General features: G+C 41.8%; 1 protein-coding gene and 1 long non-coding RNA gene across 5 annotated transcripts; both read left to right on the top strand.

The window, feature by feature from the left end:
* Window positions 1–217,919: 217,919 nt before the first annotated feature.
* CHRM3 (cholinergic receptor muscarinic 3) lies at window positions 217,920–532,841 on the top strand. Of its 4 annotated transcripts, XM_036016186.1 has the most exons (4): window positions 217,920–218,026; window positions 287,899–287,961; window positions 322,492–322,592; window positions 528,265–532,841. In XM_036016186.1, the coding sequence occupies exon 4, from the start codon at window positions 528,284–528,286 to the stop codon at window positions 530,054–530,056; it is 1,773 nt and encodes a 590-aa protein (XP_035872079.1). In that variant the 5' UTR covers window positions 217,920–218,026; window positions 287,899–287,961; window positions 322,492–322,592; window positions 528,265–528,283; the 3' UTR covers window positions 530,057–532,841. The 4 variants fall into 4 exon arrangements, with proteins under 4 accessions (XP_035872079.1, XP_035872080.1, XP_035872081.1 ...); XM_036016187.1 differs by lacking the exon at window positions 322,492–322,592; XM_036016188.1 differs by lacking the exons at window positions 217,920–218,026; window positions 287,899–287,961; window positions 322,492–322,592 and adding an exon at window positions 353,113–355,934.
* A 2,132-nt stretch (window positions 532,842–534,973) lies between these two features.
* LOC118498337 lies at window positions 534,974–535,994 on the top strand. The gene is made up of 2 exons (XR_004900835.1): window positions 534,974–535,294; window positions 535,349–535,994. It is a non-coding gene; the product is annotated as an uncharacterized LOC118498337 (long non-coding RNA).
* The last annotated feature ends 40,722 nt before the right edge of the window (window positions 535,995–576,716 follow it).

The raw sequence follows: 576,716 nt of genomic DNA, 5'->3' as shown, positions 1-576,716 counted from the left end.
CAGCCAATGAATAACCAAATCTCAAGGGTTCTTTACTCTGGACTTTATAAAGCAAAAAAAAAAAAATATATTAGTTGAGAATGACTAATCCAATACTGGGAGTGAATGGTAATGGAGAGTTACTAAAAATTACAGCAGACATACATATACTAATAATAGTAGCTACTTGTATTGAGTGATCGTTATATCCTGAACACTACAGATATAGTACCTCATTTGAAAAATTATATTACTTACACATTTTTATTACCTGCAGTATAAAAAGAGATAAACTGAGACTTAAAGAGTTATTTTAGCCTTCCAAGTCTCAAAGCTAGTGAATTAGAAAGCCGGCATTCGAACCCAAAGAGTCCAGATTCAGACACGTCCCTTACTCTCAGCACGCTGCCGCCGGTGTGTACGACGGAGGACAGCTAGCGCACCCTGTCCTCTGACAGGTGTTTACAGAACAACTTTCCTGAGAAACTGGTCAACATTTATCCACCTGCAGTTAGGTAAAATGTGTATGTCTTATATTTAAGGATCCTGTTGATTTCCCCTTTATATTTTACATTATGTCCTAAGTTTTTTTTCTTTTTCTTTTTGAATAAGTGAATAAACTCTTATTATTTGGGTTAATCAACTAATGTCACAGAATTTTCTATCTCTGCCTGCTCCAAACCCACATCGGAAAACACATCCTTGATCACTTGCTCTCCCCTTGTTTCAGGTGCCTGGTCTCTGGTCCACAGGTAGACAGATGGCTGCGTGGGCCTATCCATGCTCCTTCCATCTCGGGCTAGAGCCAGCAGCTTCCAACATGACATTTGTCTGTCTGCCTGCAGTGCATCCGGCAGCATCCCAGACAGAGTTAATAATAACGGTGGGAGGTATTGTGTGGCCAGCCGGGGGGTGACAGGAAAAGAGCATCTTCCAGACTAGCTTTAAGTAGGATAAGGCTCTTCCATCGAGCAGAAATAATTTATTCTTGGTGACCTACTGCACAGTACTTTCACATACTTGCTTCAGCACTTAGTGGTTTTTCCTATCAACACTTCCGTGGCTAAATGACACTTCCCGGTGCTCTGCGATGTCACCCTCCGCACTGCCCTGGCGCCGCAGCTGCGCTGCAACTGACCTCTCTCTGCAGGCCTGCGAGCCCATGAGTTACTCCTAGGACCCGCTGCGGCTCATTGTGTTCAGACCACGAGGCAAGTGGTGACCTCGAAGTTCTGACAATCCCAGCAACGTCTGACCAAGGGACCCGCCCTTCCTTTCTTTCGCCTGTGCGGTCTCCACGTTCAGCTGCCCTGGCTCGCTCATGGGGCCCTGGCACCTGTGCCCTCGGAGCGAGACAGCTGCCCCGAAGTAGGCGGGCAGCACGCTCTGTGCCACCCCTGGCCTGGCCTTCGGAGCATTGCTATTCTATTCACTTCCTGTTTTACTATTCCACCCACTTTGGTGGCCTTAAAAAGCGCCTGTCCGCGGACAGACCCTGCATTCTGCATGCAGCACAGGCCCCGCAGGGAGGCCAGCCTCCTACGTCACCTCTGACCAGACCAGGCCTTTGCACTGCGCCACGGATAGACCGGCAGGCCCAAGTGGACGCTGCCTTTCCCTTTCTGCTCGGGCATCTCCCCCTCGGCGGCTCAGGCTGCACATGTCCCCACGGACCTCCAGCTTGTTGCTGGCCCCTTCACACAGCTCCTGTCTTTTCCTGTGGGGTGTGTTTGCATGGTGCGCTGCCCCCTCGCCCAGATCACCTCCCCAGGACAGGCGCCCCAGATCCACGCTCGCTCTCCTGAGCCTCTTCGCAGTGCAGCTGCCAGTCCTGTCACTCAGACCAGCTGGGCCCAGGTCTCCCTCCAAGCAAAGGGTGGGCCTGGTTGTCAGTGCGTGTCACCCCACCCTCAGCCCTGGGTGTTGTCACCTCCCTTCCCTGCCCATTTGGACCCTCGATGGCTTCTCTGCTGTTCAGAGTCCTGGGCGGAATGCTCTGGGCTCTCTGTTCCCTTTGCCTAGAGTGCTCTCCTGCAAATGTGCACTGGGGTCACGGGTCACTTCTCTCCGCCTTCATGAGTTGTCCACCCCACCCTGTCTCCCAGCGTCCAGTGCCTGCTGTGCAGGGTGGGAGGGGTGTGGACCAGGCATCGATCGTGTGAATGGAAAATGAATGCATGCATATCTCCTCCGGAGCCTTAACCTCCTTTCTGCTCTAGCTGAGTTAGCAAAGGTTTGCTGAAATGAAAGGAAAGCTCAGAAGAACCAGAAAAAGAGCAGTGAGGACAAATGGAGAAGCACAGAAGGAAACACAGTAACATTCTCTTTTTCTGGTCTCCACCCTGATTTAGGGAGAGGGGGGCGATGTTTGGATAGTCATGCGGTTCTGTGTTTTAGCACAAGCATGATTTCTCCTCCTTCTCACTCCCCTGACACCTGCTTTCCATGTTTATAAATACTGATGGCCCACCTCCTCGGGGGTGTGTGTTGGCAATCCCAAACTTTGGGCCATCAGTATCTACTGTGCTGTCTAACCTGCTGCACCACGTTGGGAAGACGCCTGGGGTCAAACCGCTAAGTAGGTCAAAAGGAACATGCCAGTTATCTTCAGGAAACATTGTATTTTGGTTCCAGGGGCTAGAAATGAAAAACTGTTTAGGTGTTGGGGACATAAGTATTATCTATACACATATTTTTCTTTTTACTTTTATATACAATTCTATTTTAGCCAAGTTATGCCAGGAATATCTTTAAATTCTTCTCCTCACTTCGCTCATGGACATTGTAATAGGATACACAGGATGAGTTCATCCCCACCTGTTTGTCGTGGTTTGTGGAATCACACTCTCCAAGCAGCCGCAACTCAGTGTTGAGAGGCATGTTGTATGCAAACCTTCTGCTTTTCTGTGACTTGAGTGGACAGTGTAACATCTGTAAATAGCTACTCCCCAATTGGTTACACTGTGAAAACATTATGAAAGCGCTAATGGATACTACTAGTCAATCAGCAGTAATTTCTTGAGCACAGCCCGCATCTTCAAGGAACTGATGACCCATCGGAATGACCAGATATGCACACCTGGTGATAGTATTCAGCTTCATAGAACGTTTGTACTAAAAACAGATGCTACTATAACCCACACACAAGAGGACATTAAACAGAGGTTGCCTTTCAACCTTCCATGAGACAGCTTATAGTTCCTTTCTGCCCAGAGCAAAATGATCGAGTTAAGAAACAACCGAAAGGGAAAGAGCTAATTGAATGTTTTCTACTAACACAGGGGTTGGACGACAATTTACGCTCATCAAAGCAGGGAGGAGTGTGTAAACCACCAGCACTCGCACCTGTGCACAAAGTCATTCACAGGCACTGCAGCTCAGAATGCAAACTTGACACAAGTTGAGAAGAGCTGAAGAAAGTGTCAAAGAAGCTGAATTTAGTTCTCACGATGGGGAAGACGAAGACAGTTAGCGGTGCAAATACAACCAGGGTGCAGAGGGTCCTGCTGATGATGCTGAGGAAGGAGATTTCCTCCAGAGATCGACCTGAGGAATTGTGCCTCCTGACAGCCCCTGGTCACGCCCCCGTGGCTTGGGTGACCCCAGTCAGAGCACTCCCCAGGGCATGGACCTCTGCCTATATCCCCCTTCGGGCTCCATTTTCTCAATTAGGTTTGAGGAGAGCAGTTTGCTGACTGGGTGTAGCTGCCTTGGAAGGAAGTTCCCAATACTAAACCCACGAGGCTTTCTGTCTTCTAGTCATTCTGAACCCCGCATCTCTGGATTAAAGGATAGGCCCTGTTTGCTCTCAGATCATTTCCTGGGGGTCCCCTGCCTGCTCTGTGTCCTAGGGAACAATTTTCCATGTTACCGTGTCTTCTGGCTTTGGGGTATTTTGGTCCATGGGAAGTAAGGCAGAGGGAAGGGAGGATCCCATGTGCTGAGTGTTACTACCCATCAGCCTCTGGCATCTCATCAGCAGCTTCAGCTCACCCTGAAGGGACCTCCCTCTTTGTGACAACTCTTTCCAGGGAGCCAGCCTCATGTCCTCTGTTCTTGCCCATGTCCCTGGCTCCTGAGCTCTGTGGACGTTACTCAGTCCCCCTGTCCAAAGCTGATTGTGGCTCCACATGGCAGCCAACCTTAGGCTACTTTACTGTCTGCCTCATCAGGTGACTCTTCACCTGTATATCCAATTTCTTGTATTAAATTATTTTGTTCAGGAGGAGTTGGTGGCATTTCTGTTCTGCTCCTAGACACCGATTCACAGGTTTTCAGTCAAGTCAGATCTTTCAACAGCCTTCTTGACTGGCATTACTGAGCTGTAGAGGAGAACGATATTAAAGAGACCCCCAGTCACTTTCTCAATCCAGCAAATTTTAGCCCTCTCGTTTTTTCTTCTTAAATACCTTCATGGGTATTCTGTAAGATAGTCAGTTGGGAGAGGAGAAGGGAGGAGGTGTCAACCCCAAGCTACGTTTAGCTAGATGCCAAGTCTTCACCTGTCACTGGTTAGCCCTATCCCATCTTCCTTAATGGTCATTCTTAATGTTAATCACTTCATTAGGCCTGTTGCTCTAAAGAACTATTCTCATGGTTGGTATAACTTATTTCTCTCCTACTTCACAAAAATAAAATAGAATCCACAATCAGCAAAATTTTCAATATCCTATTCCCATACTCACACCACGTTCTCTTCCTGTGGGCTCAGAGGATCCAGCTTCTCTCCTCCTGGAGCTAGTCCCCTCCCCGTGCTCAGAGTCCAACCTGGTCCACACTGCTGATGCGGCACCACTCTATTCCCAGGTTTCTACACTTTTAAAAAATCTTCCCATCAGCTTAAGAAAAATCTAAAATATTTACCTTCTTCTGTTTGTCCCCTCTCCCTCCCCCTTTCCTGTGACACCCAAACATCGTGAAAATTACTTAAAGTCATGCTCTCTAAATTGTCTCCTCTTGCTCCACTGTAATCTGGTTTGTGTCCCCTCTTTCCACCAAAATCGATATTTCTGTGATCTCCAATCACTTTCTTATTCTCTACATTGTAAATCTTATCAGCTGGTGCAATATTTACCACCAATGTAGACATACAAATATCTACAGTGGTATAAATGCCATAAAAGAATATGTTCACTAGTCAGATAAGGTTGGATAACAATTCACTAGAGAAAATAAACAGAGGGGCAGTCCTGAAATGCACTATTTCTAAAATGATTTAATTTTTTTAATAAAGCACGCATTAACATCTTTCAGGAGTATGGCCATGGAAAAGCAAGTTGATATAAAATTTCAGTTAATAACACTGTCTCAGAAAAAAATTACATTAATTTGTACTAAGATACATTAATTTATTAGGACTCTTCAATAAACTGTCTGGCATGGGCAGGAATAATACTGTGTCTGTTATCTTACAGAATAAGATGAGCAAGTTTGAGAAAAAGGAGGAGACAGGCCTGAAGCAAGCCAGGGTTGTCAGAAAGCATGGAGCTGGGCGATCTCAGTCCTTCTCTGAACTTTGGAGAGCCCCTGGTGCATGCAGAGAAGTAGCAAATACATCAACAAAATGAAATACTGCAAGAAGGGGCTTTAACACCCCACTGACATCAATGATAGATCTTCCAGACAGAAAATCAACAAGGAAACAGTGACCTTCAATGGCACATTAGGCTAGATAGACTTAATTAAAATTTTTAGAGTACAGTATTTTACTCCAAAGCAGCAGAATATACATTGTTTTCAATTGCACCTGGGACATTTTCCAGGATAGACCATATGTTAGCATACAAAACAAGTCTTAATACATTTAAGAAGACTGAAGTCATATCAACAATCTTCTCCAACCACAGTGGCATAAAACTATAAAGCAATTACAAGAAAAAAGCTGAAAAACACACAAACACATGGAGGCTAAATAACATGTTGCTAAACAACAAATTAATTAAGAATGAGATCAAGGAATAAACAAAAACGTACCTTGAGGTAAAGGAGGATAAAAACACAACAACACAAAACCCATGGGACACACTGAAGGCATTCCTAAGAGGGAAATTCATAGCAATAAAGGCCTACCTCAGCTAATTAGAATAATTTCAAATAAACAATCTAGCCCTGACTAGTGTGGTTCACTTGGCTGAAGCATTATCTCGTAACTGAAGGGCTGAAGGTCAGATTCCCATCAGGGCACATGCTGAGGTTGCATGTTCAATTCCTGGTCTGGTTCCAGGCACATGTGACCCCTGCTCTGGGTGCCTATGGAAGCAACCAATCGATGCTTCTCCCTTGCATCAATGTTTCTGTCTCTCTCTTCCTGTCTCCTTAAAAACAATGAAAATAATATGTCTTCTGGTGAATATTTCTTAAAAATCTAAACTTATGCCTAAAGAACCTAGAAAGAGGACAACAAACAAAGCCCAAAGTGAGTAGAAGAAAAGAAATAATAAAGGTCATAATGGAGATAAGCAAAACAGTTTAAGTAATTAATAAAAAAAAAATCAATGAAACCAAGAGTTGGTTCTATAAAAAAGACAAACAAGATTGATAAAGATTTAGCCACACTCATCAAAGAAAAAAAGGGAAGGACTCAAATAAATAAAACCAGATGTGAAAGAGGTGAGGTGACCACTAACACCACAGAAACACAAAAAATTATAAGAAAATACAATGAACAATATATATCCATGAATTGGACAGTCTGGAAGAAATGAATAAATTTCTAGAAACATACAATCTTCCAAGACTGAATCAAGAAGAAACAGAAAATCTGAACAGAACAATTACTACCAACAAATTAGAATTAGTAATCAGAAAACTCCCAAGAACCCAAAGTCCTGGATTAGATGGCCTCACAGGTTAATTTGATCAAATATTCTAAAAAGAATTAACATCCATCTTTCTCAAACTTTTCCAAAATATTTAAGAGAAGGTAAGGCCCAAGCTTATTTTAGGAGGTCACCATTAACCTAATTTCACAACCAAATAAAGACATTACAGGAAAAATAATTATTAGCCAATAACCCTGATGAACATAGATGTCAAGCTTCTCAACAAAATATTGGCAAATCAATTTCATAAATACATTAAAAAGATCATACACCATGATCAAGTGAGAATTATCCCTGGGTGCAAGGTTGGTTCAATATCCACAAATAAGTTAATGTAATATATATTATAGCAAAATGAAGGATAAAAATAACATGATTATATCAACAAATGCATAAAAACATTTAACAAAATCCAGGTCCCATTTATGAAAAACACTCTCAGCAAAGTGGAAATAGAGGAAACACACCAAAACAACAGCAACAACAAAAGGCCATGTAAGACAAACCAACAGCTAACATCATACTCAAGGGGGAAAGTGAAAAGCATGTTTTTATGATCAGGATCAATATAAGGTTGTACACTTGCACCACTTTTATTCAACAAAGCACTGGAAGTCCTAACCACAGCAATCACACAAGAAAAAGAATTAAAGTGCATCCAAATTGGAAAGAAAAATGTAAATCTGTCCTTACTTTCAGATGATATAATACTATATATAAAGTACCCTAAAGATTCCACCAGGAAAAACTACTAGAATAAATGAATTCAGTAAATTAAAAGTATATAAAGTAAATATTGAGAAATTGGTTGCATTTTTATACACCAATAATTAACTATTAGAAAAAGAAACCAAGAAAATAATCCCATCTACAACTGCATCAAAAATAAAATAAAATACATAAGAATAAACTTAACCAAGGAGGTAAAAAAAACTATACTCAAAAAATTATAAGACATTAAAGAATGAAAATGAAGAAGATACAAATAAAGGGAAGCATATACCATATTCATGGGTTAGAAGAATTAACATCATTAAAATGTGTATATTACACAAATTCATCTATAGATCCAATGCAATCCCTATCAAAGTACAAATAACATTATTCACAGAACTAGAACAAATAATTCTAAAATTTATATGGAACCACAAAAGACCCTGAGTAGCCACAGCAATCTTGAGAAAAAAGAACAAAGTTGGAGGTATCATGCTACCTGATATCAAACTATACTACAAGGCTATATTAATTAAAACAGCATGGTACTGGCATAAAAAGCAGACACAAAGAACAATGGAACTGAATAGAGAGCTCAGAAACAAACCTAAGCCTATATGGACAATTAATATATGAAAAAGGAGGCAAAAACATGCAATGGGTAAGACAGGCTATTTAATAAATGGTACTGGGAAAACTGGATATATATATATATATATATATATATATATATATATATATATATAAAACTAGACTACCTTCTTATACCATATACAAGAATAAACTGGATTGGAGATTTCAATGTAAGACCCAAACCCATAAAACTTCTAGAAGAAAAGATAGGCAATAAACTCTCTGACATTGTTATTAGTAATATTTATTTTGTATATGCACTCAGAAAAAGGAAACAAAAGAAAATCAAATGATGACAAACCAACACAAAGGGAAAAACCATCAACAAAATGAAAAGACAGCCTGTTGATACACAGAAGATATTTGTCAATATCTTCCAGAAAGGGGTTAATAGCCAAAGTTTATAAAGAATTCATACAACTTAACACCAAAAAATCCCCTAAATAATACAATTTAAAAAAAATGATCAGAGAGCCTGAATAGACATTTCTCCAAAGAGGACATACAGATGGCTAATATATGAAAAGATGCTCAACGTCAATAATCATCAGAGACATGTAAATTAAAACCACAGTAAGATATTACCTCACATCTATAAGAATTGCTGTTATCAATAAATCAACAAACAATAAGTGTTGAGGAGGATGTGAAGAAGAGGAAACCCTTTTTCACTGTTGGTGACAAATGCAGACTGGTGCAGCCACTGTGGAAAACAGTATGGAAGCTCCTCAAAAAACTAAAAACAGCCCTGGCTGGTGTGGTTCAGTGGACTGAGTGCTGGTCTGTAAACCAAAAGGTTTCCAGTTCAATTCCCAGTCAGGACACATGCCTAGGTTGACAGCCAGTTCCCCAGTAGAGGGCACATGAGAGGCAACCACGCATTGATGTTTCTCTCCCTCTCTCCTTCCCTTCCTTTCTCTCTAAAAATAAATAAATAAAATATTTAAAAAACCAAAAACCCAATATACTATAAAAAAACTAAACTAAAAATAGAACTACTTCATGTCCCAGAAATTCCACTTCTAGGAATATATCTAAAGAAACCTGCAACACTAATTTGAGAAGATATATGTACCCCTATGTTCACTGTAGCATTACTTCCAATAGCCAAGATGTGGAAGTAACACAAGTGCCCATCAATAGACAATTGGATAAAGAAGATGTGTTACATTTACACATGGAATACTACTCAGCCATAAAAAAGAATAATACCTTACTGTTTGCAACAACATGGATGTACCTAGAGTATATTATGCTAAGTGAAATAAGTCAGAGAAAGACAAATATCATAGGATTTCTATGTGGAATCTAAAGAGTAAAACGAACAGCAAAACTGAAACAGACTCATAGATACAGAGAACAAACTGACAGTCGCCAGAGGGAAGGTGGGTTTGGGGGTTTGGTAAAAAAGGTGAAGGGATTGAGAAGTACACATTGTTAGTTACAAAATAGTCATTGGGATGTAAAATAAAGCATAGTGAAAATAGTCAATAATATTGTAATTACTATGTTATTCTAGTTCTTGGTAAGCACTAGAATTATTGTTTTTGGGGATAATTTCATAATTATGTAAATATCTATCCACAATGCTGTAAATATTAAGCTAATATAAAATAATATTACATGTCAACTATAACTAAAAAATCAAAGAAGAAAAAAAAGAATTTTGTTCTGGGCCAGTGATAAAACAAGAAAAAGTTTAAAATATATACCTTAAAAAGTTTTGTATAATAAAAGAAACTTCAAAATATATATAAATCTCCCCTCAATTTCATCAAAATATAATAATTCTAAAAGAAAACCTTTGACAAATTGAAAATACACCCCTCTCCCTCATAGACAATTTTATTTCCTTTCACAAATGATAAGGCTATAACTAATCCAATTTACAAAGAGAGAAACTCAGTTTCAAAAAATAATTGAATCTGGGTTATTGCATCTATAGTACTAGTCTTTGTTTTTTCTTGTAGGTATGAATAGAAATAGGAAAACAAGGAAACAAAATTGAATTTGAGCTAAGACACCTATGAAAGGTTAGTTATAAACCATAGTTATATATTATCCAACTTCTAACTGCACAAAATACTTTTCAAAGTTGTGGAAAGTTGTTTAGAGTGGTGTCTACAGTGTCTTGGCAAAAATCAAATGCAATGGTGTGATTACCAAACTGCAAATAACTCTCCTTAGATCCTTCTGGAAGCGTTTCTCTACACAGCATCTGTTCTTGTTCCCAGCTTCACTCCTCAGTGCCACAGCTGGCATTCAAGTTTAACATCCTTCGGTCACGTGATCACAAGCACAGAGCTTGGGATGCCAGGGCTTTTCTCCTAGCTGGAGGAGAACACCTCTGAGGATGTGGCACTCCCCTGGTGACCTGTCCCCATTGTCCATCCTCAGTGCCTGCTAGGCAGAGAACAGGCATCCAGAGACCTGAACAGCTGTCGAGAGAGCTCCGGGGTGAGGTCACGTAAGGGTCTGAGCAGCATTTGCAAGATGCTGATGCTGGACAGTGCAGAATTTATCCTTACTTCCCTCCTACTTAAAAGGTTCCCATTTGTCCAGGATACAATATGCCTCGATTAAAAGCTACGATCTACAGTAGATCACTTTTCAATTAGAGATAAGTGAACTCTGGCTAATGACATGTACAGTGGGATACTGGTTGGGGCTTTGGGGAAATCTCTATTAAAAGATTTAGCTGATACATGCCCTTTTCCCTTTCCTCCTCCTCCTGCTCCCCTGACACTCAGAGCCATACTGGGAGCAAACCAGAGGTGACAAGTGTGGCATGTGCAGAGTGGCTGCACGGGAGGCAGAATCCCAAGCACAGCCCCGGGGCAAGCTGTCCCTGGACTACTTGCTATGCTGAACAAGTTAAGAAAAACACTCTCTGTGTAGCAAAATGTTATTTGACCTCTGTTACAGTAGCTGAACACACACTCCTAGCTGCTACAGTAAGTACGGTCTACCCTACTTAATTATATAATACCAACAAGTGCCCATCACATTTGAGCGAGATAAGTATAGTCTTTTTTCTAAATTATAAGAGGATGAAAATGCTACATTTTATCCCTATTTCATTCTTCATTTTTATAGACAAACTTATAAGCAGCACAATCATCAAGGATCATAGCCATTAGAAACAAGAAAAGAAGATAAACTTTTAAAATATATTTATATTAAGTATTGTTTAGAGATTTAAATTTAACAGTTAATAAATCATATATAGGAATTAAAATACAATATATGATATTTGAACTATGAAACAAACATAATTTAAATAAAAGAAAGCTGTTAAATTTAAATAAAAGAATGTTACAACTTAAAAACTAGAAAGCAAGTGATTGAATAGACATTGCTTGAATGTAAAATTTAAGGAAGGAAAGAGCAACTATGCTGTTGTAGAGCAGTAAGGTTTTATAAAATCTGGATGTTCTTATAGAATCCATGAGGCCAAAGTCTCAGCTTCATCTGCTCTCATCACACTAAATAGGTTGATAATAGAGAGATACAGAATAGACAGATGGATGAATGGATAGATAGATAGATAGATAGATAGATAGATAGATAGATAGATAGATAGATAGATGATAGATAGATAAATGATAGATAATAGAAAGAAAAACAGGCAGATAGATGATAGATGAATGGATGGATGGATGGATGGACAAATAGAGCTAATATAAACTAATGTAAAATAGGGACAAATGGAATAGGTCAGTCATTATGGCACAAACTCTCAGGTGGCCTTCGTGAGTCTCAGTGAAGTGTTTCCAGCATCTCTCCCAGCTCCTATCTTCCCACCTGCTTATCCTCAAACCCTACAATCAGATCAACACAAAGCTAGAACGACCTGGCCACAGATGTAAGGAGCATCACCACAGCCTCCCAGGAAGAGCAGGAAGGGATGAAAAGCATGTTCCCACTTTGCATGCTGAGTGCAAAATGTCTGTGAAGGATATTAAACGTGGGAAATGCAGTGTCTGGTAACATGCAATAATCAAGACAGGGTTATCTATTGATTGTGCAAAATGTTGAATGCAGCTTTACTTTGATGAACGTGTATTTGTGGATGGCTCAGGATTACTAATCCTATAGGAGTCTGTTAATTTATATGCTATTGATTGACTCAGAATTACCTGGAATTCTTTATTTTCCTTGTAAAAATGCTAACATGGGCCTAGGCCCTAGATGTGGGGGCTCTTCTGATCTCATCTGTTTATACTTTTCGCTAATTATGTTCATTATGCATTCCAGTAAGACAGTAGAAAACCAAGTGAAACACAGGTTTATATATAAGAAAAGTAATTAAATAGGTAGGAAGCTCAGAAAGGCAAGGGGTGCTGCTCTCTCCTTCTTCCCAGTCTGTGGAATTAGATGTGGGATAAATAACTGTAAAATACAAGTAAAAATATAAAATATTGACTAATTTTAATTTTCTTCATAAGTGTTTATAAGCTACCACTTGACATTAAAAATTAGAAGTGGAAATTTAGCCCGTGTGTTGTGAATGTGGTGTATACATTGTGAATGTTTTGTATGCAAAAACAGACCACGAGATGTGCTTCCTGGGCCTCCATTTGAACAGAAGGTGTGGCCCGGCACCACAATAGGGGGTGAAGGTGTGGTTACACAGGTTTGGAGTTACAAACAAGTTTAAGCTAGTGGGTCAGGTCATTTCTTTATCACTCTGAACTATGAATTCAGCAGAAAAGTACCTGTGCTGTGGAGGAGGAAGGGCTTAGAAAAGGAAGCAACTTGGCCGTGATCACAGAGTAGAGTTCAGACGTCAACAAAGTCAATTCAAGTCCACGCTGTTGGTGGATGTTGAATTCCTTCCTCAGATGACAAGTGGGTGTGGTAGTGTCGCTGAGGTGGTTGACTGGAAACAAGCATGTGTAGACTCTTCAAGCAAGACACACTGACTTTCAATTTTGCCCACCACGAGTCAAGTGGGATAAAGCAGCATTTTAGTAGTACTACTTGTTACAAACAAATTATGATTTCTACTGAATTGGAATACATTTATTTGGATCCTGGATAATAAGATATTGGTTTACTAAATTTATATAGTTGCTAAGTAACAGATTAAATGCAACCCACCTCAGTGATTCTAAACAATGGATAAATGCCCCCAGTTTTTAAGTGGAAGATGTTCAGTATCCTTGTATGCTCAGTTCTTGGTGCTTGAGGTGCATTATGATTGGAAATATTAACTTTCAACTATGAAATTGTCTGCCTTCCCTCATTCTTTTGGCATGATATGGCATTTTCTCCTCATGTAAGAAAACTTATGTATGTGCACAGAAAATATGAAGACTAATTAGCTCATACAAATTACTCCTTAACCCTGGAAACACTTTAACATGAAATGATAAAAGATCATCTAATCATTTTGTTAATGATAAAACCTAATAATACTTTTGTCTGTAGCATTCACAATTATAAGAAACTATTATTTTATTAGAAAAAAGTAATCATGTGTTCAAGTTGGACATCTTTACTTATTTCTGTTATAATATGTATAATTGTAGGGTTCAAAAGATCCATACTACTAAATTTATAATTCTTTTCACTTTAGAAAATGGTCCAGTGCTGAGATCAAAGTGCCTCTTTAATTACACAGTCTCTTTACCAAATTCTATGGCTATTTAGGGAGAAATATTCATACTGCTTCTTTGAAAGTCACAAATCTCACAAAGATATGCCTCATTTAGGAAAAAAATCATTTTAAAAAATACCCACTTAAACAAAGAAGTAACATGTACATATATTCTTGCCCAAGTCCAAGCAGCCCCTTAATTATGTGCAAATATGTAGCTCATGACAAATCAATAGTGGAAAACACCTTTAAAGTGTCTTGGCCCATGGACCTTAGTTACACAGGTGAACCATTAGTATGTTGACAGGAAAGAACAAATAACCAGCACAGTAGAGTTGGCGGCTGCTTTGAACTTGTACATTTGGCTTTTACAGACTGCTTATCCCAGGTAAGACTTCAAGAATATGCCCCTTTTGTTTGCTTTATTTTCTTGTTTTCTTTTTTTTTACAGATTTTGTTTATTTATTTTTAGTGAGAAGGGAAGGGAGGGAGAGAGGGAGAGAAACATCAATGTATGGTTGCCTCTCATGTGCCCAAAACTGGGGACCTGGCCTTCAACCCAGGCATGTGCCCTGACTGGGAATTGAACCAGTGACCCTTTGGTTCACAGGCCAGCACTCAGTACACTGAGCCACACCAGCCAGGGCATTTTCTTATTTTTTTAAAGAAAACTACTGAATTTTCCTCATATTTAAGTCTTTAGCTTCATCCTTGGTTAGATTTTTATTTTCATGTAGAGTACATGGTGTTTGTTTTCTAGGAACATATTCTTATTTTTATATTAAAACTTAGAACTTGAAGTTCAATCGTCTTAAGAAGCTGGTTGAACATCTAGCTTTGCAGAGCTTGTTTCTCTGCAGAGGAACTAGTAACTTAGAATTCCCTGTCTTTACAAAACCAGAAGAGTCTGCGTTTACTGTCATTGTCACCGTTTTGACTTTGCTTGTCCAGACACAAAGAGGAGGTTTCTCTTGGGGCACAAGTGACCCTAAATGGTAAATTATGCACTTTTAAAACTGCCTTAACTCTTTCATGACACAAGGATACCATTTCAGAAATGACTGTTGTACTTAAAACGGGTACATCCTTGGCCAGGTGGCTCAGTTGGTTGGAGCATTGTCCCATCCACCAAAAGGTTGTGGGTTCAATCCTCCATCAGGGCACATACCTAGGTTGCAGGTTCAGTCCTGGTTAAGGCACATATAGGAGGCAGCTGGTCCATGTTTCTCTCTCACATCAATGTTTCTCTCTCTCTCCCTCTTCCTGTCTCTCTAAAAATCAATAAAAATATCCTCCGGTGAAGATTAAAAAATCATAATTAAAAATTAAAAAAATAAAATGAATACATATTGGGTGTTTCTGCTGAGTTAACAATTGCAGGCTCACACACCAACAGTAACCTCCCAGCCTCCATCCAACTCTCGTGGCCTATTGGTGCATCATCACCGTCTGCCCCCTGGAGATTGTCCTTTCTTGGCTGTGTCACCAGGGCTCTCTCTAGAACACAGCTTCAGTCCTGCTAGTCATTCTCGTCCTTTCTTACATTCCCTGAACAACAAGCCATGCCCAGTTCTTTCCACCACCTTTTATCTCCTTTATATCCAGCTCTCTGAAGTCTTTCCCTCCCAGCAACCGTGACCACACCCTCCTCACGGGCAGTGTCAGGAGCTGTATGCCCAGCCTACTCTGTCTCCTCCACCCCCTGACACTCTCCGGGCCTCCTTCCAGCTGCCTGCAGGTGCACTGGTCAGGATGCCCCATCATCAGCTCAGACCCCAATGTCTTCGCCATCAGGGGCAGATGCCTAATAGTGTTGTCCCTCTCTCTTTCCATGCTTCAGACCAAATGACTCATTGGTCATTTCTTAAACACAGCTTATTCATTCATTTGAAATTTTTTTGTCCATTCTGTTCTCTCTGGCTAAAATTGTAAAAATGATGTGGCACAAAATGTTTCTATTCAGGGCTTTGTAATTGTGTAGAGGTTCATTTGAAACACTCTCAAGCTCCCACAGCCCTGAGCTTTCATCATGGATATTTATGTCAGGATGTACTTTCTGACCCACATCCTAAGTTTCTTATGTGCAGAAAATGTCAAGTTGTGTAGCGCCTGAGTAAGGTGCTCAGGAGATGGTTGTTCAAGGACCATGTAACCGCCCATCATCAACACTGAGCGGTGAACTCAGGACTCCTGAAGCCGAAGGCGGCTGTCCTGGGTTTGGAAGACAGAGCGATGCAGCACAGTGTCTGAAAGGGGGTGCTAGTGAGAACCTCGAGATGTGCATGTGCTTAGAAAGATCTGTGATATGTAAGCGGAGCATTTACTTACTGAGATAACTTGTCTATTTAAAACTAAAAACCATGATTTCTGCATTTCAAATAGTTTAATTTATTGTGAAACTGTAGATTTTTATGACATGAATCTATTTGGGAAAAGAAAACCTGATAATACATGAAAAGATTCTTCTCTTACATACTATTTAGTTTCAAACACCACAGCTTTGTCTAGGAATGCAATGCTATTATCTACATGCCCCAGCAACTGGTTTAATGTTTTATGTTGTAGCAATGTAGAGGATCCTAGTTTTCCTTAGCATTTTACATGTGTATCTAAAACTATTTTAATCAAATTATTAACTATTAAAAAACTGGAGAAACATTACTTGAATATAGCATACAAAGTTCAAAAACCTTTGGCAATATCTTAATCCGTCATTTTCATACTAAGAAAGAAAACCTTAGGTTGAAAAATAAATTTTGTCTAAAAATTATAATAGTGGTATAGATTTAAGAGAAGGGAACTGGATGATTACACTCATTCCCATAAATGCTGTTTTATACAATGTCCTCTGTTATTGTCATATCCCAATTACATATCCCATAATACAGCGTTAATCAGAATTCTGGTTTTTGAGTCACGGTGGTATTTTGATATTTTAGGTGCCCTACTTTTCCCACAAACTAATATTTTTCAAAAAGTCTCCATGACTTATTTTCACATTTAGTTTTTCTCAAGAACAACAACAGGTTCAAAGTTTCCATGGGAGAAGAATTCCAAGGAACCTGTGACCTTTCCCCCTTTGCTATCTCTTAATTTATAGCAAAGAAACCCCTGAGCAACTTCATCCTGAGAAAAGATAATATAAAGAATAAGTGAGACATATTCCCTATAACCCAAGAATTAAGTCTCTTGAATTGGTGTGCCCGTTGGGGTAAGAAGCTCCCAGCCCTGAGGGAGATTGAGACCCACATCCCTTCACATTCCCCTGTGGCAGAGGGACACTGCTGCTGGCCTGGGCCAACTCCAGAGACACCCCTGGTGTGGGGTACATGGTACTGAGGTGGGCTGGGGCAGGACAAAATTTCCAGAGCAATTACTTCCAGTGGAAGTCTTTGGGGGGATGTTCCTTTGAGGGTCACCACTTTGGGGATCATTCTTTTGTAATCCTCCTTTTCTTCTTTGCATTTGTGTTTTGGATTGCATCTGCTTTTTCCTCTATCTGGTTTGATATGTGAGGTACCTCTAGGAAGAGGCACCTGATGGTGCACAGTGCTCCTCACCTCAGAGCACCAAGTGGGACCTGGGGGAGGGCCATGGAGAGAGAAGGCCAGGGAGAAAGAAGACAGGAAGAAGCATAAGTTTGTCTCTAGTCCAGACAGTGGAAATTTGTCATACTCACTTGTAGTCTGTTTCATTCCCATAGAGTAGCTTTCATAAAAATTTGAGGCCGAAGCCCAAGACAGTAATATTTGGTTAATTTTATCCTAGAGTTTCCCCTCTGCCCAACTCACTCAAAAATGTGAGAGAAATCAGCGAGCTGACTGGGACAAGACACTCAGGATCCTGCATCCGTCTTTAGAGGCTCCACTCAGGAGACAGATAAAGACCAAAGATTCAGGTCATTTACACCTGGGAGACCAGAGCAAAGGAAGAAAAGGGCCTCTGAGGATTAGAGATATGTGGAGACCTCAGGCTTAGTCTGCATTCCCCAGGTGAAGGGACGGAACATCCCTAATGACAAATCTACCCGGCGCCTGGTACAGAGAGGGCTGCAGAAAGAACACAGAGGGCTGAGATGCCCTCCAATTCCTTCTGACAAGCACAGGCAGAGGGTGCTAACAGTCATTTTTATCAGGTAGAATGAATGACCTGAATCCTAACAGAAGCGACCCAGACAGCACCGATGCGCTGTTCACCGGTGAGATGGTCCAGACTGGCCAACCCCTGCTCAGGCCATTCTTAGGCAGTACCACTCTCGGAGCTCGGAAGTGGGGCTTGTTTTCTAACCTAAAAAAAAAAAAAAAAACCTGCTCATTTAATGAAAACTATCATTTTTTAGTTGAAAAAATCCTACGTTTTATATGAAAAATTATACCTTTGTGCAATCATTAATTTATACCAGAATGAAATATAAACCATCTTCTTCTAAGCATTTTCAAAATTATAAGAACCCATCCTATTTCCTAAACAGCATTGATTAGGTAGGCATACATTTGGAAGAGGGAAAAGAAATTATAGCACAAAACCATCATGATATTTGCTTGACAGCTATAAGACAGCAGTGAGAAAAAGTAGGTTTATGGTTGTCATACAAATAAATGATACAATGATTAATAAATAATAATACAGGAATGAACTGTGTTTTCTGTACTCACAACTATAAACCTACTTTTGCCTACCCTTATAGGTTTGTCTTCTTTTCCTACCGCTAATCCTTTCCTCTGGCCCAGTTAATGTTTAATGCTAAACTTGCTTTGGGATTTGTTGGGTTAAGACTAGCAAAGCTCAAGTTACTCCAGTGTCTCACTTTTGCTTCTTAGCCAGCATGGACATCTAATTTGTTTGCCTACATCATTCTACCTCTAGAAAATTCAGCCTTTGAAACAATGAATGAAGCAAAGAGATGGTAATGGAATAATATCTTAGAGTTAAACCAAAATTTTAGCCATAGAATGCCATGGAGAGTTTCTACTATAATTCATGTTTGAAGATCCAACCCTGTTTTCTAAGAACATTATTATTATCTTTGTAAGTAAAACATGTACTCTTGACACTGAAATGTATGCAGTTGACCTTCTCCCATAGAAGATAATTTGTTTAATGCTTAGAATGAAGACAGGGAGGGATTAGGTTCACTTCAAATAACTGTCCCACATGGCGCTGACCTGATAACTTGGCCACTGAAAGCCACAGGTCTGGGCTATTAACAATTAACCAGGGGACTGGAGCAGTGAAGGCGATAACAATGGCCTGGTTTAATAATAGAGTTCACAGGTGAGCCGGGAAGCGTAAGTGGCTCGGGGCTTAGAATGTGTTCTAAATAAGCCCTAATATATACATGCACACAAAAATCAGTGTTCACAATCTTTATTCTAATATTTACATGAAACTTTATTATTCTCTGACAGGATCAGTCATAAGGAAGTTTACTTTGCACGCTTGGATTTTATAAAATAATAGCATCCAACTTCCTTATGTGAACTAAAGCAAGTCTTTGTGAAGTGACTTCAGGAACACTGTCTTTTCATATTTGATCTTCAATATATTTGGTCTTCAGAAGATTTTATGTTCCAACAATCAATTGTTTTTATTTTGCATGCCACAAGTATTCGATTAAACATTTTAAACCATCCTCAGTAGCTGTTCTTCTAACCATTACAGTAAAATGGGAAAATCATAAATATTGCAAGGTTTGTTCAATGAGCAAATAGAATGGCCCAACCTGACACTTCCTTCTCTCTTTTTTTTTTATTGGTCTGACTTATGCAATCATCTGGATTTTGATCAACATATTTTAAACTATAGAGTTGATTCTTCACTGCAGAAAATATAAATGAGAAAAAATCTATCTGCAGTTTGAGAAATAAAAACAGGACAGCCTTCCAGGGACACGCCTGAGCAAACACGCAGGGACCCTAACTCCAGATGACTTACCGTCACTCAGAGCACCATGTGCTCGGCTCACTGAGGATTTGCAGGGTTCAAGAGAAGACAGGTAAACAAAGACATCTGCTGGTACCCCAAACACGTCTTGAAACACTGGATTAAGCAGCTCTCTGTGCTGCAAGGTTTTTTTTTAAAGCATGAATATGTTTTGGGTTCTTCGTTTATCTCCAAGTAGTGGACAGAGTAAGCAGAATCCTAAAATGTATGTCTAATTGAACTGTTTTTGACTGAATTACTATTACTATCTTCAGGAAGACGGGTGCCCCCCACACACAGTTGGAGAACGCAGGGCCGCAGATCTGTGTTTGGGAGTAATCAATACTCACATGGTCTCCTTGAAATCACACGAGACTGGCACAGATACAAGACAGACAAGAACAGAACTAAGCAGGAGAACACTGACAGGGGTCCCAGGAGAGGCGGAGGGTGACCCTGAGTTTATTGTGCCTGACACAGACTCAGAGAAACTTCAGGCTAGACGGAAGAATGGAGACCATACAGTTCAGCCTCTTCACTTCCTAGACAGGCAGTTAAGGACTAGAGAGACAGATGAATTATTTCAAGTTACACAGCTCATTTACTGGCACCTCACTCAAAATCAAGAGAGAACACAAATTGGCCTAAGCTTGCCCTGGACAAAAGCAGCAACTTCTGGTCAAAAGACATTAAAGTATGTTTAAAAAATAATTTAACACAGGAGATGAAGGGATGGACTGGGCCCCTTCCTCCCTTCATCTAACTTTTCACAGTGAGGAAGGAACGTTCTGAATTGGCCAAGTGGACCAAACTCTTGCTGGAACTAACCCCTTAATGATGGAGCTCATGACCGCGATGAGAGAAAAACAGAAAATCCCTATGGTTTGTGGTTTTATGGAACCTTCTGTTGTTTCCATTAGAATGTTAAATATAGAAGCAGATAGAATAATTTGTTTTTATTCCTCTCAACTGCCTGATAATTCCAGTCATCTGACATAGGTGGACCATTGTTTCTCTTTAGCAAAGGACTCCGTGTGTTGATGCAAAATGGCTCGGAGTGATATCATCCAACTCCAGCAGTATACCACACGCACTTTTATATTAAAAATAACAACCACAGAAATGACTGGAAACTCAGTATGTCCTTAGCACAACCACTGCTGGGGCCCTGTGGCCATCCCATCCCCGTCTGCCCTCAGTGTGAGCCCTGTTTGTTCAGGAAATCAGCCCCTGCACCTGCGATCTGGTCTCAGGTCTGTCTAATTAAATGTAAATATTATTACAAATTAGAAGCTGATGGAACAAGATGCCGTTTTCCACCCTTGTCTACTTCTTTATTTCCTAGAGCAGGTGCCATAGTAGATATTATGTATAAATGCCTATAACATGGAAATAACATCAGTATCTCCCTCACAGTCTTGTTGAGCAGCTTAAGTGAGATAATATATGAGACCATTCTTTGTAAAGCACGACTTACACAGCATGGACTTTTATGATCACTAGTGTTAAGATCAATATTTTAAAAAATTGCTCCAAGCACTGTAATGGATATCAAAGTGTCTGAACATTTATTTACAAAGCACAGGGTCACAATTTTTAGCATGTAATAATTCTTCAAAAATATTTGTTGAATTAAATATAAAATCAATATTGGATTACTGGAGCATAGTAGATGTGAGTAGAGAATAAACGATGAGTCAGAACCTCATGAAATTAATTTGGAAAGTGTGTATTAAGGTAATTTTTTTAAAAGTGAGAGGCCCAGAGTGATAATTTAATGGAGGAGATAACATGTGAAAAATAGCACAAACCCCAAACGGAAGGTGTAATTATGGGCCATGAACTATGATCACGTGTGAGCAAGGGCTCAGGTGGGAGCAGCAGCAACACGGTCGGGGTGGGCGGGCACCCGTTGGGGGAGGACAATGCTGGGCAGGAGGCAGTTCTGGGGGGGTGGGGCCACTCTGTTCCTCCACAGGGGCCCTAGGGGCCAGGGTGGCCCAGCCTTGAAGCTCGTCACTTCTATAGTTTAAGCTCGCCATCCAGGCCACAATTACACATCTAATTACTTAGCACCCACACTTGCACATCCAAGACTGAACTCCTGTTTCCTGCACCCAAAACCTTGGCTCCAGAGTCTCCCATCTCAGGACAGGCACCACTCCAGCCCCTCCTTTAGTCACATGCTTGGAATCCTTTGTAACTCCTTTGTGTCATTCATCCTTCAAATCGAAACCATCAGCAAATCCTTTCAGCTTTCCTATCAAAATAGGTCCTAAAACCACGAATTCACCATCTTGCCGTTTCTATACTACAGTTTGAGTCAAACCCACGAATTGCAACAGCCTCTCACTGGGTCTCCACACTCCCTCTCCTGCACATGATGTGTGGGGGCGGGCTGGGCATCCATTGACTGCGGCTGGGCGGGTCAGCTTGGCCAGGCCTAACCCTGGAGGCAGCTGGGACTCTTCTTCCAGAGCAGCTGGAGCTGACGCTACTCTCCTACCCACAGCCCTACTGTCACACTCAGAATCAAATGCAGACTTCACCCCATGGCTCCTAAAGTATGGCATGACCTTGCCCTTGCCCTTTGCCCTAACCTCAATTTACCGCAACTCTGCACTCAGGACCCTGCTCTCCAGGCACCAGCAGCAGCAGTGCATGCGCACTTGGGCCCCTGCTCTTGCTCTAGCCTCACACACCTTTCTGCAAGGAGTCAGGTGCTTCCTTCCAATCTCTGCTCTGTCAGCCCTTCAGACAAGTCTTCCCTGATGTGCCATCTAAATACTACCCTTACACATTTGTTCCTTCGCCGGGTTTCCTTTTCTTCATCGCAAGCATCCCTAGAAGCCTCATCCTACCTAGAATCTGTGCATTTCCAGCAGCAGGTCCCTCCCATTATCAACATACCATTCCTGTTAATACGGTGTTCCCAGCACCAGGGTCTGGAACACAACCGGCACTCAATAAATGCTTGCCTAGAACACTTCAAGTCCCCAGAACCTGACTTTCTATTCAAGAAAATTTGTGTTTGATATTTTGGATTTTTACATGTTATCATCGTTTGAAGAGGAGGAAGGCTAACTGAAGTCTGCAACTCTGCACCTGCCCTGCAACCCGTCACCTGCCCAGCACTCCTGCCTACAAGGCCCCAGAGCAAAGCTTTCTCCACATTAACCCGAGGCCTGTCCCAGTTGATGGGCCTGGCTGCGGTCAGTAGATGCATGATCAGCCCCCACAGAACACTTGGTCTGGAAGAATGAGCAGAACCCATTGTGTTCATCTCTTGAGAATTTAGAATTAGGAAACTATGAGGTTGGAAGAATTAGCTGAGCTGAATGACCTCAAGAGATGGAGGGGGGGCAGCCATTCTGGGTCATGTGCAAAAGACAAAGAATAGGTAACAGGCAAATGCCCAGTGAGAGCTTATGGAAAAGTCTTCCAAGGGACACAGGTAAGAGGGCATCTCCCCAATTCTGCTCTAGCCTGTGTAGACCTTGAAAATTAACCCCTTCTTTATTTGGGTATTTGGGGGTGCAGCTTTCTTTGAACTCAAGAGAACCATGACATAATCTTCCTAATTATAGACTAAGGCCTGCGGGAGGTACAGTGTCATCCAGAGCTGCCTTTAGCTTCTAGTCAGGGCAATGACAGCTTAAGTGACAGAGTTTGATTAGGGTCATTGAAGCTGGAGAAGCTTTGTGTTTATCCAGTCACACAGGCACGTCCCTAACCGCTCTTTGTACCTGAAATTAGATGTTGTATTTACCTTGTAAAAGCGCAGGGTCAGGCAGAAGTAAGAAGTAATGTCTGCTTGAGTGTGGCTGGTAGGGAACCTCAATGTTTTGCACAAATTGGAGAGCAATTTGAACATTTCATCTGAGATGTCACATGGTGTGCTTGAGTGTGATATTGTTATGTTGCAGAATTGCATGCTTATGATTTTGTAATGAAATATTTTGTGATAAAAAGGGGGCATTATTTGTGCCAGACCCTGTATAATAAAAGCCGCTGCTAATAAGGGGTCCAGGAATGAATGTCTGAACTGGAATCGCTCAGGCTGCTTGCTGTCTTAAACCATACTTCCCAAGGTTAGCTTTCAATTAGCAAAGCAAAATATAGATTTGAAGCAATTATGTGGATAATTCAAGCAAAAACATTGCTTTGACTTGCATTACCTGGATAATTGAAAGTTAACAATCTCTTCAATATTGACTTCCTAGCAAGTCAAGTGTCCAGGTAACAGAGATATAGCGTGGTGGGAGCTTAAATTATCAGACAATTTTACATTTGCTCTACTCCACCTTGTCAATCTGCAATGATGTAGAAACTTCAGAAGAGAAATGGCCTAATGTAGCTGAGGCCCAACATCTTAGTGGGAGTGAAAAAAAGCCCAGGACTAATGTCACAGGGACTTTGTGAGGGACACCAGTTGTATGGAGCAGCAGAGGTGACTGGGGGTGGGGGACAGGCGGGCTCACTGTGAGGCAGCTGGGGGAGGAAGGGGCTGGGGCAAGGAAGGTAGGGTTCTGATGATGAGAAATTCTAACAAATAGGAGCTCAAAAGCCCAAAATCACTATGCAGTCAGTTTCATTGATGAGTAAATAGCAGAATAAAACATTTTAGGAATGTTTAGGAATATTAAGTCTAAAATGGTAACATTCTAGTGCATTATACAGGGAGTAATTTTAGTCAAATTACATCCAACAAAGTAAAAGGACAAAGAAGTACTCTGCACTAATGTTTTATTTTTGAGGCCTTCTTTAAAGTGTGTTTTCCTCAATTAAGGGAATGCTATATACGGTACGGGGGGAGACGTGCCCTTGTAAACATAGCTTGCGTGCTCAGCCAATGCTGACCACATTTCCAGAACTGAGGGCATTCACGAAGTACTGACTCTATTTCTATATTGCTCTAAATCCATCTGCCAGTAAAATAATTTCTGCTGAAAAGCTGTCCAGCGAGAAATTGGACATTTACATTATGAAGGTTATTGCCAAATTATAGTTTAAGATGTATTGATTTATCACATCCATTCACAACTTTTATTACAGACCTACAATGTGAAAGGCAATGCGCTTCATGCATATTAGCTCCGGCACCACAGAGCACACCATATATCATCATTGAATCTCATTACAGGCTGCTTTACTTTCTGCTCCCAACGCTGTAGCTTCTCTATTAAAATAAAGTAGAATTTAAAATGTGACAGCAATATAAAGGAAACCAGTAACAGCTCTGTTAGTCCAGGCTTTGTTAAATAACCGTATTTTCTCTTCTATACAATTAATATGTTGATATATAAGAATGTTAAGGTTTGTCCTCCTACTAAAATGTCTGACTCTGTCTTGTTATTGTTACTAAATCCATAATATACTCTGTGTATTATCAGTGGTGGTAATTACTAGTTATAATGCTGCCTGAGTCTCTTCTCTTACATTTGATGAGTTAAATGAATCTACCAGACCATATTGGCAAAAGATCTGCTTTTGTGAAAGAATGATTCTGTGAAAAAAAAAATCTGAAATATGTGCTTAAAAGAGCACTTTGTTTTGATTTGTAAGAATCATATCTGCTTTAATTTCTAGACACATTATAAATTATTACATACATGGAGATGTGCTAAATTACTTATATCTACATAAATGTAGACCCGTTTCTTCCTCTTGAATTGATTGATCTAAATTATCAATGTTCCTTAGCTATGATTTTAGAACATGTAGGTTCATATTCGAGGGCTCAGTTTTTGTGACTTACCGTCCAGTCAATGCACTAGGTCAGCTTCTGACACTATTTGGACACAAATCACCCGAGGTCATGTGGAGTGGACTACAGTGAAAGACAGGTGAGAGACCTCCGCAGAGCAAATCAGGAGGTGTGGCACTGCTTGGAGAGCGTACAAATCACCGATAATGCCATGTTAGGTGAGGGAGCAGCCCCAGAAGCCACACTGATCTATGTGAATGGCATGTGTCTGTCCTGATGTCTGCCTCAACCACTTTCTTCTTGTTTTGTTCAAGGAACACAAAACCTGCAGGCCGGCAGATCTGAGGAAAGAGGTCCAATGGGCTGTGGGAACTACTCTGCGGTTCAGTTACCAATAGCATAAGAGCAATTACATTCAATTAGATGCCACTAAATGGCGGTTTTTATTGGCTCCTTTACAAAGACTGTGTGTGTGTGTGTACTTCCTCTTTGTCCATTTCTTATGTGGTCACACTCTGTAGCGGGTCCTTTCATGGGCCCTTAGAATTTTTGCTGCACTGTGTCAACATTTTCATGGTGAGGCCGTGCTGAAGGGTTTATTAGAAAGGTGTCCCACCCGCTTTTGGTTCACTTTGGCTCTGGCTAGATGCACATTTGTTCTTAGATTTCTTTTTAACTGTTATGTATATTGGAGGGGAAGTTGGATGACATTTTATTTATTTTAATTTGTCCTTTTTTCATGAAGAGAGACAAAAAGACGGATGTTTTTGAGAATAATCTTTTTTTAGTTACTGATTTCTATAAGCAAAAGTGTCTTCATATATTTGAATAATTTCTTTTGTAACACAGACTATTTTACTTTGAAATAAGATGCTCTGTACACTTGACTACTTGCCAGAGTGAGTTTCTGCTCTGTAGGTGTTCCAGTGCAGCATTACTATCTACAAAAGTGAGTCCCAAAAACACTTTCATAACCTAATGAATTCTTGCAACAATTTGAATATTACCCTTCTTCTTCCTAAATTTTTCATTGAAAAAAATATCATATGACAATCTGACAAAGGTAAACTAAAAGTTGGATTTTAAATCTTACATCTATAGTGGATAGTACATTTGTTTTTATTTATGAACAATCTTTCTTTGCCTTGTTAAATGTTAGCCAAGTATCTGCTGTGTGCAAGTCTCTGGCCTGGTAACTAAAGTACACGATGTATATAATACAGAGTCACAAACTTCACTGAATACGTCATCTATTATTAAAGATAAACTATAGTCATAAACACTTTGCTTTCCAACCTAAAAAAGTAATGTACAGTCCTAATACAGATGAGGAAAAGGTAACTTCTTTTTTTAAAAGATTTCATTTCTTTATTTCTAGAGAGAGGGGAAGGAAGGGAGAGAGAGAGAGAAACATCAATGTGTGATTGCCTCTCGTGTGCCCAATACCGGGGACCTGGCCTGCAACCCAGGCATGTGCCCTGACTGGGAATCAAACTGGTGACTCATTGGTTCACAGGCCTGAGCTCAATCCCCTGAGCTATACCAAGAAAAGATACTTCTCAATTGAAGAACTGAAAAAGACTCCAGAGCTGTGGTAGTTGAGTTGGAGGGTGTTTAGGACATCTGCATGAGAGATTCAAGGCTGGGAACCCACAGAGCATGACCAAAGTGAGGGAAACACAGGATGCACTAACTCACCTGGAAGCCACCTATTTGATGAACCCACAGAGAAAATGCTGTAACAGATACCTCAAAGGTGAACCAAGATCCAGTACCAGTAGGTTTTGAATATCCATCCGAAGGGGTGGTGTGTATTTAGTAGGTGATCGGGAATCACTGCTGGCATTTAAATAAAAACAAATAATAAATAAATATCTGTTTGCAAAAGATGAATCTGATGGTCAGAATAGGATGAATCAAAACATAAAAATAAGGGTGTGAATAATGTATTACTATTGTTATTATTGTCACACTTAGAGAAGGACATTGTCATTTCCCTCCTCTGTCTGCAGAAAAGGGCAAATCACAGGGGGAGAGCAATGCCGAGTGCCCTCAGAGGAGGAGTTAACCAGTGGCAGCCTGAAAGGAGAGGATATTGCATTGTAACATGTGAAGAGGCTGCATGCTAGGTGTTCTTTATAGGTAGAAAACCCAATGGAAACTAACTTAGAGAAAAATATATTAGATCGGGTAACTGAAAGTTCACCATGTGATGAGGCCCTAGCTCCTCTCATTCTTTCAGCTTCGTTCTGGTCTATATGTCGCTTTTATTCTCAAGGATAGTGTGAGTCTAGAACACCTGAGTATGGTTGCAGGCTCACGTCCCCTCACCCAAAGCCGATGGAAAGGAACGGCTTCTCTTTCCAACCCTTGATGACAGCACCAGACCCTGATTCACACAGGCCTCTCTGGGTCAGCGTCGTCTCATAAACATGAACTGAAGCTGGTGGTTAGCCCCAAGCCTTCTACTCATCTGAAACCAAGGGCGACACCAGCTCCACCCAAAAGACTGTGATGACAAATGAGAAGACATGGCTCCCCAGAGGAAGAAGACTGGGCTATTTACTAAGGGAAAGGTAAATGGATACCAGGCTGATAAAATAAAAACTTGTGTCTACAAGGATCCACCCCCAAGGAAAGGAAGAGAGTGGAACAAAGAGGCCACTGGGGGCACGTGACAGACCTGAGGGGGCTGTCAGAGGGAGAGGGGGGATGGCAGAGGGGTAATAACTGTGGGTAGTATAGGAAACATAGGTATTAAGGGGGATGTCTTAGATAGGTTTGCGAGAGCCTACATACCTGTATTTCACATGTAATTTTAAAAATTCAGATAATTTGGGACGACATGACATGAGTTACTCAGGTCACACAACTCCCAGGAGCTGGAGGGTAAATTGCGTCTCGGCACTCATTCAGGATTCAAGACTCCATTCGGTATCCAACACACACACCAGATCAGGCAGCATTCAAGGTCCTGGAGTCCGGCAGTGAACTTGAGAGTCCCAGGGAGGCAGAAAATGAACAAATGAAAGATGAATGTATTGCATGCATGGTGGTGGCGAGTGGGGTGCTTGGGAGAGCAAGAATGGCAGTCCTGGCAGAAGGGAGTGGGGGTGGGAAGGGCGACAGCAGAGGAGCTGGCAGGAGCAGGCAGGCAGCTTCCGGACTTCGGTGGAAAGTTTGTGTGTTCCTCTGCGTGTGACAATAAGTCACAGAGGGTCTCTACAGTCCATTTTCTGGGTGTGCAAGGGGCTGTAAGTCAGGAGAAAAGCCCACAGCAGTTCTCCAAGTCAGGAGACAGGGGGACATTCAGGGAGGGGAGGGTGTGGGACAAGTCAAAATTCAATTTCGAAGCTGTTAACTTTCAACTGCAATTAGACAGCTGGGCAAACAGACCTGGGGGCATCTAGAGTCTTCAGGGGAACTGGAGTCTGGAGTTCAGAGAGGTGGGAGGTGTGATGCCCTGGAAGAGGTGATCTGGGACAACAGAAACCTTTTCAAAGATTTGTTCTCATAAGGTGTCCTTTTCTCTACCTAAAATCTTCATTCAGGGAGCCAAGAGCAGCTGGCCCTAGCCTGAAGTCATGCCCAGCCATGAGCACGACACTTTGGGGTCCTGAGTTTTCCAGCCACAGACCAACAGAGGAGAGCACGATCCTGGGACCCACTGGCCCTGCCTCAGGAGGTCCTGCTGCAGTTATCTGCCCCCCCCCCACCCGCTCCACCCCACTACCCCGCCCCCCGGCCCCCCACCCCTGCTCCCAGAGCTGCGGCCATTTGTGTTTGACGCTGGTTTGGACGTCTGGATGACCGGGGTGCGGCAGGGACTGAGACCAACATGATGCCGGTTGGATTAGACAGCTGCGAAGTCTGTTAAGAAGTTAACGGCACTAACTCCCAGGTGTTATACCCTAGGGTGGTGACTGGCTGATCCCGAGTCTCACAGGCAAGGGCAACAAGCAAGGCAGACCAGAGCAGGCAGTGCACTGGCCTCGTTGGGCCTGCTGTACCCACCCGTCCCACAGCCCTGAAATACACTCCGTGGGCATGGCCACCCAGGAGCAGCCAGGACCTACAGGCTCTCTGGTGTTGATTCATAGCAAAAAGGAGTCCTAAAAATGTAATCACCAGAAGAAAAAAAATCTAAGAACTCATGCTAATGCAATAAAAAAGATACACCCCAGCCCAGGTGAGGAGTGACCCATACTTGACCTAGCCTGGGGCCTGTAAGTCTGGGAGGAGGTCCAGCGCCGCACTCTCCCAGGAGCAAATGCTAATGCATGTGAGTACAAGCAGCAGCCACTCCTGTGAGACCACCAAGTGCCCAAGGAAGGGCTTTGGACAACAAACTGGGAAGGAGGCTGATACGCAGAGCCTGGAGGCCGCAGGAGACTGCCGGAGCCATGGGACCCTCCGAAGCCCGAGAAGCTGGAGGAGCCTTCCCTGTCCGACACACCTGGGCACAGCAGCGGGGCTCCAAGAAGCTCCACGGGGCTCCATGGGGCTCCAGCTCTGCTGCAGGTATGCCTCAGTGCGTCCACAGCTACCTCGCCTGGAGCAAGCAGGGGCGCAGGGCGGCACCGCACCTACGTGGCCTCCCTGGGGGAGCTGCTCTAGCCAGCAGAGTAGTGTCCGGTTGCGTAAAGAGCCTCCTGGAGCCCAGGTCCGGGAGCCTGCATGGGTTCCACAGCTTCCAAAACTACCAGCACAAGGAGCAGAAACAAACAAAGGTTGCTTCTGCAGGGACCACCTTCTGTACAACAAACCAGAGAGAAACTGTAGGGGAGTCTGGGAGCGTGGGAGCTCTTCAGGACTGGCGACTCTTGGTGTTGAAGGTGCTGCCAGCACCGCTGTGTCAATGCCTCCACCAGCTTTGGGTGGGTGGGGCTCCGCCCAGGTGCTCTGGCCTACCTGCCAGAGAGCAGCTACGTGCTCCAGAACACATCCTGGAGCCCATTTCCACCCTGAACAAAGGGAGCAAACAGGGTCAGCAGGGAATTATGACACCCACCCAGCCAGCCCACTCAGAGAGGCTCTGCTCTGTAGGCAGGTGCCCAGAACACCTTAGGCTCCCGCTTAGCTTGATGAACAAAACAGGGATGATGTTATAAATCATAAATTTCTAACTGGGCAGGTCATGGTGGGAAGTCATGTTCCAGGCATATAACTTCTTTACCAAAAGGCGGCTGTTTGCCCTAAGCCGGCTCTGTCCGCTGTTTCTGTGCATCTCGGTTAACACACCTTGGAGAGGCTCCCTTTCAGACCCGCCCTTCTAAACCATGACTGGCCTCCAGAGAGCACATAACCTTGTTCACTGTCCAGTAATTCAAGCCCCACCCTGCTTCCCCCACCTCTGTGTAACCTTCTCTATGTTCCCTCCTTAATCTCAAATGCATAAAAGAAACAGAAAACTGTTATTCTCCAAAGCCCTTGAGATCTTTGACCATGTGTCCTGGGATTGGCTTGCATAAACTCTTGTAAAATTCTCTACAGGTTTGGGTGTTTCTTAAGTCAATATTTACTCAGCTCAGCCAGCAGCATTCTGAAGCAGCCCACCCAGAGCCATCCTGCTGGCCTGACCCTGAAGCTGGGTACAAGCAAGGGACCATGGGGCCCCACCAGCCTCCTGCTTCACGTCCAGTGAACTTGGGTCCGTTTCCCTCAGAATCCCAGTCCTCCTTGCTTTATGTAGCTGGACACAACTTCATTTCAGCTCTTTATAAAAAATCCTCAAGGTGGCTAAAGGTTGAGATAACCCAGGGAAGGAAAAAAAATGGGTGACTGCTTTTAATTTCAGTTTTTGTATGGATTGCTTACCGAGAATCTGGACAGCATCTTTGCTGGTCAAACGAGAGACTGAACTCTCGGCATCTCTGAATAGTCCATGGGGCGACCACAGATGTTCAAGTCCCTGCAGGAGTGGTGGAGAGAGACGTCAAGAGTCATCCACCCAGTAGCGCGGCTGATCAGGGAGAAACAGGCAAGAGCTGGGGTAGCAGGGCAGGGTGCCCTACAGAGGGTTCACCCCAAGAGAGGGGTCTGTACCCTGGAAAGCTCAGCAGCTCCAGCAGTGTCCAAGGAGCCAGATGCCGGAGGACAACTCTCTTGGAGGCAGCCTGGGGGGAATCCACAGTGTCTGCATCATTGGGAAATGTGCATTGAAAGGCACGTTTTCCTTAGAAGTTTGTTCAGACTCTACAGGCCTCAAAATTAACATGGGAAATTGTGCCTCAGAAACCAAGGACCCCTATGGCCATCAGCCGTCAGATCCCCATTACACTAAGAGGGCCAAGGTGAGGATCCTTCTAAATTAGTCTTTGTGCATGCTCAATTAGAAAGCGCTGGCTATAAAACCAGGCAGAATAAATGGAAATTATACCAAGTAGTCTCTTCAAGCTTTGAAAAGAGGATTTATATAAATTAATCAATCTATGATGTCCTTTATATTTTGTCCCAATTCTTTGAGGTGTTGGATATGGCTGTTTTTATTTTAAAATGGGGAAGCTCATTGGAGCTTGACTGGTCAAGGACACGTGTAACTCATAAATGCCCCTAAACAAAATTTGGACCCAGCTGTGCTCTGAGTCTGTATCTATATTTGTATTTTGTAAATGTGAGGGGTTTTCTACCTCTGGATGGTACTATTAAAATTAATGAAAAGACTGGTAGGTGCTTGTAAGGATGGGGCATCCTAAAGTTCTCTGAAATATAGAAACTAACTCAAATGTTTTTCAAGTTCATGTGGTCTAAGATTAATCTTTAGTAAATAAAAGCTCAAGTTTGTGGGTTTCAGTAAAACAGACCTGTCTTTATTTTGCTGGGGTTTTATAAAAATAGGTCCATGTTAATAATTGACTTTAGTGTCAATAAACTATGTTTCTAGAGGTTATAAAAGGTTTTCATAAACCTACCAAGCTAAAGAATACTAATTTCATACTTCTTAGTTTTTATAAGAAATTGTGATTTAGGGGTTAAAAATCTCAATAAATGTAGGGATAATTTTGCCATGTTCCAGAAGAGAACACCTCAAAAGTTTTGTTTTATTTTTATGTTAAATTCCACTGGGAACATTGTAAAATGAATGATTAAAAAAGAACCTTCTAGGGTATATTGTGTGTGTAAACAATCGTAAGTAAAACAAACAGTGAAGCCTGTGAGAAACCCAGATAGCTGTTTAGTTCCTGCTGGCTCTAGAGCTTTTAAGCTAAACTCAGATAAAGCAGTGAGTGAGCAGACACCGTCGAAAGAAGACATTTCACACTATTGCCAAGGTGTGATAAAGTCACATCAAGAACATGTCAAGTGGGTAACCGCTTCCTTTCACGGTGAGCTCCCAGGAGACAACGACTTTCCCAGAGTTCACCGACTGCCAGCTGGAGATTTAGTTTATTGGAAAAGACATCAAATAAAAGACACTCTTGTTTTGGAGGGACCTTATCGGGTGTCCAACCACAAATGGACAATTACCCCTGTTTCTGACACTCAACTCCACCTGCACTGGGCACCAAAGACTCCTCAAGAGCAAGAAGCTGCTGACACCAGACATAGACAGCTGTCTCAGGCATCAACAAGCCCTGTATACCTACGGATTGATGTTGAACTCAGTATCCATTTTGTTTGACTTTATCTAATGATTTTAGTCATAACAATAGTTATACTTGTTATTTGGGTTCTTCTATGTCGTTCAACTGTTTATGATTACTGAATGCATGCAAGATAACTGTTAATACTCTTTTCATGGCTTACACAAATTTTATAGTAGATGCCAAAGACAGAAGAGTGAGACAGAAGGCAAAATTTGGATCCTGATAGTTCACAGGATGGAGGTAATCCTGAGAGTTTTCTCACAATGAAGTCCATAAGACTTGACTGCCTTCCATTTTCCCGCCCTTCCCTTTTGGGAAAAATTCAGTCTGAACCCACATCCCATGGTTGTGGTATTACCCCATCCCCAATGGTCAACAAGACAATGTTGATACTGGGACTTCCTAGAAATACGCCTTCATAGGGCTGTGAGTACTTGACCAAAGTACTTGACCAAAAAAGGTTGGACATCAGTGCATCCTTCTGGTTGATTAATGACCAAAAGAGGGAATTATGGATGACAGTGTTGTAATAAATCATAAACCCCTATCTAGACAGGTCATGGTGGGTAGTCATGCGCCAAAATACAACCTTTTAGCCAAAAGTTTGCCTTTGCCTTAAGCAAGCCCTGTTCATTGTTTCTGTGCATCTCTGTTGAGACACCTTTGAAGTGCCTCTTTTCGGATCCCTCCTTCTAAGAGTTAACCAGCTGCAAGAGAGAAAATCTTAACTGTCCTGTAATCCAGTTCCCACCTTGTGTCTCCAACTTTGCCATGTTTTTGCCATCTTTTTCAAGTCTACTCCTATACTTCACATGCATAAAAGAAATTACAAAACTGTTATTCTCTGGATTATTTTTGGTTTTGCTCCACAGCATATGTCATCAGTTTGGCCAAGTAAACTCATAAACAGTCTCTGAAGATCTGAACATTTCTTATATCAACAGCTCCCCCAGCACCACCCCCCAACTTCCAGGCACACACAGCCTACACAGAGCCCGCTTCCACATAAGGCTCCTGTTTCAAGACTAGAAGAGAAAGATTTTTTGTTTATTCATATAAACAATCACAGAAAGGCAAACAAAGTGAAAAGACAGATGACTATCACTCAAATGAAGGAACAAGAAAAATCCTCACAGGAAAAAAAATAAAAGCCTAAGAAATGGAGATAATTAATTTGCCCAATAAAAAATTCAAAAGCAATCATAAGGATGCTCACCTAACTTGGGAGTAGAACAGAAGGAATTAGGAAGAACCTGAACAAAGAGTTAGAAAGTATAATGAAGAACCAAGCATATCAGGAGAACACAATAACTGAAATGAAAAACACATTAGAAGGAATCAGAAGCAAATTAGCTAACCCAGAAGAATGGTTTAGTGACCTATAAAATAGACTAAGGGAAATTTAACAATCAGAACAGCAGAAAAAAAATAATTAAAAAAAACAAGGATGATTTAAGGGACCCAGGGATAACATCAAGCAGTCAAGTATTCACATTTTAAGGCTCTCAGAAGGAGAAAATGGAGAGAAAGAACAGAAAATTTATTTAGACAAATAGTGACTAAAAACTTTCCTAACTTGCAAAAGGAAAGAGAAATCCAGGTCTAGGAAGCACAGAGAGTTCCAAGCAAAATGAACCCAAAGAGACCCATATCAAGACATACTATAGTTAAAATGACAAAAATGGAAGCTAAAGAGACACTCTTGAAAGGAGATAGAGGAAAATAATGAGTTACATGTAAAGGAAACTCCAGAAAGCTCTCAGCTGGTTTTTCATCAGGAAGTTCACAGGCCAGAAGGGAGCGGCAGGACACCTTTAAAGTGCTGAAAGAGAAGTACCTACAATCATTTACCCAGTGAGGTTAACATTCAGAACTGAAGAGAGGCAAAGAGCTTCCAGGACAAGCAAAAACTAAAGGACTTCATCACCATTCAACCAGCTTTACAAGAAATGTGAAAGGGTCTTCTTTAAGCAGAAAAGGAAATGCCCTAGCCAGATACAAGAAAATGTGAGAAAAGGAAAAACCTCACAGGTAAAGCCAAATATTCAATAAATACAGCAAGTCAGACATCTAAAAAGCTACTGCAAAAGTTAAAAGAAAAAAGTATCAAACAACTCAAACTACAGTAAGTGATTAGGAGATACACAACATAAAAAAGATGTAAAACACACCATCAATAACATAAAGCATGGAGGGGGGAGTAAAAATACAGTGATAAAATGCATTTAAACATAAATGCCTATTAGCTTAAAATAGACTGCAGTAGATATACATAAACCTCATGGTAACCACAAACCAAAAACCTACAAAACGTATACTAAGCATTAAGACCAAGGAATCCAAACAAAACAATAATAAAAACATAGCAAATCACAGGGACAAGATCCAGAGACAAAACAAAAGAGAGCTATAGAAACAACCAAAAAACAACAAACAAATGTCGGTAAGTACATACTTATCAATAATTACTTTAAATATAAATGGATTAAATGCTTCAATAAAAGACAAAACTGTTGGGTGGTTGAATGTGTAAAGCTGGTAAGTCTGGGAGTGTCCACTGAGGCAAAACCAGAGCCCAGGTACAAAGAGTGCTGACACCCATGTGATGTGACCTGCTGGGGAACGTCCCTCTCAGGGGAGCTGTGAACGACACTAAGCAGGCAGTGTCTGTAGTAGGAAGCCATAGTGGCCAATAAACTTACTCTAATGCCATAAAAATGTTGTACTATAAAGACAAACAAACTTGCCCCATCATCAATTTATTATTCATTAATCAATTCATTAATTCAATAAAGAGTTATTCAACAGCTATTATATATTAGTCATGCTTTAAAGCACTGGAAATAGACTCATCAATATAAAAAAAAATTCCTGCACCTGTGAAGCAGCTTTTCTAGTGAGAGATGACAGATATTAAACATAATAAATAGGTCAATTATATAAAGCAGGTGAGGAAGGTAAGATCATGAAGTGAGGTGGGGTCAGGGAAGGAACAGCAACTTGGAGAAACAGGAACTCAGGGAGCAGAGGACATTGAAGACATTTGGAGCAGGAGGTGTAACGTAAACAACACATATGCTCTAACTGGGGTTTCATCATTGTCCTATTTTTATTTAGGAGGTAAATATTTTATATTTGTATCTTAGAGATAGTTTAAATTTATTGTGTTGTTCATAAAATGCCACATAGAATGAAACCATTTTGAGGGCATATGAGAACAGTCAGGGCCATCCTTTAGGTGCTCTGGACTGCAGTGACCACATGGCATGGAGTCTCAGTGCCCTGGGGGACGAGCACAACCGAGGTTGTTAATGAGCTGGTTGTATTCTGTGGGAGGGGAGCTCCTTTGAAACCAGAGGGAGAGAACAAGCAGAGAGGCAGCATCATGCCTCTGGGGCTGACATCCTATTCCTCTGAGACCTGTTCTGCTTCCCAGGAACTGCCCCAGCTGCCCTGTGGGCAAATGATGCAGGCAGGTCTCTCAGCCATAGCTGTAAAGATAGGGATATTGATGTGACCCAAGCTGGGCTGATCAGACTTCCTCTCCAGGCATTTGAATTTGGGACGTCTTTGCATGTGGCCAAAAGTAAGGATTTATAGACTCCATAGATGAGGGACAGCTATGAGCTTTTAAAAGCAGACACAGTCCACAAAATAGGCAGAATAAAATTGATGTGCAGAGAAAAGAAAGAGTAACAATAGTATGTACCTCCAAAAAGAAAGAGCCCGAGGAAGTCTCAACCCCTGGTAGCATTCATATTTTAGTTCCAGCCTCTTCCAGAGTGCAGCGGCATAGCCTACTCTGCATAGGTCTGGGGCACCTGTTTATTTTTCAGTAAATGCATACACAGGCTCACATATCTTCCCCTTTCATTTTCTTAAGATATCTAGGGTTATTTTTTTAACTTGCAAACAAAGAAAACTCAAAAAGCCAGAAATGAAAACAGGACTCAAGTCAACCACTCACTCACACGTATCTGAATAAACAGCGGTGGCTTCTGGAAGCAATAAGTGAACCAAGTACAAAAGTATCTGAAACCAGATATGTGATGGCCTTAAGGTCTGAAACTACAGAGGAAAGGAGGCAGAAGAAAGTCTATTTGTACATTCTGCTAATGACATTGCCAAAAGCAATCCATAGATCCAATGCAATTCCTATCAAACTGTCAATGCCATCCTTCTCAGAACCTGAGCAAATAACTCTAAAATGTATACAGAACCACAAAGACCACAAATATTCAAAGCAATCTTGAGAAAGAAGAAAAACATTGGTGATATCACATTCCCTGATATCAAACTATACTATAAGGCTAAAGTAATCAAAACAGCATGATACTGGCACAAAAAGGACAGATAGATAAATGGAACATAATAAAGAGTCCAGAAATAAACGAACACATATGTGGTTGACTAATCTATGACTAAGGAGGTAAGCATACACAAATGGTTAAGATAATCTCTTCAATAAATAGTGTTGGGAAAAACTGAACAGATACATGCAAAAAAATGGACCACTCTCTTATACCATAAACTAAAATAATCTCAAAATGGCTTAAAAACTTAAATAGAAGGCTTGAAACCATAGAACTCCTAGAATAAAACATGGGTTATGATCTTTTTGACATCAGTCTGAGTGATTTCTTTTGATATGTCCACTTGAGCAAGGAAAACAAAAACAAAAATAAACAAATGGAATGACATCAAACTAAAAAGCTGCACAGTAAAAGAAACCATCAACAAAATAAAAGGACAGCTCACTGCATAGGAGAACATATTCACAAATGATATCCAAAATATATAAAAAAACTCATACAACTCAAAACAAAAAAAAACCAATTTGATCAAAAAATGAACAGAGCACACAGAAAGACATTTCTCCAAAGAGGACATAGAGATAGCCAACAGACACATGAAAAGATGCTCAACATCACCATCACTAATCATCAGAGAAATGCAAATCAAAACAACAATGAGATATCACCTCATACCTGTCAGAATATCTATCATTGATAAATCAACTAACAACAAGGGCTGGCAAGGACGTGGAGAAAAGGGAACCCTAGTGCACTATTGGTGGGAATGCAGACTGGGGCAGCCACTGTGGAAAAAAGTATGGAGCTTCCTCAAAAGATTCGAAACAGAACTTCCTTATGACCCAACAATTCCACTTCTGGGCATTTATCCAAAGAAAATGCAATCACTGATTTGTAAAAATATATGCCCCCCTATGTTTATATTGTAGCATTATTTATAATAGCCAAGGCATGAAGCAACCTGGTGTCTATCAATAGATGCATAGATAAAGATGATATGGGAGATTATACATATATTACTATTGTTTTTACATCCTAAAGCCTGTGTTATGTTTAAAAGCAGATTACTTCACAAGCTGTACAAATCACAAGTTTTCTTTATATAGATAGATAGATATAGATAAATATATATCTAGATAGATAGATAGATAGATAGATAGATAGATAGATAGATAGATAGATAGATATCACAGCAATAATGGAGTAGCAATGCCTGGAGAGTAATGGCATGAGAGGTGGGTGGTGCTGGCCAGCTTTGTCCATTCATTTTTCATGAAACAGGCACATCATTGTTGTTAAATTACAGGGTACAATTTAGATAACTAATGAGACTGTCAGAGCAAATGGACCTTAAGTGAATTTCACATTAATGATCTTAGAAATTTAACTTTCTGGGGGAACCAATTTATAATGCAACAGTCTGTTTATTCATTCCGATAAACATTTATCGAACATCTCTTCTGTACCCAATGCTATATTAAACAGTGTTGATGGGGAAAATTAGCAAGACTGGATCTTTCCCTCAAGATTTTCTCAGTTTAAATGAGACATTAACCATAAATTATGTGACATATACTATGGGGAAAAATAAGCCTTGTAAAATAAGATGAGAAAACTAAAGGTGAGAAGCTTCCTTCCACATGCAGGTGTGATTTGAACTGAGCACTGATTTGTAAGTAAAGTTGCTAAAAAGATGTTACTAGCATGTTTGTAGTCAAATGCAGATACTGCAGAATAGTCTATGATACAGTTACAATTACCAGTGTGCAAAGTTCAGTATGATTCAAAAGGCTTCTAATAAAGTTATAATCCCCCTTTACAGACATAGGGAAATACAAAATGCTGTAACCACCAAATGTACATTGCACATGTAGCACAGAATGGACAGCTCAGCACAGTGAAGAATAATACATTTGTAGAGCACATTTGTCAAAACATTTTATCATCACTTTCACCAAAAATGTTGTATGGGTAGTTAGCAAAAGAATGACAAAATAGTTCTAACACTCTTATTAATCACCATGCAGTATAAGGATTGAATCTATTAATAGAATATTGAATTGAAATATCAGATTTGTCAGTAATAATCTCTAAGACCACAAAACTTAATGTTCTTGTTATTAAAATGATATGATAGCAACATTGTGGGGTTACAATGAAATTGAAAGAGAAATGAGGGAGAAAGAGAAAGAAAAAGAAAGATTTTACATGTATTTCTTTTTTCATGTCTTGGCCAAGTTAAAATTACTATTGTTTTTTTACATCCTAAAGCCTATATTATGTGTAAAAGCAGATTGTTTTGCAAGCTGTAGAAACCACAAGTTTTCTCTATTTACACTCTTGGTAAGTGGTTTTGCCAAATATTTTAAATAAAAGTTTTAAAATTGTAGATGTCTGATTAGCATGTAGTTGACTGGACTGTCCTTACTTCTGAGGAAGTAGGTAAAACCTTCTTAAATCATTGCTGCAGCACTTTGTACACACTAGCCTTTTCAGCACTCATATTGGAGAGGAGCTTACAGGAGCCTTTCACCTGCAGACAAAGGTGAACTGTGGGGCTGCAGGCCTGGAAAAGAGTCATATGGGCAGGAATGAAACTTTATTCTGAAGACTAGATTTAAGACATCATAATAATCAAGGTCCCAACACTGACTGATTTCTAAACTAAAAAATTAAAAAAAAAAACACACACATATACACTTCTTTCATTCTGCTCTGAAATTTAGGAACAGACATACAATGCACATTCCTGGCATCAGCAAACTGAAACCCACAGACTCCCAGCATTGGCTCAGATCTCTCTGTGCTCAGGATGCAGACACTTTTACAGAGAGCTTACAATTCTCACATCCTCTCATGCCCAGCAGTGCCCACCTGCTCCTCACTTGCAGGTGGGCTGGGTCCTGGCGCCACATTGTCCAAAGCTGCAGAGACTGCCACGTGGTCACAGTGGATATCGGAGCTGTACCTAAAATGCAGTCTTTACAACTTAAGCAGTCTTCATCACGGTAACCATTTGAAAATAAAAATGACAATAGTTAATATTTCTCCTGAATATACATGTCTGTAAAATATTTTTTTTTAGCTGGGCAACCAATTTAAACTTGAGCTAAAGCAGTTCACAGTAAAAATGATAGTAAAAGTAAAAAATTTAAATCAAACCACAGATATTAGAAATTTAATATTTTATTCCCATCCAAAATAATAACCATCTTTTATATCTAACCCCAGATTCCAATAGTGAAAATACTGAAACTTATATAAACCTATAAGTTTTAGTGTCAAGTCTGAAGGTAATGCATTTGTGTAAAGAGAAGTGTAACTAATGATACAAGATAGTAATAACATGAAGGATACTTCTAATTTTCAGTGTTCCTACTAGGCGGGAGGTAACCTTAGATGTTTTTAAACATTATATCGCTTAGTTCTCATGTCTACTTTTTAAAATAAGCTTTTACATTCCAATAATCCAGATGAAAAGACAAGCTCAGGAGGGTTTATAGTTTTCCTCAGGCCATATAGTTAAAAATGATAGACTTCTGGCCAAGACAGAGGTGTAGGTAGATATATTTTGCCTCCTGGCACAACTAAAAAAGAACAACAACAAATTTAAAAACCAAAAATAACCAGAACTGCCAGAAAATTGAACTGTGTGGAAATCCGACAATCTTGGAGTTAAAGAGGAAATATTCATCCAGACTGGTAGGAGGGGCAGAGATGGGCAGCTGGGTGGAGAGGACTCACAGGCAAGGTGGCGGCTAGAGAACCAGGGTGGGCAAAGCGGTGGCTGACGGAGCAGGTGGTCCCACATTCTCATGCAGATAAACCAGAAGGAACAACTGGGGAGCAAGACAGACTGTGCAACCCAGGATTCCATGGCAGTGAAATAAATCCTTAAAACCTCTGGCTATAAAATCCTGTGGGGGTTGAGGCAGCAGGAGAAACTCCCAGCTTCACAGGAGAGTTTGTTGGAGAGACCCACAGGGTCCTAGAATATACACAAATCAACCCACGTGGGAATCAGCACCAGAAGGGCCCAATTTACTTGTGGGTAGAGGATGAAGTGACTGAAACCCAACAGAGAGCTGAGTAAGTGGCATTGTTCCCTCTATGGCCCCTCCCCCACATACGGTGCCACAGTGGAGCCACATGGGTTGCCCTGCCCTGGTGAACACTTAAGGCTCCACCCCTTACTATGTAACAGACATGCTGACACACAAAAATATGGCTCAAATGAAAGAACAGATCAAAGCTCCAGAAAAAATACAACTAAGCAATGAAGAGATAGCCAGCCTATCAGATACAGAGTTCAAAAAACTGGTAATCAGGATGCTCACAGAAATGGTTGAGTATGGTCACAAAATAGAGGAAAAAGTGAAGGTGAGGAAAAGGTAAAGGCTATAAAAATGAATTAAAGAAAAATGCACAGGGAACTAACAATGGAGGGAAGGAAACCAGAACTCAAATGAATGGTTTGAAGCAGAAGGAAGAAATAAACATTCAACCATAAAGAAATGAAGAAACAAATTTAAAAAAAATAAGGAGAGACTTAGGAACCTCTAGGACAACTTTAAACATTCCAACATCCAAATCAAAAGGAGAAGAAAAGAGCAACAAATTGAAACTTATTTGGAAACATAATGAAGGAGAACTCCTCTAATCTCGCAAATAAAATAGACTTTCAGGAAGTCCAGGAAGCTCAGAGAGTCCCAAAGAAGTTGGACCCAAGGAGGCACCCATCAAGGCACATCATAATTACATTACCTAAGTTTAAAGATAAGGCAAGAATCTTAAAAGCCGTATGAGAAAAAAACACAGTTATCTACAAAGGAATTCTCATAGGACTAGCAGCTGATTTCTCAAAAGAAAACTTGCAGGTAAGAAGGGGCTGGAAAGAAGTATTTGAAGTCACAAAAGGCAAGGACCTACATCCAAGATGACTCTATCCATAAAAGCTATCACCTGGAATGGAAAGGCAAATAAAGTGCTTCCCAGATAAGGTCAAGTTAAAGGAGTTCATCATCGCCAAGCCCTTATTATATGAAATGTTAAAGGAACTTATCTAAGAAAAAGGAAAAGATAAAAAACAGTAATGATATGAACAGTAAAATGACAACAAACTCACAGCTATCCATAATTGAACCTAAAAAGCAAAAAGGAACTAAGCAAGCAACTAGAACAGGAACAGATTCACAGAAATAGAGATCACATGGAGGGTTAGCAGTGGGGAGGGGCAGCAAGGAGAAAAGGGAAAAGTTACAGTGAATAAGAAGTATAAATTGTAGGTACAAAATAGACAGGAGGAGGTTAAGAATAGTATAGGAAATGGAGAAGCCAAAGAACTTATATGTATGACCCACGTACAGGAACTAAGCTGGGAGAAGGATGGTGGGAGGGGCATACAGGGTGGAGGGAAATAAAAGGGAGAAAAAATGGGACAGCTGTAATCATACAATCAATAAAATATATTTTTTAAAAATGATAGAGCTGCAATCTTAGATTGGGTCTGTTGGACACAGTGCTGTGTTATTTTTTCCTCCGACCATGTGACTTGTTTATACTAAATGCTATCAGACATTAAAAGAATGAGAGAAATGAGCTGGTTGCTGAGCCTGAACTGAGCCCTTATAAACAGATGAGAGATGAGTTTAGAAGACATTCTAGGTAGGGCTAAGCTTGAGCCGAATTATGAAGTGCCCCACCGTCTCCACCCTGGGAGTTGATTGGAGTTCCTAAGATGCCTTAGAATTAGTCATCAAAAATCACGGAAAAGCCCCGAGGAGTAAGCATTGAAATAGATTAAGTTCAAGTTACAGACGGGTGGACATGTTTGATGGCAACAGTGAGATAAGGGACGGGCTGACCTGCAGGAGAACATTATGAAAGAAATGCTTGGCAGATCTTAGCCAAGTCAATGACGACAACAATAACAACAACAACAGCAACAAAGGGAAGGATACTGTGTCAAATCCTCAGTGTTCTGTCCCTCCCTGCATTTGTGGTTCTGCTGTTGTTCTAATGGGTAAGGTATTTGTATGGCTCTCAGAAAGTCACTTCATCCAATTGGCCTTCCAAATGTCCTCCTAAACGATGAAGGACTTTGATGAAAAGTTCTCTAGGGATCCACAAAACCTCTAAGATATCATTTTTAGGTGAAAAATCTCTAAGCATCTCAGGATCCTTCTAGATGTGCATTTCAATGGTGTTTTGCTCAGAGGGTGTTTAATAAATAGGTCCATCGTTATAACCTAATGAATGTAGAACACTGAAAAAGTGTAAAGACTGCAAATAATGAGTGTTCTTCAGAGTCTGGGAATTGTTTTCCCTTTTGGTGAGCAAAATAAATTAGAAATGAGAAATTAATTTATAGGACATGCTAAATTTTGTATTCAATCAGGGCAAATGAACAACCAAAATAGCATTCATTTTAGGATAAAAATTTTTTTCTTTTTGTAGATTCAGTGGTTTTTCTGGGCAAATCTGCTTATGTCAGCAGTGAATGCCACTCAGGAAAAGACATTGGTGATTGACAGCATGGAAAAAGGCTAATGAATTAGTCAGCAAAGCAATGAAAGTCACTGCATATAACAACACAGTTTATGAATGCAGAAAGTGTAAGTCAAAGTTCTCTTCCCAAAGTGTAAGCCCATGTCCTTAGCTAATTAAAACTCAAAAGAACCTGTGAAATAAAATGCAGAAGAAATCACAATAGTTCCATAACTTTTACCTCAGAGAACAGAACCGGAATATTTTTCTTCTACAATAACTCTATCAATGTTTCTAATATCGCGTCAAGGAGAGGTGCCAGTGCTCTGTGAGAATGGTTCCAAGAGATTTTAAAGAAAAGCTAACAGAGAAAATGGCTAGTAAAAAGAAAAATAGAATTTGGGTTGTATAATAATCATACTAAAAGTTTAGCAATCAAAGATAGCAGTTGAAATGGAAATAAACAGAATCGGAGAAAGTTCCTATTGTCTTTTTTGATACTGTCACCTATGTCTGGGCTCACAACCACCAGGCGTGAGTCAGCGTGGCCTTGGGGAATACTCCCTGACCACTCAGATCGGCTGCGTCAGTAACTGTGGGACCCCTGGGCCAAGGAACCCTGCACTGAACATGGCCATGCAAACTCAAACCTGCTTCCATCGCCGTTTCAACCCAGGGCCATTCTTAACACAGCGGTTCGGGCCCCCTCAAGCAGGAGAGCTGGCATGTTCCTATGATCATCCCTGAGGGCAATAGTTTAAACTCTTGAAGGGTCCCTGACTCCTGGGAGTCGCCTCATATGTTAGGCCAAATATATGCCTGTGGGTATTCGTGACAACCCCAAGAGTAAGTAAGTTACATGGTGACTAGATTTTTACATCACTCTCAGTGGTTTAATGATCATGGGTTTCGCTAGGACCTGGTGTTTTCTCTTACAAACTTTCATAATCTCTCTTTAATTACCTAAGAGAATTGAATTAAAAGGGCAGTCTCTCTCCTTATAACTCATGTGAAGCCCATCTTCTTTCATTACTTCATTGACTGATTAATGGATCACTCTTTGTTACAGAGCAGAGAATCATATATAGTTACATACTGTACTTCTTTCCCACCCAAACAGCAAGAAAGAAGCAAGCAGCACATTTTTTGTGTGTGGTTTAGTCTCAAGACATTGGCTCCCCTTCTGTATGTTGTATGTTGTTACTGAAACCGTCAACCTTTATGTGATCACACAAGGAAATACCATTTTTATTTTAATAAAGAGGTAACTCTACTTCAGACTTTTCTGATACAGTGGATATAGACTTTTCTGATACTCAACTCACTATACTAGTATTATTTCTATTTTTGTCTCACAATATATATTCACTTTGGTACATGGTAAACTTTTAGAAACAATGGATTACAACCACTTTGAGTTAATATTCTCATTTCTTGAGAAAAATGGAAGTGAGACTGGATTGCTGAATTGTGTGTGTTGATTCTACTTTGAGCCCAGGCATTCTGGATCAAAGTCTAAAATAATTAATATTAGGCTTCAGTGGGCAGCTTCAGCCAATATCAGCACTTTGAGGCCTAAAAACCACCTTGCAACTTCACAGCAAAAGAACTCTGAAGTTGGCATTCGAAGTTAAGAATGAAATGAACATTAGAAAAACAAATAAGTTGGTTTTGTTTATTCTTGAGGGGAAAGCAGTAATCAGGACTGTTTGAACATTGTGACCGCTAAAATATGTTTTGACTTCTCTTAGGAATACCTCAAAATCAGAAATTTAACTTATAAGAAATTCCAAAATGTATGGTTGTAAGAACTTTTATAAATTTCTAGTGATTTGGGTTTTGGTTCCGTGCATGTAATGTAATCAGTAGAATGGCTCTTTACAAATGTGAAAAATAATTTAATTGAAACCAGTTCAAGCTTGTTCACATTTTTAGTAGAATACTGGACATCATGCTTTTAGTTTAGGCTTCGCTTCAGATGAAATATCAAGAATTCACCTTGGTCGTCATTAGTTCAGGGCTCAAGGTAGAATGCTTCTGAAGTCTCGGTGGCTTTTCTAAGAGTTTGCATTCCTGGCTTAAACTCTCTCAAATCTGAGTCAAGAAAAAAAAATAATACAATCGGCCAATGCAAGCTTCATTTCTGATATCCAACTGTTTCAACTGAAATGAAACAAAGAAAACAAGTCCATAAGGTAAAAATAGCTATAAAAATTGATTCTGGAGAAATTAAATTATTCAGGCCAGGCCTATCATGAAGGAAATAAGCAGCCCCATCAAGTAAGAAATTCAAGGGAAATTAGAATCACATGCTCAGCAATAGTCATGCATGACAGGGGAAGATCAGGGTGTGTAGCGGCTTCAAGCCTTGCAGTCTGTACTGTTTAATTTTTTCAAGTTTGCTTTAGCTGGAGAAAAAAAAAGGGAGCCAAACCCATTCAAATGATGAAGTCTGAAAGATTCAGAAACATTTTCAGTCATAGAATCTTGATGTGGTGAAATAAAATATATTTTGAGCTTTTATATTAATTTTGGCTGATGAAGAATACCATCAGACTAGTGCTCCTTGAGTGACCTCATGTGCAGGGAATTAAATTCAGGGCATTCAAAGAAACTTTCCAAAATGCCTTTCCCAAGTGTGCCAAATAACTCACAAAAAGTTAATAAATGTACCATTCAATGCCTTTTAAAAAATAGGTTGGATTTCCTATTCCTTATGCCATACCAGCCAACACATATTCTGTTATCCTACATGCAGGCATATGTTAGAGAGAAGCTAAGTGAGTAATTTTTAAATTAATATAAGTACCTGTTTATTATATAATTTAATAAGCACTGTGTTTTCTTATTGGAAGAATAATGCAAAACTTTTGTCAGTACTTAATGAACTAAGGGAAATAGTAAAGATCTGAGCATGCTATGTTGCATTCAATACCTTTAAAATGATCTGGAATATTTTCATGTGGAACAGACAAAATTAGTCCTTCCGTATTTTAAACCTAACCTTATAAAAATAATGTCTGGAAGAAATGCTAACTGGGAATAACCAACAGGAAGACATTGTGCTTACAAAAGAGTATGACATCACTCATATCTGAAAAAATATATAGGCAGGGCTATTTGCAAGAATATCATTTAATTTTGTCCTGTGATTTTACAAGTCACAGGTGTGACAAAGCATTCTCAGTGGAATGAAACATTCTTCCTGCTTAATTAAAATCCCATTGGTCAGGTATTGTATATGACCACACTAAATCCTTATTTAATATACAAAGCCCCGACTTTACTATTGCACATAAATAATCACAAAATTTTGCATAAGTAATTAGGTGTGCTCTATAGCGACTCACTGTGATATATAAATAACCTTTGATTGTGCACAATGTGTACATTTGCATTTAATAGCAACAAATGATTTAAAATAGATGTGGGAAATCAAAAAACAAATGACTCATGTTTCTTGATACATGAAGATGATACATTAAAGATGTGTCATTAAAGTCTTTCTGGTTCCTTCCAAAAGAGTATTAGGAAGGTCTGATGCTCGTAAACAGCAGGCAAGCAGTAACAACCACCCCTCTGATTCAAGCTGTGGTCACGAAGAAGAGTGGTTTCCCTACTGCCCAAGGTCCACGGTCATTTGCACTTTTTCACAGAGGCAGAAATGCTGAGCTGCCGGGATCCTGATAGTTTCTGTATTTCCATTTTGTGGCCAGCCTCCCTAACATTAACACACCCAACTTCTTACTGCATTTGGAGAGAAACAAATTTAAAAAGAGAGTGAGGGGGAGAAAGTTCACTGAGAAAGTAGGAGAAAGACCAGGAGCAGGAAATAAGAAATTAAGCCAAGGAAATTATGTTCAAGAGGAACGATGTTATCTAGCCTGGAAAGCAACTTGCTCTGAATGGATTACTTGAAAATGGCAGCCATTTGTACTTGCTCACGATTCTGTGGGTCATCCCTTGGGGCTGGGCTGAGCTGGAAGGGCAGTCGCTGCTCCCTCCTGTATGCAGTTGGTCCTCAGGAGAGCTGCCAGTCTGGGCCTCTCTGCTGTGCTGTCTCATGCCTGGAGACTGGTCTGGGCTATGTGTCTGTTGTTATTTCATGTTGTAAAAGCAGCAGGACTCTCCCCTCGGAAAGTCCCTTTCAAATATCTATGGACTCTTGACCATGTACTGTGGACATGTGGGAAGGGATCACACACACACTGGAGGGGAGAGAAGCCCAAGTTGTTGGGTTCCGTTACTGTGACAACCTACCCCAGACATCCTAGACCACATTGTCATAGCAGGAGACTGAGAACGGGGTCATTGAACGTGGTATTTAGAGGCAAGCTTTAGCAGTAAGAGAGGAGCAAACACAGACAGAAGTCAAGAAAAGGGGTTGGGGTAGCAAGGGGAGATGAATCCTCTTGTAGTAACTTATTGGTGAGGGAAAGAGCAGAAATGGGCAAAGCCAGATGAGGCAACACCATTAAAAATTTGCCAGCTTGTTTGTTAGTTCGTTTTTATTGTTTATTTTAGGCAGAGGTAATTTCAGCAGTTTCGCTGTCCAAGGAGATTCGGTAGAGAGGAAAACAAAAAGGTTCTGAGAGAAAAAGGCACAGCTACTCCCTAGGCAAAGACTGATAGATAAAAAAGCAAAGGCGAGTGGCAGTCACCTTGAGCTCTGAACCGAGCAAGGTGTGAAGGACAGCAATGTATCCCTACATGTTAATGATTAGCACAGGAATCACGTAGGAAGGTGCTTATTTGCATAGCCATATGACTGACGCTCAGATAAACTTCCTTGAGAATCCCCCTTGCCTCCTGTCTCTTGCAGCCTCACCGCTCCTGGCTCTGGGAGAGCTTCCTGACTTGCCACCTGTCTCGACTGGATGGCCGAGAGCAATGACATGTAGAGCCCTGGCCCACCTACCAGGTTCCCTAAATGATTTTTGTTTCACTGTCCTCCTGATTGAGAGGAAAGAGAACAAACATTTTTCGTATCCCTAGAGTTTAATCCTTGGGAAGTTAAACAAAGGTTTCTGTGTCTCAGAGAAAAAAAGAAGCATTTATGTAGTTGAAGAGTCTAAAAGGTCAAGTGCACAATATAAATAAGTGCCTGGACTTTCCCAGTATTGCATCCATTTATCCCATCAAACGCTATTGCTACTATTGTCAATACACCGCACGGCAATCACTGCACAGTGGACAGGGAAAAAGTAAAATCTAGCTCTTTTCTTTGGGTGATTAGAATGTTACAAATGGGGTAGTGGTTGATTACTCTCCCATAGTTTATTTACATAAACTATGTCTTACATTTTCTTTGCAGTTAATCATATAAATAGTTTAGGGGTGTGGGGGATAGGAAACAAGCCGCTAAATCCCAGCCAAAAGATCTTGTAAAACCAGTAACATGATAGAGTCATTTACTTCGCTTTGAAATGGGAGTGGGTAAGAATAAAGAAAGTCACCTTGTCACTATGACTTCAGGAAATCACTTCACTCCCACCGTTGTTTGTTTCCAAAACTGGAGAAGCAAATGAATAGACCTACTCTATTGTTGAGAAATGGAAAAATTCCATAAAAAATTTAAAAAGCAGGAAGTAGTGAGTTAGAAGTGTCCATGCCCATCTTACCTGGGGTAGAGAAAGAAAAAAATATTCTCACAAATGTTGAAGGCAATCTGAGACCTGCCCTTTGCTCTTAAAAAGTGCCAAGAGGAAGATTAGACAGAAATGCTGTTCAGACACTAGAATTATCTTTGGGTCATGTGATTTTTAAAAAATGATGACTCATGAACTCTTTATCTCCCCCTCCCAAAGGCTCTAGATTTTTTAAAGCACCTTGAGTAATTATAATGAAAATGGTTTGCAGGGTAAAACTTAGGGAAGTGTGGACGAAAAGTGAGAGACAGCGGCTTCAGCCCACGAGGAAGCTTCTGCTGTGTTCCCCCTGAGTCCAGCTGTGCCTTCCTGGTCCTTTCTGGCCTCATGCAGCGTGTCTGCTTTCCCTCTGCATACAGCCCAGCCTTCGGGTCCAAGTTTAAACACCTGGATAGTTTAGATGGGGACGATTGATCTTGTTTTGAAATGGTATTTCGGTTTGGACTTTCACCATTTTTCTTTGGGCACTTTGCCATTTTGGAGAAGAGAAAAAAAAGAGAGATTGATGTCCCATGTCACCCTTAAACCACTGAACATGTGAAGGGGGGAGGGAGAGAGAAGACACAAAGTGGCTCCAACCAGCCTCCCACATGGCATTCCTTGCAGGGCCACCCTGAGGTCCAGCCAAGGAAGGAGCTGAGTGGATCACGTGGTCAGCGAGACTCTTTCCCTGGGAGGTGGTGAGGAACAGCTGCTGGGCAAAGGAATGTCAATGGGAGGAAGAGGGTTCAAGCATCTCAACCTCAATTCATCATTAAGAATGGAGTCAAGGGTCAACCATCAAGTGTCCAGAACCCTCTGTCCTTGGCCTCCTTTAGTCCAGCCCATAACGACTCAGACTCCTCTCAGCACTGAGTGACCCTGGGTTTGGACTGAAGACACAAACATGATTAAGATGAAGCTCCTGCTGTCGAGAGCCCTTGCTTCAGTACATTGTGCAGAAATATAACTATGATCATGGATGATACTGAGTTACCTAGGAAGCAATGTGGGAGCGTGGAGAATAAGAAGCTGTGTGGTGATTTATTGAGAACTTCAAGGAGGAATTTAGCCTTTGAACATGAGACTGGGAGGATAGGAGGTTAGTCTTTCAGCGAAGGAAAGGCCGCTTGCAAGAAACAGCGATAGAAGGTCAAGTTTTAGGGCCCTGGTAGTGGTGTGTAAGCTGTGCTGGAGACACATAGGTGCTTTCAGTGCCAGACAGAAGTGTGACGCCACTGAGAGGTTCATTAAATGAGTCAATATTTAATAACACTTAGGTGTTTGATAAGGAATAACATAAAAGAACATAAACACTTTGTAAATACGTCAGAAAGTTTATATTTTCTTTCTTCTTTTGAGATCTGGATCTTTAAGCACACAAGGAAAAAAATTCTCTTAATTCCCTGGAAGCTAATCTGTTTAAATAGTATGTACAAGCATTAGAGATACCTGACTGAGGCCACACGCAAAACTCCTGCCCTGAAGACTGGGTCAGAATCACGGGCAGCTGCACTACCTGGGTGGCTGGGACCATTCATCTGAGGGCTGAATGACGGGCAGGGTTCAACAGTCCCCACCCAAAGAGCCCATCAAGAACAGTCCCCACATCACCTAGCTGCTCTACTGTCTTTGAGGTAGGAAACACAATTGGAGGATACAAAACGGGAATGAATCTCGCATTAATGCCTCTTCCAATGAATTTGGACAAATTGGTTCAGATCTAATGTAGATGTGAGTAAAAGAAGAATTTCCCCAACCTAAAAAGAAAAGGCTTATTATAATATATCATAAACTTGAAACTAATTGCTCTTTAGAGAAATTTAGATATACTTTATCTCTGACCTTTGGATTATAAGTTTCAAACAAATATCTAGATATGTTATATCTGTGTTTATCCATATTTTGCACAAGTTTTTGCCCAAATTTTTTAGGGAAAAAGAGGATGCACATTATTTGTGGGCTGTACTAATTCCATATCTATATAAATGTTTTTAATTCTTTTATTTATGCTTACATGTTAAAAGTGTAACTCTAGAAAGCAATAGCGATATCCATATGCAAAATAATATCTTGGAATCTGATCATCTGTTTGGTTTCTAAATATAAATAAATAAATAAATAGATTGAAATTAAAAATTAAAACAAAAGATTTCGCCCTGGCTGGCATAGCTCAGTGGATTGAGCTCGGGCTGCAAACCAAAGTGTCGCAGGTTTGATTCCCAGCCAGGGTACATGCCTGGGTTACAGGCCATGACCCCCAGCAACCGCACATTGATGTTTCTCTCTGTCTCTCTATCTCCCTCCCTTCCCTCTCTAAAAATAAATACATAACATCTTAAAAAAAAAGATTTTTTCCTGAAAGTTTGGGCCAAAAATGTGGGTGTGCTGTATATGTGGGAGCGCATCACACCACAATGTCTCTATTTTTCATGTTACATGGCTGGATACCTTCTGAACAGACCTCATACATACTCTGTATGAGCCAATATTTTAAACATAACTGAAGAAATAATAATTATCATCATTGTAATATAGCCTCATATTATATTTTAATAAACATTGCTTTATATAATGTGGAAATCTCTCCTAAATAGCATGTGCGCATGCGTGTGTTAGTAAATAGTGTTATTTTCTATAAGCGTGGTAATGAATGACAAGTTAATAGGTTGCATAGGGGTAATTTCTTATTCATTTGGTTAAAAATAATCTCTGCTTCATATAAGACATTAATTCCTGTTGAATTAAAGATAAAATTATAGGATAAAATATTTATAATTGAAGTGCTAGCCAAGCATGAAGGGAAAATTAACAAATTTGACAACATAAAATTAGAGTATTTTGTTCAGCGAAAGAAAACAAAAGAAACACAACATGATGATGGTCAGAGAACAAACTGGGACACATGGTGACCGTAGAGGGAGCCGACGTCCCTGGGGTGTATGAAGTTCTTTCTTCGGTGTCGATTCATTTAGTCAGCAGGTGCTTATTGAAAATTTACCTTGTGTCAAATACAGACCTTCTTCTGTGAAGAAAGCAGATGTGGCCTTTGCCCTTATAAAAACCTAGGTTTTAGTGGAATAAATTACTTTTACTCTAAAAAGAATAAATCAACAAATGCTTCCGATGATTGTGGGCTGGAAACTGTGGTGCAACACCCCATGGAGAGCCTGAGGAGGGAAGCCCAGGGCCCCACTGCCTGGGGCTGTCCTTGAGGCTGCACTGCCAGCCACAGTGACCACTCAGCAAGGGACGGGAGGTGCTGCGAGCCAGCTGCCTGGCCAACTAGAACAGCACAGGCAATGGCTCCAAGGCAACTGAGCAAACTTGTCTTTTCTAGTTTATTAAGAACTTGAAAAAATCCAAATGGGAGGAGTGAGTTAGAGAAATAACAGCCAAACTTACCACTTGGGATATAGTCAAAGTATTTGGATCTTTCTCCAGGTTCCTTGGGAATTATTTACATGCTTTAGGCAGGGCGGTGAGTTTATGTTTCATCTTCCTCCTTCCCCGGTGAGGAAATTGGATCGGTGGTGTGGAAGAGTAGGAGCAGGGACATGAGTTGGAGGTGGTCACAGAAGTGCGTTGCAGGCCAAAGCAGTGTCACTGGAGGTGGAGGTCAATGTCAAAGTCAAAGAACATGATGCACATGATAAATATGGTGACTTAGGGATTTAGGTTTTTGATTTCAGCATACATTGATGTTTAAAAATTAATTTTAAATTAGGCACATCATTAGGTGATTCACAAAATATGAAATATAAATTTTTAATAAAACTGTGAATGGATCTCCTACCTTACTACAATGTGACAATTAATAGCCCAAAGTAAACCATGCATATGAAAGACTGATGGCACCTAACAGCGGCATGGGTGCCAGGAAAGGAGGGTGCACCTATGAACCGGAGGGCTACCTGCCTGAAGCTTTCTGGAAAGTCACTCAATAAGTTATTTAATCCAGAAATATCAGTTTTAAAAATTCAACTTAAATACAAAAAATATGAATCTAAAAATATATTTTGCACAAAGATACTTATAGTAAACTATATTTCTCACAATATTGCATTTCAAAAGGAAAATGTAAATACTCTGAATGTTCATCAAAGATGAATGTCTGGAAAAATGAGGTTATATTTGTTTCTGGACTAAACTACATTTTGTGGTAGTTATTAGAATGGTTCAAAAACATGACATTTCTCTCTCTTCTGGGGATGTACAGTGATCCCTCATTTATCGAGGGAGTTACATTTCAGAGACCCCCACCATAGGTAAAAATCTAAGAAGTAGCGGCGTTATATTTATATTATTATTTATATATTTTAAGGCTTTACAAACCCTCCCCACACTCCTATAAACCTTTCCCACTCTCTTATTAACCTTTCCCACGCTCTTATAAATACTTCATATGCTCTTAAACACTTTCTATACTCTTAAAGCTACATAATTTTAACAACATATAAAATTCTATATGAGTACTCACCAGTTTAAAAAATAAACATGATACAGTGAAGCTGCAATAAGTGAACCGTGATATAGTGAGGGACGACTGTATACACTTCACACTTTCTTGTCCTTTTAAAGTTACTCATGGTCAGGAGTCTTGATTTGCCCAATGAAATGAGAGCTACACTGTTGAGCTAAAGCCTGAGAACGCTTTGTGTTTTCTTCCCCATTAGAACTGCTATAACCTGCTCTAGTAAATTGAGTAAAGACAACACAGAGCAGAGACCCAGGCAACTTCAACCAATAAGTAGTTGAACCAAAAAAAGCCTTTATTGTTTTAAAACACTGAAACTTGGGAATGGTTTATGTATTACTGAAGCATAACCCAGCCTACTACAACTGATAAAAAGTCTTTTTTACACTTAAATATATATCAATGACATGGTACAGTGAAGAAAGCAAGTTGCAGAATAACATGCATAGTAGAATCACACTTTTAAAAATATATAAAAATATATGTTATATGAGATAGGAAAATATCACAAGATAGACATGCAAATGTTAAGAACCAGTAACCTCTGAAAGGCAAGAAATTTTAAGTGTTATTTTTCCTTATACACATAGTAAATTTATTTTTAACACAGGAGGCAGGTATTGCTAAACTTAAAAATAATAAAGAACAGGTTAACCTGGTCAGAAAAAAAGCATAGTATCAATCCATACTTATCGAAAAGTCCGATGTGCATGAGATAAATGTGATCAATGAGGGTGAAGAAAAGCAAATGCAGAAAGATTCAAGTAGAACTGAGTAAAGAAGAATTTATAATTTTAGGTCTGTGAAGAAACAGCCAATCAATGAATTGTGTTGATACATTGGTTAAACATTTGGAAAAGACTAAGTAAAATCTATGCCTCCTTTAAAAAAAGTTAGTCTCAGGTTCATTACCATTATGACTGCAATGGTTAAGTCACATGGACAAATGGTGCATGTCTTGTGGATTAGGACTGCCTTTTCATTGTGACACCAAGGCCAGGAAGCATATAAGTAAATTGATAGTTACATGATCAATGACTCAACTAAATCAATCAAAAGCAATCAATTACAAAATAGGGAAATATTTGCAATACATGTAACAAGGCTCAGTCAAAAATGTATAAGCCTGCTGTGTAGCTGGTGTGACTCATTTGGTTGCAGTGTCCTCCATTAAACTGACACGTTTCAAGTTTAACCCCTGGTCGGGCACATACCTTAGTTGTAGACTTAATCCCTGGTAGGGGTGCTTCTGGCAGGCAACCAATAAATGTTTCTCTCTCACATCAATGTTTGTTTCTCTCTCTCTCTCTCTCTCACTCTCTCTTCTCTTTTCCACTCTCTCTAAAAAGCAATGAAAAAATGCCTTTGGGTGAGAATAAATAATAATAATAAAATGTAAAGCCTATGCAATAATATAATAATTACATTCTAAGTAAAATTTAGCAAAGATTGTTTTAAAGTTTTTTTTGTTTGTTTTTTTACTGCTGGACATTCAGGACCATAGGGGTACTTATTTCCAGGAGACTGGACTCATAAAATGTGACTAACGAACATCACAGAATATTTTACAAAAGTAAGAAGTTATCAGCTAAGTATATATCCAGCAATATGGATTTGTTTATTTATTTAAATTATATTATTGTTTATGCTATTCCAGTTGTCCCAATTTTCCCCTTTTATCCCCCTCTATCCAGATCCCCCTACTCCCTCAGGAAATCTCCACACCATTTTCCATGTTTATGGGTCATGCATATATGTTCTTTGGCTGCTCTATTCTCTGTGCTCTACTTTACATCCCCATCACCATTTTGTAACAATCGATTTGTACTTCTTAATCCTTCACCTTTTTCTCCCATCCTTTGAACCCCATCCATCTGGCAACCAGAAAAACATTCTCTGTATCTATGATTCTGTGTCCGTTTTGGTTGTTTATTTATTTTGTTTTTCAGATTCAATTATGATAGAGATGTATTTTTTACCATTTTATTGTTCATATTTTTTTCTTCTTCTTAAAGAACACCCTTTAATATTTCATATAATACGGGTTTGATGCTGATAAACTCTTCTAGCTTTTTCTTGTCTAAGATGCTTTTTATCTGTCCTTCAAATCTAAATGATAATTTTGCTGGGTAGAGTTACCTTTATTGTAGACCCTTGCTTTTCATCATTTTAAATATTTCTTGCCAATCTCTTTTAGCCTGCAAAGTTTCTTTTGAGAAATCAGCTGACAGTCTTCTAGGAGCTCTCTAGTAGGTAGTTGTCTCCTTTTCTCTTGCTGTTTTTAAGACTCTCCTTGTCTTTAGAGAAGAAAACTAGAAATTTAAAATCTATTTGAAAAAAATAATGACAAAAACTTCCCTAACTTGGTGAAGGAAATAGACACACAAGTCCAGGAAGCACAAAGAGTCCGAAACAAGATGAACCCAAAGAGGCCCACACCAAGACACATCATAATTAAAATGCTAAAGGTTAAAAACAAAGAATGGGTTCATTTTTAAAAGAACAGGGTGATAAGTGAGAAAATTATAAAATAGAATGAGATGTTTAACATAATAGAAAATGTATGTAAACCAAAGTCACATGTGAACAAAAGAACAGCACAGATGGAGAAATGCAAACAAAAAAATATACATTAAGTACTACTATACATATCTGAGTGGGAGAAAGTTAAAAATGGAACAGGGAAATGGAATACATAAATAAATCTAAAACTAAATAAAAGAAACCAAGCAGGATTGTACTTTGCAGAGACCAATGATACCAATGAGCTATACTACTGATGAGTACAATTAGCTCAACTCAATGCTCCCTCAGTTCAAAACACGTATCACCGATAATTTAAAACATAGGCTAAGGTGTGAGCTAGTAAATTAATAGCTAAGAATTACAAATACAAATATGTATTTGTAAGTCTATGAAACAGAGTTCACTTTTACTACCAACTAAATAATTACAGATTAATTAAAAACTATACGTTTATTTATTAACAAGTCTATCAAACTGTGATGCTGAGTAGGAAGTATCATTCATAACCATTGCTGACGGCACTAGGCAGTGGTGGAATGTTTCTGGACCACTCAGAGGAGTGCTACACCCTACATGAACTGAGCAGAAACATCCAACCCTTAGGGGTATGATCCCACAAATGTTACATCTAAAAATGAAGTATTACATAGCATCTTACAGTTGATGAGGAGAGAAATTTTTCCTTTTCTTCTGTATTCTTAAGTCTTCCTGCAGTTAACATGCATAATTTTCTGCAAAATATGTAATAAGTAAATAATAAAATTTGGATAAAATAAATTGGGAGAGATTAAAAAATTAAACTCCTCTAGAAGGAAAGCTATAATATTCATATTTCCTTCTAAGACAAAACTAAACTTTTAACATACTATATTTTTCTTCTTTTCACAGATAAGCTGAGAGGATTTCCTTGACTCATAACTTCATACATTCCCTTTCCACAACTAAGAAATATTTGTGTTTGTTATTAAAACTCTACATGGACATTTATGCTACAAGTAAGTGGTGGGGAAATCTTAGATTTTTCTGCAATAAAAAGTATTCTAAAAATATATTTGCTAACACAGGGTAAAAAGTTTCTTTATCAGGACATGGCATAAAAAGTGTGCCTTATTAAATTAATTCAGTATTACATTTTGATAAAATGTAAAATGAAACAATTGCAAGTCTATTTCATGTGATTTCTTCATTTGCAGATGAATAGTAAAATTTATGGCCAGCATTTTTAAATTAGAAATTTACTTTTTTAAAGCAGTTTTTGGTTCCTTGAAAAATTGAGCTGAAGTTATAGAGCTTTCCCATGACCCTCCTGCTGCACACCTGCACAGCCTCCCTCACTATCAACACACCCCGCCTGAGGGCACTGTTACAATTGAGGAACCTACAGTGACTCATCATTGTCACCCAAAGCCCATAGTTTCCATGACAGTGTGTTCTCGGTGTCACAACATTCTGTGGGTTTGTGCATGTATAAAGACTTGTCTCCATCCTCACAGTCTCATGCAGAGTGTTCTGACTGTCCTTAATGCCCCTGTACTGCACCTGTCCATCCCTCCCTCGCCTGGACACTGTGTGCCTGCTGATCCTGTCACTGTGTCCATAGCTCTGCCTTCCTCAGAATGTCATAGAACTGGAATCACCCAGCATGCAGACTTTTCTAACTGGCTTATTTCGCTTAGCAACACAGATGCTTTTTGATTTATGATGCGGTATATCCTGATGAACCCAATGTAAGTTGAAAATACCCTAAGTTGAAAATGCATTGAATACATCTAACCTTAGCTTAGCCCACCTTAAATGGGCTGAGAACACTTATATTAGCCTACAGCTGGGAAAAAACCATCTAACACAAAGCCTATTTAACAAAAAAGTGTTGACTTCATAATGTCTCTTATCGATGACACTGTATAGCCAGCACACAGCACATTGCAGAGCATCCCTGTTGACCCTGGAGAACGTGTGGCTGACGGGAGCAGGGTGGACCACTACCCAGCATCACAACAGAGTGTCTCCCACACACTACGACCTCAGAAAAGCTCATATTACAAAATTTGAAGTATAGTCTCTACTGAACGTGTACCAGCTTGCCAGCACCATGAAATCAAATAATCATGTCAAACCATTGAAAGTCAGGGAATCTTAAAAGAACACAGTTCTTTTCCCTATCTTTTTATGACTTGATAGCTCATTTCTTTTCAGCCCTGAATAGTATGCCATTGTCTGGATGGACCACAGCTTATTCACCGTCACCTACTGAAGGACGTCCTGGTCGTTGTCAGTGTTTGGCAGTGACGAATAAAGCTGCTGTGAGTATCCACATGCAGGTTTCTGTGTGGACATTGTTGTTGAACTCCTTTGGGTAAATACCAAGAAGTGCGATTATTTTTATAAACACACTGTTACTGCTTTTCCCCTAAAGCTAAACAGTAGTTTCAGGTACCCAATATTGAGCATCCCACACAGTAGTAACTTTCATTCCCTATATTATGGAAAATAGTTTTATTCTGATAGGACAGCTGCTCATATGTCTTTGCTAATGAAGTCATTTACAGAAAAATGTGCACCTCACCTTGTCTGGCCACACTAACCTGTAGTTTTCTTTCTTCCTATGCCATTCTCTTCCCTGGTGTTATACTTTGCTTTTTAACAGATGTTTGTGTTGTTTCCGTGACACTGTCACCCAGAAAGATGCAGATGATGAAAATGAAGGTACAAGAGCGCTGGACGTAGGTCGGGTCAACTGGGCACAGGGCTGGATCAGCCTAACCTCACCATCAGAGCTTCCCCCTCTGTAGCTGTGGGGGATGAAGACTTCACTCTTTCATCTGTGGACCGACGAGTTCACGGTTTTACTCAGGATGTGGTCAGGCAATGGCAATCTGCAACCCACACACAAAACACAGCACTAAAATCTTCAGCTGTAACTGCATGTGATTTAGCAGGGTCATTTAGAAAGATGATTCATCAGCAGTAGGTGGAAGCTGGTTCACTAAACTCAAAGCTTAAAGGGAAGAAAGAGATGAAATAGTTTCTGGATTCCCTTTTAGGCAGCTCGCCAGGTGATTCAGAGCCCTTAAGAGCCCTGACTCAGGCTTCATTTCTCACTGCTGATAGGTTGCTGGAGCTTCCTGCCAAACAATTTATATCTTTCCACACTTCGGTTATGTAAATCTCCAAAACAAGCTTCTAACAGAGGTCTAGGGACTATGCCACCTGTAAGCTTATGTTCCAGACTACTAATGTGTTCCTTCATTCTTCTTTCTAATTCATTTCGGGTCTGTTTGTGTATCGGTTTCTCCCCGACGCGATTGCACATTGTGGCAACACTGTGGGATGGGCACTGCTTTCCCGGGGCCTGTGCATCCTGTGCAGACAGGCCACACGCCTCCATCCGATGCTGATGGAGCCCCGCAGCCCAGTGGATCTGACATCCCAGACTCTCTCCGGGCAGCCTTGACCTCCGCAGAAACCTTTACTGTTTTCTTGCCACACTCTGGCAAGCTGCCAGAGAGAACAGATCTGGCAGTCTCCTCCTCTAACTGGTGAGTAGCTCACAGGTGACCCCTCGGGAGAACTTACCCTGTGAAGGGACGAATCCTTGACTGCGAGCAGTGCTCCTTACCTAAGGCACCAGACTAAATACATATGCTTTAAAGAATCCCGAGATGCAGGCTGGAAAATAAGAACCATTTGCCTGGAGCGAGTGTGCTGCATCACCCGGCTCGGCTGCTGAGCCAGGGTTAAAGCAAGGGGCTCTTTGTTCCCCTCAAACACCTTCTACATCCCCCCTAAAGAGCTTCTGTATCCAAGGCACATATCTTACAAGTGCTGGAATTTGGCATCATGCCATATTCCAAGAAGAATAGAATCAAATAATGAGCATCATTCATCCACTACAACCTGTGATATAAATTCTATTCCCGGTCAGCTCAGGATGCAGTGTTAGAATATGAGTTGAAGGCATCTTGCAAGCAGCTAAACCTCTTAAAGGAAATTGCATTTATTTCACCAGCAAAGTGGTGCAGTCTGGATACAACTGATTGTCCCCATAGCCCAGCATTCGGTTGTTTCAGAATATTTTTATTAGTTTCTTACAAAGGCTTTTTTTGTTGTTATTTTTGTTCCAAAACTAACATGCTTGTTACCACAAACTTAGAAAATGCAAAGGAGTAAATGTCAAAGCTCGTGTTACTCCTGTGAACACTCATTTATACATCTGACCCTCCTGGAGGAGCAGGGGAGCCACATGGTCCAGGCTGCTGCGCAGGGCGAGGAGAGCCGATGATGACAAAGATGAAGTCCTGCGAGCAAGACAGACTCTGCTAGCGGGACCATGAGGTACAGAGAAAGAGTGCTGCTTTAGACCTGATGGCAAGGGTTGCAGCATCTGAGCTGACACCTCGGTGATTAGCAGCAGCTCATCCCGCTGAGCTGTAAGGCCCAAGTCCCAACAGTGGGACTGGCGGTGCAGAGACCGAAGGCGGGATTGAACTCATCACGGCGCAGACTGGGAGGAAGGTGAGTTTGCCTGGAGACAGACAACAAACAGCACAGCCGGAGAGGCGCTCAGGTGGTCAGGGCCAAGCCACGCGAGCTGCACTGTCCAGGGTAGGAGCCACTGGCCACTCGTAGCCACTCGGCACTGCGCACTCAGCTGTAGCTGGGCAGAGATGTGCGCCCGTGCCCCGTGTTGTCCTTTACTGGGCGACTCCAACAGAGAGCCTCGCACGTCACAGCCAGAAGTTGCGGTTTTAAGTACAATGAGAAGTATTCTAAGGAGGGGACGTGACTTACCGTTTAATGAGATTACATGGTTTCTGTGCAGAGAAAGGACCAGCAGAGTCACCAGGAAAGGCTAAGATTATTGACGGTCAGTTACACCAGCACATCATAAACAAAGACGGAGAGGAGAGGGCAGTTTCAGGGTTTATTCTGAAAGCAGAGCCATTGGAACAGAGATGGCTCCCAGCTTCTGAGCAACTGAGGAAGTGGGTGATTGCAGGGCCATTCAACGGAATGGCAAAGACCGGGCTAGCAACGCACTTGGAAGCAAAAGAGACCATAGTTCTGGTGCAGCATATTTTGAGATATCTGTCAGTGTCCAAGCAGACTCTTGAAAAGAGAAATCAGGCAGAGAAGTGGACTGAGGAGGAGGAGCCAGGAGGTCAGAGGTCCGCAGGTACACACAGTAGGTCCGACAGGTCTAAACAATCATTTGTTGCAATGAGCAGAGAGCAGTCCTTTATGAAGCCCAAAAATTAGAAAGAAGGGAGAACCAGGAGCTCATTCAAGAAAATTTGTTGTGAAAATAAGACAAAGCAGCTAGTGGCTAGAGAAAGGCAATGTCTGTGGGGTTTTTAAAAAGACCTATTAGGGCTTCTCTGTGTGGTAAAAAGAGTTCCTCAGTGAAATAGGAGAAAATGACACAGCAGATAGAGAGGGCAATTGCAGACATATGGTTCTTGAGTAAACTAGTTGGAACAGGATCCAGACCGCAAGGGCAGGGCCGGCCTTTGATGAAGCTCAAATGCTTCTTCATTATATCTGAAGAAGAGACAGAGGGTGAGTGTGGATGTCAGCGAGTCTGTCCCCTTCCCCCATGACCCGGTGTGTGTTTGTGGACAAGCCTCATAGCACGTCAAACATACGGATCTGTATTTGCAGACACGATGCAAATGCCTTGACCCCACATGACGGAGCTCCGGATGGCCGCACAGAGCACTCCTGCCTCTTGCTGCAGGCCCTGTCATTCCACTCCGGGAACTTTTTTTAAAAAAAGATTTATTTTTAGAGAGGGAAGGGAGGGAGAAAGAGAGAGAAAGAGAAACATCAATGTGCAGTTGCTGGAGGCTGTGGCCTGCAACCCAGGCATGTGCCCTGACTGGGAATCGAACCTGTGACACTTTGGCTCACAGCCTGTGTGCAATCCACTGAGCTACGCCAGCCAGGGCTCCACTCCGGGAACTTTTTTGGCATGATATTTAAAAGTTTCCTAAACGTGTGACTTGGTTAAGTCTTTTGCTAAATTAATTATTCTGAATATTAAAAATTCCTGTCAATCTGAAGGTTCCTGGCCTCCACTTGGGAGAATTTTCCATATTATTTGTCTGGTCATTTCTTCCACTCCCACATTTATTTTCTCTCACTCTGGAACTGCTCTTATTTGTATGATCCGTGGATTGCTCTTAAATGTTCACCTCTTCTCAGTATTTATTTGGTTGTCCATTTGTTCCATTTTCTGGTAGGTTTCCCTTGACTTGAACACCCCAAACTTTTGCTTTTGAGGAAAAAGTGTGTTTTCTATCAGTACCATTAATTTCCTAGAACTCTTACTTTGATCTCCATTCTCCACAGCATTTTCCCCTTCCTTTATGGCTTCAATATGTTATGTCTCTGAGTACATTAATTACAGTTTCTTTGAAGTTCCCTTTGCTTTCAACATTGTTTCTGCACCTCTGAGCTCCTTATGTGTTGTTTGCTGGTTTCTCCCTTTCATGTTGGATATTTTTCCAAAAGTTTTGAAATTCTTACCTATATTTTCATATTTAAACTTTTATTTTAATCGATGTGAGTGGCAGAGCACACCAACTGGTAGAAACCATTGAGGCATGATCAGGGAGCTCTGGAGAACAGTAAATGGCAAGATCCAGTTTTCTCTCTGGGTGGTTCAGTCTGTCTAGAGAAGGACCGCAGAGTCCTGGTCTTATGTAGAAACTCAGCTGTGGGTAATCTGTACCCTTTGTTCATCTAGCACCTCACCCTGCATTTCCAGCACCTGGTTTTCTTTCTCTAAGCCTCTTGAGTCCAGTTTCTCCAGAGAGCTTGATATCAGTTTCTACAAACATGAAAGTTGTAGTTGTCTGAAGATGTGAGGTGGAACCCTGGCCAGTGTGGCTCGGTTGCTTGGAGTGTTGTCCTGTAACCGAAGGGTCACAGGTTCAACCCCCAGTCCAGATGCATGTGGGAGGCAACTGGTCAATGCTTCTCTCTCACATCAGTGTTTCTCTCTCTCCTTTCCTCTCTCTCTAAAAAAGCAGTGAAAAAAAAGAGAAATGTCCTTGGGTGAAGATTAAAATAAAAGACACGAGGTTAATGTGGGAGCTGGGGATCTAACTGGTTCTGGTGCGAAGTCCCAAACTCCCGGGGCACCCAGCCATCTCTGAGCACATTCCTTCCTGGAATCATGGTGCATCAGCTTCCCATGCCTTCCTCGTGTTCTAAAGAGCACAGCAGCTTTCTTCTCACCGATAACCCACACTTTACAGAGGCACATATTCCATCAACCTCTCCCTTGATAAATAATTTGATTCCTCCTTTTCCTTTTCATCTCATACATTCTAATTCAGAATTATAGATGTCTCTTAATTTAATAAGAGATGGAATCCGTGTTTCCATTTCCTGGCAGAGGCAGCAATATTGCTAAGTTGCCATCTTATACCAGAAAGTGTTTAAATTCAATTTTAGCAATGATGTTCTTTTTAACAATCAATATTACTGAAAACATTGTCTTTCAGGAACTCTAAATTAATAGCAGTGTTTACAGTGTTCCCTATCACCATACCCATGCTGTGGATTACCTTTTATTCTAAATATGAATCAAAGCCCTTCCCTCTCCCTATCCCTACACCTATGCCAGGGATTACCTTTTGTTCTACTCTATTACCTTTTATTCTATTTATTCTAAATATTCATCAAAGTGGTATGAAAAGAATAGCATCATGTTCATATTGCATACTTTAAACCCAGAAGTATTATAATCTTTTTAAAAAGAAAGAAAAACTATTCAGAACCAGAGAGGAAAACAAGTAATTCTTCTTTGCTAATGAAATAGAGAGGACTCCATACAGGAACTGATATTTCATCAGTAGCTTGAAAGATGTGCCTACCTTTTCAAAAGACATTTAAAGAGAGAATTATGTATATATTATAAGAGAATGGAGCAAAATAAAGACAAACATGTTCAGAGAATAGTGATATATTTGGGAAGACAAAAAGAGATAATGCATGACAAAGGGTTTTGGAAGAAGTAAAAGGGAATAATGCTTTTTTATGTAAATTCAAAAAGCATTAATTATATTGATATCGATTTGATTTTCTTCCTAGAGTTTTCCATCTTCTCCATGAATCATATACATGGCTAATGGTCTAGTTTACAAGGAACCCACACTGTGTTTGTTTGGCTAGAAGTTCGTTAGTTTGTTTTTTCCTAAGATGGCTCTAGTAGTATTTCGTCATCTTCAACTTCCTTCAAAATAATTTTGTTAGCCTGTATTGTGACAGCTGTCATATCAGTGAGCATTTTTTTAAAAAAATTATCAAAGCTGGTAAATTTTTGTGTAGACATTTTAATATTGAAGATGGAAGAAAAGCAATACTTTCAGAATATTATGCATTATTGTTTCAAGAAAGGTAAAAACACACAAAAAATGTGCAGTGTATGGAGAAGGGGATGTGACTGATTGAATGTGTCAAAAGTGGTTTGCAAAGTTTTACACTGAAGATTTCTTGCCAGATGATGCTCCACAGTTGGGTGGACCAGTTGAAGTTGATAACAATCAAACCAAGACGTTAACTGAGAAAAATCAGTGTTGTACTACGTGGGAGATAGCTGTAGACATACTCAAAATATCCAAATCAATAGTTATTGGTGAAAATGAAAAATGTGGTCTTTATTTCACGGAAAAAAATATGGACTTTTTGGCCAACCAAATTCAAGGAAGCCCTAGAGGAGATTCCATTCCAATTTCACAAAAATCATTGCTTAATATAGAACTCATAAAAGTCTTTTGATTACTTTTCCACAATTAGGAATTAGGTGTCAGTCAATGGTTGGGATGAGTCGCGCACACTGCCCCAAGCCCAGCTGATCTCAGCTTGTGGCTGGGGGATCTCTCCATGCACACTGCCAGGGCCCAGGATCTGGACTGTCCTCTGCTCTGCTGTCACAGCTTTCTCCTAATGCTGCAAGCTGCAAGCTGCAAGCTGGCTCAACCTGCAAAGGCCAGGGAGGAGTCCCTGGGAGCAATCCTCCCTCAGTGTAGGAGTCTTGAGAAAGGCCCAGCCTCAGGCCTTGGTGGAGACAAAGCTCAGCAGATCTGACACAGTTCCTCACTGGGGTCCCTGGTGGGGCTGAGCTTCACCTGCCCACATTGGGAACTGCATCATCCACATGCACAGCTGGCTCCTCTTCCCGTTTTTTCTCCTCTCCCCACCCTTTTACTTCTGCTTCTCAAAATCTCCTTTTAAATAATTTATCCACACTCGATTCTGTTTCTCAGGATGTGCTTTGGGGGAAAGTACTAAAGTAAAACAGGTACTTAACACATAATGTGCCCCTATTATTTACCTATTTCTATGAGGTCTGCATAAATTTTAGGCATTCAGGCTTTTCCATCTCTTTATCTCAACGACTAGAGAATAATTTTAAATTATGTTTTTAACTTGGCATTGATTATATATGTTTAGAAAAAAGATTAGTCAGTGATGCATAAAGGAAGAACATTGAACGGAAGGCCAGGAAGCCCATATTGTGGTCTCATTTTGTATTACCTCATGGTGAGACTCCATGAAAGTCATTTCATCTATCCAACACTTAGTTTTCTAAATTATTGAAATGAAGGCACTGATTTTATGGTTTCATGAGATGACAGAGGTAGGCCTGCTTTAGCAAAGCTGCCGATTGGGCGTGCTGGTCAAGGTGGGGCGCCTCACCTGCACCTGCGGCCTGCTGTCCCCAGGCCCGGAGCACCTTCTCACCAGCATCCAAGCCAGATCTGTCCTTTGCTGGGCTAGTTCCTAACACCTTTACAGCCCATGGCTTTAAATATACATGCTATTTAATTTATGTAAATAGCAGGTTCTATCTGCTTCTAGGCAATCTGTTATGACAAAGGAAACCATGTTAATAGGAAGTTCACTCAGGAGCACGCCTTCCACGCTGACCCCAGGTTCTTCCTGGTTTCTTTCACAGACCTCCAGGTAACACACACAAACGTCAGTGACCTCCAGAAAGTCACCTTTGTAGTATTGCCCAAGAGTGACTCCAAAGGCAGCGTCTCTAGACAGAAGGGAGGAGGAGCCCTGTGCTGGGGGGAAGCTGAGAGGTAGGGAAGGATGTGCGGCACTTTGCAAATCATCCTGGTAGCTCTCCTTGCCAGCTACACTCTGCTGAAGACTGACTCAGACAGAAGCATGGAATCAGAAAGTAAAATAGTTCCTTTGTTCTGATTCAAGATATGCTTAAAGGAAATTCCTGTTCACAGCAGGTGATTAAACAAGCTTTATTAGAGGCCATTACATGGAGGCACTAATGTTGCTTTGCTGCCATAAAATGGTTCATTTTCCCATTTTCTCATGCTTTAACTTTCAAATAATGTTAATTAGATTTATCAACAACCTGACAACTCCGAACTGACTGCCAAAGTCTTATAAGAACACTTTTACCACCTGTTCTCTTAAAGGAGTAAAGCTCCAGCCTACCCACCAAATCCCCCCAAGACAGAACAGAATGGATTTTTATCCTGGGAGAAGGGTCACCATGGAGCCCCAAGCATGAATTTTTCCTTCATGTTAGAAATTCACATGGATTTGCCTTCCACTCAGTAATAAACCTCAACTTATATTAATTTCAGCGCAGTGTATAAAATTATTTAGTAATCCCTTTACCCCATCAAAGTGTTTAAAGAAGAATAATGTAATTTGTAGTTTATATTTATTCTTATTCTTTTTACTTATTTGCAAGGATAGAACACAAGTGTTTCTTTTTCTCCTTATGACTTTCTAAACCATTAATGTATCACATATTTAACCTAGGAGGTAAAATTCCCCATTCATTATGAAGCATATTCTCTTGGCATCTGAAATCCTCACCATGTGTACATATGAAATTCAAATGTCAACTCCATCATCCTTGTAAGAGCAATGTAAGGGTGAAAATTAGTTGCCTCCCAAATGAGGCTAGAAAACAGGGACTACTCTGGTCTTTGTACCTGGGGGCTTCAGCAGGCCTGTGTTTGGTGTGACAACCACACCTGCTGAACAAACCTAGGATTTCTGCTGCTGGGGTCTGACTGCCACAGTGTCCAGCACACGTTCAAGGTGAGCACACAACACACGACAACGGAAAACCTTCATTCCTCTCCCTGGGTCCCTCTTCCCTCATAAACTCACCCCGTTACATTCTTTTAATTTCTCTCCCTTTACAAACCCACCACTGCCCACTTCTGAGCACATCAGTCATCTGTTTTGACCCCACACTTCCCTGGAGGGTAGACGCCATGGTATGTAGCATCGGGGAAGGCACAGCTGTTATTGCTCCTCCCCAGTAGCCACTTTCTGAATGTTGAGTTATAGAAATCATGACATTTTTGCCTGATCAATTATTATTCTGCCTTACATAATTCAGTAAGTTTGATGGCAAAAACCTGCCAAGTGCTTTGGATATCATGAAATGGATACATCTATATAAATGCCTGGAACAATTCTATTAGATGAAGACACTTTAGGGTATGTTTTATTGGCCCATTAATAAATGAGTGCAGTGGTAAAGATATCTGGCTCCAAGCCCTGTTTCATGCAAACACGAAAGATGTGGGTTAATGGAGCAATTAAGCACACTTCATCTCCCAGGGCTGTAATAACGTTGGGGAAAGGTAAGTGAACTACTAAAACAGTAAGGCAACTGTTAATGCAGAGAAAGAACTAGAAGCTTAACTTCTGTCCAAGTGATAGGAAGGAAATCTATGACAGAATTTCAAACAGTTGGGAATTTATAGGGCACCAGAATTGATATCTTTAAATGTTTTCTTGTCGAAAGAGTTATCTTGTTTTGGAGATGTGGATGATTGGCACTGTTAGGTCGCATGGATGAAAGTGGAAGAAAGCCTGCTGGGAATTGTTAGACCATCTGATGATGAGGTGTTGGTATGCTGAGACTGCTTTTCCATTGGAAAAGATGGGAGAAGTAAAATGAAGGGCGAGTCCCGAGAGCACTGTTCATGCTGGAAGAGGGTTCCCCAGGGCAGCTGGGTGCTCTGTGCCCTTTCCGCCCAGCACACCCTCCACGGCTCCTCCTGGCTGTCATCTGGATTCTTTATCACTTCCTCTTATCCCTCCCCCAGCACCTACCTGTGGTCGTGGACCCAGAGCCCTATTGCTATTTTTATGGAGTCCACTGTGTAGGCATGGTCCATGATTGACTCCATTTCCTGCCCCCTCTATTCTCTGGAGAATGGGCTGGGGCTGAAAGCTGAAAGCTTCTCCTCATGGCTCATTCTTTCTGGTGACAGCCCTTATGCAGGAGCCCACCCTGAGTCACCTCATTAGAACAAAAGATGCTTCTGGTGCTCTTATCACTGAAGAAATTGCACGGGTTTCAGGAGTCTTGAGCCAGGAACCAGGGGTAGACAGCAATACAAGGGTGGGGCAAAAGCTGGTTTACAGTTGTTCATATGGAAAAGAATATAATAATTAATAAATAATAATATAAGAATAAACTCTGTGTTTTATGTACTCACAACAGTAAACCTACATTTGCCCCACCCTGTATATATATTTTTTACACACAGACACACACACCTGTGGAAACATCAAATTGGGTGCTTTATGTATACTTTATTATATGTCAGTTATATCTCAATAAATCTATTTAAATTATTGTATATTTGTTGTCCCGTTTATTTCTTGACCCATTAAAGTTTGGTTTTTATTCCTATCACTTTAGAGCAGTGGTCCCCAACCTTTTTGGCACCAGGGTCTGGTTTCATGGAAGATCTGGTTTCCGTAGACCGGGGTTGGGAGGATGATTTTGGCACGACTCAATTATGTTCAAGCTCTGTGGCCCAGTTCCTAATAGGCCTAGAGGGTAGGGACCCCTGCTTTAGAGAAACGGCTTCAAGAAGATCTTCACTGATAGTTGAATGTCTATATCTATCCATCTTGCACCTCCAAGCCTCTCTGTTGCATTGAATCGTGGTGGTAATCTCCACCTCAGATGCCCGTACTCCGCTGGCTCTGTGACACTGTCTTCTAGTTGTCACGACATGTCTCCGAGATTTTCTTGTGTTTTTTCCATCTGTACTCCCCTTTTCTTCTTTGATTTCTGTATTGTGGTTGTTTCCCAGGATTCCACTGACACATCACCTCACCCTACACATGCTCCCTGAATACTCCCCTAGACTCTCCCCAGTGCACGTGCCTCCCACGTGCAAGTGGCCGACATCCCTGCAGGAGACCTGCACTGACCTCTAGATGCTACTTCCAGATGCTTGATGGGCATTTCCACTGCCCTTTGCCCAAGGAAGGCAACTGAAGGCAACCCACGAGGCACTGAAACCACCTCCTTCACGGCTCTTTTCTTCAAGGGTCATACACTCATTTTATCAGAATGTGTTTAATTTTGTATTTCTTCTAATAAATCCATATTATTAGGGTCCATATGTGCTTCACTCTTAAGAGTGAGGAATGAATACATAGATATATATCTGGAGTGGATAGATAGATAGATAGATAGATAGATAGATATAAATATATATAAAAATCTAAGCTGGTTATAGAATTTTGGAATAGGTATAGAAAAAAATTGGTTGAAATGTTGGTAAAAACTTAACACCTAAATGTCTTCAGAAACAACTACAAGCTGTACCAAACTTAAAGTTGCATTAAAGAGCTCGAGCCAGTATGGTGGCGTGCTGTGGGTGAGGCCTGGTGGCAGCGGGGCTGTGAGTCCTGGAGCGTGTGCCTCAGCTGAGCTGGGAGCAGTCAGACACGCGAGCGGATTCCATGGGTCTGTGTACCTGGCATCATCTTCCTTTAAGGAAGTTGTGTTTTGGCATGCGTGTGAAGCAGAGAGACTTTACATAGCAGTACAGGCTCACTCAGAGATGCTCTTGTTGGAGAGCATATCTGGTTCTCAAAATAATTGAAAGATTTCTTGCTTTCAATTATTTTGTACTCTCACTTATTAATTCTGACTAATTTTACTGTTTTCATATTTCATTGTAAGGTTTTGACTAGGTTTTAGGAGTATGTAAATAAATAAAGCGTATGTTCTACCTGTAAGGTGCATACAGTTTAGAAGAAACAAGCCTTTAGTGCTCACAAGTCCCATGTGCTCTTTCGGTGAGTTTGCTCAGCCTTAGGTCAAGCTCGTTTAAAGTAGTACAGGTATATCTCAGAGGAATATAATCAGTTGCACAGGTTAATCTCTTTTATCAATAAGGTGATGCAAACAGTGGTATAAATTGCAGTAGAATTTTAAAAGGATTTTTAAATTACCTGTGTCAGAGATCACCTTGCAACTATAGGAGGTAATGCTTCACAATATGTTCTACCTTAAGCCTAAGAGCAAAGGGCATCTGATCACCATTTTCCCTGTCTTTATTTACAGAACTCCAATTACATTCTGAGCAAAGGACTGTCTTCACCAGCGGAGCTGCCAATGTGATGGAAAGGGACGGTTGCTGAATGCACCTTTCTGACCCTGAAGTGGACTCTCCCGGGCAGACTCCCTTTTATGTCCCCTCCCCACCACCTCCTCCTCCTCCTTGCCTCCAGCACAGACACTGGTAAAGGAACCTCAGGGCCACTGCAGACCCTGCAGGGACCTTGCTGAAGCTACAAATTACCTCTGAGATAAGTCAGCCTCTACCTTGTCTAAAATTGAGCTCAGTTTAAGGTTTTCTTTTATATGTATCAAAGTTCTTAATCCTGAAAGCTGCCATGCAGGAGCAGCACAGCGGGTGAAGTCAGGACCCTGGCCCACCTGAGCAGCCAGCTCTGCCGTCACGGGCAGCACTAACATGACTGCTTTCCAGCCTCCCCTGCATGTCGTACTCTTCATGTGTCAGGGCTCTGGCATTGCTGAACCCTTAATCGTCAAGGGTAACTCTCCAGTATTGACAGCTATAACAGTCAAGCCAACGTGTCCAAGAGGAAGACTAAAATTTGTAGCTAATTTTTAAAAAATATCAAAGACATTAAACTGCCCTTAAAGCAACCTGGACTAAGGGACCCAGATCTCAGAGAAGAGAAAACCACATTTGGGTGAGCTGGTATGATTCACCACGTCTCCCTTAGGGCCATTTGTCTCCCTGAGTCAGGAGGTTGATGCTGCTTTGAAACCTTGAGCGTTTCCTGAGTGAAATTTGGAACCAACCCCTGTACACAGAGGGCTGGGAGAGGTGGAAGAAAGTGGCAGACTTCTCCAGGTTGGCAGGGGGGAGGCGTAAGAAACAAGGAAACCTACACACGAGATGGGTCTTGGGCGCCCAAGATGCGTAAATCTCCATACCTGCACATCAGAATCTCAAAGTGTATGTAGAGGCCTTAGCACAGCTCAGTCAGGAGTCCACTCAGATGGCCTCAGCAACACCTCACTCTCAAGACTGTATCTTTGAAACAGCTCCAGCTTTGGGGACAGGAAGGGGACAATACATTCCAGGGAGAGGGTGAGGCGCCTCCCATTACCTGGATCCATCTCTTGGGTCAACTTGCAGTCAAGTCTTCTTGATGACCCCCAACAGCTGAATAGCTCAGCAGAATCCAGGGACCCAACACAGCAGAGCAGACTTTCAATAATCTCTGTTTAATGGGGAGCTGAAACTGAGCTTCATGACTGGCCAAGAGGAAGATCCCTGGTGAGCACCCGAGTGTTCCACTGGAGACCCTGGTGGGACTAAGGCACAGAAGTATCAGCAGCCTGGAAATTGTGCAACTCTCTCCAAGACATTTGAGTTTCAGATCACCTCAGGCCAGCCCCTGTCTGCCAGTTTGAGAAAGTAAAGAATATGGAAATTACTGATAGGATGCATCATATTTATGGACTGAGAGATTCAATACTGTAAAGGAACCAGCTTTCCCTAAAATTAATACATAGATTGAATGTAATCCCAATCAACAACCAAGTTGAGTTTTAGCTGAAAGTGACAACTGGTTACACAATTTTCATGAAAATGTAAAGTATTAAGAATAGCCCAGAGTCATCGACGCTTCTCTTTCTTTCTTCTTTCCCCTCTCTCTAAGAGCAATGGAAAAATGTCTTTGGGTGAGGATAAAAAATGCAGAAAAAAAAAAAGAATAGGCAAGAGTGCCTTGATGAAGAACAAAGTGAGTTACTAGAGAGACATTGACAAGGAGAGCGACGAGTCCCCTGCCCCTGCAGGGCTCACAGTCCTGCGGGAACACTGGTGTCTGGGTATGAGTTCTTCAGAAGAAAGAGCACAGAATGTCTGGAAAACCCAGCCTCGCCCAGGAGCCTCCCTGGGAAAGTGATCTTTAGACTGAGACCTTGAGGATGGACAGTAGTTACCTAGGTGAGTAGGTGAGGTGAGAACATTCTAGGGGAGGGAAGGTTTGGTGTGAATCCCTAAAAAAGAGAGTGGGCTTATAAAGTGGAGCAGGGGACAGTGGGGGCGGGTTGGGGACTGACGAAGGATGTGGGTGAGCAGGAGCTATATCTCTGTAGGCCTCTGAGAATGTATTAAGAAATATGTACTTTACCCTAAGTCAGTATTTTCAGGGATTCTCCTTCCCCAGGGAATAAAAAGATTTGCATTATCAAAAGACTTCACAATATTATTCTATCCACAGTGGGGAGGGTCAAATATAGAAGTTGGGAGAGTAACTGGGAGAGTTTCCCAAAAAAGTTTAGGAGAGAAGAGCAGGTGTTCAGAGAGAAGTAGAAGAGGTGGAGAGGACTACATCAGCAAGAGGGTGGTCAGACTGCCTCCCACAGAGGTGCTAACCAGACCAAGGAGGTGCTTGTTCAAGCCAAAATTCATTTGTGTCCCCAAAATTTATTTCTGCAAGCTTACCCCCAACGTGATGGCGCCAGGAGGTCAGATGAGGTCAAGAGGGTAGAGAACTCATAAATGGGATTAGGGCCCTTCTGAGAGTCAGGGGAGAGCTGCTGCGCCCTGCTCTCCTCCGGGCATGGACACGAGGAGGAGCCCAAAGGCTGCAGTGAGGAAGAGGGCTCTGCCAGGGGCTTGACCTTGTGGGCACCTGGATCCCAAGCTCCCAGCCCCTGGGAGTGTGGGAAGTAATGTCTGTTGTTTACAAGCCACTCAGCCTGTGGCGCTTGCTTAGAGCAGCCCAAACCCACCCATACACACCTCTGTGGTACTAAGAATTGGGCTAGGAAGCACCTGTCAAATGTTGGGAGAGAGGACTACTGAATTACAAAACTTGGAAGACTAGAGAGGAAAGAAGGAGGGAAGGAAGAAAGAAACAAGGAAGGAAGGAAGAAAGGTAGGAGGAAAAGGGAGGGAGAAGGGCTTGTGGGGAGAGAGGGGAATTCAGGGCCCCAGAATGTCTTTGAGATATGTCAGCAAAAAAGAAGGAGGTAGAGGAAAGAAAACTCCAAAATTCAAAAATCAAATGAAAGGTTTACACATGGAGACTGAAACAGTAAAAGAAATTTTTCTTACTAGTTAAAGTACAGTCTTCACACTGTTGAGAAAAGTGTGAAGACTATGCTTTGAAATGAAATGTGGTCATTTTAGCACAATTATGTGGCCAATGGCTTGGGAAGCATTGGCTCATACACCCAATGAAATGTGACTGTCTTAATTTTAAGCATTAATAATTCAACAGGCAGTCAAGAATAGTATTTTCAATTGGTTATTTTATACTTTTACAAATATATTCAATTTGAAATTAAGTTTTTCTTACTTTGGCAACTGCTATAATTATTTTGTGTTCCTGGCACACGCTTTGCAGGCTATGCAAACTCCAAACCTCATGATGAGAGGGAAATTCATGAGTTAAAGTTATACCATAAATAACCCAACGTGAATAAGACATGTTAGAAAATTAAATGTGTATATTATGAACCATATGACAGCAGTCATTTGGTTCATAATAAAGGGCACGCAGTTTGTTCATTTTTGCTTTACTTAAGAACAGTTGGAATAATGTCATCTGTGGGCAGAAATCATCACGTGTGACTTCAGGGGTGATGGGCAGCTGGGTGTGAGCCCACCTTCTGCCATCTCTGCACTTCTGTCACATTCAGAAAGACACCTCGGCCCATTTTAGCTTGTTTTCACCACTACGAGTTTCATCAAAACATTAAAGTAACAAAAATAAAAGCTTTAATGTATTGAAATGTTACATGTAAATATTGTACACAATATTGTCATATTATTTCTAGAAATGACGTTCTCTTAGTTTCCAAGTTAAAGGTAACTTTCCTGCTTTCATTTGTCTGAGTGTACCTGTTCCCAACATTGATTTAAGATTCTTTTCAATGCACATAGAATTCTACTTTGATAGGCTTTTGTTTCTTTCAGTACCTTAAATAAGTCTTTCTGCTTCCATGGTTTTTTTCTGATGAAGTCAATATTCATTCATATTGTTCCTTCAAAGGCGATATTTCTTTCTTCTGGTTTTTTTCTCTGTCTCGTTTTCACATTTTCTCTGTCTTTGGTTTTCAACAATTTTTTAACTCTTATGAACCTAGCTCACTGAACTTCTTGGATTTCTGGGTTAAAATCTTTCATTAGTTATGAAAATTCTCATGCATTATTTCTTCAGATGTTGCTTCTGGTCTTCTCTTCTCCTCCTGGATATTTTCTGTTGACTCGTATTTGAGGCCATCAGCCCTTTTTTCTGTTGTGACAAGTGGTTTTTAAATCCATATAATTAGTTCTTGATTTAGCTGCTCAAAAGCTCATTTAATTATTTATAGAATCTAATAATCTGCTGAAATGCTCTCTCTTCACTCATTTTCCCCATTTCCAGGAGAGTTTATTTAATTTATTAATTATGGCTATTTAAAAGTCTTTGGTTACCAATTCCAAAATCTGGATCATTTCTTGGCCTCTGACTATTGACAGTATCATCTTTTTTTTTTATTCACCTTTTTTTTTCTGCCTTTTTGTATGTCTGGTAAGTTTTCATTGCATATTGCATTTATTGCATATTGCATTTGTAGAGCTTATGTTTTCTTCCTCCAGTGAATTTTGAGAGGTTCTGTAGTAGATGTTAGATGGGTGATGGATCATCTTAACTCTCCAAAGGCCTAGTTTTTGTTTCATCAGGGAAAATCTATTTTGGTTTTATTCTTTCTCCTAGGGCCTCCTTCACACCTCTAGAAAGCATCCTCAGGGGGTTTCACCCAAATGTCCAAGGTGTTTTCCAAGGTCTTTCTACTCTGTTTGGCCCATATTTCAATATCTTCCCATAACTGTGTGATTTCTATTCGAATTTCCAACTCTAGCTACCGCACTATATCAGGCCGCCAGAATCGTGACCCTGGCCCATAAAGCCTAGGAATGCAGGCAAGGAGCTCAGGAGATTTCAACACAGCTTTCTGGGGTTTTCTCTCTGTGTCCCCCTCTCTGCCACTCTGTCCCCTAGCTCCCTTCCAATTTTGTCACCCTTACAGGGTATGTCCTCTGCCTTTAGACTCTGTAGCTCCCTGCTTGGTCTCATCCCAGTACTTCTGCTGGGGGAAAAAATGGTCAATAAGAAAAAAAATTCCATGGGAATGGACTCCTTATGGGCCTGCCCTGTGTTGGTTGTTGTTTGTAACTAAAAGCGTTTCCCATAATTTGTCCAGGTTTTGTGCTTATCTTATAAGAGAGGTAAGTGTGCTGTTAGCTGTCTTGTCCATAACTGAAGACTCACTTAATAATTGAATAATTGAATAAATCCCATGCTCATCCTTTAAAAAAAACCCTAAAATACAGGCTTTCAAAATGAATTTCAGCTCTAGTTTAGCTCCTTTGGTTCAGATAAACATCCCCAGTAAAGTGTTCTCTGGGTTTTAACTTTTGGTCCTAATTTGGTTCATTCTCAAATCTAGTATATATCCCTTTTATATTTTCCTCTTAAATATAATTTACTAAATTGGCTGAACAATAGAACACCAGGCTCAGAATCAAACATCTTACTTTGATCCAGCATGAATCAATTCACTTACCAATATACTTGTGGCAACTTTGTCAACACTGCTAGTTTTTAGTTTCTTCATAGTTAGCACATGATTTACATTTTTCTCGCCCATAAAGATAATGGGAAAGTTGGCTAGAATCAGGAAACACCATACATATGAATTTAATAACTACTTCTCTTTAGAAATAAAATTATTCTGGTAAGATATACGATATAAAATATTATAGTCTGTCCAGAATCAGTCCAACCCTTGTTAACATAATGAGAATAGTTTGCATGGCATTGATGTAACCTGGCATCCAAGGAGAGTGGACTGGAATGCACATGTGTGAACAATGACAACTTCACTGTACTAGTCAGTGGTGGCAGTAGACACCATTGAGTGAGCATGTGTATTGTGTGACCATTGTATTCAAAATGACTGAGCAAGTAAAGCAGCACATCTGGAACAAATTTTGCATTAAGCTTGAACATTCCTCTGCAGAAACTATTCAAATGATGCAGAAGGTCACAGCTATGGACAACTGATGAGCGGTAGCTTCATCACCACAATGTGCCCACTAATGCATCATGTCTCCTGAAGAGTTTTTTGGCAAAACATCAAATTACCCAGGTGACTCAGCCCCACTACAGCCCATATTTGGCACCCTGCAACTTCTGGCTTTTCCCCAAACTAAAATCACCTTAGAAAGGGAAGAGATTTCAGACTGTTGATGAGATTCAGGACAATATGATAGAGCAGCTGATGGTGATTAGAAGAACTGTGTGAGGTGCCAAGGTGCCTGCTTTGAAGGGGACTGAAGCGTCATTGTCCTATGTGCAGTGTTTCTTGTATCTTCTTTAATAAATGTCTCTTTTTCATATTATATAACTGGATACCTTCTGGATACTTATACATATAAGTTGCTTCCTTTTCTGACAACTGGCAAATGATTTATTTCATGATCTTTGGTAGAATATTGCTAGAGATTGATCTCAGACTTAATCACTATATAGATACCATTTTTCTGGTTCCTTGTCTATAATTTCTGGGTTTACCAAACAGGATTATCAAAGGTACTTCTGTTCTCAGAGACAAGTAGTGATTCTATGTTTTCATTTAAAGTCATGATCCTCTTCCTAGCTATGTGGTGGTCAGTTTACTTAATCCTTTAGATTTGTGTCTTTCTCCTTTATTACATATGGATAAAATACTCATTGGAATGTTTGTCTTGAAATTAAGAAAATACATGAAGGCAGTTATTGCATTCCATCTGAACAGTTACCAAATAAGATTGCTGCTGTATTAATATCATTAATATCATCCAGGGACTCTGTAGGTGAGTCACCTGAGCAAGGATATTTGAATTAAGTAGCCACAGGCTTTCTCATTAGTCCCCGCCCCCAGCATGACCTTAATTCTCTCTATGCAATGTCTAGTCTCTTCTCTCCTAAAGATCGTTCTACCTAGAACAGAATATGAACTCAGAAACTATATATTTACACTTCTTTCTTCTCTTAATGTTACTTATCATCTCAATGAAGAATTATCTTTTCCTGTTTATTTTCTAGCTCCAGATAGAATGAACAGAACCATGCTTTTTCAATACTGTTAAGATATTCATTTTATATTGTGCCTTTTAAAATGTACTGATAGACCTGAAGAGAGAAGAGGAGGGAGGGAGAGAAGAAGGGAGACGGAAGAGAGAGAGAGAGAGAGAAAGCGAGAGAGAGAGGGAGGGCTTTGTTGTTCATCTTACTGACGCATTCATTGGTTGATTCTTGTAAGTGCCCTGACCAGGGAGAGAACCCACAATCTTGGCGTACTGGGACGTTCTGGAACGAACTGCGCTATCCGGCCAAGGCTCTCTATTTAGTCTTTGCTTATGAAATCCTCCTTTAACCATTTCGTACACGTTCTTTTAAAAACCTTCGGAGGCTGGGGGGCAGCCTCCTTGGCAACTCCGCAACGTTGACATCTTTCGCGTTTTCCTTAAATGGTTAGCCGAAAGCAGTAAAGAAATTTATTTTTTCCCTCCCTACTCCCTTTCCTCCCCTGCTCCCTCCTCTTAAGTTATATGCGAAATATAAAAGCCTGGGTAGCAAGATCGTTACTTTTCTTTTCTGGTCCAGAAACGGTGTGTGTGGCGCGCACGCGAGCGTGCCTGTGTTTTCCACGCCTGCGTTGTCTCACTCACTTCCGAGGGGTGAACTTCCAGAAGAGGAATCGCCCGGGCTGCACCGCATTGTTCTGCACGAAGACTCACTATGTGTCAGGAGACAGAGAGCCTCGGGCTGCTCTCTAAGGAAAGGTCTTCAACCGAGCTATGCATCTGAGCTGAGCTGGAGTACTTTCATCAATAAGTTGTGTCCAAGAATGGACTCCCTCCCAACCCTTGCCCATTTAGAAGAACCCCACAACAAAACTCACTGACCAAGCCATCTATTCCTGAAGCACCAGGGGCACAACTGGGGACGCGGGTGGCCGGCTTGTGCTGCGGCGTCTCCCCCCACCTTCAGCGAGCCCACCCGAGTCCCCTCAGCCTGTCCCCTCGTCCTCCGGGCGCAAGACCGCGGAGGGCCGGCCGCGGAGCCGGGCGCCACGCCAGCCGGCACCTGGGCACCTGGGCATGCGCAGAGCGGACCTGGGTCCCCCGCGGGCGGCCAGAGCCTCGCGGAGCTCGAGGCCGGAGGAGGAGGAGGAGGAGGAGGAGAAGGAGAAGGGGGTGGGGGAGGAGGAGGAGCGCAAAGCCGGGAGGAGGCGCGGCTAGCAGCCGCCGCCGCCGCCGCCGCCGCCGCCGCTGCCACCACCGCCACCACCAGGCAGAGGAAGAGTTCGCGAGGTGGAGGGACCCTTCTCCCACTTGGAGCGCCTTGGGTCTGCTTCTGGAAAAAAACGATAAAGAAGAAGCCACGAAAAAGAAGAAAGATAAAGAAGTGAGGGGGAGGCCGTAACGGAGGACGTGGACGGACAGTGCCGGAGCGGCGGGGAGCCCGAGGCTCGGAGCGCGAGAGGAGGGCGGCCCCGGGCGGCAGGTGCCGCGGGCGCGTCGCCCTCGCGCCCGGAACGCACGTCGCGGATCCGGAGCGCACGCTGCGGTGTTTCGGCGCCACCCCGGAGCCGCGCGCTCCTCGTTAGTTCTTCGAGCGGCGGCAGCGGCTCAGGAGGGACCGCCGATGGACCTAAGGGCGGCTCCGGGCGCGGGCGCGCGTTCCTAGGACGCTCGTTCCCCGAACGCCGAGTCGGAGACAACGAGGAACCGCGGGCCCGAAGCCCCCGGCGCCTCTGAGGTGGGACGACGGCGCGGGACCGCCCCTACGGTGCCGAGGCCAGTTGAGGACGCTCCACACCGGCCGCCCTGTCTCCTGCCCTAACGCGCTGCGGAAGTAGGAAAAAGTTTTCAGCTTGGGTAAGAAATGGCTTTGCTTTGGGGATTTAAATTGGGTTCTGGAGAGAGACGTGGAAGCTGGCCTCTCAGTTCAGGGTGAGGCGTGCCTGGTGGCTGGGGGCTTGAACCCGGAGAGAGCGCGGTCTGGCGCGGAGCTGAGCTCTGGGACTGAGGGTAGGGGAACCCGGGTGATAACAACTGCCGGGAAAGGCTCGGGAATGGGGGCCCGGCGGGGAGTCGGGGACGTCCTCTGCGCTGGGATTCCTTCTCCTTCCAGCCGGATCCGAGGCACCAAGTGTGAGGACGCGAGTAGCCGCGGGCTTGGTGTGTGTGGCGCGCGTGTGCGCTGTCCTGACGCTTTTGAGAAGCTAAAGCAGACACCCACCGACCTTGCAGTGGGCGGTGGTTTCGAGCGCCTTTCAGGCTGAAGACGCGAATCTGGCGTTTAGGGTAGCACCTGGTGAAGGTACGAAATCCAGGTGCGCGTCGTCACTGCCCCGGGGAGTCCACACGGGCCGAGCGGCGGCGGGTGCACTGCGCACGGTCTGCTCTCTCGAACCCTCCACCGCACAGCTGCCTCACAGCTGCGTTAGCGTCTGCGTGTTTTCAAACGCTGGGGTGGGGGGCAGGTGAGCCACCGCGGGCCCCGCTCGTCTGCCTCGCGCTGTTGGATAGCGATCCTCCTGGCTGCACGCAGCTGGGAAGGGGCAAAGAGCCAGGGACTAAGACTCACATCCATATGGACGGGTTTCAGGAATTCAAACGTTCACTTGTCTGCAAGCGCATTTGAACCTGTCCGCCGTCCGCGTTTGCAACGCGAAAGGACGGCCCTCCTTGGGAGACACGCGTGTTTGTATAGGAGCGATTTCGTTCGTGAGGGCACCGGTATCTCACTGAATGCTTCGCACGCACCTTTCCTTTGCCCCCCTGTGCCCTGAGTGCCAACGAAGCAGGTAGCCCAATCCCCCATTTTGGATCGTTCATGGTTACTATTTGAATAATAACCTTTTGTGAAAGGAGCATTTGTTGAATACGTAGTTCCAAATATTCTTATGTTGCGAGGCATTGTATTGCCTACACATTCGTCACTATTTCCTGCGTTTAAAGCAATGCCCTGCGTTTACTTAAGAGACCCCGCGTAAGACCCTACACTTCAGAAAGGCTAGAGCCGAGCCCAGAACAAATGCGTACATACAGACAGAGTGTGCTGGGAGCTATTAATTAAAAACGGAGGGCTCTCTGTTCACAGACACGGCTTGAGTGCACCCTCTCGTTATAGGAGCCGGTATTGCCCCGTGTCCACAGCCCGTGCCTGCCTGTCCTGGGTGCCGCCCTCCTGTCCCGGAATGTGGTTGAGGTCGCACACCCCCTTCTCTGAATAACCTGCCTGGAGACGTGTTGAAATGGTCTGTCTCAACGAGCTTCGTATAGAATTAGCTATTGCTGAGCTAGAAAGCACATTGCTTTTGAAATGAGTTTCCATATGGGACTATAACCTTAGCTTAAATTATTACTTTAAAATTAATTACAGTGCACGTCTGATTTAGACTGTTTCTGTAAGCTGGGAGCAACCTAAGATTAAATTTAATATGAATATAGCCATGTTGAAGTACTACTTTAAAAACCACAAATATTTATTCAAATGGACCTGATATTTGCAAAGAAAGTGAGATAAAAAGCAAATTGAAAAAATCTCTGACAATATGTCTTTTGCACGGAAAATTATTGTAAAACAAAGTGTAATTTGGAAGAATGGATTAGCATGTGTGTGGAATTGGTCAAGATTTAGAGAAAGATTGTGAGTGTTATAAGAGTAGTTCTTCATTAACCTACATTTAAATTTCTTTAGGAAACCTCCCTTTAAAGTTTAGAGAAATGTATGAATATACATTATTTTCTTCCTGTGAAAACAAGTCAAATATCGTTCAAAAGCATTATTTTTTTCTGAAAATCATTTAGTCAGACTTAAAAGTTCCTTACAGTGCACCTCTCACTTTCTTTTCCTTATAAAGACAAGTGATTTATTTTCTTACAAAAATTGTAATTTTAAGGTACGATGTAAACGTATGAGTCTCTCTCGGTGATATTTTAGCTTTTAATTGCATGCAGCCCGTTAAAAAGGAGCCTGGAAAGTTGTTCAAGCACTAGGTATGTTGGATCCACCGCAGCAGGGCGAATGGACAGAAAATTAAAGATATGATTAAAGTTAAGTTGCTTGTGTATGGGAAAAGTATAAATTAATCAGTTTTTAGGTTTTTACTTAGAAGGTCCTCTATCATTCCCTAAGCCAGTACATTGCTGTTGGTTCATAAAGTTGTTAACATTGGCAGAACCGGCTACTTCCTCCCGAGCGGCCTGGACGCAGTTGGCAACCCTGGGCAGAGAGAGACCCGTCTTGTTTGTGGTGAGGGTGCGGTCTCCTGAGAACTGCGGCTGCGTGGGGGCGCTGCAGCTCTGAGACCGACCCACCGATGCTCGGTGAGTCTCACGCAGATGGGAGCTGGTCCGGGTGCAGAGAGAGGCAACTGCTCCTCACTTACAGATTCTGATTTTATATCATAACACATTCTTGTTCCCAGGTTGTGGATGAAGTATCAGTGAGTAGCTGGAAATGTTTTACTTTATGTAATGTGTGTCTGAATTTAAAATATAATTTTTCTTACAGAAGAATATCAAAAAGGCATGTGTGGCTCCAATAAAAAAATAATCAAATGCCTCCACCAGTGATCCTTTTAAAGAGTTCGTCAGCATAAGGAAATGTACCTTATATTTAGTCCTTGAGTGAGTGAGGGCTGCGGACTGGGTGCTCCATGGACTTGTCAGCCTCATTGGGTCCAGTGGGACCCTTGTCTAGGTATTAGTATTCTTAACAGAATTCTGAAACAGAATTTCAACTTCAGCTGAAAGTATTCTTTTTAGGGGGACAGGAGAAGAGATTATTTAATTAATTCGAGAGGAAGCAAAGCCAGTCATAGGGGAAGTTAGTTTCTTGTCTCTGATAGACTCTGTCATCTCCATTGAGGTCATGACCCTCATTCACATCCTTCAGAGCAGCTCTTGGGATTCTGACTCAGCAGGTGCACCTCTGCCCCCACCCTGCAGGTCCCCATAGAAAGGCCTTTCGGGTGCAAATGGTGCCCCTACCAGCTGTGACCCGGCCTCTGCAGGGTTCTGCCAAGCTTCTCCATTCCCTAAAAGTTGCATATCCTGGGTAGTACCGACATGCCTGAGCATCAGCTTCAAACAAATGAAGACGGTTTCCAGATTTGTTGCATTGAAGTGCAGTGGGCCTCATTTGAAACTGCCCCTGCCTGTCTTTCCCAGTGTCCAGCGGAGGTTAGGGCAGGTGCCCTGTGCACACTGTGGATGGTTCGGAGGTTTGAAAGCACGATGCCCGTGGTAGTGCTTTCTGAAGGGTCCCTGGAGCACTGTGTGGTGCAGTGAACGGTTTGGACTCACGTTCACCTTCATGTTCCTTGACGGGCTGAGAGCCTGTGTGCAGGCACCCTCAGGCTGAGGAGCTGGCTGTCGGATGCTCCTTTTTGTCCAGATGTTTCGGTGGCTTGTTGTGTCCCCAGTGTCTGGCAGGCTGGCCATCAGGCCACAGAGTTGCTCTTCCACCTGTTGGAACTTCCTGCTGACACCTTCCTGAGGGCCAGGTGCCCTGGCTGGCTAGGCTTTCTCAACGTGTTCTGCTGCTGCCACTTGCCACAGTGACACAGACCCGGGAGCCACTGGTGATGGAGAGCTGGCAGAAGGAACATTGGAGCTACTGCCATCTCTTTCTCACCAACTGTGCCAGCTCATCCTGAGGCAGCTCAAGTATGAGAACTTAGAGGAGAAGCAGTGATGGAAGAAACAATGAATACAATTAGGTGAGCGGTAGCTGGCAGGTGCCTGTGGTCTTTGAGGTCTTGCCTTCCCAGCCCTGCTCTGCAGGAGATCAGGGGCGGACTCTGATACTTCTGCCAGAAGCAGAGTGCACTTGGAGGGAATCTGAGATGGTTTTCCTGCCCTTGCCCTGGTCAGTGCAGCAGTTCCCCTGCTCAGCAGCCTCAGTTTCTCTGCCTCTTGTCAGATGTGCCACTTCACAGCACTAGCCTTCTCTTGTGTTTTCAATTTGCATGTTTAGTACTGGACGCAGGTCTTGCCTTAGCTCTGACCTTGGCAGTTAACCTCATTCTTGCAAGAACTCCTCTCCAGGAGCAAGTCTCCAGGTTTTCTCTTCTCAGTCGCAGGTGCAGTCCTGAAACAGACAAACCCCTGGCCTTGGGGCACTGTCACCCTCCTGACAGTGTATCATCTCTGCCTGGAGACTTGGCTGCCAAGTTCCACTCGACACATAAAATCTCCTTGTGTGTCATTGTTGGCAGGATCAAATCTCAGCTCTCCACTCTCCTCCTGGCCTCTGTAATTTGAGTGGCTGAATATCAGCTGCAAAATTAATCCTTTGTTAGGTCATTTGTCCTAACCTAGCCCTAGCTTATTTCCTGTCCCCAGTGCTGCCTTGAAATCCAGCACAACAGCTGAGCCGTGACATATGCTACCTTCAGTCACCCCTGCTGCAGGAAGTGGTGCTGGCACAGGCATTCTGGATCAGGCAGGATCTCCTCCTGCTACTGCTGTTCAGATAATGTTCAGGGGAGGTTAAACTAAGTAACATGTTACCTGCCTGTTTCAAAGAGGATGGGGCTTCCGGGTGTCTACTGCAATGGACCGTGCAATGAAGCCTCTAATTTGTCACTGGTAGTTACAGCTGTGGGGTTGGATTCACACACCAGTGCCCTGGCAGTAAGCTGTGGGACAAGGGGTCTGCTAACAGCCTTGGTCCGTGGTTTCTGACATATCACTTTGTAGTGAGTTGCCCAGGAGACCTGGGCTGGCGAGAAACCTAGTCACTGCTTACCCGAAGCACCACTTCTTGCCCACAGCCACGCCAAGTTTCACGCAGGCAGCCGTCACTGCAGTGGATCCCAATCCAGTAGTATTTTGCAAATTCCAAGAGATCATATAAATTTCAAGTATTATTGAGTTCTATTCATCGATCCATCCGTCTCTATGTACATATCTGTATCTATGGGCACTCATTTAAAACTGTTATTGAACACAGTGGCTTTCTGTGATTTTCCATTTTCTTAGTTCAAAATCCTCTGAAAGCACAACTTCTCTGATGTAGAGACCCCTGAAGTCATCTGGATTGGAAAGAAGACCCTCCTGTGTTCTGTGCCTGCGATCCCTCCGTGTGTGACAGTGCATGCGTGTGCACCATCTGGTGGGCAAGGAGACATGAAGGGGTGCTGGGGTTGACCCGTGTTCTTTTATACGAGACCCTCCTTTCCTCATTCACTCCAAATCCTTTTCATCATACAGGAGCCAGACAACTGTTGCCACTTTCCTTGAGCGTAGCTACCACTCTAACTCTCTCTGTAAATTACTTTAAACCCCTTAATTATAAGAAACTAAGAACTTATCTAAGCATCTACAAACTGCCTGTTGTTCCTTCTCTGAATTCTGATTGTGCTCTTTATCTTTACGGTCGAATTTGGTAGTTAGGGATACTCCAGGCAGCATTTATGATTCTCCACAAACGAGTTAACTTCATGCGAGGACATGAGAAGGGCATTTCGATAAATGCTCGCGTGTAATGAGTCCGTCTGCCTTCTCCCTGCTTTCCCCTCACACACATGGCACAGCGCAGGCCACTCGGCCTGGGAGTGCTGTCTGATGTGCAGGCTGTGGGCGTCCTTTTTTGGACACGCAGGAGAGTGAGTCCAGGGCTCTGCCTTCCAGGAGCGTAGGATCAGGATGAGGTGAGAGCAGCTCCAGGAGTCTCAGAGTTGGAAGGTGCTGTTCGATGCTGAAGAAATTCCTGGGGCTGCAAACAACAGAGCTCTGGAGAACAGAGGCTGAAATCCAGCAGGCCACACTCCTGTGGAGCCCCCCGGGAGAGCCCGCCCTGGCCCCTGCATCTGCTCATGGCTGCCTTCCTTGATGTGTGACTGCCTCCAGCCTCCGCCTCTGTCCTCGCCCCATCGCCCCCCTCCTGTCTGTGTGTCTCCTCTGTGTGTCCTTCTTATAAGGACACACGTGATTGCTTCTATGGCCCATCCAGAAAATCCAGGATAAAGCTCCTCCTTTCCAGAGCCTTGACCATGTCCTTTCCCATATTAGGTAATAGTCGCAGGTTTCAGGGATTAGGGTGTGCTTGGCCCCTGGGGAGGGGGCACCATTCAGCCACTGCAGACTCTGCCAGCGAACAACGTCCTACTCTGTGGTTGCCCGGTGCTGTTCATCAGCCTGTGCACTCTGTACGCTTTGCTAAATTAACACCCACAGGGGGTTCGTTCCATTTCCAGGGAACAGTGAGAGGCAGCTCCTCCTTATATTCAGCCAAAAATGTAATTTTTACTGGGCTTGTTGGCCTTCCTGATCATTTTGAGACTTCTGATTCGAAAACTTCTGATCTTTCTTCCAGAAGAAACTCTTTCAAGTTCAACAATTTAAAGTTAATTCAATCTAGTCCTTTGTGCCCTTTCTGAATTTTCATGTTCATTCTATACCTTTTCATTTACACTCCATGGATGACACCCGCCCCCCACAACTCCACACCCCCGACTCCCACCCTGAGTTCTCCTGGCTTTCGTCTTCACCGGGTTCACAGAGACCACTCTGCAAAAAAGCCACCTGTAACCTCTTCCTCACAAAACAAGTGGCCCTGCCATCTCATAGCAGCACCTTCAACTTTGCTTCATTTTCAAAGCACCCGATGTCCCAGCTCCTGCCCACTGGTCCCTCCTTCTTCCAGCATCCAGCCCCACCTCCTGAGCCGTGCAAGGCTGAAGTTTCCTCGGTGGACTCCCATGTCTTTCCTGCCCCCCTTTTCCTTTAGTATTTTCACAGTTTAATTTTTTTCATAACATCCTTCAGTGTGGAGCACACCCTTTTATCAGCTCGGCTTCTGGGAGGAGCACTTCCAACACAGCCCTCCTGTGCTCCTTGCTACCCTGGGGCTTCCCGTCCCTGCGAATAGCACAACCATCCCACAGCTCATGATTCACAGGCTGTCCTGATGTATCCTCTTCCATCGCCTACCACATTCAGTCACATACCGGACTGTAATAATTTAGCCAAGGGGAAGCTCAGGACTCTTGACTTCTTTTCTCTCCTACTAACAGCACCTTAATTCATTGCTTTCCCAACTTTCATGTGCATTCACATCACACAGGAACCCTGTTGACAGGCAGGGCCTGGGAGGGGCCTGAGAATCTGCATTTCTCACAGTGAGAGTCGTAACTTAACACTTTTTCTTAGAGTCTCTGAGCTGTCCAGGAGGCCTCCTGCTCTCTCCTGATCCATAATCTATAGACGACTTTTATGGAAGACCGACTCTGATCTCTTTTCTCCTGTCTTCAAAAAGCTTCTTCAACATCTCCTTCTGTTACCTACTGAATAAGAGCTAAATGTCTTCAATTAGCATTCAGTTAGCACTCAGTGTGTCCAGGGCTCGGGCTTAGATTTTAAATCCAGGCGCCCATCTCGAGGTCCTGTCCGGCTGCCCTGCAGAACTTGCTGTTGCGTAAAGGCCATCTTCCTGACGTCCACATGTTCTCACGCTCTCAGGATGCCTGTCCGTCCGTGTCCCCAGGGGTCCAGAGGTTAGCAGTTTGTCAAGGACTGCTCTAAACAGCACTTCTCACTGTGAATTCATCCTTCGGTGATTTGTCAGACACCTGATCTCCTTCGTGTATGTGTGTGTGTGTGTGTGAATGTTTCAGAGAGTGCTGAGTCCGTGAGGGAAGATGCCTTGTTTGACGTGGCCTCGGTTACCCCAGAGTATCCAGTACAGTCCCCCTGTAACGCTCAGTACACACATGGATGTAGAAAAGGTGCAGATACAGTTTTTGCTGTTTTTCTCATTATAGAAGTAAATGGGTCACACAAAATTCAGACTCTGCTGAAATACAGTATGTCAAAAACAAAAAGTCCATTGTGACCAAAGGCCCCGGTGGTGATGGTGATTAACATTTAGAAGCATAAGCGTCTGATACTTTTCTGTAAACATCCTCACACTTATTTTATACAAAACTCAGATAAAAATATACTTTTGCAACCTGACTTTAAGTTGATCGATTTTCCTGTTTTAAAAACTGCAATGTGTTCCAAAAGATTGATTTCACCGCATAAAAATCAATCCATGTAAAGTGATCCAGCGATATAGAAATGTGTTTGCTTTGAATTTCGGGTCAGTTGACCCTGTCTCTCCTCACTCAACATGTCCTCTGCCTGGAGGACGGTGCTGGGCACCCTGGGTCTGTAGGAGTGACACACAGATAGGCCCCCAAGGGCGCAGCTCTTCTCCCACCCTCGGGCTCCTGTGGGCCACAGACTGGTAGAGGCATACTGGGTGCTCCTCTTTGGTGCCAGATGATAATCATCACGTTTGGTGACGTGTACACTGAAAGGTGAATTTTATATTGAAATTTAACCTTTCAAATTCTTTATATCTGTAAGGACAGAAGACTCATGTTGAATTCTGAACATGGACCCATTTACCTAACATATACATACTATATATGTGTATTAGTTTTCATTTCAGGAATGAATATAAGTTTGGAATGAGAAACATAAAACATCTCTAATGAAGATTTAACAAAATACTTTTGTATATTTAACAAGACTACAATTTAGGGAGAAGGACAATTTAGGGAAGAGGAATTTATATGAGCTATGTCTTAAAATGCCAGTAAGTGAAGGCACAATATAAGGCATTTGTCAGAAAGAAAGTTCTTGTGCAAGTCAAAATCAATATTGCTCTGAGAATCTTGGACAGATAAAGGATGAGTGTGTGCTACTGCTACCAGATTTGTCGTTTTCTAAGGAAAATCAGCTTTGTGGTAGAATTCCCAGGCACTGTTTCTGGGGCCGTGGGAGTGCGGGCGTGGGGCGTCCAGAGTTGTCAGCAAGGCTGGTATATCTTATGAAGAAAAAGCTTAGAAATAAAATGCCAGATGACACGGGCCAAAACTTGGAGGCTGCCTGTGACTTCTGCAGTCTGAGATAGTGAGGTTACAGAAAGACCATTTCTATATCTTCTGTCTTTTGCTGGGGGAAGCCATGGTCCAGGATGTGAATGAGCCACCCAAGGCCACGTGGTGAATGAGCTGGGTCTTTGATGCCATGTCTGGGTTTTTCTTCTTTCACATTAAATCTCCCCCCAGGAATCAAGTTGCTTCTTCTCTCCCTCTGCTTTCTATCCCTCTACTTTCTCTCTTGGGGACTTCAGCTGCACTTTGGGCTTCCCATGAGTGCGGGATGTCCATTTCTGGCACTCAGACTATCCCCGGCGTATCACTCAGCACCTCTAATGTACCGTTTGGACACTGGAACCCATTACCTTCCTCCGAAATGCACCATTCTTCCTATTAGCCCTGTATTGATCAGATTGAACCCTTTGTGAATTTCCTGTAGACCACCACTGTTAGGTGACGTCTCTCAATCCTAATGGGAAGAGCCTGTCTCACCCGTTCCTCCCTCCTGCTGCCACACCCCCTCCCTTCACACAGGCTCTTCCCGTCTCCCCTTCACACAGCTCCGGTGGCCTCTAGCTTGTCTTCCTGCTTCCCACCTCTGTGCTCTTCTTCTCTAGTCTGTAGTGAGGTGCAGTCATTTACAGTTTCATTCCACTTAAGTTTCAGTTCCCTCTTCCCCTTCTGCTGCTGCAGTGGCCACACGCCTGCTGGAGGAAGCTCAGACGTGCCTGTCTTCTCCCCCTGGGATTCTGTCGAGACCGTCCATGCTTCCTAACCTGGGCTTACCTCCCTTTGCCTGTTAGCATCCCACACCTATCAGGAAGGTCTGTCTTCTGAAGAAAATTCATCTTTTCAATCCCATGCTCTTTTGGTGTGTTATTCTTATGCCTGTTGCAATGCTGGTGATACTTGTTTGTACTGCAGTGAGTTATATAAATGACGGTTTTCCTTTGGGCTTTGAGCTTCTTAGCAGGAACCACCACTTCTCTATGGATAGGACTTGATTGTTGTAGATTTGAATGAGAACTTCACTAAACCGAGTGATACTTGGGTCCCTGAGAAGGCAGAGATTTTGTGTTATGTTTTATTTACTGAAGTATCCCAAAGGCCTGCCTAACACAGTGTTTGGTCCATAACACAAGGACTGTCCAGAAGATATCTAGCCATGTAATATGAAAAATAGAGACATTTATTAAAGAAGATACAAGATACAATAAACAGTGTACATAGGACAATGATGCCTCAGTCCCCTTCAAAGTAGGCACCTCAGTACCTCACACAGTTAGTTCTCCCAATCGCCATCAGCTGCTTTGTCATATTGTCCTGATTCTCATTGATGATCTGAAATTTCTTCCCTTTCAAAGATGATTTTAGTTTTGGGAAACTAAGATCATCTGATTTTCCTGATGATTAGAAATCATGTAATTTCTGTTTTTCCTGAAGTTGCAGGGCACCACATCTGGGCTGTAGGTGGGCTGAGTTACCTGGGTGATTTGATGTTTTTGCAAAAAACTTCTCTGCAGGTGACATGATGCCTGAGTGGGCACATTGTCATGATGAAGCTGCCAATCACCAGCTGCCCATAGCTGCAGCCTTCTGAATTGTCCGAATAGTTTTAGCAGAGAAATGTCCAAGCTAAATGCAAAATTTGATACAGATTTGTCCCTGTACTCAGTCATTTTGAATGTGACAGGCACACAGCACACATGCTCACTCAACAGAGTCCACTGCCCCCACTGACTAGTACAGTGAAGTCGTCATTGTTCACACATGCACATGCCTGTCTACTCTCTTTGGCTGCCAGATTACATCCATGTTATACAAACAGTTCTCATTATATTAACAACGGCTGGACTTTTTCCCGACAGGCCTCATACACTCCAATTTGTTGAATCCGTTTCCTCTTAACTTCTTCTTTTGGGGGGGAAGTAAATCTGAGCCTCAGCAGGGTTCAGGGTTTCTTGGTACTTTGTATATTAGCATGCAGGATGCATTCTTGATGTGTAATGCACAGAACACGGTAGAATTATTTCAGGTCAGACTCTGACTTACTGGCCTGAGGGTTATCTGTGGACATGCTGGTTGCACCAGGACTGTACCATCCTGAGAGGGGTGGTCCTCCCACAGAACACCTTCAGATCATCTCAGCTCTCAGCATCTGGCTCCAGCGGCCAGCACTCTGGAAGCAGTCATTGCCGGTCAATGATGGTCATCACTGGATGATGGTCATCAGCAGTTCTGGCCACTTCCTGCAGCCACCGGAAAGATGTTCATCACGAGGATGTACGGTGATGTTTCCAAACCACAGCCCAGGAATCACCTGGGAGGCTGTCAGAAATGTAGTCTTGGGTGTCAAAATCAGAGCAGCTGATTCAGTCTCGGGTCAGGGCCTGCCAATCTACATCTTTTAAACCCTCACCTGAGGATATGTTTACTGATTTTTAGGGACAGAGAGGAAAAAAGAGGGGAGGGAGGGAGGAAAAGAAACATTGATGTGAGAGACAAACATCAATTGGTTGCCTCCTACATGCACCCCATCTGATTTAACCCGCAGCCTAGGTATGTGCCCTGACTGGGGATCGAACCCTCAGCCTTTTGGAGTACAGGACAATGCTCCAGCCAGGGCAATGGCTGAACTGAGCCATTCAGCCAGGATTCTGTCAATCTGCAATTTAAATAAGTACCTGAAATAATACTTCTGCTTCGTTAGTTTTAAGACCCCCTAGTTGAAGATTAACAGAGAGAGTGGTGATAGAGGTGTAGAGAGAGAAGGAGATTGAGAGAGATTGACGGAGAGGTTGAGAGAGAAACATTTCTGTTTTTCCTGAGCAGGTCAACAGCCTGGATTGTCAAGGGGTGCCTTGTCTTGGGCTCTCTGGTGAGATGAGTCATCCTCACTTTCCAATATGGTTAGGCTGTGATGCATTCTTTTCACTGGAGCTAAACACAGTGAACAAGGACTGTCAGGTGTAGAATTAAGATAAAACTGTCTCCATCAAATGTACCCCATGTACCAAAGTATGGAGTTGTGCTTTTTAATATGGGTAACAATGCTCACATGGTGGTATATAAAAGAAATTGTTGTCTCAGATGTAGACCGCCCAGAGTGTTTGGAGAGGTCTTGAGTCATGAGCAGACCATGTTTCTTCATGTGTGTGATGCCATATGTAAGGGTCACCTGTCTGGGCAAGTAGAGCTCACATATCACTACTGAATAGCAGAAGGTCACGAAAGCAAAGACAGAATAGTTTATCACTGTGTATGTGCACCATGGTTCAATTATTATGAATATTCTTAAAAATTGACATGGATTAATTTTGCTCATTGGTTACAGGGCATCCTATATAGAACTTGTAGAAATGAGGAAATTAAAAAAATATATATACACAGTGCAGTTAACACTTTTCACAAGTTTAATGCAAAGTATTATATAAGTTTTAAGAGAGTTAACCAAAATTATTTATTAATCACTCAGTTCCTTCAAATTCTAGAGATTCCTGTGATGGGTGACCTCTCCAGGTCTGCTACTGGCCATCACTCATTCATGACAGTGACTGAGTTCCCACATTGTCTCTGGCACTGCTCAGGTGCTAGAGATAAAGGGATGAAGGAGCAGGGTGAGATTCTGCCCCTACGGAACTCGTATCTTTGTGAAAACCCACAGGACCTGGCCGAGTGTCCCTGAGGGGCTGACCTCCCTGTTGGTGTGAGCTTAGAGGACGGGGAGCCATTAGGAGAGGGTGGCATGACCTTCCTTAGGCTGTATTCTCCCCACCCCACCCCACCTCTTAAAGTTGGGCTTAGATTACATTTTTCTCAAAAAAAAAAAAAAAAAATAGTGACTGTTTCCTAGAAAAATTAGACTGCTGATACCGATTCTTGACACTAGATGGCAGACAGCTGCATTCGTGCATCCACTGAGTGAGCCAAATTTCGAAAAATTAAAATGCGGTTCAAAACGAGCCCTTGCTGTGAAAAAATGTTGTCACTTTCCCGAGAGTGAGAGCAGGGACGGTTTACTGTCTGTGGCTGTCAGCCTTCGCCCCGGCGTCCAATCTGCTTCCTGCTCAGGCACAGGATAGTCCATTTTCAAACACTTTTTGGAAGTCACGTACATTAGTAAAGTTATGGTATGACAGAATTTCTCTGATGTGCTTTACCCAGCGTGCTGTTTATACAAAAAAGTTAAAATAAGCTTTGGAAGTCCAGGCACAGGTGGACACACTTGGAGCTGCCTTCCCAGATGCGTGAGAAACAAGTGTTTCCTTTCCTTGCGGTGATGGAAGAAACAAAGACACTAGAAAGCTTCCACCTGACAACATCACTTGATCCGCCATGGGTTACAAGAGTCCAAAGAAAATGAAATGTGAGCACTTGTTGCCCTGGGCCAGTGACACGTATAAACCAAAATCAGCATCACCGTTCCACCGGTGCCTGCCCACGTCCTACTGACAGAGACCCTGCCTGTCTACCCCTCTCCCAGCAAAGAAATAACCCACCACAGCGTGATGCTCAGCATATCTTCCCAGGACTAAGGGTGCTGTGTCCAAGCCACACCAGGCTCAGCTATAGCATAGTGCCCCTGGCTCTTTAACTCTCTGGAAAGTCCATAGCGACTCGATATGCTGCCTCTGGCTTCCTCGGGAACTTGGACAAGATTGGGTTATAAAACTTTGTGGCAAAGTCTTGACCCGCAATTCATGTTTATAACCTATAAATAAATATGTTACCTTGTAAATAGAGTTATCTGAGCCCACTTGTTTTGCAGACTCAAGTGGTAGAGAAGTCAAATCTTTCAGTGGCAGCACAGGACCCGCGTAGTTCAAGGGATTTTACTTGAGACAGACTTCAGAGAATCGGCGAGATTTAAATAGACCGAGATGCCGGGTAGACTGTTTTGACAGAACTTCCCTCACAAGTGAACACTTCTTGCTGTGTTTTGTCTGCACCACAAGCACTGTCTCGGAGCCCTTGTGTTTCCTATTCTGTTCAGAACAGTCTTCATGCAGAAATTCATACTCTTGCTTCTTTACTGTATTTATTTTTTAAAGATTTATTTATTTATTTTTAGAGAGGGAAGGGAGGGAGAAAGAGAGAGAGAAAGAAACATGAATGTGCGGTTGCTGGGGGCTGCGGCCTGCAACCCAGGCATGTGCCCTGGCTGGGAATCGAACTGTGACACTTTGGTTCCCAGCCCGCGCTCAGTCCACTGAGCTACTCCAGCCAGGGCTTGCTTCTTTACTTTAGATCTTTCCTTAAATGTCACCTGATCGGACCAGCATTTTGTGATCACCTCATCTGGAATAGCGGGCACCCCTGCCAGCCTTCGCCATCTCCTTAATCTGCTTTGTCCTCAAAGCTTTGTCCTAGCATCTGCCACCACTTGCATAATGTGTTATTTGTTGTCTGCTTGCCCCTAGTATGATACTATGAGTGTTCTGAGACTAAGGGCTTCATCTTTTCATTTAATTGCCGAATCTCCAGTTGCTGGAACACTGCCTGGCCCAAAGTAGGCCCCCAACAACGCGGACTGAAGAGGTGAACACTCCATGTCACTTTTATTTTTGTTGTCTCAGGAAGGGAGACTGACACATCTGCCCCTGGTAGCCTTTCCACCCAGGCCTTTGCTTTTGCGCATGTCCATGATGGACTCACTGAGAGTGACTCGCAGGATGATACACGTGAGGAACAGTGGAGCACACTGGCACAGTCGGTCAAGTGTACTTGAGTATGCCTGTGTTTCCAGTACTGCTATTTTACCCTGTTTTTCTATTAGAAGCAGATAAGGGTAACCAATTGTTACCTTCAGTTTTTGAAAATCCATTTTTGTAAATGCCCACTTAATTATGAACACATGCATTATAGCGAAAGTCAACAAAGTTTTCAGGCCATGAAATGGCAGAGGAACATGGAGTAGGGCTTTTTGGAATTTGAGATTCTGTGGTATACATTAGGAAATCAACAGTTGAGCACCTACTATGTGTGACTCTGCAGCACGTGATGGGTAAGAGCTGAGCACCTATCATGTGCCCCTGTGTAGCAGGTGCTAGGTAACCGGGAGTACACTGACCTGACACGCTCTGGATGTGCTACAAGGTCTTCAGTTTCCTGTACTACTGGGCTAATATGATTTCTAGTGGTTCAGTTGTTTTGGGGCTCTTTAAATATTATATTCTGATAGGAGTTTGACAACAAAATAGATGCTTTGGAGTATTGCTAAACATACAGGAAGATAATGTATTCTACTCTTTCATCTATCAACTAGTTATGAGCAGCTGCTAGGCCAGGGCACTGCTGCAGGCTGGGGAGAATGCGATGTGGAAAGGGAACAGGATCTAGGCCTCGTGGAGCTTGAGGCTTCAGTGGATCTGCTAAGTGTTCTTGCTGTTAACGTATTACAATGTGACAAGTACTCTGGTGGGGAGGATGCTGACGTGGACATAGCAGAACCAGGTCAGCATCCCTGAGACCGGAAGCGTCATGCTGACCGTGGGTGGGTAGAAGATACTCACTCTTCCTGTGGAACCCGGGGCCACATACCCAAGTGCAGGAACTTTTTTGATGGCATGAGACCTCGGTGGGGCCCGAGTTTTTCTCATCTCAGATCTCGAAACTGTATGTGTGTGTGAAAATCGTTGCAGGTCTGGGCTCTGAATCAAAGGGGAAAACAACGCTTGCACTGGTGTGGCTTCAGGCACACGTTGTAGAAAGGCAGGAAGCCGTTTACTGGGATCACACGGAAGTGAGTGGGCAAACAGAACCTGGGGCAGCCGTGAGCTTGGCTAATTGATTTCTGGAAGATAATGAGGTGCTAGGGGTCAGTGTCGAGGATTCCACTGAATAAACAAAATCAGCAATCAAGATGCTAGGACAACTTTGACTTGAGCGAATCCATTCTAACATTTAGAAAAACCTTTTGGTATACAATATTTGATAACTGACACTAACCTTAAAGATGGTCTCTCAAAGACAAAATGCCGTTGTGCTCCCAGAATTGCAAGGTCGTTCTCAGTTTTTGCCAGTTTATACTCCAAAGCTCCCCAGCCATTCCTGCTCCTTGTATGTGTTCCTCCGTCCCAGTGTTTCTCGACTGGGCTTCCCCGGGACCGCCCCCTAAGGAGCCTTTTAGACTTTTTTTGCCCTAAACTCCTCTATCACCTCATGAAAATTTAGTACCATAGGTTTATAGTATATCTGTTTATACAGTGTGGTTGCTTAAAGAGTCAGAAACCATTGCGATATCTAAGACTTTGCTGCCCCCTAAAAACCCATCCTTATTCCTGTGACAGAATGCCTGCTTGAACCCCCAGGGCAGTGCGAAGGCTGAGCGAGCCCCTGGCTGGCCACTTGTCACAGCACCCGTGCGCGGCCTCATCTCTCTCCCCGAAGTCCTGTGCCTCCCACACGAGTCCTCGGGGCCGCTGCCTGCAGTCTCCCCTCCTGGCCCCTCCGCTCCAGTCCCCTGATCCCTCGAGAAGCAGTTCCAGTGAAGTGTCTGCAGTATTGCCCCTTAGTGCTTGGTCTCTGAGGAGCAAAAAGATGGATATGTGTTCTGATGCAAAATAAGAGTGCCCAGGCATGATTTTATTTATCCTCCTGTCTCTTGCTGCTTCCTCAGCTCCCTTCCGTCCACATCCTTAAGCTGACTTTGCTCTGACTGGGAAGTCTGCCTGTTTCGCCAGCAGAGTTGGGTTGAAATAAAGGAAAGCCTGCCCAGGTCCACTCCGCTTTGTCCTGTAATAGGATTTGCACCGTGGCTGCCTTCCAGTGTCACCGGCGTGGTGATGTCTCAGTCACTGAGAAAGTCGTGTGGTGCCCAAGGGCATGATAAAGTAATAGCAGTCCTCCTGTCCCTCCCTGCACACTCTCACTCAGGAGAGGTGAACATTTGCAACTGTCCAGGTTGGTTTTGCTCTTTTATTTACTTCCATATTTCCAAACAGCATGCATCACTGCCTGTGTCTTGCTTTTTGGCTTTTAGGATTTACTTCCTACTACACACAATGAGGTTTTAGCCCTGTTGTAAATATTCCCCCCATCTTTCCAAGAGAATCATATTAAAATTTTGGTTATATCAATATGCGCATGTTTTGACTCTATACATTTTACTCACTACCTCACTATTTAGTGAGCTGTGATATTTTATTTTGTATTTTTTTTGTTTTTGGAATTAATATTGTTTCCTACTCTCCCTTCCTCTCTCCACTGCCTCTTTCTGTCTTCTTTTCTTGTTCATTCTCTTTCTCTCCATCTCTCTCCCTCACCCTTGCCCCTGCTTCTGTCTGTCTGTGTGTCTGTCTTCTCATCAAGAGCCTCCTGCTTTCACTACAGTCCAGACAGGGCCCTATAGACCTGAGGGCAGTTGTGCTCCTGATGCCCCATCACTGTCCTCCTGCCACAGAGTCCCCTCTTGTCAGAGGCTCTCATTTCCCCGCCTTGGGGGCGGGGGGCAGTCAGGGCCAGTCCTGTGCTTGCCTCTGCTGGTTCTCAGGGAGATTGAATGGGTGTGTGTGGAAGCACTTGACAGACCTGGCCCAGAACAGCACCTCCAAATGTAATTTTAGCTATTTTTATTGCTGTTATACGCACTGTCCTTATTGTTATTTGTTTTCCTATTATTGTTTCACCTGTCTCCGAGGAATGTCTCTGTGGGGTAATATGAGTGGTGGTGTTGTCATAAGTATTAGAACACTGTTCATGGCCCATCACTCTGTCGGCTTCTTTCTAGGACAAACCCGAGCAGATGCCCCGGGAGAGAAGGGTGGCTCCCTTTAGTCGGAGGGAGGCTGCTGTTAGTCCCAGACCTTCCTGCAGGCTGATGGGACAAGCCCTTCTCCAGGGACCGAAGCTGAACTGAATTTAAATCGTGTGCTGGTGTTTTTCAGTTGTGCTCCACATTGTGTGAACTTTAATCAACTACTTCAGCATCACTTCCAACAAAGCTGGGAACGTGGAAGGAGGAGGGGCCGTGCTGAAGCAGAGAACTCACTTGTCCGGGCTGTTTATTCATTAATGATATGCAAAGGCCCCAAATCAAGGGGCTGAGATGTTACTCTGCAAATGGTGTGGTTTCGGGGTATCGGGGATGCACACACATATACACTTTTTAAAATAAGATGTAGCCCTGGCTGGTGTGGCTCAGCCAATTGAATGCTGGCTTGTGAACCAAAGCGTCGCCAGTTCTATTCCTAGTCTAGGGCACATGCCTAGGCTGCAGGCCAGGTCCCCAGTGGGGGGCGTGCAAGAGGCAACCACACATTGATATTTCTCTCCCTCTCTCTCTCTCCTTACCTCCCCTCTAAAAATAAATAAATAAAATCTTTATAAAAATATTTTTTTAATTTTTTACCATTAATTCCATTGCAAATGTTTGCTTTGGTGTTTTGAAGTCATAGTGATGACATCGGAATAATATGAACCCAAAGGAGAGGTGTCTGTTGAAAAGAAGTCAGGTTTTTGAAAGAAGGAACCTGAATTCTGGACTCTTCCAGGCCCTCCTTGTCTGTGGAGCTTCCGGGGTGATTTTGTCAGCTGTCCCCATGCTGCCGTGGCAGCGGCGGCATCTCTGCTGCGGGACGTCTCGTGTGTCTGCGTGAGTGGGGGCACCGCATGCCTGGGACATTTGTTTCTTCTACCCCTTTGCTTTCTTCATAGTCACAGTTAATTTTACTGAGCACATGCTTTGATGACATTTAAACTCTTGTCTTTGGCATAAATGAAATGAATAATTCTACACAGTGGCCTACCTACCTTTTTAAAAAGCTGTTAATCCTGTCCTCACTTTGACTTCAATCAACCGAAGTAACTCTGAACATCCGTCTTAGGTGCACCGACCCTAGCGAACATCGGCAGCGGTGCGGTGCTGTTTGGAACAGACCATCCTCCGCCCTTTCCAGTTTTCCTGTGTCTGTGCCGTTAGACAGTCAGCAGCCTCTGCCTTACACTTGCTCCAAAGCGGGTGGGAAACCTGGCACAAAATGGAGTATTTTAGATCAGGGGACATACATTTCAAAAAAAATGAGGTAGCATGGACAGTATGACTGATTTGATATGTTTCCTGACACCAGTCCAGCTGAGGTTCAGAAGAACTAACTCACTGTATAGACTAGCAATTGAATGTGTGTTGTGTTTTGTGGTCAGTTTCTTGGGAGCCCCTGCCCGTGTGGACGTGTGGCTCATCCTGGAAGCACCACAAGGTAACAAGGCACTTTGGACGGAAAGAGTCACTAAAAGCAACATAAATATGAACACCTACAGGAGTTACTACATACACATTCTGTGTTACACAGCACCAAGGGTTCCCTTTGTAGCATCTCCTTTAATCCTTTCGCAGAACTACAAGGTAGTGACTACTTTTGTTGTGTGCGAGTATAACAAACCACAGTTAGGTTACATAACTGGCCCAAACCAGTTTCCAAACACATGAGTGTCTGACTTTGGTTCTGCTTAAAGACGTTCACAATTTCTGGATGAAAAGTGAATCTCATATACTAATGCAAGAAAAAAATCTGATCTTTTTATAGAAGGTACTTTTAAAAATATTCCTTTCTATGTGTAATAATAACAACTCATTAAAAATTTAAGATTATAATAAAAATATGAAAAGTAGGTAAATAAAAGGAAATTATTCATAAGGTAGCATATTCATTACCCTAGATACATATAATAAATTACATGTTTTAAGCAAGAATATGAAATTGAAAACTTAAGTAAAATTAATCTTTTAGGTTTTGCTTTTTCATAGCTTTACACACATATATGTGTATCTTTTCAATGTAATTTGGTGTCAGCATATGCGTTTGGCTATCTAAAGACATCTGTTCCAATTATTCCTGTTTTAACTTTTAGAAGTCGACAGGAGTCATTCCATCAGTTTTGGGTTCAATGGGTTTTCTTCTCCGCTAAACACAATTTGAGAAATGGTGCAGATCTAGACAAATGAATGCCATAAACAAAAACATCGTCCAGGTCTACTGTCACCAAACATTTGCTTCTGAGATAGAGCCTTAAAAAGATAGGATGAGGGTACATCTTAATAAGAAATCATCAGGCCGAAGTATCAGCCTTCCTAGACTGCAGTGCCTGCTCGAGTCACTAAATGGTTCACTAATGTTCGCTACAATGTGTATACTTGTAGGTGTCGAAGCAGTGGGCAAAGTGGATGTGTGAAGGTCCTCCCTACTCAGAGGGTAGGCACTCAGGCCAGGTGGCGGGGCCTGTCCTGAAGGTGGCGTCCTGCTCACCCTGAGCCCGTCCTTGCAGCACGAGGACACGCCCCCTCTGGGCAGACAGTTGTCATGTGGAGGAAAGAACATCTGTGTGGGTGGGTGGTGTTGTGCACAGGCTGTTTTGCTACTTGCACTGTGACCTGTGTCTCTGGCATAGTGCAGAGTGCAGAGTGTACACCTGAGGGTGTGCTGGTGATTCTGAATCCAATAATCTTTGATATATTGGGGAGAAATTTGTTTTTTTATTCTTGTCTTTTTAGTTTATTGAAAGCCTTGAAAGGGTTTTAATTAGAAACAGTTCTTGATAAAGTTTTCTTTAAATGAAGGAGTTGGAACCTGCAGCATCTTCTTGCTCCTGCCCTCTGTCTCCGAGAGATTGTGTTGATACCGGGGCTGCAGTGGCACCAGAGGAAGCTGCCCCCGACAGTCAGCCCTCTGAGCAGCTGGTTTCCTCAGGGCTGCTTCACAGGACACTGGGGCAGTCTCTCTTGATGCCCTGTTTGCTAATGAGAGGGGCTGGCTCCTCAGAGGGAAGGGGAAACCCAGTGTGCTAAGCACCAGCATCTCTTTGAAATGGACCTTGAAGGGCCTGCAGGATTTCGAAAGCAGCAGTGAGGGTTGCAGGCTGTGCCAGGCACTTGGGGGCAGGTGAGCACAGAGCCTGGTTTGTCTGAAATAGGACAGAAGTAGGAGGGCAGGAAGCCAAAGACCAGATGACCCACTCACTGCCTTCTGGTCTGAGGGCCCGGCGTGGCTTTCCACTGTACGTGCTGGGGGTGTCTCTGGCTTGTCATGTTTTCAAGGCAGAGACCCCTTTTCCCTTCTCTCTAACCCCAGTATCTGTCAGGGAATTCATCAGTTTGATTGGTTCTGACATTAGATACCCAGCAAATCATCTACTTACAAGAAATAAGTTTTATACCTTGAGCCCCCACCCAACTCTTTCTTAAGGATTAACTTTTCCAGAAGAGGCAGAAGTGTTGTCCTTTTTGTATCTTTAATCCTGTGGAGATGTAACTTGGCTTGATGTTTGGGCTTTTCTTTCAATTTATAACATTGGATTCAAGATTCGATGTTAGGAAATCACAAGAACAACCACGTAGAGCTGTTTAGTTCAATTGCCTGTTGTGATGTGAAGGAAGGATAGGACTGTGCATGACAACAGCTTTTAGACTCGAGGCATCTGCGGTCCGTGTTGCTCATGGGTGCCTGTGTTTAGTGCAGTCACATGCTCATAGTGTCCACATGGAAGCATCAGCGTGCAAATGGTAGCAGTGTCCTGTTTAAAAGGATCAACGTTGAGACAACTTCAGCCTTTCCACCGCAGCTCACATCGCCCCTGGTGTTCTGGTTTCACAGCGTGCTGTCTGGGGAGGCCTGGCCTTGAGCAAGCGCAGCCATGGGGGACCCCGGGGAGAGAAGCTGTGTCTGTGTCTTTCTCCCCTCACCCCCTCCAGTCCTCATAGGGTAGCCAGTCCTGTCCCTACCCTTGTCTGAAGACCCAGCAGTGCAGTGACTTCCTGGCCCCCGTCCTACACACAGACTCAGTGATTAGACTGCACACTCGGCTTGGGGTCCAAGTCAAACGTGGTTCCGGGGAAGACCTTCCCTTCCCCGGCTCACCCTCCCAGACCAGGGGAGCCTGCAGTCAAGGGAGGGAGAGACAAAGCTTTCTGGATTCCTGAGCATCTGTCGTGTGTGTGCTGACTGCTGTCTGTTGCTATCACCCTTGACTGGACCCATTGCCCTGCTTCCTGAAGGAAGGCGTTGATGTCCCTGCACCCTTGCTGTCCCATGGCCCCACTCCTTAGGCCCCAGAGAACTCCAGCCAAAGGAGGATGCAGCCAGAGTCCTCAGGGCTGCTGGGGAGCTGGGAAGAAACGCAGACGCTCTGCCGTACCCGGGAGGCTCAGGTTCCATGGGTCCTGTTAAGTCTCACGGGGAACCTGAGTGGCAGCAGGTGTGGAAGCCCCCGAGCTGGACGCTTACTGGGTTTTGTGAACTAACAGTGTCAGTGCGCTCACCCATATTAAGGAATATTTAAGTTTTCATTTAAAAGTGAGTTTCATAATAAGAAACCTTACAAGGTGTTTCCTCTGTGTTTTAAGACTGATCGATAGGTATTGATTTCAATAAAAGTCCTCAGGTAGAGCTGAGCCAGTTCCCAGTTACTCTGTTTTAGTAAGTCACATGCTAATGGTCAGAGGTTCAGTGTATCTCTTACCTTAACATGTCTTTATTTTTTGAGAAAGAAGCAAGGTGGAACTTTTATCAGTGCACGGTGACATTAAAACATTGAAACCAGGACACTGTGATGCACCCTGTCCCCTTCTCATATGTGACATACAGGTCTGGTGGCCACTCGATAAGTTTAGTCTCTTATAAGTTGCTCTATTTTTAAAAAGGGATTCATGATTTCAGTGGGAAAATAGGCAAAAAAAAAGAACCTATAGGGAGCCTATAGAACCCTCTAAAATAGATGGTGTGTGAGGTTGAGTTAGGTTTTCTTTTAAAGAAAATGAATATCAACTTATTCCAGCTTATTCATTTGTTTAAGAGTGCACTGACTTTAATGACTCAATAATTAGTTATTGTGCATCTATAAGGCATACTGAACATTTGGTTCTCATTAAATGGCAAGATCGTGCTGTTTGTTTAAGATGTGTGTTTGAAAGGGTTCTCCCTGATATCACTGTTTCTGATGGTCCAGTTCAGTTGCCTCCGCAGTGTGGTGTCGCTGACATGAGCACGCCCCCGGTGTCCGCTTCCCGTCCGGCGCCCTTGTAGGAAGGGGCGTCTTGCTTCCAGTGCTTCGCTAGAGGGATGTGGGCCTTCTCAGGAGAAGAACAGGATTGGGGAGGGGCATGTCTTTGCCTTTGGTGTTACAAGCTTTACTGTCTTTTTGTTAATACATATTTGTCATTAATTGCATTTAAATACTAAACTCCCCTTTAAGATACTCAGTAAATAATGTTAATTTTTAAAATTGCATTTATGTATGGCTTTTATCTTTTAGGCGTGTGACTTGCTATTTATAAAAATAGTTTCCTCTCTCTCTGAAGAGATCCATCATGCTTGATTTCACCTCCCAAATACTAAGCGTTCTTAGCCACTTGTTGAGAAACCCGAAGGTCGGCGTGCGCCAGGCACCCTGCGCGTCTGCACCTCTGACGTGCTCTCTCTCTCTCTGCCTCCAGTCCTCTGAGTTAGACTACTTACAGGCCCTGCGGTTCAACGCTAAACCATACCATACTGATACTAGATGTTTCAGGGGGCTGACAAATATGCTTATTTTTTAACTTGTGAAGAAGGCAGTTATAATTTATATTATACTGTGGAATGTGTGCAAAGCAATTGTGAGGCATGAAGATGTCATTATGCTCTTAGATGCTGTGTCGGCTCTATGACGTTGTAACACAGGTAACACTGCAGGAAAATGACGGCCAGGTGATGCCTTGCCCAGAGGTAATAAACGAGGCAAGAAACAGCTTATCTACTATGGCAGAAAAGGGGGGAGTTTGTATGTCTTTGATATTTCACAAAATGTTTTTATTTCCTGCCAAAATAATCAATGATGTCAGTACCACCACCATTAAGAAGCTTTGGTTTTGCGATCTGGGCAGTTACATTTCTCCTGCTGCAGACTGCAGCTGAGGTTTGGGAGTTTTGGTCTGTGTGGCACCTTCCTGCTGTGGATCCTGTAAATGCTGAGAAACTGACTTACTCAGTGTGCGTATTTAGGGAGATTCTGGGGGAATTAATAAACTGTGTTTTGCTTTGTTTTTTTTTCTCCTATGTTGCTTTGTCTCTTCAGAACAAGCATTGAAAAAAATATCTGTTGTAGTTGTATTAGGTTGAGCCTCACCTTTTGATTTTTAAAAGGCAATCTCATTAGTTAAGAGGTAAAGTTTCTGTAATGATAATAACTTGTTATGAAACACTTGGACAAGAATAAAACCCATTTGATTCAGGAGAGCAGTGGTCATATAGAGCAAGTCCCAGGGGAGATGATTTTGCAGTTAGAAAAACATGAGCAAAGAGAAGACGGGCTTCAAAGGCCTGTGTTCTGGGTGCCTGTTGTGTTTGATCTTGGCCAAGGTTCCTACGTTTTGTTTGATCCTCGGTTTTCCGTGGGATGGGGTAGCAATGTCAAGCTCAAAGGCCTGGAGCTGGGACCAGACGAGGAAAAGCACATTCGAGTCACCTGCAGGGTGCCCTGCACCTGGGACATTCTTGGGAAATTGATTGAAATTTCAAAGTCACTTCATTTCTTCCTCATTTTTTTCTTGGCCTTTTTAGAACATGCACTAAAAATGTGTACAGCAGGTGTGCAGTGCCGATCCTCACACTTCTGCATTTAAAAGAAAATCATGCAATTAAGAAGTTAGAATTCTCATGATGATAACTTGTTTATGAAACACTTTGACTGGAATAGAAATGATCTGCCAGAGTACGTAAAGACCACCTGGATGCCGTGTACCCAAAGTGCCATTATCCACACGTCCTGCTCTCAGCCGGTGCAGCTGGGGAGGATGGAGTGGGGAGATGAAGGAGAAAAGGAGGTCAGAGCACAGCTTCTGGGAAGCTCAGACATTGAGGAAACTTAAATAACAGTGATACAATGTATACTTGAGTGGGATTTTATTATAAATTCCTGTTATAAAATTTAGAGTCAGAAAAGATTAGGAGGTAGGATTGTATTAGTAAATTTGTAAACATCCTCAGTCAGATGGACTGATATAGAGTAGTATGTGTGTGTGTTTGAATATGGTTATGGGGATATCAACAAACATTAAATATATATAAGGTCATGTTTTTTCTAAGAAATGTGAAAACATTCAGGGAGCAAGCTTTAAACCTGCAGGGCAAAGCCACTCCCTTTGTGAAGCTGTTGGAATGTCCAGAGACCGTTCGGCTGTTTGCGCTGGGCATCCACTGCTTTCAGCCCACCAGCGCTAGTGCTCCTCCCGCCTGACAGGTGACCCCGGTGTGCCCTCCCGGGTGGACTGGGCACTCCTCAGGGAGCTGCTAAGGTCTTGTGCAGCCGTGCAGCCTGGGTCCCTAGTGTAGGGCCTGGGATATGAAAACTTGTTAATGAATATCTGTCAGGTGAGATCATGAGTTATGAGCTGGGCCCGGGCAGAGATACTAGGTTTGAGTTTGTGGCGGGATGTGGGGTGCTGGTAGGTGGCTTGAGAAATGGGGACAATCTTTAAAGATGTAGAGATTGAAATGAACTTGCCATTTTTGTTTCATTCAACAAACATTCAGCAGCTATTTTGTGCCAAATTCTTGAGTAAAAACAGATGCAGACTTGCCCTCTGGATCTTATAGATGAGTAGGGGAGAACTGCGTTAATCAAAGGTCACAAGAGTGAGTGCACATGAGTGACTGTGATGTGGGCTGCAGAGGACCAGTGTGGCATTGGGGGAGGGGAGCAACAGGCGGGGAGTCCTCCCCCTGGGGCAGTGACATAGACAGGACTTGATGGCCTGAGGGAGCCAGAGGGGACTCGTGGGCCCCAGCAAAGATCTCTGACTTTCTTGTAAGAACAGTCCAAACCGCTGAGACCCCCTCAACCTCAGTGAGCTGTGGATGGGTGTGAGGATCACAAGGTTTTCAGCCAGAAATCTTGAACAGCTGCATCTGGCTGCAGCTGGCGGGGTAGGCACACCAGCCCTGGGACAGATTGGGTCCTGCCTGAGGGTCCGGGAGGTGGACTCAGTCCTCGGAAGCTTAGAAATTCAGTGCTGGTGTTGGAGACAGAGTGGGGAGGTACCAGGACAAAGAAGAATTAATAAGAGCCCTACAAGTGAGTCACAGGGACTAAGATCAAGGTTGAAAAGGTAATATTGGGACCAGGTCCTGAAAGATGCAGCCTTAGGTCAGTAGGTCAGACACATGCTCTGTCACGTGTCTGCCTTTTCCCATGTTTTCCCTCTCACGTGTTCACTCAGCCCCTCGCTCACTGAATCATTCACCTATTCGTTCAGTCACTCAGACATTTGCTGAGTGCCCACCCTGCATCCAGCACAGTACTGAGGGTCCTTGCTAATCCGTTTCCCTTTCCTCAGTCTCAGTTTGTTCAGTTCAAAGCCGCCTCTTCTGAGAGCACTTTGAGAGTCTTCCCAGGTCCCAGCAGCCTCTGTCACTGGTCTTTCCCCTGTGGAGGTGTCCTGGACCCCACGGCTGACTCCTCCCCTTCATCAGTGCTCACCGGACAGTGAGCTCACTTTTCACATTTGGCTCCTCCACCAGGGCAGACTCACTAGATACAGGCTCGTGGTCAGTGCTTATGCAGTGGAGTTGAAATAAGAAAGAAAAAACAAAGGTGCTACATTTTTTCATGAAGCAAAATTAAACTCTCCAAATCATGATCGGTTTCCAATGATGCCCTGCACTTTATGTATTACTGTTTTTTTCAGTAAATGACTCTTAATTAATGCATGCTATTTTTCATGTAAAATTTTAAAACACTCCATTCCTTGTAATTCTGTTTTTTTGGAAATCTCTGGTGGTTCAGGCACTCCACTTCCCTGGTGACTTCAGTGACCTCAGTAGGGTACAGGAGCCAGCTGTGCCTGCCCTGCCAGCTCCTGACTCAGTGATGTTGTTTGGTGGTTTGGCAATGATGGCAAAGTTTTCACCACAGAAACTGGCAAGAGCTATAAATCAGAGCTTTGGCTTTTCTCCCCCAGAAAGCTGGTTGTTAATTATTTCCTATTATACTATTGCTTTAAATTTTAAAAATGATTAGCAGATGATAACAGTTCTCAAAAACGTGTGTGTGTATGTATAATTGGTTGAAGTGATTTGGAGCTACTTATAAGACCCACGGAAGAAAGTGAAGTTCTGTTATTCTCGTTGTCATTCTGTGCTTCATTCTTTCACTCACTCATTCAGCCACTGCGCTTGCTGGTGCATGCAGCAGTACCCATCTTCCTCAAGCTGATCACAGCCTAGCTGGGAGAGACAGGAAGGGTTCTGTCATCCCTCTTAGGTGAGGATGGACTCTGAACTGGAGTGGAAACCATGCAGGGGAGAGGAGGATGTGGATTTAAGAATTATTTAGGGGACAGAACCGAGATCCCTTAATAACAGGTAACATACTGCCAGTTTTGTAGATAGTGCAGGTGGGGGATGCTTGCCTATCTCTGTAATGAGAGCACAGGCAGAGCAGTGGGTTGAAAGGAAGGGTGGGTGTGGCAGGCAGAGGCGGTTGGGAGGAGATGGGTTTAATTTGGGGCATGCTAATTTGAAGTTATTTTATTGGATTGGCCAAGATATTTGTTTGGGTTTTATTTCCCCCCATCAGATGGCTCTAGTAGTGCTTAGTTGTCTTTAATGTCTTTGAAATAATTTTGTTAGATTGTATTGTGACCACTGTCTTATCAGCGTGAATTTCAAAAAATCTTACCAAAACTGGTGAATTTTTGCGTAGCAATGTTAATATTAAAGATGGAAGAAATATACAGCATTTTGAGCATATTATGCTTTAATATTTCAAGAAAGGTAAAAACACTACTGAAATGCAAAAAGAAATTTTTGCAGTCTATGGAGAAGGTGCTGTGACTGATTGAATGTGTCAAAAGTGGTTTGTGAATTTCCATGGTGGAGGTTTCATTACTGGACAATGCTCCATGGTTGGGCAGACCAGGGGAAGTTGATAGTGAGCAAATGGAGACATTAATGGAGAACAATCAACATTACACCATGAGGGAGATAGCCGACAATCACAAAATATCCAAATCAACAAAGTTATTGGTGAAGATAAAATATGTGTATTTTGTTTTACAGAAAAAACTAAACAAGCTTTTTGGCCAACCCAATGGGATATGTAGAACGTCTCTGAGATACGTACTTTGATGTCAGTGGTTTGAAGCCACCACTGTGTGGTGGTGATTGAAGCAGAGTGAGCATGCGATGGAGTGTTAGTCAGGACCCCAGCAGGAAACAGACATCACCCTTCGCTGGGGTAACTCAGGAGAATGTGATGACAGGACTGTTCCTAAAGGTTATGGGTGGGGTCAAGGAGCCACCTGAGTCGATGGAGCACTGGAACCAGCAGCAGCAGAGAGCACTCCCTCTGGTACTCAAGGGCCCGAGCAGCAGGGCCTTACCAGGAGGTGGGCAAGCAGCAGCTGGACCTGCAGGTGGCTTGCCTGAAGGTCCTGTAGGAGAGGGCTGCCTGGTCAGACCTGCGCCTCAGTGCAGAAGCTCAGCCACGGCTGGCACATGGCCTTGCAGGAAAAGGGCCCAGGAAAACCTATTATGACCTCCCACCCTCCCCACCCTCTGACCTTCAGCCTCTCATTGGCCAAATCCATAGTGAAGACAGAGGGCCAGGGGGCACCTAAGGCCCCATGAGGTCACCTTTGCTGGGCACAGGAGCAGGTAGAACAAGGCAGGTAGTAGGACTGGGGACTTCAGACGTTACTTGGAAAACAACCAAGGAGACGATCTGAAGTCACTGAGGGTAGAGCCTCGAGAAGCACGACATAGAAGAGACAGGTAGAAGAAGTAGTCTGAGGAATGCATCCTGAAGACCAGATGAAACCAGGAGTGAGTAGTTTTGCTGAGAGGTGAGGATGTTCTAAGAAAGAGGAAATAATCACCATTGTCATATGCAAGAGAAAAGTCTAATGACAAAGTCCAGAGAGGGCCCAGAATGGTCAACCGTCAGGGTCTTTGGGTGACTATTTTTATTTTTCATTGCAATTTTCACAAACAAGGTTATGAAGCTAGTGGTAGCCACAGGATCAAGCTTGAACACGCAATGTCATTGTTCTTACGTTGAACGTGAGGATCGGGTAGAGAGTTTTCCACCCTAAGTAGTGGATGCCTCCTCCCCCTGTGTCTCCGGGTCCATCCAAACTCCCAGGCTCTGGGGGTGTGTGAGCAGAGGTGGGAATCTCACCAGCTTCAGTCTGCATGACAAGTGCAGGAGTTTGGTGTTTGTCACTCCAGGCTGGTGATGGGGGCTTTGACGTAAGCAGTCACCAAGAGGCCCTGGTCTTGGGTGCAGTTTGAGCAGATGCTGCAGAGTGTGAATGTGACCTGGTTGTGAATGGCCCAAGAGTCCGAAATCATCACATAGGATGCTTCAAGGGAGGAAGGTAAAGTCATCGTATTTAGCAGGAAACATCAGGGGACCAGCATTTTGAAGTGTGAGTGAAATGCATCTAGGGAAGGAAACAGAACCTAGCAAACGTTTTATAAGTGTTCATTGAACAAAACAAAATAAAAGTTGGAGAGATACAATAAAATTTAGCTGTAAGAATACTTGGTAGAGAAAATGTTTTCATCTTACGCTGTTTGACATCCCACTGAAGGATTAACAAAATTGACATTTTTTCTATTTATAGTTTTTTTCATTAACAGAACTACAACAAAAAAAATGTTAACATGACAACATAACCATATTTGTCCATTTGATAAATTTCTTTCAAAACTTTTATACTCTGTGTCCTTTTTCTACCTATTGTATATATAATTATGCATAATGTTTCCTTGTTAGATATATGTTTAGATATTCTTCCTACTACTTTATCATGATCATTTTTAGTGGCTTAGAAATAGCTTGTCCAAAAGATGCAAGATGGCCTTCTTAGCTATTGCCCTGCTACTGCTGTTGATGTTTCTAATGTTATTATTCCTGTAGTTATACAAGGGGGGACCCCCCCAAAAATAAATGGAATTACCTTCTGGAGGGCAAGCCCCTTGAAGGGCAGGCTTTCCCCGCTAGGCATGTGTTCTAAGAACTCATCTGTATCTGTGTACCACCTGGCGTTGTTGTGAGAGGCTGCATTCAGCTTCAGTGCATTTGTTTTTGAAGGTTCTTTCAACACATTTGCCCATTCCAGGATGGGTGATTTACCTCATTGAGTATTCAGAAGTTTCTGACCCCAAACTAAAGATCCCCATGCCCCACCCTCCCTATTCACCCAGTTTCACCTAGAACAACATTTTTTTTTGTTTCCCTGGATGGAAAATGTCCTCAAAGGGAAACAGTTTGCCAATGTGGAAGAGGTGAAACAAAGAACAGCAGAAGCACTAAAAGGCATCCGAATCAATGAATTCAAAAATTGTTTTGAGCAGTGGAAAAAACTTCTCAATGGTGTATTGCACCATATGGAGGGTACTTGAAAGGTGACTGAAGTTTAAACATGTAAGAATAAATACACAATTTTTATAAATAAATTCTTGGTTTTTTGGGTCCCCCTTTGTATGTACAATGAGGTCTTACCCAGAAGTTTCACCAAGGTTTGGGTTGTTTTCTTGGGAAATATTTTGGATTTCCTGAAGTCAAATTACTAGACCCAAGAGCAAAATCATTGCTGTGGGTCTTGATGTAACTTAAGACTCATTAATATTACTGTTTCTTAAGCCGGCATTTGAATAAATACAATTATAATTTCTCCAGCATTTTGCTTGTCTAACACTTCCCCAAATGAGTAAACTGAATGGTTTTTTTAGGCCCATGGAATGCAAAGGCTGGTAGCTCTGGGTTGGAGCGAAATTAACTTAAAACACATTATCCCTGAATACAAAGGTTAAAATGACAAATCCTTACTCTGAGTCTGGCAAATTTTAAGGTTTTAATACATTTTCTGAAGTCATTATCTTTGATTCAGTCTAGTTATGATTTGCTGTAATACTTCAGACTAGACAAAAAGGCTGGCAGGGACCTCCTGCCATACCCAGCACAGCGCAGGCTCTGCCCCTCCCCCCACCGCCCCCCTGCAGCGGCTCCTGCCTACGCTGCAGGGCGCATGCGTCCTGCGTGCAGAGTCGCTGTGCTTCGCCCTTTTCCACTTCCGTCAGTGCCTTAAATTTTTTACACCTGGTGTCTTATTTGGTTAGTCTGATTGCATTTTCTTCTCTTTGCATTTATTCTCTTTCCATTTAATATTTCTGTCAGTATTTCCTGCTCATCTTCATCATAATGCGTTTTCTCCTCTAATATTTCAATGGAACCAGTTTTTCAAGCCACCAACGTATGGGTTCTGCCATCTTTATATTCCTGAAACATATGAAACATTTGATTACAATTTAAAAAGTACATGCTTGAATTATATAAATCATCCGATTAAGCAAATTAATACCTAGGCATCTCTTTAACTATTTTTGTACTGTATAAAACAGGTGAAATCTGTAACTTTACACATTTTTGAAATTTTCACTTTTGATTCCACATTAAGTAAACAAATGTCCAAAACGCATACTGTTGCACAAACTTGCACAAACGACCACTCTGCATCTGTGCAAGACAGGCTCAGCTCTTGGAAGTTCACCAGGGTTGTTTCTATGCGACCACTGACACTCTCTCATTCACTGGTCCGGGTGATCAGAAGGAAACCATGTTCAGCTGCATTCTGCAAATACATTGATATAGAAAACTGGCTAAGCATTAAATTTGGTAGACAGTTTTTTTTAAAGTCAGGCTTTATTTGTTAGAACAGGTTTAGGTTAAGAGCAAAATGAAGGAAGAAGGTAGAGCTTTTCCGATGTGCTCCCTCCCCAACACATTTGTTACAGCTGATGGACCTGTCTGGACACATCATTGTTGCCCAGCATCCACAGTTGACGTCACAGTTCACCCCTGGCATTTGTTGTTTGTTGTGCATTCTGTGGGTCTAGACAGATTATAATGACTTGTATCTGCCATTACAGTGTTATACAGAATATTTTCTCTGCCTTAAAAGTCTTCTGTGCTGGTGATTCATCCCTCCCACCCCCTTACTCCTGGCAACCACTGACCCTTTTATTCTCCCCATAGTTTTACCTTCTTCAAAATGTCACATAGGTAGAGTCATACAGTACGTAGTCTTTTCACACTGGCTTCTTCCTCTTAGAAATGTGTAGTTAAGGTTCCTCCCTTTCCTTTCACTACTTGATAGCTCATTTCTTTGTGTCACTAAATAATATTTCATTGTCTGGATGACCCCAGTTTATTGATCCATTCACCTACTAAGGACATCTCTACTGCTTTTAAGTTTTGGAAATTATCAATTAAATTACCATAAACATCCATGTGCAGGTTTTTGTGTGAATATAAATTCTCAGCTCCTTCGGGTACATACCAAAGAGTGTGATTTCTGGATTGTAGGGTAAGTGGAACCTTGGTTCTGGAAGTTAATTCATTCTGGAAAACTGTTTGAGAAGTGATCTGTTTGGAAACCAAATCCCCTTTGCTAGTAGTCCGAGAGAGGAGTGGCTGATCATACAAGTATCTGCGTGAAAGGGTTGACGGATCAAGAATCGAGACCCGAAGTTTTGTTAGACAGCCAAGGCATTTTTTTTTTTCCTTGAACAACTTGGTTGAGAACTGAGTTGTTCAAGAACCAAGACGTTCAGGAGCCAAGGTTTGACTGCACTGGGTTTCGTGAGACACTGCCGACCTGCACTGTGTTGCATTCCCACCCGCAGTGAGTGAGAGCTCCTGTCGCTCCACATCCTCACCAGCATTTGGCCTTGCCGGTGTGCTGGGGTTCGGCTGTTCTAATGGCTGTGTGGTGGTGTCGCGCTGTAAATTCACTTTTCCCTGATAGTACAGGATGTGGAGTGTAGACTCAATTTAAAAAACAAACAAATTATTTCTGTACCCAGAATCAAAAGAGTTTTATTTTTTTACTCCACACACATGTACACACACACACACAAACATACACATATATTTCCTTAACTGGGAATACAGTTGACCATTGAACAATGCAGGGATTAGGGGCACTGATCCCCTGCGTGGTCAAAGTTTGTGTATAACTTTTGACTCCCCCAAAGCATAGCTGCTAATAACTTCCTGTTGACTAGAAACTTTACAGGTAACATAAGTGATTGATACTTTTTCTATGTAGTATGTAGTATGTACTATGTTCTTACAGTAAAAGAAGCTAAAGAAAGTAAATGTTATGAACAAATTAGAAGAAAACATAGATTTACAGTAATATACTATAGTTATTAATACCATAAGTTTCCATCATCTGTTTATAAGATGAATCATCTGTCAGTACCTACATTAGTATTGCCTTATGTGATACAAAACACTGTAGATGTTATGTGAATTACTAACATTAAACATCAAAAATGAAAAGAGAATGTAAAAAGGAAATTCATATTTATGTACAAGTGTCACTGTTCGTGATGCAGTGATAGTGAAGAAGCAACAATATGATTGCTTTATGGTAGCCTAGCCTATGCATTAATGAACAAACTGTTGTAAAATTGTATGGCATGCAGTATTACAGCTGATCACAATACAGTGTTGGGAGCATTGTTGCATTAAAAAAAACACTGACCTGTGATAATAGGTTGATAAGCATTTTCTTCAATTATGGGAGAGATGCATACTGTGTGGTAATATGATTTTTTGAAAACAAAGTTATAAAACTAATGCATTATAAACTTTATGTTAAATATCACTTACTGTATGCCTGTGTAAGGCTAGGCTGCCACTTTAATGCGTGTCTGGCACATGACGACCCACATGATGACTCTTTGGGCCCTGGTGACAAGGGCACAGGCACTTCACACAGTTCTCGTGTGCAATTGTTTGATTGTCACACAAAGACAGGCACCACACACGGCAGACAAGCTCATCCACTGAACAGCACGGCAGTTATGTGCTGCTCAGTGAGTGCAGGTGCAGCATTACAAAGGTCTCTACCCACTCATCTTCGAATCTGTCCTCAGTCCTGGGAAGCTGTGTACAGTGTGCGGACATGACTCTGGCAGGTGTGCATCAATCCCAGTGGAGTGGCTTTCCTGCTTTCTCTGCAATGAGGATGTGTCTTCAGTGCCATGGTCCTTGCAGACTACGATGATGTCCTCCCTGCCGGGTGCCCTTCCATAGCACTGACAGTCCTTTCCATAGGATCGTGTGTGCTGAGCCCTGAGGGTCCTTGTGACCCCAGATCCCAAGGCTGAATCAGAGATGGTGTGTTTGGGGGCAAGTTCCCACCTCAATGCCTCTTGAACTCACGGGATTCTGGGTGGCAGGGCATCATCTGATGCCAGACGAACTTTAGTAGGCAGTCCGTTGCCAGCAAGGGCCTTCCCACCTTCAGGAACCGAGCGCCCATGGAAACAATCTCAAAACAGGGTCTCATTGGCCAGGTCTTTGTGCTGTATGACCAAACACTAACAGCTGGTGTTTATCTGCCCTTCAGGACTTGGGGTGGGCAGCTTTATACATCAGGCCAGGCCTGACCATAAACCCTGCTGAGATGGCACAAAACAGCAGTTAGCCCATCCCTTCGGGCCTTAGGTCCTGGTGCTTGCCTCTCTCCCTCCCTAAAAACAACCTTTCTGGCATTTTGGTCCAGACTAGGCCCTTTCATCTGCATTGCAAACCTGCTCCAGCAGTTTCCCTCTCTCCTCAGTGACTTCGTAATGGGAGCTGTCCGATGGCTCTGGGTTGGCAGAAGCTGCTTCTCCTGTTGTCTTGACAAAAGCCCAGTTGCACTTTTTTGAAGCCCAAACTCTTTGTAAAATTATCAAACCATCCTTTGCTGGCATTACATTTTCCAGCGCTCGATCCTGTACCTTCCTTTTGCTTTAAGTCGTCAGTCACACAGTGACTTGGCTTTTTCTCGAGTCTGTAGGTGCGCCTTTCCTGCAGCAATGCGGCACCCACACAAAGGCTGCGTTTTCAGTAGGAGACAAAAAGGTGTTTTGCAAAAAGTACAAGGTTTTCTTTCCTGCTGGTAACTTCACATTTTTTTTCTATCCTTTTCCTTTTTTTTTCTGTTCTTGTTTTGGTGCTTATGCTGGATTTGTTCACTTACTTGAAATTACAGACAGCCACCACTGCAGACCTCACTCGTTGGTATAAGTCAAGCATTGCACCTTTTTCTGTAATGTCAAGACTTTCCTCTGTTTGTTGGGAGCACTTCCAGTGGCACTAGCGGCCCTTTGTGGGGGTCCCCTCGTGTTGCTCAGGTTCACAATGTAGCACTAGACAAGGAAATATGTACAAGACCAGCAAGAGCTCAGCTTTTCACTGCAACACACAGTTTCCTAGAGATGAGCTGCTCACGGGAAAGTGATTTGGGTCACACAGTGTTGTCAGCGGGTCCTCGGCATGTGAGCTCACAGCAGCAGTGACTGGAGGTGGCCATGGGACGTTACAGCAGCATGCACTCCACTCCACACAGATGCACCCGCACCTGTACCTTTGTTCACAATTCTGCTGCCTGGCAATGGCATTGTGTGTTGTCTGTGTTTGTGGGCATAAGTTCTGATAAATTTTTAACGTTTTAGAATAGATTTTTATATATTGTATATTTTTCAATGATAAAATAGGTTATTAGCTCCATGTATTTCATGCAGTCATGGCATACCTAATTTTTTCTTCAGTTTTTTTGGTATTTCTAGGCTACATGGATTATCTGTGAGTTTTTTCAAGTTGTCACAAAGCTCCAAAAGTTTTGCCAATATATTTATTGAAAAGGTCCACATTAGTGGATTTACGCAGCCCAGACTCATATGTGGTTCAGGGGTCAACTGTATATAAAAAAGAAGGTTGATTGGAGTTTTGCTCCTTGCTCCAAGAGCTCCTTGCTCTTTTCTATTGGCACTTGTATTGTTTTGCATTAAGATGTTGCCTGGTTCATTGATATTTCTATAGTACACAAATTTGTTGTAAGATAGGATCCTTCAGAACATGAAGGGACAATGAAGGCTAAGGAGATCTCAGTTACTTTTACTATTCAGGGAATAATAGAAAAGCATTTTCATCATATTGCAAGCATAACATCTATTACTTTTATTTGACATCAGAGTTTGTTTTTTTTAATCCTCACCCAAGGATATGTATTATTGATTTTAGAAGGAGAAAGAGAAACATTGATGCGAGAGAGAAACATCTATGTAGGCTCTCTCCCACATGCACTCCTACTGGTGTGTGCTCCACAACCCAGGTGTGTGCCCTGCCAGGGGATCAAACCCACAAGTGTTTGGCGTATGGGATGGTGCTCCAACCAACTGAGCCACCTGGCCAGAGCCAGTGGTTTTTAAATCACTCTGTGCCTCTAGTCCATACAACATTACACTGCTGAGTCAAACTTTTCACTGTGAATGATAGGGCATGACCTTCATAATTCTTACCTATTGAAAACTCGCACAAAACTAACTCATCTATTCACTTGTTCCTGAAATATTTGTAGGCACCTATTATGTTTATAAAATGCTCTGGGGTACAAAAGGAGTCAAATTAACTTACATAATTAGTCTATGCAGCCTGGTTTATTTTCCCCAAAATAAATTTATGAGGTTCATGAGGATCACCTAACACTTTCTGCTGTCAGTCCTGCACGGAATATCAAATCTGCTTCATTGATTTTCATTTTCAGAATAGGACTTTTAAAGTGATAAAATAGCAATTGCAGTTCCTGAGGCCATGACTAGGAGTGTCAGATAATGAAATTTGCAAGGTCCAATGGCTCTCCGTGGCTCAATAGCCTGGCTACTAACAAGGAAGTAAATATTATCCTTAAAAGTTACTGTGTGTGGACTTAGGTCTGAGCAAAAAAAGACCTAGATTCAAACTCAGGCACTGCTTTTTGCAGAGCAGGACTTCCCGTCTGCTGGAGTGAGGGCTTCCGTGGTTCTGTACCACACAGCCAGGATCGCTCGGTTGGTCCCCCAGGGACAGTGGTTCGCCGCATTCCTTCAGTGCTTGTTAAGTGCTGGAGACACAAGAGCAGTGTGTGTACCTCGTGAAGAAATTGTGCTGATAAGGGTGCTGTTTTCCCACCGTAGGGATTTTGAAATGCTGAACTTCTGGAACATGATCCTAAACTACTTTCAATTCCCTTTTTCTGTACCCAGATCCTCTCTCCCAAAAGCCCAGGATCTCCTGTGGAGGGTGAATCTGCTAGAAAGGTAGAAGCCAGAGCTGTGGCCAGGGTACAATCTCTGCGACCCCCACCTGTGGAGCTTGGGGAGCACGGTGCCTGCTCTTCCTTAGCCACCTCCCTCTCCTTGAATGCTGGGGATGTCAGAGGAGTGGACGGGGATGACCTTCCCCAAAGGTGGTTAGTGGCGACTGTTGGCGGGGGGGGGGGGGGGGGGGGGGGGGGGGGGGAGGGGAAAGAAACAAGTGAGAGGTTCAAATTCAGACTCCTTCTGGAAGTGGTCTGTCTGGCAGTCACCTCCTCAATCACTGCCTACTCAGTTTGTCCCCTCCAGGGACAGCCCTGGGAATATACTGTTACTGGTCAGTAACGTCTCAGGGCATTGAATCAGCCAGGCTGTGCCCCTGTGGTTCCACCCGATGGGTTCAAAGTTCTCGCACACTCTGCATCTACCCTGAAATGCATTACTCTCCCTCTTTAGTCACCTGGGCTTCATTCGTGTTCAGCCTTACTGATTCGGGGCTGCTGTGCTCCGCCGTCTGCTGTGGGGGGTGGATGGGGATAATGCTCCGTATGTACACAGTAAGGGCGAGCAGAGTGGCTTTGGCCACAGTGAATTAATTTGGGTTTACGCTGACTCCAAGATATGTACCTTCTAAGTGTTATGCTAGAATGTGTACTTTCTTTGCTTGGAGAAGTTGGCTTTGATGTTCATTCTCGGAAAATGCGGTAAGCAGCAGGATAATGGAATGTATGAAAACCAACTATGGTATTGTTTTACAATCTAACTTAAAGACACATGGAGTTTCTTTGGCATTTCAAATTTGAAAGAGAAACTGTCAAATTCCGTTAAAAGCATTTTCTACCTGAAGGTAACAGCTCTGTTAAATAAGCTACAAATACTACTTTCTCAGCTGCTTTCATAGTCTCCTTTATTCTAGAATATTGAGGCTTTCCAGGATGTTATTTTATGTTCTTTATTAATTTCATTATTACTTATTGAGCTCTCTACTCCTCTTTATCCCCCTGTGCCACTCTGGGAGACCTTAGCCCCAGCCTTGACATCATCAGTTCTGGCTGTTTGGCCAGCCCTGAGCTCTGTCTTGATCCCTGCCGGCGTTCTCACCCCCACTGCCCAGCTCCGCCCAACACCCAAACCTGCCCCTCAAACCCAGGGCCCAAACCGGCCACTCTCCAGACGTCGGAGCCTGTCCTTCCACCTTGACTCATGGTCTCAGTGAATGCATCTCGGGCGCTTAGGTGCCAGACTCTGAACACTCAGATCAGCCTCAGTCCCTGCTTCTGCCAACTCTGTCTTCTTCAGGCCACTCATTCAATGTTGCTAGTCTGCCTTCTCAGGACCTTTGCCCCATCTTTCCTGAAAAGGCACCTTGGTGGACTCAGTTCAGGTCTTCTCGTTTCTTGCCTAAACCAATGCCGTTACTCTGTAGGGTTCAGTCCCCCGGTTTTTCCCATCTCTCCCCCGCCCCCCAACACTTGTTTTTCAAGACACAAGGCAATCAGGTTGCCTCTTTGTTTCCAAGTCTTCTGTGATCTTTCATCCATTGTCCTTGACCCTGATGACTTTTTTGCCCTCGTTTCTCAAGGAGCCTCTCCAGAGCTCTGCAGGTGTGTGGATCTCATGCTCCATGTCTTTCCCTGTCCTGTGTCCTCCACGTGAAGGGCCTGTCTTGCTTGTTTGTCCAGCTCCTATTTCATAACCTGCATAAACATCACCTTCTCCTGGATGTTTTCTAAGACACTTCATCCACATAGTCATAGAGTTGCTCTGCTGCCCATCTTTATCCCAAAAGAGTTCTGTGTCCACCTTCTGCATTTACCATAGGGCGTGTGTTTCTGTGTGTTTCTGTGATAATCTCGCCTGCTTCTGCAGATGTACAATGACGATCTTGATAGCAGGAACTGTGACCTAGTCATCATGCTCTTCCCAGGAATGGGCGCATTCATTTCAAGTCAACAAATATTTGTTGAGCAACTACTATATGCTAGGCACTAAATGCTCATACTGCAGTGAACAAAACAGACAAAAATCCCTGCACATATAAATTTATATCCTAGCATATAACATTTGCTTGGTATTGAGGGAAAAAAAGGGGAGATAATAGATAATTGATAGAGGATAGAGAAGAAGATAGGAAGGAGGGAAAGAAGGATACATTGAGAATACATTATGATATTGTCATTGCTTTGAAAGAAAATGGTGATGAGCATCTTGGTTGGGAGTTTGGGATTTAAAAACATTAGTGGGTAGGAAGGAAAACAGGTAAAGAAGTGCCCATACTTTAGCATATGTGCTGTATTTTTCTTGGTTACAGATAACATCTGTTGGTAGTGGAGTCCACTGTGTTCGTACAGTACCTAGATTTAACTTTGAACTCAAGTGAACCTTTCATTTTCTGGGAAAGCATCTAGTACCTTTCTTTCACTTTTCAACATTTCCAGAGTATGATATTTTGTGCTTTTAGAGCTTTATATAAGGCATTTTAAAGAGGATCACATTTCTTTTTTGAGAATTTAAGGTATATGGTATTTTTGCAAATATCTCTGAAACATACTGTAAATAATGATAACACGAGACAGACTTTTAAACTTGAATCTGTGGCCCCGGTTGGGTGGCTCAGTTGGTTGGAGCATTATCCCATATGCCAAAAGGTTGTGGGTTTGATTCCCAGTCAGGGCACATACCTAAAGTCGCAGCTTCACTCACTGGTCTGGGTGTGGATGGGAGGCAGCTGATCGATGTTTCTCATGTTGATGTTTCTCTTTCTCTCTCTCTAAGAGAGACTTTAGCCATTCTAAGTAGGTCTTAGACACGGGTGCTTTCCTCAATGTCCACTAATGTCCTTTAAAATCTCTTGTCCTGTAATATTTCAGAGGGGTGGGTTGACATTTCTATTGCTTCATTTTTCACATAGAGCTCCCAGTATTTCTCTACTACAAACAGAGGGTGCAAGAATTAGCAGATGCACAGTTGGGCACGTCTGTCTCCAACAGACTGGCCTTGTTCAAATGTCAGGAGAGGAGTAGACACTGAGTAGGCCGTCCAGTCCAACTGCCAGCACATTTTGAAAAGGCCCATAGACCGTGTAAGTTGTTTGTGACCTGTGATAAAGTACAGCGATGCAGAGTCTTTCAGAAGTCTTTGGGAGATGAAGGAAGCCTTGCCCAGGTTGCTCAAGCTTTCGCTTGTCATCATTATAACTACTAATTTAAAAGAAAACAAAATTCTTCTTCAAATCTTGTCATGACCAATTTGTTTGTAAAGCTGTGCATGCATATCAGAGTCTATAAACTTCTCATCAGCTGAACTTTTGCCTCTTGTTGCCATGCATGTGAAGAATTTTAAAATCCTTTATAACAGATAAACATATAGGAGAAATTAAGATAAAACTCTAGATATATCACTTACGCTTTCAGCGTATGGTGCTGTTTGAGTTTCAATGTAAGCTTAGAAAAGATTTTTCCTTTTAAGCTTTTAAAGTCTGTATGTTGTAATTTTATGTTTTCTCAAACGCTTCCTTTCAGATAACAAGGTTGAGCATCAGGTTGTCTCAGATTGTTACTTAGCATTAAAAACAGAGTAAATGCACGTTAGTTCTCGACGAAGGCATAGATGGAGACAGCTTTTCAGAATGTTTGCGTTCTGGAGGTTGAAGAGCTTTTCAGGCTGAGAGACAGGCCTGAGATCACGCGGCCTGGGTCAGGAGCACTGCCTCTCTTCAGCGCCCTGGACTGCGGCAGTTGCTTCTACACTGAAAGGAGGGGCCTCTCGGGGGCTCGGGCGGCTCACTCACATGGGCCATGGACTCTGACTAGAGGAGAAGGACTACAAATGTAAGCTGGGGGCTTGAAAGGCTGGTGAAACTTATGCTGCAGGCTTTGGCTGAGGGCTTGGAAGGGGCCTAGACGTTGCAGAGACCTGGACTGTCTCCCGAGGCCAGCAGGCCTGGGAAGAGAAAATGAAATCCTCATCCTCCTCTCCCGGCAGCCGCTGGCCAGTTAGTGGTTCACATGCTCACGTCCCTGGGCTGCATCTCAGTCAAGTCCAAGGGTACAAATCCTGTACTTACAAACAAGGAGAATATAGCAACTCTAACAGGCCCACCTATCTTTAACATTTTTATTGGACTGTACGAAGTGTTGCTGCTTGATGGTTTTATGTGTTTAATTTATTGGGAGATAACAAAGCTTATTTTATTCCATTTAATAGTGAATTACAAAAGCCTGAGGTAATTGTTCTCTCATAAAAATATTTGAAGTGAATCGACAATATCCTTTTCCTTCCATATGTGACTTGCAATTTTCGGCATTCACAGAGGATGGAAGTCATTTATGGAACAGTCATGTATTTGAGGAATAATCTGATGATTGTGTAATTTGTCATGACTCATATACTTTCCTAATATGGTATCAAAGTGAACACTTCTTACGAGGTCTTCTGCAGCTTACTAAGGAAAGCTGCTTTTTATAGCATTATGAATATGAAATTGATATTAGTTTTTCTAAATATGTAATTATGAGAATGTCAGATCTGGAGAATATCACAAATGAACTACTTTTATGTCAGCACAGATGAAGCTGGAAGTGTGAGGGTTGCACCAGAGTGTGTCTGCAGAGATGCTGCCCGTGAGGAGGAGGCTGCCCAGTGGGCTAAGCGGCTGTGACCTCAAAAGCTGCATATAGTAAATCAGAGTATTTTGCCAGAAAGTACTTAGTGAAGAATCTGAGGAAATGCTTAGGAAGTGAAAATGTGCAGAGCCCTGGCTGGGTGGTTCAGGTGGTTGAAACATTGTCCCGTACATCAGAAGGTTGCAGGTTAGATTCCTGGTCGGGGCATATACAGGGGGCAAGCAATTGATGTTTCTCACATCAATGTTTCTCTCTCTCTCCCTGCTCTCTCTCTTTCCCCCTCCCTCTCTCTTTTCCCTGCCCCTTTCCTCTCTCTAATCAATAAATATATCCTCATGTGAGAATAATATATATGTATATTATTAGTATGTTAATTACCATATATTAGTATATTAATTATATATAATTAATATTATATATATATATTATATATAAAATGTCTTAGTTGAAGACAATTACAAATCAGAGAGGCCCGAGAATAATGCATGTTTCCAGGGGCCTAGAGACTGACATCCCCTAAGAGAGTGGGATGGAAAGGAAGGAAGGGGAGGCTCTCCAAGGTGGAGCAAGAAGATCTGGTGATTTGCTTGTAGGGGCAGATGGAAAGAGAAGGAGAAGGAGAGCAGTGCTGAGGTTTCTGCGTTACTGAAAGAGAAGGCTTGGAAGGTCAGAGGAGACAGATGATGACTTCATTTTGACCAGCCGACCAGAGGAATTGGCAGTGAGGGGATGCTTGACACTGGGGTGATTCAATTGTAATGTTGATGAAGAAAAACTTGGCCAGGTGGAAGCGTGCATGCACATATGAAATGATTTTTTTTCAGAAGCCTACCTAACTCGGCAGAGGAGCAGGACCGCCTGGGCGGTGCCAGCTGGTCTAGTCAGTGTCACCGATGGTCGTAGCTAGCAGCTGTTGGGCTCCCCCAGGCCAGGCACTGGCCTGAGGGCTTTCCCGTCTACCCTGCACTGCACTTGAACGATGGAGACTATACAATAATTTTCCTTCTACTAATGAAGGAAAGAGATATAGGGAGCTTAGTGGGGGACGATTACTTGTATGACAGACGTGTTTCAAGACAGAGGCGGCTCAAGACTGAGCTTTGTGGTGAGAAAATGGACCCCAGTGGGGGTCGGGTGGAGGCAGGGCACATGCATGTTGGCAGCACGTTGCATACAGCTTTGTTTTCCTGCTGCAGGTGGACACCGAAGCCATCATCTCAGACATGGGTGTAGGCAGAAGCTGACGGTAGTTCTCGAATGCTTCTTAATTAGAAAGCAGGCTCTTTCAGTGCATTTCCGACTTTTGTAAGTGTGATTAAGAATAGAAACTTTAGTGCATTGACAAGGTAATATTTATAAAAGTGATTAGAACAGTACTTAATAAGAAGTCAAGTAGCATTGGCCCTTGCTATTATTACCATCATCCACTTCATCCATTCACCTGTCCATGCAGCCTATAAATATGGATTGCTATGTACTAGGCACCAGGGATTCAGAGATGACAGACAGACAGCCTACCACTGGGAAACAGCTCAGTGGGGAGGAAGGCCAAGCAACCACTACAAAGGATACTGATCCATTAAAATGAAATAAACAAAAAAAGTTGAGGTAATTGTAGAACATCTTAAATTGTATGCACTTTCTAATCCTTGAAGACAGAAGAAATAAGAAAGACAAATAGAATTGAATGCATTAGTGTTTATAACTCTTAATGCAGAAAAAGAAATCAAATTTGGAGCTGCTTAAGCTGTTAATAGAATTTGTACCAAAATAAAGAAAGGGAAACTGTCTTTAGTATATAATAATATCAATTAAACTGTCAAGAAATTAGTAAGCATTTCATAAATTAATGGTAAATGTATGTGACCAACCATCTACTAATGAGTAATCAACATTCCTAAACAAGAACAAAAACACAACTTAAATAGTAATCAGAGAAATACAAATTATAATCATGAGCTAACTTTTCCTTTGAAGATCAGACATGAATTTTTAAGATATTTTCAGGGATTGTCAATGTGCAGTGATATGGGTTAGCTCATGCATTACCAACAGCCATATAAATGGTGTAGTCCTTTGAAAAAACAATTTAGCAGTGTATATTTGTATAGCCCATTCCACTGAAGCACTATTACGTATGGTGAAAGCAATGTGTATTTCCATTTCAGCACTCTTTAAAGTTGGAGAAAGCTGGAATAATGAAATATTCATCTAGAAGTGAGGGGGGTGATTCAACGATACCTTTTAGGAGGACGTTAGTAATGCTATTTAACACCATAGAAGTTTCCCACATAATAACATTAAACAAATAAAGCATAATAATAAAACCCCAAAATTATGTATGTAAATATATATATGTGTATGTGTGTATCTATATATAACTTTGTAGTGGGTCTTTAGGTAGCAGGTCTATAAGCAAATTTTTCCAGTTTTCCTTCATATTACAAACTTTGTTTAATTAGAATCTAATTCATGAGTATGCATGCAATCAGTTTCATCACCAACTTAAAAATGATTAGCATTTAAAATTTTTCACTAAATCATTTCACTTGGATTTTTCAGAATAACTTGTAAGTCAGATAGGACTAGTTGTATATTTTTTTCTTTTTAGAGATAAAGAAAGAAGGATTTATGCTCTGACCTGTCAACTCAGTTGGCTGGAGTGGCGTCCCAATACACCAAGGCTGCAGGTTCGATCTCCGGTGAGGGCAAGAGCCAACCCATGAATGCACAAATGAGTGGAACAACAAATCAGTGTGTCTGACTATCTGTCTCTCTCCTCTGTCTCTTTAAAAAATAAATTAGTGTTTTTGAAAGAGAGATTCATGACTTCCCAGAAATATTAAAAATATTATCTTAGAAACTACCTTAAGTATCTTTATACAAAAAATGTCGAAAAAGAAGATTAAGTGAAAGTAAATTTCTTAGGTTAGTTTCTATATATTATTTTCTTAAATAATGCAAGAATTTTGGGACAGAGAGAGGGAAGAGCAGAAAGAAAGTTTAGAGGAAAAAAAAACTTGCATCCATTTTTTTTCTTCAAAAGTAAATGAATGCCAGTAAAACAAAATATTTTACAAATGCTTATTCTCCAGAGCAGTGGTCCCCAACCTTTTTGTACCAGGGACTGGTTTCACGGAGGTTAGTTTTTCCACAGAGGGGCAGGGGGGTCTGGGGCTATACCAAAGACAGAGCTCATGCCATGTGATAATGCAGGCAAAACTTAGTTCACTTGCCTGTCACTCACCTCCTGCTGTGCTGCCCTGGTTCCTAATTAGCCTGGGACAGGTACCAGTCAGATTCACGGCCTGGCCCTGGGAGCTGGGGACCCTTGTGGGCGCCTTTGGTTCAGAGAGGAAAGGAGCCTTGCAGTTAGAAAGAGGCCATCGAGAATGCATCACTGGAGCTGACGCTGTGAACTAGAATGTTTTCTGTAGAATCTGTGCTCTTTTCATATCCTCCTGTTATTTTGCTGCATCAGTAGTGTTTAATGCTTGATCCATCCCAGCCACGCCACGAGGAGTAAACCCAGAGTGGGCACTTTGTTTTTGAGAAACACACCCTTCCGGCCAGACAGACCTGGGCAGATGGATGCCTGGCCCCTCTGTGCCAGCTCGCTGCTCCTTGCTGTTGATCACTTTCCCGATCGGAGTCTCTGGGAGTTTAGTCAGTCATGAACTTTAATCTTAAAACATTGTACCAAAAGTAATGTGTGTGGTAAATTATTAATGTGTTAGGTTGGAGCCTAGCATATATCTCACTTAAAAATATCTCAATTTAGGGGCTGGAAAGAAGTATTTGAAGTCATGAAAGGCAAGGACCCACATCCAAGATGACTCTATCCAACAAAGCTATCATTTAGAATGGAAGGGCAGATAAAGTGCTTCCCAGATAAGGTCCAGTTAAAGGACTTCATCATCACCAAGCCCTTATTATATGAAAGGTTAAAGGGACTCATCCAAGGAAAAGAAGATAAAAAATACAAGCAGTAAAATGACAACAAGCTCACAACTATCAACAAATGAACCTAAAAGAAAATGAAAACAAAAACTAAGCAAACAACCAGAACAGGAACAGAATCAGAGACATGGACATCACATGGAGGGAGTTCGGTGGGGAGGGGGAAGAGAGGAATGGGGGGGAAAGGCACAGGGAAGAAGCAGCATCATTAGTAGGCATAAAATAGATGGGGAGAGATAAAAATGGTATGGAAAACAGAGGACTCAAACAACTTATATGTACAACCCATGGAAATGAACCAAGGGGGTTGAATGCTGGAGAGTTGGGGAGACAGGGCATAGGGGGACTAATGGGGGAAAAAGGAAAAAAAATGTCTCAAATTTAGTGAATTATTTTGCCAAGTTACTGAGAAATGACGTAATATTTGTTGTAAGCTTCGGGTAAAGATAATTGGTTTTTTTGGAACATGAACACTTTATCAAGTTATGAAACATACCTTGAGCCCAGTTTTACCTCATATAGGAAAAGATTACCTAGGTTGTTTTAAAATTAAAATAAATGTTTCTTTAAAAACATCCAAAATGATACATTAATAGATTATCATGATTGAAAGATGCTGATGACAAGACGATGTTACAAGAAGACAGAAGATTGGTAATAATTTTTAAATAAAACACCCAAAATACTATTACAGGCAGATAGTTAGTGTTTGTCGATCTGGTTACAGTTCACCTAAGCCATGAGAAAGGGTGCTAGAGGGTAGACTGGTTATAAAAAAATTTAGACCAAAATTCTCCATGGATCGATATGAGGAATTGAGGGCCTTTCTGGTTTCAAAACGCTCCGCTCTTTGAGTCTTTACCATTGCAAAGTACGAAGTGGAGGAATATCAGATTCTTTTCAAAAAGAGGATGAACGCTGAGCCATCTTCTTGATTTTTAACACGACGGCTCTGTTTATTATAGCCGTTTGTTACCATAAAAGTATAAACTGAAAGGTAGCAGTGATGGGTGAGTGCAATATATTACATTAAATAAACTTGTCCTGTGTGCAGTACTCGGAAAGCTCCGTTTACATTACAGTAAGCTGCTTTCTGCTGCATTCACGATTCTGCTGGGTAAATCAATCCAGAGGGCTTATGACAGCTCCGTTTAGTTTATCTGGCAAACCCCAGACACACTGTTAGTATAATTTCAGCATATTTAATTATATTTAGGTAATTAATAATATGATATCCACATAGTTACTTTTTTTAGCTGATCCTTTGGGGTAAAAAAAAAAGAATAAAATAAAATTACTGGACAAAAGCCTGAACAATACACTCCAACTTGCAAAAGGAAGTGAATATAAGCTTGAAGAGACATTTAAAATTGAAGGATGTGTGATGTATAAAAATAACTTTTCATGCTTCTTCCCACAAGTTGATCTAGGTTTCAACTCGGGTTTGGACCTAAGGTAAAATTGGAGGAGTTGGTGGGATTTGGAATTGGCAGGCAGTTCCAAAATCTCTTTTGAATTACACAGAACAGGTGCCGCCAAGACAAGGAATTTAGTGGCTCACAGTATTTACTTGACCATACTTAATTTTCTTGGCTTTCTACTACTTTAGATGAATTGCCCCTTTCTGTTTTATTTTTATTTTTTGGTGAGGCGAAGCATGTAGAATTGGACTTGCATTCAAAGGCCTCCTCAGCTGTGAGGTAGGTAGGCGGCCACTTAAGGAAAGTACATTATTTGGGGTTTAGTTAAGGCTTTCAAATTCTGTTACCCCAGAATTATGTGGGGAATATGGGTGCCAGTTAATAATATAAGGACCTTCACAAGTACCATTTTGTGTCTCCTGGGCTGCTATACTCCATCTTCCCCCAACCAAACAGACCCACTGCGTGCAGCACCTCAGGGCTCAGAGCTTGCACAGCCCTTTTCTTTTGTCCTGAATGCCCCCCCCCCATCCTCCAGGGGGCGCTCTGGCACCCTTCTGTGCCCAGCTCACCTGTGCTGCGGACTCTAGAGCTTTTCCCAGGTACTTGAAGTTCTCGCTTATTTTGTTTTAAACATATTTACTGCTTCTAAAATTAACATAAGTACATTACATAATAATACAGAAGTAAAACGTTGAAAATAATTATCAACCATAACTCCATGAACAGAGATAAATGCCATCAGTATTTTAGTAAATTTTTATCCAATTTAATTTTAGGCAACCTAGTCTCTCCTGAGAAACAAGCAGTAAACAGCAACAAAAGCAAATTATGAACAGATTTGTATATAGTTCTGTATTCTCTTTTTCACTTACTGTTAGGTGATGTGCATTTCTTACATATTTTAGCTATTCTTAGAAAACATTATTTTAATATCCCCTTCATAGTCCATTACAGAGGTAGCGCATAATTAATGCCGTAGTCCTGCTCATGTTTGCCATTGAGACTGTTTAGAATGTTTGGCTTTTATAAGTAAAGCATTTTGTGCACATCTGATGTTTGTGTAGGACAAATTCCTATAGAAGGAATTTCTGGGTGTGAACATCTTTAATACTTTTGAAATATATGCCCAGTGGGTCCCTAGGGAGACTGCCTTGTGGGGCACCTGGGCCGGCTGCAGGCAGCTGGGGCTGTGGTCACTGTGGACACTGTCTAACAGCTCATGGTCGGCTCTCACCCCCGGACTGCAGGCCTCTCCGAGGCTCGTGCTGCTCCTCCCTCATTCTGAATCCCAGGGTCTAGGATGCAGCCTGCAGTGGAAAATAAATGCTGAGTTAAAATTTGTAGAATGAATTACCCTTGTCCAGTTTCTGTTTCTTATCTATTTGTCATATTTTCCTGTAAGTTAATTCTTGTTAATAGTATTTAAAATATGAAAGTCTGTCTTTTGTGCCACTTAATTGAACGACCCTGTGATTCCAATATGTCGATTTTAGGATTTGCTTTGTTTTAGCTCTGACAGGTGATTTCCTCTCCCACACACTCTTAACTGTGTAGAGAATAAATATGGTCGTGGAAAGCGAGTTTGTATCAATTCCACTTTAAACTATAGAGTAAGAAAAAATTAATGAAGCTGGATGTAAAAACAATTTTTAAAAAAGGGTGGACACTTTCTGGACGGTGCTGCTAGTGCGGTCATGCCAGGAAACTCAGTCTTGTAAACACCACGTCGGTTTTATATTCCGTGTGCATCATGTGGAATTTTAAGTGATAGTTTATCTTTGGTGAGGTGGCTCTCCTTAAATCTTTCAATCATTCTTCTCAAGCCAGCATCGAGGTATTATTTACAGAACAGAAGAGTTGTGGGTCTGATCCTAAAAATAACGTTACAGGGAGGGCCTCATACAATGTAGCCTGGGAAGTGCCCCATGAGCCACAGGCGCAAGCCCCGGGAAGCTGAGTGTGAGTGAAACAACACAGCCTGTCCTGTAAGTTGTGCCAGACAATATCAAGATTACTTCCCATAATGAGTATTTAGGCAGGAAGAAACCTGGTAGGTCAGGTGCATGGTGAGCTAGCAGCACAGAAAGCACAGCCTTGGGAGCCCAACACTGGACAAAGGGCCTGGCTTGGTCACGGCAGCTTCCTCCAGCCATGGGCCTTGGTGTCCTCACTGGTGTGCCAGGGCTCAGCACAGCACCCACTGCACAGGTGTCTGCAGATCAAGTGAGTTCCCACATGTGGCAAGGTTTAAGCAGCCTGGAGCATACATTTTCAAATTTCCTACTGAAGCAGAATTGCAAACTTCAGTAAGATCATCTTTAATAATTTTTTCTTGGTAATTAATAGGAAAATGTCCAGCCAAAGGATGGAAAAAAAGAAAATGCATTTTTCAGTGCTGTGTTATTGAATGCAAAATATATGAATGAAGTGGTTCAAAATAAACATCATACATAAAATATTTGATCCTGTCTTCCTAAATTCCAGTGCCTTGTTAAATTGAATATTATATTTGTCCACTGAAGGTCATTGGCACCAATTCAACACCGACAGGAATCCCAGTTTTGGGGAATGGTGAACAAGGAAACTATGCAGCACACATAGCTCAATTGTAACACAGCACAGTTGTTAGGAGGCCCCAAGGCCAGGCCCCTCTCTGGCTAGACAGCTCTGCTCTGCTCCACACCAGTATGCCCTGGCCTGCGCTGGTTTGCTTGGCTCTGCTCCAGCAAAACATCTTCTGTGTTTCAACTCAGAGGCATAGTCTTCAGTCCTCGATAGAAAGGGAAAGTGCTCTCTCTGAACCAGAGGGGAGCTGACTTATACAGACAAAAGTCTCTACCCCTGGCCCCTGGTTGACCCATTTTCATGCAAACGAGGACTCCAAATCATCACAGTTTGATTGGTCCAAAAAGCACTGTCTTGATTGGTCAAAATGAAGCCTCTCTGATTGGTTGGTAAAGATGCTGATGGGGATATAGCTGCAGAGCTCCAATTGGATGGGGAAGGTCAGTTCTGTTGGTTGAAATAGGACTCCAGGAACTCCTCTCCAAGGTGGGGCTCAGGCAGCAGGAACACCGTGCAGGCAGTTCAGTGCAGAGGCAGGTGCAGCCTCCTTTCTCCCTGCAGTGCGGTTTGTGTGAGAGGCCTCTCTGCAGAAATGGCTGTGAGGCTCTGTTTTATAAATCTGAGCTCAGTTAGCCACCAGAAGCCCTTCTTAGCAGGTAACTTCTTTCTCAGGGTATAAATATCTTAGAATATCTATTTTATTAGACTTCAGAAATAAAATGGTAAGTTGATTAAAAGCAACATATTTTGAAATAAAATATGAAAACACAAAATATCAAATAAAATATGAAATTTATATACATTTTATGTAATTCAGTTGCACATTTTTGCTTAAATAGACTTTACATACAATATTGTTTTACTTTAAAAGATGGTTTTATCCATTTTTTGTAACTATCTAATACAAATTGGTACTCACATGTTATAGTTCAAATACCTAATCTTCCCTAATTCAGGCCACATGGAGGAAAGAAAAATTCATATGTAAAAATAATTGTGAATACATATGCTTGAATTATTTTAAATCTGGGCTTGAATGCCATAAATTTAGTAGAAGTCCCTAGTCATTTTATAGAAGGTAATTGTAATTTTTTTTCCTTTTAAAAGCTTGTATAATTTGTCACTAAACAATTAACAATACTCTCATCATCTCCCAACCATGAACGTGTGTAGCAGAAAGTCACCCTAGTGACAAAAGGCCTCAGGAATTCTAGAAATTGCTTCACGAAGCCCAGAGTTTCAAGGTGGTCTCCACTTTTTTTTTAATTTACTGGTCATATTTTTTTAAAGATTTTATTTATTTATTTTTTAGAGAGGGAAGGGAGGGAGATAGAGAAAGAGAGAGAAACATCAATGTGTGGTTGCTGGGGGTTATGGCCTGCAACCCAGGAATGTACCCTGGCTGGGACTCGAACCTGGGACACTTTGGTTCCCAGCCCGCGCTCAATCCACTGAGCTACGCCAGCCAGGGCTTGGTCTCCCACTTTTGAAATCTCTGCCTGAAGAATCACTGATCCACTAAATGTGTTCCCGTGGTCCCAGTTTCCACTGTAGCAAAACCGGCTCACAGGGGGTGGAGGGTGGGGGGCTTCCACCGTGGCAGCGGAGGGCGGTCAGACCCCGCCACTGGTGTCGGCCGCAGGGGACCGCCGTCTCCCATTCTGACCCAAGGAGAGTAAAACCGGTGGGAAAACTCTAGACTGATTCTGACAATTACATTTAAAAAGAAAGTTGGTCTTATTCCAGAAAGCAGTCAAAATTAAGAAGATGAAAGATGCTTTATTTAGGGCTTTAATTAAGCTCTGTGGGGGCGGGGGCGGGGAGGCGGTAGGAGACAGGGGAGGACAGGGAGGCAGCTCAGGAGCCCTTCACACTTCAGGCGCACTGTGCCCTCAGGAAGACAGTCAGCGTTCGTGTTATTCCAGCTTCACTTCTGGGGAGCGAGGCAGAGCAGCGTTTTAACTAGTAGTCTTTGCTTCCGACCTCGCAGTGTGAAATTAGAACTGCTCCGGAGTGATAAACCAAAGCGATTCCTTGCTCCCCCATGTGTCGTTGCAGCAAAAGCTGAGCCAAAATGCCTACTTTAAGAGATAGATTATTTCTTTAATGTGCTTTCATCTAAATATATGCCAGTATCTACAATGACATCCGTGTTCTAGTTTTGAATGGCAACCTACTTTGTAGTTTTGCACTGAATTGCTGCGTGAACGTATTCTATGTCATGTTGTTGCCTGCCGCCCTGACTGGTGTGGCTCAGTGGGTTGGGCAAACCCACTGCAAACTGGAGGGTCTGGGTTTGATTCCCAGTCAGGGCACATGACTGTGTTGCAGGTTAGGTCCCCAACTGGGAGCATGCAAGAGGCAACCCATCAGTGTTTCTCTCCTCTCTCTCCCTCCCCTCCCTTATCTCTAAAAATAAATAAATAAAATGTTTTTTAAAAAGATGTTGCCTGCTGGTATTTCCACACAGTAAGGATAGATGTATTCCAAAATGAATGAGAAAGTCTAGCCATTAAGAGCAGAAGTTGGCATGTAGATATAAATTATGCCTTGCACTAGACAGTGGTTGTGCATTTTTTCAGACAATCTTAGTACTACAGAAATTCAAAACAGAAGTGTATTTCACATGAGCAAGCATGACTATATGAGTTTGGAAGCAGACACCAAAATGCATTTAGCTGTTCAGAGGGGTTGGGGTCCTGCAAACCGCTGTGCAGGTCTCAGCCTTCTGCAGCGCACATGGGGAGCTCAGGGTTGGCCAGGCCGATGGGGGATCTCTGAGCCCAGTAGGGCTGGATTCTGGTCCTTGCTTGACCACTGGCTCGGAGTAGCTGGCTGGCACCTGTAAGGCTGGGCCTGCGGGGAGGGCCTGTGGCCTGGTGAGCACGCAACAGTGGATCGGAAAGGACAGTGACCTTCCCAAATCAGGTTCAGTGGAAGGCAGCTCTGCTCTGAGGAGAGCGCTGCAGCCACCTCACTGACCAGCCTCTAAAAAGCAAAACCTCAACTTTTACAGGCGAGTGGCACTTAGAAGTTTATCTGCTTCTAATTTGCTTTGTATATTTTTGTAGATGTGTATTTCGTGAGGTGGTCAGGTAGGCCCTCCTGGGTCAGCCCTCCCACGCCTGTGGGCCTGCTTTGGACTAATTGGCTTGCTGAGGCTCAGAAGCCCTCCGCTTTTTCGGTCTGATCTTTGTGTTACCCAGTCCTGGTTCAGGCCAGGAAGGTCACCAGCATGTAGAGTCAGCCACTCACCTGGCTTTCTCTGTAACATCACAGGCAGATGACAACTTTTTAAGCCTCCGTTTTCTCCACTGTAAACCGTGAAGAGTGATGCAAAGGGTCAGAAGGGAGCATCTGATGAGAGAACTTGAATAAAGCTCAGGACGCAAAGCCTGGTGTATGTTAAGTGCCTTAACAGTATCAGCCGTTTTCATGGTGACCATGACTTTTGAGGGTCATTGCACTATCTGCACATTTTTACTCTCTCCAGAACTACCGGGGTTACCACATAAATTGCTTCCTTTTGAGCTGACAAGCTTTGTTTCAGAAGCTCCAATTGCATCCTTCTATGTAACGTCAAGTATAGACAAATGGTGCTGGGAAATTTTCAGGTCCTAAATTAGGGCCTTGTCTAATGCTATAGATATTAAATGGGACATTTTTCCTATTTACGAGCAAAACCAAAGGTCCATGATGTGTACTGCATTGTTTTTTTAATTTCTGAGGAACGAAAATGAACGTCGAGGGCTACAAGGCTTATGGATGAAAGGAAGCACAGAGCCTGTAAGAGGTGATGGTGTAGCCACTGGGCTACTTCCCTTCCTGAGGGATTGGCAGGTACCATTTCTAGCCACCACACCTTGGCTAGAGTATCAGCTTCATCATCCCCAGGGGAAGCAAGGTGCATGTCCAGTAACATGATATACAGTAATTTGTTTCTGGTGTCCTAACTCCCATAAGTCTTGCCACAAAGCCTATACCCACAATGGCTTATGCATAACCATCCATTTATTTGTATGCCATGTAGAGTTCCATAATGTCAGACCCTGGTATATCGCCCAACTATTTGTGCAAATAGTCGGGGGCAGTGCCTCACTGGGAGCCACAAGCCATGTGGCTCAGAGTTCTGTACACAGGCTGCTCTGCCCCACGCCAGTGTCAAACCAGATCATCTCTGCCTCTGGTTGAATTGCTACAGTGGTCCACACAGCAGGCTGGCCCCTGCTGGAACCATCAATGTGCCATGCATCTGAGGGAGTAGGTGCCTGCCCTTTGTGGAGGGGCTAGTTTCCATCTCTTCTGTAGGGACAGGTGCAGATTTCTCATCTACATAAATAACTGGACCTAACATTTCCTGTAGCTCAGGCTGCAGAGGGCTAATGGATAGAGTACCCCTTTGTTGCAGATAATCCCCCCACTTAGCTAATGGGGATGTCTGAGCTGTCCCACTATGAGGCTTGGCCACCCAGTCCCAGATCCACCCTGCAATGGGATAGGTGGTCCTTACTTCATGGGGGAAATTCCTGTTACGGCCTCTGTGGCCAATAGGACAGCATACACTGCAGGCAGTTGTTTATCAATCAGGGAGTGCTGTACTCCTGCTCCCTTCTGTAGTTGGGCCCAGAAACCCAGGGGTTGATGTAGCCATTCTGATGGCTGCCACAAACCCCATCTAAAGCCTTCCTGTGTCACATCTAGCTCACAGGGTGTAGCAGGATCCACAGCATGCAATGCCTGGGCGCACTTAATGATGTGCTTTGCTCCTTGGAATGCTTGTTCCGAGGTTGTGGCCCACTTCCAGTTAGCTCCCTTTTTTTACCAAGGAATACAGGGACAAACAACCTCAGCTAGAAGGAGCACGGATGCTCTCCAGTAACCCAACAGGCCCCCAGATGTCTGGAGCTGTTTCACAGTGGTAGGGATTGGATATTCCTGAATCTTATCTATCATGCATCAGATGACTTTTGTCCTACCCCACCAGACAAACCCCAAGGATTTGACAGACAATCCAGGCCCTTGTCACTGGGTTTTATTGACTGCCCAGCCACAGAACTTCAGGTGTGACAGCATTTGTGGCACTGCCTTTTCTAACTCTGCAAGAGAATTGCTGGTTAGCAAGATGTCATCAGTGTAATGGAACAGGTGTGCTTCTGGAGGCCATGGCCACTTAGCCAGGTCCTCTGCCATGAGCCCGTGACAAAGAGTAGGGCTGTGCAAGTACCCTTGAGGAAGCATGGTAAAGGTCCAACGCCAGCTTTCCCGTGTGGAGGCAAACCGGCCCTGACTTTCCAGAGCAAGATCAATGGAGACAGGCACTTGCCAGGTCAGCTACGGAGTGGTAAGCTCTCAGCTCAGTTAACCGGTCCATCAAGTCCATCACAAAAGGGACCCCTTCATGTAGTGGAGGACATTATTGAGTTCCCTGTAATCAACTGTCATCCTCCATGTGCCATCTGGCTTTTTTCCTGGCCACACAGGAGAGTTAAAAGGACTGTAGGTGGCAGGGAGTGTTGGTCAGCTCGCAGCTGCTTCCAGAGCTCTAAGAGGTAGGCCTTTGGCTTCCTGTCAATCTTCCTGCAATCGGCTCCAGCCCCTAAAAGATCTGACCACATCTGTGTTCTGGTCACTGGCTTGGGGACCCCATTCTACGGAAGAACCCATGGACTGTGAGAGGCTGTGTGAATGGTGGGGAGACTCCGCCTCTCCCAGATTAGCCACCGTTGTTGTGACGTCATCTATGCGACGGCAGATGCGGAACCTGAGAACCACCATCAACAAGCCAAAGGTGGGAGGTGGAACTGGCTTCCAGGGCGGCTTCTTGTCTTTGAAGCTCGCATAGTTTCCGTGTCGTGGAACGCAGTCTCTATCTCAGCTCGCAAAGCTGACAAAACCACCCAGCCCATGGCCCCTGCCACCAAACAGTCACTGGGCTGCTCCAGGGTCTCCCCAACCTCTCATATGGTGTGCCCCTGACTTCGGGCCACTCCCTTGGAGGGGCCTTTGAGGCCAGGAGGCTCGCCACCAGTTGCTACAGCACCCCGGGATCAGCCCACCCATTGAGACTTCCCACAAAGACCCTGTGGGCTCTTCCATTTCCATATCATGGGAATCCTGGCACAGACTAGCCAATTGTGTTGCAGCCTGTCAAGGCCAAGCAGTTCCACTCCAGTTTGAGGAGATGGAAGAAAATGCACAGAGTCGTGGGGATGCTTGGCATGCCTTTATTTATGGGTGGGCAGACCTTGCATGCTGCAAGCTGCATGTCTCTCTAGAAGAAACTCCTACTGTCTTCAGTACTATAGGTGAACAAAGCCAGAAAAATGCCAGACAAATATATAACATAACATAATTCTGTGCATGCGAGCCCACTTCATGTCATGGGAACAGTTTAGCAGACCCAGTGTCATGGCTGTGAGAACACTGGTTATCATGCCCCTCCAAGGCTATGGGAACACTGCTTCCCTTTGTTATTCAGACACCTGCATGAGGAAGCCAGACCACCTCCACTTACCCTACAAGGAGCCTGCAGTTTACGGGTGATCTGCATGCAGGGAGGGGAAGAGGACACAGGACAAGTGCCATCGGGGTGCACATCTTCCGGCTGCTTGGCACTTGAATACTGGCTCACTGGTACCTGTTTTGCAGAAATGGCACATTGCATTTAACAAAGCCAACTGGAGAGTCTTCAAAAGAATCGTTCCCACCATAGGTAGGCATCTTTCCTCACCATTAACTGATCTTCTCCCCTAGGTGCAGGGTTTCAGGGTTTCTTGTAACACAGGAGAGCTGTGGATGTGGAGTTTTGTAATGCAGTCATGACTAGAGGGGAGTTGACGGTATTTCCAAAGAAGTAGCATGAAGTTCATCATCTGGAGTCTGGAGTCTTTCATGTCCCTGAATCTAAAATAAATATGAAGTACTTTTTAAAATAACTCTTCCATCGCCAGTCATTGCAGACCTGCCTGTATTCATGGGCACACAAGGGGAACCTTGCTGACCTCTCACCTCCTGTCCAGGCACAGGGGTTGCTGTGCTAGCGTGGGGCCGTGTCCCAGTGGGAGGGAGACTGCCGTCCAGTGTCAGGTTTCTCCACTAAACTTGGTCTGTGACATAGGCAAAACATTAGATTCGGACAGAGGTCCTCTTGGCAGTGGGAGGCTGCCAAAAGGGGTACAAGTCTTGAGTGGGCTGAAGTTTATTAGAAGAGGATGTAACTGGGCTAAGAGAACAGAAAGCATTCATTTTCTTCTGTCTGTTTCCTTTTGTACATTTAAAAACATTTTATTACATGAGTTGAATATTTTCTACTTCCCAATCATTCCACAGAATAGTTATAATTTAAACTGAGAACAAAATCACAAACTTATCAAGAAAAAATCATTTTATTTTACTTTATTTCTACTTCTTCAGATTTCAGTAAAATATGGCTGAAAATACATTGTCTTAAAGGTGTCTGGAAGAATCCATTCTCCTTAAATCTCTTTATACCCTACATTAGGGCATCTTCCCATGAGTGTGGGTTTTTTTTTTTAATGTTTTATTCACATTGCAGATTTTCTCATTCTTATGCTCCTTATTCTGTCTTTAAGCACTAGTGTTTTAGAGGAATGTTATATGGATAATAGTAAATTCCATTGAGTGGTACACATCTTCAATTAAGATTGATGATTTTATTCAAATAGGAAAAATGCATTAATAAATTTATTTGATTTTTAGTTTTCAGATAACCTTTTGGAACAGACTGCTCTGAGGTCCATTTTTTCCTAATAGTTGAGACATTTGTCTACTGATTGCATGAACTTAATCCCAGCAGTATTGTTGCAGAGCACAGGGCCAAGTGGGGTACAATATATAGTTACCAAAAGGACCCCCCACTAGACTAGGTTTGCTTCTCTGCCTCCAGAAGAGGGATGACTCTGAATGCCAGAGATTTGTGAAAAGGAAAGGAAATGTTTATTTACAGCTATACAGACTTAAAGCAGTGACCTAATGACTTCATTAAAATATCAGAGTCCTTTAGGATACCCACAGCTGCACACAGTCCTTCCTTCTCCCCCTGCCCTAATTTGGGGTACTGTATCTCAGGAAAAGATGTAGATTCAGGCTGCCGGCACCATCAGCTGTGTGGCCGTTTAGGATCAAGCTGTGTGGTTCTCCTCTGCAAAGCTGTGAGGGTCTCCACCCCAGCCAAAGCCACGTGGTTCTTCCTGGCAAAGCTGCAAGGGGGTCTCCATTCTGCAAGACCAAGTGGTTCTCCTCTCAGTGGCTGCCAGGTCTGGGTTTAAATCCCCCCGCCAATCTTCCTCTGTGGCCCCATTTCCAATGCTTCCCACAATCGGCTACACTTGCCAGCACTCCCATATCCTTCCAGCTTCACTGGGCTTCCATAGTGGGTATGGAAAGGCGTGGCCCCATGGTGTGGAGCCAATCATCTCCAAGCTGTCACACAGGCTCTGTAACCAGGGGGAGTTGCCTCTTGGGTGGAAGTCACTTCCATCCCCCTGGCTCAAAGCAGGGCCACAGCTATTTAACTTATCTATGCAACCAGTTAAAGGTTATAGATATGTTAAATGAGCATGCCAGAGGTTAGCTGCAAAGCTGTTGCTGTACAAAACAGCTCTGCATCTTCCTGCTCCGTGTGTCCCTTCCCCCAACTCACAGCTGTGGGGGAAGGAGTGAGGACATCCTAATATTTCCTAGACACCTTGAGTTCTGGACCCCACTCCAAATCCCTATTTGGGGCCCCCCTCTTGGTTTCACCCTGTTACAGTAAGGGAGTCTGACTTCCAAATATCCTAAAGAATTTTGAATTAGTTAGCTGTCACCTGAGAGATGTCTAGGTTCACACTGCTCACTCTTATTTAATACATTATTATCTAGCACTCACTCTGTGTGAGGCACTACTAATTACACTACTTCTTGGAACAGCCCTGTGAGGAAGATACTCCAGCCACCCCCCTTATCCAGGGGACAAGTTCTAAGACTCCCAGTGGAGATCTGAAACCATGCATAGTACCTAACCCTATATTTGGTATGTTTTTTTTTCCTATACATGTATACCTATGGCAAAGTTTAATTTATAAATTCAGCACAGTAAGAGATCACCAGCAATAATTAATAATAAAGTATAACAATTATAACAGTGGACTGCAATACAAGTTATGTGACTGTAGTCTCTCTGATAACCGAGAGGGTGACTAAGTGACCAGGCAGGGACACAAACAGTGGGGGACACTGTAAAAGGGATGACTTACATCCTGGGAGGACAGAGCAGGGTGGCACAAGATTTCATCACACTGCTCAGTATGGTGTGATGTATGCAACTTAAAACTTATCAATTGTTTATTTCTGGAATTTTCCATTTAATATTTTCAGACTGTGGTTGACTGCAGGTAACTGAAATCTGAGATAAGGAGGGGGGGAGCTGCTGCTCTATCTCCACTTCACAGATAGATGAAATTAGGCACAGAATAGTTATCAATCTTATCCAAAGTCACGGGGTTAGCCAGGGACAGGGCTGGGATTTGAACCCACACTGCACCCTGGTTGCACAGTGGTTCTGAACTAGAAAATGTGCCTGGAAAGGGCTGGATGTCTCTCCATGGGCTCATAAGGAAACATAAGGAGCGAGTACTGGGGAAGAAAGGCCAGGCCTGCCATGCTATTGCTCCTTCCTGGCTCTCCTGCGGGCATGAGCTTCCAGCACTCAGTATTTCAGTGGGGACTGAAGGCCCAGGACACCAGGGGATGCCCCAGGTCATGAAGAAGAGCGCTCAGCCCTTGGTCAGCCTGGACTCATTGCCTGGGGCCGAAGTCAGTGAAACGCTTCTTACCAGGGGATGGATCTGTCTCCCCAGCTCCACTCCACAGTGATTTGTAACCAATGACGCTAGTGTTGATTTCAACCCAAGGCTGCCTCTTCTGTTGTCTGTTTTCTTTCTTATTATTGTTTTGACCAATTCTCCTCTGTCTTTACGTTACTGATCCTTGCAGCTGAGGGAAACAACCTGCTTTAACATAAATTCCTTTACATTTGATTTCTTTTTAATTTTTAAATTTTAAAACTTTAAAAAAAGAGGTAGGCTGATTTTCAAAAGTACTTGAATATAATACAAAATTAAAAGAAGTAGGTAAGGGAAATAATGATAGAAAAAGATTAGCAAAAGTGGCAATGAATTAATGTCGATTCATGTGTGCTTGAATTAAAAGTTTTGGGAAACAAGTAGGATGGTGATCTGCGGGCACTCGGCACAAAGTGAAAAATATGAAGTAGAGTGAGTGTCGTCTGGGTTAAAAACACTCGTGGGAGAAAGGTGGTGATTCCCTCGCCACAGAGAGATGCTCCTCCCACTCCTCACACAGACATTGTGTGAAGTACTGAGTGTCATCTGACAGAAAAGACAGAAGTGAACTCACTGGCCGTTTCTTACCAAGGTCTTTCCTGGGTCTGTGGCCTCACATCCAGGAAAACTCCGACCAAGCAGTTCTGCTCAGGGCCCACGTGATGTGGTCTGCGCAGGCAGCTTGTAGGTTTGATTCAAGGATAAAATATAGTATATCTAGAGAAGAAAATTCACGATTATATCCTCTGACAAATGCTTTCAGTCTAGAGAGGATGTATCCATGAAGGGTATACTATGTGGGTTATAGGTGCTGATCCAATTTATTTCTAAAATTAAATGGTTACTTTATTGTGTAATGAAAGCATTATAATGAAAGTATTATTAGAAATTGTAAATGACTTCCTCTGAGAGAGATATAAACAGACACATTTTTGTTAAATATACACAGATGATGTGGCATTTGAATCTCAAGCCAGCTCAGGGAGCAATCATTTAAAGATGACGGAATTTACAAAAGTTGGATTGATTGATTTATTTATCTATCTATCTATCTTTAACAAATTCTGGGTGGGTGGGAGGACTGGCTTCCTTTATGCTACCACAGTTCCTTTGCATCTGCTTTTCTGTTCTGTGTGTGTTTAACGCAGATTCTACACAAACAAACCTGGGAAAGATAGGGCACTTGTCTCTGTATACATAAAACAATAGATAATGCCCTTGAAAGAATGAGCTCCTCAGGTGGTATTTCTGCTTGATTTACAATGTACTTTTAATGCAGTACTTGCAAACACCCAGCCTTTCCCCTGAAGGTCACTAATACCGTTTCCTGCCCTTCCCTCCCCTGCTCCCCACCGCTGCTGGGACCCACAGAACCCCACCCTCCTGTCTCCCCAGGGCCACCTTGCTCAGTCACACCAGCCTCCACCTCTCCACCAGCTTGATCCTGCCAGCTTCCTTCTCTGAAGTCTCTATTCTTCCTCATTTTCAAAAGTAAATAAAGTGACAGGAAAAAAAATCCCTCTGTTGAGCCTGCTCTTCAGCCCCCCTCCCTCAGAGAAACCCACTTTTCACAGAATAGTGGAAAAACTAATTTTTAATATCATGTTTAATTTAGTTATGAGTCAGTTTCTGTTTCCTGCCTGAATTTAACTAGTAAATAATTACAATGTTTTGTTGGTCTTTTCTCTGAAACAAAATGTGGTAGGTACTGAATTCACCTAAAATGGAAAATGTGGAGATTTAGGGGCATTTACTGAATTTCAGAACTAAGAATGTGTTCATTTTCTTTTCCTACAAGCTACCATATCTGAGCATAAATGTTTACCATCTGATTATATCCCTGGGTAAAAAATAATAATTCACATTGGGTTGTACTGGGGTAGTCATATTAACAAGAACCAACATTTGTTACCCTAGTCGATTGGTTACAAAAGTTGTAGTTCTGAAAGTCCATAGTCATCAAAAGAAGAAAGATAATTTTTTATATTTATGTTCTTGTGCTAGATCATAAATACTTTTGTTTTGTTGTTATGATATGCATTCCAGGGATATAAAAAGCAGTCAGCATTTCAGTCTGAACATTCACACATTTACAGATGCTTGCAGAGTATGTGTGAAAATGACTTGACCAGCAGTACACTCTTCTGGCAGATAAGGATAACAAAATACATGACTCGTATTAAACTGCTCAGAAATGCTCTAGTAGAGATAAGTTTAAAATGTGTAAATTACAGTCTTAGATTAACTTCATGTAGCTAGTTTGTTCAGAGCTAAAGATAACTTTGTGTGGTTTTGAATTTATATCTATCTCAAGTTTCGTTGTCAACTATTTCTGCATCTTTTTTGATACTTACATTATATTAGTATAGAGTTTTAAAAATCCATAGTGTGAAATATATTTACTCTGTTCAAACATTTTAGGGAATCAGTTTTAGACATTTGATGTTAACATTTCTTCTATTTTATTTTGACCAAATTAATTTTCTGATTAATTTGATTACCAACCAGCAAGTATATGACAAGAGAAACAGTGAAAGTTTGTCGTTAGTACTAGAAAAAGCAGCTTTACTTTATGTAGCTAAGATACATGACTGCATTTGTATATTATCCTAGACTACGAATGATGAAGGCCTTAACTGGACAGCACAGATTACAGAGCGGAGACTGTTACCCCCACCCTCATGTTGGTGGTGATGGCCAGATGGCGCAGTGCCAGCCCCCGGCACACAGTCTCGGGGGTGGTAGATGCTGATGGTAACTAGTACACTGATAAACGAGTAAGTAAGTACACAACAACGAATCATATTAGTGTTGCAATTGCATGAGGCTTTGTTTTCAAACCGAGGTCAGAATTTTTTCCCCATGTAATCAAATTTTTATGAATTCTTTTGGTGAGCTCTTTCAGGATGTGTCCTGAAAGTCTCATGAAAATATTGCCATCTGATTCTCCTGGCTCCCCTTTGTTTGTGCCTTTGCCCTGTGCCTAGAAAATGTGTTTCTCTGCTGTTGTCGGCAATATTAGCCCCACACCAGCCTTCTGGAAGCGAGCCTTCCCAGCTCCAGGCTCTCACTGCCTGTTCACCTTCACGATGAACACGATGAACACGACGGTCGCAGTGCCTCTTCTCAGCAAAGAGAAGTTCGGCTACCACCTACCTGCCCTTAAATTAGATTCTACAGCCAGTGTGTCTTCTCTTCCCACTTCCCATGGCCCCCGTTCTCTTTCTGTCTCTCCTTCCTGTGGCCTCGACTTCCCACCCTGTGAGCTCATTCCAGCCTCTGTTTCCATGCGGGCATCTCGCCCCTTGTCTCAAACAATCTGTTTTCATTCCCAAAGCCATACAGTACTTTGCCATAAAAGAGGCACGCTCTCAGTTTTGTGTTTGTTTCTGGGTGTGATGGATGAAAGTGGCCCAATAATTATCTAACATTCTTCCCACTGTAGTGTGATGGCTGTGTCCCCGTCCTAAACACGGGCAGGCTCTGTCCCCCTGCTGGCCCACACGGAGGGCAGGAGGGCCACCGCCAGATTCCAGTCCTGCCTCTTTCCTCCCAGAAGGCCCCAGCCTCTGTATGAAGTATCTGACTGCCCCGAGGTGGCCCTTCTTCCTTCTGTTAAAGAAGGGACTGGAGTGGGTTTCTGGCTCAAATGTATGTTTTTATCTTAGACTTTCCAAACAGAGGTCTCCAAAGCACAGTGTAAAAGACCATCTATTTGTGTATAGGAACAAACTATTATAGTTGGCATTACTATGTGTGTTTGTTGCAAATTTTTATTTGTTTTTTATTTTTAAATTATAGTTGGCATATAGTGTATTAGTTTCAGGTGCACAACACAGTGGTTCAACATATATGTGTACGCAGTGATCACTGTAATGCATCTAGTAACCAGCTGCCACTGCACACACTTACATTATTAGTGACCCCCTGTGCTATACTTAATGACCTCATGATTTACTTTATAATTTGAAGTTTGTACTTTTTAATTCCTTCCCTTTTCTGGGAATCATCAGTTTTTTTTTTCTGTCTGTATCTATGAGTTTGTTTCATTTTTTGTTGGCTACTTTCCACATATAAGTGAAGTCATTCAATATTTGTCTTTCTCTGTGTGACTTATTTCACTTAGCACAAAGACCCTCTCTATCTATCTATGTTGTTGCAAATGTTGATATTGTGTGTGTGTGTGTGTGTGTGTGTGTGCATGGCTGTCATGAGCAACTAGTGTGTGAGGCCCAGCCACCCCATTCAGCACTGGTCTGTATCTCTGGTGAAAAAACCGAGTGGTTATGCCTGGGAGACCTCTTGTCTGTTCCTATATAGTCCTTCCTATAACTCAGGCCACTTGCAGTGGTCTCCGCTGCCCCAGGAACAAGGAAGGACACAGAGCACACACCAATATGTATAACTGAGTGAACTAAACTGTGTTTAGAAGCACAGCACAGGATTAATAATGAATATAATATCATCAATATCAAGCCTGTAAGAGGGTAACGAACCCAAAGTCCAAGAGTCCAAGTCCGGCGGTAGTCCCTCGGATCCGGGAGGCAGTGGAGGACGGTCAGCCAGCAGGTTGCAAGGCAGAGTCTCAAGGTCAGCAGGTCCAGCGATGGCTGGTCACAGGGTGTTCTCAACCCAGACTCCTCCCACAGAGAAGGTGTCTGGGTTGAAGTGTTGCTGAAATTCTGAATTCTTGCTCGGCCAACATCCCTCCTGAGCTGCTTTCATTGGGAGTGTTCTTCCCACCTTCTAACTGCACTTGCTTTAGAGTTGTTCACATTGCTCGACTGCCCACATCTCAGAGTTGCGTACTGCGTATGCTCTGCACGTGGCTGCACAGATGCTCTCTACAGTGTCTGAGTGATACCCCACCATGTGTACACGCATGGGCACATGCACCACTGCTTTATCCTTTCATCCTTGGAAGGGAACTTAGGTTGCATCCCTGTCTCGGCAACTGTAAGCAATGCTGCAGTGAACATACAGGCGCAGATATCTTTTCAAATGTCTGTTTTGGTTTTCTTTGAATAAATGCCCAGAAATGGAATTGCTTGGTTATATAGAAAGTCTATCTTTAATTTTTCTGAGGAATTTTGATGCTGTTTATCACGGTAGCTTCACCAGTTTACAATTCCACCAACAGTGCATGAGGTTTTTCTTTCCTCCATATCCTCACCAGCACGTCCTATTGTTTTTCTTTTTGATGCTAGCCATTCTGACAGGTGTGAGATGGTATTTCACTATGGTATTGATATGCATTCCAATGAAGATTAGTAATGTTGGACATATTTTAATGTATCTATTAGCTAGAATGTCTTTAGGGAAATTTCAGTTGAGGTCTTCTGTGTATTTTTAACTGGATTATTTCTTTTTGGGTTCAGGTCTTACATTTAACCTTTTAATTTATTTTTAGTTTATTGTTATATATGGTGTAAAACAGTGGTCCAACGTCTTTTCTTTTCTTTTTTTTTTTTTTTGCATATATCTGTCCTGTTTTCCCAACACTGTTTAATAAAGGACCGTATTTATCCCATTGAAAGTTTTTGTCTCCTTTACCATAAGATTAATTGACCAAAAAATAATGGGTTTACTTTCTGGGCTCTCTTTTCTGTTCCATTGATCTATGTGTTTGTGTTTGTGCCAATGTCATGCTGTTTCAGATATTATAGCTTTGTGGTATAGCTTGAAAACAAGGATTGTGATACCTTCAACTTTGTTCCTCTTTCTCAAGATTGCTTTAGCTCTTCAAGGTCCTTTGTGTTTACAAATATATTTTAAAATTATTTGTCCCAATTCTGTGAAAAATGTCATTGGTATTTTGATAGGGATTGCATTGAATATATAGTTTTTGGTAGTGTCAACATTTTATCAATGCTAATTATTCCCATCTGTGAATATGGTATATCCTTTCATTTATTTGTGTCTCCTTTTATTTCTTTCATCAGCATTATAGTTTTCATAATACAGATCTTTCACCTCCTTGGTTAAATTTATTTCCATGTATTTTATTCTTTTGATGCAATTGAAAATGGGATTGTTTTCTTAAATGTTCTCTTATAGTTTATTATTAGTATATAGAAATGCAAAGGATTTTTGTATATTGTTTTTGTATTCTGCAACTTTACTGAATTAGTTTATTCATATTTTTTGGTGGATTGTTGAGGGTATCTATACATAGTCTCATATCATCTGCAAATAGTGACAGTTTTCTTCCTTTCCATTTTGGATACCTTTTATATCTTTTCCTTGTCTGATGGCAGGAGCTAGAACTTTTGATACTATGTTGAATGAAAGTTGTAAGAGGGGACATCCTTGTCTTGTTCCTAATTATAAAGAAAATTCTTTTAGTTTTTCTTAATTTAGTACGGTGTTGAGGTATGTTCCCTCTTTACGCATTTGTTGAGACTTTTATAGATAGACGTTTACTTTTGTCAGATGATTTTTCTACAGCTGTTGAGATGATCATATAATTTTTCCTTTAATTTGCTTATGTAGTATATCCCAGTGACTAAGTCATGGATATTAAACTATTCTTGCATTACTGGAATAAACCTCACTTGGTTATGACATATGCTGTTTTTAGTGTATTGCTGAATTTGGTTTTCTAATACTTTGTTGATGATTTTTATATCTATGGTTATCAGGATATTGACCTGTATCTTTTCTGTAGTATCTTTGTCTGATTTTTGTACCAGGTAATGATGGCCACATAGAATGAATTTGAAAGTTTTTTCTTCTCTCCAGTGTTTTGGAATAGATTGAGAAAGATAGATATTAGTTATTCTTTGAATATTTGGTGGAATTCATCTGTGAAGCCATCTAGTCTTGAACTTTTGTTTATTGGGGGTTTTTGATTACTGATTCAATTTTGTTACCAGTAATGAGTCTATTCAGATTTTAATTTTCTTTCTGATTAAGTCTTGTAAAATTGTATGTTTTCAGAAATTTGTCCATTTTTGAAGGTTGTCCAATTTTTTGGCATGTAATTAATTGTTCATTGTATTTCTTTATAATTCTTTGTATTTCTGTTGTGTGGGTTGTTATCTCTCCTCTTGCTTTTCTGATTTTATTTATCAGGTTGTGTGCACTCTCTCTCTCTCTCTGATGAGTCTGGCTAAATGTTTATCAATTTTCAAAGAACTCTTAATTTCATTGATGTTTTCTATTGTTTTGAGTCTATTATTATTTCATCTATTTCCACTCTGATCTTTATTATTTATTTCCTTATATACACTTTGGGCTTTGTTATTCATTTTCTAGTTCTTTTAGTTTACAGGTGGCAAACACAAGGCCTGTGGGCCAAATCTGGCCCTCCACCTTGTTTTATCTGGCCTGGCACCTTGTTTCTACCCCATGGCAGCACTGAGCTCCTAGTTGAGGAGTAATTACATTTATACAGTCCTAAAATTACATTCGGCCTTTTGAAGGCAACTGTGAGGCTAATGTGGCCCCTGGTGAAAATGAGCCTGACACCCCTGCTTTAGGTTTAAAGTAAGACTGTGTATTTGAATTTTTCCTTGTTTTTTTGAGGTAGATTTATGTCACTGAGAATTTCCTTCTGTGAACTGCTTTTCCTGTGGCCCATAGATTTTGGTTTGTTGTTTCCACTTATAGCTGTCTCAAGCAATGTTTATATTTCCTCCTTGATTTCTTTGTTAACCCATTAATTGTATAGTAGCATGTTGTTTAGCCTTTACCTTTTTTTTCTCGTTTTCCTTTTATAGTTGATTTATGGTTTTATACTTTTTTGATTGAAGTAGATGCCGGAAATGATTTCAATCTTAAAGTTATCAAGACTTGCTTTGTGGCCTAACAAGCTGCCTGTTCTGGAAAATGTTCCCTGTGCACTTGAAACGAATGTGTATTCTGGTCTTCAGGGGTAGACTATTGTGTGAATATTTATTCATTTATCTGGTGTAATGTGTCCCTTATGTCATTTTTCCTTATTGATTTTCTATATTGGATGATGCTATCCACTGATGTAAATGGGGAGGTAAAGTTCCATACTATTACAGTAGTTCTGTCAAACTCTCCCTTTATGTCTGTTAATATTTTCTTTATGTACTTAGCTGCTCCCACACTGAGTGCATGGGTGTTTACGACCATTACATCCCCTCAATGGACTGATCCCTTTGTGGTTATATAATTTGGTCTTTTGCCCACTGTTATGGTCTTTGTTTTAATGTCTATCTGTCTAATATACATATTGCTACATCTGCTTTCTTTTCATTTCTATTTGCATGACATCTTCTTCTATGCTTTTATTTTAATTCTGAGTTTGCCTTTTAATCTGAAGTGTGTCACATATAAACAACATATGCACTGGTCCTGTTTTTTACTATCCATTTTATTCAGCTACTCTATGCCTTTTCACTGGAGCATTTAGTCCATTTAAAGTAATTATTTAATACACAATATAATATACAGATGTTGTATTATAGAATTGTACACTTGAGCCCTGGCTGTGTGGCTCAGTGGATGAGTGCCTGCCTGTGAACCAAAGGGTTGCCAGTTTGATTCCCAGTCAGGACACATGCCTGGGTTGCAGGCCAGGACCGATCCCCAGTAGGAGATGCATGAGAGGCAACCACATATTGATATTTCTCTCCCTTTCTTTCTCCTACCCTTCCCCTCTGTCTAAAATAAATAAATAAAATCTTAAAAAAAAAACAGAATTATACACTTGAAATGTATATAATTTCATTAAACAATGTCACCCCATAAATTCAGTAAATTTTTAAAGAGAACATAAAGTAATTACTGATAGTTATGTAGTTATTGCCATTTTATTAATTGTTTTCTAGTGTTTTTGTAATTCTCCATTTTTTTTCTTATTTTGATCTTTTCTCTGGCACATTTATGACTTTCTCTCGTGGTTTGTTTGAGTTCCTTTCTCTTTATTTTTTGTGTATCTATTATAGGTTTGTGGTTACCATGGGGTTCATACATAGCCAGTTATGTTTAAAGCAATCTATTTTAAGTTGGTCACTTATGATCAAATGCATTCTGAAAGCACTATGTATTTTACTCATCTCCTCATTTTTATGTTTTGACATTATTTTTATACCAGTTGTGTGTGTATTCCTTATTATTGTGGTTACACATTATTTTGCTACTTTTGTCTTTTATCTTTCATACTAGTTTTATAATTGGTTGATCCACTAATTTAAAAAAAAATGTTTGCCTTTATCAGTGACTTTTTTTCCCTATATTTTCTTATTTTTGGTTTTGGATCTTCTATTCCACTTAAAGAAGGTTCTTTAACATTTCTTATAGTGCTGGTTTAGTGTTTATAAACTGCTTTAGCTTTTGCTTGTTCTGGAAACTGTATCTTTTCTTCATTTCTTAATGGTGACTTTACTGAATAGGGTATTCTTGGTTGTAGTTTTGTTTCTCTTTCATCACTTTGAATATGTCATACCATTCCCTTCTAGCTGCAAAGTTTCCCCCAACTTACCCCCATCAATGGGGGTAAAAAATAAGCTTATAATCTTACGGGTTTTCCCTTGTATGTAACTAGAAGTGTTTTTCCCCCCTTGCTGTTTTTTAAGATTCTCCCTTTATCTAACTTCTGACCAAGATGGAGGTGTAGGTAGGCACACTGTGTCTCCTCGCACACCCAAAAGAAGGGCAATGACAAATTTAAAAACAACCAGAACTAACATAAAATTGAACTGTATGGAAGTTCAGCAACCAAGGAATTAAAGAAGAAACATTCATCCAGATTGGTAGGAGGGATGGAGACGGGCAGCTGGAGGTTGAGCAGACTCGAAGCTAGGCAGCAGCTGTCAGAGCAGGTGGTCCCATATTTGCATGCAGATAAACTGGGAGGAACAACTGGGGAGCAAGACAGACTGCACAATGCAGGGTTCTAGTGTGGGGAAATAAAGCCTCAAACCTCTGACTGAAAAAAACCTGTGGAGTTTGAGGGAGTGGGAGAAACTCCCAGCCTAACAGGAGAGTTCATTGGAGAGACCCACAGGGTCCTAGGCACATTCTTAATCTCCATCTGTCTCCATCTGTTGTGGGAATGTACACAGACCCACCCACCCAGGAATCAGCACCGGAAGGGCCCACTTTGCTTGTGGGTAGTGGCAGAAGTGACTGAAAGCTGGTAGAGAACTGAACAAGCAGCATCATTCCCTCTTGGACCCCTCTCCCACATACTGCGCCACAATGCAGTAACATGAGTTGCCTCGCCCTGGTGAATCCCTAAGGCTCCACCCCTTACTATGTAACTGATGCAAAAAGGCAAAAAAAAAAAATGACCCAAATGAAAGAACAGATCAAAGCTTCAGAAAAAATACAACTAAATGACAGAGAGATAGCCAACCTACCAGATACATACTTCAAAACACTGGTAATCAGGATGCTCACAGAATTGGTTGGGTATAGTCACAAAATAGAGGAAAAAGTGAAGGCTGTGAAAAGCAAAATACAGGAAAATGTAGAGGGAGCCAACAGTGATGGGAAGCAACATCCAAATCATAGGAGTGCCAGAAGGAGAAGAGGAAGAGCAAGAAATGGAAAACTCATTTGAAAACATAATGAAGAAGAACTTCCCCAATCTGGTAAAGGAAATAGACTTCCAGGAAGTGCAGGAAGCTTAGAAAGTCCCAAAAATCTTGAACCCAAGGGATCACACACCAAGGCACATCATCATTAAGTTATCCAAGATGAAAGTTAAGGAGAGAACCTTAAAAGCAACAAGAGAAAAGGAGAATGTTGCCTACAAAGGAGTTCCCATAAAACTAGCAGCTGATTTCTCAAAAACAAAACCTTATAGGCAAGAAGGGCCTGGAAAAAAAGTATTCAAAGTCATGAAAGGCAAGGACCTACATCCAAGATAACTCTATCCAGCAAAGCTGTCATTTAGAATGGAAGAACAGATAAAGTGCTTACCAGATAAGGTCAAGTTAAAGGAGTTCATCATCATCAAGCCCTTACTATGTGAAATGTTAAAATGACTTGTCTAAGAAAAAGAAGATAAAAAATATGAACAGTAAAGTGATGACAAACTCACTACTATCAACAACCAAGCCTAAAAACAAAAACAAAGACAAGCTAAGCAAACAACGAAAACAGGAACAGATTCACAGAAATGGAGATCACATGGAGGGTTATCAGTGGGGGAGGAGGAGAAAGGAGGAAAAGGTACAGGGAGTAAGTAGCATAAATGATAGGTAGAAAATAGACAGATGGAGATTAAGAATAGAATGGGAAAGGGAGAAGCCAAAGAACTTATATGTACAACCCATGGATACGAACTAAAGGAGGGAATGAGAGTGGGAGGGGGTGTGCAGGGTGGAGGAGAAATAAGGGGGTAAATGGGACAAATGTCATAGTACAATCAATAAAATATATTTAAAAAATTGAAAAATTCTCTCTTTAACTTTTGGCATTTTAATTATGTATCTTAGTGTTGATCACTTTGCATTCATCTTGTCTGGGACTCTGTGATTTCTGAACCGGGGTGTCTATTTACTTAACCATGTTAAGGAGGTTTTCAGCCACTATTTCTTCAAATAGGTTTTCTGTTCCTTTCTCTCTTCTCCTTCTGGGACTCTAGGATACAGTGTTGGCATGCTTGATGTTATACCTGAGGTCCCTTAAATTAGCCTCATTTAAATATATTTCTTCTTTTTGCTGTTCTATTGGATGATTTCCACTACCTTGTTTTCAAGGTCACTGATTCAGTATTCTGCATCATCTAATCTGTTGTTGATTCCCTCTAGTGTATTTGTTTTTTCAACTCAGTTATTATATTCTTTAGTCCTGATCGGTTGGTTCTCTTTTTGTGTTTTCTGCCTCTTTGTTGAAGTTCTCATTGGGTTAATATATTCTCCTGAATGTTGCATAATTATATTTTAATCTGGTTTATCATTTATATTTTAGTATATGTAATACATAGTTGTAATTTATATATAAAATATATGTCTATTTAGGTTATATACATAAATATTATAATAAAAATGCATTGTTACCACATTCAATGTCCAGGAAGCTATAAAAATAAAACTAGCCCTAGTTGGGTGGCTCAGTTGGTTGGAGCATTGTCCCATGCATCAAATGTTGTGGGTTCAATTCCTGGTCAGAGCACATAACCTAGATTGTGAGCTTGTTTTCCCATAAAGGTGCGTGCAGGAGGCAACCGGTTGATGTTTCTCTCTAACATCAGTGTTTCTCTACCTTTCTGTCTCTCTCTTTCTAAAATTAATAAACATATAATCAGGTGAAGATTAATAAGTAAATAAATCAAACAAGTCTTGGACCTATACTGCATACAGGCATACTTGCATTTCCTAAAATAAGAGTAATAATTAACTAAAACATGGAGAATGCAAAAATAAAAGAGAGGTGAGCCAAAGCCCATCTTGAAGAATTCCATGTCTATAAATTAAATTAAATCTATATATTAAATTTGATTAAATTTATTCTCACAAAGTGAAATTCAGTCAGTTTCTTTGGGTGCAACAACATTGTCTCTGCAGATGTTCTATCAAAGTCAAAATGTAAAGTGGAAATTTGATATTTTCTAGATTTTCTCTATACAGTAAGCAAATGAGTACTGAACACCATGACAGGTCAGAGTGGTGCTGTGCCTGATGCCAGCGCCACAGAGATGGACAGGTGTGGCCGCATCTCATGTTCACGGCATGTCAGTGAACACGCTGCTCTGGGCTCTCTGGAGGTGAGCGAGCTCACAAAGAACTTTCCAAGCTTACGTGATGGTATGAGGAAAACCAAAACTCCAGACATGACCTCAGGCGTTTGGGGGCAGATGGTTTGTTCATTTTGGCTGTAGCAGAGGATGTGTGTACTCATCGGACAAGGAGCGTTTCCCTCCGTGGAAAGTGGCTGTGCCACAGTGACGCGGGTGGCCGAGTGGATGTGAGTCAGCTTCCGGCGCCTGCAATCATGCTCTCATTTGCCGCAGTGGCACTGTGCAGCTTGGCTCTTCCACAGGAAACTCGGGATATGCACGGTTGGGGGTCACTTTTTCCACTTCTGTGTCTCCACGGCCACACGGATGAGCGGGTAACGTAAGTCCACATAGCACTCAGTAGTGCTCTGTAATTTCTAACCTTCACATCCGAGGGCTGAAATCTATTTCTGAGAAGATTCTTAACTTTTAACGATCGCCATCTTGCACTTGTTATTTTAAATTATAAATTACACTTCTATTCAAATTACTTGGGTTAATACAAATCCTGTGACATAGACAGGGGGTGGTAGTATCTGCACTGAACAAATGAGGAAAGGGGGCCCAGAGTTTTCAGGCTTGCATCTGAGTAGGGTCAGGGTTGGGAACAGAGGGCGAGTGTGGACTTTTGGGTCTGCACCTTTTCCAGTCACTTTTAGAGTGGTCATAATCCCACACATAGAGAGTGACACAGTTTTAAAAGTAAAAAATAAACAGGTGTTTTGTTGTTGCCCTCTTAAAATAGGTGACTAACATACTGACTTTTAAATCTGGTTACATTGTGTTATTTCTTCAATGTCTTGCACTTAGAAGCAGGAAAGTCACTTTCAGAACCCTTCCCTAGGGACTTCATAAACAGATCACATACCTTGAAAATGAGTGCTTTTTTCCCTTTTACTAAAAAAAAAAAATTCTCTGTGATGAGAATATAACCAGAGACATTGAAATTAAGAACAAAAAGACAGTAACCAGAGGGGAGGTGGGAGGTGGTAACGAGGGGAGAAGGGGGAAGGGTTTTCAGGAACATCTATAAAGGACACATGGACCAAACCGAAGGGGGTAGAATCAAGGGTGGAAGTGAGGATGGGTGGGGTGGGGGGAGTAGTGGGGGGGAAATGGAGACAACTGTACTCGAACAACAATAAAAATAAGGTCCTGGATGGCACAGCTCAGTGGATTCAGCATAGGCTGCAAACCAAAGCATCGCAGGTTCGATTCCCAGTCAGGGCACATGCCTGGGTTGCAGGCCCCGGCCCCCAGCAACCACACATTGATGTTTTTCTCTCTCTCTCTTTCTCCCTCCCTTCCCTCTCTATAAATAAATAAATAAAATCTTAAAAAAAAAACACAAAATGTTCTCTGTGATGAACCATTTCTAATGATGAGTGAAAGAGTACAGGTTGTTGAGTTCAAGTGCAGTTAGATGGAAAGAGACCACAGGCATTAAGAGAAGCAATGTTTGGGGTAGATCGTTGCCGTGGCGCTGAATCTATTCTGTAAGGTTTGCTCACTGGCTGCATTTTACAGCATACAGCTGTAACACTAACACTGAGGAGCACAGGGCACTTTTGGTGAACTAGCTTGTATCTTGGGTTAAAGCTAGTTATAATTAATGTCATGCTCTTCGCCTGTTCAGGGGGTTGAATCCCTTTAATTTTCTGTATCTCCCAGAATGTCACCCTTAAAATAGAACTTGTCATTTTCTCCACCAATTTTCCCCACCCCTCCCAACTTCATTCCAAGAAGAAAAGATGACAGAATGTGATCATTTGTCTCCTCGGAGGCTGAGGGTGTTGAAGCTCTGAGTGGCAAAGCAGATGGAGTTGCTTCCCCGGTTCTCGCCCGCTGCCTCCGCAGGGAGGAGCTGCTCACGTGGGTCAGCCACTGAGAAAGGCCAGCCTCAGCCTTGTGCCACCGCTGGGGAGAGTGGCCGGGGCTCCTGGTTCATTGAGAAGGAAAAAAAGTGCACCAAGTTATAACATTATTGCTAAGTTATCTTTGAAGCTTCTGACCTTTATAAATAGATAATATTTCTATCATTTCATAAATACTAAGTATATATTTTCTGTAAGTGTCTGTGTGGTAATTTTAATATATGCTTTTCTGTATTTGGAAAATTAAATTTATTCATTTTAATATCTGACCTGATGTTTTGACCAAAAGTGAGGGTTGCCAATCTTACCCAAAATGAAATCTGCTGTTTTAGGAGGACTTTCGTTAGCTCCCAGAAACAGCAGTAAGATCTTTAGTTCTTTGCTGCAGCTGGTACACTCACATATTTGAAACAATACCTTTTTACTGTTTAGCATTTGACATATTTAAACTGAAAACAATGGAAATCGGGCATCATTACTTTGACTTTACATTCAAATCTAATGTCCCAATATGTTTTAAATAATTAATCTGTAATTACTATATATTTTCGTGTACAAAACCATTGAAAAGATCGAGCATCGCCCTGTCACTTTGAGAAGTCTCTTCCCGGGGTCTTCAAACACAGACTGCAAACTACGGAACTCAGTCACTGCCGTGTGGGTCCGCAAACCCACTGTCTCAGCCTGGCTAGGAAAAAGACGTGACCAGAAGGCCAACTAGAGCAGCAGAGCCGTACACAGTTTCAATAAATTCATTAACGTGACATCATCAGTAAATAATATCAAGTTACTAATATGTTCCATCACAAGGAAAACTCGTGTTGGAGTTATAAAGCCAGAACTCACCTGGGAGGACCAGAGGCCATTAGTTTATATGAAAGGCATGTGTAATGAGAAATGTGAATGACAAGTCAAAAGTCCTGAATTCTAGTCTATAATTCACACCCATCTAACAGGGAAATCTGGGCAATTCGTTCCACCTCGGTCTCAGGGTCTGCTGCCCACCTCAGAGGAGCCGGTTTTGCGGGATTGTGGGGAGGGTCGAACAATGCAGTGTGGGTTAAAGTGCTGTGCACCTTCCTGTCTCCACCTGCAAGAGAGCACCTGGGAGTCTCTGCCCGCTCCTCCCATTCCTTGTGTGTGCAGCGGTTAGACCCATTCCATCACCTGTTTCTCTCTGCCTGCTCCACTGCAGACTCTTCACCACCACGATCTCTCTCTGAATCCTCCTTGTATCCACAGCCCTAGGGACACTGACAGTCGTTAGTAAGTGTATCATTGAAGGAAAAAGCATCACTTTCAGGGTCATTACTGCCACATGAAAACCTTCAGCCTGAACATTCACTGAATTTGCTGTATGCTCTGGATACAAACCTTGAGCACACTCTCAGATTCCTTTGCTGGCTTCCTTCTCTTCAAATGCACCTCCTGTTTCTGGGACTGTGCCCATCCCAGCCCTTGTCAAATTCCCTGAGCAGGCTGGCTCTGAGGGGAAACCCCAGAGCCATGTGACACACCCACGGAGCCCTATCTGTGCCATTCATCCTGGAGTGCATGGAGTAGGGGACCCCCAAAAGCTAGGTCCAGGTCCTAATTCCTGGTACCTGTGATGATGACCTTATTTGGAAATAGGGTCTTTGCAGATGTAGTTGTAGTTAAGAATGCTGAGATACGATCCTATCCCTACACTCAATGACTGGTGTGCTCAGAAAGAAAAGAGGGAGAATTGCGACCTGCTGACATGGATCAGAAGGTGCAGTGAGTGGGAAGGCAGCCAGTGGCAGAGCGGCAGCAGGGGCTGGCGGCCTCCAGCTGGGGGTGGTGGGGCAAGGGAGTGGGTATAGATGCCTGAGGCAGCGCCTCCTTCAGAGCCTCCAGAGGGGCCATCCGGGGCCAGGAGGGCAACTCAGGGAGCAGATGCCCCAGCGCCCACCCCCACCAGAGGCCGACCCTCTGCTTTCTCCTTGGGGCCTAGGCCCCAGCGTGGTGTCTTTGCTCCCGCCTTCAGCGATGCCTCAGCGCCTGCCTGCCCTGCTTGCCCAGCGGCCAACCTTGTTTCTTCCCAGTTCCTGTGGAGGCGGCACTAGAATGATGTCACCGGGCGTCGGTTTGTGTTTTCACTCTGCCTGGCCTCACCATCACCTCCCTGGACTTGCACCTCGCACACTTGCTCCTCGCACACGTGCACACATGAGGCGTCTCTGCCTTGTGAATTAGCTAAGGGAGCACGTGTATTAGGTTGAAGTATTAGAGGAAGGCTTTAGTGGTCCCTGAATTCACTTTCACTTCCTGAAAAGTTCATGGTGAAATAAAATAATTTTTAGCAGGAGCAATCATAAGGGGCTGAAATACCAACCTAGAATTAAATGTACCAATTACATAAATAATAAGATTCTCTATAGTTAGATATGAAGGCTATACATTTTTATGATTTGTTACATAGTTCTAAGAAATGGGCATAAATTCACTATACCGATTACATGAGACAACACAATGACTCATTAATTGTACTTTGAAGAATTTTAAAATTTCAAAGTAACTGTGCATTTATGACACTAAATTTAGTTAAACATGTTACCATCACTGGAATCTTTCTTTTTTTTTTTCTTTCTTCTCCAACCAAAGAGTGTTGTCAGGAGCCAGAAGGGAAAGAGGTGAACTGCCAAGTGTCTGAGTAGCTGAAATAGTCAAAGCAAAAAGCCAAAGAGGAAAGTTAAACCTTTAATCTCCCCCTGAGATGGTTCGGGAAATGGTCTCAAACTACAGGCTGAGCCTGGCCTGCCGGTGCTGTCTCACCGCATAAGGTGAAGGTCAGAGGTCAGAGGTCAGCCCCTATGTTGCCTGTGGAGGAGCCTGAACAAAAGGCTCTGGCTGTTTACAACACTGGGCTTGGGGCAGGGAGGAGGGAACAAGTTCTCTGGAGAACAATGAAAGAATTAGGGAAATGGAATGATTTAATTGTTAAGTAAAATTAAGTTGACAAAATTGTGTAGTCTGGTTAAGAAGTAATTAGGGTAGAACACAGCATCCATGTTGTATCTGTGAAGGATATGTACAAGGAAGAATGTGACATGAAGGAAATAAGAGCTATGCTAGTAAAAATATTAAATATTAACACATATCAGTATCAACAGTCATGGACTACACATGCATTGTGAAGTCACCACCATGGTACATCGCTCACCTAATAACATGTCAATATTTCCCCCTTCCCCCCCTTTTTGTGGTGAGAGCATCTAACTCTCTTACCCAACTTCAGGATCATATATGGAATCTAAAATAGTCTAACTCATAGAAGCAGAGAATAGTGGTTACAAGGGGCTGGGCAAGGGAGAGATGGAGATGTTGGTCAGGGATAAGAAGTTTTAGTTATGCAGGATAAACTTATTTTATTAAATTTATGGGGTGACATTGGTGAGTGAGTATATAGGTTTCAAGTGTAAATTGCACATCATCTGTGTGTTGCATTGTGTTCACCGCCCACAGTCAGGTCTCCTTACGTTGCCATATGTTTGACCGCATTACCCTGTAGTCCCCGCCCTCTTTCTCTCTGGTAACCATCGTACTCATGGTCTATGTCTATGAGTTTTTGTTCATTGCTTTCAGTTTATATCCCATATATGAGTGAAATAGTACATTGTTTTACTTTCTCTGTCTGGCTTATTTTACTTAGCATGATATTCTCAATATTCACCCATGTTCTCACAAATGACAGCATTTCATCTTTTCCTTTGGATGAGTAGTATTCCATTGTGTATATGCACAACATTTTCCCTATCCAGTCATCTATCTAAGGGACACTTCAGTTGTCTCCATGTGCTGGCCACTGTGAACACAGGGGTACATATGGGTGTATCGTTTTTTGATTCCTCAACTGAGGATATATTTATTGACTTAAGCGGGGAGGGAGGGAGGGAGGGAGAGAGAGAGAGAGAGAGAGAGAGAGAGGAAAAGAAAGAGAGACAGACAGCCAGGGAATCAAACCTGCAACCTAGGTATGTGCCCTGACTGGGAATCAAACCTACAAACTTTTGGTGTAGGGGATAACACTCCAACCAACTGAGCCACCCTGCCAGGGCAAGGATACATATATCTTTATAAATAAATGTTTTCAATTTTTTTTCAGGTAGTTACCCAGTAGAGGGGTTGCTAGGTCATATGGTAACTCATATTACTTCTTAGAGGAACCGCCATGCATTTTCCATAGTGGCTGTACCAGTTTACATTCCCACCAGAGCAGTGAATGAGGGTTCCTTTTTCCACAACCTCTCGAACACTTGTTATTACCTGTCTAGTTGGTGACAACAGCCATTCTAACTGGTGTGAGGTGGTATCTCATTATGCTTTACTTTAAAAATGTGTGTTGATTAAATTTTCAAATAATATGCTCAACATATTTTTCTCCAACCTCCAGATACCACTTCAGGAAAAGTACCTCTAAATTTAAGGCAATAAGTCCCATTGTTAAGCTAAAAAATTATAATAAATACATTCCAAGCAATCAAATAGTCTGGAAATACAGGGGACATAGGATAATTCCTGACAGAGTAGAGGATATAACAGACCACTCAGGCAAGCTGAGTGATCGGGTTTGGGGAAGCGAATGGAAAATGGAAGTTGGATGTGCAGACTGTCCAGGGAAGGCAGCCTGGGCTTTGGAAACAGGAAGTGAGCAGGGGTGAGGGGTACAGTAGGATTCAAACTCATTGAAGCCCTTCTGATTCTAGTTGATTTAAGTTCTAGTTGAAGCAAGGAAAATCATAAATTAGGTTAATGCTCCCTTGGTTAAAACCCTGACTTAACTACTTAGTACATGTGCAAACTGATACATAGAGGGAACTAAGATATAGGCCGGGAAATTTCCACATATGGGGGAGGGGGCTAAAAAACAGAATCAATGGCTGGAAGGTGGGCCCTGTAGTACCAGCTTCCCTGTTACATGAGTGTTCTAGGAACCCATCTGTATCTGTGTACCAGCTGGCATTGTTTTGAGAGGCTGAGTTCAGCTTTAGTGAATTTTTTTTGAAGGCTCTTTCAACATGTCTGCCCATTTCATGATGGGTGATTTACAAGTGTACCTGCCCACACTGTGCTCAATGTTCAGCAGTTTCTGACCAAAAATGGCATGAACCTCATGCCCCACCCTCCCTATTCACCCGATCTTGCCCTGAGTGACTTTTTTTTGTTTCCCTGGATGAAAAAAGTCCTCAGAGGGAAATGTTTTGCCCATGTGGAAGAGGTGAAACAAAAATCAGCAGAAGCACTTGAAAGACATCAACAATGACAAGTTCAAAAACTTCTAAGCAGTGGAAAAAAATGTCTAGATGGGTGTATTGCATCAATTGGAGGGTACTTTGAAAGTGACTGAAGTTTAAACATATAAGAATAAATACACATTTTTTCAATAAATACATTCTATTTTGGGGGGTTCCCCCTTGTACAGTTAAGATTTAGACGATCATTAGACACTCCAGTCACCACTCTAATAATGAGAACAATCAGATATGCTACAAAATCCTAGTTTTTAAACCCACCCAAAACCCAAAGAAGCAAAGATACTTAAATGAATTGAACATCCGCAGGATGCAAGAAGACCTCCAGCTGTCTGTCAATGAGGGATACAGAAGAAGAAAGCAGCCAGACTTCACTGAATGTTGGACATCTGTGTGAGGGCTCACGTGGTGGATTAGGGCCCCCAGGAACTCCTGCCACAGCATGAGTGTGCACACGCACCACTCTGCCCTGGCTATAGGGGCCGCAGCAGGTTTGAAGTTCACCTAGGAAGCTTAGGGAAGGCTGAGAAAGTGAAGGAAAGAGCTGTGGGCCTTTGTTGGGTGCCTGCAGTGCAAGAACGGGGAGCTGAGAGCGCCCTCTAGGGAGCACACCAGCCACTGCTAAGTGCCAGTGGTACCTGCTGAGGCCTGGAGGGAGCAGGGTCAGAGGCTGTGAAGAGGCACAGGACAGAGGGAGGTCCCATGTGCAATAAACCAAGAGCAGCAGGGAAAGCAAATGCCCCAGTGAAACAGAGCTGGCGGGCAGGTTAGTAAGACAGAGAAAGGACTTCAGCGGTGTGAACCCAGCTGGCTGGTCACTAAGCAAAATGAAACATCGAGAGTGTCCCTGGTGCAAGTTCTCAAGGCCGGTTGGAAAGGATGCCCTGTGTTCCCCTTAGTGGAGGACTGAATCAGAGACGTGAACGGCCAAACTAAGCTCAGATTCACTCTCAAAGACACTCGTCTCCACCCCAGCGGCCCAGCACATAAAGGGTCTACCCTTTCTAGAAGGGTATATCATGTATTTCAGTCCTAATTATTCTTTGTGTATAATATGCAGCATACAGTAAACAATAACAGGTGGTAAAGAAGCAAGAAAAGGTAACTGATGGTAAAAAGAACACTCAATAGATACAAACTTAGAAGTGGTACAGATGCATATTATTAAAGATTAAAATTATGTATAACGAATATGCCAAAAGAGGTATTAGAAAGGTAATGTAAATCAACACGAGGCATTTCAGAAGAGCAAGAGAGATTATTTAAAAAAACAACAGTAGAAATGCTGAACTTGAAAACAGTAAGATAATGGAGAATCCATCCCATGGACTCAGCAGCAGGACAGGTGCAGAGTCAGGGTCCCTTCACGTCTTTGGTGCCAGCCGGATCAGCAGATGCAGGGTCTGCAGGACAGCAAGCACCAGGAGAAGAGCGAATGGCTCGTCAGACACAGTGGAGGCCAGAAACACATGGTCCATTTTCAACGGGCTGAAGAAATATCTATCAACCTGGATTTCTACCTTCAGAAAAATGCCCTTCAAATGTGAGGACAAAAGAAAGCATTTCAGGCAGAGAGAAGCTTCAGTAACTTGTTGGCAGCCCACGTACTGATGTGTGATGGCACCAGATGAAAGCTCAGGTTTACAGAAAAGAATGAAGGACACACAAAGGGTAAGTCTGTGGATAAAAAGAAAGGGCTGTTTTTGGTTTTTATATACACTTGTGTACATATATTTATTCATCTGTAAAACACTAACTGTTCAAAGTTCGTAGATGACAATGCACTGTGACTTTATAGCACATGAGCACCATCTGAATACAGTCTTATAAAATATCTGTAAAAGTAAGAGGTGTAATTTTTTTAGTGCGTCCTTTGTCCCAGATATACTTTGCACAGTAAACCTAGTTTACAACTCTTTGTTTCTAGCTTGGAAACAGGCTTCGAGGAGCGAAGTAACTTGCCTCACACCCTGCAGCCACTACGTTACACAGCAAGAAACCCAGCCCTTGCTCTCATAAATGCCAGAATGCATGAACAAAAGTCAGAAAATACCTCAGTTCTATCCACAGGAAAGCATTCATTGGGATATCATGCAGTCATTTAGTGGGCTGTAGTGTTCTAAATGTGCTGACCTGGAGTAACCTCTATGACAGCATTAGGTGGGAAAAGTCAGGTAGGGTACAGTGAGACGAGTGCATTTGCAAAGGCGTACAGAGGTAGATGCAGATACAGGTGCAGATTTGGGTGCTTTTCTGCACAAACACATGCATACACATGGAGAGAGACTAGCTCTTCATGATGTATAAGGACTGCTAAGAGGTTTTGAATTGAAGGAGAGGTATTTTAAAACTTGAGGGTCAGGAATAAAAGAGAGACGGCTATTTTACAGCACTGACTTTTGGTCTTATAAAGAATTTTTACTACATGCTAGAATTTCCCATCTCAATTTTGAAAAAGCCAAGGTTTTAAATGAACAAGACCTTTGCTCATTTATTTGCGTGAGATTGATGGAAGGCTCGCAATGTAAGCGTATTAGGAGCAGAGGCCATTTCTAATTCCTTTTCTTTTTACACAGCATACTGTCCTGACATATAGGTATTAATATTTATGGAACTTTCATAGGAGGCAAACACATAAATAAATAGCACTGCTTAGAATAATACATAATGTAGAAGATAATATTTAAACAGATTCTTACTGGGTGGATAATGTCTTGGGGGTAAGATATGAGCTACATCACTATAGGCAAGAGTGGTACGCACATAGATGGGGCAGAGAAGTGCAGATACGTGTTGGTGAAGTGGAGTCTTTTGGGGGAGACAGTGTTGTGGGGAAGGTAGGTTGGTGCAGGGTTGTGGAGTAAAGGGCATCATTGATGGGCTCTGAACTGGGTGTACCTTGGACATAGCAGCTTTGGGGAGACTCATCTGGCAAGGGGCTGTTTCTGTGAAGCAAGCGTTGCAGGCAGTCCTCTTTGCTGATATAAGGACCTCTTCTCATCTTCTCCTTTCCCTCTCCCAGCCAGCCTCCTGTGTTCTCGCTCCCCACTGCGCCTCCCTGGCGGTGGCAGTAGCAGCCCGTGCCATTCTGAGCTTCTCTGAGCTTTCTGCCTGCTCACGGAACACGTGCTCTCCGGCGAGTGTTGGATGTTCATTGTTCTCTTTTCTTCAGGTCTTTTCTAACCTCTGTGCCCATGGCCGTGTCACTGGAATGGGAGACATTACATCCCTTTCAGGGACAAAAACACTCACAGGGCTTGAGGCCAGACAGGCTGTCTTGGTGTTTTCACTCCACAGACTAACAAGGCTGTGCTTGGAAAAGCACATACCCGTATGAACTAGTTTCTTTCATCTGCAAACCCCAGATGGAACACGCCTCTCGTCCACACTCTGACTCCAAGCCTGGCTCCACCTTCATGGTCTACCTGACCCATCACTTCCTCTGGGGAGCCTCCTCCAACACCCCGCACCTACATCACTGCTACATGAGCTTGAACCACACAGTTCTGCTGGTGTAGAGGTGCAGTTGCCTGTTGGCCTGTGTTCTCCACTGAGCTGCAAGTTTATTGAAGTTATGTATTGTATCTGCCATGTATATTCATCTTTTATGGCCAGTGTCTAGAATATTAGCAGCAATTTACTAGACTCAGTAAACTTTTGTCAAGTGAATGAAAGAATGACATGATATAAAAATATAAGGAGGTATTTCATTATTGTTTCCATATATCTAAATTCCTCATTTGTTTTGTGATGTCTTTAATATTTTGGTGTTCCCGTGATTCTAAAGCATTGCTTCCACACCCTCCTGCAGGGTACCCTACATTCTGCCTGTGCTGATTCTCACCTTCTTTACACAGGAGTGTTAAGGATTTACTGGGATGAGGCTCAGGAATGCAGGCCCAAGAGAAAAATACTCCTCTCCAGAGCTCTTAGGAAGCTCTCATTGTCACAAGCTGTCCTTGTCATTCTGAGCTGCTCTTCACAGCTTCTATGGCACTAACCAACCCTCCCCTGCTTGGGTTCCCGCACCCCACCCTCAGAGAGGCTGGCCGCTCCTGGACTGCCCTCGGAGAGGGAGCCTGGGGGCCGCCTGTGCTCACCGGGCCAAGCGCGCCCCGGGAGTGCCCTGGTTCTGCAGAACTTCTTCAAGGAGAAATCCTTTCTGACAAGATGCTTTGTCATTTGCTTGACATCTTTTTTCTTTCCTTAATGAGGGAGGGATGGAAAGATAATTTAATCTGAAATGCTGCCACCTCCATAGCAAGAGATTAATTGGATGCTGTCTGGAAAAGTATTTGAGCACCTCAGAGCCTGTGAAGACGGTAGGCGGAATGGACAAGGTAGGGCAAGGCAGCCCCTGGTGCAGCTCCTTTACCAGACTGGGGGAAAATGCGGCCCTTGCTTTTGTCTGCCCTCAAATTACCCCAAAAAAGAAAATTTGGTGTCACAGTAAATGTGGATTTGACTCAGCCAGGATACTGTCTGATTCTACTTTGTTGAGTAACATGATGTTATGGACAAAATAACTGTGTAGTCTCTTCCGCTTTGAAATGTCCCTCCAAGATCTCCAAACACCCTTTATTTACAATGTTTCCAGGATATAGTTTCAACCTGTAGATACAGTGATTAGAAATGAAGAAAGTCAGACCCAGGAGCAGGGGACAGGAGTGGCAGGGTGTGGGGCTGGGTGTCCACACGGACCCCAGCAGAGCATGTGTGGGCCTCACATGTGTGAGCTTACACAAACCTCACACCCTCGGGTCCTGTACTCTGAGGAAGCAAAGTTAAACCTGACAGCGCCTTCTGTAAACACACCTCATGTGGAAGAAAATGTAAGTAAACTCCCATTCGTACGGTTGTATAAACCTGCACACTCACCTGTCCAGTTTTGCTGGGAGGGGAGGCTAGTGCCTGTTTCTATTGTGGCAAGTTTGAGTCAAGCTGCTTTTTGCCAAGGCTTTCCCCATTATTGGGCCCTCTTAATGTTCTCAAGTAGAGCTTTATCAATTTCTAAATATTGCCCATGCATGGGCAATGGTTCTAGCTATTTATCTGTCTTTTTGTGCTATGGGAAATTTATAAACTGATTTAACCACCTCAGAATGCCTGGGACCCAGCCATTGCCCCCTTCCCTGCTGTGTTCTGCAGCTGGGCCAGGAGTTCCTTAGTAGCTCAGTAGGGCTAGTTTACATCGTCCAACCATGTGCTGCCTCACATTTATTTGCTTCAAACATGCAGCAATCTCGGTCTGTCTTTCACCTTCTTTTTTCATAGGACATGAGGGAATAAAAAAGTATATCTCTACTAAGGAAAAATAGAAGCTTCAGCTCAATGATAAATTGAGACTTGGAATGACTTGCAAATGACACGTGGTCTCCATGTTGGGGGCCATGCGGGAGTGGCGAGGTGGGGCGGGGTGCATTGGGGACCCTGCCCTCCTGAGGGGTCCCCTGCGGCTCCAACTGTCACTGCCATTCATGGATAGGTCTCACTGTGTCCAGTCACCCAGTTATGTCAAAAGAAAGCAGGTATTAGGTTTTCATTAAAGCCTCCTACTTTTATTCATTGTTCCCCAAAGCCAGTGCATCACCTTTAAGGTTTCCCTACTTGGGTTCCTGGCCTGCTGCTGGCTCCAGCACCTGCTGCTGTGGGCCGACTCTGTCCCTGGGCACCAGCCCCGCCTGGAGCCTGGCCTCCTGGCACTGCACTGGCCGCTGCTGTAGGGGCTGTGGAATGCACTCCCCACAGTTCATGACCTTCAGACTCCTTGTAATGCTCTTTTCAGGTTCCTCAACACTGCCAGGCCAAGTCTGTATTTTTTTCCTTCATAATGCCCTCAAAACTTTCTTTTCTGTCCCACCGCCAATAAGCACCTACCTAGGGTTACCAACAATGACTGAGACTTGAGCAAACACAATGACCTTGCTGTTTTTCCTGTTCAAGGAAGGACACTCCATCACTGTCTGTGCTGGACACTGTGGTGCCAGCTGAGCCGCAGCCCCTGACCATCCCACCCAGTTGCCATGCAGCTGTCTCCTTGCAAAAGCTTTTGCGCAGACACCCAGCTCATCTTTCTTGATTCCTTTATGGGTCATGGCCCACATTCCAGCAGTGTCTATACATCCATCCTGCCTCCAACTGTCTCTGAACTATGTGGGACTGGGGGTGAGGACTTTCCTCAGAGGAGCTGTGGTCTGTCCCTCCTCCATCTCCATCTGTCCAGACACCTGCGGTGGACATGGCAGGCCTGGGTCTCGGTGCCCGGCTTGCTTCTCCTCGGCCCCACCTGCTCTCCATCCCCTTATTGCCACAGTTCCTGCACCACACACGCAACCAATGGAAAATGCCCAGTTGCTTTCTGTCTGTGGCAACTTGATAACAGCTTGATTTAGACAAGGGTGGCAAACATTTCCTCTGAAGGACCTGAGAATCAGTATTTCAGTCTTCCCAGGTCCACAGGCTCTGCTGAAACCACTCATCTGGGCAGTCATAGAGTGAACTCAGCTAGATAGTATGGACAGTGAAGAGGTATTCCAGTTAAGCTCCTCACAGATGCAATGGCCGACCAGGCTGTAGTTTACTGGGCATCCTTCCTGCCTCTGTGCCCCTGGCCTGACTGCTCTCCAGTGCTTCCTCAGCATTCCCACCAGAAATGAGGTCTGGTGTGGCCTTCAGGCTCTCACGTCTGCCACTGTCTCTATGACAAAGGGGCCACTCCTCTGAAGATGGCAGATTCCTGAGTGACAAGGTCAGTTGTTGCCTCCTTTCCATATCCCATGTTCTATACTGACTGAAGGAAAACATGTAAAACCACTTGCTCTGTGTCACTGGTACTTCTGTTTCTGACACGTGTCACAATTTCCAACGTCTAGACAGAGCTTGGTGAGAAAAGCCAGAAAAGCCAACACTGGGAAGACCAAAGTTTTGTTATATGATGCTGCTCTTTCTTCTTTTCAAATATAAGAGTCAATGAGGGAAACTGAACTCATCCATATATTGAATTTTGTGGCATCAGTAAACTCCAAGTAAATGTAAAGGGGAAAGGCTGTTGTTTAAGACATTCAAATATCAAAGAAAGACAAAGCTATTTTCTTTGATTTTTGTGCATGACAGTTTGGGTGAAGAACATTCAAAATCCCAGTCAAAATCTTGTTAGCCTTTCAAATTAACTATGATTTAATTATTTTCAGATGATGCTATTTATAGTAAGCCTGAAAATCTCAGTGCAAACAAAATTAAAAAGAAGAGAATTTGGTAAAGGATCTACTCTTAAAAAAATTCTGTAGAACAGTGTAAATATCATACACAAAACAAACAAACACTTAGATTTTGGAAAAAGAACTCCAAGTGTAATATCAACAACAAAAAAATAACATATCTAAATCAGATGTGTGTGGGACCAGGATGAAAAACCTCAGACCTCTACTGTTGGCAGAAAAGAGTGACTGGGTACCCGGCAACACACAGCATGTTGTCAGGAAGACAGTATTGTAGAAATGTTCATTTTCCATAAATTAATTTATAACTATTATAACTGAGCAACTATAGCATTCCTAATCAAAACAACAAAAGGCTGGCTTATGAGTGCTTACAAAAATAACAGAAAAATAAACCTAATATCAAATTTACTAATCACATCAAATTTATAAATCTTAATGTATAAATAAAAAATATTTATTAAAAACTTAAAACTATCAACAAGACAAAAAGACAACCTGCCAGCTGGGAGAAGTTATTCACCAATGATATATACAATAAGGGGTTAATATCCAAAATTTATAAAATACTGACTTGTACAACATAATACCAAAAAAACAATACATTTAAAAAATGGGCAGAGGACCAGAATTTTTCCAAAGAGGACATACAGATTGCCCATGGACATATGAAAAGATGTTCAATGTCACTAATCATCAGAGAGATGCAAATTAAAACCACAATGAGATGTTACCTCACACCTGTCAGAATGACTATCATCAATAAATCAACAAACAACAAATCAATAAATTGGTGAGGATGTGGAGAGAAGGGAACCCTCATATACTGTTGGTGGGAATACAGATTATAAGACCCACTGTGGAAAACAGTATGGAGTTTCCTTAAAAAATGTTTTAAATGGAACTGCCTTATGAGCCAGCAGTTCCACTTTGGGGTATTTATTGGAAGAAATCCATAACACTGGTTTGAAAAGATACATGCACCCCTATGTTTACTGCTGTGTTATTTACAATGGCCAAGGTATGGAAGCAGCCCAAGTGTCCATCAGTAGGTGAGTGTGGATAAGGAAGATGTGGTACATTCACACAATGGGATACTACTCAGCTATAAGAAAAGAAGGAAGTACTACTATTTGCAAAAATATTGGTCCAAATCCATTTAGACCAACATCGATGGTCCCAGAGGGCATTATGCTAAGTGAAATGAGTCAGACAGAGGAAGACAAATACCAAATGATTTCACTTGTATGTGGAATCTGAAGAACAAAATAGACGAACAGACAAAACAGAAGCAGACTCATAGACTCAGAGAACAGACCGATGGTTGCCAGGTGGAAGGGGGTGAGGGGGACTGGGTGAAAAGGTAAGAAGTACAAAGTGGTAGTTACGGAATAGTCACAGGGATGTGAAGTTCAGCACAGGCAGTATGGTCAGTGATACTGTAATGACTGTGTATGGTGCCCGGTGGCTACTGAAATATCAGGGGGGTCACGTCATAAGTTATGTAAATACCTAACCACTAGGCAGTATACCTAAAAGTCACATAAAGAAACATTGGATGTCAACTGTAATTGAAAACATTTGAAAGTAAAAAGACAAAACAAATAAAATTAAGTCCTTGATTAATACTCTCTCAAAAAAAAGAGGTAAAGGCATATTTTACAAACTTAAAAGCTAAAAAGAGTCTATAGTTAATATAGAAAATCAAATGACAGAAACATGCTTGTATACTAATTGTGAAAAAGGAGAAGTATCCTTAAAATGCAAAGAAATAAATACAAACCACAAAATAGAAAATTAAGCAAAAAGCAATTCACAATTAAAGAAATATGAATAGTCAGTAACCATAAGGGAAAAAAGAACCTCATTAGTAACTAAAGAAATACACATTAAAATAAGGTTCCTTTTCACCTCCTAATTGGCCAGACTAAAAAGAGTGGTAATTCTGAGAACTTAAGGGTACTGGTGTAGCTGCAGGACATTTAACACTTGACTAAGCAAGAGGTTTTCCAAACCCTCTGTGATAATCTTGGTGGCTAAACCCCAAAAAACTGGTATGATGGACTTAACCAGAGTGTGGGTCTTTGGAGCCACTGGTTGCTTGCTGATTATAATAATGCTCTGTATACTTTGATGCATTTGCAAGTAGCAAGCTTTATGGGAACTATAGCAGTCCTAACTAAAAAAAAAGGGGGGGAATATAGGGTTGTGGGGAGTGTAGCCCAGCCCCTGATTCAGAAAACTGACAGGGAGTGAGGTTGGCACACAGGACCCACGCTCATGGATAGGTTTTCCCATGGGGAATCAGGCCTGCATTGTACCTAGGCTGCTATGATGCTTGCTTTTGCTAAAACTCCTTCACCCTGGATTGAGGCAGCAAATGTTTACTGCGTATCTTTAACATAACTTCCTAAAGTCTGTGCTAAACCTCCCAAGTATGGAGTATAGCCAGTTCAACCACTTTTCTCCTTGATTTGCAACATCCTTCTCTTTGAAATAATTAGCAACATTTTTTTCCTTTGTTATCTATATAAGGTAATCACCTACAGTGAACTGTGCATAGTGAATGAGGACCATCCTCAGTATAATGTACCCAGAAAAGCAATAAAAGCCTGTCCAGGCAGGGGTCAGTCCCTCTCTCTCACTTAGAAAGTGGCTATGCCATCCCTGTTTCTCCATAGGACTTCTGTAGTCCATGTGAATCTGTTCATCACAGCCACAACACGGACCCCAAGGGTTGGAGTCCACATCAGTGAAGGGCACTCTTATGTCCTCCTGGAGAGAGTATGGGTTGTGCAGACCCATCTGTAGGCAGTTTGCTAACTTTAAAAATATGAAATGTGCATGCCCTTTGATTCCTAAAAGAGCCAAATCCCCTTCTTGAGAAGACCTCCTACTTAGGAACTTGTAAAGGTATGAAAGATATTGAAATTACAGTGATCACACCTGAATATTCTTTAACAGGAGACCTCTTGAATTGTGATAAATCTCGATTTTGGATTACTAAGAGTTGTTAAAAACAGATAGTTTAACAGGTGTTGATATAGGACAATCTTCAAAACGCATTGGAAAGAAAACAAGATGTTGATTATATATGTTACAATTTCTCCTGTATAAGTTATTTTGCACTTGAGATGTATAAAATTTTCAGAAGAATTGGTAAGATGCTAGTGTCTGTAGTTTCTTCTAGTTAATAGGCTAGGAGATCATATGCAAATTGATATTAGATACAATACCTAAATTTATACCTATCTGTTTCCAAACTTATTCATAGTCAACTTATTTTGTAATACAGATTTTGTTGCAAGTAACAATTATCAAGATTCATGTAGATACTTGCAGCTAGAGAAAGGCAGGATACAATTTTTGAGTCCTTTTCCAGTAAGAAAATTACTTTGGTAGGTTAGAAATAACCCACCTTTTTATACTGGGTATCACTCATACCACCATAATAAGTGTTATGTAAACCTTTATGTATTTTCAGGACCACCTACTTTGTAGCTGCATATGGCAGGAATCAGTTTCATTTGTTAAAGGAAAATGTGTCTTCTCTGTTCCTGATTTCCTGGAAGGTGTCCACCGCTCTGCCTCACAGCTCCCTCCTCTCTGCCCACCTGCTCAGGGCCAGGCTGGTAGAGCCCGCCCTGGCAGTGCTAAGAGAAGGGACCTCACTAGCCCATTCCGCAGCCAGCTTGTCAGACTTGGAGACAAAGGCCTCCATACTCTGAATCTTTAGCCTACTTCCCATTGTACACAGCTTATCTGAGAAGACAGATGATGTATATTGAGTCTCTTCAAAACCCTAATATTACACTATTTAGGAATGAAAATAGTCCTGAGAATGCAACACTGTGACCCATTCAGTTTATAGGCAAAGAAACTTGTATAGTCTAAGACAGTAATTGAACTCAAACCAGAACACAGATTTTATACTCTTCCAGGAATTAAAAGATTTTGCAGGGAAAAACTATATTAAAAATGAAAGACTCCTAGGAATTGTGTTTATTTTAATGTAATTAAATATTAGAAATATACATCTGATGAAGTTTTACATTGCTGATACATTAGTGCCTTTTACCTCAATTCATGGAACTTGACCATGAATCTCGGAACTAGACACAATAGGCCAGGCTGTACTTGGCAGGTCCTATCCATCCTGTACTGAAAATATCTCAGCTAAGTTAATCTCTGTGGGAAGTTGCTCTTATCACATATTTATAAGATGGAAGTTTATTTATAGTTGAAGTTTCTTGAAATTTTATTTGAAAATAGCTGAAAAATCATTTGGATGGACTGACAAACACAGAGTAGGGATTTCAAAAGCAGTGAAGCTAATAAAAGTGAGAGTTTTGTATTTAGTTAATAGGTCTCCTACCAAGCAGAAAATTAAAAATCTCTGACTTGCATTGTGGTTTAACTTGTATAAGAGGGCAAAGAAATTCAAACTTCGGGTATTATTTATGCTCAGGTGAAGTCACCTAGTCCAGGTACTCCTGTTTAATCACATCCAATGGGATTTTAAAATACAAACTGTATACCAATGATAAAAACAACATTTCAGCATTGCCGACTTCACACTGTCTTCAGTTCATAGACAGTGAACTTGATGTTGAATTTATGTGTGGATATTTACACAAATAACCCCTAAAAAGTTACCCAAAATATTTGCATATCTCAGATATTACCCAACCCCTCTTCCTAGGGAAAACTTTTCTTCCAAGTAGATAAAAATGCTGTCTTTGTTCTGGTTCCCTGTCTTCTTTTCCAATCATCTCTGTGTTAAAGGCTCAGCACTTCCTGGTGATCCCTTTTCCCAGTCTGTCTGCGCTGGGACAGCCACTTCCTCACGTAACAGCTCCTAGTCTGTGGGAAGCAGCATCTTACTTCTCTGCTTGCAATGTTTCAAAATGTACACACTAGGTACAAGACGCAAGTGTTTGTGTTGTTCCACGTATTGTTACTGAGTTTGTGTACCAACAAGGAAGAGGGTTACATCGATGCCCTTAGAATTAAACTCTCTGGAATCCATGGGAATAGTTGGACTTTCTCCACAATAAACGAGGAGCTGTTTGGCAGAAGAAAAGGCCGAGTCCAGCAGATGAGCCCAGGAAGCAGGCAGGCAGTGGACTTGCAGCCCATCTCCCCCTCTGCTTAGCCTGCCTTTCAGCCCGCAGCGCTCCCTGCCACTCCCTGCGGTTGCAAATCCCACTGTCCCTTCATAGACCCTTGGGGGTCTGTGAACCAGTGTCAGTGCAACCGCTCTCAGACTTTGGCTTACCTGTCCTTACCTCTTCCGAGATGGGCTGTGGTCTGTGGCCACAGTGGAAGGGCGAGTGGGCTGTTGCTTGAAGGCAGGAGGGTCAGAGCTGAGAGTTGTCCCACTGCCCTGTCCACCATCCGTGAGCCCCAGACTAGTACACTCAGCTCAGACCCCCATGTCCAGGATGCGGGTGTCAGCAGCAATTGCTGTCGGAGGATGCTGAGGAACGTGCAGTTCCCAGCAAACACTAAGTGCTCAGGAGCCCGTGCTGTTCATTCTTGTTGTTGCTGCTGATCATCCTCACATGTGCCGCCTGGATTTCCTTACTTCCACCTTTGGTGGGAGAGTCTGTTCCCCATTGGAATGGGGTTTGTTTATTCTCCATTTCTCCCTGCTTTTGGCAACCTATGAAGTGACTGGGGTTATAGAGCAAAGGGGTTATACCTGCTGTCACTGGTATCCCGTGCCGTGTCCCTGGGACTGCACCCTGATGCTCCAGTCTGTGCTGTGCTGGACCCTGCGGACACTCATTGTCTTCCACGCAGTCTCCAACAGCACCTGCACCCCAGCCGTGTGATGTCTCTGTCCCACTTCTTCTTGGGTACGTAGAAGCAGAAATCCTTGCAGGGGCAAACCGGGTGAGGACAGCGTGTGTGATGGTGTCATCTACGAGGGGCTTTCAGGAGCTGGCCGTGCACAGCATAGAGGTTATTATTTCCCTTCACATGTTCAAGTCCAAGGCTTGGACAGAGAGTCTGAGCTGATGACCTGCATTCAAATTCCAGTCCTACACTTGCTAGTTTTATGGGTTTATTTTAACTTTCTAAGCCTCCGTTTCTTTGCAAAACATGTAGAATACATACCTTTCACATTATTTTAGAGATTGAAGAAGATAATATATGAATAATGGATTTTATATAGAGAGATATAAACACATGTATCAGACATGGATATAATAAAAATGATTATATATAACAGATATGGGTCCTAGCTTTTGTCTCTTTATGTCCAGATTACAGCACAAATTAATGTTAAATATTTCCTTGTATTTGATATTCAGAATCCTTCAATATGGGTGACCCGAATGTAACTTCACACAACTTTTATGTGGGTACAATAATTATACAATCTGAAGTTTTAATTTAATTTTTAACCTTATGTTGGGCAGTTCGGGCCTTGTTTTGATGAATCACTGATGTTCTCTGTGGAAGAGAAGCTGCTCAGAACGCATTCTCTCTGCCTCACCATTGCTTTTGGAAATTCCACTTTCCCCAGCAGGCCTCTTATCTGCATGAGTCTGTATGTAGACGCCAAGCTGGACCCTGGCTCTCTGATGCTCTTGGTGAGGGGTATTTTGAGTTGGGTGAATGCTAGAATAACCAGGCAGACCAAGAAAGCAGTGGTGCATGGAGGTTGCCAAATATGGTCCATTGAAAACAGAAAATAGACTCATGCGTTTGGACAGTAAATTTAGAGAGAGATGTTGTCCCAAGGCCTGTGAAGCTGGTATGTTTCGGGAACATTATTGGTGATGATGAGGAGGATGAAACTGTCATTTTGCATTTTGGGATGGGACTCAATGCTCTGATTTTCCAATTTTCATTTTATTCAGTGTCGGAAGTTGAGTGTCACCACAGGTCGCGAGGACATGATCTGAGTGTCTATCTGGGCTTCCTCCCTGTCTTCTCTCTCCTCTGCTGGCTGGTGAGTGTGTGGCCAGCACTTGTCTGGGATGGCAGGAAGGACACCAGGGGTGCCCCGGGGTCTTCCGTTCCTTATGCTCCTTAGTCGGGAGCTTGATCTTTAGGGAGGAGTGGAAGGTCGAGGGACTGGCAGGTCCTCCCTTGTGCTTTCCTTCCTTGTCCTGGGGCAGCAGGAGGGAGGCAGACAGAATGATGATGGTGGCCGGCAGGGAAGAAGGACCCTGCAGACTGTGGAAAGATGTGGAGGAGAGGCCAGTCATGGGGAGATGGGTGCACTTCAAAGAGTGGACTTGTGCAGGCCCCGGGAAGAACGAAGGCCAAGGTGCCGGAGCGGGTGGGTCCGCAAGCCTCTGGCAGCTCTATGTCCAGGATGTGCAGCAGGTGTGGGCAGCAGCTGCTCTGGTGGCACGCACCTGGTCGCTGGTGCCCTGCTGCAGATGCCTGTCAGAACCACCAATGTCCAGAGCAAGGCCCGAGGGCTGGGAGATGCTGTCAGGTTCAGACACCAGTGTTGTTGATTTGGGGAATCACAGGTTTGCCTGTTCAACTGGTTACTGTCCACAGACGAGGTAAATTCAATCTGTAAAGATGCCAGTGACAGAGACTTTGACATACCTAGCATATTAAATATTATCAGTCACATGCATTCTTGCCTTTTGTGGCCACTATATTTATTATTTAAAATAACCTAGTAATTCCAAAAACAGATTGCAAAAATAGTTTATTCCATGAAAATAAATTTGATTTAAACAAAATTAAATTTCTGCCTCATGAATCCTACATCTCTCGTTTTCATGTGTGCAATTTAAGTTTTCTAAAGGGCAGGTGAACTCACAGAGGAACAAAACTTTGCTTTATAAATAAGCAAAACAGGGAACATAAACCATAAGTGTGTACTGTCTGAGAGCTTACCAGAAAGCTGCATCTCACCAACGGACCAGTAACTTCTTCATTGGTGCTGTAATGGGTGTCACCCTAAGGTCATGAGCTGAAATGTAGGCATCTGGCAAAACCTGATACATTTCTGTGTGTAAACTCATTTCTAAGAGTCACACGTAAACTGTATCTTTTCCCTCTTGTTCTGCCGAGAGCAGATTAGATAATAAAACTTTAATGGATGAGTTCCAGCTTCTGGGCATTTCCAAGCTACTGTGCAGTTGGCCCCACAACGTGCTCTGGTCTCTGCCCCTCCCTTGCACGATGTGCCCCCTCCAGTTTAGTTAGCGCGCCACTCACTCACAGGTAGGTGCCCCTCCCTAGGAAGCGTGAAGACATCCCGGAAACTTATCTTTGTCACATCTCCAGACAAGGAAGTGGCTCTGCCCTCCACCCCCTGTGCCACCCCTGGACTCGGCCACAGCGCCACCACCATCTGGAGGCAGAGTTTGTGTCCCCGTCCTTCCTTGAACCTGGGGAGGCTTTTGTCATAACTGCAACCAGTGGATCAAGTGGAAGTGACTTTCTATAACAAGCAACAAAAATGGCATGACTGCCACCTGGTTCTCTTGAAATGCTTACGTCGGGAACATGGCCACCATGCTGTGGAGAAGTCCCCAGGCAGCCCCTTAGCCCCCTCTGAGGTCCCAGTGGGCAGCGGGCAGTGGGCATCCAGCTACTGCCCCAAGTGAGCCACCAATAGTGAACTTTCCCGCTGGCTGGTGGTAGTGGAGACTCGGCCCCAGGGCAGAGCCCTGCCCTCCCCACCAAGCCCTGCCCACACTGGGCGGAGGACGGATTGTTAGTGTTTAATACTCTGGTGTTAAAGTGGACTTCAATAACAGCTCGATACTTTAACTTTATTAACTAGTATTGTTGATTACCTACATATTAACAACTATGCACAGTGTCTATATGTATATATAATGTATATAATACAATCATTTATTGTGTAACATTGTTAACATAGTTAATACTTACGGTGCATTATCATTGATAATATCAATACATCATAACTTAATAATAACTAAAGACTTCACTGTTTACCAGCTCTGCATTTTGGGAAAATTCTTGACCTCCCTTGTCCTTGGTTTCTTCAACTTTAAAATCAGGGATTATACACTGCACTAACCTCTTCATGTTGTGAGAAATAGTGGGGCTAACACACGGAAAGTTATAGAGACAGAGTAACTGCGTCGTGGTGAGGCTGTGAATAGTGCCGATGGGGGTCCGACCTAAGGAGACCGGCACGGTGTGGGCTAAGCACTCGCTGTCCTGTCCTTCCAGGGTCACGCTGCTGGGCCTGTGTGTGCGCTGGGACCAGACCTCACCGAACTCAGGGGTTTGGGCTCGTTGATGTTTCTACGTCAGCACGGCCATTGCTTGTTGGACTGTCGAAGAACAGGCATTAGAGTGAGAAAGACTGATTCTGGGTTGCACTTCTGGGGCTCAGGGTGTGAGGGGTTATCCCTGTGGTTGATGCAGACACCCCTGAAAACATGAGCTTTGTGGGAAAGCAGGCGTTTGAGTGAAACTGAAGGCACAGGTGGAGAAAAGCTCCATGGTGCAGGGTAAGAACGCAAGGCAGAACGCAGTGGCGGTGTCAGGCCAGAGCTGTGACCCTGAGCCCGCAAACATGAATTCTTACAGGAGGACAGGGATGGGTTCACAGAGAAGGTGGTACCAGACAAGCTTCCCCTTTAAATCTGGAAGAGTCATTGGAAATGACTATTAACTACATTCACATTTATTTTCCAGAGATGTGAATTACTCAGAGAAAAATCAGAGGTGAAACCACACAGTTTAAAAGTAGTTATAGTTGAACGTGAAAAGCCCAGTTATGAAGTTCCATGGTTCTGTACAAGGAAACAAGACTTCAAACTGTATACCCCAATGTTCTCTGGAATTCGGGTGAATTATCATGAAGGTTAGAAGTTCACATCAAAATTTAAAGACCGTGACAAAGCACCCAATCCTGGCATAAACGAATTCCTCATGGTCGTCGTTGGCTTCTCTGGGTGTTTGTTCTTCACACAGTGTCCACTCTACCTTGGCCGTGCTCAGTTTCGTTTCCATTGTTTGCACTCTAATACGTGTAACGTTCTGTCCTCTTCGGTGTTTTGGGGAAAAGCGACAGCACACGTTGGTCTCTGCCCCTCCCTCAACTCACCCAAGTCTGGCTGACACCTTCAGATTCTGCTTCAGGTGTAACCACCAATGACCTCTGTTTATAATCGCAGAGGACACAAGGTTCTGGAAAGGACTGGAGCTTATAAAGAGGATGAGAGAGTTTCCCAGGCCAGTGTGCATACCCAGAGTATGAAAGTGAAAGTGTCATGACCTCTTATTAAGAAGGCCACAAGAATTATGCTAATTGCCTTCTGCAGGGATCTGCCTTCTGGGCCCAACATCATTCAAAAGTATTTACTGAACACATTAATATGTTCTGGCAGTTTTAAAATGGATGGATGTAACCTTGACAAGGCCGACAAGGTCCTCATTGTCTTGGAGTTAACATTTTGGTCTCGAAAATTGGATGCCTACCCACGTGATGAGGCAGCTGTTTGAAATTCAGGTTCCCAGGCCTCCCTCCAGCTGCCCTGAATCACAACCTGAAGTTGAGGCCAATAAGCACACAGGGATTCTGACATAGGAAATATACATAAGATCAAGGCATTTTAAGGTTAGGTTTATAATTTGCTCTTATAATTGTGTTAGTCTGTAACTGAAAGTACAGCAGGTCCACCAATAATGTCATTTTGTTGTAATGATGATGAGGAAAAATTGGACTCCAGGCTGAGGCCACTGTCTGCATGGCGTTTGCACCTTCTCCCCATATCAGTCTGGGGTTTCTCTGGGGCCCCTGTGGTTCCTCCTACACTCAAAGATATGCAGTTGGGTGAATTGACTAATGAGACTAAATTGTCCCCATCCGAGGGGGCTGTGGGAGTGACCCTGTGATGAAAGGGTGTCCTGTCCTGAGTGGGTCTCACCTTGCATGGTGAGTTTCTGGGAGAGGGTCCTGCCCATTGCCCTGAACTGGAATAAATGGAGTAGAAGAGGATGGTCCTACTTGTTCTTTATTTATGTGTCTTAAATGTATGTAGAATTCACATTTATTTCAATGTTTAACATTAAAGTGTTTTGGGTCTTAATTTAGAACTTTTAAAAATTATTTTTATTGTTCAATTCCAGTTTTCCCCATTTCTTCCCCTTTACTCTCCCCTGCCCTACCCACCACCCTCCACTTTCAACCCTTCCCCCTGTTGTCCTTGCTCATGGGTCCTTTACACAAGTTCCTCAACTTGATCCTTCCCCTTCTTTCCCCTGTTATCCCTCACCCCCATCATCTGGTCACTGTCAGTTTGTTCTTTATTTCCATGTACCTGGTTCTATTTTGCGTGCTGGTTTGTTTTGCTGATTAGGTTCCACTTACAGGTGAGATCATATGGTATTTGTCTTTCACTCTTTGGCTGATTTCACTTGGCATAATGCTCTCCAGTTCCATCCATGCTGTTGCGAAGGGTAGGAGCTCCTTCTTTCTTTCTGCTGCATACTATTCCATCGTGTAAATGTACCATAGTTTTTTGATCCATTTGTTTACTGATGGGCACTTAGGCTGTTCCCAGCACTTGGCTATTGTAAACAACCCTGCTATGAACATTGGGGTGTATAGGTTCTTTTGAATTGGTGTTTCAGGATTCTTAGCGTATAATCCCAGCAGTGGATTGCTGGGTCAAAAGGCAGATCCATTTTTAGTTTTCTGAGGAAATTCCATAATGTTTTCCACAGTGGCTGCACCAGTCTGCATTCCCACCAACAGTGCACTAGAGTTCCCTTTTCGCCATAGCCTCACCAGCACTTGTGGTTTGTTGCTTTGTTTATGATGGCCATTCTGACTGGTGTGAAGTGATATCTCATTGTGGTTTAAGTATGTATCTCTCTGCTGGCTAGCAATGCTGAGCATCCCTTCATATGTCTCTGGGCCCTTTGTATGTCCTCCTTGGAGAAGTGTCTGTTCAGGTCCTTTGCCCATTTTTTAATTGGATTTTTTTTGTCTTCCTGTTATGGGGTCATGTGAGTTCTTTATATATTTTGGAGATCAAACCCTTGTCCAAGGTATCATTGACAAATATATTTTCCCATACAGTTGGTTCACTTTCAGTTTACTGATGTTTTCTTTAGCCGTACACAAGCTTTTCATTTGATGTAGTCCCATTTGTTTATTCTTTCCTTTATGCCCCTTGCTCTAAGGGACACACCGGTGAGAAATATTGCTGCATGGAATAGCTTAGATTTTCCTCCCTGTGCTCTCCTCTAGGACTTTTATGGTGTCACAGCTTGAAGTCTTTTATTCATCTTGAGATTATTTTTGTGTATGTTGTAAATTGGTGGTCGAGTTTCAATTTTTTGCATGTAACTGTCCAGATCTCCCAATATCATTTTTTGAAGAGGCTATTCTTACTCCATTTTATGCTTTTGCCCACTTCGTTGAATGTCAATTGACCACAGAAACATGGGTTTATTTCTGGGCTCTCTATTCTGTTCCATTGATCTATGAGTCTGTTCTTATGCTAGTACCAGACTGTTCTGATTATAGTAGCCTTGTAATACAGTTTGACATCAAGTATAGTGATCCTTCCTACTTTGTTCTTCTTTCTCAAAATTGCTGAGGCTATGCAGGGTCATTTATGGTTTCACATATGTTTTTGAAATGTTTGTTCTATATATGTAAAATATGTCATTGGCATTTTAATAGGAATTGCATTGAATCTATAAATTGCTTTGGGAAATATGGATATTTTGATTATATTAATTCTTCCAATCCATGAACATGCTATATGCTTCCATTTATTTGTGTCTTCCTTAATTTCTTTCTCCAGTGTTGTGTAATTTTCTGAGTACAGGTCTTTTACCTCCTTGGTTAGATTTATTCCTATATACTTTATTTTTCTTGTTACTATAGAAAATGGGATGTTTTCCTGATTTCTGTTTCTGATATTTCATTGTTGGTGTACAAATATGCCTTTGATTTCTGAATATTGACTTTGTATCCTGCTGTTTTGTCAAATACAATAATTAGGTCAGGTAGTTTTTTGGTGGAGTCTATAGGGTTTTCTATGTACACTGTCATGTCATCTGCAAACAGTGACAGTTTGACTTCTTCCTTTTCAATTTGGATGCCTTTTATTTCTTTTTGTTGTCTAATCACTGGCTAGAATTTCCAATACTGTGTTGAACAGAACAGGTGAAATTGGACACCCTTGTCTTGTTCCTCATCTTAGTAGGAACACTTTTAGTTTTTGCCTAGTGAATATGATGTTGGCTGTAGGTTTCTCATATATGGCCTTTATTTTGTTGAGGTATGCCCCCTATACTCCCACTTTGCTGAGTGTTTCTATCATAAATGAGTGGTGTACCTTATCAAATGCTTTTTCTGCATCTATTGATGTGATCATGTGGTTTGTCTTTCATTTTGATTATGTGATTATTACATTTATTAATTTGTGAATATTGTACCATCCTTGCATCCCTGGGATGAATCCAACTTGATCATTTGGTGTGATTTTTTTAATGTATTGCTGGATGCAGCTTTCCAATATTTTGTTGAGTATCTTTGTATCTATGTTCATCAGTGATATTGGCCTGTAGTTTTCTTTGTTGTATCTTTGTCTGGTTTGGGGGATAGAATGATGCTGACCTCGTAAAAAGGGTTTGAGCATCTTCCCTCTTCTTGGATTTTTTGGAATAGTTTGAAAAGGATAGGTGTTAGTTCTTCCTTAAATGTTTTGTAAAATTATCTTGTGAAACCATCGGGTCCAGGGCTTATGTGTGCCAGGAGGTTTTTTGTTCTTTTTTTTTTTTTATCACTGCTTCAATTTCAATAGCTGTTATTGGTCTGTTCAGGCTTTCTGCTTCTTGATTCAGTTTTGGAAGATATTATGTTTCTAGAAATTTATCCATTTCAGCCAGATTTTCAGATTTCTTGGCATATAGTTGTTCATAGTAATTTTTTACATTCCTTCGTATTTCTGTGGTGTCAGTTGAAATTTCTCCTCTTTCATTTCTGATTTCATTCATTTGGGTCCTCTCTCTTTTTTTTCTTGATGAGTGTGGTTAAAGCCTTGCCAATTTTGTTTATCTTTTCACAGAACCAGCTCCTGGATTTATTGATCCTTTGAATTGTTCTTTTAGTCTCTATGTCATTAATTGTGCTCTGATCTTAATTACTTCCTTTCTTTTACTTACTCTGACCTTTGTTCCTCCAGTTTGGGTAGGTGTAGGGTTTGTTTGAAATGTCTCTATCTTTTTTAAATAGGCCTGTATTGCTATGAACTTCCCTCTCAGGTCTGCCTTTGCTGTGTGCCATAGGTTTTGCTCTGTTGTGTGTTCATTTTCATTTGTTCCCAGAAATGTTTTGATTTCTTCCTTGACCTCATTATTAACCCATTCATTCTTTAATAGCATGCTATTCAATCTCTATGAGTTTGAGTGTTTTTGTATTTTTTTCCTTGAGGTTGGTTTCTAGTTTCGAACTCGTGTGATCCAAGAAAAAGCTTGATATGATTTCAGTTTTCTTGAATTTGTTGCAGCTTGCTTTGTGTCCAATCATGTGATCTATATTTGAAATTGTTTCATGTGCATTTGTAAAGAATGTATTTTGCTTCTTTAGTATAAAAGGATATATATACATACATAAATATATGCATACATATATATGTGTGTGTGTGTATATATATATATATTATATATATATATAAATCAGATAAGTCCATTTGATTTAGTGTGCATTCAGACCCACAATATCGTTGTTGATATTTTGTTTGCAAGATCTATCCTTTTTTGACAGTGGGATGTTAAAATTCCCTACTATGATTGTGTTGCTGTTTATATCTTTCTTGAAGTCCTTCAAGATTTTCCTTATATATTTGGGTGCTCCTATGTCAAGTGCATATGTGTTTACAATATTTATGTCTTCTTGATGGATTCTTCCCTTGAGTGTTATGAAGTGTCCTTCTGTGTCTCTTTTTAAGCCCTTTGTTTTGAAGTCTATTTTGTGTGCTATAAATATTGCTACCCCTGTTTTTCTTCCTATCCCTCTGGTTGGAATACTTCCTCCCAACCCTTCACTTTCAGTCTGTGTAGGTCTTTTGTTCTGAGGTGGGTCTCTTGAAGGCAGCATATGTGTGGGTCATGTTTTCTTATCCATTCAGCTACCCTATGTCTTTTGATTATATACATTTAAGTTTATTATCCATATACATTTAAGGTTATTATTGATAGCATATGACTATCAATAACAAGGAATGACTTATTCCTTGCCATTTTACCCCCTTTGTACCTGTGTTCCTCTCTCTCTCACTCTTCTTCATCTTCTTAAAGCAGTGCCTTTAGCATCTCTTGAAGTGCTGGTTTGGTGGAGCTGTAATCTTTGAGCCTTCTTCTGTCTGGGAAACTCCTTATTTCTCCTTCCATTTTAATTGCGAGCCTTGCTGGATAGAGTTATCTTGGTTACAGGCCTTTGCTTTTCATTACTTGGAATATTTTTTTGCCATTCCCTTTGGCTTGTTGCCTTCTGTTGAGAAGTCAGCTGCTAGCCTTATTGGGGCTCCCTTGTATGGCACTTCCTGCTTCTCCCTTGCTGCCTTTAATACTCTTTCTTTGTCTTGGAATTTTGCCATTTTTAATTATGATATGTCTTGGAGTGAGCCTCTTTGGGTTCCTCTTTATTGGGACCTTGTGTGCTTCCTGCATTTGTGTGACTTTTTCTCTCATCAAGTTAGGGAAGTTTTCCATCATTACTTTTTCAATTAGGTTTTCTATTCCTTGGTCTTCTTTTTTTCCTTCTGGTATCCCTATTATATGGATATCATTACATTTTATGTTGGCTGCAATTCTCTTAATCCTTCTTCATTCTTTTTGAGTCTTTTTTCCTTTTCTCGCTCTTTCTGGGAGTTTTTTTCTACCTTATCACCCAGCTTGCTGATTCGATCCTCTGCTTCATCTAGCCTGCTTTTTATTCCTTCTACTGTGTTCTTCAATTCAGAATTTTATTTCCTCCTGGCCTTTTTTGATAGTTTCTATGTCCTTTTTCATGCCAATGTATTTCACAGTAAGTTGTTTATAGCCTACCTATAGATTTTGATAATTCTCACTAAGCTCATTGAGCTTCCTTAGAACCATTGTCTCGAACTCAATATCTGATAGTTTACTTGCCTCTATTTCAGTTAGCACTCTTTCTGAGGATTCCTTTTTTCCCTTTGTTGGGGTTTGTTTCTTTGCCTTCCCATTTTTGAGGATACTTTCCTTCTTAAGTTGATCTGTTTTGACTTCCTGTCTTTGTGGTGTGAACTTCTTTCGTAGGAGACCTGTGAGATTCAGTGGTCCAGTCTCCTTGATCTCCTGAACTTGTTGTTCTTGGGGTGCCCTTTAGGCTGTTTATGTTGGCTCACCAGATGCAATTGGGTTTTGATTGCTGTTGAGTCGTTCTTTGGTGGGTCCTTCCCTCTAGCTGGTTGACTGAGGGTCACTCCACCCACCACATCTTGTATGCTGCTGTGCTGGTGCACTTTTTCTTTCTTGATCCACCTCTGCTGCTGTCACATGGTGACCCAGTATGACCTTAGGTAGCCTTTTCAAGACTTCCAGGGATCTACTGTCTGTGACTGACTCCTATAGTTGTTAGTCTACTAACCCTCCTCTCAGCAGTCAGGCTTAAGCTCCACAGGGAGGGTCAAAATCCCTCCTGGGGTCAGGGATATTGTTTCCCTTCAGACTGCTGCTGTTGGTGGGAGGCGTGGTCTACCTGAGCACAATGGCTGCTGCTATATGAGGGAAGACTGAGTGCTGGGATCCTGGTGGCCACTCTCTCCGTTCTCTCCCAAAAGCCTCCTTTACCAGTCTCTCCTCAAGCATCTCCATTCCACTCTGCCCTGCCCCTTTGCCGGAGCCCAGGGTACATGGCTGCCAGTGGGGATTATGCATTGGTCCTTTAAACAGCTCTTTGTGTCTCCAGCCGTCCATTTCTGGCAGAGAGATTCCCTGCTGCTTTTTGCCCCTGAATGTTATCTGTGTACATTTTGCACTCTGATGCTCTAGCCTGGGGATCCCAAGTTAGGGCTTAGACCCCACACTTCTCAGGGGGATCCAACTGGCCATTTAAATATCCCTGCAGCACTTCTGCTGCTGCCTGTGGCCATCCAGTCAGATCTCTCACATCTCTACCACACTCATGACCAGTTGGGTTGGCTGCAGCTGATTCTTCTGTCTGCCTGAGGGCTTCTCTCTTGCTAGTGTTCAGTTGTTTGTTCCAGGTCACTTCTCCACAATTTAGTTGTAATTTGAGATTGGTTCTGGGAGGAAGTTAGTGTCACTTCCACTCACTCCTCTGCCATCTTGGATCCTCTCTTTAGAAGTTTGGTGATGTTTTGTAACCAGAAATTTGCCATAGGAACTTAATTTTTCTTTACAGCAATTAGCCTTTGGTGAATATTTTATTGTATGTTGTTTAGCTTACAGTTGGTTTCAAGAACATATCAAGGGTGTTAAGTGAGAACGTACTGTAAATGTTTATTTTCTTTTGGTAAGATTGTTTTAAGTTATTCAAAAATGAACATGTCCAATCTGATTTTGATGGTTACCTTTCCCCCTTAAAAATAAATTTCCAAAAAGATTACATATGTCTATTATATTTTTGTTTTTACTTTGTTAAATGATTTCAACTATGGGGAATTTAAAAAATAAGTCAGGCTCAATTAATTTGGGTGTTCAACCAGATTATGCTTAGAGAATTGTTGCCTGTTATATAACAAATTAAAGCTTTATTTTGATTAAGTTTAATTCCATAAAGAACAGACTAATACTTTCAGATATACTTATTGATTGAAATGAAATGTTTCTTGGGAAATTCAGAGAATGAGAACAAACGTTAAAATCCTACCATTGCCAAAAGAAAAAAGAAAATCAATCCCACCATTGCTACATCAAGAACTCCAGAAGCAAAATAATCTTTTGAGAAGGTGATTCAAATTGTAATGAGTAAGCACTTTGGATTTTTATTGTAGGGCATTTTGCAATCACTTATTTAAACAAGAATATCACAGGACTATTAATTGGCTGTGACATGTGCCTGCTTTGGAGGGTTAGGACTGAAAGAGCAGAGATGGAAGGAGTTGCTGACTCAGAGGACTGTTTCTCCTGGGATGTTGGCATGGCAACTGGGTGGACAGAGCCAGTGTGAAAGGTGAAGGGCTGACTTTGCAGGTGAGCAGGAGGATGAGTTAAGAGAGAAAAAACAATCCAGAAAAAAGGCAGTGCAGTGGGGTGTGGTTTTTGTTGAAACCCAAGTTCAATCCTAGGTAACCGTGGGCATCCAAGTGGGGCAGCCAAACCCAGGATACCAAGCTGCAGGAGGAATTGAGGACTCAGAGATGTGGGAGCCCTCTGAGCTCTCATGATGGCTAAAGAATTTCAGTTCAGTCAAACTAACTTACCGGAATGAATGCCTAGTCAATTTAGATCTCGCTGAGTGCCTAAAAGTGAAGGTGTCAGAGGTAGCAGGGGCTCGGCTTCAGGACTGTTTCCCTGATGCCACACCCCCTAGTCTGGTTTGTTTAACAAGGAATGTGGGGCTGTGTGTTTTAGGAGCACTTGGTTTGTTTACTTTCTTTGAAGGCCTATAGTTGCTTTCTCTCTCTCTCTCTCTCTCTCTCTCTCTCTCTCTGTCTCTCTGTCTCTCTGTCTCTCTCTCTCTCTCTCTCTTTCCCCTCCCTTCCCCTACTCCACTTCCCCCTCCCCCTTATTTGCCCCTCCTCCTCTCTCTAACAACCGTTTGCTTTCTGGTGCCCTGGTTTCTTGAAGGTGTGACCAACCCTCTAGGGGATCTAGTTGTATGTGAATGTTTCAGTTCCATACCTTGTATGTGTCCGAGGCTTTATCTCCTTCCCTGAGGAAACCATTAGAACCCCGGGTCAGGCAGAGACACCGGTGGCCCTGGGCACCTGTGGGTTCTGCACCAGCCCAGTGCCAGCTGCCACCTTCCCTTCCCTCTGCCTCAGTGACCTTTCTCGCTGCCGTGAGGTAAGCCATGCTTTTGAGGGATGCCCCCACCTCCAGCAGTGATGGGTGCTTTTTATTGAAAGGGCTTTTGCATTTTAAGTCATATTTCTGATATCAAATGTTGAGATTTTGGAAGAAAGACCAACTGATTTCCCAATGATATATTTTAAATGTTATAAAAACACAAGAGAAGATAGCACAGAGGACATGCCATTGGCCTTAACCTGACTCCTTTTTCGGGGGATCTTTATAAAATCACCTTAAATCTATTTTAAATTTATTTTTGCTTTAAAAAATAATTGATTCAGTTATAGATCCATTGATGCTGTGTTTTTTTTGTATTTTGTACAAACTTATAAACTAATAGTTGGAAAAAAGAATCTTTTATGTAAATTAAATATATAAAATACCAAAGTATTCAATTATTGTTTTATAAGTCATTCTTCTATTATTTAAGGTACTAATTAACACATCCAGTCAGACACTTTGTCATTTAACAAATATTCTTAGCAGTGGGCAGACTCTGTACCAGGTCCTAAGGACCCAGTTGACAAAATTCCTGATAGTACTGTGTTTACATTCCTCTGGAGCAAACACATTGTACACATGTTTCATCTAGAGTTTGTTTTATGAATGAACTATTGGAAATTGTGCTTGAAAGTACAGTGTGCTTATACAGGTCCTGTGTTTTAAAGTGGAATTTATTTTTCAGGCAAGTTTTAGGTCCACAGCAAAATTGAGGGCAATGTACAGAGAGACCCCATATGCTTCACTCCCCGCACACACTCTCCCCCAACCCCGACTGATCTGGTTGTTACAATTCATGGACCTACACTGACACATTATCATCACCCAAAGCCCTTAGGTTACATTAAGGTTTACTCTTGGAGCTGTACTGTCTACAGATTTTGATAAATGTAAATGTATCCCCCATCAGAGTGTCATAGAGAGCAGTTTCACTGTCCTAAGCCCCTGACAGCCACTATCCCCATAATTCTACCATTTCAAGAATGTCACTTAGTAGAAATTATGATATGGAGACTTTTTGGATTGCATCCTTCACTTAAAATTTATATTTTAGGTTCCTCTGTGCATTTTCATAACTTACTAGTTCATTTCTTTTTAGCATTGAATAATATCCCATTGTCTGAATGGACCACAGTTTATTTATACATTCACCTACTGAAGGACACCTTGGTTGCTTCCAACTTTTAACAATTATGAATAAAGTTGATATACACACCTGTGTGTGAATTTGTTTTGTGTGGATGTAGTTTTCAACTGATTTGGATAAATACTAAGGAGCTTTATTGCTGGATCACAAGAGTATGTTAGTTTTGTAAGAAACCACCAAACCGTCTTCTAAAGTGGCCGTACTATTTGCATTCTCACAAATAATGAATGAGAGTTCCCATTGCTCCATATCCACACCAGCATTTGGTGTTGTCAACATTTTTAGATTTTTGATATTTTAATAGATGTGTATTTTCTTTGAATTCCTTAATCACATAGGATGCTGAACATCTTTCCAAATTCCTATTTGCCGTCTGTATATCTTCTTTTGTGAGGGGAGGTTTAGGTCTTTTTCCCATTTTTATATTGTGTTGTCCATTTTTTATTGTTGATTTTTAAGAGTTCTTTGTGAATTTTGGATACCAATCTTTTATCAGATGTGTCTTTTGCAAATATTTTCTCCCAGTCTATAAATGTCTTCTCATACTCTTTACAGCCTTCCACAGAGCAGAACCTTTTAGTTTAATTAAGTCCAGCTCATCAAATATATCTTTCATGGATCATATCTTTGGTGTTGTATCTAAAAAGTCATCCAGGTTTTCTCTTATGTTACCTTCCAGGGCTTGTGCAGTTCTGAATGTTACACTTAGGTCTCTGATCCATTTTGAGTTCATGAAGGGTATGAAGCCTCTGTCTAGATTTTTTTTTTTTTTTTGCATGTGGACATCCAGTTGTTCCAGAGCTATTTGTTGAAAAGGATGTCTTTGCTTTATTGTATTGCCTTTGCACTTTGTCAAAATCAGCTGAATATATGCCGGTCTATTTCTTGGCTCCTTGATCGGTACCACTGATGTCTCTGTCCTTTCATTCTCCAGTCCCACACAGTCGTGATTAGTTTGGCTTTAGAGTTAGTCTTACAGTCAGGTATTGTCAGTTCTCCAGCTTTGTTCTCCTTCAATACGAATGGGCTATTCTGGTTTTTTGCCTCTCCATGTATGAACTTTAGAATCAGTGTGTTAGTACCTATAACATAACTTTCTGTGACTTTGATTGGGATTGTGCTGAATCTGCAGATCAACTTGGGGAGAACTGACTTCATAACAACATTGGTTCTTCCTGCCTGTGAACTTGGACCATCTCTCAATTTAGTCCTTCTTGATTTCCTTCACCCAGAGTTTTGTAGTATTCCTTGTGTAGGTCTTGCACTTTTTGCATAAATTTATACCTAAATATTTCATTTTGTGGTACTATTATTTAGGATACAGTGTTTTCACATTCACATTTCACTTGTTCACTGGTGGCATATGGGTGATCATTGATTTTTATACACGAGCCCTGAATTCTACAACCTTGCCATGGTCGCTTCTTAATGCAGGAGTTCAATTGTGCTTTCAGGCTTTCTACACAGATGACCGTGTCATCTGCAAACAAAGACAGTCTTATTCTTCATTCCCAATCTGAATGCTTTTTATTTCCTTTTCATTTCTTACTGAATTACCTAAGCTTTCCTGTGGAATGTGGAAAAGGAGTGGTCAGAGGGGACATTTTTGAATTGTGCCCGATCTTACTGGAAAAGCTTCTAGTTTCTCATGAGGTGACTGATTTAAGCTAACCGGTTTTGAGCATTTTCTATGTGCAGATTTTAAATGCTTTATGTGCATCACTTAATTCACTCCTCCCATTCCATCTGCTGTCTGCTGAACTTGATCATGAAGAAAATTGCAGGGGGAAGTATTTCATTATTTGGTGTTGGACCATGGCAGAAATACATTTTTCAAATTTGCAGTACTCAATTCATCATAACATCCTCTCCTCACCCCCCAAACACCAGAAAATTATGATTAAAATTATCTCATCAAACATTGAGAACTTACAAATATTTCCCTATGTCAACATCATCTATGTTTGCAGAAATAATAGAAATGTGAACTGATCTGTACTTGGAAATATAATGAGTTATCTCTAATAATATGTGTATTCACCAACATATCTTTAATGCTTAAAATGTTCCCAGTGTTCAATTATTTATATATATTAAGGGAAATAAACTCAAATCCAAAGTTCTTTAAAATGGTTATTAAAATAACAAATAAAATTTTGTCCAAAAATTCAGGGAGACTCCATGAAGCTTTTAAGTCTTATATTGACGTTACAAATAAGCATTTAGTAAAAATATATCTACGTGTCTGTCCAGAAAACATCCAGCCATTGTTAATATAGTGAGAATGATTTGTGCAACATGGATGTGACCTGGCAGCCAAGGAGAATGGACTGGAATGCTCATGTATGCACAATGATGAGTTCACTGTGCTAGTCAGTAGGGATGGTAGATGCCACTGAGTGAGCACGGGTACTGTGTGGCCATCACATTCAAAAAGACTGAGTGAGTAGAGCAAGAAATCTGCATCAGATTTTGCGTTAAGCTGGAACATTCCTCTGAAGAAACTATTTGGATGATTCATAAGGCTTTCAGGGATGATGCAATGAGTGCAGTGCAAATAAAAGTGTGGTACAAATGTGTCAAAGATGGTCAAGAATCTGTTAAAAGTGATCCATGTTCTGGGAGGCCTGCAACAAGCAGAACACCTGAGAATGTTGAACACATATGGGCTGCAATCAACAAAGATCGATGACTAACAGTGTGAGAACTTCACAGAAGCTGATCTGGGGATTCCAAAAACTACTAGGTCCGAGATCTTGGCAGGAAACGTGTTGTGGCAAAATTCATTCCGTGGCTTCTGCTACCAAAGCAGAAGGAACATTGTGCTGCAGTCGCTAAGGACTTGATTCAACCCGCTACCACTGAACCAGATTTCCTCAAGATGGTCACAACCAGAGATGAATGGTGGGTCAACAGCTATGATCCAGCAACAAAGGCCCAGTTGTCCAAATGGAAGTCGCCTGGTTCTCCATACCTGAAAAAGGCACGGCAAAACCACAGCAAGATAAGACCATGTTAACTGTGTTTTTTGATTGGGAAGCTGTTGTCCATCAGTAGTACACCCCTCTAGGCCAAACAGTTCATAAGGAGCACTGCCTCGGTGTTCTTTGTTGGCGGAGAGATGCAACATGATGAAAATGGCTACAGCTGGGGGCAACTAATGATTGGCAGCTTTATCACGACAACAAACCTGCTCATGCATCATGTGTCATGCAGAGGTTTTTGGAGAAACATCAAATCACCCAGGTGACTCAGCCCTACTACAGCCCAGATTTGGTGCCCTACAATTTCTGGCTTTTGCTAAAACTAACATTACCTTTGAAAGGGAAGAGATTTCAGAATGTTGATGAGATTCAGGAAAATATGATGAGGCAGCTGATGGTATTTGGGAGAACTGTGTGAGATTCCAAGGTGCCTGCTTTGAAGGGGACTGAGGTATCACTGTCCTGTGTACAATGTTTCTTGTATCTTGTATATTCTTCAATAAATGTCTCTGTTTTTCATGGTGCATAGCTGTATACTTTATGGACAGACAGAATCAGGCTAAAAACATGTCATATCTTTGTACATTTTTAAACAATTTAATTTATTTATTTTTAGAGAGAAGGAAAGAGAGGGAGAGAAACATCTATGTGTGGTTGCCTCTCATGTGCCCTCTAATGGGGACCTGCCCCACAACCCAGGCGTGTGCCCTGACTAGGAATCAAACTGGAGACCTTTGGGTCACAGGCTGGCATTTAATCCACTAAGCCACACCAGCCAGGGCACCTTTGTAACTTTCAATGGGTCATCTAGAATAATTTATAATTGTTGAAATGTTTTTTTTTAATTCTGGAGGAAAGCTATCTTTGCTTAAAGAATTTCACAATATTTATACTTCAAGAAGAGCTGTGTCTGTGGCAAACCCGTTTTTCTGCCATAAACAAAGGGCAAATTATTTTTCTGGACTTTAATTTATTTTTCTAAAAGCATGCTGCATGGCTTCAGAAGCATTGCGGACAAACAGCTATTGTGAGAAATGAGGAGTGACGATGCATTTAACTCCTTGTCTCATACTTTTGGGCAGGCGGAAATCTGCATGTCAAATGAATAAAACCCAGTGGAGTAGGTTGCATTCTGTCATCATTTCACCTAGAGAGTGCAAAATGATTGTGGCTTACTGACTTCACAATAAATAAAAGTATAATGCTCTTAATAACCAGTCATATATCTAAAATACATTTATTCTATAGTTTATCACTTGTATATTTAAGATAATCACTCATTAAAGGCCCCTGAAAATTTTTTGGACCATGAACTATGATAAATGCCTGTGCCCTTTGGCCTGGTTGTTGAATGGGACAAGGACATCTCTTTCCTGGTTTTTACTTTTAATATTAATATTCTTTTTAATAGCTATTAGTCACCCCTCTTTTTTGTCTATATTTCCAGAAAGCTCAGAATTTTGTTTCATTTGTTTTTCTTTTTTCTAATTTCTTGCTTCTTTGCAACAACCTCTTACAGGCCTGTTCTTCTGATATGATGCTACCCTGTCTTTTGTGAGGGAATTCACCATGTGAAAGAAGGACGTTCCTAGCAAGGGGAGGATGTAAGCAATTATGCAAACATACTAAATAAAGGGAAATGGCTCAGAGAAACATGAGAGATTTATTTGCTAGTGGTTTTTGAAACTTTGCAAATACTGCTTAAAAGCTCTGATTTTCAACTTCCTTGTCTATAAAGTGGGCATCGTGATATTTACCTTGCAAATCTCCTGCGAGAACCAGGGTCAGTGCTGCCTGAGAAGGTGCCTTGCACACACTAGAGCCTTGTAAACCTTATTGCTACCTACCTGCGTTTTCGTATCTTATTCTCGTATTGAAGACTGATATTCCCCTAGCAAAGGGGATGGTTAAACCCAGACTGTTTTCCACTGCTGTGAGATAATAGAAGTTTCAGCTCTTCCATCTGAAATGAAGAAAACCAGCGCACAGACGTCCCAGGACCTCTCAGAGCACCAGTGGAGAAATACATGTGACTCCTGGCACATAGGAGGTGCTTGAGAAACACCAGCAGCTGTTAACACTGCCCGCATTATCTCAGTAAAACCTTGGTCCTTTTATTATGATTGTTTCTCTCAAGTCATTGATGTGAGAGCTGAGATAAAGAGAAGCAAAATACAAAGGTGGGCAAAGGAAGTTTTACAGTTGTTGACATGGAAAACAATGCAATTAATAAACAATAATACAAGTATAAACTATGTTGCACGTACTCACAACTGTAAACCTACTTTAGCCTTATCCTGGATTTGCCCAGGGTCACTCAAGTGATAAGTGACTGAGCAAGAAGCTAACATTTTCCTAGGCCCCAAATCTGCACGTTTCCATTTGTTTTACATCTGCTGCAACTTCACTGAGACCATACATGGGTGAACAACAGGAGTTTGTCATCAGCATGATGTACCTTGTGGAGTTAGTTGCCCCAGAACGTAGGGGACTGTAATAGATGAGGTTCTGTTAGCAGCTGCTGTAATGAAGGCCCAGCAGAGTGTCTCTCAGACTGTTGGAGAGTCATGGAGATAAGACAGTGTTACCATTCGCATTATTTTTTACTTTTCTCCAAGGGCTACTTTTATCTTTAGGAATGAGCCTTTTTTTTAATTGCTTATTTTCCCATTACCATTTTCCCCCTTATACTCTCTTCCACCTTCACCCCTCCCCTCCCCCCACAATCACCACACTGTTGTCCGTGTACATGAGTCCTTTTCCTTTTTTCGCTCCGTCCTTCCACCCTCTACCCACTCCCCAGCCCCAGCTGTCATCCTGCTCTCTGTCTGTGAGTTTTCTCTGTTTTGCTCATTAGTTCAGATAAGGCTTTTTGAAGGGCACATGTTAGGAAGCACTATTTTGACAGTTTTTGTCTTGAATAGTCTGCTTTAAAATTCACTGTGGTGAACTGGGGATATACAATCAGTGCACGCAAAGTGAGATAAAGACAATCTCCACACATTTTAATTTAATTGCTTTTTAAAGAGCACAAGGGAAAACTGAATAGTCAGATAAATTTTGCAGGCTATCTGTGATAAGCAGAAGTAATCAGCTCATTAATATATACTGGGAAATAGTAATTAGAAATGAAGCCTTTCACCCACTTATAAAGAGAATCCAGTGGATGTGGGATTGAATCCGAGTTCAATCCTCATCACTTCACCCCACTACCCACTCTGTCACCCAGATCTTCTTGACTTTACAGTTTGACTGGACACATAATATGCTGTAAAATCTCCAAAAATGAGGTCCACGGCAGACACTTTGGTACTAAAACAAAGGGTTTGTTTAGCCTAATGAAATGTAAATAGGAGTTTGTAGTAAATTGAGTAAAAAGTTTATTAGTTAAGGAAATGGCACTAAACCCAGAATCACAGGTGAGCCATTCATTACTCCAAATCTGGTTCTCTGGGGCTACTATGGGATGGGTTATGCAGGCTGCTAACGGTCGGGGTTGTGGTCTCTATTGAAGGGTTGGTGCCAGGGGAGGGGTAGTGGACCGTTGGCCCTGGTCTTGCGGTCTCAGCCATGGCAGTGCTCTACCTGGTTCCCCAAGGGTGTGGCCCGTGGGGTCCTTCTGCTTTTCTGGGTCTGGAGCTGAAACGACTGAGCCCTAGATGTCATCTCTAGTTTGCCCGAAACTCGGTCTTTGTGGTCAGTAGACCCAAGGCTTTGTTTCTAAGGTTGTTTCATGCTGGTCAGAACCTCATGGTCCTGAGGGCTTAACAATTAAGGGAGTGAACTGGCAAGGCAGAGGGAGTTTGGGGAGTCAGGCTGCTGGATGACACCAACTGGAATCAAAAGGGAGGGGAGGAGAAAAGGTCATGTTGAAGAAATAGTTTCTGCACAGGCACAGCGTCCCCTGTGGTGCTCTTGGTGGGAGGTGGAGGAGGCAGCTATGGCCAAATGTGGGCAACTGTCGACTTGGGTGGAGTCCCTTCCACATTTCTGTATGCTCGAGGGTTTTCCAAATCAGAAGTTACAGAGGGGAGAAATCAGACACTATTTCCAGAAAGGTAACTACATTAGAAATTGACTTAAAATTTTTTTTGTTAAAATTGTATTTATTTATTTTTAGAGAGAGGGGAAGGGAGGGAGAAAGAGAGGAATAGAAACATCAGTGTATGGTTGCCTCTTGCATGCCCCCTACCAGGGACCTGGCCCACAACCCAGGCATGTGCCCCAGCTGGGAATCGAACGGGCAGCCGTTTGGTTCACAGGCCCACACTCAATCCACTGAGCCACACCAGCTGGGGCAGAAATTAACTTTTTGATGCATTGATGACAGTGGCATGACTTAGGGTCATCACAGGGAAAGGTGCATGTGAGGACTTCTGAGGAGAAAGTTTACACTGAGTTGCTCCAGGTGCATCTCCGTGTCTGGGAGACAGGGACAGTGGCTGGTCACAGGCACAGTGCACCTTCCTGACCAGGGCCATCGGCCCTTCTACTCTACCTCCTGAATTTAGCCCAGTCTGTATTTGATTTGAGGCTTCTGACCACAAAATAGTGAACAAATGACATTTGTTTATTGACCTTAGAGAGAGAAGAAATGGGGTGGGGTGGGGGGGAGAGAGAGGTGTGAGAGACAAATATCAGTCAGTTCCAGACCTGGGATTAAACCCGTAATGTAGGTATGCACCCTGACCAGGAATCGAACCTGCAACCCTTTGGTGCATGGGATGACATTCCAACCAATTTAGCCACCCAGCCAGGACATGAACAAATACTTTTATGTGAGTTTAATTTAGGCACAAATTGAACATAGTTCCTTCAATGTAAATATAACATTTTAGATGTGGTACACACTTATCTAGGTAAATATAATTTATAAATAAACATTATAAAAATTATACATTTTATCAGTAGTAATTTAAACTCAAATTCCAACATTACATGTTGTAGTTCACATCCATTATGAAGATGATTTATATGACATCTTCTCTATGATTTAAGTCATACCAAAATTAACTAGCAAAGTTTTTGCAATCCACTAATATTAGAAATATGGCTTTCTGTGCTTGACACTTGAAACGTTAGTGATTCATACATTAAACAATTCATTAGTTAGTTTAAAGCAGGCAGAAATATCCTTATCATCGAAACAAGACCTGCTCTGAAATAAGACTGAAGAGGTGCTGGCAAAGAGACTTTAGCGAGGAGAATATTCAGGGTCTGTCAAGTTTATTTTGACTTCCCAAATATTTCCCTGTAACAGGATCGTCCTGCTAAGTTTTTTTTTTGTTTTTTGGGGTTTTTTTTTTGCCACATGAACTTCCCTTGTCTCTTTCACGTGGTTACAAATGAGCTCCTTGGTTCTTATTTTTTCACTTTCTCTAAGGTTCAGAATGTATTGTCTCATATGTCAAGTACTACATGCTGAACTCTAAGTGTGCTCAGTCATTGCTGAGAAAAACATTTGATTTAATTTCCATGTGTATTAAATATTCTTGCATCCAAGAAGTGCATCCCAAATTTTAAGTTGAAATCAGGAATACTGGGAGCTTGAAATGATTTATGGTGACCAAGTTCTCCAATTCTTAACAGTAAGGCAGGCGTGTCATAATTTTAGTCGCATCAGTAACTGAAATAACATCCTCACCAGGTTCTCCTGGGCCTTGCAGCAGCGAGCGGCCCCGAGCAGATCTGACATTGACCCTGCTGTCAGGGAGCTTGGGCGTATTCGCCAAGGCATTTGCTGGCTTTCAAAAGGCAACTTCAACCCAAAGCATTTTGTACGTCCACGGCAACTGTTAGTAAAAGCTTATGAAGCATTTCAAAGAATTCTGGTAAAAATACTGTCTCTTTGGAGTTACATAATTGTAGAGCACAGAAAAGACAGAGATTTGATCCCAAGTGAACCCAAAGGAATCAGGGTTGGCAGGGAGGGTACAAAAACAGACATAAGCAGGAAATCCTTTAAAATGCGTGTTACCATTCATATTTGTATTAAACCGGTTGAGTCGGGTGGACCCACATCGCTGCAGCAGCCTTCCGAGTCCATCACCTTTCCCTGAGTCACAGGTACAACCCCAGACCATCTGTCAGCCCAAGACCATCTGTCAGGAGCCCTCCTCCGTAGCTGTCAGTGCACAGACTCCTCTGAAGCTCCCAGTGGCCAACAGCTGGTCATCGCTAAGCTCAGTGTTGCCCTGTTCCCACTGCCCAGATGACATACAGACAAACCACTTTCCTGGCCTTTGGGCCTTCAGAGTTTTAGATCCAGGGAAGCCAGGGGGCACAGGAGGTCTGTGAAGGCAGTGGTTTGTGTCTCTGAGAGATACAAGTAGATGGTGGACCTGCCTCATCCTCCTGGAAGGCAGCTTCCTTCTGGAATTATTCACTAAAATTTTGTGCTCCACATAATTCTCTGAAGTTCTTCAGTGCTGACATAGTCATAATGGTTTCTCATAAATAGAATGGATATAGTCTCTGCACTTTTTATTATTCACTAAATGTTTGAAGTAATTTCCTATATTGAAATAATAGACCATATGAATTCTGCTAAATTGTCAAAGGATTTCTTCACTGCATTAGCTTTATAGAAAGATAGTGAGATTTAACTGCACAGCCAGACACATATGTTTACTGTATGGTTTACGGCCAGGATATATATTGTTTTGGGCATAATGTTACCAGCACTGGGGCTTTTGGGTTCCGCAAGATAGAAAGAGAGAGGAAACCTCGGAGACATTTCCAGACAGACTTTATGAAGCTTGTGCCCGAGCACGAGGGAGGCAGCACAGAGGAAAGGAGGGTCCCCTGAACCCGAAGTCTGGTCTGCTTTGATTCTTTTAAGAGCTGGGGACTGAGTGGGCTTTTTGAAAAGGCAGGCTTGTGGGGGGATCTGGGAGTGGAACTTTCCATGTTAGGGCGGGTCAGCTCCTCATTCTGCGGGCTGGGGGCAAGGGTCTGGGGCCCACACAGTGGGGCAGGTTGGCAGACCGCTGCTCACCGCCACCTTAGAGCAGCTGTGCAGCGCTCAGGCCTGGACCCTGACAAACCTCTCTCTGAAGGTAGAACGCGTTCTCTTTCCTTGAACCTGGGTAGACTGTTGGTGTAGCCTCGCCCCTAAAATGCCAGGTGTTGACTTCCAGGTGTGTCAGTGAAGATGTCTCAGCACCCACCTTCACTCAGATTGGGGCGATGACGGAGGCAGCGCTGGGCCACGAGGACCCTGAAGAACCCCGTGAACGAGGGCCGTGTGGGCGGGGCTCTCAGCCTCCAGGGGGCCAGCAGCACCTGCAGCCACGCAGGCCCGACCCATGACAATTGCAGAGCTCCAATGGGAAACAAGCCTGAGTCTTAAATCTTCCTACTGCGCCTCAGGATTGTATACTACAGCATCAAGACATAATTGTATTTGTTGCCTCGTCCCATAAATTAAGGAACTCTGGTTTTATGTTTGTGCCTTGCTCACAGCAGGTGTTGCAGGATGCCTGCACAGGGCTTGGCTGGCCTCTGAGCATGCTCTCTAGCTCCCTCAGCTGGGGGGCCATGGTCCGGCCTCCCGCGCACTGGAAGGTAACGTTGAGCCCAGCGCGGGTGACCCGGAGACGTTCGTTTGGAATGTCTCATTGTCTCTGGAACCTCAGCATCTGTGAGCGAGATCGGCTGACTCCACCCAGAAACTGTGTGCCGTTCCTGTGACCCAGTTCATTTTCGTGCCGCGTACATTATGAGGCCGTGCATGGACTCTGGCGCGTGTAGATGCAGAGCCTAGAGACACACAGGCTTGTCTAATTGTCCCAGAACACATCGCCTCCGCCCCTGCACATTCCCCGCGGGACTGCCACCCTTCATGCCGCTCCACTGTCACCCCCTTAGGCCTTTCCGGCTGTATCCCTGGGGGACCTCATCCCCGTGGCTCTCTTGCATGACCCTGTTTCTTTCACCCTAGCTGTGTCTCCGAGTAGTTGCTGTTGACGAATTTGTTTATTGGGTATTGTCTGTCTTCCCCACCAGTTCCACACTACAGGACCATGTGCATTTTGTTCAGATCCCAAGCTCCTAGCAGAGGGCTGGAGACACAGTGGGTAATCATTAAGTATTTGGTAGACTAATGAAATGAGAGTCTGCCTCTAATTTCAGCTGATTGCTTCATCAGTTGGTCATCTCACAACATTCTGCAGTCAACCCAGCGTGCTCACTGTGCACCCGCCTTCCTGCTCGGGAAGGAAAGTGCGTGTGGTGAGACTCCTTGAGCCTCAGACTCTTGGAGCTGGAAGCAGGCTTAGGATCTCTTCAGTCCTGCACTGCCATTTAGTGGTTGAAGAGGGAGGCCTTGAAGACCAGGGACATGCGCAGGGTGCCACAGCATCAGTGACGCATGCTCACGCGGCCACTGCTCTAGAGGCTGGCGCTGCAACAGCCAGGGGACTTCTCAGCAGTGAGTGTAGTTCCACAAATTAAAATATCATTTAAAAGTTACAGGCAAGCTGATGAATGCAAATAATCAGAGTAACAGATGTGGTTTAAGATAAAAATAAAATCTGAATTCACTGTCCCTTGTATGTGACAATGTTATTCTTTTTATAATTTCACATTTGATGGCTTTCTGTTATTATCATATTGTAATTCTGAACTTCTGATTCCAGCCTATTGTCTTGATTAAAGTGTAACCAGGGCCGTAACAGGCACCCCAGAGGCATCCAGCAACAGTCAGCAGGAGCTGTGTGTTTGTATGGCAGCGTTTCCGATGGGCTGAACATAAGGTGGAGTGACAGGGGATAAAGTGAAATTAATGGTAAAAAAAGAGTGTGATGGTGTCAAAGAAAACATTTTCATTCAGTTCTGTGAGTTAGGACAGAGGTTCCAATCAGAAAAGGAGTGGTCAGATCAGGAAAATAAATAAATACAAGAATGAATTAATAAATAAAATATCCATGATGTGAATTGTTACTGAACTCAGGGGTTGTCACTCGTCATGCTTGATTCAAGAATGAGACAGGGCTGTCACAAGGAAGTTTTATTTACTTGTAGCAGGTCAGGGAGGCAGGCTTGGCCCCCAAAACTCTGTCTCCCTGACAGGAGGCTTAGCCACGGCTTATTTACAGGGATGGGCAAAAGTTAGGTTTATAGATATGAGTATGCAAACCCGGGGTCTATTCTTGCATTGTAATTTATTTATTTATTGCATTATTTACTATGATTAACCTACTTTTTCTCACCCCATACGCTGTTTGGTCAATTACATGATGAATTTTCTTTGCAGTGGGCCTTACTTATCCCCTCTGGGTTCCTGTCAAGCTAGGTTTACACACTACTGTGCTGCGTTTAAAATGTAGCAAGAACAGCATTTAGTAAGAATGGCCTTAGATCCTTGTCCTGGCTGAAAGCTCCTCCCTGAGATTTTTCACTCTTTATTCTTGAGGGAATGGGGACAAGGGTCACACTTCTGTGACTGCCTCCTGCTGACTGCGGATGGAGTGCGCCTGTGAGGGAGAGGAGTGACGCCCTCTGGCTGCCTGACTTGTGAGGGCCCTGGGGTGCCTTAGGTCCTGGGGTTCTTGGGAACAGCAGCTTGAGGTCAGACAGGGGCCCGCAGGAGAACCGTGGATGTCACTCCTTGTTCCCACTGGGTGGTAGAGCTGGCTTCACGCGAGAGTGATGTGCCCAGGAAGCTTCATTTCATAGTCCAAGAGAAGATGTGAATGATACCAGAGGAGTACCCGTAGGGACTGGGATCCTGATTCCCAGGTCTTGAAACATACTGAGTTCCCTGAGTCATAGGGTCATCGTAGTTCAGTATCTGTTGGTGTGGGTAAAATCAGGGTAGCATATTTATTTGCACTTTTAGTTACCTTTTCTAATGAGATAATGTATTTAATACCTGTTTATAAATAGGTCCAGGCATCCTAAAATCGAAGAGGAGCCGAAAAAGGACCTACTGCACATTGGTTCCAAAGAATTTAATTAAGCATCCTTAGGCACTGCCCCTATCCTCGTTGGGGCGATTGGCAGCACAGTGGCTGGGCTGAAGGGGTTTGCTAGCACAGTCTGGCCAGGGTGTTTTCGAGCATTTGATTACATCACTCCATTTTTCCTGAGGACTGGGATTTCCACGGAGAAAGGGAGACCCATGTGATTTGACAGCCTGTGATCTTCCCTGCATTATAGTCATTATGGAAGCTGGCTTATTGTCACTTTGAAAGGTCCTGGGGAGCCCTTAAGCAGGGCCTTCACAAATTCATTGATCCTTTCAGTTGGGTTGGGAAAGCTTCAACCCATGCAGTAGAGGCATCTGCTAACACTGGCAACTATTGGAATCTTCCAGGAGTGGGGGGGGGGGGGCGGTGGGGGTGGAGTGAGGGCTGCTGTAAAGTCCACCTGCCAGTCTCTCCAGGCGACATCCCCTGGGCTGGACTGAGGCCTAGTGTACGCCCTGTGCTCTGTGCGGTGCATGCGCTCCCAGGACACTGGGAAGAACTCTTGTCACACCCGGCACCACTGTCGCCAAGCTCCCCGTGCATACAGCACTTGCCTCCCTAGCTTGGGGCCCTGGGCTCCCTCACCATGCCCCAAGGAGCCCTTGAGGAACAAGGATCTTTTCTGTGTTCATTTCTCAAGCCCCGGTGAGGCCCCCTCCTGGCCAAGTTTTAGAACTCCCAGGGGAAAACTTGCTGCTCTGAGGGCACTGAACAAGGGCTTCCCTGCATGCCCTGGCCTCCCTCTGTGGTCGGGAAGCGACCCCCACCCATTAACTGGATTTCTTCCGAGTCAGCCAAAGGCTCCTTTTGAGAGTCATTCCTACTAGAATACAACTGTTCAATTATGTCATTCTTCCTCCTCTTAGTCAATTATTTCTGCTGGTTTCAAGGCTTGTGCCTGCGTGGTGTGAGGCCCATATAGTGAGAGGCTGTCCCATTGTTAACTTTTCTGCTTCTGATAAGAATGTGCAAGTGGCAGCCAGCTTCTCAGGTGGGAGGCCACCCTCGGGTGCTGTGTCAAGTTCTTTGTGGAACGGGCAGCCGTCTGTCTTAGGGGCCCCACCGTTTGAGTTCAGACCCCTGAAGCAATCCCTCTAGCCTCCTGCATATGCAATTCAAAGGCTTTTCAAGACAGGAGATTCCTATAGTTTTCTCTCTAGTGTTTCAAAAATGGTCTGGCCCACTTTGTCCTGCTCCAAGGGGGTAGTTTTTTCTCCTTTAATGTATCACATGGGGCAGTGGTCCCCAGCCCTTTTGGCACCAGGGACTGGTTTCATGGAGGACAGTTTTTCCACGGACGGGGTTTGAGGGGACAGGAGGCAAAGCTCAGGTGGTAATGCGGAGAAGCTTTGCTGGCTCGGGGCTGCTCCCCTCCTGCTGCGTGGCCCCTGTCCTAACGGGCCGTGGACCGACAGCTGTCCATGGCCCCTGGGGACCCCTGATATAGGGGCTTGGCTGTAAGGCTGAAATCCGGGGTTGAGCCTACAGAGTCCTGTCACTCCCAGAACACCTCTCAACTGTCTCAGGTTCGAGGCGGGGCAAGGCAAGCTGTACTGCCCTCTGCTCTGTGGGTGGCCTCTTGGTCCACCCCCCCCACCCCGCCCCACCCTGGGGAAACAAGAAAGCCCAGGTATTTAACTTCTGGTTTGGATATCTGGGCCTTTTCCTTGGATACTTTATATCCTTTTTCTGCTGGATGGTTTAAGGTCAGAAAAATCTTTCTGCCTGAAGTTTTAGTCAAGGATGACAAGTAATGGCATCTACATATTGTAGAATAGCCCCATTTTCAAGTTGGAGGTCCCTCAAGTAAAAATGCAAAAAATGCAAGGGCCTCCCTAAAGCTTGCCTCCTGCCCCTGTCCCAAACCAGTGGGGCGGTGGGGGCTAGGACAGGCCCAGGCTGCCTGGGTTAACAGCCTGCTCACCTGCCACAGGGCAGACCCAGTCCACTGAGCGCAAGACTCTGGGTGGCGGGGCTTCCTCTCCCCCTCCTCCATCCCAGCCCGCACTCGGCAGCGCAGCGTTCTGTTCCTAAACCTCCGCGGCTGCCTGTGCTGTGACACAACATGGAGCTGCCCCACCCTGGGCTTCCCCAGCAGGGCAGGTGCCCCATCAGCCCAACCTACTGCCTGCACCAAGGAGGAGTGGGGCCAGTCCCCAGGGACAGACACAGCTTAGAAACACCTTGTTCCGCCTGAGGATGCACAGAGCCAGCTCCCTCACCTCCACCTGCCCCACCCTCAGCCACCCCACAGCTTGCTAGGGGAAGCGGGGCTAATGAGCTGCTGCTCAGAACAGAAGCTGAGGTCTGAGGGGTCTTCTGGACCCAGCTGGGCTCTGACACCAGGGAGCGGTGGCTGTGTACCTGCCCAGAGTCAGTGGCCTCAAAACCATGCTGCAGAGGAGAGGACGGGGCCCACAATGACTTCTTAAGGCCACTCCAAAATCTTACTAGAGCAATTCATTTCCCTGCGTGGTTCGCACCTTCCTCCCACACTGCATCGCCAGGAAGCCCAGCCTTTTGTCGTCTTACTCAAAATGCATGAGGTGGTCGAGTCTGCCTGCTTCGTTTTCCAAGTCCAGGAAAGCCAATCAAACTACGTTTTAAAATCTTAGCACACTTTTCTCTTTTTCTGGCATCAGTCCGATCAGGTAATTGCAGTTTGATTTCGTTCTCAATACTCCTAGGGCACTTGGTCCTAGGAGCATTTGCCATACCTTTGGTAAAAGCTCTGAAATCACGCCTGCTCATAGAATAATATCTCCTTCTGTCAGTGAGGCTCTTTGAAGAGATATGGCATGAAATTGTTTTTCTTTTCCCTCAGAGGAAGAGAAGCATTCAGAGTCTTATTCAAATGGCTCATAGATAAACCCGATCATGCTTCCTACATAACCCCAAGCGTATATCTTTATACCATTAGCCCCCCGAGTCCTGCAGCCAAACCTTTGCTGCTCAGGCCTGCTTGTCCTCCAGGTGAGAGACCCTCTCTCCGGTCCCAGCTCACCTCCAGCAGGGACCACGAGCTCACTTGCCTGTGCTCCTCGGTGCGGGTGCTGTGGCCCATAGGAGGGGGTGCCTTGCTCTTGTTCAGGAAACTGCACGGCCAGGGCACCCTTCCCACTTCCCATCATGACTTCTGCCCTGGTGCAGTGGCCCCGGAAAGCTCCGTCCGTGGCAGCAGGGCCAGGATTGTGGGGAAGAAGCTCTTATAAGGTCAGCAAAGGCTGCGACACGAGGAACCAGGAAGCTGCACTCAGAAAATGGCGACTCCCAAGTGCACAGGACAGGACAGGCAGCGCCCTACCAGATTGCCCCATCTGTTGTATTTCTTAATTCATATAAGCACATGATTGCTTTAAATCAAATGAACAGTTCTTTTTTCTCCAATTGTGAAGAATGCATCCCAAGAAGATACATCCAGAGGTCAAATCCGAATTCCCCATAGCCAGCACATTTACATATGACAAGGCAAACGCACAAAGAACACCAGACAACCAGACCGGACCAGACGTGGGCCCCAGGGGAATTGGATTACCTCACAGGAGTTCCTCGAGCTCCTACACTTAGACTGGGGTCAGGCCTCCCAGAGACAGTTCCTGCCCTGCCAGCCAGAAAGCAAGTGCGGACCAGAACTGAAAAGTACCTTTCTGATAACCCTGTGCCCACAACAGAAATAGAAACACGGGTGACCTAACTGCCTCCCTTCCGAAGCACTACATGAAACAGGTTCAGGTGGTCGCTCCACTTCGCTGCCAAGGTGGGCCGGGGATCTGAGAGGGAGGTCAGAACCACCAAGCGGGAGTCTCCCAAAGGACAGACAGATCCTGCCTCCCATGGAGACACCCCCAAAGAGCCTGGAACCAGCTGCCTCTGCAGACTGCTTCATCAAGCATCCATACCAGGCTGAGAGGGGGTCCTTTTAGGAGAGCCCCAAACATGAGACACCGAACTCAAGGAGTTCACTGCTTGGGGTGCTCTATTCAGGAATGAGATGTGATTGCCACAAAGTAGTTTTATTTACTTGCAGCAGGTAAAGGAAGCAGAGGATTAGCATCCAAAATTCTGTCTCCTCCCAGAAGGGAGCGTAACCCTTGCTGACAGACACTGCTTGATGAATTACAGGTTGAGTTCTTTGCAGTTGCAGTTGGCTACATTTGTTGGGTTGGGTTCTTGTCAAGCTTATCCTGTTACAGTTGGTCTGCAAAATACTGTGCAACATTTTTTAAAAATTGATTTTAGACAGAGTAAGGGGGAGAGGGAGAGAGAAGGAGACAGAGGGAGAAACATCAGTCAGTCTCTTCCTGTGCCTGCACCCTGACCGGGGAATGAACCCACATCCTAGGTAGGTGCTCTGACCAGGAATCAAACCAGAGGCCTTTTGGTGCATGGGACAAAGCTCTAACCAACCGAGCTACCGGGCCGAGGCTGTGTTACATTTTTGACATTTAGCAAGAATAGCATTTAGTAAGAACTGCCGGGACTGTGAGACCCTTGCCCTGTCTGACAAACCACACAGAGTATGACAGATAATTTTGTGTTAGGGAGTAGGATTTACAGGGTGGAGCTGATAACCCGCCCTGGAAAATGTAAACCACATTTCTCAGCTTTTAAGTATTAAACCTACCAAAAACATGTTACCTGCATCCCCCACTGTTTTAGCCATTGTGAAAACTCGACAGCCCCACATAGATAATCCCAGATTTCTACTGATTTAAAGAATATATACATCAGTTCCTTATATTAGTATTTGCCCTTTTCTTTCAAAAACAGACCTTTTGTGATTCTCAAAATAAGTGCAGATTTCACTGACAACATAGATGCTTCCTTTTGGGTAATAGTATATCGTCCCAGGGCCCCCCTCTTTGTTCTGTAACATAACTACTTACCCAGATAAATTTGACAAATGTAAGTCAGATCATTGTTATCATAGGGTTTTTCTGTTAAATGTAATCAATGAATTCCACAGACTGAATTTATAACCTGAGCATGAAAATCAGGCTTCCTTTCCATTTTTAAAATTTAATCAGGATGAACCATGTTTTACCTCAACAAGGAAACTAAATAAAATTACATGATTAAAAAATCATGAGATGTTTGAAGAGAGACCGATGAAACCTGAGTGGCCTCGTCAAGCCATGGCCTCTCCGTGGCCACCCCGACGCCCGGCTGTGGTCAGGGGGCTGGACCAGGAAAGGGCAGGGTGCTTCTAGCCACTGCTCTTTCATTTTCCCCGAATCAGTCACTTTTCAGAAAAATATTTAATCACGCCCTATTGTAATACTTGTACAAGTTAAGAATTTCTCAATATATTAAGTTCTTCAAGTGAAAAACAGAGCAAGTTCAAGCATTCCAATCTGTTAACATACACACCTTTATAAAGTGCCAACTAGAGTATGTTATTGTGTGTTTCGCTTTATTTTAAAACCCACTTCCATGAATTAACACAGCACACTAAGTTTGGACTTTCCTAGATATGTGATACCATGTTGCTCTTCCCTGACTGGATGACCAGTTATTGTATTTTTAAATATTTTTTGTTTTGTCTCTGTCTTTTAAGTTGTAATAATATAATATGAATGTTTGTTTATGTACAGAGTAGGCTTGTTATTTGGGGATTAACAGAAGTTCAACTGACATTGAACAATACAAATTACAGCATGTTCCAGGATGTTCTTCAGAGAAAGTGAATGAACTGGTTGTTTATGTGACATAGCACCTCACCTGCCCGACCCACTGTCTCACGAGAGCACATGGGTTCTGTCCAGAAGGTGTGCCGCTGTGTGATATGAAAAAACAGAGACATTTACTGAAGATGATACAAGATACAAGAAGCATTGTACGTAGGACAGTGTTGCCTCAGTCCCCTTCAAAGTACGCACCTTAGCAGCTCACATGGTTTTCCCAAACGCCATCAGCTGCACTGTCTTGTTTTCTTGAATCTCATCAACCATCTGAAATCATTTCCCTTTCAAAGGTGATTTCAGTTTTGAGAAGTCAGAGTCACAGAACGCCACATCTGGGCTGTAGTGAGGCTGAGTCACTTGGGTGATTTGATGTTTTGCAAAAAAAATCTGTATAAGACGTGATGCATGAGTGGATACATTGTCATGATGAAGCTGCCTGTCACCAGTTGCCCATAGCTGTGGCCTTCTGAATCATCTGAATAGTTTCCACACAGGAATGTTCAAGCTTAATGCAAAATTTGATGTGAATTCATTGCTCTACTTGCTCAATCAGTTTGAGTGTGACAGCTACACAGGACACATGCTCACTCAATGGCATGTACCAGCCCCACCGACTAGTACAGTAAAGTCGTCATTGTTCACACATGAGCGTTCCAGTCCACACTCCCTTGGTTGCCAGGTTACATCGATGCCACGCGACCTGTTACTATATTAACACTGGCTGGACTTTTTCTGGGCAGGCCTTACATATAAATATAAATGTGTATATATATATATATATATATATATATATATATATATATATATATATATATGTATGTATATATATAATTTTAAAACCGGACAGTAGATTAAGTTTGTGACTCTTCAATCGCTCTCGGGTGACGTGTTTTCCCACAGGATGCCTTTCCGTTTTTAGCATATTATTATTTGGAATAATGGCGAGTAGGCAGAAGATGGGCTACTGTCCACAGCACATGGCCTACCTCAGCACTCTCTGTATCCTGGCTGCACGACAGTCCACTCAGGGGTTTTTAGAAACCTGCACGCCTAGGACACCCAATCCCAAGGAAATCAGTCCCTAGGCGTAGCGTTCAGGTACCAGTATGTTTTCGGTGTTCTCAGATGATTCTTCCGGGAGCCAGGTTTGGAAGCCCTGAGCTGAGCTGCTGGTGGAGCTTCAGCTGGGTTAGGTGGGGCTGGGAGGAGAGACGTCTTCTTAGCTTCATCACTTCAGGGCAACAGAATTGGGCTGCATGGTCTACCTGCCTGAGGTTTCTTGTGCTGAGCAAACCCTGCCCTGGCCCGCCGTGCCTGCTCCTTCTGCATGCACTCGTGCCTGTCCAGTCCCTCTGTACTGGAATAGCCCACAGGGCAGGCCTCCTTATCTTCTAGTCGCTCTGGTCAGTGCGCCATCTCCTGCGTGCCTCGTTCCCTGCTCATTTCTATACAGAGCTAATCGTCCTTCCTGAACCTCTAATCACTGGACTCCTCTGAACTCCATCAGCATCTTCATCAGCTAGTAGGGCTCACCTTGCCCACCGGCTAGACCTCTGTGATGCATCTGGATGCCACCTGGACACCAGTATTGTTAGCCAGCAGCAGATTGTCTCCCCACATCTTAACCAGTTAGATATTTCCTTGTCACAGCAGACACATTCCTGCGCTGATTCCTTTGCTGCAATTAGGTGTGAGTGAAGGTAGCCCATGTGGACACTGCAGTTGATAGGACCAACTCCTGAGCAGGGAAAAGGAGCCCACTTTCCTTTATTAGATTTTTTCCTGTTTTACTTTTCTACCAGCTGCACACTAAGATTGGCTGATTCATAATGATAATACCATATTAATAATCATGAGAATAACTAACTTCCATTGGATTCTTTCTCTGTCTATATAGCATTGGGTCTTCTACAAGAGCTGTATCTCATTACCGATATAACAACCTACAAAATAGTTGCTACACTTATTTCAATATTTTGCATGAAGAAACAATTGGTTGAAGTTTCTTGGCCAACGTAACATATAATAAGTGATAGCGCTAAGAGGACTCCCACCTGGAATTGAATTTCTAGAGCCTCAACTGGTAACCACAGTGTTGTAAAAACTGAACTTCTTCAAACCTGTGCCAGGCCCTCAGAAAGCCACTCCACACACCGCCTGTCTCCCCTCTGCTCCTCTCTTACCCTTTGTCGCAGGCACCGCTGGCCTCCTGGCCATGGCCCAGCTATGACGACCGAGTGTCCTCCCATGAGGTGGGCCTCAGGTGTGGGGTGCTCACTCTGACCTTCAAGATGAGCTTCTACCCACCACTTTCCAACCTTAGTTCAGATGTGAACCAGGCTTATGTGAAGGTTCAAGGGGCCCTGGTTGGTGAATGGCTGTTTTCTCTGTGTTCTCACAGCCTCTGGTAAACATTGGATTGCAACTTTCAACTCTTACCCACTGATGAATTTCAATGACTTAACCTCTGTAAGCCTCAGTTTTCTCGTTTCCTAAAATAAAGATAATTAAAGATCCTACCTGAGAGGTTTATGAGAGGTTCATTTGCTAAGGGGAAAATGAATGTAAGATACCTAACTGCACACTACATAGTAAGCATTTAAAAGTATTAACTGTTTGTTGTTATTGCCATCTCGTTGTAATACAGTCTCTTTAAAAACCTATTATACTGCATGGTTACTTACTATAAGAATGGGCATGCATTTTGTATTTCTGTATTTTGCAGAGTACTCAGCTGAGAAAAAAACTTGTGAGCTCTTGCCGGCTACTTAACTCCTTCATCTCTAAGATGATGATCCTCACAGGGATGGTAGAAGGGTTAAGAGAAAACGTAAAACTGATTACATAATCAGCCAGCAGCTATCAGTGTTTAATAAGTTTGAGTAATGGATGGAGTACTTTCAGGGGAGAGTACGACTCTTTTACGTTCCCAGCTTCTTTTTCTCATTCTGAGATGATGGCAACCCCCAGCTGTCCGTGTCAGCTGTCTAGACCTCACCGTGTGCTGGCGAAGGACAGGCCGTCTTGCTCATACTCAGTGGGACTGATTCCTGCTGTCGCGCAGGGAGGGAGTCAACCTGGCTAGTCTCGCTGCGTATGTCTTGTGAGAGCTGCACAAACACCTTGCATGGACCCTTGTCATCGTGCGCTGGACATTTGGCTGGCCATCTGCTTGAAGGTGCGGGTGACAGAGTAAACAAGGTGCCCTCCCGTGGGTTCCAGTGGGCCAGCTGTGGTAAATGCCCAAACATAACCTCAGAGTGAGCCTGGCACTTGTGTCACCAACAGAACCTGGGCGAGGCCTGGATCAGCAGAGGTTCGAATAAAATAAAAGATCACATATTCCATGTGGGGGAAGAGACAACCACAATAAAATCTTTTCTCTGGAACAACACACAAAAATCCAGTAAGGATACCTCTCTTCTTATGTGGGCATAAGAGAGCAGTCTGCACTCACTAGACCCGCCTCCTCACTCCCCATTCACTTCTCACCCCACTGATGTCTTCTTTTAATACTTGAAGAAATGTTTGGAAATAGTTACTTTTAGGGAAAGAAAATAAGATTTAAAAATAAACACTATTTCCAAACATTTTCACACCAGCCAGGGCAGTATGATATATTTTTATTTATATTGCTTCATCCACTAAAGTTTATGTTGACATTTAACAAGTGAGCAGCTCTACGCACTGTGCCTATAAAAATTAATAAATGAAATCTGAATTAGGAAAGTGGGACTTTCAGAGTATGACCCATATGAAGAAAACATTTTATAGAAACTTCCAGTGTGAGGGCCCAGGTGTGGAACTTAGCATATGAGATTTCAATGGAACCATGATAACTATGTGAAAGATAACAAAAGTTGTCTATGCTTAAAGAATTAAAGGAAAGTATGTGAAAGATCTTTCACCAAGAAGAGAATATCGAAGAAGAGATGGTAATTACATAAAAGAACCAAATGAAAATGTACTAGCAGGACTCTAAGCAGACTTGAGATGTCAGAAGAAAATCAGTGAGCCTGCGGATCTGTGAGAAGGAGCCATCTCTGGAAAGAAGGAGGGTGAGGAACAATGAATGAACTGAGCCTCAAGAACTGTGGGACAGCCCACATGGGGCATTGCAACATGTGGGAGTTCCAGGATGAGAAAGCACAAAAAATATCTTCAGAAATAATGGCCAGTATTTTCCACATTTTATGAAATATTAATGCACATATTCATCTAAGAACCTCAACAAACTCCAGTCAAACACAGAGATCCATACCTAGGAGCAGTTGGGTCCAACTGTTGAAAGAAAAAAAAGAGAAAATCTTGAAAACAGAATAGCGAGAAGACATTTATTAGAGACAAGGAGAGACACTCATGATGCTAACGGGGTCAATTCATCAGAAGACAGAACAAGTGAAAATGCATAGACAGCAGAGCCCTGCAATATGACAGAATTGAAATGAGAAATACACAGCTTAATAAGAATCACTGGAGACATCTCCTCCACTCTTCGGAACTGAAAGGAAGAGACAAAAATCAGCAGGGAGATAGAGTTGAACAACACACTCAACCAACTTGAAAGCAAAGTCAGGAGAACATTTTATCCCAAAACAAACACATTATTCTCAAGTGCAGGTAGAGCATTCTTCAGGATGGGTCACAAGTTAGACCCGTAACACATGAGTCAGTGACCTAAACAGTTTCGAGTCACATGAACTGTGTTCTCTGACCCTAACAATATTACATCCTATGGTAAATTCAATAAAAAAAAGAAATTTGGGAAATCTCAAAATATTAAATATTGAACAAAGAACTAAATAGCCTATAGTTAAAGAAATTTCACAAAGGAAAATGAAAGAAAAATCACTAGCAAAATTTTAAAATATTTCACCCTGAATGAGAAGAAAATACAACATATCCAAACATGTAGGAGTAGCTCACCCGGCACTGACCTTGACCTGGGTTTTCCAGTTCCCTCATGTGTGGTGTGTCAGGAGCAGCCCCAGCCCCGCCCCCCCACCTGCCATCCTGCCTCGCTTTCTTATCTAGGGATCTGGCTGTAAAGGATGGTTATAGTGTTCTGTTGGTTAGAGCCGTACTCCTGCCATGGCAAACAGTCTTTATTAAGATTGAGAACGTAGCTCCAAGGTTTACACCCACAAGCTGTGACTGATGAAGGGGGTAACTTTGTAAGGAGTGCGTCTGACCAGCTGGCCATCAGGCCGAGCTGTGCTCATGGGTTTCAGCAGATCCCCACCACAAGGTTGATCATCTTACTGGCTGTGTGCACTGCATGAATGTGCAGCTTGAGAACAACCTGCCCTGACCCGCGGTGGCGGAGTTCCTGTCCTAAGACTGTGTGTCCCAGACCTTAGGACGACGGCTTTTCCTGTGTTTCTTAATTCTGTTGTTGGGAATTAACCTAGAAGCCTACTCTCTCTGATGTAAAATTGGAAAGGCCCTTCTTTCATCCACGTTTAGAATGACACTTTCCTTCTTGAGAGGGTCAGGGCGAGAGAGGCTTGGGCCCAGAGAAGCTGTGTGAAGAGATGCATGGACCTTGGGAATGCATTTGCCATAACTAACCCTGCTGCTGTTTTAACCAGCAGGGCGCCATCTGCACCGCACCGCCCCTCCCCCGGAGCACAGGGTCCAGCGCTCTGAGCTTAGCTGAGGCTCCAGAGAGAGGTGTGCTGGCCGCGTGGGTCTCCGACCCTGCCCTGATGCCAAAGCAAGTGTCATCACTTCCAAAGACCAAGGAGATTTGTTAAATTTGTAAATATTCTGACTCCAAAACCTACCTGAGGCATTTCTGTATCCAAGATCTTTTTGAAAGCTGTAATATCCACTTGTGGTAACTCTATGATTTCTGAGTCATAAATCATTTCCTTTCAAGACAAAAGTAACAAAGTATCCACAGAGATTCATGGAGACAGCCATCTCATTATCCAGGCCAGAGTGTGAAAACAGAAAGCATGGCACTGTGCCGCCTGGGTTCTTGTGGCTTCTAGGGCAGGAGGTTTAGGGCCCCAGAAGCAGCTGAGAAGTTAGGGGATGCAATTCCATTCGACCCAAATGTGTATCTGCCGCTGCCGAAGTGTTCTGGTGGGAAGAGAGCATTCTGTGAGTGGGTTCTGTTGGGTCTTCAGGTCATACTTAAGCTTGTTCTTCTTTCTTTGGTTTCCTTTTTTTCCCCTTTCTTAGGCTTCAAAGATGACTTTTTTTAAAAAAGATTTTATTTATTTATTTTTAGAGAGGGAAGGGAGGGAGAAAGAGAGAGAGAAACATCAATGTGCAGTTGCTGGGGGTCATGGCCTGCAACCCAGGCATGTACCCTGACTAGGAATCGAACCTGCGACACTTTGGTTTGCAGCCCGTGCTCAATCCACTGAGCTATGCCAGCCAGGGCTCCAAGATGACTTTTAAGTTGCTTTCCTTGGGCCCCATCTCTCGTTTCCCCAGCATTTCTCAAATGGCCCAGGAGTTCATAGGTTGCTAATTTTGTGGCAGTTTGGTAGAGAAATACCCTGTTAATCATGCCTTCAGTTTTGTTTTTCTTTCTTTATCCATAAATTAACTGGTGTGTTGTCATTAATAATGGTTTCTCTTAACATTAAGTTTCAGAAATTAATTCTATTTGTTCCCTGTGTACTTATGTGATTGCTTTTATTTAAGACTGTTTTGTAGAGTGGTTCTCCAACATGGGATTAAGTTCTTAAGGGTAACTTAACTCAGCTCCCAGTTTCATCTCTGCACACCACGTTGTAATTCCTTATGCACGCAGGGTCTGCGTTCACACCGAGTGCTGCTCCCAGGAATCTTTCTTTCGTTGTAGGAGGATCAGATAGATTAGGGTTTGACTCCTGCCTCTCTTCACTTCCTGGCTCCTTGGCTTTGAAATTTGGTCCATGCGAACAAACTGCAGCTTCTGTAAATTACTGGTAATAATGACAGTTTTGGGAAACTTAGAAAAGTAAACAGTACACTTGAAAAGCAGTGTGAGCAGAGTGTGAGCATCTGAGTGGACGCGTGAGCAACAGTGATTGTGATGCAGCTGCTAAAACAGACCTGGGAGGGGGGGTGAAGCTGCAGGAAGATGCCAAGGAGGAGGAACCGGCATGGCTGCAATAATGAGATGGTGCAACTGGGTGTGACGAGTGCCCCTTCCTTTAATTTACGTAGTTCTCATCTTCGGTGCAATTGCAAAGCATGATGAGAGTCTCTGCAAGTGTTTTCCTTTTTTTCTTTCTCCTGTTCAGGAAGATGCCAATAGATACTGCTCCCCACTTTCTCTCTGGCAACCAGCCCTTGTCATAGTTATTGGCATTAGGTAACCTCTGCAGCGCCCCTCTGGCAGACAGCTTGGCCCTGTGCGTGCCCTCCCGACAGCTCTGATTTATGAGAGCCCTGTATCCACAGCCCACTCACTGATGGATGTTTCAGCCAATTAGATACTGTTAGAGTCAGAGTCAACATTCAAATAGAGATACAAGCTGCTGTCTCTGTTTGTAAATTACACATTAAAAATGCACTGACTTTTGTCTAGTTAATGTCCTTACTTAAAATTAATAGAAAAGAGTAATTGGAACACCAGGAGACCAAATGTAGATTAAACACTCAAGTTCCTCTTCAGCACAGCTAGTCTTTAAAGTTTAATAGGCAATTGACATCACGAAGTGACAGTGGCTGCTTACTTATGTAAACACATGTATCAACCTGCCCACTACAACGTGAAATGCACTTACAGGCACGCCTCCTACACTGGCTACACCTGAGCCCTTTCCACCAGGCCTGCCATTCTTTTTGATTAGTTATTTCCTATCTTACCACAGTGCTTATCACACTAAAATCATTACTTTCAAATTATGCAGAACCTAGCTACAATGTGTATTTTCACCGTTTGTCCTGGGCCCCACCATTGGTGAGCTCAGACCGGGGCTCCACCCGCAGCGGCCTCAGGGGCAGGACCCCCTGGCAGGAAGCACCGCCCACAGCGGGCTTGGTGCTGCTTTCCTGGAGATTAGGCAGCAGAGCTACACAATCAAGTTCACTTTTTTGTACTTTCTTGATAAGAGATGCTGCTTTTGATTAAACAGAATTCTTCCAACTTTTGTGGCTTTGTTCAGTTATAATGCGAAGGGAGTCTGAGAAGCTCAGTTGCGTCGTGATTGACAGGCGTGCCTTCCGTGCCGGAGTGCAGCTCCAGGGGCTGTGAGCCGGTCCGCCCACAGCGTGGGCGCCCAGAGCCGAGAGAGACAGCACAGCCCAGTCCGGGTCAGGTCTGTGGCTTTGATCAAACAATGTTACCCATTTTGGGGTAATAACTTCTGTCTCTATTCTTTTTTGTGGTTCTGCTAAAATAGCACTCTCTTGCTCTCTGGCTCTCTCCTATCTATAGGAATATGTATTTATGTGAAACATGAGATATGTATATAAGTCCTTTCCGCACAGGAAATTGCATCATCGCATGTTGATTGCTTATGCTAATTGGGAAGTTTTTGAGGTAAACTATTTTTATTTTAAGTAGAGGATTTCAGTGACTCCATTTTAAAGAAAACATGGCCTCAATAATTTTTGCCTCTATATGTTTCAATTCTCAATAAAAAATAAATAGACAAACAACAAACAGTTTTTACTGACTCAACAGTAATTTATTGTCTTGCTCAGAAAAAAAAAAGAGATTTCAAATGTGGAGAAGGTCTGTAAAGTCACTTGTTATCACCACTTTTAGAAATTTGTACCCATTACCTGTCTTTTAAACATAAATTTTAACTGAGGCAGATTTGTACTTTCCCAAATAAATTGATAAACTTCAAATAAGTTACCTGTAATCACACAGTCTTATTATTTTCATTATATTGCCTTCCAATATTTGTTAATCTACATAAAATTTTAATGAAACTATATGTAATATTTTGTATTATGCATTTATATATAATATTTATGTTAGCTTATCTTCCATGTGTCTTACAGTAATTAAACTTAATGTAAGTTTAACAAAGTAACATTTCATAGCATTGAACAGCTTTCCTTTTGTTGGGTTACAGTATTAATAATAGCAGTAATAACAACTACCATTTATTAACTGTTTATGCAATAAGTGTTCTTTTAACAAAGTGGAGACCAAGCTTAGTTTGTTATGTGGAAATACCTGGGCTTTAGGGTTTAATGTACTTGGATTTCAATTTCTTCCTCTTAAAAAAAGAAGAAAATAATAGCTTCCAAAGGATTGTACCTACCAGAGGCTGGCACTTAGTAGATGCCCAGGAAATGGGGAAGTTTATTATTGGGAACTACCCCTAAAAGTGATTTACCCACATCTATAAAGTAAAGAGATTTATAGTATCTTGGACATATTTTCAGGTGGACTTTTAGGATACTTATGCCATAAGTGCCGCCAGCAATATGCTGCGTTCCTTTTCGTTCCTGTACTGAGTCCTCACCAAACTTACCTTTTCATCATTCTTCTTCTTCTGGATTCATCCTTTCAGCACATAATAGACCTTGTTGTGTTCCTAGCATTTCTGAAGTCTCTGCTGGCAACTGGCAGGAAGGAGGTGCTCTCTGCTCAGCAAGAGTCACAGCCGCAGCTGCCACTGCGCCCCCAGCCCCGCCAGGCCAGTGAGCAGGCAGCAGAGTGTGTGTGCGTGTGTGTGTGTTCACAGGTCTGTCTGCCCCGTGAGACCATATCTGATCATCCTGGAATCATAGCCTGTCAATCAAGGCATGGCCTCCTGGGAAGACCATGTGCAGACGGCTAATGATACAGTATCAATTATCATGGATCTGTGCATAAAATGTTGCAGCAGGATATTTTTGCCTGAGAGATAAGGGATGGTTACAGAATTTACTTCTGAATTAAAAGTTTTTTCACATGAATACCAACTTACCTGTTAAATAAAGAAGGGACCAAAAGTAACAGATGGAATCTATTCAGAGAAAACAGAAGATGCAAGGTCAAGTGTGAGAGCAGGGAGACCTGCCTGCCTGGGACCCATTGCGCCATCGCTGTACCAGTCCTTCTAGAGGAGCTGGAAGCAGGACAGGAGGGGGCCGAAGGGAAGGGTTGGAGCTGAAAGCAGACAGGGAGCTGGTACAGACCGTGTGCCTCCTGTAGGAGGGGTAGTGTGCTGGACATTCTGTGCACATTTGGTCTGTACAGCTCTCAGAATAACCCTAAGTTAGAGCTGATAGGAATAATTTGAATGTGAAGAGCAAGAATATGGTGGGACTGGGGTTCAGACCCAAGTCATGATCAATCCTCTTCACTTAGGTGCAATTAATAGTTAAATGAAAAAAAATATGTGTCTTCTCATTTATTTGGACTTAATGAACTTCTCTGAAGACACATTTTGGGATTTGTTCTGTGTTGTCTCAAACTTCCCTGAGAGCACAAAGCAGATGTTGCACAAAACAAATTTTACTCTCAAACGTCAGTGTCTTCTCCCATAAACCAGCTATGGTCTGTGTGGGGGGCCTAGCTGAGTCTTTTTTGTGGCCTGTGAGCTTTATGTTGTTTTGTGGCATCTCCGTTTATCCGTCTTCGATATGGCCGCTGTTTGCCATTACATGAGGCGGACGGCATGTTTTGTGTGCTCTGGTAAGCTTCCTGCTTCGCCCTTTAGCAGGAGGCCTGGTTCCCTCGGTTGTCTGTCATTCTAGAGATGGCACATGCAGGGAGGGTCACAGCCCCGCAGATGCCCTCTAGGAGAACACCATCCTATCACGTTGGGAAAGGACACTTGTCCCAGAGGTGGGCTTTCTCTACCCATCCTCCCTGGCCTGCGCTGTGTGCCAGATCGAGTCCAACCTCCAGTGTGGCTGAGCCCAGCCGGCCGTCGGGTGCCCCTCTTGGGAAAAGCCCATCTCATCAACGCAGCTGTTGGGTTGCCCTTGTGTTACCAAACAAAAACCAAGGTTCAGCCGCCTGTCACCACAAAAAGCCAAACTTGTGATGCAAAAGCGAAGAGGCTGATTCATGTGCCGCATAACCTGGGAGAACAGTTAACTCCCGTCTGAAAGACCGTCTCTATCTTCCTCCTCCAGTCTGCAGATCTTACAGGGACAGGAGGAGGAGGGATTTTTCCTATCCAATTATCTCTGGATTTTGGTGCCTCAGGGTCCTATCCATTCATCCTCCGAGCTTTCCATTGCGCTGGGGCCCCATCCATTCATGTCTGCAGGTTTCAGCACGCTCAGTGTAAGAACGTCTCTCTGCCGCCATCTGGGCCTCTGGGGGAGACTCGCCGGTGCTCCGACTGGCTGTTTCATGGTAACACTGGGGCTCTCCATCCTCTGCAGGGGAGTGGGTCCCACCCCCTGCCTCCAATCTGCCTGAAAAGCACCTCCTTTCTCTCATGCCATCGCCTCCAAACTGAGAACGAACCAGACCAGAAATCAGCCCACTATTTCTATAAAGGGTCAGATAGTGAACACTTTAAACTTTGCGAGTCACACCGTTAGTCACAGCCTCTCGGCTCTGTCTTTGCAGCACGAGGCAGCCAGAGACAACATGGAGACACATGGTTATGGCTGTATTCCAGTGAAACTTTATTTATAGTGTCTGAAATTTGGATTGCAAATAATTCACACGGTTCTTTCTATTTCTTTCAGTGATTTGAAATGTGAAAGCATTCTCAGCTCACAAACTACACAGAAACAGGTGGCAGGGGTCAGGTGCTCACCCCGCCATTGGCAGAGGTCACACCGTTTCTTTGGGGAATTAGGGTCCACTCACTGGGGTCCCCTGTCTGCCTGTTTCTCTACAGCAGAACCACCTCCCTAATGACCTCCATCCAGGAGCAGCTTCCCCTGGTTCCTCCTGGCCATGGCCTTCTACCAAGGGCCTTGGCCGTGTCGGTTTTCTCCTGTGTGTGTGCAAGCGCTCCGCATGGGATCGCCCACAGGGAAGTGGTCCATTCTGTTAGAAAGCTCATACCAGGTCCAGAAGAGTGAGGAGGGGTTTATCGCTGTTTCTCCAGACAGTTGCTTTGTTGTCTAACCTTTGCCATTCCTCAGGAACCTCTCCAGTTGAACTAAACTAAACTGACCACTCCCTGGTTTGTAATTCTTGAGTGAACATGCCTGAACCTCAGGGGTTTTTTGCATTTTCCCCATGAGATTGTGTGGCAAACAGGAAGATAACTTTGGTAAGTAAGTGATAGGATGGGTGAAACAAAAGTGTGACGAGACCAAAATATACACCAGTTCCTCCTTTTGTAATCGCTCTTTATTCGTTAATTTACTCAGTAAATCTTTAATGTTCACATGTGCTGGGACTGTGTTCCAACATGAGATCCCACTTCATGTTTTGTATGAAGCTGAGTAGAACACCATTCTGTTTCCCAGGGAACCCACCACTCTGATGTCTGCTGTCATGGTGTGCGGAGCCCAAGTGCACTCGCGGTGTGAGCAGGGGTGTGGAGGCTCACAGCCGGCCTCGCCTCTGGCTCTGAGCCTCCAGTGTCTTGAAGAAGTGAGGGCCTCTGATGCCCTGCATCTTTGCTTCGGAGGCCAAATGGAATTTCGTGCACAGGCTTGTGATCACATTCAGCACACAGGCCCGCAGCAACGTTCCATATCAGAGGATGTTCAGTTTGCCTTTTTGCTCACTGTGTTTCTTTTTGTAAATGATGACCCTCCAGTAAGGTTACCCAGTTTACTGTTGAAGTTATGGCGTCTTCATCAGCCATCTAGACTTGCTCTGTGGTGCATCTCCACTGCTCTGCTGCTCACTGCATGGAGCACAGGGGGGCGTCAGGAAGGCCCTTCCGTCACATTGCCTGTCAGACAGCCTTGTCTTCCAATGCCACAAGTTGGGAGGATGCTGCTGTGCAAATGCTCTGAAGTTGCATTTTGTGACTGACTCTGTCATGTCCATGTGTCTGTGTAGGTCCGGCCAGTGATGGTGCAGCTTCCGCTCCCGAGAGCCACTGGACTGCGGACCGGCGGGGCTGTGCCCATTCTCCCCATGATGCTCGCCGCTGAGGCTCTTCCCTGGTAGGTGCTTTTTACTCAACATCTTGCGTGGTTACAGAGTGAGATTTTAAAAGTCTGCATTTATAGTGAAAATGTACAAAATACATGTGTCTGTGTTGTGGCCATGAATTGTGGCCAGATTTAGTCTGAACAAAATAAAAGAACAGGTTAGGATGTACCTATTATTTATATATATATACACACACACCTGCACACATGTGGAGAAGCAAAAGTATGTTTACAGTTGTGAGTACATGAAACACAGATCTTATTCTTACAGTACTATTTATTAATTACTGTTATTTTCCATACAAACAGCTGTAAGCCACGTTTGCCCATCCCGTCTGTGTCTCTACAGGCAGAATTCAGAAGTATAGAACTTTACCTTCCTTTTAACTGAATAAAAAAGTCACCGGAAAGTTTCTTCCAGCTTTTTAGTTCACACAAATCTGTCAATGTAAGCCTAAAAGTTTAACTTCATTTAACTTTTTGAACCAGTTCAATTATCATAGTTTTACCCAGCATGGCACCTGATATGCTTCCAATTACAAAAACAGCATAGGGTGATTGACACATGGTGTTTATGGGATCATTAAAAAGAAATTATACTCAGTGTCAGAGACCTTCATTTTCATTTTGGCTCCAACATTTAACATGTGACCGACCCCTTAAATTTCTAGGCCTTCATTTTCCCATCTGTAAAATGAGTGGAAGAATCTCTAGTTTACCTAGTTAGTTCATTAGATTACTGTACAGATAAATGAGATGGTATTGAAAAGCTATTAGTTAACTCTAAACCCTACAACAATGGATGGAATTCTCTGTGACTGGCTAATATTACGAGTAGAGAGCTGATAAAAAGTTTGTACCATAATTTTATTTTTAAATTCATTCATACAATTCAATATTTTGCATATGATTCACCTAAGAAATAAGTGATAAAATGATACTTAAGTTTAATTAATGATTAATTAATTCCTTGCATTTGAGACACTTATGTTGGCATGAAATATGAATAAACACACGTTTATCTTGCCCACCAGTCCCCACCAACCATAGGACTTCAGTTTCCGCTTCTGAGCTTCAGGGTATTTTCTCTCTCATTAGATTTTATTTTTAGACCTTTACAGTTGGAAGAGAAAAGATGCACTAAATACTTTTTATGTAAGAGTTTAATTTTGGGATACTAAGGAAACAATATAGAAATTCAATCAGATATTAATTTATTGATCTTCTTTGTTAATGGAAATCTCTTAACACCTCATGTGACCATTCCATTTAGCTAATGGAATACAGCTACAGGTTTAAAATAAAAGACTAAAAATGAAATCTTAACAAATATATTTAGTCATATTGAGAAAGACTTTTCCACTAAAATCAAACAATTTGTTATATAACTAGGCCAATGCAATAAAATTTGTTTTCCAAACAGAGATATGATTAGTGATTTGTTACATGAATATTATTTGCATATTAGTGAAATAAAAACCTTAATAACAGGTAACTCGTACTCACTTGCTGATTTGTAACATAATCCTTAAGTATTGAGGTGAGGTTGTCTAGAGTCACACTGGCTGGGGCTGCAAACCAGGGCATCATTATCCAGCCTTGCCCTATTGGACAAGTTATTTAACATTGTTGTGCCTTAGTGGGCTCATCTGTAAAATGGGTCTAATAGTAAGGCTTGGTGGATACATGAGTTAATACGGTCGGAAGCTTGGGCGCACTGTGGGATGCTCAGTGGGTAACCAGGATTGGTAATTAATGTCCACTGAATGAGTTGGGATTATGATGACTACTACAGATTTTGGAAGTAGGATCTAGCCCTAGGTTCAAAATCCTTTATCAATTCATGGTGGAAACTTTTGAAATCTCAGTTTCTGAGAAATAAAATAGAAAAATTAAAATATATTCCATACTGCTTTTGTGAGGGTGGCTCCCCACAGTGTCTGTCAAGGCCTGGTGGCCATCTCCCTCACTGGGAGTAGTGAAGATATGGTCACAAGTTATTATCGAATGTCCTTGTAAAATAACATAAATGAGAGAGAGATTCTCTGACTGTGAAAATGTCCTTGCTGTGCATTATATTTTGGGTACTTTTATAGATGTGCTAATTTTGAGCTGTTTTGTTAGATCCAGAATTTTAAAAAAGACAAACAAATAATTTAAATCAAATTACAAAGTGCAAACATAACTGAAATGCGGCATCCTAATTTAAGAAATGAAAATAACAAAATCTATTGGCTGGTTTTTTTGGACTATCAAAGAATATTATCAGCTCAGTGTTTAACTTGTTCTAAAATTAGACCTGTTACCACCTTTAAAGTGACTTTTTTTTTTCTGGAGAGAAAGCAAAAATAGGGAATGTGGAATGTGTCATAAAGTGATGGAGAGGAAGGGCTGGCCTCCCTTTTGGAATCGTGTGGTCTGAATCAGATTTCGTACTCCTTCTTGTGATGAATAAACGTAGGTATTGTCCTTTGGGCTGTATTTCCTGGATTCAGTGGTTGTAACAGGCAGTGTTTTTCAAATGAGTCACAATTTGTTCCCAAGGTGGGAAATACTGATAACTTGTGGCCATAATCTGAGCCAGGAGCAAGTGCCTGCACTGCGTGTCCCTGGGGCAGAGTGCCAAGTCTCCTTCCCTGCAGTTACTTGTAAACCCTCTCAAACAACCCGTGTCTCAGGGATGCGGGTCAGCCCCTGGGTGTGTTTCACATGCAAATTTAATCTGCCTGGTTTCTACTTCAGATTACAATGGTTCTGAACACAGCTTTGCACATGCCTTTTGATTATTCCTGTTGTTTATTTCTGCAATAGCTTTAGCCTTGGTAGAGTTTCCTGAAACAGGCAGACATGGTAATGGAGGGGGCTTCTGATGGGAAAGATTTGCAGATGCTTTCCTAGGCAGGAGTCCACACACCGTGCACAGGGGTGGAGGAGCGGTGGGGAGGCCTGGGGAGGGAGAGATGACCTGGTGCTTACTTTGCCCTGCAGCCAGGGCTTTGCTACTTCTGTGTCAGCAGTCCTTCCCCTCGGTCAGCATTCACATCTTGGAGTCTCACATCAGGATTTAGGATGTAATGAGAAGAAAGAGCAGAGTCCTGGCATGGGGGTGCCTGCTGTGCTGTGCAGATGGGTTCACATGTTTTCCCTGTGAATTTTCACGTCGTGATTTATTTGTGATGTAAAAGTTGTTTGTGGATTTAGAAGTCTCCTTCTAAAGGAGTCTGATTTGGTCTGATGCCAGTCTAATGGCTCAGAGAATGGTAGCTCTGAAATGTAAGAGGAGTCCACGTCTCCGTGCAGTTCGGAGGAGACAAGGGGTGTTTGGAACTGACGTCCACGCTTGTCTGGAGACAGAGGTAGAGGAAGTCTTCATCCGTGGGACCTCAAGAATGCGCAGATTCAGTGAGGCCGTGACCGTGAGCGTCTGCGGAAGGATGCAGCGAGGCAGAGGCAGATCAGGCGGCCATGCCAGGGGCTGCGGGCGACCTTCCCTCCTCTTCAGGCCTCGGCTCTCTCCCTGTCCAGTGAGTGGCCTCCTCCTGCCCGCAGGCCCTCTCCATTTGTCTCTGACTTGTCCTTCCAAACTCATCTTACAGGCTCTGCTGCCTGTGTAGACTTCCTTCATCCTGCTTTTAAAATGCCCTGTTTCTTTCTTCACTTCTGTACTGTGTGTGTGCCTCTGTGATAGGCTGTGTCCACATCTTTTACAATAATTGGTTTACATTTCTGTCTTCGTTCGCTGGGGCCGGTGGAGCATCCTAGACTGAGTAGTTTGTAAAAAAACAGAAATGTGGTCCTCACAGTTCTGGAGGCTGGGAAGTCCCGGAGCAGGGCAGCAGCAGATCTGCGGCGTGGGGAGGGTTTGCTTCTCGGAAGGCCTTCTTCTCACTGTGTCCTTGCCTGGTAGGAAGGCCGAGTGTCTCTGTGGGGTCTCTTTATAGGGACACTAGTCCCATTCATGTGGGCTCTCCCCTCGTGACCTAATCACCTCTAGGGGACCCTACTTCCGAATATCATCACATGGGCATGAGGATTTAACATAAATTTGGGGAGACACAAACTCTCTGTAGCAGCATCCATCCTGGAGTAACACTCCAGGCTTCTCAGGGGTCGTCATGTCTTATTCAGCCTTGTATGTTCAGTATCTAGCTCTCTGTGGAGCTTCTGATTAAGCTAAAGATTGAAATAACATAATTTGTCCTCAGATTGAAAAGGAAATAATTGCATTTACCACGTCCAGCAGATTTCTATTAAATGTGTTTTATATAAATATTAGCATAAAATTATTCATATAAATCTGTAAAAAGTATAACCAGAAAAATTAAAAGTAGCAACTTTTAACATACCATGTGTATTATAACATTTTAATGTTCTTAGCAAAATATAAGAGTTTTGAAAATGTATAACTGGCCCTACTCACTTCCTTATTAGTTTATCAGTGAGCATATTATTTTTAGAACAATGTCAAAAGTGATGAGAATTATTGACCTCGTATTAACTGAGACTGGAGTGATTTCTTCCATGTAAATTAGTAAGAAAAAATAAAATAGTTATTTAGATTTCATTTTATTATAATAATTACTATATATGCATGTTTTGAATTAATTTTGTTGAACACTTGAGACCTGAATTCATCATAAACTGTTTAAAAATTATATGTACATACACACATATGTATACACAGGGCATCCAAGCCTTTCGGCCTTCACAGAAGGCTGTAAATAGGTCAGGAGAAAGCATTAGGTTAAGAAAGGCCTCTTTTAAAGGAGGAAGTGGGTTGAAAGGGCAGATGAATTTCAATGATGAGCTTTTTTCGAATGACATGTTCAAGTAAAAAGTGATAATGTTTGAATGAATCATGTATCAAGAATATTAATCCAGTTGTGCAAGCAGAAATAGAAGGGAGTGACAGAGGCATACACACAATATTGAAGCTGTGATATGCTCAGGGAGGTAGAGCAGCACAGCAAGAAGGAGATACTCTTGAAAGGAATGGACATTTAAAAAATTATTCCCAGGGGCAACACTTGGTAAAAGTTCAGGTTGTTTCCTGATGACTTTTTAACTCTCTGTTTTACCTCTTTAAAGATGAGAGTATCTTGTTAATTATTTTCTGAATTCCTGTTTGGCTCAGGAACTTAGAGTTGAATGTTGCAATGTAATCATGAAAATCGTGGCTTCTCGCTTACTGCGCTAGCAGCTGCAGTGGGGGCCGGGCCACAGCCTCACTAAGTCTGCAAGGCTGCTGTGCGAGGCAGGCGTTACCGGCTCCTTTCCTCAAAGGAGGCAGTGGATCACGCGCCGTGGCCACTGCCGATGTACATGCGTGTTTACACAGCCAGGTTTGTGACAGCCTCGTTACTAGGGCAGACGTGCAAATGTACAGGCGCGAGCTATTTCATACATGGAATTAGAAAACTAGCTTTATTGTTGAACACATGTGATCATGGGTGATGCTGCCAGACGAAGACTCTCATTAACTCTGGCTTTTCAGCCGCTATGGACAGATAACACCAGTGTTTTCTGTCCCTAAGGCGTGCACCCAACTGATCTACTTACCCAAGCAAGGAAAGCAGAAGCTTCATTAACAAATCAGTCTCGGATGCAGAGATACGTTTTAAAAAAACAGTTGTTTTAACACCTGCTTTATTTTTTATTGTTATTATAATTTTTAAAAATATTTTATTTTATTTTATTTTATTTTAGAGAGGGAAGGGAGGGAGAAAGAGAGAGAGAGAGAAAGGTCAATGTGCGGTTGCTGGGGGCCGTGGCCTGCAACCCAGGCATGTACCCTGACTGGGAATCGAACCTGCGACACTTTGATTCGCAGCCCGGGCTCAATCCACTGAGCTACGCCAGCCAGGGCTTAACACCTGTTTTTTTAATAATGAAGATAATTATAGTATTATGAATATTTGTAAATATATAGTATCATTTAAAATTTGACAGAATTAAATTATCTAAAAAGAAAACCATGTTTTAAATTGCATAAGTCAAATATTCGAAGCTGGGAAACTCAGGTATCTATTTATTCTCTCAGTGCGTATTTATGGGCCCCCATCAGTGTGGCAGCCCCCAGGGCCGTGACAGGCAGCTCGTGCTCTGGGTGGCCACTGGGGGGCGACTGTAAATGTCTGCCCGCTGTGCTATACACCTGGAACGAATATAGCATTGAATGTCAACGGCGACTGAAAAAAATAAAAATTTAAAAGAGCATTTAATAAAAATTCAGTATTTTTGAAGACAAATATAGCATAATAAGAGAAAATTATAAATTTTAAGTAAAGTTCAACCTCAACTCAAAGCTGGAATTGAAACCATTGGCTATGTATTACATTGTATTTCATAAAAATTCTTTAGGAGAAAGACAAAAAATGAAAAAATAAATTAACTCCATTTACTTAGATTGCAGTGTTAAAGTAGCCTATTCCTCTTAGGACAGGTGAAACCCACTGAAACTATGCATTCATTTAAAAGTATTTCCTTTTCATAAACCCGGTTTCATGTTAGAAAATTCCCCAATTCTGAGGTTATCTGAACACAGGATTTGCTGACTTTTCTAGATCAAGATCACTCAACGTTCATGCCATCGATGTAAAAACCAGTGCTCCACGCACAAGAGATTTTATAGTCAGTCTGGATGGTTTCTTTTTAATTTAATCCTGTAAACAAATCTCGGTTAAAAAGTGTAGTTAAAGGATAATGTTGATGGACCTTCTGACTGTGGCGCGGAGACTGCAGTGCGGAGGGGTGTGAATCAACTTCAAAGCGAATTGTGCCTTTCCTTGGTTCTCCATGTAGGGGCAAAATAAAGACATTTCTGCCAAAGTAGAAATTGACAATGAAGTAATTGATTATCAATGGGTCCCCCTGCTTAGTGCCAACACCTGCAAAGTGTAGCACGGTAATAAAATACAGTAATTAAAGATGCATTTCAGTGGCTGATCCTCCCAATAAAAGCCTGTTAAAAATTCATTAAACAGATTATAGTAATGTCAGAGGCTTCCTCAAGGAGGAGGCACATAAAATAACTTGCAAGATAGAAACAATAAGTCTAAGGCAAGGAATAAATATTATTATAAAGAGTTTCAGGTTGTTAGTTTATTTCAGGTTTGTTATTAGCTCTAAGTGGGAAATTAACACAAAGAAGGTGCAGGGGAGGAAACTGATGTTAGTGGGACTGAATGATGTTCCTGCTTATTAACTGAAAGATCAACTACAAGCTTAGAATGTGTTAATAAAGTTTTTTTTTCTTAATTTCAGAAAGAGGAACTAGATCATGAATTTTAATCTCATTCTTTTATTCATGCTTGGGGCTAGGAGACGCTGAGAGCAGTGCAGAGTAAGGAAAAGCTACTTAATTCGAAGCCGTCTTGCGTCATTCAGCCTCCTCCGTCTGCTGTGGGGAAAGGCGGCTCTGTTAAGATGCTTTGGACACCCAGAGGTCTTTGTTCAGTGGCTTCCGGATAAAGTCTGCTTTTGAAGTTCTCTGTCAATGCTGTTCATGCTTCACGGTGACCTTCGACTCAGTTAAAAAGTCATTTTAGTAGATTGCCACCAGCCTTTTAAAATGAACTACAATAAAACTGTTTTTTTTTACAAAGCTGTTATTTCATCTACGTATCAGCTAGGTTACATGGTAAAATGTGGTTCTTTCTGTGGAAGGTCATAGTCCAAGTTAGAAAAACATTATTATTAATATGATCCCTTATTCCTCCACCCTGTTGTCTTCATTTGTCCTTTGTAATTTAGACATTTTCCCAAATCTTCATTTCCATTTTCTGTTGGTTTGGACAGCTCCTTAGGTTCTCAGCATCTCTGCCTGCAGAGCCAGCACTTAGTATCGTGATCTCGGAAGGAAGCCCTCACGCAGTGTTGTGCGAAGTGATGCATTAGTGGCATTCTAAAAGCAACACACGTTTGTAAGTCCAAATGTCAATTTATTCAGTGACTCCTTTAACCCTATCATAGCTAATGGCAGTTGCCACCATATAGTTGGCCATTAGAATTTCTGAGTCATTTTCTAAGTTCCCTTTACTCTTTAATTGAAACTAGTGACCAGTCCAGATTGGTCAATCCTACTGACCAACCCTATTGCCCAATAACCTGTGAAATACCCCTTGGCCCTTGCCACGAGGGCTCCTTGGCCCTGTGGGCTATACCTGACCTTTGCAGTGAACAATTTACTGGTCTGTCTCCAGCGGGACTCCCTTCAGCTATGTCATTGTCCTTGGCACTAGGGTTTTTCCCAACACACAACTTTGAACACTTTACTCCTTGTGTAAGTATCTCCCATAGCCATACTCCTCTTGTCTTGAGACTACAAGCCAGACACACTTGAAGGAGAAGAAAAGTCCCCCCAGTATCTGATTTCAGGATCTTCACCAGTGTATGCTAGCGCACCCTCTACATTTGAAATCAGCCACCGCTCTCACCTCTGAAGCAGGCTGGTGTCTTCTGTGTCACTGGGCCAGTGGCCTAGCCCATGCTCCCTCTTTGCCTACAATGCCTTCACCTTCTATGATGCCTGAAAAATGTCTACACGTCCTTAAAAATGTCAGTCACAGTTTTTTCCTCATGTAGTTCTCTAAGCCACCCAAGTCAGCCATTCCTTACTGCTTATGGAACTGTCTGTGTGTCCATCCTCCTACCGCTGATTGGACTCTGAGTGTCTCTTGCATATGCATTGCCAGTTCTCCTTTGTAACCCAGATGGAACCTATCAGTGTGCCTGGCACTTGGAGGAGGCTCAGTAGGTATGGGCTGAGTGAATTGTTGCCCTAGAAACATCTAAGACATTTACCCGTCCTCCTCCACTGAGTTACTCTTCCTTATCCCTTCCTACCCAAAGTACCACTGGTACAGTTCTTCCTGGACTCAAGTGTAACACAGCAGCCTTTGCCATCACTTTGACTTCCTTCCTCTAAGTCTGTGAGCTTTATAACCTGGGAGAAGTCTCCAATAGTCAGTCTGTAGAAAGCCATTGATAACCAGTGGTGCTCTGGACTGGGGTATTTCCTAAAGGAATGTTCTAATATAGGCTTGATGCTTACTTAACACTTGCATTTAAAATCAAACCTTGAGTTTCAGCTTAACCTTGACTTTGAATACCGTTATAGAACACACTTTTTTCTGGTTGCTTCCTTATTGTAAAATAACATATTTTACAATATTTAATTGGATGCCAGCAACTGGCTTTTGTTTTGATCAAACTGATGTAGTTTAAGTACTGCATCAACTTTTATCACCAAATTACAAGAAGCTGATGCTTTGAAATATACCACTTCTTTCATAATATCAAGAGGGAGCACAGCAATTGATTTAACTTGATTAGCAGGGAGCTAATCAACATTTATTGTGCTTGAATTAAGTACATTGTTACCTTTCATTGGATGGTCAGGAGATGTGTATTTGAAAAGGGAAATCTTGCATTTATTCCATAACTACAGGTCGCTACAACACCCTTCCGATGACTGGAATGCACCTTCTCCACACTGCCCCCTGTTGTCAGTGCAGCCTGGTTCTCGCAGAGCGGGCCCTGTCTGGTGTGGCATCCAGCCAGCCAGTGAGGGGAAGCACAACACTCCAGGGCCCTAGTCCATTCGTTTTGGAGTTAACTGCAGTGGGTGCCATGTTGCCTTTTTGCCAAGTAAATTTAAGAGTGATAGATGGACAATATGCCACTTACGCATAATAAAAAGGCACAATTGGTGAAGTACAGCATCTGTATGCAAAATTCTCTGGGACTAAAATTTATGTATATAAAGAACAGGAGAAAAAACATACTGAGGAATTTCTTGTTTTGTAAAAAAACATTAAACAGTACCACTATACAAGCCCATTAGTTAGAAAATATATCAACATTTCCATTTCTGTTAATAAATTTACAATAATGCTGGGAAATTAAATATTGTTAAACCATTTCTTGTTGTAACTCATAAGCTAGCTGTTTTATTGTAACCCATAAGCTGTTTCTAATGCTATTTATTTTTATGATAATTTTTAAATATTTTATAATTTTGAAAATACAAAGAAAACACAAAAAGTAATACAAATACCTCTAATCTTAACGCTAAAAATTCCAGGATCCCTCTTGAAATATTTTTACATTCTTGACTTTTAAAATTTACATATATTAATACAGGTATGTTTCATTTCTCATACCTTTTTCCTCTTGATAGTATAGCAATTAATTCCCATTTTTTCCATCACGGTAAATATTATTTTAAAAGGTAACTAAGGGGTAAAGAACATTATGTGGTATGGAAGTACCGTAATTTACCACATTTTATGGTAAACCATGCAGTTTGTTTTCATCCCTTCTGTCCGTAACTTGGTTCTGACATCCTCATGTGGAAATCTCTGATTGCATCTGGGTCTTCCGCTGAATCCCCTTCCTTCTCTGAAGACCAGATCCTTACAACCTGGATGGTGACTTCACCTGAACACCCAGTGGGTGGTTCCCAACTGACACGCTCCTCCTCTGCCCCTCCGCCCATTGCAGGTGGTGCTTCTTTCCCGGAAGACTGAGGCGAAAGCCTGGTCTTCTCTCCTTTTCTCATTCTCCACTTTTGATCCATCAGTTAGCTTTATTGACTCAGTCTTCCAAATCTGAGTCTGCCCTCTTCCTTGTTGCTCCCCCGGCCCCGGGCTTCTGCCCGGTCCTGCCTGGACTACTGTGGGTCCACAGTTCTCCCGACTCTTCCCATGCCACACCTGTGGGCATCATGTGGCTGCAGACCTCAGGGGCTTTCAGAACACCTGAGTCGATCCCAGGCTCCTTCCCTCTGGCCACAGCCTGCTCCTGTTCACCCTTTCCTTTCCCTTCCTCTTCACCTTTTTTCTACCACGCTGGCTGCCTCCGTTGACCTCACTGGCTGCTATGCCCCCTCTCATACTCTATCTGTCTCTTCCATTTTGGCCAGGATTCAGGGGAAATGGCCTCTCTCTCAGGGGTTTCTACCTGCTGAGCATGTGGGAGGCCAGTAGTCACTATCAGACAGACCTGCACATGTGGTTCCTTCCTATGTGCACCTTTTCTGAAGCCCTCAGGAACTTGTTTATCACACATCACGCATCAGAGTGTGAGTGGCATGGGCACAGTGAACACACTCAGCCTGTGTACAATCAGCTCCGTCCTCAGACCCAACAATAGTGCTTGCTGTGCAGTGGACACTAAATATTTACCAAATTAAGGAATAAATCCATGGGGATTGACTACTATATATTGCATAAGTAGAACTTCTCAGTCAAAAACTTATTTTCCAAATTTTTGTCTGTTAACCTATAGTGGCCATACCCCAGAACACCCACTTTCCCTCCCACCAACCTGGCGTGGCTCCAACGCAGCCTCCGCAGCCCAGCACACAGTTGTTCAGCCAGTTCGGCGCGCAGCATCTGACCGACTGTTCTCATCTTCATCTTAGTGTTTGTTAATGGCACCAAAACATTTTGGAGTTGGAAAACCTTTCTAATTAGAAGTCACATGTATCTGGTGACTTCTGGACATAAAGGGTAAAGGAAGAGGGGACCATCCTCATTGCTTTTCATTTTCATGTTTACATTTGAGTCATTTATCCTCATGATAACCCAAATAGAAGGGTGTTTTTTTTTTTTCGGATGAACATACAGCATCTGAGACATTATAGTTCATGGAAGTAATAAGTTATGAGATTGAAATCTATACCCAGGTCTGGCTGTTGCCACAGCCCAACACTGTGCGATGTCACAACAGCCAAGGGTTTGTGTCTGTCATCCAGGCTCCTGAGTCTCCATGCCGAACTTTCTCTGTAGATTCTGGGTATTAGTATTCTGCTCAGAGCATTTGTAAAAGAAACAAGTGTCATTCCTTTAGAAGACTGCAACAGACTCGAGTATTTGTTTAACTGTGTAAAGGGAAGTTTCACAGGTAGTGAAACAGAAGAGCCTGGGATCCATCACTCACATGGGCAACGAGACAGTAAGTTGCTGTTGGAAGTTTTAGCACAGCTTTTATTGTGCCGTTAATATAACCGCACCATCATAATTTGCACAGATGGACTTATATTATCTTCTGGAAATGCCTGCAGCCTCAGACACCTGCTGCTGTCTTCAGAAGGGCAGTGTTTTCTTTATTCTGAGGCTGCTGTGGACCTACAAGGATAAGTGACCCTGGGGAGATCCATCTGGGACCAAACTCTGTCTTAGCTTATAGAATCAAAATTAGGAATATTTTTTTGGTTTCTGAGAATGAGGAGATCATCACAGACATGCTTACCTCAAATCAAGAAGATGAGGTTGGCTTGGGGTATGCATAAAATTGTTAAAATTTCTCAGATAGGTAACTTAGTAGTCATCTGAATGTCATTAAAATAATTTGGAAAAATAAGAAAACAGAGATGACATGAGAATGGCTTAAGCTAAAAAAATGAGATTTGAATTGTTTTTATGCTGCTTTTGTAGTACCCTAGCGATACGAGTTACCTTTTCATTTTTGTTACTTTTAATATCCAAAACACATAAAAATATAATTCAGTAATCATGAAGAATCCCAAGTAGGCCCACAGAACTTTGTTTCTCCATCCTGTAGCAGCGATCTCTGTCAAGGCAAGGGGGTGGGGAGGCAAAGTTTCAGTGAAATAGTTGCATAGTTTTAGTTTTTAATAAGAGGGGAGTGGGTATAAAGAAGTGGGGAGTATTTATGGAACGGCACATTTGACAAAAGGCTATTTGTAGGAAACTAATTTAGAGTGGAAACAAATAGTTATGAAAAATGAGGAAATCCTGATGGGAAAAAAAAAAGCGTGGCAAGCTCACATCAAATAGGAGTGCGAGAGTAATTTGCTATTCTAGGAAATCCAGCAGCTGGTTTATCTAAAGCTTCCTCTTTTCCATGAGCTCTGGAACAAGGACAGGAAATGGTGCAAAAAGCATGCTGACTTTCCTGTCACAGACTTCTATAAAAATTCAATGGCAAAAAGTGATTTTTAAAAGCTCAATTCTTAACCATTTTGGGGACATTATAATGAAATAATGCATACATTTCTAACTGCAGTCATTTAGAAATTTTCCCAGGAAGAAAAATTTGGAATAGAATAGAGAAAGGAGGAAACACATTTCTGCTTATGCCGTTCATCAAAAGTGTACTGTATGGAACTCAACCCTCAGAGTAAGTTTCATAGAATAATGAAGATTTTATCTAAACATTGAGAAAATCATCCAGAGACCTAATGTAAAGCAGAATATAGATAACATTTTATAAAACTGCACTTAATTGTTCTAAATAAGGAAAGAACAGGGCTGGTATAAATGTAGTTGGAATCCCAAGGGAGACAAGATCCAAAATAGAAGAGGGAAACATGAAAATACAAACTATAGAAATACATCTAGAGGAAACCTGGAAAACATTTTAATTGCCTTATAGGTAGGACTATCTTTTTAAAGGCATTCTAAGGAATTTAAATATAATCTCTTTATAAAGTCCCACAAAGAAAAAGATTCCTTACCAGGTCTCAGAGTGGGAAGGTGGGGAGATATGGGTTGGAAGGTGTAAGTTTTCAGTTAATAGGATGAATATGGTCTAATGTACAGCATTAGACCATATTCTAATATGTCCTAATATTAGAGTCTTCGATGTAGGTAGTAGTGCTGTGTTGTGCACTTGGAATTTACTAAGAGAGTGGATTGTAAGTGTTCTCAGCGCATAAAAAAATGGCAAAAAAGAAAAAGATTTCCATTTTCCTTAGTGATACAGAGAACTTAATTCTTTATTCCATTTAAAATATTACTTAAGTACTTAAAACCATTTTCTATATAGTATACACACACACACACATACAGGGGTGTGCATAAGTAGTTTACAGTAGTAACACAAATAACATAATAATAATAACACAAGAATAAACTCTGTGTTTTGTGTACTCACAACTGTTTGCCTACTTTTACTCACCCCCGTATGTTAGATATATATTTATAAGAACCATATTTATTAAGATACATATTTTTAAGTAACCAAATATATTTTCATTGGAATTTTTGCCTTATCTTGCGCCACAGTCATTACAGAGACACAGCTAGGCCAGAAATATGTTTAAACACTTTCTAAAAGATATGCTTCTGTTTGCGTAAGATTCTCCTTGGTTCCAAATTAGGTTTGGGTTGAGGGCACAAAAATCAAATGCTGTGTGCTGGTTTCCTATTACAGCTGGAAAACCAACCACAAACTCCGTGGCTTAAGCAACAGAAACTAATTCTCTCACAGTTCTGTAGGACAGAGTCTGAAAGGAAGACGTTGTCGGGGCCGCAATCTCTGGGGCTCCCGGGGAAAACTGTCCGGACTCTTCAGCTTCTGTGGCCACTGCCTGCCTTGAGGTGTGGCTGCCACGTCCTCCTGTCTTGCTTTCCGTCTTCCCATTGCCTCCTCTTCGACGGAGATCATCCCTCCTTTGCCTGTCTCTCACATGTGTGACACGTCAGGGCCCACCCGGAGAGTCTAGGGTCGTCTCCCCATGGCAGGATCTCAACTTACTGGCATCTACAAAGACCCTTTTTCCAAAGAACGTAACATCCGCAGACTCCAGGGGTTAGGATATCTCTGGGGGACACTAATTATCCTCTAGAACGGGGAGTTCCCTCAAGCAGCTTTAAATCTCGTGCAGGTTGAGGAACAGTTTGGAAGGTGGGTGTTAACTGGAGCTTATAGGTATATATAACTAGTCAAAGCTACCAGAGCTGTGATAGTGCAGGGCAGCAGGTATTTTGGGTGAGAACATAGCTTGGTGCCCAAATCCCTTTAAACCCCAAATACTTCATCTGTTCTCAGGTCCTCCAGTCACGCTGCAGAGCCCTGTCATTCTGTGCTGATTAAATGTCGTAGGAACCCAGTTTTAAAAGTTTTAGTAAAATTGATTTAACTCACTAGAAATTTGTTTTACAAGGTTTATTTAAACATCGTGCCTAAGTTGTCTGTGGCACGTGTACGAGAAGTAGGTCTGACTGCTTGCTCCCGGGTATTTTTAACGTTCCATGGTTAGATGAGTAACCATGTTTTCTGGTGATAATTTTCCTCCAGTGCAGGCACTTCATTATCATGGTAAAGAAGTTAAAAAGATAAAATAACAGCTCTGCCCTGGCTTTGCTTTGTAGTACGTCCAGCTGAGAGAACGGTGCATGGTAAAAGACCGCGAGAGAATCCGGCAGCCCCTGTACAGGGCGGGCCAAATTGCAGACCTTGAGAATCCTGAGGCCATGGCATTGACTCTGCCGCAAGGCCAGTCAGCTTAAGGGAATGGCCCAGGTCCAGCAGTCTGTCACAGTAAGGACAGGTAGGGAAGGCATGTTAGTCCCTACATGGCTCCAGTGCACCTGCCAACGGAGAGGGAGGCTGGAGTGATGACAGCACATTGTATCTTCTGTGTGACGTGTTCATCTCCACTTAGACGCCTGACTGTGGTTCCTTTGATTCAAGTTCTTCTGTGTGTGACTTTCACCTTTGAAGAATTCTTTGAACCCAGGATAGTTTTGGCTTTTTATCCTTATTTCTGTCAGGTAGGATGGGACACTGGTTCCCTTTGGGAAGTGAAGGCTTCTCCTTGGAAGGTGAGTTTGAAGGGAGCTTAGGAAGTTCCTTGCTCTCCCTTGACCCCACTCTCATGGAGAGATGTTTACAATTCAGCACGGAATTGGGGGTCCTCCAGCACCCCCAGGCTCCCACAGCTGTGGGGATGGGAGGTCCAATGGCAGAGAAGTGACCCCAAAAGAAAGGTTGCCACAAATTGCAGCCTTTTCCTGATAACAGATATGATTCCTTTCACTAATGACAAACACAGGTAATATGCTGGATGTGAGTGTATTTGCAATGATTGACTAAAAATTCTCAGCAGCGATGTACCAAGTTCATATAGAATTAAACTGAGATCTTTATCTCAGAATGACTGGAAGAACATATTCTAAGAAAAGCACCCCCTCCCCTCCCAGCCCATGGACAATGGAGAGAAGGGCAAACTAGGAACCCATACTTCCCACCCACCGCCCTCCCCTCTCTCCTCTCTCCTGGGCCTGGCCCCCGTCCTGCCCTCTTTCCCAGGACCCAAAAAGGGCACATTCTCCTGGATCATGCACTTCTTCTGGATACCAGCTTAATAAGTATCCCTGAGGGAGAACAGGGGCACGGTCTCTACTCGCTGGGAGGTCTGGGGTCCAAGTCCCCAGAGGAGCTCCTGCTGAAGAAAATGAGAGCAACTGAAACTCAGCAGGTCTCTCCTCCGTGTGCCCGGCTCCCAGTGTCTGCTGCTCCAGGTGGTCGGGTCTTTCCATTCTGCGCCCTTGGCAGACAGGAAGGCTGCACTGGGACGTAACTGGAGAAGCAGAGTGCACTGGCTCGGCGTTTGTGTTCACAGTGTCTCTGATACCGGAGCATGTATACACTGTGTGTTTGCATAGGTAGGTGCACATGGCAGTCCTGTCACCTGTTCGCCCTGTGACAGTGAGAGTGTTGTTTCCTTCTGTGAGCGGCAGCTTGATCTCTCTAAGATGTGGGTACACACGTGCAGCCTCACGGGAATGTTTTCCTAAATGGTAAACAGTGCTTACTAGGTGAAAGGGCGCGTAAAGGCGTGGGGAAATTTCAAGATACAGATTCTCTCCTACAGACCTTTGCTGACCCAAGTGACTCATCCCACACATCCCCCACTTAGCTCATCATATGATGATAGTTCAGATGGCTGCTAAAGAAACTCTTGAAAGGGTCTTTGTGATTAGTTTAGACTAATAAAAATACAGTGATAATGCAAATCGTTAGGAAATGCATTTATGTATTGGCAGTAGCTTAGTAGTTTCATTCATTTTGTCATACCTGTGCCGTGGGAAAGTGATTTTATCTTTTGGGGTTTAAAAAGTCAACTCTTCTTCCTGGGATGAGTCCTGAATCTAATAAAGAAGAAAAGCAATACTTGAGAGAGGGCAGAACGTATCACCACCACCTTCATCACTAATCAGCCGAGGCAGGGAGATGCTGGTTCACGTCAGTGCTGAAGGGGGTTCCCCGGTAATGAACCTCAGAGCCGGGCACAGCCACCCCATCAGGTGTCCCCACAGGGCTGCAGCTGTCCCCGTGGATGGCAAGAATGGGGTGCAGAGAGGAGCAGACACATGCAGGGTGGGGCTCAGTATAAACCTTCTGGAAATTCAGTGCAAAGAAGAGTGCAGGAAACAATCTTAACAATGAAACAATGCAAAAGCATTTCTCGGAACTAAAGGACGAGAGCCTGCAGATTGAAGAGGCGTGGCATTGAATGCACAAGGCCCACTTGGGGCACGTGACTGTGCTGGTCCAGAGCCCCAGGCAGCCCGGGGCATCATAGAGCAGTCTGGCAATACTGATGCCTAAACCCCTGTGGACACCAGCCTGCTTGGTGATGGTTGGGCAAGAGCAAAGTCAGCACCAGCTGTCCCTTGCTCCTACAGTACCACCCCCATGGCACCTCTCTGTGCAGTGGACACCACTTTGAGCTTCTTTGACAATCTGATTTTCTCTCTCTCACCCTGTCAGGGCAGCCCCTGCCCCATCGGCGAGGTCCCTGAGTGGAAGTGGTCAAAGCTCCAGTTCCTTTGCTCTCAAAAGGAATCACTGTAGCCATTAGTAAATGCACACAGATGTGTGGGCATTGGGCATGTGCATTTCTCTTCCCACTGGAATTCAACCTTTGGATACTGGCCAATGCATTGGAGCAGAACTGACTGCTGTGACTCCTCTGTTCAAGTCCCAGCTCAGCCAGTGCATCTATCAGTGACCAGCTACCCCTCCAATCGCCACACTGAGGGAGTCACATCAAATGTCTGAGTTACCTGTGCAGGCCTCCTGGAGGACAGTGGCAGTGCTCCCTGCCTTACCTGGGGTTTGACCTAACGGTATGGTGGTGCCCTTCTCTGCCTGCAACTCCTGTGAGCTGCTGGCTAGGCCTCATAGTTGAGGTCCTGGGGGATTGTTCCCCCGCTAATGTGACAGTGAGCCAGGATTTGCATGGTGGCTGCTGACAAATTCCTGGGCAACTTTGATGAGATGGAGAAATGATTCTAATGTACACGTTTTCTGCAAATCCAGTCTTCTTTCTGAAGCACTTAGGTGGATAGCAGCGCTAATTTTCTGTCTGAAACCGAAAAACTTACTGTACCCCTAGGCTGCATGTCAGTAAATTATTGTTAAAAAATGTAATACTGGTGAAGGTCATGCTGAATGAGATTCTCCTAATTCGGTATCAACTTGCATCAGGGCAATACACGTTTCCAGCCAGTGTCTGTCATAATTAGCGATCATTAGCCGTGAGCAAGTTCATAAACTTGTGTTTGTCTCCACTGCTTTTTTAAGCCATTTTATTTAAATGACAGCTTTTGGCATTAGGCCCTTAATATAGCATGGCTTTGTTCTCAGGGATTACTGGATTTTGCACATTGTTTACACAGAAAGATGTCCCCTGGGGGTCAGCGAAGTCAGTAGTAGCAGTGAATGCCAGCTTTTCTTAATGGGTGATCTGAGACATGTGCTATATACACCTGTGCTGTTTGGAATTTCCTTCAAAGGGATCAGTTTTATTTCAGAGAACAAATAAAATCAAGTTGCTATGGATTCCACGTAACATTTCAAAGAGACAGACATGAGCTGGTGCACTTTACACGTAGCCCTTCCGTGTCAGCGATGACTTCGATCCCTCTGTGAATGCGTGCCCTTTCTTCTCTAGGAGAGCCTCACCTACTGCCACTTCCCTTTCCCTAAGCCCGGCTTCTTTCTGCCCCACTCTCTGCTGATGTGCTAAACAGGCAGCTTCGCTGGGAGCCTCCCTGGGGTGCAACCAAGGACAGGAGATGCAGGTCAGTAGCATAGAGACATGGAGCCAAAGAGAGAGTCCACAGAAAGTCACTCTGGTGGGACACTGGCCCTGGTTCCCTGGCTGTCCTGGGACCCTCTCTTCCCTCAGTCATCTCCTTCCTTTACTGATTTTACTGCACAGGAAAGAGTCATTGGGATAAGAATATCACACTAAATGTGCACAGCCTATATTAAAAACTAATTACACCATGCATACGTAATCTCATTAACAATGCAGTACCGGCACCACAAACCGTCCTTTTGTCCCCTCTGGTGGTTCTGCTGGGAGCCGCTCCTGCTGGTGCAGCCTCCAGCTGGCTCTCCGGCCCCCAGCCCTCTGTCTCCTCTCTGCAACTGCCCTGTTCTCGTCTAAGAATTTCAGTTTGGCTGGGAGCATGTCTCTAAGTTGAAATCCCCATTTTGTACGTGTGTTTCTCTTTTCCTTCTTTAAATTTCTCATACAGCTCTTTCCCTGTAACTCTGTCATCTGGAGCCTGTTTCCACACTGGGTCCCCATCACTAGGGACCCAGAAAGGCCCCTAGTTGGTCAGTCAGCGCAGGAGGTTGGCTGGGATCTCTGGCCTCCGGGTCTAGTGCTTCTTGTACCAGGACGACCCAGATTATCAGCACGTGGAAAGGCAACTCATGCTAACGTTCCCTGGTAATTCATCAGGAGTTAGTTTTTTGTCCATACACAACTATTTTTGGTAAGGGGGAGAACTGCTTGATCTTCCTACTCCTCACCCCGTTTCTGTTTGGTCTCAGCAGAGCAACCAAAGCGATTCTTGTGGAAAAGCCAGCGCTCAGGACCTTCCTCCCTCTGCCCTGCCCTGCGCCCCTTCCACTCAGCCTTGGCCAGCATCACAGTGTCCTGGACGCCGCAAGGTTTGGGTGCCCATCTCCTCTGCCACCGCTGCAGCTCTTGGCTGTCCTAGTGCGCGTGCGCACACGTGCTCCCAGCCACGGCTCAGGCTAGCCCCAGGCCTGCAGCGCTCAGCACTGAGTCTCTTCCGGTCCGCCTGGAGGGAGGGAGCCGCCCTCCCTCTTCCTCCCTGCACCCAGCCTCCCTATTCTCCGTTTTGTATTTTGCTATGTTTTTTACTTTCGGGAATGTGACGCAATTTACTTTTTACTGGCTTTGTTGTGTATTGTCTTATTCCTCTGCCATAATTTATGTTAGGGCCATAATTTTCATCTCTGTTATTATTATTATTATCACTTAAAACAGCAATACTTGGCATATATTAAATTTTGGTATTCAAAAACTGTCTGTTGAATGGAAGTATTCATCTTACCCAGCTGACAGTTTTCCCCGACATTACCCTCGGACCAGAAGGCCCGGCTCCAGAGTTTCCGGAGACGGACTCTGTGGTGGGAGAAGCTGTGCCTTCCACCACAAGGGAAATGTCAGTATGGTGAAAAGCTAAGCCTCGTGTGTCCTAGAGTGAGGGTTATTTGAAAGAGACTCAAGTTTTTGTTTTTGTGTTTGCTTTTCCAATTAGGGTATCACTTTTGTGGTTACATTTCTCCTTTTATGAAAACAGACTTTAAACGAATATTCCCCATAGCGAGGAGCACTCATCCCTTTAAGAAGGCGGTATTCCCTGAGAGAAGCCGAGCAGGTGGGCTGTGTTTCCTCTTCCTGTTGAGTGCCCTAAGGGCCGTGGGCGCCGTTTTCTTCCCCTCTGGTTAACCCAAGTCCTCTGTCTGTTGGGAATGAGTTCAGAGAGAGGAACTTGATGTCCTAGTGAAGCCCAGGGACCACCAGAGTAATTCATATTATTTCTAACATCTTGTAAGAATCGCAGAGGAGGAACCAGAATATGTTTTGTCTTACTGTGTTTCTGAATTTGTTGCATTTTTACACATCTCACTTTCCTCAGAAATTGGAATACCTTTGAGCACGATCACCAGCTTCACCTCATGCCCCTGACACTGAGTGCAATTGATTCCTGGTTCAGGTCACCTTCACCAGACATGGGCGTGGCTTCCAAGTCCTGGATGCTCTGTGGTGTCTTATAAGGAGATCACGTGTTCCCCCAGGTTGAGTCAGTTGTTTGGAGATTTTGCTGGAATAAGGTTCCTTTCCAGAGGCTGGGGAAATGAGGGACCCTCAGAGCCAGTGCAGGGCATAAGGGGCCCAGGAAAACGTCTGGCACAGACAGCGCTGGTCACTACTGCTGCTCGGCCGCAGCCTGGGGACAGAGCAGGACAGTGTGTAGGGACAGACGGGGACTGGAGCATGTGCACTCCCAAAGGCCGTGTGTGTGCTTAGCTATTGGAATACATATACATTTTAAAATTATTTTTGTTGTGGCAAAAAACACATAGTATTAATTTATCACCTTAACCATACCTATGCGTACAGCTCAGTTGTGTGAAATACAGTCACAGGGTTGTGCGTGAAACCTGTTTTCCCCTGGGTCACCAACTCTCCATCCCCTCCTCCCAGCCCCTGGCAACCACCCTTCTACTGCCTGTCGATAAATATGACTTCTCTGGGTACCTCATATAAGTGGAATTACACATGTTTGTCTTCTTTGTGACTGGCTGATTTTACTCAGCTTAACGTCCTTAAGTTTCATCTGTGTTGCAGCACAAACCAGGGTTTCCTTCCTCTTTGAGGCGCGTATCCCGATGTGTGAACATACCACGCTGTGCGCATCCATTCATCCCGTGAGGCTACGCCTCTCCCCCATTCCACGCCCCTCCTCCTAGGGATCTAGTTAATAGCATTTGTAAATGAAATCACAGTGTTTACAGGATGTACTTGAGATTATTCAGAAAGCGGAATGAGGCAGCACTGTAGTGACTCCTGTTTCAAAGTGAGGAGGAGAGAAGAACTGGCGAGAAGCTGGGTTCCTGGCGAGGAAATAAGACAGTTTGCCACTTCCGCCCAGTTGCCGGGACTACAGGTGTTTCACTGCAGCAAAGACCCCAACAGCCTGTTCAGGGCCCACTAGAAACACACACCCTGCACCCAGCCTGCTCCAGCCCAGCCCTGCTCAGGGAGAATGTAACAGAGCTTTCGGCTTTCTCCATGTAAAAGCATTTCCCAGGAAAATGCATTGTCATAAACAGCCTGTAATTTTTGAGACCACCTGAGGTCTGTAAGTTGAAAGTGAAACATGAGGAAGTGCATGTGTCTGTGACCGATTGCTTCTCTGAAATCTGCAAAGGCTTCTGACGGGTCCCCAACGTGGTGTTTTTGTGGTATCTGCCAGCCGTCTTCTTTTCCTCCTCCCTCCCTCCTTTCTTTCCTTTTCTTTCCTTTTCTCTTCTTTTCTTTTTTCTTTCTTTTTGCTGTCTGGTCACTGATAAGGTTTTTCTATAACCCATGTACTTTTAATTTTATTTTAAAATGAGAAATTCTCCTTTATTTGTTCAATTACATTTTGAAAAACATAGTGGAGAACAATTTGTTCAGAGAAAATTCATTCTGAATGGAGTTGTCATTCATACCTGAGAGAAGGTGGGGTGACCTGTGAGGCCAGCTGGGAGAACTGACCATGACCTTCTGGTGAACGAGACACATGGCACGTGTTTCACGACTTCCACGCATCCTGCCCTCCCCTGCCTTGAAGCTACGGAATGGTTAGTTGTATCAATTCTTACAGGTACTAACAACATGCACCTGGACTTCAGAATGATAATTGCTTCTGAGTACAAACTGCTTAATAATTTTGCATTGGTTTCTATTCCAATGTAAAATTCTGCATAAAATTTCATATTTGAATGTCACATACTAAGTTTTTTTTTTTTCTCCAAATCTTCCTTCCTAGCAAATTTATGTATTGGCTGCCATTTCAGGTATTCCCGAGTGTTGCGTGATCTTGAGGGAGGCCAGGCCTGTTTGCAGGATGTCTCCTCCCTGTCTCTGCCGCTCCCCACAGTGCCCATAAGGGCATTCTGATCTCTCACGAGAGTCATTACACGTCTGCCAAACCCCCTCGTGAAGGATGGCAGATGTGTTCATGTGAAGCCTTTACTATCTGAGATGCTTATTATGCTATTTTTTCCCCGGAAGTGTGCGTTGTTTCACGGCCAGGGCTCTGAGCCTGAGGAATAGGACACTGCTGGTTAGAGTTCCGGTGTCACTGCGGACGAAGGAAATGAGGTGGGTGTGGTGAGGCACAGGCTCCTGCAGGGGCAAAGCACACAGATGGTGGCACATTCGTGCAGCCCACAGCTGTGTGAGCAATTACAGTAAAGACACCCAGGAACCTGTGTCTTGTGACTTTGCAGTTTCTTGTACAAGGAAGGCTTGTGTTTGTTTTTATGTTTTATACTTTTGTATTTTTTATCAGAAATGTTTACTGAGTTTTGCAAAGATGGTTAAGCTCGTCATTAATTACCATTTTTTCAGTGCCTCCCAAGGCCAGATGAACAGCAAAACCTCCTGAGTCAGCAGGATGCCACCCAGTCCCCTGACCCAGAATCTCCAGGTCCCCCGGGCCCTAAGTGCATCTTGCAATTGGCTCCCAAGTGATTGCTGCACAGCCAGGTCAACACCTGCTGGTGGGCCACTGAGAACCACCGATCTGTAGTTGCCCTGGTTCAGAAACTTGGAGCAGTCCCGGAGTTTGCCGTTCACCTTCTATCAGGGAACTCGATCCTACTGACATTACATTCTAAATATTTTATTGATCCATTATTGCCACTGTTAAGCATGAATGCCTCACTATTTCTCTCAAGGAAATGAGATTCTATTCTGGCATGATTTAGGCATTTATGAAATATCTATTGAATGGGTGGCAAAATGAATGAATGAATGAAAGGTAGCGTGATAGATTTATTAAATGCCTTTCTGACCTGAGGTTTTATTATATTCCTCATTTTCCCGTGTTACCAATATTCCAACCCTACCAAACAAAATAATAGTTTTCTTAAGCCCAGACTAGAACTTAGGATTCCTGGTCTCTCTATGTGCTATCCATTGCTGTACTGATTCATAATAAATAGCTTCTGGAGTAGCAAGCAGATTTGTTTCAATGTTTGCAAATGATGATAATATGACTTTAAAGAAACTGGAACAACATGTGTCATTTTCCAGAATTATAGGAATTCTTATTGCCTGTACTTATGTTTTGAAAATCATAACCAAGTGCTGTTCTTGTGGATGCTCTTAGTACCTATGAAGGTGCTTCATCTGAGGCCAGGATATTGGAATTCACAAGGGCAGACTCTGTGTAATCTCTGCTTCTATGTAACTACAGTTTAGATTTCACCTTAGCAACATTCTCATTTACTGAGAAGCTCATTCTTCTTGACAGAGAAGAAAAAATATATACTTGACCCTTGAACAACGTGGGTTTGAATGATGAGGGTCCACTTATACACAGATTTGTTTTTGGTAAATACAGTAAATGAATTTTCTCTCCTTTGTGGTTTTCTCATAACATTTTCTTTTCTAGTTTACATTATTGTAATAACACAGTATATAATATATATAGCACACAGAATGCATGTTGATCTGCTCTTTACATTAATGGTAAGGCCCCAGTCAACAGTAGGCTAATAGTGGTTAGGTTTTGGAGGAGTCAAAAGTAATATGAAATTTTTGGCTGTACAGGGGGCCAGTGCCCCTAATCCCCACATGGTTCAAGCATCAGCTATATTAAAAGTTGGGGTTTTTACTTTCACTTTTTCATCCGACAACATAACTCCATTGCCCAAAAGCAGTAATGTGAGCTTTCATACACCAAAAATAATTTTCTTGTCTGTAATAATTGTTCACTTCAACTTATTCTGAATATTAGGTTTTAAAAATGTTGTCATCAGTCCTTAGTAATCATTAATACTTAGTACTCACTGTGTGGCAGGCATTGCTGTAAGCGGTTTATATATTAACACCAATTAACCACATAAAACACTATAATGATCATCATTGCAGGGGGAAGAAACCAGGGCACAGAGACACTGAATGATTTTCCTAGGGTTTCACAGCTCAAACATCTGAGAGCGGATCTGAACTCAGGCTGTCTAGCTCCTGTATTCTTAAGCACTGCACCAGAATGTCTTCCACTGAGCTATCCTCAGTGGCGTACCGTCAGTTGGCATGTTAGTGCTGTGAACTCAGGGAAGAGGACCTGAGGCTTCCACACTAAATCTATTAGTTACCTACCCCGTTCTCTGCCACTCAGAGAATTTATGAGTATGCAGATGACGTTACTCAGCCTATATTTTCCCAAAGCTCTTGGAGTCTGCCTCTGCTGTACAGGAAACACACCCACCCCGTAAACTGAAAAGAAATTGACTAAGTGAATTGAACTGAGCAGCATTATCAGTTTTCATCTTTCCTTCTCCTTTAAGCAAACTGTCAGTATGCTATTATCTAACAAGGAAGGAAAGTAAAACCCTGCATGCTGTTCACAGTTTTCAAGGATTTATATAATCCTCTGTTTTGGCAAAGAGTTTAGCAACTGTTTATGCCTCGCTTGAAAGTCACAGTATTCTCACAAACAAAAGAAAGAACTGTTAGGTGGTTGTGATCGTGAGCATTCATCACAACTGGTAGCACAATGAAGTGCTTCTGCTCTGGCTTCCAGACTAGTGTGAGGATGTCCACCCACACTCAGTCCTACTGTCCTCTGTATGTCATTTGAGACGCACCTCCTTGCCAATTTATATATATTGTGTATGTATATGCACACATATATACATATTCATTATATGTGAGATATTCAGAAACCTCACAGGATTTAACAAGTAGCAGTTTCCCCCTAAAGGGCCCCTCCAGCTGGTTGTCTGGTCAGTGCCCATCTCTCCACTGTTGGAAGCGCTGGCCTCTCACCCGCAGACCCTCCGACTGCTGAATGGTGCCATCTGGGTCAGACTCAGAGCACTAGGCAGGGACCAGGGACATACCCTTCACACACACACCTTAGGCTGCTCCAGAGTTGCCTTTTGTCACCTCTTTTGAACCCTCTCTGGGCAGCCCTGGTGTTTGCTGTCACGGAGGCTGCTGGCTGGGGCACAGGGAGCTGCCGCAGGCTCTGGGCTCTCCCAGGCCTTGCTTGTTACTTGACAGGACATCAGTAAGTTACAAGAAGGAAGGCAAGGGATATGGTGAGGACTTCTGATAACAAAAAATTACTTTATTGAAATTTGGAAAATCTGTATGAAGTAGGTTTTGTCATCCTCCTCTGTGGGATAAAAAAATCAAAGGTTAGAGGTAAGAACCTGTTTATGGTCACACAACTGTGAAGCACAAACCAGAATTTAAGTCCAGACCCCACACCAGCACTCGTTCTTCTTAGGGAGGTTACCACTGAGGTGTGTGCATGTATGTGCTCATGTGTGTGCGTATGTGTGTGTGTGTGTGTGTAAATGCTTACAGTTGCCCCCCGGGCAAACACTGATTGACAGCCTTCACGACTGAACTGCTGAGCCAGTCACCTTGTGGGCACCGACCAGACTCAGGCCAGTCACCTGTGTGTTGCGTGATTAATCAGTGGCCAGCATAATGCCACTCTCTTAATTAATTTATCTCATTTAATGATCACAATACTCCTGAAAGGTAGGTGGTGTCCCATTTTCTAGGTGATGAAACTGAGTCTTAGAAGACTAACATCATTTAACAAGTAAGTGGAAAAGCCAAAGCTTGAGCCTGGGCTGCCCACTGCCAAAGCCTGTGTGTTAACCCACGATTATTTTAAAAAGAATTAAGAAAATGTTTCATACTTTCAAATATTCACAGAACAGAGAAAAATTAGTTCTTCAAATAATTTGTGATATCTTTCTTTTTCATCTCTGCCAGAATGTTGTGAAAATAATATAAAACAATACATATAAATATCTAATAGTTGTAAATTTTTAATGTAACCACTTTGCAAATACATGCCACTTAAATAACTAAAACTTTGGATGTTTTGGTTCTGGCAGCACCTTCCCTGTCCCCGCTCAGGGAGACTATGCTCACTGCAGACCCTGTGAATTCACCATCCCCCACCCTTCACCACACTTTAGTTGATAGTTCAATATCTGTTTTCCTTGGGAAAATGAAATTCTATAACAGTGTGCCTTTTGACCCAGCAATTCCACTGCTGGGATTATATCCTAAGAACCCTGAAACATCAATCTAAAAGAACCTATGCACCCCAATGTTCATAGCAGCACAATTTACAATAGCCAAGTGCCGGAAGCAACTTAAGTGCCCATCAATAAATGAGTGGATTAAAAAACTGTGGTACATTTACACAATGGAATACTACGCAGCAGAAAGAAAGAAGGAGCCCCTACCCTTCCTGACAGCATGGATGAATCTGGAGAGCATTATACTAAGTGAAATAAGCCAAGTGATGAAAGACAAATACCTTGTGATCTCACCTATAAGTGGAACCTAATCAAGAAAACAAACAAGTGAGAAAAATATAACCAGAGACATTGAAATAAACAACAAACAGACAGTAACCAGAGGGGCAGGGGAGGGGGAAAGCAGAAGGGTTGTCAAGGAAAGTGCATAAAGAACACTTAGACAAAGCCAAAGGGGGGTAGGATTGAAGGTGGGAGGTGGGGATGGCTGGGGCATGGGGAGAGGTGGAGAGAAAATGGAGACAGCTGTACTTGAACAACAACAAAAAAGAAGAACATGTTTGTCCAACTACTATTTAGTAAATGCCTCTGGTAGGCCTGGAACTGGGCTAAATATAAGAGATAGAAGGCATTCGAACAATTCAGTTGGGAAGATACCACACAGACACAAAGAACTACGGTAATGTAGGTCAGTTTAGTAGGGGGAAACCAGGTCTCATAATCTGCTTGTACTGATTAGTCACTTAGCTAAGAATTACTTTGAATTCCTAGTAATTTACTTACTTTGCACTTTTACTTTGTAATTTTACTAACTTTGACTTGCTATTTTCTCCCTTTTCCCTTCCCCGCACCCACTTTCCTGAGCACAATGTAAGTAAGATTTCTGTAGTTCCCGTCACTTGGCTTCATGACAGCATAAAGTCATCAGCGTAATCACCATAAGAGGACTTTGTTTTATTTTTTATCACCCGGCACATTTTTATTGTCAGAGTGGTTAGTAATCATTCATTTTTATTTACTCTAGCTGAGGGAGTTTTGCAAATATCTTGTGACTATTTAGAAAAAATGCTTTAAATTATGGGTTCTGTCCCAGCCTGTTGACCAGCGGACACAGCGCAGGCCCAGACCTTGTGACCCCACTGGCTTAAGCCCTTAGGAATAGACGGGTGTGCCTCTCCTGTGCCCGCCGGGGTTCCTGGCCACATGGCCCCCACCCTCCCCGATCCGGCTCAGCTCCAGAGTGTCCAAGCAAGGCTGTATTTTTCACAGGTTGATTGGAATAAATATTCTGAGCAGCTGAGATAAAAAATAAAGAAACAGATACTTAGTGTGTATTTCAAACTCTTGGACTGTTAAGATTTTTGAAATACACATTATTTTATACTTTTGTTAAACTGAATTCAAATAGTTAGCAGGGTATCCAAGAAAAGAGGAGAGACAGGGTACGAGTAAACATGAAATAGACTGGAGAATGCTGTGACACCAACGATGGAGTCTTTGGAAGCTGATGAGAGTGGCTGAAGCCTGGCATTGAGGACACAGGCAGGGTGGTTTGGGGTTCGAAGAAGTCTCGTTCACTCCCAGTCCCAGCCTTACACAGGTGCCGAGTGTGGTGGTGTATTCTCTCCCCCGTGCGAGGGGCCCCTGTTGCTTGTGTGTCTGTCACATTGCCCAGTGGCACAGAAACTGTGATCCTCGGCACTCTCCAACCTTATTGAGACCTCAGTTCGCATTTACTGAGATATCAGTATGCTAATACTAGAGTCAAATTAAATTTGGGAACTTTTGCACAAGGTTCCGGTTGGAGTGATTTAAATAAGCCCATGGCTTGCAGCCATGAGAGGCCATGTTTTTTCATGAAAGCAACAAAATAAAACTTGAAAAGTTATATAAACAATCATTTGGAGATATAGTGAATATATATATGTCTGTACATACTTTCAGACAGACATTCACATGCAAATGTTGTCTAGGGGTTCAATGCTAAAAGGATAACAATTGAGAAATTCCATTTGAATAAGGGGTGGTTATTCCTCTCTTTTGATTATGTATCTTCAAATGAGTTATCTGGGAGAAAAAAAATAGATATTCAGGAATTTTATGAGAAGTAACCAGCTGGTCAGGAGGAAAGGGTTTCAGTTTGGTGAGAGTGGAGAGATATTTGAAGCTGAGGTCCCCAGGCAAAGAGTTTGAGCGGTTATAACTGACTTGACTAAAGGAAATTCCTACAATTATTATAGGAAGAGAGAATGTATGGAGCAGAGCCCTCTTAACCATCAGCAGTTCAGAGAGGTGAAGGAGAAATGCCTCGCCCTTGGTCATTTTGTCAGAAGGCTCACCCTCTCCTGGCCTCTCCCTAAACAGCAGTGCTGCAGAGCAAACGTGGGCTGAGGGGACAGGTGCAGTCTCTGTCCCCAGGGCACAGTGGGCGGTGGCTCGGAGTGCCCGAAGGCATGTCACAGCTGTCTGTTTCTGTCTGACTGTCAGGAAAGCCAGTGCGGAGTTACAGTTCAGTAAGTCCTTGTACTCGAAAGAAGAGACAGAACACGAATTCCACATGGCCACGTCAGATTTCCTAGGTTTTTGAGCTGAGGCAACCGCCATATATCAGTGTTGTCTATGTGCAAGGAGAAACAAAAAGAACCAGTTCTTAATGTGAGCTTGTTACTTCCCAGGCAGTTTGCTTCCATATTTTAAAAAAAAAAGCTTTTCCTTTTCAGTGTTGGTTTTATTATTCCCATTTTAGAGATGAGAACACTTTGCCCTCTCCAGTCATCTTGTTTGGAGAACACATGAGGCACATACCGACCTGGTAGGTCGGCAGCCCACAGGATTTCTGTCTGCTCGGCTCAACTCAGGGAGCAGGCAGTCCAAGGACCCTGGTGTCAGAGAATTAACATGTTAAAAAGTTGTTAGGTTCTTCATAAACCAGTATCTGAGGCCAAGCCAAGTCAGAACTGATGGAAAGTTATGTAGGTGTTTTTTGTTGCTATCTTCTGGTGGATTTTAGCTCTGGAATTACATCAAATCCTATTAATATACAACCATGGTCCTGGTGGCCATGAAGGGCTTTACATGAAAACCGTCGAGCTGAACTTGGACTACAGCCTGTTTTCTGCAGCGTGGACATTTCTCAAAGCAAATGTCAGGGCTTTGCGTACTCATGAATCAAAACACAGACAGAAATAAAATTTTAGGTACTCTTAGAACCAAAACTAAAGTCCAGAATATAATCCTGTCCTCATTCTTCAATGTCTGAAGGAGGTTATTCTTAAATGTGCCGTTAATTTCTTTGTGAAGTATTCAGGTGTTCTTTGGGAACCAATTCAGTTCTCCTGATTATCTGTTTGGCATGTTCTGAAGCAGACAGCACCATGCTCCCTTCTTCTTTCTGAGTGAAACAGGCTCCTTGACAGCTTTGATCAGAGCCATGACTTTCTGTGTGCTTTACATGACCCTCCCTGAGAGCCATCCAGCTCCAGGTGTGACCTCAAGGTCTGGGGCCAGTTTATTCCTCCTTCTTTCTAGATTCTGTGCCATACACAGGAGGACAAAAGGGAAGAAGGATTCCACAGCTGTCTTTAGGAGGGACATGGAGATCTCCCAATGCAGAGATCTTTTGGTAAAGCTGGATATGGACACATGGTTGATGGAGAAATCTGGTCCCCTACTAACTTCTCTGAGGGCCCTTTCCACTCTTGTACAGAAAGTGGGATACACTTCCCTTCCCTGAGCCAGGGCTGACATCAGCTCTGTCTCACATGGACTGTCACAGGCCAGCCAAGTCGGCGTGGGCTGACCATCCTGGCCACCCACTACCACAGGTCCCAAACGGAGCAGACGCTGAGGTCCTGTCCCTCCCTGGGGACCTGCAGTGCTCACCCCAGGGAGTCAGCGACTGCCAATTCCCACTTGAGGGCTGAGCCAAGCCTCCCTGTGGGCACGACAGTGCCCCACAGTGGCCAGTCTCTTTCTAGCCTTGTTGAAGCGCTTTTTCTTTTGATGGGAAATACGGTAGAAAGAGAGTCTTTCCCTACCCCCCACCCCACTCCCACAACACGCACCACAGAGGGCTTCTCTTCTCATGGAGAGCCATGTTCATTCACAGGCCGAGTGTGGACTTGGGAGGCAGAGGGTTGCTGTGCGGCTCAAGGGGAGCTCAGAACACTGGATCTCCTCTAGACACTGAAGAACCTTTATTTTATTTTTCTGTTTATCTGCCTGTTCTCTCTGCCCTTCACTCCCCATTTTTTCCATTCCTTTAACTCCTAAAGAGCATAAGTCAGTTTTCCAGGGCTCAATTCAGGAAGTATGGGCACAGTTACAGAGGCATGTTCTAGCAGAGAGAAACTTTGTCATAAAGTGCCTGATCCATATATAAAGAAATGTTCTTACTAAGCAGCCAAAGAAGCTCCATATTCACTTAGAGCAGGGGTACCAAACTCATTTTCACTGGGTTACCTCAGCCTCGTGGTTGCCTTCAAAGGACTGAATGTAATTTTAGGACTTTATAAATATAACTACTCCTTAACAGTTAGGCGAGAGCTCGGTGCTGCCACCGAGTAGAAGAAACCAAGTGCCGGGGTGCGGGGGGCGGGGGGTGGATAAAACAAGGTGGAGCACCAGATAATGGCCCTGAGGTCTTGTGTTTGCCACCTGTGACTTAGAGTTCCCAGATCTCATTTAGCCAACGTCGTGTTCTCAGCAGGTGCTTATTATACACTTTAGACCAGTATACAAGCTGACACATTCTGATTTTTCTTTTTTGACGTAAGTACAAAGGTTTCTGGAATTTTGTTTTTGAGCATCCTATTAGACCCATAGATGAGCTACACACTCTTAATTCAGATCACGGAGCATTATTTTATATTCTGTTAGAGTGTAGCATAAAAACTCTTGAACACATTATGCCATTGTCTAATTTTAAATGAACTTGGCTGTATCGTGTGTACAGATGGGTCCATGTATCATCCGACAGCCCCGGAAAGCACATGAGCCTGGGCACAGTATTTGTGACGCTGTACTTGAGCGTACCCGCCAGCGTACCCCCTCTTGCCTCCAGGTGACATCAGTCTGCTGGAGGTGAAGTCATTATCAGGAAGTGCCTTCTGCTATACAGAAGCACTTTTATTATTGTTAACAAAGTGCTTGCCTCTGGAATTCCTGGGCCCCCAGTGTGCAGTTGTGCACAGCGTGTGGGAGAAGCTCAACGCGTAATCAGTGGATGAACTGCTGTGTGTTTATACCAGGTGCGGTGTGAGCCCAGCCCCCACCCCCCCGCCCCGGGAGCATCAACTGTCCTTTTCATTTTGCCTTTCCAGATTACCTTGCTCTGACTGAGAACATAGCCATCTCCCTCTGGCGAATGAAAGGTCATTTCTAAAATTGAAAGAAAATAAAAGAGAGAGCATTAAGACACTTTGAAAAACATACATTTTTAGCTGTCTTGTGTCTCAGTGTTCTCTGTGACGAAGGATGTGGAATGCCAGCAGGACTAGGTACTCAGACTGGGGAAAATACCACTCATAACAGCATTTAGCAAAACTCTGCACAGCCTTCAGGTATGACGGAAGTGGGGTGAATAGATCCATGTGTGCGTGGTGTTTCACGAAGGCCCAGGCCCCTTTGCAGAGTGAGTTCACAAAGTCATCTTAGACCTGCAGGTGTTCCAGGAAAGCACAAACCTCCCTTAGTGAGCTCTGGAAGCATCGTGTAAGTAAAAATGTATTAACTTATGAAGTCAACACTCTGATTACAAAGAAGAGCCAAAATCAGTATCTGATAAGACACTAAACTGAGGGAAAACAGCCTCCTGCATGTGTAGACATCTGTCTGCCAAAGATGGAAAAAAGCCAAATATTAATGCATGAAAAGTACATAAAACTATCTATTTGTGAATCTGTCTCTAAAGCACTATGTAAGCCCACCTTAAACACAGACTTTAGAAATAAGGCCACTTATTTACAAATGTCATAAAATGCCTTGGCGGTAAATATAAAATAATAGCATCACTTTTTTATATGAAAACCAACATTCAAAGTATCACAAATTTTCAAAATCTTCTATTATAATATTTTAGATTTTTCCCTGAGGCATAGTATAATGTATGTATGTAAATGGTCTAGTACCTAAAATAGTGGAGGTGCTGGATCCATGAGACTGAAGCTCACCTTCGTGAAAGCTCTGGTCCGTCTGTCTGTCCTCCCCCAGGAGGCAGAGACACAGCTTCGGCCCTGTGGGCTCTGCCCCCACCTGGAAAGTCGTGGATACTGAAGGTCTGCTTATGAAACAGCTGAATCCCTGTCCCTCCTGCCTGGCCTTCAAGTCATTCAATCCAGCATTAAAAATGTTAGGTGTTCATTATATGTATATTTGGGGATGTAAGGGCCAGTACAATATGATTCCTATCCCCAAGAAATTTACAGTCCAGCATGAAAAAAAGGACAAATAGGCAAAAAAGGGGAAAACTTTTCACCAATATTATGATGTGCATATAAAACAAGATGCATTCGGGAAACAAGAATAGGGTGGCCGGGGCTCCTTGAGTTGGGGATAAAAGTTTACTTGAAGGACTATGTTTTAACCATTTTTAATAAGGTTAAACTTTATGATTTTAGAAAGTCTTGATTTTTAAAAAATCTACAGACCAGAATTCTTCTCTGAATCTGCTCTAGCTCCTCTGACCACCCCCACCCCCTTAGAAAGTCTTAGCAAATTCCTCAGGTGCATTTTTAACTTGAAGTTCCTTAGCTTTTCCAGGGAAGATAGAAAACGCTGATTGGTACTCCTTATTTAGCAATCTGAATTTTTGGCAGGCTGAATTGCTGGATCAAAACCAAAAAGATTAAATATAACAGGAATAAACGTTAAATCTTATATTTAAATTAAAAGTGTTATACAGATTTTAAAAGAGAGTGAGAGAAGCACTTACAAGAAAAAATAAAAGTCGGAGGATTTTAGTATGAACTTAAATATAAGCCCGTTATAGCATGTGGCTGCTAAAAGCCAAAGCCAGCTTCTTGCTCAGAGTTGGCATTTATGGAAACAGCCTTTGCATCGCAGTATTGCTTATGCCCCTCATGCTGGGCACCAGTCAGAGCACCGCTGAAAAAGCATCGGCTGGGTCTGTGTCTCACGTTTACAGTTAGGGCAAACCTGAAAGCCTCATATGAAGGAGAACCCACACGTGTCCGGGGCTAGCCTGGCCAGTCTTGAGCTTCAGTTTCAAGCAGCTGCTGAGCTTTGCTCGTTCCAGTCTGTACTAGTTCTCAATTGTTCAATCAAATCAAGAACTTCTCAGTTCTGTGAAATGGGATTGATCTTCCTTCCCCTCGAAGAGTGCCTCTGCCTGTCATGCACAATCCTGCTGTTAGCTCTCGCATCCACCCGGATGGAAGACTGGGTTGCATGATTCCTTCCACTCCGCCCTGCTTTTCTGATGTCCCAGGCCACCAAGGCAGGGCTGCGTACGTCACTGCTTTGCCTTTCACTTCTGTCATCCCGGTGTTCTGTGTCTGGCATTGAGATCACAGCTAAGGGGAAAGAATGTGGTCACATCATCTTAACACACTAAAACAAGGCCTTAAATCTAATTTAGGAAGTGTTATGTCTTTTCATTGTGAGGTAAAGACTAGGGCAAAATTTGCCATGCATGCCTTCTCTATTGGAAAGAAACAAGAAGACTATTCTGAATGATTAATATTTTGTGCTGCAATTTTCACAACCTCCTAAGTAAATGTATGGACATCAGCTAAAATTTCAGAATAACTGAGTCACTAACAAGCATGTTGTTGGACCCTGTGTCTGAGAATTCACTAAAGTAACATAATTTGAAGTTTATCTAAGTCGAACTGCTTGCGAGTTGTCCTGAAAAATGACATCATTTTGCCTGTTTTTAAGAGGAGGAGGGGTGCCATTTCCACCTCCTTGAGGGAGCTTGGTAAGTGCGATGGGAGATGCTTATCCAGGCTCAGGCCCAGGAGGTCAGAGTTCAGAGGACTTGATTCCAATGACTTACGTTGTTGGTTGTGAGGAAACCTGGCTTGTGGGACCCCTGAGTGAGCCAGGTCCGGGCTTTTATTCCCTCTTGTGGTGCGGTGTGCTTTCTGTAAGTGGAGCTGGTTCATTCGAATGAAGTCTTCTCACCACATCATCATTAAAAATAGATGGGGCCCCTGCTACATGATATCGATGCATTCCTTAGTGTCCCAGACATTAGAGTGGCTCAGCTGTATTTAAAAATGAATTTTACGTGCAGTAAAGAGGCTGTGGCTTCTTTTCCCCCCTCAAAATTGCGGCTAGTCTAGAAATAGAAGTATTTCAGCATGAACTGATCTATCATGATTGACCTTAAAATTGGAATTTTATTCCCCATCTATACTACTTCTGCCATTGTTTTTACCAGAAATTGTCAGGTTTAAAATTTGTCTTTATTTTAAGTGCCTGAAGGCCCTAACTTCACCTTTCGTTTCCAAAATCTGTCTGGGTGTCAGGCCACAGCAACAATTGGATATACTAGATTTATTTCTTACTTTAGACCATGCTTTAAGACAAAATCCCAAATATTTTATTTCATTTGGCTGAGATCAATTCTGTAATCTGTTTAGTAGGTCAGTATAATTCAATATTGAGTTTATGTCATCTAGGAAAAATTATATTAACTTGTATTAAAAACGATAATAACTATATTAATTTCAGCAGCTGCCCCATTTTCCCTCATTTCTGAAAATAAGGGGCCGAGCTTTTGTTTTGTCTACATTCCTTTTCACTGATTTCTCTAAAAGTAGGTGCTTACAGACCAACTCATAAACAGAAGATACAGTTTTAATCTTGATGCCTATTTGTAACTTCATCTTAGAGAAGCTCAGGTTTTCACCAGAAGCACCACTTGCGGTAGCCGGAGTTGAGCAATGAGTGTTGCCGAGGGGCATTCTGGGCAAGTCCAGGAAGGTCACATTTCTCAGAGAGAGGCTGCAGTGCCTGGGCCCTCTGTGAACCACCAGGACGAACTTCATTCATACCACCGTTGATGAGAAGCTTGTTTAAACGCATTCCTTACCACCTGGAACCCTGACTCAAAAGCAACTGCCATTCAGTTGTAAATAAATCTTCAGAATTACAATGAAAATGAATTAGAGTCGAACTGATGTTTAGCTTCACTGATATGCAAGTTCATCACTTACTGGTCTATATAACCACTTCAATTGTAGTCTTGGGTATTTTCCACACTGTTAACATCTTTTTCCCCCTTGTAAGCTGGATTAATTATCAGGCTTGGAATGTATCAGACAGTTTTGTAAAACGGGTATGTAGATAACCTTTTTTCTCCCTTTTGATGTCTAAATCATTTTGCTAGGCAAAAGTTATTTCTGTATTCTGTGCTGTGACACAACTTAACATTATTGGTTTTAACATTTGGAAATCAAAAGTGAAGTACTTTTCAAATGATTCATTTGATTTGCAAGCAAGGAAATAAAACTGCATTTCTAAAACCAGGCAGATTTCATCAGCACAGTCTTACTGCTTGGGAGTTTGTTGGCTTTCGTTTTAGGAGACCAAGAGTCGTAAAAACAAAGCTTTTCCCAAATGGTGGCATTTTCTATGTGGTATATACGGTGAGATGCATTAGCAAAGAATCCATTTTGCAAGATGTTTGTGTTTGCAAAGAACACCGTTTATATCTACAGAGGAATCTCTTTATTTTGAATACAGTGGTGGCACTGTTGCCCCTTGTACAGATTCACCTCTAAACCCTGTGAATTTATTGTTACAGAATCAACTTGTCATTGGCAGCAAGATTCACATAAGTTCAAAGTCAGCTTAAGACTGTCTTTAGTGTTTCAAACTTTTAAGATGTTTTGAGAAAGTGCAATTTCGGATACATTGCTGGCAACTTCTCAGTGTGATCAAAGTCTCCCCGTGTCATTTTCGATAGCCAGAATTCCAGTGGTATGCAGAAAACCACAGAATGTATGATTAAAAGCAAGACTTAAGAAAAGAATGTATTGTTTTGGTATGTGAAAAAAAAATGTCTTCAGAAGTATTTCCCAGTAAGGTATTGACCTAAGCAACTCAGCCTCTACTATCTCAAACCTGCTCAGGTCGTGGTCAAAAAGATTAGGGCACCTGTCACGTGTGTCCAAGAGACACATTCGTTACTAGTATGTGTGAAATGTGAAAAAATGTAAAAGCCCTGCAAATTCACATTTATTATGTTTATATAATACCTGATTTTTTTTCTTTATTTTCAGTTACAATCTAGAAGTGACTAAACAGAGAAATATACAAACATAAAGAATAAATATGTTTTAAGTAACAGAAACATGGATATTGCTAAAAGATACTACCAAACAATGTCTTTAACATTCATTAATCGGAATCTTCAGTAGTTGGCTTTACAAGACGTTTGTAACAGTCGTCACAAACAATGCTGCTGTGCTTGAGGCGGGAACACGTTCACAACACCTGCCAAATGATCTCATCAGCAGCTTGTTTTGGATTCGTAGCACCTAACACACCTTTTTCTTTTTCCGTTTGTCCAGGGAGCCATTATCAGGGTTGTCGTTAGAATTTCCTTCAGTTTGTGTTTGGAGTTGATTAAGTTTCAGACGTATAGGCTTGTGCACATGTGTGGAGATTTCTGAACACCTTTTTATTTGTTCTGACACAAACTGCATTATCAGATTTCTAATAAATATGCCATGCCTTGCATTCACATTGCTGTTCAGCATATGAATAGTCTGAGCACTTATTCCTGCAATATTCAAAATTGTGTAGAATAGAACCACAGGCCATCTGCTGGTGTTCCTGGCCACAGTGTACAGGCCTACCGTTTGGTCCACAGTGTCGACTCCTGCCTTCTTTTGGTTGTGATATTTTGTCACGTGAACCTAAATTTCAGGCATCGTCAAAATGCATATTCGAAACTAAAATGATGCCCCCCCCCATTCTTGCTAGATATGAGATGTAAGTGTGCAATCTGCACCAAAAACAAATAAGTTGGATTTCCCAGGCCTGCTCTTAGAAGACGCACATTCGAGGGTAGTCGGGGTTTGTTGCTACAAACAGCACCTACACATGCAGGTCGCTTATTTTAGAGTCAGAGACAAGATCTACCCCAGTAAAGCAGTTACCTGCTACGGCGTTCTGTCCTGATGAGCAAACAGGTCTCTGGTCACATCTGCTGGGTTGTTGCTGATCAAGTGAGGACCTTTGGGCTGCTTACTGGCATGGATTTCAAGATTTCCTGTGTAAAATACTTTAGAATTGATCATAGCAAAAATTTTTATACCATATTTACTGGGCTTGGGTGGAATATATTGTCTAAACCCACATTTGCCTCTACATCCAGGTACCATTTTATCTGTTGTTACTTTCCGTCCCGTAGAGTAACATACTTTATACTTTTCTCACAAATGCAGAGAAAATGTCTCTCACAGCTGCTAATTTGTCCACTTTCAGGCATCCTAAGCAGGTAAGATTGTCATCAAAACTAATACAATTATGAATAAATCTGAATCCCTGCCAAGATATCATAAATCTAAAAGGTCAATCCCCCCGCCCCTGTAGCCCACAAGTCCTGCCCATGTAGCCGATTGCTGCAGCTGAGCCAGCTAGATATAAGAGGCCTAAAGATCTTTTCAGTTCAGTTTTGTCTGTTCATTTAGTATTTCTTTCTCTGGAGAATCTGCTCAAGATAGAATTGGTGTATTTATTTGTATAAAAGGAGATTGGATCTAAAATAGCATTTGTGATAAAGCAGTTCCAAGTTACAAGTTCTGTCTTGGCATTTTTTGCATTTGCCCAAACTAATGGAAGTCGACACAAAATAATTCTGTGGCTATTTTCTAATTTGTCTTCTTATTGGATTTTCCCTCTATTTGGATTCTGTATCCTTTCCAAAAAATTACTCTTTGTTCATGTCTAGTTCATCTTTACTTTCTTCACCAGAAGTATCTTGCTCGGTATCTGACTCTTCTGGACAAACTTCCACATAATCTTCATCTTCTGAATCACTTTCATTTTCACATTTGATTCTCTCATTCCCATCCCTGGATTAGAGTAGCATTCACTGAAGTTCTTCAACATCTCTTGGACTATTGAATTGATATATTTTTCTAGCCATTGTCAATGATAAATGAAGAACAAACACAACAAACATGACCTTGAAGTTTGTGTGTGTGTGTGTGGGGAAACAATTACCCTAACACTGACTGCAGAGTTCACAGTATCAGATACAATTTACTGTTGAATATCATACACCCTAGCGAAACACACGTTCTAACCAAACTGAAGGCTTAAATGTTATGGCTTAACATTAGTCATATATGTATGCACAGTTAGTCATGACCTTGAACCTCTGCACCCGATATATGTAACAATATTTAAGGAAAGAGTTTGTTTGTATCTCTCAGATCAGCTGCAACCTCTTCAGGGTTAATCATTTATACTTTTATAAAACAAAATCATTGAATTTATTTAAATATTTGAAAACCATGTATTTTAAAGATATTTGTTATATCAGAATATCTTCTAAACTTCTTGTTCAGATACCCAATTCTCCATGACTCTGAGCATCATTAAATAATCTTTGACAGTACACTTATTATTTATTCATCTGGGTGGAAGAGATTAGAATGTTCTGTAGATAAATGCATCTTAACCTACTTTAACTATTTCACTATAAAATGGTAAAATTAGCTCCAGTGTGGTTGAAAATTGCATTGTGTACTGGGAGAAATATGCCCTGACATCAACATCAATGCCACAATCCTTTGATTCTTTTATACGCACTTAATTTTGGAGTTGGTTTGTAGAATCCTGGGAGTCTTTGCAGCTAGACCCATGACCTTGAATGCTGACTGGTACCAGCCTTTCTTACTCAATGTCACACATCGTATGGATGAGATAGATTCCTGCCTGAAACACACTGTGATTCAGTGTTCGTTCATGTGCTGGACCAGCTCTCAGTTTTAATTAGAGCAAAAAAGAAATTCATCTTCAAGTGGATTTTACCTGGATGGATTTATAAAATTCAAACTTTAGAAAATGTGAAACTGACTGTTTCTTCTGTCTCTCTATTTTCACTCAAGGATGTGGAGCCTCTTGGAAACAGGTTATGCTAGGATAACTCCTCCAAGACTGCTGTCGTTTTCATCCTTAAATCTAGTAATTTTCCATCTCTGACTCTTCCCATGAAAATCATTTTCAGCTCCTGGGACATTTCAGCTGCTGACACTTAAGGAACCTCCAACTCTGTGTAGGTGTTTTGAAGTAAATTTGAAACATGGAGGTGGAAGAAAAGCCATATGTCCCCAACAGTTGATTTTATTTCTCTCAGTGAAAGCATCGCTGCCAGAACAGAGGGGAGACCGTGAGCCCCTGGGACGCCAGGATGTCCCAGGAGCATAGCCGGGCATAGCCTCTGCTGTTCCAGAACTGCCCGTCTACTGTGGGGAGGGGACGGAGAGTTAAAACATTGCTGCTTAGCTATGCTACATTTTTTGCTGGACGAAGATTTATGATCCAAGTTCCGTGTTTCACCTGATAAATTTTAATTGATAAGTCAATGGACTAATTTTAAACCACACTTTGAGGAAAGTGCTTTCTTGCAGCCAAGTCCACGGTGGCGTCCCGACTGGGCAGTGCCTGTGCTGTGCGTTACCCTCCGCTGAGGGTTTCAAAGTGGGTGAATGGTTCGTGGACACAGTATACTTTCCTATACTTGTAATTGCTGCACGAATGACCAAAATGTTTAACAAGATTCACGGCTCAGAAAGTAAAGGAATCTTCATTTTCCTGTGTGTGTCTCTGAGAGAGGCTGGGGAGATGTGAGAATAAGAACTTTTTTTTTTTTACAGAGAAAACAACTATTGTTTTCCAAATAACTCACAGCTTAAACAAAAATCACAATAAAATGTAGAATAATATAAACACATCTGAGTAAATAAAATGGAATCAAACTGAAGTTTTATGGATAAAAATTTAACTGTAATTCACTTCGATTTATGTTTTTAGGAACTCTTCCTTTTTGACATCATCCTACTATTTTATTACTAGCATCAACATGCACGTTTGGACACTTCCTGTGAGCGGAGGACTGAGGATAAGGAAGGTGGACAGTGTTCTCTGCCCTTTAGTGATGCTGTTTTGATTTTTTGTGCGAGAGAAAATTGATTGCACCCTTATTTTTGTTTCAGTGGCTTTATGAAGGGGGAAATGTATTCTGTGATGGTATATAATAGCACATAGTCAGTAGCTGACCTGTGGCAAATGCCCAGACATCTTGTCCAAGGTATGAAGTGAAGACCCAGTAAGAACATGTCTCCAAAGCCTGTATTCCAGTGAAGTTTTTCTTCTTTTTTAAAACTTGTTGATTTTAGAGAGAAAGAGGAAGAGGGAGAGAGGGAGGGAGAGACAGAAAGAGAGAGAAGCATTGATTTGTGGTTCCTCTTATTCATGCATAGAAAGGCTGATTCCGGTGTCTGCCCTGACCAGGGAGGGATCCAACCCACAGCCTTGGTGAATCGGGACAGCGTTCTGACAGACGGACCTACCCAGCCAGGCTGGGCTTTCGTTCCTGTTTCCGTGAAGTGCTGACGGCTAGCTTCCTCCCTGTGAACGGTCTGTAAGGGCACTTTCGCTTCATGTTCTGCACCTCCCGTCCAAGTCAGGCCAGGGATTCCAACGTGACTTGTTCGTTCGCCCAGCGCTCCCCTGACCCCACTCAAGGGTGCAGCCCTGGTTCAGCATTTTTTACCTATTTTGGCTTTTGTACTTTTTTTGAAATCATTAGCATTCCCTGTCTTCTGTAAAAGTCTAAACTGGTTGAGGGAATCGTGCTGCTGCGTGCCTATGAGGGCAGTAAGGAGAGAGAAACGATGATTTGCCAGAGCCCTCCCTCCCCCTAAAACGCAATTCTGAGCACTGAGGTCTCTGGAGAAAAGGGTCCCTGTGTCCCTCAGTGGCATCACCTGGGGACATGGCAAGACTCTGGAGGCAGCTCCCATGCGAGGCTGAGCTCAGACACCAGTTCTGAGTGGTGGTAAAAGCCCTCAGAACTGGGGCTCTGAAGGCAGATCCACCTGGACCCCTGACAGATACCTGTGGGGCGGTGGTGGCTCCGCCCACTGTGAGGGGACATCAGGCCCCTGGAAAGGCCTCAGTATGGAGGCCATTGTTGTTATGTTATTGTTATTCCTTGGACTTCCCCGGCAGCCCAGCAGAACATAGGCCTCAAGCTGGGGCCTTATGGGCTCAGAGGCAATAGGAGCGTGATATTTCTTGGCTCCTGTGCATCTGAGTATCCCTGGCCCCAAAGTGCCCATCATGTTGATGTTCCCCTGACATTGGAGTGAGGAAAGGCTGCTGGCCTGGGGCTCGGGAGACTGATTCGAGGCCTAGGGCTGCCCTTCATCTTTGTGTGACAGGGACACAAGTGCCTTTGTAACTGGATTGTGTTGGAAGTGGGGTCAGATGGAGTTCGTTTGCCCAGGCCCCCACAGTTAGAGATGGGGTTGCTCGATGAAAGGTTTCTGATAAAGGATACAACACAAATGTGGGTCAAAAAATGAAGTCAAACTAACTACTGGGGTTTCGATATTTTACACTGTGATTTGACTCCTAAATTTTGAGTTTACACAAACTGTTCTTAATTAACTTTTCTCTCAGCCTTTCCCCTCTCCTCTGTCTTTCTTACGGAATTTGAGAATGTGAACTGCAACATCAGAATAGGTGAGAGGGTGGCCCGTCCTCTCCTCCCTCCCCCAGCCCAGCCCACCTGCCATCCCGGTGTGCACAGAACCCCCCAGCAGGGCCCCGCACGCTTACCTGCTCCTGACTCCTGTTTATCTGGTCCCTCACCTGTTCTCAGCTGCCCCTCCTCCTGAGACTTCAACTTCGGGTGTCTACATCTCTCTCTCTCTCTTTGGCCTCCTCCCCACAGCCTGCACTCAGCTTTAGTTCACGAAGAGGTCCTGCCCTTGTGGAAGCGGACGTCTCAGTCTCAAAGGTTATGAGGGCTTTGCTTCCCCCGAGTCTCACTCGCCCACGTGAGCTCTACCAGAGGTCCTGAAGGTTCTCCCTTTGGTGCTCAGTGAAACTGCCCTTTCTCAGGGTGGGAACGACCATTTTACCTGGGTCCACTGCACACCCCTGGGTCCTCCTCTCACATCAGCTGCCTCTCGCAGGGACACTCAGCATGACTTTCTTCTGTCATATTTCTGGCTACATCTCATCCTTTGTCAGTCTCTTCTTCAGGCTGCTGGTGACTTTTGTTCCTTTCTTAAACATTAATAATGCTCCATAGGGTTCCTCCCTGACCCTCTGCTCTTCTTTTCTAGTACCATATCCCAGGGTTTCGTGTCCGTGCCCTCGGTGTTGATGTCTCCCCATTTATTGTCACACCCAAAGTTTACGCCCCACCCATTTCTCCGGCATGATCCTGCAAGACCCCGATTACAGGAGCTGCTGCTCACTTCCTCAGACGTGATATGCATCCATAAGAATGGATTTTTCCCTAATTCTGTATTTTAGTGCATATTTTTCTGACTAAAAGCAGGGCCACCCACCACTAAAACCAGAATCCTCAAAGTCACCTGTGACCGTTCCCCTTCACCCTTCCTGTCCATTCTCACTGCCACCGCTTTTGTTCAGGTCAGCCCCATATCTTCTCAAAGAGACCGTGTCAATAGCCATTTTGCTGGTCCCTGTCCCAGTCCATTCTCTGCCCTCCAAGCTAGCCTGTGCCCTGGGCAGCTGACCTCTGCGAGGGGTCCTGTGGTGCCCTCAGGGCCCTGGAGGCCCTGGAGGAGGGCAGCTGAGAAGAGAGGCTGGGTCCCCAGGCCTGTGGCTCTGCGTGGCTTCCTCCAGGACACAGCTCCTGTCCCCCCATTCTCCCCAGGCTGCACTGTCATGGCTTCCTCCTGCCCTCTCCGCTCCAGGCTGGCAACAGCTTTACAAGGCCGCTGCTCCCAGAGGCCTCATTTTATTGTGTGGGCCCCACCTCTGCACGGAGCCCCTTCTCCAAAGGGCCTTAAGTTAAACCCCTTGAGTGTGTAGTCTGTCTCCTGCTGCCATTCTCCTCATGGAGTGAAGGAAGTCAGGGCAGGGCTTTAAGGAAGTGGGAGAGCTCAGATGTACACGTGTGCACGTCCCTTCTGCCTAAGGGCCTGGAGGAGGTATTGGAGAAGACCTGGGCTCAAGACAGAGGCAGGTTCTGGAATGAAATGCTGCACACTCAGGGGGTTGACTTAAGGCCTCTCAGGCTTCTGCCCACCACTTGCCCCTTGGGGTCGAGCCAGTCATGGTCCCACTCTGGGGACACTAAGCCTGCAGCTGCACTTGGCCTGGCGCCTAAGCCAGTGCCACCTCTGGGGGCTGAGGGGTCCTTGCAGATCGTGCTGCTGAGGTTAACATCCCAGAGAAGGGAGGGGAATGAGGAAGTGACCTTCCCCCCCCCCCCCCCCCCCCCGCCATGGATGACTCTTCTCAGAAGATGTTAAATTGGAATGGAAATAGGCACACTTTATTTTTCATAAAAACAAGAAACATGAAAAGATGGGCTGTTTATGGAAGCTCCAGAAGGGGGCAATTTCTCACCTAGGCAACGACCTGCTGAATACATCAAGGGGTCGTTCCCCCACGCCTTCCTCTCTTCTTTGTCTCTCCCGTTTCTCCGTTCCACCCTTCTTCCTTTCCATTCTCCATGTTTCACTTGACATCACTCTCCAGACATTAGGCATTTGCCCACACATGATATGAAGTATATTTGAGATTTTTGAGCCCATTGATTTAAATTAAGTGGGACAGAGAAGGGGGAGGACAGTAATTCTAAAGCCTAGTGATTGGAGTCTGGCCTCATCTTTTTCATTTGAAATATTATCTTTAAGAATCCAACCAAGAGGATTAAGTAATTTCTTAAGTGGGCCTTCCCATTTCTAGAAAGGCCTTCATTATCTTCAGGGAGTGAATCTCATGTTGGACCATTCAGCCTGTCCCCCACCCCCCACTCACAGATCTTTCCCCAGCTTGTCCCCCACTCACAAATCTGGTGTTTTCCTTAGCGACTTTGCTGAGGTCTGGGTTGCTTGGAGACTAGAGGGAGATTTTAGAGGGGCATAGGGTATGAGTGATGGGGATAGCACCGATGGCAATGTGGGACTGTTTCCTGAGCCACGAAACAAGCACATACTTTCTGTGACCTATTGATCCCCTTTGGTGGAAGTGGTTTATGAACTATATTTTCTTAAAGGAATGCCAATATCCATGAAAACCTGGCAGAATTTATTAAATAATATAGTGGGAATGAGTTTAGAGCCAGATAAAAGGTAACTGTCTTGGCCTATCAGTTTTATAGTCTCAAAACCAATTAGAGAGAAAAATAATAGTAGGTTTAGAGGTACCAACTGTGTGGCAGTGAATCCGTTAATTCATGAATTCTCTGAACCTCATCTCTCAAATAAGGGGAAATAGCCTATCCCATGGGCTTGTGAGGAAGATGAAGTGAAATATCTAACAGGGTGAAAAGCAGGGGTGCTCCACGGATGACGGCCCTTGCTCGTTCTGAGGTGGCGCTCAGCTGGTTCTTCAGACAGTGCCTGCTTTTTACGTACATCTGCTTTCTGTGCTTCTGTTCCTAGCTGTGCAGTGGCTTTTCCCCATGTTAGTCCTCAGTTCCAAGCTTCCGTCCTGACCTTTCTTCTCACAAAACCTTTCCTGCGTAAAGCATCCTGATGCCAGCCATCGGCCCTGTTATTTATCGTTATGTTTTGAGTCTGAGGGATCCCTTCTGACTTTAATATTATGATTTTTATAATGAAATTAACTCCAGTGACAAAGCCGGGCACTTTTAGGTATTGTTAGAGCTCAAGCATCCACTGAAGATCATAAATTTTGCTACGAACAGAAAGGAAACTACTGCCTGGGATTGTGATGTGCTGAACTCACAAGAGATATTCACAGAGATGTGCTCAGGCAGGAGAAAACAGATTACCTTTCTGCCCTGAAAAGCCCATTCCAGTCTCTCAGAACATGAATAAAAGTACCATTGTTAGGTCTTCACGCAACAAAAAGTAGCATTTCAAACAGCAGTCCAGTAGCAGGCGATTCATACGGTATTTTTTTAATGAGTGCTCCCTGTGCAAAGGTAGGAAGCTGGAAGTGAGCCTTCATGGGACTAGGAGCCCTTTTACAAACGTCTGCCGAAAAATAAGTTTTAGAGCTCTTTGCAGTAGCAGGGTGAGAAACTTTCACCATTTTTGAGGCTGGAGTTCAGTTGTGTGAAGTACATTCACATCGCTGTGCATGCACCCCTGGGATTTCTTCACCTTGCAAGACTGAGACTCATACCCACTCGTTATCAACTCCCCCTCCCCCAGCCCCGGCACGCAGCCCTCTGCTGCTGTGTCTATGATGATGACGCTTCCAGATACCTCGAATCGGTGGGATTACACAGTGTTTGTCTTTTTGTGATTGGATCATCTCACACAGCAAAATGTCCTCAAGGCCCACCCTTGCAATCTCTGCCGGAGGCCGAGGCCCCCGCCACATCGGTTTATCCGCCCCTCTGTGAAGGAGCCACGGTGGCTCCCATAGCTCGTGGCTGCTGTGAACGTGGGCATGCAAATGTCTTTCTGAGATCTTGCTTTCAATTATTTTGGATATATATACCCACAAGTGAAATTGCTGGATCACGTAATCCTATTTTTATTTGAGAAGCCTTCCCACTGCTCTCCGCAGCGGCCTCACTGTTTCACAGCCCCATCGCCTGCACACTCCTCCTCCACCTCCTCGCCAGCACCTGTCCTTTTCTGGGTTTTCACAGTAGTCATCCTCATAGGTATGAGGTGACATCCCACCGGTGTTTTGATTTGTGTTTTCTTAGTGATTGGTGATGAGGAGCACCTTTTCCTGTGCTTGCTGGCCTTCTGCATGTCCTCTTTGGAGGAAGGTGTGTTCAGGCTTTTCACCCGTGTTTTACTCAAGTTGTTTGAGTTTGGTCGTTGTCGAGTGTAGCGGTTGCTTATGTATTCTGGATATTAATCCCTTGCAGACTTATGACTTATAGGTATTTCCTCCTGTTCTGTGGGCTCTCTCTGCACTCTATTAATTATGCTCTTTGGTGTACAGAAGTTTTTTTTTTAAGATTTTATTTATTTATTTATTTATTTTTTAGACAGGGAAGGGAGGGAGAAAGAGAGAGAGAGAGAAACATCAATATGAGGTTGCTGGGGGTCATGGCCTGCAACCCAGGCATGTACGCTGACTGGGAATCAAACCCGCAACACTTTGGTTTGCAGCCCGCGCTCAATCCACTGAGCTACGCCAGCCAGGGCTGGTGTACAGAAGTTTTGAATGTAAATATAGTGCAATTCATCTATTTTTAGAATTATTTTTAAAATTTTATTTTTATGTATAGTGAAAAATATAGTCATATTATAGTATTTTCATTTGTTATTTTGTTGTTATAGTAAAGAAGTAGCATAAAATATTTAACAGTCCTTTAACACAATAGGATAACATTTTTAATAAAACAATGCTTTTTTTTTCATCTCTAGTTTTTTGTAAGGAATTCCTACAAGTCAAGACAGGAACTTAGATGAACTTTTTGTAATAGATAGGCAAAGGAAGAATAAATAATAAAGCAATATTTCAGAAACATCTAAGTTTTTCTAACTACTACCATTGGCAAGGCCACTGTAGCCATACCCTGGCGTCTTGTCACCTTGCACAGAGTAGGCCCGTGCTAATTACCAATCGGTTGTCACTTGTTCTGACGTAGGGCCAGTTGCTCTGGCTTTCTTTGGTTTTGGAAGGAAGTGGGGTCTCAGCTGAGAATGTAGAGCAAAGATGACAAGCTCTGGGTTTGACCTTTTTAGAGCCCAGGGTTTTTCTTAACCTTTCTAGATCTAGAAACTAACCCTTTGCTTACCAGGAAAATCTAGTGATGCCTCACATGAACAGTAGCCTGATATGAGTGAGGTACTCAAAGGGGCTCATAGGGAGCCTCAGTGTAAGCTGGGTTTTGTCTTTCCTTTAACTTTGTACACACACACACCACACAGCTACACACAGGCACACACATACAGACACTAGATAGATAGGATAAATTGCTCAATAAAAATGAATGGTTTTACATTAACTTCTGTTTGGAGTGGAGATTATAACTATAAATAATTTTCTATAGCTTAGAAAATTGCTTGCCACTGGAGATAGCAGTTTATGGCCTAAATTACAGTTGTTTTTTTTTTTGGTAGTATTATGAAACTTCAGCCGTGCAGTAAAAGATGGACTTTGACAAGGACCACAAGATAGATAGTTATATGTTAGTAAAAATAAGAGGATTCATAACATGTAAATTTAAATATTGAAATACATCCAAAATTTTTCTCTCTTCGGGTACATTTTTATCTTTGAATTAAACATCTTCTTTGTTATCAACTTTGAGATGTAGATGATAGATAACATTTCATGCCTCTGCTTTTGTGTTCTGTGAGTGAATGATGGTAATTATTTACACCTTAAGAAGTAGAATTTATTAAGTTAGAAATTTAATGAAACTTTAAATGGACTAGAAACTCGGTGTCCATCTGGGAAACTGAGGCTGTGTTTATTTTTAATCGATAAAGGCACTCTGAAAGAATCAGTTCTCTGACCACAACCCTGAAGTACTGCTGTGCTGCCTGTGTTCCCCATGGGTGCGCAGAGGAACGTCAGCAAACTTAAACGGTCACTGGTTCCATCACTCAGCTCTGGGGAAAGCGTGGTGGCTTTCAGCAGGACAAAAATGTTAAATACAAAAACATTAGCCACAATGCTTAGAAATATAAAATTATTACACATAACCTTTATTCAAAGGTTTTTAACTTTATAAATTTATTTGACATGCTATACATAGCAATTCAATCCAAACTCACTTTTCTTGCAGACCTCCTATTTTCTTCATTTTTATTACATTTACCGGGGTGACCTTGGTTAATAACATTAAATAATTTTCAGGTGTACAATTCTGTAATACAGCATCTGTGTGTTGTGTTGCGTCTTCACCGCCCAAAGTCAAGTTTCCCTCCACAGCGTTTAATTGACTCTCTTTACCCTCTTCTTCCTCTCCCCAAGCTCCTTTCCCTCCGGCAACCACCACACTGTTGTCTGTGTCTATGAGTTTTACATCCCACGTGTGAGTGACATCACAGGGTTCTTGTCCATGTCTGACTTATTTCCTTTTGCGTGATATTACCAAGATCCATCCACATTGTCACAAATGGCAGTATTTTATCACTTCTTAGGGCTGACTGTGTTCCAGTGTACACATACGGTCCACAACTTCTCTGTGTAATCACATACCAAAGGACACTGAGAAGATTTCTCGGTCTTGGCCACCATGAATAATGCTGCAGTGAACATAGGGACCCCCACATGTTTACAGATAAATGTTTTCAAACTTTTCAGGCACAACACTGAAAAATACTATAAATTGAAATGTATAGTTGATTTATTATTTCCAACTTTATTGAAGCATAATCCATAATTGCACCTGTTTAAAGGGTGCAGCTTGAAGTTTTGATATAATGTATTGTACCCATATATGAAACTATCCACAATGGCAAAGTATGTCATGAACGTGTTTGTCAATTCTGTAATGTGTTGTAATATTGTAATTTGTCCTGATCCCTCTCTTCCTACTCCCACCCTTCCTTGCCCATTGCCAGGCAACCAATGATGTGTTTTTAGTCAGTTTAGATTAGTTTGCATTTTCTAGAACTTTATATAAATGGGATCGTACAATAGGTACTCTTTTAATCTAGGTCCTTTCACTCTGCACAGTACTTATTTTGAGATTTATTCATACTTTTGTGACTATCAATAGTTTGTTCCTTTTTGATGCTTGTTAGCATTCCATTATGCCGATAGAGTGTTTGCTTGACTGTTCACCTCTTAATATACATTGGCTTTTTTCCAGCATTGAGCTGCTGAAATAAATTGGTCATGGATTTTTGTGTACATGTCTTTGCATGGAAAATGCCTTCACTTCACTTAGATGCACACCCAGGAAAGAGTAGCAGGTCTGGGTCATAGGGCAGGTGTGTTTTTAACTTTTTAAGAAACTGCCAAACTGATTTTCAAAGGGACTATAGATTTTTACATTCTGCAGAAGAGAGTTCAGTTGCTATGCATGTATCAGCTCAATTTCTGTATTCTTAATGATCTAAATGGAATGGTTCAGAGTGTGAATCACTGCCAGTATCACTGTTCATGCTTTGAGAACTGTGCTGCCACTACTTATGCCTCTTCTTTTTTAATGTATGTGTTTTATACATAATAGAGTATAATTTCTTTTTAAATGATATATTGCTATACCATTTCTCATGGCATCGTTACCGAGTTATCTACAATGTTATTTCCAATCTGGGATGTATTTACAAAACCTTACCACTTTACATGGATATAACGACAGCTAGAAGTAAACAGCACTTTTACTTGTGAGACACTGTTCCAAGCCAGATGCTGAGCTCTTTACATACATCAAACAATTTGTCCTCTCTACAATGTGCATGTACTATTGTTGTCCATTTCACAAATGAGAAAACGGAGTCACAGAAAACAGAGACACTTGCCCAGAGGCACGAGTGAATAAAAGGCAGACAGCTCTAGATGTAAGTAATTTTTCTGTCATCAAATTTATAAGTCATACCTTGATGTCTTCTCCACCTTTCACCTTTTTATAAATAAAATAAATAAATTTGAATGCTAACTTTATTTTCCTTTCTAAACAGTGAAATTGTGACAATGTATATAATAGGAAGAAAGAAAACAAAACTAATTGAGCTTACTAGATAAACCTAAAAATTGCTAACTGATTGTTTTCTTTTTTTACCCGGCCCTCCTTAAGCCCTTTCTCCTTTGGCAGCCATCAGTCTGCTTCTCTTTTGTTCATTTTCTCCTCCTCCTCTTCCTCCTCCTCCTTCCTCTCTTCCTCCTCCTCCTCCTCCCTCTCTTCCTCCTCCTCCTCCTCCCTCTCTTCCTCCTCCTCCTCTTCGTTCTTCTCTTTCAATTCCACATGTAAGTAAAATTGTATTTCTCTGTCTGATTTATTTCACTTAGATACATCCATGTTGTTATAAGTGGTAATGGCCCATTCTTTTTCCTGGCTGAGTGATATCCCATTGTATATATGTACTACATCTTCTCTGTCCAGTCATCTAGTGGTGGGCACTGGGGCTGCTTCCATAATACTGCGATGAGCATAGAAGTGCGTACATACTTTTGATATTTTTTCTTCAGATAAATACCTGTAAGTGAAATGACTGGATCCTATGGAAATGCTATTTAAAATTTTTTAAGGATTCCCATCGTACTTTCCATAGTTGCTGCACCAGTCTGCATTCCCACCAACAATGCATGGGGGTTCCCTTTTCTTCACATCCTTGCTAACACTTGCATGTTGGTTTATTGGTGATAGTCATTCTAACAGGTGTGAAGTGACATCTTATTGTAGTTTTAATTTGCACTTCTATGATAATTAGCAGCATTGAGCATCTTTTCATATGGTTATTGGCAATCAATATGTCCTCTTTGGTGAAGAGTTTATTCAGGTCCTCTGCCGACTTTTTAATTGGGTTGTTTGTTTCTTTGGTGTGGAATTATGTGTGTTCTTTATAAATTTTGGATAATAACCTCTTATTGGATGAATCATTGGTGAATACCTTCTTCTGTTCAGTGGACTGTGTTTTTATTATGTTGATGGTTTCCTTTGCTGTGCAAAACTTCTTAGTTCCATGTGGTCACATTTGATTGTTTTTGCTGTTGCTTCCCTTTCTCAAGGCAACAAATCCAAAAGATATTGCTAAGAGCAATGTCAGAGAGTTTACTGCCTCTGTTTTCTTCCAGGAGTATTATGGCTTGGTGGCTAACATTTAAGTCTTAACTCCAATTTGATTTCTTTTTATAAACTGTGCTCTTACCATTATACTCACTAACTATGATGCACTTATGTTAATTTCTTAAACATGGCTTTAAAGAGTTCGAAGTTTGTCCAGAAAAAGTCCAGTCACTGTTAATATAATGAGAACAGTTTTTCCAACATCAATGGAGCCTGGCAGCCAAGGAGACTGGACTGGAATGCGCATGTGTGAACAATGATGACTTCACTGTACTAGTCAATAGGAGTGGCGAATGCCATTGAGTGAACATGTGCACTGTGTGGCCGTCACATTCAAAATGACTGAGTGAGTAGAGCAATGAATCTGCATCGATCAGATTTTGTGTTAAGCTTGAACATTCCTCCATGGAAACTATTCAGATGATTCAGAAAACTGCAGCTATGAGCAGCTGGTGATTGGCAGCTTCATCACAACAATGCACCCGCTCGTGCATCACATCACCTGCAGAATTTTTTGGCAAGGTATCAAATCATCCAGGTGACTCAGCCCCCACTACAGCCCAAATTTGGCACACTGCAACTTTTGGCTTTTCCCAAAACTAAAACCACCTTTGAAAGGAACAGATATCACACCATCGATGAGATTCAGGAAAATACGACAGGGCCACTGATGGTGATTGGGAGAACTGTGTGAGCTGCCAAGGTGCCTACTTTGAAGGAGACTGAGGCGTCATTGTCCTATGTAGAATGTTTCTTTTATCTTGTATCTTCTTCAATGAATGGCTCTATTTTTCATATTATGTGTCTGCATACCTTCTGGACAAACCTTGTATATATTATATAAGCAAACAATCAATCAAACACTGATTAAACCTACAGTTTGTGACATTTTTTGAATCTAAGAAAAAAATCTGAAGTTTGGTCATTTTGTTAGGTACCATCTAGGAATGAGCCACTGGTGGGGAAATAAAGCAGGGACCCTGCCATTACAATCTTACAAAAAAAATTTTAAAACAGGAGTCTAGAAATGAAAGGGAGATGTGTCTCACCCATTGACCCAGCAGTCCTCAGCCCAGCTCGGTAACGTTGAGAGGCATTCCAAATATCACACACAGAACTATAATAGCACAGGAGGACAGCCCTTCATGGTACACAGCTCTGTGTGTACCATCTCCACTAGCTGGGAAAGAAAGCCTTTGTAACTGTCCCAAGGTCTGGAAGGGAGAGGAGGAGGAGAAACCTAGAAACTGACTAAAGCATATGACCCCTGAACCCCAATATTCAGGGCACTCAGATTAGCTGAGTGCCCAGTTATAGCCAGGTGCTCAAGTGTGTAGAGCAAATTTACAAATGAACTTATGAACAACTTTCCTCCATACGTGGGCATTCACAGTAGCTGGGTGCCTGCTTACAGCTTTGTGCTTATGTGTGCTTCATAGATAAACTTGCTTTCTCATTTCCACTACACGTGTTGTGTCTCATTTGAAGTCAGCTGCTGTGAGCAGGACAAGAACGGAGAAGAGTCATGGAGCCCCCCAACTTGGGTCTCCCCCGTAATGACTTATCTCTGTGGACAAGTGTTTTTGTTTTTGTTTTTGTTTTTTAAGATTTTATTTATTTATTTTTAGAGAGGGAAGGGAGGGAGGGAGAGAGAGAGAGAGGGAGAGAGAGAGAGAGAGAGAGAGAGAGAGAGAGAGAGGGAGAGAGAGAGGGAGAGAGAGAGAAACATCAATGTGCGGTTGCTGGGGGTTATGGCCTGCAACCCAGGAATGTACCCTGGCTGGGAATCGAAACTGGGACACTTTGGTTCCCAGCCCACGCTCAATCCACTGAGCTACGCCAGCCAGGGCTGTGGACAAGTTTTTATAATATGTATGGCAAATTTAGACAAATCTACCTAAAACTGATTGTCAATTTTTATATTTAAGAAGTTTAGATATTGATATTGATAAAAAATGAAAGTGACATTTTTATAGATTTTAAGAATTCTTAAGTACAATATATAATATTCTAACTTATGTAAGTTAATTTACATACATAGACAATCAGTCCCCAACATTTCTAGCACTAGGGACTGGTTTCATGGAAGACAATTTTTCCATGAACCTGAGTAGGGGGCGATGGTTGCAGGGTGATTCAAACATATTACATTTCAAGTTCATCTCCTGCTGTGTGGCCCCATTCCTAACAGGCTCCGACCGGTACTGGCCTGCGGATAGGAAGTTGGGGGCCCCTGACATAGACTCATTCATGAGATAACATCCACTGGGTCATAGAGCGAAGGTTGCTTTTGTTGCCTTATAATTCTGTTCTTTTTGGTTATCAGCTCTTCATGAACCTAGAAATAAATTTCGCTTTCTGCTTAAAAGTATTCAGATGGAAATATCACTTTCATCATAAATCTTAATAGTTTATCAATCAAAGGGACAATCACAATTTCTGCTGCTCTGACATCCTTTGAAGAAAGACTCTTGGAAGACATGTACCAGATTTACAACTTCTAACTAGTTCCCAAGACATCATTCCACACATCCTTTGGCAGCCTTTGCTTCGTTCAGATTCAGTGGTTTTGTCGGTTGATGTGTAGCTGTCGTGTGCGTTTTCTGTCCTGTGCTGCTGCTGTAAGTCAAGGATATCAACACTTTCTGAGTTCTGCAAAGTCTTCTTCACGCTTTAAAACTTTTCCTTAAGTTGGAAAATATCTCCTTCTCCATTCTGTAAATTGCATGCCTCCCCTTTGGACAGATAAGAAAAAAGCAATCAAACCCACAGATAAACAGAAACGGGCCTATTCCTCAGCGCCTGCCCACCTCGCTCTGCATTACACACTGAGGAAGGTCAGCTTGGACCACAGATCACTCAGCTTTCTCAGGAGCAGTTCGGGTTCCAGTTTTTCTCTCTTTCCCATCATGGCTTTTCCATTCCCTAGAGGATTCACCTGACGGAATGCTGACATTGCCTCACACCACAGGACTGAGGGTTGATTCCCAGGCAGCAGTTAGAACAGCGTGGCGGTCCAGCCCCAGTTCTGGCCTGACAGTCCAGGGTCCAACTCTGTCACCTGCTGCCTGTGCCACCCTGAGGAAGCTACTTAGCCCTTCCAGATGTGGGTCTGTCCTCCTCAAGTGCAGGGGTGATAATAAGAGTGCCCACCATGAGAATGCCATGAGGCAGTTCATGAAAACCGTATGGAATTTGTTAAAATGCTATAGGTGTCAGCCATAGCACTGACACCTATAGCACTTTAGTGCTGAAAAAGTTTTTCTTTTTCAGACATAAACACAAAATTAGAAGGGTGATACCTAAAAATACATATTGCACAACATGCTGATGAGGCTTGGTGTCCTCTCGCCACATTCTTTGTGGTTCTCCCAACGCTCCCAGGACGACCTTACTGGGCACAAGCAAATGCGTGGCTCTTTCTCCACATTCCAGGTTAAGTGTGAGGAGCCACCGGTGACGGGAGTAAGACAAGCAATTTCAGAATGACAAATTGCTGTGATTTTCAAGAATAGAATTAAGACCATGTTCATGTTTATGCATATTTAAATATAGGGTTGGTAGTTTGAGAAAAGCGAGGATCACGTATATTACATATTTTAGAGGCCTTCCAGTCTCAAGTACCACACAATACACTGTGACCCGTGGTCACCACCCCCAAAAAATGCAGAAGCCAGAGAAATGCAGACCTCTGAACAGGTGATGTTAGTAGACAGAGTGGCCCAGGTGGAGAACAGTGTCTGTCATCGTATGTGTGTCTGTCCCTCTCCATCTGCCCGTCTTGTTCAGCCTGAGTATGTTTCTCATGCTTGTTGTTCTGTTGTGCACACAGGCCCTCGGGCACCTGGGCCCACATTAGTGCCTCTAGTCATTCATCAGCAACCTCAAGTCATGACAACAGCAATCAAGAAAACACAGCATCACGCTTATGAGGAAAGGAAAATAGGAAGCTTAGATATCTCTCTGTCTGTCCTGTGGTTTCCTATTGGTGAAGGTTTGTGTTTCAGTCTATTTAATTATGCTTATCAAAAATTAACCTATCAGGAGTCAGACTTCTGAATAAAGGCCAAGCTAGGAATGCGGTGTGGCTGCTTATTTGAAAAAAATTTGCAATCCTACTGATCTCCTACAACTAAACAAATGAAAGTATCAATTGAATAATATTACGTGGATAAATAACCAAAGGATACATATACTATGAAATTTTAAGTAAAAAATCTGAGTTTAAAGATCCTTCACATTATATATGTGGAATAGTGGTTGTCCAACTGCCCTGGGAAAATACAGAGATCATTTTTATAATTTTAATGCTTATTCACAGGAATAGGCTTATACTGAGCTGCAGGAGAAATGGACCCATGGGTCCTGACTTAAGTTCCTGCATGGTCTTTCCCTCAGATGCCCAGTGACTTTGCTGCCTCCTGGATGGCCCCGCCCAGCGGTGCCTCGCCCACCCCACACACCCCACACACGCAACTGTCTGCTCAGTGCGGCAGATGCTTCGAGCGATGGAAGGGAGACAGTGTGACTCAGTGCCTGAAAAAGTGGATGTGATTTCATAGATTACAGAAGTGTTTGCATTTGTAGCATTTTTGGATTCCTAAATGGATGTCTAATTGCCAAAAATTTACATAATCTCTTTCAAAGTACCAACTCTCTTTCAAAGATATGTGGGATTACTAGAATTTTAAAAAGCAAACTGGAATACAAAGGTATTATAGTCAAATAAAAGTGCCCTTCTTTAGCTTGAGAAGTATTGGCTTCTTTCTAGTCTCCATGAGATGGAAAACAATTACTTTGTTTTTTAAAGAATTATTATTTTGTTGACTCTTAGTGAATAATTCTCATTTTTAAAATAACAAGTCGAGTTTTATTAGACTCAAACTGATTTCCTCTTCTCCCACTTTACCCACAGTTTTGGGGAAGTGACCTCAATAAAATGGTTGTCACCAGAGGAAACATTTTTTGTAAAATACAAGTAGACATTTGTGGGGGAAGGTACAGGTCCCTCCCTGCTGTCATCCGTCAGTCCAGAGGAGCATGTAGATGGGAGTGGGCTCCTCCCCCCAGCAGGAGATGCTTCTGCAGCCCCAGCGCTGGGACCCAGAGAAGAGCCCGCACAGCCCTGAGTGAGACCCACCAGGGCTGTTTCCGAGGCTCCCATGGCTCAGCCCTGAGCACAGGATTGTCACGTGGGTGCTCATGTTGAAGAGACCAATTCCAACAGCAGGTGTTCCTTCACCTGAACACTGGTCATCCCGGGTCCTTTCTCACAGCTCAGTTCTGTAGTCAGATGTCGGACTCTCCACCCGGCTTCGGGAAATGACAGCACATCACAGCCACCCTCTCCTCCGTCCTTAGCCTTCCTTCGTTAAACACCCAGCCTCTTCACGAACATGTTTTTGCCTCTGTGTGTCTTCTTTTAAAAAGTTGTGACGTGTGTGACTTAAAACCAAGAATGCTCATTAGGAACCATTTTGAAAACAAATGAGAGCACACAAAAATAAAAAAAATAATAATTATTATTCATCTTTCAAGTTATAGCCACTATTAACATTTTGATTTGCAAGTTGAACTACACAACATTGCTGGTAATTGACTGTTTTTGATCTGCTCAATCAGGATAAACCTACATTTCCTGTGTCTTTCTAAAGATGTTATATTTTGTGTGGATTTTGCACTTATAAGATTGTAGACCAGTTGTCCAGACTTTATATATAAGTGTTTTTTGTTTAACCTAACATAGAGGGCATTGTGTTGTGTAACTGTTCTCTGTAGGTATAAGTTTTCATTGAGTTTCTTTTGGGGGGGTGGGAGGAAGATAGCTCTTTTTTTTTTTTGATGTTTCATTGTTTTTGCTATTACCGTTGTCCCACATTTTCCCCCTTCACCCCGCCTCCAGCCAGCCTGACCTCACCTTCCATAATCAGTCCCAAATGATTGTCCATGTCCACGGGCCCTTCATGTGTGTCCTTTGACTAATCCCTTTCCCTCCTTTCAATCAGTCCCCCCTCCCCCACCCCTCCTACAGTGGCCAGTCTGTTCCATGATTCTATGCCTCTGGTTCTATTTTGCTCATGAGTTTATTTTGTTCATTAGATTCCTCTTGTAAGTAAGATCATATGGTATTTGTCTTTCACCAACTGATTTATTTCACTTAGCATACTAGTCTCCAGGGCCATCTGCACTGTCATAAAAGGCAGGAGTTCCTTCCCTTTTCTGCTGCGTAGTATTCCATTGTGTGCATGTAACCACCGGGTTTCGATCCACTCACCTAAAGGGCTCCTTTCTGTGTCAGTGCTCAGGGGCCATGGGCCTGGCTCCAGGCAGGTGGTTGCTCAGCAGTGAGTTAACCATTTACCAACCGAAGGTACTGCTTCAGCAAAAGTAGCCAAACTAATCTAGGACATTTGAGCATTTTCTGAAATATATTTAACAAGAAAATTTCCAGGGAAAATAATTAAATATGTTGTTTACATCACCAACATTATTATATTTCCTGAGAATGGGTGTAAGATAGGAACTGCCACATCTCATCAAAATTGACCTTTCCACGAATTTGAGGTGGAAATTTTAGCTCAGTGTAGTTTCAGGAGCTCATTAGATTTTCAAGAGTATGTCTAAGGATATTGTGGTTGTATTTCAAATGTGATACTTGAAAATGTGTATTTCTAAATGCTGTTATCGAATTTTTTTTCTCGCCCAAGTAAATCCATTTTTGTTGTTGTGAAACATAGCCTACATTATTCCATTTTGAGAAAAATAAGTTTATTTTTAATGATATTACAGAGTCTATGAATTTGGGGAAATGCTTGTGTAGGCCCAAGGGCAAATTCATCTACAAGCCAGGCTAGACTCGGAAGAGCAGATGTGTTTTTCTGACTGAAGTGGAGAGTCCCATGCTGTTTGTGCAATGCAGCGTTCATGCTGGGTCCCCTCGGGAGACCTCACCAGGCCAGACGGGGTGGGACCTGGGTGGCAGCATCGGTCTGCCGTCAGGTAGCTCACAGCGCACCTCTCGGTTTTCATTTCTGATGATCCTCTTGTTGAGACAGTGGGGACAGAGCACTGGACCCGGTACTTTCCAAAAGTGCATGAGCACCAAACCTCTTTTTCTGAATACTGTGGAGCTCCCAAAACATCGGGTACAGTCTAGAAAATGCTGCAAACACCTATGAAGAACCTTCTGGTTGCTTGATTTTACCCACTCTAAAAAAGCAGTCATTCTGGTAACTTGCCAGAATCCAGACAGTAGCTCTCTACAGCAATGCCAGCCAGAGTTAATTTTTACAAAAATGAGACAGCATTGTGTCAAAAAAATTGACTCCACAATGTGGCATTAAAATATTTGTGTTATTATAAGCATGATGACATGCAGCACCTGGGAGTAATGGAGACTTCTAGTGTTAGTTTCCATTGTTCTCTCTCTCTCTCTCTCTCTCTCTCTCTCTCTCTCTCTCTTTCTCTCTCTCTCCCTCTCACACACACACACACACACACACACGACATGGATGGAGGAGTCTCCACGGCAATGATTATCGCTTCGTGACAGTGATCCCATTTATCTTGTGTTTCATAGGAGCATTTATAAACCTTCTCAGTCTCTGCCTGCAGTTGTTAAATTTCTTTTGTTGTTATTGTTGATAGTTTGTCATTTGTTGTTTTTCAGTTGATTTTAGAGAAAGAGGAAAAGAGAGAGAGGGAGAGAGAGACATCAATTTGTTACCCCACTTATTGATGCTTCCATTGGTTGATTCTTATATGTACCCTGACTGGGGATCGAACCTGCAACTTTGACATGTCAGACACCTTTCCAGTCCAGCCACCCTGGCCTTGTTTATTTGTTTAACCAACTGTCTCCTCAGTATTGTGTCTCAGCTGCAGTGCTTCCTGAGAAGAGCCTGCAGTTCAGAGTTTTCGAGGTGTGACTTCAGCTCTGGTCCGAGCTGTCTGTCTACCAGAGCAGCGACGTGGGCCCACAGTCCTTACCTACAGTCCTGTGAAAGAGGTAGACACATGAAAAGATATGTAGAGATACCTCTAATTATAGGAGCTTAGCAGCCGCAGAAGCAGGCAGCCCAGGGTTGAGGCGTAGGAACAGAAGCAGCTCGAAGAGCAGCAGGGTGTTGGACGTGGAGGAGCCAAACTGACCTGGAGAGCAGCTCAGGCTTCATGTTGTCCGGGGGTTACTTTTTCATCAAAACATAATACGAGGTCTGTCCAGAGGGTACCCAGCCCTGTAATATGAAAAATAGAGACATTCATAGGAGAAGATACAAGATAAAAGAAACATTGTACATAGGACAATGATGCCTCAGTCCCCTTCCAAGTAGGCACCTTGGCACCTCACACAGTTCTCCCAATCACCATCAGCTGCCCCATCATATTTTCCTGATTCTCATCTCATCGATGGTCTGAAATTTCTTCCCTTTAAAAGGTGATTTTAGTTTTGGGAAAAGTCAGAAGCCATAGGGTGACAAATCTGGGCTGTAGCAGGGCTGAGTCACCTGGGTGATTTGATGTTTTGCCAAAAACTCTGCACGAGACATGATGCATGGGCAGGTATGTTGTGATGAAGCTGCCAATCACCACATGCCCACAGCTGCGGCCTTCTGGATCATCCGAATGGTTTCCATGAAGGAATGTTCAAGCTTAATGCAAAATCTGATGCGGATTCATTGCTCTACTCGCTCAGTCATTTTGAATGTGACAGCCACACAATTCACATGCTCACTGAATGTCATCTACCACCCCCCTCTCTAGTACAGTGAGGTCATCATTGTTCATACATGTGTGTTCCGATCCACTCTCCTTGGTTGCCAGGTTCCATCGATGTCATACAAACCATTCTCATTGTATTAACAATGGCTGACTTTTTCTGTACAAAACTTATATATGCCCATTAAAAATAAAACACACAGAAAACTAGAGTATTAGAAAAAAGTTACATACCATCCCATCATTCTACTCTAAAGAGCCACACTGTGATTTAGATGGAGTATTTCCTTTCTCTTTCCACAAGAAGTAGTTATTTTATATTGCTCTGAGGAAAGTTGACAATTTTAGCTTTAGGCATCAAATGAAGTGACTGCCCAAAGTCCAGGCTCAGCTATTGCTGAAGGCCCAACCTGCAAATTTCCTATAAATACTGAAAAAGGAAAAAAAGAAAGGAAAACATTATTCTCCAAACAAGCAAATGCTAGGCAGGAGCAAAATCTACCTTCATTATTGTGATTTCAGTCGTCCCTTGCTATATCATGGTTTACTTGTTGCAGGGTTTTTTTAAAGACTTTATTTATTTTTAGAGAGGGAAGGGAGGGAGATAGAGAGAGAGAGAAACATCAATGTGCAGTTGCTGGGGGACATGGCCTGCAACTCAGGCATGTACCCTGACTGGGAATCAAACCTGCGACACTTTGGTTCACAGCCTGCGCTCAATCCACTGAGCTATGCCAGCCAGGGCTGTTGTGGGTTTTTTAAAACCCACGATACAGTGAGTGAAGCCACAAATAAGTGAACCACGATATAGCAAGGGACGACTGTATACTTCGCTGGTGAGTACCCATATAGAATTTTCTGTGTTGTTAAAATTACGTAGGTTTAAGAGTGTAGAAAGTGTTTAAGAGCATATGAAGTGTTTATAAGAGTGTGGGAAAGGTTTATAGGAGTGTGGGAAGGGTTTATAAAGCCTTAAAATATATATAAATAATAAAATAAATATAATGTCACTACTTTGTGGATTTTCACCTATCACGGGGGTCTCTGGAACGTAACTCCTACGATAGGTGAGGGATCACTATATTTAAGAACAGGCCCTGGCTGGTGTGGCTGAGTGGATTGAGTGCCAGCCTATGAACCAAAGAGTTGTCAGATCGATTTCCAGTCAGGATACGTGCCTGGGTTGCAGGCCAGGTCCCCAATAGGGGGCACATTGATGTTTCTCTCCCTCTCTTTCTCTCTCCCTTCCCTTCTCTCTAAAAACAAATAAAATCTTTTCTTAAAAAAAAGAACAGAACTGCCTGGGGTGTTTTAAATTAAACGTATATTTCTAGGGGTTTTTTTAAAGATTTTATTTATTTATTTTTAGAGAGGGAAGGGAGGGAGATAGAGAAAGAGAAACATCAATGTGTGGTTGCTGGGGGTTATGGGCTGTAACCCAGGCATGTACCCTGGCTGGGAATCAAACCTGAGACACTTTGGTTCACAGCCCGAGCTCAATCCACTGAGCTATGCCAGCCAGGGCCTAAACCTATATTGTTACCGATTTTTCCTCACCTCTCCAACTCCCAGCGGAGCTGATGACCCTGCCTGTGCCCCTGCAGGGACAGATCGCAGACTGCAGATCACCAGTGGTCCTTTACGGCGTTGCTCTGACTCCTTGTGGAAGCACTTGAAGTAATTTTGTTTATAACAATCTAAACTTCGGGTTTATAAACAGCACCTATTTTTTCCCCTTTAAAATCAGATCCTTGAGCCCATGGGAACACCGGTGTTAGATCAGGTGCTGTAACGCCGGCTGGGCCACAGTGAAGAAATCCTCCCTCCTGGGTTTTACATTCCCACTGTGACTTGACTTCAGAGAAAGAGACCGAGGTCTAAGGACGAATCATGAGCCCCCTGAGTGGGGCCTGCTGCAAGGTGACCTGAAGGAAAAGCGATGGCCATTTCCAGGCATCTGAACAGAGCCATCTCTGGCTGAAGAGTGGCATTGTAAAGGCGTGATGTTGTTTACAGAATTCAGGAACTAGACACTGGACCTTTTCCTTTGTTATAGTTTTTTTTTCTTTGACCTTTTAAAGAACACAGGAAACCATTTGGTGAGCTAGACATTTTTAAAATTATAGTCTTATGGGAAAAATAATAGTAGTGACTTTTAAATCAGTATGTTTCCCGTGTAGAGAAACATACTGAGTGAGCATTTACTCGTTTTCCCTTAATGCAACATAAGCCTTTAAAAATCCTCCCTTTGAATACTAGTTGCTGTTGTTTTCCTAAAATATTTTCCGGGGATTGTCTCCCTCTCATGTCACAGCATTGGCACAGCGGCCAAAGGCTGGGCCCGTCTGCCTGGTGCAAGCCCGTCTCTGAGGCCCTGCAGACCGCAGAGAGGTGCTGCTGAGAGCACTGTTTCTTGCCAATAACCAGACAGATTTACAATCAATCAACAGAGAGACAGAGGTAATACCCAAACATGGTGAGGAAAGTGGGAAAAGAGATTGCAACAAGTAACTGGCATCATCTGCTAGAGTACAATGTAAACTGTGAAGACCCTCTGACCCATACGTTGTTGCTTTAGGCATATGTAACTATAAAAATGAACTTACCTGTACATATGCATGGGGATTGACGCTGTTAAATTGTTTCTAATAGAAAAAAGGAAACATTCCTAATCTAAAAAACGGTAAAAGGGTTAGTTATATAAAGGACGGCAGGTCCATGCTAAGGGGCTCTTACTAACTCCTGAAGAGCCAGCGGAAGCTCCACAGTCCGATGGAGAAAATGCGCTGCCTGGCTCGGGGAGAGGTGCCGACGCTTTGTGCAGGGTGGGGGCGGGGCAGCAGGAGAGCTGTGAGGGTGGAGGGTGCATGTGAATGAGACAGATCGTGGAAGGACAGGCAGCCCCTGAACAATCACGGGGACTGAATTGGGGAGTGAGAATGGGGAGGGCAAACAGCATTCAATTGTTTCCCTTTAAATAATTTGGTTGATTAAATGATATGTATTACTTGATAACTAAAAAATAAGGGGAAAGCATTTTACTCTGTGTCATATGTGAATGGTCAAGTTTTCAAATTATTTTCCTAAATTCTTAGCGTGGCTGGAACGTGGGCTGACAAAGGCGATGGCTCGAGCACGGAGAGTCAGTGGCAGAACCAGGGCGATCAGAGGCCTCCTGCTCACAGCCACGTCTTCCCACTTGGCCCGCACAGGCTCCTTAGAATTACAAGTGCGTTAGCCCCGTAGGCTTATCGCTAACGCGTGTCTCACCTCACACCTTGCTGCATATCCAGTGGGAATATAAAGGTGGGAAGTAATTGTTTTCCATGTGAAAGGGCAAGTGACTGTGTGTAAACCCTGGCTCTTCTTCCTTCCACCTCATTTCAGCCACTAACACAGATGAACTCTTTTTCACTACTCTGCCTCACAAGTGTCAGAAATATATGGTGAATCACATGCGATGAATGACCCTTGCACCCTTCGACTCGGTATAGGCCTCCATATGCCCATGGCTATGCATTACCTTTAAATTAGCTGCACTATGAAAGGAAATAGGGTATTGAGATTTTGTCTGTCTGTCGTTGTCCTGATTCTGAAAGCTGGTGGCAAACAGGGTTCTATTATCATATGTATTCTACTTAAAGTTCACATTTCATTGCATATCCACCACTTACAACCAAAAAACAAAATTCAGAAATGGTAGAACTTAGGATAAGTTATACTTTAATTGTTTTCAGTTTCAACAGTCTATGATTTTAAACAAACAAACAAAAGAGCCAAAACTACAGGTAAAGATAGAGATAACCTCTGATAGGTTTTTGCTCACGTAGAACTGAATTATCAAGTTGGGAGTGTATTAGTCTGCTTGTGCTGCTGTAACAAAATTCCACAGGCTGGGTGGCTTAAACAACAGAAGTTTCTCCTCTCACAGTTCTGGAGGCTGGTGGTCCAAGGTCGAGGTGCTAGAGTATGGGTTTCTGGGGAGGCCTCTTTCCCGAGTTTGGAGACAGTGGTTCTCACTGTGACCTCACCTGGCCTCTTCACTGTGCATGAAGAGAGCGCTCAGCAGGGAGAGTAAGTGAACAAGAGAGAGCTTCTTCAAGGACACTGGCCCTATTGGATCGGGGCACCACACCCCTACAATCTCATGTAACCCTAATTTACCACCTTAAATATTCCATGTCCAAATACAGTCACTTTGAGGGCAAGGGATTCCACGTGTGAATTAGAGGGGACACAATTCAGTCCGTACAGGGAGAAAAATAAATATAGACTACTATAGGATAGTAAAGCTGAGTGTATTTGATTTTATGCTAAGTTTCTCTCTTCTAAGTTTTCATTGCATCTTCTAGTAAAAGCAGTATATTGAGCTGAGATTTTAACTGCCTGTTGCAGCTGGTGGGCATCATCTATACAGTTTTATTTTATAAGGTCATTTATTATAAATTATTAAAATGTCTTTATACTTAACATGGTATGTAAAACATATACATACATCCTTTTAAAAAGTGACATTTAATACTGTCTTTACTTATTTTTTTCTTTGCTTTAAAATAGCTTCATGCTGAAGGAATGGGTTAAACCTCAGATGCAAAAAACCCTCAATTCCACTATTTCACCCGCACTGTAGAAACACCAGTGAGTTGTTGTTAAGGACTTTTTACTTCTCCTCATTTATTAAAAAATATAGAAGTACACTAAAATCATATCTAGTTTCAGGAAGAGCCAACCAGCAAGCGTTGTTACTATGGGCGGAGTCTCTTTCAGTCGCTGACCTGTGTGTGTGTGGAGTAAAAGGTGAAGCCACAGAGTCCAGACCACGCTTCTCACGCTGTTTTCCTTGTCTAGCTGGATATAGCCTCCAACTCTTATCTCAACAGTGTGAGGCCAGTTTTCTGCAGTTGGACTGGTGGTCAGTCCTTGTCCCTGGCCGGGCAGCGGTCCCCTCCCCGTCCCTGTGTCGCTGCCACCTGCCTAAGTCAGAGTGTGGAGCAACGCCTCCCTTTCCACTTGTCCGCTGACACTGCCTCAAACTACGGGAACCCCTGGTGTGAGGAGGCTGGGAGAGACTCTCTGGACCCACTTTCACAGGCCTCAGGGTCGGGGAGTTGTGAGAATCCAAAACTGTCACCTGCAAGGCTCACGCCTGCCACCTGTCAGTAAAGAGGAGGTTTGTCCCCTGCTTCTGGGATTGTGTCACCTCAGAGAGGTCCGGTAGGCCCTTGGGAATCAGTGTCTGCAGTTCATCCTGGATGGCTGTCCTGATTCTTATCTGAGAATCAGATAAGAATCCCCACCCCGTGTACCCACTCTGAGGGCTCCATATCCCCATCACTCATCCATTCTCCAGAATGCTAAGCCTGCCCATGTTCCCCCACATGGGCCCAGGCCTGTGAGCTCTGCGGACCACCATGTCTGCCTCCATCCTGATGACAAGGATGGAGATGCCCAGAAGGCTTCTGATGCTGTGCGTGCATCAACCCACCAGCCTAGCTCAGGGCCATCTCCTTAGACACTCCTGTCAAGGACGGTGGCAACACTCCTTGACAACCAATGCCTGGAGTGAGTGGCTTTCTCCAGCCCCAGAATGCCGGTCCCACAACTGTGCCTTCTTCCCACACTGCTGTGCTTGCAGGGAGCCCGGCGCAACTGTCCCTCTCTGCACACTCAGGGCCCACGGGGAAGTGTGCTGCCCTGAGCAAGGCCCACGGGGTGCCAGGTAGCTCACGCAACTCCTCAGAAATGGTGCACAGACAGATGGACCTGCTGAACTTGGATGTATTAATTTGTGTGTATTTTGTAATGTGGATGAATGGGTGGACAGAAGAGGACAGTGATAGATGGGAGAAGATGAAGAAGCATCCAGTTTGCCTTGATAATCCCTGTAGAGCTGTGGTTCCCCTGGAGGCAGCAGGCACCAGTTTCTTCATGCGTATGATGCAGATGACCATGGAAATGGCATGATGAGTAAATGGTTGGGTGTGTGTGAAGGCCTGGGAACGGCGCCTGGCCTATGCCGAGGAGTTAGTAAATTGTTGTTGCTTTTGTTGTTACTGTGATGTGGGGTTCGTAATAAAAAGTACCCTAGCTTATATATCCACTTTACCAACGTAGTTACTGGGAAACTTTGAAACAATGATTAGATCCTGAGCCTCATGCGCAAGTTGGAAATAATAACAAGGAAATGCATAATTTCTTCCACAAGAACTGTCCCTTGTTTCAACTGTTCTGCCTTCCCCTGCCTAGATGGGATGGCTGAAGATGAGGAGACAGGCTTTGGTGCATCGGGCAGAGCCCAGGAGGACATCTGAATGGGCACAGATACTTAGTTAAACCAGGTTTGAATAAGAACTTAATGCAAATCAGAGTAAGCATAACATATACACTTTTAGAACTATATATCCAATTTATATCCTACTCCCATAAAACAGGCTGTCAAGCCCTGGCCAGAGTGGCTCTGTTGGTTGGAGTGTCTTCCTGTGAACCTAAAGGTCGCCTGTTCAATTGCTGGTCAGAGCACATATGTAGGTTGCAGGTTTGATACCTGGTCAGGGCACATACAAGAGGCAACCAATGCATGTTTCTCTACCCCACTCTCTCCCTCCCTTCCTCTCTCTCTAAAATCAATAAGCATGTCCTTGGGGAGGGGAAAAACAGGCTGCCAATCTCAACTTTGCCAAAACACATATTTATTTTGGTCTTCTGATAGGGAAGTTAAAAAAAAAATAAAGATAAATTGTAAAATCAAAAAGGGGGAATGTTCTAGGTCCTCCCTGAGTGCCAGGATCTAATTTCAGCCTTGCACAAGAAGCAAATCGGTTAGGGAGCTTATTTGCTTCAAGACTGTGGGCGTACATAATGCTGTCCACATCAGATGGCCACAGATGTGTTCACCGTCCACTTCTGCAAGTCATCTGCTCACACGCTCTGCCTCTTGTTAGCAATATGAGTGATGTACTTGGAAAGTAGACAAACGTGATTTTGAGGAAAAGTTTTAAGGAAATCGGGACTGCCCAGGTCAGCATATGAAGTGTCCAAAGCAGCTCCCTCACGGAGGCTGTGCACAGCGTCGCCCCTGTGGATGGTCTGACGGAAGGAGGTTGCTACCTCCGAGACATTTCACACCGGGGCCTGCATTTCTCAGGCCCGGGGCCTCTCCTCTGGCCTTCTTATGACAACCTCACTTACAACAATCTCACTTCGTCTCCGGTTTTGCTGTTTTCTTTGTTGCCTGATTATGACAACAGTCTCTGGAATTGCCAGTCACATTGTGATTATGTAACCTTTCAACCACGTTCCTTGGGCTTTGGAGGAGCCTGTCATGTACAGGCAGAGAGCTGAAGCTCACCCCTAAATGAATGCCGTGTGCCGCTCATTTGCAATAGAGAGAAAGTGAGCTAGGATGAGAGCCAGTTCCCTTCCCGGTTTTCAAAGTGAAAGCTTTCCTGAGCCAAACACTAGAGAGACATCGAAACACTGCAGGGTGTTCAGTCTCAGTTATTGTTCTAGATGTCCCTTAGTTTACACGATATTTTTATTAGACACTTCCATGGCTCAGTAGTGTTTATTTCTATTTTATCATTAATAGTGCAACTTAATTTTATATTATTGAGAGATTTACTTATTTATCCTGATCTGACTTTTAGTATGTATTCATGTTGGGACTCTTAATTCTAAATCAGGCAAATGCATTCTGGGTAACTGTTAACTTTTATAATAAAATCCATATAACAAATTCTCATTGAGCTACTACTATGTGCAAGACACTCAGTAGGTTACTGTGAGGTGAGCAATCTCGCCTTGTGAATTACTAGGTTCTGAAAGGAATCCAGAATGAAAAATGAACGCCAGGCTCACTGGCATGGCCCACATGGCCGAAAACATCTGTGTGCAGGAGAGAGATGGGGGGCAGGAGTGATTCCGTCCTCCCCTGGAGGTGCTGGACGACTGCCCCACCCCCACCTGCAGCAGGAGTGGAGTGTGCACACACCGAGTTTTCTCCGTGGTGCCAACAGTTCTTCCTGTGGGGATGCCCGTTTCTGAACGAGGCAAGGCAATTAGTGGGGAAAGTCAGACCACTTGGATTCAGGTGGCAGCTGCTCACCATACACTCTCAGCCTTGGTTTCCCCACACTGCAGCCTCTTCTTTCCTAGGGCATGCTCCGCAGACTGGGGCACTGGGGAGAGGAGCAAGCTGACCACGCTCGCCTGGGCCAGCTGCCGAAAGTTGGAGAGGGCCCCTGATCCAGCGGCCTGGCACTGCCGGCGGCAGCAGCAGGAGAGAGGGAGACTGAGGCAGCAGAGTGGCTGATGTGCTGCAGGACAGACAGTGCTTCCCACATTGGGGGAGGACCAAGGACTTTTCTTCCTGTTCATTTGTCCCAATCCTTTGAAGACTGATACATCAACAAAAGTCAACACGAAACACAAATGCCTGTTATTTAATTATTAAGTAAACATTTATCCAGGCACTTAACTTGTCACAGACCTTCATCTCAGATGCTGCACTGAGCTCCTCTCGTCCTTGCTGAGGAGGTCCCTCCACAAGCACCCCTGGAGCTCTCTCTTGTCACCCCACACCCCCTTGTGTCCTTGTCACCTGGCTTCACCTTCACTGCCCTGGGGACCTCGAGGTTCTCCTTTAAACATGTGACACTGCCTCCTCAGGCTCTATTCCCAGGCTCTCCCGCGGCACTGCCTCCGGCCTCGGGCCTCTGTGCTTGGGGACATCCTGCACAAGGACACACATCCCTCCTTCTCCCCTTGGGCACTTGCTGGGTCCTTTCCTTTTTTTACGTGGACCTGCGGAAGGAGACGCTATCCTCAGAGATGCTTTCTGGCCTAAACGCCAGGCACCCTGCACTTTGAGAACGTGAATGTCAGTGTCTAAAACAGGAGCAGGTTGCCTTTAAGGTTCGGTTCTGTTTCTGAATGCGGATGGGACTAGTCACTAGACAGCGGTGGTGTCTGCATCTCCTGTGGTGTCTGGGAGAAGGCCGCACACTGGGCGGGCCCAGGCGTCATTCCCAGGGCTTCCCTTGGAACTCACTTGCCACACATGGAAACACCAACTCTGACATGTAACATCAAGGGATGGGCAACGTCTTTTGTTTTCTCCTCTTCTCACTCCATGGTCCATTGCTGCGACGGGAGCTTCGGTGGGCGTGAGGAGTGAAACTATCAAAAAGCCACTTGTAGGAAGTCAACAGGTGCACTTCTTTTGCCTTAACTCTCTCACCACCTGTGTGCTCATTGGTTCCATGAGGTGGTTGGGTACCGTGGCCTTGGAGGTCACTTTCAATAGAAAATTCTGTGATGTTCCTACATTTCCTCAAATCATCTTGTGTAACCTGTGAGCTTGCCCTTTTCCGGGGTTCTGGATATACGTTAACCCCATTTTCCTATTTTCTTCTAGCACCTGTGTTCTGATTAGAGGCCCAATGAATGATATTCAGAACTTCTGCTGAGGTACTATAAGGTAAGATCTTTTCTGAGTTAAATTCTTAGCTTTAAAATGGAGGGTTATGGCTTGATTTGAGAGAACAGATTAATAAGGAATAGGAATTTTTAAGTTGGTATTTTTCAATACTGTTTGTAATTGTTGCTGTGTGAATCTTAATATAAACATACAGTCATGCTCAATTTTTTGTCTTAATAAAGATTTTTGTTTGCTTATTTGCTCATCACATTCAAAATTACAAAGACACCATATTTGTGGAAATATAAAAATGGTTGATTTTATTTCAAATACTAATTTTTATCCTAACTGTAGTGATGTGGGAGTATTTGAAGTACAGTCAGTCATCTGTGGGCTACGCATGGTTTGGTCAATGGTCGACAGATCAGGCACACAGTGCTTCTCACATTGGTTTGGGAGGGGGGGTCCCATAGGTTATAGTGGAGCTGAATTTTCTGTCAGAAATGGAAGGACATGTGAACCGGGAAGCCTTTTTTCCCCCTGATGGGAGCAGTGTCTGTGGGGCTTGGCGACAGAGTCCCTCTCGGTCCCAGGCCCTCAGTCCTGAGTCACAGGTGATGCCCCAGGCGGTCACCATGGACCCGTGTCACAGGGAGGAGCCCTTCCCGCAGCACTGACGCACCCTCCCAGACCTGCCGGTGGTCCTCTGGGAGCAGTGCTGTGCGACTTCGCTTAGGACCCCAGGCCCAGTGCAGGGTCCACAGGAGCAACCTCAGCAAAGGTCAGGTGCTGCTGCCACTTGAGTGAGGGCTATCTGTGGTGGTGTGGAGCCTCCTGCCCCTTGACTGTGTAAAGCACAGATTAGTTTTATTTCTTCCATCAGTTCAATGCCAGGGAGAGTGCTTTGTGCCAGCTAGGCTCAACAGACCCAAATCAGCATATCAAGCCCTCAGTTCTACACACTCTTTGTGTTAACATACCCTTTTGCCATGAACAACACAAAGTTCCTTCATCTGACCTTTGCTCCAACAAGCCGTAGTCAAACCACATGGATGCAACCTTCACCTATGACCCTTTATCTCTTCATCTGGATTTCCTTTTTCTACTGACCCTTGGGCCACCTTGGCTTCCCTCCCTGCAGAGAACGGTCACATGACCTGTGTCTCACCCAGCTGATGTCTCCCCGGACCTGGCAACCCCACCGCCCTGCACGTGGAGCAGGGCTGGCAGCTTCAGTGCTCTGTCTGCCATGGCAGAGGCAGCAGGGGTAGGGCTCTGGGACTGCGTTTCCAGCATCAGTGATTGTGGACCGTCATGACCTGGGCCTTCATAGCACTCCTCACATACTGACTCACTCAGGGCAACTTCCAGGCCACAGGCCCCATTCATGCTGAGTGCCCTGTAATACAGGAGAACCACTTATATTGTACCTTGCATTCCCCTTTTCTATAGTCCCTTTTCTACGTTTAGATATGTTTGCGTACACAAATGCTTACCGCAGTGTCACAGTTGCCTACGGCAGTCTGTGCAGTTAACAGCAGCACAGGCTGGAGTCCCAGGAGGGACAGGCTATGTCTGGTCCAGGTGTGCAGTTGGCTGCACCACCCCAGAGTGTGGAAGTGCTTCTGTGACGGTCACACAATGACAGAATCGCCCACTACGTGTCACTCAGAATCTATCCCGCTGTTAATAGTGCGTGACTGTACTGCAAAATGGTTGGATTTTTAGCATATGTGGGACCTCTTAGCTTGTCTAATTCATAGAAACTCAAATTATTCCTTGATTTAAACTGCATTGGTCAGAATGCTATAGAAAATCTGATTGTGGATATAAAAAAGAACAACACAGTGACAAAGTTCAATCTGTTTTTAATGCCCTCAATAATAATCCTTTCTCTATCCAGCCATCCTTTCTATATTCAGCAGACAGTATCTGTCCTTCCCTTCTTCCTTCCTGAAACAATCCTGATGTGCTGAGGGACGGCAGAGTGCCTACTTTAAAACCCGTTGCCCTCCCTGCCTCCTCGCCCAGCTGTGGCGAGTGAGCTCTAACTGCTGGCCCTGGGAGTGCAGAGCCTCCAGAGGACACTATTTTTGGAAAAAACTGTCCTTTGTTATTACCTCATCTTTCTATCTGGCAAGCTCTTTTAAAGTTTGTAGCTACAAGGTTTTAATTTATGAATGTGATCAAGTGATGACACAGGGGCAATGCAATTGAAAGAAGAATTTGTTGGTTACTATTTCTGAGATGGGGACACAGTATGCCGCCCAGGGCCACCCAGGGGAAGCACCCAGTGTGGGCACAGGCAGAGGACAGGAATGAAGAAAAAGCCTAGGTCAGAGTCTTCCCTGGCAGTTTCCGCAGGAAGTGCAAGGCAGGCTGGGAAAGCAGCCTAGGACCACCCATTAGAATCATGCCAGTGGGCTCTGGGCTCCAAGGGGCACTCTGGTTGCTGGGCCCCTGCCCTGGGTGAGTTAGGGCAGGGAAGTATTGACTCAGTGTGTGTGAGTTAGATAAGAAAGTAGTTGTGACTATTGACTCAGGCTCACATGTGAAAGATGTCACTAAGCCAGGGCCTTTGTAGCCTCTTAAGAATTGGCTAGCTCTGGGAGGGGCAGTCTCCCCCTGGTCAGCAGTCTTTGAAGATGTCAAAGCATCATAAAACAGACAGTAAAATGCATGATTAATACAAAACACGGCCCCCAGCTGTTAATCACAAAGACAGAAGCCACAGTCAGGGAACTGGAGCAGAAAGGTGACAGGAGCTCGTGTCCTTGATGGCATTTTCATGTTCAGGGAGCCACCCATCAGATTTTCTGTGACGTCAGTCTGATAACCCCTTCCTTATGGGTCTTGGCAGGCGCAGAGCTGAGAGTGCATAGCTGACTTGCCGGCACTGACAGCATGTTGTGCTGACCCACGCCCTGTGCCCGATGAAACCTGCGCACACTGCTGCCAGGCGAAGTGCCACCCAGATAGTGGGACTGGTGCTTTGAGATGCTAAGAACTTTGTCCTATAAGCCAAGTGCTAGAGGTGGGCTTTGAACTCGGCTCCACTGGGTGCAGTCCCTGAGGTCTGCTGCCTCAGTGCCCACTGCTGCTGAGGACGGTTGACAGGAGTTGGTGGCACTGTCAGTTCACTAAGCCCTCAGCGCCCTTCAGTGACACTGTGGCCATCACCATCCATTTACAAAGCTGAGTGAACGTTAGTCCGTGTTGTTAAAAAGGAAGAAAAATCCTTGGTTTGGGGAAATCAGGACAAATTGGAATTGTCTTGGAATTGTCTATGAAAGCAGGTGAAGGACATATTCATTTCAAGTTTCTTCTTTTGCTTTTTGTTCTTTGGAAACAATAGTTCAGAACTAATGGTCAAAGAATGACCTCCAAAACTCAGCTTTAACCTGCAGTCTTAATATTACATATTCTCCTTCTAACAATCTCCATTACTTAACTCATACTTATTATGTTCAGAAAAATACAGGTAAAAGATAAATTATTAATAAAATTCCCCTCCAGAGAAAGTCATGCAAGATATTGACTAGGTTCTAAGCTGAGTCAGAGAGGAAGGTGCTGGGAAATGGGAAATTCTGTGGCCTGGAAAATTCCAGAGGGGAAATGCAGGTGACAGCCAGCTCTCTGAGCACTTAAAGGAGCTTTTCACCTCTCTAGACCTTTGTTCTTCATTTGTAAATTGAGGGTGTAGATATTCTTTTTTTTTTTTTCTTAATCCTCACCCAAGGACATGGTCATTGATTTTAGAGAGAAGGCAAGGGAGGGAGAGAAACATTGATTGGTTGCCTCTCAGAGGTGCTCAGACCTGGACCCAACCCTCAACCCAGGCATGTGCCCTGACCAGGAATCAAGCCCATGTTTCCTCCACTGCAGTGGAGCCACTGCAAGCCAAGCTTCCAGTTTACAGGACAATGCTCCAACCCACTGAACTACACCGCCTAGGGCGAGGGTGTAGATCCTAAATTAACAATTAACCCGCTGGGCCTCTTCTGCTAATGCAGGGAAATGCTCTGTCTCCTGAAGCAAGTGTCCTCTTTTTGGCCCTTGAACCCACACATGACTGTTATGCCCCCTTGCTTACTGTCAAATATACCCTGAATCTCTTTACCTCTTTCTGTCTCTTCTGCTCTGACCATCATTCTGTCTTGCTTGGACAGCTGCATGGGCTCCCTGGTGGTCCTGGCTTCCATTGCTGCCATGCCAAACCCATCTGACCATGTCACTGACCCATCTGAGACCAGCTCCCAGCAGGCCTCCTTCCTTGGCAGTGTGAGCGGAGCCCAGGAACCCAGGCGTGCAACTGTGACTGACAGGGCCTACCACATGGTTTCTGCCTGGACTTTCTCTGGCACTCCCTCCCTTGGGTCCCTGTCTTTCTCTCTGTTCCATGATTGTTCTCTCGTGTCTGTTCCCTGGGCCTGGCATCGCTGCCCCTGGCCCTTCCTTCCCAGCTCAGTGGCCACAGCCTTTTGTAGCATGCTTTCAAAATGAGCACTAGCCCAGGCACCCAAGTGTAATTCCTTTTAAAAACAAGCCTTTTTAAGGCATATTAAAATAACCCCTATGGAAAAAATACTTATATATACAGGAGTGGGCAAAAGTACGTTCACAGTTGTGAGTACACAAAACCGTTTATCCTTATATTATTATTGATTAATTATTGTATTATTTTTTCCACGTGAGCAGCTATAAGCCTGCTTTTGCCTACTGCTTATGGATTAAGGGATTTAGGCAGGACGTGAAGAATTTGGCCACATTTGTCTCTAGTTTGTTTCTCCAATGCTACAATATGATGAAAGTTCCTGAGGGCATGTCCTTTTCTTGTTCATCCCCGTAGACTCCGCGGAGCCTGTGAGGACAGCTGTGCCCTGCGGGTTGGTGGCACGTGTTCACTGAGCGAATGCAGGGGAAGAAAATGCCAAATGTCCCCACAGAAATTAAGCCATAGTTATAGGTGTCCCCAGTATGCCTATTGCTTAGACTGAATGAAGGGTGAGAAATAAGAGGAAAAAAGATAAACAAAATTTTGGGAAGAGGGGCAGACAGTGGTGCCCACAGCAACAGCAGTGAGTCCTGGGGGTCCCTGCTGCTGGGGGTTTTCACTGGTGGCGTTTCTGAGCTGTGGTGCCAGGTAACAGCGCCAGGTCTTGGGTCTTAACAGCAAAGTATTAGCTGAGTAAGTCCTGATGCATTATGGTCAGAAATGGGTGTCAGATGAAGGTCCAAAAGAAAGAAAGAAATTTTTGAACTGCAAAATTATTAGCAAAATTTTGCCTTAAAAAAGGGGCCTCAATTCCCTTAATGCCAATATTTAGCCTGTGTTAGTAACAGATATTACAAATGCAGTTAAGTGTGGAAATGCACCACGAGGAGCGCTCAGTCTCTGTGCCCCGCACCTGCGCATGAGCTTCAGACAGCACCCGGTCTCCAGGGCGGTGTCTCAGTGCCGGACTGTCCCGAGCACGCCGGAGTAGGTGGACTAAAGTGGATCAGGGAAGCTAGAAAAACGTCTCGTGTGTCAGTTAAATCAGGTAGCCTTGAGGTTAGGTTACTACAATTTGGAGCTTTTTGTTTCCTGCCAAGTGAGATTTGACAGCTGTTTATAAAATATTTACATTCTTATCTCGGTGACATTGACAGCACTTTTGGGTCTTTGGAAGATGATAATTATATGTTAGGAAAATGTTAAAGAAAAAGTTTGAAGCTGATCTCTTGAGGGAAAAATCTGTTTTTACAGTTGTACGGAGGAAGGAACTATGAAAGGGTACACTTCAAATAAAAGTCAGCAGGAATGGGCGTTTGTGAGCAGAGCCCACCGTAGAGGGCGGGCCGCCCCTCCGTGAGGCTGCCAACTCGGCCGTCTGGCTGCCCAATGCTTCTCACGTCTCTAACGTCATCGTGCAATGCAATGTTTGAAGGGTGCATGGGTGAATTAGAATTTGGGGGCATCTGTGTGGCATTTTGGGGCATGTATGTGGCATTTTATGAAAAAACCAAACCATTTTCTTAGTATTAAAAGAAAAAAAATTAAAGTATCGGAGAGAATACTAAGTATATCGTATTGAATTTGTATAAAATTATGAAATACAATATTTTCAAATATCTTAATGAGAAGTGTGAATTCACACATCGTATTTTTCTTGAAGATCAGGAGTTCTGTTAGAAAATAATGACCTGCAAGTCTTGATCAGTGGTGCCCCTGACAGTCGCTGCCCCTGTGGTGCTTCGGAAGGATAAGTAGATGATAGAAAACTTAAAGCCTTTAGTATAGTCATTCAGAAGTGCCCTTCAATTGAAACTATATTTAAAGGCTCTAACAGCTATTACTTTCATTGACAAATGTAATGTTGAAATTTCTTAGGATAAGGCAAAAGATTTTTAGAATCTGACCTAACTTCTTAGTATCAGTCATTCTAAACATTCATAGCTGTCAGCCTGCATGTGGCTCGGACCCCACTGAAAGGGCACCTTGGCTTCCCATAGGCAAAGGTGGGCTGGACCGTACCTATGGGACCAGGAACAGATGTGTAACTGGAGGCCCTGGGCCATCCTGACCCCTTGCTCTCCCTGCTCCTCCGTGGGTCTCATACTCAGAGCGTGCTCTGGACCCTCCACCTGACAGGTCAACACACCTCCTCCCCTCAGTGTCACAACTGTCCTTTGGCTACATGTTGGGGTCCAGGGTGCACTAGAGGAAGCTGTCTAATCCCCCAGAGGGAAGTGGGCTTGGGCCTTTGAGCAATGGATTCAGGGGACCTGAAGATATGAAACCTGGTCTACGAGGTCCCTGACTCACCGTGGGGTTTTCCTTGGAGAGGGTCATGGCCGGAGGAAAGCCAGAGGAGCCCTGCCAGAGTGCTTCTCTAACAGGAGCCTGTGCCATGCCTGTTAAGGGCGGGGCTGGCTCAGTGGGCTGGGCACGGCTCTGACACTCCCAGGAGGCTGGGCCTTACCCCGACTGCTCTGAGGTACAAGGCTGGCATGCACAGGGGCCCCTTTGCCTGGGTTTCAGGGCAGCACCGGACAGAAGGATCTGCTTTAGTTGGAGATAGACATGTGGGCCTGCTATGGAGCACTGTCCTCAGCCCTGGAATGCTCCACCCTGGGTCCTTCACGCCCTTTATATTCCCAATTCTACACCATGCCTCATGGCCAACTGGATCTCCCAGTCCTCCATCAGCTCACAGCCCTTTATCCACAACCCGTGTCCAGGCACTGACCCTGACGTCCAGGTGGTAGAGCCCACCTTACCTGTGCTCAGAGCATCGTGGAGGAGTGGCATGTGCCAGGTGTCCCCATCATGCCTGTGGTCTGTGAGACCTGGAGCTCAGCACTAAGTAGGGCTCAGCCTTGCATGCCTATGAGGACTGACACTTACCCTGGGCCCTGCCAGCCACACAAGGTCTTAGGGCATCGGTGTGTGCCCTGTACACCAGGGCTGTGCAGCCTGGCGGGAGGGAAGCCCTACACTTAGCTTCAAAAAAGGCCCATTAGGTAGAGGTCATACATCTAATAGTTCTCTAGCAAGACAGTAATACAGTATATGGGACTAGATGAAAAGGCTACAGTTTTCAGATATGACCCAACTGAAAGGAATACATTAAAAATATGCTTACATTTTTAGAGGAACATTTGCACTAAAAGAAAAAGAAAATTCACATAAGGAGCAAAATAGAACAGAACCATAGACAGTATTTTTAAAAGACCATTTGGGAAGCAAATATGCATATTATGGTACATACAAAAGAAATAAAATGAATAAAATAAGTAGATTGCATTATCAAAATATAAATAATATCAGAATATGGACACCAAAACTAAAAGAAATTGTATGGGCTGACTATAAAAACTTATAATGAAATAGCAGCCATAGAAAACTACAGCAATTAGGTGAACTGACAGGGGTGTTTAATTTCATAAAAATCAACATTTGGAGTTAGTAGGTTATACTTTTTAACTGAAAGGGGATTTAGACACAGTTCTGTCATGTGGAGAAATTAAATGACTTTCCAAGAGAAATGAGAAAGCTCTTAGGCTTACATGAAAACACTGTAGAAATGAATGTGAAAACGAGAGAGACAGCCTCAGCACAAACAGCATGCGCGATGCATGCAAATGTACGAAATACACTCAAAACCCACATAAGAGTGCTTTGAAAAAAATCCTCATAATGTGATAAAAGGCAAACTTTGTGGAAGTGCCATATTTATATTCCAGCATATCACTGGGAAAAAATGAAAATTTAATTTAGAGTTTCTTATTTTTCTGACACGGCAAACTATCTAATTTTCCTTTCAGCATGAAACTTAACTGAATTCCTGCCGGGCGTTCCTGAGACAGAGTCCAGTGATCTGGGCTGAGGCTGCACAGCCTTTCTCCCTGCAGAGCTTGCAATCAGTGTTGATGACAAGCCACGCAGATACTGTTTAAATGTTTTAAGTGTCACATACAAGACCTGATCTAAGTAATGTAACCAAGCACTTTAATTACCAAAGGGACTGTAACCCTGTGGTTATCATGCGTTCTACCGTGGGTGTTTATATCCTTGATGCTTTCCACACTGATAAACATACAGAAGCTTTGGAACATGTTTGGTGTGTTCATGACATTACAAGGTAAAATAAAAGGGAAAACATTTTTTTTTATAAAAGTGTTATTTTCAGAGAACAGGGAAGGGATGGAGAAAGAGAGGAAGAGAAACATCAGTGGGTGGTTGTTTCTCACTTGCCACCTACTGGGGACCTGGCCTGCCACCCAGGCAAGTGCCCCAGCCTGGGAATCAAACCAGTGACCCTTTGGTTTACAGGCCTGCACTTAATCCACTGAGCTACACCAGCCAGGAAGGAAAACTTTTATATGGCTGCAGGTCATAGAGGTTCCCCTTTGTAGGATTTGTGTGGGCATATAGAAACCAGAGGGCAAAGGGGTCCTGGTTCCGGGGGTGGGGGTGGGGGGGCAGGCAGGGAGCAGTGTCAGACCCCGGGGAGTGGGTTGTGGCAGTTGGCTCCAGGAATCCCTGTGACAGGAAGACAAGTGAGCAGGAATTTGTGTTTTTCAAGGAACTTGCATTTTGTCTTAAAATGAACAGAACACCACTGAAAGGGTAGGCACAGGAAAATACACTGAGTAACACCATGTGAAAACAGATCGAAGTGGGAAAACACACAGATAACTCTGATCAGGAAGAAGGGATTGGAGACTGAAGGACCAGGAGGAGGCAGGAGCCCGGCCAGTGGCCGCAGGCTCCTTCCTACCGCTCAGCTGTGTGTCCCCTCCCCCCCCACCCCCCCTCGTCTTCACACGTTTCAGTTATTTGGATGATTTGCCTTTCGTATGTAAATGTAAAATGGTTTCAAATCATAAAAGAGCACTGAACGCCTGGGTCTGGGTTTTGTTGTGATTTCAGACTTCTCCCCCTCTTCCTCCCTCTCTGGGAGCCTGTTCTTACCACTCTGCCCAGGCGGTGTGGCCGCCAATTGCACTTCTCCAGTAGAACTGCAGTTGCCAAAAGGAGCAAGGACCTCCTCCCTGATAAACTCCAACAAGTTTTCACCCTTAACCTTTTAAAAATTGATTTTAGAAGAAAGGAGAAAGAGAGAGAGAAAGACAAACATCGATTTTTTATTCCACTTATTTATACATTCATTGGTTGCTTCCTGACTCTGAACTTCTTTGATTTCTCTGAAAATTGTGTTACCACTGACCTTTTTTAAGTTCTCTTTCCTTGGATTCCAAGGAACCTCCTTTTCCTTGAACCTCTTCATACCTGCTCATCATTGGAGCATTTCTCCCTCCCTTCCCCCTTCCCATCCTGTCCCTCCCCCTCCCTCCCTCTCTCCCTCCCTTCCTTCCTCTTTTCTTCTTCTGGTTACTGTTTATGAGAAAACCCCTTCCCTGTTCCCCAAAGTTTGGTTCAAATTCTTTTCTTCTTCATTCAGCCAACGTCCAGGTTTAAACTATTGTTACAGAACAGCCCCGTGGTGGTGGGGACAAGATACTGTTCCCAAATGGACACGCCCCTCCTAAGGTCCCTCTGTTCTAGGTTTGCCTTGCCCACCACCCTTAGGAATTGGAATTATGGCTCTCAATGCCAGAGTTTGGTGAAAAGGAAAGGAGCTATTTATTCAGAAGTTATACAGGCTTAGGGTAATGGCAGAATGTCACTGTTAAATATTCAAAGTCCCTTAAAACACACTCCCACACACACACACAGTCCTTCCTTCCCCCCTTTGCCCAGTCAGGCCAGTCAGCGGTACCTCAGACAAAAAAAATAGAAGTTTGTGGCGTGGCTAGTTCCTGGTTCTTCCCAGTAACCCGTGGCTCAGCTGGCAGGCCTCCCACGGTTCCCAGCACCATCAGCTGTGTTGCTGCTGTGATCTCCAGTTCTTGACCCAAACCCACACGGTACCTCCTCATGGCCCCCCAGCAAGAGTTCTTTCACCCCTTTCTTTCCCACAACATCTCTCCTGCATTCTTCCAAACTGCTAAGAGAGCTCTGCATCACTTCTACATCTTGCTTTCCTGCTTCCTAAGCCCTGTGGTTAAGGGAGCCCCAAAACTGCATGATTAGACCTGAAAACCCCATGCTTCCCCATGGCTGCTGCACCTGGGTTTAAATCTCAGCGTGAGTCTTCCTCTGCATCCTTATTTCTGACTCCTCCCACAATTGGCTTCACCTGCCAGCATTCCCATGTTTTTCCAGCCTTTCTGGGCTCCCAGTTAGTCTGTGCAGGTGTGGCCCTGTGGCATGAATCAAACCATTTCCAAGTTTTCATGCAGGAGCTCTAACCAGGGGGAGGTACCTCACAGTTCTGTCCCGGGTTGAAGTCACCCCCATCTCCCTGGCTCAAAGCTGGTCTGCAGTTACTTAATATATCCATGAAGCCAGCCAGCAGTTATAGGTATGCAAAATAACCATTTTTGCATAGCTGGTATGAAGCTGGCCAACTGTCAAGATGCAAAATAACTCAATTGCCCTGCTCCATGTGTCTGATCCCCCAGTTCACATTTGTGTGGGTAAAGATATCCTATAATTTAAAATTCCTGGACACCCCGAGTTCTGCACCCCATCACAAATCCCTCTTTTGAGGGGGCCCTGGCTGCTCCCCATTACACTATGACCCTCATATCTCTGCCTGCAGCTCCAACATCCCCTGGCCCACATCTGCATATCTAACAGCAACACCACCTGGTTGCCGCCTGTACTCTCACGTTGGAAGGGAAGGGTGAAGCGGAGCTGCCCCCTTTATCCCTTCCACCCCCCTCACTGGTCAGGTCGTATCTCTGCCCCACCCTGTATGCATTAACCAGCTACACCCAAGAAACTTGACAAATTCCTTTATCCCTCTATCTTGCTGAAATGAAACTCTAATCATAATTCAAATTGAGCCACTTCCTATCGTGTGCCTTTCAGCAATTCTTAACTTCTACTGCTCTAAGTTTTCTTATCTATAAGGTAGAGAGGAAAAAAAAAAAACCCAGCAGCACCTGCCTTGTGGGAACCTTCTAAAGATAATAAATGGCACATTGTAAGCCTTCGATACATATTAACCATTTCATTATTTGAAATAATCAGACTCTCCATGGACTTAAAATTTAAAAAAAGAGCTAGTTTTCTTACCACGTGATGTGGTTTTTGTCTAATTCTCGGACTGTGTCCCTCACATTTCCTAACTCCCGTGCTGCTCTCTACCCTGAAATGAAATGCTCCCAGGGGCCAGGCTGCGTCCCAGCCTCACAGGCTCAGGGGCACCTCTTCCTGCTGTGAGATCCCGACTGAGCTGCAGTGATGCCCTGCCGTCTTCCCCCAAATCTAAAGGAGCTTCCTCCATGCTCCTTGAGAGCCATCATCTCAGGGGCTGTGTGTCTTCACCTGCAGCGGAGGAGAGGAGGGGTCTCCCTGGGCGCGGACAGCAGCAGAGTGGCCAGCTGTTCATGTGGAAACGCCCTGAGAGCAGGCAGCCAGCACTCTTCCCTCCTGCATGTGAGTCTGAGAGGGCCGAAGCACAGACTTCTGAAGAGCAGTGAGCAGAAGGGACAAGGGGGCAGCCAGGAAGAGCTCCAGCCACGGTGAGAGGGAGAAAATGGAAGCCATTGACAAGGAGGAGGCTCCACGGGCTCAGAGCTGACCTGTCGTGGGTGTGTATCTGCATGAAATAATCCGGAAGAGCCAAAAGAAGAGAAGTTTTCAGTCTCAAGAGTGAGGAAAGGACAAAACTGATACAGAAATTCGTGATATTCTGGAATTTGTGATGTAACATAAACATATACAAACAATGAGTCACAGAATTTTTGTTCTGGAGTGTGGGGTGTGTGTGGTGGCAATGTATAATGGTATATTATATGTTTTTATATAGTTTGATTATCAGAGTAGTACAATGTGTATTATAGAAATACTGGCAGCTGGAGAACTGTAAGTCTGACATGCAGAGGGGTTGAAAATGGGACTGGCTGTGAAGAGTGGAGGTGGGCAGCGGAGACACCTCCACAGGCGAGCTTGACCTTAGAAGGGAGGAGGGACATGCATGGTGGTGGGCCTGGTTCACATCGCAGAGCTGGGACCTGGGAGCAAGTGGGAGCTTTCTTAAGCTAGGAGACGTTAAAGGCTGTTTGTGACATTTCAAGATGAGAGGGTAAGTAACTGAAATGCTGAATTACGTCACTTACAATGATGAGTGACATCAAGGATGGGTACAGCCATCCTTCTGTGACAGGAGGAGTTGGAGACACAGCCAAGTCATCTGCCATCAGAGACAGAGGCCTCTGCATGTCACTTCCAGAAAATTCCTTTTAACAGAAAGATATAGGCATACCAGGGATTCTTCAGCATTGTGCTCTTTACCTTACGCTGCAGCAGAATACGAGATGCATGTACTTAAAGAGCAAGATGAAGTAGGCAGGGGGGCCAGGGTCTCAGGAGCATCAGAGGAAGGAGTGATTGCTCCTGGATGGGGTGAGCAGGGCATCTGGGAGAGAAGATGCCTGTGGTTGGTCTGGGCATGGATAGAATCTGGAGAGGGACCTGCAGTCTTCTTGGAGGAAACAGCACAGGAAGGAACAGAGCCTAGCCAGCTTAATGCATGCATGTAAAGGAGGCTCGGAGAATCCCCTCTGGGAGCTCCAGACTGGAGAAGAGGAAAGGCTTGTAAAAGTCGGTGGGGATCAGATTTGGAAGGACCTTGACTGTTCAGTTCCTGACTTTCCTCGATGGGTGGCATGTATCGTTTTGAGTTAGGAACTGACACAACTGGGGATATGTTTCAGAACATTTACCTGGCATCTGTGTGTGTTGGTTTAAATCAGGAATAAGTAGGGCGACTAAATCAAAGGAGATATTTTAGTGGCCCAGGCAAAATAAGAACACTGGGGATGGAAAGGAAAGGACAGCTGGGAACAAACACCTTTCTGACAGGTTTTGGTTGACTCTCTCATATCAGCACCAAGCCTCATTATTAGAAGAAAATAAATATCATTCACTTTATACTTAGCATTGCTCTTGCCAACTTCCTTCTTTTAATATATTTTTAAACTCAGTTTGAGTAGAATTAATATACTGGTTACTTGTTCTATTTTTATGTCCCTGTGTAGGGAAAGAGATAAAGGAAGAATTCTATTCATGTGTCATACTCTGAAACTTATGGTAGTTTGCTAATTATAAGTTTTATTGTCTTGATCACAAAAGGCATTCAAGAGCTGAACCAAGTATAGTAAGGTCTCCTAAACTCCAGTGATTACACAGCTGCAAAATTTTTAGCCAAAATGTCAACCTGTCTCAGTATTTTTGCAGGCCAGCTGACCAAGCAAAAGTCAAACTTCCTAGTTTCTTACCAAAAATTTACAAGCTCTAACAATGCAGCTGAAGACTACATCAGAAACTCTAGTTTCTTCTTTGACCTCCTGGACTATTGGCTGAAATGGGTTTTTCCATCTGTTGAATGGATAGATATGTTCACCTATCTTTGCCCTTCTAGGAAAGGCGTTTTGAGCTCCTTGGCTTCAAGACATTTTATAGAGTGCAAAATTAAACATACTTCAGTGTCCTCATGATGTGGTATAATTTTTCACCCTTATGATTAGCTGACTTCTTCCCAGTCACCCACAAACTTGGTACCCCCTGACTTCTCCAAAGTTAGTTCATTAACCTGCACATTCAGGCATGACATTAGTGTGATCCTTTGAAACAGTCCAAGAGGACTTTCCTAAATGGACAGTCTTTGTAAAGACTTCCCAAGTAATATGAAATGAAACAATTCACTTAATGCCATCCTTTTTATCATAAAACCAAATATTAAGACATGCAAGTAAAGAACTAACAAAAATGTTGATGTTGGGATTATAAGTTACTTTAAAATGTTTTTATTTTTTCTTCCCTTCAAACTCTCCATAACAAACAAATATTACTTATATGAGATAAAAAAAACTGTTAGTAGAAACATTTTTGTATTAAAATTACTTTTTTCTAAGTAAGTATATTTTGTTTTTTCTAAAAGGCACATTTCTTAAAATATTTTGATAATTGTACACATCAAGATTTATTTTCTTCTATAGAGCAATAGTTTTAAAATTTTAGGATTTTAAAATAGATTAGCAGAGGCTCACAAGGATCCAAGATGGCAGAGGAGTAAGGCTACACTAACCTGCTCCCAGGACCAAACTGGAATTTCAACTAAATTGTAGAGAAATCATCCTCAGTAACCAAGTGTATACGAAGATAAGCCTTATGACCAAAGACAGAAAGAAGAAACCACTTCACCACAATATGACTGGTAGGGAGTGCAGAGGAGGCACAAGAGAGCTGGCTGGGCACCCATAGGGGAAAGCTGAAGATCTGCAGGGATATTTCAGTGGCATGGGGGTTCCCCCTGAGAAGTGTGGGGTCTAAACCCCAAGCTGGGCTCCCCAGCTTATAGCATCAGACCCAGGAAAGGAACTTAGATAATATCCAACTGTGTAGAGAAGCAGGGTTTCTGTCCACCAAGGAGAGATGGCTGGAGATGCACAGAGCCTCTTAAAGGGAAAACACACAAAATTCCATTTGCAAGCAACTACTTACCCTGGACTCCAGCAGAGGGGGTGCAGTGTGGACTAGAGACTCATGAGGAGAGTCTGGGGTTGGTGGCTCTGAGGAGAGAACAGAAGGAACAGCCACCAGGATCCCTGTGCTGAGTTATTCCTCATACTGCAGGAGCCATCTTTCTTGGGCAGAGCATTCCCCTCCAAGTGGCATCAATTTGAGGTGAAGCAATAGCCCCACCTGCAGGAATTACTCTGCCTCACCCTATGGAGCTTAAGTTGGGCTGCTGAGGAGCACAGCTAGAGGTTATCTCAGTGATTAAATTTAACAACTATGGAAAATCTCTGGGAGTTCTGAGACTTGAGCTGACCCTCCCCAGGTCCTGGTGGTGGTAAAAGATGGTCTTGGTGTAGACCTTGGTTCTTTCTGCACATAAATGGGCCCAGCAGAGGAAGCCACAAGTTGTGGATCATTGAGAGCTCCAAACAGGTTGCCCACAGCCAGTCACAGGCAGCATCTGACATATGTCTACAACAGAGACTTTACACTTTTACCTAAAATATAGAAACAAACACAGAGGCAGGCAAAATGGGACAACAAAGAAATAGACCCCAAATGAAAGAACAAGAGAATCCTCCAGAAGAACAACTAGATGAAATGGTGGTAAGCAATTTATCAGATGGAGTTTAGAGTAATGATTATAAGGATACTTAACAGCATGGATAAAAACAAAACAAAACAAAACATAAAAAAGGACCAGTCAGAAATAAAGAATGTAATATCTGAAATAAATAACACACTGGAGAGAGTAAACAGTAGATTGGACAAAGCAGAGGATAGAATCAGTGATTTGGAAGACAAGGTGGAAATAAAAAACACCCAAGGAGAGTAGCAAAAAAAATTAAACAGAATAAGGAGAGCTTAAGAAAACTTTGGGACAACATGAAGTGTGCAACATCCACATTGTGGGAATACCAGAAGAAGAAGAGAGTGAGCAAGAGATCAAGAACCTATGTGAAGAAATGATGACCAAAAATGTGCCTAGTCTGGTAAAAGAAAAAGACACATAAGTTCAGGAATCTCAGAGAGTCCCAAACAAGATGGGCCCAAAGAGGCCCACACCAAGACATATCATAATTAAAATAGCAAAACTTAAAGACATGGAGATAATTCTAAGAGCCACAAAGTAAAAGCTGGTAGTCCCCTACATGTGAGCTCTAATTAGACTGTCATCGGATTTCTCAACAGAAACATTTCAGGCCAGAAAGGATTGGCATGAAATATTCAAGGTGATGAAAAGCAAGGACCTACAACCAAGGCTACTTTATCCAGCAAGGCTATCATTTCAAATTGAGGAGAAATAAAAAGCTTCCCAGACAACAAAAAGCTAAAGGAATACCAGACCAGTACTGTGACAAATGTTGAAGGACATGTTTTTTTTTTTAATTTGTTTATTTTTAGAGAGAGGGGAAGGGGACAGAAAGAGAGGGAAAGGAACATCAGTGTGTGGTTTCCTCTCACGCACCGCCTACTGGGGATCTGGCCTGCAACCCAGGCATGTGCCCTGACTGGGAATTGAACCACAGACCCTTTGGTTTGCAGGCCTGCACTCAATCCACTGAGCTACACCAGCCAGAGGCTGAAGGGCATGTTTTAAGAAGAAGAAAAAGAAAAACTGAGGAAAGTAGATTAAAAATAAAATGGCACTAAATATGTAGAATAATCACCTTAAATGTAAATAGCTTAAATGCTATAACCAAAAGACATAGAGAAGCTGAATGGATAAGAGAACAAGACTCATGTATATGCTGTCTCCAAGAGACCCACCTTAGATTGTAAGACACATACAAACTAAAAGTGAAGGAATGGATAAAAATATGTCAAGAAAATGGAAAGGAAAAGAAAAGCTGGGGTAGCAGTACTTACATCTGACAAAATAGACTTTAAAACAAAGACTATAGTAAGAGACAAGAGGGACACTACAGAATGATAAAGGGAACAATCCAGCAAGAGGATATAATCCTCGTAAATGTTTGTGTACCCAACACAGGAGCACCTAAATATGTAAAGCAAGTCTTGATGGACATAAAGAGAGAGATCAACAGAAATGCAGTCATAGTAGGGTATTTTAACACCACATTGACTTCAGTGGATAGATCTTTCAGATAGAAAATCAACAAAGAGACAGAGGCCTTAAATGACACACTAGATCAAATTAATTTAATTGATATATTCAGAGCATTTCAACCCAAGACAGTAGAATATACATACTTTTCAAGTGCACATGGAATGTTTTCTAGGATAGACCACATGTTAGGACACAAAACACGTCTCAATAAATTTAGGAAGATTAAAGTCATATCAAGCATCTTCTCTGACCACAATGCTATGAAAATAGAAACCAATCACAAAAAGAACAGTGAAAGATACACAAAGACATGAAAAATAAATAACATGTTATTAAACAATGAATGAGTCCCTGGCTGGTATGGCTTAGTGGATTGAGTGTCAGCCTGCAAACCAAAGGGTCACTGGTTCAATTCCTAGTCTAGGGCACATGCCTGGGTCACAGGACAGGTCCCCAATGGGGGACATGTGAGAGGCAACCATACATTGATGTTTCTCTCCTTCTTTTTCTCCCTCCCTTCCCCTCTCTCTAAAAATAAGTAAATAAATAATCTTTAAAAAGAACAATGAATAAATAAACAACAAGATCAAGGAAGAAATCAAAAGATGCTATGAAACAAATGAAAATGAGGACACAACAATCAAAAATCTGTGGGACACTGGGAATGTAATCCTAAGAGGTAAATTCATAATATTACAGGCCTATCTAAAAAAATGCTCCAATAGACAATCTAAATTTATTTACACTTAAAGTAACTTGAAAATAACAATAAACAAAGCATAAAGTAAGTAGAAATAAGGAAGTAATAGAGATCAGATAAATGAAATAGAGTCTAAAAAATGATACAAAAGATCGATGAATCCAAGAGCTGGTTTTTGAAAAGATAAACAAGACTGAAAACCTTTAACCAGACTCATCAATAAAAAAAAATAGAGAGGGTCTAAATAAATAAAATCAGAAATAAAGAAGAAAAATAAGAACTGACACCAAAGCAATACAAAGAATTGTAAGAAATTACTATGAACAACTATATGTGAACAAATTGGACAACCTACACAAAATGGTTAAATTCCTAGAAACATACAGTGTTCCAAAACAAAATCAGGAAGAATCAGAGAATCTGAATAGACCGGTTACACCTAGTGAAATTGGGGCAGTAATTAAAACAAGAAAAAAACCTCCCAACATATAAAAGTTCTGGTTGATGGCTTCACAGGTGAATTTCACCAAATATTCCGGGAAGAATTAACATCTCTCCTTCTCAAACTATTTCAAAAACTTCAAGAGGAGAGAAAGCTCCCAAGCTTATTTTTTAAGGACAGCATTATGCTAATTCCAAAACTGGATAAAGACACTACAGAGAAAAAGAAAATTACAGACCAATATCCCTGAAGAGTGTAGATGCTAAAATCCTCATCAAAATATTAGCAAATTGATTATAGTAATACATCAAAAAGACCATACACCATGATCAAGTGTGATTTATTCTGAGAACGCAAAGTTGATACAGCACTCACAAATAAATAAATGTGATTCACCTCACAAACAAAATGAAGGATAAAAACCACATGATCTTATAAATAGATGCAGAAAAATCATTTGATAAAATCCAGCACCCATTTGTGATAAAAACTCATAGCAAAGTGGGAGTCCTAGCCATAGCAATAAGACAAGAAGAAATAAAAGGCACCCAAATTGGGAAGCAAGAAGTAAAACTATCTTTATATACAGATATCATGATTTTGAATGTAGAGACCCCCAAAGATTCCATCAAGAAATTATTAGAACTGATCAATGAATTCAGGAAAATGGCAGGACACAAAATGAATAACCAGAACTCAATTGCATTTTATATGCCGATAATACACTAACAAAAAGGGAAATTAAGAAAACAATCCCATTCACAATTGCTTCAAAAAGAATAAAATACCTAGGAATAAATCTAACCAAGGATGTAAAAGGCCTGTACTTGGAAATTTATAAGACACTAAAGAAATTGAAGAAGATACAAATAAGTGGAAGCACATACTGTGTTCATGGAGAGAAAGAATCAACATCATTAAAATGTCCGTGCTATCCAAAGCAATGTATAGATTCAATGTAATTCCTATTAACATTCCACCGTTGTATTTCAAGAACTAGAACAAATATTTCAAAAATTTCTATGGAACTACTAAATGTCCTGCATAGCAACAGCAATCCTGAGAAATAGAACAAAGTTAGAAGAATCATGCTACCTAATATCAAAATAAACTATAAGGCCATAGTAATCAAACCAGCATGGTACTGGTGTACAAATAGCCACATAAATCAATGGAACAGAATAGAGAGCCAAGAAATAAACTAATACATTTATAGTCCACTAAAATTTGACAGAGAAAGCAAGCACATACAATCAGCTAAAGATGGTATATTCAATAAATGGTATTGGGAAAATTGCACAGATACATACAGAAAAATGAAACTAGACCACCTTTTTACACTATACACAAGAACAAATGGATTCAAAATGGATTAAAGACTTAAATATTATACCTGAAACCATAAAAATCCTAGAAGAAAACATAAGCAGCAAAATCTTGGGCATTGCTCATAGCAATATTTTATCTGATATAGCTCCCCAGGTGAGAGAAACAAAAGACAAAATAAACAAATGGGACTACATCAAATTAAACTTTTTTCACAGCAAAGGAAACCAACAACAAAATAAAAAGCCCACAGAATGTGGTAGCTACATAGTCAAGCTTTGGGTGTGGTAGCTACATAGTCAAGCTTTGATAAAATACTAGGAGTATCTTGATTTTTCTTTTTACTGAAGCAGAATTCTGTGATAGCCTCAAAACAGTATCAGGGCCAGCTCTTAGGAAGAACTTGCCTAACCTGTGAGCACAGAAACTGTGTTTACTTGATTCCTACTCTGATTACCATGCCTGCTCAGCGTAGGCACTCAACAAGTACATGGCCCAGTTTTGACCCAAGTTCATAGTTTCTGCAGCTGTCATTAATAAAGCATTAAAGTGTTGATTTGATTTGATTTTGTTGTTGTATTGTTTGGTTGTTTCTTTCTTCCTTTTCTTTCTGCTGAATGGCTTGTGTTTGCTTTCTTGCCTCTCAGATGAATTCCTGTATTTGGGAAACAGAAGGTCCTAACACAGGGCCAGCGCAGTCCTGGATCTGAGCGGGTGCCACTGCCTGGCTACTCTGCACCCCGCCTTCCCCTCTCCCCTTGGCTCTTCCTTTCTTCCCCCTCTTCTAATACACGTCACTTTTATCTCAGAGCTGGAAATTCTATCGTGGCATACTTAGGAGAATATCAGGAGTTAGCACACTGAATTTTGTCAACAGTTGTCCAAACTCCTGGATCCCACACCTCACCTTCCTTTCCCTGCTGCGCAGCCCAGGAGAGGGGCAGCTGGCCGCTCCCCAGTGCAGGTGTGCCGATGAGGTCTCAGAGGGATTGTCAGTGGGCGGAATCAGAGAAGAAGGAAAATGCACAGTGGTAAATTAATTTCTGGTGTATTGCCTAATTATCTTTAGGCCTATTTATATTTTTAAGGAGGGATAAATAAAATTAAAGCTGTGCATATTAGACTTCCAAATGAAACAACAAACTGTCTTATATCTGGAACAGGAATTGAGCAAAGCCAATTTGCTTTTAAAGTTTACACAGTGCCAGTCAAAATGTGTTTAGTTTTCAGCTTTTTGGGTATATTCAGGCCTTACCAGTAGAAGACTTATTAGTATTCCTTTGAGACTGTTTGTAAAAAAAAAATAAATAAACACAGATTCCTTGGTTCTACTTCAGGACTTTTAAATTAGAATCTCTAGAGACAAGAACCCAGAAATCTCCCTTCAAAGAAGTCTCTGGGAAATGTTGATGCTTTCACCAGTTCAGGGGACAGTGGGTTACATCTTGAGTAGTAAGTGAAAACCATTTAAATAGCAAAACAATTTTCTAAAATATATATGACACTTAAAAATGTAACTTACTGTTTCTTAGTCATAAAACCAAGTTTCACAAACGCAATAATCAGATTTATCCTCTAGTCTCCCTTCCAGACCCATAAAAAATTGAAAGCTACCAAAATGCCAATATAGTCTTTATTTTTGAAATATTTTCATGACATCAGAAAGCAACAAATGACTGACTATTCACTTATCTAAGAACCTTCTTTGCCTATAAACAGTTATGGAGTTCTTTTTTTCCTGAGCATAAACTGCTGTCTTCACAGGATGGTCTTGTCCAACCCAGCTCTGCTAGCGCGTGTATGGAGCCTGGAAAGGAGAGTAGCTTTGGTTCTGTGTTTGACTTATCACTGATTCAACAGCATCAAAGCATTTTTTAAGTTCCTGCTGTGTGTGGCCCCGTTCTTTGTGCTCTGTGATGAAAGTTGCAGGCACACTGGCCTTGCTTCCTTAAAACTAATGGACCTTCTATATATATCCAAAATACTTTCCAAACATTTTCATCTCTTATTTTTATTTGGCAGAGAGATCTGTGGGCTTAGGAAGTTTATCTTGTCTGCTGACACCCTTACCTTCGGAATCCCCCCTTCTCGCCTCACAGGTTCTGGGCTCCTTTTCCTCCCCAGGCTCCCACACAGACCGTCCTGGGAGCCCCCATACCAGGCATCCTGTCCATCTGCTTGCTGACAGCCTCTCTGATACCCTAGTCTCTCACCCCGTCTGTTGTCCTCTGGGCTTTCCCCATCACCCTCCTAGAAGCTGTTCTCTTCCCATGGTCCAGCATCTGGAGACATTACTGGTGAAACTCACAGCCACGCAGACAAGTGCTATCGTGACCGTGATTTTCCCAGCCTCTCAGCTCAGGTCCTGTAGGCCATTTTTTAATTCTTAGTCTTCTCTTTACAGCGGCTTTGTCAGGAGCCCCTCACCTGTGCCCCTAATTCTGCATGTTGTTCTTCCGCTCAGAGCCCTCTCAGAACACTGCCTCCTGCTTTCTGAGCGTCTCGCAGTTTGCACCTGTGCCCTCTGTGTGTGCACGTCTGTCCCCTTCTTCCTCTTCACCTTGGAGAAGAAACATCCCTTCGACTAGGACATTCACTTTGCTGCCTGGACTCCCTGTTTCTCCTCACAGGAAACAATGTACTTTGTAATGGGTATGGTAACAGATGTTAACTGGACTATTGCAGTTACCATCATTTTGAAATAGTTACAAATATAAAATCATTTTGTTGTATACCTGCAACTAACATAATGCTGTTACATGTCAATTATGCCTCAAATTGATCAACATTTTTCTTAAGAAATAAAAAATATTTCTTGACCTTACTTCTTAGTGCCCTTTCACTCACTCACTAAGCCTGAGGCCCTGGCATGGGTGGCACCGTCCTGCATGGAGCAAGTCACTGCTCTGCCCTCTGTCCCCACTCACTGCCATTAGCTGTTTGGCTTCCACTCCTTACTGACCAACTGAAACATTGGTCTTAATGGTTACCAGTGAACACTGCTATCTCTTAACTGCCCAGTTTTTTTACTCAAAAACATCTTAGACTTTGAGGCATTGTTATCTATTTCTTGGCAATGCCGTTGATAATGATTCAGAATCCGTGCATTCGCCCACTCTCTCGTGTCAGTTCCTGGGTTTGGGTGGGACCCCTCCTCCTCCCCCTGCCTCCCGACATAGTCGCTCCCTGAGACAGCTGGCCTCTCCTCTGAGAAGACTCTTCTATTCCCTGCTGCCATCTCTCAAGTTGCTCTCCTACCTGTTATGCAGGTGGGTCATCTTTGTGTTTAAACTACCTCCCCAAAGCTTAGTTTCTGTGTTGCTAATTGTGTATTTTGCCGAGTGAGCTGTGCTTATAGCAGCCTCAACATTTCTGAGACCCAGGTGTGTTTACCAGCGTCCCTACTTGCCACACACACACACACACACACCACCACCACCAATTCCTTTCTCTTTTTATCTCAAAGACAATAATATTGTCCTGACTCCTGGCCTGATAAAAATATGGGAATAGTCTCCTTTTTTATATCCAGTCAGCTGAGAAGCTGCTTTTGGCTAGACGAGCCTCATGGCTCTCACTTTAATGTAACATGCACCTGAGCGAAGACCATCAGGCACTTGTTAGAGCAGGGTCTCTTACTCACAGGTCCCAGGGTCATGGCCTCCCAGGAAAGTTTAGAGAGGGCAGTGGGAGCGTAGACTTCAGGCTGTACCTTTACAGGGACCTGAGGACGGCTTCCTAGGGTTTTGCAGGTTCACTCTTCATTGGTGAATATAAACCTAAGAGCAGGAATCAGGACGTGGGCAGGGGAAAGGAGGGTCCCTTGTGTGGCCAGGTTCTAGGTTATCCTGGTGTTTCTCAAAGGGGAACTTCATGGAGGGGCACCCTGCTTCTTATTTAGCATCTCATTAGTAGATGTGTATGCATCTGGCACTGTTATTCCAGATGGATGTCTCTGAGTTGAAGCCTGGCAGTCAGAAGCTGCATGTCAGGCACTTCACTGCAGAAGTCTAGTGGAGGTTTTCTTTCTGGTGTTCACTGGCCCTGTGCTGGATGCTGCAGGTGGCCCCTGTCCTCTTGACCCCCCTGCCCTGCCCCCCACAATCACTTCATTACAACAGTCTCAGTTACAGGTTGACTACTCACTTTTGATAGGTCTTCAGTATGAAACTAAACCACAAAAAGTTAGAGCTTCCTGAAACTGAAGCTCAAAGGGGAGAGAAGGGCCCCCTCATCTTCTTTCACGCCTTCCATAAGTCAAAAATTGACCCCACTGTGTAGGGTCCACAGGAACCAATCTCCCTGTTGTTTTTTCTGTCTTCCCATATCCAATGAGAGCCGAATGCAGCCTTCCTGTGCTGCTGGGCTTTGCAGCTCTATGCCAAACCCTGTTGTCTTTCCTACACGATGGAAAGAAATGTGCAGTGAGTGCTTTGTGTGGAATTGCTTTGAAATTCAGCAGTGTGTGCAGACTCTGAGCACTTCATTTTATTAGGGGTTTACTTAGAAATGTAATTTGTTCATCACTCAAGGTCAATACACTTTTAAATTTTGGCTCAGCCTTTGCTTCCTCAGTCCCTTGCACTTTGTTTATGTGAGCGCCGTGCCTATGTCATCTGTCTTCTGAAACATTTCAGCTTCTCTGAATCGCTCTGGGGATAAAGCACAGGCTCCTGAAGACCAGGTTCATGGCTTCCCCGTGGGCTCCAGCCTCGTTCCCTGGTGCTCACTGCATGGTGTGCTCTCAGTGTAGCACCTTCCTTTTGATTTTAGCCTTTGTTTGTATTGCTCCCATCCCTGAAGCACTTCCCTCCTCTGTTATTTTATGACTTGTACTCTTGTTTAAGATCTGGCTTATCTCCCACAGAGTATTTCCTTCTTTCTCGGTTTATCCTTCCTGAACCAACGCCTTTCTCACAGCACAGCACAATGTCAGTCACATGGAGTGCCACGTGAGGCACAGCAGACAGACACATAGGTTTGTACACCCATATCTTCTGTGTATACTGGTAACATGCATAGCACTTATACCATTTATTTATGGCATGCTTATCTTTTTGACCAAAAGGTAGCATAAACTTCCCAAAGGTAAGGGTGATGATTTCCATTTGCCTGTATGCCCCCCAAACTCGAGCATCATGCTCTGTACCTGAGATATCTAGAGTGACTATATATGGGACATCTTGGAAAAGAGACGGGAGACATGTGTCTCTATTCCAGGAATTTGTTGACACTTGTTCTATAGTCAAACTCTTTCTCTTTGCACTGCTATGAGCTCTGATTTCGCAGATGTTTTATAGGAGCCTGCAGTTAGGTGAAGGGTTGTTATCTGAAGGACAGAGACGCTCAACAGCAGCAGGGGCTTGTGGGTCCAGCTCACACTCCAGAACATCCCGACGCTCATGTTTCTGGTCCAACAGAGCAATTTCCAGCTCATCCATTGTATGCTGGTTTCCGGAAAACAGAATTCTAATTTATCCCATCTGAGTGATTTCAGAAGCTTATGTTCCTTTTGGGGAATCAGTACAGTTTTTGTCCACTTTGCTCATTAGGAAAACAGTTGGGGTCTTGTTCACAGGAAGAATGGGTAGCTCTAGAAATAGCAGGATTTGGGGGGAAATGTCTTATCCATTTTACGCAACACCAAGAAACTGAAGGGACATCGACTGCTCTGAGGGCACCCCAGCCTGCAGGTGGAACACCACCTTCACTCCTGAATGTCGGTACCTCTGTGACAGCCACGCCATAGCCTCTCTCATGCCCAGCCCCGGCCGCCCCTGCCCCCGTCCCCTTCCCGGTCCCAGTCCCCCAGCCTGGTGCCCGCCCGCACCTCTCGCGAGGCCAACACGGAGCCTGGCCCGCTAGGGTCGCCGGGAACCGCGGGACACTTCCGGATCTAAGCCCCTGACGTGACCAGCAGCCTGGCCCCAACTTCGTTCGAGTAAGCAGAAATTTGATGCCTTAAAAGGGAAAGGTTGGAGGAAGATGATTAAGTCCAATTTCCTTTCCTTTTTAGGTTGTTTACAGTCTTTTTCTGGGTTCATTGTCTGTTGTTCTGTTTGTTTCCATCGATTGACGTGTTAAGCAGACTCGTTCCTCAGCCTCACTCGAGGGAATGTTACTATTTCTCTGCAGTTCGTCGTGTCTTTTGTACCGACAGGGGCCACTCTCCCGCAGGCCAGGCTCCCTGAAATTCATAGCACTAGACTCAAACCGGACTCGTTTTCCCTCACGTTCTTTGGGTCTTGGTGTCCATGGGTCACACAAGGTGCTTCTCGTGTGAGGGCTGCTGCTGACTGGGGTACTGGCAGCAAAGTGGAGGTCGGCCGAGGAAGCGCGGGCCTGGCCCAGAGAGCTGGCCGCACTGCCCGACGGGAGCGTGCGGAGGCGGGGCTGACATGACGTCCCACGACAACTGATTTGCTAACGATGACGTTTCCTTAAAGAAACGCCACCCACTGGATGTTCACGTGTTTCAAATCAGAAATTGCAGGGAGATGCAAAATCAGAACAAGCACACTCTGTCGGGCATGCCTGGGGCTACAGCAGTTCACAGCCCACAGCCAACCTGTTCCCTCTCTGCAGGCGCCCTTCCACCCCAGGTACTGGCTTATTCAAAACAAATGCAAGATGTGCGTATTTCCTAATGTACCTAAGATACATATTAAAAATGAATTATTTCAATAAAGTGTTAGATTTTTAAGTGATCAGCTTTGATATTATAAAAGAGTAAGGAGCCGGGTAAGGTTTTATTGTAATCAGCGGTACTGAGGTATAATGTGTGTACAACGATGAGTACCCATTTTATGAGTATATTTGGATGAGGTTGAGTAAATTTACTGCCTTTCTAAGTTTAGTCAGTACATTTCCATCACCAAAGTTCCCCTACACCTCCTCCCAGTCAGCGGACACATACCAACCCCATCCCCACCCCAGCTCCTGCGGGACACTGCTTGGCTTTCTGGCCCATACATTAATTATACTTATTTCTTATACAATTTAATAATAATGGGATCCTACAGTATGTATTTTTGTGTCTGGCCTCTTTTGCTCAGCGTAATATTTTTTGAGGTTATACATGGTATTGTGAATATCAGTAGTTCATCCCTTTTTATTGCATTTTTACTCCATTGTATTGATGATATCAAGGTTTGCTTCTCCATTCCATTTGACAGACATTTTTGTTCAGTTTGGGGAGATTAGGAATGAGGCTGCTATGAACATTTGTGTGCAAGTTTCTGAATAGACATATATTTTTCTCTCTCTTGGGTAAATAACTAATAATGTAAATACACAGCTATACATTAAGCATATTTAACTCTATTAGAAATGCAAAATTGTTTTCCTAAGTGGTTGCACCATTTCATCTTTCTCACGAGCAGTACGATAAGTGTTCACTTGATGTCAATAGGTTCTGCAGCTTTAAGTGCATTGACATAATAGTGACACCAGTTTTACCATCGGATAATTGATACAAACTAGCATTAAGTTCCTAAGGCATCGCATCAATGTTATAACCGTATGGCATTGAACAAAACAGTGTTATTCAAGTCCTGTTTCAATCCTTAGTACAGTCGTTTCATCCTTGTGAGTGTGATGGCATCTGACTGTGATTTTAATTTGCCCTGTGTTGTTCAGCACATTTGTCACAGGTATACTGGATTTCTGAAACTCTGGTTGCCACTCCCTCAGCTCTGCCTGTGCTGCCCTCCCCACTGCACGCCACGGCAGCCTCGTCCACACACAGCCCAGATGGGGCTTCCCTTCCATCTTTATCATCAGCCTGTTCTCCACTTTCTGGACACAGTCCTTTCATTTATTTTGTACAGTGTTCTGACTTTGTTTTGTTTTTTGACAGGGGATGCCAGGGATGTAGGTTATATTTTTCCTTTGTTATGCTGTAATGGCTATGAGTGGAAGTCCAGGTGAATTTTTATGAAACAATTTTGTACATTTTTGAAATTTATCAAGGACCAAACCAAGAAAACTCAAGTTATATTGTATGAAAAAAGAAAAAAAAAAACCTCTTCCAGTTATTATTCCTAGGCTCACTCTCTGGTAGGAAGAGCACATGACATCGGGAAAGAAAAGGAAAACCATGCCCTGGAGTCACAGGAGGCTGCAGACCAGGGGTGACAGTGGAGGACAGGGAGGCCCAGCAGTCTAACATGTGCTTCCCAACTTTCTGTCTTGGGGATCTGACCCCAGGAAAGGGAGGTGTGTGGTGGAAATCAGATGTGCCGAGACCCGGAGCTGTTCCATACACAGCCCACGTAAACGCCCCAGTGAATTTAGCAGTTCGGCCTGGTCCATCAGAGGGAAGCCCTGGGGCATAGGTCCTGGTGTGTCATAGCAAGACCCAGGTAGCTGGACAACTTGTCATTGGGGCTGGAGTGCTGTCTTGTGAGTGAAGATGGTTTCTACCTGAGGGTTGCAGCATTCAGGGCTGAATGTGCATCACAGCCATACCTGAGAAAGGAAGGAAGATGAGGCTGAGTGAAACACAGGTGTCTGCCCAGGCTTAACAGGTCAAGGAAAAGCTGATGGCATGCATGCCATTGGTGGACTTGACTAGAAACGTCAGCAGGGCTGAGGACAGTCTCATGGCTTAGGGGACAGGCCAAGTCATGTCCAGAAGTCTAGAGACGTAAACTCTGTCTTCTGTTTCTGAGTTTATTAAAGCCATCCCTCCCTCCCTCCCTCTCTCTCTCTCTTTCTCCCTCCCTCCCTCCCCCTGCCCCCTGTCCCCCACCTTGAAAAAAAGAGTGGGAGAAGAAGGCTTAATGGAGAGACTAACTCATCAAAAGAGATTGAACAGCACCCAAATTATGTTTGGTTTTGCATTTTCTTTTAGACACAAATGCATAAACACTATGCAAAGGGAGGGGCAAGGAATGTGGTTTGTGAGTTTCTAATGATTTGAGAGATTTATAAATTTAGGAAGTTCTTTGCTTTCTAAGAACCATGGACCTAGGAGATGGGTAGTAGATTTTCTGCTCTTCATCTCCATTTTAGAAGATAGGTGGTATTCTGGAGCAGCAAATGTTTGGAATTTACATCCTAAATTCAGGGGTCAGACCAGGACTAGAGAGGGTGACAAGGATGTCTCCTGACACAGATGGTGAACACTTGCTAGTTTGCCCTTCTGCTTACATGAGACAGAAACAAGGAGCAAAAAATTAGCTTTTGTTTCTTCAAACACACGTTCTTCCTGCACAGCCAAACACAAAATATGTCCCCAAAGGTGGAGGAGGCCTTGCAGGGATGTGGGTGATGCCTTAAAGCAGAAAAGAAGTGGGAGGATCTGCTCCTCAGCCAGTTTCTCCAGCTTTTCCCCTGGAGTGTGGGGTGCGGGGAGTGCAAGGAGGCAAGAGCTGGAGGCAGAGTGGAAGGCATTGTTGATCACGGATCCATAAAATTGCATTCAGGGGCCTTCATATCAACAAATCTCCTTTTTATTGCCCACCTACCTTATGTGTCCATGGACTGATACTATGAACAATTGATTGTCATCATTCTGTTAAAATAGACAGGGTGGACAGAAGTAGGCTTATAGTTTTGAGTGACATGCTTTTGAATTAATAAAGCTGTTGTAATAATTATAACCTGCATCTTTCTTCCCATACGAAGAACTGTTAACCTACTTTTGCCAACCTCTGTGTTTTATGCTGGCATCATACTAAATATACCTTCCTCTCCCTCCTCCAGCATCAAATAGTTAACGAGGTAACAAAATAACATTTTATATTCTGGGAACCATTTAACCATGCCAACACATACTCTTAATACATCATATTTGTGGGTCTCTGTTCTTGTTCAAAGGATAATTTAAATGAGTACAATTTGGAATTATATTATGAGAATGTGGTTAAGATTTTTAAAATACATTCATGCCTACTCTAACTTAGCACCACTGTTTCCTTGCTTTTCTGGTCACTCATCTAGTATTTATTCATATATGTATTTTGTTCCTATTTATATTCAGAACATAAAATTTTATCTACTGCTGCCTTTATCAATTTCCATATTGGGCTTATTTACTACTTTAATGTCTACTTAATACTATACATGTACTTAATATACCAACACTTTTGCAGATGCCATTCTGTGGGATACAGACATAGTTTCTATTATTCACTGTCATGAATAATGCTACAATGAACCTTTTCCTAAGGATACCATTTTCTGATTTTGAATGTTCACCTTGAGATAATTTGTAAGTAGGATTACTAGGTTCGAATGTATGAATACATTTAAGGACTCTTAAAACAGGTGTGGGTTGAACTGGTGATTCAGTGGACTGTACATACCTACAATACTACCAAGAATGTGAATTTATCAGTGGTTTCCCAAATAGTCTCATTTGCATTTTACTATTTATAATTGTAGTTAATTCTATCAGTATCATTTTTTAAAATTAGGATTTCTTTAAAATTACCCTTTGAGATTTTTACAATTTACATACTGCTTACTGTTTGAGAATTAGTGTGGTTTAATTAGGGAAATCACTCAAGTATGAGATAAGCACAAGAGGCTCACATCCCTACTCAGGCCAGTTCTCATTGTGTATGCAGTGAATTAGCCTCTCAGGAAAGGTAATCCCTTCATCTGTTAACTGAGGGTGAGGACACCTGCTTCACCAGGCCATTGGAATGAGGATCAGGTGAGCTCATCAGTGCCGGGTATGCTGTGTTGCACAGGGAGTTCTCACCCCTCCTTCCCTCTGTCTGTCTGCATTGTCCATCCAAAGACCTCCCCGACCTCTTGTCAGGGTCACCCATGCATGTCCTTTGGTACAAAGCTCCACAAATCCTGTGTTTCCAGCCCTAGGGCTGATGGTCAGCACATCTAAGGAGCTGATCTCTGGCTCAGCAGCACCAGCAGAAACAGGATGAACCACTGAGGCCACATCTGTAGGATGCCACGAATTACCAAACTGTACCTATAAATAAGAAATACGCTCAACGTGAACTGCTTGACATGGATTCCTTGTTTTGGAACTCTTTGTGTAGCCCAGTTTCTCTTCAGTGTCTTACCCATTTTTTCTTCTGTACAATTTCTCAGAGATATTTCAATTTGCTTATCTGCTTCTTTGTTGTGGTTTTGAGTAACACATCAGTGGAATCTTCTATCCGTTGCATCCAACTCAGGAACGAGCTTACCTTAGTGGTAACAGGCTTAGTTTGTCAAGCAATTGTAATGGCTGGAACTTGCAGATCTGGATGACACCATCCCTTGGATTTGTCTATCTCATATCCCATGTCTGCATCCTGGGCATCACTGTGCCTCTTCTGCCTGGACCTGTCTCTGTGTGGATGGCCTTTTTAGCAGGAGCTGCCTTTTCGAAGCCCATTCTTCAAAGTCAGAATGACCTCTCATATGTCATAAGATGTGCAGCTTTTGAGTTGAAAAAGCATTAAAAATAAAATTGATCATCTTCTTTCATCAGGGTGGGCAATTTGGGGGCTGCTGAAAGATTTTTCATTCTCTCACTTCCATGGTGAAAACTTGGACTAGGAAGTACTCCAGGTAGCCTCACTTAAGAGGCTGGGGCAGTTGCAAGGGACAGCCTTTGGCTTCCCAGCCACAGCAACATGCAGGGCTGTAAAGCACACACCTGTCAGGGGTGAAGGCAAAAGGCCTGAGATAGGCTGCCGTGCAGCAGGTCCATTTGCAGAGGGACTGGAGGCTCACCCCCGAATTTGTCATCTTCTTGGGCAGAGCACAGTAGACAGCCCTGTCTCCAGTATGGCTTTACAAGAAGTCTATCACGGAAAGTGTCAGAACTCACAAGGCGACTTCCAACCAAGATGGAGGCATAGGTAGATCTACCGTGCCTCCTTGCACAACCAAAAGGACAACAACAAATTAAAAAAAAAAACCAGAACTGCCAGAAAATCAAATTGTATAGAAGTCTGACAACCAAGGAGTTAAAGAAGAAACATTCATCCAGACTGATAGGAGGGGTGGAGACTAGCAGCCAAGTGGAGAGGACTCGAGGCCAGATAGTGGCTGGAGGAACAGGTGAGGCAGTGGCTAGCAAAGTGGGTTGTCCCACATTTGTGTGTGAATAAACCAAGAGGAAAAACTGGGGAGTGAGATGGACCAAGCAACCCAGGGTTCAACATGGGTAAATAAAACTTCAAAACCTCTGGCTATAAAAATCTGTCTGGATGGGGTGGTGAGACAAACTCCCAGACTCACAGGAGAATTTGCTGGAGAGATCCACAGGGTCCTAGAATGTACACAAATCCACCCACCCGGGAATCAGCACCAGAAGGGCCTAATTTGCATGTGGGTAGCAGAGGAAGTAACTGAAAGCCGGCAGAGAGCCAAGCAAGCAGCAGTGTTCCCTCTCAGACCCCTCCCCGCAGACAGCACCATAACGAAGCAACATGGCTTGCCCCACCCAGGTGAATACCTAAGGCTCCGCCCCCTGCAACATAGCTGGTACATAGAGGCAAAGAAAGGACCCAAATAAAAGAACAGATCAAAGCTCCAGAAAAAATACAACTAAGCTGATGAAGAGATAGCCAATGTATCAGATGCAGAGTTCAAAACACTGGTAATCAGGATGCTCACAGAAATGGTTGAGTATGGTCACAAAATAAAGGAAGAAATGAAGACTATAAAAAGTGAAATAAAGGAAAATACACAGGGAACCAACAGTGAAGGGAAGGAAACCAGGATTCAGATCAACGATTTGGAACAAAGGAAATAAACACCCAACTGGAACAGAATTAAGAAACAATTTTAAAAAATGAGGAGAGGCTTAGGAACCTCTGAGACCACTTTAAAAGCTCCAACATCTGAATCATAGGAGTGCCAGAAGGAGAAGAGGAAGAGCAAGGAGTGGAAAACATATTTGAAAACATAACAAAGGAGAATATCCCCAATCTGGCAAAGTAAATGGACTTCCAGGAAGTCCAGGAAGCTCAGAGAGTTCCAAAGAAGTTGGACCCACGGAAGCACACACCAAGCCACATCGCAATTACATTACCCAAGATGAAAGATAAGGAGAGAATCTTAAAAGCAGCAAGAGAAAAAGAGACAGTTACCTACAAAGGAGTTCCTATAAGACTAGCAGCTGATTTCTCAAAAGAAACCTTACTGGCAAGAAGGTGATGGAAAGAAGTTTTCAAGTCATGAAAGGCAAGGACCCACATCCAAGATTAACCTATCCAGCAAAGTTATCATTTAGAATGGAAGGGCAGATAAAGTGCTTCCCAATTAAGGTCAAGTTAAAGGAGTTCATCATCACCAAGCCCTTATTATATGAAATGCTAAAGTGACTTATCTAAAAAAAAAGATAAAAAACTATGAACACTGAAATGACAACAACAAACTCACAGCTATCAATAATGACCTAAAACAAACAAACAAACAAACAAACTCAGCAATCAATGAGAACAGGAAGAGAATCACAGAAATGGAGATCACATGGAGGGCTGCCAGTGGGGAGACGGAGGGGGAGAATGGGGGAAAGGTACAGGGAATAAGTAGCATAAATGGTAGATACAAAATAGATAGGGAAGTTAAGAGTAGTATGAAAAACGTAGAAGCCAAAGAACTTAAATGTATGGCTGATGGATATGAACTAAGGGGGTGGATAATGCTGGAGGGTGGTGGGTGGAGGGTGGAGGGGAATACAGGGGAAAATGGGACAACTGTAATAGTGTAATCAATACAATATATATTTTTTAAAAGAACAAGGTAAAAAAAGTGGCCTCAGCTGTAGTCTTGTTGTCTATTGCATGTCTGCCCTTCCTGATACTGGGACATGGAGGGTGATAATGGAAAAGTTCACTTTTTCCCAGAGCCTACTCTGCAGCCCTTGTCATGAGCGACAGTGACTGCAGCAGTCACACCACATTCATCACCCTGTGGCAGAGGGGCTGGCTCTCTCTTACCTTCCAGCCGCACCATCCCTTTGTGCCCTGGGGCCAGGCCCCCAAACCACAGGTGCACTGTCCTACCTGGAAGACAGATCATAGAGCCAGAACGAGATAATATTGTAAGGATTTTGGGAAAAGACTCAAATTCCATACAGTGATTTCTGGCAGGTGCTTTTGTTTATACTGTTGGACTGTACACAATCATTTAAATCTGTATGAGGATGCTCTGATTGGGATTGTGTATATCGTGTGCCCCTCACATTGTCACAGGACTTTTATGGAAGCTCCCAGAACATGACTTTCTCTCTGAAGTGCTGCCTACGTATCTTTCCCCACCCCCATGCCACCACCTCCCTTTGTCTGTCTGACACCCCGAACTCAGCATTTTGGACTGAGCTATCTCTGCCCTCTCTGGCCCATGTATGGGCAATCGCTAGTCCTTGGCACCTTGCATGGGAATGCTCTGCATCCAGCTTGGCCTTCCTACTCAATAGCCTGGGGTTGTTGTAGGGCAGGACCTAGTTCTGTTCACTTTTTCAGCCCTGGTTCAGGTTATTTGCTCAGTAAATATTGATCATAATGGTGAGTGAATATCAAATACTTGTCATATAAAATAACAAATTGAAGTAGTAAAGTGAGTGGTTTCTTGCATATTTGCTATAAAACTTGTGAAGGAACTCAACACCTAGCTTTTTATAGGTAATATAAATGCATGTGCATTATGTATGCACATTAAAGGGGAATCTTCTCAAGTGCTGCCAATGTTATTACCGAAAGTTTTCCAACCAAAGGTCCATAACCACCTGACAGACCAGATGCTGTGACCTCTGTGTGAGAGGCAAGCCGCACAAACTCACTGTTTCATCAGCAACTGCTTGGATCATGCATCCAGTGAGATGTGGACAGGGGTGCAGAACAAAAGGGTTTCTTGATGAAGTGCATTTGAAAAATGCTGGGATAAATCTCCACGTATGAAATCGATCACAGTTAAAATACCATGTCACAATTTAGTGTCTAGGAGTCCTACTCTCTTTTCTATCTCGTTTGACCAATTTACTTATTTATGATTTTCAGCTTCTGCAGTGACATGGCACCTGGCTTCTTTCTTCAAGGGAAGTTCAACCCACAGCACAGTCCTTGGACACACTGCATGGTTTGTGATCTACCTGGTGCAGGTATGCAGACCCTCTCTTAGAGTCCCACCCACTCTTTTGGATCGTGCCAGTGGATCCATATCCATTCCTGTTGTCCTTGTTGATTCTGAGAATGGAATTTGTTCTGAGGAGTTAAAACTCAAATGTCAGGGATGACTTTGATGACCTTGTCTTGCCTTCTTAGAAGTATGTGTTTACAGTATGACATTCAAGGTCCCTGGAGACCCCTTCATCTTCTTTGTTATGTGATAAACACAAATTAAGAATGCATTGTTCAGGGGAGAAGGGAAAGTCTGTGCTCACATGGTTCTTAAAATAATGAGACTTACCTACAACTCCATGGGAATCAAGTATATGATTTATATGTCAGTAAGTGTTATAACTGTTTATAAGTATAACATCTGTAGTTCAGACTTCTAACAGAAAGATATAAACTTCTTATTGTGTCCATACTTTGTCTAGGACTAGGCAAAACTGAGTGCTAGATTGTAAACTACATGGCTGCACATGCAAATTATTATCCCTTGATCTCTAAGGTTTTGTGAAAGTTACTCCTTTGGTATATCATGACATAATGTGAATCTACATAAAAATATAGTATTTGACAGTTTTTTGATTAACAAAAGTCTCTTGAAGAGAATATCCTGAAGTGAGGTTCTCCTAAGATACAAGCCTGTATGTCAGGAGATTTAATTCAAGTCAGACTCCTTGGATGGGAAGTGTATGTGTAGGGGGTTGTCCGAAAGGGATACTTTATTATGAAATTCACTGCTTTGCTGTATTTGACTTTTTAAATATTATTATGAATATGGTTGGCTCATTGAAATGCTGGTACAATTTAGAAAGTTTCTCATCTATATAAATCTTATTTTCAAAAGTAAATTGTAACTGCTCTGCCCACCCCTCCCCCCACCAAAAAGATCTGCTGAAACCACGTTAGGGTGATAGCACAGACTTGAGACTTAATTAGATGTGAGACCTAGCTTTGCTGATTAACTTACTACCTTGGGAATCATTTTTGTGCTTTTTAAAGAAGAGTATTATTACTTAATTCAGAAGAAAGGGCAGGAGTGGGGAGGGAGTGGGGAGGGAGGAGGGGAGAAGTGATCAATTCACAATTGCAATGAACCAAATGCACCAGGTCACCTTTACTCTTAATGAAGCTTCAAGTAATAATGGCTCGTTTCCACGAGTCTCCAAAGCATTTCCTCCAACTTTCTGTGAGGGTCTGAAATCCATAATGAGAGTTTAACCTTCCTGATTTAAGGCAGATGTTGCAACTGGTCCCCTATGTATTCAATTTCAGTTTGAGTATTTTGCAGCTTTTGGCCCACACAGAAGTGACATGTATGCATTTTTTTAAAAATCGCCAAATCAACAAATCCAGAGTTCACATAAAAACCTGGCTTCCCAGTCATCTCTTTCTCTATAAATTGTGCTACAATTAAACTAATTCATTGGGCCAGAAATCTCGTCAGGAGAGGCTCCTCCCTATCTTTACCGTCTCTACACTTGACCCTGCAGATGCTCCAGAGCTCAGCTCTAACCCAGTGTCTTCAGCCCTCCCTGTGACAGGTGCTGGTGCCACAGCTACTTCCACAAAATGATGTCCACATTTGAGGGTGGAGCTGGGGCCTCAGAAGTTTTACAAAGCTCCTCAGGGGTTTTAATGTGCAGCAAGGTCTAGAGTCACTGCTTGAACACCTTCCTTTGTCTCGGTCCACTGTCACCTCCTTCATCTACAATGGCCCTACATCATCTTCTCCTTTCCATTCATGTTCCTCCTCAATCCGTTCTTGAACAGCCAGAGTAATTATCTTTAGGTATAAAAGTATATGATCAATTCCTGCTTAAACCTCTTCAATAACAAAGGGACAATGACTGATAATGATCCTTTATCCATTGGTTGGATAAAGACCCTGAGTTCAGGCTTCATTGGAGGACCAAGTCATTGAGGCATGAAGTTTCTTGGGGAAATGGGGGAGAAAGCATAAAGGATGCAGCTGAGGATGCCTAGGCAGTTTTGCTCCATTCCTTCCTCAGTACCTCCTGCCCCTCTGCTTCCCCAGGCGGTGACGCTGGCATACTGCCCAATGCCTGCTGCCAGTCAGGGTGCTGATCTCTTGCACTATCAACCTTTTATAACTGGTCAGTGACATTATTGTAAGATTAATTTTATGGCACAGCGACCAGAGTTTATTAATTGTTACTCTTATAGTCTCATGATTCATTCAGCACTGTAAGTTGATATGGTAGATTTTTAGGCAGAAGAACAGGATTTGGGGCTTTGTCAGGGTAGGGTTATAACTGGCATCTTGTCGCCTGCTGCTCAGACATACAAAACTTCCTTTCACCACTGAGAAATGTCAATCCAGTAACTCATCTGAGCTTCCATGGAGACTTTCTTATCCCACAGTGACCACAGAGAGTCTCCATGGACTTGCTTTAGGCAGTGAGAGTTCTCCTTTAGACTCTAATCTCCCATAACTGCATGTGGAAAGGAAAACGGTAAGTTATCGTCAGAATGTTTTCATCAAAAGGATACCCTTGAGGTTTAGTGATGTTACTTTAATCAGTTTTAAAAGAAATCAGTAAATGCAAGGTTCATGGAAGCTGAGTGGGAACTTGGGTCCATGTCAGCACCCCTTGTGCACAGCAGAGTCGATTTGTATTTTCTGCTGGTGACAACCTTTGCCCTTAGAGTAAAAGCTTCAGAGTTTCACCAATTACATTACCAAAAGTACAAAAATGCATAGGGCATTCAGGTGATGCAGACCAATAAAGATGTTATAAAAACATAGTTATCTAGGAATTGAATTCATGCCTGAGGCATAGCTACCTTCTTTACCATAAATTATTTTCATTAATGAAGCTAAAAAGTGTGTTCAAAGACCCAATTCACCCAAGTGATAAGCCTGTTCAGAGCTATCCTTTCCTTATGAAAACAGTTGATATTTTAATCTTTCTCCAAATATTTATTTTGGAGGAAATGAAGAACACGATACACGAGAGAGGCACAAGCACACACCCCCTGGACATCCCTGGAGACACAGTACCAGGAGGGGCTGGTTACTGAGAGGCCCCGGGTTCCTTTCTGGACTCTGGCCTTGCGCAGTCTTCAGTGGAGCCGTCAGAAGCCCAGTTTAGGACCGTCTTTGAGGGATTTAAGCAGCGAACCTTTTTTGTCTTAGAGTTCTACATCAGTACAGGAAATGCTATTCAAATAATATACCACCTTTCCCCCCTACCCTAAATTTCTTATCTCTTTGAGTCCATGGGTTCTGTCCAGGGGAAGATTAAAATCTGTTTGGAATCCACCATGTTGCCACCACACAAAACAACTACTGAGGGGAAATTAATAGTGTCTGAAATGAACCTTGGGTTAAGCATACTTAACTTTGCATTTTTCACTAGTGTTTTCATTTTCTATTAACTACCTTTAATTAAAGACTATCCTCACTGACCTGTAATTGGTTAGGATTCATTTAAAAACTCTAATGTGTAGGGTGAATGTGTCCTGTGGGTATTTTGAGGCAGACACAATATGCCACTTTGTGATACGGAGTTGGTTGTGAGGATTTGTATTATTTTATATTAATACATGAAATGGCCCCAAAATGTGTGTGTTTGTCATTGATACTTACTATTATATCAAACCTTTTCTGATTCTTGATATTGCTCTGGCTCGTTACATTGATTTTTGAGAATGACTATTTTGGAACAAAACATATATATTCTTTAGGATCCTCCATGCTTGGGCCATATTTAATAAACATCTGTGCAATGAGTGGATGAATAATTCAAATGCATTTTAATTTTAGACACAAGTGAATGAAATTATATCAAAGCTAGAGCTGACTTCACCAATGAACTACATACATAAAATAGTGAGCAACACACAATAATTCATCAGTCAGGGACTGTGTCTGGTATGCTCTGTTAGAGCAGAGAGATGGCTATCACTTTTGAAGAATTTGGACAGAGTCAAAAGACCAGAACGCTAATGCTATGTTTGGTAGCAAATCCTGGTTCTGCTAAGGCAAGGCTGTTTGCTCCCCTGTCCTCCTTCACCAATGTTTTCATCTTTGAAGTTTTATTTCTGTCATGGGATGGAGGTATTCAAGTCCAAAGACTCCTGATTGAGGTGCCTTGTCTCTCACCATTCACCGGCGTCACAGAGACAGACCTCCAGAGGGTCAGCACTGCAGTGTGCTGTAGATACTGGTCTGGCCCACCGAGCAGCTTCCAGGGGTGTCCAGTGCGGCAAGTGACACATCACCCAGATAGGTTCCCAGGCTTCTGTCCCCGTATCCCTTAGATCTCTGACTTCTCTTGGGAAAGCTCAAGCACAATAAAGACGATGTGCTTTATGTTGCTTCACTTTTACATTTTAGAAAAAAGGTGATGGTCCAGACTCATCTGTCACTCTTAACAGTGACATCAAGTTATTTTCTCAACAGTTGTAAAATTTCACTTTGAATTTAAATTGCATTCTTAGTAGAACTATATACTGTCCTCAGGGAACAATTAATTGAATGTATTTAGGATCTCTAAATCATATTTGCATACAGGGAAGTTTTAAAAAATAAACTGATTTTCTTTATCAGAATATTAGTAATATGATCATTGATAACTTTGATGACAAATGTTCTGACGTCAACAACTTCCCTATAGTTAATTTGGTCATGTCAGTGTTCAAACATGTTTTTCTTTATATTATTAGCTTTCTTCTCTTCAATATTTTATCTTCTACCCTTGTTTTTATTTATGTATCTGTACTCTGCTTTAAAAAAGATGTTAGATGGGTTATAACAAGAATAAAATATAATTACAAATAAAATAGAAAATTAGAGCAGGACAACTGTAAAACTGGAGAATCAAGAGACAAGTATTAGTCCCAATTAGGGAGACCCTAGGACCTGCCATTGCTACTCCAGATCCTCAGACTCAACTTTATTTTTCTTGGCAGCTAAATCAAAATTTAGGTAACACTCTTGATATGGAAAAATAAATCCTGAAGAGAATCAGAGCTTTGCCTGACATTATAGTATCCATCTTGTAAGAAGAGAAATTATACACCTGGTGGGACTGGAGGAGAAGGACTGCTTCCCAGACAGTGGGGCCCGGAGCACGGCCCCCCGCAGTGGTGCCAGGGGTGGGGGTTGGGGGCTCAGACCAAGGCTCACAACAGCAGGGGTGCAGTGCGTGTGTCCTGACTATGTGTCTGTGTTGCCAGCCTATTTTACTTACATGCGCAACCTCCTTTCAGCTAATCGTTTAAAGAAAACCGATGAAGTCAGGATTTTATGTGTTGAAATCCATTGATCTTTTAACCTCAGTGGGCCTAGAGGCCTTGCTTTTGTCTTCTGTTCTTTACCATTGTCAGAATTGGATTTCCAATGTTTTGTGGAATCAAGTTAAAACTGTACTTATAAAATTGTCTAGGTTCCCATAAAAGTGAAGATAGTTTTATTGTTTCAGATTCTGTAGTTTATTTTATTTGGCATAAAATTGTGTGCTTGCCTAACACTGTATTTATTGTATTGACTACTTTTGGATATATATTTTTTATTTTGTTACTCTTCAAGCTTTAAAAAAATGAACAAGTTTTTATATTTTCTTTGAGAACACTCAACAAAGAGAAGTAAACTTCCAATTATTTTACTAAACAAGTTACTGTGTTAATGGAAAAACTTTACATCATTGTCCTACTCTTAAAAAATACCTCATTTTAAATCTGTTAAGTCCATGGCCCATGGCAATATGAAAATTGTCACGATGGATCCTCATAAAAGCATGGCACACAATTTGATCATTTTAAAAAGGAAGAAAATGGGAATCACATATTTTGCAAGTGGCATTCTGTAACATAGTTAGAAATACCTATGCATGAATTCTGGCCTTACAAGATTGAAAAGACTATTTTCAATATTGAAAACCAATGGAAATAGAACTGTAAGAAAAGGTGAATCATCAGTTAACAGCCCTGTCCTGTGTTAACAAATAACTTATTTCCAAATACCACATTAAAACAAAGTATGTATTAAGACAATGAGGCAAATAGAACCAAGTAGAGTAACCCAAATCTCACATTTATATCCTTCTTTCGTTAGTTTCCTAGGCCTTTGAGTGTGCTGTTAACTTCTGGTAGCAATACATCTAATTTCTATAAAAGACAAAAATTTGAGAGCCTGTCTTAGAATCATAAACAAAACATCGCCATGGCATTAGTGTGAACCCTTAGGCTCTAAAGGCCACCTCTCCCCAGGGTGATTGTGCCCGCAGGGGACATGAGGCGAGGTCTGGAGCCCTGTTTGGTTGTCACATCTGATGGGGGAGTGTGTAGCACCTGGTGGGCAGAGGCCCGAAGTTTGCAGGATGCCACCCCCATGGGAGTTACCCAGACCAAATGCCCCGGTGTGGAGATGGAGAGACTACTGTAATTAGTACCTAGAAGAGAATAGTCAGTAATCAGTGAAAGGGTACAAATGCAAATGAGAAAGGGAGTGTATGAAGGGTGTGTGACTACCCTGAGGCAGGGGCTTCGGGTAGACAGACTGGAGGCCTTGGGGCATGGTCTAGAGAGAGGATGGCCTCACCTAAGGTGCCCTGGTGAGATGTGGAAGTGTGTTAATGCAAGTTACGTTGTCTGCCCTCAGAAATACCATGCTTTGCCCTGGCTAGTGTGGCTCCGGGGATTGAGCTCAGTCCTGCAAAGCAAAGTGTCGGTGGTTCAATTCCCAATCAGGGCACATGCCTCGGTTGCAGGCCAGGTCCCCAGTATAGGGGCCTATGAGAGGCAACCACACATTGATGTTTCTCTCCCTCTCTTTCTCCCTTCCCTTCTAAAAATAAATAAATAAAACCTTTTAAAAAAGAAAGAACTACCACACTCAGAAATACCATGCTCTTTTGTACAACCAGATGTAGGGGGTTGTCATCGCCATTTTGGTCTCTAGCTGTGCCTTGGGTTAGACTCAATTTCCTAAAATTGGGCTGTTGCCATTTGCCCCTTCTGTGGGAACCCGGCCAGGCCCTGGGGCTCTACTATTTGAGGAAAGATATTTAATTTCTCTGAGCTTCAGTTCTTTCATCTTATGAATGAAAATGACGTTTCCCGGGATTGTCATGATGCATAAATGAGTATCTACTGCAAAGCAAGTTCTTAAACATGATGTTAACCCCTCAGCCTCCTTTAAGAGGCATTCTAAATCTGCTTCCTGAAAAGAGAGGTGCTTTGCCATCTTCAACCCAAAACAGTGCAAACACATCAATCATAAATGTCCCTGCTCTGCTTCTCCCGTATTCTCAAAAGTTTGTTCTGTCTTCGACTCCTCCCCCTCCACTGCCCTGCAGAGTCCACCTCCTCAGGGAATTAGGTGTCCTGTGTCATTGCTCCTCAACCGTCTGTCTCTCTGCCACCAGGTGTTCTGGGGTTTTTTGTTCCCCAAAAGTACTTTATCATACTGGTTTTCAAAAAAGGTTCAATGATGATTCTTTAACTTTATTCAAACTGCATTATTAAATTATCAATACAGCAATACTAACATTAACACTTAATGTTTTAAATGCCATGTACTTGAATGCTAAGTTTATTCAAGTCCACTAAGTACATTGTGCGTATTTATTGGTAAACATCCCTCTTCCTTTAGGACTAATAACATCATATGTTAATGTATCTATGGTTTAAAAGTGCTTCTAGACAGGAAGTCGTATAGGGTAGTGGGTATGGGCATACACTTTGCATTGGGCAGCTCAGGGTCCAAGTCCTGGATTAAAATTTACCTACTGTGTGTGCCTGCTTCCTGACTTACCTTAGCTCTGCCTTCCTGTTCTGCCCATGAGGGTAGTTGGGACCCCTTCACAGACAGACAGATTGTACACAGTGAGAGGAGGTGTATAGAGGATTTGCTCCATGCCTGGGCATAGCAAGTGTTGAGAGGATGGTGATTTTAATTTAGACCTCACAGAGGCTCTACTGGTTCAATTTTATGTCAGAGTGGGGTAGGGAGAAAAAAATGATGTCCACAGGGATTGTGAAGTGTCTTACCTCAAGTCACACAACTTTGAAGGGCTAGAGTGACCCAGCACTGCCTCCAGCCCCTGTGCTCCTGGGGGCGATTGAGTTTTACATCCTCTACTATGTTCTGAAACTTGTTAAGTAATCCAGAAACAGCAGGTAATAAGACAACTTTAAGAATTCCTGTGAAGAATAGAAGTTGTGGATGAGCACACCGAGAGTCCTTGAGCCCACTGTGACCCTGAGGTGCACGGCTCACAGCCAAGGGCTCAAGTCCTGTGTCTCAGGGCTGACGAGAGTGCCCTGTGCACACACACTGGACACCTGCATTTGTTAAATGGAGGAGCGTTACTAGTGGAGAATTGTTTAAATGAAACACTGTTAAGTTTTTAAGAGTATTTTATTATCATTGGTGTTATTTAACACTAATATTTTGGAAAGAACATATGTCTTCGAATAGGTTTATATCTTAAAGTCTTTAACTGTATTCTCTTCTATTTTAGTATAAAATTCTACAGTTACATCAATTCTTCCCTTAATTTCTAATTCTCCTTTTTTTTAAGTATATTTTATTGATTATGCTATTACAGTTGTCCCATTTTTTTTCTCCCCTTTATCCCCCTCTGCCCTGCATGTCCCCTTTCACCAAATCCCCCCTCCTTAGTTCATTTCCATGGGTCCTACATATAAGTTTTGTGGCTTCTCCACTTTCCATACTATTCTTAAACTCTCCCTGTATATTTTGTACATACCAATTATCCTTATTCTCTGCACCCTCCCCCCATTCTCCCCCCTCTCTCTCCCCACTGATAACCCTCCATATGATCTCCATTTCTGTGATTCTCTTCCTATTCTCATTGATTGCTTAGTTTGTTGTTTTTTTTGATTCATTTATTGATAGTTGTGAGTTTGTTGCCATTTTAGTGTTCATAGTTTTTTATCTTGTTTTCCTTAGATAAGTCCCTTTAACATTTCATATAATAAGGGCTTGGTGATGATGAACTCCTTTAACTTGACCTTATCTGGGAAGCTCTTTATCTTCCCTTCTATTCTAAATGATAGCTTTGGTGGATAGAGTCATCTTGGATGTAGGTCCTTGCCTTTCATGATTTTGAATGCATCTTTCCAGCCCCTTTTTGCCTGTAAGGTTTCTTTTGAGAAATCAGCTGCTAGTCTTATGAGACCTCCTTTGTAGGTAACTCTCTTTTTCTCTTGCTGCTTTTAAGATACTCTCCTTATATTTCATCTTGGGTAATGTAATTGTGATGTGCCTTGGTGTGTGCTTCCTTGGGTCCAACTTGTTTGGGACTCTTTGAGCTTCCTGGACTTGCTGGAGGTCTATTTCCTATGCCAGATTAGGAAAAAATCTTCTTTGTTATGTTTTCAATTATGTTTTCCACTTCTTGCTCTTCCTCTTTTCCTTCTGGCACCCCTATGATTTGGATGTTGGAGCTTTTAAAGTGGTCCCAGAGGTTCCTAAGCCTCTCCTCATTTTCTTTATTCTGTTCCAGTTGGGTGTTTATTTCTTCCTTTTGTTCCAAATCATTGATTTGAGTCCCGGTTTCCTTCCCTTCACTGTTGGTTCCCTGTGTATTTTCTTTTATTTCACTTTGTATGGCCTTCATTTCTTCCTTTATTTTGTGACCATACTCAACCATTTCTGTGAGCATCCTGATTACCAGTGTTTTAAACTCTGCATCCGATAGGTTGGCTATCTTTTTATCGGCTTTGTATTTTTTCTAGAACTTTGATCCGTTCTTTTATTTGGGCCATTTCTTATCCTCAGTGTACCTGTTACGTAGTAAGGGATGGAGCCTTAGGTATTCGCCAGGGCGGGGCAACCCACTTCACTGCACGGTGGTGCTCTATGTGGGGGAGGAGTCTGAGCAGGAACAATGCTGCTTGCTTGGCTCTCACCTAACTTTCTGTCACTTCCCTCATTTCCCATAAGCAAATTGAGCCATTTCAAGTGCTGATTCACTGATTCCCAGATGGGCGGATTTGTGTACATTCTAAGACCCCATGGGTCCCTCTAATGAATTCTACTATGTGGCTTGAAGTTTCTCCAACTGCCACAAACCCCACAGGTTTTTATAGCCAGACATTTTGAGGCTTTACTTTCCCTGTGCTGGAACCCTGGGTTGCATGGTCTGTCTTGCTCTCCAGTTGTTCCTCTCGGCTTATTTGCACATAAGCGTGGGACCACCCAATCTACCAGCCACCCTGTTGTTGAGTTTCTCCTCCTCGGCTTCTTGTCTCTGCCCCAGCTACCAGTGTGCATGAATGTTTCTTATTTAACTCCTTGGCTGTCAGATTTCCATACAATTTAATTTTCTGGCAGTTCTGGTTATTTTTTGTTTTTAAATTGGTTGTTATGCTTCTTTTGGTTGTGCCAGGAAGCGAAGTGTATCTACCTACCCTCCATGTTGGCCAGATCTGATTTTATTTTTCTTGTTTATAAACAAGTAGATACTGTTTTCTTAATATTTTAAAAATATTAATTCTTTTAAGATTCTTACTGAAATCACATAAAACTTTGCTGATTTGTACTAAATTAATAGAAAGTCAAGGCTTGTAATACTTCTTGTTTTTCCTGTTTTATACATAGTATATAACTCAAATTCAAGGAACAAAGTATTGATAGTACTGCTTTTACAGAATCTGTTATGAGGTAAAAGAAATGATACTCACAAAGGATAACAATTTCCAGGAATCAGAAAGCACTAACGTTCTTTAACCATTTTGTGTTCTTAGGATAGTTTATCTTGCACTGTAATCTCATTTGTTCTTGTTGAAATTTGTATTAAAAATACATCACTTTGGTTCCAGTTCTATGATAAATTCACCATTGGTTAAGTCACAATTAAAGATTTCGTTCTAAGACTGAAAATTGAAGATAACAATTTTAAAATACACATATATGCATGTATATATACTGCTATTTTGTTTTATATACCACATCATTTTGTTTTAAAATAATACAAACCTTTCCCAGTCTCTCCAATGAATTTTTAAGAACAATCAAGGTGAAAATGTGATATGCTTCAATGTTACTAATTTGTATTGTTGTAAAATATAGAATGGGGTTTTTCTCCATTTATTTTTCTTTATGGGAGGATTTCCTATTGAAGTGCCACAGATTATGCAGGAGGAATGATAAGAAATAAAACACTGAGGGGCCCAGTCCTTGCCTCAGCTCTAAGTACTTCCTTTGTACCCAGAAAGGTGTGGGTTGAGGCTTAGGCTAAATAAACATTTGCATAAAAAGATGATAAGAACACAAATAAAAATGTAAATTTCTCTGATTAGAGTGCTCTTTTAAGTGAAAAAATTATCAAGTGCCAGGGCTTCTGAAGTAGATTTTTGGTAATGCTATAGGTTAAAAAATAAAATAAAATTGGTCCCCAAATTAGTTAAACTCAATTGCGTACTGGAATTGCTTATACTTCATCATCCTTGCACTGGGTATATAGAGAGACGTCCTAAACCTGAGATGTTCTTGACTGTGCACTGTGTGCCCTATGACCTGATGGGCATTCAGGCCATCACAGTAGTAAAGCAGAGAGGCTGTTCCTTTATAGGGTTAAATTCCAGAAGGCGCAGAGGAAGCACAGAGCTATGCATGCACAGATGCAGTTTCCAGGGAGATCAGTCTCATTACGTATATGAAAGTATATTAAGGCAACAGAGAATCGTGCCCGGAAGGAGGTGGAGGGGCAGTGTCCTTTAACAGAGAGTGTTCAAGAAAGTCCTTTCTTGTTAGTTCACACTGGAAGAGGGACTGGAAGAAATACTCTCAGGGAAGCATCCTTGCACAGGCCTGGAGGTCGGACTGTGCTATTGTTGCTGGGGGAGGCCTAGAGGTGCCCACACACCCTGAGGAGAGGGCAGAACAGTGGTGAGAGGGGGACTCACATCAGCAAGGCCATGCAGACCTTGCAAGGACCTTGGATTCTATGCTTAGTGGCCTGGAAGCCATTGGAAAACTAGGCAAAAGAGTGACCTCATGCAAGTGTGTTAGAAGGGTCGTTGTAGCTTCTCTGTGAGGAAGAACAGTTGGGGAAGGAGCTGTACTCCATCAACAGTGCATGAGAGCAAGAGGGGGGCAAGTGAACAGTCCTGTCTCTGCACAGCCACACCTAGCTGCAAGGATGGCAGCTGTGTGGCCAGCTAAGTGCCTGAGGGATTTATGATTCCAAAAAAAGGAAGAATATGAGTGGATACAGGTATCACCCATGAGACAGGGCATGAAGTAAGAGGGCCTCGTTTGTGGAGGGGAGGGCATGAGTTCAGATTTGAATAGGAAGAACAGGAGAAGCTTCCATGGACTCCATGTGGAGGGAAGGGGCTCCCAGGAGGTCTGTGCTGAAACTGTCCAATGGGAGAGGATTTGTGGATATTCATGTTGCTCTCTGTCAGTGCAATGCCTGGGAAGGAGATCATGCAAAGTGAGGTGATCCGGGGAACCCTAGGGACTGCACAGGCTTCTAAGCCCTGTGCTGGAACAGATATCGAGTGTCACCTGACCCTCAGGGAGAGAGGTGCTGTTGGGTGGGATTCCTGTTTTCTTCAAAGTCAGTACGTGTCCTTTTTGCCCTAACACCCAGCATCCCTGGGATTCACATTCCAATGTGTACCTCCGACTTAATGTGAAAGCAAGTTTTTTTGAGACATAATACTTAAAATTGCTGAATTGATCTCAGCTAGGCAAAATAATCACCAAAAGAAAGGGCTACATTAACATAAATTGAGCATATTTCATGCAAAAGTCCTTTCTCATCTTAAGAAAAAAATCACTTAAAAATAGAACTTTGATTCTCAAAAATTATCTGTTACAGGAAATTCACAAGAAATAATTTTCTCTCTGCTTTGAAATGGACCATAATTTAAAAGTTGATATGGCTCTGGCCGGGTAGCTCAGTTGGTTGTAGTATCATCCCATACACCAAAGGTGAACTGGTTTGATCCCCAGTCAGAGCACATCTGAGAGGCAACAGATTGATGTTTTCCTCTCTCCCTTTCTCACTCTTCACCCCTCCCTCTGTCCTCTCCTTCCTGTCTCTCTAAAATCAATAAACATTTCCTAGGATGAGGATTTAAAAAATAAATTTAAAAAAGGGTTGCATATGGTTATTTTTGTTAGTATTCCTAAATATTCAAAATGTTTGTGTGACAGGTGGTGGCTGAAATTTTTAAAATATACTTTTATTACTAATTGATTTGGTCATAACAATACACCTCAGCATATATATGTGTATATAGTAACCCAAGAGAAAGGAATGCAGAGAGTTGGGACGCTACAGAGTGTTTGAAGTTGAAGTACTTAAGCTCTTGGGACCTCAGCTGAAGGCAGCAGGAACTGAAATCACTCCGAGAAGTTTGCCAGGCATGGATGGGGTCATCAGGAGCTTCCCGCTCAGCGGAAGCCACGCTGGGACTGGAGAAGCAGAGATAGTCCTGTTCCAAGAACAGATGGGATTTTCCAGGGTCACAGAGTGGGAGCTGGGCCTTGAGGGGCAGGGAGGGCCGAGCCCAGGCCTCCATGAGGCAGGGATGTCATCTTACACTTGCTGGAGCCCATCACACTTGAAAAGAGTGGCACTGGTAAGGGCAATTAAGAACTTTTAAAGATTTGCTTCTGAGAGTAATTTTTAACAATATTATGAATATACCTTGTGTTTGCTCAAAGAATTTCCCCTTACTCAGTATGTTGTTAGAACATTGTCCTGATTCTTATCAAACAAAGAAAAAGAAAATAATTTAAAGGTCAGAGCTTAAGCTTTTCATTATTTAGCTAAGAGACAGAATATATAGTCCATGTGTTCAGTTTAATTTAAATAAAATGTCAGCCCAAGGGCATAACTGCTCAGCAATTATCTGAAGATAGCTTTCAGTGACATTAAGTTGTGTCCCTCGTGTCTAGCTGACAGTCTCATCATACTGTAATTCATCCATTTGAAGTTTTAAATATTTTTCCTAGGGAGAAAATAGCCAATCATACTTTTAAATGAATTTAAGTGTTCTATGTGGTATTAACCTTTTCTGTTCAGTCTGTGCATGTTCATAGTGGGTGAGATGTCTCTCTCCATACTTTGATGTAAAATAGAATGTCCACTCCTAGATCTCCTAGACTGAGGCAGGGAGGGATCACAGCCCCCTGAGGCATACTATTTGAGGGTTCCCCCAAGATGCAGTGGAAGGGAGGATCAATTGTGAATGAAATCAGAGTACTTATGTCAATGTTTTGACAAGGATTCTGAATCAAGAGGCTCCAGGAAACACAACTATCTCAAAATAAATTTGCAGTTTCAAATGTCATCAGATTTTAGGACAGTTCCCTGCAGGCTTGTTTGCTGAAATCTGTCCCAGGTTCATTCTCTCGTATCTGAAAGGTAGTCTCTGTTTTAGGCATTTTAAACAAAACAGAAACATCTTCCAGATAAATATTCAGAGGCTGGAATCAGTCAGGCTGAGGGGAAAGAGGGGTCATCTGTCTTTTGAAGAAACTGGCCTTGTTGACAATGGTGCCATTTGTCTTGCAGAGAATTTTTCACTCACATGGACCAAGCAATCACGGGCTGGGAGGTGTTTCTACAGAGTTTAAGATAATTAAGGGGCAAGAGTCAACATTCGAGAATGTAAAGTCTAGAGATGTCTGTGGCAAAAATAATTGCAGGCTTGTGGTTACAAGTCTGAAAGACAGACTGTTGGAATAAGAAACAGCAGCTGAGGGGACAGGTGGGCCACTCTGGTTTGCCTTTTGTCAGTGAACTTCCAGGACAGCAAGGGACCCCACTGCCCTGCTCAGTCCTAGTGGGACCTACTGAACACTGGTTCTAACTCAAAGGGAGGCTGGGAGTTAAACACAGAGGTGAGTGGCCGGACAGAAGGCTGGAAACGTTTGGAAAACAGAATTCATCAAGAAGGACTGATGCAGTCAGTGACTCCTGGGAGAAGACGGAGGTCAGAGAACAAAGGTCAGAGGACAAAGAAGACAGCAGCCTTGGGTGGGAGAGCTTCACCAAAGAGGGAGGAAGGGTTTCTCCACTGGGAAATTTGCAAAAGAAAAAGAATAGGATCTGAAAGTTGTGAAGTTTTTGTTCAAAGGATTAGGATCAGGAGAAGATATATTTTCATCTATTTGTTTTGGTTTTAGTAAATTCTGACCCCATATTGACTCCTTAATCTTTTCTAGCTATTTCCATGAATTTGTTTACGTACTCCAAAGAAATATGTCTTAAGTAAATATATTTAGGAAATCAGATCATCAGGTCTAGTGCAGGGTTTATATTTCCAGTCTCCAATATGGCTTCATAAGAAAAGTATTGACTGCTGCCTTCAGCTTGCTATAAAATCATGGCCACGTACTTCAAAATAGGCTCTCTCTCCACCGCCTGATTACAGTAGTTCTTTGACTTTTCAGAGTGCTGTGGGTTGAATTGTGGTTTCCCAGATGTACATAATGAAGCCCTGACCCTCAATGTGATGTTATCTAGAGATGGGGCTCTTAAGATCTAATCAAGGTTGGAAGAGCTCATAAGGGTAGTGCTCATCCCATCGGGTAGGTGGCCTTATTAAAAGAAGAAGGAGACAGCTCTCCCTCTCCTCACCTCCCCAAACCAGAAACCAAGTCCACTGGAACTCTCATCTTGAACTTCAGAGCCTCCAGAGAAATAAATGTCTGTATTTTTGAGCTACCCAGTCTCTAGTATTTGGTTAGGGCAGCCCAAGTGGACTAACACACAAATGAATGTTTGCTGCCTCACAGTCAAAATTTCATTTGTCTTAAGTTTGTTTATCTTTTAAGATTTTATTTATTCATTTATTTATTTAGAGATAGGGGAACAAAGGGAGAAAAAGAGGGATGGAAACATCGATGTACGAGAAAAGTTGCCTCTCACATATCTCCAACCAGGGACCAGGCCCACCACAACCCAGGCAGGGAATCCAACTGGCGACCTTTCATTTGTGGAATGACCCCCAGCCACACTGACCAGGGCTTAAGTTGGTTTTAATTAGAAGAAACCTTAGACATTAGAGGAGTCTTTCCTCATAATCGTCTCTGTAGAGGTGAGGAGTGGGAAAATACATGATACTGGGGGTAAGATGAGTATGGAGGGAAAGGCTTGATGCGAGACCATCTTAACAGTTTCTTGATAGAGTGAAACAGAGACTGGGGTCATGCCTTCCACAGGAAATGCCAGAATACCTTTTAAGTCAGACTTGTTTGAAGCCTTGGTGATATTAGATTAGGGTATTAAACTTAGAGGAATTCCTTTGATTCATATTTGGTGGAGTGTATTTTTCCAATATGAATTAAAAAATTGGTTAGTCTCTGGCCACAATGTAAATGACAGAAAGCAGTATTTCAGAGATGCTTTTCAATTGCTTTTTGACGTAGCAATAATTAACATATTAAATATTGCATATTGAGAAGCAGTATTCCTCTATACTATTTATATGATGTGCAGGTTTCAAACCTAAAGGTATCTATGAACTTTTTAGAGAATTAAGAACAAAAGACAATGCTCAGAAAATTGAAATATAATTAGACAAGATTTACATATCAAAAACAGTTGGAGACTTGTGTTTGGCAGCTAAAGACTAACTGATCTGATGCTAATACTCCAGTCTAGTTGGAATTCAGCTGAGGAAGTCACCATTAGGAAGAGAGCTGCTCTTAAGATTACTTGGAGATGTGGGACTTGAACTTTACCATGTTTTCTTCTAGGATATCACTGTTTAAGACATTTTGTTCTCAAATTCAGGTAATCATAAAGATGAGAACAGGTCATTAAATGTCTTGCTTGAAGGAATGAATGCACAGAATGAAAGGCTGGAATGAATAATAGACGCATAACTCTAAGAACTGGTCCAAACACCAGAAGTTGTAATTGAATGTAGAAAACTTTTAATGACACTACATGGATTCAATATGATCTGGCAAATTTAGAGAATCTTCAGGCTTAGATTTATTGAGCCATAGATGTTCCTAAGGTTTCGCATTTATTATTTCTCTTTTCCTCATAGCAGTCTTCCTTTGAGGTAGGCACTATGATCATCATGCCCATTTTTCAGATGAGGAAGTTGAGGGCTGAAAGATGTGTGCTGAAGTGTCAGGGATAGGAGTGGGTGCTCAGGAGCCTGAGGCCATCCCTCTCCTGGTCTGTCCTGCCTCTCCACCAGTTCTAACCTGTGTACAGGACTGCCTCCTGTGAGCACTCAACCTCTCAAAGTAGTCCTGTTCACAAAGAACCAGGCAGACACAGAACCAGAACCCTGTGGCTGCAGTGAAGACAACTTCACTTTACTGAGATATGAAGCCCCATCATGAGTGCAGGGTCTTCTGCTGCTTCATTTTCCACCACACACCTGGGGGCTCCCCTGGGTCAGAAGGATATGGCAAACCACTTGTCACAGGTCAGAGGGAGCTCAGCCCAATGGGCACCTGATTGTGCCTCTGCTTTCGACCTTGAGAGAATGAGCTTTCATGTTCTGAGTCTCCAAACTTGGGGTAGACATTCTAAGAAGTAAATAGCAGTCTTTGGCATTGTTGGGTAAAATGCTTATGGAGTGTACATTAAATCTTGCATGATGACAAGTTAAAATATTTTTTTTCTGGTTGGTGTTAGAATGCTAGAGATTTCTCTCCCACTGTTTTAAGAATATTTTATTTTATTTCATTGATTGATTTCATTTACCTTGAAATTCTAGGCTTAAAAATCAAAAGAATTAAAATATCCTATTCTCTTGCACATTAATAAGTATATAAAAATGGAATTGAAGACAGCATTCTGAGTCATCATTTATCTTTTAACATGAACTAAATATCCAAAAGTTATCACACTAACCTTGCTCTGCACCTTCAACCTAAAAAATACAGTATCCTTAATTTTAATAATATATACAGCTAGCTGTATAATATGTATGGTTTACTACAAACTACTTTGACTTTCATCAAATATTTTTTGCTATGCTACAGACCAAAAAAAAACAAAAACAAAAACAAAACAAAACATAGAAATGATGATACAGGTAAAATTGGATGTGATTAATACAGAATATCTCTATTTTACTTTTGGAAACTTTTGTGTAAATTTTGTTAGTTTCTTACTGTGTACAGAACTAACAAAGTGAAATAATATTTTATAGCTTGTTGTTATTTAGGAAAAAGTTAGTTTACTGCCCTGACACATTGATATTAGTAGCATATTATCTTTTCTGACTTTCACAGAAAGTCTGGGAGATCTTTGGGTGCACTGAGTCGCGTCAGCACTTGAGCTCTGTGGTCTACTGCTGTTGTTAAGTATTAAAATGCAAGGGCTGCCATTTAATCCATGAGCTGTAGTGATGAAAATTCAAAATTATCTTCTTAGCATTTTTAAAACTATTATTACAGTTGTATGCACTGACTTTTTTACTCAGAGTATGCTTATTTAGAGGAAATAAAAAAGAAAGGTACTCACTTAATATTATTTTAAAAAATCAGATAAAATATTTTTAATTGTCTTTGAAATATTTTACATTTGCTATTCTAAAATTGGATTTTGAACTAGACTTTCAGTTATTTAACTTCTTGTCTTTGGGAAATATGGTAGAAAATATGCACAATTTGAGTGCCCTAATTTTTTACCTCACAATCACTTGTCTTGATTTCTGCTTTTTTTTTTTTTTTCAATAAATGGGTTACCTGGTAGGCATCATAATGAAAGAGAGGGCATTATCTCCAAATTCAACACTTCCCATGTTGTGCTGACATATTCTTTCTTCAGAATATTATTTTCAACACAGAGATTGTGAAAGCCAACTCTATCAAGTAAAGTGGCAGAAAATACATATTTGGGTTTGAAGCCGGAGAGCATGATTTCTGGTCCTAACTTTGCTTGTTGCTAAGTGTCTGGCCTTGGGTTAGATGCTTACCCTGCTGAAACTCCAGACTCTGCATCATTCAATTAGAGATAATGATATCTGCCCTGTGGCTCATCTGGAAATCTCATTTCAAAAAAATAAGTGCTATTTCTGTAAGCTGTAAAGTGCTATAAAAACGCAAGTTCTTGTATGTTCCTCTTACATGGGGAAGCTAAATATTGGTAAGAGAGCACTCTTAAGTGTTATCACCACACACAAAAGTAATTAATTGTGGGGATGGAGGCATGAACTCACCTTATTGTGGGAATCATTTCACAATACATATGTGTATTAAATCATCCCTTTGTCTACTTTAAATTTACATATATGTTAATAACATCTCAAAGATGGAAAATTTTAAATTAAAAAAGAATAAATAACAACAAAGCTATTATAAGAAATAATATAAGACTATGAGTTGGAAATTGTCTGTGGCTAGAACTGTAATATCTAATAAGGTAGCCACTAGCCACAATGTAGCTATTCAGCCCATAAGATGCACTGGAAGTTTAAAATAAACCATGTTAAGCCCTATGTTTGCAGGGAGTGTGGGCAAGGCTTCAGTGAAAAGTCCAGTCTCATCAAACACCAGAGGTAGAAACCCTACTTCTGCAGGGCACGTGAGTCCTTGGCATTAAATCACATCTCAACATCCAGACTTCATACCCCAGCTCAGGGGGCTTCGGAGAAAGTCTGCTGACTGCTTACCCTCCCCCAGAGTGTAATCAGTGCAGAGTTAACTGGTTAAACAAATCCTTCTTCTTCATGATAAGAGATGAGGTAGACAAAGCATCCCTTAAGTGAGATGGGAATGTTAACACCAGTCTCCTCCATGGTTGTTTTGTTCCTGTTCTAGAAAATATTGTCTCCATACAAATCTGAAGCCTACATACCTCATTCCCCCCTTATCACTCAAAGCACAGGGCTCCAGGAGGTCCTCAGAGAGCTCATGCTCTTAACCACGGGAACTCAGCCCAACAAAGAAATGCAGGACAAAGCCCCCTAAATATTAGCAGAATATCAGGACTATATTTGGAACCAGCCTTGGGAAAATTGAGAAGAAATTGAGATTTATTTTCCTTTGCCTTTCCTTTGTCCTACTCAGTTTGATTCCCATTCAGCAGGGATGTCTTCTCCTTCACTCTAGCAGGAAGAAGAACCCTGGGTCCCTCCCTGTGCCTTTGGATTTTTAATTCATCCTTCCATGAAAGCTGATATCTGATAAAATTATCCTTAAGAAGAAATGCTAGGTAACAGCTGTTGGGGTCTTTCTCATCAACTCGTGTACCTTTCTGTCAGGGTACCAATGTTCTGTCATTCTCCCCTACTTAAGACATTGGTGTCATATAATGCTAGACTCTTACATTTGCAAAGGATCTTAGAGGCTATTGACCCAACATCCTATCTAATACATGTCATTCCCTCTGTAGCATCTTCAGAAAATTTTCATTTAAATTCCACTCAAGCACTTTCAGCAATAGGAAACTCAGTATCTCACAAGTCACTCTAATTTACTGATAGTCCTGTCTGACTGCTGGAAAATTGCCCCAAACAGCAAGCTCAAAATTTGGAGAACTCTTTTTTTTTAAAGATTTTATTTATTTATTTTTAGAGAGGGAAGGGAAGGAGAAAGAGAGAGAGAGAGAAACATCAATGTGGGGTTGCTGGGGGTCATGGCCTGCAACCCAGGCATGTACCCTGACTGGGAATCGAACTTGTGACACTTTGGTTTGCAGCTCGCGCTCAATCCACTGAGCTATGCCAGCCAGGGCCCCTGGAGAACTCTTCTCATGGGCACTGGCACTACCCTCCAGAGGGATCATGAGGAGCAGATCTAATTTCAGTTTGATGTTAACCCTTCAGAAATTTGAAAAGAGCTGTCAAATAAGCCCTCTCCTGGATAAATCTTATCAGTGCACCCCCCATCCCTGTGTGACATGGCTTTGAGTCCCATTAGCCTCCTGTGACCCTCAGAATGCTCTCCTTTTGGGGCACATCCCTGTCAAAGCAGATGTTGTGGACCCATCACCTGCAGTCTCGGCTTTGATCCTGGAGTATTTGAGAGGAGACACAGATCTGAGGGCTTTGATTTTTTAGATTTTCATGTTCCTCTCTGTTTTCTTACTCCTAGTTCTTACTCATCTAATTTATCAGCCAACTTTTGAAAGCATTTATGTTTGTGGCCTCTGGCTTAAAGGGCAGGTCCTTCAGCTGTACACGATAGATACTTCGGGGTTGATCTGAACCCTTTCAAGAAAAAGAGAGCTGCCATCCCCTTATTTTAAATGTTCCACTAATGGCTTAAAATCAGTTTAATACTTCATCAGCCATTTATACACTTGGCTTTTGTGTACTCTTCATTTGTTTTCTTAATCAAAACTAAAGTTCCTAAGACCTGTTTTTACTGTTTGATATCCTATTGAGTCATTTCTCTACTGTGTGTTAATATTTGTGCAGTTGGTGTTTTGAACTTCAGCAGAGGTCTTTGTATGTATGGCCGCCGAGGGCCTCTTCTCAAGTCAGTCCTCCAGGGCAGACTGTTGAGAACGGTTTGTGTCCTGGTTCCGTCAGTCATCCCAGGATTCTGTCTGCAAAAGCCTTCCTGTCTCCACCGCGTCCTGATAATCTGGTGAGGAGGGCCGGGAGCAGGGCGCTGCCCACCTTCCTTTTCCCCACAGTTCAACTCACTCTTTCTCTTGAGTCTTTCCTCCCTCACTGACACTGTGGCCAGTGTGTGAGTGTGGGAGGTCTGACCTTAAAAACGATCTCAGGCTCTCCTCTGCATTCTCCTGGATAAGAGCTGTCTCTCACCAGATTAGGCCCTGAGTTTTGCCGGTAATTACTTAGTTTGGCTAGCTGGCTTTTACTCTGAATTTGAATCCATATTGCATAACATTGCCTGACCATTTTTTAAATATCATATTTATCGTGTCCATCCTACTCTGGATCTTTGAACAGACTCCAGTAGAAATGCAGCTTCTCTGGGGGGTATGTGGCCACCCAGTGTTCTGGATGGCCTGGCCTTCTGCAGCCTCACATGGGGGTGTTTGCTGTTCTCACTACAGCCTTCGCTCATGCTGTCTCTTTCACCTGGACTAGCACTTACCCACCACCCAAATCTTATCTGTTCTTAAAGGCCAGATTTAATCCCCTTTCCTCCGTGTAATTTATTTACTCTGGTCCACGTTAATCAACCTTGATTCAATACTTAATACCTAGAGAATGATGATTCAATTGTATCCTTAATAGTTTCAGTCCTCCTTCTGGGCTGGAAGGTGGGGACTTTGGTCTAAACCACTTTTCTTGAAATAGCATTAACTTATGGTCCATATACTTACCTTTCAAAGAAATGTGATGCTTAAGTTAATCACTGATTATAAAATTTCAGACCGAGGATGATATTTTGGGACAGTTGCTTTATATCCAACTTTCCTAATAATATTTATGAAGAGCCGTCTGCTTGCCCCACAAGCTTGGCTGTGTTGGATTCAGTTCCGGGGCTCCCATCCAAGGGGGTGCTGTAGGTAGTTCTTGTTTTAGAAACTCTCTGCACAAATACTTCCCTTCATTGATGATGGGCACGTGACGCTGACCTACTGTCACAGGTGCTTCCTCACAGTGTATTGCGTGTGATTTCCCTTTACATCTTGAAAGTAAGCATTGTCTTTTCCTCTCTCCGTTCTTTTCTCCACTTTAGTTTCATAAAAGGGATGCAAAATAAAAGGTTAAGTTTTATAAGAGTTTGTAGAAGTGTCCTGTCTTGTAGATTAAATTGTTCGATATTTATAAAACAAAAATTCACCTTATTTGCTACACAATAACATCTTAACTCTTGGATTGAACCCATTCAGTTATATATTCCTGTGGAAACCTGTCTCCATTCAAAGTGAGCAGCCTGAAATTGACAACTTTCTTTGTTGTAGTTTGGTGTCTTTATCACAGCAACACTTAGAGATATCATATGTGAATGGATAAAGATGTTATGTGTTTCCAAAAGCACTTAAAAACTCCACAGACTGTTATCATGTCCTCCTATACACATATTATTATATGTAATTCAAGCTCGTCCCACCACCCCAGAGATACATGGTCAGGCCCCTAACTGGGGTGGCACTGGGCTCCAAGTCACACAAAGAAAGCAGCATCAATGAACCATACTGCTCCCCTCCTGGAAAACTCTTTTCTGCTTGATTCTCCTACAAGTTTACATCAGCCCCTTGTCCTGGAGTGACAGGAATAGCCTCAGCTGTCTGCAGATGGCGTGTTCTTACCAGCCACAGTCCTCCCAGCCAGACACTCTGGCCTTACTGTTAGTCAGTCAATGCTAGGTCCGGTCACTTTGGGAGCTAGCATGTCAAGGAAAATATTAGAACATTACTATTTATTAATATGATTCTATTTTTTATAGTTGTAGATAGGAGCATGAGAAATTACTATAGTACAAATCAAGAAATTCATAAAGGCAACTGTCTAATGACTGTTACCTGATAATCTTTTATTTTCTCTGTTTTTACCCCAGATTTACATTCTCTTATTTCAGTTAATTCTTCTTTTATGAGATGATAATAAGCATTAAATTCAAATGATCCAATTTTGATACACACATCCTCAAAACTTTAGGCTGGAAATGATTTTAGAAAATTGTAATACCAATTGATGTATATATATAGAGAGAGAGAGTGATATATATATATATATATATATATATATATATATATATATATATCACTCTAATAAGTGATATTGTTATCTTGTAAAAAATTAGTTTGTAAACCCACTTAAAATTTCTGTCTGGGTCATTTCTATTCAGAATTTATTTGTTTATTAACTAATGCAGGAGCAACTTATTTTTGGATAAAATTTGACATCTTAGCTGGGCATTTCATTTTAAAGGAAAAGAAATGCTGTGGAAGTTTTGCTCTGTCTTTTTACAGCTTCTTGGAGATATTCTGTATCAGTCATGATTTCTGCACAAATGAGTTAGAGAATAATTCACACCAGAGTAGCAGAAATAGCTGCACATAAAAATTCAGTGCACATAAGAATCACTGTGTGTACGAATCCAGTACACATACGAATCAGTGCACATATGAATCCAGTACATGTATGAATCTCATGCATGTACAAATCTTGTGCAAATACAAATCCAGTGCAGGTGTGAACCTTAACGTGCCTCCATGTCAGGTGTCAGATAAAGAAAAGCTGGCCGTGGGAATTATAAATAAATGGGGGATTCTTTCTTCCACTTAACTGATGAATCAGCCAAAATTCTTTAGCAAAACTATGATTTGATTGTGTATTGATTACAAAAAGGGAAAATTTGGTAGACTAGAGCCATAAAAATAATATAACTTGAAAGAAGTTGAAAAGAAAATAAAAAATAAAAAGCATGTTTGAGTGTCTTACCACAAAATCAGAAACACAATTTGCTTCAAACTTTTCCTAGTAGCTGAGCCTCTCCTGCAATTAGAGTAACAAAATAAATATTGAAGCACCTTCTCTGTGCAGAAGAGGAGGTGGTATTTGTCCCAAAGGACTTGATTTACTTCTTAGAGGAAGATAAGGTTTATATATCTATATCTACTTATCTATCTATCAAGAATTCAAAAAAGAATTTATTAATATGTATGATAAATATACAAATCAAGTGCTAAAGGGAGCTTAGAGGAAATAGATTTATTCCAGCTAGGGAGTTTGCAGAATGTACATAGAAATCATCTTCATGCTGATGGAAAATCTTCATGATCATGAGAAATTCTCTGGGCATATATGAAAAGAAAAGACACTCCAAATAACTTGGGAAAGAAAACAGTATGGAATGTGGTTGGGGAAAAGCAAAGAGCCCTCCTTAAGCACAGTTTAACCTATGTCCTCTGCAAGAAAGAACCACAGACTAAGGGGCTTAAATGGCAGAGGAGTGTGGTCTCAGAGTTCTGGGGTCAGAGTTCAGGGAGGGCTGGTTTCCTCTGAGGCAGGAGCAGAGAATCTGTTTCATGCCTCTCTCCAAGCATCTGCCCACAGTCTTTGGGTACATGACTAGCAGATGCATCACTCCAGCCTCTGCCTTCTAGTCATATGTCTTTCTCCCTGCCTCTGTGTCCAAATGTCCACCCTTTGTAAGGACACAGTCATACTGAGTTAGGGCCCACCTTAATGACCCCAGTTTTGCTTCGTTACCTTTGTTAAGACCTTATCTCCAAATAAGGTCACATTCTGAGGTGCTTAGGGTTAGGATTTCACATGCTTTTTGGGAGGAACATGTCAACCTCTAAGAGTAGGTAAGGAGAAAAAAAGATAAATAGTTTGGAAAAAAATCCACTATGTATCAAGGGGCCTTGATGTTCAAAATAAGGAACATAGACATTATCCTAGGGACTGGAACTCTACGGCCAATTGTGGGAAGTGACTAAGTTACCTTAGAATACTAAATAAGCTTTTACACACGAGGAAGATGCAAAGTTATGAAATAAATGATAGAAGTAGATGATACTAAAGATAACAGAGAAATCAGAATTAAATATTTTAACCCTGAGATGAGGAGTTTGGTTAATTTGTTAACAGATGGAAGAAAAATTTGCTGAAGAAAAAAATACCTTCCTTTGGCTTCCAAGAGATGGCAAAGGCCTGGGCCAGTGTAGACTGTCCCCACCAGGGCATAAAAGCTGAACGTGATGTCAGGCACTGTCCCCTGTCTTGGATCAGGTGTCATCTTGGGGTCTGAGAGGGGGTAGAATTTGTTAGTCATAAAGTAGAATTTGGAGATATTTCCTCTAACTTCTTAAAACTTAACAACTAGAAGGAAATGTTAATGTCACTGTCCCACATACTTCCCCCCACATGTGCACAGGCCTGATGGAGGAACGTGCTAAGAGGTTACATACTAAAGCTAGACTGATTATCATAAGAAATTTCCAGAAAAATATGACAAACAACATGGTATTTTTCAACTTACATGAGAAAAGTGAAGGCAATGAATGGCAGTGGGAGGAGCAAAGGCTGGCAGGTAGCGTGTGCATGTTCTCAGGGTGGCTGTGGACAAGCGAACTGATCTCCCCAACTCCAGCTATGTGTTGTGTGAGGTGGGGGTGACTGTGTCCTACAGTTATCTGGAGGATTGGATGAAATAGCTATGTAAGGAACACAATGGGTGTCACATGGCTCTTTCACTATTGTAAATTTTAGCTTTCATAACCAAAAGGATTCCTGGTGTTTCTCCCCTTAGACTGAAACATGTTTATGTATAGATGGACTGGTTATCTAATTCATAAGTTGAAAATAAATTGCTGGATTTTTAAAAAATCTTACAAAATATTCCATGGCTATTGTGGGGACTGATGATTCTCAGTAAAATTGGTAACTATTGTTTCTGTAAAGTTTTCTTAGGTTTGTTTAGTTCTGTAAGCCTAGATGTTCTGAATAATGAGATACCTGTTTAGGAAGTAAATAAAATCTACATTTTTAAGTGAAAATGCCAGTGTTTCTTGGAAGAAAACTTAAGGAATGATTCTAAACTTTTTAAGCCTATGTGTAATATTGGGCCTACAATGGCATATAATAGGACAACAGTATCAGTTTTGAAATGGGCTGTAAATAAAACCTCTTCCCCTTTTATAGCTTTTGTATAGTTTTGTTCTCGGTAATTCTAATAGACATTTTCTGGGCAACAGAATTTGTCAGCAATTATTATGTTGAGAAAGTAGAAGAAAACAATAATTAAATACTTTCATTTATCCTACTTTATCCCTGACTCTGTAGCTAAACTTAAGCATAGATTGAAAAGAAACATACACCGAGGTAACTTCATATTAAAAAAGTATTGTGTATCCTTGGCTTTGAAGAAATGACAAAATCAATTTTCTGAGAAATGAGGATATCCAAATGGGTATTACTTTGTGAGCCTAAGCAAAAATAGGCAAAGAAGGCTTTGCTTATTTCCTGGATATGGGTATTTATAAGAGAGTAAGATATGTATTTGAAATCCTTTCATGAAATATGCAAGGTAACTTAAAAACATAGCTATTCCTCCTCAGAGGCAAAGGGCCAAGTGGTTAATTACTTAAAGGACCTTTCATGAGTTTCCAAGCTAGTCTTCCATCTTAAGTACAGAAGTGGTTTCTGGAAAGTTTACCTGAAGTTATTTGGCGCTGTTACATTGCTTCATTCACATTGATTTTTTTTTCTGGGGTCCCATGAAAAGTTCAACAAGATTAACTAGCCTTCAGGATCCATGTTGACAAAAGAAATGGCCATTAAAAAAGAAAAAAAAAGAGATTACCCAAAGCATACTCTTTTTAATCTAGACCTGACTAGTTATTTGCATATCTTTAAATATACAATGCTGCCTCTCACTTCCTATTGTTCTGCAACCAAATTCAGTATTTATCAAAGGGTTTAGCACTTAGACCTAGTACAATGACCTTGCAGCTCTTTGAACTCATGAAGTTGGTCCCACCCTAGGCTTTGGCTCTCTCCTTTCCCACCCCTAAACTACTTTCACAGACTGCCTCGGTGACCAGGGATCTGCCCAAATGTCTCGGCCTTAAGGCAGCTTTCACTGTTCACCATCTATAATAGTCACACTCCTGAAAAGTGCTCCTTTTCCCCACATACCCTGCTTTATTTTTTTCAGTAAAGCAGCTAATATTACCTCATTAATTTTGTTGCAATTTTGTGTTCCCCACTAGAAAAAATTTCTCCTACCAATGACGTCTATTCAGTTCCTGTGTTTCAAGCTACAATTGTCCTGGGTATGTGGTAGTGACTCTATATTTACTGACATGATAAATGAATAAGTGAGTGAATGAGTGAATTAATGAAGTCTTTCTTATAGATGTGGAGCAGCTGAGAGGGGTTTACAGATCCCTTTTACCTGTTATTGGCTACTTTTGCAAATAATGTCAGGAACAGGTTTTTAGAGAGTTATCTAATTTATGAGGTAAGTTCTTGTTTGTTGTGAAGTTCTAATTAAGAAACTAAATTCCAAATAAATTTAAGTAGATTATATGAAGCAGAGGATGAACTCAGTGATTTGGAAGACAAGGTAGCAGAAAACACACTCAAAACAGCAAAAAGAACAAATGAATTAAAAATCAGGACAGTTTTAAGAATGTCTAGGACATCAAGCATGTCAAAATTTACATCAAAAAGGTACCAGAAAAAAGAGAGAGAGCAAGGGATTGAGAAGGTATTTGAAGAAATAATGACTGCAAACTTCCTTAACCTGGTGATGGAATAGGACACAAGTTCAGGTAGGACAGAGAGTCTCCAAACTGGTGAACCTAAAGAGGCCCACACCAAGACACAGTGTAATTAAAATGCCAGAGGTCAAAGACAATGACAGAATCTTAAAAGAAGAAAGAGAAAAACAGTTACCTACAATAGAGCTCCCATAAGACTGTCAGCTGATTCCTCAACAGAAAATTTTCAGGCCAGAAGGGATCGGCATGAATATTCAAAGTGTTGAAAAGCAAGGACCTACAGCCAAGACTATTCTACCTAGCAAGGCTATCATTTTAAATTGAAGGAGAAATAATGCAGTCGGAGAAAAGAAAAAGCTAAAGGAGTTCATCACCACCAAACCACTATTACAAGAAATGTTAAAGGTACTTCTTGAAGAAGAAGAAGGAGAACAATAAAAGGAACATAAATATGAATAATAAATTGGCAAAAACTAGGTACCTATATATACTCACTTTAAACATAAATGAATTAAATATTCCAATCAAAAGACATGGGAGACTGAATGGGTAAGGAAACAAGACCCATACATATGTTTTCTATCAGAGATCCAGTTAAGATGAAAGACATGCAGATACTGAAAGTAGAGGAATGGAAAAAGAGATTTTATGCAAATGGAAAGAAATAACAAAGCTGGGGTAGCAATACTGATACTAGAGAGAATAGACTTTAAAACAAAGACTATAATGAGACAAAGAAGAACATAATGATAAAGAGATCAATCCAAGAAGAGGATATAACTCTTTCAACATTTATGCACCCAACATAGGAGTATATAAATATACAAAGCAAATAACGATGAACATAAAGGCAGAGGTTGACAGTAATGCAGTCATAGTGAGGTACTGTAACACCCATTACATCAATGGACAGATCTTCCAGACAGAAAATGAACAAGGAAACAGTGGTCTTAAATGACACATTTGACCAGGTCGATTTAATTGATATTTTTGTAGTATTTTGCCCCAAAGTAGCACAATACATATTGTTTTCAAGTACACAAGGAACATTTTCCAGGGTAGACTACATGTTAAGCCGCAAAAGAGTCTCAGTTGATTTAAGAAGATTGAAGTAATATCAAGCATTTTCTTCAATCACAATGGTATGAAACTAGAAATCAATTTTTCGAGCTCCCACAGTGCGAAACAGAGCCGTGGCTTGTAGCTTTGGTCCATTGTCATGATGTATATACTCTCACCAATGCTGAAGTCAAGTTATCAGTGTAATCTCAGGAATGTAGATGTAAAAAGAGACACCTATAATCAGCCTGCAGCCCCTGTACACCCCTGCATAGATGATAGTGGGATGGGGGAGCCTGAAGGTTTGCATGAGAAATAGAATATCTAATAGAGGGAGATGGTAAAATCAATAATAAGGTGGGTAGATCAGTGTTGGACAAGAGAAAAAAATCTTATTTAATGAGTTCAAAGGCAACAAATTGGACTAGAATAAATTCATGGAGGGGAGAGGAAGTTGAATGAGTGTGTTTTCACTCCAGGGGTTATTTTGTATGTAAATTAGGAGAGCAGGGCTTTTCTGAGAGTGAGGAAGTGGTGGTTGGCATATACAATTGGATTGGATAGCACAGTCCAAGTTTGAAGGAGAAAAGATCTGTGAGGGTAGTTGAACAGTGTGGCAGTTCCAGTGGCAATCAGGACTTTGCACCAGCACCATTCCATTCCACAGAGACACATAAGTTTATCCAGAATTTAGGATCTAAGACATAGCAGCACAGATTATATATATATATATATATATATATATATATATATATATATATATATATATATATATAATGATTGCATTGTTCTTTTGGGTTGAAAATTTGCAGGAGAACATGGGGTGGTGACAAGAATTCAGGGGAAAGGTACATATTGACAAAAGGATTTATGAAGTGATAGTCTTTGATATCTAGGATGAAGAAAGAGAATAAACAGAGGCTGATAGTCTCAGTGAGGTTTGAGCACAAACAGAGTGGGAATGTAAAGGTGAGAGAGCTGAAAAGATGGAGGGTGCTGGTTAGAGACCATCACAGAGTGAGTGGGTGCAGAGGTAATGGAGTCTGGGGTGGCTGTGAATGTGACTGGCTGAACCAGACTGGAGGTGAAAGTGATGAGAACGAGTAAGACAGTTGTTGGATGGTCAGTCAAAGAGACACTGAGGTCACCCAGGATCCCAGGTGGGATATTAATTAACATGTGCCAAAGTCTTAGGTGGGGGGACTCACTGGGATTACAGACATTTGCAGGGAGAAATGGAGTACACTTGAACAGTGTGAGCCTCAAAGCAGAGCATGCTCGACAGGGCAGTAAAGGAACAATGTTGTTATAGTAGTAAAAAAGAAAACTAATCAGTGGGTGCTCAAATTGTATAGACTATTTTTTTAAACAAAGAGCCTGAACTCTGTAAAACATTAGTTGATACAGAGAAGAGCTCAGGTGCAGCTAAGGTGGAAAGTAGGGGAAGACAATTCTATTAAGCTATGAGAATGCACAGGAAGGTTTTGTTTGGCTTATGTGTTTGTTTGGCTTGGTTTAGATTTGTTAATTTGCTTTAATTTTAACCATTAATGTAAACATATTTGATGAATATGCATTCCAGAAATAGTTATGGGATAAAACTTGAATGAACAATAATTGAAATATCTTCAGTTCCAAAAAGACATAGGTGTTCTTAATTGCCTTCGGTTTTTTTTTTGTTTTTTTTTGCATTAAAAATAGTTGCCTGAGTCTATCTTCCAAAACAACAAAAAGTTCAATTGTAAGATCTGAGATGAATTGCGAAGTTCTCAGAATGCATTTTTTTTAATTCATTTCTCAACTGTAAATGCCAAGGACTCTGAATAAGGCTTTGTCATGTGCTGGACCTATCTGCTTGCTGAGGAGGTAGCACTGGCCTTGAATGGAGCCGGCAGTGTTGACTTAGTTACGCTGCCACCCGGAAAGTGTAGAGCAGGTCCTTTGACAGGTGAGAGCCTTGCTGGACATGTCAGTATCACAGGCGGGAGATGAGGCCATTATGTCTGAAGAAATTAAAATATATTTTTAACAGACAATTTCATCACCACTGGAAAATCCTAATGCAGAATTTAAGAAGGGGCATATATATGTGTTTATAACTGTTGCATTAGTAAACAGCAACTAAATGTGGTTGTTAATTATTATCTGGTGGTTAGGGATCAGAGCTACCTTTCTTCAGATCCAAGTGGCGACCTATGTGGTAAGCTCCTATGTGACAAAAATTCGGGGTTGGTGTGCTTATAGTATTTACTTTCTCAAGGTGTGGTTTATTCTTTTATGGTACCTGTCAGTTCTGGCTTAAACATACCCAGGAAGTTCATATATACTGAACAAAGAACTAGTGACCTTACTTGAGTTTTGTCCTTCCTCCTGTTCTAAAATTGACAGTCCTTGAGGGCATGTCCTGGAATGATTTGTCCTGCTCTAGCTCAATGGTGACAGTCTGTATTTTACCTCTCTAGTCATTTATCAAGCAACTTCAATGTGCTGTGGCAAAGTACAGAGTGACAGACATACAGGCTAGGCAAGGTGATTATTCTACATGTATTCCTACTTCATTGGAGGCAGGATTTTGTATTCTGACAAGTAAATGGTATAGGTGTATGGGAAAGAGTAGAAGCCACTGAAGTATTTTGCCAGAATTCTCATGTTACAGTATCAAAAAATGCCAAGAACAATGACAGTGCACGTTACAATGTTCCTTTCAAATAATAACAAAGCTTCACTCAGCTGATAGGCGGAACCCTCCAACTGCAATGTGTCTTACTGGGGAGACATGACAAGCAGGTCATTGAACACACTGCACAGAGGTAAACGACCTGTATATTTTCCAATCACAATTGGAATTTTAAGTGAGTGGGATAGAATAAACTCAGTTTGGAATTTGAAATAAATTCGGCTTGGAATGTGTTTGAGACCAAGGTTTATACAAGAGCTACACAAAGCTTTCAGCTCGAAACATGACATGAGGTGAAATGTTCCTGGCACCTTAGAGCCAGACAGGGGTCTCCAGAAGACCAGGGCACAGACACTGGGTCAACAGCTATTTATTTCTCCTTGAGAAGGACACATAGGGGCTTACTTAATACCCTGGGGTGGGGATAACATGCCACCTGGTAGGTGGAAATGTCTACACTTTCTCAGAGGTGGATTTTTAGTTTGGTGTTGCCAATAAAATCTTTAACCACATTGCCATTTTTCTTTCTCTTGATATCTGCCTAAATAATTCAAAGCCACTGCACATAGTAACTGATTAGAAAAAAGGAGAAGTGGTTGGGAAAAACACGAGTCAACTTCTGATAATTCTGAGCAACCACTCACAGCAACTTAACTGGCCCAGCTGTTAGAGCGGTTTTCTCCAGTGCAGACTCTGCTGATCCGAGAGCTCTGCGAGGTTCAGCAAGGAGGGAGGCCAGGGTGTGCACAAGGCTGAAGGGTTGATCAGTAACTGACAGTACATCTAAGGTCATTTTAAGTAATACAAAGACTCACTCTGCACAGGTGAAGAACTGACATGTTTCCTAGGAGTTTAGAGATACTGGTTTAGCTCGGGCTGTGGGGAGGTGCAGGATGCTACACTCCCAGAAAGAGCATCTGCAAATTAACACACTAGCCAAGGGGGCTGACTCAGAATACAGAGAAGTAGAGAAATAAAAAAGGAGTTTAGGTCAGCAGATTAGCTAGAGATCGTTAGAAGTGAAGTGGCGGAGTGGGAGAGCCAGGAACACAGAAAGTGGTGCTAGTCCTCAGAGCGTGCACACTGCTTGGTCTGAGTCTGCAGTTGTTGGGAGGGTGGAATCAGTCCCTTGCACCGAGTATTACGCTTTCCCACTTTAAACAGTAGCATGTGATCATGTAGTCCTTCTTCGAGTTCAGGTAAAACCAAGATAAAGGGCTCTTTCAGCAAATATTTGTTTTCCCAGCAGCGGCAGACTTGCCGTGTTCCAGTTTCGGGGCAGCTCTGCCATGTGTCCAGGTTCCGCTGCTTGGAGCTCTCCATAATTATCCCTGCTGTAGACTCAAAGCAAGCAGATTGCAGCAAGCCACTGAGCACTGCTGGCCATTTCACCTGGGAAGCTTAGTACTGCTGTCTTGTTACAGCCTAAGACGTTTGGGGGTCATCAGCTCACAGAAATGTCTCCTGACTATGAACACGCCTTCAGCATGTGTCCATTGAAGGTAAGGGAAAAACAGTATAACATTGTCTGCTTTAATGCCAACTTTACTTAAACAAAAGTGGGATTTCAGGCATGGCCCTGTTGTATAGCTCGCCGTTAAGTAGCAGTGCCGGGATTCAGGGTAGAAACAAGAGTTCTTTGAGGAATAAGTAAACATGGACATGGAGGAGTTGTGCCCTCCACGCCACGCCCTCCTGCTGCCACTGGAAAGGGCTGGTACCTGTGTGGTGCTCTGAGCATATGTGGTGTAGAGCTGCTCCGTGAAGGAAAGGACATGGTATGTGTGTGTGTGCATGTGGCCCCTGTGACAGCAAGAGCCGTGGATTGCTTCTGAAAGTTCAGTTCCAACTCTAGGCTCAGCAGGACTTTTCAACCCTGAACTTGGAGCTGGGCCTAAAAGTTGCAGTTTCAAAGGTCAAGGTGAAGACTCACACCTATGTTGTAGCCGTGTCATTGCTCCAGTGTTCATGGTTCAGGGGAAGGGGTTGTATATGTCATGTGTCCAACTGCAGGTGAGTGAGGAGGAGCTACAGTGTGCAGAACAGGAGTGTGTGTTATGCTAAGGCTGAAAACCTTGTCTTTGCATGTATTGTTCACATCATGCTTTAAAGCCAGTAGTAATGGGTCATTAATGGGTCATTTATTCAGAGACAAGGTAGCACTAAATCAAAAACTAAGGTTTAAAGTGGAATTAAAAATTGTGTGAGATTACATAGCTCAGCTTGGGTTATGTAAATGAAGTGGTGAAGCTCTCGTTCGTTTGGCTTCAGCTCTCCCATGGTACACGTCAAGACATGTTCATGTTGCAGATGCTCCATGTGAACAAAGAGCAGAAGGGGGCACATGCTGAATGTTCCAGATATTTCCAAATGCTTAATCCCGAACCTTAAATAGTTCTGTCTGTACGGACATGGGGAATTTGAGTGTGTATTATTTTCTGTTAAGATTTGCTACGACTTGATTTCCAGAGCTTTTACTATCAAGTACACAAACAGGCCTGTTTAAAGGGAAAACCGTCTTATCTAATTCATGTTGAAACCTGTGAGCATTGTTAGGCCCCCTTATACATGACCGAGTGGTAATCTCCTTGAATATAATGAAAATAAGAACAAGTGATCACCCTGTAAATTTATTCATGTATTTTTTTCCTGTGAATAAATTTTCTTCTTTAAGCATTTATGGCATGGAGTGATTTTGTTTACAGGCAACGTGCATTTAAAAATTTTATTTTTGTTTTGTTTACACACATCTAAAATAGATTTGAGAAGAACATAAATTTAATCAAGAATCTTTTTTTAACTTCTTTTTTTTAGATTTTATTTATTTATTTTTAGAGAGGGAAGGGAGGGGGAGAGAGATAGAGAGAGAGAGAGAGGGAGAGAGAGAGGGAGAAACATCAATGTGCGGTTACTGGGGGTTATGGCCTTCAACCCAGGCATGTACCCTGGCTGGGAATCGAACCTGCGACACTTTGGTTCGCAGCCCGCGCTCAATCCACTGAGCTATGCCAGCCAGGGCTTAAGAATCTTTATAAATTATTACAACATGAGAATTATGTACTGTGAAATTTTAAATATTCATAATTTTATTCAGGTGATCCAATTAAAGAAGTACCCAGCTGAGAAAGTAACCTGTCAAAAGCCCAAATTCTGTGCAATGCAATGATGCTTATTTCTCAGAAACTCAGTGCGCTGTAAGTTCTTACAGTGGACATGGTAAATGAGCGCCGGTGTGGTTCCGTGAGGGAAGTTCTCGTTGGAGGGATGTGGACTGTGGAGGATACGCCTAGTGATGGAAGAGACAGGGCGGCGCTGCCCAGCTCACCCACTGTGTCCCAGCTTGTACAGCTGCTTGATCAGAATTCTAGGCATTCTGAGGGGCACGAGGGAATAAACATATTTAAATGATGAGCATGGCATTTAGCCCGAGGATTGGCATTTTTGTTAAGAAATCATTAATGTCTTCAGGGATTCTAAAAACAGTAAAGAATGGGTAACCCACCCATGGATGACTAACAAATTTTATTAACAGGCATTACAAAGTTTCAAGCTGAAAACAGGTCAGAGTAGCAGTTTATATTTTAATGACATACAGAAAAAACTACCCTCCTAAAAGATAAAAAAGAATGAAAAAAAAACAAACAAACCTTGTTATGTATTATCAGTCTAAATGAAAACATTCCATAATGGGAAACACAAAAGCCATGTTAACCATTTAATCTGGTTATAGATTTTAGGCACTCATGTGTATTATATACATTCATGAACAACCACAGGAGAAGGCAAATGAGGCAAAAAAATAACAATGTCTCATGAAAAAATAAATGTTGCAGCAGGTGAGGGAAGGAATCAAGCTGATGGGGCAGATTTTTAGAACGTGGAAGTATTTTTAAGATGGACCTTAAAAATGGCTAAAATCTGCCCTCTCCAACAAAGGGTAGAAAAAGGCATTCCAGACCATGAAATTCTAGAAGAAACTGAAAAATAATTAATTTATTTAGTTTTAAATAATAAATTAATTATTTATAAAGATGTAGTTGCCTGGAACATGCTGAAAAGATTGACTGAATCCTGTGAAATGTGCCTTCGTTTCAGTCGGTTGACGTGACAGCTAATGAAATGAAAAGTGCCCAACGCCCACTGGTCTTGTGCTCCCAAACCTCCCATACACCCAGTTGGCTGCCTGAGCAGGTGTCATTGCCACCCAGTGCCCCCCTCAGTTGAGTATTATTTTTACCAACTTACAAGATCTTTCCTCTTGCAGTTTAATAGTAAACAGGACTCAAATAACTAAGTCTGGAGACGTGGGTTCTGGTCTTGACATGGTGGCCTAGCCTGATGGCTTTGTGACTTGGCTCTTTTTCCCCCACACCTCCCTCTTTGTTTCCCTCTGCAGTGTCATCACTCATTAACCACACTGAGCAGTACATGTGCATGGCCTGTAGTGCCTGTATCGTAAAGACTCACCATTACTTAATATGTTAAATACAACTTTTTACAAGTAACACATTTCATTTAGAGCTAAAGTAACATATGCAAGAGTGGCATTTATCATTCAAATGCATTCTTTCTAGCCTGGAAAAGGTACATATTTATTATAAGAACATTCATAAACATGATTGTACTTTACTGGATCCATTTCTTTGACTTTGGTTTCTTAAATAGGAATATATTCCAGGGTAGAAATAGAGCAGATATCAGTTAAGAGATTATAAAAATTTTGAAGGGGAGTAAGTCAAACTAGGTTTGGTTGATTGTCATCACTATATTAATTTGCTTTGATCGAAGCTTGACCCTTCCTAACTGATGCATACACTGTTCCTTGGAGTCAGTGGAGACTTAGGAATTCCTCAGTGTTCTCTGTGACTGTGAGAAAAGCAGCATCAGGGACACCTGCCTCTGGCCGCATGAAGAGGTAGTTACTTCAACTGCCTGAACATGTCCTCACTCAGTTATATGCCAGGAACACCAATGTGTGAAGTAGTGTCCTTCGGTGGCCATTAACACAGTGCCTAAGTGATTCCCATAAATATTACCAGATTAAAGTGTTTTCTAAAGTGTAACTGAATCATAGCTTTTAAAAAATACTATCTTGTCACTATTCTTTTTGAAAGGTCAATGATTTCTATCATCTCCATTAGAGGTGATATGAATAGAATTAGATTTTCTACTTATTTTAGACTTTACGTTTTCAACTTTATTTCTTAAATGCATGATGAGTGATGAGGACTGGCACACTCAACAAGCAGGCAAACGTGTATTCAGCTCCCCTGCTGCCATCACCACACCACATCCCCGCAACTTACAGAAGCGGCTGTGGGCGGGCAGTCTGTGGGTGCCAGAGGCGGTGTTTGCTCCTTCATATCCAGCATCTCACTGTGCCCATTGTGTGTAGGATGTAGGTGACTAAACATCATCCCTGTCCATTGATGCAGATTGTTTGAGATATTTCTAGAACTAGACTGGGAACTGCTGTGGTCATTGTCAGTGACCCGGGACTAATACATTCTTTGTGGGGGCCCTCCTGTTCTCACCACCACTTAGCACCTGCTGATTCTGCAACATGTGGATGAGGTCCCCAGGATGTATGTAGACTTGACAATAAATTGGAAACATATCCTGTTTTATGAATTCGTATGTTTTGGCCTTCAGTTGATATTGACTAAAGCCAAGGTGTACGATCTCTTACTTTCATGTTGGGTTGACAACCCACAAATATGCCTCATCTTCTCTACCCTTGTCAGTATTGGTCAAAGCCAGCAGTCCTGCCTTTGTAAGTGCTGGGACAATTCCAACTTGAAGAGCTTGCTAACTTAGGTGGGTGTGGGTACATTCCAGTCCTTAGAAACTTCTCCAATTTACAGAAGTGTGTCTTGAGCTCTTAGCAAAGTGTCGCCTGTGTGATTCTTCTTATCACGTCATTCACTGGTAACACACACAGCAAAGCCCAGACAGCACTCCTGTGGGGCTGGCATTGGCAAAAGTAATCATTTTTGGTAGTATTCTTCAGATTGAGCTGTTTGATTATCATGAGATATGGTAGTGGTTAAGAAACAATTTAAGAATATGAAGTAATGGGTTCAAGTCCAGGCTTTGCCACTTATTTAATTCTGTGTGTTTGGGGGAGTAATTTAACCTCACTAGATTTTAGTTCCCTTGCTTGTAAAATGTGTGTACCAGTAGGCGCTTGTGAAGGTTAAACGAGGTTCTATGTGTAAAGCGCTTAGCACAGTTCCCGGTGTATAAAGAACATGTTTAATAAATGCTAATGTTAGAACAGTTTAAAATAATGATTCACCAGTCTGGCATTTTCTCTACATACATGTTCTAAACATATCTCAAAGAGAGTTTCTGAATTTTCCTCTCATGATTCATTTGAATTTCTATTTGTTATATTTCAACTTTTCACAAAATCATCTAAGCTAGAAATTCTAGTTGCTTACTCTTCCTTCCTGATCCCACACACATGATCAATTGAGACCCGATGATTTTACCACCTAAATGCTACTGATTCTATGTTCTTTTCTGCATTCTTATACTAGAGCCTTATTTCAGGCTCTTATCATCTCTGTACCTGGTTACCAGCCTGTTACTTAACTCTCACCTGTGACCTTGCCTCAGCCCTGCCCATCTGTACTGCCTCCCAGCGCGACCTGCAGCCTTGAAGTGCCTCCTGGGCCACAGGCCTGCCACCTGCATGTGGGGGGAAGCATTTCAGGGTGGCATCGCCTGTGATCTAGCTGCTGCCCCCTCTCTAACATACCTTATTTTGCACTTCAGAAGTCACTTAGAAAATTATTTCAAAAATTAATTCCCAGTTAGAAAAATTCTAGCTTTGTCATTGTCTGTGTTGTGATCAATGGCACCATATTTTCTTTGCTTTTGTAGTATAATACTAGTATGTTTCACTTTTTTTTTACCATCATGACCATTCAACTGAAGCTTGGAAAATAAACACTGAGTATATTAATTACCATTTGTTTACAAAACGTTGTCAGTTCAACGAATAAACATGTTAGGTAGAAATAGAAATACATAAACTAAAACCAAAAATGCTTCTCCTTAAGATGAATGTAGATAAAGCACACTATAGTACTAAAATACACGAGAACATATATTTTTATGTGTTCAAGTAAGTCCATCCTGTGAGTCCTGATGTGCTCTTTGCTTCCTGTCACTGAACGTGCCAGTTGTTCCATGGATGGTCGTACTTTTCAGGCCAAATGTTTCACAACGTAAATATAGATAGTACAGCTGCCTGATCTGTTAGCTTTTAAGCTTCTTGATGACCAGGAAATTCTTACAAGGATGAATTCTTAACTGTGCTTGGAAAAGGAGGACACTTTTTGACCAATCAGTAAATGCCGTTGATTGGTTGCCTGAGGGTCAGACAATGAATTTTGAATTCTTTACCCAATAGTAATGAGACTTTTGCTGTTTGGCTAAATGCTTTAGAAAGACTTCTTGGCCCTAAAATCCAGCCTGGAAGTTGCCAACTACTTCAAGGGGTAAAGGTGAATTGGGTAAAAAGTAAAAAATAAAAGAAAACAATAACAATAAACACTGTTGGTTTGAATTCAAATTGTAAATATATAGCTCAATTATTGAGATGTACACATTTCCCCTTTTAAAAATAGTACTATAAAGTATTACTAAAAATCTAGTGTAAATGTCTTTAAACTCTTCCATACTCCTACAGTATATCACAGGGGCCAGCAAACCACAGCCTTCAGGTAAAAGCTGCCCCCTGCCTGTGCTTATCAATAATGTTTTATTGGAACAAGCTATGCTCATTTGTTTACACATTGTTCATGACTGCTTTTATGCTAAAATGGCAGAATTGAGCAGTTGCAACAAAGGCTGTGAAATAAGAATTCTTATCTCTTTAACAACATGTTTGCTAACTTCTGATCTAGTATATTAACTGTTATAATTTTTTTGTGTAGGTATACTTATGTTAATGTGTGATTTTGGTGTACTGTGAGTGATATATGTTTTACCTTGGTGTTAAAAATAGTATCCATGTTGGCACTGAACACCTGAATGAAAAGTGATGGTCAATTTATAATACCCATGGAGTTAATATGCCATGTTCCTAAGCTTGGCCTTGTCTGTTCACCATTTAATGTTTATTTTCATTTTCTTATATTTTGACTGAGTCTGATTGACCTGTTTAAAATGTGATACATATACTTTGTAAAATATAAAATTGTAAAGTGTCTCCTTTTATCTGTCTTCAGATAAAAGGAGTGTTAAGTGGTTGAACTGGATTTGGGGCCAGAGCTCACCTTGATGGCTCCAGCAACTACTTTCCTAAGTCTCCACAAGAAACATGGGCTAGTTCATGTATAAAACCCTTGGCTGAATCAGTGGGTGATAATTCTGTTTGTGACTGCAGCTAAAATCCTGGAGAATTTTTGTTTTACTTTTCCTTCTGTGGAAACAGATGTGAAAGTGTATGTCTGCCAAACCCAGTGGAAGAAATGATGTGCTGGTGAAGCTGGGTGTTTGCAAAAAAATAAGAATAACTTCTTATTTGTTATCATAATGTCAGCATCTTGCAGTGCCTAATAGATAGCAGCGCTTATTAGGGGTTTTTTTTCTGAATTAATAATGATGTAACAGAGAATGTAGATGTTCTAGAAGGCTGCTGGAAGCCAGAACAATAGTTAAAAATGTTCCTCGGAGAACCAGCAGACCTGGGCTTGAATACCAGCTTCCCCACTCACTGCCTCAAACACTTTACACACAGCAGTTAAATATGAAGCCGCAGTCTTGTTCTCTGTATGCCAGAGATCTAACTGCACCTACTTCATGAAGTAACTGTGAAGATCAAATGGTAAAATCCAAATAAAGTGCCCTCCATGTGCTTGGCACACAGCCAGCTCTCAGTAAATGTGAGTTATTATTGTGAATGCATACGAATCTTAGGTGAAGAGGTAAGCCTGTTTTGAAGGTAATCCTTCTTTGACTGTTTGCATCTTCTGTTTGGATGTAATTATTCTCAGTTGCTTGCCTAAGCCCAAAATAATGGATATTAAGATATTCTCTAGTTTCAAAATGTCAGTTTCGTAATTTTTTTTGCCAGTTGAACCCTTGGCAGTAAGACACTCTTTCTGACCTTTTTTTGGTATCACCAATTGTTTAAAAGTCCCTATTTAATTTTAAAAAGCTTTTGTGCTACATTTTCCTGATGCTTATTATAGGTTTAGAATTGTGTGCTATAAAAAGTATTTGGCTGTGTGTGCTCTTATAACGAAAGTAATTTAATTGGTCATTCTGCCTCCACAGATCAGCAGTGGTCAAAATGACCTTTTTAAGAGTCCATGAGAGAGAGAGGTATTAGAGAGGGGGGTGGAAAATCCAGCCTCCCCGCCTCTCCTGACAAGGAAGCTCTCCATGTGTCTTCCCCTGGTGTGGACAGCCCATCACCCACATCTGTTCAGTTTGTACCACACAACTGGACAATCCGAGGACAAGGGTTCCTTCCTTGAACACACTGTGCCACTATACTTACACAATATTTTGTTAGGAATTCTTGCTGCCTTTGAAGTCTCCTCGGTGAACTTTCCAAGATTACAGTTGTTACACTGAAAAAAAATACAAGACAACAATCAATACCTTTCTTAAAGAGGGGATATCCCGACCAAGTTAATTTACATACTGCTTCCTTTTCATGTGATGTCAGCAGGATTAAAGAGGTTACCTCTCCTCTGTCTGTTTTACAAAGGTTTCCCATACTGGAGCAGTCATTATGTTTCTCTCAGAACATATGGGGGGGACTCAAAAAAACTGGAATCTCTGGAGGGCAGGCCTCTTGTAGTCCAGGTTCCCCCCACTAGGTGAGTGTTCTAGGATCACATCTGTACCAGTGCACCAGCTGGCGTTGTCGTGAGAGGCTGCGTTCAGCTTCAGTGAAAAATTTTTGAAGACTCTTTCAATGCATTTGTCCATTGGATGATGGGTAATTTATAAGTGCACCTGCCCACACAGCACTGAGTGGTCAATAGTTTTTTTTATCAAAAATGGCATGACCCAGTCCTGGCTGGCATAGCTCAGTGGATTGAGCTTGGGTTGTGAACCAAAGTATCACAGGTTGGATTCCCAGCCAGGGCACATGCCTGGGTTGCAGGCCACGGCCCTCACACATTGATGTTTCTCTCTCTCTCTCTCTCTCTCTCTCTCTCTCTCTCCCTCCCCCCATCCCTCTCTCCTCTCCCTCTCTCCCCTCTTCCCTTCCCTCTCTAAAAATAAATAAATGTAAAAAAAATGGCATGACCCCCATGCCCTACCCTCCCTGTTCACCTGATCTGAGACTCCATCAACCTGGCCATCACTGTGCACCCCACCCTATTGATTCCCTGAGACCCTGTTCCACCCAAACTGCTGGCCCATTCAAGCCACTTCCAGTGATATAAATAACCTATTAAGGATCATGCCTTGGACTTTCCCAAAATCTCTCATAGGTTCACAAAACCCAAATAAGCAGCATTAGTCTCGGCATGATTTGTACCTGTTGCTAAACAGCCCCAAGCCTTGTACTAATGCCAGCCAGTCTGTTTGCAGCTTGGCCTCTCCCAGGCACTTCCAAGCCAGCACAAATGGAAAGCCATCTGCAGATCACTTCTTAGCTCATATGAAGTGGCACCGGGCAAGGCACAGGCAGCAGCTGAACTTGGTGTATAACTCCCAAGAGGCCCCAGAATGAACATACCTAGCGGCCAGCTTCAAACCACAGTGGAGTGCCACCCAACCACCTTCAGGAGCAACACAGTTGAAGGGCAAATTTGGCAGTTGCCAGAGCCACTCAAGTGAACACTGCTCTGTAGGGTCAGCTCCTGCACAACAGCTCCTCCAATGCAGTCTTGGCCAGTCCTCACAGCCAATTAGTCTGAAGGTCAGTCTGCCCAAGTGACAGGCCAGCAACAATCAAGGCTCAGCTATGACAGGAGGACACACACAATCCACTCAAGGGACACACCTGGAGCTCTCAGCTCAAGTGACCAGGGAGACTGTGGCAGTGGACCCCATGGGACACCTACTACATAAGGCCACTCTACCAAGACCAGGAAACATAGCAGATCTACCTACTACACAGAAATAAAAATAAACACAGAAATAAATTTTGGCATGGGCAGCCAAAATGAAGAGATAAAAATATTTCAAATGAAAGAACAGCAACAACAACAATGACAAACCTCAGAAAAAGAACTAAACACACGCAGACAATCTACTAGATGCAGAGTTTAAAACACTAATTGTAAGGATGCTCAATGATCTCAGTAAGAATTTCAACAAAAAGAGAAGAGACATAAAATTGGAGATAGAAAATATAAAAAAGTAACAATCAAAATAAAGAATACAATATCTGCAATGAAGAATACATTAGAGGGGATCAACAGCAGATTAGATGAAGCAGAGGACTGAATCAGTGATTTGAGAGATAAGGTAGGAGAAAACACACAATCAGAACATGAAAAAAAGCAGTTCAAAAAATGGGGATAGTTTTGGGGGCCTCTGAGACAATATCAAGCTTACCAACATTCATATCATTGGGGTAACAGAAGGAAAATAGAGAGAGCAAGGGAATGAGAATCTATTTGATGAAATACTGACAGAAAACCTCCCTAACCTGGTGAAGGAAATGGACACACAAGACCAGAACCTAAAGAGGCCCACACCAAGACACATTATAATTAAAATGTTAAAGGTTAAGGACAAACAGAATTTTTTAAAAGATTGTATTTATTTATTTTTAGAGAGGGAAGGGAGGGAGATAGAGAGAGACAGAGAGAGAGAGAGAGAGAGAGGGAGAGAGAGAAAGAAACATCAATGTGTGGTTGCTGGGGGTTATGGCCTGCAACCCAGGCATGTGCCCTGGCTGGGAATCCAACCTGCAACACTTTGGTTTGCAGCCCGTGCTCAACCCACTGAGCTACGTCAGCCAGCGAAAGACAAAGAGAATTTTAAGATAAACTGGAAGAAGGCTGTTAATTACCTACAAGGGAGCTCCTATAGGACTGTTAGCTGATTTCACAACAGAAACTTTTCAGGCCAGAAGGGATGGGCAAGAAATTTTTACACTGATGATAAGTAAGGACCAAGATTATTCTACCCAGAAAACTGTCATTGAGAATCCAAGAACAGACAAAGAGCTTCCCAGGCAAGAGAAGGCTAAAGAAATCCATCACCTCCAAACCAGTATTATCAGAAAGTTAAAGGGACTTCTTTAAGACAAGGAAAAAAAAGATAAAAACAGTGAATAATAAAATGGCAATAACTACATGCCTATCAACAATTACATTAAATGTGAATGGATTAAATAATCAAAAGATGTAGAATAGCTGAATGGATAAAAAAATAAAGACTCTTACATATGCTGTATATAAGACTCATATCAATTTGAAAGAGACACACAGACTGAGTGTAAAGGGATGGAGAAGGATATTTTATGCAAATGAAAAGAAACAAACAAAAATCTGGAGTAGCTATACTTACACCAGACAATAGCCTTTAAAACAAAAGCTATACCAAGAGACATCCAAGGACCCAGCATTTCCACTTCTGGGTACTTATCCAAAGAAACTCAAAACACCAATTCAAAAAAACATATATATCTGTATGCTCATTGCAGCATTATTTACAGTAACCATGATATGGAAGCAAGCTAAGTGCTCATCAATAGATGACTAGATAAAGAAAAGGTGGTACATATATACAATGGAATATGACATAGCCATTACAAAGAATGCAGTCTTGCCATTTGTAGCAATATGGATGGATTATGCTAAGAGGGTATTGTGCTCAGTGAAATATGTCAGAAAGAGAAAGGATATACCATATCATTTTATTTTTATGTGGAATCTAAAAAACATAAACAAAGCAGAAATAAACTCATAGATACAGAGAACATTTTGATGGTTACCAGAGCCAATGGAGATGGGTAAACAGGTGAAGGTATTAAGAAGCACAAATTAGTAGTTACAGAATAGTTATAGTGATACAAAATACAGCACAGGGAATAATAGTAATATTATAATAACTACGTATGGTGTCAGCTGGGTTCTAGAATTATTGGGGGATTACTTCATAAGTTACCATATTTTCCATGTATAATGCACACCTAAGTTTTCAGCCCCAAATTTCAGGAAAAAAAGTCACTCATTTTAATTTTTTAACTTAATTATTTATTTATTTATATTTAGATAACTGTTTTTTGTATGATAAAGAAATTTTAGTGTTTATTTTTTAATATATATGATACAAGAAATTTTATGTAACAAATAATTACAAAGAACAAGAACAAATACAAGGTATTTCAGGTACTACACATGTATAATGTGCACCCTTATTTTTCCCTAAAAAATTTGGGCAGAAAGTATGCATTATGCATGGCAAAATATGGTCTTTAAATGTCTAGTCATTGGGTAATATACCTGAAACTAACATAATATTGTATGTCAACTATAATTGAAAAATAAAGAATTTTTTTAAAAAGCCAGATGAGTACATCTCTTCAATAGTCTGTGTGCAGTGTGAGGTATACGCAAGTTTCTGCTTCATGCTAAAGCAAGATGCTCATCTTCAGTGAAAGGAGAGCCGGTGTTTCAAATGCAAAGTAAACTGGCTGCTCTTTTTCAGCAAAGGCCATCTGTACTTGAAAAAAACTACTAACAGACAAACTCTAGTTATTCAGCTGGGAGTTTTGCAGGTATTTTCTCAAAAATGAATCAAATGAGCTGTCACTTCATGAAAAATAGTTGACAGTACTTGTTGCCAATGGTAAAACTCAACACTTCAAGTAGAAATTAATATTTTGGAAAAATTATATCCACTACTGTGAGTTTAACAACCTTATTAATATGTAAAGGGTTTTCTGATCAGATAAGTGGTATTATTAATTACTGTGACTTTTTTGTAGTATGTAATTAAAAGTGTTGAAATTTGAAAAGTCTGCATGATTCAGTGGACTAAATTTTTTTTAAAAAATGCAACATTCTACCAGATCATCACCCATGGGCAAAGGATTCATTCAAATACAATGGGTTTTAATATAACACAGTGTGAAAACTTTATAGATATGGTTTAGATTTCACATTGCATCTCAATGTATCTCACATTTAAGAAATCACCACTTGTTATGTTTAGGGGTATTTTCAAAGTGAAATACCACAGTTATTTTTAAAAAGCTTTTTAAAACCATTTTCTTGACTAGCATATCTGTGTGAAGCTGGGTTTTCTTCATGTATTTCAATCAAACAACTGAAATCAGAATCTAGTTATCTTCTATAAAACCAGTTTTCAAAAAATGTAATTTTCAAAAAGTGTAAAGCATTACTACTCTGACCAATAAATTTTTTTAGAAAACACAACCTCTTTTTAACAAAATTACATTATTTGTGCTAACATGTAATTGAGTTGTTATTTTTTAAAATTATTTTTAAAATTATCTGTTTTAATTTTTATTATGGTAGATAGATAGGTAGGTAGATAGATGATAGATAGATATAACCAAAAAGCCTTCAGTATAGCAAAAATTTTAATAGAATGTAGAGGAGGAGGTTTGGAGACCACCATTTGGAGAGCCCGTGTGTTAGATATAGGGGCTGTGCATTCAAAAACAGCCCCTTGCTTCACAGTTTAATAGAGGAAGCAGATGATCAAGGCAGCTGGAACATCCCACAGGATACTGACATGTATGTCTGTTATATAATGAACCTGTGGTGGGGGGCAAGATACTGCTACCAAATGAAACCCCCTATTGGGGTCCCCATGTACTAGGTTTATCTTGCCTACCGCCAGGGAATTGGAATTATGGCTCTCAAGTTTGGTGAAAAGGAGAGGAACTATTCATTTAAAAGTTTGTTAAAATCTCAAAGTCCCTTAAAACACCCACAAACACACGGTTCTTTCTTCCCCCCTTTGCCCAGTCAGGGGTAGCATATCTCAGGAAAAACAAAAAAACAAAAACAGAAGTCTCTGGCTCAGGTAGTCCCCAGTTCTTTTCAGTAGTCTGTGTTCAGCTGGCAGGCCTCCCGAGGTTCCCAGCACCATCAGCTGTGTTGCCAGGATCTCCAGTTCTTAATCCAAACCCACATGGCACCTACTCATGGCCCACCAGCAAGAGTCCTTTCATCTCTCTCCTTCCTGCAATGTCTCTCCTGCATTCTTCCAAATTGCTAAGAGAGAGCTCTGTATTGCTACTCCATCTTACTTTCCTGCTTCCTAAGCCACATCATTAAGAGAGTCCCAAAACTTTGGGGTTAGCCCTCAAAACCCCATGGTCCCCCCTTACCAAAACTGCATGGTTCCAACACACAAGGCTGCTGTGCCTGGATTTAAATCCCTGAACAAATTTTTCTCGGCATACCTACTTCCAATTCCTCCCACACCTGCAAGAATTCTTGTATTTTTCCAGGTTTTCTGGGCTGCCATAGTTAGTCTGGGCAGATGTGGCCCCATGGTGTGGAGCAAGCCATCTCCAAGCTCTCATACAGGTGCTATAACCAGGGGGAGCTGCCTCCTAGTTACATACATCATGGGTTGAAGTCACTCCCATCTCCCTAGCTCAAAGCCTGGCCACAACTACTTAATATATCTATAAAACTATCCAAAAGTTATAAATATGTTAAATAACCATTTTTGCAGTTATTTGAAAAAAAATGCTGATGTGCAAAATAACTTCCAATGGTCCTGTTCCATGTGTCCCATCCCCCAGTTCAGACTCGTGGGGGTGAGGACATCCTATATTTTTAATATTTCCTGGACATCCTGAGTTCTGAATCCCATTACAAATCCCTCTTGGGGGGGCCTGGTTGCACCCCATTACAAGTCCATATGGTGCTGTGTTCAGAAGCCCTTTGTCCCTAACACAGGAGGGACAGAGGGCGTCTGAAAGGAAATGTCACTGTATCTGAGTCTTAAAGTTTATCTGGATCTTGAAGTTCAAGTACACATTAAACCAATAATGAAAGAGTGGGTATTCTTATAGAGAACAGTCTATTCAGAGGAACTGATTGCAAAAGAACATGCTGTGTTCTGGAAACAGCCCCTATCAGTTGCCTGAGTGAACCCCAGGTGGGGAGCTGGGCATCAGAACTTGCACATGATTCTGACCGCAGGGAAGGGGGGCAATTGAAAGGTTCATGTTACCAGAAGAGAGCTCTAGTGGGGAGGCTCATGTGGGTTAGGGGAAGAGTGAAGAGGAAGAAATAGCTTAGGACTCCACGCAACCATCTGAGAGAGGAATGATGAAAGCTTGAACTGAGGCCTGGCAGGGCCAGGAGTGAAGAAGTGAGTTTGAGCAACTTTGATAAGGTTGAATTTATAGGACTTGGTAGCCAACTGAATGCTCAAGGATGATGAAAGTGAAAAAAATATAGCTTTAAGTTTCTGGCTTAAATGATTGGATAGTAATGGCGCTTTTTTTTTTTTTTTTTTTTTTTTTGTAAGAGAAAAAAGGAGGGACAAACTGAGGAAGGATGATGTTGATAAATATACTCTAATGTTTGAGCAATCCATGACTAGATCATCAAGTAGCAAGAGCCAGGGAGCCGCTGACTGTCTGTGTCTGCTAAGACAAATACAGGGACTACAAACTGACATGCAGGGCCACTGGTGCAGAGTCATCAGGGTCCATGGGTCTGCCTCAGGTTACACACACTGCGGGTGTAGGAGGAGAACTGGCAGGGCTGACGTCAGTTTTGAAGTCAGAAACAGGGCAGAAGGAATATATGGCAGTGATCTCAGCTAGTGGAGAACACATAGTTCTATTTAAAATAGTTTTGTTTTCCACCTAGTTAACCTACAGCTGAGATGAAGAAGACCCTGGTAGATGATCTGTTTATAACTGGTGAATTAAGTGATGGATTCCCTGTCCCAGTTACTTATTACATGTTGCTGGGGTACTGAGCTGGATGCATTCTTGCAATGTGCGTGAGGGTGGAAGGGGCGAGGGAGGGTGGAGGCTAGTGAATATGCATGAATATGGAAACTGAACATTTTCTAGCACAAATCTTCTCTTTTAAAATATTCAGCAGCATGTAGATAATTTAAAACATGTTAATTTTGGTTCACATTCAAATGCATTTTTGCCAACTATTTATGATCTATAAATAGCCATTAAAATTGTTCCATCTGACCTGACTGGGTAGCTCATTTGGTTAAAGCACCATCCTGGTGTGCCAAGATTGTGGGTTCAGTTTTGGTGAGGACACAAACAAGAAGCAACCAATGAATGCATCAATAAGTGGAACAACAAATCGATGTTTCAAATCTCTCTCAAATCAATATTTTTTTAGAATTGTATGTTTTTATTTTTACTTTAATCATTGTTCAAGTACAGTTTTCTGTCCTTTACTCCCATCCCAGCCCACCCACCATCCCTCCCCACCTCCTTCCCATTTCCACCCTCCCTAGTTTTTGTCCATGTGCTTATTCTTGTTCCCCTAAACCCTTCCCCTTTTCCCCTGAAATTCCCCTGAAATTCCCTCCCCTCTGCCCTCTGGTCACTGTCAGCCTGTTCTCTATTTCAGTGTCTTAGGTTATATTTTGCTTGTTTGTTTATTTTGTTGCTTAGGTTCCTGTTAAAGCTGAGATCATATGGTATTTGTCTTTTACCGTCTGGCTTATTTTGCTTAGCATAATGCTTTCCAGTTCCATCCATGCTGTTGCAAAGGGTAGGAGCTCCTTCTTTCTTTCTGCTGTGTAGTATCATCATGTAAATTTACCATAGTTTTTTTATCTGTTCATTTACTGATGGGCACCTAGGTTGCTTCCAACACTTGGCTATTGTAAATTGTGCTGCTATGAACATTGGGGTGCATAGGTTCTTTTGGATTGGTGTTTCAGAGTTTTTAGGATATAATCCCAGCAGTGGAATTGCTGGGTCAAAAGGCAGATCCATTTTTAGTTTTCTAAGGAAATTCCATACTGTTTTCCATAGTGGTTGTACCAGTCTGCAATCCCACCAACAGTGCACTAGGGTCCCCTTTTCTCCACAACCTCTCCATCACTTGTTTGTTGCTTTGTTTATGATGGCCATAATATCAATAAATAATTTTTTTAAATGTTGAAGATTATTGCCTCAAAAATTCTTAAAAATCTTTACTACTGGCCTCAATGATTTTGCAGAAATGATGGTCCAAAACTGAAAAAATAACTAGTAATTACCTATATGGGCCTTTGTTTTATATTTTAAAATGTATGGGGTCTGGTACAAAAAGCGCCCCTTCTTATCACAAAATCTTTTATTATAAAATCATAAGCATGTAATTTTGTAACATAACAATATCACACACAAGCATACCATATGAAATTTTAGATGAAATATTCAAATTAAAACTATAAATTATTACACCCATATTATTACCTTACCAATCACACTCAAGCACGCCTTCTGCTGGCAACTGTATTTTAAACTGTTTTCTTAGGACAGTGGTTCTGGGATATAAAGAGTAAATTCGAATTACTAGGTTCCAGCACAATTATTCAGTGATCTTCACATTTGTATTCTAACACAGAAGAGTCTCTCAGTCTAGACAGTGCTCACTGTTGCAGCCGTGGGGCCCAGCCACCCAAGCAGCGGCCTGCTCCCAGGGTCACATATAGCTGGCCCCCTGTACACATGTATGTGAAATTCAATGATTCAGATGGAGTTGTTTAAAACATATTGCATAGAGATAACCATAATTAGTATCTCATTTTGCTGACTAATTGGGCTAGCTTTATCCAGAAACTGGACCACTGGCCTGTCAGCATTGCTTGCATCCATAGAAGTGTGTTCAGTGAATGCGTTGTGTCAGATCATCCTGCACTTGCCTGGTTTCCCAGCCATTCAATCAAGTCACCCAGATTCTGTCCCGTGAGCTCTCCACCTGCTTTGAGTGACCACTCTGAGGCCTCCAATCCCAAACCAGGGCCTGCCCTGCCTCAGAGCAACCAAAGCCGAAGTGCAGCCTGGGTCTAGCTGGGCATCTGGGAAGCTCCCCACAGTGTGCACAGCAGGAAGCAGCGCCTAGGGCAGGACAGTGCCCAGGGGAAGGCCATGAGTGCACAAGTGTTTCTCCAGCTGTCTTGAAGAGTTATGAAGAAAAGGAGAGAACCGAGGCCAAAAGTTCTATCAATAGTGAGCATGTGGAGATTTGCAGACATCTGACATATAGTAAGCATCCAAGAAATATTGCAGTATTATTATTTTTATTACATATATTAATGGTAGTAGCCTTTAGTCATTTTAAAGGTAGTCTTTAGTTGCAGACCAACAGTAAATTCTTGCTTTGTTGCCAGCCTCTGTGGATGCACAAAAAGTTACTGTAGTTTGGTTACAGATCACATTTATTTTTGTTTTAGAGAAAAACATTGAAGTAGAATTGCAGTATGAGGATTAAATAGGAAGGAACTGCAGTGCTGTTTTCAGTCAGCTCCCCTGGCTCCCTCAGGTGGGGTGGCACAGACACGTGACTCTTAGGAAGCGTCGGTGATCTATTTGACGTTGCTAGGGCCTTACAGGCCCTATGTTTCATTTCATTCAACTTCATATAATGCTTTTCTGTTTTACACTTTTTTGTGTAAAATGTTAAACTATTGAAAGTGATTCTAGATGTCATGGATCCAAATTTAATTTTTATTTAGGCAGTTTTCAAGTGATGGGAATCATTGTGCCCTGCATACTGTCCACACTTCCCCACGTGCAAGAGGTGCTAGTAGACAGTCAGGGTCCTTTCTCTGTGACGTTACTGTTCCCTCCATCTCTACAATGGGCATCCCAGGCATTCAGATTTTGGTCTCTAAGGATCATTAGCCATTTGAAGGAAAAGGTTCCTCTTGGGGCAACGGCTCCAGGACTGGGGCAGAAATATGTGGACTGAACCTGTAGTATCTCCTTTCACCAAGAACAAAGCAGCCAAAGACTCTGAGCCACCTTTGGTGGACCTCCACCAGTGAGAACAGTGTTGCGATTCTGTGGGTCTGTAATACTACCAGAAAATCGGTAACTTTGCAGAATGCTAGGAACTCAACTCAGCATTCTGAAAACTGGCAAATGAAAGGGAATACTCAAGCCTATTTTTTTCTGCCTTCCCTTTGCAAACTGTATCTCCAGCTGTACCAAGTAATTGATAAGGAAAATGTTATCTTTTTAGAAAAATTACAGTTAATAACTGACGAAGAAATGATAAACTTAGAATGTCACTGCTTGTTAAAGCCTTGAATGAAATAATGAATGTGGTCAGTGATCATCAATCACTGTCAGAAACATTTGAAGAAAAGATGAAAAATAAATCAGGATCTTCAACAAAGGGCAAAAAATGGGGAGCTTATAGTTTAAGAGAACAAAGACCAAATAAATATGATGTGTGGACCTTATTTTGATCCTGATTTTGGGCAATTCAATCATAAAATAACATGACATAATTAGAGAAATATTATTAGTGAGCATTAGGGAATCTTTGACTATTTTTAAGTGTGATATTGGTAGAGTGCTTTTATATCTAGGATTTGCTTCCAAACAATCCAAGATGAAGAGAAGGGGTGGGGATTGAGGTGTAATATGATTGCTGTATGTCAGCAGTTGTGGAAGCTGGGTAATGCAGTTCATTACAGTCTCTCTACATCTGTGTGTGTAGGAAATTTTCCATTATTTAAAATAAAAATAGACTTTTTTATTCCACAGGGTGACCCCTTTTAAAATATAGGGCATTTGTATTTACTTCAAAGGGTGGTTATGTTAGAATAGGAAAATAATTACCATACTTTTAATTTACCTATTGTTGCAAGGGAGAAAATAGATTGAGAACGTGTTTTGAGAGACAGAAACCTAAAACTTGATTATGAAATCAGTGTTACATGAGCTATCACCCTGTGTCACCCGGTTGAGGTCACTGTGACTGATCTCAGTGGCCATACGGGGACTTCTTCAGGGCAAAGCCACAGAGCTTCCATCACCACGGTGCAGAGGATGCTCCTTGCTCAGTGCGCCCTCAGTCCAGTGCAGAGCAGGTTGCCTGCCTGTTTCCAGCCCGGCCGAGTCACCGCATCCAACCCTGTCTCTCTGCTGCAGCTGCACCTGTTTCATGCATCTGACAAGTTGTAAATGAAAGACAATTTCCCCCTGCTTTTATTATCTTTAAAATATAAGCCTATTTAAAATCATGGAAAGGTTCTGAGTATTTTTGTCAAAACAAGTCACTGTCAAACTTTTCTTCCCTAGACATGGATTCATTACTTTACTTTTGAATCCAATCAAACCAGTGAATAAAAACAAGAAATAATAAATGAAATTGTATTTTGGCTGCAGGTACACATTGCTGTCAATTTTCTTTTTCTGACCATGTTATTTGATAATGACCTCTTGAGGACTGGGTTTGATTCAATTACTTCTTTTTTACTTTGTCCATGAGAATTTGCCACCCAGAGAAAACTGCCTCCCTAAGAATAATACTGAGCTGGGAAATTAACATTATTATATAATTTACACAAAGAGAATACATCAGAAAAGCAGTCATATGAAATCAGTGAGCAGCTGAGACCACACAGGAGGTTTTCCTTGGAGATGTGTGGGTGTGCATGAGGTTTGTGCTCACACCCTTCAGCTGGCAGGAGTCCGTGGAAATGCTGTGAACAGATAGATCAGTGACTGCCTGATCCCAGTCCCCACCACCTCCATGGTGAGGTCCAAGCGTAGACCACAGGGCTGAGGTCCTGATACTCTGGACTGAATGACAGCACCTCCGAGAGCCAGCACTTGCCCTCTGTGCCAGACACAGCTCTCTTGCTCCGATAATATCCACCCCTTCTGTCTTCCCAGAGTCCCAGGAGGAAAGTGTTGCCATTGTTCTCAGGCATGCATGTCACATGAAGGATACCTGGAGGTGCAGCGGGGAACCCAGCTGCCCCAGAGTCGACAGGCAAGACTGTGCTGGAACCAGGACAGAGCTCCACAGTCTGAGCTTCATCCTTCCCTTTACATCTCTACTCACTAATTCTCTTTAAGGATAAGCAGGATATTACTGTTACCTAAAAAATAAGGTGTAGTTAAAAGCATAACCAATCACCAATAATATAAACAAGTTAGAATGTGTTAACTCCACCTCCACGTAAATCCTTCCCTGAACGCAGCATCCCTGCCACAGTTGCCAAGGGCTGCGGTGTGTCCACGGTTGCTGCTGTGGGAATAAAGGATTTATACAGAATGCTACAGATTGTGCTTTATATCATGGATTTGAAACTCCATCTCAGTTTTTGTTTTTGAAACCTTTCCAAGATGAATTGCTGATCTTGCTGATGTTAGTTCTATAACAGATGATGCCAATAAGATTGACATTTGCAATATTGAGTTGTTGATGTTTTATTTCCTTAAAACATAGTAAAGTGTCATGAAGTAGCTTGTGAAGAAATCGTCTATAAAAATGGTTGCAGCTTGAAATCTACTTAAAATATTTCATTGGGTAATCACAGAAATCAATTCTCAGCTTTTAATTTAGTTTTGCATGAAAGTTCACTCTTGCTGAAAATGTGTGAATACATTTATATAACACATTTATATTTGTATAGATTTACTGCTACTGCAGAGTATTTTTAAATAGTTTATTGTTGTGGAATTTTTCCCCTAAAGCTTCTGAGCAATTAAGTGTATATTTGACTTAATGTCTACATTTCCCACATACTTGTTATTTCTCCACTATGTTGCTTTAAAGTGAACATATTGAGAGTGATGCACCTGAATCTGCTTACAGTCCTTTGTGATATTTAGATTAGTATATTACTTAGCTGGATTTTTAGTCACATTGTAACAAAATGACAAAATACCTCTTATACTTCGTTATCATCATGGGTGATGAGGATATCCACTTTGTAATGATCTCTTTGTACAACATGTATTTTTCCCAGAAAATCTGGGTAAATAATGGAACTTAAATCTAACCAGTCATACAAAGTGTAGCCATGTTGCTATTGGGATAATTGCTTCAAGTCATTTAAAGAAAAGACAAAATAAAACTAACTACAGAGTCCCCAAAGCACAGCTCAGTGCTGGGACTCTGCCAAATAGCTTTGACCTTGCTTGCTTTTCTCAGATCTCCTCTGTTCCTCACCCTTAAGAAATGTCTCATTTCTCCTTGGATACTTGTGTCACTACTTTTGCAGCTGCGGTCTGGGGCAGAGCTGTGATTTCCAGAGTAGAGCTGGCTTTGTTCTCAACATGATGCTGCTGTCTCTGTTGTTTGGGCTTGTTGGAAGCCACAGATAACTCACTGCACTCTTCCTGAAGTACCCTGAGTAGGAGACAAACATGATAATGGACTGTCAAAGTGTCTTTGCATCACCCTTCTGAGAGGCAATTAATGCCACAAACAGACCTCTCAGAACATACTCGAATGTTGTATTATTTTCTCATGTTGACCTGAAAAATAATTACTCATAGATGTAGTTTCTTCAGGTTCTGTGTTTCACTTTATTGCAAGAAAGACCAATGTGGGCTGAGGGTCACAAGTGCTGCTCCACAATGATGTCGCATTGTCAATGTGACTGGACATTTTCTTCCCTTCTACTCCTTTCCTGAATTTTGGAAATCAGTGTTTGGTCTCTTGTCTCAGCTTTGTTCTCATCCTGTGCCCTTCATTTTGCACTCTGATGCCATCTGAGGTTGTAGGACCTATCTCTCTTGTACAGAGTTAGAGAAAAGCTGGGCTTCTCAGCAGGCAAGCATGTACGTCCCATGTGGAATGGCCTGGCTTGCAGTCAGCAGAGGGGCTGTGCACAGGGTATTATAAGTATCCAGCCAGCCAGATGGTGATGATCATGCTGGGGTCAGGCTCAGAGGGGTTCGAGGAGCCAGGGGTTGTATACAAAGGGGACATTGGGTACACACTAATCCCAGGGAAGCCAAAAATCTCTTCCTCCCCTGCAAAGGTGTGACTCTGATCTTGGGTGGGTGAATGTGATCAGTTCAGTATTAGAAACCTATTAACCTGATGTTTGGGCATGACGAATGAAGTGAGGAAGAGAACAGAACCCCAGGCAGGCAGATGCGTGGCCTTCCTCCATCCACGTCTTGCATGCTGGGAACAGAAACAGAACATTAACTTCTTTGGCCCTCTTTCTGCTCTCAGAGGCTTTGCGAAGTGTGCTCAGTGCACTTGGAAAAGTAGGGAGTTGTGTATTATGAGGAAAGGAGTGGGAAATGCCACTCCACACCTGGACCTGGAAAGCATAGGTTCATTCATGGAAGACTCGTTTTGAGCCGAAGCATCGTGTACATCATTTCCCTTCTGAGGGTGTCCTCCTATCATTTCTCTCACCATTCTGCCTGCCGTTGTAGGTTTGATTTGTTTGTTAGTGTTCAGTACAGGGAGTGCCCAACAGTGTACTTGCTGCTGTGAGCAGATGCTAACTTGGGGTGATGTGGGTGGAAGTAGCTGAGAACATCACAGCAAATAGGTGTCGGGTTGGGTTGTGGGGTTGAGGTTGTGTTTTCGCCAGGAGCAGCAGCCTGCAGCTGGCACTGGAAAAATGCGTTGTCAGACCTGCTGAAGCTCTGTCATTTCAGGAACACCTGAGAAGGGCCTGCACCAGGCGCTGTGACTGTGACTGCAGCGAGGCTCGCCGGAGCTCAAGGCTTGTACTTGCTCTGCCCTCTTTACCCGAGAAAACGTCCAAAAGCTTTTCTCTTCCAAAACAGTACCCATCAAGCCAACGGTAGCAGTCTTTCAGCATAATATCATGCAGCTGTTAAACCTTTAGACAGGCAGGCCAAGCCACATTCACTTCTAGGCAAGGTACTTCTCTGTGCACAGAGTATTATAAAATTCACACTGAAGGAAGATGGTGAGGGCTGAGGCTTCCTCCCCAGGCTGGGAAACAGCCAGTGCAGCAGCAGTTCCAGGCATTGCTCTATTCTGAGGGCTCCACTTGCTTTACACCCAAACACCCAGAAGCCTCAGTTTCACACAAGAGAAGCTACATATGGGCTTGTTTTAAATACTATACTGAAACAAAATGAGGCATGTGCTCATCATCTCAGGAAATATAATGAAAATGATGTCAAAAAACTCAATGTCTATTTTTTTTCAGCTACCTAATATATACATGCATATTTTTTAAAGATTGATTTCTCTTCTACTTTGTTAGCTGATGGGGGCTGGGCATCAGAGGCTAGTGACCATGCTCTGGTGGCACCCCTGTCCACGGAGACGGGGGTGCCATGGGCCTCACTTCCCCACGGCGATAGGGGGGCGGACGTGAGGAATCAGCAGAGGGCAGGGACTATTCCACAAGGGGGAGGGCAGTAAGGGACAGATGCAGAAGGTCAGCCTGCTGGGAGGCGTTGGTGTCTCTTACAAGGTCACTTTCTGTCACACAACCTTCTTTTTCCTGACTGGGAATCGGATGCTCTGTTAAGTCCAAGAATTTTAGAGGTAAAAACTGAAGTTAAGAAAACTATTGTCTTTTCACACTGAAAATCTCTTCAGAATAATATGGTGAAGAGTCTTGCCTAGGATTTGAGGAAAAAACATTTATTTTACCTCACTATTGTTTACCGATGTTTAAGACTGGGGGTTGGGAGTTTTGCCCCGGTGTTCCGGGCTCAGTCAGAGCTGCCCTGAGGCCCCTCTGGGCCCTGAGGGACAAGAGCCTGAGGATGTTTTTACAGACAGTGAGGTGGGGGATGAAGGTTAAATAAGTTAAATAAATCGTTGTTTCTAAAAGTGATTGTTTTCCTTAATGTATCATCACTCCTGTCATTTAAATTATTTTAGGAACTGCTTTCTCACTGTTTTCATTTTTTTCTGATGTGTCTGTATATTTTCCTGCTGCCTCTTCACGTGAGCCATTCTGTGAGCCACTTCGTGTTCTTCTGGTAAGACCTCTGGGTTAGAACAGATACATGAAAGGAACTCCCTCACTGAAGCCAAATGGATAGTGACTGAACTCTGTTAAAGTGGTTGTATGTTTTTACAATTAAGCACCAATGCCCCACTCTTATATGCTATGTTCACACACACAACCTGTGTAAAAGGGGTCAAAACCATATTTAGCATCCCGGGGAAAAGTCCTGGTAGATGAAAAGAAAGGAAGACTTCTTACTTTATTCTACTTACAACCTCATGTTCGCTGTCCCACCCGCAGCCTGTGAGGCTCGGGCAGCTTGATGCCATGGTCGCTCGGGTTCCTGCCTGTGGCTCCATCGCCTCACCTGTCAGCACCTGCTCTTGTGACCTGGGCCAAGACCCTTCCTTCCCATGCTGCTCTGAACCCCAGGATTCTCTCAGTCTTCTGAAGCTTCTTGTTTTGATCTATAAGCCCTAGCAGTTAGCATTATTTATTCCTTAAATAATGTGGTATTTCTGCTTTCTAACTATGCTGTTTAAGTGTGTGTGATTTCTATGCCTCATGAGTCACAGATCAAAGCAGAGTGAGAGGCACCTGAAGGGCAATTGATTCAATTAGTGGAGAACTGATATAAGCTTATGTTAACCTTGGGAAAATTTCTCTGAATTCTTAGATTTCTTCAGTGACATGATGAATCCAGCTTTTTTTTTTTTTTCTGGAAAAAAGATGACTAAAAGTCAAAGCACTTGCTATATGTATTTTTCTGAGCAGAATGTTATAATTCCTGCCTTATCACCGCAGTGTCTGTACTGTTTTTGTTCTTTCACTGTTTGGCTGAACTTGATACAGGGAAACCTTATATTAAAATGACACATTTTAGAATATATTTTTGTCATAAATGATTTGAAGAACTGCTCTCTTATTTATCTATTGCTAAACAACCACCCCCAAATGAGAACTTAGAGCATAACCATCTATTGCTCACATTTCAGCAATTTGGGCTGATGGCAGCTGGGCAGAGCTTGCAGCTAGCTCCCTCCTGAGGTCTCTCATGCAGCTGCAGTCACCTGGAGTTTCAGCTGGGCCAGGTGACCCAAGCCTATGGGCTGTCTGAATATTGTGTCTTAAATCTGGATAACTTGTAAGAAGATTGTCAGACAAAGAATTTAATTATGTTCATGGAGTAACCAAGCACCACAGTGCTGGGAGCTCTGCCCCAGGAGCCGAGACTCACTCAGCCAGATGGGTGGAGTGCCAGCAGTGGCTGGAGCCCCGGCAGCTCTTCTTGCATCACACCATGGAATTGGCCTGCCCGGTTAGCAGGGGGATCCTGGCTATCTTGTTATTCAGATGGAAAAGCTGAGCCTCAGTGTCCCCAGGCAACTTGCTGCAGGTCCAGGGCTAATAAGTGGTAAGCTAGGATTTTAACTCAGGTGTAAGTTGTTCTGCAGACATTTGTGCCTCATCGTAAGTCAGTTTTAACCTTTCACCCACATTTCCTCTCTTTTTTCAGTGTGTTGCGTTTATTTGCAAATGGCATAAAAACAGTCCCGGTGTCCTTCCTCCAACCAACTTCTTTACTCCTTAACTGTTTTGGAAGGAAAGGCATCCTTAACACCAGATACAAAATGGCTTTTAGCTTCCAGAAGTGGCAGATGCTTAGGAAAAATAAAGAGCGGGGGCAGCCTAGCCCATGAGCCTGGTTCTAACCCTTAAGTTTTTCTCCTTTCTCCTTTTCTTGGGGGTATGGAGGAGGTCTCTGCTTTTATTCATAGTCCAGGCTGCAATGATTTCTTTGGGGCTTTCTATTGAATTTATTAGGATGACATTGGTTAATGAAATTATACAAGTTTCAAGTGTGCAAATATATCATCTGTAGGTTGCATTTTATGTTCACCACCCAGTCAAGTCCTTCCATCTCTATTTATCCTATTTACCCTCTTCTCCCTCCTCTGGCATCCCTCTCCTGCTGGCAATCACCATACTGTTGTCTGTGTCTGTTCTTGATTATTCATTGTTTGTTTTGCTTAATCCATTTACCTTTTCACCCGGCTATCCGAGGGGAGAAAGCTGTCTGCTTGGATGGCAGGCAGCTGCCAGTCTGTTCTCTGTATCTATTAGTCTATTTCTATTTTGTTAGTTTATTTTGTTCATTAGATTCCAATATAAGTGGGATCATAAGCTATTTGTCTTTTTCTGAGTGGTTTATTTCACTTAGCATCATACTCTCCATGTCTATCCCTGCTATTGCAAAAGCTAAGATTTCCCTTTTTACAGCTGTGTCATATTCCATTGTGTGAATAAAACCACAGCTTTTTCATTCAGTCATCTCCTGATTGTCACTTGGGCTGCTTCCAAATCTTGGCTATTGTCAGTAACTCTGCAGTGAACATAGGGTGCATATATTCTTTCAAACTAGAGTTTTGGATTTCTTTGAATACATTCCCATATGGGAAATCACTAGGTCATGAGGCAGTTTCATTTTTAATTTTTTGAGGAAACTCCATATTGTTTCCACAGTAACTGCGCCAATCTGCATTCCTACCAACAGTGCATGAGGGTTCCCTTTTATCTACATCCTCACCAACACTTGTTGTTTGTTGATTTATTGATTATAGCCATTCCTACAGGCATGAGGTGATATCTCATTTTGGTTTTAATTTTCATTCTCTAATCATTGATGATGTTAAGCCTCTTTTCATATATCTATTGGCCATCTGTATATCCTTTTTGGAGTAGTGGCTATTCAGGTCTCTTGGCAATTTTTAATTGGATTATTTTTTCTATGTTGAGTTTTGTAAGTTCTTTATAAATTTTGGATATTAACCCCTTATCAGATGTATCATTAGCAAATGTGTTCCATTCAGTGGATTGTCTTTTCATTTTTTGATAGTTTCCTTTGCTGTGCAAAAGGTTTTTTTAGTTTGATGTAGTTACAATTGTTTATTTTTTCTTTTGTTTCTCTTGCCTGAGGAGATATGTCAGAAAAAATGTTGCTACGAGCAATGTTCGAGATTTCACTGCCTATGCTTTCTTTCTAGGAGTTTCATAGTTTTTGAGGTTTACATTTAAGTCTTTGATCTTCACTTTAAGTTTATTATTGTTCATGATACAAGGAGGTGGTCTAGGTTCATTGCCTTGCATGGGTCTGCCCAGTTTTCCCAACACAATTTACTGAATAGACTGACTTTATCCCATTGTATGTTGACTTGTCACCTTTGTCAAATGGCAATTTACTATAAAGGCATGGGTTTATTTCTGGGTTCTCTGTTCTGTTCCTTTGATCTGTATGCCTGTGTTTATGCCAGTACCATGCTGTTTTGACTACTATGGCCTTGTAGTATTATTTGCTGTCAGGTGGCATGATTCCTCCCACTTTGCTATTCTTTCTCAAGATTGCTGAAGCTATTTGGGATCTTTATTGGTTCCATAGAAAATTTTGGAATATTCGTACTTGTTCTGTGAAATATGCCATTGGTATTTTAATAGGAATTGCACTGAATGTGTTGATTGCTTTGGGCAGCATGGATATTTTGATAATGCTAATTCTTCCTATCCATGATCACAGTAAATTTGTTTCCACTTATTTGTATCTTCCTCCATTTCTTTCTTTAGTATCTTATAATTTTCTGACGTAAGTCTTTTACCTCCTTGGTAATAAATGACACCCCTGTGCCCTTCCAAAGAAAGACTTTAGAGTGGGTCCAGGCTGGCCACAACCCACAGACCATTCCACAAGGTGTGAGTTCAGTGGGGTGGGGCTACCTGGATCAGGAGGACCAAGCTAGTGGGTCTCCTACTTGGGGCAAGCCTGGTCAGGCACTCAGTGAGGGGAAAGTGGTCCCTACTCCAGAGCTATCCCCTCAGTCTCTGCCAGAGTCCAATCCTAGCACCCCCAGAAGGAGCACACTGCAGGTTCAGGTTGGGCACAGCCATCTGGCCTCACTGTAGGAGTAAGCTCATCAGTGCGGGGCTACCAGAGCTGGAAAGGGCAGATCAAAAGAGTCTCCCTCTGGGGGTGGGACTGGCCAGTGTACAGGGGACAAGAATGTGCTCTGCCTTCCCTCATGGCAGCTGCACAACCCACTGCCCAGCTGAGTCCTGGACAGAGCCTCTGAGGGAGATGGGCTCTGAGGGTCCCAGCTCTGTAAAATGATTTCTTTCATAGGCTCTCCTTGTTTCCGAGTTAGAAGATTATAGGTTTGAGTGACTTGGAGCGAGCTCACCGAACCATGTGCTGATGTAAACACAACTGTGATGGAACAAGCAAGCTGCTAGTGCACAAACAAGTTTACTGTATTTTAAATCACTTTCCCAGTGAACCCAGTGCATAGGAGATAGATCGTGGGGTTTGTGAAGATTATGGATTTTGTTACAGTTACCCGGAGCACAGACTAGAAGCTGGTCTGTCTAGCTTCTACTCACCTTTTAGAAATAGAGGCCGGCATGCCCCTTCTAGCAGACCTGGGGTCAGCCTCCCTGAGCTGAGAGTGGGTGCTGCTCATTGCTTCACTTGTCATGCCCTCTTGTCGAATATTTGCTCTCTGAGGACAGGGGCCATTTCTTATTTAAATGTTAATCCCAGGAGCTAACAGACCTCCCGACTACATTCCTCCATAACTGAAGTATAAACTAGGTGGTGTGACCCTAATGGGGTGGTCTGGACTTGGGAGTCCTGGGAGCTGGTTGGAGCAACAATGACACCTGACCTTGAGGGGTACTGAGTGTGCTGGCCTCACATGGCACAACACATGTGCCTCCCACACAGCCCTCTCCAGGCTGTCTGACTTCTCCCACTGTACACATGAGCAAACTGAGGCAAGGGGCTTGGTCACATGTGGGGCCACAGGTCTAGTGTGTGGCAGAGTCAATATTAGAGCCGAGACCCAAACCTAAGCTCTTGACCACCAGGTTTAATTACTTTTTTGGACTACTCAGAACCCATAACTCAATTTCCCCCTGCTTCAGTGTCCTCTATTTAATAGTAAAGTTAATACCTAATCATGCCACATGTATTCACTGAGCACTGTTTGTCCAAGGGATTCAGCAGGGAACAAAACTCACCCAGTCCTTGTCATTAAGCTCACATTCCAATCAAGGGGGACAGACAACAAAACAAATAAGTAGGTAAAATATATATATATATTTTTGCATATGAGCAGATGATACATTCTATAGGAAAAAAGAAAGGTGTGCGGGGTGGGTGGTGACAAGGCAGTCCTTGAATTGGTGTTTTCTAGCACAAGGTCAGGAAAACCTCACTGGGATGACCCTTGGGCAAAGGCTGAGAAGAGTTGAAAGAGGGGCCAGTGGCTCTGGAGGAAGGATGCTGGGCAGAGGGAATGAACTGTGCAAACACCTGAGGCCGAAGGTGAAGGGGGTGCTGGCGGGCTGGAGTGCCGCTGGCCACGGGAGGTTTGCTAAGACTGGGAAGGGCATAGGTTAGGAGGGGGGCTAGCTTTAGACATTTTCCTTTTGAGATGCTTATTAAACAAGAATGAGGAATAGTGAAAAAGTACACAGACAGATGTAGGAATCTGGAGTACTGGGTGTACCCGGGCTGATGCACAGATACATGTGGACATCATCGGTTCGTGGAGTGTTTCAGTCTGTGGCAATTCAGGGGAAGAAGAACTTTTAGAGAGTTGTCTGTGAAGAGGAGCTGTCTGGGCTGGAGCCTGAAGATCTTGAGTGAGATGAAGGAGCAGAAATTGGGGAAGAGACCCCTGCACGAGGAACCAGCTTAGTGCCAGGACAGCAGGCTGGGGCGGGTCAGGGTGGAGAGCAGTGTCATGTGGGAGAAGCCTACTGGAGAGCCAGATTGCTACCATCTTACAGGGCATGCTAAGGAATTTAGTGTTAGTTCTGCAACTGGATGGGAGCCATGGAGGCTTGTGAGTAGGAACGTGACAAGATCAGATGAATCATTGAGAAAAATAACTGGCAGTTGCTGGAGGTTCAGTGCAAGAGGAGACCGAGTTAGTCATGATCATCACAACTGTTGACAAGGGTGAAAGTGATGGTCACCATGTCCAGGTCAAGTTCTATGGAGAGATGATGCATGCCTCTGTTTCTTCATGTTAAAAATATTCCTGAAAGGACAGTGGTCTGTGTTTAATGTTACTTTTTATTATAATCTTTGTCAGAGTATAACATGATATGACTGACTTCCTTTTCTTGAAGGCCTTTCCTATCTTGACAACTTTTCTTCTAAAATTATAATCTACATTGCAGTTTGGGTGCATTGTAAGTATTCACAATTCTGGCCACAGGGTGTGACCCTCCACCTTCACAGTTAGCTGGTCATTTCACTCAGTGCCTAAATTGATTTCCATTTCAACTTAACGTATAAAAAAGATGGCAATTAAAAAATGTCCCTTGTGTCTTCTATGTCAAATAGCATTACCCATATAATACCGACCAAATGCAGTATTCCATTTTGGAAAAGCCATAAGGTGTTTTCCCCGAGCAGCAGCCATGGAGCCAGGACTGCGCATCTCAATGCTGAAGTGAATGCTCCGTGATCAGAGGGGTTCATCCACGGTGCTGATGGAGCCAGAGTGCAAAGCCACTTTCCTCAGTGTCTGTTCTGTGCCAGACACTCACATGAATTTTTATTCAATTTTTAAAACACCACCATATAGGGACAATTTTACTAATGAGAAAAATTGAGACCCAGAGATTTAAATAACTCAGTTAAGGATAAACAGGCTTTTACCATAAGTATTACCTCTGTTTTACCTCTGCTTTACTTGTGAGAAAACATACCTGGTGTGGAAAGCAGGCTGTCCATGTACGGATAGAGGATCCCATGGATCTTGTTTCTCATGGATGATTTTGAATGCTCTTGTAAGGTTTATTCATCTCATTAATAAATATAATTTCTGTTTCTAAGTATAAGAAGAGTCAAAAAAAGAAAAAAACTAATCGATTTCTTTTGTCTGTTTCCCCTCTCACACTTAAAAGTCCTTCTAAACACTACCTTTTACCCCTCTATATATTTCTATCCACTAACAAGATTTCACTAATTTTTATGAACAATTGAAGTTAAAAAGAAAACATCAAAATTCTTTTATTATTTTAAAATACAAGTTATTCGACTTTTTCTACATTTAGATGGACTCATTCCTTTTACTGTTTCCTTATCAAGAACTAAGTATCATCATTGTACAAATATTTACTGGGCACAGATTATCTCTTAGGTGTTGTTCTAGAAGCTCAATAAAGAACAATAAACAGTAAAGAACAGTAAACAGAATAACCACAAGTCCCTGTCTTTTTGGAGCAGATACACAGTTTAAGTTTGCAAGATGTTCGACCAAAGATGTATGTCAGAATTACCTGCAAAGCAGCCTATAGGTGCAGAGTTCCCATCAGGATCCTGGGGCATTTGTATGCTTTAAAAGTTACACAGAGGATTCTGGTTAGGAATTTCCAACTGGAAAACTTGAGTGCAAGAAAGTGGTGATGTTCATATTACTCCTGTATTAAAACCATTCTTGCTACTCTTTTCTGATCAAATCCCCAACCTTTGGTCAAACATGGAGAACAATTTGAGAAAACACAAAACACAAAATTCTTGCTTTGATAATGTGGTTTGCTTTGTATTTTAAATGTTGATTAAAATGTTGTAATCAATTTTACTGATAGAATAATGCTTTTAATCCATTAGCAATGCCGATGTGTCAAGTGACATTATCAAAATAGGAATAAGGAAATGATCTTATTTTAATTTGAATAGACACCTGTACGTCTCGCTGTTTTGTAAAATTTTATGGGATTATCAAGTATTGGAGTATCTTAAGCCACCACTCAAGAAACACACTCAACCATTATCTACAGTGATTTAAATGTTGAGTATTAACTACTTTTTTATTATTAATTCTCATTTTAAGAATCATATTTCTCATTTTTATTTTATTCTAGTTGTCCAGACATCAGTTGTCTCTCACTAGAAAGACAGAGCTTTATTGGCACATCCTTCTAGTTCTCAGCCTGACCGATGCCTCCTCACATGGACTTGTGCTCAGCCTGTCTTCTGGTTAAGGATAAATCATGATTCCCATCTGTCCTTGACTCTTTAATTCCAGAAGATGTTTAAATATGCAGTGGTTTTCAGTTAATGAAATGCCTGGACAGCTGAGTAGTAAATTCTGTGCAGAAGTCGATTTCTGGGTCAGAAAAACTTAAACTCTGAAGTTATTAACTAGCATCAATTTGCACATATCATGCTTCATTGTTACTGTTAGGAAATGCTTCATGCCCCACTGCTAGGAAAGAAAGAAAGAAGGAACATGGGGGGATTTAGAGTAAATGGATAGATAGAATTCATTTGATAAATGTAATTAGACTTTAAACACCAACTTCATTAAAGGAAAAACAATTTGTAGAAGTCAGAGGAGGTTTAAGTAAGTCCTGGGGTGCCTTCTGTTGGAGGGCAGCCCTTCCTGCCTTCCTGCAGGGCTGGGAGGGTGTATGTCTGCACAGTCTGTGGCCGCCAGGGGCAGGGTGTTTAACTATGAAGACAGGAGCTCAAGTTGAGTGTCAGAATGAAGTGCAAGGTAACAGCGGCCCCTTATTAATGTGCAGGTGAGGAACACCTGACAGTGAGCAATGGTATTACCAGGGTCACAGGCTGTGTTTCTCACTAGCTCAGAAGGTCAAGTACACATTTATTTCTCTCCCCTCCATGCTTGCTTTCTCTTTTAGTAAAATTTGGGTTAGACACTATTTGGTAAGGAAAGAACCTTTGCTAGTGCTAAAACTGTCTTACCACCCTTGAGAACTTTGCAATCACAAATTTAAATAAATCCTTTCTCCTCCTCCCTCCCCCTCCCCCCCCCCCCCACCTTCTTTTTTTTTTTTTTTTTTTTTTTTTTTTTTGCCTTTAGGGAGATTGTTTTTGATAAAACCACCATGTCTGGCTCTAGTATTCCAGATAAATCCTAAAGCACAAAAGCAAAGTGTTTTCCTTCTCTCTCCACATGGAGCTGCTCAGTCAGCTGTTTGGAGGGGAGGTGTGTGGGCTGTGGGGCTAGAGCCCTTTTTCACAGGGCAGTTTAATCACTCACCAGGATGAGTATGTTTGGTTCAGGAAGAGTTTCTGTTGTAAACAAATTAAAACTTACACAGGGTATCCTGACCTCAGATTACAAAATAGTCCATTTAGGGTACCGAAGATTTACCTGCCCTGGTGTAGGAGGATGCTTGGGTTAAAGAAGCTGTGTAACACCACACTGTGGCTTTATGTCTCAGCTAAGAGTAAGGGTCTAACTTCATGACTGCTGTTTAAGAAATAGTTATTCATAGGTTGAATCTTTATTAATGGGGATAATACTTGCCTTATTATGTCAAGTTTCATCTTGAACATCACCCATTCTTTAGCACTTCCTCTTAACACTGTCTTCTGAGCACTGCCTTTCCCAACCATTCTGACCTGTAAGTACCTCCACCTTTGCCCCTGTAATTCAGCATTAGAGTCTGCAGCCTACTTGATGGGCTGGCTGATATAATTGGAAAAATGATAGACATATAGATACAAATGCTCTTGGTAGAAAGTCTAATACATGAAGGGCTGAAATAATGAAATGGGAAAAAATTCTGTGATTAATGAATACTCTAGGAAGTCTCCAGTGGCATCTGTTATGTAGTCAATTGCAGTTTTGCAATTTATTTAGAAATTTTTTGATAGCTTGTGTTGGTGTCATCATTCAGTCAATTCTTCAAATCCCATTTCCACGTGAAGACTTCCATTTTAAGGTATTTACATTGCCACCACCCAGGAGTGTTCTTCTTGCCAAAAAGGTCCTAATGAATTCTTTCATCTTCTCCTTAGCAAAAGGTGAAGAGCCCTTTGGGATTTGTTGCTAATGTCAAGTATATAAAATAATTCAACTATCCCTTAAAAGGAGAGTCATTGAAGTGATATTCATCACTATCTCCTATATGCGTCACTTGTGTTGCTCTAAGGCAGCAATTTTCAACAGATGTGCTACAAAAATTTTTAAAACCTACAGTACCAGACTAGTCAGGAACACTGACCTCTTTTCCCTCATATTGTCCAATAGAAAATGACAACAGCCATCACAACAATAACTGTCTTATATAAATATCCTGCCTTGAACAATCAATATATATATTTACATATATATACATATATATATAATGTGAACATAGAGTTACATATTGTATGTATGTGATATATATATATATATAACTATATATATCATAGAGTTCCATCTTATTGGTCATGTCATATAATAAGGTTATATCTGATTGGTTAATTCTTAGATACCAGAAATCCTTATTTATAAGTATAGGCACCTGATTTTTTAAAAAAATCACTTGGAGGAAAAAGGGTGGGTAATTACTGTTATTATTTCTATAAGTCAATCAAAATTGTGTGCTGCAGAATTTTAGTAATTAGTTTATGTGTGCCATGAGATGATAAAGATAGAAAATCGCTGCTGTAAGGGAAAATAAAGGCAAGGTGTCTGGGCTAAATGTGCTCCCTACCCAGTCAATGTCTGCAATGTAGCTTCTGCAGAGTAAGTCTGCAGCTCACATCAGTCATCCTGGACTGACCAGTACAGCTAAAATAAGAAAAAGCGAAAGTTGATTATCTAAATACTGTTCATATTGGTGAAATTCTTATGAACAATTTCACTACAATGTAGTTACTCATAACATCATTTCTTTTAGATGCTGGACTTGTGGGCCACCTCTCATTTACATACCTACCTGGGGTGAGTTCAGAGAAACAAAGAACATTGGGTCAGAAGAAAGAGCGTAGGCACTCAGTCAGCCCCACCAGGTTACTTGAGGAGTCTCAATATTCCCGTCTACAAAAGGGGGGCAATGATAGAACCTGTCTGAGAGACTTTGTGGTGACTAATGGGGTCCAGGTAGTGCTTGAAAGTGGGTGAAACACAAAACAATAAGAGCTATCATAATATCAACACATTTGTTTTAAAGGTAAGTGAGAAGACAGGAGATAGAATGAATTTGCTGGAGCATCCATCAAGAGTAGGGAGTAGACAGGGAGGGCTACACTGCTCTAATGTGGGACTGATATAGTCTGGTCAGTGGTCCAGGGGATGCAGAAGTTTACTGTTCACTTAAAGCCCCTCAAGATCCTTAAAGATGCTCCATGTCGTGCATTCTACCTGAGGTCGCCATTTTCAAAGCTTCTCCTGTTAGCATCATTTCAGCTCACAGAAAGGACAAAGGAGTGCGGGCCAGCACACGTTGGAGATTTGGAGTCAGGCATGGAAGTAGCCTCTGTCAGCTCCCCTTGAAGTGCACTTCAAGGAAAGTGGTCACGAAGCCCTCCGAAGGGAAGAGCGAGGGGATAGGAATGCAGCTGCACCCATATGCCCATGCTGGGGAAGCAGGTCCCCTCTCAACTCTCTTAGTTCTTTTCACTTAAGACTTAAATTAACAGGAGAAAATGACAAGATTTAATTACATGTATCCATAGAAGGGGAAACAAATGTTTGGTAAACACAAGTTTGCTGGGTCATCATCACAAAGGGTCACAGAGACTTGTGAATCCAGGGGCCTTGCTGGGTTACTCCCTTTCTGTCACACTTAGTTCATGTTAAACTACAGTTCTCTGTGATGCCAGCTCCCCCCCAAGCAGGGGGGAGGTCAAAGTTTCTTCCTGAGTCTTTTGTTTCTTAACAATAACCAGCTTAAAATAATTACTGCCCCAAAGAGACCTATTTGGGGGTAGAGGCAAACTGCTCCCCCTCACCACCATAGCTGGGCTTCCTTAGGAGATCAAAAGGACAGATGGTTCTTCAGTGGCTGGTCTGCTGTGGGAGGTTGGCACCAAGGCTTTAAGGAGCTCGCCTGCTTTCAGAGCTTATGAGTCGAGCCTGCCTGCAGTCAGTGGTTTTGTGGGGCTGCTTTCATTCAGTGAGGGCGTGGGAATAAACCATTTACAGGGGCACTTTCAATTCTTGGTAACCTGACTTTTAGCAAAATACCACCTTACAGTAATATCTATCCAAATTGAAAAATTGCCTACAAAATTATAGAGCATGTACTCGATGGATTTATGTTTTCCATTTTCAAATGTGGATAACATTAAGGAAAGTTGTGAACTTATTCATTCAAATATTTTTAAAACAAATAGAACAGTTTAATTGAGCCAGTGTTCCTAATGTTTGTCTAAATTAGAAAATTCCGAAATTCCTATCATTGTCTATTACATTTTAAAATATTAAAAATATTTTAAATTATTTTATTGTTGTTCAATTACAGTTGTCTGTGTTTACCTCCCACCACTCCCCCTCAACCCCAGCAAAACCCACCTCCCTCCCTTGCTTCTAGCCCCCTTTGGCTTTTATAATTATACCTTTTAAATATTTTCCACTAGGCTTCAGCTGCTGTGGGGTTGATATCAGAAACCAAAGGCCGGAGGACAGCATCAGGGTTAGGATTAGCCTCTTCTCGTCTTCATAAAGAGAATGTGAAGTTTTATTTTGCACATATAATAATTATATCAAGGATGGTGAATTCTATCAAATATTTCAGGAAGAAATAACGCTGATGCTATAGAAAGTCTTTCAGAAAGTACAAGAAGCAGAAACACTCCAGCTTACTTAAAGAAGCTGGCGTTACGCTGACACCAACACCGGACGCAGACATCAGAGGAAAACGAGGCAGTCCCTGTGCCAATGGTGGGATGAATGTGGAAGCAAAAGTCCTAACCAAATATTGGAAAATCAAGTCAGTGAAGAAAAATGTGCTTTGTATATAAATGTATAAATATATACATAATTGACATTTACATATAAGGAATTAGGCGATATTTTTAAAACTTGTCTTTTGAGCAGCACAGTATTTCTTTGAAAGAACTGTTTTGATAAGCAGCCTCAGATGGCAAAGATATAAACTACAATGTGTAAGATTAGAATAATTTATATTCTTTCCTAAATCTACTAGAGTGAAAATATAGACCTCCCCCAGAATGTCAGCACTTAGAAGGACATGGCATCAAAAATATAGAAATTTGATCATAGTTTCTTGAAGGCAGGAGTTGTATCTGTCTTATTCACAGGGCATGGCCTCAGGACCTGAGGAGTGCCTAAAAGACACAGATATGGGTGCCCATGCAGACTGAGACACAGACTAGGTTAAGTATAGATACACTTAAAACCTAGGTGGAGACCCCTAAATAGGTACAGAGAAGATTCAGTTGATAGATAGTAAATCCCCCAGGTTTGTTCAATGAATGAAGGATTATAGAAGCCTGGGCAGCAGAGAGGCCTCTGCTGACTCTGGGGTCATATAAAAACCTGCATATGGGGGCGACGTCAATTTTCAAATGACCATGGTTGTTCAAGTCAACAGAGGATGTTTTCCAACAGAATTTTTCAAAAGAGGATTTTGACAGAATAAGAAATGTAATCCAATACAAGTAGACAGTTTCTTCTGTCGAACTTTTAAACATCAGGAATCCTGTGAGACAGGGCCTATTCCTGTTGGTAGAAGCTTTGCTGTGTTCATTTATTGACTCATGTATTTATTTTGTTGTCAATAGTTATGCCAAACACTGTGCTTAGCACTGGGTTTACAGTGACAGACAAGGGGGATAAGGTACTGTCCCCTCAATGAGCTCACATTAGAGGCAAATCCGACACCCCAGGCTATAAGATACGCGCAGACGATGATGTTGCAGGAGTTGATACACAGGAAGTGGGTCTGAGAATCACAATTACACACTATAAATATCTGTGCTCAGTGTGTACAAAAACAACAAGAACCTAAACATCTTCTGCATATTAACTCAGCAACTGTTGAATGAGACTATCTGTGCTGGCCTCCTTCCACCTGCCTATGTTGTTGGATAGTGATGGCAGTGACAGATTCTGTAGATGATGGAACACAGCACAGTGTCCAGGGGGTTCTAATGGGGGCCAGGGGCACCCTCCAAGAAGCACTGGCAGGCACCGTGGAACTTTTTCAGTTCTCATAACGGTGGACACTGGTCAGAGGCTGAGATTCCTCAGTGCCCTATAGAACGAGGGACAACTTGAGACCCTGCACAAGACACTGCAGAACAGTACACAAGACAGCTCAGGACAGTTCACAGGAGAGCTTAGGACCCCACACAAGACAATCCAGGACAGTATTGGGACAGCTTGGGACAGCTCAGGAGTATGTACTGGCCAGCTAAGGAGGATACACAGGTCAGCACAGGAGAGTTCATGGGACAGCTTGGGACAAGCTAGGATTGTTCTTCCCAAAATGTCCTGGCTTTCCTTTGAGCTGCACTGGGGACAGCAGGTCATTCTTTCTTCATCTCTGTGTTCTGAAAATCCTGCTCCAGTGTCTTTCCTTGGCTAGGCATACAGAGGGGAGGTCCATCCACACCATGGAGCACAGGACAGAGAGAACTGAGATCAGTGAGGAACAACGCTGTGTCCTGAGGGGTCTGTGATGCTAAGCCAGCCTCAACCAGAGGACAGGGAGGAGGAACCGCTTCAGATCCATGTGGTTACAGGCTAGTACTCCAGGGTGTGAAAGAGGAAGAGGAAGAAGGTTTTCTTTATAACCTGTTTGAGATGGGGAAAAGTTCCCAATTTAATTATGAGGTTAAGATCATTAATGAATTTAGAGTGTTCAGACTCAAGGCTGCCATACCCTGTTATAAAGTGTTATGGATTAGATTAAATTTCCTTGGAAATTTATGGGAAGTGCTTTACTCTGTTGTGGTTGAACTCTCTAATTTTAATAAGATCTGCTCTTTGTTCCCTTAAAACTGAATCCAAAGCACATCCTTATCACTGCTTCCTTAACCAGGTTAAATATTCCAGAGGACTGCCATGGCTGGTGTGGCTCACCGCACTGAGCACCAGCCTATGAACCAAAGGGTCACCAGTTCGATTCCCAGTCAGGGCACATTCCTGGGTTTCAGGCCAGGTCAGGTCCTCAGTAGTGGGCGCATGAGAGGCAACCACACACTAATGTTTCTCTCCCTCTCTCCTTCCCTTCCCCTATTTCTAAAAATAAATAAATCTTTAAAAAAATATTCCAGAGGACTCTATCCTCTGGAAGTCTGTTTTTTAAAGGAAGTCTGCTCTGAACCCTCTGGATATTGCGATCAACTGTCTAAAAGGTTTCACTTATCTCAGGTATGTCAGGCAACCCCAGGCTGTTTTATAAAGCATTGTGTTTTATTTCAGTAACACAATAAAACCTCGCTTATCAGGAAGCACCTTATCTGTGAACCTCAAATGGGTAAGACATGGTAAAAACCCAACCAGCAGATTTCCTGATTTCTGTGCCAAAAATGGAAAACTTTCCGGCTGTCCTGGGAGTCAGTTTATTCTCAATTTACATCCAGTTCTAAGAAGCTAGATTATCTGGGTATCTAGCTTGCAACTGATTGAAAAATGAACAGCTAGAGCTGTTTTTAGTTGAGGTGGGTGATTGCAGCAGGCGACTACTAGCAAGGAAAATGTGTGTGTGTGTGTGTTGTTGGGGGGGGGGGAGCGTTGGGTTGAGAAGGAGGTAGGAAAACTTGATTTGAAAACTGTAAAGGAAGCCCAACACCATGCTCCTGTGACCATGTTATATTCAAGGGGGTCATCCAGAAGGGCTACAGGTTCACAGCTAGTAAGAGAAGTTTGTAGCACATTTTACAAGATTCCTCTCAAATCTGTAATTTTTAAAGTTCTGTAAGTTAAAAGACTAAGCTATAGTTGTTTTTTTGGGGGGGTGGAGTGGGGAGCACTTTATGTAGAATATCTTCCTAATAAAACTGGATCAGTCAGACACGTGCATGTGAAATTCACTTCAGAAATATACCTTTGAAAGTTGAAAGTATTAAAAGCTGAAAACAGCAAATTCTGTATTTTCTTGTGCCCCTGAAAGGGTGTGTGTCTTTCTAGCCCACAAATTCTTGTTACTGTATGCAGTTCACTTGATTTCCTCATACGCACATTTGGGTCTGTAATGTCTGGATCTCATGCTACTGTACGTAGTTGGACATAGACATAACTTCCCAAACTCCTCGAAGTGGAGGGAGATGGTGTCGGTCATTCCTTGGGAAATAGTATGAATGAAGAGGACTGAGGAATTGGGCTGAAGTCAAACGCTACCAAAATGCAAAATATCAGTTACATAATAATTAAAGTTTATGCATTAGATAACTTTGATCCTTTTGTTAATAATTGCTAGATAAATATAATTGTACTTGTATTGATAGAGTAAGCTTCTGCCTATCAAGCTGTCGATAGTGTAATGCATAGCTCTAACATGTTTGCATATACTGTGTCAATCTTGTTCTAATACACAATTCTAGTAAGGAAGAAAAATGTAATAGTCATGGAAATAATGATGAAACAGAGGGGTGATCTGAGAGAATAAACTGGATGCTATGAGTGAAAAAAACTGGTAGGGAGGAAGGGCTAATCTATTTTCTGTGTGAAGTTTTGAGTTGTAGAATCATCTAGTTGCAGTTAAGTTTGGTGCCCAGAGTGGGCAACACAGGTAAACTATTGTCCTTATCCAATGCCACCTCTCCTGTTCTTGCCTGAGTTTTTCCTGTAGTATTTCTGCTCTCTGACTATATGGAGGTACAGTATATTTTTAGACTACTCACATTTTGGCTTATGAGGAAAGTATGAGATACAGGTTAGTTATCATTTGCATTTTGAAGCATTAGACAAATTATAATCATTAAAGAGTTTGTAATTATACATATTTTATTTAATGAAATCTAAAATAGATCACATGCCTTGCCATAGCCTCTTATTTTCCTGATTGAAAATAAAATACCATCTTTGTATCACACCATGATGTGTTATTATTTGTTAAGGACTTTGAGAATTTCATGATAACATTGCTAAAAATGCTTTTTAGGACAAAACTAAATTAGAGGGGAGCCTCCTCAAAAATGAAATTTATAAAAATTTGTCTATATATATTTTTTTAGTCTTTATCTTATGTATTTTTTATTGTTGTTCAAGTATAGTTGTCTCCATTTCCCCCACCACTCGCCCCACCCCAGCCATCCTCATCTCCCACCCTCAATCCTACCTCCCTTTGTTTTTTCCCATAGAAAAGGGGAAAAGAGGGCATGATTTCCCATGTCCTTTATAGATGTTCCTGAAAACCCTTCCTCCTCCTCCCCCCATTATCCTCTCCCACCTCCCCTCTGGTTACTGTCAGTTTGTTCTTAATTTCAATGTCTCTGGTTATATTTTGCTTGCTTATGTGTTTTGTTGATAAGGTTCCACTTACAGGGGAAATCATATGGTATTTGTCTTTCACTGCCTGGCTTATTTCACTTAACATGATGCCCTCCAGTTCTATCCATGCTGTCGCCAAGAGTAGGAGCTCCTTCTTTCTTTCTGCTGTGTAGTGTCATCATGTAAATGTACCATAGTTTTTTATCTATTCATCTACTGATGGACACTTAAGTTGCTTCCAGCAGTTGGCTGTAGTGAATTGTGCTGCTGTGAACACTGGGGTGCATAAGTTCTTTGGAATTGGTGTTTCAGGGTTCTTAGGATATAATCCCAACAGTGGAATTGCTGGGTCAAAAGGCAGTTCCATTTTTAGTTTTCTGAGGAAATTCCACACTGTTTTCCACAGTGGTTGCACCAGTCTGCATTTCCACCGACAGTGCACTATGGTTCCCTTTTTTCTACATCCTCTCCAATACTTGTTTGTTGATTTGTTTATTATGAGCATTCTCACCAGTGTGAAGTGGTATCTCAATGTGGTTTTAATTTGCATCTCCCTGATGGCTAGTGATGCTGAGCATCTTTTCATATGGGCCCTCTGAATGTCCTGATTAGGGAAGTGTCTGTTCAAGTCTTTTCCCACTTTTTAATTGGGTTGTTTGTATTTCTGCAAATGGAGGCATGCAAGTTCTTTATATAATTTGGAGATCAAACCCTTGTCTGAGGTACCATTGGCAAATATGTTTTCCCATATGGTTGGTTCTTTTTTCATTTTAATACTGTTTTCTTTTTTTTAAGATTTTATTTATTTATTTTTAGAGAGGGAAGGGAGGGAGAAAGAGAGAGAGAGAGAGAAACATCAATGTGCGGTTGCTGGGGGTCATGGCCTGCAACCCAGGCGTGTACCCTGACTGGGAATCGAACCTGCAACACTTTGGTTTGCAGCCTGTGCTCAATCCACTGAGCTCCTCCAGCGATGGCTTTAATACTGTTTTCTTTATCTGTGAAGAAGCTTTTTATTTTGATGAGGTCCCATTTTTTTATTCTTTCATTTATGCCCCTTGCTCTAGGGGACATATCAGTGAAAATATTGCTGCATGGACTATTTGAGATTTTCTGGCCTATGTTCTCCTCTAGGACTTTTATGGTGTCACAATTTATGTTTAAGATTTTTCTCCACCTTCAATTTATTGTTGTATATGGTGTAACTTGGTGATAGAGTTTCATTTTTTTGCATGTAGCTGTCCAGCTCCCCCAACAGCATTTGTTGAAGAGGCTATTTTTACTCCATTTTATGCTTCTTTCCCATTTGTTGATTATTAATTGACCATAGAAACTTGGGTTTATTTCCGGGCTCTCTAATCTGTTCCATTGGTCAATGTGCCTGTTCTTATGCCAGTATGAGGCTGTTTTGATTAGTGTCCTTGTAGTACAGTTTAGTGTCAGGTATTTTGATCCCTCCTACTTTGTTCTTTCTCAAAATTGCTTTGGCTGTTTGGGTCATTTATGGTTCATATAAATTTTCTATATGTTTGTTCTGTATCTGAGAAGTATGCCATTGGTAGCTTTAATAGGTATTGTGTTGAATCTATGAATTGCTTTGGGTAGTGTGGACATTTTGATAATGTTAATTCTTCCAATCCATGAAAATGGTACATGCTTACATTTGTTTGTGACTTCCTTAATTTCTTTCTTCAATGTTGTGTAGTTTTCTGAGTACTAGTATTTTACCTCCTTGGTTCAGTTTATTCCTAGGAACTTTATTTTTCTTGTTGCTATATCAAATGGGATGTTTTCCTGATTTCTGTTTCTGATATTTCATTGTTGGTGTACAAAAAATGCCTTTGATTTTGGAATATTGACTTCATATCCCACTGTTTTGCCAGATTCACTTATTTTTTCCAGTACCTTTTTGGTGGAGTCTATAGGATTTTCTATGTACATTGTTATGGCATCTTCAAACAGTGACAGTTTTGTTTCCTCTTTTCCAATTTGGATGCCTTTTATTTCCTTTTCTTGTCTGATTGCTGTGGCTAGGACTTACACTACTTACTCAATATGTTGACTAGAAATGCTGAAAGAGAACATTCTTGTCTTGTTCCTGATCTTAGTGGGGAAGCTTTTAGTTTTTGCCTATTGAGTATGATGTTAGCTCTAGGTCTCTTGTATATGGCCTTTGTTATGTTGAAGAATGCTCCCTCTATTCCCACTTTGTGGAGGGGTTTTTATCATAAATGGGTGCTGTACCTTATCAAATGCTTTTTCCACATCTATAGATATGATCATGTGATTTTTGTGTTTCATTTTGTTTATGTGATGCATTGGGTTTATTTATTTGTGAATATTGTACCATCCTTGCATCCCTGGGATGAGTCCCACTTGATCATGGTATGCAATCTTTTTAATGTATTGCTGGATGCGGTTTGCCAATATTTTGTTGAGGATTTTAGCATCTATGTTCATCAGTGATATTGTCTTATAGTTTTCTTTCTTTGTTATGTCTTTATTTGGTTTTGGGATTAGGATGATGCTGGCTTCATAAAAAGAATTTGGGAGTCTTCCTTATTCTTGGGTTTTTTGGAATAGTCTATGAAGGATAGGGATTGATTCTCCCTTAAATGCTTTGTAAAATTCTCCTGTGAAACTGTCTGGTTCAGGGCTTTTGTGTGCCAGAAATTTTTTGATTACTGCTTCAATTTTGTCAGTTGTTGTTGGTTTGTTCAGCTTTCTGTTTCTTCAGTTTTGGAAGATTATATTTTTCTAGAAATTTGTCCATTTCACCTAGGTTTTCAAATTTCATAGCATATAGTTCTTCATAGAAATTTCATACAATCTTTTGTATTTCTGTGGTATGAGCTATCATCTCTCCTCTTTCATTTCGGATTGTGTTTATTTGGGTCCTTTCTTTTTCTTCTGCTTAAAGGCTTATTGATTTTGTTTATCTTTTCAAAGAACCACCTCCTGAATTTCTTGATCCTTAGAACTGTGCTTTTAGTCTCTATGTTTTTTAATTCTGCTCTGATCTTGGTTATTTCATTCCTTCTACTTGCTCTGGGCTGTCTTTGATGTTGTTCTTCCAGTTCTTGTAGGTGTATGGTTAGGTTGTTTATTTAAAATGTCTCTATCATTTTTAGGTAGGCCTGTATCATTATGAACTTCCCTCTCAGGATTGCCTTGGCTGTGTCCCATAAGTTTTGGACTGTTATGTGTTCATTTTCATTTGTTTGTGGAAAATTTTAATTTCTTCCTTGATCTCATTCTTAACCCATTCATTGTTTAATAGCATGCTATTCAATCTCCATGAAGTTGAGTGTTTTTGAGTTTTTTCCTTGGAGTTGGTTTCTAGTTTCAGGTGCTTATGGTCTGAGAAAATGCTTGATATAATTTCAATTTTCTTGAATTTGTTGAGGCTTGTGTCCTGTCATGTGGTCTATCTTTGAAAATGTTCCATGTGCATTTGGAAAGAATGTGTATTTTGCTTCTTTAGGATGAAAGGCTTCTATATATCAATTAAGTTCATTTGATCTAGAACATTGTTCAACAGCGCCATATCTTTGTTGATATTTTGCTTGGCAGATCTATCCTTTTTTGACAGTGGGGTATTAAAATCCCCTCTATAATTGTGATGCCATGAATATTTTTCTCGAAGTTCTCCAAGATTTTCCTTATGTATTTGGGTGCTCCTATCTTGGGTGTATATATGTTTATTATGTTTATGTCTTCTTGATGAATTCCTCCTTTGAGTATTATGAAGTGGCCTTCCAGGTTTCTTTATGGCCCGTTTTTCTTAAGTCTGTTTTGTCTTATGTGAGTATTGCTACCCTGGCTTTATTTTCCTGTCCATTTGCTTGGAATATTTTTTTACAACACTTCATTTTCAGTCTGTGTAGGTCTTTTGTTCTGAAGCGAGTCTCTTGTAGGCAGCATATGTATGGGTCATGATTTCTTATCCATTCAGCTATTCTTTGTCTTTTGATTGGAGCATTTAATTCATTTACATTTAAGGTTATTATCGATAGGTACTTATTCATTGCCATTTTTTCATATCTGTGTTCCTCTCTTTTTCACTCTTTTCCTTCCTTTTCTTAAAGCAGCCCCTTTAACATCTTTTGAAGAGCTGGTTGGGTGGAGGTGTATTCTTTTAGACTTCTTTTATCTGGGAACCCCCTTATTTGGCCTTCTGTCTTAATTGAGAGCCTTGCTGGGTAAAGTATCCTTGGTTGCAGACCTCTGGTTCTCATTACTTGGAATATTTCTTGCCATTCTCTTCTGGCTTGGAGTGTTTCCATTGAGAAGTTAGCTGCTAGCCTTATTGGGGCTCCCTTGTATGTTACTCCCTTTTCTCTCTTGCTGCCTTTAAGATTCTTTCTTTGTCTCAGAATTTTGCCATTTTAATTATGATGTGTCTTGAGGTGGGCCTCTTTGGCTTCCTCTTGATTGGTACTCTCTGTGTTTCTTGGATTTGTGTGACTTTTTCTCTCACCAAAATAGGGAAGTTTTTCATCATTACTTTTTCAAATAGGTTTTCTATCCCTTGCTCCTCTTCTTCTCCTTCTGATATCCCTATTATATGGATATTATTATGTTTCATGTTGTCCTGCATTTTTCTTACCATCTCTTCATTCTTTCTGAGCCTCTTTGTCTTTTCCTTGCTCATCCTGGGTGTTTTTTTTTTTCTACCTTGTCCTTCAGTTTGCTGATTCAGTCCTCTGCTTTCATTGAGCCTGCTTTTGATTCCTTGTACCGTGTTCTTCAATTCATAAATTGTTGTGTTTTTTTTTCATTTCCTCTTGGCCCTTGTTAATAGTTTCTATTTCCTTTCTCATGTTGGTATAGTTTGCATTGAGTTCATTGTAGTTTCCCTCCAGTTTTTGGTAATTCTCAGTGAGCTCATTGAGCTTCCTTATAACCATTGCTTTGAACTCAATATCTGATAGTTGACTTGACTTTGTTTCATTTAGCATTCTTTCTGAGTATTCCTCTTTTCCTTTTATTTCCAGTTTGTTTCTTTGTCTTCCCATTGTTTGTGAGAATCTTCTTGTTAGCCTCTGCATCTTAAATTGATCTGTTCTAACTCTCTGAGTCTGTGGTATGAACTTCTATGGTAGGAGCCCTGTGAGATTCAGTGGTCCAGTCTCCTTTATCTCCTGAATTTGCTGTTCTTGGGATGCCATTTATGTTGGCTCTCTGGATGCAATTGGGTTTTGATTGTTGTGGGGGGATCATTCTTTGGTAGGTCCTTCCCTCCAGCTGGTTGATTGAGGGTCACTCTGCCCACCACCTCTTGTATATCTTGTGAAGGCACAGACAGGTTGTGTTGAAGCTGGCTCTTCTGTCTGAGGTTATAAGGCTTCTCTCCACTCTTGTTCAGTTGTTTGTTCTGGGTAATTTCTCCACAATATCATTTTAATTCCAGATTGGTCCTGGAAGGAGATTGATGTGGCTTCCACTCACTTCTCTGACATCTTTCCATCTGTGTATTTATTCTTACATGTTTAAAGTTCATTCACCTTCAAAGAACTCTCCATTTGATGCAATACTCCATCAAGAATGTAAAATTCCAGTGCTCAAAAACAGTTTTCAAACTCATTGATTTTGATGTCTTTTAGTGATTCTGCATTTGTTGTTTACCGCTTCCCCATTAACAAAATATTTCCATTTGAGACTATCTTCATCCAGCTAAACAAAAAAAGTGCTTGGAGCAAGAGCAGCTCGTGAATATGGAGGGTGGAGCATAGGGATCATGCCATCTTGATCAAAACCTGCTGACCACTCATTGTGGTATGGGCAGGATCTGCTTGTAATCACCCATCATGAAATAGGCAAAGATTTGAAAAAATCTTTGAAAACAAATTAGTGAAGTGAAATGTAGCCTCTCACAACAATGTCACGTGGTACACTGATACAGATGGGTTCCTAGAACACTCACCTGGGAGCAGGGTGTAGCCTGTACCAACTACAAGGGGCCTGCCCTCCAAAAGATAATTCTAATTTTTGTGGGGTCCCCCTCATATAGTTGAAATTTTAATTTTTTCCTCATCCATGTTTCTAATTAATGTTTATCTTAAACTTCATGTAGCTATTAATTCAAGAAGTAAGATACTGGAAGATCAGCTATTCACATTTCTCCTCTTATGCTGTCTAATTAATAAATATATATTAATGCATCTCCATTTAGTATATACAACTATTTTTAAGGAGGTCATCCTTACTAAGGATGTCTGAATGGTAAGTGTGAAAGTATTTTTTATGTACTTAGAATGACTGTATAAGGTAGAAGTTCAATACAGGCCATCCATTTAATCCTATGTTTTTCTTACTTTAAAGCTCAATAAATGTTTGGCAAGTGAATGTTGAATGTTAATGAATTCTGTTTGACCATCTCATGAACTAGACAAAAGGAAGCAGGTACCTTAGTAAAAGCAATAGCAATTTAAACACTTATTCCTGGTGATATGAAGATGTCTAAATGCAGCTCACTCTTTCTGAGTAACTCTAGGTCAGAAGCAGTCATTTGCAAGAGTCTTATGGGTGGCTATGGAATCCAGATTAATTTGTAGAATTAAGTAATGCCCAGCACTACCCAACAAGATAGTGCTAGATCTTAGCAATTTGTTGCATAAATATCAGCTATTGATATTGGTCTATGACACTGAGTCTCTTACTCAAATCTCCTGTACTGAACCTGCACTGAGAATTATATATCTCAGATGACTCTTTCCTCTTGCCTGTCACTAGCATAAACATAAGCCCTGACTACATCACAAAAACATCTAAAGATAAATACAAAACTTTCATACATTATCTAGATTTTCTTATAAAAAGAGTCAGATATCCAGATTTAAGACCCCAGGAGGGGAGAAGGGAAAAGGAAAGCTCACCCTGACTTAATACAATATAAGGATTGTAGCTCATGACACTTCAAATAGGTGTCTCAGAATATTAAGAAGGGAGCCTTTTATATCTAATCTTAAATAGGTGAGTCCTCAGTGGTAGATAGGAGACATACTCCTCACAGGACGTAGCTATATGCCTGCAACATAGCAGGTCTTTGTAACAGTGCTGTGATGCCACAAGAGGTCCCACCCCTCCCGGCAAACAAGGGGCTGTATGATGACTGTAGTGAGATTGACTGTAGGATCAGCAGTGCATTTGCGTGAAAATGGTGGGCAACTGCTTATTGCAACATGAATATATAAAGACATATATGGAAATTACTCCTAATTTATACATCTTTTGGAGTTGCCTTCATGTTTCATACATTTTGAGGTAACTGAAATGGTTCAAATTTATTTTTTTAATTAGCTTGTCTATTAAACACATTTCTGAACATAACTGGTTCAAAGGGATGATTTTTTTCAATGGTTCTATGATTTTTGTCTTTAGAAAACTCTACGTTGTAGCACCGCTTGTTGGTAGGGTTTTTTTTGTGTGTACATTATTGCCATTATTGGTGAATTTCAGAAGTGGACAACTTTTCTGGTAAATAGTCCTGGCCTAGAGTTTGCACCAGAGGAAGGGAACCCTAATTCTCATGTCTCCGGGGAATCAGCAGTGCAGTCTGTCTTCTGATCGGGCACTGGATGCTCACATGCACAGGCTTTCACAGTGTTTGCGCTGAGGTTTATTAAATGCTCCACACCTAAATCGTAGAAGCAGAAGTAGAGGGACAGCCAGCACTGGGACATTTTCTTCCGAACTTGTTTAGCTGAAGTGTTTGTTGGTCTTAGCAAAGAGGAAACTCATTTTAAAATATATACATATACAGTTTTGACTGAATTTTAACTTAGTAAAAATATGTTATTTTGGAACATGCTCTTTGATAGATGTTTAATTTTATTAATACCTAGGATTTCATTTTATATTGATTTATCAAAGAGGAAGTGAGGATGAATGTGGATATCATTTCCACTCTAAGTAAGAAGCTCTAGCAAAGGCAATAACAGGTTTTTTTGGTATGTCCAGTAAGTCCTTGCCATGTAATCACAAAACAGGAGCCTTTTTTATCATTCAAGATGAAATGACATTGACATGTCTTTTAGGATATCTAAATTTGTTCTTCAGTCTGTGACTAAAATTAGCAAAAAGAATCAAATTGTTGTTTTAAATTTGTTTTGAAATAAATTATAAAATTAAGAGATTTTGAACAAACAAAAAACATGGGTGTAGTCATGCCACACCTGGCCAGTTACACAGACCGGAAGTAACCGGGGAAGTGAGTGCAGGCCTTTGCTGCTTCTAGTGTAATACAATTGTGAGTATTTCATTCATCAAAAAGTAAGTTCATAGTTTTTAAAGCACCTCAATAGGTGGAGGTGAATAATGTATAACCAGTTTCCAAGATGTGTCCTTTAATGTCTGTTGGTGTATTTATTTATATTTCAAACTTACATTTAAAACAATTATATATGGCCTATACAATGATATTGTTGTATAACACATAACTGTTATATGTGTTACATATATGTAGATAATTTCTCCAAATGTTGCCTCACCAATTCCAAACAAGGTTTCTAAAATACTGTGCATCACATCATCCCATTTAAAGTTTTTCACTGAAAGCCCCACTTTGCTTGAAAATAATAGTTTCTTTATTATAGCTTGAAAGACGAAGGGCCCTCTATCTGCTGCTCACCTGTTTCCCCTCAACATCCAACCTGCCCTCCATTACTGCCCTGCACGCCTGCCTGGTCCTGCCTGATTCTTCTTCCTACCTGCACACCTGGCTTTACACTAGCCCCTCTGTCTTCATTTTGCTGTCCTCTCAGTGAGGCATTGCTCTGACTGATTTCTGGGCTCATAGGTTGCCCTGGGTACTTGTGAGTTGCATTATGTCTAATCGGAATCTGCTGTCATTTGTACTTCTGCTCTTCTGTGTAATCTGTGCTTGTTCTCTGGGTGCTGTTAAGACTTTCTTTTCATCATTCATTTTAAGCAAGTTTATTATGATGGTCCTTATTGTCATTTTCTTCATATTTCTTCTCCTTGGAATTTGTTGTGATTCTTGAATCTATGGGCTTAGAGTTTTTACCAGGTTTGAAATTTTTCCAGTCAGTAGTTTTTTGAATATTGAATCTGTTTCTCTCTCCCTGCCTCTCCCCTTCCTCTCATGAAACTTTGAATCCTCATTCATTTGGCCATCTGATGTTCCACTGCTCACTGATAATTCATTCCTTTCTTTTATTTCTTTTTTTTTTCTTTTTTTTTTAGAGAGAGGGAATGGAAGGAGATAGAGAGAGAGAAATATCAATGTGCGGTTGCTGGGGATTCTGGCCTGCAACCCAGGAATGTGCCCTGGCTGGGAATCGAACCTGGGACACTTTGGTTCCCAGCCCGCGCTCAATCCACTGAGCTATGCCAGCCAGGGCCCTTTCTTTTATTTCTCTGTTTTTCATCCAAGACATTATAATTTTATCACCAGTAGTTTGCTTTTTATTCTTTTTATATCTTCTCTGATTCTCTGATCACATTTATGTTTTCCTTCACCTTCCTGAATGTGCGTGCTTGCACATATAATCTCACTCACTGTCCTTGTGTACACACAATGTCATCTAGGTCCTGGCTGGTGCCTTTCTATCAAGTCTGTCCTTACTATGCATCATATGTTGTCTGCATGTCTGAGGATTTTTAATCTGAATTTCATATCATTGGGTACTGGTATTTTTGCAGTCCTCTAAAATGGTTTATGTTTGCTGTGGGAGGCACTTAAATGTGAACATTTCAGTCTTTTTGAGGTTTGCTTTTAGGCTTTGTCAGGAAGGATTGAGAGCCTTCCCTCCAAGGCAGTGTGGGCCAGGCACTCACTGAGCAGCGCATCTGAGTGCAGCAGGAGGCCCTTCCCCTTGGACTGAGGAAGCAGGACACTCCAGAGCCCATTCTAGGCAGATTGCTCCGCCTTCCTGCCTGTGTGGGGTGGGCCTTCCAGGCCCCAGGACTCCCTCACATGTGTGCTTATCAGGCACATGGGGTAGGTCTCTGGACATGCTCTTCGCAGCTCTCTCCTCACTGTGCTGCCAGCTCTTGTCGCCTGGTCTCCAGGGACTCCCAACTTTTTCTCATCAGCTCAGGGGAGTCCTAGGCTCTGTCTGGGGATCGTTCCAGGGTACCGCAGCCTGGGCTCTCTTCAGGCACGTAAGGAAGACAGTCACAGGGCTACATCCTTTGTTTGTCTTCTTTTGGGGATCCCTGCCCTGCACTGCCTGTTGTTCAGTGTCACCATTGTTACATATATTTTTTCCAGTTTTGTAATTAAGGCAGGAGAGCAAATTCAGTTCCTGTGACTCCATCATGACCACAAACAGAAATCTAACCCTTTCCATTACCTTAAATCCTAGTTAAACTGTCACATCCCTGAAGAGAGTTTGTGACTCACATTTCTCCTCAGAAGAACTAACTGTGACATCATCTACAGTTTCCCAGTTTTTTTCTTCTTGTACCATGAAAGCACATCTGCTCTCCTTTGTACTGTCTTCAAGGAACACAGTCACCTCTCAATAAATTGTAAGCTTCTTGAGAACAGAATCCATGGACCCTTTTTAACATCCCTCATTGCATATAACAAAACATGTGGTGCATTGGTGCTTAGTAAAGGTCAACTGATTGACGAATAAAGTGTCACAGAGGCATTTACTTATAATATGTTCACACTAATTAATATGTGAGAATTTGGGCCTGTGTTTATCATTGCAGATAAATACAATACATTTTCCACTATTGGCATTTACTTTGCCCCTTTAATCTTTCTGCAGTTTTTCTGGTGTTAGAAGTGAGGGAATAAGAAGCAAACTCATTAAATCTGAAGATAAAACCAAAATCCGAAGGGAATCATAATCTCAAAATATGAGATTAGAGCTAATTATATCCTTGGCAAGTAGAAGGGGTGATCACAAATAAAGTAAAATTAAATTAAACTACAAGATATTACATTTTAGAAAGAAACTCAGATCCTTGTCATGATAGAAATGGCTGGAACCAAGTATGATTGTAGGAGCCGTGGGGAATCACAAGTGGAAAATGCATCAAAAATGAAGTTGCCTGTTGTTATAAAATGCTATCTAACAATGGAAAAGATAATTGTCCTTTTATAGTCATAATTATAAAATCCTTATAAAATTCTATGGCATCTTTGAGCTCTATTTTGTATTTTAAGAGCATTAACAAATACAGGGTTTTAAGAAGACCCATTAAAATGGTGCAGATGGAGCCCATGGAGAAACCTGTTCCCCTTTTGCCCTTTGCTTTTGTACTCTTCTGCAAGAACAAGGTGTATACAGAATTAGCATATGTAACAAAGAAAACATGCAAACAAACAAAAGCAACCACTGCCTTTACCTGAAACAAAAGCAATGGCCTTAGTATGGGGAGTCAGCCAATGAAAACCATGATCCACACTTACTAACTTTACCAGCTTTTCAGCGGGTATTGTGCTAGCTGCCGTTGGCTGAGGCATACAAAAGAATGCCTAAGATTCAGATAGCTCTTTGGACTTCTCAGTGTATCATGAGAAAACAATATCATTGAAATCTCAGAGCTATTCTGTGAAGCATCATCTCCATTTTACAGATGACAAAATTGAGTGGTTCCAGAGGCACGAACCCTATCTCGAGTCAGGTAGCTAACTAGCAATTTAGTCCAGGCAAACAGGAAGGCCTCTGCCCTGCTCCATTCAGCTCACAGTGATCTGCAGTGCTCAGGGGTGTGTGGGAGCGCTTTGAAAGCACCAACATGCCAGCAAATGGAAGGTGGTAAATATTCTCCTCTGTGGTCTGGACACTGGGCCCTCCCGAACTAGTGCTGCCATGAATTCCTTCAACATTTAGAAAAAAGACATTATTTTCTTTGTTTCGGGACTAGGCATAGAAAAGAAACACAACCTAAGACCTTAGTCCTCAGTGAGCATTTGTCTCATTAGGTGCATGGGGTGAGGTGGCCAGGTTTCCTGGGCCACTGTTCCTCACCCACGATGCAGGCAGCAGGGACTGACGGTGCCACACAGCCTCCGTGTGTTACTGACTTCTGTGTTGTGTTGTCTGACTCTTTAAGATGGATAATAATAGAGCCTTTGGAGGTGTAGCACGTTGAAAAGTTTGGCAAAAGAGGGAAAAACTGATGCTGAGTTGAGAGTGTTGTCCTTTGCATGTGGAGGACCATCTTCAGCCATTGGTGTGAGAGAATGGAATCCGCACAGCAGCTGTGTGGTGGGTGGATACAGGGCGGGTTTCCATGGAAGCCACTTTCTCACACCTTCCACGGAGCAGACCAGTGGCCCAGATGGGTGCTGGGTGAGAGAAGGTGTGGGGAAGGTGGCCACGTGGCCTGGGAGCTCAATCCAAAGGGGTTTCAGTGCCTTGTGGGGGCCCACCTCTTGTGCCCCACGTCTATTCTCTGCATGTGCAAATGTGACACAGGAAACAGCTCTGTTAGCCTATCACTGTCCAACCACAGCATGAGCGCTGATAAATTGGGCTATGCAGACTAAATGAAAATACATTTGGCAAAAAGAGAGGCTACTTTCTAGCCATTTCTTGTTAGATTTCTCTCTTGGGTTAACAGGTTTAAACAGGTAAAGACATATTCCACATAATACTGTTTAAGACAGCCTTGTCCAAGGAGCATGAAATGGCCTATTGTTGGGTAATAAGTGTGATCCCGTAAAGGAACTTGGACAGTTGAGTGGCTACCACTGAGGTGAAGTTATATGACTCTAGAAGGTCTTCTCTACTATTTCCCATACTCTACAACTCAGACTATTCCAGAAAAACGTTCCTAGGCACAATTGGAATCATAGACTTAGAGTAGTCTGGAAGTGAAAGAGCTCTGTAGATCATCTTTTCATTCCCTCATTTTACAGATGAGAAGACTTGACCCGTGAGAGTTTCCAGAAGGCACTGGTGGTCTGCCTTCTGCTGCTGGCTTCCTCAGGGAAGTACTGATCTCCCCCTGGGAAGTCAGCAAACCTCTCTGCCCATCTCCTTGTATTCACAGAGCCTGAGTTCTGGCTCTCTCTCCTTGCTGCTCCGCACCACCCTCCTGGAAGCATGGAGGCCCCTGTGCCCTTGACCCTGGTCTTGGCTGGCTGTTTAAGTCCTCATCACTATGGCAATGAGTGCCGTTCAGGGTCAGATCTGGTTAATGCTTTATTATAGTCTGCTTATAATGTTTGTAATGCTAATTGTTTGTGGTAACTGATGGTAGAAACCTATGCCGACTTCATTTTGGCAGCCTGTGACATTGGACCGAAATAAACTGAAAACAGTTTTGGGTGAAAAGACCAGCTGTTGAATCCTTTGATGTACTGATGTCACATTGATCCTGAAGATTTATATCTTTCCTACAGAGAAATGTGATTTTCTAATGGAAGAGCCCAATTTCTGACTTTCTTCTATTTTTATTTGATATAAGAATGATTGGAATATGTTAGAAAAGTGATCAAGCAGTAGGTAAGCACCATTTATATGATCAAACTGGGGGCAGAAACTAACCTGGAAATGAAATAAACTTAATAAAGTAAATGGGTATTTTCTGAGATAAAAAATGCTAGAAATGGGAGAGATCAGTAAGAAGAGATGGTATGTATAAGTACCTAAAATTCTGAGTGCTTATCATCAAATGCGGGATTACTGTAAGTGGATGCAGTGTCATAAGGGGAAATAAAACGAGAGAAAACGGCAGATGCATGACAGTGCAGTCTCACCAAGGCTTGTTGAAGCAGCTGAGTAACACGAGTCCTTTAGGCATGGTAAATAACTAGAGAGCACCAGTGTGGCAAGGAAAGTTTAAAATACGAGGTCTGTCCAGAAAAAAGCCCAGCCATTGTTAATATAACAAGAATGGTTTGCACAACATCGATGTAACCTGGTAGCCAAGGAAAGTGGCCTGGAATGCTCTTGTGTGAACAACGGCGACTTTACTGTTCTAGTCAGTGGAGCTATAGACGCCATTGAGTGAGCATGTACACTGTGTGGCTGTCGCATTGAAATGATTGAGTGAATAGAGCAACAAATCTGCTGCAAATTTTGTGTTAAACTTGAACATTCTTCTGAAAAAATTATTGGGATGATTCAGAAAGCCGCAGCTATTGGCAACTGGTGATTGGCAGTTTCGTTACAACAATGCACCTGCTCATGCATTCGTTACAACAATGCACCTCTCCTGCAGTTTTCTGGTGAAACATCAAATCACCCAGGTGGTTCAGCCCTGCTACAGGCCAGACTTGGTGCCCTGTGACTTCTGACTTTACCTAAGTCTAAAATCACCTTTGAAAGGGAAGAGATTTCAGACCATCAATGAGATGCGGGAAAATACTACAGGCAGCTGGTGGCAATTGGGAGAACTGTGTGAGGTCCCAAGGTGCCTACTTTGAAGAGGACAGAGACATCGTTGTTATAGGTACACTGTTTCTTGTATCTGGTATCTTCTTCAATAAATGTCTCTATTTTTCATAGTATGTGCCTGGATACTTTCTAGACTGACCTCATATTACCCTCTTCAGCTTCAGGATGTGGTAGCCTGTTAATGTCTTTTTGCTTTTACTTCACATTGTTCAGCAGCCAAAGGAGCTGTGAAGAATTCATCACATACTGGCCCTTCTTCTCAGGGAGCCCCTTCTGTGTGATGTGGGATGGGGGGCATCAGTGTGGAGGACACCAAGGCTCTCATGCTCAGGAACTCACACAGCCTCCTGGCCAGGTGGGAGGAAAAGGGTTTCTACACAAGAAAGGCAGTCAAACTTCCAACTAGTTAAATTCCTAGAACATTCAGATTCCCACGCTTTAGAACCACACTTCTAGAAGACTTACTGATGCAACAGTAGATTTAGCAAAGGAATGCAATACAAACAACAAGAAAACACACACAAACTGTGAGTTCTGATCCTGACTTTGCTTGTAAAACACAGACATGCATTGCCAAGGCCCTTTACCACTGCCAGGCCTTGGATATGCCCTATTGAAAAAGTATCACGGTCTCCTCTACCTCTAGGGAAACACTGTGGGGTTTAAAAAGAGGTAATTGGGAAAGGACCTTTTAAGCATTTAAAAACATACAATATGTCTATGTGTTATATAATACAGAATACATAAATATAAAATAGAGATTGAAACAATTTCTAGGACTTCATAAGCCTAAGGAAGGCAGTTTCAGCCATTTAAAGCATGTGTTGGTACAAAATACAAATGGAGTTTATAGGATAGATATTAAATAATGTGGCAAAAATAGAAAATGTGGACAGAAAGAATTTTTACTTGCTAGTCAAAATTTTTTTCATTTAGTTTCACCTCTTTCCCAACTGACTTTTGTATATTTTTCTTCCTGATTTAATAGCTCAGTAGATGTCTGCTACATGGAATATGAAAATAAGAAAACAAGAAAGATCTTGTGTAGATTTTTATAAAATGCATATTGTTTATACATGCCTAAGATAAATTAAAGTTGAATTGCTAATTAAATATGAAGGTATTGACTTAGTGGCATAAACCACGTGGTCCTGAGGAATCCAAGCATTGCAGACAGTTGTGTGCCTTCTGTGTCCCCCGCTGAGGACAGTGGGGAACAGTCAGAAGAGAGAACCAACTGCCTCAGACCCACATCAGGCACGTCCCATTTCTCTGAGAGTCTAGGTCCCTCAAGTAAAAACCACTCCTTGGAAGAACTAAAAGAGGCCTTTTGGGGTTATGGAATGACTCTTTTATTGCAGCAAACATTAATTATACTAACCTTCTAGAATCAGAACTATTAAGAAAGCAAGTGTGGTGATCATTTGAGATAAATAGCTATAATTATATATTATATAATAAATGAAGTATATGTAAAGAATGAGTAATAATCATAATATGGAATTACTATAATACCAGGTGACTTATGTCTCTTATCTCATCCTCACATGACCATGCAAATACACCCTTTCTTGCAGGAGAGCATACTTTATGATTCATGGAGTTAGCTAATCTCTCTGTCTCCAAAGCTGAAGCTCTGCCCAGCTCTGGACAGGAATTTCCTCAGGTGTGTTCTGTGAACACTGACATGTGTGTGAATCCCCTCAGGTGCATTTAAAGTTCAGACTCTGGTTGAGCAAAGCTGTGGTGGGGCTCAAGGTTCTGCATTCCTATCAAGTTCCCTGGAGATGGCAGGGCTGCTGGCCCAGGGGCCACATTCCCAACAGAAATGTTTTAAAGTCCATGTCCCAGAGTGTGTCCCTGGACACGACTAAAACAGAAAAGAATTTCTGTTCAACGTAGGACAGACTGGCCAAATGGGCCCAGATTGATCTCTTCATTGCAGAGCTTCCCAGAGCCTTTACATTGCTCATGTGCTTTGCCACTTTCTGAAACGAGGATAGTGGTAACATATACCCCATTTTTCCAATTTGTTTGGCAGTAGATATATTTTGCCTCAAGATTAGCTTTGGAATTATCACACTCTATCAAGTTGGTTGTTTGAAGGTAATTCTTTTTCTGGGGAAACACAGCAATAAAGACTGCATAGTTAGAATAGGGTAAAATTATATAGTCATTATTGTGCCTAACACTTTACTGGATTTGGAAAGGGGTGGGGTGAAGAGGGGACACAAAATGAATACAGCAGAAGAAAATCACTGATGGCGGGGGGTGATTACAAATGCCGACTGAAAAAACACATGCTGTAAGAGATAGCAGGAGGGATTGTTATTGCTAAATATTTTTAGTAGATTGATGTCTCCTTTTTTTATCTGATTATTTTAATGTATTGAAATCTTTAGACACTGTGGGAATTGCTTGAGGACAGATGTAGGGACTGAAAACTGATCAAATTTAAGCTTTTCCCACATTGTAAGTTTCTTTCTTGCCTTACTTTTCCTTGTCTGGCTGGGACACCAGCTATTTTGTTCTTCCGAATGTACCTGGAATGACTTTGCACACCTGCGTTTGAATTTCTTTTCTAATTCCATTGCTTTCTGGGGGAAGTGGCAGGTCTGTGATACACTTGCTCTGCTCTCCCAGCATAAGAACCTGGGCGATCCTGCCAGCAAACAGCTTTGTGTGGCCCCTGGGCTGGCCATCGGCTGTGACAGTCCCATCTGCAGCAACTGGGGCTGATCGCAACAGTCTCAGACAAAGGCATGTCCGTTGTCATATCACTAAACAGTTTACTGACTTGGGTGTTGGAGTTGCTGGTTCTCATAGGCTGAGAGTCCTAATATCTCCTTTGCTTTAAAGTGTGAATTTTGGTGTGTTATGTGATTACTGACCTTTTCAGCATGTAGAACAGTTGTATAAACATCATGTCCAAAAGGGACCAGGACATTTTGTATCAGCTCTGTTGCTGTTGCTCTTCTGTTTCTAGATCAGTCTGTAATTCCATTACTTGTTTTTCTCAAGGGTCACAATCATTAATTCAGGGTGCACTGTTTCTTCCAGGGCAACACTTAACTTTCTATTGCTCAAATTCTATTATGGAGTCTCCTTTTCTCTTAAAAATTGCAAAACGAACAAACAAACAAACAAAAAATGAGCATCACAAATGTAATAATACTACCTTATTTTTAAAGTAGTTACCTGATTTTAGAGCACTTGGGGTTCAGACTCACAGGAGTCCCACAACACTTAGGAAGTACAGCTGACCTATGGCATTTTCAGATTTAGGAGCTTTTATTTGAACAAGGTGTTGTTGCTCTTGAATTCAGTGACTGTCCACCTGTGGAGACCCAGGTCCGAACAGCTCCATGACCCGCCGATGAGCCTGGAGACTGCCCGTGTTTATATTTTCTGTGACTCTGTGGCCCTCTGGTAATCTTGGCTTAACCAGTAATCCCTGTGACATAGAACATTTATTTCATTGTGAAAAATGGTCATAAAGGAAAACAGATAATTTTAGCAAAATATAAAAAAAATGTTTAACTTGTGGTGTGAAAATATACACAGGAAATATGTAACTTCCTATGAAACTGTGATTCAGAAGAAACCTAGGCGCCCACATAAACATTTCAACAATCATGATATTAAGGACTCAAGGCTGTTTGCCTGAGGAGTGCTGTCCGCCGTCCTGGGGACAAGAGAAAGGACTGTAGTGAGGATGGCTGTTCAGGGCCCCCAGGAGAGGCTCTTGATATCAACCTCAGTGATGTGAAGAGTACAAACCGTTGTTCCCAGTTGTACTGACTTATCACTAAATGAAAGTACTCGTGTGAGTTTCACATTCATTTGTCATAAAAGTGATATTCTAGTAAAATATACTTCCTTAAGTTCACATCTCTGCTGCTCATCCTTTCTTTTCAGTGGATGAGTGACCTGACCTTTTGACCTCCGAGTATTCTAGCACAGCCTCCCTTCCACCTTGACTTTGTCCAACATGCATCTGCCGTGTTCCCTCCCGGATGTCTCTCACTTCTAACACCTCTGCCCCTTCCTACATTGGACTTTGCTATGTGAAGGCCACATTGCTAGGAAAAGCCTCCTAATTGACCCATTTGCCCTGAGACTCCTTCCTCTAGACTCTTCGTACTACTACCAGGATTCTCTCCAAACAAGAAAAAGTGAAATGAAGAAAATAACCTGTTAACACTGCAAATCCATTTCTAGAAAACTCTTTTGTAGAAATACTCAAAATATTAACTATTTATGTATCAAAACATTTACTGTGGTTTATTTGCGACAAAGCAGTGGGTGACCTGTCTGTCAGTATGGAAGTGGTGGGACACCCTCTAATGCATGCGCAGCCCAAACAGGAGTCAGAGGGTAGTATTGTAGGCTTGGCACCACTGCAGTCTCTGTCATAATTACTGAACTTGGCATTTATATCAAGAAAGTAGCCATAGACAATCCATAAAGAAATAGGTGTCACTGTGTTCCAATAAAACTTTATTTACAAAACAGCATGCCGATTTGGCCCAGAGGCCACTAAGTTCTGTTGCAGATGAATCTGCATGTGCTGCCAGGAAAGATGCCTGCAGTGCACTCAGGTAGAACAGCATAGTACAGATGTGTCCTCTGTGTGTTACCCTGTCACCCTGTCCTTCTTTGTGGTTCTGTCTTTGTTAGAGAGATAGATACACACACACACACACACACACACACACACACACACACGGAGACAGAGCCAGATACAGAGAAATAAATAGATAAAGACATGACTCAGTATATGAATAAAAAGAAAAAGCCCGAAGAATACATACCAAATGTTATTAGGAGTGTCTCCTGGAGAGGATAGGTATGAAGGCAAAGAAACTTTCCATTTTTATATACTTTTCATTTTTGTATATTGCTGCATTGCTTAAATTTTTACATGATTGTGTAGTATATTATGAAATATCAAAATGATGGATAATCTCCAAAACTCTAATTCTGTCTTGTCCCTGTTTGAAGACACGTTGTTCTGTGTTGTCTGCAGGGTAAATTGGAGGCAGTTTGTGAGGCACCCGAGGAAGGTCAGTGCCTGCCCTGCCCACCTGCCACATCATGCCATGCTTGTGTGCGATGCCCTCTCTTTACAAATTCCATTTCCATTCGTCTCCATGGCTTTTGCCCTGCTTCTCCTTCGAACTCTTACACATACTGCACAGCCCCAGCTAGATGTCCCCTTCTCTCTCCTCTCCTCACATCTTTGCCATTCCCTACAGACAGAATTTTCCCCCAACACTTTAATTTCATATACACTGGTTTCCATTTTATGTACCCACTATTAGACTTTATTTAGGCAAGAATTTTGTCTTGTCATTTCTGAATCACCACACCTAACACAGAGCTTAGCATCCAGTATACAGTCATTAAATCTATGCACTTGAAGACTTCCAGCTAAAAAAATATTTTAAGTATCAGATTGATACGACAGGGAGATTTTTGCACTAAAATTTCAAATGTGCTGGAAAGTCTCCAACATAAACTCACTCATAGGGCAAGCATTTTTAAACATCCCCATTTGGAAAAATTCATTAATTCTGTGTAAGAGAACATGGCACATTTGAGTCTATTTTTCTGCATAATAGACTCAGGTATTCTCTGCATCATCTACATGGCCAACTAAAATGGAAGCTTTTTGCATTGTTTATCAAACATCACATGTTATTCTGCAAGGTTGACTTTCCAGCTGTATTGGTAGTGAATGTGTTCAGCTGCAAGTCATAGAATGGCCTAGGCAATCCAGTGCTTACTTGTTTCAAACATGAAGTCTGGAGAAAGGTAGTGTTGGCCTTCAATTAAATGCTCAACACTGCCATATCCATCTTTACTTTTACTATTAAGTGTTACTCTTGGAGGAAAGTACTTATTTGAGAAGCTCCAAATATCCTTTTCTATTCAGTACACTCGGCTTTTGAAGAGGTACGAGACTGTGAAAAGTTCCAGATTCCACCCAGATGGGAGGATTTTTTGTTTGTTTGTTTTCCTACCTTACCCAAAAGAATTCTGCTATTAAAATATTTAAAACCACATATGGTCTTTTGTAATATGAGTAGAGAACTGTCCTGGGCCTCCTTACTCAGAAAATTCAATTCAGTTTTAACTTGTACTGTTAGAACTTCCAACGTTGCAGCACAAAGCAGTGGTTCCTGCTTTTCCTGGCCAGCTGCACAGCATGGCAATGCCTCAGGATGTTTGATCAAGACTTTACTTTAGGCTCCTGGTGAAAGAAAGAACAAAGGAATGTAAAAATACATTGGGACAAACATGTGGCATATTGCACCAACCATTACATAATCAGTGAAAATGGAGAAAGACTATTATAAGAGGAATTGAGGAGAACCAGCTTGAGGCTTAGGGTTGCTGCCAGTGGTAACACCCAGGGAGGGGGAAAGTGCTTTTGGTTCTGTACAGGTGAGTTGATAAGCAGGGAGATTTCTAGGAAGGAGTGATTTGGCAATAGTGCCCTGTTGCAGCATCTCAGTGCTCAGAGGCTTTGAACTTTCTAGGTGTTTGTGGACATGAAGTCCTATCTTGTTCATATGCTTTATAATGAGAGAAAATCTGATTGGCTTTGCCCATCTGTACTTACTTTTGTGCATGTGGTGTATTCATTTCTCTTGTCTTTTTTTGTACTGTCTCCTCTGTTGAAAGGGGCATCAGATGATGGCCTCTGTGGACAGTTCTGTTACTTCTGTAGCTGCATGGCAGTGCTAAAACTACAGACCTTGGAGTCAGACTGCCTGGGTTTGAATCCAGGCTCCACCAGTTACCAACTTAGTGCCTCAGTTTTCTCATCTGTAAAATGGGGATAGTAATAGTTTCTCTTTTATAAGGATTATATAGATTAATGATGCATAGACTTCAAAATAATGAGCATTACATAAGTGTGTCTTAAATAATTTTTAAAACATACTACTAGTTATTAAATGGAATAATAGTATAAAGGATTATTCAAATAGTCTCATTTGTCTCAACATTGCAACTCAGAACTAGATGCCATTCTCCGTATCTCCCTTACTCTTTAGAAGATAGCAAGCCCTTCACACGCCAATATGAAGGGAAGGCAGTGAGAAGAAGGAAGGGAAAGAGAGGGAAGACTCTGCCCTCGGCAAGGATCTGCTAAGTGAGGACTGTGTCTGGAGACTGGCCATGCAGTGGAGCACAGAGTTGTGTGTCTTTCACCCATGAATTTGAGTAATAATTCTCTCAGCCGAAGTTTCTGATTATGTAATGTAGAAGAGGTTATAAAGCAGACAGTTGTGAACAATGGGAGAATAAAAAGCATCTCTAGGGAAGAATAAGCACTCAGCCAAGGACAGTAAAGCCAAGCCGACATCACCATCTACTTGATGGAAGAGTCGAGTGCAGGCCAACACTGTGCACCTCGACTTCAGAAAGACTTGTGACAATTTCCCAAGGCACTATGACTGAAAATATATGTATATGACGTATTATATTGTATTAATTTTATATTTTATATATGGCTTCATGACACTATGAAACGTATGCTTAATAAGATGAATAGATATAAAGAAGAAAACTAACAATGTCCCATAAAACTGTTCTGAAAACTGCCATTTGGCATTGGTATAGTTAAATCAACTGAATTGCAACAAAGACTTCAGATAGATAAAACATTAAACATAACACTTTTAAGTGGGTACACATTAAGCCCCAAACTTGGGCACAGTTTTTTTTAAGTGAATTGGGGGGTGGGTGGTATAAAAGCCCAGCCTCTCCTGTTCTTTGAGCAGACAGGTTCAAGGCTATTCACATACAAAGGAAGTGTAGAAAAAATAATAATGAAGTTGTAGAAGTGTATTGTATTCTAGGTTTTATGTGAGGCATCAGCAACAAACTTGAGTCCTTCAGGTCATTGGAAGGTTCTGTTTCTGGATACTTACATGTCTTTGGCCAATTTCTCCTCTTAAGGGGAATCTGAGAAATGCAGAGTTGGGTGTGAGTTCTGACCATCCACTCTCAGTGGCCTTAACAGCAGAGGAAATCAAGGGGCATGTCAAGCAAGGTCAATCCTTAATCTCAAATGTTTAATAATGTGGTCTGCATCCAAACATTATAGGGATAGAGTCTCAAAATATAAAATTGAACAATTAGACTTGATAATATGCAAGCCACCTTTTGGAGTCCTGTATATTTTCAGCCTTTAACGATTCCTGAAGTCATGAGTGACAAACGTTTACTATACACTGATTAAATGGGACTTTTATTTAATCCTAAATTTACTTCTGTAATCCCCAAGGTGGCATCTCTACCACTCTCCGGGTTTCAATGGCATCTGGCTATAAAACTTCCATGTTTACCCTGCTCGTGCCCTTTAGGTTTTATAGATTTTCATCAGCTCCCTCTTCCACATTCATCCTGGCAGATGAGAGTTTATACAAAGTAACAGCTCCTTCCTGGCCTAGATCATTTCCACTGCTTCTTTCTGGTCCTTGGCCAACAGCATTGGAGGGTCCTGGCAGCGCAGTAACAAGGGCTGTGCAGCCCTGCTGGGGACGGGTGACCAGGAGCCTGTTGGTTCGCACAGTGTTTTCCTGATTGCAGCGTAGGATTTGGGTCTGATTCAGAAATGACTTGGATGTTACCCACACGCAGTTCTGTAATTCCTCTCCTTAGAGCCACTATTACAGGGGATGCCAGGTCCTATCATTTTGGCCTTTTTTGTCCAACTTTTCCTTCTCCCATTTATAAACACTTGCAATGACCATATAAAGTCCTCTCCTTAAAGGAGACTCAGTTACTGTTTCAGAAAGGTGATGTCTCCAACTGTGGCTTCATTTCTGTTCTTATTCCTTCAAAAAGGGCAATTTAACAGTATCTACTTGTCACTTGTCAGGATAAGTAGATGGTTATTCCTTTCTTCATATTTACAGTGATCAATCTTGGTTTGTAAGTTTTACTCGTTTTGATTCACATTATAATCTCAATTAGTTTATTAGAGAAAGGACTTACACAGCTCATTGGAGCCTCTCTAAATGTTTCTCTTCTCTTGATAAACATTTGGAGTGGGGTTTGAAATTATTCTAATGTCTGTTTTTCAGTGGTTTGGGTTTAACTTTTTCCTCTTTTATTGCTTTCTAGATTTGCCTACCAAATGGTTTGTTAAAACCAAATGAAGTTGCCCCCCACAGTTATCTAGCATTCCCCTTGTCTCCTTAGTGCACTGCTCTTTCCAATTTGCTGTCTGTCAGTTTGCTGATGTGGCAATGTGTCTTCTAACCTTCGCCAGCTTTGCAACCTCTCAGCCAGGCTTGCAGCTCCTTGCACACAAGTGCAGGGTCTCCATGTAATAGATGAGATGGGGGAAGCCTGCCAGCCTCACCCATAGAGCCATGCTGCTCAAGGCCAGCATCCTCTTCTCCTGGGGTTATGCATGAAGCCCTGTGACTTCATTTAGTAGCGTTTCATTTGTATAGATCAGGTGAAATCATGAGATGGGAAACAATATAAAACCTAGTGATGTCACTTATTGAAGTTAAATTCTAAGTTACTAAGGCAGTGTTATTTTTAATTGATTTTGGAATTTAGTTGAGATAAGAATTTGAGGATTTAAAAGTAGAGAAATAAATTATTTAAGCCCCTGGCTTTCTGTCTGGCTGCATGGAGACCACCTAGATAGCTTGTTGGTTTTTGTGACAGTCTCCTTGAGTTCCCTGTGCTCTGTCACCTGGTCCTTGGGGTCTGTACCATTCTTCTCTTCTTTCCTGTGAGATTTCTCTCTTCTTCCCTTCCTTTCTCTCTTCCTTCCTTCCTTCCTTTCTTCCTCCCCTCCTTCCTTCCTCTGTTTTTTTCTCTCTCTTTATCTTTTTCCTTGCATCTTTCCTCCTTTCCTTTATTTTTTATTTTTAAACACTTTTCTTTTTTTAAGATTTTATTTATTTATTTTTAGAGAGGGAAGGAAGGGAGAAAGAGAGAGAGAGAGAAACATCAGTGTGAGGTTGCCGGGGGCTGTGTCCTGCAACCCAGGCATGTGCCCTGACTGGGAATCAAACCTACGATGCTTTGGTTCACAGCCTGCGCTCAATCCTCTGAGCTACACCAGCCAGGGCCCTTTATTTTTATTTTGATGTTCACCTGACTACTTTTATCTGTGCTGATATTTTTGTGGATTTCTCAGCTCACTTTTGCCTTGGGCAATGACTTCTTCTGACCCTTTGTGTGTCATTTGAGACTGAGGAGGGTTAGTCGCTTCATAAGAAGTGGGGACTGAACTGATGATGGAAGCAGATATCACCAATATGCTTGGTTTTCATTTTAATGTTCATGGAAGATTTTTTATAGGGTTGAACATTTTTATCTTCATTTTTAAAGTATATCTTATTAATTATGCTATTACAGTTGTCCCATTTTTTTCTCCCCTTTATCCCCCTCTGCCCTACAACCCCTCGCTCCCCCTTAGTTCATGACCATGGGTCGTACATATAAGTTCTTTGGCTTTTCCATTTTCTGTACTATTCTTAACCTCCTCCTGTCTATTTTGTATCTACCATTTATAATTCTTATTCCCTGTACCTTTTCCCCTCATTCTGCCCCCTCTCCCTCCCTGTCGATAACCCTCCATGTGATCTTTATTTCTGTGATTCTGTTCCTATTCTCGTTGTTTGCTTAGGTTTTGTTTTGTTTTTGGTTCGGTTGTTAATAGTCGTGAGTTTGTTGTCATTTTACTGTTTTTAGTTTTGATCTTCTTTTTCTTAGATAAGACTCTTTAACATTTCATATGATAATGGTTTGATGATAATGAACTCCTTTAACTGGACCTTATCTGGGAAGCATTTTATCTGCCCTTCCATTCTAAATGATAGTTTTGCTGAAAGGAGTAATCTTAGATGTAGGTCTTTGACTTTCATCACTTTGAATACTTCTTGCCAGTAAGATTTCTTTTGAAAAATCAGTTGATAGCCTTATGGGAACTCCTTTGTAGGTAACTGTCTCCTTTTCTCTTGCTGCTTTCAAGATTCTCTCCTCTTTAATCTTGGGTAATGTAATTATGATGTGTCTTGGTGTATTCTTCTTGGGTCCAAATTCTTTCAAACTCTCTGAGCTTCCTGGATTTGCAAGTGTATTTCCTTCACCAGATTGGGGAAGTTTTCCTTCATTATTTTTTCAACTAAGTTTTCAATTTCTTGTTCTTCCACTTCTCCCCAATGGCACCCCTATGATTTGGGTGTTGCAATGTTTAAAGTTGTCTCAGAGGATCCTCAGCCTCTCTTAACTTTTTTGAATTCTTCTTTCTTTATTCTGTTGTGATTGAATGTTTATTTTCTTCCTTTCATTCCAAATCATTGATTTGAGTCACAGTTTCCTTCCCTTCACTGTTGGTTTCCTGTATATTTTTCTTTATTTCACTTTGCATAGCCTTAACTTCTTCCTCTATTTTGTATCTGCACTCAGTCATTTCTGTGAGCATCCCTGATTACCAGTGTTTTGAACTCTGCATCTGATAGGTTGGCTGTCAGCTCATTACTTAGTTCTTTTTCTGGAGTTTTGATCTGTTCTTTCATTTGGACAATATTTCTTTGTCTCAGTGTACCTGTTATGTTATAAGGAGTGGAGCCTTAGGTATTTGCCAGAGCAGGACAACCCACATCACTGTGTTGTGGCACTCTCTGTGGCAGAGGGGTCAGAGAGGGAACAAGGCTGCTTGCTCCACTCTCGCTCCACTTTCAGTCACTTCCCCCACTACCCATAAGCAAATGGGGCCTTTCGGATGCTGATTCCTCAATGAGTGGGTTTGTGTACATTCTACGACCCCATGGGTCCCTCCATTGGACTCTTCTGTGACACTAGGAGTTTTGCCCACCACTGTGACCCCCATAGGTTTTTACAGCCAGAGGTTTGAAGTTTTGTTTCTCCATGTTGGAACCCTGGGTAGCATGGTCTGTTTCACTCCCAGTTGTTCTTCCTGGTTCATCTGCACATGAATGTGGGATCATCTGCTCCACCAGCCGCTGCCCTGCTGTGCATCCTCTCCATCCTAGCTGCTCATCTCTGCCTTTCCTGCCACTCCGGGTGATCATTTCTTCTTTAACGCCTCAGTTGCCAGACTTCTATACAATTCAGTTTTCTGGCAGTTCTGGTTGGTTTTTGTTTTTAAATTGCTTGTTGTGCTGCTTTTGGTTGTGTGAGGAAGCAAAGTGTATCTACCTATGCCTCCATCTTGGCCAGAGGTTGGAAAAATTCTGTTTGTAGATCCTTCCTGATTTGTCACTTAGGAAGCTTTCCTGTCATGTGTGTACGCACATGCGGGCAAAAGGGTATAAGTGATATCGGGAAGTAGGTCCAAGGGCTCTCATGTTATCAACCAATCCAATATTTAAAAAATATTATCTTAGGTTACTGGTTTGGCTATGTTGTTCATAAACTACGGGGTCATCAATTGCACTCCTAACCCATTTCTTCTGTTTTCTCTGCAATAGCATCATCCCCAGCTCTTCTGATGTCCATGTAATTTCAGGAGGACTGGACAGTGCTTTCATCAAGATGCAGGCTGATCTGATTTTATTTTTGTAATTTGCCCTAGCAGCACTCCCTCCCTGGTTGTGAATAATTCATGGTATTAACAGGTCTGTCCTCTCTGCCAGGCTGTAATGAGGGAAAAGTAAATCATAATTGGTATCAATACATATGAGTACTGTGTGCCAAGCATCCTCCTAAGCAGATACTTTCCATGTAGTATCTCACTTAATCCCCACAACTTCTCTAGGAGACAGATACTGTTATTAGGCAAAGAAACAATACCATTGTGTTGACCAGCTTCAGGAAATCATTCAGCACAGTGAAAAGTAAGGTGAGAACTGAGAGAACAATGTGCACGAGAGGAGTCTGGGGAGTAATGTGATAGGTTCTCGAAAATCACATCTATGAACCAGGAAGTTGGAAGTGATAGGGAGTCATTGGAGGGCATTATGTGTGCACATTCAATAATAAGGTGTATTTTTTGGACAGATCAATCTGGCTTGAATATAGAGGTGGTAACACAGGGGCCTGACAGAAGGCAGGAAAACTAGTTAGTGGGCGATTGCAATAAACTAGGGGGAATGTGAGGGCAAGATTCAAATCTAGGGTCTTGCTTTGTAAAATGCAAATAAACTGAGTCAGATAGAGAATGCAGGAAAATTGGTGGGAAAGGAAAGGTGGTGGGTTGAACTTTAGGTCTTTGGAGTCTGAAGTGCCAGAGCCATCAAATCACAGTGTGCACCAAGTCTCTGCAGAGTAGTATCTGGAACTCAAAGGGACATCTGATTTGAAGGACCAGAGTCCCACCTTGAGGTGGCAGGTAGAAACAAGGGGTGCAGGCAGTTGGGCAAAGCCACCCACTCGTGGAGCTAGAAGTCATGGGGCAACATGCAGCAGGAGCTGTACAGAATCTTGAAAGGAGTCTGTGAGGAGGAAAGAATACCAGGAGAGAATCAGATTTTAAAATCTGAAACAAAAGTTTCCAGTGGCAAGAATTGCCAGTAAATTAGCTTCCTGAGAGAAGGGAAATGAGGGGAGGAAAAGGGCTGTTGGACTTGGCAATTCAGAGATCTCTGTGATCCTAGGCGGGTTTGGTAGCATGAAACAGGTGTGGACTGCAGAGTCCCCTGCTGGCCCGAGGGTGGGCCAAGGTGCTGCTCCCTGGCCTCTGCGCAGGCACTGGCTCCCTGGCAAGTCCCCTCAGGAACTTGGAGGTGGTGGCGCCTGAAGGCAGCTGTATTGACACCAGAGTCAGTTGATGGGTAAAGCCTTAAGCACTGTGGTTGTTCAAAAGGTGTAACTTCACGAAAAAAGACTGTTAAAAAGAAAATGTGCAATGTAATTGTACATATCTTGTTTTGTATTGTTTCACTGGACAAGTTCCACAGAAAAGAAGAACACTATCTCCAGAAGCCTCTCCTGAAGAAAAAATAGCATGCCCTACAGCTTGTCAATATCAATCAAGCTTCTTTAAATGGGACCATTTATTGATCTCAGTGACATCAGTAAAGGACCTTCTGAGGAAGGGGAGCTGAGAGGAGTGAGACAGGCAGTGTCAGCCTCCTCAGCAGCTACAGAACTGCTGCGGCTGACATTGCAGTTTTTCGGATCCACTGCACAGTGCTTGTGTCTGATACAAGTACATTGTCCCAGCCATCCCAGGACTTGCTTCATCTTGGGACATCTCAAACCAAACCGAAGGCCAAGTATAATCGCTGCCAGTCTGAGAGCTTGAAATGGGGGTGGGGTGAGAAAAAAAAGGAGGTGTTTCTCTGGCATAGACCCTAAAATGGAGTGAGAAGGAGGATCCAGGCCCTCCTAAGTTGAGGCTTGATGGACTCAGCTGTGAAGCGGAGAAAGCGAAGCAGGTGGGGAGAGCAGAGCCACACTGCTGGGTGGGCAGGTACACAGAGGCATAAGTAGTGTGTCTGCAAACATATGTAGCTGGGCTTACAAATCTTACTCAGAACAACGGTTTAAAAGAAGAGGAGTGTCCCATGAGCCACAGAAGCACTCGGACAGGTCACAGTCCAGAAGAGGTTCCCTCACTCCCATTCCCTGAAACTCACAGTTGTCACTGTCTGCCACTCGGGCTCTTCCAGCCTCTCCCTGGAGCTCCTTGGCCAGTGGTACATAAGAGTCATTTTTTTCCTATGTCATTTTTTCTCTCCAATTGTCACTGCTAGGATCATAGAAGAAAGAAAATTCTGCTATTTATTTTCTCATGTTCAATAAACTATAAATAAGATAACTTCTTATTTCTATTTGTTGTTCTTCTCTTGTTTATAGCAGTTTATTAAAACCAAAATGTTAGCACTTGAATGGATCTTAAATATGGGTAAGTTCAAGGCTCAGATAAGATGACTGGTTCTTTTTTTAAGTATATTTTATTGATTATGCTATTACAGTTTTCCCAGTTTTTCCCCTTTATCCCCCCTCTGCCCTATACTCCCCAACCCTCAAACATGAACCTGTTTAGTTCATGTCCATGTGTTGTACATATAAGTTCTTTGACTTCCCTGTTTTATAAACCATTCTTAACCTCTACCCATCTGTTTTATGCCTACCAATTATGCTTCTTATTCCCTGTACCTTTCCCCTGCATTGTTCCCCTCTCTTTCCCCACTGAAACCCTCCATGTGATGTCCATTTCTCTGTTTCTGTTCCTATTCTGGTTGTTTGCTTAATTTTTGTTTTCATTTTCGTTTAGATTCCTTTGTTGATAGTTGTGAGTTTGTTGTCATTTTACTGTTTGTATTTTTTATCTTCTTTTTCTTAGATGAGTCCCTTTAACCTTTCATATAGTAAGGACTTGGTGATGATGAACTCCTTTAGCTGGACCTTATCTGGGAAGCACTTTATCTGCCCTTCCACTCTAAATGATAGATTTTCTGGATAGAGTCATCTTGAATGTAGGTCCTTGCCTTTCATGACTTCGAATACTTTCCAGCCCCATTTTGCCTCCAAGGTCTCTTTTGAGAAATCAGCTGATAGGCTTATGGGAACTCCTTTGTAGGTAACTGTCTCCTTTTCTCTTGATGCTTTTAAGAAGATTCTTTCTTTATCTTTAATCTTGGGTAACTTAATGATGATGTACCCTGGTGTGTTCCTCTTTGGGTCCAATTTCTTTGGGACTCTGGGCTTCCTGGACTTCCTGGAAGTCTATTTCCTTCACCAGATTGGGAAAGTTTTTTTCATTATTTTTTCAAATAAGTTTTCAACTTCTTGCTCTTGTTCTTCTCTTTCTGGCACCCCATGATTCAGATATTGGTACGTTTATAGTTGTCCCAGAGGTTCCTAAGCCTCTCCTTATTTTTTTGAATTCTTGTTACTTCATTCTGTTCCAGTTGGATGTTTATTTCTTCTTTCTGTTCGAGATCATTGATTTGAATTCCAGTTTTCTTCCCGTCACTGTTGGTTCCCTGTATATTTTGCTTTATTTCACTTTGGGTAAACTTCATTTGTTCCTTCATTTTGTGACCGAGCTTAATCAGTTCTGTGAGCATCTTGATTACCAGTTTTAAACTCGGCATCTGATAGGTTGGCTATCTCCTCGTCACTTAGATTTTTTTCTGGAATTTTGATCTGTTGTTTCATTTGAGCCATATTTCTTTGTCTCGGTGTACCAGTTATGTTGTAGGGGGTGGGGCCTTAGGTATTGACCTGGGCAGGACAACCTTCTTTCCTGTATTTTGGTGCTGTCTGTGGGGGAGGGGTCAGAAAGAGAACAATATGACTCACATGCTCTGCTGTAGCCCCACTTTCCGACAAACCCCATCATGTAAGACTGGGAGTTTCTCCCGTGGTGGCAATCCCCATAGTAGTTGACAGGTAGCTTGAGTCTTTAGTTTCCTGTTCAGCCAGCCCTGCCTCACTGGTGCAGTCAGAGGCCTTGCCGCGGGTCCTCTCCACCCACCCAGTTGCCCGTCTCCATCTCTCCTACCGGTCTGGTGAATGTTTCTTTAACTCCTTGTTGGTCAGAGTTCCATGCAGTTTGATTTTCTGACACTTTTGGTTGTTTATTGTTTTTAGATTGGTTGTTATCTTCCTTTTGCTTGTGCCAGGAAGCAAAGGGTTTCTACCTATGCCTCCATCTTGGCCAGAACTGAGATGACTGGTTCTTACTAAGGATATTCAAGTAGTGATGACACAATCCAGTTTAAAACTGAGCCTGGACCCCAGGCTTACGTTCTGTTCACCAGGTTGGGGTGTTGCCAGTGTCAGTAAATTATGACACACTTGGGTGACATAGCTCTGATTTACAGACTACGAAGGCTCTGGCCTGCACTTGTGAATGACCTAGTTACAGAGGCCATTGAGTAGACAATGATTGTCTTGTGTGGTGCAAGTACGAACAGGAAGCCATCCTGAACTTGGTGGCTGCTCTTTCTGGCCAGAGACAGAATCTGACTTGCCTCACACTTATTTTCCAAAAAACACTACGCATGTGTTTTAGTCATTTCTAATTATTTGTCACATATTTGCGTATTGTCCTAATATTAGAATATGAATTATTGGGAAGTAACTCATATGGGAAATAGAATATGAATAAATTTCTTTTTCACCCTTTGAATAGGAGTAGCCATTCTCAAAGGTATTGTAACAACAGTTTCTTAATGTTCTAGGGATTACTTCAAGATTGTTTTAATATAGTTTTATGTGGTTTTTTTTTTTTTTTTCAAGAAATTGAGATTTTTGTTTCCTTCTGGAAGAGTGATAACTAAACTGACAGTGACCTACTCATTTTCATGGTCAGCCATGTGCTGGCCAGTCTTCCCTGGGGTGAGTCTGCTCCAGGGTTCTCCCCCAACGTAGCACAATTCCAGAAAATCATGAGGGGAACCATGACCACATCAGGGACTTCTTGAAAGCTGATGGTAAGCAGTAAGACCATAACTTTGAAGCCAAATGAATCCTGGGAACATCCACCAGTCTCACCTCACTGCTCCTGCAGAAGAACGAAAGGTACCAGATCAGGCGTCATGGAGGTGGAGCTGCTGCAGGGGCCTCACCGTTGAGGCGTTAAGCATGAAGACATTTCATCTCCTAGGATTTGGCAGAATGCCCTCAAGTGTGGGAAACATCTCCTCAGCTTACTTAGGAGGTTAGGAAATTCTCACTTCATTACAACCCTCTGTGTAGAAACTGGGCAACTGTGTAACTTGGGGAAATGAAATGTGAACTCCCTCCTCTGATCACCTGCTGTCAAATGTTTAGGTTAGAGAATTTTATTTTATGTACAGCAAATATTTCTAAATGGAAAACAGAGAGATTACAGTGAAATAAGTGGTGTGCCAGCTGTGCGCTGTCACATTTCTGACCAGAGATGTCACAGAGCACGCCGTGACGGAGGCGCCCAGCTGACCACTGCTGTGATGATAGGGACACTGTGAGGGTAACACTGCCAGTGCAGCAAACACCATAAAATTAACTTGAATTTTGCTTTTTCCACTTATTAGTTTGTCTTCTTCCCTTGGGCTGACCTGTAATTTGTCGTAGATTTATTGTGTGACTGAAATGGATGTTACTGATACATCCATTTCAGACATTAGATGCAGGATCCTGTATGTCAGAGGGGAGAGAACAATCACACCACTTTCCAAGAGGTCAAGGGGTCTCCAATGAACATGCATCCCCAGAGGCCCGTTCAGGGAAGCAGCGTCTCCGCGTGACTTCCCAGCCAATTGCTGAGGAAACCTGGGGCTGTTACTAGGCAGTACTGCCCCACGCCGCACACACAGACAGGCCAGTGGTGACAGGGGTTCGAGAAGAGTAGAGGCTTTATTGTGAAGTCCACCAGCAGGGGGACAGGAGGCACGCTCCAATCCACCTCTCTGGCCAGAGGGTTCCTGAGTGACATTTAAAAGAAGCGGAAGTTATGCATACTCTATAGTGTTACATTCTTTCAATGTAGTGAGAGCTTGGTACCCAGGCACTAGGATCCCCCAGCTGGTCATGCAGCCCATGATTGAATGAGCAGGTTTTATGTAGTGAGCTCAACCCAGTGACACTGACAGGTCACTCAGGTGAATTCTCTGTGCCTACGTCTGACTGGATAATTTACAGCCTTGTTTGCTCTGTTATCTCTGAAAAACAAGTCAGTATCCCTGTGGAAAAAGGACAAGACCAGTTTGGACTGGTTCTGTGATTAGAGAAACCAGATTCAGCTGTGTAGGCTCCATGCACACTGTAGCACGGTTAGCTCCAGGTAGACTTGTGCATCTCGGTCTGGCCCCTGTCCATGGTGAGAGCGCCTGGCTGACCTGTGCCTCAGAGGCATTCTCCTGACTCACAAAGCATGTTCTTATTGTCCCACCTCGATACCCACCGAGGCAGACTGTAGTGTATTTCATCCAAGATTGTTTGTGAACAAAATGAATGACTTCATCAACTCCACGAATACTTTACCTTACACTGACAGTTCTTGCAATGAATAAAACAAAAGTTGTGAATTGCTCCAAAATATTGGCTTAATATGTGAAACTGGGCCAGGGGTGTCCGACCTTCAACCTGCAGGCTGCATGCAGCCCAGGATGGCTGTGAAAGTGGCCCAACACAAAATTTTAAATTTACTTCACCATTATGAGATTTTTCTGTGTGTATGATTACGCGTTACAATGTACTTAATATGTGGCTGAAGACAACTCTCCTTCTACCAGAGTGGCCCAAAAATGCCAAAAGGTTGGACACCTCTGGCCAGGCCTATTTGAAGGATTAATTTAGGTATTACTGGAAACTGCTGTGTGTGGTGTGTGGCTATTCCCAGAAAAGCAGGGCCGTTTGTGTGCTCGGTCTCATTCCTTCCCCTGGGGGGTTGCTTCCTCTCACTATACAGCGTGTTTTGAAAGATTTTGTTTATTTACTTTTAGAGAGAGGGGAAGGGAGGGAGAAAGAAGGAAGGAAACACCGATGCGTGGTTGCCTCTCATGCACCCCCAGCTGGGGACCAGGCCCACAATCCAGGCATGTGTCTTGACTGGGAATCGAACCGGTGACCCATTTGTTCACAGAGCAGTACTCAATCCACTGAGCCACACCAGCCAGGGCTGCTATACAGCATTTTAAAGGCTGTATTTTTGGTGCAGGGTCATCTAAAAGTGAGGCATTAATAAAACATTGCCTCCTTGAGCTCTGACCATGTAGTGCAGGTTCTATCCCCAGTCAGGGTATGTGCTTAGGTTGTGATTTTGATTCCCAGTGGGGGTGCATATGGGAGGCAGCCAATCAATTTTTCTCTCTCTCTATCTCTGTCTCTCTCACACATCCCCAAAAATGCTGCCTTAAGTCTTTACCTTTTTGCCTAGTGTGCATCTAAAACTTAAGAAGTCCAAAACCACATTCTGCATTCCCACAGCCACAACCTGCTCTCATAGTCTGGCACCTCCACTTCCCAGTTGCTCAGAGCTGAAACTTTGGGGTCATCTTGTTTTTTCTTTCTCCCCAGCTGCTGTCAGCTTTATATTTTAAAGACATAACACCTGACCCACTTTGCCAGCTCCACAGTTGCTTCTGCAGGTTGTTGGTTTCTCCTCACTGCACTCTCCACTGCCGTCTATGAACACGCTCCCTTCCTGCAATTTCTCAACATGGCAGCTAGTGTGGTTCTCATGAAATGTAAGTTACATCACAATACTCAAACCCTCTAACTCGGCACTCTGTAATGGCCTCTCCTCTCCTCCAGAGTAAAGCCCACTCTTTGCTGTACCAGAGTCCATTAGTGGTTTACTCCCTGCCCCTTTCCATGGGCATCTCCTATCACTGTCCCTTCCCTGCTACCTGGACCACACTGGCTTCATCCCTGGGTTCTAGAATAGCTGTGTACTTCCCTGGGTGCCTGGGAGGGCCTCCCTGCTGTTGTCTTCATGCCCTGCTCTCTCTTCCTTTAGATTTCTGACCAACATCAGGCTATCAGAGAGGCGCCCTTTGAGAACTCCAAATAAATAACCGTTTTCTACAGACACATCCTTTCCTTCCTTCTACATGTATTTACTTTCCTTCATGATGCATATTACCATTACCATCTGAAGAGGCGCATATCTCTCCACTTGGCCAGATGCCCCGCCCTTGTAGAATATAAGCCTCTTGATGGCGAGCCCTTTTCTGCTGATTCTTCTATTCCTGACACATAGAGTGGTGCCTGGCACACAGTAGAAACTCCAGGTATTGGTTAAATGAGTGAGTGATGCAAGGCAGAAATCTTACTCACACACCATCAAACTGCTAAATGCTACATTGTCTTGGGGAGTGAAGTTGCTCTATGAAATACAAGGAACAAGTGTTACTTTGCAGATCTCAAGGGGCACATTTCAGTAGGGAGAGAGAGGCTGTTCTAGGCACAGAAGTCACTGGAAGCTCAGCCTGGAAAGGTTAGTAATGTACAGTTATGTGCAGGTAGATAGGCAGATGGTCAAGTGTATACAAATGCCAGGCAGATAGTGGCGGATTTATTACTTGATCCTTGGGAATAAAAACCTCAGATTTTGATACATGTATCCTAGGGGTATTTTCAGTGAAGTATTATTGGATGCCGCTGGAGTGGATGGATATCTCAAAGTAAGCATCTAGTTTGAGGAAGGCAGTGACTGGCTATCAGGAAGTAGCTGGTTTAACCAGCAGTGTAAGGGGGCAAGCCAGAAAGGAAACACAGAAGAGAAGACTAGCTTGCTAAAAACAAGGAAAATAGTGAGGTTCAAAGGAAGAGTGGATGTTGAAAGACAAAAGCATTTCAGACATTGAAGTAAAGAGTAATCAAATAATATCTTTCAGAAGGCCATTGGACTTAAGACGTGAGATCATTGGTAGAATTTGGGCAATCTGTGTTGGAGAGTGGCATAAGCCAGCTAGAATGAGCTTAAAAGTGAGCCTGCAGGAAAGAAGCATGGCGGGTACTGATGATATGGTCGTGGAGGTAGACAGGAAAAAGACCAGGATCTCACAAGTGCCTCAGAAGAGTGGGCTCTGCACTTCCAATGAGCAGGAGAGTGCTCCCTCCTCCCCTCCCCATGCCCAGCCTCAGAGAGACTGGCAGCCTCCTGTCAGGATGCTCCAGCCAGCCCTCTTGGGTAGCCCACTGGCTCTGTTGTTATCTTCCTCTTCCTATGTTCAGGTCTACAGAAGATTCTGCCACCATTGCCACTGTTAGTGACACCATTCCACTTGTAGTTATCAGGAGACACTGTCAGGCTTTTGCTGACTTTTTGCTCTTTCTTCCTTGACAATCTTTCCTAAAGCTGCAGTAATGCTTGTTGTCTTCAGGAGAAGATGTCACTCTGCACAAGTTCAAGCTTTAACCACTGGACATGACCTTGTCTGGAGGATAGAATAAGAGCTCTAAGAATATGAAAAAGCATTTGGTCCCTCCCAACTTTCAATGAACCCATGAATCATTAGCAACAGAGTTTATGGGAGCATGTTGGAAGCTTACACTGCAAACAGGTGTCTGCAGTACATACTTATAACACACTCATTACATATTTACACATTACACACTCATTACACACTTACGTCCAACAAAACTGCTTGTTGCCAGTCTGGTTCAAATGAACTTTTACTCTTTTACACCAGGCAATTTATGTTTTTAACACTAATATATGTGGGAATATAAGAATAATATATTAAAACACTGAAGACTTTTTAATAGGGGTCGAGATACTAGAGAGGTAAAGGACGGAATAGAAGGAAAGAGGCCATGGTCACTTTTAAAAGATTTCTGGGTTAAGGTCACCAGTTTCCTCTTACTTCTCTGTAAATGTGCATAATCTCTGAGGAATGGCCGAGTAAATTTCTAATGGAGTAGATGACAGGTTCCTGTGTGGCCAAGTTATTGCCGCCGTCTTGTCCCCAGTTAGAAAAGACGTCCTGTCCTCAGGAGAAGAGAGCACAGGGCCTGGGGTTTTCTCTGGCAGTCTGTAATGTGCAGGCTCTTGACTTCATGCAGGGGAAGTTTCACAACACAAGTCCAGGTGATTTTGAGCATGTGTTTATTAAAGCTGGGGACAGTGAAATGAAGGAAGGGCTAGATAAAAGAGGCAAGATCACAGTAACAGGAGTGAGCCTAGGAGGAGCTGCCTAGATTCAAGAAAGGAAGTCACAGGGGCAGAAGTGAGCCACGCTGGGCTGTATGGACTCTGGAAATCAGTTACAGGGGCAAAAGAAAGCACCCGGAAGCAGGTTCAAGGGGTTAGTCCAGGATGAGTGGCCCACTGCTCCCCTGGTTGCAAGTCTCCTGTGAAGCTGTATAGCTTAGGAGAAAGAAAGCAAAGATACATGTCCAAGGTAAGACGGAGGACATGGGTATGCTCAAGGGAGGACGAGCACTGGGTCCTTTGTCTTAAAGGTTCTTATCTGTTTTCTAAAAGTGGGTGTTTTAGGGGAGGTCTCAGGGTAAGCAACAGAATATTCAACAGCTTTCCAGGTGGGTTCCTTGATACACTGATGCATCAAAAAGTGTATATAGGGCAGTTTGGGATCATTCTCCTGTCAGTTTCACTGGTTTACTTTTATCTTGGATTCGTCTAGCTCTAATTGGTTTTATTTATTCCCCTGTTTCTATTCACACTTGGGTTTGGCTGGCCCTAATAGCATTAACTGATTTCTGTTATCTCCCTGAGTAGGGTGATTTAAGCTACTCCCTCTCTGGTTGAGGGGGAGAGGTGTAAACCATCTGCTTCTAAGTGTCCTAGGTAAGGCAAGATAAGATGAAATTTATTTGCAGGCTGTTAATTGCTCAGTCTTATTTAACTATCTTGTCTCAGTTTCCCTAGTTCTACTTGTCAAGGAATTTTTCTAGCTTCGTAGTATCCCGCCTCAATATCACTGTCATCTCTAAGTTCCTCACTTTAATTAGCATATTGAATGTTTGCTGATTTCACCTAACTTAATCCTAGTACACAAGTGCCCTTAGTTCCTTGGAGCTCACTTCATTCAATGCTCTCAAGTTTAATGCTCATACTGATCACCCAGAGATCTTCATAAAATGCAGCTCTGATCCTATGGGTCTAGGGTAAGGCCTCATTCTGCACTTCTCACAAGCTCTGTGAGGGAAGGGAAGTTTCAATGCACTGACCACTCTAAATAGCAGGCCTACTGGGGTCCACCTAACACTGTGGGGGCTGCTCAAAGGTCATGTTCCTACAGTGTGAAATGTGATGGAAGATAATTTGAATTCTGATTTTTTTTAATATTTAAACAAGATTTATTATGAAACAGAATTCAAAGTTTGATTAGGAAAATATGTAAGAAAAATGTGAACTGTAATAACATAAGAGAGTTTGCAGTTGAGATCTCCCTCTCTGGGTGATTCTCCCGGCTGATGCATTCAGGTGAGAGGCTACTAGGGAACTTTGCAGGAAAAGTCTCAGAAGTGCTGAGGTAGTCCAGATGGGGAAACGAGGACCCAGGGTGGTTCCAATACCTCGCTAGCCTAATAATAACATAAATGATAGCCACAAACATTTACTGAGCCATTCAGTACATCTATTACCACATTTGACATTCATGGCAGTTTTCCGAAGTACATTTTCCTGTTGTTTCCATTTGGATCTGAGAAAACTGAGGCTTAGGATAGCTGGGTAGTTTTCCCCCAAACACATATCTATCCTACATCCAAGTCCCTGTCTCCGCTATGGCATTTCAGGGCCCCCTGAAGTAGGTAGAGCCTGGGCTAGACCCACGTCATCTCACTCTGTCCAGGACTTTGTGGAGAAGCTGAGATAAAGCAGGTGGATGCATTTGGAAGCATTGGTGTTTCCAAAGAGTGCCTTTAAAAATTACAGATACTGCCTTATATGAAACTGGATAGATTTTGATTAAAAGAAAATCCACATATTCTCACTAATATGTACTTTTCCTAATAAGCAGCCACTAGCGTTAAAGGAAAAGAGTGTTTGTAATGAGCTTTTATGAGTTGTACTACAAGGTGACAGTCAATGGCTGTCATTCCTCACACAAATGGAATTTTAAAGGGTAGTACCTGGAGTATATAAAGAATGAATTTTCTACTCCTGTGCATTTTCTCTCAGCACCAAGCCAAGTTTTTGCTGTGTTTTTCTGAGCCTACGACACTGGCACATCTGTGTTTGTGATACAAGCACTGAACACATGCCTGCCTGTGGCCCTCAGATCTGCCTGGTGACCAAGGGCAGGAGCTGCAGGAGCGGCAGGAGCGGCAGCCCCAGGGAGGGCAGTCTCAGCTAGATCATGGCCCTCCATTCTGTAAAGATGGACTCACTTTTGTTTTCTTTCTTAAAATGAATCCCTGACATTTCTGAAAGTGAGAAACTGGATCATTTCTGTTAAGTGAGATTTTTGGAGAGGTTTGGATTTGATACAGAGCAGCTTTTGAAATGTGACATTGCTGGGACGCTCATGTTTTATATCACTCTCCTTGAGCTAATAACTGTTAAGCATATGCTAAAGAAAAAATATTATTCTAAATGGTATTTCACTATTTTGCAAATTATTTCTTACTGCTGGCTGAAAATATGTGACACTTGAACACAGTTCATTAAGCAAGCAATATGAGAGGAGCTGAAGAGACCAAATGACAGGGCAGCTGTGGGCACATGGCCACTGTGAGCTGCTCATGAAGGAGCCACATGTGCGCACAGCGCTGTCCTGTACTGTGACCACACAGCACTTGTGAGGAAAAGAAGCTTCTGAGGGTTGCAAGACTCGCTTTACATGCAAATACCTTATGTAGCCATCTCCAAATCTCAGTTTGACATTGGTTTTAGAAGTGCAGGGAAGCTGCTGCACAGGAAAGTATCTCTGCTAATGAAGCTTAAAATCTACCATCTGCAATCTATGATTCATGGTAAATCTTGCCATGTTCTTCCTATGGTTTTTAAAATACGAGTGACCCTGCCGAGGGGGGCATGTTAGGTTCCCAGCATTGCAGGGTGAAGACCTTTGTGAACACTTCTTTTGTAGGGTAGCAGAGTGGAAAGCTGTATTTTCTTCATGAACAAGAGGTAAGGAGACATCCACAGTCTTGTCTTCTTGCCAGTTCTGGGCATGGCACACTCCCACTGTGCAGTCCCCTCCAACAGCCCGCTACTACAACACAAAGCCTGACACATGGCCACAAACTCAGAGAACACTGTCCTTAGAAACGTCCTGCAGGCCTGTGAAGGTTCATGTCAGTGCTCATTTACTAGCTTAGCTGTGGAGGAAAACTAGAAAGGATAGGCCTTTAAACACATGGGCAAGCACCTCTATCATCACATTCCCTTCAAAACCACGATAGAGTTTACCATATCCTTTCAACAGAGGTGTGTTGCCCAACAGTGAGTTACGTCACTGTACCCAGTGGGAATCCTGGGCATTGCTGTCCTTCCTCGACGCCAGAGCTGATACAAAGAGCTCTGAGTTTCCAGCTGGTCTCCCCACCCATCCTCATCCTTTGCTAAAATCAAATCAGAAAGGCACAGGGTAGGGGACTGTGGCTAATGATTTCAGTGTGCGGACAGGTTACGAGCAAGCCCCACTTGCTCTCCACCGAAGCAGAAGAAGAGGGTAGCCTCGCCTTCAACGCAGCTGCTGGAGCTCCCTAAACTGCTTAAGTCATAGTACCGTTTGTCTGAATTTAACTCTGCACACACAGCTGTGGACAGCAGCAGACAGGCTGGGATCTTGCCACTCTGTGACTTGTCAGACTTGCCAAACAAATCAATTTTCCTTTCAACACCAGAGACCAGAATATTTATAGCCTCAGGAGCAGTAGGCATTGAGGTGATGGGAGATGCATTATGCCCTCTCCTCAGTGACGACAGCTTCATGGTTTTACTGAGAAAACTCATGGCTGGTGCTTTTACAAAATCAAGTGGTTTTTCAGATATTTCTAAGGCTGATGGCACAGGAAAGATAAGCCATATTATAAAGTAGAAGTTGAGTAAAACCCAGGAGTACAAAATGAGATGTCATACCGTGAGGACAGATCGACTTTTGTCACTGGGTTTGTCTCATTGCATGCTCACATGTCCTCACTGTGTTTCTCTGGTCTCTGTTCATAATGAACCACAGTAAGGGAGTCACTCTTGCTGAGTCAAGTCTGTGCATTGCCATTCGATGTTCTTTCTTAGGAAATACTCAAATCAGGTGACCTTTGGGCTGCGTTGTGCCACTTTGCCCAGGTGGAGGCCCCACCTGCTGCTCTGTACTGTTGCAAGTCTTGTCTTTATTTGTATCGGAACTGCCTCTCATTTTTAAAGGAGTTGGTTTTGCCATTGGACTTCTAAGGGAAACAAGCTGATGGTGACTCTGAACTCCACAGTATGTTTCCTGCACAACCATGTGGCCCACAGGACATGTGCCAGTTTGTCCTCAAGAACTATGACTTAGCTGGAGCTAAATGCCATCCCTTCATCCTAATTGGGGCAGAGGAGACAACAAGATAGAGCTATTATTTTTCAAAATAGTCTTCTGCCCTGGCAAGTGTGGCTCAGTTAGTTGGGGCATTGTCCTGTAAACTGAAAGGTCACAGGTTCGGTTCCTAGTCAGAACACATGCCAAAGTTGTGGGTTCAGTCCCTGGTCAGGGCACATACGAGAGGCACACACACCTGATCATCAATGTTTCTCTCTCACATCAATGTTTCTCTCCCCCTCTTTCCCTCCCTTCCTCTCTCTGTAAAATCAGTAAGCATGCCTTAAGTGAGGATTAAAAAATCTTCTTCCCCCAGCTCCCACGTTGATCTTTTTCTCTCTGTATTTTGGCTCATATATTTCCCTTTAATTTCTCTCTGTCTGGCTGTGACCTGTGCAAGCTTTTCTCTCTCTAAAATGTTCTCTTTTTATCATATTCTTGTATTAATATTTTGACTATGTAATCTCTTTGAAGATTATTAACTCATTTCCAGCTCTTATCCTCCACTATTCTGAAATCAGCTCTGTTCATTTACTGAACTCTTAACATTATTTGCCTTCTAGACCTAAAGTAATCCACAATTCTGAGAGTAATAATTATTGTGTGTTGAAGCTGCTGTGTTCCCAGCCAAACTGGGCCACACACTTTACATTTGGCATCTCATTTAATTCCTGCAAATGAGAGGCTGGCATGACATTGGCTGATGACACTTGATGGGGTCCATACAGTCGTTTGCTAACAGAACTGCTCGGGCCGCAGTCTGTATGACTACTATGGGCACCAGTGCGTGGCTTGCTCCATTATGAGCCATAACGCATGGGCTCCAGGTTAAGCCTGACAAATATTTGCACAGTTTCTCTCAAGATGATTCCCTGACCCATATCCATTGATGGAGACACATTCTTTCTACTGCAAACCTATCAATAATCATACACTGACTGTCCTGAGGAGCTCATAAGTTTAACTAGCATAGGTGGACACAGTACAGGATTGAGAGAAAGGAGAGAAGAGAAGGAGACAACAGAAGCAGCCAGGAGAGGGGAAAAAAGAGATGAACTGGCTTCTCTACCTTTTTAAAGCCTTTGCTCTAGCTGAGCTCCCCAGAAATCTGGGGCCATGATGGGAGGTGTGATGAGGCAACAGAGCCTTAAAGTGAGGTGACAAGGAGCTGCCAACTCCTCTGGGTCTTGCCCTCACCTCCCAATGAACCTGGAGGGTAGTCCTCCCTTCTGTGGGGAAAACTACAAATGTGTTTTGTTAAAGAGAAGATATTTTTCTCTCTGTGATTTATTTCTCTTTTGATTTTTTAAAAAGATTTTATTTCTTTATTTTTAGAGAGGGGAAGGGTGGGAGAAAGAGAAGGAAACATTAATGTGTGGTTGCCTCTCATGCACCCCCTACTGGGCACTTGGCCCACAACCCAGGCATGCGCCCTGACTGGGAATCAAAGTGGCAACCCTTTGGTTCTCAGGCCAGCGCTCAATCCACTGAGCCGCACCAGCCAGGGCTGAATATTGTTTTAAACTATAAAGTTGGATTACCTATGTATAAAAATGTGTAACATTGGTTTTCAATCAGAATCTATGGTGTGCATATGTAGTTCAAAATCACATCACGTCGACAGAAGTGGCACGGAGTGGGGGCACCTTCACACGCCCCCTCTTCAGCTGTATTCATACCCAGTGGACTGCCAGGTCCATCCTGAGACCATTAAAGTGGTAGAAAAGAGTCCACAGGAAAAAGGTTGAGAAGCAGGACGCCATCATGGATAGCACACCTGGGGGCCGGCCAGCTGCGCCCCTCCCTTACTTCATACCCATGAGTACATTCATCTGTGAGCAACACTGTTTCAAGCAATGAGAACACTGGGATCATGTCACTCATCATGTCAGCGCAGGAACAAATGAACTAGGCACTTTAAAATGCTTCATGAAGTGTAAAATACTCTCTGAGGAAGGTTATAATTTTTGCATCATCATTTTTTATTATTATTAACTGTGTTGAGTTCCAAGTACTTGATTTCCCTTATTGGTTGAGCCTAAAGAGCTTTGTTTTTATGGTTTCTTTCCAGCATCTTAATAATTGGTGTTTCTGTATCACATTTAAAAGGAAAAAAAAAAAAGAAAAGAAAAGAGAAAAAGGGCCTCTCCTATGCTTGATTCTATATTTTGGAAACTTTTGGTTCCATCAGCCACGGGAGCCCAGCCTGCTCTGACACCATGGACACAGCCTCACCTAAAGCTCCCCAGCCCCCAACCACAGATCCCAAGAGAGGTTCTGAGACACCATCATGAGCCCTCAGCTCCCTCCAATTCAGTGGCAGCTTTTGCCCAGCTTTGAGCAAACATCTAATCAACAAAGGGGATGGAATCTAAGAATTTCTGCTCCTGCCATGTCCTGAGTGCTTGCCTAAAATTGCTCTGCCCTCGTTCACTTAAAAACTCCTGTGCACAGTGACAAGCAGCGCGGGATGGAGTGACCCACATCACACACTTGTCTTCAGACACCCAGGGCCCCTGGCTGTCGAGTCCATGGGGAGCAGGTGGGCCTGCTCAGCCAGAAGGCAGCACTGACAGCAGGGACAAAGTTGAGGGCAGAGACGGAACCACAGGCTGTCTTCAGGCCATGGAGACCCGGCAGGCGCCTCGTGGTCATGTGTCCTCAAGCCACACGGCCAGTCTTCCTCTGGGAAGCAGACCTTTTCCTATGTTAACCTTTAGAAATGCATGTACTGTAGAAAATGAATGCACACATACCTCCGTGCTATTTCCCCTTCTAAAGCAGAGGTGAATTTTAACTTTCCTCTTCCTTTGATTGTTCAGGATAGGCAGTGTAAGCAAGGAAAGTGAAACAATGAGAAAAGAATGAGAAATACAAGGCATGTAGCAAACTGTATGTACTGTTATCATTTTTCAAGACAATAAGGCAGTGAGTAATTCATAGGTGGACCAAAAAGCAGCTTGTATTCTGCTTTGAGAGTAGCACCTGCCATCCCTCCACAGACCATTCCCAGGTCAGAGAAGTCTGCACGTGGCTGTGGCTTCACAGGCGCTCTGATGGTGCTGACAGTGAAGATTCCCATTCATCCAATTCTCTCTTCAGTGTTAGATGATTGTGTCTGGCGAAGTATGAGGATTTGACAAACACATTCTTCTGCAAGTGTTAGCTGTTACCACTATGTAAATATAAGAAACAAACGTCTTATTTGGGTAGAATATCATATGATTTTTTAATCTTTAAAAAATTACTTCTTTTTTACTTCTTTAGAGAAAGGAAAGTAGCCCCAACTCCTTAATACATCATTGTAAATAGTTATTCTTTTGGCCTTTTATTAGTATATTTTAGTTTATAGTTTTGTTGCAAGAATAATGTTTATAGGTTGGCACAACCTAAAATTCACCTTGTTTAAAATTGACCTACCATCTAGATATCATCATTTTGGCAGTGACCACCTTCTAAACTGATCCTTCTCATTTGTGGGCATTCGGCCCATAAATAGGAATGTTGGAAGGAAAGGAGGGCTTCTTCCAGGAGAGGAGAAGCTTGGAGAAGTGAATGGAAAATGTTGCCTCTGTTTAGCATGAATGAGCTTAGGATTTAGATAACATTCTTCAGGCCAGATAGTTTTTCTTGGGCTTAATAGTCATGTATTGCCTTCAAATATTTAAGTGAAATGTTTTCTGGCTGTCCTCAGTTTGTCTCTGATCTCTATATGCTCTGTTGTATTTTAACACTTCAGCTTCACCAAATAAAAAGTCTAATGCGTACCTTTGGTGCATGTTCAGAGAGGCACATTTGCTGTAAGGCGTTTGAGATTCACATGCACGCAGCTCTGAGTTTGTTTACATATTCATTTGGCTTGCACACATACATCCCCAGACACTGAAATATGTCCAATAATGAAAGAAGCTGTGGCTGGGAGGCTGTGTCCTGATTGTCCCAATGCAATTTGTCCTTTTCTTCCCTCTGTTTGCAAGTGTTCCATGATGATTATGCATTACATTGATTAAAAACGAAGGTGTTTTTAAAGAAACAGATTCCAAACTTTATTTAAATTCTTTGTCAGTATCACTCACCTTTTTCCCTCTCGAGATACTGGTTGTTTTAGCCCAAATCTGAATAGCCCGGAAGTGCACTTGCAGCCAGGCTCCTCGGAAGTGTCTGCACTGTGGGGGTTCCACAAACAACCTCAGAGAGTCTCTCACACACATGCGCAGAAGTCACACTGAAGTCAGCGAGCAGAAAGGAGTGGCAGTTCTCTTCTGTCTGCCCTGTGTGGCCTTTGGGCAAGGCAAATCAGTACAGCCCCCGTGTCCCCCAATGAAAAGCTAAGTTATTTTAGGAGTAGGATTAATCTGCATCAGAGAAGGTGGGAATTCATGTTGGGCATTTGAACAAAGGGACACAAACAGACTTTGCCCTAGAATCCCACTGTTAGGACAACTTCCTGCCACCTTAATTATAGGCTCTATGAGCTGTATTCACTATTACGCAGGTGATCTTTTCTAGGTGTAGTGACATATCAAATCTGAAGGCACATAGAAGAAAGTCTCTCATTTGTCACCTGGAACGTGCCTAGTGATCATCTTTGCTTTGTCTATAGGGCTGATCGATTATCAGGTATGATAGCACTGCCCCCCTTTCTAAAATGAAGAAAGAATCAGGGTGAGCCCACTGGTTTTTTTCATAACCTGTAACTTTACAGAGACTCTGAATAAGTCTCCGGACAGTTGCCTAAAGGACTTGCATTTCTTAGAAATATACTGATTGTAGAAACATAATCAGCTCTTCTGTAAAACCCATCATAAATGACTGTTGATGTAGCAGCGAACAAGCTGAAAAGGTTCATTTATGGTTTTGCCTTTTCCTATTAGTAACATTTTGACAAGGTCCGCATCAAGCATTGCATGTTACCCTTAACGACGTGGGGGCTAAGGGATTTCCTGAGTTGTTGCTTCCCTCACCCCATCAAGGTTTGTACTGGGGGGTCTGTATTTCTTTCTCCAAATCTCTTGGGAAGATCAGCTTTTCAACCCAGAGGATCTCAGCCCTGAAGCTGTGTGTCCTCCCAGTCCCCATTATCTCCTTCTGCCTCTCTGTCCCTTCCTAGAAGTAAATCTTCTCCCCACTTGCTGTTGGTGGTGTTGCTTTTCCTTTTTTGCATCATCAAGCTTCTTTTTGTCCTTAAAACTGAGTTTTCACCTGAGAAGAAAAGGTAGCCATACACTTCTCTGCCTGAGTTCAGAGAAGATCAGCTAAGGAGGAGCAGATGGCTGTGGCCACTGCAGGTGTTGCTCTCTGAAGACCAGGGCAGATTCCTCCTTGGCCTTGAGTTCAGCACACACTCAGAAGGCCCCGTGTGGGACATGGCCATCTCTGTTGTGTTAATCAGCTGGTGCCACATGTTTGGGGACTCAGGCTGACCTGGGTGCTTCAGCTTCCAGAAAGTGAGGACCGTTCTTCCAAATGCCCTGCTGAAATCCCTGGGGCTGTGGTCCATGCCAGGTGTGAGGTCATCTTCACCAAGTAGGCATCTGCTGCTCAGGACCCCCAGACTGTGAAAGGGATGCTGGCGAACCTGAAGGCAGCAGGTTCTGCCGTCCTGCTGAGTATGGAAGGAAAGGTCACATGTACACGGGGGCCTAGGCACCACCTGGCTTCCATCAGCCCTCCAGAGGAAGACCAGGCTGGTGGGGAGTGGGGCCTCCTGCTGTGAGGTCAGAGAAAAGCCTCTGTGGGGGACATGTCATATGAGCCTCAAGGGAAATGAGTTGCAGGACTGGGAAGGGAGGGATTTCCAGTTCATGTGCTAGGGTTTCAGGATTTAAACCCTTGCCACTTATTTCAAAGGTTAATTCTCTGGAATTCACCGGAAGTTTCATTTCCCAATAACTTCACTAAGGGCCCAGTGACGCATGTTAAACTTCAGAGTAATTACAATTATCATCTGTATGTCCTTGGCCAAGTCCAAAGGCACCTTGATCATTTGTTAGCAAGAGCTAACAAGTTGGGGTTGTGATTAAACACTGCCACCTGCTTATCGATGCTTTGAGGTAAAGGGAAATAGTTGTCCTGTTTTGACCATTCATACCTTGTAATATGCCTTGCAGCATTTGTGAAAAACACCATCTGTAAGGGCAAGGTTCACTGCCAAGTGCCTGTGCCTGTGTGTTTTATCAGAAAGTCCTTAAAATTACCATAAGTTTCAATATATGTGTGTGAGTTCATGCCTCCCTCCTCTTAAAGCAAGACACAGGTTATGAATTTGCACCTGCCTGTGATTTCATCTTGGTAGAGAAAGCCCTCCTGGTGTGAAGTATGAATAACACTTCAGGGCGTCGCTCAGAACCCTGTGTCTGTGAACAGTGAACCAGTTGACATGCTTGATGCTTTGCCTTTGTGTTTCTCAGGTAGTCTGAGATCAGCTTTGTTTTAGCGCTTATGATACAGCAGCTCAATTGGCACCAGATAGCATGCTGACCACAAGACCTATTATTTCCCATTCAAGCTGTCCAAGACTGCTGGGAAAATTATCTTCCTTCAGAGCCACTTTGACCTTGTCACCCCTGCCATGACAGCTCCCCACTGCTTCCAGAAGCCCCTCCCATCAGCCTGGGCCCCCTCATGCTGAATGCTGCCCTTTCCTATCAGCAGGTTTTCTCTTGTCTCTCCGATCTCCCGTCTTCTCCTTTGCTCAAGCCAAACAAGACTGTTCTCAGACTCCTGACACAATTTGACATTCCTGATGCCCTGAGTTCACCAGTACAGTTTACAAATAGAATGAGAACACATACAGCAGAGTTTCTGTCTGGCAGGGGCTAGTTCCATTGGCTTCTGAAACTTCAGGAGTCGGGAAAGGGGCACCTTGCTGAGACCTCCATGCTGACTCAGGCCTTGCACACTCTATGTTGCTATCAGGCCATCTAATGTCAAAGTTCCTCCGGGGCCAGTTTCTAGGAGAAGAAGGAAGTATTCCATATTATTTTACACACACTTTAATGATGTTTTAAAAACCATTTAAAGACAAGATAAAAGAAACAGAATATATAGCAGCAGAAAGTATTTCAAGGAATAGAAAGAAAAGCTATTTAGTGACCAATGTATAGATTTTGCAAGTAAGCAACATGGAGCAAAGTTCAGGGCACACATCAGTTTTTACTTCTTTGTTTATTTAGTTTCTTTTTAAATTACAGTTGATATTCAGTATTTTATCTTAATTTTAGATGTGCAGCACAGTGGTTAGACAATTAAACAATTTACAAAGTTTTGCCCCCAATAAGTCTAGCACCCGCGCACCACATGTAGTTGTTACAATATTGTGATTATAGTCCCTGTGCTGAACTTTACATCCTCGTGACTGTTCTGTACTGCCAATTTTTACTTCTCAATCCCTTCACCTTTTGGCACAGATCAGTTTTTAATCCACATCCATTTATGCATTCATTGATCTATTTGACAAAAACATCAAGGGTGTCATATGTGGCCTCTGCCCTCCATGGTGGAATTCACAAAATAAAAAGGCATGGCCTCTACCCTCCAAGACTAACAAAATGAGTTACTGGTTCTGGGAGAAAGGACATTTGATGCAGTGTGGACAGATGCAATGGTGGGATCCCCATGAAAGCCCTTTTATAGGAGAGAGTCCACATCATTTATACTATTTGAGATTCATTATTTCTACTAAAAAATTTGGACAGGTTTTATTTAAAAAACTAATCTCTTTGCAGTTGTGTCTGGGCACTATTTTTCAGCCCATCTCTTAGGGTTTCAGATATCCACTGTGTATAGATGCACCTAGGCTTCATGTTTGAGCTTGAACCATGGCTACTCCCTCAGCAGCACAGGTTCTGGGCTCAACATCAGAGCTGATGCTTGATTTCACCTCAGTCAGGCATGACAGGGGAGGATTCTGCCCCCTGGAGTCTGCAACTATAATCTAGTATCTGGTGGAAACCACCCCCTCTTGTAGAGGAAAGGTGATCCAGTCCTGTGATCCTGGGGGACGTACCCCCAGCAGTGGGGTGGGATGTGCTGTGCCACAGTGTTAGTGATTCCTGAGCAGCAGGGCCTGAAGCCCAGCTGATGGCAAAACTTGGGTGGATTCTCTTAACCACTGTTTTAATTTGACTCTCCCCTACAAAATGAAGAATGTTCAGGTAAGCATATATGTGCTTATTTATAAGCTGTAGGGCTTCCCAGAAACTATATAGACTATGTTGTAAAACATTCCACAGATAGAAAAATACATTGATTCAATACTTTTTAGAGAAGAGTTGGCATATCTGAGTGATATACTCAGTGTGACTTGATCAATGGCAGCATTAGAGGATGATAAGAAAGATACCCCTACCTGCTGCCTAGGATAAACTCATACTGAGAGACGAGTACCAGGAGATTCCATGGCATAGTTATGTACATTTGTATTATTTTTTAAATCCTCACCTGAGGACATTTTTTTACTGCTTTTAGAGAAAGAGAAAGGGAGAAAGACATCGATGCGAGAGAGAAGTATTGATTGGGTACACACCTGGACCAGGGATCGAACCTGTAACCTTTCGGTTATGGGATGATGCTTCAACCAATTGAACCACAGTGGTCAAGGCAGGAGTGCACTTTAGGGTGGCTTAATTCCAATGATTGAACTTAACATGAATTCTGTAGATGTGTATGGAAGGCTGACTTAGCTGGCAACAAATCACATTTGTCTACAATTGCAAAAAATGTCTATTTGCAATCAATATGATCACCATGAGGAAAGCATCAATCCGTCATGTGAATGAAAACAATGATATGGCCTCATCAGTTTAGTCTACCTGTGCTGGCACTGTGTCATGCAAATTGAGACACTTCCAGTTTCATAGCCGGGACATACATGTTACTGAGTTTTATGCCCACAGTCGGGCAAGGAAGTGGCAGCCAGGGGCTACTGTCTGGGATATCTTTACCCTGGCCTCCCTCCACCACTGCACCACTTCCTAAAGAGTCTTCTGCAAAAGGTAGTCCCATTAATTCCATTTTAAAAATCCATTTAGTAAAAGATGCCCACTCTGTTCTCCTGTTCAGAGATTCAGAATACATGTCAATATATTAATGGTTCTAAGAAGTAAAACCTACATTTAAAAGGCAGGAAAAATTAATTTGGACAAAATAAAACCTTTTTCCACAAACTAAGTTTGACAAATATTTATCTTTCTAGGCTGCTTTAGCAAATACCTTATGTTCTAGTCCCCAGTCTTTATCTAAATAGAGAGGAAGACATTGGAAAATACCAACCATCTGAAGTACCAGCCACAGTCGCAACTATAGTTGTAGACAGACCTCCTGTTGTCAAAGCCCTTTCTTTCCACTCATCCTGTGCCACAGTGCTCCTGCAAAGGCTACTATTAGCTTTTAAAAAAAAAAAAATCAATGAAACAGCTCTGGCTGGTGTGGCTCAATGGATTGAGTGCCGGCCTGTGAACCAAAGTGTCCCTGGTTTGATTCCCAGTCAGGGCAGATGCCTGAGTTTCAGGCCAGGCCCCAATGGGGGGTGCCGAAGAGGCAACCACACATTGATGTTTCTCTTTCTCACTTTCTCCCTCCTTTCCCTCTCTGTAAAAATAAATAAATATGCCCTGGCTGGTATAGCTCAGTGGATTGAGCGTGGACTGGGAACCAAAGCATCGCAGGTTCGATTCCCAGTCAGGGTTTCCCGTGGCCTGCACATGCCTGGGTTGCAGGCCATGGCCCCCAGCAACTGCACATTGATGTTTCTCTCTCTCTCTCTTTCTCCCTCCCTTCCCTTTCTAAAAATAAATAAATCTTAAAAAAAGAGTTATTAAAAAAAAAGAACATGTATATGCATGACCATAGACACAGGCAACAGTGTGGAGGTAGCCAGAGGGGCAGGGCAGGAGTTTGGTGGAGGTGGGTAAATGGTGGAAAATGGGGACATCTGTAATAATATCAACAATAAAAATAAAAAATAGATAATTAAAATGAGGTTTTTAAGCTAAAGGGGGAAAAAAACAGATTTCCATGTCAGCGGAGGCCCCTCAGACCCCCTCCCTCTGTCACATGTCCATCTCCATGCTCTTGCTGCCTCCGCCCAGCAGTTTACAGGAGGGAGTGGGTCTACTTTGCTTCAGAGAGGTACTCTTCCTAATGCAGGTGGGCTCCTAATGCAGGTAGCACTCCAGCTGCACTGCTATGGTTCTTTAATCCATGGAACCCCGTTTTCCTGAGGAGCTTCATGAATAACTTCTAGGCATTCCCCTACTAATCCCCACCAACTTCTAGACTGAATGGCAGTGTTTAAGGCAAGGCAGAGTAAGACAGGATTCAGTTCCAGCCCTTCCATCCCAAGCTCAGGACTCCCTCACCATGCCTGCCTGGCCTCTGGTCCAGGAGGCACAGAGTGGAGTGGGGCACAATCACATGGTCAAGAGCAGGGCATGAGACTACCTGGGTTCAAAGCCTGGCCACCTTACTGGTTGTGTAACCTCAAAAAATATGAGCAGCCTCTCTGTGCTTCGATGTCTTTATGTATAAACTAGGGGAATTGGTACCTGCCTGACTAAACACAATGAGGCCAGATGAACGGACCTGGACACAGATGGTGCTACCTGAGGGTTTGCTGTGCTCTCTACAGAGCAGGAATGCCCATCGCTGACTACACTGCCCTGTGGAGACAGTGAGACCACACTCTGAAGGCCCTGGGGCTGTCCCGGGGCCATGGACCCCACAGAATGGTTGCAAAGTCTGTGTCTGGCCTTGAAGATATACTTAATTCCAAGCTAGCTCTTCCTGCCAAGTCTCTTGCCCTGAATCCATTGTAAAACTATTATTTAATCTTATTGTTCCCTTCCTAAAAAGGGTTTCTCAGTGAGCTTGATTGGAGGGACATTCCCTAGTTGTCTCTCCCCAAGTACTGCCCAAACCTTCAAGACTGAACTCAGCCCCGTCAAGATGGTCACGGGCCAGAGCTCCCCTCCTACAGTCTACCAAGACTCCCCAGTCCCTGGGCACATGGCTTCAGTTCCCTCTTTCTCAGTGATCCCCAGCTGTTCTCAGCTCACGCCTCCCTTGAACACTGGAGCACACATATGCAGAGCCCACCCTGGCCCCACAAATCCCCCCACATGGTGACCTCCTCTCACACACTCACACAGATCTCCCAACTCAGACCTCTAAGTGCCGATGAGAGTCCCCTCTCCTGACTCAGGAGGCAGTGACTCTGTCAAAAACTGAGCCCCTGCGTTTCTGCATCCCCTTCCCTGTTCAGCAGACACTGAGTGGGCACGGGGCTTCAGAGAGACAATTTTCTTTTTCTAAGCCTTTTTCTGCCTGTATAAAATGGAGCTTAATGAAACTTGTCTCACACAGAGGTTTTCAGAATTAAATAAGCTAATAGTCCATGTGTGTTCAACGCATCATCTCAGTCTGCTAGGGGCCTCAACAAAGCACCGTAGACTTGGCAGCTAAAACAACAGACATTGTTTTCCTTGCAATTCTGGAGGACAGAAGGTGCCAAGACCAAGGTGCCCACAGTATTGGTTTCTCTTCCTTGTTTGCAGATGGTGATCTCCTTGCTGTGTCCCCACACGGCCTCTAGGCATGTGAGGTGTCTGGTGTCTCCTCCTTTTCCCATAAGGACGCCAGTCCTACCAGGTTAGGGCTCCACCCTCAGGACCTCATTTAACTTCAGTATCTCCTCAGGGGCCTCATTTCCACGTAGTCATACTGGGGCTTTGGGAGGGTGCAGAACAGCTGACAGCACAGCACCATCGTGGGTGTGCGGTCCATGCTGTGCACCACTCCCTCCTTGCCCTCCCAATGCTGGCAGCACCTCGAGTTCCAGGCTTTACATCAGATTCATGTGTTCCTCTCGTCCCTCAGCTCTGCCTCAAATGCAGTGCCTGGACTGAGAGCTGCAGCCCTGTTTGAGGCCTTAGGTGCTCCTGGGAGCACATCCTGTCCTAGGGGTGTCTGCTGCCTGTGTCAGTCCTCCTGCTGTACCTGTGGGAGCCCTGCCCACTCTCAGGGTGTCACCCTGATAAATGAGGCTGGTGTGCACACACCGCTCAGTTACAGGTAGCTAACAGGGTCCCCTTGGAGAGGTCCCAGGTCATCACACACAGAGGAAGGGGCTGGGTCAACTCTTTGCCTAGTTTGAAGAGTTCAATATTTCTAGAGACCAAGGTATCATCTTGGGACCTGTCACTCTTCAGAGGGAGAAGAGCAGCAGAAGGATGCATTCAGAGTTCCCTCCCTGCTGGCCCTGCATGTGGCCTCAGATTTCTGTTATTTCCTGGCAGTGCTGAGAAACACAGTTAAAATATTGAGCTATATACGCATTTAAACAACCAGGGAAAGTTAATCAAAAAGTTTAAAAACATATAAAAGCCCATAGAAAAGATAAATGTAAAGATTAGGTAAGAACATGAATCAGCCATGGGAAGTGTTCACTCTGCTGAAATGTTCACTGGAGAAACTTGTTTGCTGAGAATCCTCATGAAGTGCTGTTATAGTGAGCTTAAATACACATCAGCGCAAGTCAAAACAGCAGCATCTGTGTCAGTGTCCTGCTTACACTGGGTTATGGTGAGGCTTGATGTTCATAGCAGCCCAGAGGTGCTGGAGAGTTCTGCCCTGGGTCCCCTAAAAGAACTCGCTGCATGGCTGATACGGGATGCCTTGCTTCTTGCCCACCCTGCTCGTGCTGTGCTCACAGTTCAGGTCACTGACCTCACTTTCTTGACACAGCCTACTGCCTACAGGGCTGCTCCAAATTCGAAGGATGTCCCCTGGGCACTTGGGCAGTGAGGAGGTTGGTGAGGACACACCCTGTATTTAGCACATGGGTGAGACCTCCCAGGTGTTAAGATAATTCATTTTCAAATCCCTGTGCCCCAAAGAACCAATAGTCCTAAAGCACAGTCAATAGGAAGGTACCACATTGCTGTGCAAGATAGATAGTAAAACAAGTCACCAAAATGTGTGCCCTTGTGGTTCTCCAGAGGAAATGGTGTGTTTTTTAAAATAATTTCATCAATGCTGCTCAGAAAATAGCCATTACAAATAACAGTATCTCGATTTCTGTGTTGTTCATTACGGACTCACACAGTGGAGCATTGAGTGAGAGTTCTTTTCTTACTTGTATTCTCTTGCATCATCAGAGGACAAAGAAGAAGAGTCATAGCCTGTTGTGACTTATGTGCCTTGTTAACACCTCAGAATGTACCTCCAGACCCTCCAAGGTGGACACAAAAAGAGCTACCTGTTTTCACTTGATTGGTTAAGTGGTCTTCCCAAATCTAAACCAGAACATCCCTGCTACAGTTTCTAAAATTCAAGGTGTTGAATTACTTACTTACTTTAAGATGTTCCCATCATGTAGCGTGAAGTCACCTGACACTTTCAATGACACTGTGGTTAAGGACTGTGATTAGCAACTTAGTGTGGGACTCCTCTTGTAGTCACGGGTTAGGTGAGAAAATGCAAACCTCTGTTGGTGGTTAAACAGAAGATAATGAATGAGTGTACTGTTTGTTTTTCCTCCTGGGACAGAATTTAGTTTTGCAAGATGGAAAGAGATCTGGAGATGAATGGTGGTGATGTTTGCTCAACAGTATGAATGCGTCTGATGCCACTGAATGGCCCACAAAATGGTTGAGATGGTAAATCTTACAGTTTGTGCATTTTAACACAATTTAAAATGTTTTCTAAGTTATTGGTGTTCATTCCCTCATCCCATGCACTTGTGAGGAATTTGAGGGACCCCGCCTTTTGGTCTCTCACAATGCCAGGCCATTTGTTGTCTAGACACTGAAAACATGAGAAGAACAAATATGCTCAACTGGCACACCTGAATGTGACCCCAGGGGGAGAGAGACATCTCCTCGACATCAAAGCTGCTCTGGCCTGCCTCTGGCTTCCGTGTAGGTGATAGTCACAGACTGATTAAACTAAGGTCAATTTACCAATATTTTAAGGCGAGGACCGTGGTAAAGAACTGAATAAGTAAACCTTAGTCCACAGGATTGGAGAAATGAAAAGAATCAGGCAATCAATAGAAAAACTTATAGCCCTGGCTGGTGTGGCTCAGTAGATTGAGCACCAGACTGCAAAGCAAAGGGTTGCCTGTTCAATTCCCAGTCAGGGCACATGCCTGAGTTGCAGGCCAGGTCCCCAATAGGGGGCATGCAAGAGGCAACCAAACATTGATGTTTCTCTCCCTCTTTCTACCTTCCCCTCTCTCTAAAAAAATTAATAAAATATATTTTTTAAAAACTTTGAGATAAATATGGAAGTAGGGCACTTAAATAGAATTTAATAAAGGGTAGAAACAAGCATAATCATGAATAAAACAAAGCTATGCAAAAAAGAAAAAATATAAATGAAATAAAATGAGAGAAAATATATCAACATATTAAGGGGAAATTCAAGAAAATATCATTTCTACAATAATGGGAAAGGCGTGAGTCAATGGAAGTAATCACACATTTCTTTCCAGGCCCAAGCTAAACACAGGTTGCAGAGATGGCCTGTGCTGGAAGTCACAAGTTTTATTGGCAGTGTATGTAAAGAGAAAAATGCACCATATGGAGAAATGCAAAAATATACTCTCTAGACAGAGTGTCTCCTGAGATGTCAAGAAAAACCTAGATGAACAGCAGCAGCAAGAGTGGCATGCTGTAAAGTTACAAATGCAAGGCCACCCACAGAACCAAACATTAAGGTTTAGGCAACTTATTATTGAAATAGTTCCTTCCTTTTCCAGGTGCAGTAGAGGATTCCAGGAAACTATAAGGGAGGGCCTGGATCACTTTGTGATTTTCAATGACCCTCCATTACAGTGGAGGAAAAATGGGAGAGGGAATGACTCCTTCTGAGGCACCCTTCCTTGTCACCTCCCAGCTGAAGTCAGCTTCCTGGGCAGCGCACCTCCCATCCACCCTCTGTTCCAGGGAGGGGAGAGCTTAAATTGCTGTGCTGTATCCTCATTTTGCTTAACTCAGTGTCTGGCACATCATAGCTATGTAAAAGGTGTCTTCTTTAACTTAAAAATGAATGACTCTGTAGAACAGTGGGCAAGTTGCTGCTTGTATCCTGTTGCACTGCTAATTAGCCTTGTGAGCTTGATTAAGATATTTTAATTCTGTATTTTAGCTTTCTTCTTATAAGTTGGAGAAGTTGGAGATAATAAAAGTCCCTAGCTCAGAGGCTTTTGGAAGAATAATAACAACATGTAAAAGTTTAGATGAGTACTGGAAATGGCACACCTCAATAAAGATTAGGTACTTTTCATATTAGTTTTGCTAAGTAAGTGATAAGCCCAATAAACATAATAAATGGCATTCATACCTGGAGAATAAAAAATTATTTACAGTATTAATTTAACCCACTTTAAAAAATTCAGTATTTTCACCAAACACTAGAATCTCAACTGTTCATAAATTTTAGGCAGTATGTTATTTTGAACTGCGAAGATTTTTGTGATATCTAAGTATTAAATGCTAGGATAATTTTTAAATGCTTTTTTAAAATCATTATAAAATGCACCCTGTAATTCTTCACATTTTCTTCAGAATATAAGGTAGATAATTTAATTTTTTCTCTGCATTTGGAATACCCTATAATTATAAATTATTAATTCTTTATTTAAAACATTTTATTAAACATTTGTTAAGTTCCAGGTGTTGTTCTAGACACAAGGAACATAATGGTTGGTGAGTTAAACAAAACCCCTGGTCTCATGTAGCTTATATTCCTGCTGGGAAAAACAAACAACACACACACACACACACACGTGTGTACAGTAGCACATGTGTGCACGCACATATGCACATATATGCATACATACAACTATACACAGTGACATATACATATAATGACACATCCGCACAAACATACAATGACATATACATACAGATATACACACACGGATATATGCATGATGCACATGTACACATAAATATACAAATGTGCACGCGCGAATATAATGTCACACCCTTATATACACAACCACACATATGCACACATGCGTGTGCATGCATACATATAAGCACCCACATGCACACACATATACATATACACATATACAAGTACATGCATGCACACAAGTATCTACAATGACACACATATATAATGTGCATACATATACAGTGACACACCCACATATATACACAATGCCACACACACAAATACATACACATTATAGGGTTGGCAAAAGTAGGTTTACAGTTTTGAGTACACGAAACACAGAGTTTACTCTTATCTTACTATTTATTAATTATTGCATTATTTTTCATACAAACTGTAAACTTTGCCACACATATATACACATACACACATGCATGCATATGTACATATAGACTTAACATAGTATGACATGCACAGTGATACACATGCACAATGTATATTTGGTGGCACGTATGCACACACACACACACACACAATATTGCAGAGCAACAGCCATCATGAGGGAAAAGTGCACTAGAGGGCACAGCCTGAGAAAGCCACCTTATGTTCTGTAGTCAAGGATGAACTCAAATAGGACAAAATTACACAAAGATCTTGGTGCAATGGTGTGATGGTGTCCTCTGGGGAGAGAGCAGTTCAAGGCAGCGAGGAGGGTTGTCGAAAGGCCCTAAGGTGGGATCTGTTTGGAGTGCTCTCCGAGCAGCACAGAAACTGTGCTGTCAGAGAACAGTGGGTAGGTGAAAGATGGCGTGAGAAAAATTCGAGAAGGTATCTGAGAGCTATAACATGGATTTGGGTTTTGCTCTCAGTAAATGAGAAGAGATTGGAGGCATTTCATGCTGGGGAGTGACATGATTCAAGTTTTACAAGTGCCACTCTGGTAGCTGTGTGTAGAGTGGATGGTAGGAGGTGAAAGACAGGAGAAGGAGGTGCCTTAGCCGACTGTTGTGGGGGGTGACTGTGGCCCAGGCAGGATTCTGGGCATGTTTGAGGGGGAGCCAAAGGGATCTGCTGGTGAGCTGAATGAACTCAGGGCAGCAGGTGTCCGTGCAGATTCTGTGGGACGGACACGAGAATGTGATTTGCCGCAACAGGTAGCAGACACTTTCTTGAAAAGTTCTTCATGTTTGTTGCTTTTGTTTGTGTTATTGTTTGCTTTGGTTTTAACTTATTTCTGTTGTTCTGCCAAGCACATAAATCTAAGTGGTTTGTGTAACCACAGATAAGTGTAAAAGTAACTGTTTTAAGTCTGATTCCAGCAGTGGGAATCTTGGCCTCTCTGAGACTCAAATTCCTAAATTATGAAGTAAGGAAAATTGCTGCCTCTGAGAGTCTGTGTAACTCTCCTTCCAGAAGCTATAACTACAGCTTGTTCAAAGGTCTAGTTTAATTGGATTTTTTTTTCTATTGTCACCGGCAAACTTTAGAACTTTTAAAGTTGATTTCTCAGTTTCAATTGAGGTCAAGAATTAGTCCAGCAACCTCAGAGTTCTAAAACACCTGCTCTCTGCAACCATATTTTACTTTCCATATTTGAAAAGCATTTATTTTCAGATAAATTTTAGTGGATCAATCTTTGGTGTATCTTCTCATACAAGCCTTACTAAAATATCTGGCCCACATTGTGTCTGCAGGTTGGGGAGGCCTGCGAGGCTTGTCTCTGTACTCGCTTTGCTCACCTGTAAAGTGGAGATAACAATAGTACTTCCTAATGGAATTGCTGTGAGGATTGAGGAAGTGAGTATCGAGGAAGTGAGTATCTGATGAGCAGCAGAGCACTGCCGACACACGGACAGGCTGAACGGGGGTTCCGTTTCACTGGTATTCCTCCCCCCATCAAAGACACTATCCACCTCTACTTCTAAAGAATTTGAAAAATGTTGAATATTTAAAATCTGTCTGTCCCTTTCAAGGAATTCTATTTATTGGTGAGATAATAAATACCCATGCACTAGAACTGTGATTTCAGACAGACATTTGTGAAATGTGCCTTTTGAAACACCATGGATTTTCAAATCAGAAAGAATGCAGTTCATCTCATCCATTTAGTTACTGGTTCTATGTATTTGGGGAGAGTCTTTCTGAGTTTCTACTACTACATATTCCAAATATGGATTAAATATGTACTACTCAACACTATTATAAAGATTAAAAGAGAAAATGTATACAAAGCGCCGGAAAATATATCATTTTCCCCTTTGCCCTTAGTAAAAACATGTGCAATGTGAAGGAACACAGGCAAACTTAACATCATCTCCCCAAGACAGAGGCTGCCATGGGTCATACTTGGATGGGCAGGAGAAAATGAGGCCACATGTGGGCCGTGAGGCGATCCGGGGCCATGGGTGCCTCTGCAGAGCCTGGCACCCCCGGGTTTTTGTCTGCTGTTTCCCCCATCCCACTTCCAGATTATTTGGTACCAGTTGTCTGGGGAGGTGGAAAATTTTCGTGTTCATTTCATGAGGAGATTTTCAAAATTCTCTTTCTTTGGGTCTGGGACTTTATTTTAGTGTGGGCCTTGTATTTTAAAAGCACACTTAAAGAAACAGTAATGCTACTCAACCTGGCGCCACTGACTTGTCCTTCAGATGCCACCCAGAGAGGAGCAGGCAGCACAGAAAAAAGGAGTGGGTGCCAGGAAGAGGAGCCCCGGCATGCCCCTTAGCCAGAAGGCTATTGGATGAGACATCTAATCTCTGCAGTTTCTCAACTCTAAGAGGAACAAGACAGTAAGCTCTGGCTGGTGTGGCTCAGCTGATTGAGCGCCGGCCTGGGAACCAAAGGGTCACCTGTGGGATTCCCAGTCAGAGCACATGCCTGGGTTGCAGGCCAGGTCCCCAGTAGGGGTCTTGCAAGAGGCAACCACACATTGATATTTCTCTCCCCCTTTCTCCTTCCCTTCCCCTTTCTCTAAAAATAAACAAATAAAATGTTTTAAAAAATAAACAAGACAGTAAATGTGATCAGATTCTCTGAGAGGTGAAGATCAGAGGTGGTTGCCCCGAGACCCACACAAGGAAGCGCAGTCTGGTGTCTGTGGGAGTCACCCCTCAGCTAAGCCTTTGGCAGAAAGTGCTTTATAAACATCCTCTTGATCAATCGCAGGGAACAAATGTACTATCTGAATACTGGAAGGAACTGTATTTCTTTGTATTTTCTTTGCATTTAAAAAATATGTTTCTATTCCTGACCCTGTGATTGCAGCTGTTCTGGCAGTTTTAACAGACATGAGCAGAAAACTGAGAACTCATCCTCCACAATTTATTCTCCAGTTATAAGAGTATCAAAGAGGATGATGGGTCTGCAGAGAGTCCTTAGGAAAGGGATCACTTATCATTTCCAAGTTAGCGTGGCTAATAGCCACCATGTGAGGACCAAGAAGGAAGTTCAGCGACCGTGAGGTCTGGAGGTGTCCTGGCAGAGAGCCAGCATGGGGCTGGGAGGACTTTGCCATCAGCATTCTGGACACAATTCACTAAATGCCATGTGATTAGATTAGGTGCTATGTAGACTATAATGGATTATATTTTTATATTTTGTCAGAAATAAAGCAGTAAGACTTCTAAAACAGGGTGAAATAACTCTTCCTTCCTGGAAGCGTTCCACCCAAAGGTGGGCTGGTGTCAGCATTCTCTTGTAATGTGCTTTCTCTGTGCTCACAGAAAGACCAGGACCTCTTTGCTCGTGACCTTTACAGAACTGAGGGAAATAATGAACTCTACCTGCTTGTGATCTAAGGCAATCTGTCACTGAGTGTCTTATGGTGAATGCCCTTGAGAGAAAATGCTGTGGGGGGACCCACGTGGCCCCTGCACCGTGCGGGCTCTGGGATTCTCTGTGGGGTGTTACCAGCTGTTACCTTTGTCCTATTTTTGTTCTTTATAATTTGGTCAGACTGAGATAAAATCTGCTGCATTTTATGGAAAGATAATAATTACTGGAGTCCATTCTGACACTGGAGACATCTAGATTTCCATGGCTACTTATTCAACTTCGAATTACTTTTTTCCTTGCAAAATCCCCAGCTTTCTCCTTTACTCGTAGACATGTAGGCACCGTCCTCTGTGTCCATTCCTTACTTGAACTTTCTGAGCAGGCACAACAGCAGAACCACAGGCCTGCTCACTCAGTCCCCAGGGACTTAGGGGGACTCTGCTTTTGTGTTGACTTGGGCTCCACCTCTCTTGCCATAGGACTAGGCTGGGGCTGGACTGGAGTTGAATGACCAGAGGTCACTGCCTTTGGAAAGGAGGCTTTTTCCTTGAATCCAGAACATTACCTCCACTCCATCCTTCTTCTGATGAGATCTTTCTCAGCACACTTTGCAATGGCACATGCAGATGCCCAGCTGTTGTCCTATCAATGGGGTGAACAAACTCCACAACTCAGAGCTCAGCATCCTGGAAATCAGGAGCTGGCCCACCCATAGTAAAGAGCTGGATGAGCGAAGGGTTTTCTCAAATCTCTCCAGGTGGTGACTTCTCAGGGCATCTTCCTGAATCACAGCATATTATGACCTTTGCCCTTGGTCCCAGTGGAGGTGGACACAGGACATACTGAGTGAGGCTGATACTCTCAGACTTGGGTGTTCATGGGACTTGGGCTTTACCCCTAAACTCATTGCTTGCTCCCAACAAAAGCTACTCACTAGCTAAGGAGTTTCCTTCTAATCACTGAGGAGGGGATGACCTGTGTGGCCTCTTCCTGACTTCAGAAGACACCTGGTGGAGTCCAGAGGCTCTTGCTTCTGTTTGCCTTCGGCATCAGCTGCCTCATTACCAAGTCCTCCTGGTGCCTCTGCAGTTCAGTTCTCTTGACAGGTGCCCAAATCCAGCTGTCTTTACAGCTGTTCAGATTCCTGAACAGTGAAAGTGTCCTTCTACCCATCTGCTCCTAGACTTCCTGATCAGTTTCAATGGACAGTGAGCAGTTTTGCTTTCTGACTGAGAGCCAGTCTATGTATGCCCCAGCGGCAGGGTGACTGCTTTCTGCCTGTGTGCAGATAGGCTGCTGAGTTCTCTCCAACCCTGAGAAAAGACCCTTTTAACCAAATGACTTGTAGTTCTGTGTCTTCATGTATAAAATTAGTGGTGATGGGACAGATCACCTGAGTTCCCTTCCAGCTGTATAATCCACATTAGGAACACTTTGCATACACTCAACACTTAGAGAATAAATACATAGTACCTATTTAAATGCCCAGTAGTACCTAGCTTCTGACCATGATACTCAAGTTTCTTCTCAACTTGATATCAGTTTATCCCTTCTGCACTTTCCATGCAAACCACTGAGCAATCCTGCTCCTACCTCTCCTGCAGCCAAATTCACATGACTGATACTCAAGTTTCTTCTCAACTTGATATCAGTTTATCCCTTCTGCACTTTCCATGCAAACCACTGAGCAATCCTGCTCCTACCTCTCCTGCAGCCAAATTCACATGACCTCCACTAACCTAAATGCCCCTTACCTGTCTGTTTTTGGTAACTCCATTCAGTCTTCAGAGCCCTCTGTTCAAAAGTCACCATCTCTGGAGCCTTCTCTCTGGACTAGACCTCTCACTTATGGCAGAAGGAATGGTTCCCTTCCTGGGCATCCACAGCTCTTTGCTAAGATCCATGGTCTGATGCTTGAAGTGTGACAGTCAAGCTCACTCTGTGCACGTAGCCATATTTGCTGCACAGACTGAGTGCCGCTGGGCCACCCATCCCTTTCTGCCCCCATGACCTAGCACTACCCTGGCTACAGATTAAGTTCTTACTGACTTGTCAAGTACAGCTTCACTAAGTTCCATTAGGGAACGGTCCTTAAAATAAACCTATTTAAGTGAAAGTTTAATATGTACACATGGCTATAAATTTTAGGTCAGTGCTATAGGAAAAGCCAATGAAGGTATGGGCAAGCTGTGGTTCCTGGATAATTAGTTCATTTTGATTACTTGGAGATGTAGAGGAAAAATCTGCTGAAGATTTAGGCAGTGGGGCTGGAGACCAAGGGAGCAGGACACTGTTACCTTGAACTGCCATTTTGATTTAAACATGTTGCCCCTTTAGCGATGTTTTGTATAGCAGTAATAATACGTGGGGTTCTTACTTGCCAACATGAGACTCAGAAGACCTTCAGTCTTTTCAGATTCTTCATCCCAGCTCTTTCCATATCTTTTGTTTGAAGATGAACAGTGCCAGCTCTGCTTTTCTCTCTTTTCTCCCCCCTTCCTTATTCCTCCCTTCAGTGGAGACATTCAAAACAGAACCTTCTATAGATTTTGTTAGTCCTTCAGCAAGCAGTAGGCCAGCACCCTCTATGTTCTCTGCATCACACAAAACACAGGGAGGGAAACCAAAAGCTTGTTTGGACAGTGCTGTCAAAGAGATGATTCTTCTTACTTGAAAAAAAAAAGATGGAGCAACCTTGCTTGACTTTATTCTATGGTGAAGGACTATAAGAAACAGAGATCAATCAAGCATGTTTCTTGACCTGAAAGTCCTTAGTGTTTCCAATAATGGTTTTCAAATTTGAAGTCATGAAGTCAATTTACTAGATTAGGGAGAGTGTTTTTGTTTATTTATAATAGTATAAAAGAGAAAAGAAAAAAAACAAAGATAAAGAACTGACAAACACATTAGAAGAGTATAGAACTGTATAGGTATCTTTTTCTGCCCCAGCTTTTGATCACTTTGGGTATCAGGCACCCCAAGTGCCTTTATAAAATTCTAAAGTTGGATGGGTCATCTAGGCTACCCCAGTATGCACGCGCGCACACACACACACACACACACACACACACACACTGAGAGACTTTCAACATAGAGGAGAGGGGCAGATTTGGAAAATGTTAAAATGATATCACCATATCTCAGTAACTCATAGCTTTCCCTTCTCATGGCAGCCACTCAGGATTCAGATCTTCGTCATCCCTCACCCTGACTATATATATCATCAGACACCTAAATAACCTTCCTGTCTGTAGAAACTTCATTGTTTAGACTGTCCTTCAAATCACAGTCTAAAGTTTTGTGGTGATTTTCTCATTCCTCTTCCAGTTAAATTCAGTGGATTCAATCCCAACACTTACTGAATGAGGCCAAAACTTTATATATAGCTTTCTGGTCCCAAGTTGCTTTTGTTGCTTTTTAGGCTTTTTAATTTTTTACTTGGCAGGTAATATAAGTTTAATGCTCCCAAACAAGGACCATGCTTTGGTGATAGGTGGCTTTACTCATGTAAATCCTTCTGCTAATAAACTTAGTGTAATACTCCTTACCTCAATTTACCTAATAGTTTTTTAGGTTTGGCAATGATTTCTTATTTCTTTAAATATATTTTTATAGTTGACATATAATATCATATTAGTTTCAAGTATACAAAAGAGTGATTAGACATTAATGTAACTTACAAAGTGATTATCCTGATAAGTCTCGCACCCATCTGACACCACACATAGTTTTTACAATATTATTGACTATATTCTCTATGCTTTAATTTATTCTCCATGACTGCGTTTATAACTAGCAATTTGTACATCTTAATCTCTTCTCCTTTTTCACCTATACTCCTAACCCTCCTCCTACCCGGGAACCATCAACATGTTCTCTGTGAGTTTGTTTCTTAGTTTGTTTTTTAGATTCTCATATAAATGAAATCATATGATATTTTTCTTTCTCCATCTGTCTTACTTCATTTAGCATAATACCCTTGAGGCCCATCCATGTTGTCACTGTAATAATATCCCTTTGTATATATGTACCACCTCTTCATAATCTGTTTGTTTATTGATGGACACTTAGGTTGCTTCCATATCTTGGCTGCAATTAATAATGCTGCAATTAAAAGAGAAATGCATATGTCTTTTTAAATTCATATTGCAGGTTTCTTCAGGTAAATGTCCAGAAATGGAATTACTGGGTGCTTCTTTGTCTCTTGGTATAGTCTTTGTTTTAAAGTCCATTTTGCCTGATATAAGTATTGCTATTCCAGCTTTCCTTTGTTTCCATTTGCTCCTTTTTTTTTTTTTACTCCTTTACTCTCAGACTGTATGTTTCAATCTGAACTGGGCCTTTTATACACAGCTTATATATCCATCTTATTTTCTTACCCATTCAGCTTTGATTGGAACATTTAATCCATTTACATTTGCAATAATTATTGATAAATATGTATTTACTGCCATTTTATTATTTATATTTTGACCCCTCCCCTTCCTCCTCCTCCTGCTCCTTCTTCTTCTTCAAGAAGTACCATTAATATTATTTGCAATACAGGTTTGGTGATAATGGACTCCTTTAGCTTATTCTTACCTGGGAAGCTTCTTAGGATATGTCCTTCCATTCTAAATGGTAGCCTTGGTGGGTAGAGTAATTGTAGTTGTAGGTCCTTTTCATCTCTTTTAATCACAATCATTTCTGGACTGCAAAGTTTCTGTTGAGAATTCAGATGATAGTCTTATGGGAGCTCCCTTGTAGATAACTGTTTTTCTCTTGCTGCTTTTAAGATTTTCTCTTTGGGACTTTCTGCCAAAATGGGAAATTAAGATAATGCTGGTCTTGTAAAATGAGTTTGGGAGCCTTCTCCCCTCTTGAATTCTGTTAAATAATTTGAGGAGAGGTATAAATTATTCATGGAATATTTGGTAAAATTCACCTGTGAAACCATCCAGGGCTTTTGTTGTTGTTGTTGTTTTTTGTTTGTTTGTTTTTTGTTTTTGTGTCATTGCTACAATTTTACTAGGTGTAATCTTTCTATTCAGATTCTCTCATTCTTCCTGGCTTAGTTTTGAAAGGTTGTATATTTCTAGGAATTTATCCATTTTGTCCAGATTGTCCAATTTGTTGCCATATAGTTGTTCATAGTATTTTCTTACAATCCTTTTTATTTCCTTGGTGTCAGTTGTTATTTCTCCTTCTTGACTTCCGATTTTTTTATTTGGGTCTTTTCTTTCTTTCTTTTTTCCTTGTTAAGTCTGGTTAAAGGTTTGTCAGTCTTGTTTATCTTTTTGAAGAACCAGCTCTTGGATTCATTGATCTTTTATATTTTGGTGGAGTCTGTTTCATTTATTTCTTCTCTGATCTTTATTATTTTCTTCCTTCTACTCACTTTGGACTTTTTTTGCTGCTCTTTTTCAAGTTCCTTTAAATGCAAAATTAGATTGTTTATTTCAGCTTTTTTTGTTTGTTTGTTGATAGGTCTGTAATGCTATGAAGTTCCCTCTTAGTATTGCTTTCCCAGTGTCCCACAGATTTTAGGTTGTTGTTTCCTCATTTTCACTTGTTTTAAGGTATCTTTTGATTTTGTCCTCGATCTTGTTGACCCATTCATTGTTTAATAATATGCTAATTAGCTTCCATGTCTTTGTGTGTTTTCCTGTATTCTTCTTGTGATTGATTTCTGGGTTCATACTATTGTGGTCAGAGAAGATGCTTGATATAATTTCAAACTTCTTTAATTTTCTGTGTCTTGTTTTGTGTCCTAACAAGTGGTCTATCCTAGAAAATGTTCCATGTGCACTTGAAAGGTATGTATATTCTGCTGCTTTGGGGCAAAATGCTCTGAAGATATTGATTAAATCCATTTGACCTACTGTGTCATTTAAGGCCACTGTCTCCTTGTTGATATTCTGTCTGGAGTATTTATCCATCACAGTCAATGGGGTATTAAAATCCGCAACTATGACTATAGTTATGTCGATCTCTCCCTTTATGTCCATCAAGATTTGCTTCACATTTTAGGCACTCCTACATTGGGTCCATAAATATTTACTAGGGTTGTATCATCTTGTTGGATTGTTCCCTCTTTGTGCCTTACAATAGCCTTCAGTTTAAAGTCTATTTTCTTGGATATAAGTACTGCTACCCCAGCTTTTCTACCCTTTATATTTTCATGAAATCTCTTTTCCCATCCCTTTACTTTTAGTCTGTGTGAATATCATTTGTCTTGATATAGCAGACTAGCTGGAGGCATGAATGGTTCAACATTGGCCTTATATAGGCAGAGAAAGAATTCCAGAAGAAAATGTTGACATTAATAAAAGATAAAACATATAAATGCACCCCACACTAAAATTTATATTAACCCAGTACCCATACCATTCTCATACTTTACCTTCTAAAACACTTTTTTCACAAAGAAGTACTATGGCCCTGTCACCCCTCAAAAACAAGAAAGAAATAGGTATTGTTTTTCCAACCAAGATGTAAAGATGCTAATTTTAGTTTCCCTTTCAACAGACTATGGATAGATAATTTACATCTAGAGGCAATTATTTACCAATTTTTTCATGAAATTTTATAAACATTTTTATAAAGGATTGGGCTGGATAAAATGTGAGACTTCTATGGCTTGGATATAAAAGTCAAGGTTCAGAGATTTGAAGTATTTGTGAATTCAATATGAATCATTAATATGAAGAGCCCATTATTTTTATGGCTGATGTGATTCTAGAATATAGGAAAAGAAATGTGGTATCTAGATTAAAGGGTGTGACAGTACATCTTCTTGCCAAATAAATTAAACTGTGCCTGTTCTCTTTGAGATTACATTTAAGAAGAAACCTGATTGCTTAGGCCCTACGCAATAGCACTGGGACAAATGGATGAAATTTTAACTCAGATTTAGGGAGAATTCCCTGAGCATTAGAACAATATAAGGATGAAGTGGGTGGCCCTTGATAATATTACTCTTTAAGATAGAGTGAACTGCAATTTGTAATTTCAATAAATCCTTCCCGTAAGTAGGTTCTATTTTTATTAATCCATCTTACAAACAAAGATATTGAGATTCTAATTTATCTTGCAATACTTGGTGAGAAAGTGACAGAGCAGATAGTCAGCCACATGCTTTTGACTTTAAAGTCCAGGTTCTTAACCAAGACACTGATATTTACTTTGGTAATTGAGAGTAGAGGGGGTGCAGGGGAGAAGGTTACAGGAGAAAGCTATAGATACAATGCAATGTGAGCAAAGGGAGAGGGCTCATGAAGTGTCTTAATTCTTTGCCCAATCTCCAGATTTAGGTGAGATTTAATCTGCTTATAAAGATATTGTTATTTTAAACATAGCAGAGGTCACAGCTAGGCTGAACAGCATGATATGAGCAGATAAGAGACTAATCAATTCACAGAGACTTTTCTCTCATACTCCACACAGTATAAACAAGTTACATAATGCCCATAAAATAGCCAGCTAACAAGGAGATATCAGAATTGTCAGAAATGCTTCTTCAGTGAGGTGAGGTAATGAGATGTTATAAATAAGACATAGCAAACTGTCAGCCCTGGGCCCAATAAGGAATAAAACCCACAGGTGTTTTGTTTGTTTGTTTGTTTGTTTGTTTGTTTAGTTTTGACTTGATTTTTACCCTGATAATTATTCGGAGTCTGTCTGTTTGTTTTGTTTTTTAACAATTAGTTGCCAGTATTTTATATACTTTTCTTGAAAAGTCAAATCTAGCAACTAATTGTTAAAACCAGCACAGTGCCTCAACAAGTCCCATGTTTCCAGAAGGTTCCTACCACGTGCTTGTCTTGTACTTTGTTGGATGTACTATGTGCATCCTGAGCCCATGCCCTATACTCCATGAGCATGGACCCACCATTTGTGACAGCTCTAAGAAGACTTTCTATGACATTGCCGTTCCTTAAATGAACAAAGCATACTTTTATTTCTGAAACAATTTTGCATTGAGAGGCTTTAAAGGAAAAAAATATTTCAGTATATCTAAAGAACAACAACAACAACAAAAAACAGTTAAAAGCTTAAGTCTTGCATATCAAATTATAACTTCTGACCTCTTTTACAGATTTGTGCTAAAATCCACTCTGAGAGTGAACTAGAAGCTATTTACTTCCAGGTAGGCCCTTGCTTCCTGTTTTTAACTTTATTCATGCTTTTCCAAAGAAAGATCACTCCTAAACATTGCCTTTATGGAAATGGATCTTAAATTTGTATTGATTTAAACAGTTAAAATAAAGGTTTGGCAGGAAGCAATTTGTCAATAGAGGGATATGTAGGAACATTTTTAAAATACACACTAATAAAATTTTAACTGTTTAAGAAGAAACTGTACTTTGATACATTAATCTCTAGTTTAGCTATTTTAAACTTAATATTATAACATTTATAAAAGGTGTGATTTAATAGACATTTTCTGGCCCTGGGCTTCTCTTGATATAATATATGTGCTCTTTCTTTCCTTGCAAATTTTCTTTTTGACATAGATATCAATGTTCATGTCATTTAAAAAGTAAATTTCAGAAAATGCTCTCCCTTGAAAGGCCTATAACAAAAATTACATCCTAGGGACTACTACAGTATTGGCTATTTGAGATCTGAACATTTAGCTATACATAAAGGAAAAGCTGTTACTCTAGCCTGATATCTATTTTTTGTTATAAACTCAAGGAAAATCCAACAAACTTTATCTAAATTCAGTCAAATTAATTGCCTCCCTGTCACAGAAGAAAAAGATTCTTAGTCTAATGCTCCAATGGACAAGATGATGAAAAATACTCCTGAAGTGCCAGCTTTGCCAAGATCTGAGGAAAAGCTGAACCCTGTCTCCCCAGGCAGCAAGGGAGGAAAGGCTGAACGGCAGGGAAAATTTATAGCAGATGCTAATTCAGAGGAACAACATAGATTAGCTTTCCCCAAGCTTGTTGTGTGGAAGGAATACAAATAACCCAGGGTATTAATACATGTTGTTTAAAAACAATTCTGTGGTTCATAGTCTCTAGCTGGTGTAGTTCAGTGGATTGAGCATGAGCCTGCAAATTAAAGGGTCGAGAGTTCAATTCTCAGTCAGGGCACATGCCTGGGTTGCAGGCCAGGTCCCCAGTAGGGGGCGAGCTAGAGGCAATCACACATTGATGTTTCTCTCCCTCTCTTTCTCATTCCTTTCCCATCTCTCTAAAAGTGGATAAACAAAATCTTAAACAATAAAAACAAATCTGTGGTCATAGAAGTTTAGGAAACAATGAGTTAATTACGTCAAACTTTTTTTATTATAGTATTATATAAGTTTTTACTATGCTGCTTTGTGAATATGAATGGTGAATTTCCAGGAAAGTATATGGCATGTATTAATTCTTGAAAAAAATTCAGTTTATGTAGAATATCTGTTTGGATGAGTACTTTCTACAAAATACCTTGTATATTAATTAGGATTAAGCTTAGCTGCGAGAGTAGAACACTAAGCTTCAATTAGTGACATGTCCATGTCACATGTAAAAGAAGTTTAGAAACAGGTAAGGACATGCTGGTAGAGTAGTCACCCTCCTCTGGTGTTCTGTTTTGTCCGATATTATTATGATCAAAGATGGCTGCTGTGACTCTAACCAGCTCATCTTTATTCCAAAAACAAATTAGAAGTGGGAGTGGGATTCCACTTGTCTTTTATGGAGACTCTTTGGAAAAACAATCAGCACTTACTGTTACTTCTCAGGCACCGAGACTCAGCCCTGGCTGCCAGGGAGATAAGAAATGCAATCATCTCAGCTTGGTGGCCATATGGATGGCTGATATAGAGGATCTGTTTATTGCAGAGAGAAAAGGAGAAAGAGTGTTTTGTAGGCTGTTAGAATGTCACAGAAATCACTAAAGTAGGTAATCAAAATAATGTATAACATGAATATTTAGATTTGATTTACATGTATTTAAGTGTTATTTATAAAAGGTTTGATTTTATTTACTAGTATGAATTTCTTGTGCCCATAACCAAAAACAAAATCAGAAACAAAACAGAGAGAGAGAGAGAGAGAGAGAGGGAGAGAAAGAGGGAGATAACAATTGAACTGCATGGGAAAAATTTTAAATTCAAAACTACAACATAGACTTACGGTAGCAAGAAGCTGATCTCATTGTTTTAAATATATAGGCAATAACCACCATTTGATACAACCTTCACACTCATATTAGAAATATATTTTTCTTAATACTTTTGTGCATAAATTTGCCTATTTTAATAGATATATTTATCCATCCATGACAATGAAGACATTGTCCAAATCCAAAAAAAAATCATACCACCCAAGATAAAATTAGTTCTGATTCAAGTAAGGAATAAATTACTAATCAAATGCTTTAAAAATGAGGAGAAGGAGCTGTGGTCAATCTTCTCGGCCATTCAAAATTACTCTGGAAATATGTTGACCTCAAAATTATTCCAATTGGCTCACTTACTTGTACTGTTAAGTTGAAACTCACAGCAAATTACAATATGCTTTACTAATTGATATTTTTAAACACTCTGCTGCTGCAGTTGATTTAATATGACTTTAATGATTCTTCAAAAAATTGATAGAAAACAATTATAATTCACTGACTAATGGATACTGTGGTAAGTGGTTTGTATGCACTTTGACACTTAACCCTCACAAGGTATTATCTCCATTTTTCACATGGAAACTGAGTTAAAGAAAGGTGACAACCTGGTGAAAGTCCACATCTAGGACGCACCGGGAGCAGGCTTGGCTCTTCCTTTCTAATTCCCTATGCTGTGTTTCTCCAACTTGGAAAGAAACTCTTCATCTCTTCATTTATACATATCTAATTTGTTTCTGCAAGAGAGTCTTAATATTCCATGTTTACATATAAGAAGGCACATTCCTATTGTTTATTGTCAAGAATAGGTAGGATGCACCCTGAGTCATTAAACTAACATGTATCATGTTCCACAGCACATGCAGAAATACAATTCTGAACAGTCCTGTAAGATTGAAAATAATCTTATTATCTACAAATAATTTCACCTAAACATTGTTAGAGTACAGAGTTTTCAAAATAAATTATTCCATTTTCACCATGGACACTTTGAGGCTTATTTCTTATGGGTAAATTTTAAATAATTTTAAGAAAAGGGACTGAATACTAGTTTTAGCTGATTATATAAAAAAGTGATGGTGGATAAGTGGCTTTTTTAAAGTCAGCATCTGTATCCTCTAGTCATATTTGCTTAGTTTATAATTCAGGCAAAATCTGGGCTGTTTTTAGCAAAGCCAACACATCAATGGAGGAAGAAGCTGATGCCATTCTAAATTTGCATATTTACTTCGCTATCCCAGGAGTCTTTGCTACTGGCAGTGATTTAAGCATCACTGTAGTACAAAGAAGAGACCAACAGCTACATTCTTTCATCTGGAGACATGTTCTATTTTAGGTGCAGTGACTGCAGGGTGGTTGAGTCTTAAAACAGATTTAAACTCCTGACTGTGTGGGGCTTTTGACTTCATCTTTCTGAAGTCTAGAAAAATTGTCATATAAAATGGTAAAGTTTACAAGAAATAAAATATAGGTATTGTGCAGCAGAATGCAAAGAGAACCTATTAAAATATTTTTAAGATTTTATTTATTTATTTGTTTATTTATTTATTTAAGAGAGGGAGGGAGGAAGAGAGAGAGAGAGAGAAAGAGAGACATCAATGTGCGGTTGCTGGGGGTTATGGCCTGCAACCCAGGCATGTACCCTGACTGGGAGTCGAACCTGTGACACTTTGGTTCGCAGTCTGCGTTCAATCCACTGAGCTATGCCAGCCAGGGCTGAGACCCTATTAAAATATTTTAACATTTCCCCCATATTCTAAGGTAGTAGGTTAATCTTGATTTGATTTTAAAAATCAGCTTCTTTTATTAGTTATGTAACTTTGTTGATTAACCTGTTTCCCTGCTTTCTTCATATAAAATCAGATACTAATGATACTTGCTTTATAGGGTTTTCCAAGAAATAAGAGAGTTAATATAGGTAATGCTCTTCGGAAGTAACTGTAAAATATTAACTATTTTTGTTAATATTAGTAATAGATGTAATTATATCTTCAGCTCCTGAACTCTGGTTTTCTATTGAAATATATCTGCTCCTTTTTTTATATTTAGCATACCCTTTCAATATAAATATGTTTAAATTCCTGGGAAAATACTTAAGAAATGTATAACCTTTTCAAATCTATCACATCATTTGCTGAGAAACATGTTATAACCATCTATCTATGAAGAATAGGTTTCCAGTTAAGGGATATGCAAATAATCTCCAGCAATATAATTTGCTGTTTATGTTCCCATTGGTAGGAGGTAAAATTGCATTCACCCAAAATGTAGGGATATGGTAGCTCTTAACACCCTACGTATTTCATCCAGCAGAAGAAAAAGAGCTTTTCTTTCTGAAACTGTGGGCATCCATGACACATGTTGCATTCTAGTACCTGTTATGAACCCTAAGCTTCAGATCCTATGTCACAAAGGACAGTGAAGTTCTTGAAAAGGTGAGTAAGACCAATGCTAACTGACTTGGGAAAAAATAACACTGATGAGGAAAACTCACCATTATTACATTCTAGGAAATACATACATAAGCTGAATAAATACAAATTATAATTTAATGATGATTACCTAGCAAATTTAATTATTGTTCTCAGAAATTAATAAAAATTTAAAGAAAACAATCTAGTGGGCTTTTTTAATCCTTCCTTAAGGAATAACTAGCTATTTTAGTTGAAATTTGTAACACTTTGAAAGATCATGGAGATCTGAAGAAAAAATAATCATCTTTTTAATTCAAGAAAAGCTGTATATCTGTTCTCAGTTATTACAAATATATTGAAAATGGTTTTTTTTATCTTATCTTCCATTATGTGGCAAAAGCAGGAAAAATAGAAAAACAGATTTAAGCCTCTTGCTTGCCCCTTATTCACTTTATATGTCACTCATTTCACTTCTATGAAAAGGAACTATTTCATACAAAGTAATTGTCCAACAAATTGAAATCTACATATTTAAGAATCCAAATTTGATTTTACTATAGTTAATGAAAAACCTTTCTAAAATATACTTAACACCCAGAGTACTTTTTAAATAGGAAATAAATAAAATTTGACACATTCTTAGGAATCCAGGATCACCTTAACATGGAAATGAAAAAGCATGTGGTTTTCTCAGTGGTGTCCTAGAACTTAGCTTACAAGTGTCACTGCTATCAGCTCATCTACCATTTGCTGTTTTCCATAAAGCCAGCATAGGAAAGGCATAATTTTCTTACCTGTAGAGTCTGGAGAAAATTAGTTACCAAATGAAAGCACCCTTCAAGTGAATTTCCTACCATCTACTAGATACTCTTTCCTGAAAGTGAGCAGCAATGTCAGCACTTTTGGGAACCGGTGGACCGGAGGCCCAGCGAAGCAGTCTGTATTTCAGCCCAAGCTTTGCGTGATTAATAGGCAAGCTGAAGTCTGAGAAGTGCTGGTTAGATCTTTTTTCTCACTACCCCACTTAACATAAGCAAAACGCAAGGGAAGAGCTCCTTGTTCTTACTTACACTAGAGGTTGTAAAGTACTTTCTTCCTTCACCAATTCAAGAAATCATGATAGGGTACTGTGGAAAACACTTATTTTTTAAACCTATGTTTGTTTCTGTCACCAAACAAAAGTGAGTTTCTGCTGCCCACTGCCACCCAGAGGCAATTCCAGAGGCAGAGGTTTGGAGAAAAAAGGAAAGAGGTCTTTTATTAGCAAGCTGCACAGACTGGGACAATTGAGGACTCCCGCCTTAGAGCCCATCCCCTCCAGGAAACCCTCTGGGAAGCCCCCCGCCCCCCCAGAGCTCCTTTTCTCATTCAAAATACCTTCCTTCTGGAACTGCAGGTGGCAGCTGAGTCATACTGCTCACACCTCTGTTTCTCTCCCCGCCCCTATCAGGCCTCAGGATCCCTCCTTTCCAGGGCTGCTGTTTACCTCGCAGCCAGTCCCAAGCCCTGGCCACGTGTCTGTGTGGTGGGTCCAGGAGAAAGCATCTTTCTCCTCCCTCAGTTTACATAAGGGACCCCTGAGTGCTGGGTGTTCAAACTTCCTTGTGCTTTGGGATGCCCCTGCCCCAACCAATCTTGAGTTTTCTCTGTCTATACTGACAGGTCTTCTCTGGATTCGAAAGGAGTCAGAGGGCTTTTCCCTTAGCCAGTCACCCTTGCTAGCCTTGCACATTCTTAGTACGTGGCTTCCTCCCGCTGTGTCCTGCCTTGGGGTGGAGGGGGGGAGGAGGAGTGGGTCATTTGTAAAGTGCTTTGCTAGCCTGGTTACCCAGGCAGGGTGATGCTTCCATTGTGGTCCAGTCCCTTTGCTCCAGCTTGCACTCTTGGCACTGGCCAGGTTCCCAGTACCATTTCAAAAGGGAAGTGGCCAGCCTCTTTTTTTTAAAGGAATGAACTAGGCCCTGCCTTTACCTGTAACATGAGCTTGTTCTTGTCATGATAAGTCAGAGCCTGTTTCCGCCGTGGAAACTCCTCAGATCTCTTCGAAACAATAGTCCTGATCGTACTCTTACGAGCAACGGCCGTATTTTTCAAGTCCCCATTATACATCCTTTGAATAGAATTTCAGGTACAAGCCATATCATGTCCTCCCAGCAAAGGGCTATATTTGTACAGTTCAAACATTTTTATTTTTCAATTATAGTTGCATAAAATATTATATCAGTTTCAGTGTACAAAATATTGATTAAACATTTATATGACTTAGGAAGTGATCACCTCATTAAGTCTAATTCCCATGGTATTATTTCACTTGTGTGTGGGATTGAATGATCTGACTGAACTAATAAGCAAAATAAAGACAGACTCATCGATGGAGGGCAGATGACAGCACGTGAGGTGGGGGAGCAGAGGTGGGGAGGTGAAGGGACCCAACAAAAGAGAAAAAGAACTTAAGGACATGGACAACAGTGCAGTGCTTGCAGCGGGAAGAGGACACAGGGAGGATAAATGGTAGTGAAAAAATTACAATAAAAGTGAACTATGAATAATTTTTAAAATTATTTTAAAATGAACTATAAAATAGCATAATAAAAATAAACAAAACCACACAAAAAATAGATACAAAGAACAGTTTTTAATTTGCAACAAGACTTACTGACCACAACTGGAGTCCTGTCTCCAGACAGCATTCAGACCTTCAATGCCTATAGATTCTTCAGAAAATAATGTGAATGAAAAAGATGCTAAGAAAAAAATCTTGGATTATCATCAACAAATCTAAATTGTTCCAATTGCCCTTATTTTATAAGTTCTTTATATACTCCAAAATGATTTAGCAAATACTTCTATGACATAAAATATTTTTAAGAAGTTATAACAAATATGCTGTGTGGTATCAGGGGTGTCCAACGTTTTGGCGTCTCTGGGCCACACTGGAACAAGAAGAGTTGTATTGGGCCACACATTAAATACACAAACAGTAACGAAAAGTGATGAGCAAAAAAAATAAAAAGGTTTTAAATAAATTTGTGATTTTGTGTTGGAAAAATCATAAATTCATAGCCATCATAGCCATCCTGGGCCTCATGTGGCCTGTATACCATGGGTTGGACACCCCTGTGAGGTCCTAAGAATCCTCTTCACAAAGACATTAACATTTTCCCTCTTTTTTGTATCTATATGACATGATAAATATTCACTAGACATACTGTGGTAATAATTTCACAGTGTGTAAGTCAAGTTGTGCTTTATGCCTTCAACTTATCTTATACAGTAATGTATGTCCATTATACCTCAATAGACTAGAAAAATAAATGGTGAAAGAATAAAAGAAACTTAACATACTCAAAACTATTTTCAAGAAGTTACATGAAAATGAAACAGTTTAACTGGTCGTGTTATTATAGGGAATTCATCCATCATTGTGCATACTCTAATTTATGTGTTGACAGGTTTTGCATAATCATCTCCCCCATAAGAAATCCATATATTTTTGTTGTTGCTTCTTTTTGGACCAGATTATACTTGGTTTTTATTTTCTTCTGTTCAGATAAATTTATCAACTTATTTCCATGTATTTTTTTCTTTCTATTCCTTGAGGTTTACACCTTTGTTATTTTTCTACTTCTACATTAAAGACCATGATGTTTTTTAATTTTTTCTTAATGTATTGAAACCATTTATGATTAAAAATCTCTTACAAAAAGCCGGTCTCATTTTATGAGCTTTTATTTATATATTTAAATTTTAGTATCCCTTTCATAACCAAATAAATATTTGGGGAAGTGGTTTAAATATCTGAAGAGCTGAAAATTTTAAATGATTTTATTGTGAATTTCTAACTCTATTAGAGTTAATTTAAAAGCAGGTTCTGTTATAAAATGTAATTCGACACTATCCTAACTTTTTGAAAGTAAAATTGTATTCAGCATTTTGACACCTTCTTTCATTCAATGTCAACAGAGTACCAATAGCTTGAAAAATGAAATTTCTCTCCAAGTGTATGTAACACCTATTTTTATTGTTAAAAGAATACATTGTTTTTACTTTTATTATAAGTGTATCTTTAAGCCCCAACATTCTAAATCTTTCTGTAGAATTTAATTATTTCTTAAATTGAAAGGAAGAAAGTGGATACTTTTTGTACCTTCTCTGTTTATTTGTTTAAAAAGCTGTTCAGTATACATGTCTCCCTCTCTAGGTCACAAAGTCTTTGTCTTTGGAAAATATGTCTGTTTCACCTATGCATTGTTCTTCCTCTGCTTTATACAAAGCTCAAGAGAATGTCAATATTTATCAAATCAAAGTAAGTAGAAAATAGAAGGAATAGTGAAAGAAATTACATCACCTCCAAGTGTATAAGAAAACTTTAATTTTAAAAGTGATTATATGAATCTTTGTTACTATCCTTTTCATATTAAAAAGAGCTAGAACTAAATCTAGAAAGGAAATTTTGAAAAAAAAAGAGTATCTGATGTGATTTTCTTCAGGTTTTGAAAAATTCCCACATTGGTAGAGAAATTAGGAAATACATTGCTTTGTGTTTCCAAAAATTTTAAAAAGTTTACCTATGTAGCTCTTCAGGGGAGGGAGTGTATGTGATATTTTCTGTAAGTCATAAGTCATGGTATGAAATCTAAAATTAATACCCTATAAAGGTAAACTCATTCTCCTGTAAAATTGTGAAGTTTAAAGGAAAATATAAGCTGCAATAGCCAACATAAATGATGGGACTTTTATTTTAAAATTATATTTTATGATTACAGTATTACAGTTGTCACAATTTTCCCCCATTTGCACCCTTCCATCCAGCAACCGCCACTCCCTAAGGCAGTCTCCACACCATTATTTTTGTTCATGGGTCATGCATATAATTTCTTTGGCTGCTCCGTTTCCTATACTGTACTTCATATTGCAGTGGTTATTCTCAACTACCTATGTGCCCCCTTACCTCTTCACTCTTCTTCCCCATATCCTCCTCTCATCTGGCAACCATCAACACCCTCTTTTTATCCATGATTCCATCTCTGTTCTTCTTTGCTTAGTTTGTTTTTCAGGAACAATTGTTGATAGGTATGTATTTAGTGTCATTGTTCTTAGTTTTGATCTTCCTTTTCTTAAATAAGTCCCTTTAACATTTCATATAACAGTGGTTTGGTGATGATGAACTCCTTTAGTTTTTGCTTGCCTGGGAAGTCCTTTACCTGCCCTTCGATTCTAAATGATAACTTTGCTGGGTAGAGCAATCTTGGCTCTGGGTCCCTACTTTTCATGATTTTGAATAATTCTTGTCAATCCCTCTGGCCTTCAAAGTTTCTTTTGAGAAATCAGCTGACAGTCATATGTGAACTGTCCTGTGTGTAACTAACTTCTTTTGCCACTTTTAAGATTCTCTCTTTATCTTTAACCTTTGGCATTTTAATTATGATGTGCCTTGGAGTGGGCCTGTTTGCATCCATCTTGTTTGGGACTCACTGTGCTTCAATTAGTGGATCCTTCATTTCTGAATGGATCTTTTTTATGTGTTGAGGTCTTCACTCAGTTCCTTGAGCATCCCTATAACCAGTGTTTTGAGGTCTGCATCTGATAGATTGCTATGTCCATTTTGTTTAGTTCTTTTTCTGGAGTTTTGATCTGTTCTTTCATTTTGGCCACGTTTCTTAGTCTCCTCACTTTGACAGCCTCTTTGTGTTTGTTTCTATGTATTAGGAAGAGCTGCTTTGACTCCGTGTCTTGCTAGTGTGACCTAATGAAGTAGGTGTCCTGTAGGGTCCTGTGGAACAGCCTCCCCATCACCCAAGCTGTGTATTTGAGGTATGTCCTTTGTGTGGGCTGAGTACACCTTCCTCTTGTAGTTGAGCCGTGGTTGCTGTTGGCAGATCAGTGGGAGGTTTTATCCAGACCAGTCAACTAAAAGAACTGGCTGTAACCACTGACCACCAACCTTCACCCACCATGGAGGATCATCTGTGTAGGGATTGGGTGATGGTGCTCCTATGTCATCTGTAGCTGTCCACTGTGTGTGCAGGCTCTGGGGTTTCTTGTATGTTGTAGACCAAGCTCAGCTGCCTCCTTTGTTCTTCCCAGGGCCACCCTGAATGAGTTATAGAGCAATCTAAGATGGCTGCTACTTGGGCTTTGATATCCCCAGGTGAAGCCAAGTTGTGAAGCTATGGTAACTGCTGCTAGTGCCAGGCCTGGGGCCACTTAACAAGAGGTGCAAGGTCTGGGGGCTTACTGAGGCCAGCTGCTGCTTGTTTTATAGGATTTAGGAAGTTGTGAAGCATGAGTCAAGACCAGCCACACATATGGAAAAGTCAAGGTTAACCATTTGGATGGGTCCATAAGCTGGGTGGGATGGAGTCTCAGGGGATCTCCAGGGTGGGGCAAACAGTGCTAGCCAGGTTGATAGAGTCTCAGATATGGGACCCACCTGCAGGCTCTGTGGCTCTGTTCAGGAAAGATCAGAAAAGGAAGAATGACATCTGCCCTCCTTCAGGTCTGAGAGAAAGCTATTCCCCAGCTTCCACCTTGATGCCAGACAATTCAGTTCATCCCTGTATGCCACTGGTGCCTTTCAAGCTGGTACCCTGGTGTTGGAGCTCAGAGGAGGTGAGTAAGTCTGTGTGTGGGCTCTTTAAGGGGAACTGCTTGGGGCTCCAAAAGTCTCTTCCACTGACTCAATCCCCACTGGTTTTTGCAGCCAGACATTAGAAGACTTATCTTCCTTGCACTGGAACCCTGGGTTGGGAAGTTGATGTCAGTTGGGACTCCTTACTCCCAAAATAATCCTCCAAAATTTTTATCCACCACATGTGTATGTGGAACCACCCCATCCAGTATCTATGCCCCTTATACCAATCTGAATGAATGGTTTTTATTTTTTTTAATTCTGTAATTGTCAAGTTCCATTCAGCTGGATTTATGATGGTTTTGAGTGATGGCTGGTCTATATTTTAGTTGCAATGTTGATGTGGTTGTGCAAGGGGGCAAGCCATGTTTACCTGTGCCACTGTCTTGACTAGAAGTCTCCAAAAGATGCTTTAGTGGAAAGAAGATAATAATTTTTGGAGAGATAAACAATTTTTCAGTTGGGAAATTAAATTATCTGAAATTGGCCTCTCTTTTCAGACTACCTGTGGAGTTCAATCTAGAGCTATGATGGGAATAAAAGAAAAGAAAACAATAGAACAGCTCACAATAAATCAACCCTCCTTTCTGGTTTCCACAAGGAGGTAGCATGACACTCTCCACATCCCAGCCTCTCAGTTTACACAGGTTTGCTCATTTCAACAGAGAATGCAAAATCAGGGAAGAGACTGTAGAGTCTTCTGAATGTATGGAATTTACTCATGCTTTTGTTTTATTTACTATATAAATACAAGAGAAAGTTTGCCAAATTCCTCAATAATTATGCAGACTTTTAGAAAAATGCAACTGTTATGTTAGGGTATTTTCCTCTTTTGTGAGAAATTGAGGCTGTTGCAAAGGCATCTGTGGCCCATAACTGAGTAACGTGTGGAAAATCAATAGGACTAAGACTCACTCTGGTTCATGAAGCAGGAAGCAAAATGCAGAGCTCTCGAGCTGAGTCACCTAAGCAGAGCGCCTTCACAGAGCCCCTTTCCATTTGGCCACATAGGTCAAAACATGAATCCTGTGAACCTGAGGAGCACTTTAGGGAAACCATAGCAATAGGTTTCTAAATTATTTTCCACCTAGTAATTCTAAATTAAAAGCTTCTGAAAATCATTTATAAAAATATGGCCCTAAACTTGGATCATATAGAGAATGTTAGGTTACAGAATCCATTTATTTTATACATGTTTTTGAGCCTCGGAATATGAGGAGGTGTTTTTGCCATAGGGCAGGTTCTAGTCCTGGGATGAGTCATGGAATGTACAGTGGGATGCTGATGGTGGATGGAGCCAGAGCTCAAACCTGGGCCTGTTCATCTCCAAACTCTGTACTCCTGATGGCTAACTCACATTGTCTCATACTATTTTGGTTCTTAAGTTGTAAGGAAGAAACACTATAACGACACAATGGCATGTTCAGTGGTCCACTGAGAGGACAGAGACAATGGCTGGTCTTTAGTCTGATTATAATAGCACCATTTGCACTGACCCAGCCAGCATCTGGCAGAGCCTGAGCATTCAGGACCACTTTCCCTCTGTTCCTTCTCTGTGGGCAGCTCAGACTCAGAACCCCCAAGAGCAAAACACATCAGGTCCTGGGTAATTTTCCACTATCAAGTGACCTCACTGGCCAACCCTAACCTTTTCCCGAAGCACCTTAGTCCATTTCCCATGTCACTCGGTAGAAGCAATCCCATCTAATCAAGTGAGGGTGTCAGATGCAAACATGGGCGGCTGGTTACTTGAAGTGGGAGCATGAGCCCTGGCTGGTGTGGTTGAATTGGCTGGAGTATTGTCTCATGGATGAGAAAGCAACTGATTAATATTTCTATATCACATCTCTCTCTCTTTCTTTCTCTCTCTGTCATGCACACACTTGCGCGTGCACACACACACGCACACACACACACACAACAATGAAAAACAAATGTCCATGGGTAAGGATAAAATAAAAAGGGAGCATGAAAAACACTGGTATAGACAGTGTCCAAGGAGAATTCTACCAAACCTTAAAATGTTATAAAACCAAAGGAAAAAAAACTACCAGTTTTATTTTGGAAAAGTGATGGATCAACCCTAAGTATAATAGTAGCAAACAGCATACAGTAGCATATTAGAGAGAAACATCTCATGACTAAGAAATGTGAGGATGGTTCACCATACAATTCAATGTACTAAGAAATATAAGAATAAAAATAATATGATCTTCTACATGATTCTGAAAGGTATTTGATAAAATTCAATCCATCATGACTGAAAAGAGGAAAGAGAGGGAAATTTAGCACCTTAACTTCCAAACACCCTCTTCCATCAGGCCTAAAGTGGGAAAATGAGAAGCATTCCCATTAAATCAGGAATAAGACAAGGATGGTGACTATCCCATTATCACTAAAATTGTTCTGAAGTTGTTGCAATCAGGACAATAAACTGAAAATATAAAAGATTCTTTAGTTTATTTTTTGGAGTCTCTAAGTATAGAATAATATGCAAATTAAACTGTTTTACCTATTGGATTGAAGCCGAATAACAAACATGATGACATGTTATGTTGTCAAGAGTGAGAGGAAACTGGTACTCTCGCAGGTTCCTAACTGCTAATGGGAGTGTAAACTGGGACACTCCTAAGAGGGAGAAGTGACAAACAGCTATCATGATTACAGGTGCATGCACTCTCAACATCCAGTTCACTTCTGAGAGTAATTAAGTGTATCAGCTACACATGTTATGTAGCTACAGACAAAGATGTGCATTGCAGCAGTGTGTGTAATAGAAAAGATGTGGAAGAAACCTAAGTGGCCACCAGCTGACTTAGTAATGGTCTACTCATGCAATGGAGTAAAATTATAGAGACAGTGAGGGATCTCCTCACGCAAGGACCTGGAATCATCCTCTAGGACGTATGCAGTAAGTGGGAAAAGACACGATAGAAAGCAGTATCTATGGTAACTCCTTTTTGTGAGCTCCGTGTTCCCATTTGTATGAAAAGACGGAAGTGGAGTGCATGACCTTGTGTCTGCATGAAATTCCTCTCAAAGGGATCACCAGACACTGCGAATGGCAGTTGACTCCAGACAGAACACTGAGTGTCTGGGGAAAAGAATTGCGAGGAAACATTTTCATTTGGCACTTTTGAATTTTGAGTCACTGAATATATTACCGCTCAAAAAATAAATAGATAAAATGCAAATTAGGGAAGTAAGGCGAAGGCAGGGGAGAGCGAGGGAGAATGGCAGAAATTTAGAGTTCAGTGCTGATCCAGCGTAAGTCCCTAGAAGGATGCATCACCTGGAAGGTGGGGAGAGGCTCCAAGGAGGAGCAGTGTGGGCCTTCCCTGGGGAGGGAGACTGTGCAAAGGCAGGGAACTCAAGCTTGACCAAAGGGAGCAGAGCAAGAATCCAGGGTAGAACTATCAGGGCTGTGTTGCATGAGGCACTTTAGCACCAGGCTTGAAGGGGCTGCATTTTACTTATCAGACAATGGGAAACCAGTAGAGGCTTTCTTTAGAGAAGTGGCGGGATTAAGATTGTTCTATTAAAGCTTAACCTATTCCCCACAGGAAGAGTAAAGGAAAAAGCACTGTGAGTCAGCTCCCTAGGCACAGAAACTCATGCTTTTTCCACCCTGAAGCCTCATGCTTACCGCAGCACCTGGAGCAGAGAGGAGGCGGGACACAGGCAGGGTGGCCCGGGATGCTTCCCATGCACCAGACACTGTGAGCATGTTCTGGGAGGGGCCTGATTTAATCTGGCAACAACCCCTCAAGGGGGCTTCTATTATTGTCCCCATTTTATAGATGAGAATAATTGAGGCTGAGGTAGGCGATTAAAAGAGCCTTCCAGAAGTCACAGCTAAGAAGAGGTAGAGCCTGGACTCACCAAACTCTGGCTATAGAGTCCATGCTTTTAACATTAAACTGCTTTAAACACCTCTGAACACCGACTGTGGCTATGGATGTGAACAGTAAGGCAAAGCTTCAGGAAAAAGAAATGCAACAGCACATTAAGCCAGGAAATATTAGGGTAACATGTTTATATTTGCCATTAAATTAGGTGATAAAGGTGAGAGTAGTGTGAGAAGAAATAAATGATAATGCAGCATTACCTTCATTCATTCAACAAATATTATATATATATATATATATATATATATATATATATATATATATATATGGTGTGTGTGTGTGCAAGGTAGTTCACTTAGCTGGCTACATGAGATAAATAAATTTTAGCCCTACTTTTATAAAAGTTGTAAAATAGTAAATGTCATTTACCATTAATTACCTTGGATTAATAAACTTTTACATGGGATTTTGTACATATCATGCTATTGGATCCCAACAATCATGCAAAAAATAGATATTGCCACCCCCATTCTGCATAAAAAAATGGTTAATTATTTGTGAAAACTTCTTTGACAAAGGTCACACAGCCTGGTGGGGAGCACTATACCCCCACCATATCTGTTCATCTCTGGAGCCTCGTTTGAGGTGCAGGCTTCTCCCTGCCAAGCTCAGAGCAGGGAAGTTCGCACAGAAATCTTCTCTTACCCAGAGCTGAAATCAAAATGTGCACCTGGTCCCCACAATATGGGGGGTCATTGCTCATATGAAAATGGAGTAATAAAATGAATAAATATGATACAGTGCTTCTTGCCAGACACCAGCATGGGAGAGGATTGTTTTCAAATAAAGATTGTGCCGAGGACAGCAGAGCTTGTATGTGCAAAATCAGTGGGTATGTATGTGATAGTGTTCTGTGTATTTGAAAACCAAATTTGGTTGTAAGAAATAAGAATATAATAAGAAATAGGAATAGGGTATTTTCTAAGTGTTTCTTAAAGTCACACATGTGGATATGACTTTCATGATGAAAGAACCTAAGAGCACACCCAGAGAAAAGCAATGTGTTCTTACAGCTGTGTCTACAGCCATGCTCACTGGAGCCCAGGGACAACCAGTGTCCCTGCTACCATCCTCCTGCCCCTCAGAGGCAGCCTCAGATTGACTACACACTGGCCAAGTCTGAGCCCCAGAGAGTTGGGTGCCAGGTTTCTCTAGTTTCAGGAGCATTGTCTTCTATTCAGAACAGATCATCTTGGGCTCATCGTTTCTCCTGCCATGTGTCCTTTTAGTGTGGGTTTAGTTTAGTGTAGTTTAGTTTATTCATTAGTTGGTCCTTGGTACTCAAGCTAAATGAGATTAAGGTGCCTTCTAGAGGTCCTCCTGGGACGTTCTAAACATGCAAATTGGCAGTTTTGCACACAAGGACTTTATTTTCTTTTTTAAAATATGTTTTATTGATTATACTATTACAGTTGTCCCATTTCCCCCCTTCACTCCCCTTCCCCCTGCACACCTCCCACCCACATTCCCTCCCTTTAGTTCATGTCCATGTGTCATGAGTTCTTTAGCTTCTACATTTCCCATACTATTCTTACCCTCCCCTATCTATTTTCTCCCTACTGTCTATGCTACTTATTCTCTGTACCTCCCCCCCTCCCTCCCATTCCCCTGTTGATAACTCTCCATGTGATCTCCATTTCTGTGGTTCTGTTCCTGTTCTATTTGTTTGCTTAGTTTGCATTTTAGGTGTGGTTGTTAATAACTGTGAGTTTGCTGTTCATATTTTTATCTTCTTTTTGTTAGATAAGTCCCTTTAACATTTCATATAATAAGGGCTTTGTGATGATGAACTCCTTTAACTTGACCTTATCTGAGAAGCGCTTGATCTGCCCTTCCATTCTAAATGAAACCTTTGCTGGATAGAGCAATCTTGGATGTAGGTCCTTGCCTTTCATGACTTGAAATACTTCTTTCCAGCCCCTTCTTGCTTGTAAGGTGTCTTTTGAGAAATCAGCTGACAGTCTGATGGGAACTCTTTTGTAGGTGACTGTCCCCTTTTCTCTTGCTGCTTCTAGAATTCTCCCCTTCATTTTAATCTTGGGTAATGTAATTATGATGTGCCTTGGTGTGTTCCTCCTTGGGTCCAACTTCTTTGGGACTCTCTGAGCTTCCTGGACTTCATGGAAATCTATTTTCTTTGCCAGATTGGAGAAATTCTCCTTTATTATTTGTTCAAATAACTTTTCCACTTGTCGCTCTTCCTCTTCTCCTTATGGTACCCCTATAATTCGAATGTTGGAAAGTTTCAAGATGTCCTGGAGGTTCCTAAGCCTTTCCTCATTTTTTTTTTAATTCTTATTTCTTCATTCTTTTCTGATCATATGTTTTTTTCTTCCTTCTGGTCCACTCCATTGATTTGAGACCCAGTTTTCTTTCCATCACTGTTGGTTCCCTGTGCATCTTTCTTCATTTCACTTATTGTAGCCTTCATTTTTTCATCTAATTTGCAACCAAAATCAACCAATTCTGTGAGCATCCTGATCACCAGTGCTTTGAACTGTGCATCTGATAGGTTGGCTATCTCTTGGTCGCTTAAAAGTATTGGCTCTGAGGCTTTGATTTGTTCTTCCATTTGAGCCTTTCTTTTTGCGGGGGGATGGGGGGAGGGTCTGGTCACGCCTGTTATGTAGTGAGGGGCGGAGCCTTAGGTGTTCACCAGAGCAGGGCAACCCTCGTCACAGGGTTTTGATGCAGTATGTGGGTGTGGGGTCAGAGAGGGAAGAATGGCACTTGCTCTGCTCTCTGTCAGATTTCAGTCCCCTCTGCTGCTTCCCACAAGGAAATTGGGCCCTTCTGGTGCTGGTTCCTGGGTGGGTGGTCTTGTATACATTCTAGGAACCTGTGGATCTCTCCAACAAACTCTCCTGTGAGGCTGGGAGTCTCTTTCAGCAACTTAACCCCCACAAGTGTTTTCAACCAGTGCTTTTAGGCTTTATTTCCCTGCACTGGATCCCTATGTTGCAAGGTCTATCTCGCTGCCCATTTTCACCTGGTTTCTCTGCATGCGAATGTGTCACTGTGGACATCCAGCTGCCTTGCACGCCTCACTAGGTCTGCTCATTGCCTCCCTGTGACCACACCTGGGGTCTGCCACTGGGGTCTGCTAGCCACTGCTTTTTCCTGCCTTGACTCATCTCCCCTGGCTGCCAACTCCACCCCTCTTACCGGTCTGGATGAATGGTTGTCGGGACTTTTGTACAGTTCAATTTTCTGTCTGTTCTGGTTGTTTTTTTGTTCCTAAATTTTTGTTGTCCTTAATTTTGGTTATGTGAGGAGGCACAGAGTGTCCACCTATACCTTCGTCTTGGCCGGAAGTCCTGCCAGGAGTTTACTTTCTAAAGAGAGAAAGAAGACTCATTTGTACACAGTGCTGACAGAAGGAAATAGACCTAGAAGACACCTCTCCAAATGGTCACATGCCTGTGCCTAGGGACATTAAGGGAAGCCAGGGGTAAAGAGCCAAGGGGCCATCCATTCCCCTGGTATGTCGCACTTCTCTAATAAGTTCTCTAAAAAGTAGAATTAGCATCTCCAGGAAGGGAGAGCAGATGAATCCTTGTCTGTTAGTCTCCTGTGCAGGCTTTCATGTAAGTCATATGATAAGGATTAATATTGTTTGTTGAGTGTCAGCGACCTGCCAGACATGTGATACCACCCCTTCCTGGGAGCACTAGGCAGATGGACAACTCAAACATAAAACAGACCAGCTGACGAGATGGCTCAGTCTCAGAAGTGAGCAGTTTCAGAGTTCTGCGAGCTGGTGGTGTTGTTTGTTCTCGAGACGTCTCTCCCCCAGATTTTATCTGGTGTTCGGGGAAGGAAAAACCTGCTTCCATACACTCTGTGCTGGGCATTCACTGTGCAGTTATACTTCTAGAACAGCTGTCACCCTCATTAGCCACCTTCCTTAGCATGAAACTCTGTCTAAAGTGACCCTGCTGTCCGTACACATCCGCTGGTGGGTCGGGAGGTGAGTGACACAGGTGCTGTGTGAGTCCGTCCTCCCTTTTACTCCAGTGACGGTCATCATTTTTCACCTAAGTCATTCCTGAAAGCTAGTCTCACTGTGAGTGAGCAGGGATACAAATGATAGCAAACCTCAGGGTGGTCTTGTGCTTTGTCTTCAGGATTCTCCAGACTCATGGCAGGTGTACCAGGTGCTGGCCTAAGGTCCCATGTCTGACCCACCCCAGCAGTGCCCCCGCTTCAACGTGTGTTCAGAATGGGTTTTGTGAAGTTAGGGCTGTGGAATCATTCCGGACTTGCTAGTGAGGGAAGGTGATCAAGAAGAGTGGAAAGTCAGTATTATAATGATACTTATTTAAACACACATATGAAGAGGACGTCTGGGGTTGGAAGACTGAAGGATGGCTGGGGTGCACTACAGACTTGGCTCGGGTTATCACACGGTTTTGTATGTTTTATAACTGTGTGGATAGAAAGGAAGATTGTGGTAAACCTGAATTGGGATACATGCTATCGGTTTCTTTTCTTTTTAAAAATTTTAGAGAGGGGAAGGGAGAGAGAAAGAGAGAGAGAAACATCAATGTGTGGTTCCCTCTCCAGCATCCCCCACTGGGAAACTGGCCTGCAACCCAGGCAGGTGCCCTAGGCTGGGAATCGAACTGGCAACCCTGTGATTCCCAGGCCAGCACTCAACCACTGAGCTACACTAGCCAGGGCAGCATTCGGTTTTTTCTTCCTCAGCTCTGTTTGGGCTTGTACTTTGTGATATACCCCTATTGTCATATTTTGTGTAAGATGCTTGTAGTTCTGTGAGCTTCCCAGTTACAAAGGTTTCTAAACCCCTGATTTTTACTGCTTTAAACTTTATATAAGTATGCTAAGATAGTGCTCCCAAATGTTGCCAGTGTGAGGGTGATGCTGAAAATTTTAACTGGGTCCAAGAATGAAAAATGTTCTTGTGCCACAAATATGCCCATATTTATGCAGCATCTCTGCTTCTTGTCAAATAATTCAAATAATTGCATTGGTTGTATCCTGAAAATAGAAACAAAAACACAGTTAGTTAGGTAAACCACCACACTGGCCTCTGGCGTTTTGGGAAAGTCTGGTGTTTATCCTACAAAGGAAGCCAGGGTTCCCCCCACTGTGACCTGCCACTATTTGTTGAACACTAGGTCAACAGGACACTTGAGTGTTTAGAAAGGTGGCAGCAGAGTGTGATCAAAATACAAATTTTCTGTGAGTCAGAAGACCCCAACCTTTGTCATGCTACCAATTTTCAGCTTTAGAGTGAAACTCTAAGGCCTCAGTTTCCATGGCTGTACAATGAGGTGATGAGCTGGTGTGTTGGTTGCAGTTGGAGTGCTGGTGACTCCCAGCCTGATGTGACAGGATTCTGTGACTGGTCACAGCAGCAGTCATCCCAGAAGGCATCCATCAGAGCCAGGCAGGGAAGAGCAGTGGCTGCAGGAGTCTCCTCCAGAGTGCAAGAGGTACCTGCTCCCAAACCAGCTCTGCCGGGGGAGTGTGGAAAAGGACTCGCCCTGAGCTGCAGAGCCCGGTGACCCATAGCCGAGCCTCTCCTCAGGCAGACCTCTTCAAATCTGAGGTAACAGCAAGCTACTTTTATAAAGAAAAACAAAAAGATGTTAAACATCACACTTGTAATATGTCCAAATATTAGCAGGAAGTATGAAAATCAGAATAACATATTCTGCCAGCCTGCAGTCAGACTAGGCTGTGGAGTGATTTTGGCATTGTGGGTGTGTTTTTTCAAGTCATATCCATGCTGTGAGAGATGTATCGAACAGACCCCTGAAATCAGCAAGCTCTGACCACCTCAGAGAGCACAAAGCCACCTGTACAAAATAGCTTTGTAGCCTAAGTTTCTCTTGATCAGCTTGAAAGGTTTGCAAAACAACCCTGAAGTTCATATTTTTCTTTCCTGAATTGCTTGCAGATTCTAGGACCAAGAAGTTGTTGTTTCCAGAAAGTACTTTTGAAATTACCCCAGTACAGGGAAGCAAATGCTTCACGGGATCCCCAAATAGTCTCAAGGTCATGGCTGGGCCAGCGGCACCACCAGGAGGCATGTGTCCAGCCACATACAAGTCCCCGAGGCCAGGACTGTGGAGATGCTCAAAGCCACACTGGACACATGTGCACGTGGAGGGAAACTATCAAAACACGAACTACCACTGCTCACTTCCTGTGGGAAAGGCTTTGCAGCTCTCTATTGATACATACTTCTGTTCTCCTGTGTTCATACTTTCGGGTTTATTTCAATCAGTGACCCATTATCATTCCCTAGAGTAGGAATTCCCAGGAACCAGAAGGGGCTGGTTGTTTCTGTTTATACTGTTTTATTACTTTTGGAGTCAAAACTCTGAAACCGGGCCCACCGCTGTGCTGTTTCCCTCCCTCTGTGTCTTTCTCACATTTCCCTGAACCCGGCCCTGTGGTACTGCCGCCTGGCTTCACCTTCCTCTGCCTGAACCTTTCCTCTGGGATCCAGGAACTGGTTCTTTACAGGCTCCCGTCCTTGCTGCTCATGAATCCTTCACGACAAGGGCTGCCATCCATGTCACGTCTCGTGTGCCCACCCAGACTAGGAATTTTACATATGTCTCTGTACTTTATCCTCACAAAAACATGAAGAGGTAGGCATTGTCCCCATTTTATAGATGAGGAATCTGAGGCTCAGGAGGACAAGTGACTTGCTAAAGGTATGGCTCTGGTTTTGAATTCTGACAATTTAAACTCAGTTTGAATTCACTGGGTATAAGTTTCTGTCATGTAGCTTAATACTAAAATGTATTTTCTCCTCTGTGATTTTATGAAAAACATTTCCTATTTTCTATCTTACTTTACTGTAAGGATACAGTGTAACAAAAATTATGATAATGGACTGTTTATGTTATTTGTAAGGCTTGTGGTCAAGAATAGGCTATTACTAGTTAAGTTTAAGGAGTCAAAAGTTATGTACATGCACAGCCCTGACCTCCATGTTGTTCAAGAGTCAACTGTGTGAATGTCCATTTAGAACATACACATATGTATGTGTTCAATGTCTCCAGTTAATTTTAAACCTAATGACAGGGAAGGTGTATTGTATATCTTTGCATCTGTCTGACATCTGACTGGCAAAGTACCCAAAGGATGTTTTTTTTAAAGAATCTCTTGTTTTTTTAAGATTGTGTTTATTTATTTATTTTTTAAAGAGGGAAGGGAGGGAGAAAGAGAGAGAGAGAGAAACATCAATGTGCGGTTGCTGGGGGTCATGGCCTGCAACCCAGGCATGTACCCTGACTGGGAATTGAACCTGCAACACTTTGGTTCGCAGCCCACGCTCAATCCACTGAGCTGTGCCAGCCAGGAAGGATGGTTTTTCATGGTTCAGTTATTTGACAAATACATTTGAATTTCACCAATGTACCAACATGTGTCATGGGCTGGGTGAATGGCAGTAGTAAGGCAGACACAGTTTCTGCCATTCAGGATGAGTAACACTGGAGAGGAGATGAGTGTAACAAAGAAGGTAAACCTGTTTCTGTCAGGACCAGAGCAGAAACATGGCAGGTTTGCTGTCGTGGTCTTGGCTGCAACTGCTGGAGTCCATTGCGCTGTGAAAGCAACCGCAGACAATGCAAAAACAGATGGACCTGTCTGTGCTCCCGTGGACGATTTATAGATATGGACGGTTGACCTCCATGCACTTCCCATACATGACAGAATGTGATTCTTTTTATTTTATTCTGATCCACTTAACAATGAAAAAACATGCTTACCTTGTAGGCTTCACAAAACAGGGTGGCTTGCCAGGTGTGGCGCACAGCTGACAACCCCTGATCTAGATGAACTCTTTGTCTTTTGTTGACAAAAACATGTAAAGGTCTGTGTCTTAAGACAATGTTGTGTAGCCATTGTCATTTTTATGTTCGTTCTGCCTCAAATAGTGGGCCTTCTTTTTGGTGCTTAATTTGGCATGTTGCAGGAAATGAGTAGCAACTGGTCAAAATTAACTGAAAGTTAATATTTTTGTGTATAATCTATTTTTCAGGATTTCTTTTGTTGTTTCTTCTAAGACAATAACAAGTGAATTAAAAGACAGAAACTCTCTTCCTTCATCCCCAAATCAGAGCACTTATCAAGACCCCAACCTCCTCCCTAAACTTCACCCTCCCTTGGAGGTCGTTTTATACAGTGTTGCAGAACTACATAAGCGTCCCCAATACTAAACCACATCTTAACCTCTAAACTGTAGAGACAGGAGGCATCAAAAAGCCAGTTTCCATGCCTTTCCCAGTGGTAACATGCTGAGCGAGTCCAGTTTTGTGTAGTATTCAAAACAGAAGGGTGGCAAAACCAGGAAGGTCCAGGGTCAGCTCTCCTTAGACAGTAAGAGTATCAGCCCATTGGAGAGGAATAATTTAAATAACCAGCTTCATTTTAAGGAGTCTGCTTGCAAAACTTATTAGTTACACACAGTGGTAAGGAGCCTGGCATTCTTCACGCTAATCTAGTTTCTCACTGTTGAAATACTGGCGTGCACTTAGTGTCGAGATACTGCTGCTCATGGCTCCTTCTGTTATCAGCCTCAGAGAGCAGCTGGAGGGACTGGGAGCAAAAGGGGGAACTGGGGAAATGGAAGTGAGGTATCACAGGAAGCCTGAGGCCTGGGAAAGGTTTGGCTTATGCAGGGTCCTAACTGGGACCTGAAAAGCCATTCAATCCTGAGCAGGACTGTGTGATTTGATTGGTTGTGCGCCAGTATTCTGTGCGGGCCACACTCTCTACTTGTCAATATGAATGGTGAGCAGATGACGACATTCATACCTGAATGTCCAGCTCCACTGTCTGTGCATGAGACCAGCCTCCACTGACTCACCGATGATCCCAACTACACGTTCTCGCTGGGACAGTGCACGAGCCAGTCTGATCAGTGCACCCTGCTGACTATGTGCCAGCACCACCAGGCTAACAGCAAAAACTAGAAAGCCAGAGGGATTTTTACTCAAGTTACTCTGCATTTGGAGTATGCTATATAATTATTTTTCTTTCTTTCTTTTTTTTTTTTTTTGGTTATGCCAATAATCATTTCCCTAGAGTGTTTATTCAGCACTCCTTTCATGATCCTGACCTTTCTTAGATTAGCTTGCAGAGTCACTAAAGCTTTTCTCAAGCCAAGCACATTTGCAAGAAGTCATTGATTATTAACAACCCTCAGGAAGAGATAGAATTGTTATTTTGTTTCCGCCTTCCACAAGTCACAGCTGATATCTTCCATAAAAGGGTCTTATAGAAAATGAAGCAAATTCATGTTAGAACTGTCCCCTCTTTCCCTTACTCTCTCCCAGAAACACACATACACACAGCTATCACCTTTGCTTGCAATGTGAATGTACAAGGGCAGTGACAGGTCATTTATATTCCAATTACAGGTTCCATCATAATCATTCTTTCAGAGCCTAATGGAAGGATTTTTATTTTGAAATATAAAGGCACTTTCTTTAAAATCCTGTGGGAAATTGGGGGTTTTAGGACTACCACAGTCCAATTTTTAAAAAAGAATCAAATAAATTGCTGTCAACTATATAGTAAATAAATTCTAACTGGCGAGTAATAACACCAGTTGCCATTAACTTAGTGCGTATTATGTACTGGATACATTATTTCTAACTTTCAGAACTGCAGAAAGGTCATCTCCATTTCACGAAGTCTATACAGTTTTGTGAGAGAATTCAAACCCAAGGGTCAAATGACTGTTCTCTGCTTCTGCCAACAAGGGAAAAAATTCCAGACATTTTTTAACAGAAAATGTTATGTGATGACTAACTTCTTAGTATTTTTAAGTTGTTAGATTTTAAAATAAAAACCTATCTTCTTTCTCCTTACACCCATCTCCATGCATCGCTGCCTCTGCTGGGCATTTTGTCAGACTTGAGGCAAGGTGGGTATTCACAACCAGGCCAACACCCCCCGCGCCCCCCGCCCTGTGCCCAAGGGCCACAGGAGAAGGGAAGTCAGGGAGAGGGTGGTGGGAACGCAGTAGGTTTTGTCACCGCCATGTGAGCATGTGTGCCGGGGACCTGTGACTGCCTGGCAAGAACATCTAATCCAGCCCTAGGAGCGGGGGCTCCCTTCTGCAGCGTCTTCCTGGGCTCTACCACGTGACCGCCGGTGGTCGGGCAGTACTTCCCAGGCCAGGAGAGGGGCGGGTGGGTGTGGAGATGCAGCAGAGACGATGAGTCCAGGCTGCTTTAACACAGGGGGCCCTGACATGGAATGTGCATCAGAATCCTCGCGAGGGCTGGTCCAAAGCCAGTGATTGCAGGCTGTCCCACCGAAGTGTCTGAGTCGGAGGACTGGGGCGGGGGTCGGAGGTCGGAGGCGTAGTCCCAGAACGTGTGTCCTCAACAGGCTCCCAGACTATGCTATGCTGGTGCTGCGGGGCCACGGTGTCAAGCACTGCTGCAGATGCCCAGGCACAGCAGCCTCTGCGAGGATTGTGCTTGTCAGGTTTTATCACAAAAACCAGCTTTGAGTTGCTTATGATCACTAAGACATCCACAAATCTGCCAAGATTTCTTTGTTCAATCTGAAAATTCTGCTGGAAAGGAAGCCATGTCTTGTTGAGTCAAAAATCAGGCTCCCGAACACACCACTGGGTCTGGCAGGGCCTGGGCGGCAGTGCCTGAGGAGAACAAGGAGGAAGGAGGGAAGAAGGCAGGGAGGGACAGAGAACGTCTCCACCCACCACGGCCCTCTAGCCCCTCCAGGAAGTACCTGCTGGTCTGAAGGAAACTAAGCCAATCAACCACGTACATCTTCAGGCCCACACACAGCTGTCTGGTCGTTCTGCTTCAAGAAAATCCTCTCCTTCCCCAGTGAGAAGAACAGCACTAGATGTAGTGGGAGTTACCTCTGTTTCTGAGGGTCATGAAAATACAATGGATATTTTCAAACATCTACCTGACGCTATTCATTTGTATGATACTCTTATGAGTTTAGAAGAGGAAACAGCAGCAGTCCTAGTTTTCAGCTGAGGAAGCCCAGACCGAGATATTTATTTATGAAAGCAGCAGGCAGGTGATAAAGACAGGAACCCTGAACCAAAGGGCATTAGCGCTGGCTGCTAAAGCTGCCTGCAAGTGGCCTAACAAGGGAGTGGGAGAGAGGAGAAGATAAATTTGGGAAACTACCAAAGGAAGGAAGGAAAGAAGGGGTGAAGGAAGAAGGAAACGACACAAAAGTGCACATCAGTTGGGGCTTCCTCCAGAAATGCACCTAGGTTACCATTCGCGTAATTAATTGTCAGTTGCTCTGCCCTGCCTTTCATCGCATTTCCCCCAAAGCTTGTTACATCCTCAAACGGAAAAATTTACATCTCCAAATTTTACCTTATTTTTTTCTGGTGTTGTTTCCCAAACTGTTGACTTGAAACTCACACTGAACCATCTGCTTCTTAAGCCCTTTGGATAACTCTTTCAAGTAAGTTTGTTTGGCCTTCAGTTTCACCAATAGAAGAAAATCTTTTTGTGATTTTTTCCCTACAAGGCAAAAACTGTTGGACCATTAGCAAGGTCCTAGACCCAAAGAAACACAGGGCAATTTAGAAACACAGAGTTCTACACAATTACAGCTGCAAACAACTCATCCTCAAGCATCCTCGTCTTACCCGTGAGGAAGCTGAAGTACACAGGGAAAAACTCCTTGCCCTGCATCAGGGGTGTCAAACTCATTTCCACTGGGAGCCACATCAGCCTCGCGGTTGCCTTCAAAGGGCCAGGTGTAATTTTAGGACTGTAAATATAACTACTCCCTAACAGTTAAGCTAGAGCTTGGCACTGCTGCCAGGTAGAAACAAGGTGCCAGGCAGGATAAAACTTGGTGAGGGCCGGATTCACCTGCGGACCTAGTGTTTGCCACCTGTGCCCTAACTCATCTGCTAATTAGGGTGGAACTGCTCCAACCACTGTGACTATTGTTTATTTTGTGTAATTTTACTTTGTTTTGAATTCAGAGGTTTCCTGGTAATACAAGTCTTGATAACTATAATCGTTTAACACTTTTCGGTTCTTGCTACCTGCCTGACACTGTTCAAAGCCCAAGGAGGGAGATGCAATTATCATTTGCACTTCACAGCATCAGAAAATGAGGTGCAGATGTAGAGTAACTTGCTGAAGGTCTTTCAGGTATATTTATGTGTGTTGAGGAAAAATGAAACTTGTTCAATTGCTAGCTGGCATGGGGACAGTAAGAACAATTTGAAGGAGAATCTGATCTGTGCTGACTGATCACCTGAAATGCACCTGTCTTTAAAGCATCATGTGAAGGTGTGTGCTACAAGCCACGAGCTACTAGGAAGCGGGATCTGCAGCCCTGCATGGGCTATGCCCACTTATGAGTGTCAGATAACCTACCATGAAATGAAATGGGTGTGATTTCTCTTCTGGGAGACTCCACATGTCTGAAGCTACTTTTTGCATAGAAAGGAGTCTCTTCAGGATTATTGGAGGATCATCTTGCCTTAGTAGCTCATAAAATACATGTTCAAGTATTTCTCTCATCATGTGATGTTTTATCTGTGACTCTGGAGAAGTGCCCACCTGTTTCCAACCCCTGAACTCTAGGTTCTGTTGAAACATACAAATGGCAACACTTAACCTGTTACTCAGTAGCACAAGTGCCTCCCCTGCCTTTACTCATCATTGTGAGATATAAAACAATTTGTTTTCTCAATAAGCACCACCTTAAGACCTATAATGTTCCTCCACCCACTTTTTGCATGGATTTACTTTTTATGTCTTTGTCCTCAGCTGAAAAGTCACCTCCCTGGGGAACAGACACTTCCCCATGTCATCTAAAATACCATCCCTCCCCCCCCCAATTTGCACCCCTTTTAATTACAACTCAGGGCTTTGTTCATTTCCTTTGCACCACAATTGTGTGCATTTATTTTTTTGAAGAAGTCTCTTTCCTTCTAGAATGTAACCTTTCCTTTGTCTTGCTCATCCCCAAAGCTAGCACAGAACCTGCATATTTATTTTACTAATTAGTAAACACGACCTATTCCCCTTGTGGCCAGCATTCTAAGTGCTTTATTAATTAGTTTAATCCTTTTGCAATCCCTCATTTAAGTACTCATTACTCCATGTTTTACAGAGAATGAAACTGAGACACAGAAAATTTCCCAAAGGCACAAAATTAGTATGTGGGTTTGAACCCACACAGTCTCACTCTGGGTCTGTGTTCACCGATTACTTTTAACAGATACATAAATACTCAGTTCTTATTTGTTGAACATATGAATAAGTAAAAGAATAAATACAGGTGCGTGACAAGTAACTGGTAGTGGAATGTCCCTGACCTACCATATCTGCTTTCCTGACACTTCATTTCCAATGCCTGTATCCATATTTATCACACCTCTAAACTTTTGGACTTTTTTTGAAGCATTATTAAAAATGCTTCTCTCCTCTTATTTTGTTTCTAACACAAATAAAAAACACAATGGCAAAGTTTTACTTTAGAGTGCCAAAGTAAATATATCATACAGAAAGGGAAGGCCCTCCACAAACATTCACAACAAAAGTTCATCAGGAGGAGAGATAAAGGTGTCTGTTTTATGTTATGTTAACTATAGCTCCAAAGGACACGTGCATATCTTAAGCTCCCAAATTGTGAATGTTACCTTGTTTAGCAAAAGGGTCTTAGCTGTCGTCATGAAGTTAAGGGCTTGCAATGAGGTGATCATCCTGGATTATCCCTGCAAGCTCTAAATCCAAAGACAAGTGTCCTTTAAGAGGCACACATAGCAAAGACTGAAGAGGAAAAGCAATGTGACCATTGAGGTGTAATTAGAGTGATGCAGCCACTAGCCAAGGAGTGCCTGCCTGGACCACCAGAAGGGGTCACTCCTGTAGCCTCTGGAGGGAGCACAGCCCTGCTGACACCTTGACTTTGGACATGTAACTACTAGAACTAGGAGAAAACATATTTCTCTTGTTTCAAGCCATCCAAATTGTGGTCAGTTTTTAGGGCAGCCCCATGAAACCAACACACTGATACATGAAGACTGAGTAAATGTTCTTAGATTCATTAATGAAGCTTTTTGAGGCTGATCTGGTTCATCTCTCTTGTGTGAATGGGGGAGTAGGGGGGAAGAAAAATAGCTCACCATGGGCATACTAAACTTCCTTTTTTCTCTCAGTTACTCTGGCCTCACTCTGTGTGCCTGTGCATGTTAATGAACTCCACCAATTGTATGGTGCCTACTACTCAGTTTCAAATATTGATCTTCCTGGGCAGTCAGTCACTCACTGGGTCTTTACCAAAGGTCTCCCCTGGCCCATCATGTTACTAGGCTTATGGAGAAAAAAACAAAATGGAAGCCTGTTTATAATTTTGAGGCCCTCGGTTACTTCATTCACTTCACGTAGACTGTAACTCTTTGAGTGAAAAGAAAACATGCCTTGAAATTTGTTAAATATCCCTCACACCTTAAAATAATGTGGATCTAGAATAAAACAGTAAGTTATTTTATGCAAAAGTGGGCTAGGGAATAGCTGAGAATTACGTCTGGACAAGCCAGCTACAGAAAAGGCATAGACAAGTCCCACAAAGGAGAATACCCTTGTTTTATGGAGGAAAAGGAGAAATTTGGAGGGTTTGTTTAGAACCAAAGTCCATTGGAAGAGAGGGGAAAGTCCAGGAGGGGACCATTTCCTATCGGCTGAGCTGCTTGGCAGTTGCCTTCCTGAAGGAGACTCACTGTACGTCTTTTCCCCTGGGGCCTGCGAGTGATGATTCTTTTCTGTGGAAGCTTCATCTGTTGGGGTCTGCAGCTGACAGCCCTTTCTGCAGTTGACCTCTATTGTCACTGCATGAGCACGGCCTTCTGACCTTCCAACCCCGTTTTAGTAAAATTTCTCTTTATTAATTTTCATGGTAGAAAAAATGCAGAAGGTATTCTGGTTGAATAGCTGGTGGAGAACAAGTGGGCTGTGCTCAGCTTCCTCCAACAGATGCCGTTCAGATGTACCATATGAACCATGCCTCTGGGCTTCATTTGCTCTCACTGTCAAAGTGCTAACTGAGCTGGCTGTTGAGAATCTGATTGACAAAAATTGGGGGTGGAAAGGTGACCAGGAAGAATGCTTGAAGAGAATTTTAGAGATCCTTGGAGAAACTGTAGCAACGGTCAGGTGACTTAGAGGAAATGAGCAATATTTGATATCCCTGCACTACCCCTTTGATACCCAGTATTGTGTGTTTCTTGATTCTGCAAGTGGTTGGCATCGAAGACACATGCCAACCATTGGTTCTCCAGTTTTCACATGTGTTAGATATACCTGGAAAGCTTGTGAAAACCCAGATCGCTGGGCCCCACCTCCAGAATTTCTTATCTGGGAGATCTGGAGTGGGGTTGGCACTATGCATGGCTAATGTGTACCCAGGTGATGCCGATGCTGCTGGTCCAGGGACCACACTTTCATAAACACTGGTCTAGGAAATGCCTATGAGTGAACTAAGTTGATTGGCTGGTTTGCATCCACTTGGAATCATTTCTTCCAGCCTGAGGAAAAAGAAAATCAGGAAATGTTTCAGTGCTAAAGCACTCAGCATATTTTTAGTAGCAAATAAGTTTATTTGGTGACAACTTCGGTACCAACAGTGACCTTCTGTGTTGGTCAGAAGCACGATGGATTCGTGCTTCCCACAGAGGGAATCAGTAACTTTCACTCTGATAAAGTAGAAGGTGACTCCAAGCTAAATAGCTAACTGATCCAAGTGCACTGGGTTAAAATTGTTCATAGGCATCTCTTCTTCTCTGATCTGATAAATGGAAACTAACTTCTTTACCCAGTTGATTATTGAGAGGATGTAATTAAGATGCTCTCAAAGCTATTTCTAAGTGATCAACAGAGTCCTGTTACAATATTTAGTTCTACCTAAGCTGCTCCCCTAATTTCTTGTTAAGTGTGCTTTGATATTTTGAGCCAGCATCAGTCCCATGATGGTGATAGTTTTGAGAAAGCAAGGAAGACAGGAATGGTCCCTGAAACTTGTTGAGGCAGAGTCTCAGCCTCGAATCTCATCTCTACTTCCTTAGCCATGGTGAAAGGAGAAAGGGAAGCCCTGGGTTGCCGTTGTAGGCAGCACAAAACAGACCTTGAGCCCTAGATGGCAACAGAAGAGCAGCACCGTGGCGAGGGAGTCGTGCAAAATCCCACTGGTGTTTGGGGTGCCCACCCTGGATGGATATGTAATATTCCAATTTAAAATATCACTAGGAAGAAAAATAGATGTTCCCATGGAAACAAGTTATTGGGGCCAGCTCTTCTGTCTCATTATCATATCTTATTTAAATATTTCCTGGAATCAGTTTAAACTTAATCCTTCTGATGTCTTCTATTTTCAGTGACCATGCATAGCATAACATCTGGTCACAGGTTTTCTTTAAATAAATTGTACAATTGCAGGTAGTTTCAACACTTTCTACATGTCTGCTTATACTTACAATAGTTGCAAATCTAATATGGGAAAATGTCATTAGCATTTAAGATCTCTAAGAATTTTAAGTTGGCTGAACAAAAATCCCTTCAAGAACCACATTAGACACGTGCCTGCTGCTGGATACAGAACCCTTAGTCACACATATGCTAACTGTCCTCCAGCTGGGTTCCAGTAAGCATCACTGGGCCTCTAGGTGGGCAACGCTGTGCCAAATACATGGACAAAATCTTTCCACGAGTGTCCCTTTGACATATGAATTTATCAGTCACCTCCTTGTTGTTATTCTTTATCATTCCCAGAAAAACTGAACTCTCCAAATGCGATGATTGCATGTCCAGATTTGTCCCTCTGTCCTCATAAGTGGACTGCTTCTGTGACTCAGTTCCTTGATGTCACCCTGTGTTTACAGATGGGTTCCACATTGACACCAACTTTCCAGAAGAGTGAATTCACTCTTTCATTTAAAATTATTTCCCACTATCTGTAATGTGATCATTTGATAGCATACCTTGGGGGCTCATAGGTTCTCAAACAATTTCAGAAGCTAATTAAACTTTCAGAAACCTAACTTCTTGGAATGCATTACATCTGAGTGAGCTGAATTTTCTTCCTTATAGCATCAGCATTTCCATGCTTGTTGTGTGTATTTGCTGAGATGTTTGTGAAGAGAATTTCATGCCCTCTAAACATATGAATGAACATATGAGTTAGTTATATACAGAGTTTTCAAAACTTTCAGTATCTCAATCATAACCAGATCATCTCAGTTTTTATTGGAATTAGTAGAATTGGAATTTATTGATTTAGTGTGAAGTTCATAAAGGTAAAATTTCAAATCCTCTCACTCAGACCTACCTGAAGTTCAAAGGAGTAATGGCATTTCATATTCACAATTTTGTATTCACGTTGTTAAAAGGAGACAATAAGTTATAGTCACTTCAGTCTCCACAAAGTCTGTACCTGCCTGTGGTTGGAATATACAGGGGTGGGCAAAAGTAGGTTTACAGTTGTGAGTATGCAAAACAGAGTTTATTCTGGTATTATTTATTAATTATGACATTTTCTATATGAACAACTATAAACCTACTTTTGCCTACCCCTGTATTACAATATAAGTTTTATAAAATGTCTCTTCTTGCCACAGCCTGTTTTATAGTTGAAAATGTTTGTTGTTGTTGAGGTGGTTATGTATTTCTCTGGAGACAATGGCAATAAAAAATAGACTGGATAGAGCTCCCTATTCTGTTGCAAGTGCCAGTGTCTTTGTGGAGAAACCGAGTAGTGCTTTAACCAGCCTGCCTGAACCATTAATTTTCATTGGTAGTAGCCCACGGCCACCCACCTCACTTGGCTAGAGGTGGGGAAGGAATGCAGTGACCTCAGTATTACATCTTCTCATGAGCAACCCCTGCCCAGAGGACTCGGGTCACCTCCGTGTACTGGTCTGCCAATATGGGCTTGTGCAGACTGGCTCGACCACGCGAGCCAGTGATGCAGAGCAGCAGAGCATGCAGTCACCTCACAGCAGTGGGTCACTAGCAGCCATTCACTGTACACATGGCCATTAGTACTAGCCTGGGGCATGCTTAGCCTCTCAGAAATGTAGCCAATTTAAATGACTCACTCCAGAGGACATCAAGCATAATGAGGGAGATAAAATGAAAAAGATAATGCTCGTATAAAGACGTAGAAATTTAAATTCAGGAAAAGCCTAACTTTATTTCATCTTTAATTCTCTTATGACCTGATTCCTGGTTCATCTATCACAAAACAATAAGGAAGCAAATACATTTATTCCAGAGCTACAATTGCCTGAACACAGCAGTAATCACGTGGTCAATGCCAACTGCAAGAGAAGCCCCTGCAGTGCAGGCTAAAATGGGAGCCTGCTTTAGTGTCGGACACGCAGTCTGCATTCCCAGGGCTGCTGCGAAACTGGGGCGCATAGGTAACCCCTCCGTGCCCAAATTTCCTCAGACATCAAGTACTGAGAGTATCTACCTTGCAGAGTTAATATAATTAACACACTATATATTGTATGCCATATTATAATATTCCATTACATAGTACACAGTACTGATAGTATCATGCCATATGTGGAGGAGATTACTAGGTATTGTGGAGCTGGTCATGTTCTACAAATATGTCATCGCTTCAGTGATAGGAATAGCACTGTGCAGCGTGCAGTGCCATCTCCAGTATTAATGTTACATGCCCATGGGATCACTCACATTGTAAACACTTTAAGCCTTTTGAATGCGGGGAATTGTTAAAAGAATTTCTTCAAAGAAGCATGCCCAGCCCTGGCAGGGTGGCTCAGTCAATGAGAACGTTGTGTCATACACCAAAAGTTTGCAGGTTCAGTCTTTGGGAAGGGGCACGTGTGGGAGGCAATGGGCTGATGTTTCTGTCTCTTTCTTCCCTCTCTCTCTAAAATCAGTGAACATTAAAAAAGTAATCAAAAGCATGTCCACTTCACCATGGTGTATTCATTCGACAGAGCTTGGTGTGTGTTATAAACAGGAAGATATAGTTAATAATATTTATCACAAATAAAGACTCCGTGTCTCAGGCACTGACTTACACATTATACAGATATCTTCCCAGGAAAGAGAAATACAGCCTCAGAGGGTGAAATCATTGGCCCAGTTAACTCAGGTCCACACAGCATAGACTGTTTGCCATCCCGTGTATCTGGCTTCGGGCCTTGCCTTGTGGGTTTCTAAACACACATGATCCCCATTCCTGGCCCTTAGAGGGCTAGAAGCAGCCGGGGAGATGGAGACCCTGAGCCTTCATGGCAAAAACCCTCCATAGCAAGTGCCCCAGCCAAGGCCCAGACAGCTGGTGCTGAGGTTGCCACAGGAAGCATCTTCTGAGGGGGACTTCTGAAAATCATTCCGGGCACCAAACCTCAGCATCTCTCCTTCAGGTATTTTTTGTTTGTCTTCTGACTGAATAAATCTTTTAATGTTATTGCTTTCACACTTTTCACTAGTTAATTTTTTCATGCATATTCCTGTCACATTTTAGCAAAAGAACACGCACTGGTTGGAGTGGTTCAGCTTTGCCCCTTTGTTGTTAATAGAGCCAGAATTAATAGCGACAGGAGCTCTAGTTTCTGTTTTTGTTGTAGGAAACTAAAAAACAAGAGATCGTTGTTTTCTAATACTTAATTAGGCAGAATGTGCCAAAATATACATTTAATTATTATTTTATTTTGATTCAAACAGTTTCTGTTCTCATTATTTTACTTCAACAGATAAAGAGAACTTGATCAAATTTCAAGAGTATAATTTTCCTTTTATTTCATTTTAGTTTAGTTTTTTATTTATTGACTTTAGAAAGAGAGGAAGGGGAAGAAACAGAGAGGAGAGAGAGAGAAACATAGATTTGTTGTTCCACTTGTCTATGCATTCACCGGTTGATTCTTACATGCACCCTGACCAGGGACCAAACCCATCACCTTGGCATGTCTGGTCAATGCTCTAACCAACTGAACTTACTAGGCCAGGGCCCCCTTTTATTTTTTAATCAAAATCTGCAAATGTCCTGGATTTTAATGTGTTAAGAAGGGTTGCATCAGCTCTCATCCATCTTACACGCCATCAGAGTCCTTTCATATGTATTCAGTGATTTGATTTGCTGCACTGTTTTGGGCCTTAGTCAGTGACAAGCTCCTTTACTCTTGACATGCGGCCTTTAACTCCTTACTTAAGTTCAGCAGAGCTGAAGTAGAAAAGGATCCTGGAAACCAGTGGTTTCGTTTTCATCATCTCAGAGATTTTCTATTGGCTGCACTGATGCTGAGCTCAAAAACATTTCCTTGAAAGACTCCTCAACATTTGTACTGTCTCATACGCTTTCCTGTTTGGAAACTCCTATTTGAGCCAAGGACCTCACATGCCAACTAATGAATCCCAGGCGGTCCCTGTTTGTTTGGAGGTTCCTTTAAAGCCTGTGTGATGTAGATTTGTTTTCACTGAATGGGAAAGGTGTCCATGGTATACTATTGAATTAAAAAAAAAAACAACTAGAGGACACAATACATATGGAATTAGTTAGGAGAAAATTCTGGGGTCAGACTGCCTTAGTTCAAATCTTTGCAACAAGGAGCTGTGTGACCATAACCCAGGTACTTAACCTCTCTGGGCCTCCATTGTCTCATCTGGTCATTAAATGAAAGATTCCTAACACACGGGCTTGTTGTGAGGATTAAATGACTTAACGTGTAAACGGAAAACAGTTCCAGGCACACAGTGAGTGCTTAAAAACACACATTTAATTCTTTTTGCAGGAGGACAAGTTTTGGAAGGACGTAATTATTCACCTAACAAATATTTACTTACTAAGTAAACCTTTACCACCAGTGGGCCAGAGGGCTGGGTTTCTGCTCCGTGCCATCAGGGACTCCTTGTCGGTGATGGATGTGCTACCCGGGAAGGGTTGGGAGGAACTTAGGAGCCAGGAGTGTCCGCATCTTACAGACAGCTGTGTGACTCAGGGTGTGTCTTAACAACTTATGGCTCCCATTTCTTCATGCTCCTAGGGGAAAGCCCAGTCATCCTCACCTCATGGGATTATGGGCAGGATGACATGAGTTAGCACATGTGTATGTTCTTGAGAAAGACACCTGGTTCCTCAAGAATAGGTGTTACCAGTAGCAGCAATAGAAACTGTTCAAAACCTGCAGTATCCTAAAATCATCATGATGTTTGTTTTTAAAATTATAAAGAAGGGACTTAGAAAGTATGACCCTCAAAAAACAATAAGTCAAAATAAAATGTGGTGTCTTGTTTTCATTTCCATAGTTTTCCCTCCTTTTCACAATGCTTTTTAATCTCTTAGTCTTGTATAATATTCTTTGCTGAATATCTTAAAGCTAGCTACTTTGCTAGTTTGTTTTTGCCCCCTGTTATTTGTAGGGTTTTTCTACTTGGTACCCTGTCTCCTTTGTCTCCATTCTCCATTTTTTCCTCTTTTTAGAAGAATTCAATTTGATCTTGAGGGTTTTTTGCTTTCTAGTTGCTGAGCAGAATCACACTATTCTTGCCTGATTCATTTTTAAATAAAAATTGAGTATTATCAGTAAAACTATGTGCATCAAACATCAGTTCACTGAAATATGTTATGTACTGAGAAGTCACACTATTTAAATCACAGTTAGGAATTCTGAGACAGAATTGGAAACTCAAAAAAAAAAAATAGAAAAAAGGAAAAAGCCTTTGATAGTGTCCTCAAGATATTTACAACCTAATAGTAAAATACATGTATGCAATCAGTGATATTTCAAATATTTAACCAGAGAATGGCACTGGTGGCTGCCAGTGCAGGTGGACACATCACCATAGCCATAGCTGCCTTGCTGGCGTATCCCCGGGATTGCAGCCCTGAATGTGATCATGAAGCAGGAGAGAGAGGATCCCCATTTATAAAGTGACAACTGAGTGATGGGAGTTGTGTCAGATGCTTTTCCTACTAATTTGCTGAATTTGCCTAATGACCATAGAGTATGGCTCTTCCTAATTCCCTGGTATGGATACTGGTCCCAGAGCTTTGATCACGAACTCAAGGTCCCACAGACAGCTCACAGATGGTGAGTTAGTACTGACACACAGGTTGTCTGTCCCTGTGTTTGAAGTGGCTCCTCGAGCCTTCGGGGTGTGAACGAGTGTTAACAGCATTCAGTGTGAGGTCGAGAGTGTACTGCAGGGGTGGCAAAGAACAATTACAAAATAATTTTTGTAATTTATGAAGCTTTCATTCACAGAAATCTCTGTGCTTAAAGTGTGCCCTTTACCAGACAGACATGTGAAGAGATGGCGTGGTTATTTGAGGACTCTTCTCATTCTTGCAAGTGAAAATGGCTAAGGTAGTTCCTTGACAGTGTCCCAGTTGTCAAGGGAATGCTACTCCTTCCTGTCCTGGAAAGTGAGTTCCACTGAATTCTCCCTTTTTGGGGCCAGTCCCAGGTGAATGCCACTCTCCCTGAGTCCTGAGGTCACTTTGAAAACCCTAGTCTAGCTCCTCGACCCTCCCTACAATTGCCTCTGAGTGCCCCATCATGCAATCTCATTCCCTTCAAGTGACTCAAATGAAACCTCTATTTCTGCCATCGTGTAACTTTACATTTTCTGTAGTTTTATCTCTTTGAGCTTTTCTGTTATCAGTTCTCCTGTCAAAAGTGTGACAATGTTAATCCCAATAATTCCAATAGTTCTGGGTCTACCACCAGAAAAAAAAAATTGTGCTACATCTCAGAGCCAAGTTTGATAGAAGGAGATAGGACCTCCCCTACAGGCTCCTTTAAGGCACTAAAAGAAACCATTTGAAAGGTTGTCTGTACAAGGGATGGGCTTCTGTGCTCATCCTTCTGTCTGGAATGCTGCCTCTCTCTTCGCTGGCTGGCAGGCAGAGCTGTATTCCTCAAGACTTACAAAGTATCCCTGACTCAAGCAAAGCTGGTTATTCCCACTCCTGCTTTGATGATCTTATTTAGGTCCAGCGGCACAGACTCCCTGGTCATCTAAGCTGGGTGCTCCATTGTGTGAACTGTGTACACCCTCCTATTGTAGTTGAAACTTGATTGCTGTTGGCAGGTCAGTGGGAGGGATTTACCCAAGCCAGTCATCTGCAAGGACTGGATGTAGCCACCTTGTGCAGGGGCCCACCCCATGGCACAGGACTTCCTTCAGTGGGACTCTGGTGCCCACTGAGTTTACCCCTTGAGTGTGTCATTTGGGGAGGTGATTGGGTGGTACTCTGAGGTGGCCTGAAGTTGTTCACTGAGTGTGCTGGTCCTGGGGCCTCCCGGAAGATGCAGGTCAAAGTCAGCGCCACCTGTGTTTTCTGCCCAAGGCCACCCAGCAGGATCTACAGATGGCTGCTCCCTGTGCTGGGCTTTGAAGTGCCCAGGAGAGACCAATCTGAGAACCAAGGCTGGGAGCCATTAGTGCAAGCCTGGGGCCACTTAGCAAGAGGTACAGGGTACACAGAGGCCAGCTGCTGCTTGTTTGAGAGATTTTAGGAACACCTGAAGCATGTCTTAAGACAGACCATTTGTTTGCATGGTCTGGAAACAAATGGTCTGCAAGCTGTTTGCACTGGAAACAGCTTGCATGGGCCCACAGGTTGGGTGGTGTGGGGTCTCAGGAAATCAGGAAGGTTGGGTGAACAGTGTGAGTCAGGTTGATGGAGTCTCAGATATGGCACCGGCCTGCTGGCTCTGGTGGGGTAGGGCTCAGCAAAGGAATGATGGCCTCTGCCAGCACTCCTGTCTGGTAGAAAATCCCCTACAGAAAGTCCCCTAGGCCAGACAATTCAGTTTTTCCCAAATGTCACTAGCCCCTTTTTCCTTTTAATTCCACATTTTATTTTATTTTTTATTTTAATACATTTTATTGATTATGCTGTTAGAGTTGCCCCATTTTTTTCTCTCCTTTATTCACCTCTACACTGAACCCTCCTTCCACCATCATGCCCCCCCGCCCCCCGCCAGTTCCTGTCCATGCATTATACCTATAAGTTCTTTGGCTTCCCCATTTCCCATACTATTCTTAACCTTCCCCTGCCTGTTTTGTACCTGTCATTTATGCTTCTTATTCTATGAAACTTTCCCCCCATTCTCCCCTCACCTCTCCCCACTGATAACCCTCCATGTGATCTCTATTTCTGTAATTCTCTTCCTATTCTAGTTGTTTGCTTAGTTTGTTTTTATTTTTGTTTTTGGTTTGGTTGTTGATAGTTGTGAGTTTGTTGTCATTTTACTGTTTGTATTTTTTTATTTTCTTCTTTTTCTTAGATAAGTCTCTTTAACATTTCATATAATAAAGCATTGGTAATGATAAACTCCTTTAACTTGATCTTATCTGAGAAGCACTTTATCTGCCCTTCCATTCTAAATGATAGCTTTGCTGGATACAGTAATCTTGGCTGTAGGTCCTTGCCTTTCATGATTTCGAATACTTTCCAACCCCTTCTTGCCTGCAAGGTTTGTTTTGAGAAATCAGCTGAGAGTCTTATGGGAACTCCTTTGTAGGTTACTGTCTCCCTTTCTCTTGCTGCTTTTAAGATTCTCTCCTTCTCTTTAATCTTGGGTAATGTAATTACGATGTGCCTTGGTGTGTTCCTCATTGGGTCAACTTTTTTAGGAGTTCCTGGAGGTCTATTTCCTTTGCCAGATTAGGAAAAATCTCCTTCATTATGTTTTCAAATAACTTTTCAATTCCTTGCTCTTCCTCTTCTCCTTCTGGCACCCCTATAATTTGGATGTTGGAATGTTTAAAGTTGTCCTGCAGGTTCCTAAGCCTCTCCTCATTTTTTTGAATTCTTCTTTCTTCATTCTGTTCTGCTTGGATGTTTATTTCTCCCTTCTTCCCCAAACCACTGGTTTGAGTCTGGTTTCCTTCCCTTCAGTGTTGGTTCCCTGTATATTTTCCTTTACTTCATTTTTCATAGCCTTAATCTTTTCCATTATTTTGTGACCATACTCACCTATTTCTGTGAGCATCCTGGTTACCGGTGTTTTGAACTCAGCATCTGATAGCTTGGCTATCTCACCACTTTGTTGTATGTTTTCCGAGCTTTGATCTGTACTTTCATTTGGGCTATATATTTTTTTGTCTCAGGATGCCTGTTATATAGTAAGGGGCAGAGCCTTAGGTGTTCACCAGGGCAGGGCAACCCACATTGCTGCATTGTTGTGTTGTATGTGGGGGAGGGGTCCAAGTGGGAACAATGCCCCTTATGCTCTCTGCCACCTTTCAATTACTTCCCCCACCACCCACAAGCAAATTGGGCCCTTCTGGTGCTGATTCCTGAGTGGGTGGTTTTGTATAGGTTCTAGGACCCTGTGGGTCTCTCCAATGAACTTCCCTATGAGGTTCAGAGTTTCTTGTGGCAACGCAACCCCCACAGGTTTTTTCAGTCAGGGGTTTTGAGGCTTTATTTCATCATGCTGGAACCCTGGGTTGTGCAGTCTGTCTCACTCCCCAGGTATTCCTCACAGATTACCCACACACAAATGTGAGACCATTGGCTCCACTAGCTACCACCTCTCCTGGTTCGTCAGCCACCACCGACCACCTTGCATGCCCTGGTACTGTAGCCACTGTCTTGTCACGAGTCCTCTATGCCCGGCTGCCCATCTCCACCCCTCCTACTGGTCTGAATGAATGTTTCTTCTTTAGTTCCTTGGTTGTTGGACTTCCATACAATTCGGTTTTCTGGCTGTTCTGGTTATTTTTTGTTTTTAAATTTGTTATTGTTCTTTTTTTGAGGGGGTTATGTGAGGAGGCAAAGTATATCTATCTATGCCTTCATCTTTGCTGGAAACCCCATCACTAGTCCCTTTTGAGCTTCTGCTCAGAACAACTGAGTCCAAGTAAGTCCATGTGCGGGCCCTTTAAGAGGAACACCTGGTACTCCAGTAGCCTCCGTCTCCCTCAGCCACAGTCCCTGCTGGTTTTTATGGCCTGAAGTTCTGGGGACTTCCCTTCCTGGCACGGGAACCCTGGGCCAGGGGCCTGGTGTGGGGTTGGGACCCCTCACTTCTCAGGGGTACCTCTGCAACCTAGATATCCCTCCTGATTTTTATCTTCCACATGTGAGTTTGGGATCATTCTGAGACGTTGCGCCTCCTACCAGCCTCACTGTGGCTTCTTTAAATCCTTAGTTGTGGGACTTCTGTTCAGCTAAACTCCAGGTGACTCTCAATGATGGTTGTTTTATAGTTGTAATTTTGAAATGGTTGTGGGAGGATACAAGTTTTGTGTTTACCTATGCTGCCATCTTGACCGGGAGCCTAATCAGAATTATTCCTAAATTTATATTAACTGTAAAAGCACTTTAAATGAATAATTTATGACCCTCCATTACAAAAGCACAATCTTCAAAATAAATAAGCATACATTTTCAGAATGTTGAAAACATAGCAACCAAATCTTCAATCATGAGTTTGCTGTAGGAAAATACTCTAAGATACTTTTCTTCACAGGAGCAGAAGCTTTCTGGGCAAACTGGCCTTAAAAATGTTGAAAAAACTGCTTAACATTTGTTTTTACTTCTTGCCATTTCTTTAGAAATTCTAATAGCAAAAGGTTTTAGTCTTTAGGGTGCTAATGCAGATAATCATTAGTGCAATTTCTTTGTATTTTTGAGGTAATACCATGGTATTTCAGCAGCAGCTGTTGTGATAAACAGTAATGATTAAGTACTTTTCCAAAGAAATTCACTTTTATTATAAAATTAAATAAAACCTATGAAAGGCAACAGCCAAGAAAGGCCGCAGGATACTTTATAAAAGCAAGCTTCTCCTTTTTAAATGGAATGTTGTTCCAGTTCTGGCATTCTGGAATGTTCTGTTCACAACATGAGCAATTGCACCATATTAGGGCACATCTTTCCTCCTTGGAGCTTGAAAAGAATAACAAGGGTTCACAAGTTAAATTCTGACTGTGCATGTCTGAAAAAGTTTGATTCCCTGTGAAGACACGTTTGATGCAAAGGGTTTGTGGACCGTGTTTGACATCCTCCACGGGCCCTGCGGCCTGAACTGAGCTGAAGATCTGTCCACTCCTTGGGGAAACTTGGCTGCCCTGGGCACCTGCCTGCGGAGACGCTGTTCTCCAAGTCTGCTCTGCCACCTAGTGGTCGCCTCTGGTCTTGCCTTCACCAGACGGTAATTCATTTAAAATATTGAATCCTGTAATGAATTATGTGCCAAGGCAGGCACTCTTAGCAAAGAAGGCAGTTCAAAGAGAGACCCAATACAAGTCCCTTTGATGCATACTGGATTCTGAGTAGAGAAGAAGCACTAATAATTGACTTTAGCATGGTTACAAACTGCAAAGATATTTTTCTCCTTGGTCTCCATTATTAAAATAATTATAACAGAGGTATAGTGGTATTAATTTAGGTTTCTATAAAAAAAGGAACTTACACTTTGTCAATTGGTTCAAGAGTTTTAACAATTTACAACTCCCGATAATTATTCAGGAGGCCCTGCAAGGATGGTTTACAGGAAATAAAATGAGTGTGTCTCTTTGGAATTTATCACAGAAAAAAAGGTCTGACATTGATATTGGCCTTTAGGTGTTGTTAAGCACTTTTGCATGTGCTTTAGCATTGTATATTCACACACATTTTTAAATTTAAAAAGTTATCTATATACACACATATATTTTACATATTTATAATCCCAGAAAATTTTATTACATAACTAGGGGGAAGGGAGTACATTTTTCATAACTATTTTTTACTTTCCCCTAAACTTAGTACTCTCAAATCATGTTTTCACATTTTCTGTTTCACTTTCTGATTTTAAATATTAATAAAACATGTCAAACTGTTTGCTGCAGTGGCCTTCAAGCATTGCTGACCATGATTATACACTGCTACATGCACGAGTGTGTGTGTGTCTTAAAAGTTTTGTGAAACAGAATTATTATTATTATGTGGTATAAGTTCCTATATGTCCTATTCAAGTCTATTTCTTTTCTTTTCTATTTCTGTATTGGCCCAATAATGGGCTTCCACTTACATTTTGAGTATTTTAAAGGATCAATTCTGTATGTGCTCTTCAGTGCAATGTAGGGAATATACACTCAGAGTCGAAATCAAGAACCAACCTGTATGTATGCATGTGGAAAGGTAGGGTCTTCCTCCCAGAACCCAGGAGTGCTCTCAGAAACGCCATGCCCCATACCAGCAGGAGCATGTGAGGTTTGTCCTCCTTGCGTAAGGCATGGAGCCCGGAGCACTTCACTACCACCTCCATGAATGTCCGACCAACCCCACGGGCCCCGGCTTGCACCAGAAGGAATGAAACCTCCTTTAGATCTTAGAGAGGAACCAGATGCAGACACTGCCCCATTCTGTTTCTACCTGACATCCCCAGTCCCCAGGAAGCTGCGTTCATCCTGGGACTATTTATAAAAAGCAAAGATCAGAAGGCTTACAGGAGTGTCTGTTGCCACCACCTGTTTCTTTCTGAGCATTAAAAAGCAAGTCTTCCTTTAGGTCTCTGCACCAGTAAAAGTCAATTCAGTGCCTACAGAATATGAACTTCCTTGACTCAAACATGCTAACTCCACAGTACAAAGACTTCTGAGTCAAGATGAGGAAAAGAGCCTTGAGCATAGAAATGATATCATCTTCTCAGAAAAATCTCCTTAAACAGAAGGCTTTTGGCCTAGGTTTATCATTATTTTATTTGGGTCTCACCTAGAACTCTTGATTTTTAGGAAGTTACATATCATTTATTAAACTATAGCTAAACACTAGAAAGGCATTGGTGACTTTCAAAACTTGTCGAAGTTTTTTAGATATTCTTTAACGAAGACCTTATGACCTTCTATCAGTTTCTTCTGATGTCACACAGTGCACCAAGAACTTGATTGTTGAGTCTTCTGAGCTCAAGGATACTTTCAGTGTCATAAATCTGGCATGGGGAGTGGGGACCAGGTACAGGTACCTGAGTGAAAGTCTGGGGAGAAAGGGATCCTATGTCTTAGCCATCTGTTGACACTCCCTTGCTTAATAAAACTGGGCGCAGCCTTGCTGTGGGTAAAATGCATCTCCCTGGGCTGTGGAGAAAAGGCTGAGTTGTCAGTAGAGTCATTGAGGTGCCCCCAAGGAACAAAGGGGAGAAAGTCCCCTGAGGCCATGGATAACCCAACCAGGACAGAGAACTGGGGTTGCCAGGAATCAGAGAGTGTGTTAGGCATTGACTTATGTATAATTGTTTCAATACATCGATATTCAGAACAGGACAGTTTCATTTTATATAACAGATATCTATATAACAAGTTACTTAGCAATTTACAACACCCGTTTTTATTTTCAAAGTTCTGAATGGTGGCTGGGTTCCCTGCAAGGTCTCACCAAGCTGAAATCCAGGGGTCAGCCTGAGCGAGCCCCTCTCTGGAGGCGATAGTGAGGAAGAATCTACTTCTAAGTGTGTGTAGGTTTTCTAAGCATCTGCCAGAGCAACCCAGTAACCACAGCAGTGGCCACCTTTAGGCACCAGAAGAGAAGGCCATGAGTGAGGCACAGATACCCTTTCCTCTTGCATCACCAATACTGCCAGACTCGTTTCCTTCTATGACCATCTCCTCATCTAGAACCAGCATCAGGATAATGGTTGGGATTCCGAGTCCTTCCTGGCAACCATTGCCAATACCTTCCCCTTTGAACTCTCTTCCCCACATCCCTCTGACCTGAGATAGCCATTTATTTTGGTTTGTGTTTGTTTATTTGTTTTTTCTCATTAGGAACATTAAAGATTAAGGTAAAGTTCTCTTGGTCAATGCCACTCAACACTAAATATCTCCCCTGTTTGAAGCATTACTGCTAATACATAATTTGTATACATCTGTCTATCTTTTTACGATAATTTTAAATATATACAATTTACATATTATATATATTGTTGTATGCTTTAGTTACCTAAGTCATATCACATTGTACTCATCACCTCACACTTGTTTTTCTTACTCAACAATGCATTATTGTAACTTTCTGTGTTACACCATATATAAATAAGTTCATTATGGCTGCTGTGATAGTATTCTCCTTCGTGTCTCACCAGATTTTTAAAATGTATTTCCAAACAATTGGTCTGTCAGCTTTCCTAGTTTTTGTCATGACCACAAGTGCTCCAGCAAACCTCTGTATGTATATCTTTTTGTGTACATATGTATCCAAAAGTTTCTGGGGACAGATGCCTAGAAATTAAATTGCTGGCTCATGGTGTTGTTGACACTCTGAACCACATCTTTACAGTATTTGTATCAGTATATTTAGTCTCAGTGGAGTGAGGGGGATTTTTTATTTGTCTAGTGTTTAAGCCAGCACACCATATTTGTTGCCTAAAGACCTTATCTCTAAAGCTGTCTCTGTCAGAGAATTTAAAGTCTAGTTTAAAAAGCAGAGATTGAGCATGGGCTGATGTCTTTCTCCCAGTGTCTCTGCAGTGACAACCCAACTCTGAGGGCATGAGAATTTGGAATTGGTGTAAGGAAGGCAGCGCATCAATTAGTACTGTACTCTAAGCTGTTATTATCTTGCCACACCATAATGTTGTTTCTTCTCCCCTCCCCCCTCCCTCTCCCCCTCCCCTCCCTCTCCCCCTCCCTCTCCCCTTCCCCCTCCCCTTCCCCTCCCTCTCCTTCTCCTTCTTTTCTTCTTCTTGGATTGACTGGGGTATTATTATTCCATGCCTGTGCCTGGGTCACAAAGGAGCCCTGGCTCTATGAGGTTTATTTATTTTTATTTTTTTCTTGTTGACACAATTACAAGTGTCCTCCTTATCCCTTCAATGTCCCCCTCCACTCAGCCCCAGCCAGCCCCATTGGCCTTCACCACTCAAAGAGTAGGCAGTGGCATTTCAGATTGTTTCTTGGTTTATATTGTAGTAAGGCCGCTTAACATGAGCCTTCCCTTCCTAACAAAAACTTAAGTGTACACTGTAGTATTGTCTGCTATAGGCCTGATGCCATGCAGCTCTTACTCATCTTGCATCATGCTATGCCCATTGAACAGGTACCCCTTGTTTTCCTCTCCTACCACCACCCCCAGCCCCTGGCTACCACTAACCTGCTCTCTGCTGCTGTGAGTTCTACTTCTGAAACCACCTGAAAGTGAATAATTTGTCCTTCTGTGATTTCACTTGTGTAATGTCTCTAGGGTTCATCCATGTTGTTGTATATTGCAGGATTTCCTTCTCCTTTTTAAGGCTTAATAGTATTCTATTGTGTGTACATGCCATATTGTCCTTATCCATTTATCTAGATATCCATTAACATCCATATATATTTAGTTTGTTTCCATATTTTGTCTACTGTGAATCGTGCTACAGTGAACATGGTAATGCTAATATTTCTTTGAAATGCTGACTTCATTACTTTTAGATAAATATTCAGAAGTGGGATTATTGGATCATATGGTAGTTCCACAATATATTTTTTGAGGAACCTACAGTCTTTTCATAGTGACTGCACCATTTTGAATTCCTACTAACAGTTTACAAAGCTTCTAATTTCTTCACATCCTTGTCAACATATGTTGTCTTTTGATATTTATCTTTTATAATAGCCATCCTAAGAGGTGTGAGATGATATCTTATTTTGGTTTTGATTTGCATTGCCCTTATAATTAGTGACATTGAACATCTTATATACCTATATGCCATTGGTATGTTTTCTTTGAGAAATGTCTTTTCAACTCCTTTGCCTATTTGTTAAGGTGGTTATAAATTCCTTTGATATTGAATTGTGTTTATCATATATTATGTAAATTAATTCTTAATCAGATATATATTGTTTGCAAGTATTTTCTCCCTTTGATAAACCACCTTTTCAGTTGGCTGATTTATTTCATTGTTGTGGAGAAGCTTTCCACTGTGATGTAGTCTCATGTACCTATTTTTGCTTTTGTTACCTGTGCTATTGGTACCATATCCATTAAATCCCTGTCAAGACCAATGTCATGAAGCTGATTTCCTATGGTTTTTTTAGAAGTTTTATAGTTTCATGTCTTATCTTTTTAAGTCTTAAATCCACACAGAGTAGAATTTTTTGTATGGTATAACATACAGATTTTATCTCATTCTATTGCATACAGATATTCAGTTTTTCTAACATATTTGTTGAAGATACTACCCTTTCCCCATTGTGCATTCTGGGCATTCCTGTGAAAGATCAGTTATTCTGGGCTCTCTGTTCAGTTACACTGGTCTGTATGTCTGTCTTTAGACCAGTGCCATACTCTTTTAATTACCATAACCTTGTAACATATTGTGAAATCAAGAGGTATAATGTCTCCAGATTTATTTTTTTCTTGAGATTGTTTTGGCTACTTGGGGTTCTTTGTGATTTTATGTAGGTAATCTAGTTTTACAGGTGAGGAAATGTAGTCTCAGAGAAGTCAGGTAACCTGCCAAGTTTAAACTCCTCTGCCAACCCAGATATCAAATCCAAATCAATCAGGCTTTTAACTATGTTCTGCTACTTTCCAATGAAAAGTTATTAGTGAAGACAAGAAAACTGTTGCTGTAGTGTCAAATGAATGCTTATGATTTCTTAGACATTTCTCTCCCCATAGCTGTAAGTCATTATGGGTTTTAGTAATGTGTTGGGTTCATAATACTCTTTTCCTATCAACATGGCTTTCTTTTCCTCAATGACATGTTTATCTACTGGATTCATATCCTCCTTTTTGTTTTCACATATGAAAATATTAGAAGAAAACTCAAGTGTGGTCATCTGTACTGAGTGCATACTTATGAAATATTAACTTATTAATTATTGTCTTTTGGAGATTATATAACATAGACAAGCAAGTAACTACAGGAAATTCTCCTTTAATGATTCTTTTCTAACACTAAAGATTTTGCTCAATTTATATCTATGTCTATTGTATGATGGACAAGGTCCAGAACATTTTAAAATAAGAAAAACACATATCTTAAACTTTCAAAGGGTATTAGATTTTGAACTAATGTTGAATTGTAAGAAGAACAATAGCCACTGGCAGATATGCCAACATATTCAGATCAAAGATCACTTGTGTGGCAGCTCACGAGTCACAAGTTTTGTGAGTCATGATAATGAGTCAAGAAGTCTTTAGTCTCCAGGATCACCAGAAAAAGTATTGAATGAATGCAATTTATAGATCTAGTCCTACTTGTAGGTATCTTTCTTTAATTCTGGTTTCTTTGATATTCTGTATTCCAACAAAGCATGATCGGACTGGAATATTATAAGGTTTATGGTGCTCTCCAGATACATAGGATAAAATGAACTAAAGAGAATTAATTTTAGCCTTATTTCCAAAAGCCTTACTTATATTCTTCATTAAGATCAGTCAATTGAGCAAATTAAGTTGTTATTGAATTTGTACAAACAAAATGGGATTATCTGCAGGGAACAATCTCACATTGCCTAAAAAATGTTGTGCTTTTCAATATTATCTTATTCATGTCCCATTTCTCACCTAGGGGTTAAGTGCATGGACAGCAGGGTCCTGAATTACTGAATCTAATGGTTCCAGTCATAGTGACCTGAAGTTAGTCGTGGCTCAATAAGAGGTATTGATGTTGATGATGACAGTTATGTTAATCAGATCCCTTTCAGTTGCAGGTGAAAATAACCTATCTCGGGTAGCCAGGCAACAAAGGAAATGTTGGCTCATATAAGTGGCAAGGTCAAGGAGGAGGACTTAACTTGAGGAGTGTCTGGATCCAGGTCTGGGAGGGCATCATGTTCACGCTGCCTCTGTTCCTCTCATTTCCTGCCATCTCTCTCCATCACATATTTTTCTCTATTATTGTTCTACCTCTCAGATTGTCCATGTGAATATAAATGGGGTCATCAATACCTAAGAGTCCCCGATAACAGGGAATTGCTCTCCCCCTTTCCTGTGTCCATGTCCATTCCCCAAATCTACTCTTACTGCCCCTCTCTCAGTGAACTGTAGGCCCTTTGCTGAGGTAAAGGAGTCCAGACCATGTGATTGATGGCCATTCCCAAGTGCATACTGCGGACGGCAACCTACTTCCAAAAGAATGGCTGATGGAAAGACAAATAACAGACATTCACTGCATGGTGTTGACAATAAGAAAACAAAAAACAAAAAAAGAAGACAGAGGTATCATCACACAAAATAGAGTACTAGCTTTACTGGCCATTATATTTATGTCTAAAATATCAGAATGACATAAGTGACAAAAATGTGTCTGCAGACCATGATACATTCCATGGGACATGAGAGCAGAGACTTAGAAACTGTTTTATCTCATTCTTAAAAGGCATTTTAGATTCAGAGCTCAAGGGGGCTAGACGAGGAGGGGAAGTGAGAGGAAAAGAGGGATATAAAATGGGCTGTATCAAAACTCAGGCAGTGGTCAAGGAAAGTTAGCTATTATGTCCAAGAAGCTGTGAAGTGGAAATATGTTAGGAATACAGGAGTTGGCAAAAGTAGGTTTACAGTTGTAGCACAACTAAATAATACAATAAGAATAAATACAAATATAATAGTAAACTCTGTGTTTTGTGTCCTCACAATGATAAACCAAATTTTGCCAACCTCTGTGTAAGGGTTTTCAGAGAGCACATTAAAAAGTAACAAGAGCCTGGTGCAGCAAAAAGAGAAATATGTGCATAAGGATGATAGTAAATATTCACTACTGTTACTTATTATGTCACCGAACTGAGGTCTGAGCCTCCTGACAAGCACTCCATGTGAAATCATTGTTCAATAAGAAGAAGAATAAAATAATAATGGAAGATGTAACACTTACATAGCACATGATATATACTGGCTCAGGTATAAGAACCTTATAAGTATTAAAACATTTTAATGAGAAACAATTAAATTCTAGGTTGGAATTATCAACAATTTAATCTATAGCATGTGCTAGTCCCATTTTTCAATGAGAAAATGGGACTCAGAGAGTTTAAATTATACCTAAGACCCCACTGGTAGGAAGTGGTTAAATGGAGCTTGAATCTATATTTTTCAGATTCTGAAGCCTTCCTGCTACACCCTCAGACCTCTCCCAAAGGCCCCATGTGACTCTGACCACACCCCTTGCAGTCCGTTGGTGGACACATTTGACACACTGTGTCTAAAGCCTTGATGCAGGTCTCTGGCCACGTGCATGTGTGTGCATGTTTTGTGTAAGAGTCTATAGCCGAACACCATTTTCACCAAGAGCCTAAACACAGCCTAAGTGATCTTAATAAATTTTTGCTATGCTTATCAAACATCGAATTCATAGAATGACACTTTTTGAGAAATGATTTAGTGAATAAAGTCTATAGGAGTTGGTGATGTGAGGATTTCTGGACCAGTTGTGTCCTGGAATTACAACCCTGGAGGTTCCCAGAAGGTAGAGCAAGTTCCACCCAAAGCTTTCCATTACACCATGGGGACCTTGCTGTTGATGCATTAATTGTAATGATTCTTAGTTATTTATACATTTTGGTAACAATGTGTGAAAGAACTAATACACAGTTTTGCAACTATTTCTATGCAAGTGTATGTGAGTGTAGTGTTAAAATATTTTCTCATTGCTTATGTTAAGTTATCTATATACTAAAGGACTCTGATCAAGAAAACAGAGTAGGTAAATGCTGTGCACCCCTCCTTCCATGACCACAACAAAATTACAACTAAATTATACAAAGAAGCCCTTGAGGACCACCTGAAGACTAGCTGATCAGAAGGACTACAAATAAGGACATAAAGAAAAAGCCATGATAGACTGATAGAGGCTGAGATATGGAATGTACATGTCTCACCCCCATGGTACATCAGTTAAAAATTGGTAGGGATATCTCAGTGGTGGAACTCCCCCTAAGGAAGGGGGGTCCCCAGTGCAAGGAAGAAGAGTCCCCATAACAACTGGCTGTAAGAGCCAGCAGGGCTTATGTCTGAGTGTGGTGGATATTTGCTGGGAACCTAGGTGCTACATGTCCTAAAGGGTCTACCATTAGACTCACTCACTCACTCACTCACTCACAAAGTAACTTGCTCTGCCTCCTGAAGAGAGGCAGCAGCTCATAAAGTGCCAGGGGCATACTGGGAGAAATGGAACTGACCAGCTTTAGAACAAGGGCTAGAGGGGCATCTCTCTCCTGGGGATGGAAGTGCTGGCAGGCGTCTTTGCTCCTTTGTTGAGTCCTCCTCCTACATAGCTGGCAGGCACAGGAAGGTGCCAAATCTGAGCTCTCCTTTAACCTGGCTAACACAGTTTACCCATCCCTGGTAATATCCTGACCCTATCTTGCCTAACACACAAACCTGGCTCAAGCTGATTCCAGTAGCTTTTCCACACAAGCAGCCTGGCTCAGCTTGTGCTGAGGACTTTCCTAAAATTTCTCAAAGATCCACAAACCCAAAACAAGAAGAGGATGGCCTCACCATTCCCTGTACTAAGGATCCCAAAGCCCAAGACAAGTGATAACTAGTCTCAGCTTCTATTATAGGTCTCCTCAGGAGGCCCCAAGGCCAGCAAAAGCTGTAGCTAGTATTAGCTTGGAAATTAATTTCAGCTAAATTGCCACAAACCTGTTCCAAGTGGAGGCTGGCCTCAGATCATGTTCCCCAAGAGAGTCTCAGGCCCAACACAAGTGGCAAGCAGTCTTAGGTCACAGCATAGCCAAATATCATCAAACACAGCACAACTGCAGATCACGTTTTACCTCCTACCAGGCAGCCCCAAAAGAGACACAAATGTGGTTGCACTTGGCCTACACCAGAAGCTCTTCTAATTGGCTCCAGAGCCATCACACCTACTAGCTAGCTTCAGACCACATCAGAGCACTGCCCAATCACTTTCACAAACACACCAGAAGGGCAGACTCAGCTGGCAACAGAACCCTGCTAAAGTGACTCATTCTTTTGGGTCAGCCTATACACAACTTGTCAGCTGTAGTCATGGCCAGCCCTCACAACTAGTCAGCCTGAAGGTTAGTGTTACCTACTGATAGGCCAACAGCAACCGAGGCCTAACAACAGGAGAGCACACACAAGGGACATACATAGAGCACACATCTTAAGTGACTAGGAAGACTACACCACTGAGCCCTACAGGACTTCTACTAATAAGACCACTCTACCAAAGCTGAGAACATGCTAGTTGTGCCTAATACATAAAAACAAAACAAAACATAGGGAGTCAGTCAAAATGAGGAGATAAATGACCATGTCCTAAATGAAAGAACAGGACAAACTTCAGAAAAGGAAATAAATAAAATGGAGACAAGCAACCTACCAGATGTAGATGTCAAAACACTAGTTATAAGGATGCTCAATGAACTTAGGAGAAGAGTAAAAGAACTTAGTGAGAACTTCAAAAAAGAGATGAAATCCATAAAACAGTACCAGTCAGAAATAATGAATAACATAACTGAAACTAAAAATACATTATTGGCAATCAACAACAGATTAGATGAAGCAGAGGATGGCATCAGGGATTTGATAGAAAAATTAACAGAAAACAGCAAATTAGAACAGCAAAAAAATTAGATAAATATTGTTTCAGGGGCCTTTGGGACAATATCAAGCATTCTAATAGTTGTGTCATAGGGGTACCAAAAGGAGGAAAGAGAGCAACAGATTGAAAATCTAGCTGAAGAAGTAATGAGTGAAAATTTTTTAACCTGGTAAGGAAAGACATAGAATTTCAAGAAGTACAGAGAGTTGCAAACATCACAAACCCAAAGGGGCTCACACCAAGACACATCATAATAAAATGGCAAAGGTTGAAAACAAAGAGAGAATTTTAAAAGTAGCAAAAGAAGCTGTTAATTACTTATAAAGGAGCTCCCAAAAGACTGTCAAATGATTTCTCAACAAAAACTTTCCAAGCCAGAAGGGACTAGCACAAAATATTCAAAGTGATATAAAATAAAGACCTACAACAAAGATTACCTTACCTAGCAAGGCTGTCATTTAGATTTGAAGGAGAGATAGAGTTTCCAAAATAAGAAAAAACTAAGGGAGTTCATCACCACTAAATGAGTCCCTTCTAATTAAAGGAACTTCTTTAATTAGAAAATAAAAAAAATATGAATTAAAAACATAGGAAAAAATATTGTCACTGACAAAAGCAAACAATTAGTATAAACAGTAAATCAACCAACTTTAAGTTTAGTACAAAGGTTAAAATGTGAAAGTGGGCATTCCAAATGTGGTTATAACAATAAATTAAGGGATACACACACACATAAAAGAAGTAATAACTAATGAATTAAACATAAACATGGGAGCAGGTAGTGTTTAGAATATGCTCAAACTTAAAAGACAATAAATTCCAAATAAAGTGGTATAAACATTGCTTGAAATATAGGAAGCATGTGATAACCACAAACCAAAAGCCAATAAGAGATATAAAAGAAACACTGAGAAATAAATGCAAACACAGCACTATAGAAAGTCATCAACATATAAGAGAGCAAGAGAATAAGAAAGGAAGAGAGAAGGGCTTCAAAATCAATGAGAAAACAATTAATAAAATGGTAATAACTGCATGCTTATTAATAATTACTTTAAATGTAAATGTACTAAATTATCCAGTCAAAAAACATAGATTGGCTGAATGGATTAAAACACAAGACCTGTACATATGTTACCTATGAGAGATTCCTTTCCAATCAAAAGACATACACAAACTGAAAGTGAATGGATGAAAAAATATATTTCATGCAAATGAGAATAAAAGAAGTTGTAGTAGCAATACTTATATCATGTAAAATAAACTTTAAAACAAGAACTGTAATAAGAGAAAAAGAAGGATATTGCATAATGATAAACATCAATCTGACAAAAGAATATAACTTTTATAACCATCTATATACCCAGTGTAGACACACCTAATTATGTGAAGATAATATTAATGGATACAAAAGGAGTGATCAACAGTATTCCAGTAATAGTTGGGGCTTTAACACCACATTGAAAATCAACGTGGATATAGTGGCCTTAACTGACACCTTACACTAGATGATTTAATTGATGTTTTTGGACATTTCACTCCAAAACAGAATATTCATTTTTTTCAAGTGCATATGGAACATTTTTCAGCATAGACCATATGTTAGGCTACAAAACAAGTCTCAGTAAATTTCAGAAGATTGAAATCATATAAAGTATCCCCTATTATTATAGTGGTATGACATTAGAAATCAATTAGAAGTAAACTAAAAGAATACAAATACATAGAGGTCAAATAACATGGTAGTAAAAATAATGAATAGTTTAAAAGTGAGACCAAGAAATAAATCAAAATACCTCAAGTGCTGACCAGTGTTGCTCAGTTGGTTAGGTATCATCCCACAAAGTGAAAGTTTGCCATTTCAGTTCCCAGTCAGGACACAAGCCTGAATTATGGGTTCAGTCACTAGTTGGGTGCATAAAGAGGCAACCGATCAATGTTTCTTTCTGACTTCAGTGTTTCTCTTCCTCTATTTCTTTCCCTCTCTCTAAAAATAAATAAACCTTTAAAAATGCTCCAAAACAAATAAAACATAAATTATACAAACAAAATATATGAGACCTAGCTCAAGAAGTTCTATTCTAAGAGGGAAACTCTAGCAATATAGGCATACCTCAAGAAAAAACAAAAGAATCTCAAATAAGCAATCTAATCTTATACCTAAAGGAACTAGAAAAAGAACAACAAATGCCATGATGAATAGGAGAAAGAAAATAATACAGATCAGAATGAAAATAAGCAAAATAGAGCCTTAGAAATACAGGAATCAATGAAAACAAGAGCTGGTTCTTTTAAAAGATAAACAAAATATACCTTTAGCCAGACTTATCAAGAAAAAGAGAATGAGTACCCAAATAAAATCAGAAATGAAAGAAATGAAGTGACATCAAACACTGCAGAAACACAAAGGATTATAGGGAAATACTATGAATAATTATATGCCAAGAAATTGGACAACCTAGAAGAAATGGATAACTTCCTAGAAACATACAAGGGGGAACCCCCCCCAAAAAAAACACACAATTATCTTCAGGAGGGAAGTCCCCTTATAGTACAGGCTTCCCCGACATGATGAATATTCTAGGAACCCATCCGTATCAGTGTACCAGCTGGCATTGTTATGAGAGGTTGAATTTGACTTCAGTGCATTTTTTGAGGACTCTTTCAATGCATGTGCCCACTTCATGATGGGTGATTTATGAGCATACCTGCCCATACCACGCTGAGTATTCAGCAGTTTCTGACAAAAAAAAAATGGCATGACTCCCATGCCCCACTCTCTCTATTCACCCAATCTCACCCCGAGAAACTTTTCTTTTCCCCAGGTGAATAAAGTCCTCAAGGAAAATGTTTTGCCAACGTAGAAGAGGTGACACAAAAAATGGCAGAAGCACTAAAAGGCATCCAAACTGATGAATTCAAAAACTGTTTCAAGCAGTGGAAAAAAATGTCTTGATAGGTGTATTGCATCAAGCATGGAGTGCTTTGAAAGTGACTGAAGTTTAAATATGTAAGAATAAATACAGAATTTTAATAAATAAATTCTGTTTTTGGGGGAATCGCCCCTTCTACAGTCCTCCAAGGCTGAATTAGAAGAAACAGATAATCTGAAAAGACTAATAACTGCTAACAAAATTGAATCTGTAATTGGAAAACTCTCCCCAAACAAAAGTTTTTTTTTAATCCTTTTTTTTTAGATTTTATTTATTTATTTTTAGAGAGGGAAGGGAGGGAGGGGGAGAGAGAGAGAAAGATTCAATGTGCGGTTGCTGGGGGTTCTGGCCTGCAACCCAGGAATGTACCCTGGCTGGGAATCGAACCTGGGACACTTTGGTTCCCAGCCCGTGCTCAGTCCACTGAGCTACGCCAGCAAGAGCCCAAACAAAAGTTTTAGACTAGATGGCTTTATAGGTGAATCTTACAAAACATTCAAGGAAGAATTAATACCCATCCTCAAATATTACAAAAAATTGAAGAGAAGAAAAGGCTCCTCCACTTATGAGGCCTACATTACTGATACAAAAACCAAAGACAATCCAAAAACTTACAGGCCAATATCTCTGATCAACATAGATACAAAAATTATCAAGAAAATATTAGCAAATCAAACTTAGAAATACATTAATAAGATCATATACCCTGAGCAAGTGGGATTTAGTCCTGAGATGCAAAGTTGTTCATTATCCACAAATCAATTAACATGATACACCACTTACACAAAATGAAAAAGGACTCCCAGCCAATATGGAGGCATAGGTAGATGCACTTTGACTTCTTGCACAACCAAAAGAAGGACAACAACAAATTTAAAAAAACAAAAAATAACCAGAAAATTGAACTGTATGGAAGTCTGACAACCACAGAAGACTTCCAAACTGTATGGAAGTCTTTATCCATGGAGTTAAAGAAGAAACATTCATGTAGACCAGTAGGAGGGGTGGTGATGGGCAGCCAGGGCAAAGAGGACACCTGGTAAGGTGGGGGCTGGCAGAGTGGGTGGTCCCACATTTGCATGTGGGTAAAGTGCGAAGAACAACTACTGATGGAGACAGACTGTGCCACCCTGGGTTCCAGCAGGAGGAAATAAAGCCTCAAAACTTCTGAATGGAAAAAAAAAAAACCTGTGGGGGTTGAGGTGGCAGGAGAAACTCCCAGCCTCACAGGAGAGTTCATTGGAGAGACCCACAGGGTCCTAGAACAAACACAAACACACCCACCCATGAATCAGCACCAGAAGTGCCCAGTTTGCTTGTGGGTAGCAGAGGAAGTGATTGAAAGCTGTCAGAGAGCATAAGAGGCATTGTTTCTTCTCGGACTTCTCCCCCACTAGCAGTGCCAAAATGCAGCAATGTGGGTTACCCTGCTCTGGTGAATAGCTAAGGCTCCACCCTTCACTACCTAACAGGTATGCCAAGACCAAAAAATATGGCCCAAATGAAAGAGATCAAAGTTCCAGAAAAAATAAAATTAAGTGATAAAGAGACAGCCAACCTATCAGATGCACAGTTCAAAATACTGGTAATCAGGATGCTCACAGAAATGGTTGAGTATGATGGCAAATTAAAGGAAAAAGTGAAGGCTATGCAAAGTGAAATAAAGAAAAATATACAGGGAACCAATAATGAAGGGAAAGAAATTGGGACTCAAATCAATGATTTGGAGCAGGAGGAAGAAATAAACATTGAACCACAACAGAATGAAGATACAGGGATTCAAAAAAATGAAGAGAGGCTTAGGAACATCTGGGACCACTTTAAACATTCCAACATCCAAATCAGATGGGTGCCAGAAGGAGAAGAGGAAGAGCAAGAAATTGAGACTTATTTGGAAAAAAAAATAATGAAGGAGAACTTTCCTAATCTGGCAAAGGAAAAAGATTTCCAGGAAATCCAGGAAGCTCAGAGTGTCCCAAATAAGTTGGAACCAAGGAAGCACACACAAAAGCACATCATACTTATATTACCCAAGATTAAAGAGAAGGAGAGAATCTTAAATGCAGCAAGAGAAAAGGAGAGTTTACCTACAAAGGAGTTCCCATAAGACTCTCAGCTGATTTTTCAAAACAAACCTTGCAGGCAAGAAGGGGCTGGAAAGAAGTATTCACAATCATGAAAGGCAAGGACCTACATCTGAGATTACTGTATCCAGCAAAGGTATCCGTTAAAATGGAAAGACAGATAAAGTGCTTCCCAGATAAGGTCAAGCTAATGGAGTTCATCATCACCAATGCTTTATTATATGAAATGTTAAAGAGACTTATCTAAGAAAAAGAAGATCAAAAATACAAACAGTGAAATGACAGCAAACTCATGATTATCAACATCCAAACCTAAACAAACAAACAAACGAAAAACACAAATGAACTAAGCAAACACTAGAACGGGAATAGATTCACAGAAATAGAGATTATCAGTGGGGAGGGGGAGAGGGGAAATGGGGCAAAGGTACAGGGAATAAGCAGCATCAATGGCAGGTACAAAATAGACAGGCAGAGGTTAAGAATAGTATGGGAAATGGAGAAGCCAAAGAACTTATATGTATGGCCCATGGACATGAACTAAGGTAGGGGAATGATGGTGAGAAGGGAGAGGGAGGTAGAGGGTGGAGTGCAATAAAGGGGAGAAAAAAGTGGGACAACTTAATAAAATAGTCAGTTATGTATATTAAAAATTGAATACAAAAATAAATACCCAAAAGCAATAAACATTTAGGATTTCAGTTTAAAAAGTGAAAAATAAAAATCATATAATCATATCAATAGATGCAGATAAAAGCCTTTGACAAAATTTAACATTTATGATAAAAACTCTCAGCAAAGTGAGAAAAGAGGGAACATACTTTAATAAATATGCTAGAAGGAATTTACAGTAGGTTAGATGAAGCAGAAGATCAAATCCACAATTTGGAAGATAAGATATTGGAAAACAATCAGAACAGCAAAAAACAAAAATGAGGATGTTTTGAAGGTCCTCTGGAACAAGCACAACAACATCCACATTATGGGGTACCAGAAGGAGAAGACTGAGAGCAAGGGATTCAAAAACTATATGAAGAAATAATGACAGAAAATTTCCCTACCATGGTGAAGGAGGAAAACACACACACACACACACACACACACACACACACACAAGTTCAGGAAGTGCAGATAGTTCCAAACAAGATGCACCAAAAAATCCCACAGCAAGGCACATCATCATTAAAATGAAAAAAGTTAAAGACAAAGAGAGACTGTTAAAAGCACCAAGAGAAAAGCAATTAATTATCTACTAGAAAGCTCCAATAAGATTGTCAGCAGATTTCTCAACAGAAACTTTCCAGACCGGAATGGACTGGCAAGAAACATTCAAAGTGATGCAAAGCAAGGACATACAACCTAGACTACTCTACCCAGCAAGGCTATAATTTAAAATTCATTAAAAAATTAAGAGCTTTCCAAACAAGAAAAAGCTATAGGAATTCATAAAAAACAAATCAGTATTACAAGAAATGTTAAAGGGTCCTTTTTAAGAAAAAAAGAGAAAAGAGAGAGGAACATAAATATAAATAATAAAATGTAAAGAAATACATAACTATCAGTAATCACTTTAAATGTAAATGGATTAAATGTTCCAAGTTAAAGACTTAGAGTCACTAAATTGATAATAAAACAAGACCCAAAGATATGCTGTCTGCAAGAGACACAGTTCAAATCAAAAGATGCCCACAGACTGAAATAAAAGAGATAGAAAAAGATATTTGAAACAAATGGAAACAAAATAAAGCTCATATAGAAATACTTATATAGGACAAAATAGACCTTAAAATACAGACTATATAATAAGAGACAAAGAAGGACATTACATAATGATAACAGGATCAATCCAACAAGAGTAATTAATCTTTGTAAACATTTCTGCACCCAACATGAGTACACCTAAACATATAGAGAAAGCATTAATGGACATAAAAGGAGTGATTACAGGCATAGTAGGGGACTTTAACACCCCATTGACACCAATGTATAGATCTCCCAGACAAATTGAACAAGGAAACAGGGTCCTTAAATAACAAATGAGAATCTTTATAAAAATTTTATTTATTTATTCTTAGAGAGGGAAGGGAGGGAGAAAGAGAGAGAGAAAGAAACATTAATGTGCAGTTGCTGGGGGTCATGGCCTGCAACCCAGGCATGTGCCCTGACTAGGAATCGAACCTGTGACACTTTGATTCACAGCCCACGCTCAATCCACTGAGCTACGCCAGCCAGGATGGAATTAGAATTTAATTGATATTTTCAGAGCATTTCTTCCCAAAGCCACAGAATATACATTACTTTCAAGTGCACAAGAAATATTTTCTAGGATAGACCACATCATAAGCTGCAAAAATATGTTTTAATACATTTAAGGAAATTGAAATCATATCAAGGATCTTCTTTGACCACAATGGTGTGAAACCAGAAAGTAATTACCAAAAAAAAAAAAAAAATCCCCTGATAAACACGCAAATATAAGGAGGATAAAAAATGTTACTGAACAATTAATGGGTTAATAATGAGATCAAAGAAAAAATAAAAAGATACCTTGAGACAAATGAAAATTACAGCATGATCCAATGAGACAAATTAAAAGGAGAAAACAATCCAAATTCTGTGGGACAAGTAAAAGCAGTTCCTAAGAGCCAAATTCATAACATTGCAGATCTACCTCAAGAAACAAGATACATCTCAAATAAACAATTTAAATTTACACCTACAGAAACTATAAAAAGAACAACAACTAAGTCCAAAGTGAGTGGGAGGAAATAATAAGGATTAGAGTAGAAATAAACAAAATATGGTTTAAAAAATAATTCAAGTAATCAGTAAAAATGAGTTTTGGTTCTTTGAAATAATAAACAAGAGTAATTAACCTTTAATTAGACTCATCAAGAAAAAGAGAGAGGATCCAAATAAAATCACAAATGAAAGAAAAGTAAGAATGGACTTTATTGATCTTAATAATATTTTTTCTGATATATCTCTTTGGTCAAGGGAAACAAAAGAAAAATGCACAAATAAAACTACACCAAAAATTTTAAAAAGGCACAGCAAAGGAACCATTAAAAAAGACAGTGTAATGAGTGGGAAAAGGTATTCACCAATGATACATCCAATAAATGGTCAATATCCAAAATTTATTAAAAACTAATATAAGTCAATACCAAAAAACCCACTCCAATTAAAAAGTGGGCAGAGGATCTGAATAGACACTTTTCCAAAGGTGACATACTGATGTCCAGTAGATATATGAAAAGATGCTCAGTTTCATTAATCATTACAAAAGTGCAAATTGAATCCACAATGAAATGTCACCTCCCACCTGTCAGAATAGCTATCACCAATAAATTAACAAACAACAGGTGCTGGTGAGGTTATGGATAAAAGTAAACCCTCATGCATGGTTGGCGGGAATGCAAGTTTGTGCAGCCACTGTGAAAAACACTATGGAGATTCCTCAAAAATTAGAAATTGAACTGCCTTGTAACCTGATAATTCTACTTCTGGGTATATATTTTGAAAGAATGTATACACCCTCATGTTCATTGCAGCATTATTCACAATAGCCAAGACATAAAAATAACTTAAGTGTCCATCAATAGTTATATAAATGTCTAATCACTATGTTGTACACCTGAAACTAATATAATATGGTATGTTAACTGTAATTGAAAAACAAAAAGGTTCTAAAAATATTTCTATAGATTAAAAATATCCAGACTGGTTTCATCAATGCAGAACAATCTGGTAAAGTTTCTTCATGTTATCAAGCATAAGATTGCTGCCTTGTATACTGTTAGCATGCATTACAAGGAATCAACTTATTCTATCTGTGGTTTAAAGAGATAATATAATGTGATGTAATTCACACATGTTTTTCCCATTACTCCTGGATGATGTTCCTCATCCCAACGAAGCTTAAATGGCTCTGTGGTCTTAAATCCTAAAGCATGTGAAAGGTAAATGCTGTGGGTTAGGAGGATAAAATGCAAATGGATATGTTTCACATATCAAGTGGTATAATGATATACCAGTGCTGGCTTAGTATCATATAAGCATCAAATATTTTCTCTCTCTTTAAAATAAGAGAAAGGAGGTTTTGTCTGATAACAGCATTTTGTGGAAGTATATGTGGTATATTTTTAGAAATATGGAAAATATGGGTAAGCACATTGAATGAACCAATTTCTGCCTCTCCTAGACTCCTCACCTTTAAAGTAAGAGAATGTATTTGATGTTTTAACCTCTCTGAGAAGCAGCATCCTATAATAGGTCTTCTGTGTCTTTTAAAGTATGCAATGCAAAGAATAAGTCAAACAAAGGCAGAACATTTTCTAACTCTTTTTTCTCTCTTTTCTCTCCAGACTATGTCAAAGAGTCACAATGACCTTGCACAATAACAATACAACTTCGTCTTTGTTTCCAAACATCAGCTCTTTCTGGATACCTGGCTCCCCAGATTCAGGGCTGCCCCCAGGAACAGGCACTCATTTTGGCAGTCACAACAATTCTCGAGCAGCTGGGAATTTCTCTGTTTCAAATGGCACCATCAGTGACCCTCTGGGAGGTCATACCATCTGGCAGGTGGTCTTCATTGCATTCTTAACAGGTATCCTGGCCCTGGTGACCATCATTGGAAATATCTTAGTGATAGTGGCATTTAAGGTCAACAAGCAACTGAAGACAGTCAATAACTACTTCCTCTTAAGCCTTGCCTGTGCTGATCTGATTATTGGGGTCATTTCAATGAATCTGTTTACTACCTACATCATCATGAATCGATGGGCTTTAGGGAACTTGGCCTGTGACCTCTGGCTGTCCATTGACTACGTGGCTAGCAATGCATCAGTTATGAATCTTCTGGTGATTAGCTTTGACAGGTACTTTTCCATTACAAGGCCACTCACATACAGGGCCAAACGAACAACAAAAAGAGCTGGTGTGATGATAGGTCTGGCTTGGGTCATCTCCTTTGTCCTTTGGGCTCCTGCCATCTTGTTCTGGCAGTACTTTGTTGGGAAGAGAACTGTGCCCCCAGGGGAGTGCTTCATTCAGTTCCTTAGTGAGCCCACCATTACCTTTGGCACAGCTATTGCCGCCTTTTATATGCCTGTCACCATTATGACAATTTTATACTGGAGGATCTATAAGGAAACTGAAAAACGCACCAAAGAGCTTGCTGGGCTACAAGCCTCTGGGACAGAAGCAGAGGCAGAAAACTTTGTCCAACCCACAGGCAGTTCTCGAAGTTGCAGCAGCTATGAGCTTCAACAGCAAAGCATCAAACGCTCAGCCAGGAGAAAGTACGGTTGCTGCAACTTCTGGTTCCCAACCAAGAGCTGGAAGCCCAGTGCTGAGCACATAGACCAAGACCACAGCAGCAGTGACAGCTGGAACAACAACGATGCTGCTGCCTCCCTGGAAAACTCTGCGTCCTCTGATGAGGAAGACATTGGCTCAGAGACAAGAGCCATCTACTCCATTGTGCTCAAGCTTCCAGGTCACAGCACCATCCTCAACTCCACCAAATTACCCTCATCTGATAACCTGCAGGTGCCCAATGAAGAGCTTGGGTCAGTAGACTTGGAGAAAAAGGCCAGCAAACTGCAGGCCCAGAGGAGCATGGATGATGGAGGCAGTTTTCAAAAAAGCTTCTCCAAGCTCCCCATCCAGTTAGAGTCAGCCGTGGACTCAGCCAAGACTTCTGACATCAACTCCTCGGTGGGTAAGACCACGGCCACTCTACCTCTGTCCTTCAAGGAAGCCACCCTGGCCAAGAGGTTTGCTCTGAAGACCAGAAGTCAGATCACTAAGCGAAAACGGATGTCACTCATCAAGGAGAAGAAAGCAGCCCAGACCCTCAGCGCCATCTTGCTTGCCTTCATCATCACCTGGACCCCCTACAATATTATGGTTCTGGTGAACACCTTTTGTGACAGCTGTATACCCAAAACCTATTGGAATCTGGGCTACTGGCTTTGCTACATCAACAGCACCGTGAACCCCGTGTGCTATGCCCTGTGTAACAAAACATTCAGAACCACTTTCAAGATGTTGCTGCTATGCCAATGTGACAAAAGGAAGAGGCGCAAACAGCAGTACCAGCAAAGACAGTCAGTGATTTTTCACAAGCGCGTGCCTGAGCAGGACTTGTAGAATGAGGTTTTGTCAATAGCAGTGACCAAATGCACACATCAACCCACAAACCTTAGCAGGGAGTCAGGAGGAATGGGTGATTTCTGGTGATGATAAAAATGTTCCTATCAGATGAGAAAGAAGCTGCCTGTTTACTGAACCATTGGATAAAAGGTCCCATTTTAATATAAAAAGTCAAATAGCAATTCAGCAAAAAAAAAAACATATTACTGAATATAAAGAAATTTCTTCTGAAATAGACTTTAAGTGTTTTTTCTTAAAGGGGAAAATTATTTCATAGCAATTATACACCAAAATTGATCTGCATAGTTCTTTTAATTTCATTTAGTTCAGGAATTTCAGATAAGCATTACTAGCTGCCCTAGATGCCACATTTTTTACAAGAATCCCAAAAGTGCTGATTCAGATTTTTCTTCAGAACAGGTCAGACTAGTGAATTGGCAGTTCTGAAGTTATTTCATACATTGCTAAGCTGAACGTTCTTGTCCCAATAGAACTTTCTGTCTTCTCTTTGGCGTGTTGTTATACTCTATTTGCGGACTTGATTCTTACTTCTGCAAAGTACTGTTTAGTGCAGTCCAAGTTTTGTACAAATAAAAATCTGTAAGTATATATGTGTGTGTGAGCTCCACCTACACACACACACACAATGTATAATATAATGGGAATCACTTAACTGACAAATTATTCCTACAATATATGCTTTCAGTACTTTGGTAACTGAAGTTCTCTAGGATCCTAACACAACATAAAAGTGAAATAAAACCTGTGTGGTGTTTTCAAAACCAGGGATGTTTTAGACAAACCATCCTGGGAATACTCAGTGGAGAGCAGCCCTGCCTTTCGGCAGGTCTGGACAGAGTGGACCCCCTTGTGATCAAGGTCAGGCACCATGGCTTGACCAGACTCTGAGAGTAAACTATCATTTTGTTGATATCCTCAACAGAGCTAAATCAAATTGGGCCCTCTGAGCTCAAAAAATAAACCATGTCCGCATGTGTGAATTTGATCGTTCATTTCTGAATGTGTCCAAAGAAAACTTCTGCTACCTAAACTGCTTACAACTCAATAGTAGTGTCATGTTTAAAAGTCATACACATCAATCCATATAGCAAAGCAAAAAGACATTGTGAGGGGTGACGAAGAAGAACCTGGCGTTTAATTTCTTGCTACCTGGCATCTTCTAAATGAAAAACTTACATCTCTGTTACTTAGCTCTGGCCAGTGCTTCCTGATCTTTATCTTGTGACTTTCACCTAGTAGGTGGAGCTTAGGAAGCTGCATGTCCTCTGAAGAGAGAATTACAGTTTGAAAAGTTATGCTTCAAATTGACTTTTTAAAAGTTTTTTAAAAATTATTTTATCTTGTTCTCTGAATTGACCAAAATGTTAAATGTTCTATTTGGGGGAGGGGAGGGATGCTGCTCTTAGTGTCATTTTTTTTGCTGCTATAATTGTTGGGGGTCCCTTCTTTTCCTTTAATGGGGTTGTGTGGGGGAGGGGGGAAGGGGTGGGGTGGCTGAGGAGCAATCTTACCTTGTACAGGGCCTCCATGATGGCCAGAGTCAGGGTAGAAGCTGCTTTTGTATTCAGTGTGAGCTGGTGTTTACAGATGACTTTGACAACAGTGGACCTGTGCTCAGTGGTGTCTGTGTTTCTGAACTATTTAATTTTGTGTTATGTTTATACAAAGAAATATTTATGCATACTTCACCAAGTGTCTATTTAATGTTGATAAATATTACTCTTCAGTCTTCTGCCATGATACCTTGAAAGTGATTCTTCAAGGTCCACTAGACCAATGAGAAGGGTACACTAAGCTTTCACATGGCTAAGAAGAAAAATGTCATTCTGTGGGCATCAACAAGTACCTAACTCTTTCTAGGTAATAAAAATTCAACTGTAACTTCAACATAAATGGCTAAAACCACTCTTTAGTTCAACTTGATGAGGACTGAACAAAGCACTCTCCACCATTGTGTTTGAAATCACATGACAAGGGGAAAAAACAAATTGGTGTAATTGAATGATTTTATTTGGCCCACATTTAACCAAAGAACAAGAAAAACTAAAAACTCTTTTCTAATTGTATAGACTGTAATGTTACCCACTTGTGCAATGTCTAGTGAGCAATTGCATCTATATTTAATTACTCAAGTTGGCCTGACGCTAATAAATGTGTGAATGCTGATTCAAGTCTCCCCGTACTTCAGTAATTTTCATTATTTTGAAAGCTCTGAAACTGCCTCCATGTCAAAGGGCTATTTCTTGTATTAAAAACAAGGTCAATAAATAGAATTAAATTTAAGAAATGGAGAAACCCTGAGCTTTGGAAGAACTGCAAAGGTTAATAACAATTCTTAACCACGATTATCTCCTGATCCTTGACCTTTTATGAGGCTAAAAATGGCAGAGAAGATTCAAATCCAAGACTTCATTTCTTCTTTTCTGTTACTGGTTTAATCAGATAATTGTTTTCACATTTCCTGTGGATAAAAGTTGATTTAAAATACTTATTGGCTGTGCTTATAGAAAGGTATGTCCAACTTTTAGATCACTTACAGAAAAAGGAAAATAAGAAAAACCCATTACTTTGCATATGGACAATTTAGAAGTAAAATTAAAGATGTAGTTTTTGTAACCAGACATAGCTGCCCCTGCATTTCTCCAGGGGCTGTCATCAGAAAAGATATGCAGCATTTAAATTCCCAAATGGGAAATCACACTATTTTATTCCACATGAATCAAGTTTGAAAATCTTTCATGATTTATTTTATTTAAAAGAGCAAAATAATCACACCTAAAATAAAGTACACATGCACATGACCACCCCTCTCAACACACACACACACCTCCATTCTCCCATTCTGTGTTCCCCAGGTTTTGTCAAATGGACTAGAGAAGTGAGCTCTCTGGGCCTCTACTTCCCTTGGCTCTTCTCTTCTTTCCACCACCTGCCTACGGTCTCTGTGCTAGTTCTGTAAATGACCCTGAATCACTCTTGTCTTAAATCCAGCCTTGACTCTCTATGTTCCATTTAGGTTCACTCTTTCATATAAAATAGTTATGGAATGTGACAGGAAAACCAAACAAGAAAGCATAAGCATTAGAAGCTGCAGAGGCTAAAGATCTGGAATGCAGACCCACCTTCCCCATCAATAGTCCTGTGATGCAAATGGCCAAGTTCATTGCTCTGGGGGCTGAGAATCCTTTGTGTACTAATTGTGAAAAGTAGAAGGGAAGAGCTCTGATGCCATAGGGGCTGCATCAGGATGGATGAAGGAAGCCAAGGCTCAGGCCCAGGGAGAAGCATGATGTAGACAATAGTGATACAGATAAGGAGCCTGTGGATCATCTTCAGTGTCCTGACATAACACTGTGAAATTGGACAGTCTACCACAGCAGCTTCAGGGGACAGCAACACCAGAAAGCACTGAACTTAGAAGGAGGAGCCCTGTGTTCTTTGCCCAGTTCAGTCATCTATAGTTATATGACCTCTGTCACACATGTTATCTTCTTTTAAAATCTCTGGTTTGTCTTCTTATGCCTAAATTGAGCAACAACACTAAAGCATCTCCAATTTGCCCTCTTGTAGTAAAGAGGTCAAAATTGAGGCATGATGTTAAATAAGCAACTGCAGTGATGAGTATGTAATGGTATCTCTGGTGAAAACTTGAAATTTTCTCATTTCATCCAGCCATGTGTCAGTTAACAATGAAGTTTCATTCTGGAAAATATGTCATTCAGAGATTTAATTACTATGTGAGCATCACAGAGGCACTTACTCACACCCAGATGGGACAGCCTACTGCACACTTGGACTGCATACAACCTGTTGCTCCTGGGCTGCAAGACTGTGCAGCTGTTACTGTGCTGATCACTGTAGGTAATTATAGCACAATGGTGTTTATCTAAGTATATCTAAACATATAAAAGTTACAGTGGACGATGTATTGGGATGTCATCTGTGTACTCAAAATTGAGGTGCTGGGAGTGACAGGGAGTTTGTTGTCAAGTCCCACAGATAACGCTTCCATCAGAGAAAAAAAATTCCCAGGATTACAAATGCTTCCATTTGTCAGAGGAACTTCAGCTCCATTATAACCTTATGGGACTGTCATTGTAAATGTAGTCCATCGTTTACATTGCTATATGGTGTGTGATTCTATCTCCATCAGATTAATCTACTTATTACATTTAAATACAATAAAATCTAAGGAGCTATCATGTCTTGTGAGTAAACTTGGAACTGTATTGTTTAAAATACCACTTTAGCCCTGGCCAGCCAGTTCAGGTGGTTGGAGTGTTGCCTTGTGTTCTAAAAGATTGAGAGTTCAATGTCAGGTCAGGGTACATAGAGAAGCAACCAACAGATGTTTCTCTGTCACATAGCTGTTTCTCTCTTTCTCCCTTCCTCTCTCTCTAATATTGGTGAACATGTCCTCAGGTAACAATTAAAGAAATGAGAAATAAAATAATAAAATAAAATAAATTAAATTAAAAATTACCACTTCAGTCCAGGGCCATCTGAGGAACAACAACCTAACAAATAGTCACTGGGTAATTGGTGTTTGTTTTGGTTTTGCAATCTTCTTTCCAATAATGGAACTGAAACCACAGAATGCAGCACCCAGTACAGTTATCCTTTTACAATCTAACATCCCCCCTCCCATCACCTCCTATAGTGTTTTTCTCAAATGTAATGTGTATCAAACATGGTTTGGTCAATAGTGTCAGCTCCAGCCTGTAATAGGTTCAAGGGCAATTTTACTACTTTCCTTCATAGATTTAAGTCAAGCTCTCTCTTCTTGTATTTTCACGACACTGTTTTGTAGTTATTAAGCTTATTCCATGATTAATGCTGTGTGAGTAATTACTCCAAACCTGAGAGATTGGTTTCAGAGACAAGAATCTTTTCTTTTTCTGGCTTTAGTGTTACTTCCTGAGAATGGAGAATCATGTTGACATAATAAAAATGAATATGATCAAATTCATAATTATGCTAAACCTAAGTTTGTAACTAACTGCATGATGTTTTATTAACTGGCTCCAAAATGGGAAAATCTTAGCATTATTATTAATTGGACATACAGTATATTTACAGCATCATGCATGAAGATGAACAGTGCACTTGGACATATGCAAGTGGACACACAAGAACGTTAGGCCTATGGTCACTCCAGTAAGAACCACAGAGATTTAGTGTAGGCTTCTGACTCTACCACTCTGACCTTGGCTGGTCTACCCTAACTAATCTGGAGTTATAAGGTGGCTCACATTTCAGTCGCAGTAGGCTGGTCTACCCTAACTAATCTGGAGTTATAAGGTGGCTCACATTTCAGTCGCAGTAGGCATTCTGCACAAAAGGTAAATGGAAAAGGATACCAGACCCTTCGTGACAGAGAAATATTAATAACACTTTCCTCACCCAAATTATAATCCAGTAATCCTATCTTAATTTACTAAAAAGATTACCCCAGAATATTATTTTATTATTGTTCTTTCTTTAAGTCCAATATACCAAACCCCGAACTATTTTTATACTGAATTCTGTGAGTCCCTTGATAATAAAAAGTGTGTTTTATTTATTCTTTGGCTGGCACTCTTTCTTAATTAATATAACAAATGTTTATCAGAATTATGTGCACATCAATGCCCATGTTTCTACTGTAGTCAGTGGTCATTGTACTGGGGAAGTTACCTAAAGGAAAATGGTTTATTAATCTGATAGTAATCTAATAAAATATTACTGAGCCTCCAAGAGAAATCTTTTAAATAGATTTGAACTAGTGAATATAATTCAGAATACAGAAAGAAAAATAAGCTCTCTCTTTTAGCCCTGGAAGTCAGAAATTTTTGCCAGATTGGTCAATTCTACCTGGTCTTTCCTGATTGTTCTAGAAAGGGAGGTAATGAGAGAGGCTGGAGAGTATATAAATGTAAGTTTTTTATTTGTACAGATGAAGGGCTATAGTTTGGCTGAAAACAATCTTGCATTTAATTTTGCTTTGCATGAAAGTTAGGAGAGAATTCATTCTGTTCTAAAAAGCAGTTAAACAAAAGCCCTGCCTTATCTTCATTCTTCATCCTGTACACAGGCATTTTCATCCCTAAACACACAGCACTCCAGAAAAACTTCTCTGGGGCTGTGCTTAGAGCTACATGAAAACAACATTTAGAGTAATGTTCTCTGTATGTCTATCTCTCTCTCTCTTCAGTGCACACACACACACTCACTCAAGAACTGTGTTTGGTACAGTTTTGAGGGATAATTAAAATCATATATGAAGTCAGTGAATAAGCACATTGATATTCCTTGTAAAAATGCTGTCCAAGAATTACCCATGCAATGTTTAGTGGTGCTCACTTCCTTCTAATTCACAAGACTGTGGAGAGAAATGACTGTCCCAAAGAGATGGCATGGGTCAGAATTGAATTTAAAATAGTGTCTCCATCTTTATCAAAGGCATTGAATTTTACCTTTTTTATTTTCTAGTGGCCACCACATTCTCAGTAGTGTTTTTAGGTGTGTCATATGACAATTTTATTCTTTTTCCTAAAAAATAAGTCAATTGTCTGCACTTTAAAATAATGCCTGCAACTTGTGGTGGTGATACTATCCCTTAAGTTTAATAAGGAAATAAAACTATTAATAAAAATGTACTTTGCTTTTCTTTTAATCCAAGGTCTATAATAGAGCAGCAGGTTTTATTGTATAAAAGAGTAGAGCACCTTGAAGGGATAACTCTGAGATATTGTTATTTGCATTGATAACTCATTTTGCATACATTAAAACTTCCTTTAACAACCAACATTGTTACTGTCATAACTCAAAATACTTATAATCATATGTTTAGGGTCATATGTTTAGGAGTCTGTATTAAGCATGTATAAACTGTCTTCTCACATAGTCTTATTTCCAAGAGTGTATGTGGAAAAATATGTATTACTAGATATATACTTTGAAAAGAAGTTTTTTAACTTTCTTTTTTTTTTAAGAAATGGGTATCTTTGCTTTTATTAAAGTTGTTACTTGTAACTCTTTCACCCATCAGATAATATTTTCCTAACTAAAAATAAAAAAATCAAGCAGTATGTTATTGTATTGGCTTTAAAATGACTGCAACTATAGCTACAGACTGAACTTGCTATAAGGAGAGACATGTTTTGTTTGTTTTTTTCAATGTCTTGCTTGGCTACTTTGTGGCTATTTTATTATGTCACAGCCTGCCATAGAATCCAAACACTGCCACTCTATTGTAGGAACTTTTTGACTTCATTGTGCAAGTAAGAGCGAGAAAGAGATTTCTCAGTCTCTCTCTTTTTCCCTCTCTCTAATACCCACTTTCCATCTCAATGTATATCAACAGCATTTATTGCCTGTTTGTTATTTTAAAGGTTTTATTTATTTATTTTCAGAGAGGGGAAGGGAGGGAGAAAAAGAGGGAGAGAAACATCAATGTGTGGTTGCCTCTCACACCACCCCCCACACTGGGGACCTAGTCTGCAACCCAGGCATGTGCCCTAGACTGGGAATCAAACCAGTGCCACTTTGGTTTGCAGGCTAGCACTCAATCCACTGACCCACACCAGCCAGGGAATGTTCCCTGCTTGTTTTGATAATAGCTATTCTAACAGGTGTGAGGTAACTTCTCAATGTGTTTTGATTTTCATTTCCTTGATGATAAGTGATGTTGAGCATCTTTTCATGCTCTTCTTGTCCATTTGTATGCCTTCTTTGGAAAAAATTATATTCAAAAACTTTGCCAATTTTTAAATCTGATAGTTTTTTTGTTTGTTTTTGTTATTGAGTTGCATGAGATCCTTATGTTTTGGATATTGATGGTATATAGTATATGATTTGCAAATATTTTCTTACATTCTGTTGATTGACTTCTCATTGTTAGTTGTCTGTTTTGCTGTACAGAAGCTTCTTAGGTTGATAGAGCACCACTTACTGAGTTTTCCTTCGTTAATTGTATTTTTGGTGTTATACAAAAATATCACCAAGACAAATGTTAAGGAGCTTTTTCCATGTTTTCTTCCAGGAGTTTTAAAGTTTCAGGTGTCATATTTATTTATTATGTGTTTATTATTTCTGTTTATTTTTACTGAATATTTTGACATAAAACATTGTATAAATTTAAGGGGTAGAATGTGTTAATACAGTTGTAATATGGTTGTTATCATAGTAATATTTAGCACCTCTATCATATTACATAATTATAGTATGATATTGTGATATTCATTATATTTTGCATTAGAATTCTGTGGGTTATTTACTTTTTATTGCAAGTTTGCAACCTTAAATATCAATCTTAACTCATGATATTGTGATTTATAAGAAATATAGCTGTTGAGTTCAGTCTTCTTGAGGGTGACTGTTTTGGAGGACTCTCACTCTGTTGTGTGAAGCCCAGTGAAAGAATCAGGAACTCCAGAGTCCTGCTACACAGGCCTGAATGGTCATCTAGGTTGAAGATGGCAGCCAAGTAAGTAGAAGCTGAGTTCACTTGCTCTTGCTCCCAAAGTGGATTTTCAGCTGATAATTTTCTTCTGATGATTAACCACAACAATAAATGAATCTTAGCTGATTGAAGTTTTGAAGCCAAGGAGTGCAAAAGATGCTTGGTACCATCTGCCAGCAGGGCAGAGCAGCAAGGACCATCCTAGATGCAGCCAAACCTGAAGGACAGAGCCATACACTGCGGATCATTTGTAGCCTGGAGCAGGCTGCCTCCAGCTAGATGGGGATGGCATCTGACAGTGCCAAAATTAGCTTTAGAAAGAGAGGCCTGCAGCCAAGCACTGGACTCTACTGAGATGAATTCTACTTCATTCATTTTCACAGTTTGCATCGTGTTTTCTTTTGAATATCTTTTTAACATGTTTTCTTTTTCTTCAATTTGGTTTCTGTTAGTTCACTATCTCTTTTTTTCTTTTTTCTTTCGATCTCACATTTTGCTCTTTCTTTGTCTTACTCCATTTTCCCTTCTTCCTCCCCTTTCTTACTTTCAATTTAATTTTTTTTCCTTTCTTTACCTTGTTTCTATTACTTACTCTTGTTTCTCCTCACTTTATCCTCTCAAAATTATTTTCTTCCCTTTGGTCATCTCATGTTCTTTTTCTTTATCTTATAATATTTTTATTCTCTTTCCACCTTTGCTGATCTTTTCTAATTCATCATTGATATTGCCATGGCTGTTGTTTTTCCTCAATTTTGTTTCTATTGTTTCACAATTTTTAACTTCATTTTAATCATTGTTTAAGTAGTTTTCTGTCCTTTACTCCTATCCCAGCCCACCCATCCCTCCCCACATTCCTCCCATTTACACCCCACCTAGTTTTTGTCCATGTGTCCTTTATATTTGTTCCTATAAAGCCTTCCTATTCTCCCCTGAAATTCCCCTGAAATTTTCTCCCCTCTGCCCTCTGGTCACTGTCAGCCTGTTACCTATTTCAGTGTCTTTGGCTATATTTTCCTTATTTGTTTGTTGTGTTGTTTAGGTTCTTGTTAAAGGTGAGATCATATGGTATTTGTCATTCACTGCCTGGCTTATTCTGCTTAGCATAATGCTTTCCAGTTCCATCCATGCTGTTGAAAAGGGTAGGAGCTCCTTCTTTCTTTCTGCTGCATAGAATTCCATTGTGTAAATGTACCACAGTTTTTTGATCCATTCATTTACTGATGGGCACCTGGGTTGCTATCATAAATTGTGCTGCTATGAACATTGAGGTGCATAGGTTCTTTTGGATTGGTGTTTCAGGGTTCTTAGGATATAGTCCCAGCAGTGGAATTGCTGGGTCAAAAGGCAGATCCATTTTTAGTTTTCTGAGGAAATTCCATACTGTTTTCCATAGTGGTTGTACCAGTCTGCAGTCCCACCAACAGTGCACTAGGGTCCCCTTTTCTCCACAACCGCTCCAACACTTGTTTTTTGCTTTGTTTATGATGGTCATTCTGACTGGTGTGAAGTGGTATCTCATTGTGGTTTTAATTTGCATCTCTCTGATAGCTAGTGATATTGAGCATCTTTTCATGTGTCTCTGGATCCTCTGTGTGTACTCCTTGGAGAAGTGTCTGTTCAAGTCCTTTGCCCATTTTTTGATTGGGTTGCTTGTCTTCTTAGGGTGGAGTCATGGAAGTTCTTTATATGTTTTGGAGATTAAACCCTTGTCTGAGGTATCATTGGCAAATATGTTTTCCCATACAGTTGGCTCTCTTTTTGTTTTAATACTGTTTTCTTTAGCCATGCAGAAGCTTTTAATTTTGATGAGATCCCATTTGTTTATTCTTTCCTTTGTGTCCCTTCTTCTAGGGGACGTATCAGGAAAAATTTTGCTGTGTGAAATATCTGAGATTTTCCTGCCTGTGTTCTCCTCTAGGACTTTAATGGTGTCATGGTTTATATTTAAATCTTTTATCCATCTTGAATTTATTTTGTGTATGGTGTAAGTTGGTGCTTGAGTCTCATTTTTTTGCACATAGCTGTCCAGTTCTCCCAACACTATTTGTTGAAGAGGCTGTTTTTACTCCATTTTATGTTGCTGCCCCCTTTGTCAAATATTAATTGACCAAAGAGACTTGGGTTTATTTCTGGGCTCTCTGTTCTGTTCCATTGGTTCATGTGCCAGTTTTTATGCCAATGCCAGGCTGTTTTGATTACAGTGGCCTTGTAATACAGTTTAGTATCAGGTATTGTGATCCCTCCTACTTTACTCTTCTTTCTCAAAATTGCAGCAGCTATTTGGGGTCATTTATGGTTCCATACAAATTTTTGAATTGTTTGTTCTATGTCTGTGAAATATGCCATTGGTACTTTAATAGGTATTGCACTGAATGTGTAAATTGCTTTGGGTAGTATGGGCATTTATATGATGTTAATTCTTCCAGTCCATGAACACAAACACTGTATATGTTTCCATTTGTTTGTGTCTTCCTTGATTTCTTTCTTCAGTGTTATGTAGTTTTCTGAATACAGGTCTTTTACCTCTTTGGTTAGGTTTATTCCTAGGTATTTTATTTTTCTTGTTACTATATAGAATGGGATTTTTTTCTTGATTTCTACTTCTGCTGTTTCATTGTTGGTGTACAAAAATGCCTTTGATTTCTGGATATTGACCTTGTATCCCGCTGTTTTGCCAAACTCATTTATTAGGTCAAGCAGTTTTCTGACTGAGTCTATAGGATTTTCTATGTACACCCCATGTCATCTGCAAACAGTGACAGTTTTGTTTCCTCCTTTCTGATTTGGATGACTTTTATTTCTTTTTCTTCTCTGATCACTGTGGCTAAAACTTCCAATATTATATTGAATAGAAGTGGTAAAAGTGGACAACCTTGTCTTGTTCCTCATCTCAGTGGAAAAGATTTTAGGTTTTGCCCATTGAATATGATCTTGGCTGCAGGTCTCTCATATATGGCCTTTATTATGTTGAGGAATGCTCCCTCTATTCCCACTTTGCTGAGTGTTTTTATCATAAATGGGTGCTGTACCTTATCAACTGTATTTTCTGCATTTATTGATATGATCATGTGATTTTTGTCTTTGCTTTTGTTTATGTGATGTATTACATTTACTGGTTTGCAAATATTGTACCATCCTTGCATCCCTGTGATGAATCCCACTTGGTCCTGGTGTACGATCATTTTAATGTATTGTTGAATTCGGTTTGCCAATATTTTATTGAGGATTTTAGTGTCTATGTTCATCAGTGATATTGGCCTGAAGTTTTCTTTCTCTGTTGTGTCTTTATCTGGTTTTGGGATTAGGATGATGCTGGCCTCATAAAATGAGTTTGGGAGTCTTCCAACATTTTGGGTTTTTTGGAAGTCTGTGAAGAATAGCAGTTAGCTTTTCCTTAAGTGCTTTGTAGAATTCTCCTGTGAAACCATCTGGTCCAGGGCTTTTGTGTGTCGGAGTTTTTTTTTATTATTATTATTATTATTACTGCTTCAATTTCATTTGTTGTTATTGGTCTTTTGAGGCTTTCTGCTTCTTCTTCATTGAGTTTTGGAAGATTATATTTTTCTAGAAATTTGTCCATTTCACCTACGTTTTCAAATTTCTTGGCATACAGTTCTTCATAGTAATTTCTTACAATCCTTTGTATTTCTGTGGTATCAGTTGTAATCTCTCTTTCATTTCTGATTGTGTTTATTTGGGTCTTCTCTCTTTTTTCCTTGATGAGTCTGCTTAAAGGCTTGTCAATTATGCTTATCTTTTCAAAGAACCAGCTCCTGGGTTCACTGATCTTTAGAATTGTGCTTTTAGTCTCTATGTCATTTACTTCTGCTCTGGTCTTGGTTATTTCCTTCCTTCTACTTACTCTGGGCTGTCTTTGTTGTTGTTCCCCGAGTTCTTGTAGACATAGGGTTAGGTTGGAATGTTTCTATCTTTTTTTAGGTATGCCTGTATCACTATGAACTTCCCTCTCAGGACTGCCTTAGCTGTGTCCCATAAATTTTGGGTTGTGATGAGTTCATTTTCATTTGTTTCCAGAAACCTTTTGATTTCTTTCCTAATTTCATTCTTGACCCATTCTTTGTTTAATAGTATGCTATTTAATCTCCATGATTTTGAGTGTTTGGGGTTTTTTCCCTTGGGGTTGGTTTCTAGTTCTAGGCCCTTGTGGTAAGAAAAAATGCTTGATATGATTTCAATTTTCTTGAATTTGTTGAGGCTTGTTTTGTGTCCTATGATGTGGTCTACCTTTGAAAATGTTCCATGTACATTTGAAAAGAGTGTGTATTTAGCGTCTTTGGGATGGAGGGCTCTGTATATATCAGTTAAGTCCATTTCATCTAGGGCATTGTTCAATGTGTCAATATCTTTGTTGATATTTTGTTTGGAAGATCTGTCCATTTTTGACAATGGAGTGTTAAAATCCCCCACTATAATTGTGTTGCTGTCAATATCTTTCTTGAAGTCCTCTAAGATTTTCTTTATGTAGTTGGGTGCTCCTATGTTGAGTATATATATATTTACAATGTTTATGTCTTCTTGGTGCATTCTTCCCTTGAGTATTATGAAGTGACCTTCTGTGTCTCTCTTTATGGCCCTTTTTTGCAAGTCTGTTTTGTCTGATATGAGTTTTGCTATCCCAGGTTTTTTTCCTGTCTATTTGCTTGTAAAATTTGTTTCCAGCCCTTCACTTTCAGCCTGTGTAGGTCTTTTGTTCTGAGGTGGGTCTCTTGAAGGCAGCATATGTGTGGGTCATGCTTTCTTATCCATTCAGCTATTCTGTGTCTTTTGATTGGAGCATTTAACCCATTTACATTTAAGGTTATTATTGAGAGGTACTTATTCATTGCCATTTACGTACTTATGTCCCCCCCCCTTCCTTCATTCCTTCCTTCCTTCCTTAAAGCAGTCCCTTTAGCATCTCTTGCAGAGATGGTTGGGTGGAGGTGTATTCTTTTAGACTTCCTTTGTCTGGGAAGCTTCTTAGTTGGCCTTCTATCTTGATTGAGAGCCTTGCTGGGTAAAGTAGTCTTGGTTGCTGACTTCTGGTTCTCATTACCTGGAATATTTCTTGCCATTCTCTTCTGGCTTGGAGTGTTTCCATTGATTGATAAGTCAGCTGCTAGCCTCATTGGGGCTCCCTTGTACATTACTTCCTATTTCTCCTTTGCTGCCTTTAAGATTCTCTCTTTGTCTCTCTTTGTGAAATTTTGCCACTTTAATTATGTGTCTTGAGGTGGGCCTCTTTGGGTTCCTCTTGATTGGGACTCTCTGTATTTCCTGGATTTGTGTGACTTTTTCTCTCATCAAATTAGGGAAGTTTTCCATCATTACTTTTTTCAAATAGGTTTTCTATCCCTAACTCTTCTTCTTCTCCTTCTGGTATCCTTATTATATGGATATTATTACATTTCACATTGTCTTGCATTTCTCTTAATCCCTCTTCATTCTTTCTGAGCCTCTTTTCCCTTCCTTGCTCTTTCTGAGTATTTTTTTCTACTTTGTTCTCCAACTCACTCACCTGATCTTCTGCTTCATCAATCCTTCTTGCCCTTCCTTCTACTGTGTTCTTCAGTTCAGAAATTGTATTCTTTATTTCCTGTTGGCCCTTGTTGATAGTTTCTATTTCCTTTTTGATGTTGATATACTTTGCAGTGAGTTCATTGTAGTTTCTGGTACCTCATTGTGAGCTCATTGAGCTTCCTGATAATCATTGTTTTGAACTCAATATCTGATAGTTGAGTTGCCTCTATTTCATTTGACATTCTTTCTGAGGCTTCCTCCTTTCCCTTCATTTGGGGATTGTTTCTTTGTCTTCCCATTGTTCGTAAGACTCTTCTTGTTAGCCTCTGCTTCTTAAATTGATTTGTTCTGGTTTCCTGGGTTTATGGTGTGAACTTCTGTGGTAGAATACCTGTGAGATTCAGTGGTGCAGTCTCCTTCGGGTATCCTGGTGTTCACGGCTTCCCCATACTCCTTTTTGTGATCAGTTGGAGGGGCAAGGCAAAATGGTTTAAGACAGCAAGAGAGTATTCTATGATATTTACAGTAGCAGCCAGTAGGGAAGAAATAGGAGACCCCTTGGCTATGTATAGTGTTAACTGTGATCTTCTACCCAACTAGCCACTTTTTAGAAAGGATGGAAAGAAGATAAGACTCTTGTTGGGGAGCAAAGGATTGTGAGTTGGATCTAGAAAGCAGTGAGGTTGTAGGAGGTCAGATTCTGAGGTAAGGTGAGAGTAAAGAATAGTAAATAGGTGTAGTGTGTGAGAGAATAACCACTACAGTAATAGAGTTCAGGAAACCATGAAGTAGGCTAAGATCTGGGAGTGGTATTGTGTAGTATTTGCAATTGTATGGAATAGCTATTATTTACAATAATATTAGAGCAACAATCATATGACAGAATCTGTGAGATCTAGATAACAAGAATAGGGAGTTTAGGACCTTAAGTAGTGTACTAATGGAATACAAATGAAGTGAAGGACAGTAAATTAGCAGTACACTATGAATGAGATAACAGGGGAAACCTGTCAAACAATACAATATATCCAGCCAAGCAATGAAGACTATACAGAAAGAAGAGGAATACCAAAATACTATTAAAATTAAAAACGTAAGAATAATGAAAAAATAACTACAAGTATGCAATAACTTCCAGGTTCTCTGTAATAGCAAAGTAAAATTTGTCTCACTGTCTCAGTTGTTGGGATGCTTCCTCTTTGTGTCCAACTCTGGTCTTTTCACAGTTCTGGGATTTTTGTTTTTGTTTTTTTTTGTTTCACTTGTGGGTATTTAAAAAGAAAAAAAGGAAAGAAAAAGCAGAAGATGGAAGGAAGAAGAGAAAAAATTGGGAGGAAAGGAAGAAGGAATAACACTAGAAAGAAGGAAAGAGAAGCAAGAGGAATTGAGAGGTATAAAAATAATGAGAATTAAAAAAAATAAAAAGTTACTTAAAAAGAAAAAAAACAAAATCAAACATCAAAAAAACCTCTTGTTGGTTTCAAACTGGCCAAACCAGTTTTTCTGGTCTTGCTGGCTGCACAGCAGCAGGCTGAAGGGTGATTGGTATCACTTTTCTCCCTTCCTATTCAGTACTCAGTCAGCTGGTACTTTCCCCAGGGCTAGCCGCCCACTCTCCCCAGAGCCAGTCTGGTTCTTCTCCTCATGGCCCTGGTTGTGGGATCTGGGCCCTCCTAAGCATGCTCTCCTAGGTTCACGGCTGTGGGCTCCAGGTCTTCCACAAAACCCACTCTCCCTGGGTTGTGGGCACGGGAGTGTGGCCAGGCTGCCCTTGGTTGCACAGGCTTGGGCTCACACTCTTCCCAGAGCTATGTGTGGGTGCTCATAGCCTTTGTGTGTCTGCCACTCAGTCTTCACTTCCCTCTCTGTGCCTTCCAGCAACCAGGCCTCCTTCAGTGTTGCTCAAACCTTGTTTGGCGGGGGAGGGAGTGGTTGATCTAGCTCTCTCCTGAGTGCCCTGAAGCAAACCCAGGAGTGACCAGCCTGGGCTGCAACCTCCCTGGTTCCTGCACTGATCCCTGGGCCCTTATTATCCTGAAGCACTCTCCTTACCATCTGGTTTTTTAATGCCCGCTATAATTTTTGATCTCCTATTTTCATATATGCTGTGGTGCTGTTGGCTGCTTGCTCTGTTCCTCCGTAGATTGGCTAGGTTTGTATCCCATGTTTATGGGGAAGTGGAATCTGCTCCCTCCTACCATGCCGCCATCTTCCCTCCCTAATTATTATTTCTAATCTCATATTTTACTCTTCCTTTTTCTTGCTCCATTTTGCGTTCTTCCTTCCCTTCCTTATTTACATTTTAGATTTTATTTCTTTTCCTTTCATTGCCTTGTTTCTATTCCTTACTCTTATTTCTCCTCCCTCTGCCCTCTCAAAATCATTTCTTTCCTTTAGTCATCTCATATTCATCTTTACCTTTCTTCTAATATTTTTATTCACTTTCTACCTTACTTATTCTATGCTCATTTGAAATCAATATTGCTGTTGTTATAGGGGTGTATTTTTGCTGATGTGGCTTTTGTTTTCTGTGTTGTTGTGTTCTGTCAGCAGCTGTAAAACAGCACAGGAGATCAAGGAGACTGCACCACTGAGTCCCACAGAACTGCTATCATAGAAGGCCACTCCATGAAGACAAGGAGTCAAAGCAGATCAATCTAATATGTAGAAACAAACAAAAAGAGTCACCTAAAATGGGGAGACAAAGAAACAACCCCCAATTGAAAGGAGATGAGACTGAGGCAAGCAATTTATCAGACATAGAGTTCAAAGTAATGGTCATAAGGATGTTCAAGGAACTTAGTGAGAACTACAAGGAACTTAGTGGGAACTACATCAGCATGAAAATACATTGAAACTATGAATAAGAACCAGGTGGAAATGAAGAATACAATATCCGAAGTGAAGAATACACTAGAAGGTATTAAAGACAGTCTAAATTAAGCAGAGGGTTGAATCAGAAAGTTGGAAGACAAGGCAGAAAAAAAGCACCCATTCAGAGTAAAAAAAAGAAAAACACAAAGACTAAAAAAGAATGAAGATAGTTGAAGGGAGCTGCAGGGTAACATGAAGTATAACAGGGATACCAGAAAAAGAAGAAAATGAGCAAGGGAAAGAAAACCTGTTTGAAAAAAAATAATGACAGAAAACATCCTTAACTTGGTGAGGGAAAAAATTCATACAAGGTCAGGAAGCACAGAGAATCCTAATCAAAATGAACCCAACGTGGCCCACTCCAAGACATATTACAAAAAAATGGCAAAATTTAAAGAGAAAGAGACAATCTTAAAGGCAGCACAAGACAAACAGATATAACATACCAGGGAGCTCCAATAAGACTATTAGCTGATTTACCAACACACACAAGACAAAAGGGATCCATAAGAAATAATCCAAGAAATGAAAAACAAGGACCTGCAACCAAGACTACTCTATGCAGCAAGACTCTCATTCAAAAAGGAAGGAGAAATAAAGAACTTTCCAGACAAAAAAAAAAAAAATGGCTAAAACGGTACAGCTCCACCAAACCAGCATTGCAAGAGATGCTAAAGGGACTGTTTTAAGAACAAGAAGCAGGAAAGAGAGAGAGGCTGAGAGAGAAAAAACACAAGTATAAAAGGAAAAATGGCAATGAATAAGTACCTATCATACTAACCTTAAATATAAATGGATTAAATAGTATAGTCAAAAGACAGGCTAGCTGTGTCTTTTGGATAAGAAAACAGTACCAACATATATGCCGTCTACAAGAGACCCACCTCAGAACAAATGATTCCCACAGGCTGAAAGTGAAGGGATGGGAAAAAATATTCCCTGAAAATGGATGTAAAAAAAATCTGGTGTAGCATTACTTATATCAGATAAAATAGACTTCAAAACAAAGGCCATAACAAGAGAAAAAGAAGGTAACTACATAATACTTTAGGGAGTAACCAACAAGGGAACATAACCCTTATAAATATATATGCACCCAATATAGGAGCACATAAATATATAAGAAAATCCTGAAGAACTTTAAGAAAGAGATTGACAGCAATACAGTCATTTAGAGGATTTTAACACCCACTTTCAACAAGGGATAGATCTTCCAAACAAAAAATCAACAAGGATATTGTGGCATTATGACACTCTAGATCAAATAGACTTTATTGATATATACAGAACCTTTTATCCCAAAGATGCACAATAAACACTCTTTTCAAATGCACATGAATCATTTCAAAGCTAGACCACATGGTAGGACACAAAATTAGCCTCAAGAAATTTGAAATAATATCAAGCATCTTCTCAGATAACAATGGATTGCAACTAGAAACCAACCTCAAGAAAAAAAAATAACTCAAATTTATTCAAATAACACCGTGGGAGGGAATGCAGACTGGTACAGCCATTGTGGAAAACAATATGGAGTTTTTTCAGAAAAAAATAAAAATGGAACTGCCTTTTGACCCAGCAATTCCACTGCTGGGATTATACCCTAACAACCCTGAATCATCAATTCAAAAGAACCTGTGAACCCCAATGTTTATACAACATTATTTACAATAGCCAAGTGCTAGAAACAGCCTAAGTGTCCATTAGTAAATGAGTGGTTCAAAAAACAGTGGTACATTTACACAATGGAATACTACACAGCAGAGAGAAAGAACAAACACCTACCTTTCCTGACAGCAAGGATAGAACTGGAGACTATTATGCTAAGTGAAATGAGCCAGGCTATGAAAGACAAATAACATATGATCTCACCTCTAAGTGAAACCGAATCAACAAAATAGGTGAGCAAAATAGAACCAGGGACATGAATATAAAGAACAAACTGACAGTAACCAGAGGGTAGGGGAGGGAGGATAATAGGGGGAAGAATGGGAAGGGTCAAGTAACATGTATAAAGGACCCATGCACAAAGTCAATGGGGGAGAGAATTGAATGTGGGAGATGAGGTTGGGTAGGACAGGGGAGAGTAATGGGGGAAAGTAGGGACAACTGTAATTGAACAACAATGAAAAAACAAAAGAAGGTAAAATAAATCTGTAGACATTTGTAGATTTAAAAACATTCAAATAATGAAGGCTGAATAACAGGTTATTTAATAATGAATGGGTTAACAATGGGATCAAGGAAGAAATCAAAAACTACCTGGAAACAAATGAAAATGAAAACACAACAACCCAAAATCTATAGGACACAGAGAAGGCAGTCCTAAGAGGGAAGTTCATAGCAATAGAGGCCTACATAAAGAAGACAGAAAAATCTCAAATAAACAACATAACCCTACATCTAAAAGAACTAGAGGAACAAAAACAAGCAAAGCCCAAGTGAGTTGAAGGGAGGAAATATCAAGATCAGAGCAGAATTAAATAACATAGAGACTAAAAAATCAAAGAATTCAGGGTTGGCTCTTAGAAAAGATAATCAAAATTGACAATTTTTTTAAAAGATTTTATTCATCCATTTTTAGGGAGGGAAGGCAGAGAGAGAGAGAGAGAGAGAAACATCAATGTGCGGTTGCTGGGGGTTCTGGCCTGCAACCCAGGAATGTACCCTGGCTGGGAATCGAACCTGGGACACTTTAGTTCCCAGCCTGTGCTCAATCCACTGAGCTATGCCAGCCAGGGCCAAAATTGACAATTTTTTAACCAGACTCATCAAGAAAAAAATAGAGAAGACCCAAATAAATAAAATCAGGAATGAAAGAGAAGTAATAACTTATACCACAGAAATACATGGGATTTTTTTAAAGATTTTATTTATTTATTTTTTAGAGAGGGAAGTGGCAGTGGGGGGGGGGGAGAGAGAAACATCAATGTGCGGTTGCTGGAGGCTGTGGCCTGCAACCCAGGCATGTGGCCCAAATGGGAACCAAACCTGTGACACTTTGGCTCACAGCCCATGCTCAATCCACTGAGCTACTAATGAATAAATTTCTAGAAACATAATATATTACAAAAGTGAATCAAGAAGCAGAAAACCTGAATACACCGATAACAACCAGTGAAATTAAACCAATTATATAAAAAAAATCATGACACACAAAACATCTTGATGAGATGGGTTCATGAGTGAAATTTACAAACATTCAAAGAAGACCTAACACCTATCCTTCTCAAACTATTCCAAAAAATTCAAGAAGAGGGAAGACTCCCATGAAGAGAGTTGGTACATAGGGACTGTACAATGCAGGTCAATGCAGGTAAGCATCCCCAAATCTCACTTGGTAGGACTTCAACTTAAGCATGTTGAAACATTGCACTATACCTTTCAGAGAATGAAAGGCAGGCAAAGAATGATTAATAGATTCTTCAAGATGTATTTTCCTCATAAACTTCATCAACATCCCCATTTCAAGTTATTTAATACAGTGCATTTGCATTTCCTTGCAATGATGTGTTTGTATGAAATAATATGTTGCTAAATACAGTGGACAAAAGGCTTCTTTCACAAGAATATCATTCTATATAATGCCATTTTCAAGTGAAGAGTTGTAATACATGTTGCTGCTCAACAGCTCTGTGCTAAATTATTTGTTCTCCATGAAAAACAGAGGTTACCTTCCTTTACAACACCATACTTAAGAGACTTGAATATAAACCTACCTTCCTTCAAAAGAAACATTAATTTCTATGCTTCTCACTACAATTAACAACTTTAACTCTAAACTCTACAAAACATTATACCAACCTTTAACAATTATCAGTACACAACTTGCTGTTTCTGTCCTGATATTCATCCCAATGTGAACTTAAATTCAAACTGAACTGTACATTCAGATACACCTGCCATTCTGATGATAAAAACATAAATAACAGTACACAAAGTGTAATGCAGTAGTTAATTCCAGCTGTCATCTGGAACATACAGATAAACTTGACACTGCCACCATCTTTTCTCTGTCTATTAACGTTCTCATGTGTGGAACTAACTAGAACTTTCACTTACAATCCATTCTCATTACAATGCTCTACCATTGAACTAACTTTAAATAAAAGGCTTTATATGAACATAGCACTTGTTTTATCATATTTTATTTGAGGCACTGTCAAGCGTCTTAGAAAAGAACTTGTTTTATCATCAGTACAGGCAAAATTATTCATTATATAATGAGGAGGATTGTATTTAGGAACTCTAGTCTCTCCTGTAAGTGTTCCAAATCTCACTTGGTATGAATTCACATTAAGTGTGTTTGAACACTGCACTATAGCTTTCAGAGAATGAAAATAAGGCTGAGAAAGATAAGTAGACTCTTTGAGATGTATTTTGCTCATAAACTTCTGCAACATCTCCTTTGAATTAATTTAATTAAGTGTATTTGCATTTCTTCACTACAATGTGTTTCCCTCTTGAAACAATGTTTCTCAATACAATTGACAAAAGGCTTCTTTTACAAAAATATCAATATATATCAGGCCATTTTCAGGTATGGCATTGTAATAAGGGTTGTTGCTTAATAGCTCTGTAGAGAATTTTTCATAACTTACTTGTTCTCCATGAAAAACAGTGTTTTCCCAGCTTTACAACACCATACTTAAGGGAATTGAGGTTAACCTTATGTAACTTCAAAAGACAAATTAATTTTCACTGTTCTCACTACAACTAAAGACTTTAACCCGAAAGTGTGGAAAAACATATAGCAATCCTTAACAATTATCACTGTGCAACTTGTTTCTGTCATAATACTCTTCTCAATATTAACTACAAAGACAGCAGAACCCATAAGCTTTTGTGTAACTGCTGTTCTGATGACATGAATAGAAATAACAGTACACCAAGTACAATACAGTAATTAATTTTAGCTGTGTTCTAAAACCTACAGTGGAAACTCACACTGTTAACACTTTTCTCTGTTTATTAACATGCTCAGGTATAGAAATAAGCAGAATTTTATCTTCCAATCCATGTTCAGTCCTATACTGAACTATTGAACTAAGCTTAAATAAATGGTTTTGCACAGGCCATTGTTTTTACACATCTTGTTTTATCAAACTTAATTTTTTTTAATTTTTAAAGATTTTATTTACTTTTTTAGAGAGGGAAGGGAGGGAGAAAGAGAGAGAGAAACATCAATGTGCGGTTGCTGGGGATCATGGCCTGCAACCCAGGCATGTACCCTGACTGGGAATCAAACCTGCGATGCTTATTTTTTAAAAATTTTAATTGTTTTTTAAGTACAGTTGTCTCCATTTCCACTCCCCTCCCCATCCCCTACCCACCCTCACCCCCCACCCTTCATCCTATCTCCTTTGGCTTTGTTCATGTGTCCTTTATGCATGTTTCTTCATGGCCCTTCCTCTGTTTTTCCCATTATCCCTCTCCCCCTTCCCCTCTGATTATGTTCAGTCTGTTCTTTATTTCAGTGTCTCTGTTTATATTTAGCTTGTCTGTTTGTTTTGTTGATCAGGTTCTGTTTATAGGTGAGATCATATGATATTTGTCTGTCACTATCTGACTTTTCACTTAGCATAATGCTCTCCAGATCCATCCATGCTGTCTCGATTGGGAGGAGCTCCTTCTTTTTTTCTGCTATGTAGAATTCCATTGTGTAAATGTACCATAGTTTCTGACCCCTTCATTTGCAGATAGGCATTCAAGTTGCTTTCAACACTTGGCTATTGCAAATTGTGCTGCTACAAACACTGGGGTGCATAGGTTCTTTTGAATTGGTGTTTCAAGATTCTTAGTGTGTAATCCTAGCAGTAGAATTGCTGGGTCAAAAGACAGATCCATTTTTAGTTTTCTGAGGAAATTCCATACTGTTTTCCACAGTGGCTGCACCAGTCTGTACTCCCACCAACAGTGTACTAGGGTTCCCCTTTCTCCACAACATTGCCAGCACTAGTCATTTGTTGGTTTGGTTATGATGTCCATTCTGACTGGTGTGAAGTGGTATCTCATTGTGGTTTCAATTTGCATCTCTCTGATGGCTAGTGATGCTGAGCCTCCTTTCATTTGTCTCTGGGCCGTCTGCATGTCCTCCTTGAAGAAGTGTCTGTTCAGGTCCTTTGCCCATTTCTTAATTGGGTTGTTTGTCTTCCTGGAGTGAGGTTATGTCAGTTCTTTATATATTTTGAAGATCAAACCCTTGTCCAAGGTATTATTTCCAAATATATTTTCCCATACAGTTGGTTCCCTTTCCATTTTGCTGATGTTTTTTTCAGCTGTATAGAAGCTCTTTATTTTGATAATGTCCCATTTCTTTATTCTTTCCTATATGTCCCTGGATCTAGGGGACATATTGGTGAAAATATTGTTGCTTGGAATATCTAATATTTTCCTGCCTGTGTTCTCCTCTAGGACTTTTATGTTGTTGTGACTTATATTTAAGTCTTTTATCCACCTTGAGTTTATTTTTGTGTATGGTGTAATTTGGTACTCAAGTTTCATTTTTTTTTGCATGTAGCTGTCCAGATCTCCCAACACCATTTGTTGAGAGATCATATTTTTACTCCATTTTATGCTTCTGCTCCCTTTGTTGAATATTAATTGTCAGTAGAGACTTGGGTTTATTTCTTGACCCTCTATTCTGTTCCATTGTTCTAGGTATCTGTTCTTATGCCATTACTAGAGTGTTTTGATAACTATTGCCTTCTAATATAGTTTGATACCAGGTATTGAGATCCCCCTTACTTTGTTCTTCTTTCTTAAAATTGTTGTGGCAATTAGGGGTTGTTTATGGTTCCAAATGTATTTTTGAAATGTTTTTCCTATGTCTGTGAAATATGTCGTTGGTATTTTAATAGGTATTGAATTGAATCTATAATTTGCTTTGGGTTGTGTGCATATTTTCATTATGTTAATTCTTCCAATCCATGAACACAGTATATGCTTCATTTATTTGTGTCTTCCTTAATTACTTTCTTGAGTGTTGTGTAGTTTTCTGAGTACAGGTATTTTACCTCCTTGGTTAGGTTTATTCCCAGGTACTTTATTTTTTCTTGTTGCTATATCAAATGGGATTTTTTTCCTGATTTCTGTTTCTGATATTTAATTTTTGGTGTACAAAAATGCCATCAATTTCTGAATATTGATTTTGTATCCTTCTATTTTGCCAAATTCATTTATTGGTTCCAGTGCTTTTTTGATGGAATCTATAGGGTTTTCTATGTATACTATCTGTTATTTGCAAACAGTGACAGTTTTACTTCCTCCTTTCCAATTTGGATGCCTTTTATTTCTTTTTCTGGTCTGATTGCTATGGCTAGGATTTCCAATACTATTTTGAATAGAAGTAGTGAAAGGGGACATCCTTGTCTTGTTCCTCATCTTAGTGGGAAAGTTTTAATTTTTGCCAGTTGAGTATGATATTAGCTGTGGGATTCTCATATGTGGTCTTTATCATATTTAGGTATACACTCTCTAGTCCCACTTTGCTAAGTGTTTTTATTATAAATGGGTGACGTACCTTATCAAATGCCTTTCCCACATCTATTGATGTGATCATGTGATGTATTACATTCATGAATTTACAAATATTGCACCATCCTTGCATCTCTGGGATGAATCCCACTTGATCATGATGTTTGATCTTTTTAACATATTGCTAGACACAGTTTGCAATTATTTTGTTGAGGATTTTAGCATCTATGTTCATCAATCATATTTGGCCTATAGTTTCCTTTCTTTGTTGTGTCTTTATCTGATTTTGGGTTTAGGATGGTGCTGGCTTCATAAAAAGTGTCTGGAAGTCTTCCCTCTTCTTGCATTTTTTGGAATAGTCTGTGAAGGATAGGGGTTAGCCCTTCACTAAATGTTTTGTAAAATTCTCCTGTGAAGCTGTACAGTCCATGCCTTTTGTGTGCTGGGAATTTTTTTATTACTGCTTTGATTTCACGAGTTGTTATTGGTCTTTTCAAGCTTTTTGCTTCTTCTTCACTCAGTTTTGGAAGATTATATTTTTCTAGAAATATGTCCATATCACCCAGGTTTTCAAATTTCTTGGCATATAGTTGTTCACAGGAATTTCCTACAGTCCTTTTTATTTCAGGTATCAGTTGTAATATCTCCTCTTCCACTGCTAATTTTACTTATGTGGGTCCTTTCTGTTTGTTTCTTGATGAATCTGCTTAAATGTTTGTCAATTTTGTTTATCTTTTCAAAGAACCAGCTTCTGGATTTATTGATCATTTGAATTGTTATTTTAGTTTCTATGCCATTTAATTCTGCTCTGGGCTTGGTTATTTCCTTCCTTCTACTTGCTCTTGGCTTTGTTTGTTGTTCCTCCAGTTCTTGTAGATATAGGGTTAGGTTGTTGATTTAAAATGTTTCTGTCTTTTTTAGGTAGGCCTGTATCACTATGATCTTCCTTCTCAGGACTGCCTTAGCTATATGCCATAAGTTTTGGACTGTTGAGTTCATTTTCATTTGTTTCCAGAAACTTTTTGATTTCTTCCTTTATTTCATTCTTGACCCATTCATTGTTTAATAGCATGCTATTCAATCCCAATAATTTGAGCACTTTTTATTTTTTCCCTTGAGGTTGGTTTCTAGTTCTAGGGCCTTGTGGTCTGAGAAAATGCTTGATATGATTTCAATTTTCTTGAATTTGTTGGGGCTTGTTTTGTGTCCCATCATGTGGTCTCTCTTTGAAAATGTTTCATGCACATTCAAAAAGAATGTGTATTTTGCTTCTTTGAAATAAACATTTATACATATATAAAATCAGTGAAGTCCATTTGATCTAGGGCATTGTTCAATGCCACAATATCCTTGTTGACAATTTGTCTGGAAGATCTATCCATTTTTGACAGTTGGGTGTTAAATCCCCATAATATATGTGTGTCACTGTCTATATCTTTCTTGAAATCCTCCAGTAGTTTCCTTATATATGTAGATGTTCTTATGTTGGGTGCATGTGTTTGTAATGTTTATTTCTTCTTGATAAATTATTCTCTTGAGTATTATGAAGGGTCCTTCTGTGTCTCCTTTTATGGCCATTGTTTGGAAGTCCACTTTGCCTAAGTATTGTTACACCAGCTCTTTTTTCCTACCCATTCTGCTTGGAACATTTTTCCAACCCTTTACTTTCAGTCTGTATAGACTTTTTTACTGAGGTGGGTCTCTTGTAGGCAGCATATGTGTGGGTCATATTTTCTTATCCATTCAGCTACCCTATGTCTTTTGATTAAGGCATTTAATCCATTAATTTTTAAGGTTATCATTGATAGGTAATTATTCATTCCCCCCCCTTTGTACATGTGTTCCTCTCTCTCTCTCACTCTTTCTCTTCCTTTTCTTAAAGCATTCCCTTTAGCATATCTTGCTGGAGTCCACCCTGCCTGGTGTCAGGAAGCTGTAATCCCCCCCCCAAACACACACACACACACACAACTTAGGCTGAGTGAGAGACCTCCAAACCAGGAGCCACTAAGGAGACAAAACTTATTTCCTTGGCATGAACACTGCCTGTTCTGTGCCTGGCCTCCTATGCTTGATCAGTTATCCAGTGATGGGTAAGATTTCCCACAGGGGGAATTGCCTAAGACAGGCATGATCATGAGGAGGCCTCAGGATAGAGACTTGGGGCTGTGGAAATGAAGGGGTGATGGACATCAACCCCTGCCCCCTCGGCTTTGTCAAAGCCTGAGTCCTTGTTCTTAGTTGTAAGAATTCCAAGTCTCCTGACTGCCTTTGTCTCCTCTGTTGACTCAGGCCTGTGGAAATAACAGGGGCTGTGCAACCTAGACCAGAGTTGGTGGACCCCCAGGATAATCAGGCCTGGAATATAGAATATGCAAGATCCTGTAAGATCTGCTTGCTGGGGGATGTTATTAAATTAGAATATGAAGGCATGGACAGGAAACCAAAACTAGCCTTTTGGATCCTGTAACGTTTTTTTTTTTTATAAGTATATATATTTTTTAAGATTTTATTTATTTGTTTTTAGAGAGGGAAGGGAGGGGGGATAGAAAAAGAGAGAGAGAGAGAAACATCGATGTGTGGTTGCTGGGGGTTCTGGCCTGCAACCCAGGAATGTACCCTGGCTGGGAATTGAACCTGGGATACTTTGGTTCCCAGCCCGCGCTCAATCCACTGATGGATCCTGTAGTTTTGTCGAATGATAAAACTCCAAACTTTGCCCAGAATCCCAGCAGGAGTTCTGTCAGCACCTTTGAAAGTTACCTATTCCTTTTGATCTTTTCTGCCAGACTGTGAATCCACAAACTGAGTCTGTATTCTTAATAAAAAGCCTTTTCAGGTGGGGGCTCAGCGCACTTTCCACTAGAGAGAGTGGCCATTTTGTCCCTGTTTCCTCACAGGACCCAGTTGTCTCTGTGTATGTTTTTCTCATGTTTCAACAAGCATCTGCAGCAGGGATGGATACTGCTAGCCAGTATCTGTAGCATATCTTACAGTGCTGATATGGTTGAGGTGTATTCTTTAAGTCTATTTTTGTCTAGGAAACTCCTTATTTTGCCTTCCATTTTAACTGAAAGCTTTGCTGGGTACTCTTGGTTGCAGGTCTTTGCTTTTCATTGCTTAGATTATTTTCTTGCCATTCCCTTCTGGCTTGTAGTATTTCTGTTTAAGAAATCAGTTGCTTGCCTTATCAGAGCTCCCTTGTATGTTACATCTTATTTCTCCCTTGCTGCTTTTAAGATTCTCTCTTTGTCTTTAAAACTTGCCTTTTTATTTATGAGGTGTCTTGGACTAGGCCTCCTTGGGTTCATCTTGATTGGGACCCTTTGTGCTTTCTGAACTTTCATGGTTTTTCCCTTCTCCAGGTTTGGGGGTTTTCTGTCATTATTTTTTCAAACAGGGTTTTTATCCCTTGCTCCTTTTCTTCTCCTTCTGGTATTCCTATGATTTGAATGTTGTTGTTTCATACTGTCTTGTAGTTCCCTAAGCTATCTTCATATTTTTTGAGTCTATTCATGCAGTTCCTCTACTTGGGTGTTTCTTTCTACTTTGTCTTCCAGCTCACTAATTTGGTTCTCTGCTTCACCCAGTCTGTTTGAATTCCTTCTAGTGTATTTCTTATTTTAGAAATTGTATTCTTCACTTCTTCCTGGTCTTTGTTTATAGTTTCTATTTCCTTTTTTTATACTGTTGTAGTTCCCACTCAGTTACTTTTAGTTGTTTATGAATTCCTTGAGCATACTTCTCACCATTCTTTTGAATTCTATATTTGATAGTTTGCCTCCATTTCATTTAGCTCTTTTACTGGGGAGTCTTCCATTCCTTTGATAGTGTGTTATTTCTCTGTCTCCCCATTTTAGGTGACTCTTTTTGTTTCTGCAATTCCTGATGCTCTGCTTTGCCAGCTGTATTCATAGGGTGAACTTCTGTGGTAGGAATTCTGTGGGACTCAGTAGTTCAGTCCCTTTTGTCTCCTTGTCTGGATGCTCTAGAGTTGCCCTTTCTTCTGTTTGTGTGGGCTCTCTTTTTGTACTTGGGCTTTACCTGTTGGTGGTCCTCCTCTCCAGTGGGTTTACTGCTACTCACAACTCTCACCTTGTCTTGTATGTGATCAGGGGAAGGGTGAAGGTGAAATGGAGTAAGACAGTGGGAGAGTATTCTATGGGATTTAAACTACTAAGAAGTAGAGAACAGATAGGCAGTCCTTTGGAGTAGTATAGCAATAACCATGATACTTCACTCAACTACCCACTTTTTATAAAAGGTGAAAAAAAAGATAAGACTCTTATTAGAAGGGAAAAAGGATGTCAGCTGACTTTAGAAAACAGCACTTATGTGAGGTTAGATGGTGAGATATAGTGAGAGTAAGGGATAGCAACTTGGCATAGTGTGTGAGAGAATAAAGTTAACCACAATAGTAATAAAGCTCAGGAAGATGGTGAAATGGATTAAGACCAGGGAAGGGTGCTGTGTGGGGTTTGGAATAACAATAATATGATTAGAAATATATAATCCAAATAAAAATAATAAAAAATAAAAGATCAAGAGTAATGTGTTATTGGAATATAAGTGAAGTGAAAGGAGAAAATTTAAATGCAATATGAAAGGGAGAATTAAAGAAAACTAATCAAATAATGAAACCAAACTAAAAAACAAAACCAAAAATAGCTTAATGGAAAGAAGAGAAAATACATACATACACACATATATACATACATAAAACAAACAAAAAAAACCTAAAATAAAATGCAAGTTCTGAAGGATAACAAAGTGAAATTTATCTCAGCTGTTGGTGTTAGCCTTCAGATTTCTTTCTGGATCTGTCTTTAGCCTTCTCACAGCTCCAGGTCTTATTGTCTTTTACTTGAAAAAAAAAAAACCCTCCTGCTGACTCTAAACCTGTCAAGTGGGTTTTGCTGTTCTACCTGGATGCTGTAGGGGGTGGGGTAGGGGTTGTGCTCCATTTATTTGTTTGCTCTCCTGTTTCCTGTGGTCCCTCAAGTATAGGGCTTGGTGTGGACTACAATATTCACGGGTGCTCAGTTTCAGGCCCTGTGTGGCCCACACTGTGTATTGTATATATGTCCTCATCTACCTTGTTGTGCAACTCACTGATTAACCCATGAAGTGAACTGAGTGGGAGCAAATTTCACCCCTCCTTTTTTCTCTTTGTTGGCCTGGGTTTGGGTGCGTACAAAGTCCCTTCTAGGCACTTAAGTTCCCCTATTGAATTAAGTCACTGAGCACTTCTACCTCCCTGAGCCCTTGTTGTCCCCCTTTGATCAATCAGTGAGGTGCCCTGCATGGGAGCATATCACGCCCTCTTCCTCCCTCTTCTCTGGCCAGGCTGCTTTGCACTAGTGGTCCTTTCACAGTGGCTCAGAGCCTTTTTTGAGCAAATTCCCCTTGTCTGTGGCTGGTCATTCCTAACAAGCACTCAGCTTTCCATACAGACCAACTCTGACCAGTCCGGGGACTATCTGGGTCACAGACAGTTGCAGAATATATCTTCTCCCATCTCCAATTTGTCTGGTATTGTCCCAGATGGTGGCCACAGTCCCAGCCAGGGTACACCACCAGCTGAGTGACTCTTACTATGTCTTCACCCACCCCCCAGCAACTTTAACCATCCAGGTCTCTCCTGGCATAGTTGTGTGAATGCCCTGCATTAGGCATGGATGGAGCTGCAAAGTCATAATCACTGGCCTGGCTCTCCTCCACACCTGCCTGGATAGCCACAGTCTCCATGGCTGGACCTAGAGACCCTACCATAGGCCTACAAAACATCCATACTGTCTGTTTTTAAATGTCCTCTGCAATCTTTGGGTACAAAACTTCCTATCAGCTAGAATTCTGTTGGCTGTTCACTCTGTTCTACTGAACTTTCTTTTTGACACCATCAAATGTCTTCCAAAAGAACCTACTTTGTCATATGTAAAGGCAATGTTGTACATTGCATGATGAGGACAGTTTGTACTTACGAATTGTAGTGTCTGATAGTAAGTGCTCCCAAATCTCACTTGGTATGAATTAAATTTAAGCATGTTCAAACACTGCACTGTAGCTTTCTGAGAAGGAAAAACAGACAGAGTGATCAATACATTCTTCTACTTATATTTTCCTTGTAAACTTCAGCAACTTCCATATTTCAAGTAATTTAAAACAGTATTTTCACATTTCGTCACTAAAATGCTTTTCTCTTGTTGAAACTGTATGTTGCTCAGTACAGAGGACAAAAGGCTTCATTCCCCAACATATCAATATATGTCAGGACATTGTCAGGTATAAATTTGTTACTCAGGTTGTTTCTTAATAGCTCAGGAGAGAACTTTTCATAACTTACTTTGTTCTCCATGAAAAACAGCATTTACCCCGCTTTACAACACCATACTGAAGCCTTGAGTTTAACTTTATCTAACCTGAAAGAGACCTAAATTTATATTCTTCTCAAACTCCACAAGTAACAACTTTAACACACAATCTAGGAAAACAGAAGGGCAAACACTAACAGTAATCCCTCTGCAACTTGTTGTTTCTGTTTCCATGTTGTTCCTAATACTAACTTCAGAGCTGACTGAACCATATGTTTCTGTGTAACTACAGACCTGATGAGATGAACAGAAATATCAGTATATTCAGCACAATGGAGTAATTAATTTTAGCCATGTTCTAAAGCTTACAGTTAACTCACATTGCCAATACCTTTGTTTGTCTATTAAAATTCTCAAATGCAGGAAAAAAAAAACAGGATTTTATCCTCCAATCCATGCTCAATCTTATACTCTTCCATTAAACAAAGCTTAAATAAATGGTTTTACACAAGCATAGCTCATTTTATTGACCTTTCCTTTTGACATCATCAAACATCTTCCAAAAGAACATGTTTCATCGTGTGTGTAAAGTCTACTTTGTATATTAATTACATAATGAAGACAGTTTGTTGTTCCTGCACACTGTTTCCAAGTTGGGAAGAAAAGACATTCTACCATTTTTTCCCTGCATGTTAGAGGTAGGTCAAACCCCAGAGCTAAAACAAAATGTGGTTTATCCACACTTCAGGTGGTGTTCGATTCTAGCCTTTAGGTCCTTGAGCAGTAATTTGAAAACTTCAGGCCTCTCTTTTCTTTCCTTTTTAAAAACTCCAAGTCTTTCTTTTCTTATTTCTATAATCAGGTTGTTTGTTTCAGACTCACTGAGACAATGCTTTTAGTACAGACTACTCATAAAGGGAGGTCAGTTGTCCTCAGCTAACAAAATGCCTTAAAAACAATAATTGAATAATTTTCCCCACCACTAAACCCAAATTCTACTTTTATGGCTTAGATTTTCTTTTCATCTTCTAAACACACCTCTCCCTTGAAAAACATCTCTAAAGGGCTCAGTGTCCCTTGGTGAGTTCCAGATGTTAATTCTTCTGCTTGTTCATTGTGGTGTACCTAAAATTATATCCCTTCCTGTATTGTTTATGGTGAAGATGACATCATCTTGTCCCTGGATGAATTGAGGGCTCTGCAGAAGGCATAAAATGCAGAAGTGCCTTCTAGTGTCCATGATACCAAACCTCACAAATAGAATCATTTACATAACTACATACCTTTTTACCTATCTGACATTCAACAGCACTTAACTATCCTGACTTTTAATTAGGCGAGCACTAGGCAACTCCATGCCACATGGTGACTCTGCCCATTACTAGATTGTGTCTTGAGGTTAACCCCTCATTTCTCTGAGCCTTAGTGTGTTTCCTCAAAATAGCTGTTGGTAGAAAATTATTTTGTATATTCGATTAATTGATTGGATCAGCCACCACAGGTGCTTACTTGGTACTTGGTTTTGCAGCATATACTGCTGGATCTGCTGTGGTTATTTAGCTTTATACATTTCCTCTCACTCATGAAAAGCCTTATGACTCCATCTTCACTTCCCTGTGGCCATTGAAAGCTTGAAAGCAAACTGCCAAAAAGTTTCAAATGCCATTTATCTGCTCCTGATTTTTGTTTTTGGTGTGGTACATTTAGGGATTTCTGGAACAAGAGAATTGCCCCAGGCCCACTCAGATATTTGGTATGATTTAGATGTGTTTCACTCATTCAACTATGTCTGATACACCTCATTCATGCAGGACGTCCCTGAAACACTTACTATAACTCAGTAAAAAAAGCATATACAAATATTAATATTCAGTTTTGGTCAAAGAATAAGGCAGCAAACTACACATCATTTGAAGTCTCCTGCACATATGTCATACATGGTATTTTCTTAGCATTCTTTTTATCTTGAGGCATTTTCCAAATGTGGGCTCAAGTGATAAATCACAAGACAATAAATATTGGTTAGTGATCCTCAAGTCCAAAGAAAGGTCTTTTTCTTAATTTCAAATTTGGGCCTTTTTCTTATGCCTTTTCACCATCAACTTCACTATCTTCATCCTGTGCCATACAGACAACCTGCAGCTAGACTTTCGGACCTTCAGACCCCAGAGACAGTTGTACTAACAGCGGTGAGAGCCTCTTGCTCAGAGCTGCCTAATTCTACCTTTCTTATTAATCTATCTAAGCTTCCTTTCCATACTATTAAAGGATATGGATGGCTGTGGAAACAAACAGTTTCGGGTTGAAAAATTGGAAATGCCATGGACTAGTGTTCTGACTTTAGTAGTTAAAATGCCTTTTACTTTCCTCACCTGTAAAACTGAGATTAAAAAAAAACAACATTTATTTCAAAGGGATTTTTTGATAGGTAAATGTGGTATGAGATCATTAAAGAACAATAACCTTATTTTAAAATACTATGTTTTAGACAATTTTAAAAAATTAAAAAGTAGACTAACTGCAAACCAGGTTTGATTGATAGATATTTATAGGCAATTGCATTTAAAATGGCTGGGTATACATTTTTCTCTATTTTATATGGAAAACTTTCCAAGATAGATCTTTTACTAGGAGGAAAAACAGTCCTCATAAATTTAAAGATTTAAAGTTATATAACCATATTTGGTTATATTAACCAAAATAATGGTAAGAAACTAAAAATCAAATATAAAAATAAGACATATACAAAGTATTTAGAGACTATAAAACATGCTACTGAACACCCAATAAATCAAAAATTAAAACAAACAGAAAACCAGCAACAACATTGAGATAAATAAAAATGCAAACAATCTTAGAGAACCAGGATTTAGTGAAAGCTGTTATAAGAGGAAACTTTATAACTACCCAGTTTTAACTAAAGAGCAGAAAAAATTCAATAAAATCATTTGAATTGATTTCTAAATACATTACAAAAAGATGTAACAAAACAGAAAGCATGTTGAAGTAAAATAAAACAAATATCAGTGCCATAATAAAGAAAGTAGAAAAATGATATAAAGACTAATAAAACTAATGGCTCCTTCTTTGAAATGATAAATAAATTTGAAAAGCCTCTAATAAGACCCATTAAGAAGAGGAAAAACACAAATAAGTAAAATCTGAAAAAGAGAGAAACTACAATTGACATTAAAAAACACGAAGAATTATTGAAGAATACCATTGATAATTATATACAACAAAGTTGACAATGTAATAAAATGGACAATTTTAAAGCATATACCCTTTGTAGGCTAAACCAGAATTAATCACATAATCTGAACAAATGAAGTACTAGCAACAAATGTGAATCAGTAATCAAACAACAAAATCCCAGGATCAGATAGATTTACAGGGCAATTATTTAAAATATAAATAACAAATATTTAAAACATAATTAGTACATATCTGGTGGGGGGGGGAGGGGGCTCCATCTGCAGAGCTCCCATGGCTGCCGTGGATGAGAATAAATCTACCACGGCATAATCTTCTTGGGGAAGAAAGACTGATCAATTTCTCAGAGGAGAAAGGCATTTAGACTCTCTCTCAGTTGGCTTTTATTGAGTTTAGCTCACACGGAGATACACAGTATGCACGTAAAGCTCATCAATTCATGTCCAATAAGCTACAGTCATGAAAAACGGACATCATTTACAGATAATAATTTAAGAAATACAGGGATTGTCTCTGGTCAGGGTCAGTAGGATATGCTGATGCCAGAAGGTTGTTGAGATGTGTATCATGAAGCAGGGAGTTTCACTCCCTACACTTTGAGCTCATAGGTCTGGTTCATACTAACAAGGCAAAGCAAGCCTCAAAGGAAATTATGTATATTATAGGGAACCATTCCACATGGTATGGGAATGTAGCCAGCTCCCACTCAGAAAAGACAGTGGGAAGTGAGGTCCAGCACACAGGAACCAGGCCCATGAATAGGTTCTCCCATGGGGAATCAGGCCTGCATTGTACTTAGGCTGCTATGAGACTTACTTTTTCTAAAACTCCCTCACCTTGGATTGAGACAGCAAATGTTTACTGTATAACTTCAACTTCCTAAAGTCTGTGCTAAACCTCCCAAGTATGGAGTATAACCAGTTCAACTACTTTTCCCCTTGATTTGTAACATCCTTTTCCTTGAAGTAATTAGCAACATTCTTTCCTTTGTTATCTGTAAAAGGTAATCACCTACAGTGAACCTGCGCATAGTAAATGAGGACCATCCTCAATGTAATGTACCCAGAAAAGTAATCACTTAGAGAGCACCCATGCTGTCCCTTTTTCTCCACAGGACTTCTGTAGTCTGTGTGGATTTGTTTCTCACAGCCATGACACACAGATCCTGCTGGCCAGGGTCTGCTTCAGTACATTCTTTCTCAGGCCAGATTTCCCCCCGGAAGCCTTCCATTCCAGTATAAGGCCAAAGCTGTCTCTGGAATTGTTTTTAGGCTGAGTCAGGAGTGGGGAGCAAAGCAACCAAGAGATTAGGAGACTTCTTAGAGATAGAATGAAGACTCATACTATAACAAAGCTGAGGGATAAGGGTCTTTCTGCCCCTTCTCTATAGCCCCCTAAGGTTTTCCCTGATGGTCCCTTCATGACTGTGCCTGTCTTAGGTTCTCCCTCCCTTGAGGAACTTACCTATCATTGACTAACCAGCCATCTTTCAGGGCCAAGCAGGGTGAAGTGAGGGAGGCAGGGGCTGCACTCCTGCTAGGAGGATAGGCTCTGTCTTCTTAGTGGCTCATGAACCCAAGGCCTTTTCACTCAGTTTTAGCTGTGGGACTCTTTTGTCCATTAATAAGGATACAGTCCCTGAAACCAGGCAGGACAGCTCCTAACACATATCCTTCTCACCTAATCCATAAATTGATGAAGTTCACTTCCAAATTTATTTTATGAAGTCAGCATTACTTTGATACAAAAACTAAAGCAAGACAGTGTAAAAAAAGAAAAGAAACTTAGTGGCTTATATCCTTGATAAATGTACATGTAGAAATTCTCAGCAAAATAGTAGCAAAATTTAACAATATATTAAAATGATTTTACACCCTGATCAAGTATGAATTATACCAGTGATGCAAGAATGGCTCAACATCCAGCAAACAATTGCTGTAACTCATCACATCAAAACCAAAAATAAAATAATGATATTCAAGAAATGTAGAAAAAGTCTTAGAATACAATATGCATTACTGATAAAAATATTTTAAGGAAGGATTATTGAAAGAAGCAATCTCTGCTTGATAAAAACTATGTATGACAATGACAGCTGAAAATATACTCAGTTGTGAAATAATGAAAACTTCCTATTTAAAATTAAAAATACAAAATTAAATATATCCACTCTCATTACAATTATTCAAAATAGTAATGGAATATTTAACATAGTGATGAGAAAAGAAAAAGAAATAAAATGCATCTAAATAAAAAAGAAAAAATTAAAACTGTCACTATTTGACAATGACATATTCTTTATAGAATGTCTAAAAGAATTCAACAAAATAGAATAAAATAATTCACTAAGAAACAAAATACAAACTGAATATACAGAAATCTGTCATACTCATATACACTAATAAATAATAAAAGATTAAATTAAGTAATCCCATTTACAGTTGTGTGAAAAAGAAATGAATGCCTTGAATTAACATAACACAGGAGGTAAAAGACCTGTACTCTCAAGTTTATAGGACATTGAAGAAAGAAATTGAAACAGCACAGAGAAACAAAAGGATAAACTATTTCCATATGGTGGAAAGATTAACTTGTTATCATTACAGTACTTCCCAAAGCAAATAACTGGTTCAAATGAGCCCTATGAAACCACTACTGACATTACTCTCAGAAGAGAAGAAAACGATCTTAAAATTTATATGGAAACACAAATACCATAAATAGGCAACTAAATTCAGAGAAGGAAGAACAAAGTTGGAGATATTATGTTCCATGTTCTCAAGTCACTCTATAAAACTATAATAATAAAAACAGAAAGGTATTCGTGCAAAACAGGTAGCCAAATCAATGGAACACTGTAGGAAGCCCAGAGTTAAACCCTCACTTACATGAACAACAAATCTATGACAGAGAAGATAAAAAATACACTTCAGAGTTGACAGACTGTTCAACGACTTGTCCTGGAAAAAAACAAAATATACACGTTTTTAAAAACCTTTCATCATATACAAAAATAAACTTAAAGATACCAGCTCCTCCCACCTCTTCCATGTTTTCAACTGATGCCAGCCCTGCCATTCTCTGTTACCCACATCTTTCTGCCTTCCAAAAGAAGTCAGCACCCCACTGTTTTTTTTGCTTTACAGGTAATTCTAGGTTCACTCACTATTCTTTGCCTACCAACTGATTCTGTTCTTGTCCATACTCTGGACTTTCCACCTGATGTCTGGCACAGTTAAGTTCCTTGTTTTTTAACTTATGCCAGATATATCATATATAGATGAATGAATAAACTTCATCTCATCCAAAATGGTGCCAGTTATCTCAGTGCATATTATACTTATCTACTGCCCCAAGAAATCTTTAATTTGGCCACAGGAAAGACAAAAATCAAGACTAGAAGGAAACCATTTCAAATTCCTTGAAAAATTGCATTCTACCTCTTTTTCAAACTCACATGGTCTGCAAGCCAGCGAGGAAGAAGGCAGATAGTTTTTCACTGGTGAGTGGAAATTTAGATGAAAACCCACAGCAGGTCCACCAGTATATATATATTACAAGGCTAAGTACTAAGCCCTTGCTATGGCTGGTTCAATTGATCCTATCAAAATAATACAAGGTTTGCTTTCTAACACCCACTTTGCATATAAGCAAAATGGAGCTCAGAGAGATAAGGGATATTATTAGGATACCACTAGGTGTTGGGCAGAGTCACCTGGTACCAAGGATGTGGCCAGTGGTCATGTAGTAAAAAGATGGTCTAAGATATGTTGTGGTGTGCTGACAACCGGACAAATGAACAGGTAGGTAGTCATTTTAAAAATATCTTGACATGGGTAGGCTGCTACCATGGTCATTATGAAGGTCCACTATATCATGCATGCCAAAGGGCCCTCAAGGTGACAAGCAGATGTTACTTTCACCCTAAGTTAAACAAAGAGAGACACAATGTAAATAATATTAGCAATAACCACAAAAAGTATGATGACATGTAGCTCATGTAGGAATTCAGAGTTCCTTGGGGACACCTATTTAAAGATAGAAGTGCCCAAACTGATATAATTTCTGACCTTTAAATGTGTTTTCATGAGTTAGTTGATCAAAAAGAATTCTATGATTATTCTTTTCAAGGTATTGTTTTAGCTGAGGACCAAGAGACCTCCCTGTATAAATAGTTTGTATTAACAGCATTTTCTCAGTGAGTCCACAACAAATAACCCAAATACAATGGTAAGAAAACACAGACTTAGGAATGTCACATGATTCTCAAGTTCCTTCAGGCCAGCACTGAGATGGCAATCTCAGTTTAAATGGCAATCCAATGTACCAAGGACAGAAATCTGATTGCTCTTTAAGATTTGCTCCAGTCAGTCCTAAACAGGGCATAAAGTGTATGTCCTTTTTGGGACTGAAGCCAACATTTTTCAAAAATGGCACTCGTTTCTCTTTACATTATTTTTTAAAGATTTTAAGAGAGGGAAGGAAGAGAGAGAGAGAGAGACAGAGAGACAGAGAGAGAGAGAGACAGAGAGAGAGAGAGAGAGAGACAGAGAGAGAGAGAGAAAACATCAATGTGTGGTTGCTGGGGGCGGTGGCCCACAACCCAGGCATGTGCCCTGACTGGGAATCAAACCTGCGATGCGCAGGTTTGCAGCCCATGCTCAATCCACTGAGCTATGCCAGCCAGGGCTCTCTTTACATTCTTCATATCTTTCATTGCTCCAGTTCACTGTCAGATCATCCATCTTATTAATAAACACAGTGAAGTGTTTTACACCTACTGTCTTTGCCAACATTGCATGTTCTCTTGTCTGTCCTCCTTTTTCAAATCCAGTTTCAAACTCTCCTTTTCTGGCAGAGATTATCAGTGCAGGCAAATCAGCTTGAGAAGCATCACCAATCATATTTGGAACAAAACTCTTGTGGCCAGGAGCATCTAGAATTGTGAAATGCTTCTTTTCTGTTTCAAAATAGGCACAACCCACTTCTACTATGTTACTCTTGTTTTGTTCTTCCTGATTTGTGTCTAAGGCCCAAGACAAGTACCAAGTTTCTCTGTTTTTTTCTTTAGCTTCTCTTTTATATTTCTCAAGTGTCCTTTTGTCAACAATTCCAGTAAAATACAGTCTGGCAGTACCACATTCCCTCTGAGCTACTGAAGCCAGGCCCCCCTGCCATGAAAGGAGAAGTTCTGGAGAATTTTATGCCTCCACAACTCAAAGACCATGTATGGGGAAACACACATTATGAGAACCCACTTGATTTTTTTTAAACACACTGATTTTTTTTTATTAAATGAGTTTTGATGCCTTCATTGTGGGGGTTTCGGACTTTGTAAAGGGGGAAAATCTTGGAGATTTATGAAAAACAGATAGCCCATCCCAGGAAAGTGTATGATCACATGATGTGAAAAATAAAATATCCCTGTCACTGGTAAACAGCTGACATGACTGGTATTGCTAAAACCAGAGCACATCAGTGACAATTGTGAAAGCATTGGACAACTTGACACCAGGGTAGACTGAGTTTGAAACAACCATAAATTTCAAGTGAGGCTTGATTCAAAAAGCAATTACCATCAGAGGTTGCTGGTGGCAATATCACTGAGGATTTTTCATTTCAGATTGGCTGTAATATGAAACACATGAATACATTACATATGCATATCTTTCTACCTGCAGCCCCATTTCTGGGTGAATCTCTTCAGCCAAGAAAGAGCCTGTATTAACAGCTGAATTGTGTTTTCCCAAATCACAATTTGAAGTCTAAAGGCCCATTAACTTACAGTGTGCCTATAATTGTATTGATCGTTTTTTAAAGAAATAGTGTGAAGTGAGTTCGTTTCGATGGGTCCTAATCCAATACAGGTAGTGCCTTTACCAAATGGTGATGTCACAGAGAAGCACAGAGGAAACACCTGAGAACAAGAAGTTTAAACACATTTACCTGCAAGATGAGTAAAGGGTCCTCAAGAAAAAACAGTCCAACTCACAACTTGATCTCAAAATTTGAGCTTCCAGAACTGTAAGTAAAAAAAAAAAAGTATGTTGTTTACACCCACCAACATAGCACTACATTTTGAGAGTACAAGCAAACTAATATTACTTATCAGGAGATAATTTAGGTATTTTTGGCAGAACTGCTGACACAGCAACTCAGTGGAATCAAGTTGTGTTCTAATGGCATTGTTAGATTGTGACCTGTGAAAAATGGTCTCCTTTGTGGGAATTTATGAAAATAGGTGAGCTCTCGGCTTCTGACTTTGGGGGTTTAGGGTTGTTATGTGACAGATTGCACAAAACTGCTGGAACAGCTTAATCACATCTGCCATTTTGTGTATAAATGATGCTATTAAGTGTGATAGTGGGTAAGTGAGAAGACCCAAAGGGACAATGGAGATGACTGCTACACAAACACCTTAGGAAGAGAGTTCTACAAAAACAGTAGCCAAATGCAAGATGCTTGTGGCTTGCTGAGAAGTCGAACAACATACCATTTTCTCTAATATTCCCACAAATGTGTGAAGATTGGCTGTCTACACGTCATTCAGCAGCTGGTGGTGGAGAGAATGAAGGCTCAGATTCCACTGGGAGTGGGACAGAGTGTTGTCTAGTGTGACACTCTGGGAGGGTCCCAGGGATTCCATCATCTGGAGACTGGGATGTAGGATTACCTTTGTCATCTTAAGATTTGGGCTGTACAGACCTCCTGTGCCCACTTTCACTGCTGATAGGTTCTGACTGTTGTTGTTTTGGTGTACCTGCCACCTGTCTAAGGCTACAGAGAATTTGTACCTGTCTAACTGCTCCTCCATGACTCTCCGCATGGAGTTTGTAAAGACATATTCTGATATTTAGGCCAGATAACATCAGTGAGCTGCCTGGGCATCCCTACAGAATGAAACCACACTGTAATTTATTTATTCTGATTAGGTACATAGGAGCAGCTACATAGACCTTCAGCCATAAAAGAAACAAAATGACACCTCAGTGGCTCAGAATTAAGACTGTAGGGTAGTTTGTTCTCCAGCACTCCCTTCTTATTCTGCAAGCCATGACCCCAGGTACACAACTGACAGACCCAGCAGGCCTCCAATACCTAACAAACTGCTTCTGACCAGGAAAGCCACCCTCTTCCCCTGTCATTTTCCGCACAGCACAGCATGAACAAATGGTAATGGCTGCAATGCTGCCCATGTGGGACCACAGTAATGGCCTAAGTTACCTGAGAATACTCACCACTGCATGAACAAAGTTGTTAGAGGGAAAGCAAGATTCAGTGTTTACATTGTGTGAAGCAGTTTTACTATGACCTTTCCAAAAGGAAAGGAGTTCTTTCCTGAGGAATTCTTGAGACAACTAGAAAACATTTTGTTCTCAACTCTGTTCAGTAAAGTAAGCTTGATAGGGACCTCTCTCTAGAATGTGGGTGTCTAATTACCAGAATTCTAATCTATTTTGTTCTCTTAATAAGAACATGAAAGAACTTGTTCTAAGTTGCATTAACTAGGTGCATTTTTCTAGTTAGTTTACCTGAAGGGTTCTCAGGGCTGTTGACTGCTTACCCATGATCCCTCCATTAACATACAAATGTATCAGGCACAGCATTTTCCAGATTCCTGGTAATAGAATAAGGGTCCCAGGTTTTAGAATAAGTAGCTGAATTCAAACCTGTGTTTTCTGATCATCGTAGTGCCATTGTGTTTTTTGGGTCTTTCCAGCAACCACACCTACACAGTGGGAGAGGACTGAAATTCCTTTGTAGGGACATTGTCACAGGTGTGTAACCTAAAACTGGAAACACTGTGGGCTGGTGTTACAGGTGTCTGGTGCAAAACCTCAAAGATGGAAAAATTACAAAAAAGTAAAATGTACCTTGAAATACCACTTAAAATGGCCTCAGTTTAATCAATAGAATCTTGGGGAAATCACACCACTTTGGGCAACATTTTTAGGTATTTACTTGTAAGGGGTTAACAGTAAGAAAAGTAAGATGTTACTATTTCTGCCATATAATCTTCTGTGGATTCCGGTTATACTTAGAATCACATCTTGTGCTCATGTGGGCCTATGTGGTATGAGACCTTCACAGTGGTTTCCCTATGGACTGTGCCTGCTGATATGAACATCTTTGAGTCAACACCAACTGGCTTTGAACTAGCTTCTTCACAATACAATAAACCAAAGGAATGAGAAGTTACATACATGTTTCAATTGAAAATAATATCACCCTTGCAGGGTGGCTCAGTTGGTTAGAATATCATCTTATTCATCAAAATGTTGCTGATTTGATCTCCAGTCCATGGTGGACGCTGGTGGGCAAACAAAAACCAGCCTATCAATGTTTCTCTTTACAAAGATGTATATTTCTCTCTCTGTCTGTCTCTCTCTCTCTTTCTCTCATTTTCCCTCTAAAACTCAATAAAAAATCCTTGTGTGAAGATTTATAAAATTTATTTTTTAAAGTGTCACTTTCCTCTTATTTACTACTTCAAAACAGCACCATATTTTCTACCCCCCTTTTCCAGCAGTCTCTGTTTATCTCTCTTTTATATCCTTTAAGGGGTTGGGACATTATTAGCATGTATTAGACTGTGGCCAGGCCAAGATGCTTCAAAATACCTTGTGACACAGAAGGCAGCCTCCCAAATCATAAATGACTTTGTTACAGAACAAACCTGTGGCGGGGCAAGATACTATTACTGAATGGACACCCCCTTCTCCTGGGGTCTCCTGTACTAGGTTCACCTTGCCTGCCACCAGGGAATTATGGCTTTCAATGCCAGAGTTTGATGAAAAGGAAAGGAACTGCTATTCAAAGGTGATACAGACTTAGAGTAATGACTTAATGTCTTCATTAAAATCCCAAAGTGTGGGCATGGCTAACCAGGTTCTTGGTGATCGAGACAAAGAATGGAACTAAACACAGAGTTTATGACAGAGAACATGGGAACAGGCCAACACCAAGTAGAGATTGACCTCATGGGCTGGAGGGATTCTATTCTTATAGGGTGGATCCTTCCTGGCTAGTTTTGGCGGGATTTTATTGCTCGTGTACAAGTAGTTGCATTACTTTAAAGCTACTGCACATGTGGTCTCCCATAATTTTCCTTGATTGGCCACTGAAGAAGGGGTCACACAATGTTACCAAGTGGACCTCCCCTTCTCCTGGTGTCCCCCTGTACTAGGTCCACCTTGCCCACCACCAGGGAATTTTAGCTCTCAATGTCAGAGATTGGTGAAAAGGAAAGGAAATATTTATTCAAAAGGTATACAGACTTAAGAACAGTGACTTAATGTCTTCACTAAACTCCCAAAGTTCCTTAAAACACCCACAAACACATGTAGTCCTTCCTTTCACCCTTTGCGCAGTCAGGGGTACCATATGTCAGGAAAAGAAATAGAAGTCTGTGGCCCAGGTAGCCCCTTGTTCTCCCTAGTAATCTGTTCTTGGCTGGCAGGCCTCCCATGGTTCCCAGCACCATCAGCTGGGTTGCTGCCATGTTATCCAGTTCTTGACCCAAACCCAAGTGGCACCTTCTCATGACCCACCAGCAAGAGTCCTTTCACCCCTTTCCTTCCTGCAACGTCTCTCCTGCACTCTTCCAAATTGCTAAGAGAGAGCTCAGGATGGCTGATCATCTTGCTTTCTTGTGTCCTAAGCCCCACGGTTAATGGAGCCCCAACACCATGTGGTTCCCCCAAAATCGCATGGTTCCAACTTTCGTGGCTGCCATGCCTGGATTTAAATCCCAGTGCAAATCTTCCTCTGCATCCCCATTTCTGACTCCTCCCACATTCTGCTACACTGCCAGCATTCCTGTATTTTTTCAACTTTTCTGGGCTGCCTTAGTAAGTCTGGGCAGGCATGGCCCTGTGGCATGGAGCCAACCATCTCCAAGCTCTCAGGCAAGTGCTGTAACCAGGGGAGTTGCCTACTAGTTAGGTCATGAGTCAAAGTCACTCCCATCTCCCTGGCTCAAAGCATAACCACGATTACCTAACAATCTGTGAAACCAGTCAGAAGTTATAGATATGTTAAATGACCATTCTTGTGGCTATTTGCAAAATGGCTGATATCCAGAATAACTCTCAATGGCTCTGCTCCATATGTTCCATCCCCCAGTTCAGACTTGTGGGGATGAAGATATCTCTATCTCTATCTCTATCTCTATCTCTATCTCTATATAAAAGATTTTATTTATTTTTAGAGAGGAGAGAGAGAGAGAGACATCAATGTGTGGTTGCTGGGGGTCATGACCTGCAACCCAGGCATGTACCCTGACTGAGAATCGAACCTGTGACACTTTGGTATGCCAGCCAGGGATATCTATATATTTTTAATATTTCTCTCTTTGCAGGGAGGCTGCCTGCAACCTGTTACAACTTGACCTAAAAAGGCAATGGTTAACATATGAGCAGAGCCCCAACACTGGTACACATAAAATGCTTCCTGTGTGTTAGCCGTCAGAATTATATATTTATATGTGGTTTTGAAACTGGAAAAGACACCGGCATTCCTGCCTGTCACATACCAAACCAAAAAAGCAGAGACAGGGATTGAATCTTTATGGGTGCTTTATTCAGATGGCCGGTGATCTGAGAAGATGGCAGGTTCATACTGACAGACCCAAGCAGGCTTAGGAATCCACCTACCAGTCCCACCTAGGACAGACAGATGTTTGGATAAGATTGTCGTCAGCTTATCTGGCATAACAGGATGCAGCAGTACCCAGAGGCTGACAAGGGGTACGGAGAACAATGGTCAGCAGAAATGGTGCATGGCCACTTGCTCCAGCCAATGACATCCTGACACCTCAACCCCACAGCCCAAAATGCCAGTCAGACACTAACACCCCAGTCACCCCCACCTGTGTCTTTTGCTCCTGAAAACCCTACCCCAGGGGCAATGGAGCAGAGTCTTAACCTCCCTTGGTTGGCCCCACTTTCCCCTTTTTCCTTGCTAGTAAACCCTGCTCCTTAGCTCACTGCATTCATTTGGTTTCTTGAGCAACTCCAACCTAACACATACCCTAACAGACCATCTTACACTTTCTTTCCAAGTCAGCGTTTTTATAAGAGAGAACAAAGTGCAGTGAGGGGTTTTGAAATTCAGGGAAAATTAAATTGAAAAACTGCAGTATTCTTCCCTTGGGCAGTTAGCTGTTCCTAGGTGCAGGTGGTCCTCTGTGTCTCTCCAGAACACAATGGCCCAGAGGCCTCCACTTGTCCCAAGGGGGTAATCTTTAGCAGTGGCACAGGAGGTTGGCTTTCTCTCCTAGGAGCCAGGATAGGCCTTATCTGTAGTTTCTGAAATAATAGCTTTAACATATGCATTACTTACTAGGCTTATAACTATTTACCTTAAACTAAAATTTTCCAAATCTTGAGTCCCCTATCAGTTTCCAGGTGAAAGAACCAAAGGCTGTCAGTATGTTCTCTGTGCTAGATCAAATGTGTATCCTTTATGAATTATTTGATGAAACCTCTGAGGTACTAAATTTTATCATGTTGCTTCTAGTAAATATTGCATGGGAGATACGAGGCTCAAGAGGATACAAATATTCAGAGCAGGGACTAGGGGCCTGTAATCAGAGAAACAGTGGGTGTCCCAGCTGTAAAGATGAAAAATTCTGAGGCCAAAAACAAGAATCAGTCTGAAGAATAGTGAGTGAGAATCTCCAATGTGCCTCACTGCAAAATTAGCTAATGAGGTGTCACCTGAGCAAGGTCAGTCTTCAGTCACAGTAGGAGGCTGCTAACACAGGTGTTCTTACACATTCCTCTTCTCAGATTCTGTGCTGTTGAAGGAAAAAGAGCTGAGTAAAAGATAGTTACAGGGAGAGTGTCAGGGCTGAAATGTGATGGGGAAAAATGGGGTAAATTAAAAAAAAAAACAAAGAATTTAATCATGCCTGACATCAGCTGGCAAGCAGAGAATATAAGCAGGAATGGAGTGAGTTGGGAGGCAAAGGGAGGTGTGTGGGTCTAGAATTACCTGTGAGGCACGGATTGGTGAGGTGCTGACTTCAATGGAAAGGCAGGGAGAGGTGGGTAAAAAAGAAGCAGGGCTGGTGTCAGTTGAAAATATGGAAGAGGTGGGCAGAGCTGGTATCAGTTTACATTTATTTTTATATATGATGTAAGAATGTAGACAAGTTTTACTGCATGTATACATTTTGTTTCTCTAAGACCAGTTTTTGAAAAGTCTGTCAACTCTGAAGCGTATATTTTCACCTTTTTTCCATAATTTAGTTTTCTATACAAACAAAGGTTTGATTCTGGACTCTCTATTCTGTTCCATTGATTGAAATGTCTGTGTTGTGCCAATACCTGACTATTTTGGTTTTTATAGCTTTACAGTATGTTTTGAAAACATGGAGTGTAATATGTCCAACTTTGTTCTTCTTCTCTAAGTTTATTTGGCTATTTAAGGATCTTTACGACTTCATGTAAATATTAAGGTTGTTTTATTCACTTTCAAGAAGAATGTCATTAGTACTTTGATAGTGTTTAAATGGAACAAATTAATTGTTTTGCAAAGTATTGTACTTGTAACAATTTAATCTTTCCAACATATAGGAATGATTTATCCTTCCATGTTTTGTGCTCTTTTCAATTTCTTTCTTCATTGTCCTATTATCTTGAGAGAACAGGTCTTTCACCTCTTTGTGTATGCTAATTCACATGCATTTATTTCTTTTATATGCAATTGTATGTGAGATTACTTTCTTTATTTCTCTTTTTATTGTTTATTAGTCTTTATGAACATGACAAATTTCTGCATATTTGATTTGTAT

The sequence above is a fragment of the Phyllostomus discolor genome, chromosome 15 (assembly GCF_004126475.2).
Source record: "Phyllostomus discolor isolate MPI-MPIP mPhyDis1 chromosome 15, mPhyDis1.pri.v3, whole genome shotgun sequence".
Taxonomy (NCBI): domain Eukaryota; kingdom Metazoa; phylum Chordata; class Mammalia; order Chiroptera; family Phyllostomidae; genus Phyllostomus; species Phyllostomus discolor.
The sequence above is the reverse complement of the archived record's forward strand: the minus strand, read 5'-3'. Positions and strand labels throughout refer to the sequence as shown.

Excerpts from the sequence above, each read along its gene's own strand:
- CHRM3 (XM_036016187.1), top strand. The coding sequence starts at position 528,284 with ATGACCTTGCACAATAACAATACAACTTCGTCTTTGTTTCCAAACATC.